Consider the following 496,546-nt stretch of genomic DNA (forward strand, 5'->3'; position numbering starts at 1 on the left):
AAAGATTTAAGTCCACCAGTGTATTAGTTTCACCTTAATAAGATAATTAAAAGAAGAATGAATTTGTTATTTGGCTCCCGCGTCTTGCAATCAATGCAAACATTTTTTATTTTGCATAAAGATCCGCAGTCTAGTGATCAGCATGGATCGGGAGGATAATGGAAGTTCTACTGAACAATTGAAACGAAAAGTCTGACACAGTACGACAGGACTAGAAGCAAAGTGTGGACCGCGAGGAATGCTTAGAATCGGGGTGCATGTATCTGCAGATAAATAGGGTGCGATTGTGCACCCGCGCGACCCATCGACGTTGTACTGCACTGCGCCTGGCGTCGCGACGCAGGGAAGCACAGCTTCCACCGCCGCCTCTTCGTTTTCGCAGATCGATCCGGCTACTGACAGGAAGCGTGACCAATAGTCTGCTTGTGAAAGTCGTCCTGACAGTGTGCGTAAGTCAGGGGTTCGCATAGTCCGCCAGAAAGGACATACAGTGAAGTCCTAAAAGCAGTGGTGCGTTCCCGAGAGGATTCCAGGACCCAAATTCCGTGCGAACGACAATCGGACATTAACGATCGGGACAGAAACGGTCGGGTGGTCGCGTCCTTATCATGAGACTGTTATCACCTCGTCTGGATAGACGTTCGGGACTCATGCGATCCTGCGACGAGTAGCAGGACACGCTAACCGAACTATTAAAGCGCCTGATTCGATAACGCAACAGCAGAGGTGTTCGCCGCATTCCCGACGCGTTTCAATGTCGTATGACGCTGAAGGCCGAGTCGAAATGCACGCGAACCAGTTCGAATCCTGTGCGTGACCGACCCCCAGTCCTCTGCGATTCCAGAAGCGTCGAGAACCGAACGAACTTTTGCGAACACGAGGTTGACAGCGATATCGATCCCTGACATGTGGACGAGCTGGTTCGGTACAGGTAAACTCCGGCTCCAAGGTATATACAGTTTATTCCACAAGAGCGTGTCGACGATGTTTCTGTAAATGTTCATATATTTGTAAAAAACTTGATACGAGTCGAATCTATACATCAAACGTTAATCTCTCTTACTTACTTTTGTTAGTAAGGGGTCCAATCTCCTCCATTAGCAATTATAGCTTGGTACCGTCTCGGAATACTTTCAACTATACAGGGTGGCCCACGCAATTGTTTCAAGTCATAACTCCGTTATTATTGCACGTACGAAAAAATGCCAAAGGAGAAAGATAAATGGTTCGAAGAGCACTACATCTGTAGGTCTTTAAATTTTTTTTAATGCAGCAGTGCATGTGCAATTAATAATTGCATCATTTCTTTAAATAGAAATGCATATTCTTTTTTACACAGATCGATTCTTCTGTTCATTCTACGTAAAAAATGATTAGGGTACCATGGCAAAAAATTATTAGATCTCGAGATATTTTCAAAAAATGTCTTTATCGAAGAAGATGCTCAAATGCTTCTCCATTGCATATTCTAAACATTTCTTGTAATGTTTTTTTATTGTTTGCTCCTTTGACATTTTTTCGTAAATGCAATAATGACGGAGTTATGACTTGAAACAATTGCGTGGACCAACCTGTATACATTTCTACGCTACAGGTAGCGACCGCCATATCTTCCGAATATGGTGTAAAAGAGTTCTTATTTTGGCAATATGTTTCCCTCTCAGCTTCCCCTTCATTATGGACCACACGTTTTCTATTTGGCTTGCAACAGGTGATTGCGTTTTCAATTGATGATTTCGCGTACGCTGCGCTCGTCTCGGAAAGCTCTGTGCTTTTCACTGTTAGAAACAAATCTGACAAAGATGGCAGCGAATAATGCAAATTACACCTCGTAAACATAAAAATAGGGCCTTTGAGAAATCACGCACTCTTGCACTCCTGGAAATACGAGTCTACCCCCTTAAAGACATCTGCGTTTGTTTACATATTATCCTTATCTCCCCCTCATTTGGTGACAGGTTTCGAAGATATCGCCGACACGCTCTTGTGGCTTCATTTCATCCAAACCAACGGGTAACCACGGACGAAACCTGCGTTCGAATTTGCCCGCACATTCTCCGGCGCATGCGTCCTGTACCTGGGAACGGTTATCAGCCATTGCGTACACATAACCTGCAAATTGTACGCTCGCTCTGACAGCAGAACTGAAATATGAACGCCAACTGTTATCGACGGTTTTTTCGTGGCTAGAATTTCTAATTACAGTCGTCCTTTAGGATACTACAATATTTGAAGAAGTCCCGTACGTACAGTACCGAATTTGACTTACTTAAGCTGCACTGTTTAATTGGCAAACAAACTGTGCGTCGTAAATAGATAAATAGCATTATCTATTATTGGCAGCGTTATTTTTCATTCCAGAATAAATTGATGTATTTTCTAGAGACCTTTGGTGGCCCCATCATTGCAATCTCAACTGTTCGATTAGTGAATAGAGAAGATTCTAATTGAACTGTTGCGCATTCATGATTAAATTGTTCATTTGGTCGTCTGCTAGAAGCGTTCATTATTTAGCAATTTCTCTACGCAATGTAACCCTTGTTTTGAATTCAAAATGATTTTTACTTTGGAATTAAGAATATCATTGAAATTCGAGCGAATTTTTAAGTTTTAAGTTGAAGAACATTGTCTCGACGTTGGCTCGCGTCGACCTACATGCTCACTCTTTTTATCGCAGTTCGTATCGGCGAAGATAACCTTTGATACTCTCGGTTTACCTATTTAGGCAGGACGCATGTTCCAACGTGCAACGACCGTCATTAAAGCGAACGTGTTTACCGAAATTACTTGCTCGAATTTTCGCACGAACAACAGTTGCGAAAATTCGCTGCGACACAGGTTCGTCCTGCTACCTGTTGTTGCTAAAATAGTGTACGTGGACGACGGAAGCAATCGCGTTATAAATTAATAGGAAATCAATATCTTATTGATTTTACAGATTATATTCATAAAGTGAGTATGTCCAGGAGGAAACTGGGCGGCGAACGACAATTCGACAACGTGGATTACACACAGCTAACTGCAACTGACAATGGCTTTGTTGATTCTCAGGTGAGCTTTCACTTTATTTTAAACACTATCGGTTGAGCATCTGTCAAAGATTTCACACATAAATTACTACCGTTCGAAAGCAATTGACATTAACTAACGTTGACGATTTTGAAGTTCGTGAATCCACCTGTAAAAATACCATGGAAAGCCATCACTCTGGCAGCTCTTCTGTTTGTTGGAGGCACTATCATGCTGATCATGGGTAGTCTAATTGTGAGCGGTCACATCGACTCGAAAGTAAGTAGTATTTGTTTATAAATAATATATATACATATATATTTTATATTATGTATTTATATTGTATTTATATACGTATTTAGTATTTATATTAAGAACAATTATTATTTCTTTTCAGTACTCCGATCGCATGTGGCCAATCATTATCTTAGGAATTTTGATGTTCATACCGGGTGCTTACCACATGAGGGTAGCCATTTTAGCATATCAAAAAGTGCCAGGGTATTCATTCGACGATATACCAGAGTTCGATTAATTACGCTCGAATTTTTTACCGAGAGTAATCCGAGAATTTAACGTTTGATTAGCACTAAATATGCACACAAAGTGTGTATCGTTTTTATTTCTTCGATCACGTGATCGACACTTGGATTTTTAAAACTTCGGTATGTCACAAAGCGTGAGAAACGTTCAAACGTGCACAGTGTTCATTTAGCGTAATAGACTCGAACAAGTAACATCTCGTATTTCTGTACATACACTGTTTAACGTTAAGTTGTATTGTTCCGAATTTATAAGTATTATTTATAGCTCCTCACGAAAGATATTGATTTTACGTGAATTGTTAACGAGAAAAGACGTTTTCTTGCATTTTCAAACATCATGCGAACCGTACCGATGCCCGATCTGCAAATCGGCTTAAAATATAAATGTTTTCTTTCTGTACAGAGCATCGAGAACACCTGTGATTAATAAACTATTTTGAAGTACATATCAGGTTTAACGTGATTCATGTACCTAAGAAGCGTATAAGCACTGATAAAATCTTCGGGAATAAAAGCAGTATGACGTTTGCTCAATTTTAAATATCAATATATACTTACTTAAAAATTAAACCTTTATACACGAGTATACTATATTATTATAAACATTGTACATGATCATATCGTCGAAAGATAATCAACATAAAGCTCATACTAAACTGCTTATAAAACAAACGTTCTTGAATTCATCGTAACGGTAATAATTAAAAAATGAGTGTTTAAACATGTCAAGCGAGTAAGAAATTTCAATGAGATTAAAAACTAAAACAAAATCTACTACAATCCTTAAAAAAGCTTAAAAAAAATGAAAGATCTGATCTGAAAGACAATGATCTGTAAAAAAATAAACAGTGACCTTTTGCTACACTTAAATGTGCTACATACAATTCATCTGATTGGACTTCAGATACTTGTAGAGACTCGTACAGCTAATCTTCTGCAATTTACCTTTTCTTCTGTTTACCAGAGAGAGAGGTGGATGGAATTCTGTTTTGAGCACCTTCTTCATTAAATTTACACTTCTAATTATTTCATTCTCATATTGTTCGTTCGTCCCCCTGTTGTTAACAAGCTGCTTGTCCGACGGTGTAGGCTGTAAGAAAAAGTTGCGAAGAGAAATTTGCATTACCAACCTGCATTGCAAACACTCACCTCAAAAACGAGGTAGAAGGAAAGATGCTGTTTGACACCTTCGATTGCATGGCCAAGATTCTCCACAAGCTTGTGCATCATGGCCCAAATTGCAAGATACATTTCTTCGCTGGTCCAATCAGATTTCACGATAATATACATGATTGGGTGAAGCTACTCACGGGAAGTAAACGGTGTTAAAGCACGTGATGTATTCATCTCTACTGATAAATGATTTTTCCAGCACAGGAAGAAATAGATCATCTACTCTACCTACCTGCATTTCTGGATAGATACCTAAAAGAACTACACTCTGGTACATCTGCTTAGCCAGTGGCAAATCTATGCGAACCAACGAGGAGATCAGTGCACGATACGTGATCGGATACAGTGTGCAATCGTAATTATCAATCAGCTTTGCAATGTCGATAATTAACTCATGATCATTTCTTAATAATAACGACGACACCAGCTTATTCGCTAGGTACGACAAATCTAAAAGAAGCAACAGACGTTCGGTTCATTCTACATGTAATTAACGATACACAGGAACTACAGTGACTCCCACTAATATTCGGACACTCTTAAAAACACCGTAGCTTTTCAAATATTGGACTATGCGATTTGAACTTTTTTGGAAAGCTAGAGCAATTAGTTTACTACAGGATGTGAAAAGAAATTTTTTCAAAAATTGCATTTGACCGGAATTGTAGAGGAAATACTAAATGTTGCATTTTACAACTTTTTTATGCGGGCCTATGTTGAAATTTTGAAAAATATGTTTTGTAGATCTGTGTGGGTTATACGCATTGTGAAAGTTTCATCGAAATCGGTCGATGTGGGGAAAAATGACAGTCATTGAAAGATGTAAGAATAAGAATTCTTAGATTTACTGCTGTTATAGGCCGAAAAAATCGTGAAAATCTGCAATTTTTACCATCTTTAAACGCTTGTAGCTCATTGCAACGTCGACCGATTTTGACGAAATTTTCAGGATATGTTTAATTGAAACAGATTTACAAAACGTATTTTTTTAAATTTTCGATATAGGCCCACATAAAAAAGTTGTAAAATGGATCTTTTAGTATTTTCTCTACAATTCCGACCAATTGCAATTTTCGACAAAATTTCTTTTCACATCCTGTAGTGAACTAAGTACTCTAGCTTCCGAAAAAAGTTTGAATCGTATAGTCCAATATTAAAAAGATTATCGCGTTTTTTAGAGCGTCCGAATATTAATGGGAGTCACTGTACGTGTAATTAACGATTACATCTAGTTCCGTTTAATCTTATTGGTCGAAGTTGTTCCTTCGCCACCCCAATGCACATAGTATCAAGTTATTACATATGAAATGTCCGAGTTTTAACAATGACATTGAACAAATGCAATTTTGTTTTGCAAAATTGAAGTTTCTCGATTGTATCACGGTAAAAATAAGATATTATGGTCATTCACAAGATTGTTGTCTTGATTTTGTAGTTCCTTTTTACCATCAACGACTAGTAAGTTAATTAATCAACATATTTTGACCAAAAATCGCATAAAAGTTAATTTTTCCAGACATGTAAAAGGAATGCACGACAGTCGCGTTGGTTGACGTTTAAATAAACTTCATTTAAAGGTAAAATTGTACATCTAGTGCACCGAGCAAATTGTAAATTGTACACCGAGTAAGCAAAGTAAATTGTACACCGCGAGCTATAAAAGCAACAGGCACGTGGTTGCCTTATAAAAATGACAAGAATTAAGTTATTTAGACTTCGCGCGGTCCTTATTATAAGTATTCCTTGATCGAAACGTTTTAGAAGAGTCGCATTCTAAAATCGGATATTTCATGTGCAACAACCCAATAGATACAATTAACTCTCTTACCTATTGGATAAAAATTGCTGCTTTGATCTACGATCAACAACTCGAACAGAGGGAAAGCATACTCCGGGGACGTGTCGCAAAACATGTCTAAAAGTATTGTCACTACTTGCGCTCTGATATCATCATCCTTCTCATTATTGCATACCTTCCACTTACCACGATATGTACAAAGAATATTAGTTTCTGGAAAAGACAGATTATGCCATATTGATCTAGGGGATGCAGAGTTGGTCCATAGTTTCCCAACATGGGGTCAATGTTGAATTTCTTCGGATTTAAAGATTATACAGCGCGCAGACATTTTTGTGAATGATGTTAGTTTGAAAAAGGAGACGCAGAAAAAGGACTCTGAAGCGAAAGGTTGGGAAACCATGGCGCACCTGGCGATTCTAAAAGAAATAAGGAGCCAACTCACGCTTGAGAAGGTTGAAAGCCTTCATGGGTTGTCGATTTGCTAAATAAATTTCGCAAAAGAGCATCGTGACTACCGCGTCAAATTTAAGGAAGGAATCGTGTAGAATGCCTTTCATGCTGTTTAGTAATACAAGAGCTGCGACCCAGAGCTCCCTCTCAGCCAGATCGGCCAGGATGTATATCGTGACGTCGATTAGTATTTTGAAAAATGTCGCCGTCGCTCCGTCTTGGACTGTAACGTCCAAGAAAGAAAAAAAGAGAGAACGATGTTAGGCACGGCCTCAAATAAAAATTCAACGACTATTTCGAAAATTTCTTTTATTCGATGTTAATCGTAATACAAACGTGGAGATTAGAGGTGCTAAATCTACTAATATCATCAGTGAAAACTTACTATATCCAACGAAATTATAAAATAATTACTCTTTATACTATGTACACCTAAGTTGTCTTACTAAAAGGATCTTAATAAAAATCTAAAACAAGCTAAGAAATAATCATATATATGTTTGTATAATATATAATGTATAACGACTGTTGTATAAAATGTACCGAGTTATGCCATCTTGAAGCTATCGAAACAGAACCTATCTTAAAACTTTGGTACAAAAATAAAATTTGAGAAAACGTCGAGCACAAAGTAGACGCTTGAAAACGTCACGTTGTGGGTGACCTAATGATCACGATGTTTCAGTGAATTATTTACCTGCAAGCGAAGCGAGTTTGCTCAAGTGACTCTGAGAATGCTCTACTGTTCTGTGCAGAACATTATAGCAAGCTCTGGTGAATGGAGACACATGTCTGCTTTGTGCCTCGTCCAGGATCTTTTTAACATGTCTATAGTCGTTGTGCTTCAGCCCCTCCTGAAGGCTATGAACATCTAAATAAAATTTCCAAAATCTGTCCCGGCTGCGCTCTGAGTACGGACTTGGAACATTATCTGGTGGAGCAAACGTGACCATTAAATCGATATGCTACAATGTATCTAATAAATAATAACACTATTCAAGTAAGTACACTATAGTAAGTAGGATGCGTTCAGTAAGTAACTAGGAGTTAAAATTTGTAGAATGTGTTGCGATAGTTACCTATGGGATGCAACAGAGCTGAAGAATTTCCACCTTGCACATTATTGTTACTGTCAAAACAAACATCCTTCCACACTTTAGGCGATAAGTTATCAGTCTGCACCGTGTACGGTATAAGTTCCGGTTCATTGAGTGGACTCGGTGAAGCAATTGTAACAGAAGTGGTTGCCACCTTTTCTTGTAGTCTCAAGTTCTCCTGTATCTGTCTACGTATACTATGAAACTGTAATAATAATCTTTTATTGAACTGTCTGAGGGTCTCGTTATCGAGCTTATGTACGACATTTTCGTACACGTCCTCTATATGTTTTTGGGTCAGTATACACTCGACCAAGATAAGTTGGACAATATCTTCGTCCAGTTTGTCTATCCGCATGAACAGCGGTTTTAACGTGGGCCAGCCATCGCCAGATGCTAGATAATTTGCTAATATTTTCGATATACTTGTGAGAAACCGTGTGTCACTGTCGTCCACTATCATTACTAACTTATCAACGATTTGATTCACAGTGACTCCCCACGCGATCAACCCTTTAATAGAATCGTAGACAAGTTCTGAGCTTATAATGTTCGAGGTGCAGAATTTTTTCAATAATTTTAAAATGCAGAAGAAGTCGCTCGTATCAGGATCTTTGTATAAAATTCGTAACAATTGTTTGTAAAAAGACTCTAAAAATATTATGTGCCGCTGCTGTATCAAATTGTCCATCGCCTCGAAGAATAGTGTTTCATTCCTGTTGTACAGTAGCTTCAGAAATGGTGTAAACTATATATTTAAAAAAGTACAGATTATTAAATGAAATCAGACGACATTCATACAATACAGCTAGAATTGATTAGAGAGGTTTTACATACATTATGGTCAAAATGGCAACTGTTTACATAACAGACGCCCGTTGTTATCATCCTGTAACAGAAACCTCGAAACAAGGTTAAAAGGTTTAAAGGTTCATTATGATTTTTTTTATGTACTGTTCTCGTGTTCGTCTGTGGGTTTAGGGACAGTCTCGCGATGAGGTCATTTTTGGCTGGTTGGACTTTTACTTCCATTAATGGAACTTTTTCGACTGGTTTTCTCGTTCGTTGACCTATTTCGATTGGTTTTCTCGTTCGTTGACCTATTTCGATTGGTTTTCTCGTTCGTTGATCTATTTCGACTGGTTTTTCCCTTTGCGGAACTACTTCAACTGGTTTTTCCCTTTGCTGAACTATTTCGACTGGTTTTTCCCTTTGCAGAACTATTTCGACTGGTTTTTCCCTTCGCAGAACTATTTCGACTGGTTTTTCCCTTTGCAGAACTATTTCGACTGGTTTTTTCCTTTGCGGAACTATTTGTGTGTTGCTATTATTGAAATAGTTAACATTGTATGCTTCATTAAACTCGAGAGCATTTTTTTTGTAATAATTATCGATCACTTTATTAGTCATAGTATACTGCTTCTCCGTGACCAATGGAGCTTCTTTCGATCTCCGTGATTTAGGAGTTTCAGGAACATCGTATCTACAAACATCAATGTATTTGATTAATAGTTAATCGTAACCTTGACTCAGTAGAAAGAACTTATTAATACTTACTCTTCAATAAGCATCGAATCTGCGAACAATGAGATGCAATCATCTTCGTCGCCCTGCGAAACACTGTTATTAAAGTGTCTACTCTCTGAAGAGGAAGAAGTATCTTCTGAAACTGGTATACGATGCCCTGTCGCTGCTTTTTGCTGTGAAAATCTTGCATCTTCCCGTGCATTGCATTCTACTCTGTTGCTGTATCCGAAATTCTCGATCAAAGTCTGCCTTTCCATGCTGGAAACACCTTGTTCCTCGTTCTTTGATTGTGCAACTTGTACACCATTAGTTACGTTATCTCCTTCTGAAAACTCTACGCTTGGTCGAGGAACATCTGTACGTATCAGTTGAGGGATTTTTTCGTGATTCTTTAATTCTACAACTTTCTCGGTTTTATCAACTTCCTTGCTCGTGTCAACAGATGTGTTCACAGCTGCCAAACGCCTATGCCAATTGGTCCTATCCAACTTTACCCTTTTCACATCTTGTCTACTGCTACTGCTCTCGCTGCGCAAACGTTTTTGGCTACGCAAACATGGCTGCTCATACTGACGATGCAATGCATCGTGTTCTACATTATTCTCTTCACTGATTTTATCTTTTACCTTTATACTTTTCTCAATATTTACTACGGTACTTTCTTTGGTTTGCTTATTCAGTTCATTACTATGCGACATAACTGATGTTCCGGATGATTGGACAGTGTTGGTAGAAAAATTACTAAAATTTCTAGTAGACGCAGATAATGTATCGTCTGTATCTTCCTTTGTTGTACTTTTCCGAGTATGCGCTACACTACGCTTTTTGGTGTGCTTACTTAATTCATTGCTACTTGGCACAATAAATCTTTCAGAATACTGACCAGTACTAGCAGAAGAATGAATAGAACTCCTAGTAGATATACATAACGTCTCTTCTGTATTGTCTGTTACCGTATTTTTCTGAGTATACGCTACAATACGTTTTTTGGTGAGTTTACTGAATTTATTACTACTTGGCACAATGAATTCTTCGGAAAACTGAACAGTGTCAGTAGAAGAATTAATACAATTCCTATTAGATGTAGATAACTTATCCTTTGTATCTTCCATCATTGTACTTTTCTGAGTATGCGCCACAGTATTTTTTTTGGTGTGCTTGCTTAATTTATTACTTCTTGGCGAAATGAGTTTTTTTTGCAATTCTATTAGTTTTTTTTGCAATGTTCTTACATTTAATTCTTTGTTTACAGCAAAACCTGTTTTCGATATGTCCACAGTATCCGCCTCAGTGCTTGCAGAATCTGTGCGCCGAGTATATATATTCGTTCTCTTACGTGGTTTTACTGTATCATCTGCTGTTGTACTCGTATTACATTCCTGAGGTTTGGCTGTACTTTCATTTAAGTTGTCCTTTCGCAGGTGACTTGAATTATGAGCTACATTCATCGCATTCGAATTGTTATCATATGATGACGAGAAGACTTCTTTGTTTCTATTGTCAGTAGTCAATGTATCATTTACAGAAAAATCTGTATCTGCCTCGGAGCTTGAAGAATCTGTGCTTATATATATTTTCCTTCTCTTACATGGTCTTATCGCATCATCTGCTGCTCTTTTCGTATTACATTCCTGAGGTTTGGCTACACTTTCATTTAAGTTGTTCTTCTGCAGGTGACCTGAATTACGAGCTACATTAATCACATTTGAATTGTTATCATATAGTACAACCCTCTCCAAACAAATTTTTAAACTTCTTCTACTTTGTAATACTTCACGTTTGACGTCGACTTCATGTTTCGTATCTACCTCTGTTCAGGCAATCGAAAAACAAAATAAGTTAAAAAATTTGTTTATCATTGGACCACGAATCTCTATGGAAATTGTCATTCATCACAAGTATTTCACGAATTAGGGTGGATTTATAGTGGAGCAGGGAGGTGAGCTGTGCGGTAAAAAAAAAAAGAAAAACAAAGAAAATACATATGTACTTTTTCATTAGTGTGTGTCAAAATGTTGTCACGAATGCTGGTTTCTTTTCACCGCGCCGCTATCATCGATGCTCGCAGCTCCACTATAAATCCACACTTAGAGAAAGTAAAATGCAACGTTCTACTATAAACGCATGAAGGTTCAGAGTCTTGTCGTAAGCAAGGGAATTATGCTAAAGTTAATTTCAACAGTGAAAAAATAAAATAAGAATACTTACCTCCCGTTACTTCGTCCAAGTTAGACGTAGAATCACTTTGGTTAATATACTGAATAGATTTATGTTTAGACGAAGCATCTCTCTTCAAGTGTGCCGTCGATATTTGCGAAACATTTTCAGATACATTGGTAGTCGTAGAAAACTTGCTTGACCTGTAGTTAATCTTTTTCGCTGCAGTTTCAACTTGAAAATTATGTACCGACTCAAGATTTTTTTTCTCAACGCACGGTGATTGATGCGAAACATGATTTGTCGAGTGAACTAATTTCCTTGTGTCATTCGCGTCGCATATATTATTTACAGAATTCTTTGACGAAACTTGTAAACAATACGGGTGAGAAACGATCCTTGACATTGAACATCTTTCTAACATAATAGTGAGTTGCCTACAGCCCAAGATGTTCTTATACTTCTCTTGCAAAGCGTGTGCATCATTGCACGTCAATTTTTTGATCTCTGAGCAAGTGTCTTTTCTACGAATGTTTGTCTCTCGAGTACGAGAATTCTTCTTGTTCCCCATTTTCCCCTTATTATTAATTTGTGTCTACGCTAAAATAAATAATGTCTGAGTGACAAAATAAAGAATATCAATGCAGAATGATAATCGGAGAATGAACCGTACTCTGTTACATATAAAAATTAGTCAGGGCAGATACACAACAGAGTAAATGTGAACGTAAAAACCGTTCTGAGTACATAATATATCGTGATACGTTAAATAGGTATAAAATACAGAAAAACTCGATAAAAACTGGAGAACGACTTATTCGATCAAGTAAAACCAAATCGAGATTTGTGGATCGTAAATAAATTGATTGCGTTAAATAATAATAAAGCTGCCGGTGATTCACTAGCAAAAAAACGAACCATACTTTCTCGAATTCCTTTCTCGATCATTGATCTCATTGATGAACGGTAACAGCAAAAAGCATGAGTTACGTAAATAAAAATACTTTGCAAAAATGATAAATCGACTGTTAACTTTTTAAAACTACGTGAATGGTATCACTGCACGTGTCAGGAGAAAAACAATGGACACTCTACGGTAAAGATAAATACATACTACGTATTTAGAATAATCTCACCGATCCTCGATCGTTAATCGCCGACGTTGTTATTGTTCCATCCAAGAGGCAAGAAACCGCGAAACACCATGTGCCCACAGAACCACCATGAACGTGGTTTTTACCGAAGGTATTCACGCAAAGACGTCAACCGTTCAATTTTTCAAAGGCTGATGAACGGTGTCACGTGTCAAGTAAATAAAATAATGGATACGATCTTCGATCGTTAATCCTCGTCGATCTTATTGTTTGATTCGACTAAATAGTAAAAAGGCGTAAGGCACCATCAGCAAATGGTTGTTATCACTGTAAAAATTCGCGCGAAGTCATCGAGTTTGCACGCTAATGCGACACACCGCGAAAATATTCAAGCGTCGTGAGGAGGCGATCGAGAATCACAAGCGCCGGTATCGATATATCGATTGTACAATTGGAAATTACTGTACTACGCAGCGTCGAAAATATGGCGACCCTACCCGCGACCCATCCGACGCTCCTGTTTGTTTTTAAACAATTTCACTGGACAGAAGAACAGAATGACCGCAAAACCAATATGAGAAAATGAATCTGGGACGCCTGGTTTCAATTATGCATGAATTCACCCAAAAATGCAGCCAACCTGTTGCAGAATCTTCGATTCGAGTTTGGTAAGTACTGACGGTTACCCCACTCTTCTACGATTGTACATCGTTTGAAATTATTTTGAACTTATCGAACTTCTATGCGTATCACTGAAAATAAGTTGAAATTAATAATGCAATTTATAAAATTATATTTATGCTAATAGGTATTTGAACTTACCATTAGCGTTGTTTTATGCTATTTTGCACTGTTAATTGTCAGCAACGGTTTTCTCAAACCCCCCTCCTCTCCTCTCCTAAATGACACCGTACAGATTAAAGCATACAAATCAGGCTCGCGGGAGCGTTTGAGTTGTTGACACTTCGAACTCGAGAACTATAATGGCTAAAGTTTCCTGCCCGGTGCAGCGCAGCGTCTGGCGATCCTTTGACTTTGACTGTTTACCTCGGACAGTGATTCTCAATTCTAAACCGGCTAAACAATCCTTCGAAAATAAACACAAACGATTTCTCAGAACCCTCTCTCTGCAAATGGCGGATTAGTCCCATGATATTCCAATTCGACCCACACTCCTGTTACGTCATACTTGCGGAATTATTTAATTGTAGAATAGATCGTTAATTTTACGATAATAGAAAAATTAAAAAATATAGTACGCATGAATAATTTTTGATAGGACCTTCAGGTTTCTAGAATTATTTTAAAAATTATAATGAGCAATGCGAGCACTTTTAGGCTTTTAAACTTATTTAAAAAATTATGATGAGCAATGCGAGCAGTGTTAGGGGCTTTTAGAATTATTTAAAAAATTATAACGAGCAATGCGAGCACTGCTAAGCTTTTAGAATGATCAAAGAAATTAGAATTCTTGGCAAAAACGCCTTTAGGCTTTCAGAAAAATAGGAAAATTGTAATTTCCTACAAGAGCACCTTCTTGTAGAATTATGTAGATAACTATAATTAGCAATGCGAGAACTTTTAGACGTTTAGAATGGCCAAGGAAATTTATAATTCTTGACAAAAGCGTGGACTTCTAAAAAAATAGAAAAATTATAATTTCCCACAAGAGCACCTTCTTTTAGAATTATGTAAATAATTATAATGAACAATGCGAGCACTGTTAGGCTTTTAAAGTTATTTAAAAAATTATAATAAGCACTCTGGGCTTTTATAAATGGTCAAGGAAATTATAATTCTTGACAAAAGCGTGGACTTCTAAAAAAATAGAAAAATTATAATTTCCCACAAGAGCACCTTCTTTTAGAATTATTTAAAAAATTATAATGGGCAATGCGAGCACTGCTATGCTTCTAGAATGATCAAAGAAATTAGAATTCTTGGCAAAAACAACCTTAGACTTTCAGAAAAAATAGGAAAATTGTAATTTCCCACAAGTGCACCTCTAGGCTTTCAGAATTATTTAGAAAACAATAATGTTCGACGAAAGTTAGACTTGCAGAGAGATTAGAGAAATTCTAATTTGCAAAAAGGAAGTCTCCTGCAGATTTCCAAACTCTTCTGTTGTTTACGAGAGATCATAAATCTGTAGATTTTAGCAACGATTTGAAACGAGCGTTAATGCAAATATGTGCAATTCACTCGATGCCCCGAGCCTTCATTTTGTCGATCCTTTGTAACCGGAAAAAAATTGTAAATCTCAAGAGTTAGAGACACTGGTGAAAGCGAAGAGTGAAGAGTTTGCCAGGATGTGTCCAGCACATGCGGCCACTCTGAGGGTGGTAGGTAGATTGTTTCGAATGGCCACTTGGAACGGAACGTTAGGGTTTTCGGGACACAATGCAACGGTACCGTTGGCGTACTGTGTCTGGTAAAAATCATTCGAACATCCGGGAACCATAAAACAATTCACTGGCCGTTGGACACACGTGCAGACATCGTTTACCGAGTGGACGTTTTCTTTTATGAGCGTTACCGGTCCACCGATCGTTAATTTGACCTGGCAACCTTCACTTTTCGTAGCGGTACTCTATACACATTTGCGAAAAGAATGGAACAGAAAGTGGTCAAGAGGGTTTTAAAGCTGCATAAACTCGCCCTAAAACCTTTCTTCTGTCTCTCCCTTGCCGTACATGCTGTACCTGGCTTTTTTCGGCTCGCCCCCATCAGCGACAATAAATATTATAAAGTCAGAGCCATTTTCTCAGCGAAACAATAGGTGAACCGTAATCGTCAAAATGGATTTCAAAGATTAACTTTAGCAGGTAGACTCGTTTCCAGGATTGCAAGGGTGCGCTTTGCACCCTTGGGGTTTTCAATAGTCAAAAACGCTAGATAAAAGATCAATTTAGGCCGAAATTGCCCTCAAAAGTTTTACGTTTACGAGTTGTACATTTTCATTATTCGGCAGCCTAATTATTTTCATAAAGTTGCACCAGCTACATGCTACCGAATAATGCAAAAATATACCAAATAATGGAAAAGCGAGTCTACTCGAACCTCTCTGATTTCATGATAGAATTGATTCTTTGGGTACAGTACACTGATTCGTTTACACGAGCAGTGCAATAAAGGTTGATCTCGGTAAATGCTGTTTTAAAATTCGTATATTAAAACCAAACTCCTGTCAGCCAATTTTGACACTGAGCTTTTTTATCTTCATTGCGATTCCGATCAATTGCAATTGTCTTAAAATTCTTTCCGTTCGTCATTTAATAAAATATAGCTTCCCAGAAAATCTCCAATTCTTTTTTAAAGAGTATCCGATCACTTACGCATTACCGTGTTGACGCATAAACTAACTTTTGAAGTGTTCACAAGGTGTGCGGCTAATAATTGCCCAATGGCTTCTAATTGGCCCGCGATTAAATTACGTCTCGGTGATCAGAGATAGAGACGATTGAAGGCAAAGCATTGACTTGATCGGGATTTATCCGTTGTAGCGAACTTATAAAACGAGTCAGTCTATTCTCAATTTTTTAAAGATTGTAAACAGTATTGTCGAGATTGTGATAAGCCATTTGGTTGTCGATCCATTCGCGAACGTAAGCAACATTAGCATAAACACCGGGTGTAGCATCCTCACCGCAACCGATTCCCCATGCGACGATGCCAGCCTGCTGGTATCTCGTCGGATCTTTCCTGCTCGGACACACGAGAGGACTGCCTCCATCGCCCTGAACAAACAAATACAATGCCATTAGACTCCTATACGCTCAACCTCTTAAATATTAGACTGTAAATAGAATCATTATCGGCTCTTGAAACGAATATTCCACACGTATTTTCTTCCATCGCTCATCGTTCACGTTCAGGGATTGAAAGATTGCCTACAAAATGTGAATACAGGCCACATTTATCTCGGAAACTGTCAATCGTAGAGAAAACATTCAAATACTCAGCTTGTGTGACTTTGTCCGTGTTCAATTGGTCCTGAACGTATGAATGCAGAAGTTAACACTAACCTTATCACGACAGGTCAAATGACCGGTTTATAAAGATGTTCCCATTAGAAACTATTACATCAATTTATTTATTCAAGCACATATTGCTATCAAAATTGTGAGAAATCGAAATAAGTTCTGTCTTCACCTCTTGTACTCGGTACGGTTAGTGTTAATGAATAAATTATAGTGGATTAATGAGCGAAATATGTACCTTGCAAGTGTCTTTGCCAGGCTCCCCACCGGCGCAGATGAAAGACTCGTGGAGCTGGAAGTACTTTCCTAATCTCGTACCCCGCAGACTGGCCTGACACGTGTCGCGTGGTACCACAGGTAAATCGACCTTTTTCAGGATTACCTGGTAGTGGCCGTCCTTACCTGGAATAGTCATTAGGATTTATGGATATTGTATTATTTTCGACTGTTTTTAAAGTCAGTAACTTGGCAATAACCCTCCTTGCCTGCAATAATCATTAGAAATTTATGGATATTGTAGGGATATTATATTATTTTCGATCTTTGAAAGTCACCAACTTCAGTCTCTGACAATAGAACATATAACGGATTGTTTAACAAAAACCAGAGACATCTGTTCGAGCTCTATTAAATCTGCACGTTCCTATGAAGGAGTAGATTGATGAGACGACGCGCTTACCGAATCTATCCTTGCCCCAGCCGCTGGCGAAGCACCGAGATCCATCATAAATGACGTTTGGGTCCGGAAGACACACCACATCGACGTTCTCCGCGAGTTCGACCGGCTCGCTCAAGATCAAGATCGCGAAATCGTAGTAGAGAGCTCCGGGATAGTACTTGTCGTGGACGATCACCTTTTGCGCGATGCGATCCTGATGAGGATAGATCTCGTTCCTCGTCTGCGTGTCCCATTCACCTGCTCTGATCTTCAGGGTGGATGGCTCTTTCCTGTCAATTCGATCAATATTAGAATCTTAGTTTCTTTACTATTTTCCCATACGACGAATAACTAATTAACCTATCCAATACCCAAACTCTTGATTCGAATTTTGATCCTACTTCTTCGAGATTAACGTAAGCTCACCCATGGACGCAATGGGCAGCGGTCAGAACAGCCTGCTTATGGATCAAAGATCCTCCGCACTGGTAGATCGGCAAGCTCTCCTTGCCGTCTCCGATGATCTCGTCCTTTATGATCGCCACCATCCACGGGAACTCGCCGAACTTGGTTTCATTGTTTTTGTCCCCGGTAATTCTGAAGCCGACGCCATCAGGGTTTCGTTGACCGCAACCTTTCCTCTCAACACGGGGCGGTGTAACTTGGTGGCCAGGTTCCACCTTGTCTGGAGGTTTACAGCAAACATCGAAATAGTCGGTACATTCTCCGCCGCTTCTGTATCGGTAACAAGATCATTACCCTTTACTGCTCAAAAGGTTGGAAAGTGGGTATACCTGGGTTCTCCCTATCTGTACTACAATTGCCATAACCTTTCATGCGGAAAATCGCCAAGCAAACCGAACCGATCATCGCACCGTCATTGTCAAGAGTAGGCTGGTGTTTACTCAAACATAAGCTTATCTCATTATTAACTTGTTGAAATGGTAGACTACAGATCTTCATGCAAAGTAAAGATTGCAGCAAACACGAGCCAAACAGAAATGTCTTTGTTCCTTTAATGTAATGGATACTCTTGAGTCTATAATGTCAAAACAATGTACTTTAAAGAACTAAACATTGATTAAACATTGCCCGATCCACTTTGTGCATGGTTTATCTGCATCCGAGCAGAACGAACGATTTTATCGATCTCGAAATCGATCGGTTCGGTTTCCGAGGCATTACAGTACAGCTGAAGGGACATCGGAAGGGTGTATCCAAAGACAGCCTCACGAGTCGTGTCAGATAACAACGCAACGTGCACAACACATGAAATTCTACTTGTTCATGTTAGACTAATCGCCTACGCATGCACGATTAATACTTCTACAGAACTGCACGACAGAGCCGGGCTGATCAGTGCAGACAACACGTGCCAAATAGTGTGCGTGTGTTTCCATTCTGTAGGGTGGTCTTTGGAGGACTCACTTCTGATCAGGGGATGTAGAGTTAGCACCGAAATCGGACCTGATATCGATCAGCCCGTATCCATCTACGATGACTGTCTTATTGTTGCATAGGTAGTAGACTATGCACTCGCAGTCAGTGGGTGGAGGCTTAGGGCTGTTTTGCGTGCCTAAGTAGGTCGTAGGGATGGTACTGCTTTGATAGTCAGAGATTAACGCATCCAGACTGCCACCGGATTCCTTATTGTCGGGGGTTGTCCGGCCTTGTTGCTCGGATGACGGTGGAGGGGTGAAGACGCTGCTGATCAGAACGTCCAACCCAGGTCCTTGTTCCTGCTGAGGAGCAGCTAGGCAATAACTGGCCAAGGCCAGCGTTAAAAATGCTTTCCACATTGTGCTCGTCCTGCAATAAAAAGCCAGATGAGACTTCGCAGACCCCTAAGCGAGGAATAGTTGCCGAATTTTGACCACCTAGGCTGAACCTCGTGCTCGATCGTCCTTCCATTCAGAATTATTCTTTGAAAAACGGGAAACATTCTGGGAAGCTAAATGGATTAATGTACCAGGTCAGGGGTCGGCAAACTTCTTTTGGAAAGGGCCGGGTAGCAAGCTCGAAGATATTTACATGGGTAGCTAATTCTACTCATAGAGCAACGAAAACAACCAGGTTCAAAATTACTTTATCAGGGAAAGTGATATTTTTACACAATGTTTTTTATTTTACGTAATTTGATTTATTTTTTCGTGTCCATTAATCTCGCGTGCCTGATTAAAATCAGGCGGCGGGCCGTAGTTTGCGGATCCCTGTGCTAGGTGATGAGCAAAAAGAATTTTGAGAAAATTGCAGTGAACACGTTCGCAGCAATTCATATAATTGACAAAGAGGGTCAGCTGTATTTTTACGCAGCCAATTGTAAAGTGTCTGTACATTCCTAGATGGTTATTGTTTCTAATAATTAGGTGATACTTTTATGAATGTAACGATGATCTAATTTAATTCAACAAATGTGTGGAACGACCACATAATCAACGGCTACTAAATTGAGGTTGTTTCCAAAAGTTGAGATTCTTTCGCGACGATTTCGACGCGAGGATCACGAGATAAATAATATTATGCGACTATAAATAAATCTGGCATCATAGCTCCGCAGATAAAGTACGAGAAACCAGTAAATCGGCGCGACGTAGAAAATCGGGGAAACAAGATGCGTCGCGATTAAAATTCAGCCGCGGTTAACATTGAGTCGCACTAATCCGTGATACGATCGATCAATTATATGACCAACTAATTTGTAAGCTTTACAATTTACAAGTCCGGTGCCACGGTAGATTAATAGATACCGAGGATGAACGCTTAATTGACGGCCGCGCAGGAAGTTGATAATGCTGTGAATACACCGCGTAAGCTGGATATACTGAATAAATAATGTTCGAGAATCTTGGAAATGAAAAGGCGCGTTCGCGAATAGCTTCTGCGAAGAACATCTTCGAGTTTTCAAGGCGATCGAGCGCTTCGGAGCGATGATGCGAGTAGATATGTATATTCGAGGGTTCAAGGTGATCGGGTTCGTCGTGGAAGAAGCTGTTGCACTCGAGGTCCCCGGCGACATGTTCGAGTTGTATGCTGGGAGGTTGAGTTGGGAATGTTGTCGTGATTAGGGTACATACACAAATATGTACAGTGGGGATGTACAAAGTATTCGTACACCTTTTAAAAACTAATAACTTTTTTATAATTGTACCAAACGACCTGATTTTTTATAATCAATTAGAAGCATCGGTTTACGAAACGATATGTGAAAAATATTTTCCAAATAATTGTAATTTACAAGGATAAATGCAAAAGTAAAAAAGGCATTTTTTAAAACTTTTTTCTTTGGGCCCTCGATAAAAATTTAAAATATATATTTTGTAGATCTATGTTAGTTATACACATACTGAAAATTTTATGGAAATCGGTTGACGCAGGAAAAAACGACACCCATGGAAAGACGAACGATTCTGTGGATTTTAAGCAGAAACTGATCAAAACTCGTGTAAAACTTCGATTTTCACTATTTTTAATCGCTTGTAGCTCGTGTGTATGTTAATCGATGTTGATGAAATTTAAAGCATGTGTATAACTATCATAGATCTACAAAACATATATTTTAAAATTTCATTAAGGGCCCAAATAAAAAAGTTTTAAAAATTGCCTTTTTTATTTCTGCATGTAACCTTGTAAATTATAATTTTTGTAAAATTTTTCTTGGATATCATTTCGTAAACTGATGCTTCTAATTGATTATAAAAAATTCAGGTCGTTTGGTACAATTATAAAAAAGTTATTAGTTTTTACAAGGTGTACGAATACTTTGTACACCCACTGTATCTCTGTTTTTCCAGACATCCTCCTCGCATTAAATTGCATTAAAAATTCCATTGGCAACTGGAAAATTCATACAGTTTCGTTAGCTGCAACGTCTGATTCTACCCAACAAAGTGATAATATCTGACATTAGCACATTACACCATTGTCACAGATATGTGACGTCAGAATCTTGAAGTTTCCTCAAAACATAGTTAACCTAGTTTCATCCACTTATGTGTCGAAAGTCATAGTTCATAGCATAATATTGACTTCAAACTTCAATATTTTACGAAGGAGGAACATTTATTAAAATATTTTAATGAAAATTCTTGGTGCCCTGATAATTAATTTCTCTACATCCATCATCGATAAGATTACAAACCAGGAAATACGAATTAGGAATCAATGATTAGGAACAAGTTTGCAACGCATTTAAACTGGAATCGCTTTCCTTCTAAGGAAATGGAATGCATTCCAACGCATCGTTGGAATCGTTTATCGTACCGTTACTCGTGCAAAGTCCAAAAACGCTCGATTTTCCTGTTTGGCATCTATGACATTTCATTCGAAAAGGAAAAAATCATCACGCGATTCGAGGAGGAAAGTCGCTCTCCTATATGTACGTATTTCGATCGTGGATTTTATCAGGCCTAACAGGGAACAACACGATAATAAAAACGTATACGAATCGATAGTATTCGCCCGCTCCCCTTTACGAGGACCCTGAATTATATAAGCGTTCCCGATGAAATCAGCGTTCACGGCCGATGAAAAGTGCTTGGCACTGACCTTTGTCGATAGACTGGTCAACGGGACCAGCGGACCGACAAGTCGAGGCATCAAACTGGTTGCTGATCGTGACGAACGCGAACACGTGTCTTGAGTGAGAGTTAACGACAGACTGTTACGCGACGATCCTTGTAAACGGACTCGAAGGTGACTCGGAGAAGGAGGACCTCGGATCATCGAACAGGACGCGATCGTATATTATCGAGAATGATCGTAAATATCGCCAGCATCGGCGGAGATCGTAGTCTGTTAACATCGGCTGCTTGACAATTCGCTGTTTACCTCCGACTAACACTTTGGAGACTTCAGTGCAGCGCACGAGTTTTTTTTGTAATTAAAGCTGGAACATTGCAGAATATGGGAAAAATAGGGAGATTATGATAAGAACGTTTTTTAACGTTGAGAAAATTCGTTAAACTTGCACAATTTCAAGAAAATTGTGATTTTTCCAATACCACGCGCAGAAAAAATTTTTTTTGAACATGCTGTACTTCATTTCCCGTAGATTTTTTCACGCTGATTTCAAATCTGGTCTCAAAATCTTTCTACGACCTCAGGATATTGCAAAATCGATTTCTTGAAATTCTACATGTTTAACGAATTTTCTCAAGGTTAAAAAACGTTCGTACCATAATCTCCCTATTTTTCCCATATTCTTCAAAGTTTCAGCTTTAATTTAAAAAAAATTTCATCGCTTTACCTCATTTCTATCGAAAGTTCTTTGCTTTTGTCTCCGATTTGGACGGAAGGCCCCACTGTGCAGCGTACCGCGCGCGCGCGCGCGCGAGTCCCAGTAATATTTTAAAATGAGTTACGCGAGATCAGACTGTTGGATGATGAGTCGAGGATGAGTATAAATCTGCAAATTGAAACTAGACTACGGATAGCAAAATAAAAATTGAAAAACGTAGGATCTACATTCATCTTTGTTCGTAATATTTTTAACTGGTTGGAAATTTTCTCAATTTTTTTTCAAAAACTGAGAACAGTAAAAAAATCAGTCGTGAACATGAACGACCCACACAACCCGTGTAAGGTTGCAGAGGGTTGTTTTACTGTTTGTCATTTGGTCTCCTCATTTCTCCCATAAACGCATAAAATCCGCTGATGTTGGTGGCACAAAAACAGATTCACAGTAGCACGTCGCGTGGATGAGTTAAGAACAGAGGAAGCCGACGATCCTAGCAGCGATTGACATAATTAGACTGCGGATTTTATGCATTTATATGAAAAATGAGCGGAAGAAATTGAAAACAGTCGGAAGATTAAAAAGATCCGAGGACATCGAATTCTTAATTTATTAAAAGCTAGAGGGGAGTTGTTGCTCGCTCGCTTTAAACGACATTTGCGTACGTAACGAAATAAATTGTAATCGAAATTAACTAACTGGCGAATGTTTATAATGTCGATAATACAAACAGACGTCGATCATGTAAATTTCTATTGAAATATTGATTAAAAGCTACGACGTTCGTTTTTTTGTTGTATTGGAATATGATTCTCTAAAAGCACTTTTAGTTTTTCCCGAATTTTCATGTTTCCGGGCAACTTTTCCAATTTTTTAAAATCTAAAAACCTGTTTCGGACTACAACGAACATTTAAAAAAAAAAAATTAGCCAAATCGGTCCAGCCGTTCTCCCGTGATGTCGTGACCAACGAACAGCATTTGATTTTTATTATATAGATTGTTGAAGAATCGAATTGCAATCGTTGCAGACAATTGCCATTTTGCATATTGATCCGCAGTCTATTTATTTTCCGATGTTCGCTTCGAATTTCACTTTTGAGTCCGCCGTCGACTAACGATCGATGTGAACGAACTGTTTACATTGAATGTCGCGGCACGATCGATTTACTATCGATACTATCGATTGATCATCGATCAGAGAAACCGACAAAGACAATGGGATACTCACAGAGATCGCAGTCAGCGTGGAACGAGTTGCCTCTTCAAGTAGAACCGCGCGATTGCGACTTGCCGGACAGAGGATCCGCGATTTGTTCGCTTACACACTGTTACACACACAGCAGCCGAGTGCTGTCGACATATATGACTAGCTCCCCACCAACAAATTCTCGATTCCTCATCGTATACACCGCGACGATGCCCCTTAACAGGTTGGACGGCTTCGCGTCCCCTGACGCGCGAAAGGTGGTATTCCCCGTGCACGCCCCGGCCATGGGACCGATACCGATTTCTTGGAACTATGTAGAGCAATTTTGGTCACCGCGTTTCCCCGTGACGCGAGGAAATTCGGAAACCCGCCGGAAATGTCACCGCAAATAATCCTGCGGTTCTATTAAGTTGGAAAGAAACTTCTTGTGGTTTTTATTATAAAATCAAAATAACAAAAACCGTAAGAACTTTCTTTCCGTCTTAATAGTTCGACGATTACGTGGGAGATTCCTCCATTTCTTTGACAAATTCTTATACGAGATTATTCCTCATTGTTTACCTCCTTTTTGTCTTTGTGGACTTGAACTACACACTTACTCCGCGTTTGACGTGTTCCATTGTCTTTCATTCAGAAATGGTAACTATTAATAAGCTAGCCTGTACTTCGTTTCTATCTGTACCGATTAAATGTCCGTTCTCTTTGAACTGCTTGAACCCTATTTCATCGGCCGCCGACATATCTTAAAGATAACATCGGGGTCTCCAACAAACAACGCCATCGCGGATCTCTGCGCGAGGTATTATTAAATACATATTGGGTATGGGAATAAGTTTCCGCCCTTTTTTGTTGAGAAGAAGCGTATAAACAATTCCCAAAACATTTTCCAACAGTAGATCGATCGACGTTTAATTCAATTGACAGTTCTGCAAGTGTTTGACGTGGATTTCCATCAAGTAATGCTGGGAAATCTGTATCTCTTCGATTTTTTTTGGCACACCACTGCAATCTTTGCCCTTAAAAAATTGACTGCTGTTCACGCTCGAAACAATTGCCACTAACTGCGTTTTGAAGCTTAGACATAGACTTTTCAAAAACATGTACTACGTTCCATCAAATACGCGATCGGTACTTAACACATTACCGACCGGTGATTATTGCTTAATTTTGAAAAATCTATGTTTCATGGTTAAACATTTCTTAATGGAACCATCGATAGTAACAGCAATTTTCATTATGAACTAACAAGACACCCTCAATAACGTCATCAAATAGTTTCATTTAAGATTAAAATGTAAAAGAAATTTTTTATGCTTTCTTTTGGTACAGCAAAATTATTGAAAATCGTATTAATAGGCTTCCGGTAGGTAAATTGTTAAGTACAACGACATCTCCAAAAGGGCGGAAACTTATTCCCGTACCTTATACATACTTCTAATGTTTCCACTATTTGAAAAATTAAACCTATCGGTTTCTGTTTGTACAATAAATTATGAAATCGTCTGAGCAGTCTCGGATTATCCGATGTCCCAATCGGTCTGTTCTTTCCGAGAAAAAAAATAATCAACGGGACATTGGACGCTGAGGAGTTGTCACGAGAATGTTAACACAAGGACCAGTTAAATGTCACGATTAGAGCCGGACCTTTATTTATGACGCCACGCTTTCACAGGGGTAAAAGTGAATTTCTCGATGGCGTCGAGAGTGACCCTCATCATCGACCCCGGCGAAGAGGTTTACAATGACCAAACCTCTCGAGAGGACCAGCGCGGCATGCGGTCCCAAGCCTGCTGGTTCGTGGCACACGTGCAGGCCTGTCGAACTATGTAGCTCTTTTACAAGCTCCTTGACACTAAAACGAACGATTCTGGTGGAAACGCGAATAGAACGTCGATCGAAACTCGAAACAATACAATTGTTTCTCTCATGTTGACACAGTCAGTCTCATAATTCATAGCATATTAACTGCACTGTGGGTCTCAGAAACCCAGAGCGTCATTAATTGCAATGCTTGTTTGCATTTTAGCGAAACATCGAGGTGCGATACATGAAATATTCACATTTTCTGCTTTTTTTCTAATAAAGAACTTTGGCTTTCCGAGACCCGAGCGTGAAGTACATGTCTCAAAAAATAACTGTGATGTTCCACGGTTAAATCAAAATCAAATTAAAGTTCTCCACGATTTTCACAATTTTTAATTGTTTGAAACTGATCGACCAGTTTCGATGAAATTCTCATCATGTGTATAACTCGTACCAATCTACAAAACGTTCACTCATAAGAAAAGTGGTGTACATCGCACAGTAGGGTATTTGGCCTGAAAAAGTGGAAAAGCTGCAATATTGTTTTTTTCTATTTGTACACCCGTGAAGTAGTAAAGTTCATCGAAAAAGTCAAGAGATTTTAAGGCGCGTTTTGCGTTCTTAAACAGTAAAAAAGATCGGCAATTTTAGGTAATTTTCAAATGGCTCTTCCGTAAAATTTCTAGTTTTTTATTTATGTCACTTTTGCAAAAAGCAATTTGTACTATTTTTTTCGTAATTCAGACTGAACGCAATCTTTCCAACATTTGCATTGCACGTCAATTAATCTGACTCAACAGAAACAATGAAGTGTTTGGTCCATTTCTGAAAAGTTGTTCTAATTTGACTGAACGTAATAATTTACGTCTTATTTCCCTGTTTAACGAACGACGTACGAATATTTTTACTTTGAGCGTGCTCTCTCTCTCTCTCTCTCTCTCTCTCTCTCTCTCTCTCTCTCTCTCTCTAGGCATTGAGCACGTACTCGGTATTCCGTTGCTTTGATGATGTTAAGGTCAACTATGGCTACACTGAACTGGATTTCTTGGAATCGGGTTTGTCGGAAATACGATTCGCATCGAATAAACAAACTTTCTAAGGATATTTTACAACACGCCTAGAGTTAGTTCTTCGATGGATGCGATGAACTGTAGATGTCGCGGTGATCATGTCGATACAATCAGCTACGATAATTTAGACGCTGTTTTAGTGGGGAAAGAATTGTGGCGCAATGAAAGTTGGGTCGCGCAACGATGGTCCTAATAGCCGTCAACGGCGTATGCTGATTTGCTGATAATTCGCCGCGTTGTGCTGGCAGTGCTGGCACGCGAGCGTTACGCTGCGCGACTAATTAGTGATCGCGCATTAGCTACGGCGCTGCACTTGTTATAGTTTCTCGCGAATTAAAATCGCAATCGATACCCCTGCACTCGGAACGATGGTAACCGTTTAAAACGGTTATGTAAAGTCTAAACTTTTGCTTTTCCTCCGAACAACTGTTACGGAGAAACGAGATTTACATTATCCGCGATAATACATATACAGTGGGTGTACAAAGTATTCGTACACCTTTTAAGAACTAATAACTTTTCAATAATTGTACCAAACGACCTGACCTTTTTTTAATCGATTAGAAGCATTGGCGTACGAAATGATATGCAAAGATTTTCCAAAAATTATAATTTACAAGGTTACATGCAAAAATAGAAAAGGCATTTTTTAAAATCTAAAATCAGTTTGGACTGATACAATAAATATTATAAAAATACTCCACATCAGTTTTATCTTGTAGACAATATTTAACACTAGAACTACCGAGCACTAAACGCAATTGGCATACATTGCTTTATAATAATGACAAAATTGCATTCGTTTAGATTTTGTACCAGTTTTGTTTAAATATTAGGTTGTCCCAAAAGTTGCTTCCGGAATGTGATCCTTTAATATTGCTAAATAAATATTAGGTCGTCCCAAAAGTTGGTTTTCGATGCATGCACATAATGCAAATTCATATTAAGAAGTACTAAAACATTAACATAAAGATTATCGTATTGTTTGTATTTATTTAGCGACATTAAAGGAACACATTCCGGAAGAACCTTTTGGGAGAACCTGATAATATATGTACTTTAATAGAGAAGTTGACTAAAAACATTTCTCAGAAGAACCTATTAGCAATATTAAAATTATACATATGTTTTCATGAGTCAAAATGACTTGCTCCTGCTTTCTTCTATTAGAAATATCAAAATTATAAATAGAAGAAATCGGGAGCAAGTCATTTTGACTCGTGAAACTTCGGTTTCAGAAAACTATGTAAAACTGAAGTTGTAGTTGCTCTCCGTATCTCATTAACGCGAGAATTATTCGAGGTTAGGTTCGCCGCTGTTTTCCTTGAGAATATCAATTTGAATGAATCATTTAAGTAGCGTAGGCTCGGGAAATATATAGGAAATAGCTGCTAGAATATAAGGTGTGGTTGAAATTTTGAGAAAAAAGTAAACTTCCTCCGTGACAATGTGATATTTGTTCACATTGCCGTGACCAGGATTCGAACCTGGGTTACTACGGCCACAACGTAGGGTCCTAACCACTAGACGATCACGGCTATTGGAAGTGTTGTTCTTCCAGATCCGCTTTCGCAGTGACTAGGTGCATCGGAATTGACATGCACTTGAATAACTATTGTTCTACGACGTGGACACTGATTCTTATCATAATAGGTTACACACTGGATGAATGAGAAACATTGTTGGAAGTCAACAGGTTATGAATTTAATTATTTTCCAAGTGTATACAACGTGAAATACGCTTGGGAAGATTTTTCGATAATTTTGGAACACGTGTGTCGGAAGAAAAATTTCTACAGAAACAGTTTAGACTACAATTAATGTTTTCGGCGCACTGGTTCGATCAATTGAATTGGTTTCGGTCTCAATTTAGACCGTTGATTAATTCTTACAGACGCAACTTACGGAAATTTTCTATTCTTGAAAATGGTCTAAATTGAGACCGAAACGTCGAATTAAATTTCATGTAATATTTTTGCAAAAACTTGCTAATTTTTCCAATTGATCGAACCAGTGCGCCGGAAATATTAATTGTAGTTTAAACAATTATCGATCGAGATTCAGAGAACTGTTAGAAACAGTTTAGCTGAAATTCGCCGGTCGATAAATAATTAGAACACTATTCGGTACGGTTCTAAATCGTAAACAACTGGATATGCAAATTGTGTTGCACTCTGACCCTGGTTGTTTCCACTCAGCGATAAATTTCGTCGCTCTAGCTCAAACTAACATCTCGCTTTATTAACACAATAGTCTGTACAATTATATTAAACATTATTAATGGACCGTGGATCTGTATGCAAATTCCTATGTCAGTCTCTCTTCGAATTCACAAGATTCCTCGTGTCTGAAAATTGTATAAACACCATAAATGCATGAAAGAGATCCACGGTACTGCAAACTGAATGTCGTCAAATTTTTCGGCGACCATCAGAGAAAGTTTATCTGCGCGTAAATTCCAATTTCTCAAATACATCTTGACGATAAACGCTGCTGGAATTGTTACGCTCCGTAAGTGGACAATTGTATATCGATCCATTGCGTGTACTGCGCGACGTTCGTGTACACGGCGGGTACACTTGACGATCCGCAGCCGATACCCCAAGACACGATTCCAGCCTGCACGAAAATGAAAAGCAGAAAGTGAAAACCTGTATACGCGGCGGCTCCAAGTACGGAGAATCTCCTGCCTTGAAAAGATCTTGATAATAAATCCCGTTTCGATTTTTAAGGGGGCTAAATCGCCCGTTGAAAATTCGTGTTTCTTCTAATTATATGTATAAACCAGTGGTGAGCAACTCGCGGACTGCAGTGAGCCAAAAGCGGAAACCTAGTACAACGCGCGGGCCACAGCGAACGCAATAAATACTTTATTACGTCGCAAGTGCCTCTCCTACGAATTTATTGCTTTATGACCCAGGTACGGCTGGAAAGTGCCAGCGGATTATCGGTTTAGTGGCTTTAAATTTAAATTCGCTTGTAGTTGATCTGCCATGTCTTGCAAATTATTTAATTTTAAAGAATCTTTCCTTTCGTAATGTCTCTTAACATTATATTTCTTCAACACAGATATTTTTTCGCTGCATATCAAACAGCACTTTCATTTATGCAAGTAAAAAAATAATCGTATGTCCAGCTATCGATAAACTGCCGATGTTCATTTTCAATTTTGATCGTTATACGGAGAATGCTAGAGAAAATAACCAGGAGGTAACGACCAAGTATCGAAGATCGTGGACGAAGGCCTGCGGGCCGCCGGTTGCTCATTATTGACACAAACAATTGATAAACGTTTTACCAGACGATAGTCCTAGTTAAGAAGAACAACTTTTATCTGTGAACTTTTAATTGGCGAGCTACCTGTACGAATTGTCCCGAAGCTGAAAGATAAACGATAGGTCCTCCACCATCTCCGGTACACGTGTCCTTGTGCGATTCGCCCCCTGCGCAAATGAAGGAACTGTGCAACTGGAAATTCGGGCCCAGTTTCGTTGTCCTGAGTCTGTACTGGCAATCCGTTCTGTCAATGATCGGCAGCTCCACTTTGCGTAGTTCGCTCTGGTACACGCCACCTTTGACCAACGATTAATACACTTAGAATTGCTGCTTCAACCCTCAACACTTCAGAGACAACTCATTATTTTGTTACGAGACTTTAGCGAAGTTATTTCAGTGTCATTTTAATCAGAAAATGTCGCAATGTATTGGTATATTCATTGAAAATAAGTAAGAAATAAAGGAGCTTCATTATTGCACTAGTATTGTCTCGCCGATACGTTATTGTGTCTTGCGCAAAATAATAGTACATATCCGGTCCCCATTTATGTCACAGGATTGGATTGTGGGACTTTAATGTACTTTGTCTGTAACGTAAATTGGTATCGAGTACGTATTAGTAGACTGCGGATCTTTATGCAAAATAAAAATGGTTTACATCAATTACAAAGAACAGGAGCCAAATAGAAGCGATATTCATTTTTCTATAATTTTAATAAGCTGAGCCTAATAAATTGATGTTCTCATGTTCTTTTAATTTGTCAACTGTGTCAAGTTGCACCTACTCATTTTTGTCATACAGTGACTCCCATTAATATTCCGACGCTCTAAAAAACGCGATAATCTTTTTAATATTGGACTATACGATTCAAACTTTTTTCGGAAGCTAGAGCACTTAGTTCACTACAGGATGTGAAAAGAAATTTTTTCAAAAATTGCAATTGGTCGGAATTGTAGAGAAAATACTAAAAGATCCATTTTACAACTTTTTTATGTGGGCCTATATCGAAAATTTAAAAAATACGTTTTGTAGATCTGTTTCAATTAAACATGTCCTGAAAATTTCGTCAAAATCGATCGACGTTGCAACGAGCTACAAGCGTTCAAAGATGATAAAAATGGCAGATTTTCACGATTTTCTCTCTCTCAACCTATAACAGCAGTAAATCTAAGAATTCTTACATCTTTCAATGACTGTCATTTTTCCACGCATCAACCGATTTCGATGAAACTTTCACAATGCATATAACCCACGCAGATCTACAAAACACATTTTTCAAAATTTCAATATAGGCCCGCATAAAAAAGTTGTAAAATGCAACATTTAGTATTTCCTCTACAATTCCGGTGAAATGCAATTTTTGAAAAAATTTCTTTTCACATCCTGTAGTAAACTAATTGCTCTAGCTTTCCAAAAAAGTTCAAATCGCATAGTCCAATATTTGAAAAGTTATGTTGTTTTTAAGAGTGTCCGAATATTAGTGGGAGTCACTGTATATGCATAAAATCCGCAGTGTACGTATTAGTTACGTATCGGGGAAAATACTTTTCGCATAAGAGTGTACACAAGTATTGCAGGTTGAGCGCCAAAGCATGACCTGCACCGTTTCGGGACCGTTAGTCAATTTTCCTTGGCAATACGATTAGTCCCCGGATTAACGAAATCTCTAGGACATCAGGTAATAAATAATGTCAGGAAGGACATTTTTTGTCAGGGCCATCGAAGTCTCACCGAATGTATTCTTTCCCCAGCCGGTGCCCAAACACCTGGTACCAGCAGGGATAATTATCCCCTGTTGTGGCACACAAACGGTCACCACGTTTACGGCTTTATTGAACGGTTTAGCCAGGATGACGACCGCTATGTCATTAAACAGGCCGCCGCTGTAAAATAGTGGGTGGGTCACTACGGTCTTCACGTAGGCCTCTTGAGAGGGTAACGGCTGGTTCGTGCCATCCAGATTCAATTGGCCGACTCGCGCCACCAGTCTGCTGTCGCCGCGACTGAACACAAAAGGATTTCCAGGCTCTGTTGATAGGACTACCGTTGTCTACCTTTCAATTCGATTCGCGATCTGTGTATGCACACTCACTTGGCGATACAATGCGCGGCGGTGAGCACGGCCGTGTCCGTGATCAGAGACCCGCCGCACAGGAACAGGTATCTCCCGTCAACTTGCTGCGAAAGAATCGCCACCATCCATGGAAACTCGCCCAGGTAGGTCCTGCCGGTGTCCGCGGGATATGGTTGCGCTGCGATTGGATTCATCTTGATCAGAAAAATATGACAAAAAGCTTCACAGAAATGGATCAAGTTGTACCTGGCGCAAGGCTAGAGTTCCTCAAACCGCAGCCAGGCTGCGAAAAAGACGCGCCCTCGATGACAATATTCGCCGAGAATCCTCCCTCTATGCCCCGACCTCTTGAATCCGAGTAGGCAGCAGGTCGACAGCAGACCTCGTCAGCGTTAGGGCAAGCTGAGAACCTGGGATCAATTGCCCCAAATCCCCAGTTAACCGAGTTCCCTGCAGAACAAATCCAAGTTTTCATGCAATAACAGGCCTGCGGAGTGTTTGGGTATCTGACAGGACCCAGGAACACTGGGATCCCGTTCGAGTACGAAGGATTCGATCCACCACAGCAGGTAGCCGGGACCGGGCATGCTTGGTGTCCAAGAGGGTTGACAAAGCCCACGTTAACGGGGACCACGACCCCGTTGTTGCACTGGATTGCATTTCCACAGAGCATGCAAGCCTGCTGAGGGGCCACCGGAGGATTCGGGTACACTATCACGCTGGCATGGTGACAGCAAACGTGACTGTTGCTGTGACATTGTAGAGGCAAGAAGCGGGGGTTGATCACACCCTCACCTGATGTCCCGATCACCCCCTCACCTGATGTCCCGATCACCCCGTAAGGGTCGCATTGTGATATCAAGACACAGACGCACGCTCGAGGTGGCGGTTGCACTATGTTAGGGAATATAACTGGGGCAGCGGTTGTCGTCGTGGTCGCTTTCGTTGTTGTCGTGGTCGCTTTTGTTGTTGTGGTCGCTTTCGTTGTTGTGGTCGGCTTGGCCGTGGTTGTCGCGTCTACCAGGCGACAACAGACCTCTTGATCGCCTGTGCATCTTCGGTACCTGATTAAAAGTCACTTCTTCTACGTGATCTAATTTTACTAGGATCATCTTCAGAGAAATTCTCGAAAAACCTTCGAAAATTCCTTGAACTTCTACCTCCGCTGCTCCGATCAAAGAACACACTCACCTGATGACGATAGGGCCAATTTGATCCGTGGTAACCGTGCCATTGATACTGCACAGGTAATACGGAACGCAGATGCAATCGGCGTTAGGAGGGATGGTCTCGATTTTCTCGATCTTGTGGATCTTCTTCTTCAACTTGAGCAAGTGCAGCAGCAAGAATGGCGACGATTGTTTACGCAACGAACTCCCGACGTCTTTGCTAGTCTGTTCACCGAGCGAGTTCGTCTCCGAAAAGATCAGGGTGATCGAGGCGAGGCACGCGAACGCGAACAGCCACGACATGACTTGCTTCCTATCCACCGGCCGGTTACCTATTGAACGATTTTTAACACGGTCTCGCGTTTATGTAGACGTACATGCAGGATGTCCTGGATTTCCTGACACACCGGGCACATCCACTCGCAGATACCAGGCTTAATGGATGCGCGCCTTTTGTTGCGTGGACCAGCTCTGAATTTTCCGGACAATAGTCGAGGGCGCGTCACGCCGTATCTCCCATCTCGAAGATTGGACAGGATAGCGGTAATGCGCTTATTTTCCGATCATTTTTTAACAACAATTGTTGCCACAAAGGTGACAACGAGGCTGCTGGATTTTCCGAATATTTTCAGCCGCGTGGAACGGATGCGGGATAAATATAACCCAGAGCTGATTATGTTGCTGGATAGCACGTTCACGGACGGGGGCAATTAAAAGTCGCTTAACCGTTACCTTTAATTGCAAGTTTTCGTGCTGTGTATTTATTGAAATGTGTGCTTCACTTGCAAGTAGATGATTGAATATCGAAAATGTGTCTACCTCGTCGTAGTTTTCAGAATGTATACATGTTTCAATTTTCCTGAAGAAGGCAGGAGGGTTGTGATTTTTTAATGACGAATAAGACTGGCGACCATCAACTAGGTTCTGTGTTAGCTATCGTTTCATTTACACGAATAATTAGTCTAAAATTAGCAAGACGTTGAGGGGAGATCTTTTTTGGTAAAATAGAATAGAATATTTTGTTTCTATTTTCTGAAGAACAAGAGTGGCAACTATCAACCAGGCTCAGCCTTAATTATTGTTCCATTTGCAAGAACAGTGATCCTAAAATTAGCAAGACGTTGATCCTTTTTGGTAAAATGTTTTAGTGGAAAAGGAATTTGTTAGGATTTGGTCCATTGTTTGAGCTGTTTGTTTCTATTTTCTATCGATTGAAACGGCACGTGTTTTCTTGGTTGCCTAATAGTTTCGTTGGGAATTGCATCGCTAACCAGGCGTGTAGAAGCGATTATTCGAGCAACTCGTCGTGACGAACACAATGAACGACCTACTTACCTAGTGAGCGACGGGGAGGCGTTTAGATTTGTGAAAAAGCGTCGCGACGGCTAGATTCACGATTATGATGAACAGCACGAACGCGTTAGTCACCCTTAACGATTCAGTATATCAATCAAATATTCTTGCTCCTGTAGGTGAATGGATTTCGAAATGCGTCCGACACTTGCTAGGGGATGTTAACCCCATAATCCATATTATAGACAAACTCAGTATTTATTGATACACTTGGAATAATTTTGTTCTCTTTAATTCATTTACGAGCCTGTATCGATATTGAAATCAACCCCTTCTTGAAAATAATAAAGTAGAACTTCATGAATAACATACAGACTTTCTGGCCATTTGATAATTTCTTTTGCTGCTTAAATATTTATAACAGAGCGAACAGAATTTTATTCACACTTTGAGGAAAATGACATTAATGATGATACGAGCCTGTATCGATATTGAAATCAACCCCTTCTTGAAAATAATAAAGTAGAACTTTAAAAATAACATACTTACAGACTTTCCGGCCATTTAATCATTTCTTTTGCTGCTTAAATATTTGTAACAGAGTGAACAGAATTTTATTCCAACTTGGAGGGAAATGACATCAATGCTAATGGATATTTTTAAATTTTTGTGATGAGTCAGAGTGAACGTTGCGTGGGTGAAGAGGGTTAATAACTCGCTCGCGAAACAAAGGTGTAACGAGGGAGAAAAAGAAATTGACCGATAAAGAGTTCATCGTGAAAAGTAGCGACTAATTATCGCGAAGCAGAGTCTAACGTCAGCCGTTTGCTCGAAGCAATTCGCTGCTTTACAAAACACAGTACATAGTAATACCTACCTACGGCTTCTGCGAAACGTTTAGTCACGCAATGCAGCACGGGTGGCTTACTTCTAAACCGTGTTATGTATTTCTATTTTTTATTCTATTTGCGGACGAACGATCTCCAGTTAGAGATAAAAATTTATGCTGTTCGTTGGTTTTTTCAACAAAGTAGGCAACAGGAGCAGATGGTGTCGGACGATGGTAAAACAAAGTGGCACAATGATGATGGTAAATTCAAGATATATTTTTTTAAACATCAATAACCATGATACAAATTATTACGCTACATATTTCTTAAATAATAACACGCGAATATAACATAATATAATAACATAAATGATAAGAAAAATTACCGCGGTACAAATATATAATGATATATTACGACGATATAAGTACGCAAAATGTACTTGAAATTAGGTGAGCGGCAATGTGTAGATGTTGGTAGGCGTACCGATTAATCCTCAGATGAAATCGTAACTTAATATTGCATTAAGTACTTGTAAAATGAGAGTGGAATGTGTTTTGATTGTAAATAACCAAATAAATTCACGAGGAACTACGAATTGAATCGTACGCCTAACAGAACACAGATTCGCAGACGATGCGACGCAGAGAGATTGACGCTAACTCTCCAAATCAAAATCCTCTCGCTGGGAAAACTAGAAAATTAAACAAGACACATTCATTTTCATCATTGTCAATGCACAGCGCGTCGCAATCTAGGAAATCTCGTCATCGAAACAATTCGACGCTGTGTATGTGTTTACGCACGCCATTTAGTTGGAGAGATTTGGATGAAAATACATATTGCGTGGGAAAATTAACATTTGTACAATTCTGTGTGGGAAACAAGCTCGGGATACGAAAGTGTTAGGATATATCAACAATATGAGAATGTTGCAAACCATAATCACCAGACTGAGGATTTCGATGCAGAATAAAAATTGTCTGCAATTTTATCTATTTCTTTTCTAAAAAAAAAAAACCTGAGAAACGATGCAATAGTAATGTGGACGGATGAAGGAGTTTAAGAATGCCAATGTGCTAGTCTATTGAAATCAAAATCAAAGGAAAAACAATTCGTGTTTTGCATAAAAATCCGCAGTCTGGTAATGAGCGTAGAGGAGATCAGCTGTATCATCGTAATGCTGGCGCGCAGCCGGTCTTAGACTGCTATTATTACGTTATCACCCGCCTCTCTTAATCGTAAACCACGCTGGGCGTCGGATTACGGTAACGTTATCTCGCGTTTTGTTGTGAATCATTTCTCTGCAGTCTAGAGCATTCTATTCGGATGAATTTTCCTCGGGAACTGATCGTCGACGTAACTTGAAAATTACGTGACGACAGTTTCCACCGGGGGAATGCCAGAAACACGGAGACGAATCTGATAAATCCATTAAACAAGAGTAATGAAGTGTTCATCTCGTATGAGTTTAATTTATTCTTAGAAGAAGAGTCACGTTTTTCTACTGCTATAATGTCGTAAAGGGATTAGAGTACTTGAACTGCGCGCAATTACGCTACCGTATCCTTAACCGCCTGGTAACTAGCCTTAGCCTAAACATTGGTTTCATACTAGCTAATTATCAACACTACAGCTACGCGTTATGGAAGCAAAACTGTTTCAATAAATGATCTACTACCGGATAGCTCATTCCCAAAAATGGCAATCCCGACAGGATTGCGATCGCGATAGTAGATTATTTATCAGTACGATAAATATAGAATACTTCATTAACCATCATTCATGAATCAACATTAATAAACTCAATGAATAACTTTCAAACATACCAATAAAAACAGTATACATGTAGTCGCGGGATCGCGTGGGATCGAATCAACATAACATAATTGCTCCACGAATATTTAAGTTTCGTTAACAAATAGAGACTACTACTCTATCAGTCAGCAATGCTTTCGACAGTCAATCATCGATTCGAATAATCGCGTCCCGATCCTTACTCGCTAATCATATCCTAACACCTAATTACTATAGGAACGTTCACCATAAAAATTGGCAATACGGTGAAATAATATATATATGTATATATAAACTCCGCGTGCTTGTAACCTAAATTCATAAATCTCGATAAGTTCGAATTAAAAAGGCACGATTCGAGGTTCGGTCGCGACGTGTGCAACAAAGAATCGTGAAAAATCAGTACATGTTCGTTCGGTAGGATGGTTAAAATACAATTATTTCTGGAGATCGACGAGCTGGCTCGCTCGCGTTATTTGTACACAAAGGCTGTGGCCAGACAAGCCGTGCCTCTGTTTGTACACAACTGTGCAACTGCTGGGTTACCAATTGTACTGTTTCCCTCCCGTCGACGTTGCCGAAAATCGAATCGACTCTTCTCGCCGGGTTTGCTCGTCCGATTGATCCAGATTTGCATATCCGAACCAACCAAGACAACAGCATAAGGCCCCTTATACATATATATCTAAACCTTACTCTCTATAAAATATACAAAATACGATAAATATAAATAGAGTATCGAAATTCTAGAATATCGAATCGACCCGAATAAGAGCGAATAAGAGCGAGACGAAGTGTTTTTTCCGGAAACCGTGCGGCGATCGCTTGTGTACCAAGTGTTTACGTGTTTCGATCAGTGCCATTTCGAGAGATCGTTATGGCGGAACGTGTCCTTTTTAGCACCCGGGAACATTCCGCAAAAAAACACCGTCGCCTGGACAGAGCGACGATTCGGCCACCAGCCGTCCGAGACAAAGAACGGTAAACAGAAAACGATTTGAACTATGTTTGGCGTGGATTACCTTGAACGAATGACGGTCGAACACGCAGGAACGGAGAGTTTTGCGCACGTGCACATTCTGCGAACGAGATCTAGCAGACGCTGATCGTGGGACCGTCAGTCCTCTTATCAGCGTTGCGCTGTTCTGCTCGAGATTCGAGTTCAATGGAAACCGCTGGCTTATTCTGATCGATCAGAAACATGGTACATGCTTTGAAATGCTGTTAAAAGTCAGAAGCGAGTAAAAATTGGATATATGTCGTTCATCAGCATCGCCGCACGTTCAGACAGTTAACGCTTTATCTACCTTGCTTACTTTAAAACTGAGTGCCACAATTGTATTGAACATTGATTGTATTGAAAATAGACTAAAAGGTATGAGAATGTTAGAAAAATGATGTGTTATTAAATAATCTGTTTTGCCAAATTTTCAGACTATGTTACTCGAGCTATTTTATCTATATTGATCGATAGGTAAAGCGTTAACAACTCCACTCCGGAAAGGAGTTCCCAGATCGTGTAAATCTTAATAGAAAAAAGAAGCTGCCGTTGAAAATTCGCTGAACGCAGCGAACGTAGTCTGGCGTTGCAAATAAAACAGGACCACGTTTCGTCGCGGATAGAAAAATCACGTTTCCTAATTCTAGTCAGATTCGTCTTAAACAGGAATATTGAAACTTAGTTTCGATAAGTTTAGCAAAGTGTGTTGACCGGGGTCAAGCAATACGACGTCAGATCGGTGTCGTATTGTCACGATCTCGCCCTTCATGTTCTATAAAAGATATTCTTATTCGCATTATCACAGAACTCGTTACAAAGTCTTTGTTGAACTTCCTTGTTCTCTCTCATTAACATCTAAAATCCCTTCGAAATGAATACCGTACTAGTAAAGATGTCTCCGAATTCTATGCTGATGCATTCAAACTCTGTCAGGGTCAATGCGCGTAAATATACGTACACACAATTTAAAAAAAGAAAATAAGAGAACGAAAAGTGAAGATGGGCTGTGTGATACGATGTCGTATCAAATGCTAGAGCTGCAGATTGTTAGTCTACGAAACGAGTCTCTCTCTCTCTCTCTTTCTTGTCACGGCGAAATCTGTGGTTGCACGGAAAAACGTCGCATGTCGCAATTTCAAAAAATCCTTTACGTATTTAGCCGCGAAACAGTCACGAAAATAAATTCGGAACGCTCTAAAAAATAATGCAATTTAACCGATGTCCTCGGTCAACGCATTAGCGATCAAAACTTTAAACGACAATATCTCGAAAGTGAAACTACCATGCGACGTTCTTCCCGACAATCACAGAAATACGCGCTTCACTCGTTCGTGCATTATAATACGAAACACACCTATCTCTCTGGCAATGTATGGCACCATAGTGTGTATAAATAGTTCTTACATTATAAGATCATTGGTAGTAGCTTTTCGGTCTCCCGATGGTTCACCTGGCGAGATATCGATCGCGGTCTCTTTGACTGCTTCGAAAAATCCTATTTTTATATTTTAGATGTAAGGTGCAACGAGTCTACGTTGGAAAGTTTTCGAATTTGTTTTTCGGTAGCCAAACGAAATAATCGACTATGTATACTAGAGATTTAATTTATCAGAAAATTGACAACCCTGAACTGCCACATCGAAAAAATAAATGGCGCACGGAGCAAAGTCTTCGATGGTCGCGTTATACTGATAACCTAGTGGATTGCTTTTATCGTTGCACCTGGATGATTGTTAGGTAAACGGTATCGTTTTCAACGATGCGGGAAAACGTAAGAGAAGCCTCTCTTCGGTAAAGTAGATCTCTGGGCCGATCGATCGATCAGCGCACGGTAAAACCATGTTTTCTCTTTTATCGAACACTACGAATATGCCTGGTGAACCGTCAGTGTATATCGGTTTCTGTTTCACTTCGGAGGATGAGAGACGGTAACGATTACCTGGCCAGCAGCTGTTACCGTGATCATTCGACGTTGTCGAAATTGTTCAACTCCAAAGGAACCTTAACGATACCATGGTGTGTCTCTTCTAGTTTCGGTGGCACGCAAGAGATGACACGGGGACTTTTGAGAGATGCGTGCCCCGGGTGTCCTTTTTACTTGACACGTCGCTTGCCCGTCGAGTTTCGCATGACCTTGAACGCGTTCGCTGTCGCTATTGTAGAGGAACTCTTAGGGCTCTTCGGACAGTACTTGATGGTGTGAGCCTCGTCGCCGCTCACGCCGCAAATCGGACACGTGTACGCCCTAACGATAACAAACAATGCGAAAAGAAAACTGTGTTAATTAGCGGTTAGACCAGCTTGCGATCGAGTTAGTCAGAGTTAGCAAGGCTTCAAATTATTTCGGTGTATGTCCACGGTGGACGATTTTACTTTTTCAAAAAGAAAAACTGCCGATCACCTTGAAATCTCTACACAAATTACCTCTGAGCAATAACCTTGAAGAAAACTAAATATTTTCGATTGCTTGTATAAAATGAGACGATACGTTGATGAACGCAGTGCAAGAGAGAACCGAATGATGAAATGTAAATGAATCTACCTCAAGACCGGGCACCGCACTTTGCCTTCAGCGTCCTTGAGCAAGTGCTTCTTGTAATAGATCTCCTCCTCGCCATTGTTTCTGCAGAAAACACATTCTGTGGGCAAGGGTTTCTTGTTCTTTTTGCGCCGCGGTGTCGTCTCTAACGTAGCGCTATCGTCCGGGTCTGGACAGTATTCAAAATCGCGTCCATTATGGCGGAACTCCTCCATTACGTCCTCCACTGAAAGCATCGAGCAAAGTGTTATGGCGATAGTACATCATCCGAAACCGGGTGAAAAGGACTATCAAATCTGATATATTCGTTGCGATTAGATCTCTCTCAAGGATGACGCAAGCGTGAACGTTACAACGACATAGTTGTCCGACGCTATTCGGAAGAGAGGGAGACTGAAATATAAATATATACATCCATCGATTCGGTGATCGACTAGGATAGTTTACTTTTGTCGCGTTTTCGTGGGTCGTGGGTTCGACAGAATGTAAACCGAGAAAAATAACGGCCGCGGTATCTGGTTTCACAGTTTGTAAACAGAATTGTCCTATTTTTCGAATGACGCAGATACGGACACCGGCGAGGGGTTAACGCTTCACCCGGGCAACTAATATCGCGGTCGTTTAAAATCCTGACTGTCAGGTGCACGAACCTTAATTACATGCGACTACAATTATCCTTTTTTCATTAATTCTACGTCGAAGCGAACGGCCGCTGGACCGCTTTTCCCCGAATCCATGAGTCAGCGAACTATATTTACTGCTGAGTGGCCGCGATTCGAATTGTAATAAACGTTATGATTTTTTTTCTATACATTTCCCGAGCGCAGAAGGATTTAATGAATTTCGTGAACGCGGTTCGGCGAACCGTAGGCCGATAAAACTGTTCCGGGAATCGTCGCCGCGCCGGCACACCATTTTAGAATACAGAATTCCACTTATCGATTCGTTTGTTTACAAACTACCGAAGGTGGCTGCCAATCAGATCGCTAAACGGCGACGCACTATGAATTACCATCGGACAATATCGTCTAAAATGTAGTCGTTTGATTTTCGAGACAAATAATAATCTACTTGTATCTGAATCAAAATATTCGATTTTTCAATCCGTTGTCCCTTTCTGTATGAACATTTACGCATTCGTAGAATTCTTTTCGGGCTTAAAACGATTAGAATTTCTTTCCTGTGTCAATAAATTCGAAAATAAAGTCAGATTTATCCTTTTAGTGGTACCCTAACAATTTTAGTCGCGTGCTTCAATTTCCTCCAGTGGGAAAATATCAATGACGATCAAAAACAGAGATTTACTTCGATTTCAAAGAACTTTCCGTTATTCGCAACTCGTGTAAGAACTCCTACGCATTTCAAAAATAAATCCACGTCTGTTAGGGTCCCATGAACAATTTTATAAAACCCTTATACCACCACCCTTAAGAATCCCATAAAATCAACCTGATTCAGTCGCAGGGACCGCAGCTACAATAACAAAATCATGAGAGACGCAATACTTCTTCGGTGTCCTAAAAATCCTAGTAGAATTCGGTTTACCCGTCCGTGCCACGGTGAAATATTAATTTACAAAAACGAAAACCCGTGAAAACGGAAACGTGCGGGTAGTAGAGATTTCCCTGTATTTTCATCGCGGACTTGAATTATAGATTTTCCACGCGGCCGAATAAAAACAGATTTCATCGTCGGCTTCCATCGCGTTTCTATGGAAACAAATGATCGTCGATGACAGTTTACGGCAAGCGGCAAGGAATCAATAGCGAACAAGAAGTCTGTGTACAAACCGGCGACGGTTTTTCAACGAGCAATAAAATAAAAGCTTCTTCGGCGACGAACGCGAATTATCCTGTCCTAGAGAAAGTTCGAGAATCACCAAGTAAATTGAAACAAAGATACCGACGAACAACAATCTGTGAAATTAACTGAAACGCAACGAACGAGAACCGGCGCACGGCGATTCTAATGAAAAGAAAACGCCGTTAAACGTTCGCGACGCAGAAGGATTACATTACGCGTCGCAACCTGACCCGTTCAATTCGAAGTCGTAGGCGAGGTGCATTCGAAGAATTCCCGAGAATGATTTCGTGATCGAATAAGATAGATCGTCGCGTGCCATCGATCGCGTGTTACGAGGAAGTGCGCGTTCGATCGAGTTCCGGTTACGTTCCCCAGCTGAGGAACATGATCGGTGATTCTTACTTACCATTGGGCTTCGGCGGGGCCGGTAAATCGAACCTGAATTGGAACAGCCGTTTTATCTCTTCGTCCAAGCTGCTGTTGAACGGATAAAACACGTACGACATTTGCGAAACCTGCATGGTCTGCATGGTCATGATTTTGGTCATCGTGGATGATCAAGAGGAAAGCAAGACACTGAATGTACACGCGAAAAAGGACGCACGGCGGACGATCGTGAAACGAAACAAAATAAAAGCTATGTTACTGACAACACGAAGGCAGAGTCCGATCGGGCGAATGTTGCGGGCGCGAAGGTGTCAACAAAGAAGAGCAACGAGAGATCCGACTTGGTCGGGTTTAGAAATTCAACTGCCGACTTGCCGACGAGTGCCGAGCGGCTGTGGATGTCACCGTGAGTCACGAACGCGAAGAAAGGGTCCAGTGGTGGGGGTACCGGCCTGCTTGGGCCCGGCTTCGTGTGCTAGCTCTACCCATGATTCCGGCAAGGATGGAAACTGGGTAATCTAAATCTAAACAATCTACAGTTCTAAAGGATCGCCGTCGCGTCGCTCTCTCCTAGGACGACGGACTATTTTTTAAATTGGCTTAGAAGCCCGCGACTTCTTCGTAGTTCAAATGTATCTGAACTTACAACGTGTCTCGCGAGTTGTTCGAACATCATACGCGTTCGAATGACTAAAAATTAACATATCTTTGCCAGTATGTACCAGATCAGTTACGTGACATTGTAACACAGTCGAAAAACACTGAAACTAGTCACATGACTCGGCCGTGATGGAAGCGTGGGGAGATAGCGTCGTAGAAGGAAAAGAGTAGAGTGGGGGGCAAGTCTTAAGGGGGTAGACTCGTTTCCAGGATTGCAAAGAAGGGGTTTTCTGATAATAATGAAAATAGCTATCAAGTTTCCGAATAATGCAAATCGTAAATGTAAAAATAGGACTTTTGAGGGCGATGGCGCACCCTTTTAATCCTGGAAACGAGTCTATCCCTTTACCTCGCCGACAATCAACTTACCGATGCGATGTCCTTGAAACTGTATCTCGCTGACAGCGTTGTATACTCGCCGATACGTTTAGATCGCCGACAATCATTTCACCGACAAAATTGTGATCGGCACACTTGCGCGACGCACTGGTCGCCAACGTGAATTTTTGGTTTATCAGCTGTTGTAGTTGTTAAAGAAATCTTTATATTAAAAATCGGTTTCTTTTGACCGGTTACATTGCAAGGTTTTCTACGTGTTACGTTCATTTTTCAATCTATAGTTTCTGATAGATATTGTATTGGAATATAGGTATACAATAAATCACTCTCGATTAAAATATGAAATAGTTGTATCTCTGAAGGCACGTTGTGAGGCACGTCATTGCTGTTTGACAAACTCGACAGAAGTGAGGATCGCTCTAGAAAAAAACAGACGACGATCTAAGAAACAAGTGAGAGTTGAGGGTCCCATGACGCGGACAGCATAGATACAATGTATCATTTGTACAAGCGACCGAATGTGCCTACTAAATAACAGTAGATTAGTTTTGTCAATTTGTTTCTTAAATCAATTCCAACATATGTATTGTTCACCCCAGGAAATCTAGGCTAATGATGAATCTAATTGTAAGCTAAATCTAAGCTTTCTAAGCTAACGAACTTGGCCGTATTTTGTTTGATCCCACAACTTTTTACGGCCATAGGAACTTGGCCTCTGTTTACAGGATGTTTTTGTTGGGATTTTTATTTGCAACATTGCAACACGACCAACGATAGGAGATTAAAACAGTGGCCGTGTGCTTGTAGCGTTGATCTGCAATCTGGTAATGCTGTTGAAATAATTTTGAACAGAACGCAATACTGAAAAAATGTGGCGCAACCTGGAAATTGTTACCGTCAATTTCAATAATATGACTTTTCGAATCGTTCAATCAAATTCCATTCGATTCCGAATAATAGAAGTGTAGTTTTCGAGTGCACTCCGATGGCAGCTCTCCAGGAAAATGGCTCTTTCGTATAATAGAATTTTCCACGATATTTGACCTATTTCCCCGGAATCTAAAGGAGCAAATTCGATAAAATATATGTATCTGCGAGTGGTCCTGAAAGGCTACTAAACTACGTTTCAAGCAATTGAAATAACTCATCGTGTACCGAGCGGTTTATTAAACATCGCGTATCTACACGCAAAATCGCGTATCCAATTTATTTCGTAATATTGGCAGAGTACTCCAGCAAAATTTAATTGGAATCGCTTTTGTCGGTCTTGGAAAAATGGATCGTGAATTTCGGCAGTTGTCCATAGGGCGTTGGAAAGCTCGATGTAAACGAATGGAAAATTGCGTTAAACTTCGGCGAATTTGCCTAACTAACCGAATCACCGGCTAACTAAATTCGCTGTGGACGTGCGCGGAAATCAGCGATTTAATTGCAGCTCGGTTCGACTTGCATTTTTTCCGAAAGGCCGGAGAATGCCTTCGTCGAGCGCTGTTCCCGCTGTCACCCGGTGACAGTATCGTTTAAAATTTCAATTAAACAAAAATCGTTCCCGGCCGAGGGAAGGATGATCGGGCTGGAATAACTGTATCGACGCGTCCGTTCCATTCGGCTCGTATGAAACGCTTTGATGTTACCGCACGGAGGCCGCGGTGATACATACATTGTATACTAAATTCAAGGCTGGAAGAAGCTAGCGAGTTTTTCGTTGTTTCTTTCTGGTGACGGTCACCGATCGATATTACGAAATTATCGGGCAGAGTCGAAACAAATTTCTAAAATAGCAGCTGACGCGTCGCATCAACCCCCTGACAGGGGATGACGAGCTGATTCATCATTATATGAGTTCGTTGTGACCGTTCACACCGGACAAATTGCACACGAATTAAAGAGGCAAGAATTATCAGAGTCTAGTTTTCAAAACGTGATTGAATTCGATCTACGAACAAATGGAAGGGTTGGAGGGGGTGCGAATGAAAGCCAGATAAGAAAAGAGTATTCACTAATCTTCATCTTTATTGTTACTGTGTAAATATGTAGGCACTGAACAAATAATGTTTCATAATTTGTTTACAAACATTTACATTTACTGATCTCCTTTTTTTCTTTTTGTTCAATCATTGAATTATTCTCTGCGAGCAGCTTGACGACGCTGGCCAAGTCCGCTTTAATCCCGTCTGCTCGAATCGTTTATTTGTTTCTTTATTTGTGTGTTTCCTTCTTTCGTTCGTTATCTTTACTTATTTCCTTTTTTTTTTTGTTCCATTATTCCCCTTTAATCGCTCTTACGCGTAAATACCGTTATCGTCTTTCAGCATTGTATGCACTCGACCGACAATCTCTAATTACGATCTCGAATATTCCGTCAATATATATATATAATATATGCTTATATATTTATATATATATATATATATTTATATATATATGTATGTTCGCTTCATTTTTTCTTGTATGTATACTTTTATTCTCTATCCGCTAATATATTGTTCTTCTAGTCTAAAAATTACCACGATTATTAAAGATAATATATACTTCTGGGAAATTATAATTAAAATAATTGTAAGTATAATAATATGTCAAACATATATGTCCTGTGTCCATGTGTAGTATGAGTGTCAGGGGGGGAGGAGGATGGACAGAATGAAACAGAAAAATCATGGTCGCTGGTTGAGGAATGGGATATGGTCGAAGGGATCGAGGGTCGAAGTGAAGAAGAAAAGAGAAAGCGAAGAGAAGAGAGCGAGAGAGAGAGAGAGAGAAATAGATAGAAGGGGACGCGAAGGAAAGGAAGAACTAGATAATAAACGCAAATACTAAGCTTTGGCTAATGAGAAACAATTGTTCCGCGACGAGAACGCGACACGTCGTTCGCCGATCAGTCGATTGTCGTCGCGTTCCCCGACGATTTCTCGAAATTACAGTTGATACCGTTCGGCGAAATCAAACTCGCGGTTGAGAAGCCTTTGAGAACGATGGGCCGCGGGGACGGGAAATCGGATCTCGCGAACCAGTGGAATTTGTTGAAAAATTAGGGTCCGTTTCGAACGAGAAATCGTAACAGCAGAGAAAGCAAGAGAGAGAAAGGACGAGAACGCGCGGATAGAAATGAAAAGGAATAGGGTGAGGGGGTAGTACAGTGGTCGGTAAGTGGTGGTTGGTGATGGTAGTGGCGGTGGTGATGGTATTGGTGGCGGTGGTGGTGGTGGGGTGGTTCGAATTGTTTCATCTTTTTTTGTTTTTCGCGTTTTATATCGTCTAACCGTTTCAGCCTTTTCTTCGTGTCTCAGGTATAAAACTAAACGGGCGATAAAGCCTTCGTGTAAAACTATACTCCATATACTTTGTTCTCTCTCTATTGTGCTCAAGTGTAACAACCTCGTTTTTTTTTTTTTGCTATACATGCGCGTATTTTTTTGGTTTTTTGTTCATTTATTACAATGTCTTTTTCGTCATTCTCCACACGTGTTCCCCACTCGTCTTCATCCTCCTCCATCGGCATCATCTTCGGAAGCGCCGTGGTTCCTCGCACATCGTGGATGATCGGTCTACGCCCGGCAAACTTCATCATCATCATCATCATCATCTTCTTCTTCTTTTATTCTTGTATACGTATACACACACACACAGAGGGTCGTTTCCCGTGTACAGATTGGAAAAATTGACAGAGGACTCGATTGCGTTTTGTTATACATGAGACACTGACGACGGCGCTGCTCAGCTGCGCGGCTGCTACCCTCCAACAACAACAATCAACAACAACAAATGAAACCTTCGCTCTTCACGTTTTTTCTTTTTAATATCTGTTTGTTTTTCTTTTTCTCTCGTTTGCTGTTTCTCCGTTTCTCCGCGTTCCCACGACCGCGTATATCATATGATCATCATTATATTTCATCATCTTCCCGATTCTATATATTGTATTTTATTATATTATACTATTTCGGTATTCCCGTTTTAGCTTCCTTTCATTCCTCTCGTCTGCTCTCGCTTGTTTCTCGTGCGTGTCCGATCGAGACGACACGTTCGTTCCGTCTCTCTCTCTCTCTCTCCCCGGGTTCCATTGTTCCATCAAATCCCGCATTCTTTTTTTCTCTATCTCTCGCCTATTTTTAATTTAATTATGATCTTCGTATATGTCGATGTCGCGGTGGTCCGTTTTGGAATAGCTTTATATAGTTTTTTTTTTTCGTTTTTATTATAAATATAATCATACGTGTTGGCATATGCGTCGCTACGCGCGCGCGCAAGAACCTCGACGGTGTCCGTGCACACGCGCGTACACGTATACAATAATAGGTCAATGCGAGTTTTTATTCTTTTGCTTGATTCGTTCGTAACGAGCGCGTGTAATGCAACGTGTTTTCTGTTTCCTTTTTGTTATCCTTTGTGTTTACATATGCTTGTCTCTCTCCTTTTGAGTTCGTATGTGTATATGTGTGTGTGTATGTGTATATATTTGCGAATTGTATGGGTGTTCGGTGTGTGTATGTTCGTGTGGTGAAACAGTGTATACTAGGAATGTACATAGTGTACGTAGATATAATTAGGTTGTGTATAAAACGATGATACATACTAATAATTCATTATTTCGTTTATATCAAACGACACATAATTATGATATCGATTTTTTTTTTATCATTTAGTCTCATGGTACGATGCGCAACGGCGGTCCGGGGGCATCGTGTCGCCGAATAGGCTACAATAATAGTCTTGTCCTGTCTTCTCGTACAATTGTCGATGTACTTCCGGTCGATCCCGCCTCGGCCGCAGGATCGCGCGGCGCTGAGATTACGATTATTACAAGAACCTCCCAAATGAATGGCCATCAGTCTTTGAGTTTTGTACCGGTGCCGCGCGGGAAAGCTTGTCCCGCGCGCACGCACACACGCGATCTCATCGTTATACACGTGCTTATACTTCTTTTTTTTTTTTTGGACTTTTAATCGTTTTCTCGTTTTTTCCTTGTTTTCTCCATTTTCTCTCTTTCTTTCTCGTCTCTTTGTCTTCGGTTAAAAAGGAGCAAAGAAAGCGTCGCGAACGGCGTTTTCTCTCTCTCTCTCTCGGTCGAGTCTGATCGATCGAAGAGGAGTCCCATTTCAATCATCGACGTAGATATTGCATCGACACTATTTCTACTGACAAGAAATCTCATCTATTCTAGATCCAACCGACACAATTTCCATTGATAACAGCTTCGCGAGATTTATCAGGCTACAGAACATTCATCAGCAATGGTGTACCATCAGTCTCATCGGTTTCGCACCTTGCAACCATCTGCGGATGAATGGCGAGTAAACGATTATTCTCAAGTAAGTTGATTTAATTATTGTATTTAATTGTCTGGTACGCGTGATCTTAAGGAAAATGGGTATAGTCGGGACGCAAAGGTTTAATCCTAACTCTATGTATGTCTATGATGCGTGGAAATAACGACGCCAATTAGAGACACGAGTATGACGGTTTTTATTTCGAATACTTTACCTTCTAAAGAAACGGTGTGAAGTGAAATGTGAAAGTTATGTTTTGTATCGAATTTATTCGCTGAAGTATTTGATGGATCTATGTTCGAATGTGACAAGGTTTTCAAATGTGGTCAGAGCTGTTTATAGCTAGAGCCAGTTGTCGATCAAATTTCAAGTCGATGAAGACAATAGTTCGGTGAGAACAGTGTCGGGTGAGAGATTTATTGAATCGTTGATTGAGATGGGACCCATCGAAGAAGGTTTGACCGTCGACTGTCTCGGTGCTCTGACAAATGTAGTTGACGAGAGAGTGGCACGGTCGATCGATGGATCGTTTCCTCGCAGTGTCTCGATCTTTCGCAATTTTCTTATCTTACAAAGTACGGACGCACCAGCACTGAGAGAGTCGACGACGAGCGCGACATGCGTACAGTACATTAAAAAACGGAAATGATCGTCGCGTTGTCCCCGGATAAAAAAGAACTAACGGGCATCTTAAAAATGAAAAGGAAAAAGACTAACCGGTCGTTCACTTGGTGTCCGTATGGACGGCAAGAAGATAGGAAATTTTTCCAAGGATCAATGGGGGGCCCGATCTACATGCATGTATTCGTGCGGCACGCAAAAAGTATAACGTACGAAACGACAAAAGGATTCGAACCGACGGAAAAAATCAAAAAATCCTCGAATTCTTTCGAATCACATCGTTCTGTTTTACTTAGTTCGTTTTCTTTGTTTTGTTTTTTCGGCGACTGGCACACGCAGCTTCGTTCGCTTTCTTTTTTCTTTTTGTCAAAGGGGTGGTTTTTTTCGTTTTTTCGTTTTATCTATCTTTTGTTCGGTGGCTCGACGTTGATCCTCAAAAACATGACCATCCATTCTGGACAATCCGCGTTGATTATTAATATTAAATATTAATACTTCTAGTCGTATACTCTTGCTAGAGTAAAAGTGGTCTTGTGGCGTCCCGATTAATCGAGCTTTCGTTTCACCGGGACGTTTTGCATAGGCAATACAGAGTGCTTTCAGCGCATGTATTTCTTGCGTTCTTGATATGCGATATAGTACTATAACCTAACAAAAACTTGTCCTTACATTTCTCATTTGGTATGTCTTAGTCTTATTTTACATAAAAAAGGAGTGAAAATAATTAATCAATAATATTAATAATAATAATAATAATAATTAATAATAATAATAATAATAATAATAATGATGCGAATGAACGAGAGAGAGAAAGAAACTACTGGTCACTTATAAATGTACAAGCGTTCGCGATACGAGAGACGCAATGAAACACGGACGACGGTTCTTTTAAGTTAAATGAGCGATAATTAGAATGAACAGATCTATCCCTCGACGGTGTTCCAACGGTTCCGCGAATTAAAATTACCGAATCGGTGCAGGAGAAAAAAATGGTCCTGTCGTGTAAAAAAAGTGACGCTTATATAGACGCGCGGTAAAACGATCGTGTCCCGAGCACTCGTAAAGTAATCAAAAAGCTCTCGATTTGTTCTACGTGTACACACATTGTATATATACTTCAGTCGAGCTACGAAAAATAAATGATGCGATCGCTAAAAATAAAAAAATAGGAAAACAGAAAAGAGAGACAGAGACAAAGAGAAATACAGAGGGTGAGAGAGAGAGAGAGAGAGAGAGACAAATAGACACAGAGAAAGAGAGAGTGAGAGAGTGAGAGACAGACAAACAGAGTGAGAGAGAAAGAGAGTGAAAGAAAAAAAACAGAAATGGGGTCTAATGGTATAAAATAAAAACGGAAAAAAAGAAATTGTAAAACAATTTTTCTCGCGTTCCCGGGAAAATACTACTCTGTTCCTCGTCGCGCTAACTCCCTCCTTGGCTCGCGGAGCGATCTATCATTTAAACATCTTTATCAATTAGTAGTCAGTCGATTTTTAGAATTTTTCTCTAGAGAAAAGGGATATATATATCTATATATATAATATATTCCGTAATGTATAATATATATATAAATATATGCATAATGTTCTCGCGTTCTCCATGCACTCCACCCGTTCCTATAATAAACCTACGCTTTTTTTCTGTAATATATATAGTATACACCTCCACAGTATAATCGCTTGCGATTTGCTCTTTTTTTTTCCTCGTCGATCTCCTTCCTCTTTCGTTTCCGTCTCTCTTCGTCTCACACATCCACGGTTTTAATAATCCAACAAACACACTCTGTTTTCCGCCTTCCCGACCCCCATCCCTTTGTTTCCCCTCCCCCTCCCCCTCCCCCGCACCACGCGTTCCCATCGTTCGCTCTCACAGATTAATTACACACGGAATATCTCTCCTCTCCTCCCCTCGGAGATTACTTTACAAGTAGTCCTCTTCCTCCTCCACCTCCTCCTGGTTCTCCTTCTCCTTCACTCGTCGCGGCGAGTCCTCTCTCCGAAAGAACGCAACTAAAGTCTTTGTTATCGTCGAAAAATATCATATATCGAGAATACCTCTCTACTATACTATTAGTTCTTACAATAGCGTGTGTGTTAGCTTCCCACCGTTCTCGTTCTCGAATCCCGTGTCTCTCTCCTCGGCCACCCACCCTCTTCTTTTCTCTCCCTGTTCCTCGAGCTGTGTGTCTCGCGCGCGCGCGGGCAACGTACGGTTTGCCCTCTTCCGATATATAATTCTCTCTCGCAATTCTTCTCTCCCCGTTCTGCACGCGTTCTCCGTTTGCTAATTCGCGGTTCGCAGAGTTGCAAATTCGCGGTCCAGCCACGCCGGGAGCCGCGAGGACGACGAAACGCTTGCTGATCGCGCGGAGGCGGGGGTCGAGGCCTAAGTTACCCCGTCTAGTTTTTCTCATCGATCATGATCGAATCGTCACAAACTGTGTCTCAGAATTTTCTTCGAGAAATCTCGGGCCAAAGAATCTCATTGTCTGATTCTAATTCTCCGAAATCGTCTCTCACCCCAGATTTCCTCCTCGTCCTTGAAGCCTCTAGCTGCCAGCTAGGACACGCGAAAGTTGCGAGGACCGATTCGACGTTTACGCCTCAAATGAAGAAACCAGCACGGCCCGAGCCGGTTCTCGCATAAACGCCGGCAGCGAAAGGGTTGAAACGGTGCTCGACCACGACACCGCAGGCTCCGCACGACTCGGCAACATTACAAGATTAATTTTAGGTCTCGCTATTGCACCGATATTTACAATGGACGTTTGATACGCGCGTGCACCTCCTCTCTCTTTCCACACCCGGGACGTGGCAGTCGCCCACGACACATCGATCCGGCAATCGTCGCTTAAATAAAAGCCGCTTAAAAACTCTCTACAATATACATATATAAAAAAGAACAGAGGAGGAACAAGAAGAAGAAGAAGAAGAAGCGGAGGATGAAGAAGAGACAGAAAGCTAGAGAGAGAGAGAGAGAGAGAAATGGAACGAGAGAAAATCATGGAAAAGAGAGTAGAAGCGCGGGAGACGAAAGGAAAGCTGTCTTCTGTTGTTCCGGAAAAGTAAAAAAAGAAAAAGCCGCGGGTTGTTCCGCTTTCGAGATCGCGGCGACGAGAAACGCTCCGCTCGTTCCGAGGTGCCGTCTACACGGTAGTTTTTTTAGTCGTCGCTACTCTTCTACACAGGGGGACGTAGGGGTGTTGGGGGTTGGGTGTTTGGGGGCGGGTTGGTGGAGGGTGAATAATATTGTCGCTCTTTACGTGCTACCATACAGACACATGCGGCAGAAAATAGTCTAGGCATACTTCTTTTTTTTTGTTTTGTTTGTTTGTTCGCGATACACACCCCACGCGCATCGTTATTCAAAAGGAACTTCGATTGAACGCTTATTACACGTTTCGTTTCGTTTCATTTTGTTCGCGTCTCTCCCCGTTCTTCTCGTTTCTCGCGCGAGTCTCGCTCGCGTCGTTCCTCCTGGCCGGAGTGATCCTCGACGAAGGAGATGTATTGTAGATCATGAGAGAGTGACCGACCAGGAAAGGGAACTCGCGATCGACACGCACGCTCCATCCCCGTGTTCTATCGGCTACCGACGACCGTTGTTCCGTTCGATCTTGAACAAGCGAACCCAACAAGCGATTCCGAGGCGGTCCGGAGAGCGGGATCTCTGTGTTCTCTTTCGTTTTCCTCGCAGCGTTACTCTCTCTCTCTCCGGAGCGCTCCGTCTGCTCGCGTGCGCGCACGTCTCTCCTCTGTTTCTCTCGACCTCGGAAAATATATTATTATCGCTCGATAAACGGCCGGGGTTGCATCCTCCTGCGTGGAGACGGGCCGGGCTGAAAGGCACCACCCGAAAGGCACCACCGGGCGTGGTGAGCTCGAGAAACTTTCGTTTGCTCGGCAAGATCGGCGCCTGGCGCCGGACCCCCCCGGTCTTTGAACACCGGCCTCCTCCCCACTTCTCCCGGGTGCAACTCCTGCCTAAACGGTGGCTAAAGACGACGACGACGACGACGACGACAACGTTCGTACACGCGAGATTGTCTAGAAGCTACTCTCTCTCTCCGCTGGCGGATCGTCGACGAACGGGAGGAGGGTAAGAAAAGGCAGCGTCGAACACAATGCTGTCGGACGCAAGGCGAGACGCGAAACGGTTTTCCTCGCGGTTCTTCTTCCCTCCTCCATATCTTTCCCTTTTGCTTCTCCTTCGTCTCCTACTCTCACACTCCACCTTCTCTACCATTAATCCTCTTCGTCGTCTTTGTTCTACTTCAAATGAAAATCCGTGAGATAGCGAGTAAACACGTTCGACGAGAATCTGCGCGGGCACAGCTCGAACCTGTTGTAGCTAGCGCTCGGTGCACGGGGATTCGCCGGTTGCAGATAAGGCCTGAATAGTTAGGGTTTGTTGTTGTCGTTGTTTAACGACAGCGGGTCGGTGATCTTCTGCTGTTGCTGCGGCGGCTGTTGTTGCTGTTGCGTCAGCTCGCTGACCGCACCGCCGCTCATCAGCTTCGCGTTGTTGTTCTCCGTGCTCGGCACCTTCGCGTACTCCCGTTTCCGTGGCATGTTCTCCGTTTTCACGATCGTGATGTCCGGGTTGTTCTCGAGGACCGAGGTCGCCGCCTTCGAGACCGCCGTCGGCACCTCGATGTAGCCGCCGCCTTCTCGTTTGATCGTGGTCGACGTGGTCGGTGTCGCTGTTGTCGCCGCGTTCGCGTTGATCTTCTGCAGTATGTCGTTCACCGAGTCGTTGTTCTCCGGGGTCTCGTTGTTCCCGTCGAACGCACCCGACGCCACGCTTAGGTCCCCGGCCAACGAGATCCTGTCCGGACCTTGAAGCGTCGACAGATAGGTGGCCAGCGTGTGGACGGTCACGTTCAGCACCTCCGCCGCGCGAAACAACGTGATCTCCTTTCTCCGCAGCTTGGCCAGAACTTCCGCCGGGCCCGGCTCGGACCAGAAGTCCCTTACTCTGTGAACAAACGCACCCATTGGCTCAACTGATCTCTAAACGACTGCACAGTAGGCTATTTCATATTTTATGATTATCCAGATGTATCAAATCTAGCCAGGAAATATTAAAATGATTGCACAATATAATTTATAATGATATGTTAATATGTATCGGAAAATGTAGTTCAGACTTTGTTTACTCTCAAGTCCTGTAGAGTTCGAATTCTGTTGAAATGCGGTGTACCATGTCTAACAATGCTATTTAAAAAATCAGTATTGTTATTTTCCACTATTGAAGATACACTTGCAAATTTCTCTCGTCCACATTATGCCTCGTTAACCTTCTAGACCTCCATAATAGCTAACACGCCATTTTATCTCTACTCCGAACTTCAACTAGACTTTTAACATGTTACACCACTTTATACACCGTTAAGTTTTATCGAAATTGAACGCTGGAATCGTAAGCTATACGAAATTTGCATTCACCTAGGTACGACAGCTACATGCTGCCCAATAATGCAAATTTCGTTCAGCTTATCATTAAAAGTAGGACTTTTGAGGGGGACAGCGTTTTAGATAAAGCCTGGCCAACACGCGGCCCGCCGGGCGATTTTATATTTCTATTGAAACTTTTGTTTCTCGTTGTATGTATACAAAAGATATTAAGTAAATGAAGTGTCATTTTTATAATGCGCAAATGCGACTACGAACTCCAGTTCTATATGTGATATCTTTGATATAATTGAGTTACAGTGCAACAAAGAAATGAAACAAATCTTTGCGTCTTCATCAAAAATTAATTTCTACAATACTTATATTACATATTACATCCGAGAGAGATATTCCAACCTAAGATATTTTGCACAACGAGTTCTAAGTGATTTTGGGTCCATATATGTTTGTGAAACATTTCTTCGAAAATGAAAGTTACAAAGAGTTCATCATATGCTTCATTAACCAATTTAAAAAACCAGCTAACAAAAGATATTCCAAGTCGAACATAAATATAGATTTACAAAAATTACGTGAAAGAAAGGATAAACAAATATCTCTCGTTAATTAAGACTCGAGAGTTAATTATATTGAATTGTAGTATAACAATAAAGTTTTATTCATTTTGTATTTGTCATTTTTGATAACCATGTTTACCTACATTCATCAAAGTGGCCCGTGAAACCATTTGGGTTAGCCAGGCCTGTTCTAGATCGATCTTTATGACTACCGAAAAACCCCATCTTTGCATTATCGAGAAATTGGTACACTCCCTTCTGATATTAGGTAATTTCACAGTTTAAATTTCCGATCTACTGTACACGTATAATTGTTCCGATAAACGAGAACTCGTCGCAGCGGAACATACGAGACGGCGCACAGTGGGAAAAGTGACCTAACTCGATTCAAAAAGAAATAACTTTCGATAGAAATGAGGTAGAGCGATGAAATTTTTTAAAAATTAAAGCTGAAACTTTGCAGAATATGGGAAAAATAGGGAGATTACGGTACGAACGGTTTTTTACCTTGAGAAAATTCGTTAAACTTTCACAATTTCAAGAAAATGTGGTTTCTCCGTTACCACGGGCGGAAAAAATTTTTTTAATTTTTGCTATATATATAATTTCCCGTAGATTTCTTCACGCCGATTTCAAATTTGGTTTCAAAATTTGTCTACAACCTCAGGATTATACAAGAATTCGATTTTTGTGAACACAACTTATGAAATCAGTTTTTCGTTGAAATGATTTGTTAACCCAGCAGTTTCAAGGAGTATTGTATTCGCATATATAAAACACATTAATCATAATCACAATGAAGTATTTGAACGTTTACTTAAAATCAGCGTGAAAAAATCTACGAGAAATGATGTGTCACATGTTAAAAAAGAATTTTTTCCGCGCGTGGTATTGGAAAAACCACAATTTTCTTGAAATTGTGCAAGTTTAACCAATTCCCTCAAGGTTAAAAAACGTTCGTACCACAATCTCCATAATTAATGCATATTCAGCAAAGTTTCAGCTTTCATTTTAAAAAATTTCATCGCTCTATCTCATTTCTATCGAAAGTTCTTTGATTTTGACACAGATAGGTCGTTTTGGCCCATAGTGCGGCGTTCGCGGGTTGACGTCTTCTATTCTGCGCGGCTATCCGCTCGTAAAGGTCGCGAAAGAGTGGAGGCGTGACATCGAGAGGGGCCCGCAAAGAGAAAAACGATGGCGAGTAAGGGGAGACAGGGTGGTGTAGGTGAAGATCGTCAAGTGTTCGTCCATTTACCTATACGGATGTTTAAGGCAACCATAACTGTCGCGATATCTGCCGTAGAGGGTTCCGTAGGAGACGCCGAGTAGCTCGGCGGCAGTCTTCATTTCCAGTTCTTTGCTCTTAATGGCGTCCATAACGCGTCGCGTGAACGGCTCCTCCCAGAACTCCTGGCGGCGTCCCGTCGTCAGGTAATCGTTCATCTTCACGACGTCTCGGAATTGCTCGGGAATCGATGGGTTCGTGGCGTTGGAATTCGAGGGTGTGTTGGGTGCTGCGGCAAAATCAAACGACGTTAGCTCTCGCGCCTAACACGCTCTCACACCCCGTACGTATCCCTGTGTCTGTCTCGAATCAAATTTAAATGTATTCAAACTAACACGCAATCTTCTATTTTATTCATCACAGTCTTTTATTGACAAAACGAACAACGATATACTTTGATAAATTAAATGATGAATTTACTTCGAAATTTTGCGCACATGATTTTCTCACCGAGTCTATGAAGGTGCAAGACCGAAAAAATCTAAAAAGAAAATGTTTGATCCATACGGCTGAAGACCACCTTTGGGTGCCTGTGTGTTCGTATGTGTGTACGTGTGTGTGTGTTTCGTGTGTATTTGCAGCGTGTGCGAAGAGAGACCGGCAATTCTCTTGTCGCTTTTTTCCCCTCGCTCGAACGCTCGTTAGCCGAAAACTAACGAGCCCGCCTCCCAGCGAGAGGTGTCTAGTTAATATCGGCCGAACCGCGTACCTTTCTTTTCCTGATCGGATGCGCTGTCGTCCTTGGACATGTACGATAGCTGTAAAATAAAAGACAAGAGAGACACGGTGCGTGTTAATAGTCGGCCCTTTTCCACGTCGATATATTCAGTAATTTCATGCTAAAGGATATGTGTCGCTCGCTTACCACCGGCAGTGGCATTTCGTTATTCTCGTTCATCATCATCTCGTCGTCCCAGCTCTCGTGGTCGCCTCCCTCGCTCATCATTTCCTCCTAGGAAATCAAACAGATCGGACACCGTTAGAAAATCCACACTCTCCGCGGACCAAGTATCCGGGGGCGTCTGTGCTTTGCTCCTCGATTTTTTGTTCGAACATATTCGCGATCATTCTCGAAAGTCTTGATGCTACGGGGACAATTTTAAAATTTTCTACTTCGTACAGAGCGGAAATTGGACAACTGGGGGCGATTCCCCGTGTAAAAGTAAATCGAAAAGGAGGAATAATGTTTTTTGAAGAAAATCGAGGTTAACACTAAATCTATCGTGCTCTGACCGGTTTTCTATTTCACAATTATTGAAATGATAATGCTTCCGTAGGAAACATTCAAATTTGGCTCTTCTATAAGGCGTGTTTTTAAAAATTTTATATGTTTTGTGCTTGCTAGGTTTGATAACATTAAACATTCCTTCCGACCTAGAATAATTGTATACGATTTTTTAACGGTACAACTGCAGATCTGAACTGCCAGATTGTGGACGTCACATTAAAAGAGATAATTGGCGTGTTAAAATAGTACACTTGCATGAAACTCGCGAAAATATTAACAAGAGAATGAAGGCATGTCGAACACGCGGCCCGTCGACAAGTAGTTTGCGACACGACCAAAAACTTTGAAATTGTTGGTTTTTATAATTTATATATAACAATTTATAGGTTTTACACTCCAAATTAGTGTTGTATAAAGCTCGAGTCTTCGAAGCTCCAGAGCTCAGTCTTAAAGACTAAGTTTCTATAGAAGAACTCTTTAAGACTGAGTTCTAGAGCTTCGAAGACTCGAACTTTATACAACACTACTCCAAATTCACCCTTTTGCGAGTCAATTTCGTCTTTCTGTAAATGAATTTCACCCTTTTGCAAATCAATTTCACCCATTAAGAATATTTAAAAGTAATTATTTATTTATTTCGATTAAATTATATATTTTATTTATTATATACTGATTATATATAATCATATATTTATGTCATTTTTTATTAATCATATATTACTCGATACGCTTCAATAAATATGTACTTTCATATCTAAAATTTATTAATCAGAAAATGGCTACAATGAATATGCATATCTATTACACAGATTTCGCATATTACAAAGTTAATGAATTGGTAATTACTTTGAAACAAGTAGTTGATGCAAATCTTTGCAATTTCTTAACGATTAATTTACATTTGATCTGATTTTATTTACAAAAACTTATTTAAGAATACTTTATTTGTAAAATGTTGAATTTGATTTGCAAGAGGGTGAAATTAATTTGCAGAAGGGTGAAATTGATTTGTAAAAAGGTGAAATTGATTTACAGAAAGGTGAGATTCACTTGCAGAAGGGTGAATTTGGAGTGTAAACTCTGCAACACTAGAATTAATCGAAATGCAGTGTGATTTCTACAATTATTTATCTGTCGACCTATTTCCTGGTATGTTATGTGAAATCAGGCGTATTTCAGCTATGTTCGGTAGCAGTGGTACCGCATATGTTGCGAACGACTATTTGCAACGTGAAAAAATAATAAAACTTCGGACAGGTCAAAAATAAATTTGATTGTTGAAAAACATTGCCAAGTTTCGTCGAAATAAAAATGAAATAGTTTTTATTGAAATAAAGTAAACTTGAAAAAAAACAACTTCTCTGTACGTATGTTATTTTGTACGTGTAACAGCAATGTTGATAAAAAAGATGTTTCTTTTCTATTTCGATTCTGCTGTTTTCTATTGCGATCCTCGAATGAATTTATGATAGTTTAATGAGGAGGATCTTATGGCGGATTCTTATGGCGGATTACCCTGGGTTGGTCGACAACTCATTTGACCGACACTGTTTTCATTGACGATTCGACCGTGTTAGTGTCGGCCAAACCGTGTCGATGAAGACATTTGTCGACGATTTGACCGTGTAGATGAAAACATAGTGTCGACGAAAGTTACTGTCGGTCCAATCGTTGATAAAAACCAACCCAGGGTAACCCCTTGTGGCTAGGTAACTGTAATGTAGAAAGTGCAACCCCTACTTGACGTACATTTCCGGTGATACAGGTGATTTTGGGTGTGAATACGTCGTGGACCGAGGGTGGATCGTCCAGAGGCGGACGCCCCCTGCGTTTCTGCTTTGGAGGTGGCAGTTCATCGGCGTCGCCTTCCCTGAGGACCGTCTCGACGCCGGGCGTCGCAGCTCCGGGACTGTGTCCGCTGTTGCTCAGGTCGTTCTGTGTGGAGTCGCTGCGCCAGCTCACCTCGGCGAGGCCCTTGATGTGCAGGTCCTCCGCGGTTTTCAGCAGGGACGACAATCTCGTCTGAAAAGGAAATCGCAGACATCTTTGATCCGAGGCGTCGAGGAAAAACCTTGAAACGCGCGTCGTCTCTCTTCGAAACTACCAACGTCGTCGCTCTATGCCTCCGGGCGGCTTTGCCAACGCTCCGCTAAACAAGAAACCCCTCGAATGATCGATTCGCCGTGGAACCGGAAAGAACCGAGCAGAAGAACCGAGATTCTCGAAGAAAAAAAAAACATCGAAAGAGAAGCTCTGGCAGAAACGATCCCGAGCTTTCGTGACCGGCAGCACGTTCCACATATATACACGAGCACCACGCTCCCATCCACCGACTAATCAAGGTAAGTACCCAGTTCCTTCTTTTTAGCCCGACATTGGCCCGACCGACCGCCTCTGGCAAGAGTTACCCGGCAAGCGGGTAATACATTTAACCGGCCACTTTCGATACATACACCCGCGGCACAGCTCGAGCATAAATGGAATAATATACGGACAACCGTGCTCTCCACGGATCCTGGCACCGGTTCCCACGTCCTTCGGAGACGCTCAGGTAAATCTAATTACTGGACTTGCCGGTCTCCGTGCGAAATCAAAACTTCCCGTCGTCACTCTAGCTACTGGAATTCTTTTCATCTCTCTACTGTTTTGGCTCTCATCGTCTATTGACACACGGGAAGAAGTGAATTCTAACCCTTTGCACGCGTTTTTTATTTGTCCAACTTTTTAGTTCAAAACAAATACAAATTACAACAAAGTTCGAGAGCTACATTTAACCCTTTGGACTCGAAGCAATTTTAATTCCGAAATCAAGACGTATCTTTCAACCTAGAAGATTTCTATTCCATATAATCTCTTTTACGCTATTCGTATGAAATTGAACCTGTTCTCTCGTACGACATTTGAATTTTTAGCAATTTCTAGAGTACAGAGGAATTAAATAATTTCAAAACTGTTGCGAATAATGATATGGCAATTTTGACTGACGCCTCAGAGTCGACATTCGAGTGCAAAGGTTAATATAATTAGTACACAAAGTTGTTTGAAATAAGTGAAGGACCTGTCCTCCCAAGTAAATTTATTGGCAACAAAATTACCACGTTTTTATTAGCTCGCTCTCTCGTCTGTCTGTCTGTTTGTTTGTTCGGTACAAATTTTGCAATTGATTTTAAACTAACTTCCCGGTGAGCTAGAGACTTGAAATTTTAAACATAGCTCAGAACTGGATGACAATGCAATATTAAAAAAAAAAAGTTTTAAAAGTCTATGCGTTTAGGAGATATAAACTATTAAATTTAACCGTAACACGTCCCCACGCGACGCTGTGCAGTACTTACGTGTCGTGTTCAACGATCCCCACCCCACGTTTTCCGTTTCAAATCTTACAAGTATTTTCATAGCTATTCAAAATTCACAATCACAAATTTTCAGGACTATCTGTACGAGGTTAGGAATCTCTATGGGGCTCGAAAAAATTATTTTATACCTTTTAGTCCGTTTTTTAAAAATTTATATTTTATACTTTTTAGTCCGTTTTAAAAACGTGGAATTTTTTAAAAATTCGAAAGATGTGACACTAAATTCTATCTCCGCTTTCCAACTTGTGCATCGTTTGATAGACGAATTTCTGGAACGGTCGAGACCATGATTCCATTATGCGAACACTCAGATCCCCATCGGATTCGTAGCCGAGCCATAATTCGTTCAATCGTAGCATACTCGGCTCGATCGCGGCCAGGTTCCACGGGCTACGATCGCGTCCGCCGAATAACAAGGTAAAAGCCGATATATCGAGTCGGGGCAGGGGCCATAGCCGTCCGCTAGAATAGGTCCAATTATTATTTACCAATTTTCACCGCAATAATGCCGGCGCGACCGAGAGAATGCGAAATTATATGGGAACTTTCTACAGCCGGAGCCGCGTGGCGGCGCGGGTTGGCTGGCTTTCTATCGGCCACGGGCCGGAATCGGAAAAATGCTTATGTGGGTCAGCGTCCACGGCGCGATAGAACCTCAACGCTGTTTCAGAAACCAGCGGCCGCTTTCGTTTCGCAAAGGAAAAACCGCGTCGTCGATGGCCCGTGCCTGCTCGCGAATCCCGATCGAGCAAAGCTCCGGAAGCGAGATCGCGGATTTTCACCCGAAGCCGGATTTTTCGCGGGGCGAAACGTGGCCGGAGAAAGCTCGCGATCGCTGCTCGATCACGAATAGAAATCCGGAAGAACGGGACACGGTCGTTCTTCTTCTTCTTCTGCGCCGATTCGCTGCCGCCGGTCGAACCGATTCGAATTCGAGATGGCTCGCGAGAGATCGCGGAGAGAACGTTGTCGCGACGACGCTCACTACCTTTTTTGTTCGGAAATGTCGCTATGTATATTGCGATGATCGGTGTTATGCTGCTGGCAAAACCGTGGCGCAGAGGAATCGGTATTCGCAACCTCGATTATTCGAATTGAACAGGGGAACATGGCTATTCGGATACTAGAACAGTTACCAGTTACAATCAGACCGCGGATTTTACGCATTCATGATAAAAATGATTGGTTTAAAACATCATAGACTGGCGACAATGTAGCCCACCGAAATGTGTAGATTATTCCTTTTGTATTTAACATGTTTGCACAAATTCTTATTTTAAGACTGCAGAGGAACTTATATTTTCAGAGGAATATTCACAAATCGTTGAAAGAAACGTAGTAAACGGGTGCCCGGTTATAGACTGCGGATCTTTATGCGAAATAAGAAATGTTTGCATCGAATTCAAGACACAGGAGCCAAATAACAAATTCATTCTTCTTTTAATTATCTTATTAAGGTGAAACTAATACACTGATGGCCTTCAATCTTTTTAATACCTCCACTGTTTCAAATTGTACGTGCACATTTTTGTCATAAATGCATAAAATCCGCAGTCTGCCCGGTTGGCTGCACAAGGGTTAATTTTTGCAAATCCCCAGCTGATGGCTAAGGATTTTGTAATAGATCCCCGACTTCGGAGAAACAGTGAACCAGCCGAGGTTCACCGGACCCGTAATAAGGAAGATTAACTTTTCCATGCTGCAGAGTAGAAAGTCATTCGAAGAGTCGTTCGAAGTTTCGGAAATTTCGCGAGACCGGTCGATCTTTTTACGAGCCTCGGGATTAATATTTAACGAACCTGTGTGACCAGCAAACACGCGAGCCACTCGCAGTTTTCCGCGAGTGATAGGCACCGATTAGAAAAAGCATCGAAGCGTTGCATTCCCACGTACATGGCAAGCAGATCTGCATAAAGAACACGCGAGGATCCGCGAGCGAGACACACCGTCGTGTACCGAACTTTTCGTGGTCGCTTTTTCCCCGCGCTGGTTGCACGGCTCGGCTCGTTTTTGCGTATCCCGGAACGGGTACTACCGATTGTACGCCGGTCGTTATTAGTTAATTAACCGGTGCTCATTGGCCGGGCGTAATTTATCTTTTTTTTTCTTTACGACGGAAGAATGAGCGATGCGGACCATTACGGTGCCAGCTGCCCCGTTTCTTGCCTTTCCGGTGCTAGGCTAAGGCTAGGCGCACACCTGTACGAGCTAGATATTTCTTTAACGAGTTCTCGCGGCGGCGGCGGCGGATGTTGCCGCTGCGACGCGCTCTTCGCGAATGCCGGGTCGATTTGGTCCGACATCGACGGGTTTATTAGATCTCTTTATTAACCCCTTGCACCGACTTTTTTGTCCTTCATCACGTCTCGGAACAAGGTTTATATTTATCGTAAGAACCGAAGAGGAGGATGTTCGTTTTAATCATGAGATATAATTGTAAAGTAAAAGATCCGCAATCGGTCATTTAGTTAAACTGGAAATGAAATAGTCGTTAACACTAAACCCACCAAGACCGGTCAAATGACCGATTCTAGATGTTTTATTCTGCAATTATTGAAACTATAAAGGTGCTTTAATAAGAAATTATTTAATACATATCAGTAGACTGCGGATCTTTATTCATTTAAGGCTTCTGAAAATTTTCAAGAAATGCCAGAATATATTCGATCTATTCAAATTTTGATGTATTTCGAATCTACAAAGGCTACCACCACTGAAAACGATATTTTATTTGATTCCCTCTTCTTAAAAATCGTCGTAAAAAATTGCAAATTGCAGGCTCAGTAGATTAAAGTACCGATTATAATCTGAAATAGTCTTGTTACATTACTTTCGCCTACTCATATCACCACGGTGTACTAGTTAGCGAGCCTCTATTATCCGAACGGCTTGGTACCGCGAAGCGATCGTGTAAACGAAGTTCTACCACACTCGAAAAATGCCACGAGGTGTACAGCATCTGCTTCCTGGTTAATTTGCATGCCACACGAAAGGGGGCGAGCTGTAGGTAGTCCTCGAGTCGACAAATGCTTTTCACGCTGAAGCACGAGTCTTTCCGGTCGGGGTTTGGAGGCGGGCACGTAGATATCCGTCTTCGGTCGTTAATTAAAGGGCCAGGGCATCGATCAAACGTTTCGATTTTCAGAGCGGGGATCAGCCCCTGGACAAAGTGGCCTCTCACCCCCGCCGCAGACAACGTCGAAGAAAGGAACGATTGACCGCGCGGCACGTAAAACAAATTGCGTCCTCGGGATTTTCGCGGGGATTAACCGGGGAGAGGCTTTGAAGTCCTTTGGGGTCGTCAATTATTAATAAATTGAGGCCAGGCCGCCGCGTGTTTTCCATCGCTGTGCGACGTTTCCTCGTCTCCTTTGGTTTTAGCTTGTTCGGAGGGGGGCTTGGCAAGTACCCTCGTCGATGTCCACGATGTAAATAAGTCGTCGATCGGTTGCGAAAAAAGGGGCCGGAGAGAAGCCGACGTCCCGCCGGGGGCGGCTTTATTTCTTTAATCAGTTTGAGTTTCGCCACTCGAGCCGATGCAGAGTTCTACACAGCGTTTCCCGGGGCTGGTGGTTCGCGGTGCAACTCGCTTTGTGCCACCGCTCGAAAGTAATTTCCTCCCGAGGAGGAAAAAGCCGGCGATTCGAGACGCGCGGAGGCTCGCGGATCCGCGGATCGCGTTCAACGGCTCCTTCATCCAACTGGAAACACGCTCGACGCGACACGAGTGTCGTTGAATCGAGAGAACGGCCCGAAACCCGCTCCTCCGGATGTCCCCGGGATGTTCAGCGTGATGTTCGCCGGCGAAATTCGGATACCTGGCAATTCACTTCGACGGCGAACGCTCGATGGTCCCCCGGAAACGTCCGACAAAATTGCCGCGAGCACATGTTCAATTTTAGTCGCGTTATTCGATGGAGGATAGGTTATTTTTGCTGGTTGACCTTTCTCGCGTGTTTAGATTAAGACGGTGAGAAAATACTTACGTGATCGATGTTGATCTCTCCTTTGTACATGAACTCGACCAGAATTTTGATATCCGAGAATTTCACGTCGCGCATTATGACGATCGGGTCCTTCCCGTCGAACTGCGACAGGATTGTGTCGAAGAACGTGCTGCACGCCGACAGAACCACCTGCAACAATTTTCCCAAAGTGAAACTTAGACGTCTTCATCCTCCCGACGTTAACTTAATCAAGAAAATTACTTTAACAGCACCAACTTCCACCTCTTCACCCGCCCGACATTAACTTAATCGAGAAGGTAATCTTGCCAATAAAAATGGACAAGTAGAATTTAAAGCAGCGATGAATAAGATTGATCGACAGCGTGTTAGTTTCAGCTGAATAAGATAATTAGGAGAAGAAAGAAATGTTTATTCAGCTGCTGTGTCTTGCAACGTTTATTAATTTGTACACAACTGATTCCGGTCATTACCGAGGCAAAACACCGGCAACGAGAACTCCATTAGCCCGCCGAAATAAAAAGTGGCACAAGTTGATCAGACGGTGGCGGGGTGTCGAAGTCACGCACCGCGAAGTGAAACGATGCGGAAAAGCGAACGACTGTGCGGAAACGCGAGTTCCAAAGGACTATGTCAGCGGTGGAAGGGGCGAGAAACCAGTTCGGGCTAAACACGGGCAACCTTGACAAACGTTGGAGTTCAAGGGACAAACGTGGTCGAATCGGGGACGCGGCCGTAATTAAGGACCCGGTTTAATTCCCGGTCTCTAATAAGGGCACACGGCGCCGTGTGTCCGTCATTATTAATTAAGACCGTGAAATCGCGACTCGAGCCGAGCCGAGCCGAAGCTCCCGGAGAGACGAGACACCGACACGCGACCCGCTGTGATATGTGTCTGGGGCCACCCGATATAAATCGCCAGATTACGGGACACGAGCGATCGAATTCTTAAGCGACGCTTCCCGAACAGGCTCCGATAAAATATGTATTTCCGGCTCGACGCCCGACCCGGCCAGCACGTGCAGATCTGTCATGAAAGTCAATGAAGCACTCGGCGAACAGGCTACTCGACCGCTCCACGGCTATCGCGATTTTTTCCAACCGCGCTAAAGTTGCTCGCACGCTTCCCCGAACCGCCATTTTATATTTCGCGATTCTCGCAGTTCATTTGCGAAATCCCCATTCGCTGCCACCGGAAGCTGAACAATCGCAGATCTCGCGGGGACTAGGAAACGCTTCTTACTCTTCGTGCCAGATGACTATGACAATCATTCTCGACAGAGGTACACTTTCGGACGTAACTTCGAAGAAAACGATCGTAATCGCTAAACAAAAATTGTGTGCATTCTCCATACTTTGGTGAACGTGTCTGCCAAGTTTGGAATTGTAGCACCGAGTACTTTTCATTTAAAAAATTGCCGAAGATTGACTGACCCCTTGACACTTGATTTAACAGAATTCGCGAAGCATTCGCGCGAGTGACTGTGCTAAAAGAAGTGCAGGGTGACAAGAAATAACAGACGAATTTTGAGAAACCAAATAATAACAACCATAACATGGACCTTTAGTATTCATACATTTAAGAAGTTTCGAAATGGCCACACTTTGCGCTGATACAGAGGCTCAAACTTCTGGCGTCATTTGGTTCCACTCCTGGTACAGAGATTTTTTCAATGACTCCAAATTTTTATGGGGCCGAGCACAGGCCCTGGCCTCCAAAATCGACCACACGCTGTAGTCCATCGGTTTGGGATTCGGTGAGTACGGCGGCCATTCCACAGATGTGATGAAACCTGCAAAATGGGCTTTGCACCACCCCTGAGTCGTTTTCGCCCTGTGGGCCGGCGCGGAATCCTGCTGTAACGTCCATTCCGGATCGCCGAGGTGCTGTTGGGCCCACAGAAGTACAACGGCTTCGAGAATGTCCCGTCGATACACTTCTTGGTTGATTTTGACCCCTTGATCCACGAAAACCGTAGCAAATCCCATTTTCCAGGTTTCATCACATCTGCGGAATGGCCGCCGTACTCACTGGATCTCAGCTCTATGAACTCCAGCGTTTGGTCGATTTTCGAGGCCAGGCCTGTGCTCAGCCCCATAAAAGTTTCGAGTCGCTGGAAAAATCTCTGCGCCGGGTGTGGGACCGAATGACGCCAGAAGAGCTGCGGCCCATAGCCGAAAATTTCAAAACACGTCTGACCCTCTGAATCGACTCAAAGGGTGGCCACTTCGAAACTTCTTAAATATATGAATACTAAAGGTCTATGTTATGGTTGTTATCATTTGGTTTTCCAAAATTCGTCGATTTGACAGAATTATAATAAGAAATGTTTAACTCCGTTATTTCTTGTCACCCTGTAATTGGACGCTGTTGAAAAATCTGTGTCACGAATTTTCGTCTCGCCAGACAGTTTCACATTCGTGCAACACGTCAGAAACAATGTTAGTTGCATGCATGATTTTAGCTGAGAAATGTGCCATCGTTGGGATAATGATACCATAGGAAGACGTTTAGTTGGTTCATGAACGCTTCACGTGTCGGACCCTGTTGAATCCGCGATAGCTAGAGTGCAACGGCTCTGGGAAAGTTGTGGATCTTTTGAGCTGTGACAGGCTGTGTTTTGAGGCTCCTATGAAGCGGAAACGTTGTTGTAAACGTTCAACTATATTGTCTGTAATTTTAGCATTTTCTACATTCGCAGAGATCGTTTATGGTACGGAGACTAAACTTATTGACCAACATGGGACACTTTGATCTTTGACGTAACAGTTTATATAGTTCATCGGTGCCTAGAGGCTGTGTGGTATTAATAGGTTGAGACAATAGGCTCTTTACTGAGTAGGTCATCTGATTTTTTCGTCAGCGATTGCTATCGAAAATTGAAAATTTACTCAGTTCGGGCGAAAGGTCTGGGTTTTTAGGATATTTGCATAAGTTCGTGCCCGATTTTGATGCCGGAAACTGTACTGCACGGCGGAGTGTAAAAAAATTATACATATTTATTAATAAATTGATTAATAATGCTGTATTCTTTCAAATTTAACCATTGAATTTTATTTTCAAATCGGCACGAACTTATGCGATCATTTAGTAGTTCGCATAATCATTATTTTTAGGGGTTGCAGGGATAGTTTCCATATGTTAGGGGTCGTCTTCGCCCCTCTCACAGCAATAACAGCAACACTAGATTCACGGAGCAGCAACAGTGACTATTTTACATTACTACATAAAAATGACAATTATTAAATAATATGATTATTATTAAAGTTTTAAAGATTCGAAAGCATTTTTAACTCTCAGAGACGCTCTTGCCCCATTTTCGTGGCAAGTCCGTAGTAGTTGACACTTCGTACAATATAATTAGAATCCTACATAATATTACTAATTTATCAGTAATAACTAGACTGCGGATCTTTATGCAAAATAGAAAAATATTTACGTTGTTTACAAGACACAGGGCCAAATAAAAACTTTGTTCATCATTTAATGATCTTATTAAACTGAAACTAATACACTGATCTTAAATCTTTTCAATATGACCACTGCTCGAAATTGTGCGTAGCCATTTTCATCATAAATGCATAAAATCCGCAGTCTAGTAATAACTGTGGCAAGAGTTCGATACCAAGAGCGTTAAATTTTACATACCAGACTGAAAATACATCAGCTTAAAGTCCAACTTTGCAAAATTTTAAAATTGGTAACCGTGAACCTAGTGTTTCTCCTCACAGTCAGTGACTGCCTCCACATACTTCCGCAAGTGCAGGATGGTTGACAAGTTCGTTTCGGGTTCTCGCGGAGCTCTCGACAATCGATGGTAGCGAAGCTTGTTTAATAAACGAGGAAAGGGGATTCCCGTGAGCGTCTAGTTTTCTCGCAGGAACTCCTGAAAGCGGTCCCCACAAAGACATCGCCGAGAAACTGCTCAAAGACGCTTCGTGTGAAAGCGGCTTAAAGCGGTTCAGGGTACGTTAGACGCGCGCGTACACACAAACAGCGAGAGAGAGAGAGGGATGGGGAATCAGCTGTTTAAGCACAGTCGACCGACCGGCACTTCTGTCAATCGCGATTTTATTTACCGACGCGTCGTTTATAAAGCGACACATCCTCCGTCAGTATCCCGTCGACCGGTTTTCATCGTAATTTCGGCCGGTCACCTATTTTTTCCGGGGGTAATCTGGTTACCGTGTAATGGAGAACACCGAAAGCTGGCTCGTCACTCACCGAATTAACGTAGTTCGATGCACATGCACTGTCGTCGTTCCGAGGTATTGTCACGCGCGCCGGACATCACCGGCGAGAGGGAGAAGAGAGCATGTATCTTCCGGGAACGTTGCGAATTAACAGTCGAATTCGCGACTGGCTTAAGCTCCGACGTGGAACAATGGACGGTTGCACGGTTCTTAAAAATCGACGACAGTTGCAGCGAACAACGATGCACCGATGCAAGCTACAAAACGCTTAATTCGAGCGCCACTGACATCTCCATTAAACAGCGCATAAATCGGGCTCGCTATACCCGCTCGAATTTATTACCGGGAGTTTATTAGTTTGTTTGTTATCGGGGCTCTCGCCGTCCCCGTAAATCAAGGCGGGCACGCAGCTTTTGTCAGCGACTATCGACAGCTCGCGAATACGCAACGCGACGTTCGACTTCCAAGAACGTGTCCCAAGCTGTCGCGGATTGTAAATAATATGTAGAATCATCGACGAATCACCTGGGATCATTAAATAGAAATGGCGATCCCAATTAACCCTTTACGATCCGACGAGCTCGCTCGCTTTTTATCGCAGAATACGCTGTAACGTCGTACAGCTTTACTACCCAATTTAGAACAGTTAGAAATGTTCTTACGTAGCATGTAATTGCGGCGTTGTTGATGGACGTGTAATGCGAACCGGTAAAGTAAGTAACTATTGCCCGGAACAATCAATTGACGAGGGCTGACTCGGACGCGGCCGACCAGAGCGAACACGCAAATTTAACAACAAAAATATTTCACCTCGTAAAATAAACAGGATAAATGAAACGAAAATGTTGCGTGTTCGGTATCGAATTTATCGATCGAAACATTCGAATGTTCCGGATCGTCATTTTTTTTTTTACGGCAGGTTAGTTATCCAGGGTTAAAACCGCGTGGTTTTATTGTATTTTTTAAAATGTTTTTCGATGTGATCGTAGACGGATTTCCTTTTTCAATTTTGTCGATTGTGTAGCCATTGCATATTTATGAAAAAAAGGAAAGATTAAATTTGACGTTCAAAACATTCAATTACTATTAAATAGGACCGGCACAATGCACGGACATCGCGTATAAAAAATCGTTCCGTCATTTCCGGTCGCAAAAATGTCCTTTTTAGTCGATGCCCAATATTTATTTTTAATGTTTTTCAGAGTTCTGGTGAATGTGTGCACATTGTAGCTGGTTGGTCACGCACAGTCGGCCGCAAAAATTGCTGTACGTCCGAATCTAAAAAATATGCAAAACAGCAATCGCTTTTACGCGTCGACCTTTTATTTATACCGCTAGGTGCGTGAACGTGAAAAAAAAATAACGATGTTCACAGAATCCGTGCAATTTTAATTAAAAGATTGATCCGAGCCGTACGAAATATCCGTTTACGTTTCTTTGGTCGAATTTTTCCGATCGAACTAACCGCGCGCGAACGTTTGCGATCGACTGTACACGGCTCGTTTTAACGCGTCGTCGATTACGTTCCCGTCGTTTCCCGATTCAATTTCTGTCTATGACCACCCAGAAACCAAAATCATCTGCTGCTAAAAGATTCATCCTTGACTATGTTAATGCCTCATTAAAATAAATTGATAATCCGGAATCGTCGAGTGCCCGAATAGCGACGCCCGCGAAATGGGTCGAAGCGAGGAAGACAATTTTAGTGCGCGACGAGTATCGGAACGGACTGCTAACGCCGAAGATAATGCGTCCAATTATTTAACAGGTCGTTCCATAATTTACGCAATTACTCTGCAGGGAATGTTGAATGGATCTAAATTGCAGGTGCGCCCGTTAAAAAGACAATCGGGTCTCGAACGCGACGAATATATAACCCTGTGTCAATAACCCGGCACCTACTTCCAATCTATCTTGAAAATATTGTTTATGCTCTTGTCGACGGATTGCAAAATTGTTACAGTCTCTCCTGGATCTTCCACGATTTTTAACTCGAACTGTGCGCGGACCACGTGGTCATGAACTGGATTGATAACACTGTCCAACACCAAATTTGTTTTCAATATACTGTTGGGTCCTTCTTATAGAGTTTTTTGCGCTGATTCCGAATCTGTCCTTAATTTTTCTCCTATGCGCACAGTTTTTGAAAAACATGGCTTTGAAAAAAAAAACATATTTTTCAACTTTAAACAAATATTGTGATGTTATTATAAAAGATATCGAATTGTGTTCTTTACAGCAAAAGATTCTGTAGACTTTTCCGAATACAGTGATATCCAAGGAGTTAGATAGATTTGTTTCGACGATTCATTTGAACAAGCACGCAACTGAATATTTGCTCTGCCATATACAGAGTGATTGTACAATATTGTACATGCAGAACCGGGTCAAAAAGAGGGGGAATAACATTTTTCATTTGTCGCCTCGTTTTCGAGTAAATCGAGTTTGGAAATTCAGTTCGTACGCGTGCTATTAGATGGAGATTGGCTGACGCGTCTGATCATGGCCGACCGAATCTACTTCCTGCAGATACCAGGGCACGCGAGCTCCGATCTTCCAACTCGATTTTCTCGAAAACGTAGCGTCGAGCAAAAAAATGTCATTCTTCCTGTTCGCCTTGTTCCTGTATGTAGAACCACCCCCTCCGAGCGGTGCCATCAATACTGGGACAGGCTGTATTTAAATGACGTTTCCCGACGAAAATTCCGGGGAAGGAAGGAATCGTGATTCAGAACGAGTCTGGGAGGGTTGTTGCACGAAGTTGTACTGCAAATTATGGACGGGGGTGTACAACAACAATATATACAGCCCCAACGAAATGATAATTTCTAACAATAATTTCCCGCCTCGCAACGAGGGAGGATCTACTTGTGTCGGCATAAAGGTGAGTTGATGCGAGCCTGTAGATCTTCGAGCGCCGTTTCTGGACGGGCCTGTACAATCAAAACGAGACACACCCTCCGCTCACGGTGCCCCCGAATTTGCATTTCATCCCGTGGAAATATAAATTGACTCTTTTTCAACTTCGTGCCGCGTTCTTTTTTTCCCGACTTCTTTTTACCTCTCCTCCTCGCCCCGTCGTCCGCCAACCCCCTGGTTTCCGCCCCCGTGCGCGTTTCTTCGTTTTTGTCGCTCGCCCCCGCTCTTTCACAACCCCCCCGGTTTCTATCGACTGGGGTTGCGAGAGAACGCGAGCGAGAGCGCGGGCGCGCGCGAACGAGCGAGCGAGCGCACGCACCGCGCCCCCGGAGTAATTCCTTGAAAATTATTCCGCGGAACAACAATAGAATTTTGCATGCAAGTAAAATGAAGCAACTGAATGCACATTAATTCGCGCGGCGGCGCATTGTTAGCGTTTGCGGTCGGGCCCGGCGAAAGCAGCCCCCGTTTCGTTTTCGTCGCGAATCATTTATTCCTTAGCTCTTTAGGCCGAGACCGCAGCTTTTCCGCGGCGATCCGCACACCCCTCGATGTTTCATCCCCCGGTCGCGAACCCCTCCCCCCTGTCACCCGCTTTAATCTTTGACCGTGCGAACTCGAGGATCGCGACGCGTCAGAACGAAACGTATCGACGGGTCTCGCGGAATAATTCGACGTTTTCCGCAGTCCAATTAAAATTTAATTATTCCAGCTTTTAATACTAAATGCGCGGAGAGTTGACCGGCGCGAATGCGACAAGATTCGATTCATTTAGACTCCGCGCGAGAGACGAAGAAATTTATTCATCTTCATAAACTTGGAGACCGGTCATTCCAACGTGGTACGTTTAATAGTAAACACATCAAGGTAACCGTTGCACTAAAGCGTTTTAACACTGCCATATAATTTTACGCCGACTGCCAGCTTGCCCTCACTTTTTCTTGTTGCAGTGCCTGTACAAAAATATTAGATTTTCTAATAAGCAATTGTAGTCTAACCCAGTGTCGTACAAAAAATTGTCTGCATTGATTGCAAAATACACGTGTGGAAAATGATTGAAATCATTTTAATAAGCTACGTTCTTCAAATATTTTTACTTGGAATGTCTACAGAGCAAGTTTTACTCGATTCGGTTTCTTTTTCATTAAATAAAATATCGTTGGCGGCTGTACGAGCGGCTGTACGAGGTTTTTCGGCGATCGTGTTAACTCGTGATTTTCATACCGATGGGTTTTCGGGGGGAGGGCGTGGGGGCGGTAAAGATCGAGCATTTGGAGGGTTGACGAGGCGGTGGCGGTAGTGGAATTTGATTGCCGGTTACAGAAAGAACGCCGGTTATTGCGCCGGTACCTGGAAATAATTGCTCAGCTAAAGCGTTAATCGTTTCGCCTATCAAACAACGACGCCGGCAAAAAGGAGTCCTGGACGCGAATCCGGAAATTCTCGGTGGGCGCGCGATTGATCTGCGCGCGTGTACCCGCACGTATAAATCGATTTTAATCGGAGCATCGGATATTCTTGCAGCGGCCAAGTCAAAAGGCTCCTCTCCGCGAATTCCTCTGCCTTGATTTCTATATTCATATTAAAACAATATTGAATTTTTGTCCGCGGGATCTTCGCTGTTATTTTCAAAGAGCTACGGGGGAAGGCTACAGAGAGACAGAGAGATGAGAGAGGGGGAGGAACATAGTAAAATACAATAGTAATTAGTTGGCCGAGGATTTTGTGCGTTTATTGCCGACGAGATTATCGGAACGATGACGGTGCAGTTGAAAGTTTTATTACCACTTAACGCATTTTTTATTTTATTTCGACGACGATGGAAACGTTAATGGGCGGAGAGCGATTTCTGTTTGATTTCAATGTCTAAATTAATCCGGGATGGTTGATGTACCCGTTGCAGATAGAACAATTAGAAATCCGGGAAGCGGGAATTGGATACAAACTTATTACGTTAATAAACGTTTTCGTCCGGTAATGAGCTACGCGAAATGCACGTTAGACCTTGTTAATATTATTATTTTCGTGGATTTTATTAGGTTGCATCCGCTACGTTGTAACGCATAAATGTCTTAATTGTAGTAATTGGTAGACGTTTTATTTAATTTATTCACTTGGTGCTTGTACCTTACGCTTGTACACCATCCATTAATTATCTTTTCCTCTTTGCTCAACAGAGAGCCACACCTGTAATTCCATCCTTCCTCGTCTATTTTTTAAATTACTTTTATTCCCTTCCCCTCTCTGCCTCTCTCTATATTTCTCTCTCTCTCTCTCGGCTCCCCTTTCCCGACACTTTCGCAGTCAGTGATTTCTTTGCTACCCTAAAACTGAAAGCCGCTTGAAAAGGGAGAGCCGGTCCAAAGCCGGTTGCCGCGGGCTTCTGTCGTTAACAGAAGGATGGGAATTATAAAATTTGTTTCAAAACACACCGTGCTTACCCGGGGCCGCTTGTTACGTCGAATTAAAAAAAATGAAAAGATAGTTCAAATAGCACATACCACGTATGAATAGGATTTTTATATTCGCCCCCCGGTTCTGCGCCCGTTGGTGCCATATCATTTTACGAGCTGCGAACGCGTGCTTTATTTTTTCCGTTTACATTCTCTATGGGAAAATCGTATATCCCATTTTGCAACGATGAAAGTGTTCGCTTCAAACGGGAACACCTAGTCCCTTTAAATACTCCAGTCACCTAAACGCGCGATACATGTGACGTACTTTCCAGTATCTTCATGATTATCAAGTAATAATGCATTTATGACAAACCTGACTGGGTGCAATTTAAAGCAATGAACGGACTAAGGGAATTTAAGAATGCCGATGAAACAGATTCAGCTTATTAAAATCAATAATCTCCTGTCTCTTGATCTCTGCGGATCTGGATTTTTCAACGGAAGTCTGGAAATGAAATCTACTATTCTGTTTATTAAAAACCGCGGATCCTTGTGCAGTTATATCGGGTTGGCAAATAAGTTCGTTCGGTTTTTTACATTGGAATAAATCACAAAAACCGAATGAACTTATTTGCCAACCCAATAGATATCAGAAAATTTCAAAATTGCGGGTAGGAAGAAGTCGACATCAGCGTGAGAAAATGAATCGAAGATACGGAATAAATTGTTCCCATTTGACGCCTCGATTTCGAGAGGATCGAGCTTGAAAATTCGATGAACACGCTTGCTGTTGAATAGGAATCATCTGACGCGTCTGCTCATGACCTACCGATTCTACTTAGACATGCTGGGCACGCGAGCTTGACCGATTCTCAAAGATGATTTTCTCTAGGACAAAGCCTGACACGAACAAAATTTTTCAAATATAGAATTACCCCCTCCACAGTGCGTCATAAGTAGTGGGGCACTATTCTAATGATGTCTCTAACTGCCCTCAATCCACGTGGCACAGATCGTAAATATCAATGTACATTTACAACATAAAAATATGTGCGGAATAAATTGCAAAACAGTAATTAATTTATAGAGATCGTGCAATGTATTACCTATGCTAATGGAAATGAGAAGAATATGCGAAATGGAGGATCGCGATCTCCGAAGGGCCAAAGGGCGAACCGAAGGGCCACAAAGGGCGGTGATCTCGAGGGCCGAAGGGACCGGGCACGGTCGGGTCTGCGGGTCGCGATCGCGGAAGACGGTTTCCCATGGAGTAACTCTCAGGTACGAAAAAGTGTCTGGCTCTCGGCCCCGCCCAGTCAATAGCCTGAATATTTAATGTTAGAAGTTCCGTATTGATTTTCGCGATTTTTACGTCTCCGCAAATAAGGCCGTAAAAGACCTTACATCGTCCATTCTCTCTCCCTCTCTCTTCCTCGTCGGTGGGTCTGTCTGTGTGTGTGTGTGCGCGCGTGGACACGCTAGAGAGGGCGAGAGAGAGAGAGAGAGAGAGAGAGAGAGAGAGAGAGAGAGAGAGAGAGAGAGAGAGAGAGAGAGAGAGAGAGAGAGAGAGAGAGAGAGAGAGAGAGAGAGAGAGAGAGAGAGAGAGAGAGAGAGAGAGAAGAGAGGAGAGAAGCGCGTTACTTTTCAGTGCCAGCTATATAACGCTTTTTATTATGCCGGGCCGCTTTTATGGGGAAATACTGCGATGAAAAAAGAGGAAGACGGTCGAGACACGCGGGGGAGGAAGGAAAGGGCAGAAGAAGAAAGAAATTGCACTGCCCGGGTTTCATATCGAGTCATTACGATCCCCGGGCACTTTCACCCCCCTCCTCCTTCTACTAGGCCCCCCTACCCGCCCCGTCTACTCGTCGTCGAACCCGCGCCTACCTGCTACCCCTCGGTCCACCCCCTCCCCCCTCCCCCGTCGCCATCACCGCCACTACCATCACCAACCAACCACCACCACCAGCACCACCGCCGCCACCGCCACCACCACCACCACCACTACTACCACCACCACCATCGCCACCAGCACCACCACCACCAGGCAGGAGCATCGTCACACCGTCACCCCATCGCCCACGACGACGTCTTCTCTGACATTAAACTTTTTATCGTGCATAACGGGCTGCTTCGTCTTTTGCCGGGTATAAAAAAAAGAAATAGCAATAAAAAAAAGAGGGATCGGATGAGACGGGGGGACGAGGTGGGAGGAACCGAAGGAGGTGGCGGCGGGAGGGGGTAACAGGAGGTTGCGGAGGAGGAGGAGGAGGAGGAGGACGAAGGAAGATATAAATGGACGGGGCCGGTGGTGAGCGACCCCTCCTCGGAGACGGGGGCGCGCCGCGTCGAATTTGTCGATTCGCCGGTTTTCTCTCCCCGGCGTAAAAGCTTGGCAGACGCAATCGATTGTACCTACGTGTGCACCACCCCCCCGTGGGGGTGGGCTCGGCTGACGGGGGGGCCAGCAGCGCGGCCTCAGAGGGCGGGCTGGGAGGCCGCCGGAAAAGAAGCACGGAATGATAGGCGACGTATCGCTGTTGTTGTTAACGCTGCCTTACGGTTATTTATTGATATGCGCGCGGCCGGTCTCGCTGGGTCGGCCCGCGATTCCGACGCGCGTCGCGTCCCTTCGAATCGGCGCTCCTCCTCGCTACCACACAATCATCCCCCTCTGTCTATATATGTGTGAGAGTCCCCTCTCTCACTCCCCCTTTGGTCCTCGAGATTCTTCCCGATGTCCCGATATGCATTTACCCCTTCTCGGAGCAGACGCGTTACGAAATTCCGCGGGCTCCCGGCCCCCTGCGAGAGCCCGCTACGTCCCGCTCCGGCCCGCGAGAAAGCGTCCGTCGTTCATTGTCATTACCGACGCGAGAGAAATAATGAATGCAGAAGTTCGCCAGCGCGGTATTATTCTAGTTTAATGCCTGAGAAAGCGTAACCGTTTTCTACGGCTCCGCGCACGGTTTGATGATTCTCGAACGAAGCTTCCCGCCCCTCCGCCGCCCCCTCTTTCTACCCCTCCCCCGCCTATTTTCCGCGCCTCGTACCAAGGTATTATAAAGCCATTAGCCGCAGCCCGCCGGTAATGAATCCTTCGGCGGAATGCGAATCGCCTAAGAAATATTTGCTCGTACTCTCGTCTCCTCTGCTGTACTATACTACTCTCGGTTTCGTTCACGATCGCGCCGCGCCGCGTCTGTTACAGGCTGATGGCTCGGTGTAAACATTATGGTTGGCGGAGGCCAGCCGCCTCGCGCAAAACCGATCGTTTTTCGAGTCAGCTGGGTTACTATCTTGTTGGCACTGTGCTCCGTTTAATTGCCGATATTAATGGATCGTAATCTCTCGGGTGGAAGTCGCGGAATGGCGGAAGGATCGGCAAGAACTGGATTTTATGGTGATCGTTTTAATGCCTCCCGATTCGAACTTTTTTCCCGACGTCGTCGTCACCGTAGATGAACATTCTGCGTTCACGGGGCACAATGATTCACAAATTACGGAATACTAGAATCGACCAGAGTTACAGCGGGAAATTAAATCGGAGAAAGTAACACGTATTTCTGTCACGGTTCTTTTATGCTGGTCGCAAATGCGCGGATTATTTGCGGACAATTGGGACGGCGCTGGATCAACAAACTTTGCACGGGCGTCAAAGAATTGTACGCGTGGTTGGGTCAAAATAGAACAGCGCGGCGGAGTTAATTTTAAGTTGTTCAGACTGTGGTTTCTAAAGTTTTGCACTACGATTTGTTTTGAAGAAACAGGAATTTTATGTTTATTCAATGGCTATGTATCCTCCGATATGTATCGGCAAGAACAAAATAGAATTTTATTTCTAAGTGACTTGATCACATACATATTCAATTCAGTAATCACGAAATGTGTTCCTCAGAGTCCGAGGGGCTAGTTAATTTCCAATGATGTTTGCACTCTTGCTCGTCCAACGTTCACCGACTGCATCGATTTGCCAGTTCGATACACCGTGTTCCCCTTAGGGTCGAAGTCCGCCTCCGAAAAAACGGAGAATTCCTCGCGATCCGATTTTCGTTGCAGTTTTTCGGATCGAAGTGCACGGGTGGGCCCCCCGTAGGAGGAGCGTATCGGCTCGGCGTGCTCGCGGGGCGTATTTTCGAAGCGTCGTCTGGGTTCGTCGGTTTTATAGGCCGTCGCTCGACGTAAGGGACATTCGCTTGCTACGAAGTTCGTTAGAAAAACGAGATTACCGGCGTCACCGCCTGCAGTTACGTAATTCGATCGATAGTTCAGGCGTTTCCCGTTTCGGCCGACCGACGAGGAGAAATAGCAGAGCGAACGAGAGCGAGAGAGGGAGGGAATGAGAGAGAGAGAGATCGAGAAGGAAAAGGGAAGAAAGAAAGCCAGGGGGGTTAAAAGAAATTTCTTGACGGGCGGGAAGGTGGGCCGTGGAAAGGTGGAGGGTGGAGGTATAGTGGGCGTAGAGAAAAATTCAATCGGTTGCCCGATTATTTCGTTACCGGGGCTTCGGGAACGCGTGTAACGCGGCCATTTCGTAATATCAAACAGCCGGAAACGCGGCGAAAAAATTTCCAGGCTGCTGGGAAAGGACCGCCGGGCGAAATTAAATCCGATTTCGCCCGGGAGTGCTTTTCGTTTATCCTTTCCCACTTTTTCTTTGCGCTGTTCGAGGCTAATATCGTGTTTCGTTAAAATCGTCGCGGTTGACGAGCCACCGGCCAAAGGAACCACCGCGGACGATTCCACCCTGGCCAGGAATAAAAAGAACGAAAGGATTAAAAACAGGCCAAAAAAAAAGGAACGAAGGGAAAAAAAGAGAAAGGAACCCGACGAAACTGTGGTACGAAGTTACCGCGAGCGCGCGAGACGCTTCGTTTCCGGGAGAATCGAATTTGGAGATTAGCGCGACGCCGTGCGCGCGTGCTCTTTCGCTTTGTCTGTCCATTACCCGGCCACTTCTACTTGCTCCGGTCTTCCTTCCTATCGGAACGTACCCGTTGTTGTTTGTCGGGCTACTCTCGATTTAGGTGAAGTTGTATACTACGCCTCCACGCTATTATTTAAATAATTAAAATACAGCTGCGATTTTACGTAATGCGAAGATTCAAAGAATTGAACAGAAAATAATTGAACCTCCCTCCATCGGATTTATACACAGAATAAAAATTGCATTGATTTCACGGAGCTACCAGAAATCCCACAAAATTGAAATAATTTAATTTAATCACTGTAATCAAAGTTGCACAGTCGAAGCTTACCACAGAAAGCTTACAACCGAATTACGAACAAAATCAAATTTTAAAATAAAATAATTGTGTTAGCCATGGCCAGCGTGGCAAACAACGTGTCAACAAGTTTAACTTTCTGTTTTACATTCGATCCGATTTCCGTCGTAAGAAAATCCACGGCCTGCTAACAAGATTTACAATATTCTCGAAAGATCGAGCCAGTGAATGGACGCGAGTTGTCTCGAATAAAGTGTCCCGACACGCTCGCAGTGACGTGAAAACTGCACAACCGCTCGAATACGCGAGACACGTTAACTATCCGCTGGGTAATTAGTGTCGGGACCGATTTTATGCGTTCGCGGTGACCGCAACCGAGTAAGCAAGGAGAATGTTAATGATCGCCGGGAGGACTTCCTCCCGATAAGATTATTCATTCAGGAAACGAGAGATTCCATTAAATCGAGATTTTTCCAAATGGAAGCCCGAATTATCATAAATATCTCGGCTGCCATGAGAGACGCAACGAAAAAGGCCACCTTCTAGCAGAGGCTGACTGCTTATTGCCAGTGGAAACAGCGTGCAACGGACAGACAGACAGTATGTACTCCGCTGCAGGTTCGGCGAACGCTGAAATTCGATTTCACAGCGAGCTCGAGGAAAAGTTCTTGGATCGGTTTTTCCGCGTAGAATCGATTCCGAAGCGAGGAACCGCTGCTATCGTTCTTGTAGAATGTAGAACGATCCGGAAGGAGTTCAGGTTCGCCGCTCGCTGAAAGTGAGACGTCGGAGCTGCTTAAACGCCGCGCCAGTCCCTTTTACCGAAATGCATATACGAATCGTAAATTCGATGCAGCAGGTCAATGTTTCAGCTGTAATTTTGTTTTTCGAATTCGTTCACTTTCGACGCTGCTACGCGAGGTTCAATTTGCGAAGTCCAAAATCACTATTTGTTGTCCTGTTGTTTCGGAAAATCAAGCTGGACAGCGGACCATTATGCGGAATAATAATTTTCTACCTGAACTGCAACGAAAACTGGAGTGAATGAACATTGATTTGCTTTCTTAATGTGTGTAATAGGCTGGAAATAATGTAAGACTGCTTTTAAATTGTTCTAATGTTTTTACTGTGTTAAATTAATTATCTATCAGGATTCTGAATAATTCTGTTCTCAAAGGAAGCTTAGAAACCATCTCTTATGTAACAATCTTAATTATCAGATTATGTTACTGGGGCGAATGGTCGATTCTCGCAGTTGAAGGATGCATTGAGAAATCCGTGGACCACGGACTCTCAGAAATTCTCTACAATATGTGTAGAATTATACTGGATTTACAATTCCAATTTGCATTGTTGGGTTCAAGATGGAGTAGGTGCACCTTCCTTTCTGATTCGAAAGGCATTCGAAAGGCTACTTCAGGCTCTACTTCGAGATAAAAGAATTGCTAGCAGAGAGTCGGGGAAGGAGAAAGCCAAACTCCCATGGTGTATGTATATTTTGAATATAAATGTTCAATACGAACATATACCTCCATGGTGTTCAACGTGTTAATCGCTCCATCAAAATGAAGTTACACTCGAAACGTCTTGAGCGTACATAACGAAAAATATACGGCTAATTACACACATTTGCCAGAATGATTGTTTTAGTCTTGTACTCTTCTGCGTGGTTCCGGTGTGCGTCGGGACGCGAGGCGTCGTTAGCAATCGAGCTGCCGATTCCCGGGCAAAATTCTAGCCTCGAAAAAAAGATCGTCTTACGTAATCCGCATAAATAATGCATGGCCGCGCGATTTCCATTTCAGAGGCTGACCGTATCTCGGCGGGTTCATCGTACCGCGTCCATGAATGGGGAACCGATACATTAATGAAAACGAGAGAGACATGCTCGAACACGGACTCCTCTTGGCCCGAGGAACTCTCCGCGAGTAGGAACTTGACCCGCCGCGGAAACCTTTGAACCGGGAACTACTGCCAAAACACGGCTAGCCGATTAATCAACCACGGGACGTTTTTACGGTTTTATAGGCAGTAGTCGCGTCTAGGTTCGCGTCTGGGGTTGTTAGCCCCCTCCGACTTCGCTGAGACCCGTAGACAGAGTGGGCTGGGATATTAACCATGTGGAAAACTCTGCCGAAAGTGTGGAACAACAATTTCCCCTCCGGTTCGGAGAACATCGGGTTAAAAGTTCGCGAATTTTTGCAAATTAAAATTATCTACTACAGAGAGATATTTATCGTACGTGTGTCATTAGTAGACTGCGGATTTTATGCATTTATAACAAAAATTGTGGTACGTACAATTTAAAGCAGTGGACATATTTAAAAAATTTAACAACATCAACGTATTAGTTTCAGTTCAATAGAATAATTAAAACAAGAAAGAAATTTTTACGTAACCTCTGTGTCTTGGAATCGACGTAGAAATATTTAATTTTGCATAAAGATCCGCAGTCTAGTCAGTAGAGATTGTCATTTACAATCTGAGGGTAAGGAAAGTAGAGAATGATTTTTATACAGGCGAGCTTAACAGGACGAATTTAACATCGACCGTTGCACAAGTTGCTCGTTCGAACATTTCCTCTACGATTAATAGTTTCCGAGATAAACGCGCGAGTATGCAACCCCCAACTTCCGAGTTCATTTTTCAACCCCTGAATATGAGTGATGACCACTAGGAAAAAATACCTGTAGAACATTTTCGCTGTATCGTGTGCAAGTTCCACCTGTTTAAACGAGGCACTTGTTACAGAACTATTTGATATTGTACCATGTATGTTTCTAAACTTTATTTTATGTTAAGGGGTAGTCTCTTTTGTGAAAGATCTTTGATGAAAGATCAATCTGGACCGCTGTCTCCCTGAAAAGTTCTATTTTTACGTTTACGAGGCGTAATTTGCATTATTCGCAGCTTTATGCTTCGAAATAATGCAAATTAATCTGGCGAATAATGCAAATTACGCCTCGTAAACATAAAAATAGGACTTTTGAGGGCGACTGCGGTTTAGATTTATCTTCTATCTACCATTTTTGACCCTCCCCAACCCCCATAACATGGTGTATGGTCCTGTACGCGGTCGAAAGGTTGATTTTCGTAGAAGTATTTTTTGAAGTGGAGGTAGTCCGCCATTGTCAGACAATGGAAATTGCGAGGAAATTGAATTAAAAGACAGGGAATTTAGTACGAAGCCTTTTAAGCGTCGGGTCCGAAGAGACCCGGGCTCGCGTGGTTAAGGGGGTAAAGTCTGCTTTAGGCTCGCTACGGTTACGGCTCTAACGAAGTTTTTTCACGCGAGGAAGCCTGTGTGCTCGACTTCCCTAGGTGCGAACTTCCGTGCCTCGTTCAATTATGTAACGCTTCTACAATGAAGTCGAAGCTGGCTCGCTAGCAAAACCCCGGGATGCATTGTGTCGGAGATAATGTACAACTCCGTTCCCGAGAAAGGAGACTTACGGTTCACGGTGCAGCAACCTGTGGAAAACAAAAGAGCAGACAGCGATTTTTACGAGCCGGGGAACGGAAGACGGTGATTCGTTCGTCGACAGGGCGCATTTAAAAATCGATGGCTATTGCCGCTGATTATTCTATCGCCCTACTTCGACCCTCGTTCGCAAACCCAGACCCTGTATTGAACAAGTGCCTTTGACTTCTGGAACTTCTCCAACAAGGTTGCAAACGTCAGTCTGCCGATGAACTTTCCGATCGAGGAGGCGTTCATTAAAATTATCGAGTCCTTCGAGGATTCGACCAACTTCCTTGGCCAAGAATTTTTTGAAAATTTACGGAAGAGAGTGCCGGAGAAGAAAGTTTGATTACTGGTAGTCGTTTTACGTTTCCCCTGGGGCAGGCCGATTTCGGCTTACGGTAACGAGGAAAGAGAGCAGAGCAATTATACATATAGTATTGCCGGCACAGCTTTCTCGCGAATTGATTCTTGAAACGACAATTGTAAAACGGGGCTCCGAACTTCCTAGGCTTTCAATTTCTTAAGCACCGAATTTTCTAAGCCTTTAATAACCTAGGCCTCGAATTTCCTAGGCTACGAATTTCTTAAGCTCCGAATTTCCTAGGCTCCAAATTTCTTAAGCCTCAAATTTCTTAATCCCCGAATTTCTCAAGCCCCAAATTTCCTAGGCTTCGAATTTCTTAAGCTCCGAATTTCCTAAGCCCCGAATTTCTCAAGCCCCAAATTTTCTAGGCTCCGAATTTCTCACAAGTCCCGAATTTCCTAGGCTCCGAATTTCCTATGCTCCGAATTTCCTATGCTCCGAATTTCCTATGCTCCGAATTTCCTACGCTCCGAATCTTCTATGCTTCGAATTTTCTATGCTCTGAATTTCCTATGCTCCGAATTTCTTAAGCCCCAAATTTCCTATGCTCCGAATTTCTTAATCCCCGAATTTCCTAGGTCCCGAATTTCTTAAACCCCGAATTTCCTCGGCCCCCAATTCTCTAGACCCTAATTTCTTTAGCCCCGATTATATCATGCCCCGAATTGTCCCCTAATTTCGGCTCACCAGGTAGACCGAGCGAACCTGTGCGAGCCTGTGGGAAGCGTTGCGAATAAGCGCGAAGGAAGAGCGCATGCTAAAGGAAGAAAGCGTGGTGTGAAGCGAAAGGGGATGAAACAGAGGCTCGGTGAAAGGGTGAAAGGGAGGCAAAGGCAAGTGGAAGCAAACGGTTGCGCGAGGGTGGAAGTTGAAGTCAAAAGAAGAGAAGAGAAAAAGGGAGAGGGAGCAGGGACAGAGGTTGATAAAAAAGCAACGCGAGAGATGGGTAACGAAGATTGAAGCAGAAAGGGCTGGAAGGGGAGGAAACAGAGAAGAAGACAGACGCGGAAGGGATGCAAGGACGGTGTAGAAGGGAGTGTAGAGAGAGCGACGGGGAAACCGAGGAAGAGGGAAAAGACAAACGCGTTTGTCCGAACGAACTACTCTGTGTGTGTGTGTGTGTGTGTGTGTGTGTATGCACGCGACCCGAGTTGCACGTGCAGGTGGCTTGCATATGAGACTTGCTTGCGTGTCTCCGCGATCTCAGTCGCGTAAGGGACCCGGCTACAAAGTAGAACGTAGTCACGCGCTGATTTTCTAATAACCCACCAACATTTCATTGATTGGTAATCGTCACGGTCCGCTGACTATACGACCGGGGAAACGCGAGCCATGCGCTCGTGATATCCTGCGATCGCAGTGCTGAAAACAATTTTTGTTCGTTCGCTCCATTTACATCGAAGTGAAATTGCATTTTTATATCCATATCCAATCGTCAAGGAAAACGTGGGTACGGTACCCACAAATTTTCTTTCCCATTTCTCGGGAAGTTCTGAAGAAGAAATCTTCATCCTCTAAATATAACCAGACTGTGCATTTCACGCATTTATTGCAAAAATGAGTAGCTGCAATTTGGAACGTTGGAATGATCAAAATATACATATCATTTCTGATCTACAAAAATTATGAAAGCTAGGAAAACCTTTTCAAGTGGCTCCTACCACTTATAACAAAGGTGAATTCTTCTCGATCGAAAAATGGATATATAATAAATTTTATGATTTCACTTAATGATCGAACCCTGCGCCGAAATCATAAAATTTATTATATATTCATTCTTCGATCGAGAAGAATTCACCTTCATCATAGATGGCGAAACATTTACAAATACTGAAAACACTTGTTTTGCGTGAATGTCAAGGATGCTTGGTATGGAAACCGTTGAAATTCTTAAGGACTGGTCACACACAAATCTGTCTCTGGTTTTTTTATTATTAATGATATCATAAAATCATATCATAAAATTTACTTATAACAAATGCAGAACAGTTTTATTTTGCATGTAGCATTGATGTCTGAGAACAGAATCTCGTCTAACTTGATTGTAAAAGTTGTTTGAAAGACAATCGACTGCATCAGACACGAACCGGCTGCGTCAAGAATGACCGAGCACGTCTTCGAGTTCGCACGTCGCACCACGTGTTTTCGGTGTCGATTATGGTCGGGGGAGACAGCTCCGAGACAACTCTGACTGGAGCCACGCCTTCCAGCGGTGAGCGAGCGCCGGCACCGTGTCGGAGCGTCGCGTTTCGACGATTAACGTTCCCGCGTGACTGACTTCTTGAACCCGAAATTATTGGGTCTAACGACTGCGTGATCCTGCTTCGAGACAGCGTTATCGACGCGTCCTAACGATTGATCATGTACCCGGTTTCCAAGCCCGTGACCTCCGCCATGCTGCCTTCTCTCTGGTCGCTTTTGTTACGCTCGTTCGCGAGCCAGAGATAGAGAGTTACTTTGGAAATGCGACGGGCCTGTAACGAGCGGCTTTTTGCCGACGGGGTTGCTCGAAACCTCCCTATCGAGAATTTTCTCTGCCCCCTTTTTTCTCCTTTCGATCCTAATTAACGCGATTAATTGTCCCCGCGCTTCGATCCGACGAACTAATTACACAAGTCTCTGTTTCTCTCTGTGTGTGCGTGTCTCGAGGTTCATTAATATCGCGACACTCGCGCATCGAGCGGTAAAAATCGCTCCTAAGATATTCGCCAAGTCGCCGATGTTGTTGCAGTTATTGTTATAAAATAATAGCCGAGCGAGAGGACTCTGCCGATCCTATCAGCGAACGGTTAATGCGTTTACAAGCGGATGGAGAACATTCGGAACTTTCGTAACGAAGTTACCATTGTTCCACTGCCGCGAAGAACGATTTCCCATTTGCACCGCGATTCCCTCCTTCCCGAATCGGATAAAAATGATAAATACCTTAGCGAGAAGAGATCAAACGGGAATTCGATAAATGCGAATATTATTCGAACCGTTTATACGCTGGAATGAAACACTTTGCTCCGTTATCAATATACGATATGGGACCTTTGGAATATCCCTCTTTCCTCCGGGTGAGCTTGTTAACGATAAAATAGATCGCAGGACGGGAGAAGAGCTAAATCGGTCGGACGAAATAAACGCTTCTTTCGACAATTTTGGAATGCTAAAATAAATTACCCCGAAACCGATCTGTAAAAATTCGGAGTGACAAGATGTGTTCCGTTTTGTTGATTTTCGGGGAATTCGGGACGCTATAAATACGCCGGATCCAACAACCGCCCGGAACATCTATTTCCATTTTTCATATTTACGATAATAGTTTCGTCTGTGCAGTTTAACCGGACATATCGGTTTTGTTTACCCGCGTACATAATTTATACAGTGTACAGGCTGTTCCAGCTGAGGTGGTCACGATATTCATGGTCTGACGAGTCAGAAGAAACTTCTTCGATAAGGTTCATCATTGAAGAGTGTAGTGGTAGCAATAGTAAAGTGCAGTGCACATTTTCACTAGATTATGTTCGTTTCAGTGAAGGAATTCTGAAGAGACAGTTCATAGCATTTCTCATACGCTCTCTTTCTTTGCGTCGCAAATTTTTATCGTGCATTATTTTTCCTATGATTTTCTATGATTCTATCATTGAAACAATTGGCTTGTGATAGCTAAAATATGATATAAATATTCCTGATTCAATTTTGTCTGAATGTCTTGCAAATACTGCATCGAGAGTTGTTCCTGATCTTGTTGTCGCTTCATTAGGATTGTTTACCATTTCCAATCTTAACACTTTACCTACCAGAAGCCTATTAATAGGATTTTCAATAATTCTGCTGTACCAAAAGAAAGCATAGAAATTTTCATTTACATTGCAATCTTGAATGAAACTATTAGAATACGTTATTGAGGGTGAATTGTTAGTTCACAATGAACATTACTGTTACTATTGAAGGTTCCATTAAAAACTGTTTAGCCATGTACCATACATTTTTCAAAATAATGCAATAACCACCGGTCGGTAATGTGTTAATTTACTTCTAAACATTACTAGACTGCAAGAAGTTTCACTTCTGCCGCGCGTGGTTTTCCACGCGTGTTTTTTTTCATTTTTTGAAAAATTCACATACGTCATGTGGTTGGGCGTACCCTATATGCTATCAGGTTGAGCCTTTTGAAAATTTTGTTATTTTTGCGGTAGGACGCACCGTTCCCGAGATACAGTGACTTTTTTATTTTTTTTGTTGAATTCAAAAGGCTACATACGTCATGTGGTTGGGTGTACCATATATGATTTCAGTTGAACCTTTTGGAAATTTCGTTATTTTTGCGGTAGGACGCACCGTTCCCGAGATACAGTAATTTTTTAATTAAGACCAAAGAAGCTGCCAAAAGAAGTTTCACTTCAAAAATTATTTCATTCTCGAGTCAGTCTCACGATGCATTCCATTAGCAAAATGATGAATTTGGTTTGTGGAGGGATGAATTAAATGTGTAAAACGATGAATTCTGCAAGACCTGCAAGGCTTAATTTCAAGTGCGAAGTCAATAAGATTCGCATAACTTCAAATAAAAATTATTTCATTCTCGAGTCAGTGCATTTCATTAGCAGAAGGATGAATTTGGTTTGTGGAGGGATTAATTCAATGTGTAAAAAAATGAATTCTGCAAGACTCGATTTCTCAAATCCTTTTAATCCCTGCGCTATGTCAAATTGCACTAGCTCGTTCTTGTCCTAACCGCATAAAATGAAAGAGAGGCAATAATTCGGCCTTAAAAGGGCTAACGACCGGAGACACCGCGCCCGTACATTTATTTGAAATGATGGTCGCACGTACGCGAAATGAAGCGATGCAGGAGGTGGTAAAAGCGCGTGGTGTAAAATCGAAGGAATTCGGTGTTGCGGTGGTGTCGGGTCTTCCGATAGCGAAACGCAGAACGGTTATCATTGGGAAGCGTCTGCCGGTATGCCCGATTACCGACGCGGACCGTCCGGCAAACAAAGCGTTTCATTAAACGAGCCGGGGACTGGGGCGGCGAGGCAGAGCGAGGCAGAGCGCGGCAGGACGAGAGTTCGAAAACCCAGTGACACGGGGTTGAAAAAGTGAAAACGGCGTCGGCGCGGGGGTGCGCGGGTGGAAATCAGCGTGTGTCGGTGATTCCTCAAAAGCCTGGATGGAAAACGCGCGCTCGAAATTTCCCTCGACGCGACTGGATGACCGACAACACGCGCCGAGCTCTGGCTACAGAGCGAGAGGTACGATAAGGGAACCAGGTACTCGTGTATACGCATACGTGTGTGTGTGTGTGCGTTGCTGTGTGGGGTGGGGCACAGAAAGGGAGGACGAGTGCTGCCGCACGTGTTAATGGGATTTTACGAGCGACGCGTGGCGAAGGAAAAGCCGTTTCGCGAAATTAACACCCGCCGAAGCGAGTGAACTCGTAAAAAAGTATAATCGATATTTTCGTACGGGCGTAAGTACTTTTTTCCCCACCGACGCCTCGTCCTCTCCCCTCTCTCTCTCTATTTTTCACCCCCTTCAACCCCTCTGTCTTCCATCGTAAGCATCGCAGACGTTCACACTGAGTCACGTTCACGCTCGCGCCGCAACGAGCCACCCCCGCCGAGCGAAACATTAATTTGTTTTGCTCGTATCTCGGGGCTTAATATTTTTCATTAGGTGCCGTCTCACTCTCTCGCTCTCCTCCTCTCTTTCTCGCTTCCTCGGCCGCTCTTCAAAATTCGCGGAGGTCCCCGAGACCCGGTGGAAACCCTTTCTGTACCCGCGCGAGGGTGTGAATTAACACTCGGCCAAAGGGGCCACGGTCTAATTGGGAGAGTCTTCGGCCCCTGCGAGTCGAACAAGGACTCCCAACCCTTCGCGGTTTGCTTACGTGAAAATCTCATCGACCGTCAGACTTCTTTTTTCCCGCGTCATTAGCGCACTTGCGGACGCGTGTTTCATAATTTTTCCATCTCTCATTTCATATCAGCTTCATGTATTTAATTCTTAACCCTTTGTGGGCCAACGTTTTGTTTCCTGCATTTCACTTCAGATCTTCCTACGAAACGGTACAGTCCAGTCATATTCCACGAAGGTCTGCGATGCCAGACGCTGCGTTTTCGGAAAATGAATATTCAGATATACAAATTTTAGGGTGGTCGGATTAAGTCGATTTTATGAGAAAACGAAGGCTTTGAATACGAGATAAGTCATTCCATTCTTCAGCACGGTTTTCTTAAATAACTGCGTTTCTTATCGACGCTCCCGAAGGTGAACCGCGGGATTTGCATACCGTAGATGAGTAAGGTGTTTACTACTATATTGTCGAACTTTTACCTCGATGCCGCTGACAGCTAGAAATACACGACTCTAACGCACTCGATTGACACGTTTTATTTAATTATATCTTGTTTTACACTTCAGCTGCATTCGAGACAACGAGAGGCCTATTAAGCACCATCAATTTGGCAGTTGCAACAATGGTGTGTCGTCCGAGGATTGACGCTGTTTCTACGAAAGGTAGGAAAGACACTTTCGAAAATTTTAAACGAACATTTATTGCGATGCATTGAAATTACTCAATAACTGGGGATAAATGAATTTTACACAAAAAATACTCGTTTTTCCGAAATAGGTATACGTAAATTATCGAAAATTCTCTAGTCCAGTATCGGCACGGATAGGGGAGGGCCGCGTAATTTTGTGTACGCTCGCAGATTTCGGAGGCGTTCTGCCGGTGCGTGCGAAGGCGTGCTATTATTTATACAGTTAGGAAACGGCGCGTCGTGTTTTTTAGAAGACAGGATGTCCGGGTTTAACGACCCTAGCACCTGGCAACCCTTCTGCCGCGGCATATAATTACCCGCGGGGCACACACGCCACTGTAACGCGCATCTCCTGCTGCCGGCGCGGAACCTGAGAACGTGGAATATCGTCCTCGTCACGGTCGCGGACCTCGAGGAATCCCACTATCGTTTTCTTCGCGTTTCCGCGAACCGTCGTTGATCGATCGCTTGACCCCGTATACAGATTCCTCGTTCACAGATCGCAAACACACCAGCTGCGACCAGTTGCGCGATTTCCGGAACCGGATCGCTTCATCCTCCATTAATTCGCGACCTGGGGAACCAGTCGTCGGTCTGGGATCGGTCCAAGTCGGTCCCGGGCTGAGATACAGTCGCTTGGGTGGGACTTGGGGACATGGATAATTCAACCCTTGAAATTTTCACCTGTTAACCGGGCTGGACGAGTCCACTTGTCGTTCTCGTGCGAAGCCGACTTCTCATCCTCTGTTCAATTTAATCAGCGATTCTTCATCGAGCCACAGAATTTGTTGACCAGAAGTTGTGGGAATTAAACTGTGCTTATCTTGATTCAGATCTTTTGAGCTGGATTTTATTCCTATGTTGAGGACTGTTTATCTTAACTACTGGACGAGATAAAAATTGTCTGGATTAATTAGACAAATAATTCATTTGGCAACTATTAGATTGTACTATAAACTAGTTCGATGGAAAACGTAAAGACGTTCATACTCTAAGTATTCAGTGAGTGCCGCGGATTTTCGTGGAAAAAAGTCGCTCTAATAGCGTGCTCATTTCTCAATAATGCAAAGATGAGGCTTTCCAGCAGTCGAAAGCGCTAGATTAAGGATCAGTATAGGCCGCAGCCGCCCTCAAAACTCCTATTTTTACGTTTACGAGGCGTAATTCGCATTATCCTGCAGCGTGTAGCTGTCGCAGCTTTATGAAAATAGCTATACGTGCAGCTGTACTATTCCGAATAATGCAAATTACGCCTCGTAAACGTAAAGATACACCTTTTGAGGGCGATCGCGGCCTAGATTGATCGTTTATCCAGCATTTTCCCATCTTTGCATTGTCGTGAAATGAGAAAGGCACATCCCGCACCGTTGCAATCCTGGAAAAGCGGGTCTGCTCGCTTGAATGCGAGATCGAGTAAACAGGAGCGAAGCGACTGAATCAAAGAGAACTCGAAAAATCGCAGCAATCGAGGTCTCGCGGACGGCGCGGCGGGGAGCCGTGGCCTGAACAGAGTGGCGGCCACGGGACGCCGTAAAAATTGATCGGGTCGGCGCGCGTTCGTTCGGGCACGAATGAAAAATGAATTTAGCCTAGAAAGCGAGTATCTAGCTCGGCGGGCGTGCATAGAGTTGGACTATAGTTGAAAACTGCTTTCGAAAAATTGGGTCGCGGCGCGCGGCGTTTAACCGGCGAACGTGGCCCGCCCTTGAGCGTATCCGTTGCTCGTTTGCAGCATGAAAGTTTCACGACGAAAGAAAACGCGAACGAAGTTACCCTGCTCGACGGCGTGTCCCGTTTTATGGGAACGCCGCGCGCGCGCGCGTTTTTCCTACTCCTCCTCGACGTCGATAGGGCCTCTGATAGCCGAGTGGCATCGGGCTTCGTCGAGCGCGAGTCAAACAGAGGAGAGTCGACGTCGTTATCGTCTTTATTCCGGGAAAGTCGAGAGATTAATGGAACCGTTGGTGAACGAGCCGCGACGGTTCTACGAATAAATCGCGGCTTCGAGCGTCTCTCACTATTTCCCGCCGAGGAATGCTCTATTTATACAGCAATGTCGCGAGCGACCGGAGAGCTCCAATTGAGACGCTCGCGTTTCAATGACTGCGAGCAAGCCCGCCACATCCTCAGCTATCGATAAACGCACAACGCTACCTAAATGTTCTTTGTACCAACCACTGAGGCAACCTCGAACCCTGCAAGCTGTACCAAATCCCATCAACCTGAAAGAGAATTCTCCAAACAGTTTGCTATCGTTCGATCTCTACCCTCCTTCGACTTTGAACAACATCCAGATCTTTGGGGGCAAGAACTTAGTAATTTTTAATAGAAGTTTTGATTTAGTAATATTTTCGTTGTGTACTCGTACAAATTCTTCCAATGAAAGAGTGATCCTCTATACCTGCAGGAGTTTCTCAACGAGGTAGCTTCTATGGAGGCTCTAAACTAGCTAGCTTCAACTATTTAGTTCATCTAGGACCCCAGAGAACATTCGAATATATTTATTTAATTTTTTGCGGTTTAAACTGGTTGCCAACTACACCTGAACAAGATTCAGCACTCTCTGTCACCCTGCGAGAATTCTCCAAAGAGTTCGCTACCGTTCGATCATCAAGCACAACAATCCTCGAAGTACTATCCAAAGATAGACCATCCATGGCTTGATCCTACAGTTCATAGAGTTGGCGAAAGGTTTCCTTCGGGTCTCAAACTTCAGCAGAGCGATTTATTTCTGCGCGAACAATTTTGTTTAAATGTTTATCGAGTTCGGTACGTGCTCCCGTGGAACGGTTTTCCAGGAGCCGTCGGTTCCAGAAATTCCGTTTCTTATCACGCTTCTGGGATAGAGGACAGATGGGCTGCCACCGGGATCGGATTGAAAGAAAAGCGGGCAAGAAATACGTCGCCGGACGAGTGTTTCTATTTTCCTGCGACCTGGAGAGACGTCGACGGATGTTTCTTCTTATTTCTTGCGAAGTTGGAAGCCTCCGGGCCCCGGGGTTTTCTTGTTCTGGATAATTTCGCCGGGGAGTTCGATGCCGGGGACACGAAATCAGTCACATTTCTGCTTTTGTTACCGTGGATTTGATTTACTTCCATCGGAACGGAAAAAATAGCTGGAGATCCTAAAAGCGTCGCGAGAGTAATAGATAGTTAACCTGGGATATATCGGGAAAAGCGAAGAACAAGGAGTCGAACGCAACAGCGTCATAAAACAAACCGCAGCACGGCAGCGTGACCACTGACGTTGCGTTTCGATCGCGCGACCGCCTCTCCCGGTCGTTTATATTTCAATCTCGCTGAAGGCACACACACGCTCGCTGAAACTCGCACGCGTGTCGATGGAGAGAGAATCGTAAAAACGTTCGCGGGTTTTGTTCTTCCGGCAGAGAACGCGCGTCGTTCCGCGCGATCTGATCGTTCCCGGCGATCCTAAAACGTCGTTTCTCAGCTGGCGAGTTAACAGCGACGCGAGGGTGCACCCCTAATCCAACGAGCCAGCTCTAAACAACCGCTCTTCACGCCGGCAAGCCGGAAAGAAAACGATTTCGATTTTCCCCTCTCTCGGACAACGATCCCATCTACGATCGCGCGGAACACCTGGATACAGGTGGCCGAGGACCGGGAAGCAGCTGTCTCTAATTCCTCCGACAGCAGTGGGAACACTCCACTTTGCTATGCTGTTCGGTCGACGGTGAATCATTCCACGATTTCACCGTGGACTCGCTCTGCTCGGATCTTTCTGACACCCTCGGACCATCTTATAGACTCTAGACGGTTTCAAGATCGTCTCATTGTTCTCAAACATTTTTGTCGTGCACTTTAATTCAACCGAACCGTTCCCAGCCATTTTTGTTTCACATTTTAGTTACACCGATCGTGTCTCAGATAAATTGCAGGAGATCATCTAATGGTTTCCAGCCATTTTTGTTTTATGTACATTTTAATTCAACCGATCGTGTCTCAGATAAATTGCAGGAGATCGTCTCATGGTTTCCAGCCATTTTTGTTTTACATTTTAATTTAACCATCCGTGTCTCAGTGAAATTGTAAGAAAGCGATTATCTGTGTTAAATTGTAAGATAAAGATCATCTAATGGTTTCCAGGTATTGTCCGTGCTGCACTTTTATTGAACCACCTGTGTCTGGATTAAATTGTAACGCAATTATACAGAAAATAAACAGGATAATGTGCGTCGAATTTAGTCACATGTCCTAAGCTGATACAGTGTATGATTGAGGCTAGTTCTTTGGCAAAAGAACATCTCTTTAAAGAACAGAATCTCTTGATAGCTTCGCTAGAGGATTTAGCAATTTGCCATCTTCGTCAACAAGTCAGATTAGATTGATAACAGTATCGCAGATAAGAATTCCGACTATTTGCAATAGATCTTACGAAGTCAGTCGGAAATACATCTTACAAAGTTGAATTGTTTGGACGCGACACAGTCTGCAAAAAGTGTGATAAAAAGACTCTAATCCTAACAAGAATGACGATCGATCGGGCCACTTAGCTGCGACACTCGATGACTGCTACTGACACTTTCATAGACTCTTTCGTTTTTCGGAAACTGTAAGCAATTATACAGGGCGATTCTATAAAATGTTTAGGGACATCAGCTAAGTATCTAGATAAACAACATAAATACATTTAGAAAAGAATTGTTCGAACAGATTCAGGAGACCTGTCTATGGAAGTGCATTTAGAACGTTGAGAAGTAGTTGGAAAATTGTTGAACAAATTCGGACGGGAGCGGAGGGTAAAATCGCGAAGATGAGTAGGGGGTTGTAGATCTGTGTCAATGCTCTTGACTCTTTCGTTTTTCGAAAATTGTTAGCAATGATACAGGGCGATTCTATAAAATGTTTAGGGACATCAGCTAGATCAGCTAAGTAGCTAGATAAGCAACATTCAGAAAAGAATTGTTTGAAGAGATTCAGGAGACCTGTCTATGGAAGTGCATTTAGACCGCTGGGTAGTAGTTGGAAAATTATAGAACAAATTCGTAAGGGAGCGGAGGGTGAAAGCGCGAAGATGAGTAGGGGGTTGTAGATCCGTGTCAATGCTCGGGGAAGTTGTCGGTCGTGAATCGCGCGGGCGAAGCAGCAATCAGGTGTCGAGCGGTTTCAGCGGTGCGGTGGCGCGCGATTAGGCGGTTGCGTTTCCGCCCCTGGCGCGACTCGTCTTTTGTTTTCCGGCGCGATGACTCGGCGTGGTCCGGGGAGCGCGCGCCCGCGAGAGAGATCACCCTCTTCTCTCTCCGGTGTGCTCGACGTCGCGTCGCGTCGTGGCCGCGCGGCGCTCGCGCGACCGATCCTCGTTGCAGGCCGAAAGGAAGAACGGTTGGAAAAAGGCCGTGTGCGCGTCGGCGTCGCCGGGTGGCGGCATTCTAAATTTAGGAGGAAGTATTGATTTTACAATTTGGACCCCTCCCAAAGTAAAAAATAAACCAAGCCAAACGTACTCTACTTTGATAGAGTGCCTCTCCTCTGCGCGGCTCGTTTCGACGCACGGCCGAGACGGAGATACAAAAAGGGAAACATGGAGGGGGGTTGGTGGCTGCCGGCTGCCGCGGGAACCAGGGGGTGAACCCTCGTCTGGGGGGGAGGAGGCGAGACGAGGGGGGAGACCCGGGAGAGAAAAGAGAAAGAGAGAGAGAGAGAGATGAGGGTGACGAGAGGGTGAAACGAAGGGGGTGGTTCAGCCTGCCAGCCTGCCTGCCTGCCTAGCTGAAGGGTGAAACGGAGAGTGGGAGGGAAGAAAAGAAGAAGATAGCGATTGCCAGGGAAAGTGAGGGGGTGTAGAGCGAGCCGAGAGCGGCGCGGCTCGGCTCGGCGCGGCCGAAGGTAGAGGGAAAGGAACGAGGAAAGAAAGAAAGAAAGGGTGGAGGAGAACACAGAGGGGCTGCGAGGGTGGGGGACACCGAGGGGGTGTGGGTGGGTTGAAAGAGGGTCGGCTGGGGACGAAGGAGAACGCGGACGGGGGTTGGTAGAGGGGCGGAGGGAGAGTGGCGAAATACCGTAGTTCCAGCCTGCTAAGAAACAAAGAACAGAAAATTGATCGTTTGTTAAGTTTTATGTTCCCCGGGGCCAGGCGAGGGTGGTCTACACCCACACACCACCCTACACCCACCTCTTTCTCTCTCTCTCTCTCTCTTCTTTCCTCTTTTTTCCCTCGAGTCGTTTCTCCGCCGTATCCCGCGCCTCCATCGTGAGAGCTCTCTCTCTCTCTGTCTCTCTCTTTCTCTTTCTCGGTCTCTTTTCTCTGGCCGGCGACGCGCAATAAGACGAATAGAGGAAATTCTCCACCCGACTACGGGGAGGGTGGGACGGCGGACGGGGGTTGCAAGGAGGAGGTGGGCACGCAGAAAAACGCGCAGAGGGAAAAAGCCGGGGTGTGGGTGACGGGGGTGGGCGTGAGAGCAGCAGGACTGGGCGCGGAGTGATAGAGAGACACGTGTACGAGGAAAAAAGGGGCCGGGGTTGGGGGTGGACGACCGGGCATCGTGAAAGTCAATGGAAGCTGGACGAGATTGCCTTCGTCGTCTGTTGTCGTCTGCTCTCGCCCGGTTTTTTCTGATGGGGATGAAGTTTAATTACGAGGAAACACGTTTATTGGACCGCGATGCTTTTTCACCCGTCCTCGCTGGACCGCGGAAATCTTGTCGAAATTCCTCGAAAATGCTCTCCGAGAGTCTCTCCTCTCCGGATCGAAAGTAAATTGATTCGCGTTGCATGGGAGCCTCTCCGACAAGCTATGGCGCGGGCTCCGGTTATTTGGAACGCGTCAGGATTATACTTTTATTCTACGTGTCGCGGGTAGAGTCTCGGTAAAGGTAAAGGTTTCTCAGTTGGCTTGGAGAGGGTGTATGCTGCGCAGGTGATATGCTGACTACGCTGGGTCGGACTATAAATAAGTACAATTAATTAGAAGACGTTACTGGGGGTCACTTGTTGGTTCGCAATTGAAATTGCTGTTGAAGGGTCCATGGAAAAGTTTTCAGATCATAGACTTTGAAAAATTATGGAATAACCACGAAGAGGACCAGAGCTGTCCGTTTCCGATTATGTTCATACTGCTCCGCCGCGAATGAACGTCTATCCCTGTGAATGGAAGAGCAAAAACCGGAGTGTTTTAGAATTTTCGAGCGGAGGCGGTCAAGGGGTCTCTTTAGAAGTCGGCGACGGGTGAAATTAGCGCATTGAAGGGGGCGGGAGAGTGCGAGCAACTGCGGTATAGGGGAGAGAGAGCGTCCACGCGTCCGCGGAAAGTGAAAATGGAGCGGCACGCGTCTCTCGTTGATAATACAATGCACCTGTAACGCGTTAAACGACGCGGAGTTGAACGACCAGGCGCGGCGGCGGCAGCTCTGAAAAAATGTTAAAGCGTGAAAGAGAGCCCGCCAGCCAGCAGCGGCTCTCTCCCGTGTACAAGAGGGAAAGGGATTTTAAAGCGAATAGGAAACTATCGAGCCCGGGCGAAGGGCAGCCAGCCGGCTGTCGTCGTTTAAGGGTCAACCGGCACGGCGTGGCGCGGCGGTGGCGGCTGCCCGTTACAATTACTCCACAAACGCCCCGGAACTTTCACGAGAAACGAAAGTGACGCGCGATGGTAATTCCCAACATGCTGCTTCGTTCCCATATTATTTTTTCGTAATTAATTTTTCATTCGACCAGCACCATTCTCGCCACGCGAAACCGTCCCTTTCGAGGGAGACAAGAAACCCTGGTCTCGCGTCCTGTCCCCGGCAACAAGGGCTCGCTGATTTTTCACCTTTTTTTTCGCATTCGACGAAACGATCAATCAACCCCCGCGCGCGCGAACGAGATTTTAGCCGGATTTCTAGAGAGAATGGAGGCCGTATTGAAAAATTTCAGACACTGATTGATTGCGCGTGTTTTACTTCGTTTACTACACCTCGCTCTCCGGGAAAGATTATCCTTTTCGATGACGTCCTACAGGCGTCGGAATCAACGGGTAAAAGGGCGAGAACTTGTCCGAAGGAGTAAACGATAATATATATTTTTACGCGTAATGTTCATAAGGTCGACGTATCTTTTGGTACAATAAGAGCAGTTTATTTTTACGATAACTATACTGCGGATTTGAATGCAAAGTAAAAATTGTCTGTGCATCAATTGTTAGGAACTCGAGCCGTATAAAAGAGTCCGACTCGTGAAGATCCGTAGTCTAGCCATACATAATTCTTTAATTAATCTACATGGTGGAAGTAGTTCTTAAAAATACCGCAAATTCAAGTCGGAGTTGTTCCCATACAATAAGTCCTCGATTCACGCGATTAATTCGTTCCAGCGCTTTCTGGATCTTGAATACAGATCGCTTGAATGATCTGCTTCGTACTGGGTTGGAACGAAAGTTCGTAGCGTTTCTAAACTAGAACTCAAAGGTAAAATAAGGATATTTACACATAGATTTGTTCAATAACATACTTCCCATTCTGTTCGATTATTTTGTGACATTTTCAAGTGACTTATCATGTTATTCAATAAACCTATGACTAAATATCTTAATTTTATCTTTGAAATTTGATTTAAAAATGCTACGAATGTGTATACACGTTTAAAAGGAAGATTCAAATAAACCAACTATGAACGCCTGCGCTGTACACAGGCAAACACTTATCCTCGCTCCTGACACATATGTGACGACAAAGCTCTCGTTCGGACAATCAGAAAACGAATTTCACAGTTCGGAATTGATTTTCTGATTCGCTTCGAAAAATCCGCGTGAGTCGAGGGCTTACTGTACTTAAATTCTCCAATGTTTACCTTCGGACTGTCAGATGATCGATCCAACAGTCGGAAGGTTAATTAAAAAATTGACCGAGCAAAACAGTGGCGTACCAGGTTAGTGGCGCCCTGGTACAGTAATCCTAGTGACCATAAAAAGCTCCCAGTGACCGCGTTACACCCCGATAGAAGTCTCTGCTTACCTTGTGCGCTCTGAGAGTCTTGCCCTCGCAGGCGAGGGTGACGTCGCAGAACACCTGCCGCTCGAGCAGCTGTGAGAACATGGTCTGTAGGTTGCTGTGATGGTACTTCCATCGTAGACAATACTGTTGGGGAAACATGTTGGACGATGACGTCGCGGGAGGTGTCGTTACTGAACTGCCTCGTTGCTGAAGCATGCGCGAACCTGGCTCGGCCGCTAGCTGAACACGTTACCGTGCTTCACCTTAATCCCGTCTGCTAACCCTGTCACGCTGGAACAATCGGTCGACATCAGCAAATCGAAGTGTAATGCTTCGATATACACTAACGAGCATAACTGATTCAGCACACTTCAAATCGGAATAACTTTTTTATGAATGGACCAAACGATTTCAATTTCTCTGTAAGGCTAGAAGAATTAGTTTAGTAAATGACGTCCGAAAAATATTTTGAGAAAATGCATTTGGTCGGAGTTGCGGAAAAAATAGTAAAAATTGATTTTTACAATTTTTTTGGCTGGGTCAGTTGAATCTTGAAACCTCTGGTTCATGTCAGTGAAATTGGTTAATTGGTTTACGAATTATAAACGATCAAAAATGGTAAAACTCGCCACTTTATGGTGCACTACAAATTACCACTTTTGATCGTTTATAACTCGTAAACCAATTAACGAATTTCAACGAAATTTTCAGAGCGTATATCATTTATACGAGTCGACCAAAAAAAGTAGTAAAAATCAATTTTTACTATTTTTGTTCGCGATTCCGACCAAATGCATTTTTTAAAAATATTCTTCGGACGTCATTTATTGAACTAATTCTTCTAGCCTCACAGAGAAACTGAAGTAGTTTGGTCCATTCATAAAAAAGTTAGTCCGATTTAAACTGTGCTGAATCAGTTATGCTCGTTAGTGTACATACGTTAAAAAGGTGTATATTTGTGGAAAATCTAACCGGAATACCATGGGTGGTATTTCAGATTTTGATCGCTTGTTTATGGAACTTTTACTCCAACATATTCGACACATTTTTCTTATCAATATTAGTGTTTGCTTGTTTAATCTACGATCGTGTAGAACTTGTCGACAATCTGGTCGACGAATATGTCGCTGAAAGGTTCTCAAGAGAATAGTTAACACGACAAATGCCACACCAGCGTGTACCAAAGTTCCGAGAACTCAATGTTTGTAATTAAGCCCGCGATAAGTCAAGACTTATATTAGTCATCGGTATTTTAATTTTCTTCCTGGTATCTAATTTTTATTTTTCAAAAAACGTGTCGGTCGTATACAGTGACTGACGTGGCAGTTGCCGCGTTAGATATCAAAGGGTTGTGTTACCGAGTTCGCATTGTCTCTGGCGTGGACGTATGTATCGAGTGCTCGCGCTTCTTTTCCGCGTACGACTCCGGCGGTATGGGTTCCGCGTAAGACGGAGTAATCATTTCCGTAAATAATTAAGTAGCTAGTGCGTTCGAGCGAGCGGAGAAAAGTCCCGTGGTGCGAAGAGTTAATCTAAATGGACTACCGTATCGCGAGGGATCGTTGGAACGATCGTGCGCCTCCCGGGTTCCCACGATGCCCGGTCTAATCAATTATCTTAGAACGGGAGCTCGCGCGTTCCTCGCGCGGAAATTGCGTTCGAAAATTACAACCGGTTCGAGAGGCGGCAATTTATGTTTCCTGGCGAAGCTACTTTTCGTTCCATCTGTTGCCTCGGCTACGCAGGACGCGCACGATCGATGAACAGAAGAGAAGAGAGAAGAGCGAGAGACGGTGCGCGTGTGTCTAGGCATGTTGGGGAACCGGCGAAAGTCTCTTACAGGTGTCAGTCGATGGGGAAGTCAGTCGCCGGTCTCGTTCTCGAAGTCAAACCGACCTGGTGCCCCTCTCTGTCGAGCGTCGAAAACTTTCTAAGCGGACGTCGTTGCTGCTCGAAGCGTGTATGCGCGCATCGGATCGGTTAGGCGTCTTCCCCCTTGACGTTATCAACGCCTCGCGTGCACCTCCTGGAACAGAGAAGAGAACAGTCCTGGTGAACACACGTGGTAAAACACGCGGAGATTCCTGATCCGCGTTCGACGCGCTCGACTGTAAGCGATTTAACAAATATTTCTGTGATTCAGAACCGTTTTTCAGGATCGAAACTGGCGTTGTGCTCGCAAACGGGTCCTTCGATTCAATTTTCCATACCGTTCGACTCGGCTCAATCGGCCCCTCTATCTCGACTACCTACTCCCCCTTTTCTTTTCCCCTGCACACAACAAGTTCGATTAGGTTGCGGCTCTCATCCAGTCCGATTAGACGCGGCTCGAGCCAACCCGCTCGATACGGCAAACCGCGGTGCAGCTGGGCCATCGATTCATTAATGTTATTACTTGGAAACAAATCAAGAAACAAATCACCACCCCCTGCGATTTTAGTAAAACTTTGTCGGTATCATCTGCCCCTATTAGATCTGACAAGTAAAACATAAGCAGAGCTCTGTGTTCCTGTAACTTACAGAACACTGCAACACGGTTCGGATAAAAGAGCTGTAAGTAGGGTTGCCAGAAATGTTTTATCCAAATATAGAAGCAGTAGTGAAAACTGCAATTATGTATATATGAAGTAGGCTCAAAATATAGGAGTTCAAGTAAGAGAGGTACACAGCACATTTTAAACCTTGAACCTTTTTTGGCGTGAGGCACACCGTGGAGCCTGAAAGAAATAAGTTGGAAAGTGGCGGTGTGCTCCACTCCAAAAGAACCATGATCCGAAGGTCATACAAAAAAGTTTATTCAATAAAAAAGATGCCCCTACATATTTTAAACTAAACAAAGGAAAAACCATCAAGATTCATCATTGGAGTCCTGAGATATTTAATTTTATGTAAACTCAAGACATGATGGTTTTTTGCAATTATTTGGAAATCAAGGCCGAAACGAAAAAAGTGATAGGGGTAAAAGTTGTTCCATTTGGGGTCCTCTATAGCTGGTTAACGTTTGGCCGTTTAAAAACGGATGACCCTGTATGTAGAATCACGTAGATCCTTCTTCAGGAAGTAACCTACCAGGAAGTAAATAGTTTCGAGTCACGATTCCGCCAATGCGTGTGACACGAAGTCAACACCGCGCCAGAGGTTGCAGCCCCGGTGGAGGGTTCAAGGTGCGCGGGGTTGAACGACGGGGAGGCGGCTGAATATATCCGAGGCGAACTTCACCGTGAACCGTAGAACGAGCGAGTGGCGCGTTTCGTCACAGTTTGTCAGACACTCATCCGCCCGACGGTTGATTTACGATGTCCGCCGGTTTTTACGAAGCCACTCGTCACGAGCTACGAATGCTTACTCGCGTATGACTACGGCCGGACGGTTAAGCATAGGCATCGGCCGAAAGGAAATAAGAAATTCCGTGCGATGGCGGGTATAACGCGAGTACGGACGGTCGATCGTTTGTCTCGGTGAACGACGATGAAAGCCGGTAATTACTATTAAATCGACGACTCGGCTGGCAGCCTGTAGGCCGTCCATCGATCGTACCCCGCTGTTTACCATTCGCCTACGGAAAAACGAAAGAAAACCGCCGGTCTCTTTCAACGAACAAACAGATCTCGACGTTTCCGACGCACAATCTCGCCCGACGTTCCCTCGAATATCGAAACCGACGATGAATAAGCTCGAACAAAGGCGGCTCGTTCAATATTGAATGGATCCTCGAAGAGTTAAGGCAGACAACAATAACGATATTAATAAGAAAAAAAGAGTTCGTCTTCAAAAGCAATACTTGTGCACAACAGATTAGCGGATTGTGAAGAATTCGTGCAAAAGAGTCGGGGAAGGTCAGAGAAGTAGCAGGAAGTGAAAAGGAAGTGGAAGAGGAGAGTTTAAGGAAGTAAATGTGGAAGCGTAGCGGAAAAAGACAAACTAGCCGAACCCAGTCGGGGAAGAAAAGTAGAATGAGAGCGAGGTTAGAGTTTGTATAGGAGGGGGTCTAAAGAAGAGACGCTTGGGTAGTGGGAAAGTAGGTAAAGTAGGGGCTGGCTGATCGCGGGTGAGAAGGCACGGTATGTCTTTCACCGAGACAGGGGTAGGTGGCCAGAGAAATGACCAAATTTGAAAAGGATATTGTGTAATAAAAACGCACAATAATAATATTCTTTCCAATATTTTATAGAAGGATGTGTTGCATAAAATTTTATAAGTGCTGCTGCTGCCAAAATAATTGTTCTTCGGTTGCCCCCGTTTTTCGGAACGGGGCGAGAAGCTATTTGCATTAAAGACGTCACTTTGCGCTAAAAATGACGTAGTCAAACGGGCAACAAAACGTCACACTTATCTTCCGGTTCGAGGAGCCAGTGGAGAGGAGGGGCGACCGGTGCAGGGGAAGAAGTAGCATTATCCGGAAACGATTAACGCGACCGCTTGTATCTATTAGCATAATCAACGCGGGTCGATTCGATAAAACCGTGAAAGTCAAATATCGGCGTTGAAGTCTCGTCGAGCGATGCGACTCTCATTAAGGTGCGATCGGAAAGTTGATTTGGCGAATCCGCCGGGTAGACCACCGGCGACGTCCGCGTAATCGTCGTTCAACCCCCCTCCACTAGAGGGTTACATCGGTCCTGTAACCTCCGGTGGGAAAGCTGTCGATCGAAGCTTTTAATCGGGCCGCTGATTGATGTCAGATATCGCGACAAATTGGGAATCGGTGTAACGACAGATCCGTTCACGCGATTAAGCCGCTCCACCGGTTCCATTTGCGCGATTCCTAGCCCCGGGGGGGCTGTTATCGAGGACGGGGGCAATATCTAAGGCGCTCACAGTTTAGGCCGCACGCTCGACTGCGGTTTTGAAATTTCCTCGGCCCGCGGCGAGAGCCTGATCGTGGGAATCGATGAATTCCGCGAATCGGAAAAAGAGGCCGCGGGGCGACAACCCGCGGAAATCGCGCACAGCACTGGATTCTCGCGAAATTACCCGGGCTCGCGCGCGCGCCGCCATCTTGCCCGATATCGGCTCCCATTTTGTTTTGATCTCCCCTTTAGCCTTTCATCGATTTTACGCCCCCTTCCGCGATCCTCGAGCCAGCAATTCATAATCGCTTGAGATTTTCTTCCTCCAGCTAAACGCATATTTTGTTACACGAGTAGATAATTGCAATTATAAATAGTTCGATTGAGATCTTGCGGAGGAGGAAGCAACTCCGCGGGCGACTTCATGTATGGTCGTATAACGGTGTTAATTATAATCTCAGATTTAATTTAACGTTTCGAGCACACCGAGGAGGGATTGGATAGAATCATCAACGTGTGTCCCACCGGCCGGTTGAATGAGCCGAGGTTGCGAAATGTTGCGGCTTTTGATTCCCCGGTAGATCCTTCCTTATAGGAACGTAAACGCGGAATCAACTAATTAGCAAATGCATGTATGCGGGACGCGGTGGATCGCGTGCGCGAATGAAGATTTAAGAATTTTTTTAATTCACCGGTGTAACCCGGCGGATGGTTTAAATGGGCGACATAAATTTCTGTTTAATTCCCGCGTTTTTGTAGAAACGGACCCCGGGACAGTTTTATGCTTCCGCGAGGGTCTGCCGCGGCTTACTAATTACAATTACAGATATTCAGCTTTCGGGCCATTCATTGGTATCATCTGCATTTTTCTTTTTTCCAACCCCCGGCGGCGGGGTGGGGAGGCAGAACGCTATTCTAATTTTCTCATCCCCTCTCGCGGAGCCGCTCCGGTTTTTCTGCTCCGTGAATATCCTCCTTTTTCGTTGGTCTCTTTATCAGGAAAAAGAAACGCCGATGGCCTATCAAAAGGTTGCTATCCCCGAAGTAACCGGATGTCGGACATTTCTGTCGAGGTCAGAGGGTAGCTCGGTATTTAGGTCTCGCTTGCACGGGATATACGTATACATCGGTGCTTGCGCGAGCGAAAGAGAATGAGAGAGAGAGACGGCTTGCTGCTCGGTAGCCTAGATTCACGGAGATACTTTCTATTGTGTTTACGGATCGGATTAGAGTACCTTTCGCCGTTGTGAAAATGTTCCTCTCGAGGAGGAACCCAGGCACAGATACCCGGTTGACCCTGCGCCAATGGGACACCCTCTCGATCCGAAACGCAGATTTACCGGCTCTCCAATCCGCTCGACTTCCGCTCATCGTCTCAATCTTCCGCTTAAATTACGTTCCCCGACCTTTACGTACTTCGGCATTAACGCAGTCGCATTTTAACTCGGAATTTCTATTCGACAATCCTCGATCTTTCGCACTTTGCAAATTATTTCATTTGTCATTTCGTTCTTAGAGAGACAAACGTAATGTAAAAATCGCTTTAAATAATAGTATGGCAATTTTTAGTGGCAACTCAGAGTGGCCGTTTGCGTGCACACGGATAAAATATGAAATTGTGATTATCCCCTATAAAAAATCCAGAGATCTTCGCCTATTCTAGATTTATACTTCAACTCAAAAACATTTGTACCATTTATAACTTTCAAGGAGTCTCAAATGCGAAAGTGGGTGAATTTTAAACGTAGTTTAAACTACGACCATGCAAGATTTAATTAAGTAATCAAATTAATATACATTTGCAACTTCACCCACTGTTCCATTTCAGACCTCTTGAATGTTATATGTGGTGCACAATTTTTTGGGATGAAATGAAGCAAAAATAGGCGAAGATCTTAAGATTTCCATATTTGCTATTCTTGATTTATTTCAACTGAAAAAATGTTGTATCGCTTGTAACGTTCAAGAAGTCTTAGATGGGAAAGTGGGTGAATTTCAAAGATAGTTTCAAACTACGACCATTCAAGATTTAATTAAATGGTCAAAGTATACGTTTGCAACTTCAGAAATCAGATACTTTCGTTGCTTCCTAAAGAAAATTCTTACATTTTTCAGCGTTCTGTTCTCTACCTAATTAATTATTTTAACAAGACCTTATCTTCAATTTGAAATATATATATATATATATATATATATTTATGATTCGCCTGTAATGAGTCTCCTCGATGAAATATGCAGCATTTCAAACAGATTCGTTACGGATCGGACTTCCTGATTTCCATTTTTGCATACACTTTAATAGAATTTCGAGGGAAAAGCGGGTCAAAGCATCGAGTTGCGTCAGCCGCGAATAAAAACGTCAAAAAATGTGCCAGAAATAATTCGACCCGCTACAGGGACGAATATATATATATATATATATAGGTTTTACAAATTCACCTTCTGCAGACCAAATTCGCCTTTTTACAGATTAAATTCACCTTTTGCAAGTCAAATTCACGTTTCGAGAATGAAACAACGCGATTCCACTTTGTGATTTTTATTTCCATTACAGATGAAACCAATACAGTTAAATAAGTATGTCACATCTGTCCATTTTTAAACAAAACTTTGAATTTCAAAAGGTTGAATTCGATTTGCAGGGGGATGAATTTTCACCGCGAAACCGTGAATTTGGTTTGCAAAAAGGTGAATGCGATCTGCAAAAATGGCGAATTCGGTAAAAAGAACGTCGAACCGGCGGCGGAGAGGTTCCCGTTTCGACGATCCGAAAGGAGTGGATTTTCGAATCGGCGAGATGAAACATGAACCGCCGGTTAGAAAAGGTACTGTTAATCAAGCAGACACGCGGCAACGGAATAATTTTACAATCGATTCATCGAGCGCGCTAAGGACAAAGTGAATCTCCGCGGGCGCTCGCGCGCGCGCACTGCAAAGGGTATAATTAAAACAGAAAATCCGGGAATTAAAGGAAAGAGAGCGTACAATACGAGACAGACCGGCAGAAAAAGAAGAGTGTGGGTGGAAAGAAAGAAAGAGGAGGAGAGAAAAAACAGCGAGGAGCTCGATTTTAATTATGGTCCCTCTAAAACTACTCGGCTTCTGAATTAATAAAGAAAGGATTGAAAGATGAGCAGAGAGAAAGAGAGAAAGAAAGAGAGTTCGCTCGTCTCTTTTCAATTTCTTCGTCGGGACCGGTTAAAATCAACGGCGCATTAATATCGGAGCTCCCTTTAAGCCGATACAGAACTGAACGCACAAAGAGAGAGAGAGAAAGAGAAAGAGAGGAGCATGGCCGCGGGAAATTCTATGCAATTCGCCTCGGAGCCGACGAGACGAGCCCTTCAAATTAGGCGAGAGATTAACACGCGACACTCGTCGCCCGTTGAAATGGCATCTTCCCATTTTCTAGCCGAGTTTTTTCACTTTTTATTTTCGGGTTTTAGCCATCGGTTCCCGTCGACCGAAACGCGTCCATTCCGGCGTGGAAAACGAGCTACTCCGGAGTGGCCTCCACTCCACCAGGCCAGAATACTGTTATAATTCGCGTAATCGAAGCTTTTGCCGTCAGCGTGAAATCATAAAAATAGCCGAACCATGGACGCATTCGGTTACCGCCCTTGCGTGCCTCTTGCGAATTTCACGCAACGATCTATCGTTTAACAACGTTCAATTATCTTTCACCGGACTCTCGTACGGCTCGCAGGTCGCTGCTCGTATTTAGATGGCAGAACACTTGCCATGCCGGCGCGGCGAGTGGATCTAAATTATCCTCGTAATACCGTTGAATTAGCCACGGTATTACTTTGAGTGAGGTATAATAGGCAAAAATGGTAAGCTTAATGACGGGAGCCGTCGTGGCTCGGATCGTGACATCTCTGACTGCCACCGAGATGGCCCGAGTTCGAATCCCCGTGAATTATTGATCAGATTTCTTCTTCGCCTTCCCGTTTCTATGCAGGAGATACGGTGCGTGGGTAGCTTGGGGATTTTCCGGGATTAAAAAGGAGAGAGAGCTTTTCCAAAAAAGATATTGCCAATGAAAAACTCTAAACATATATAGAAATTTTTGTCAATCACAAAATATACGGACATTTCACAGATAATGAATATTCTGGAAAGAAAACTTCTAAAACAATCTTGAAAGATGCAAACAGAAAATGTAAAAATTCGTAAAATAACTTTCTGGGAATTTTTCTAAATGATGGAAACTCTAGTCATCTGGGGATTCAATGAAAATTGGAAATCTTTGTGATAAAGAAAATGAAAAGTCTTGGGGAGGAGGGGTGCCAGAAGAGAAAATCCTTTCAGCCAGGAAAAATTCGGAAAAATTGTAGACTCTACCAATAGGGAAAAATCTACATTTATCAAGAGCTGACGGAAAAAGAGGAAACTTTGTAGACAAGTGAGGCAACTTCTTGATAACTATAGATAACCGACGGAGAAGGTCAATGACAGCGGGAACAAAGAGAGGAGGAAAAGTGAGCTAATTAGAAAGGGAAGAACGGTTTCTTGGTTTCTTCTTCTGGGCGAAAAGACTACGGAGTGTACGTTTCCCCGGGGGAAGGAAAATTCGCAAGCGTCACGATTTCCTTCGGGTTTCCTTCGAGGGAAAAACTTTCGATCTCGAGGAAGAGAAGTTTAAACAATGGATCGATGCGGCGGAGCGAAACCTGGTGGGTTTTAATTAACCTTTAAACGTCGGATAAATGTGTGCTTGGATAGAGAATTTGGAGCGAAGAAAAAAATCAGCGAATCGAAGAAAGAGGAGGGGTAGGAGGCGGGGAAGAAGGAAGAGAACGAAGGAGGCCACTCGAAACTTTCGCGGGCAACAATTGAAAATAACTCCCGGGTACTTCTCGAACAGCCCTGGGCCAACGACAATCGTTCGAAGTTGAAACTTCGGCAGACGAGAAGCCATGGAACTTCCAAGGCTCTCTGCAATTAACTGTTACGGAACAACGACGAGTAAATTCGGACAAGTTCGCGGAATTACGTTTTTCGATAAAAGAAAGCTATCCAAGACGGAGAGGAGAGAGGGGGGGGGGTGTGAGAGAAAGAGAAAGAGAGAAGGGAAACTGCTTAAAGTATGCCCCGGTCGAGATATCGCGGCGCGCGAGTTTTTCCCAATAAAAACGACCCTTTCTTTCGAAAGCGGAACAACTGGCGGAAAGGTCAGAGGTGATCCTCCGGTTTTCAGCTCTGGGTTCGTAACTCGATAACCACGATCGATACGGAGAGACCTCGGGAATGACTGTTAAGCTGCTCGACCGAATGCGTCTATTAATAATGACCTGGTTATTTATGTATCGAACACAAACCATTTAAAAAGTGCTTTCCATGTCTAATAGTGGTATGATAAGGTCGCGCGCGAGCAACAGCACACGTACATATGTGTGTACGCGTGCTATGTGCTTTCCACTTTGCCTTTACGCTCCGTCGAGCAGCGAATCCTCGAAACTCCATCGAAAACACCGTGGCGGTGCGGCCGTGTGGCGTTTCCCTAAACGATCGTATAACGTTCCCCCGTTTACACTCGCAATTTACATGTAAATCTTCGGAGGCTCGCGTGTGTCGGTCCTTTAAAACGCGCGACAGGTTCGACGCCCTTTTCATCGGGCCGCTCTTTTCCTATCGCGATCCAGATTCCCTCTTCCCACCGAGTGGCTAGGATTCAACCAACGTGTACCGTGCTACACACGTGCATAACGGTTTCGCGGTCGCAGCAAGTAGCTGCTCGGGAACGACTCTTCGTCCAGAGAAGAAGAAGAAGAAGAGGAAGGAGAAGAACGAACGTTGTTCGCCCGTTTATTTTCTCGAAACCGACACAACCTGCCCGCAGACTTCCGCCCGTAGGAAGTTGCGCCGTAAACGGAATCGCTCGTTAGCCGGCGAGATTTATTCTTTCGACGATACGTAATCTCGGAGCTACAGTTTCGCGGAAGCACGAACCTTGACAACCGATTCCGCTTTATCGGCAGCACTCCGGTACGACTTTTCGTCTTCGAAATGAAAATCGCTCGACTGGATTCCGAGCGATCGGGAATCCCGTTTAGCGTTCGAGTTACGCGATCCCGTTCGAAACATTTTCTCGGCGACCTTTTTTCCATCGAAAGCGCGTCGCGGGCCGAGAACGGAGAGCTCGCCGCGACGATAGTGGTTTTATCGCGAGCTCCACGATAAACCTCGCAGCACGTAGCACCCGGAGGTCGCTATCTCCCTCCGCTCTCTTCTCTCGCGAATTCTCTCTCTCTCTCTCTCTCTCTCTCTCGCGAGGGGGCGTATTCACTAGTCGCTCTGTTCCCCGTATACGCACGTGCCGTTGCTCCTCTTCAAAGAGGAGAGAGATCGATCGGGGGAATCGATCGCGACCCCACAAGATGATGACCCGCTGTGGATCCGATCGATCGTCCTCGGCCCCGTGTGTCCCGGCACAACAAGTGGCAGAGAGAGAGCCGAACCGTCGAATTGCCGGCCGGAAACGCACACGTCCGACTGTGTAGAAATTGAAAACACCGATTTCCCAGTCGTGACTCTTTCTCTCTCTCGAGAGAGAGGGAGAGTGAGAGCGCCGCGAAGTGACGATGCACTGTTTACAGGCGTGTCTGTCGCGGTGCGTGCTGGAAAATATTTTTTTTTCCCCAGGTCGGTGTTTGGGGACTCCGGGGCGACGACGATTGCCATTGGCCGTCGCGTCATCAAATCGATTCGGAAGCGTCGCAGCGAAAAATATTTGTCGCGCTCGAGTATGCGAGCAACGTTAATCGCAAATATTTGAGCGGCGCCGTAAAAAGATCTCCGCCATAACGCGACGGAGAACGATTACACTGTTCTCCTCTCGTCAATGGTATATAAAAAAATACGTATATAGTGCCTGTACGCCGGGTATATATGTATAGTATATAGTAAAAATTTTTTTCGCAAAAGCTCCTTTGATGTACCGTGGCTTTAAAGTTTCCCGTAAAAAACGAGCTCGCGCGCGGAACGGTCGGTCTATCGGGCAAAGTATATTCTCGAAATTGCTCCGTTACATAAAAACGAAATTTCGCCGGGCCGACAGTAAACTTCTGCCGCGCGGAGGCGAAAAAAAAACCCGGCAGATAAATTCGAAAAGGGGGTGGCCCCTCTTCCCGGGCTTTTTGCTTTATTACCGCGATATTTTCTCCCCCTTCCACCGCGCCGCCGACCCGCTGCCGTTGCTGCTTGGTCTGGGAGGCTACTTGAAAGCGCGCGAGCTCGCGAGAGCCGTTCCGCTGAAAAACGCGACTTCGTCTTTTCGAAAATAAACGGAAAAAAGAAGAGGGGCGGTGCGGTGCGGTGCCGGGCAGAGTGGGGGCGGTTTCAGGAAAAAAACAGAAAATAAACGGGTGTGAACTCAAACGAGCCTTCGCTTTCGTCGGTTTCACTGTTTTTCCCTCCCTTCTCGCTCTTCTCCTTTTTTAATCTCTATTGTGTTCTCGGGCACGGCGCGCCGAACGAGAACATCAAAGAGGAGTATAATTACGGACGCGCGCGCGCGCGCGAGTCGTTTCTCCGTTTGCCAATTGTGCGCCGCGACGCGAGGCGCCCGGAATCGCTCGGTTCTGCGATCGTGTTAGAACCGCGGAACAATGCGAAAGAATTTCCTCGTTCAAGGCCACTCGGCCGGTCCGTGCCCTGTTCCTGGTCCTCGCGCGTGTACTCTGCTCGCCAGCACTGCGGAAAATGCATCCCTTCGATACCGACTCTCTGTTTTCCAGTCCCAGCACATTCCATTCGATCAGATTAACCCCGCTGCAATTTATTCGCGAACGATGATGGCCCGTAGAATTGCATTTTTCCTTGGCTTTGAAGGACTTTGCTATTCATTAACTGAAGAGTATTTTAAAATATGTTGCTCGAGATTTTGTGGATTCTTCGTCTTCTTTCTAGAATTTCACACTGAACCTACTCGACAATTAAACGCGACTGTTTTATAGAAATGAATTTATCTAGATCTTGTGCTAATTTTTTATCGTAATGCATACTTGCATAAAGAAGTGTATTCATTTCCAGTAGTAGCATCTAATTGTAAGAATTGTAAGATGAAGAACCTAAAACCGGTCTAAATCTATTATTCTTAATGATTCTTAACTTTAAGAATCAGAAGGTCTAAGCCAAATGATTAAAAAGAGGCTAATTAGAGTCGAAGATCGTCGAGATCCCGTCAAACGACAAATTTCTCCGTCTTTGTATTTGAAACGCTCGTGAAAATAGAGGAACACTAGGCGAATCGAATGCAGTGGGTCTCTCGTTTGAATAAAACAAAGCGGAAAAAATCAGTGTCCGCGCAGCCACCCGCAATCTCGTATCCGCTGCGTTCCCAGCGATACGAAGGACACTGTGTCAGCTGTTCGAGCTCTGATTGCCTCATCACCCACGCATCAATGGTACTATTTATAAGTCGACGTTCAACATGGTTCTCTGCACAATAAGACATCCCGTCGAACGAATTCCCTGCAACAGCTATCGTCATCAGCCACGCACAACATTCTCGGAACACCCTGTATATCATCTTCAGTTTTAAATCTGATGTTTTTAAAAATTTTGGCAAATAAATTCGTTCGGTTTTTGTGATTTATTCCACTCTACAAAACCCGGAACTATTTTAACTCGAAAATTAAGCATTTCTTTCTAGCTAGTTTAAATTTTAGGGAATATGAAATTGACATAATACGTCACACCAGATTTAAATTTTAGTCATTGATTAATAGACTGTGGATCTTTATGCGTTTGTGCAGAAATTAGTTGGGTGAAATATGAAACAGTAATAGATTCGAAAAATTCAGAAATATTGTAATGTTTTAACGTGACAAAGTTATTAAGGGATGAAATCAATTTTTAGTTTACTTTTGCTTCCCCGACAATCAATGCAGAATATTTATATTTTGCATAAAGATCCGCATATTTTGAATAACGGTGCAGCAATTTTTAGTGGTGACTCTGAGTCACAGAACGTCGAATGTTTACAATTTTGACAACAGCAAATCTCGTTGCATACCTCTCGTCCGCTTTATTCAATCCTCTACCACACTCAACGTATTCCACAGTCTACAATCTCCTTCCGGAAACAACATTGTAGATAGTAAAAGCCACTGGAAAAATTCAGCGTCTATGCCATCAAATATTTACTGTAACCGCGAAGTACCGTCGATGGACCGATCCGAGGACAACCACGATATCCCCGAACGGGACACGGGTGAAGGGCCGCGAACTCGAAAACAAAAGTGACTTGCTGGTCACGTATCGTCTCTCGGGCCGTTCGTTCGCGCGCAGCATGGTCGAGTTACCGGTGGCCCGCAACTTCCTTCTGCGTCTTTTATCCTCGAAAACAGTGGCGACGAGGAAACGACACCTGTTTAAAAGCGAAAGGAAACGAGAAGGAGGCCTCCTTGGTCACGTTCGGGACAGGCGGCGCTTGGACGGAAGTGCTTCGAGTGAGCCGGGTCGGTTGCGTGGCGGCAGATAACCGCGGACATTGTCGGTGGTTTTAAATTTCCAATCGGTGTACAATACTGTGCAACCATGATGTAGTTCACCCTTGATCCTCGTCACCTGGACGGATCCAGAGTTGCTCAAAATTTGCCAAAAGGCGATGTTTTCTGAATGCAAAGGGTTGCATTCCAGGACGGTTTTGGACTAGAACTACGTCATTGTCTTGCACAATGAAGATTTGCAACTGATTCAGAAGGGTGCTAGTCAAAGTACCCTATATCAATGTAGAGAGCCGATTATTTTCAGCAACAAGTTGTCTTCTTCAACAGGGAATTTGCAACTGATCTAGAAGGGTGTTGATGGACATGTATCCTCGCAGCTCAGAACTAGACGTCAGGATGTCAGAGTCAAAGTACCCTACATTCATTCAGAGAGCCGACTGTCGAGCTAATTGTGGAGCCAGTTCTCTTCAATAACGAACTGCCTTCTTCATTGAACGGAAGATCTGCAACTGATCCAGAAGGGTGTCGATGGATAAGTACCCTCACAGCCCAGAACTAGACGTCAGGATACCAGTGAGAGTATGAAGAATTTGCGACTGTGATCCAGAAAGGTGTGAACGGCCAAGTATCCTCGAGACCTAGACGTCAGGGTGCCGGAGTCAAAGTACCCTATCGATCCAGGGATTTAATTGTGGAGCTAATTGTCTTCAGCAACGAATTGCCTTCTTCAACGAACGGAAGATCTGCAACTGATCCAGAAGGGTGTCGAAGGACAGATACTCTCGCAGCCCAGAACTAGGCATCAGGATGCCAGAGTCAAAGTACCCTACATCGATCCAGAGATAATTGTAGAGCTAATTGTCTTCAGCAACGAATTTCCTTCTCCAACGAAGGATTTGCAACTGATCCAGAAAGGCGTGAATTCCAGGTTTTCCTCGAGACCTAGACGTCAGGGTGCCAGAGTCAAACTACCCTATATCGAGGCATCGAGCAGTGGCACAGCGGAGTTTACGATCCCGTTAGAGATTTGCCAGCTCATTAAATCGCAGCTAGCCGGTGGTAGGCAACAAACTCGTCCACTTACGTAGTCGATCGTTTCCACGTGTCCACGCACCGGACGGCGGAGATTTACATCACGAAACTGACCATCCTCTCTCGCGTGCTACGTCACGATGATGCTTTCAACGCGAGCGCACCGACGCCGGCGTGACACAGATGATCGGGGGGGGGGGCAGCGGCGGAAGAGGGGGGCGCGGTCAAGAAGCAAGGCAGGGACTAGCAAGCCAAGCACAAACAGGCACGCACGCGGATGCGGAGGCACACGCACGAATGTAACACGGCCGTGGAAAAGCAGCGGCGCGCACAACACGCAATTACCGAGTCTCGTTTCCACGCGTCCACCACGCGCTCACTGTGGAACGCCTATTTTCCTCGGACAACGAAAAGCGTATTTCGTTCGAGGAAAACACGGATGATCTTGGAATCTCGCGGAAGATGATGTAGCTCCTGATACACAAGTCACGGAACCCTAATCTGTAGACTGCAGATCTTCGAGATAGAAATTTGTGATCGCAACAAACTGGAATAAGTTAGAAATTGATTGATAGAGAGCAATGGGAAGGAGATTAGAACAAGTAAGCGGACACTTCCGAGAATTGGTGGGGATGATTCGCGACCATAATCCGGACAGAGCCGTGGCCATATATCCGGGCATCACTGTACTTTCCTTACTGGTTGTGCGGCGTTGTCCCGCGGTGTGCGATCCGGCTCAGGAACCGTGGCGAACGAAGGAGGTTCGAGCAAAAAGCCCTCGCGGATCCATTAACAGCGCCGGCCGCGTCCTCGCAGACGCTTCATCGCCGCTTAAGGAGCTTCGGCTTGCCGAGGACGATAATAATGGCCAGGTAAAGCCCGAGAGAGAACGGGATCGAAAGAGAGAGAGAGAGATCACGAGTAGAAGCACACAAAGAGGTCGATTTTCTCGAACGCGAGGAGCGCGACGCCGGACCGCTCGCGGAAATTAAGAAGTCACGTTGTAAAACGCAACGACCTACAATGCTACAAATGCCACGGAACCGGCGTGTGTCTCTTCGGCCCTCCCCCGGCCTCCCGACCACCCCCTGGTGCCCGGCAAGCGGGCCGCCATCGCCGCCGTCACTGCCTCCTTTTCCTCCGTTCGCGTTCGATGTGTATCCCTCCTCCTTTTGGCTTTTTCCTCCCCTTGACAGCCCCTTCTTAGGCCGACGGCTCTGTTCCCCTACTCTGAAACTGCTGGCCTTCGCCAACTACCACCACCCCACCATTGCCATTTCTTGCGATACGATGCTTACGATGCGAGCCTAGCGAGCTAGAGAGAGAGTAAGAGAGCCAGTGTATTCTCTCTGCTCTTCTCTTCTCTTCTCTACTCGTATTCTTTCCTACGCCACTGCGAGTCAGCCCAGGAACGTACCCGGACCTCGCCGCAACCTTTTTCTCCTTTCTTTTCTCTTGCTCGTCTCTGTTTCCCTACTGATTATTAGCTTTTCCAACCGCAAACGCGCTCGACAGCGCTGCTGCCTTTACTGCGATCGTCCTTCGAGGATACAACGGCTCCGCAGGGCTCTGGTAGGGATCTCCGGGATCCACGAGAGTGTGGGAATGCTGCTTGCGTGTCATTCGAACCCTCTAGGTGAACCTCGTGGAATGCTCCGATGTTCATGATAGCATTTGGGGAAACGAGGTTTTCAGGTTTAGGGGATGAAGGCACCTTCAATTTTAGGTACGTGTTCAAGTGATATTGGTAATCTAGAGGGTGCTAACTCAATTGGTAGTAGTGTGTCTGATCGGTGCTCGCCGTTTCTACTTGTGGCTTGCGAGCTGAGTGTCGGAAAAACGTCGAGAACAGCGTTTTCGCCGAGGAAACCGTGATAAGTAAAATACAGTTTTCCAAGACATTGAACCCCTACCTCCGAACAAGAATAGGGAGCAAACAGCGTTAAACTAACCTTCGTATGTCCTCTAGGCCTCTCCACACAGAAAGAAACTATAGACATCGAATTATCCCCCTCGCTACCATTGAACTATCCTTTGAAACATTTTCAGGTGATAAATAATTTCCGGTATTCGAGGGGATCGATTTAAATGGGGCAATCTGCATACAGGGTGTACTCGGCCATTTTTAATATCTTTGTTGTTTTTAAAGATACGTCAAATGTCTGAAGGACAAAGTTGAATGGTAAAACGAGACTCATACGATACTGAAACAATTTTTGTTTTTATGTAATTTTTTGAGGGGATATGAAGGTCACCTTGATTTTTTAAAAATGGAATGTCCTATTTTTTATACCGTAGATCAATGGAGTATCAAATTCTGAGTATAAAAGTGTTGACCTTCGTATGTCCTAAACCTAATAGTTAACGAGATACTATCTAAACAATTTTCTTTCTTCTTTGCATATGATCTCGTTAACTATTAGGTTTAGGACATATGAAGGTTAACGCTTTTATACTCAGAATTTGATACTCTATCGATCTGTGGTGTAAAAAATAGGGCACTCCATTTAAAAAATGAAGGTGACCTTCATATCTCAAAAAGTAATTACATAAAAACAAAAAATTTTTTTGGTATTGTTCGAGCCTCATTTTACCATTCAACTTTGTCCTTCAGACATTTGACGTATCTTTAAAAACAACAAAGATATTCAAGGTGGTCAAGTTAGCTGGGACACCCTGTATTAGACTGCGGATCTTTATGCAAAATAAAAAATGTTCGCATTGATTGCAGGACACAGGAGCCAAATGAAAATTGTATCCGTCTTTTAATCATCCTATTAAGCTGAAAATAATACATTGATGTCCTCAAATATTTTTAACATGTCCACTGCTTTAAGTCATAAATGCATAAAATCCGCAGTCTACCCTGTATACAACCAACATGTTACGCAAAATTCTCAAGTTCGTCGCCGGGCCTCCGAAGGGTATGCGCGAAATGAAAACTAATCAAAATGGAACAGAAATATTCCCGGGAGAAACATTCCGTAGTGAAAATAGCTCCGGGTGCAAGAGATTAAACTCCCGAAGAAGAAATTCCGGATTTTCGAAAAACCGCAGCGCCGTGGCTGAATCTTATCGCCAGCCTTATCGCCGAGCTATGCTTGTAACATGATCGGCGACCTGAGATCTAGTACATCTCGTAAGCCGACACAGTTTTCCAAAAAAGAAAAAGGAACAATCTTCCAAAAAGAAGAAGAGACGCGCGAACAATCGAGAAGCTCAGCGGAACGCGCTGCTCCCAAGCGGGACTTCTTCCGTTCTAGGCCAGCAGCGGCGTCGATCTTGCGCTCTTCCCGACGTAACGCAACACGTCCAGAGGCGATCGATATTTCCGTGTGGCACGGTTCAGTACACGGCTGTGATTCCGATTTCTGAGATTACCGGTGTGCAGGATCGGGAGAGAGACGCGGCTGCAACGAAGAGACGCGGCGAAACTAGAACTGTAGTCGAAGCTACAAGTGGTTTCTCGGTGGCCTGGCGTGGTCTTTTAATACGCAACCGTGATCCGTGGTCGCGCGCGAGAGAACCGGGTTATTAGGAGCAGGAGAGAGAGAGAGAGATATATAAGAGTTTCCGGGGAGGGAGGACGGATCCGTTTTTCCGAAAGCGAATCTTCGTGTCTTGGCCTGATTCTAGGAAAGGGCATGGGTATTTCCGAGGTAGGCCGGCCCAATTTCTCGGTTAGGTCCGATTCTAGCGGGTTGGAGAAAGACGCGGCATCATATCGCAGCCGTTTTCAGCGCCTCGAAATAACCGGCGCGCGGTAAACTTTTATGACGAACCGGATCGATTAATTAGCGGCGAGCGGAAGACGCGAGGAAAGGACGACCGAGATAGACATCGCTCTTCTCCATCGAATTCGGGGCTAAACTCGTCGCGGGCCACGCTAATTCCGGCTGTAATTTTCATTTATAAGAGTGTATTCCGGAGACATCGTCGACGATTAAAGTCGAGTGGGACAGATCTTCCTCCGAGGGATCGTCTTTGACGACCGCGGACCCGTGACGCTGCTGAAAAGAGACTCCTCCTGGATTCGCGGAGTGCGCCTCTCCTCGGGTAAATAATAATACGTCGTTGCTAATGGAAACCTACTTCGCGTTCTGGCTTCTCCAGAGTAGGTTTCGCGAACGCGGGGGGAAAGTGTGTCATGCACAAAAGCCTTTTCCAAATCGTCTTAAAGCTCCGCCGCTATTATGACAACGATGCCAGGCCGCGAAATTTTCGAGCGTCCCTCCAGATCCCGGCTTCCCATCGTTTTCGGGGAACGCTTCTCGGCGTAATTTCCCGGTTCTTCTTATTTTTTTAAGGGTCGGAACCGAGTTCCGCTTCGCAGCGTCGAATTATCTGCGTCGAGTGCTCGATCGCGGACGGAACACAAGCGTGTTGAACTCCGCGGGCCGACTCGCGGAAATTGGAAAGAATACTTGACCCTGTTAGCGGTTTCACCGCGGTCTGGAGAAGACAAAATTATCGGATAAACTTCTCCAGATGCTCCGATCTACTTTCTTATCAACCCCATTTCAACGATTCAAATTCTCTCCGACGTTCGATGACATTATAATTGTTACGCTTCACAGGTTTAATCCCATTTATTATTCTCGGAGAAAGTTGGGATTCTCTAGCCAGTTCGCTGCTTGTCAACCAGAAAAATAAACGAAATCACGGCGTTAGAATCCTGATTGCTAGACCGAAAGTACACGCGAGTTCTCCGTTGATAGTCGAATCGCTTGTGTGAAACTTTAGGAGCTAGATCCGCGAACCTGATACCAACATGGCGTCCCGGAGGAGTTAAAAATTGTCTTGAAAAGCGCGATACGTTGCAGCTTTCACTTTTTGCCTCCGGATCGACATCTCGGAGCGACACTGCGTCGACAAGCAATTAGTAGTAGGTAGTTATCCAATGAAGAGTATAATTATACAAATTTCGGAAAGGGAAGCTAGCGGCCGGCTTGGGTGGTTCAAATATTTTATTATAAATCATCGGGACGACCAGGAGAAAGTCACGAGCCTTCTGAATGCCGTGCGCTACGACTTTAGACAGCAAAGTGTGCAGAATTGAGCAGTTTCGAGTGAGCTGCGAGACTGTAAACGTGACATATGTGGTAGTGAACGGGTTAAAGATGAGCAGGCTGCTGGTAAGAATCTCGACGCAGTTCGTGGGCGAGGCTACCGCAGACATTTTCGAGTAAAGATCGGAATGGGTCCGGGAATTGGATTTTCGGCTGGAAGCGCGCCCTCGCGTCGGGCACAATGGGATCAGTTGGTTCAATTAAGAAGAAGGATACTCGGGGCTCGGCGAGGGCCGGAGCCACGTAGCTCCATGCAAGAGCCTGTGCTCCGCCAGAGAGAGAGTGAGAGAGAGAAAGACAGAGAGGGGATCGGTAAGAGGAGAGGCGAGAGAGAACCGCGAAGAGAAGAGAAAAGAAGAGAAGAATATAGAAGAGGACCGTTTCCCCTTGGACGCCTCCACCTCCTCGGCCCCGGTCGTGTCCCGAGTCGGCGTAGACACAACCGGTTTCCGCGGTGTTCACCCGCTTTTTGAGAAAAAATTGAACCAGTTTGTAAAACGAAAAAAGCTCTCCCCACCAGTTACGTCCCTGCCACGGAGTCGCCCCACCTCGCTCCTTCTCTATCCCTTTACTCGGACCGCCGCGGAGGCTCATGGGAACCGAAGCGATTCCAAGCGTCCCGGAATCCGATGCACATCAAATGAAAAAGCCTCCAACGTTGCCAAGATTTTGACCCGGTGTTCTCTCCGCCTCGATTCCTCTCTATCCACCTCTCTCCCTCTCCCTCCCTCTCTTTCTTTCTTTATTTCTTTCTCTGCCTCTCTCAAAGGTAAACGAAAATGCCTTTCAAGCCTCCGTCTTTCGAATGGAACTAGAATTGTCGGCGCGCGTTGCGAGGCGAAACGAGGCCCTCCGGTACCAAAATGTCGGCCTCCGCCTTCGCCGACCACGAACCATTTTCAAATCGTCTTTCTCCCGATTTAAAAGTAAATTTCATAGATACGTCCGCGAACAGACGTTTCTTCCAGCCTGGAATGTCTGTACATGATTTTATATTTCCTTTTATATACACGAAGTTTATCGCTGTGGATGTTATTTTACAATATATTGCATTGTTCTAAGGAATGTAGTAGATACATTCCAAACCCTTCGTGCATTTTGCGTAGGCTTGGAAAAATTCGGTTACAGATCGATCCTAGTCTGTCAGAGTGGAAAATAATTTGCATTGCGTGCAACAAATGAGTCGGTAATGGGACAGGTTCGACCACTATCTAGATTAGACAGACCTACTTTGCGATTCATGGCTAATTAGCGATACAGCTAAATCACAGCGTAGTTAGCGATCGATTCAGCCACTCATTTCCTAATTCTGGAAAGAACCGAGTATCATTCAAGTGTTTCGCCAGAAAATTATGATTAATACCGCAGGTATTTTTCTTTCTCATTACACGTCAAGATTGAACACAGAAGAAAGCAAGAAACTCTGTGAAATTCCGCCACGCGGACGCAATAGAACAGAAATCGTCGACATTATCTTCCACTCGCGACGCGAATGTTCCGAAGCATGAATCAAGAATGGCCGGAGAATAACCCGAGTACTGTGCGCCTATTTCCGCGGAGCGTGCGCTATTCGAACGGTTTTAAAAAGGTTTCCAGGTTACTTTGGCCTGTAGTGCGAGTTGCCCGTGATCGAGTGTGACTTATTAAAGTCATCACGACCCATATCTGGGACATGGGTCTGTGTCTCGTCGAACGAAGCCTAGGATCTTCGCTCGAATATATGTGTGGGGAAGGTGAAACGAGGTCTCTCGACGCGGTACCAAAATGTCGATCTCGGCCTCTAGCCAGCCTCCACACCTTCACCGATCGCTGTGGAGCGATCGGTAGACGGAGAGGAGGCTCGCGAAACTCTTGCTCGTAAAACACGCGTCGCTCCTGAATACATTCTCGGCGGCGAGCGTCGCTGCAACGTAGGCTCGCCTCGAGGCTTCCTGGCAGGGACTATTGATTTTCGAATTGGTTCAAAATTTCCATAATACCACGACGGCTGAGAGGGTACGGCGAAGCGCGGCTAGGCCCGTGGTAGGGGGACGGCGGAGCAACAGAGACGAGGAGCGAAGAGAGACAGAGAGAGGGGGATGGAGAGAGATAGGACAGTAGGGCTCACTCGGGAGAGACAGACAAGAGAGAGAGAGAGAAAGACAAGCCGTGCATATAGCCGGGTGATAGGGGAGTATAGCACGAGGCAGACAGAGAGGAGATAGGCAGGAAAATGGCGGGGAGGAGAGCGAGGGGATGGCGGAAGGTGGGGCGAGGGGGATGGAAGAAGGAGGATGGAAGCCGAATGCACGTCAGAGGGTGAGTCGCCGGCACGGCCTCGGACGGTTTCGAACTTGGCAAAGTTCAGCGGCTCAAAAGAGACACCCCTCCACCTTTTCGAGACTACCCCACCATGATTCACCCTTCTTCATCCTCCCCCTGGCCCCAGCCAGAGCCCGTTTCTCGCTTCTCCACGGCTTCTCTCGCTCGTCCGACGTTCCAGCCCCTCGTCCCCGCCGACTATAGCATCCTGGGCTGCCCTCTTCCCTCGTGGCGTTTGCTGGCAGAGTGTACACACGGATAACACACATATACCGACACAACATCGTCGTTGTCGTTGTCGTCGCAAGCCCTCCCTCCCCTCTCTCGTCTTCCAGCACTCTCCTCACCCTCCGTCATTTCGACGAGGCACCTCGAACACAACGCGAGACCGTCTCTACGTGCACGCTCGAAACAACAACGACGACGGCGACGTGAACGACCGCTCTCGTCCCTCGTCGCGTAACGACACCCCCTCGCAGAACGGGCGGGTGTTACACCCCTCGGACACCCCCGCGACTACCTTACACCCCGCCGAATACGCTCTCGCTCCTACTCTTTATTCGGTGTTGTATCGCTTTCGGGAAACGGTGTTTAACGCCGTTATCCGAGCATCTCGCGTCCCCGAGACAACCTCGCTCGATTTTTCCGCTCACGGATCGCCGCCTCGCCGGATTCCTGCGGAATTTCTGTCCTGTCGATCCCTCGAGCCCTGCCGGAGCGCACGAATAACTGTCGCTGGCTCGCGAGGTTCGGACTTAAACCTCGTTAAGTCTTCGGAAACGGCGCGAAGGATATTAAGACAATGCTTTACTCGTTTGCGCTCTCCGAGTCGACGAACTGTCCTTTATTTATTCGTTCAGAGTGCGAGGTTATTGACTCGGAAACTCTTCCACGTTATTGAGCATGAAATGTATTATTAGGTTGTTGCATATATCCGACTTCAGAACGAAAATGTTACGAGGCATTCTGATCGACAAATGCGAAACCGTATCTGCAATTATAATTCGGATATCTAATTTTACTTTCAAATCAATTTTATGCCAATGAAGATAATTGTACACTCTTTTTGTGCGAATGTAAAAACAACGTGATGACGATAACATTACGAGATGTATTCAACGCTCTATTGGTTGATAGTAAGGAGACTGCAAAATGGAGCAGCAAATTTATTCACCGACAGAGTACGCGCTTACTTTGACCAATCACTTTATTTAGACATGTTTGTTTAATGTTACTGCATGGTCTGACGTGCAATCTAGCTACCGAACTCTGCAGCATCGCTAATCTTCAAGCTTCCATCCCCTATAGTACGTCGATGCTCAACAAAAGCAAAGTTCGCGAGCTCGCTCGCTTACTAGCCGCATCCTACAGCACGCCGTGCACAGCCCCGAAGCCAGCCACTTATCAAGCATTCTCTCGCATCTCGACATACCGGCGATCCCAAAAGGGGACAGCTAGAAACCGAGCAAGAACCGCGACAGTTATCCGCGCGTCGCCGTACTTCCCGAGCGCGTTTAATTAAACTAAGTAATTGCTCGGTGCGCTCGTGTCACTTAAGGAACGTTGATGTCCCGGATAAGAGAGGGTTGTCCGGTGAGAACCGCTCGGACTAGCCACTGGGAGACGACGGGTACCCCGTTCAAGGCCGCGGGTACCACCCGCGATTCCATCCGGAGATAATGCTGTCCCGACATACCCGCCGCGCATGAGAACGAGAGAGAGAGAGAGAGAGAGAGAGAGAGAGAGAGAGAGAGAGAGAGAGAGAGAGAGAGAGAGAGAGACCGACCAGGCTAAGCTCTCGCCGGTGTGGTCGAACCCGGTAATTATCCCCTAATTACTTCAACCGATCGTCGAACGGCAAAAGTGTACAGAAACCGCGCGTCCTTTCACTTGGTCCTGCGCCGCACACGTGATCCTCGATTCCTCGAAAGTACCGGGGTCAGAGAGTGGGGGAGAGCAGCGAACGCAACACGATCTCCGTTCGAAAAAAGGATCCAGGATCCAGGTATCCTGCCACCGTGATCGATCGAACCCCGGGGGTAGCCGGGAGAGGAGGGGACACACTCTCGAAAATCCCCCGGCGCGGTTCACGATTCTTTGCGCGGATTCCCGGTGTTTTCGGAGATCAAACGCGTTTCGGCGAAATTCTCGGCGAGAGTCGAGGCTAGGGTTCTCCGGGCGGCAGCAACGAAGGGCGGAGGGTGTCCGGTCGTCCCTCCGACGCGGACAGGATGACGTACGGCCACCCCGCGTTGCATTCCTCTCTTTTTACGGATTCCTTCGTCTCTCTCGTCGCGGAGCGAAGCCGCGCCGAGACCCGTATACCCGAAGGGAAAAGACCGAGCAAAAAGAGAACCTCAGGAAAGAGAGAGTGAGAGAGATGGGAAGGGCATGGAGAGAGAGGAGAGACCCTGCTCGCAGAAAGAGCGAAACAGCGAAAGAGCAAGAGAGCCACGCAGCTCTGTGCCACCGCGCTCTTTGTCCGCGGGATTCCTCGACTTTCGAGGCTCTTCGAGGCTTGCCGAGGCTCGCGCGCCCGGCACCGAGCCACTCGTCGCGACGGCTGCGAACGAGATCCACTTGAAAAGCGCCCAAAGGAGGCATGAATCCTCGAGCGTGCCGTGACATGACCTGTCCTAACTGGACGGATCTCGTACCGTGCCCGGCTACCGCGCCAACTCTCTCTTCTGCACGATCGCCTGGCCTCCTCTTCCTCGCAACCTTCGCCTTTACCCCCCCCCCTTCTCTTTCCGTTACAATCTCTTCTCCTCTACCAGTCCTCTCCATTCCTCCAGACGGTTCCCCGAACACCCGAAAGATTCCGATGCTTTAGGCCCTCCATTAACCCTTTCGCTACCACGGACCTGATACCTCGCGACCACTGTACCCTTGACCCTCTACCGCTCTCAGTTTATCCACGTCGTCCCGTAGATGAAGTAAGACGTACGTGGTCTGTCCGGAAAGTATCCGACCTTGTGCTGTAGCGGATGGAAGCGTCATTCCTGGTTGATATCAATGGTGTCCCCTTCAAAGTATCGTCCGTTAGAAGCCACAACTTTCTTCCAGCGATCCACCCACTTACGGAAACATACACTCCTTGGAATCATCTTTAGGGATAGCGAACAACTGCCTGTTTTATATATTGCTTCTACGTTCTCAAATCTTTGTCCTTTGAGAGGTTTTAACATTCTGCCAAACAACCTGAAGTCACAAGGAGCTACACTAACGAGCATAACTGATTCAACATACTTTAAACCAGAATAGCTTTTTTATGAATGGACCAAACGACTTCAATCTCTTTGTAAGGCTAGAAAAATATATTTTGAAAAAACGCATTTGGCCGGAATTGCGAAAAAAATAGTAAAAATTGATTTTTACTACTTTTTTTTTGGTCAACTCGTATAAATTATACACGCTCTGAAAATTTCATTGGAAATGGTTAATTCGTTTACGAATTATGAACGATCAAAAGTGGTAATTTGTAGTGCATCATAAAGTGGCAAGTTTTACCATTTTTGATCGTTTATAATTCGTAAACCAATTAACCAATTTCAATGAAATTTTCAGAGCGTATATCATTTATACGAGTTGACCAATAGAAGTAGTAAAAATCAATTTTTACTATTTTTTTCGCAATTCCGGCCAAATGCGTTTTTTCAAAATATATTTTTCTAGCCTTACAAAGAGGTTGAAGTCATTTGGTCAATTCATAAAAAAGTTATTCTGATTTAAAGTGTGTTCAATCAGTTATGTTCGTTTCCGCCTTAGACCATTTAGGAACGAAGATACAACCACAGGTGGGATACTTTCCGGACAGACCACGTACACCGCTCTTGCCATGTTCTCAAAATCTTCCGGAAATCAGCGAGTTCATTCTTGAGCTCATTCGAATATTCCGAATACTTCTGTGACCATGTTATAGCAGTCACAAATCTTCTCTAGGCAGGCGAGACTTCAAAATGACTTCTGTGTTTATCTAGAGCGTGTAGCCTATCCCTCGATTCATTATTAAACCTATTAGTCCAGAGTTTATCTGGTCGCACCGCGATCGACATCCGCCTATCAGGATTGTACAGCGAGGTTGCTAGAGCGCCGTGAAATTATGACACGGATTTGTGTTCTCGGTGCTACTTTTATTCCTACTCGAATAATTAATGCAAGCCTGTTCCAGGCTCGGCGGTTCGTTCCGTCGACGAACGTGAAAAAGAGGAACTGGCGTGTCATTAAATCATGACTTGTCTCATCGAACACTTTATGCAACGCTTCGAATAGTTCAGATGTCCGGGGGGAGCTAGCCTCTAAAGAGGCTTGACGTATTCAAGCGATTCGAGCGATCTGGATTATTTAAGAAAGTTCCCGATGCGATCTGTGTCCCAGTTAAACCGGAAAGCTAGACCAACCAGCGCGCCGTGTGTCAGCCGAACAATTATTGGACAAACATTCCCCCTGTAACATTTACTTGATGTCGCTCCTAAGCCAATGTCAATCCCGGTGTCAACGACGCTCGACAAGAGAGATAACTTGCCTCGGTCGGTTTTGCCACTCGGCTGGAATTCATCGCCTCTGATAGAGTAATTAAAGAAACGACGGACCGGAGAGAAACTTTATTACACAGCTCTGGTTTTCCAGTGCACTCGAGGATCAGCCCTCTCGCCTCGCGACGATGCACACATCGAGGTCATACGACTCTCCACATCATGTTCTCCCTTGGGCGACCGATAGGGGTAGAAAAACTAGGGGTTCGGGAGAACCGGTATCCAGCCGCGGGTACGCGATCGAGGGTAGAAGAACGAGGGGGCAGGATACATTGTGATTTTTTTTTCTCTCCACCGCGGCACGACTACACCGAGAAACTAGTACAGTCATAAATGACCCCGATCCGGCGTTCTCCGGGTTTAGGGCTGTCTTTTATCGATTCAAAGGCGTTTCGAGCCACAATCGAGACGCGCGGCTGTTCCGTTCCTTCGCGAGCCGCCTGCCCTACATCCTCGATCGACGAATTTCTCAACGCGCTTCGATCAGCTCCCAGATCGACACAATTTTCAAGGGCGACAAAACTAGAAATTCGATATTCTCGGCGACGTTAATGAATGTTTAAACAAGTCACTTCCAAACATCAATGAAACTTTCAAGGGCGAAAATAAGGACAGCATCTCTATTATGTATTTTACTTCGACAACAAGAAAATGTTTTCTTGCACCGATAATTGAATATTCATCCCAGCAGCGTCATTGATTAAATTCATATTCTTCGCATCGATAATACTAGAACGATCAAGTTCATTTTCAGTGGACATGTTTGAACAATTTGACTTGCCATTTATTAGGTGTGCAAATGAATGCGTTGCTCCCAGAATGAATCAACTTCTCCTCGTTATATTGACACATAGATATAATTTGTAAGAAGAGGTACACGTACAGAACAAAAACACGAAGCTCGTTTCAGATGGACAAATGTGTTTCAATCGTTCTCGAACGATCAACATATTCGCGAAGAAACGTTTACGAATTAATACGTACACCTCGCGGCGCTTTTTATCTCGCGTTTTATCTAATTGTGTTAATTGGTTTGGCCTGCAAGAGCGGCTCATACATAACTTCTCCATCGGTTTGTCGACCCTTGCCACGATAACTCTTCCAGAGACAGTTAAACGGGCCCGTCAGCTGCCAAGCTTCTATCCGCACAGTTCACAAAGAGCGAACAGATCGATTTTTCAGGGGTGCTGTTTCGTGGCATCGAGCTACGTTGAGAATTGAATGGTTGTATCGCCGGGAAAGATCGTCGGGGGTTGTGTTCGGAGAGTTGCATCGAGGATTTCGAGCCCCGTGCGACGAAGCGTGGCTAAGAATCGCGGAATAAAGTTGCTAGCCGGTAATTAACCGGGATGCGTGGCTGCGCGGCCCGAGAATGTTGCGGAGCTCGCGTAAATTGGCCGCGTCGACGTAATTACAGATCACGCGCGGCCGTTGTTTATAATTCTAATACCGTGAACAAATTGGAAGTTTGCTTAACGCCGGCCCGTTTGCCCGATTGCGAATTGAGAGAGCCAGAGGGAGAGAGAGAGATGAACGGATTCGTTCCCGCAAAAACGGAACACCGTGCACGTGAACAAGGTTGAATCGATAAATCTGTTACGATAAGAGAGGACGCGTTAGAACTTCACCGTTAACTCATACGCAACGCGACCGGCCAGAAAAACTTCCGTTAGCTTCCTAACACGCGTGGAACCCGAACGCTGCCGCGAGAAATGAAGACAGAAGCCAGAGGAAAGAACAGAGGAAAGAGCGAATAGAGAAACATAGTGGGAGAGAAAGAAAGAGAGTTCAGGGTACACACCGAGCCGCAGCTTTTTAGCTCCAATTTTCCCGCGGTCGATACGCGCGCCACTTTTTTACACAGTTTATCCTACTCTACCCTGTCCTCCTCTTCTTCTTCCAAACGCGTTCCCACCGCGCGCGCGAGAACGCAAGGAACGGCACACGACGCCGCGCCGTTCGCTTGCTGCTCGATTCGGGAAACGGCGCACGATGTTGCAATTCCGATCGGATTTCAGCTAACCCGTAATATGTAGCATAGGTTCGATAACGGGCTTCCTGGAAATAAATGTAACAGATAGAGAGAGAGAGAGAGAAAAAGGGAACCGGCTCGATGCAGCTCTGAGCAGGAATTAACCGGCGCTCCGTTCATAATTCATATTTGTATAGATCGCTAGCCGACTGAGCACGTAGGCAGGTCAGGCTTGGGAATGGAACCACCAAACGATCGAAGTAGTCCAGCTCGATTTTTATTGTGACAATTGTAACAAGCCTTCCGAGATTCGCAGCGGAATACGCTGATCTGCTGAATAACTTTGCAGAAAACCGCTTTTACGAGTCATTGTGCTCCCTCTGGTATTATGAAGATTGCTTCTATATACATTCTAGAACTTTTTAAGGGTTCATAATGGCAGGTTTTGAGTATTGAGGAGAAATGGAATACATATTGAGATTGCAACGATACATCCATAAGGTAGTCTACATTCTAGAATTTTTTAAGAGTAGCGACCAGGGGCCATAATTGTTATAACCAAAAAGAAAAAAGTCATAGTGTAACAAGTATTTCATCGACTAAAATCGTATTGGTTGCAAATAAGGATTATAAGTAACCGAAAATTTGTTCTCTTGTTGGTAAATGTTATTGTTGAGAGAAATTCTTTTCGATCACTTATAACAGTTATTAATGAGAGAAATTTATTTCGGACGCTCATAACTTGACTGCGGATTTTATGCATTTATGACAAAAATGGGTAAGCACAATTTAAAGAAGTGGATATATTAAAAAGATTTAAAGACGTCAGCGTATTGGTTTCAGCTTAATTAGATAATTAAAAGAAGAAAGAAATTTTTATTTCACTCCTGTGTCTTGCAATCAATGCAAACATTTTTTATTTTGCATAAAGATCCGCAGTCTACTCATAACAGTTGTCGGTGAGAGAAATTTATTTCGATCGCATCGATTGCAGGAAATACTAAATTCAATGTTACTTCTTCCCTTAATGATTTTAATAAAGGAGAAATAATCTATTGACATCTTGAACTTGTCAAACTTTTCAACAATTTTGCATTTTCATCTACTTAATTTTGCTATAAATGGACTTCTCTCATCGATAACTGTTATCAGCGATCGAAATGAACTTTTCTCATCGATAACTGCTTTGAGCAATCAAAACAGTTTTTCTTCATCGATAACAGTTATTGAGGAGGATCCAATTGTTTGGACATTAATAACTAATTATCATCGGCATGAATGAATCGATGTGATGCATAAAAAGCAAAAAGATCAATTTGTTTGAGATTTTGGCTCACACCACCTTCAGTCAGGGAAAGGGTTGCCAGAGCGTAGAATGAACGAAGCAAGAAACGTTGATATTTAGTGGACTCAGTCTGAGATCTTTCCGAGGAGTCTACAAAAGGGGTGACCAAGAAGGATTGCCAAGGGGTTGCTATGGTGTATCGTAGCTGCGAATTTCGTGCACCTTCCTGCGACTCTGGCCGTACTTTCTCGGACCCTTCGAAATTCAGGATCCTATCGGATCGTTCAAAAACGAGGGGGGTGGAGACGACGAAAAGGGCCGGGGGTGTCTCTTTGGGAGGCTCGGACAGCTCGAAATCCAGTTTCTGGCCGAGACAGGACGGGGATGGGACGAGACGGGGAACGGCCGATTTTCCCAAGCTCGAAGGCTAGCAGGCTGTTTTTTGTTCGGCGGAATTCCTGAACGGCGTCGCGCGAGCGAGCTCCTTCTCTCCGTGCTTACTCCCATGACTCCCATGACTCCCAATGCCGGGGCTATCGCAAAAAAGGGAAAGACGAGAGAGAGAGAGAGAGAGCCCAGGATAGCGAGTCCACAGGTAGACGCATCGAAATTGAGAGGGTGAGACCACGGCCCCGTGAAACTCACGCACGAAACGTGGGCTCGACCTGGCCGAGGACGATTCATCGGCACCCCGTCATTCCGAATCGAAGTTGCATCGGATGGGGCACTATCAAGGGGGATCTGAAGGGACAGAAGGGCACAGGGAAGCACAGAAGGGCGAGGGTACGCTCGAGAGGCATTGCTCCAAACTAAGCATGAAAATTCTTCACCTAAAAATATTGATAAAGCAAATACCTCGATGATGAGATTATTTGTCTGAATTTTAAAATGTGCATGTTAGCAGGAGAAGTACAATTTGTACAACAATGTATTTTTCTTTTTTGTGTATTTCGTGTCAGGATGACCTTTTTGCGTAATGCCTGACCTCGTCTGCGAAATGGCACTCCGAATTGTATGCAAAGAAATGTTTAATGGAAAGAATAATTGATTTCGAGATTCAGAAAATGAGTTTCCTGCTCGCACTTCGAACATGTTCTACATGTACGTACGTCACAAATATTTTCAGCGAGCCTGCTGATATTTTTAGTAGCCTTTTACCGTATTGCCATTTTTATAATTCATCGACCACGCGACGCCGAAAACGACTTTCGTCGAATCGCATCCTTCGACCTTTCCTCAACGGGAAATATCGTTCTAAATGCTCCAATTACGTCGGCAAGATTATTAACCCTTCTGGGACGATGACGGATTGCCAGATTGCTTCTGCGTGGTCGACGTCACACGATGTTGCACACGTCACGTTCATTTTCAAATATTTCAATCTCCATCAAAATAACAATGACGCAAATCAACTAATATCTGGTGAAACGCCCTGTGCATTAATATCTCTGTCAGTTCCCTTACAATCCCTGATGAGACGTTCCCAATTCCCGAGACTCTATCTCCGCGTAAATCGAAAATCACTGAAATATAAATCCTCGTTTTACTACTCGAAACGTTCCTCCCTAAATCAAATAGAAAACGGATTGCCGATTATTTCTTCTTTTTCCGAACGATGCAAATGGGTTAAACCACCTCTCTCCGGAGTGTTTCCTTTTCCCGTGGTTCCCGTGGAAACTGGAATCGCCTGGCGGCCCGCAATCTCCGAGGATCGCGAAGTTTTCCTCGAGACGATTCCCGCGAATAAGATTATCCGCGAGCTAATTCCGCTCGGAATTAACAATCGCGCGGGCCGAGAGGGACGGTGAAGGGGGGACGGCTCGGTGAGAGCGGTCGTTCGCCGAGAAAAATTCGATATTCAATGTACGGCTGCAGCAGGATGTTAACGGTTTTCCGATAACCGGCTGAAATATCGAAAAAGTATCGAATACCGCGGGCCTACGTAGATTGTAGATTACACGTGCGATGACCTGGATCGCGTTTCCCCGGGATCTACGAGAGATTTTCCGAGCCAAGATCGGATCGGAAATGAGAAACGAACATCTCTCACCCCGGTGAGAAGCTTCCGATGGTCGTGGAACGCGTTCGAAAAACGCGCGCGGGGTATAGCGAGCGTGCGCGAAACCGGCTGCGCTGTGCGAAACGGGCGCGAGATACGCGGTGCTTTCAATTAAGGCAAATTTCGCGCGACTGGAGGAGGGGCAAGAGAGAGAAAGAGAGAGAAATAAAGAAACAGAGAGCATTGTCCGAAGTCGCTTCTATAGGCGAACGAATCAAGATTCGCCGGGCAATTTATTTTCCTGCTACGCGAATGCGAATGACCGGGCAGAATCTCGCGGGCACGAGCACCATCGACGTTGAGAGCGTCTTAACACGACTGATGGGAATACGAGGAGCTGGCTGTATGCAGCTGTCACTGCACTCGGCTGCACCGGACCGGCCAGACGGTCGCAGTCGCGTCATTTCGTTGAATTAGATCGGCCCGAGCCCGCTTGCGGATTTTTCGAGAACCTCGCGTGTTCGAGTCTGCCATGCACGGTTCATTGCTGGCCTTTTTGCACCGGGGACGATAGCGTCGTTTGTCATTGGGAAATTGCGATGCGAACTGGTGCAACGATCCTGTCGACACACGTGAACCGGCGAGTTAAGAGGATCTCCGAATCGAATCGACTTTGTTGCATTTTTAGGCACCTTTCACACGGTATCAATTCGATTCCGCAGTTCGACACTCCCTCTTCACTGTACCAGCTCGCCACTTACGATTGCTGTAACGATTTGAATCACCAAATAAAAATTCATACAGCAATTACAAGGAACGGGAACCGAGTAGACGCGTAATTCTTTCTCTAATCGCTTCATTAAGCTAGATATAAATTTCCACCTGGTTCCTGTTTCTTGCAATTATGTGGGAAATTTTTATTTTGCACAAAGCTGGTGCATGATTTTTTAATCGCTTCATTAAGCTAGGTATAAATTCTTAATTCCAGAAAGTCTCTGTCCAATTCGGAGAACTCTGAAAAATTATACATTCTTAAAAGAATTTAGTCTTCTAAATTGTACCGACTCGTTCTAAAAATGAATAAAACTCGCAGTATTAATCACTTCCTGTGAGCACTGTGCTTACTATCGATCAGAAAAGAATATAGCTTTTGTTTCGAGTCGCATTCGCGACACTGTAAAGCACTATGAGATCGTATGCATAGCACTGTGGTTGTACAGGAAATTTTCTTCGGAAAATCCGCAACACAAGGTAGAAGATCGAGCGAGTAACTTTTGCCGGCCACTGTACGCGCGATCCTCCTTTCCAACGCCATTTCGAATGCATAACCGAGCCGAGGACCGCGGCAGGGTTATAATAATTTTATACGCCGGTTTACGGTTATACGCTAGTAAAGATTTAGTCCAGCTAAAGCATGGGAAAATCGTTCGACGCTCGTCGCAGTAATCCGGAAAAGTTTGATGTAGATAAACTTTATCGTGGAACATGTGATTACGAATAACTTCGTCTAATAGGAACTTTTAATCGGGTAATTAAACTTCCAGGCCGGAGACAACGACAGTACTTTTCCGTCGCTTTTCATTATTACTTGTAGGAGAGTATATAATAAAATGGCCTGATTACGAAAATCCGGTATACACGGCGTTGATCGCGTTCGAGGAACAATTCGCGGGAACCGGTTATAGAAACGGTGTTCTCAACGCTGCGAACTGGCCAAATGAAACTAAAAATTTGCTATAGAGTGCTAATAGCAGTTCCTGTTATTTTCCGAAAATTGCAATCTTCTGCACGTGCATTTTTCAGCCATTCAACGATTTGTATCGAGTGTTCCAACACGTCTGAACTTTGTGAATGGGTTCGAAAATTTGATCTACTAATTGCCTTTTCTCATTTAATCAATTATTACAAGATTGCGGGTTTTATACATTTATAATAAATAGACTGCGGCTCTTTATGCAAAATAAAAAATGATTGCAACACACCGGAGCCAAATAAAAATTTCTTTCTTCTTTTAATTATCTCATTAACGTGGAACTCGTACACTGATGGCCTTCAATCTTTTCCATAGGTTCACTGTTTGAAATTGTACACACCCATTTTTGCCATAAAAGTATAAAATCCGCAGTCTAATAATAAACATAAGTAAAAATATTACTATTGCGGATTTTTATACAAAATAAAAATTACCAGAATTCTGCAAAACTCGAGAAAAATAAGTCTCCCCTTTTAATACATTTTATAGATTGAAAATAATGTAATAACACTTCTAAATTCTGCTATATGGAATTTTCTGGTATTGCAAAATATGATTTTGCATGAAAATACTAGCCATAGCTATTTCCCATCCCGTTCCAATAAACGTAACGAAAGGCGCGGTATCAATTGCATCGGGTTCGCTCGGCGGTCGAAAAATGCGGGAATGCAAAAAAGCTATTTGCAGAGAGTGCGACGCAAAGTGGCAGCCGCGGGTCGTTTCTGATTATTCGCGCAATCGTGAACGAGATTCCAGCACGTTTTCCTGAAGGGAAACGGCCGATCGAAGCGCCGCGAAGCGTTCGCCGCGACCCGTATCCTAGCAGAGCGTCATGGAAGCGAACAACAAGAAGAAGAAGAAGAACAACACGAAGAAGAAACGACCGGTCGGAAGCGAAGGAAACACAATAAAGGTGGAAGGGAAGGGGGGACGGGAGGGAGAAGGAGAAACAAAGGAGCTGAAGGCCGAGCGAGACGGAAAGGGAGAAACACAAGGGGGCGCCTTAAAGGGGGGCAGGATCGGAGGCGCGAAGTAGGATCTCGGTGCAGAAATGCATGCAAACTGGCCAGAGAAGTCGAGAGGAGACACGGCCGGTGATCTTTTCCGTTTGATCGGTGGCGCGCAATGCAATTTGCGTGCCGATGGTCTCTCTCTCTCTCTCTCTCTCTCCTTCTCTCTTGCAAGTTCCTGGTAGCTCGTCTGGATCCGACTGGAGCGCGTTGGCTGCACGTTTTTCGAAATACAAGAAAGTTATGAAATATCGTGAGCGCCGCGAAACTTTTAATGCGAGGTCCCGTGGCTAGGTTGTGCTCTCCCGCCCCCCTCTCTCCTTCTTCTCCCTTTCTCGCCGGGTCTCTCCTATATAGAATACACCTGGCCGTATAACCGGGTAGGCGAGGAGGCCGGTCCGCTTGTGTGGCTTGGGGTGGCGCGGCTAACTTTTTTATTAAAAAAGTTTTCCGAAATAAAAATCAGACCCGCCGCCGCCGCCGCCGCCGCCGCCGCGCCGGAGAGAAAGAGAGACGCGGGCCACCCCCCTCGCGTCCCTCCGCCCCGCCCCGCGCGCTTCTTCTTTTCCCCCGTAGCAGCGCACGCCCACGCTCGCTCGCTCGCTCAAGAATATACACTCGGGAAGGCTCGAGAGCGAGCCCCGCATACAAGTTCGCGGTCGCATACACGGAATCGTATTAGGAAGACGCATCTGCCGGCAGCAACGCCGGGGCCGTTTCTCATCCGCGAGAGGGCTAACGGGGACGAGAAACCCGAGCAACTTTGATTTCTACATAAGGCTCGTTACGTGATCGCGGGAACGCATTGGCGTCGACCTGCGCCGGAACCACGCTTATCAATCCCGCGAGATGTGCTACCAGCAGAGAGACACACAGCCGTTTAGAAGAATGAGTCACACACACGCCGACGTTCCTCTCCGTTTCTTCTCTCGCGTCTTCGAGCATTCCGATGGAACGGGCGGACGATCGTTCGGGCTAAGGAGAAACGAAATTCCCTATTTCGATAGTCCGGTGTCGACAGGATTTAGCTAGGCGAGCAGGACCAGCGATTAGAAACGTTTTCTCGTGGGGGCGTGGCTAGTTGGCCTTGAGAAGGCGTGGTCGGCTGCGTTTTCGCTCGGAGGAGCCGCGGCAGGGCTCTATGGGGCCACTTGCATTCACAGTTTGCTTGTTTCAACAAAAATCCGTGTTGTATTACAGCACGAGGAAACTGTAGCACGACACCTATTTACATTTTCTTGCTCTTCAGCAAAAACATACTCCGATGCACTCAATTTCCATGAATAAATAAGCGTGATCATAAATACGTGAACCTTGCCAGCTTCTTGATATTATATCGTACGAGTAGTTGAATCAAGCAGAATGACAGAGTCGAGCAGAATCGTTAGGTAGCCTCGTGTGAGGACAGAGAGGTTCGCAGAGAGGGGCCGGTTACTTTCGGGCCACCCTATACGGCAGAGGCAGACGTCTGAAGTGTCTGGAGCACATTTGGAGCGGCCGAGTGCCGTCCATCTACCATAATGCATATCGTAGGTACGATTTATATTATCTCGGAATGCGATGTGTTGCGCGGGGTCCGCCATAGGCGTCGTTGTCTGTCGGCCAGGCCGGCGATAACGTTGCCAATCCGGCCGGGCATTAAGTGCAGTCGATCGGCTCAATAAGCGTCGCGTTTTAAAGCGTCCGGCGTGACTAAGCGTCTGAAAGAGATTCGAAAGTCCGGGGCGTAACTGCGTTTCCCGGGACGTTGTGTATCGCGGGGGACGGAGGGAGAGAAAGAGAGAGAGAGAGAGAGCAATTTATACGCTGCATCTCGCGGAGCGTTGTGTCTTGCGGCTAGACATAGGCGTCGCCTTTATTGTCCGGCGCGACACTCGGGACACACTGGCGGGTGTGTGCTTTTTCTACGAAATGGATCCGCGAAATAGGATTGGACGAAGACAGAGAAACGAGGGGAGATACTGTTCAGGATTTCGCAATCGTGTCCTGGTCGAATTAGGGTACATCGCTATCGCGTTACGGAGAAAATAATATACGTGGTCTATCCGGGAAGTATCTGACCTTGTGCTGTAGCGGGTGGAAGTATCATTCCTGGTTGATATCAATGACGTCCCCTTCAAAGTTCGTTAGAAGCCACAACTATGTTCCAGCGATCCTTCCACTGACGGAAACACTCCTTAAAATCATCTTTAGGGATAGCGAACAACTGTGTTCCGTTTTATTGCTTCTACGTTCGCAAATCTTTGTCCTTTGAGAGGTTTTTTCGTGTTTGGGAACAGCAAGAAGTCACAAGGAGCTGGATCAAGACTGTACGGGGATCATACCAATGGTTTCCGAACAAGAATGCCCAAGTTTCACACGTTCAAAACTGCGTATCGAGATTTGTTGCATGGGCAGGCCACTTATTACAAGGTCGTCTGTAATATGAACATGCGCTATCCGCCTTAGGCCACTTAGGAACGAAGATATACGCAAAGATCGGATGTCCATGGACAGACCACGTATACTGAATGTAGCTTCATCAGGGGGTCGAAGATGAAGAACACTGATGCTGCTGAGATGAGTAGACTGCGGATATTATACATTTACGAAAAAGGAGATCGTCTTCTCCTTCGAGGGGCATAAATGAAAATTTGCTGGCCGATAGTTGATGCCTGGAGGAACAAAAAAAGCAGTGGAAGAGTGCGGCAGGTCCGTAGGTGTCTCGGCCGGCCTGCCTCTCGATGTGGGTCAACCGAAAACCGCGGCAACCCTTGCCCCCTGGGCGGGGGCTGTGCCCCCTGTGCTCGCGAGGAGTAACGCCGGTGTTCGGTGGCGAGCGCTGCCGAGCAAGCGCACCCACACAAAACAGGGGAACGAGAGGCACCCGGAGACAGAGAGAAAGAGTGCGGGGCCACCGCAGAGAGAAAAGAGCGTGCGTACAATCGGAGGAACTGCGAAAGCAACGGGGCGTCGTGGCGAAGGGTACCAACCAGCTAGCAGTCGGAGGAGGAAGAGGAGGAGGTGGAGTAGAAGGAGGATGAGACGCGGAGAGCCGTGGAGGAGGTGGAGAATGAAGAGGACGAGGAGAACGAGGCGGAGGAGGCATATACACAGATAGAGAGAGAGAGAGAGAGAGAGAGAGAGAGAGAGAGAGAGAGAGGGGGAATGAGAGAGAGAGAAGAGCGAAGCGGAGGTGGCTCGTTCGGGGGATCTTTATCAAAGTCAACGCACGCCGGTCACCATGGCAACGAAATTGGATTTTTTTTCGAAGTTTTTTCGGCCCTTCTCGCCGGCGCCCATTCCCGAAGGGGGAGAGAGCGGGTGGAGGCTCGACGGAGGAGATGGCGGTGGCGGTGTCGGCGGTGGCGGTGTCGGCGGCGTCGGCGGTGGAAAGTGGTAGGAGAGGCCGGAGGAAAAGAGAACAGGGGAAAAAGAGAGAGAAAGAGAGTATCGAGAAGGTCGGGGAGGCTCTGACGAACGGCGACCGGGGAAGCCAATAATTCGAATTGAGAACAGCCAATGGCCGTGCATCTGATTTTTTGTCGTATCATCGTCGAGGTCGTCCGCCCTCTCCCCAAGCCCCCGCTTGTCGCTCTCCCCCGCCCACCCCCGGCCGCCTAGCGGCCGCGCGACGAAAGGGGCCGCTCTGCCTGGCTTTTTGTAAAATCTCCCATCCTCCACCACCGCCGCCGCCACCACCACCGACGCCACCATCGTTCGCCTCTGTCCTTCTCCTCCGTCTTCTTCTCCTCCTCCTCCTCCTACCGTCGTTCTAACTCCTCGTTGTCCTGGCTCTCCTATGGTGTTTCGCCGGATATACAACGCCGCAGGACGCGCGTGCATCGCGGCCCGTATCATCGGGGCTAACCACCGGTGTACGCCGCGAACAGAACCATCGCGAAGATCTCTCGATCTAGATCCGCTAACCTTCGACCCTTCACGGGTCCTAACCGGAATTCAATCTTATTTATTTTCTGTGTAAGTCCTTGGGAGGATCGGTGCGCGATCCTCCGCGAAACGGAGCTTCCAGCTGATACTAATTCCGTAACGGCAGCAGCAGCAGCAGCTCCGGTGTGGCTTTATAAGCATGGCTCGAGGGGAGATCGCCGCGCCGGCTAGTCGGTAGGGGAGCAAGACAATAAGGACACATGGCAGACCGGTCGGAAACGGCGGTCTCTATTTATGCGCGCGAACCCTCATTACGATTTCAACAACGTCCAGAACAGGAAGATTTGACTTCGTCCAAATATAAATGGCCTGTGGTATTACGAAAATATATGCTCTCTATCGCTCGAGCTCTCGTTCAGGAGCGGCGCGTCTTCATCTACCTCCCCCGGGGGTGGATGAGCTGACTAGGCCACGTCCTACACGTCGTCGGTCAAACCCGCGATCCTCTCCGGGGCTAGTCCGCCGGCCTGGCTCTACTGCGACTTCTATGCGCGTTCAACCGAGCCGTCCTTTTCAGAATCTACAGAGTATCGCGTACCGGGCGAGCCACACGCTCCTCTCCCGGCCCGCGCCGCGCCGCCCCGAGTTCAAAGCTCCAGAGCGGGAAAGAGTGCGGGAACTTCCGGCGGCGCGATCCGGCGAGCCAGACATTCCGTGGCTGCGAAGTTCGAGCAGAGCCGGGCCCGAGGCTCGTTCTTAATGGCGGCGGAAGTTTGCTTTGGGGTTCTCCCAGCGATCCCGCATCGAATCGGGTCGCTGCTCGCACGCTGAAGTCGCTTTGTAAACAGCTGGACGGTCTAGACTGCGTTCTTTGCTCCTGAAGACTCGCTAAAACCAAGATATTCTTCATTTCGAAACCGATGAAAGACTATCTGTCTTGATTCCTGTAAAGGGAGTGGCTAGAAGGAAGCCTCGAGGAGGCGTGGCTTAGGTGCTCTCGGCTTCGATGGAACCTACAAAACATCCCACTGGGTGGATTGTGCATTTTTCTGACTTGAACAGTATGCATGCAACCTTAATGTCTTCGATTAAAATGCTGTATGTAGGAGTGGTTTAGTTGCTCTCATCGAGCCAAGACATTGCCACGTGGAGAAATCCGGACTTCAGTCCTAATTGAAACAGTCTGTATCCCCTAGGAATCTGGCAATAAGGACCACAATCTCAGAAGGTCTCAGGAGGTCGTGGTTTAATTGTTCTCAACTTTAATGAAACCAATACAGTGTTACATGGAGCAATTCGAACTTCTGTCTGACGTTCAGGTCTACATCCCCTAAGAATTTAGCACTGGCAAACTTGTAAGATGGACAATCTTCTTGTTCCCTCTAGTCAAGGTGACCCGAAAAGGCGTGACTACCTTGCTCTCGACTTTGATAGAGTCAAAGACAGTGTTCTGTTTGACCTAGACAGTCTATATCCCGTAAGAATCTAGTTCGGAAGCCCACAGTGCTGCTCCCTGTGCCCAAACTGTCCCCGGTAGGCGTGGTTTCGTCGCTCTCGATCTGAAGGGGGAGCCAAATCAGTGCCCCACGGAGCAATCCGCGGAATCTCTCACGGAACTCGTTGTTATCGCGGTGTAAAAATACTCGAGCGAAAAGCGACGAGGAAAGTGGGGGTAACGGTTGACAACGGGATCGGCGAGGGACCTCATTGAGCAACGATTTCAGGCCGAAGCGTGCGCGCGGGAACGGACTCCGCTCGTCGTGAAAGTAAGACACGTTATTGATCGGTGTTAACAGCCGGAAGTAACGCGATACGCTATTGACACGTTATAAATAAGAAAGAGGCGGCCCGTAGGAGCCGGTACGCGTTACAATGAACGCGCGCGCGACCGCTCGACGAGCACAGCACAGAGAGCGTCGTTCTTTTTAAATCGTGGTGTGTGTCGCAAACGGGTGTTCCAACGGGATGGGCGAGAGAGCGTCGAGTCGCGTCGCGTCGCGTCGCGTCGCGTGCGCATCCAGAATTATTTAATAAGCATGCATAAGCGTTTGTTTATGCGCCGCGGTAGCCTCTCCCCTTCGTCCTTTTTTGAGGGGGTGGGAGAAGGAGGAGGTGGGGGTGGGGGGACGACGTTGGGTATCGATCCGGAAAGATTCCGCGAACCGAAACACGGAAACGCGTGTCTGGGATCGGCGAACGCGGAAAAAATCCCGAGGACTGGCCCGCCCCCGCTCGAATTCCGCTTAATATTCTATGAATCGCGGAACGTTGCACCCTGTTCTCGCATTATTCGTGTCACCCCGTTCTCTCCGAGCGAGGATGCCGAGCGCGCGCGCATACGCGAACGTGTGTGCATGTGTACGTGTGTACATAGTCGAACACCGTCGCCGTTGTTTGCGACTATAGTTCAACTCTTGGATGAACTCTTCGAGATCGATCGACTCTCACTCCTTCCATTCCCCGTGCTCTCTTCTATGCAACTCTGCGTGAAACGATCCTATTCGCCCCTACCGCGCGCGCAAACACGGGCTAGTCCCTCTGGATGGCCTCGGATAATCCATATCGGCTAAGATACACCCTCGAGGACGATTCCTTACCGCCAACGAGAGCCAACCTCTCGATCCTTGACCCTGCACACGTGGATACTCCTCTCTCTCTACCGCCCTTTCCTGTCCTTTCGACTCAACGTTTCGGAAGAACGTTCGTTCAGACGGGAACAGTTCTCTTCTTTTTATGTCTCTTCTCTTTCTGTACCTTTTTCTAGATTATATTTGCTCTTTGCACTCCAAATTAACCCTTACACAGCATATTCACCTTCTCGTGACTGACGTATCGTCAATCCTTCCGGGTCCTGCGTTCAATCGAACATTTCGTTTCGAGAGAACGTTCATTCACGCGAGGACATTTCTCTGTTCGGTGAACCTGCTCAGCTATCTACCATTTTCATGATTTTTTTATATGTTGTAGAAATTTATGGAGGTCTTGTACAATAATCCTTTTCTAGGCCATACTTGCTTTTTGCACTCCGAATTAACCGTTTCGCAGAGCACATTCATCTTCTAAATGACGGATCTTCAACCCTTTGGACCGTACGTTCAATCAAACATTTCGTTTCGAGAGAACGTACATTCAGACTAGCAGATTTGTGTGCCTCATCCTAATTCCTTTCTCGTGCTCACGTTTCGTAGAGGGGTACGAAAGTATGATTGACTGTGGCCGCGAATAGCAACTTTTCCGTTTTAGTGCGCCGTGATCTCGAGATCCTCCTGGCGGCTGGATAGGAATAAGTTTCGAGCAGTAATAGATGAAAAATTGCGGAAGTATTATGTAGCTAGAAGAGAAGCCGAGGTGTTTTATATGCGAGATACGTGAACGGAAAATATTTTCCGACACGGTGCAAAATTATCAGCAATCTATTAATTTTTTGTTAGAATTGTTCGAACACAAACAGTGGAGACAGCAATGAATTTTTTAAAATGTTTAGATCGTCCACTAGAATTTCTATTACGTCTTATCTTCGCCATCCTCGAGCTTCGAACTTCTAAAACTACAACATTCAATAAACGTTCTTCTATAGATGCTGATTTTTAGCTCGAGGCTCGAGGATGCGTCAGCAGTTAATGATCACATTACTTCTGCGACAAGAAGGTTAATGGAGCTGCTCTTTTGAGAACAGAAAATGAACTGGTTTGAATTTGTAATACCGGAAAAGGTGTGACACTTTGCTTAATGCATGTTCTACTAAATTATTGACTTTATTTACGAGTTCTAACTTTTTGAATTCACAATTATTGGAATTGTACAGATACGTTTATAGGAATTTTATTATTCCTTGGCGCGAATCCCTACCGCGATAAATCACAGCGCATTCGCCGAGGGTATGGAACAGTGTTTCCCAACCTTTTTCGCGCCAAATATTGAATTGTTCACTGAAGAAACTAAACCCTTTGCCCTCGGAGCTATTTTAACTTGAAAACGAAGCTTTTCTTCCGACCTAGAATATTTCCGTTCCCTGTGATTTCTGAAATTCTATGGATATCAAATTGGTATAATACTTCGTATAATGCCCAAACGTTTTTTAGTTGATTAGATGCCGATATATTTAATAATGTAAACCAGGCCTGGCCAACCCAAATGTCTTCACGGGCCACTTTGATAACGGGCCGCTGTAAAAAATATAATACAAATACAAAATGAATAAAACTTCATTGTTATATGTACTATGATTCAATATAATTAAGAGTCTTAATTAATGAGACATTTGTTTATCCTTCCTTTCACTTAATTTTTGTAAATCTACATTTATGTTCGACGTTGCACATCTTAGCTGGTTTTCTAAATTGGCATCAGTTAATTAAGCACGTGCTAAACTCATTGTAAATTTCATCTTCAACTCGTTGTGCAAAATATCTTAGGTTGGAATATCTCTCGGATGTAATATAAGTATTGTATGATAGAAATTAATTTTTGATGAAGACGCAAAGATTTGTTTCATTTCTGTGTTGCACTGTAACTCAATTATATCAAAGATATCAAATATAGAACTGGAGTTCGTAGTCGCACTTGCGCATTTTAACAATGACACCTGCAAATGTTCATTTATTTAATATTTTTTGTACACATACAACGAGAAACAAAAGTTTCAACAGCGCGACGGGCCGCGTGTTGGCCAGGCCGATTTAAACAATATTTTGAGTAATGATACAACCATTTTTAGCGCCTCAGAGTCGCTGTTCCAGTTCTAAGGGTTACATGATAGGTTTTACGAAGAGATCAGTAAGAAATTGTTGAGTTGCCCCCCTTAACAATCAAATTGTACCTGTGTGGGGAAGTGGACCCCACGTTGGGAGACACTGGTGCATATACAGGGTGACAATAAATAACGGAGTTAATCATTTCTTATTATAATTCTGTCAAATCGACGAATTTTGAAAAACCAAATAATAACAACCATAACATGGACCTTTAGTATTCATATATCTAAGAAGTTTCGAAACGGCCACCCTTTGCGCCGGTACAGAGGTTCAAACGTGTCTTGAAATTTTCGGCAATGGGCCGCAGCTCTTCTGGCGTCATTCGGTCCCACTCCTGGTACAGAGATTTTTTCAATGACTCCAAATTTTTATGGGACCGAGCACAGGCCCTGGCCCCAAAATCGACCACACGCTGTAGTCCATCGGGTTGAGATTCGGTGAGTACGGCGGCCATTCCACAGATGTGATGAAACCTGGAAAATGGGCTTTGCACCACTACTGAGTCGTTTTCGCTCTGTGGTCCGGCGCGGAATCTTGCTGTTACGTCCATTCCGGATCGCCGAGGTGCTGTTGGGCCCACAGAAGTACGACGGCTTCGAGAATGTCCCGTCGATACACTTCTTGGTTGATTTTGACTCCTTGATCCACGAAAACCGTAGCAAATCCCATTTTCCAGGTTTCATCACATCTGCGGAATGGCCGCCGTACTCACTGGATCTCAGCTCTATGAACTCCAGCGTTTGGTCGATTTTCGAGGCCAGGCCTGTGCTCAGCCCCATAAAAGTTTCGAGTCGCTGAAAAAATCTCTGCGCCGGGTGTGGGACCGAATAACACCAGAAGAGCTGCGGCTCATAGCCGAAAATTTCAAAACACGTTTGAGCCTCTGAATCGGCTCAAGGGGTGGCCACTTCGAAACTTCTGAAATATATGAATACTAAAGGTCGATGTTATGGTTGTTATCATTTGGTTTTTCAAAGTTCGTCGGTCTGACAGAATTATAATAAGAAATGTTTAACTCCGTTATTTCTTGTCACCCTGTAGAGTATGTATAGAGTATAGTGCACAGTGTATAGACAAGTGCACTGGCGCAGCCTATGCACGGTGCATCGACTGGTTAGAGTTGTTTTTCTGCGTTCGCGGAACCTTCTGGTTACGAGAAGAGCCTAGTTAAGAGAATGTTTTTTTTTCGCGGCGGTGGAAAAACAGAGGATCGCAAGAAAGAGCTCGGCGAAAAAGCCGGTCACCAGCGATGAATTATGACACCGCTCGAGGGTTTCGATTATAGAAGTCCGCGTCTGCGTTGCGTCTGCTGGATTACACGGGATTACACCTCGTTAGGAGTGTATCTCTCTTTCTCTCTCTCTCTGGTTTTGTGCTTGTCCGTCGCGCCGCACCGTGCCGCGTCTCGTTTGCATATTCATCGTTACATAGTAAGTTAATCATTGTAGTCGATAAAAACGTCGGGCGACCGAGCGACACGTGACGTCAACGCGGGCAAAACAGATTTTCTCGGGGCGAGGAGGGAGACCAGAGGCCGGTGAATTTCCAAAGAATCGGCTGCCTGCACGCCGGTGTTAAAATGCAACAGGTTTTCGGTGCAGAACGGCGTGCGTGGCCGAAGGGTTCAGGTTCTACGATCTGCCCGTAGCATTCCTCCGGAGATCCCGAAGAGCCCTGTGTGTGTTCGAGTGAGGAGGACACATCTAGTTGGCTCCCGACTCTCTCTCTCTCTCTCTGCCTCCCCGCCCGAGTGACCCGTGGCTTTTACACTTTTACCCGCGGCCACGAGCTGCCCGTGCTTAATGAGGATAACAACGATCGCCGTCAAATGCTGCCCAGAATAGAACCGCTCCAGTTCAGTTCCACGTCCTTTCCAGCCGTTCTAAAAATTCGTCCGGCCTCCGTCTTTGCGTTCCAGTTCCCATCGACGTGTGTTCCGCTTACGGCACATTCGATTAAACTCCACTCCCGGCCCCGCGATCCTTAATTTAAGCATTCATGATAAACATGTGCTCGAATACAGAACTGCGACGATGTTACAACAATTGGATGATTTTATTAGAATCGACATTTTTAGTTCGCTGGATTATCAATTTATATTTTAGGGAGGCAACCGCGAAAAAAATAGCGCAACTGTCCGAAGAGCCACCGGAAGATAAAATTACCAAGCAACCATAATTAGAACCTGCTTGCAAGAACAATAACGACATCAAACTTCGTGCTTCCCGCTGACAGATAATCGCAGAGCATAAAACGATACGATTGCAGAAGATGCAGGATGTACTTCTTCGCCGCGCGGCGTTAATGGGTTAATTAGGGACGAACGAAAGTACCGACAGGGGCGGGGATCGTAACGTTAAGACGAATAATAAGGGGTTGTTTCGCCGGTTTCATTTATCCGTCTAGAGGTCGAGATACCTCTTTTTCTCTCTCTCTCTCTCTCTCTCTCTCTCTTTCTCTCTCTCTCTCTCTCTCTCTCTCTCTCGCAGCGACCCAATAACTCGTCGAACCTTCTTCTGGAAGTTACACGACTGCCTATACCGCAGAACTTTGTTGCGAATCACGCGATCTAGTTAATCCAACTCGGACAGCGAAAAAAGTGGATGAGTAGGTTTCCTCCTCTGTCTCGAAACTTGTGTGCACAATATTCCTGTCCGGATAATAAGTTCGCCGATTGGTGCAACTCGCGTTTCGACACGAGCCTCCTTTTTACTGTCGTCGCCTCGTGTCCCATTAAATATCCATAAAACCTGTTAGCAAAAAGGAGGATAGTACGCAATCCGGGTCGTTAGTATTCATGAACTGTTACGTTCACACGTGATTACGAACAATTAGCGATATGCATCTTCTGGCTGACTCGAGAACCAGATAAAATACTCCAAAAACTTTTGACAAAATTAATTGCTAGCCCTCTGAATGTCCATTCTTCCGCTGATATATTAATTATTAAGCCTTAAAATGAGAATTTCTGCATATACGTTAAATACGAAAGGTTTTAAATACTCTACGTATACATTTTGGTTGGCTATAGAAGAGTTAATTCGCTCGAGCCTTGGTAAACTAAGGCACCGTGGCTGAAAATGACAGCACGAATACAATTATGTAAACTCTTTTCACTTTGAACAACTCAAACATTTGGTGGACCATTAATATTGACGACACTTTGTCCAAAGATAGCAACAATGACTCTAGCTACGACCATCTGGAGTCAGAGTACCCAGTTCTCGAAACAGTGTGACCGAACGGCGAAGATCGCCGAGGTTACAGCAAGCAGGAAAGTTCGAAAGTTCCGCGGGATCGCGGAATGATTTGCTTCGCAGTCGTTCGAGCGAACGGGGGGGGGGGGGGGGGGAGACCACCTGCCTGCCCGGATAAGAATTGAAAAAGGACGGCATTTAAACGAAACGGGTTCTCCGTCGTGTCCGAGGCGTGTGAGATGGCGAACAGTGCCTGCCGGCTTCCAGGTCACGTGTTCGGTTATCAGCGCGGAGGATCGCGAGGCGGTGGCAAAAAATCGAATCTTCGTCCGATCGATTCGCACAGCTGGTTTTCCACGAGCGGCACGTACAGCGCGAGCTGACAGAATAAACAAGGCGGCCGCACGTGTGTGCGTGCATGAGCCACGCACCACGCGGTGCCAGCGATGGGATCGACGAACTCTCGAGCCGACGAGTCACTGCGCCAACAGAAACCAATCCCTCGAGAGCACACTGCTATACACGACACGCATACATGTGTACAACCTGGACGAGCGTATAGATCGGGTTCGAGAGAATATAGAGCTGGGTTAGAGGAGACTACGAACGTTGAGGAATCGTGTTTACGACTCGAAGACGGGGGAAAAGATAATCGATCGAGGATGTCCATTGATTGAGGTACGATATCATCGTTCCCATCGCCGCGGGACGGGTGTAGGTCCGCACCGGAGTTCCTGCGTGAACGCAACGAGCGTACGCGTACCGTAGGTTGCAAACGCACGTGTGTAGGTCCGCCAACTGGTCCCCTCCACCGTCGATTCGTCCCCCTCCTTTCGCGCCCCTGACAAACCAACGGACTCGATTGGTCGGACCCGCACCCCTCCCCGCGCCTCATACGGACTACTCATTCCATTCAGTCACCCGTACGAACTCCGACGCTCTGCCAGCCACGCTACGACCATGCCGCGTGTGCTCTCCTTTCCTCTCTCCTTCTTTCTCTCGCTCTCGCTTGGCCGACCAGAGAGAGAGCCGCGTTTCCCTTTCCTTCTCTGTCTGGTTCTCGCGTTTACATCCGTCCCACCCTGTCTCTCTCTCTCTCTCTCTCTCACACCAACAAAAGTGTTATTCACCAGTTTCATCCCGGTCTAGACCGTAGCGGGGTCCTCTTTGCACGCGTGGCTCGCTCGCGCGCGCGCACACACGAGGACACACCGTCGCATCAGACTGCGAAAGAGGAACATGCGTCGCGGAAACGTTCGCACAGGTTTCCAACCTGACCTACGCGTGGCACGGCCAGGGGCGACGGATCCGCCGATGCAATGTCATCCGGTCGACGAGGAGAGTTTCACGTCCCCGCGTAATCTCGATCCATGGATCCACGGCCGCGATCTGGGTCGTCGTCGTCGCGCGTTTACATGATCGTCAGGGTGGTTCAGTTGAAGTTGGATAGGCTAGGCCTGTGTGTGTCTAGTCGTGTCCACGCCGGATAGGATTAAACAGGAATACGATTTACGTACGTGCGTTTGTTCTCCGCGCGGTGTGGTTCCCCGCTTTGGTTCCCGCGAGAGGACGATGAATCAACGCGCGACCGGCAGTCCCCGGACGTGTGAATCACTTTTAGTCAGCACGGCGTCGGCGTCGGCGTTGTCGGCTGCGGCTGCGGCTGCGGCTGCGGCGTCGTCGGCACAAGTTTGATCCGCACTACAAAGAAACAAGTCGAGTGTTTCGACACACTTTGGCACAACCTCCGGACAGAGAGGAACTTTCTACGAAAGCACGCGCGTAAAAAAGCCGATGTAGCTCGTTGCGACGTAGCTCGCGAGTCCGCCACGCGGATCGAACGGAGACATTCGACTGGTCTCGATCGCGCTCGCGTTCGAACTGTCGCGTCTCCGATGATGCCTCTCCTCTGTCTCCCTCTCTCGCTCGCTCTCTTACTCTGTCTCTGTCTCCCTGTTGTCGTCGTCTCTGCCTCGCGCGCGCGTGTCCACGAAAACGACAAGAACAACGACGACGACGACGAGTGAGCAAGCGAGCGATTTCAGGAACTCTCACGGTGTAATCTATCCGCGCGGTGCGAGAAAGAGCGCGAGGAAAACCGAGACGGAGAACGACGACGACGATGACACGACTGCACACGGTTTGCCCCGGAGTCAACGGCGGCGAGATGCGCTATAAAACATAGTGTACAAGTTCGAATAGTCGACTATAGTCTCTTTCAGGTCCGAAGAAGCTCGGCTGGCTGCCTTCGTCGCGCGCAGAGATGCGCGAGACCGCTGTTTCCCCCCTTCCCTTTTCCGTTCTCGCTCTTTCACGATTTCCGTCTTTCTCCCCCCTCCTCCTCCTCCTTCTCCTCCTCCCTCGCTAGTTCGCTCACTCTGTCCCCTCCTGCTCTTTCTCTCTCTCTCTCTCTCTCTCGCTCTCTCGCTCGCGTTCCTTTTCTCCCCCTACCACGGGTTTCCAGCCGGTGTGGGTCTTGTCTTTTTCGCTCGGCTCGTCTTCTCTCGCTCTACACTCGTACCCTTTTGTCCGGGAAGAAACACGCAGGTCGAGGAGCCCGTGGCCTCCGAGGCTCTCTCGGCTCTCTATACGTGTGTACATGTACACACCGTAACCGTGGAATCGGTCTAGCGAGACGCGCGCGCGATCGTGGTATTTCAGACGTTGCTGCCCGATCTCTCGTCGTTCCTCGGTTCCCCTGGCCCTCGGAACCCTCCCCGTCCCGCTCCCCTCCAGCGTCGTCGTCCGCGCGCACATCCCCTCGGATTTAACATTGGAGTCGAACGCGTTCGCGGAAAAACAATTCGACGAACACCACGATAACAGGGGTCAGCGATCGTTCGCGCGACCAACGCACCGCGCGCACGGCACGCCGGCTACCGATCTCCGCGAGAGAGCCCGCGGGCCACGACAATGCCCCGACACGCCCCCTGCCCCCTACCTCCGAGGGCCTTCCGACAGCAGTTTCACGGTCCACCGAGGTCCGAGTGAATTTTCTATTCCGTTACCGTTCGCGTAGAGCAACGAGGCGAGCGTGGATGCACGCGAGACGATAAGAACAATGCACGCTATTCATCGAGCGCTCGCCTATCGGTTCGTGGTGGCGCGTGACCAGTCGGAATCATATGCGATAGAGAGAGAGAGAGAGAGGTGACAGGTCGAGGAGGGCACACGCGTTTCCCCGAAAACCAAAGCGAACACGATCCGCCCCCGCGATTCTCGCGGGTCACATTTTTTTTCGACTTCCGTGTGCCGGTCGTCGCCCACGTACAATTGTCTGTCGCGCGTGTGTGACGCTTGTTGTGCCACTGGTGTGCACAAGAGAGACAGATAGCGAGAGAGAGAGAGAGAGAGCGCGAAGAATGAAACAAAGAGAAGTCCAAGTCGCTGCGAGCGGAGAAAGAAACTCACAGAGATACGGTGGGCGAGACGGGCGGCGGCGTGGCGGGCTGAAGGGAGCGCGCGCTCGAAAGGGCGCGAGAAAAGGGCACGTGCACAGCGACAGAGCGCGAAGGGCGGCCCGGCGGGTGAGGTGGCTCTCGCGTGGCTGCGTAACCCGCGGCCCCGGTGTGAAAAGTGAAATGACAACACGCGGAAAGGCAGAAAGAGAGAGAGAGAGAAAGAGAAAGAGATAGAAAGAGCACGAACGGGTGTCGCGCGTCGGTGACTCTACGCGCGGCGTGTCACGGGGTGCTGGTAGAGCCTAGATACGATACTGAGGGCTCGCCACGATTCGTAGCGGCGCTTTCCTCAAGAGGGCGGGAGGCAGAACGGAGAGAACGCGACGAGAGAGAGAGAGAAAGAGGCGAGGATCGAGGAAGAACGCGAGAGGCGGCCGGGTGGTAGGAGATATGCGGGAGGGGCCGCGGAATTCTCTCTGTTATAGATTAAAATTTTTTACGGGGAAGATATTGATTGTTGCTTTTTATTAATGTAACATTAAAGTGGCGCCGCGGAGATAGAAGGGGCCGCGCGCGGCAGTAGGAAGAGGAGGTGGTTGGAGAGGAGGACGAGGTGGAGGAGGTGGAGGAAGGGGTGAGAACAGAACTCCCGCCGACGAGAGTCGCTGCCGGTAGTGGGGAACGCGTCGGTGGTGGGGAACGCGACCGAAGAAAGGGTAAAATACACGATATAATAGGGGGACGGCGGAGGGAGGGGGCGGTGGGAGAAGCGAGGCGCGGGAAGACACGATGGTGGGGGTGTGTTCCCGCGTGAGCAGAGGAGAAGAGAAAAGGCAAGAAAAGTAAGAACGACCGCGCGCACTCTGGAAAACGATGGCAGAAGGGAGGAAGTAAAAAAGAAACGGCGGGGGGAGACGGCGGTAGGTTTCGCGAGTCGAGACAAGGAGGGGGCCAGTGGGGGTGGGCAGGCCAGGAGACGAAGAGAGAGAGAAAGAGAGTGGAAAAAGGAGGCACGGGAAGGGAAGGTGGTGGCGGCTCGAAGAGCGGCGGAAATAGTGCCATAAATACGAACATTTTTCGTAGCGTCTTGCAGCCCTGTTTTGACAATCATCCCCTCCCGTGCCGTCGCCGGTACCCCTCCGTCATACAATCAGCCCCGCTTCCCCGTCGCGCTCGTCTTCACCCCTACTTCGTTTTCTTCCCCGCGGAGTCTAGCTCTCTCGCCCTCCCTCCCTCCTAGCCTCCGCACCCCCCACACGACACAGGGGTCTCGGCACACGGCGGCACCCCCCTTCACCGTGCTTTTGGATCTTAAGTACGCGGGTACACGTATACACGCGACGCAAACGGACAACCGGCGCGGCGCGCACGTATCTACGACAACGACGATGACTGCCAGAGGCCGACGAGGATGATGATGCTTCGTCTTGGAGGCCACCTCCGGCCGCCCCCTTTTCAGTTATCCGCTTCACCCGCCGCGCCTGCTCGGCCGTCTTGGCCAGCCAGGCGGCTATTCTTCTACTCGCTTTGACATTTTTCGCGAGTTAAGGCCCGCTCGAACTTCGCGGAAATCCATCTTGCACCGCCTCGAGAAGGAGCACACCGTACCACCGCCGCCTTCTCGCTCTTCCTCGGTCTCTCTCTCTGCCCCGTTCCCTAGCGCGCTCCCTCTTTCTCTCTCTCTATGCGCGCTCTATACGCTCTTTCGCTCTCGCTCCGACTCTCCCGCACCCGCTCCCACCCGGGCCAGCCAGCCGGCGGCTCTTCCTCCTACTCCTCCTCCTCCACCGCCTACTCCTCTCTTTCTCTTTCATTTTTTCTTTTTTTTTTCTTCGATTCTTCTGCCTCTCCTTTTTTCAGGGGGAGCGAACCGAGAGACGCGAACACGCCGGATCGATTCTTCGTTTCGAGAGAGGACTGCAACGGGAGGTGAAGGAGGAGGTGGCCGAGAGAGCGAGAGAGAGAGAGAGAGAAAGAGAGTAGCGGGACGGTACGGGGGGACGGTGGGATATTCCATGGGGCTTCCGCGCGCGTAATTGCCGAATCGCGGGGCGAGAGCGACGAATAAGACGGCAGAGCACAGGCAACTAATTCTCGGCCCCATAAACACCGGAACGATCAACTAATTGGCAGGCTCGTTAATCATCGATAAGGTGGATTTGATGGGTGGTGGCGGCCGATTAATCGTAGGGAAGAGAGCCGCTCCTCTCGCCGGGAGAGAGAGAAGAAAATCTCTCTCGCAGTTTCGTGTTACACAGGGAACCCGCGCGGCCGCGATCTCCCGTAGATTGCTGCTCGCGGACCATGTAACACTGCACGCCGGCCTGTAACGTTACACTCTGCGCGCGTTTGCCATCGCGCCCGCGCAGCTGCGCCAATTTCTTTCCGCTCTCCACGGAATCAGGTATTAAACGCACCCAAGCCGGACACACGATCGTACACGCGAAAAAGCAAACGGCCGCGGCGAGTGCTCTCGTAAAACGATGTAACTGCTGTACTACCCGCATCCCTCGCTCGCTCTCTCTCTTTCTCTCTCTTTAGCTCGCTCGCTAGGTCTCTCCGCCTCTCTTGGAACACCTGGCGACCGTTCTCCTTTTGCAATTGCTGCTTCTTCTTGCTTTTTAAAAAATTGGATACCGCCCGCGTTTCCTGTAATTGCCGCGGAACGCGAGACCCGCGACAATTGGCCAAGTAGAAACGGACAGCGGTGATCAGACACGCCTATTTCTGCCAGATAGCAAGAAGATCTCTAATAGAAGAACTTTTCTTTCTATTTTACCGTGAAGTATAAGTTTCTTTTGTTCTTGCAATTGATGCAGACAATTCTCACTCTGCATTCTATGCAGAATCACTTTCGAATTTTATCTAAACTACGAGGCCGTTCGAAGAATCTCTGAATTACTCTATTTTCGACTTATGAACGCGATAGAATGGAAAAATACATTTTCAATGAATTTCTGCGTGTGATAACTAGCATAAAACAATTTTTGTTTCGCACAAAAATCCGCAGTCTACTGGCCATGTAAGTGGGGGCGACACCGGTATGATGGCTGACCGAATTAAACATTCATATCGAGACTTCCGCACGAGAATGCGTTCAGATAACAAAACGAAACCCGCCTGGTTTCAAAAAGAGTAGAGAGAGAGAGAGCGAAGAAAAAAGGCAGAAAATGTGACTCGTATCTTGTTCCCGGCGTGCGTTCGACTTCCGGGCGGAAGTGGCTGCAAGAAGCTTCTCCGGGGATTATATTTCGTCGCGGCGGAGCGTTGTGGGCCACCCCTCTCCTCTGGTGCGTCAACTGGAAGCCCTACAGGGAAAGGGAGAAAGGGAAAGTGAAACTACGTGGACGCGCGGCGGGAAGCATCGGGGTCGCGATCGATTTAAGGGTCGGTCGACTGGCTGGTTTGTTATCGGCGCTCGGTTTCCGCGAGAGAGAGAGCGGGGGGTATTTTTCGCGCGCGAAATTCACGGCGTGTCGTGTGTTCCCGTTGTATCGCAGTTAGCGAGTTATCTTGGCCCGCGATAATTCTCGGGGACCGGGCCACCAGAGCCGAGAGAGAGCGAGAGAGAGAGAAACCGTGCGCTTTCGGAGCTTCCGGTCTCGCGACGGTTTCTCTTGCACAGAGTTTACGGAACGACGACAACGACAACGCGCGACAAGAGCGACGCACGGCGTATCTTATCACGTTACGGAAAGGAATTTTGATTAGAAGGCAGCTCTTTTCTTACGAGGGGCTTTGTAACGCGACTCTGGACGCGGACGGTTTGTTGGCCGAGCGAGCAGAGGGGAAATCAGGAGGGGGGCACCGACGGACGTTCGAGTGCCATCGGGAATAAAATCGTAGGAAGTAAAAAGTGTGCGGGTGGACGGAGGAGGGGCGGAAGGAGGGATTTATTAAAGCGAAAAAACGATATCAGGCGCGGCCTTCTGCTTTCTCGTTCATCACAGTCCTCGGCAGCGATATATTTTCTTCTTTCTTTTTTCGAATAACGAGCATCATCGTTATGGCTATCCCCCACCATCCCACCCCCTTCGGCCTCCCACACCACCGCCACCCGCCGCCACCCCCCTCTTCCTTTCTCCTCTCCCTGCCCCCCAGTCTCGTTCCTTCCCGCCGTTTCCTCCGCCGCCCCACTCCCTTTTGTTCGTTCGCAGCGAGTGAACCGAGTCCAGGTTTAATTCTCAAAGCGATAGCAATTTCCAGGCGCAGGAAAAAAAGAATAAAGCGCGAGCTCCGGCTTCGGAGAAGGGGCACCGAAGAGGGAGAGAAAGAGAGAGAGAACAGGAGAGAGAACCACCCTGTCATACTCGATCGATCCGACCTAAGCAATTAATCTATTTAACCTTTCTACTCCGCCGCGCCAAGAATAAAGGAAAGGCGAAGGATTAAATTATTTCGTACTTGAAATTCCAAAGGGAACCGTGGCCGGGCTGCGTTGCGAAATGGATGTTCGAACGAGAAACCAGAAACGAGAGACACTGCGGTCGACTGATTACGGGCCGGATATCTTTCCCGCTGAACAAGAGCCTGTTTCCTTGCATTTTTTTTTTTTGCGCGCTACCACTGCTCAGAACGCGAACCTCGCGGCGGCTCCCACTGGCAGAGACAGCCTTGAACCCACTATGAAATTTTAAACGATCGCCTAACAACGCTTTCGTTACACCGTTGAATGCTACTCTGGATTCGGAAATGTTTTGGCTTGTCGGGCGGTTTCAGATAAGCTTGCTCGGAACTTTCGTTCCTATCTTCTACACAGAATTACTCATTCGGCCCTTGAAACTATTATGTACCTGCTAATCCTGAGTCATAGCCCGACCCTCTTGGCAATACCTATTCGAGAATTCCTATTGGCCCTTGTCCTTCCTCCCACCACTCCTCAATTTAGAGCCCCGAACTTTTAAGCCTGTTAGCGAGACACGTTAAAACGACGTGCTGTTAACGTTGTTGCCGTATACAAAATGTCTGACCTCAAACGACATTCAACGAACTTCATTTTTCCCTGAACGAATCGGAGCGCATTCTAATCAATATAATTTATTCAGACGTGATCACTCCTAACGAATTACCAACCGGTGGTTATTCTATCATTTTTACGAGTCCACGGCTGAAGACTTTTCAATGGATTCTTCAACAGCAATTTCAATTGTCAGCCAACGAATAACATCATCTAAGAATTTCGCTTCAGAAATCAATTACATTATTTCATTTTCAATTATACTGAAAATCCCTGATCCTTCATCCGTGAGGAAATGGATGGTTTCTCGGAAATGTGGCTTCTGGACTCTCCGTGACTCGCGAGAAGTCTCCTGTGGCAGGAATTCGAAAGGAATGCGTCAGCAAGCGGTCCGATTGGATCATTCCGCTGGCACTTTCGGTTCTAGCCGAATTATTGGCTGAAGTGTGTGACGTCATCGTCTAACTATTGGTCTCGAGGGACTTCCTGCGCGACACGGATAGAGTACTTCTTTAGATTTTGCTTTTGGAAAAATCGTTCGAGCGGCGGGAAGACCGCGGACGGATTGAAAACAGCGTTTTCGGCGGTTTTCCGATAGAGTCGTCGCCAACAATAATTGACCGGGGCGCTAGTAAATTCGCAGCCGTGGTGCACGCGTCACTTAATCCCGCAACAAAGTGTCGTTTTACAACGCTCTCGATTAACCCGGCCGGCCAGTCCGGTTCGTCGATCGAACTCCCGACCGTTCCATCGAATCCGCTCGCAGCACGCTATTTCTGTGCGTCGATCGGCCGGCTGTCTTCCACCGATCAATTAATTGTTCCGCGCGCCGGTAAATGAACGCTTTTCACGTCGTGTTAACAGAGGCGCGGTTCATGTATCATTAATCGGCGCGGCGCGGTGTCAATCGTCGACGAGTAGAGGAAGCAAGCAAGTCAGAGAGAGAGAGAGAGAGAGAGAGAGAGGGGGTGTGAAAGAGTCACAGAGAGACAGAAACAGAGAGATACAGTATAGCTGGAAACGCTTCCAGGTACCACCTCGACGACACGGCATTTAAATAATTGACGTACGAACGTCGGGAGCCGTGCTCGAAACGAGTGTACCGTTTAGTTTCGTTTACAGTGATCTCCTGACGGCACTCGATGGCCCTCGCCACCGCGTCAAACCCTTCGCAGCCGTGCCCGCCCCCGCGCGCCTCGGTTTTCCTTTCAATTTCCAGTCGGTCTCGCCCCGAGCGAGAGACTTTCCCCGACATTATCCGCCATCGCGTTTTGCACGGCCACCGATCCCTTTGTTTTCCTCGATCCTCAACTTTTTCGGCGCTCGCTGATCGCGCTCGCAAGGGGCGCTGCGCGATTTCTCAACCTGTTCACGACGTTGCTTCGTTCGATTTTTTATTTTATAATTGTTGGACTCACGAATGCACCGCGAAGGGTGTCGAATTAATCGCGAAACTGATTTGTAGACCTGTTCATAATTTTCGTAAGTTATAAAGGCACTGGTATTTTTGTTGCTGAGAGGGATGAATTTTGAAAAACGATTGCCAATTCAGGCACCGCCGTTCCCGTCGGCATAGAATCGGTACGGTAAGGGATGAAACGTTTCTCGTGGCGCGGGAAGTCTGTAGGCAGGCTCATCAAACTTCCGGTAAATTGATTTCCGCGCGGGAGTATCGAACGGTGCTCGGAGAAATTTTCCCGTGGAATCATCGGGGGGGTGGTGTTCGCTTCTCTTATTTCCCGACTTCCATCGCGTCGGTGTCCGTTGCTTCGTCGACGACGGCAGGCGGGCGTCGACGCGCCGGCGAAATGATGCATCGCTCTATTTGCACAGCCGTCGCGCGCCCGTATAAATTTTAATTTCGGCGGGACGCGCACATGAGATAATGGCATCTCTCGCGCAGGAAGAGAGAGAGAGAGAGAGAGAGGCTTTCCGTATCTCTCGTTCTAGTCGGCTGCCGTCGTATACCCCGTCGAAACGTAATCCGCGGAGGATCCGACCCGACGAATGCATTAGGACCGATCGAAGGTCACGCCTCGAACGGAAACGCCTCCCGCATCGGAAATTCCTGCGAAACGGGAAATTCGCGAGATGCCAGCGCGCAGCGTCGCGAAACACCCTTGCTAATGTGCAGACTGTTCGTACGTTTAACCCTTCCACCCCCAATTTATCACGTTTTATTAGTCCTGTCGATTCTTAAGCGTTTTGTCCGCTTCTGAAACGTGGCAGTGAACAGTACCATTTTTAGAAAGCTTTGTGCGAGAATTGCCATGTAAGAATAGTGCGAAACACTATCAGTAATCTCCAACTCTTAATTTACTGCTTACATATTTTCCCAACTTGTTTAATTCGTAAGCGCTAGGGGTGGGCCAGATTCCCGAAAATATTCGGGATTCCCGAGAATATACGGGATGTAGAATAACATTTGGGATTCCCGAAAGTATCGTTATTCACAATTACTTTCTGCAATATTACTAACATAAACATTCCCGTCTAATAAGATATGTAATCTTCGAGAACACAATGGCTTTCAGATTCTTGTAATTACTGGAAGTATGGAGAAACTTCAAAATGTCGGGAATCACAGATATTTTCTTCGCGGGATCCCGTATATTTTCGGGGATCTCGCACACCCCTATTAAGTTCAATTCTTCCAGAAACAGGAATATGGAAAGTACCATTTCCAGAAATCTTGAAATAATAAATGGTGGTCTCATCGTCCATCAAATAGAAGAAACACTCCACTCAAAAATATTCCAATTTAAATAACAAACTGCAGCCCCAGATTGACTTCAAATACAGTGTTACAAAATTTCGATTTCGGTGGAGTTCGACCGAAGAGGCTACGAAAGACGCCTATCGTTTCGGAAATATTGCGTTCCGAATGTAGCAATAAATTAGCAGCGGGATTCAGCAAGGTGCATTCATGTTCAAGCTACAAAATGTCTGGGAAATATGCATCTCATTGGGAGCGGAAAGGTGAGCCCTGCGACGTATTTTCCGAGGCAACAGGCCCTGATTAATTCGGGATGGATCGATCGGGGGAAAATCCAAGAGGGAAACCATTGGGAAAATGCGAGTCGCCGGGGCTGTTCGAGTGCGTGCCTTAAAATACCAAATAAACATCGGGATACCGTGGCTCGATTCCGCGTGTTCGCTGACAAAACGTTCTGATATTCGAAAGAGAGAGAGAGATAGAAAAGGAGAGAGAGCTACACCCACGTAGCGGAGCGGACGCGCACGAACGCGAAGTCGATTGCCATTGTTGCGAGCAGTAAATACCGGGATCGCGGTCGCAACAACGTATACGGAACCAGTTCAACAATGAGGTTGTCGACTGATGAATAATAAAAAAAAATATACAAGCACGGAATGGAAGGGGTGGCTGGGGAGGAACAAAAAAGTCTCGTTACGCTCGTGAAAAGTTATCGACGTCTCTGTAAATTCGTTACCGGGAAACGCCACGGCGTTTTGAACACGAAAACACGATGTTATTGGACTTTATCCGCCGGAACGTCGGCCGTACGTCTGCTAATTTGATACGCGATTCGATCTTCTCGTTTAACGGGATCGGTTTACCCCTTCATTGGTGTTCGAAACGTAAGATTTCCAACTTGAAAAAATCGTATCGACGGCACTCCCTAAAACAATCTTAAAACACTGCGTCTGGAATGCACGTCTGGCCACTGGGGTTGATCTCCGAGAGCACAATTTCTTTCAGGAGAACGAGTACGATAAAATACCTTCTCCCCCCGTGAACAACGCAAATATTCCGCGCAGTAATTGTTCACGCATCTCCATTGCGAAGCTCGCAAAGCATGATAGAGTGCCAGTGAAAATTGCGAACCCATTTTTCGTCACAAAGGAAGGCCCATCGAATGAAACGCCATTGTGAGTTTTCAGAGCAGGGTATGTACACTGCAAGCTTCGAGTACTATCTTTCAAAAATCGATTTCCGACGGCGCGGAGTCTCATCGTTGTCCCTGAAGGTAGCCCCTAAGGTTAATTCGCGAGAGGGTGGGTTCGAGGTATCTGGAACGGCGTTCGACGGCCGGCACAGGGCGGCATCGTCGGCCATCGTCGCCGCGCAAACTGTGACGGCAATCGCAAAATCAATTTGCATTATTCGTTTAAAAGTATGCTGGCCCGTGACGTCAGTGAGACGGCGGAGAGAGAGAAAGAGCGATAGAGCGAGAGAGAGGGAGCGAGCGGGGTTGGGTAGGCGCGTAAGAGGGTGTCGAACGGAGGCAAGTGGCCCCGTCTGGTCGTCGATGCTCTCAAACAATCCCTTTTCTCCGCTCCCACCAACCCTGGCACCGCCGCTCCGGCACAGAGAGGGCCACCCCCTATCGCCGCCGTTACCCCCACCGTTTCCTCCGACGAGTCACCGAGAACACCCCCTTTCCGCGATCCACCCCACCAGCCACAGCCCCTTTATCATACTTTTGTATACGTCCCTTAGCCATCGAAGCCTATGCAACCCCCGCTGTTCTCGCGACAGTCGTCCTCCACCCCCTCTGCCGCCCTCCCCCGCGGCCTTTTCACCCCCTACCCCCTCCACGACACGCACAAATACCGGCCTATACCTGTCCCGTTTTCACTCCTCCCCCCATCGTAGACGATCTCTCTCTCTTTCTCTATCTGTCTCTCTCTCTCGTCCTCCCACACCCCTTTCATCCCTCTCTTTCTCGCCACGTCGCAGAGAGAACGCGAGACCCTTAACCCTCTGTTTACCCGGGATTACCAAGTTTCTCCATACTTGATTCTGTAATGAAAGTTATTTCGCGACAGCTCCCCGAGTCCCTCTCCCCGGAGACAAAGCTGGTCGTTCGACGCTGTTCCGCGACGCCATTCGGCGTTTCTTTGCGCCAGTAATTATCGTGTCCAATTAAAAATGCTACTTTATTCTCCACCATCCACCGACTCGTCTTCCTCTTCTTCGTTTCTGATACGCAACAGATTTATACGACGAGAAGACAGTCCGACGATTTCGGCAGTCTGTGGTAGGGGATGAACGTGACCTCTTAAACCCCGTTCACATTAGGCAACTTTCGGTCGAACGACTCAGTTGATCGACCAAAGTCGTCCGTGCAACCACAGTGTCCGCCACATTGACACGACTTCTGGAGATGAACGCACCAGATCACCAGCTGGCGATCCTCGCAGGCATGTTTCCGAGAGGGTGATGAGTAGACTGAGGATCCTCATGTATTTATGACAAGAATAGGAATGTACAATTTAAAACGGTGGACATGTTAAAAGTATTTAAGGACGTCAATGATATTTAAGAATATTTATAAGGAGAACACAATTTTTATTTGGCTCCTGTGTGCTGCAATCAATGCGAACATTTTTTATTTTCATAAAGATCCACAGTCTAGCGATAGGTAGACTGCGGATTTTATGCAAGAAGTCTCTGTAGCTGATCGATTGTCATTTAAACGGAAAATTGCAATTTTTCAAGATCTTCGGCCTTTCTACCACTTTTGTTCGTTTATAGCTCGTAAACCGATTAACCAATTTCAATGAAATTTTCAGAGCGTATATCATTTATACGAGTTGACCAAACAAATCTTTTAAATTTCCGTTATTGGTCCAGCTAAAAAACGTAGTAAAAATCAATTTTTACTATTTCCTTTTGCAATTCCGACCAAATGCATTTTTTCAAAATATTTTTTAAACGTCATTTACTAAACCAATTCTTCTAGCCTTACAGAGAAATTGAAGTCGTTTGCTCCACTCGTAAAAAAGTTATTCTGATTCGAAGTGTGTTGAATCAGTTATGCTCCTTACGGTACATCGAGTATCATAAAACCCCAATTTAAACACCCTATTGCCTTAATCTCTCTGTAGCGCGATCGACCGCCCAAGGGGCAAACCTCTAGTAGCAGAGATAAAACAGTCACATCATCCGCGTACCCGAAAGTAACATCAATCGCGGGAACACTGTATTATAAAATGAAACGGTAGATGTACGGAGATTACTACGCGTGCGAGGACCATGTGTGAACATCCCCGCTCACCCCGGACCCATAAGAACACCACTTAGCCTACAATAGTTTGCGTCAGCTGATTACAACCCCCGAGAATTGTCTCTCCGCGTGTCCCGCGTATGATCTTCGAGAAACGATTCGCAAGAGGCAGCTCGAAACAAAGTGCAAAGTCTGATTGTTCGCGGTGGAAGAAGCATCCCCGGCGCGGGGCTGGAAGTTATTATCTTGGAAAATCAGACTCGCCGCGCTTTTCTATAAATCTTGCGGCATTACGTAGCTTCTCGCGAGCCGGCGAGAGACGGGGCGGCGGGTACCAGTTAAATGGGAAAAGTTTTAGTTTTAGCGAGTCGGCTCGCCGCGGATCCGCCACCGACCAGGAAAACGAGAAAATCGCCGCCGCGCTCGACTGTCGATCTCGCTTAGGGATGATTCCTCCTGAATCAGGACAATGTTGTTCTCGTTGATTCTTCGGGAGAGATTTGGTTGATCGGTAAGACGGCTCTCTCGATTTTTCCCTCGTTAGAGCACCGCTCGATTCGAGGGACGCGCGATGCTGTCAAGCAGTGGATTGTGTTTCCCATTGGCTGGCGAATCGGTGACGTCTGACGGCTAGAGACAAAGGGGAGCGCTATTGGACATGTCATCGACTGATGAGGATAAAAATACGCACGCCCGAATGCCAATCTGCAAAATCGTTTCCGCGGCTCCGTCGTTTTCTCAGGAACTTCGTTCTCGTACGCTAGTGTGTGCGCGTGATTGGAGACGTGAAATGAAACGATCTTTGTTTCATTTGATCCGGCGAAACATTATTTTAAAGTGCGAACACGATTTTAAAGTGCGTTTTTATTGAAACAATGAAAGGAGTAAGTAACCCCCCATGGTGTCTTTTATACGATCGGGAGGGTCAACCAAAAAATGAAGCTCTTCCTCTTCAACTGATTCCTGCACGCAGGATCTCCGTGCGAGGATTTCGTGGCCACCCTGTATCGAGACTCACCTTTGCGAGGGTAGTCAGCCCGAAAGGCTGGTCTCCACGCGAGTCTTGCCGGCCGATCCGCGCGACGGAACCGAATTGATTTCCCGGCAGAGAAGCAAACCACCCGCTTGCAGGCGCCGTTGCTGAACACCGAAAAACCGCGTCTCCTGAATATTTCAACTTGGCGTTCTCGCGACTCGCAGCCGATGGAAACGTCCGTCGAACGGGTTCCGCCTTAATTAAACTCCGGGTGGAGGTGTGCAGGCCGCGCGAGAGCACGAGAGCGCGAACGAACGAACGTACGAGAGCGCGGCGGCGTGTTTCCGCGATGATCGCGCGTCCCTGTAAACGCGTGTATCGCGACTTTTATCGCGAGTCGAAATTGAAACGGGCGGCCGGCCGCGATTATACATCCCGGCCCGCTAAATTGAATCCTCGCGATCCCGGGATTTTTCGAAAACAGACGCGAAATCGACAGGTGCTCTCTCTCGCATCGCGCGCGCTGGTCGGCGCAAATGAATTCCGCCGCGGGGGGAGCCGAGGGAAAGAGCGGCGGACGATCAACGCTTGTCCATTGTCGCGATCTCGCCTGGCTGTATTTTATTTGTTTATTCGACCGGCTGCTGGAATCGCGCACTCCAACACCGCGGAACAGGACGCGACACGTGATCTATAACTTCGCGGATAAATGGCAAGACTCGATGCTGTCGATCGCTCGTTCCCAACGATCATCGCACCGGAAAGACCCGACTTCATCATCGTCGGCAATAACGATTGTTAACGCGTTCACCGGCGAGCAATCATCCCCCGAAATTCCACGAAATCGAAGTAATAATTGCGATGAAAATTGCAGAGTTAAAAGATTATTCCTTGAACTCTAAATCGCGTACGAATCCCAATGACGAGTTTTTAAGTAATCGTAAACTTGGCATTAACCTAAAACGACCGTGTCTCTCAAATATTTATTTTCTGAACAATGCGATTGGTGCTTGTTCATAAATCACCGAAGACAGAAGTACAGTATAAGTAAACGAGCTCGCATTGACTTCCCGTCGTTCCTGAAACGTCCTGGATCGAATGAAATTTCAGAATTCAATAGAATTCCATTTCCCTTCTCAATTTCGGAGTCAAAACAGCTTCGAGTACAAAAGCTTGCAAGTGGAGCTGAAGTGCATTCAAAAGAGGGACAGCGACGTCGCGACCCTCTTCCGGGAGGAAAAGGGATCGACGCCGGCGGTTTTCCAGGGTGAAAAGAGAGCGTCGATGATGATGGTTCGCGTGATACTTGTCGCGGACAATTTTTGTGTGTGTGCTCGCGATTACGAAGTGAGCGGGAGGTGCTCGGGGCAACCTGGCGATTCCAGGCGGCGATGCGTCAAAGGCGGACTGCCACTTTCGAGTATAAAGCTGGCTGTCGCGAGAGGGAATAATCGTTCTCCGCTTTATGACGCGAAGTCGTGCCACGCGGCCTGGTCTTCTCGCAGCTTGTTTCACACGCGCGTTCGCTCGCCACCCCCGCGCGCGCAGCTTCGAGGCTCGAAGAGCGAGAAGAATTCTTTTCGACCCGACAGAAGAGGCACTTCCCTGCGCCGGGAAATAAGCAGAAATCGCGAAAGAAGGGAACGCGAGAGGAGAGGAGTGTTAAGTTGGGAGAGGGGGATCGGGTAGACGAGGAGCGGGGGAAGAGAGAGAGAGAGAGGAAAAAAGGAGGAACCGTCGTAAGTTATTCCGCAGCATTGTTGCGTTCGTCGAAGCACACCGGGGCAAAGAATCTTCTACTACAGACAGTCTTGAAATTTCACCGAGGAATAAGTTCCCCGGTGGAAAGTTTCCTTCTCGGCGTCGACTCTCTCGGCCGGGTACTTTCTCAGTTCCGGGGAATCGGTTTCTATAATTTCGGCCCGCGGGATCGCGCGGCCGCCAAGCAACGCCGCTTCCGCGGGATAAATAAGAATTTCGGATCCATTGTGCATACTTCGGAATAGTTGCGCAAAATGCGAGTTCAAGAATCCCTTCTCTCTGTCTCTCCTTCTCTAGCTCCGGGGCTTTCTTTTCCTCGACAATTTCGCGCCAGCGGCAGTCCGCGGAACAGCTACCTATCCTCCGATTTCGATCATTTTTGGATACGTTGTAGGAATCGATGTTCCGAACAATTTTTTCCTCTGCTCTCGTCACCGGCGATCTCGCAAAGCTTCCGAGATATTCGCGAAACACTATGCGATCTCTCTGTAGTAGCTCAGGGAACTGGCAAGCGTGCATTTAACCGAGCACTACTGTACTGTCATTCAAAATTCAGGACACGCCGGAAGAGCTAGCAGCCTAGATCCCCCGTCCCTTTGAGTTTGTATTGGGTTGGAAATAAGTTCGTTCGTTTTTTGTGATTTATTCGACTCTAAAAAACTGAACGAATTTATTTGCCAACCCAATAGATCCTCGGCAACTTGTGATCTCTGTACAGTAGCTCAACTGACAAGTGAATGTAGTAGATTGTGACTGACTCTTGTAAATTTAACACCGAACGCTACAGTAGTTTTTCAAAATTCAGAACACATCAGTAGAACTAGCAGCCTAGATCCCTCGTCCATTGAGTTAGCAGATCCTCGGCAACTTGCGATGTCTGCACAGTAGCTCAAGTGAATTTCAGTAGACCGGGACCGACTCGTGTAAGTTTGACCCGTGCCTCGAGCCAGGTGTTTCCTCCGGAATGAGCTATGCAACCGAACGATCACTTTTGGTTTCTTGCACTCCACGGGCTTTGATTACGTCGCCGGCTGTTCTAACGAGCCCGGTGTACAAGCGACACGAGTCGATCCTCGAAGGTGGAGTCACGTCGAATTGAAAAAAGGTTTCTCCGGTGGATCGATAGCCTCTCCTGTCCCCTCGAGGCTGTCCGCTCAGCACCGGGCGCGCGGCAGGAACACTTCCTTTCGTTTTACGAGCTATCGTCGTGGAGGGGGTTGGAGAGGTCGGCCAGGATCGTTACTCTTTTTCTGAAAGACGTTCTGCTCGGCGCGCTCCCTTCTTTCGATAGTCGTGTCGGGGAACATAGCTGTGGACGTGCTCGCGAGGACACGTACCCACTCGTTGCCGACGCTACTTGCGGTTTTTTCCGGTTTTACGGCCAGTCGGACCGACCGGAGTGGTTGGTTACTCTTTCACGGGGAGGGAACACCTTTTTGCGCCTGCCGAGGGTGGCTCGTTTCCTTTTTTCCTTCCTCTCCTGACCCCCACCTGGGGCGACGGAATTGCGCGCGAATTCTGGGCTATTCTCTCTCGGACGCTAGCTCGGATTCTAGGGAAACGGACGGGGTGCACCTGCAGAACTATCTACGCACTCTCCAATCATTTCTGGATGCGTTACAAGTCGGAACATTTTGATCGGCTTCTTCCTATCCACGATTAGCAACGGTCTTGCTTAATTTATGAAATATTAAATTCCGCACATGCTTGTGTGTTCGTGACGTCGCACGCGTTAGTATTAGTGGCTACTTATCGCCCGTTTAGACTTGGGGAGCCTCGGGTGGGCTTGAAGGTCCCGTGCACAACTGCATATGCACGACTGCGAGAATGTCTCGTAGAATTATTTGACATGACCTTGGCTAATATCGTCACTTCGAAGTTAAGAAACTTATTAATAGACCGTGGATCCGTGTGCAAAATAAAAATTGTTCTCATCAATTTGCATGACAAATGAACTATGTTTCCACGCATCGTGACAGTATTTAGACTTGGTATTATTTTCGTTCGAGATACTCGGATTTTTAAATGGTTTTTATTCATCAATATAGTCTCCTCGAACTTTAACGACTTGAACCAGCGTCGCAGAGCACTGCTTTCGCATCCTCCGGGAATTCCGTTCCTTGAAGTTCCTCAAAATAGCTGTTTACTGCAGCTCTCGGTTCATCATCTGACGAAACTCGACGACCACGAAGGAACTGTTTCAATTTCGGGAAGAGACGGAAGCCTGAGAGGGCCAATTACCCAAAGCATTTTTCATTTCGCTAAAAATTATGTCCGCTTTACCGTGAACCAACTCTGTTTCATGTTGTCTATTAACTTGTTCCAGAAATTCATTTGTAAGGCTTCAAACATCTACGGCTTACAGCGTCGAATTTATTTTACTGAATCTTCCAGCAACAGCGGTAATTTCTATCGTGAACACAAATCAATTCATATGACATAGTTTAATCATTTCTTTACGTATAGATTGATTTGAGATTATTGAGACACATCTGTTTCTTTGAGTTTACATTATTTAAAAAATCGCTGGAAACTTGAATGAATACGTTCTTGTTATTTTCACTAAGGAATGCAAAATATTCCGAATTAGCACTGCGTAAATGAAGCGTTAAAAATGTTTATTTCACATAGAACAGAGTTGGGCAAAAATTTAATCAACGCTTGACGACTAAATTTCTACTTCAATCGTTAATCGCAATTAACAACTGATCTCCTCGTTTAGTCATTACAAAATTGTGGTTAACGATTAAATACTTATTAAACGTAATCAGAACTGCATGAATACTGAAAAAAAATGTAAACTGAGTTTAGGATTGTCATTTGGTCCATAATACAAATTCTGTTTACGTGCTTTTATATTTTTTTTCGATGATTCCTTTTTTTTAAATCAACGATTGACGATTATAAATCAATCGATTGAATCAATCGCCGATTTTTCGACGATTTCTTCATTTAATCAACGATTGACGATTAACTGCGTCAATCGATTGAATCAATCGCCAATTTTTCGTCGATTTCTTTTTTAATCGTATACATTAATCTATCAATCACGATTAAAATTTTAATCGATTAATGCCCAACCCTGACATAGAACTCTGCAGTCTGCTAAGAAATTGAAGAGCGAGATTGAAGAATAATGTTTCTCGATTCAACTTTCTAGACAAGGGACAAAGGGAGGGGATGATAATTTTGCAAAAATGGCCACGTGTTCGGAGATGATGTGGAATCGCGAACACGCCCAAAAGAGGGTCGGCGACCTCTCTCGCAGGTTTCCTTGTCGGCGCTCGTCGTCGCTCGTCGTCGCCTCCGACAGAAAGTACAAATTAAAGCCGAACGAAGCGGGTCGCCGGAGAAAAGATTGGAAATGCCGGTGTCGGAGGGTGGTGGGGAAATCAATTTGGTTTGCGACTGCGACGTGTGAACGTCGCTTGAATACTGTTTTGGATGCAACGTGTGAAAATCAAAGAGATTTCACCGCGCGGCGCGGCGCGGCGCGGCGCGGCGACTCGACTCGGTTCGGTTCGGCGGCGCGTCGCGTCCTCGAGCGTACAACAAAACCGAGAGAGCTCTTGTTCCTTTTTCCCGGAGATTAGCCACGTTTTCCCGGTAGACTCATCGACACCTCGTTCTACCGGCGCCCACCGGTCTTATTGACGTTTAATCGTCGCGAGAACGCGAGCCGCTGGCCGCGTATCATTTCGCGCGAAATTACACCGTGCGAAAGCGGGATCCAACGAAAGACGTGGGAAAGCTCGTGTAGACCGGAGAACACACCGCCGGCAATTTTATGGAAAATCTAGAAATCGTTGTATCAAAGGGTGTAATTATCTTGCTGTCCCAAACACCTATTCTTTCCTGACGGATCTGGAACCATCTCTGCCCGGCACAACCTATTTTCACATCCGCTTTCCAATCCCAACGCGACAGTGTGTGTTTTTTCAAAAGACTCGGAAAACGCGCCAAGCTAATCGGATAGGATGACCTCGTACCCTTCTTTCGACAGTACGAAACCCTCGCACGACCACCTACGTACTCGATAGACGCTCCTGTCGAATTCCTTTGACACAACAGCACGAGAACAGCTCGCCTAAACCAGCTAATTAACCTTTAATCGCACGCGCGACTTGCGGCCTCTCTCTCTTCATCAGCGGAGCGAAAAATCGAAAAGCAAGGAAACTTCTATAAAATCGGTGCGGACTTTTTCTTGCTCGCTTTTAATGGTTCCGTTTTATTTAAAAGAAACTTGATTAACATAGTTCCCACGTAGATATAATGATTTGACAACAAAGTCGAAATGTTCATTTGACAGTCAGTCAGAAATTCTTAATTCTTCGTTCTTTTTAAATTTCATTTGACTAGAAAGAATTTGGGCAACGTGCAGGTATAAAAATAATTGCATTACATTCTAGAAGCATTGGAAAATACTCGAGAATTTTTTCGAAATTATTGGGTTGGCAACAAAGTAATTTCGGTATTTTAAGGTGAAATACAGAGAGCCCAATCTTTTTATTCAAGCAATGAACTTTAATGAATAAGATATTTTCCATTTTGTTCGATGACCTTTTGCCAAAAAGAATAAATAAGAAAATGTATTATTGATGAAAGTTCGTCGCTTGAATAAATAAATTCAATTTTATTTCACCTTAAAATACCGAAATTACATTCTTGCCAACACAATGTTTAAGCCACAAGAAGCAAATGAAATATAAAATCCGCAGAGTCTAGTCGTTATGAGCGAACACGATCCATTATGAATTAGTCGAATAAGTAGCTCTATGTTCAAAGTGAATGCCAAAATCAAAGTTTTACGGCGAGAAGCGTGTACACGCTGAATCACGGTCGCTTTTACGAATAACAAGAAGCACGAATATCATGAAAACGGAATTTCGCGTCGAGCTAATCACGGTTTCGTTATCTCGGTTGGATCTTTGTGTTTAGAAGAAACAAAGTGATCTATCAACGAGACTCTAGTACTGTTCGAGACGTTTCGCGGCAGTGAAAAAGGCATTAGTCGCCAGACAGAAGGCGCTCGGGCACTCGCTCGCGCGCGTAACTTTCACGCGTACATAAATTGACGAGCGGCTCACGGCATTTCTCTTAATTCCATTCGTGCCCATTTTTTGTCACTTATCGACTTTTCCATAGCCAGAGAGAGACCCAGCGTTAGTTCTGCTCTTGGTCGTGGCATTAATCATACCTGGCGATTTCGCCCGCGGCGTTATCCCGCCGTGCCGCGCGGAATTTGAACTTTTTCTGCCGGGGACAGAGAGGGAGAGAAAGCCGCGACAGTTGTGGCTGTGTTTTGAAATTCGATCTACTTCTCTCGGTTTCATCATTCCGCGATTTACGGCCTTTCGTTCGCCAACGACGGAGATCTACCCGAAGACACCCCGAGTCGCTCCAAAGAAAACAACTTTGCCTTAAGGGGGTAGTCTCGTTTCCAGGATTGCAAGGGTGCGGAATCCGCCTTCTTATTTCTCCGTAATGCAAAGACGGCGGTTTTCAGTAGTCAAAAGCGCTCGGTAAAAGATCAATCTAGGCCGCGATCGCCCTCAAAAGTCCTATTTTTACGTTCACCAAGCGTAATTTGCATTGTTGAAAAGCATGAAGCTGTGAGTGTAGCTATTTTCACAAAGCTGCGACAGCTACATGCTGCCGAATAATGCAAATTACGTCCCGTGAACGTAAAAATGATAGTTCTGAAGGCGACTGCGGCCCATATTGATCTTTTATCTACCGCTTTCGACTACTGAACAACCCCATTATAGATAATTGCATTATCTACCTCATAAATATTATACGTAATAGAATTCAGCGAGATACGAAAGAGACTATTTTACTTGATAAAAATACTAGCAGTCATTTCAACTATTTTTGTTATAATTAGACCGCGAATCTTTATGCAAAATAAAAATTTTCTTCGTCACTTACAAGATGCAAGAATAGTATAAAAATTTCTTCTCGTCGTTAACAATTGTAATAACTTGAAAATAACATATGGATACCCTTAAATCGTCTTAATGTTTTTACTGTTTTTAATTACATCCACACATTTTTGTCATAAATGCATGAAATCCGCAGTCTAGTTATAATATATGCCACTCAAAATACTTTATTATTATTAAATACTTTTCAAGAAATGCATCTTTCTAGCTGATGAACCTTTTGCACTGTAGTTTATTTACAGATTTACAAACCGATTTTCACTGTATTAAAATTTTGAACATTGTAGGTGTTGTTGCTGATGTTTCTAAACAGAAAGTAGAGTAACTTCTTAGTGATCAACACATACAAATTCAAGTCCATTGATAGGAGAACAAAAATAATTAATTCACGTGCTCATTTTCAGGGAAGGAGCACGCAAGACTTGGGAACTTGGGTCCAATTCGAGCCAGAGCAACAATCGCTTCCTCTAACATTTCCCCGTGTCCAAGAAGAGGATTCAACAAAAGGATTATTAACTATGTCGGTATCTAATCAATTACTAAACACTGAATAATTTCATATCCATAGAATGAAAAAAAACGATATAGAACGGAATTATTCTAGGTCGGGAGAAATGTTTAATTTTCGAGTTAAAATAGCTTCAACTGCAATGGGTTAACAATATTTTGTTATAATACAATATGTCACTCAAAATACGTTTATTAAATACTTTCCTAGAAATGCATCTTTCTAGCTGATGAACCCTTTGCACTGTAGTTTATTTACAGATTTACAAAACGATTTTCACATTATTAAAATTGAACAAAATTGTAGGTGTTGTTGCTGATGTTTCTAAACAGAAAGTAGAGTAACTTCTTAGTGATCAACACGTACAAATACAAGTCCATTGATAGGAGAACAAAAATAATTAATTCACGTGCTCATTTTCAGGGAAGGAGCACGCAAGATTTGGGGACTTGGGTCCATTTCGACCGAGAGCATCAAGCACTTTATCTAAAATTCCATTTCCCAGTGTGCAGTTCAAACCATTAACTATTCTGGATCCAACAAGAAGATGATTGTTGAGATTATTAAACATGTAAGTATTGTATGAGGTGTTACATATCAATTTCATATCTATAAAATGAAAACGAAGAACGATATAGAAGGAAATTATTCTGAGTAGGAAGAAATGTTTAATTTTCGATTTACAATAGCTCCGACTGCAAAGGGTTAACAATTTCTGTTATAAAATATGCCACTCGAAACACATTTATTTAATACTTTCCTAGAAATGCACCTTTCTAACTGATGAACCCTTAGCACTGCAGTTTATTTATAGATAAACATCTAGATAATTTAAACGATTTTCACATTATTAAAACTGTACAACATTGTACAACATTCTGAACAGAATGGAGTAATTTCTTAGTGATCAACACGTCCAAATAGAAACGAAGGTCCATTGATAGGAGAACAATTAGAAGGGGCACGCAAGACTTGAGGACTTGGGTCCATTTCGACCCAGAGCATCAAGCACTTCATCTAAAATTCCATTTCCCAGTATCCAGTTCAAACGATTAGCTATTCTGGATCCAATAATAGGATCAGCGCGTCGATCGCCGAACAAGCACCAAAAATCGTTGCATAACCGAACCATACGTTAAAGGGTAAAAGCTGCTACAATAGTTCCTGTTATTTCATCGGGCGTCAAGGTCTGCGGTAGCGAGTGCACAACACATCTGCGGTCTAATCGCGAGCATATGCCGGCGAAATCACCTTACATAATTTGATTAAATGAGACTGCATCGTTATCAGCAATATGTTTACTCGACTGGGAAGATTTCGATAAATTTCCGAGCGAGAGCAATATTTCTCGAAGATTGCTTCGTCCCGGAACGGCGGACGGAGTACATATGACAGTATCAAGAATTCATAGGCTGGTGGCAGAAGAGTACGAAAAAAGAAATAAAATTCAGTGACACTGGTCATGGATGACCGGCAAACCGAACGAACGTGTGCGCCGATGAATATTCCATGGCGGACACGGACACCCGATCGGGAAAGATGTCGGCGCGAAACTGGCACGGTAAACTGTCCGCGGAAAACTATCCTGTCCAATTAGAGAGAGGTTTGTGGAAAGTTTCAATGAAGAGCTCGTTAAAAATGTAGCCGCATCGCCGGCCGTGCAGTTAATTCGAATTCGATGGAGCACCGTCGCCGAATTAAACCTTGGGACGAGCATCGGCTACGTTCAAACGATCCGAAGCTAAGCGACTCTCGATCGAAATCGATCGTCTCGGACATTTTCTCTGGTAAATAGAAACCATTCGAGGAAGAAGAAGAAGAAGAAAAAAGAAGAAGAAGCCAAAGGAACGTTGAGGAACAGAACGCGGAGCCAATGTTCGTCACGATCCATCAGTGTTTACCAGGAAAAAGATGCTGGTAACGATGATAACATAAATCAGCCTTGCGAGTGTGTTCGGATTGGAAGCTTGGGGGAAAAAAATCGTGACGCAAGAGAAAGGCTCGTTGCGGGTATCCAATAAACGAGCTGAAAAATGTCGCTCGGTCCACACGAATCACGCAAAAACCTGGCATCAACCGGCCGCGTTGTCGACGCCGAAAATCCCTAGGACGCTGCTATAGCTGGGTATAGCGTTCGAGCTACCGTAGGATGCAGGGGACCTTGAAGAGGCTGCCTCTAGATCCTCGCAGGAACAATCGTACTTGAGCTCTGAATAATACAATTAAATTCGGTACCATTGGTAAAATATATCCTCGAAGAGGAAGCAATTTGAGCTGCTACTACAATTAGAAGAAGAATATTTGTCCCTTAGTGGAGAGAACAATCTGGAAAATGAGTAGCTCTCCCTGGTCTAGGAAATAAGCAATTTCCCAGTTTACACGTGTATAAGTAGAAAATATATATTGTATATACGTATATGTCTACTCTATATAACAAGAAGATGAATAGCCACCCAGCCTAGAAAATGGAGTAGCCCCCTAGCCTAATGAATAAATAGCTCCCTAGTCTAAAAAATGCATAGCCCCCTAGCCTAATGAATAAATAGCTCCCTGGTCTACGAAATGGGTAGCCCACTAGTTTAGAAAATGAGTAGCCACCTAGCCTAGAGAATAAATAGCTCCATAGTCTAGAAAATGGGTAGCCCACTACTTTAGAAAATTCGTAGCCCCCTAGCCTAGAGAATAAATAGCTCCCTAGAGTCTAGCTGCTACTACAATTAGATCGGCATAAATATTGTCAACTGGTTTCTCTCGGATCGAAATTTGTCTGCCTCATCGCGAAGCGAAAGCAGTGTGGTCCGATGACAGGCATGACTCGACGGATCAGCGTTTTAATTACGCCGTTCTCGAAACGGGGACAGAAATGTCGGCGCGTAACAGGCGCGTCTTGTTCGTCTGTTGGTGTCCATCGATTCCGAGGAGCAGTTGGCTGCAGCCTCGCTCTGCACCCTGTTGCAAATCGTCGTCGGCCGACAGGGATCCCGATGCACCGCAGTTTCGTGTCGGCCGGCGAACAATGCTACAGAGTCGCGCGCGTCGCCGGCGAATAAGAACGATAACAGAAACGATACTGAGCTAATTATCTCGGTGTGCCGCGGCACTTGCAACAATGGGTCGGGAGCCGGTAACGTCGTCGACGCAAATAATACGTTTCGTGGGGCGCGGGTCACTATCCGTTCGACCGTTACCGGGAAATAAGAAGCGAGACGAGGAGAGAGGAGGCTACTTTTCAAGCACACGGAGAACGAACGGAAAAAAGAAGAAGATCGAGCGAGGCCGAGAGTCAAGACGTTCGCACGGTTATCTTCGATATTGACTCCTCTCTGCCCCTCCATCGTGCGCGCTCGTCTCTTTCGAGCCGCTGTGTAGTGGTTTGGTGCCCCGTAACCGTTTCGCTGGTGTTCGACGGAGAGGAGCCCTCGATAAATACGCAATTTGTTATTCGCCGTGGTAAATACGCGGTTAGAAGCGATTTTGTATTCGGATCGGGTCCGACGATGCGGCCCGGGCACTCTGTTTCACGCCTACAATTTTGCAACGGGCGACGACGACAGCTGAACACTCTCCGGCCGCGCGCGAGAGAGAGAGAGAGAGAGAGAGAGAGAGAGCTACTTTTTTTCTCCGTGGCGACGACGATAGACGTGATGGCATTTGCGCGTTTGCTCGCGAGCGAGATGGACACTCTGATCTGCGGAAAACTGGGAAATGGAAATTGGAACCCAGTCGTGGAGGGGGAAGTGGTCCCCTAGTGGAGCCGAGGAGTAGCTTTCTAGATGGGAAAAAGAGTAATACCTTAGTGGAAAAACGGGCGGCGCTTTCGTGCAGCAAATTGGTTTACTAGTGAAGGAGAATAGCCGTGCTGGGAGGAAGAATATTTGTCCCTTAGTGGAGAGAACAGTCTGGAAAATGAGTAGCTCTCCCTGGTCTAGGAAATAAGCAACTCCCCAGTTTGCACGTGTATAAGTAGAAAATATATTGTGTATATACGTATATGTCTACTCTATATAACAAGAAGATGAATAGCCATCCAGCATAGAGAATAAATTGCCATCTAGACTAGAAAATGAGTAGCCCCCTAGCCTAGAGAATAAGAGAATAAGCCTAGAGAATAAATAGCCTTCTATTATAAAGATTCAATAGCTCCCTGGTCTAAAAAATGCATAGCCCCCTAACCTAGAGAATAAATAGCTCCCTAGTCTAGAAAATGGGTAGTCCACTAGTTTAGAAAACGAGTAGCCCCCTAGCCTAATGAATAAACAGCCTTCTAAACTAGAAAATAAGTGGGCCCCTACTGTACAGTACGAGTATCTTCCAAGTCTAGAAAATGAATAGCTCCCTCTAGAGAATGGTGTGCGGGTAAAAGCGGGCGACCAGATCGATTAACAAAGAATTTTCAAGGTGGACTGTTCTTTTTTTGCAGTACAAGGTGCGCGTCGATTAAGGGGACGTGTACGAGTCGAAATAACAGCCGATTGACAGGTGTCATCGGGCTCGTAGTCGACGGGGTCCGCGCCACGATGAAGTTGCTGACGGGATCGGTGTAGTTACACCGTGTTTGCTATGCACGCGTGGTACGCCGCGAACACAGAGGTCGTTCGCACCGTGACGGCCAAGCTGTAATATGCCGGCAGCGTGCTCCGGAACCGCATGGCTGCGTGAGTGCCCGACATCGCTTTTCCTTCTTATCGAGCCTCGATCTACGATCGACCTAGCGCAATCTTTATTAGCATATATTTCGATCGACACAAACGGCTCCCGGTTGGTCGATTATCATTATTTTCACATTGACCCAGATAATTATTGCCCCACTTCTTTCTTTTTTCTTTCCCTCCCTCGGATTTTCCCTTGTGCACACCCGCGCGCCGGATCTGTCGTTAGGCTGCGGTGTTACTGTTATTATTATTACCACAATTGTTATTGTCATTATCACGTCGACGTCATCGCGGCGGTTTCATTTTTCCTCCAGGCACGTTTTGCGCCGCGTGTGTCGCTCGCATCGCTCGGCAACATTGTTTTTCATGATTTTTGACGTACACTCCGACCGTTTTACGAAACGTCGACGAAACGGGAAAATGGCAGGCTCGGAAATTTCTATAATGCGAGTAATACCGGTGGACAATGATACAGTAGAATGAATCGAGCGACAGGGGAAACGTTATTGAGGCCTGGCGAGCCACGCGCGAAAAAGCTAAATATTTGTATCGTTCTGTTTCCAGGAAGCCTAATCTCGGGACGAGCGAATCCAACGGGACTGGCGTACGTCGGGCAGCAACGAGTTTACCAAAGTTACAGCCGATAAAAGCTCCTAACGTTTGAAAGCAACCATGTACTCGAGACATGTTCGCCGTTGTTCGTCGGTTTTTCGACATGGAAAATTTCTCGAGCGCCGTGCCTCGTCCGGTTTCCTTTTCTCCGGGAAAGCGTGCGCGCCCATGAACATTCATGAGATCGCAAAAATGGCGGCGCGCCATCTTTTCTTGGTGCGCGGCCGCCTTGAAAACGATTCTGAAAAAGCGGCAGCGTCAATCGCGCGTGATGTCAATCGGTAATTTTCCGACGTGCCGGCGCGGGGCGTTCGGTTTCGCCGTATGTACTTTATTTTTGGAAAAACCCGTCATCCATCGGCCGCGCGCATAAATTAAGTCGGTGGGTCGACGACGACACACCATCGTGCTCCACGTGTTCGAGAAAATTGCGTAGAAGACAGGTGGTCTGCGATGACGTCAGGCCAACGGTCGTCGGTCCTTTCCAACGGGTTTGAAGAATTCATCGGCGTCGACGTGTTGCCGGATAACGATCGCCGATAACGAGGTGTGTCCCTCCAAGGGAAAAACCGTGAAACCATCAGAGAGACAGACAGAGAGAGAGAGAGAGAGAGAGAGAGAGAGAGAGAGAAAGAGAGTGAAAAAAACGCGAAACCGCGAGAGAGGAGCGTGCCGCATGCAGCGGTACTCTGTGATTTCCCAACGAGCAATAACAGAGAGCTGTTAAAGGCTCGAAAACAGCGAGCGCTCTGTTTTTCCCGGAGATAAAAATTTTTCTTCGGAGGCCGATCGTGCGCGACGATTATTCATAGATAAGTACGATGACGCGCGATCGGTTGCCAGCGAAAAACACTAAACGTACCAGCGACGATACGTTTCACAAGAACACCCGACGAGGCCAATATATCGAAACCGTTCGAACCGAGAAAAGGAGACGAAAACAAAAATAAAAGAGAAAAGAGGAAGGGACGAGGAGGACAAACGAGGAGAGAGAGAGAGGGGGGGGAAACAGCGAAATGAAAAACACGCGGCTCGCTCGTGATATCGGATCGGCCGTGTGAAAACTGTTTGCTGCGCTGTATACTCGGCTCGCAAAAACGATTGGTTAGACAACGCGTTTTCTCAGAAACGAAAAATTTCCGCGCTCGCCGATAAGCGGTTTCTCGAGTGCTAACTATCGTTCGCTGGTTACTGCGCTGCGGCGGTAATTCATGGAAAGCTCCCTCGTTAATCTGTTCGGTAACGATGAGTCACTTCGAAATCGTTTCGATTCGATTCGAACCGATGGAACGACTCTTCGTTCCAACAAAAAAAAAAAGAAAAAGACAGAAACACGAGAAAGAAAAGTCGTTTCGCAACCGTCGGGTCGCGTCGGATGGGATTCGAACGTTTCGAACGAGAAAGAGACTGTTGTGTGCGGGCACGTGTTTCCCACGTAACCGTTACGGAGTCGAAAAAGCCTCGTAGCAGCATGACCGTTTACCCTGCCCCCTCCCCGATGTACAGTCCGTTCCGCGTGTGTCGTGGAAACGTCCACGAGGAACAAACGAAATTCCAAATAGATTCGATTCTGTTTCGCTTTGACGGTGTTCCGGCGGGAGCACGTGCTTCGGAAATCGGCGAACAAACGCACCGAAGGCTACACGTTCGAAACGTGCTCGCTAAACCGGCGAAAGGATGCTCGTAAACGCGAGCTTTTAAGGTTATGTTAGCCGCTGGGAGAGCACGAGCGAGAAAGAGAGACAGAGAGAGCGTGCGTGCGCACCGCAGCGCGTTGTCTTTGAAAAACGTATCGCTTCGAAAACAGACAAAAAGCGTTCGAAAGAATAAAATCGTCCGGGTACACTTGCGTAGAATCACGGGGACCCGATAGTTAATATTCACTCTTTCGTGTGGAGCGTGTGATCTCTCTCTACACTTCTCCCACTCTTTCTGCTTCCTGTGACACAAAGCTTTCCTCTTATCTCTCTTTCTCTTTCAGGCGCGCGCATCTCGGACGGCTCTCTCTCTGCATGCAACGAATTATTACGTCGGGAATGAAACACGAAGAGGATAGCGCGAACACGCGGCCCGCAACAGCAACAGCTGCAGTCGTTGCAGCACCCGGTGTCAACGAGAGGAGACGAGAGAGGTCGCTCGACAGAGGCGCGGCGTGCCCGCCGTTTCTCACCGGGCGCTGTCATCGTCATCGTTGGGTTCGTCGTTTAAAATTCGCGATCGGAAAATTCGTGTCGACGCTCCTGCCGGCGCGGCGCGCGCGGGAGGAGGTAGGGGGAGGGGATCGCGGAGAGCGCGTTTACAAGCGCGAATAGGGCTGCGGACGTAGGTAAGGGAGGGGGGAACGTGACGGGAGAGGGAGCGAGACGGAATCGACGGCATGGCGGGGGGGAGCGGAGAGAGAGCGAGAAGGATACAGAGGGAGGAAGGGAGAAAGAGAAAGAGACGCCGGTCTAACATGGCAGACGATGCCATGCAGGCAGAAAAAAACAAGATCTAACGTTCGCGAGGCAGTGCTACACAGACGGAAAGACAGCCGAGATAACCGGGTAGCATAGACAGTATATCGGGTGTGTACTCACGTTCTATCGTATATTATCAGCCAGGTTCCTCCTGGACGCTGTCGAACGGAGGGAAGAAAAACGTGTGTGCAGACAGACAAGCAGAGAGAAGCACCACCACGCGCGGGGGTCACGCACTCCGTGTTCCGTGCGGGTTTCGTCGATGGACAAAAACAACACGACTCGGCGTCCTTAATCCGCGTACCCGAGTCCCGTGTCCGGCCCGAGCCGATCCGTTGCGGAACGTCGAGTTGTGTTCTCGATGATGCGAAAACCACCGGCACCACACGATGATGACGACGACGACACGAGTACGAGCAGACAGCCAACGAACAACAACCAGGAGGCGGACAACGACAACGACGGCGGCGACGACGACGACGACGACGGCGGCTACGACTACGACGACGACGACGGCGACGACAACAACAACGCGCGCGCGCGCGTATGCCTGTGGACCGTGCTGTGTCGGTGTGTCTCTGTGTTATAAAGTGCGTCGCCTTCGTTTGTTGTGTTTTCGGTAAACGCAGGTGTTCCACGGGGCGTGGAAGGGCGCGCGGCACATACGAACGTTTTTTACACACGACGGTTCTCGGTTTCCCACGGGAATAAACGAAGACGTGACCGAACAAAATGGCGTTTGCCGGACCGCCCGCGCGCGATCAGGTGGAAAATGCCGGAATGCTGCTGCTAGGAAAGATCGACTGACTGCCGAGGTCCGCGGCCCTAAGTGGTTTGACGTTAAGAACGAGCCGAACGAGCAAGAAAGATGGACAGAGACCGACAAAGACGGGAACCTGGAGGGAGGGAGACAGCCAGCCGGTCGCGAGACAGAGAGGGAGGAGGAAGCGACCGAGAGAGCCGTCAACGAGAACGGGAGAGAAACAGCGGGAGAGCGAGCGAGAGAGGGACCGCGATGGAAGGGATGCACGGCCGGTAGTGGGGCACAGAGGGCGTACAGAAGCGAGAGAGGGGAAACGCGTCCCACTATTTCCACTGTCCTCGGACGACTTCGACTACCTTCGATTGCTTTCGACTATGAACAGGGCCGTCTCGCATTATGTCTAACGTGGGTGGGAATTTTCCCGCTGTGCGTTAGGAACGAATGTCACCGGCCGATTCTTTGCGGACACGCTGTGGAACTTTATGCACGGCGCGGCGCCCTCTCACGATTACGCTAATTACTCTGCTTTTTGTAAATAGCCGCGCGCCGAACCTTCGCAGATTTTTAGCAAATAAAATTCATTGTTCACGTCGCAGCGTTGCTACCTCGAACCTTTCTTCCGATGCGTTTCTCGTTACTATAAGCTCCGACCTTTTATATTTTATATTGCCTACGCTAATGAACATGTTTCATTGCAGATTACTGTAACAAAGGGAAGTATATTGCCTGAATCGACTGCGTAGAAAGAGGCCCAGACTAGTCCAGGTCGGACGTAACGTTATCCACGAAACAAGGTGAAACGTTAGACGTGTTTATGGAAAAGAGGTGAACGGATGATGGTTGTCGATTAATTGCGTCGCGAGGATTCGTGCGGTCGTATTACGGAGGAAGACGTAAGGGGGAACCATTCCGTTCGACTGGGCGGAAACTTTTCGGAACGGAGATGGTACGGAGGCGACGCGATCCCCTGGCTCAATGACTCTTCGAAGTTAATTACGCTCCCAGACGGAGGAGGTTTTATAGAACGGCGTTAAACCGGCCTAGGAGGACGCGATACGAGGCAAGACGATGCGATGCGATGCGATGCGATTTGAGGCGCGCGTTCCTTTTCCGTCCGTCTCGTTTTCTGCGCCCTTTCCTTCTCCTCTGGTCTCTCCTCTGTTCGTTCGGCCGTCTCGGCTAGGAGGAATTTCTAAAAATCAATATAGGCGCGAAGCGGGAGCAGGAGGGGCCGCAAAAAAATTCGATATCCCGTTCACCTCCCGTCTCCTTCTTTTTTCACCTTTTCCCGCCGTCTCTGCGTTTTCCCCATTCTCTTTTTTCCGGCCGTGTTACCTCTTCTTCGTTTTTCCTTCGGCAAACGCGAATCGCGCGCAGGCGATACGCTTCTCTCCTCTCGCGTCCCCTTACGGTCCCCACGGGGGAAGCGACCGCGCGGCGCGGCGCGGCGCGTCGTCTGCTACTCGAATCAACTCGATCTTCGAGGAAGAGAATTCACGGAGGAAGTAAGTGGCTGCACGACCGACCAAGAAGCGCGGGAGAGTTTATTTTCTCAGAACGCGTAGCACGGGACTCGACTCGGTACAGTCGCCTCTCCGCTGTGCCTGAATAATTTCAACCTCGCGCGCGCAACCTACACCATAAGTGCACACTGACACCGGGAACCACGCGATTCACGCCGGATTACGTTACACGGTGGCCTGGAAAGCCGCTTTTTCAAACGAAAATTCGTGATTTCATTGCGACTCCACGAAGTCGTTAAGCCTCCGAGGTTACTAACAAATAGACTGCGGACTTTTATGCGAAAAAAACAACAGGGGCTGCATATTCGCTTCCATTTTGTGTTTCATCTAGTCATTCTTGTCGCGGATCATCGAAATCCACAGTCTACTAATAAATGACGGATTCAGCACGCTGTAATTGCTGCATGTTAACACGTTGACTGCCACGAAAGTGTTGTATGCTTTCCCTCGGGGGCCACAATTGATTGAGGCACTCCGAGGCCCGTCACGGTCCCACTGAGAAAACAAAGTCCGGTCACGGGTGACCAACGTGGCAGTCAACGCGTTAATAACTGCCCAACCGAACAATATGTAACGACTACAACGCATAAAATGCAAGGGGTTAATTAACTCGTGATGGGATTGAGTGTACCGGCTGCTCACTTGAAGGGTAAAGTCACTCTGGAGAGACCATAGTCAAATTTAGAGAATTTTTTACGGGAGCGCAATGAAACATCTACAGTCAGCGGCAATAATAAGTGGACACCCTTCAAAAATTGCATACCTTTTTAGAAATTGGTCTGAAGGACTTGAATTTTTTTAAGATGTTAGACCGGCTAGTTCGCTACAGAATAAGTAAACAAAAATTTATCACGATTGCAATTGGTGGGAATTATACAAAATTTAAAAAAATGATGTTTTGTCATCTTTTTTATCTGGGCCTGTAACGATAATTTAAAAAATGCGTTTTATAGATTTCGGTAACTTATATGCATACTGAAAATTTCATCGAAATCGGTCAACATTGCAATGAGCTACACACGTTTAAAGATGAGAGCTTAAGGGTAAAAGTCGTAGATTTTTAAAAAATTAAAAAAATTCAAGTCCTTTGGACCAATTTCTAAAAAGTTATTCAATTTTTAAGGGTGTCCACTTACTATATATATTGCCGCTGACTGTATTTACGCTGCTTTTGGAATGTAGATTTCGAAAGTGTTTGGTTTTCGTTCTCGGTCGAAAATTCCGATCGCGGAGCACACTCCACGAGAGATTACTATGAAAGAATGTTTCCCACACTTCAAAGTCTGTGCGATGAAGACCTGTATAAATAGATTCTCCAATTGTTTCGTTAAATTCGCGTAAAATATTCTGAGAAAATTAGGCTTCGCCCCGTAACCGGTGGCCCATTTCATTTATTGTTAATACCATCTCTGGTTTCGGGCTGCGAGTCGACGACGTTCAGGTTAAAGACCTGTTACCTTGGATAGGTTGATCGCGTTCGCGGAGCACGTTACTCGGGAAGCGGACCGAATTAGTTCGTATCCCCTATCGCGATCGTACCCGTGGAAAATCTCGCCGGGAAGGTTAAGGAGGGACAGGAAAAAGTCGATGGTCGCGCGAGAGCGGGGGTGTGTGCGAGAGGGTTGCAGGCGCCGGAGGAGGATCCGCGCGGGTGAGGCCTGTAATCAAACGAGATTGAAGGAAGATCATTAATTTCATCCGGGCAACGTTTACTTTGCAAAGTGCCAGACGAAGCCATTGATTGTCTTTCGGAAGTTCTGTGCGCGCGGGGGCCGCGGGAATTAAATGGGGTTACATGGTTCCAGCCGTGGAATTGTTATCGGTATCCTGGAACTTCCGGACGAATGGGTTTTGGCTCTCTGGGCGAGTCGATCGAATCAAAACAAAATCGGCGACGGAGTTTCGTTCGTCGAGAACGAGAATGCAGACGCTATGAGGCGGCAGAGGCGGCGGCGGCGATCAGCTTTTTCCAAACAGACACACACACACATACGCACGCGCACGCACACACAGCAGAGAGCGTTCCGCATTGGGACATTGTTTTGTGAGAGAGAGAGGTGGGGTTGCTGGAAAATTTTCGTGCATTAGGGAGTCGTTTACCCTAGGCACAAGTACTCGCCCTGAATCCTGTGAGTAATTGTCAGAGGGTTCTCTCCGGTGCACGCCGGGAGCGAGAGCGCGCAGAAGCTTGGAGCGTTGAAGCATATAGTGTGGCTCGAACATCGACAAAGATATTGGCTGGTCTCATGTAATGTATCGCAGCCAATGGTTACAACGGAACACCGACACCCGGAGACACCGAGCTACGTACGCTTTTCCAGAATCGATTGTGTGTCACAGGGCCGAACGATTCTGTCAATGGCCGCGGTGGACGTGCACCGATGTCGCTATCAATTAGGAAATCGATCTCCTGTGCTACACAACCAACAGTGAAACCGTTCGTCGAACGACGCCGCGATAACCGAAGCCGAAACCCCTTTATTCGGGCTGAACTGTACTTCTCGCGCGTAGCCGACGAGGCTGTTTAGGCGAATCGATGGGGCTCCGGGCTCGTTATCGTGCATCGCTCGGCACGATTTGCATTCCGAGAACGAGTCTGGTTGCTTGGTTGACAGTGCGCTAGGAAACACAGTGCTGAGCGGAAAGAAAAACTTAGAAAAACAGAGACAGACTTGAAAATATGACGTTACCTGCTTTCTGAACTCACCAGATCTGTGCCCTCTAGTGAATCGATTCGCCGTCCGAACCGGAAACAGTCGGAAGTCGTTGGTACCGTGGCGAACATTTAGCCAATCCCGTGCCCCTCTGCCGGCGAGCGAAGGCTTGGGATTGGCTGATTCGAGTCTCAAGGTCGAGGACACTTGTGGCCCTTCCTACGAGCCCGTGGATCGCATAGTCGTCCTGGGGTCAAGGTACAATGATCTGTTTCCATGTTAAGAGCAACGGTTCCATCATTTCTCCACTCTTCGCGAACGAATCGAGAGCACCGTGCCCCCGACGACGTGGCGAAATCATGGAACAACGAGGTCCGATAAGAGTAAAGTACACAAAGTTTCTCTCGTGGGCGAGGACAAAAGGTCTCTCGTCGTCGTCGTCGGCGGCCGAGCGAAAACGTTGATTTTTCGAAACGTTCCGGCCTGGATTGAATTGAAGGGCGATCCGTACGCCGGCACGCATTCGTATGCACGGCAGGATTACAAAATTGGACTTCCGATCGAGGCGCTTTATGCACGACATTAAACGCATACGCTTCTAATACGGCACGCTGATTGAGACTGATTGCCGGCCGTAATAAGCTCTGAATTTACGCGAAAGAATAATTTTCGCGCGTGTGAACGCGACGCCGCGCCGCGAGGCTCCGGTTTCGAATCTCGGCGATAAGAGAGGGAAAAAATTAGACGTTAGAATCACAGCTGAGCGATCACGGCGCCGATATCGCGCCTCAAGAGAGGATATTCTAGCCTGGAACCTTGATAGGATCGATTTCTTTGCATTTTCCTCGGGAACAACACCGTACCCTTAAATTCCCTGTAACAAGCTCGATTTTCGTTATCTCTTTGTCTAAAAATTCAAGAATATCGCTCGAACATAAACGAAACCATACGCGGAAGCCAATTAACAAACGGTCTCATAGTTCCGTCACAAAAAATTCTAGACTAGAGTACCTCCAAGGGGCGTAGCCTTGTGCAGCGGCTTGAAAATTGGGCCACGTTCAGAAATGTCCATCTCCGAAACCGTACAGCCGATTCCTTCGAAATTTCCAGGGTGGTTCACCCTGTCACCGGTCTGCCGAAAGAAATTATCTCGGGCGACGAGAAAAATTCGCAATCGGAATGCAAATAAGATTAGTTCACCGGTCAAATCTCGTACTCGGCGAGCACCGCGTGTTCCCGGCCACGCCTCCGTCGATTTCGCGGAATTTCGAAGCGGAATTTTCAAGAGAGAACAGCTCGGAGGGGTAGCGCTTACGTGGGATCGATTCGTTTGATCCGTTGCACGGGAGGCTCCGCTTTAAATCGCGAGCATAAACGAGGCGAGCGCTCTGATCGACGGTGGTCTACGCGCCTCGGGTATAATCTATAGGACGTGCGTACAACGAGGGAGACCGTATCGGCGACTCGTACACGCACAGAAAACGGGGGAGAAGAAGAAAAAAACGGGTGTGCGTGTGCAGCGCGAAACACTCGGAAGGAGATAGTTAGGCTTGCCTCGGCGCGTTCAACGTTCGCAAAGAGAAAAGGGCAAAGTACAGTTCCGCGGATCCGTGGATCCCGTCGTGTGTCCCTCCTTATTTTCTTGTCGCGAGAGAGCCAGGCTGGATTATCGAGGAGAGACGAAATTCCCGAGTTCCAACTGTTGCGCGCGGATTGCGACGCGCAAACGCAGATTCGGGGGCGTGGCGAGGCAACGAAGGGCCCGGAAGCGACCGATAACATGCTGTTCTCCATTTTCTCTCCCTTTTCCCGTTCGATTTGCCGCCTACCTCCTGGTAGGCAGTTCGCTGGAATCCAGAGCCGTGGATTGTGTCACGAGACAGAACAGCCGATGACAGAGGGGCTGGAGACAAGCCGGCCGTCCACGCAGAACCGTTCCTCTCTCCGTCGCTGCTCGTGATCTCGTCTGGAACCCGAGATACAGAAGTCCTCTTTATCACCGCTCGTCTTTGCTTTCGATTAATCACCCCCCAAGACGGTTCACACGCGGCGCACCGACGCATACCGAAGCACCGCGCGATCTCCTATGCTACCCCGGGGGATGAACGGTGACCAGGGAGGACACCCTGCCATCAGAGGCACTATCGAAAATTATAAATCCCTTCGGATACGATAAGCTCGCTTGGGTATGTATCACACAATTTCTTTCTAACGCCCGATGTAACTCCTGGGGGCTGAGACCAACCCCGAGGATCCAGCCGTTCTCTTCACCGTCAGTTATATCAGGTAGAATGAAAAGTTCCAGTCGAAAGTCACTCCTTGTAACTGGATCTTTGAGTGGTGAAAGATCTATCAACTTTTTAACGTTTGGACAAATGTTGTGGACGAAAATATTAACGCTCTTTCACCCCTTGTCGTACAATTTTGTGTTTCATAATTTTCCCCGATAGATGAGAGAAATTCATGTTTATCCTGTATCTGTATTAATCACAAGAGAATAGAACTTTATTTTATTGTTCAACATATGTTATCGCATTTAAAGCAAACGATGGAACATTGCCGCATTTCCTACAACCAGTGAGAATAATTAAAAACAGAAATTAATTTGTCTGTAATGCACTGCCACTTCTAACGGTAGTTCGGAAAATTGATTGACTGAAACGCTGCCGATGACTTCCGGTGTACGAAACACATTGTCCCCGAGATTCGGCGTGAATTTTTGGGCGGCAGAAATATAATGCGTGATACGTACCGTGTGAGATCTATAGGTCCGTAAAATATCATGATTTTCCGGGTGGGTCGGGGATCTTCCCTTGCCAGTCTCGCGGATCGTTATCGGGTAGTAGATTGTGCACGAGGTTCACACGATCAATCCGGCCATTACGAGCCGCGAACACTTGTCAAGAGGAACGTACGAGAGAATACTTAGCGATGCGAGTCGTACGAGGATATCCCGAACGGTTACGGTCCGTACCAATCCGGTGAACGATAAGAGCCGTGTGTCCTTTCCGGGTATCCAGCTCGAGTAGTCGCGAGGCAACTCCGGAATTGTGCAGCAAAGTGGTCAAACGGCGAAGCACTTCTGCGCTATGCGCCGCTAAAGAAAAAGTAGCAAAAAAGAACGGGCAGACGGGATCCAGGAACCGATCGTTACCCGAACGCTTGGTAAATCACTGCGTATCCCTCGCAAATTCGATTCGAATTTCTTCAGAACCGTCCGACAATCTTGCACACCGAATTTTGACATGGTAAGCACCAGTGTGAAAACGTCATTCGATTTCAGTTTTATTATATCTTTTTTGTCCCGTCATAATTCTCGCTGGAACGTGATACGAATTGCACACGGCTCCGCAGAAGACGAGAAACGAAATCGATTATGTTTTCACGAACGATTTCACGGGATTTACCGTGGATTGTCGCAAAGAAAATCATTGGTAAGAGAGAAGCGGATCGTTTCTAACCTCAAAATGACGCTTTCAGGATGTGTCCGCGTTTTCCGAGGACACCTTCGACGTTAAAGATTGGATCAATAAAACGTTCAAAACCGCCGAAGCACAGGAGAACAAAGATGTAAGTCGCCCATTGTTACAATAATCTCGATTGCGCCGGTCTTCTTTCGCCCCTCGGCACGATTTTTAAATTTCCACTGCACTGATGCAGTCGGTTGCAAAACTGACTGCTTCCATTGCACCACGGTCAATGACACCGTGCACTTTCTTTGGAAAATGATCGCGTCAATTTTTAACGAGATATTTAAACTGAAAATTTCTCTCAATTTTAAAATTAAAACGACCATATTGTTTCCACAGTAACAAGCATACTATTAGTTATTATTTGACGTGAATAAACGATGGAATTGCAGTTGCATTTCAATTTGCAATCGAAAATGAATAATGCAAATTATTGTATTAAATATACTTATATTTGATCTATAAACGTTTTATGCTTTTTCGCACATCAAGATTATGTTTTCCTAAATAACTATTGCAAAATATCCGTGGGAATAGGCATTCGTTTCATCCCTGGTAATGAAGTTGCAATTATACGTGCAACAAGTTAACGGTGCCCTAGAGGAAACCAGTCAGAGCGTTCTTTCGAGTTTACCGAGGGTTTTAAGGGACACGCAGCTTCTGCAACTGGAAGCTTTGGCTTTGAGGGAAAAGATGGTTGCTGTTAAGCAGGAAATTGAGAAGGTCTGTCGCTCGAATGTTCTTTCATCGTTGGACTGCGGATCTTTATGCAAAATACAAATTGTCTGTATGGATTGCAAGGGGTTACCATGGGTTCGTCGACAACTCATTTGACCGACAAGAAGTTTCGTCGACACTATGTTTTCCTCGACAAAGGATTTGACCGACACTATGTTTTCATAGACACGGTCAAATTGTCGACGTCTGCTGTTTTCATCGACAGTCCCTGTTTAGCGACAGGTTTGATTCGTATTTGCTAATGTTGACTAATCGTTATTATCACTGTTATGTTTTAGACGCATTTAGTTGCTTGTATAATAAAAAATAAAGAGAAGTACAAAGCATTTCTTCCAATAAGCAAACTTTATTAATAGCTACACACAAATGAACAATTTGACTATGAAAACATAGTGTCGGTCAAGTCATTTGTCGACGATTTCACAATGTCGACGTAAAACACAGTGTCGACGAAAGTTACTGTCGGTCAAATTGTGTTGATCAAAACAGTGTCGGTCAACTGAGTTGTCGACGAAAACCCATGGTAACCCGATTGCAAGAGATAGAAACCAAATTGCATGTTATTTCTTCCCTAATGATTTTAATAGCGGAGAAATTTTCCAACAAATTTGAATTTCATCTACTTAATTTAGTGATAAATGCATAAAGATCTGCAGTCCGTTCATCGTTAATGGGTCAATCGTATACTTTATACACATTAAATTCGTCGAATAGGCTGAGAAAGATTCTGCGTCCTCGATGGCAACTCTGGAGAGAATAGATAGGATAAAAACGGATTTGCAAAATGCTAAGCAGGGTCTACATGAGGCTGACAATTGGAGTGTGTTAGCGAACGATGTCGAGGAGGTATACAGAATAATCAAACATAGTAGAACATCTATAATACAAATTCCTTACTCCACATTCCTGATATTTCAGGTATTCGAATCCGGAGATGTGGAAGCTATTGCGAATAAATTGTTTAGCATGCAAAAGTCTCTGGCGATGCTTGTGAATGTTGTCGACTACGAGGACAAAAAGTTACAGTTAGAGGGTTTAAAAAATCGATTAGAAGCAATGGCTAGTCCGAGATTAGTTCAAGCGTTCACTGCTGCCAATATGGGTAATTTCTATTTGTCTGCGAACAAAATTTCCACACCCGAAACACACTCAATTTTGACTCGATAACATGTTTAGAACAAGCCAAAGTTTACGTGGATATCTTTAATAAAATGGAGCGTTTACCACAACTTTTAAAGTACTATCACAACTGCCTGAAAGTGTCTTTAGGACAGGAATGGCGTAGAACCATTGAGCTAGCGCAGGACGAGAATGTTACTTACTGGCTACACACTTACTACGATAAGCTGTTGTCCACTTGGCACGATCAGGTACATTTATTTTATACAAACACTATTGTTCAATTAATTCTGAAAAGTTTTTGTAATCTATCAATACTCGATGAAGGTGAAATGGTGCCATCAAGTGTTTCCGAACACTTCAGTCGACATTCTAATCGAAGTATACGCCGATCTGTTGAAAAGCTTAGACCCAGGCATTCCAGAATGCATAGAATCAGTTTTGAAGCAGCACTCGCACGCGATGCAATTATCTCTGTTGCTGGAATTGAAGCATATTACGAGGCACTTTGCAGTGAATCTACACGGAGCGATTGACGCGTCGTTGCAAGGAAAGTTGCAGAATCAAAAGTTGCTGTCCTTAGCCCAAGCGATATATGCACCGTACATTCCGTATGTGGTGAGATACAACGTGTACGAGACTGCACAGCTCGAACATCAATTGAGATCGATGGAATTTGCGCAAGACGACTTGAGCGAGACAATCAATGCACTCTCTCTGAGTATTTCGCGGGTAATGGAATATGCAAACGAGGCGAACAAAAGGTGCAAATTATTCACAGATGGTTGTGGCTACCCTGGCCTGCTGAAGTCATTAAACGTACGTTCCTCGCATGGTACAGCAACGTCGTATATTAAGCAATCACAACTTTCTATATTTGTTGTAGAGCTACTTTAATAAATATCTCGAAAAGTATCAAGCAGTTGTGTGGCAATTAGAGCGGAAAAAAGTAAAACACGAGGATTGGAATTTATTCCAGATGTGTCTCACTTTGATGCAAAGCATAGGTAACATCGAGTATGATTTTTTCTTTCACATCGAGAAGCTTGGAAAAAGAATGCTCCTACGCCGTGATTTTCTGAATTCAGGTGATCTCTTGGGGCACGTTCAGCAATTCGAAAAGTCTCTGGTGATCGACATCACCGAAGCTAACAACCAGTCGCAAAGCACGGCGGTCAGCGTGTTTTATCAGTATAAAAAGTTTCTTCTGAACGCGTCGAATCAAACCGAATTGGAAAACCTAGTCGCATCTTTCCAGAGAGGTAGATATATCGATCGACAGCTGTGAAAAAAGAAATTGTTCTCATCACCGTTATCTTCTTTCAGAAGAAACAACTATTCTCGACTCGATCATAAAGTCCATACACAAACTCTGCTCGGATTTGCATCGGGCAACATACGAAGTGATCTTTGCTCCAATTTTCACGCAATTGTTGTTGGTGCAGAAGGCACCCGCATGGTCAACAGATTCGAGTAAATTGACTCAGCTGAGCGCAGACCTACCCGATTATAGTTTCTCGCCTCAGGAATACATAACGCAGGTCGGACAGTATTTGATGACGTTGCCGCAGCATCTAGAACCGTTTCTGCTTCGAGAAAATCCGAGCCTAACGCAAGCGTTGAAGGCTGCTGATCCACACTACGCACAAGGCTCGACCGAGACTGGTTTCACCGGGATTTTGTTAGACATTGTCGCGAAAAGAACGTGTCAAATGTTTCTGGACCAAACTCTAGGACTATGTCAGCTGAGCTCTGCCGCTTGCAAACAACTCGCCACCGACATAGGTGTGTAAACGACAGAGTCGATCAAACGTTATTACGGATAACGAATAAATCCATTTATATTCAATTCGTTGTGCGAATAATGCCCAACTCTAGAGCATAATGCGGTTACAACCAGGGACTTAATACCGGTTTCAGTATAACCGATCCCAAGAAAAACATCCTGTAAATACGAACCAAGTTCCTATGGCCGTGAAAAGTTGTGAGATCAAACAAAATACAGCCAAGTTCGTTAGCTTCGAAATACCTCTTGCAATATTGAAAAAAGCGTTTGTAAAAATTAGTTTAAAAGAACGTTATTTAATTTTTAAAGAGTTACATGGAGGGCTAAATTATTCAAACTTGGCCGTTACTTTTTAAACCAATGGCCATGAAAGGTGTTGGGTAGCGGCCAAGTTTGAATAATTTAGTCCTCCATGTAACTCTTTAAGAATTAAATAGCGTTCTTTTAAACTAATTTTTACATACGCTTTTTTCAGTATTGCAAGAGGTATTTCTAAGATAACGAACTTGGCCGTATTTTGTTTGATCTCACAACTTTTTACGGCCATAGGAACTTGGCTCCTTTTTACAGGATTTACAGCATTCTTGGGATTTCATCAATTTTTGTTGATGTATGTTATGCTGCTATGTTTTATCCTACGTACGTATTTCGTAATATATATTTTTTTTTCAATACAACCCCTTTAAGGTGTAAAATTTCAAACTTTGATAATTATTCCTTTGAGTGTTTGTTATGGTGGACCTATGTACTCCCACTAATATTCGGACGCTCTAAAAAAGACGATAACTTTTTTAATATTGAACCATGCGATTTGAACTTTTTTGGGAAGCTAAAGCAACTAGTTTACTACAGGATGTGAAAAGAAATTTTTTCAAAAATTGCATTTGGTCGGAATTGTAGAAAAAATACTAAAAGTTGCATTTTACAACTTTTTTATACGGGCCTATATTGAAATTTTAAAAAGTACGTTTTGTAGATCTGTATCAGTTATACGCACTGCGAAAAAACGACAGGCATTGAAAGATGTAAGAATCCTTAGAATTACTGCAGTTGGAGGCAGAAAATCGTGAAAAACTGCAATTTTTACCATCTTTAAACGTTTGTAGCTCATTGCAACGTCGACCGATTTTGATAAAATTTTCAGAATATGTTTAATTGATACAGATCTACGAAACGTGTTTTCTAAATTTTCCATATAAGCCCACATAAAAAAGTTGAAAAATACAACTTTTAGTATTTTCTCTGTAATTTCGACAACTTGCAGTTTTTTACAAAAATTTTTGTCACGTTCTGTAGCAAACCAATTGTTCTAACTTTTCTAAAAATTTTAGGTCGTACATTCCAATATTAAAAAAGTTATGGTGTTTTTAAGAGTGTCCGAATATTAGTGGGAGTCACTGTATGTACCAAATTTCAAGCTTGTAGGTCAATGGGAAGTACCCAAAAGGTTTTCATGATGATCTGTCAGTCAGTCAGTCAGTCAGTGACAAAAGCGATTTTTGAGGTCCTATATCTCGGAACCTACTAATGTTGGAAGATTAATGTTACGTCAATATTGAGACATGATAGCATTTAACAAGTGTACGAAATTACATCGCTCCATCTGCCTCCAGTGCCGAGTTATAAGCCTCTAAAAACGGCTAAGTTGTTTCGTGTAAAAGGAGGTAGTGCGAGAACTTGGCTGGTGCACTACCGTGCACCTAGATATTTTACGTACCGGTTTTAAGTCCCTGGTTACAACACGGTCCGCGGTTTACCAAAATGTTCACACTGAGAATGCTTTATAGATTATCTCGGCAATGTGTTGGAAGAACTGGGTCTGTCTTTGTCAGAGAATTTACAACACATGTCTCAATTACTGAGGTTGTCGCCCGAAGATTGGCAGAATGGCAGTTCCGGTTGCAATGCCAGAGTGGTCGCCGCCGTCAGGCAAATGAGGAACATCGCTTCCTCCGGTTGAACGATACGCGAGGATGGATGACCAGGTTCAGATTTGTACAAAACGTGTAACAAAAACACCTCTTGCGGTAACTATAACTTTGTAGTTTGTTTGGACCTTTTTATGTAAAATGGCGATACATAAAGAAGGGCTGATAACTTGTATAAAGAATTATTATACGATATAAAAAAAAAAAAATATATGTATATATATATTTATATAAAAGAAGTAATCTTTAGAATTCATATTTTTATCGACTATTTTACGCTACTCCCGGTCTCGCGGTTGTTAAAATCTACGACTTTTGTACTTTTTTTCGCTTCCTGTAGAAAAATATACTTTTCGTTCCGCCTAAAAATACGTAACCACCGGATCGCCCCATAAAAACACAATCACAACCAGCTAGCGTTTCTATAGAATGAGAACGCTCAAAGGTCCAGTTTGTTTTTCTTTTTTTTTTTACATTCTTCGCATAGTGTAGAAGATTGATGGCTGTGATTGTGTTTTCGTGTTACCTACAGGGTGTCCTCATAAAATACATTTTTCTCCAACATACGGAATTAATAGTAAAATAAAATTTGCCGAAGTTCGATTGCACAAATCTCACTGGTGCTCAAAGTACACTGTCTTGCGAAACGAATGATGACAAATCCTGTGATGTGTTGCGTTTACTTCTGCAATATCGCGTCGATGGCTACATTTATTGCATTTTGTATTGCTCTGAAAAAAAGTAAGATTGTTTATTTCCCTGTGCAGGCACTGGCAACATAAAACACGAACAGAACAACGTACTTTTCCAAATCGGTAGTGTACGGCTGATCTTGGTTGTGGACTTTGAATGCCGCAGTAATATTTTTAAGTCTATTGATAAGCGTCTTGTCCCGTAATTTTATCATTCTATGCATTATTACCAGCGCTGAGAGCGTGTCGATCTGAAACACATCGCAGACGATATATTAAATTATTTTAATGAATTACTCTGACGTACACACCAAATAGGACATAGCATACACACTTTCGTGTAACTTGTTATTGTTTTTGTTAGCACTTGAACACTCATCGTTTGATATTTTTTCGTGTGCAATATAATCTTCAATATCTTCTTCGCCAGGTAAGGGAAAGACGTGATTAAAATGTTTTCCTCCGTGACTAACGTGTTTCGCAGCACGCAAGTCATTGCTGTGCTCACGCTGCTGATTGCGGTTTCAAACAAAATGTTGATGTAACGGAGACACATTTTCTGGTCGTTAAAAGTACTTTTCACGATAGCAAAATATTTTTTGGTCAGTTCATGCAAAACTTTCAAGTCCTGTAACAGTGTATACACAATGAAGTAATTCGGTGAACGAATTTTCTCTCCTAGTCTCACGTTCCTCGCATACTTACGCCCGTGTGTTTCGCTAGAATGTCTTCGTTGTATCCGGTTAGAATAACCATCGTGGCGGACACGAAATTCGGGACAACTATACCCAGTAGGTTCGTCTCGTTATTCTCGAAAGCCATTTTGCTGAAATCTAGTAATATTAAAATTGCGTCGAACGCATTGTTGAAGAAAACAACACCTCCTACGGGGGAGAGGCAGCTACAGTATAAAAGTACTATATTACAACATAACTTTGGGGTACTGTTGTATTCTTTCATCATCAGGTTCGAGGTAGCAAGAGTATGCTTTATTAAATCTATAGAGATCTGCCGGTTTTCGGATTCCACGTCCAGATGCGGTATACACGGCACTAATGACCTATCGTTCCACAACCGTAAACCACAACACAGATTAGAATGATTCCGTTATCACGGATACTTATGCAAATTCACAATTTTATGTATTAGGTTGGAACAAAGGTTCGTAGTGTTTTTAAATCAAAATTCAAACATAAAATTAAGATAAGTCATCGAAAAAATGGCAAAAAGTAATAGAAGAGAATGGAAAATATGTTATAGAACAAATCTCTATGTATAAACAGCCTAATTTCTATGTTTGAGTTTTAATTTAAAAACGCTACGAACTTTCGTTCCCACCCAATACAAATTTTGCATGAATATCTACAATCTACAGTATAGTCAGCACGTAAAATGTGCGATTAGGATTCTCGAACGTACTTCTTAACCCAGAGCAAAATTTCCGAGAACCGTTCCGACGCGTCGAACACGTCCCTCTTATGCAACAAGGAGACCATTGACATGTACTCCTTATAGAACTCCACAACCAAGTCTTTGGATATTAAATTACTCATATTGCACTCGTCATCTATATTCTTCTCTATAAACGTTCTCCACGTGTGCAACGTTTCCCAAAACCTAAGTACATCCTGATGATACTTGTTCATTAAAACCGACTGGTATTCGACATGCAGTAAATGCTTTAAAATACGCAGACTCAGTTCCAAGCCTGTCACGTTGATCGTAAACACGTCTGAGGAGTCGCAAGAGTCCTGGAGCAGTTATTCTATTAATCTCAACGTTTATTATGTTTCATTTACAGGATAAATCGCCCGACTTTGCCACCTCAACTCGATTCATTCGAAAGTTTTGCAGTCATTTGTATTACTTCGAGTAAGTTAGAATTATTGGATTGGAACGAAAGTTCGTAGCGTTTGTAAATTAAAATTGAAAGCTAAAATTCAGATATTTATTCAATAACATATTTTCCATTCTGTTTGTTCCGTCGCAAGAGAAGCTTGTTCCTCCTCTGCGAAGGGACAAGCGCGCGATCGTGAAGGTCAGCTAGCCTACCTACTGGCGACATAACGACCGGGACCGCCATAAAGGACGAAAGGCACAGCCAAATAATGGCGAATCCACCGTAATTTAAAATATTTGACAAACCGTAAGGACACACAGCTGACAAACGGTTATAGTTTTATAGTCGTAGCCGCCCGTAACCGAATCTCTTCTATGCTCTTCCTAATTTTCCACTGCTTCCACCACTGTCTAAAATTTTAAAACACGCCCTCCAGCCAATCGTATCCAATTTCTTTTCTGCGCGATCACAACAAGATCAGAACTGTTTCGACAGCAAGCAAAGTCTTGTAACTAGCAAAATAAAGAAACGTGTTCTCCGGAGTTTGACCATACACTCATTCGCGTGAACCGAATCGTGATACGAGCTCCAATTCCTTAGCAACCTTAATTTTATCTTTCTAACTTTCTTCCCAACCCAATAGTTCAAAGTGGCAGAGTCCAGCAGTTTTATGTCGAGTAATACCTGATTGTTTGACATGTTTATGTTCAACGATTCCGTGAAAAGTTTCGTTAACGAGAGGAGAATCACTTCTCCTTTGTTCCATTTCATGAAAACATGAATAAGCGAGAGGAGAGCGTCATCGGAACTGTTCGAAGAGCATAACTGTTGTACCAGAGCTTCGATGACCTCGTCCTTATTGTGAAAATATTTGATCGGCAATAATGAGAATAAAAATAGAACCGACTCGTTCACCGGGGTGTCCTGAAAGAATTGTTCACACGGCAGGATAAGGCGAATGAAAAAACGACAACCCGGAAATTTACCTTGAAACACTGCGAGAATTCTGGCGAAATTTTCGCGATCGACTGCATAACTTTGATTTCCTCCACGTTGTAATTATCGTCGCTTAGATGGCTCACATGTGCTACCAGTAGCATAGCAATCACGTCGATGCATATTTGTATGTCTTTATAGGTATCTAGATCTACGTCTTCCCAATCGTTCAGATCATCTGTTGATAGAATAACCCCGCGATATTTACCATTTCTTCCTGTAATTTCGTTATTGTTCAATTTCGCTTTTTTGCTGCATTTTCTCTTGGATATTTTTGTTACAGGCATACACTCCATCTCCTCTTTTATCTCGGACAACATGCGCTCGATTAGCTGCGCAAATCTGTCCGAGTTTACGACGGACTTTGAATAAAGACAAAACCTCCTAATTGCTTTAATATTGTTCCTTCCTATATATATTATTTCCTCTGTTATTTTGTCGTTATCGGAACCGTTCAAGCATATACGTAGCCAAAGAAGTTTTATCAATTCTTGAAGTAAAAATTTGTCCTCTGTTCTCTGAAAATATTTACGCGCGTCAACATTTGTCGTTGTGTCATAAATAATTCCAAGTAAATGATAGATATGCACCTCTAGCTGATCGAGAATGTACGTTAGCGGCACAATCGTCCAAAATGGTATTCCAAGTTGATTTTGGACATGCCAAAGAAGCTTTATCAGCGCTTCCACTACGGTATTGTCTTTGTCGTAAATACTTTTCGCGAAATTTGGTAGGAAGTCCTTAAGTATTCTACGAGATCGATCTTTGATTAGTATTTTCTTCAAACCGATAAAAACGTTCGCTCTTATTTCAGCGTTACCAACATTCTTGGTAAAATGCAACAGAATGTTTAGCCAATTGCGGATTACATTGTTTGGCACGCTGTTCCAATGTTTTTCTAATAATCTCAGAAGACCCTAACAATATTTCAAATTACAGAACATTAATAATACATCAGGAGTCAACGTGTTAACTAGAAAATTCAGCTTACAATCATAGTTATGTTGCACACTTCGTGGTCCCGGTCGTGCAATAGGTCGTTCACGGTTTCATAAAATTTTTGGAGATAAAGAGACTTATTTCTATCTTTCGCTGCACACGCATATTGTGGAGTGCTGGTCATAAACAGAATTTCCACCGCGTTGCATCTAGCGAAAGAGCCAGGAGCCTGTGGAATAATTTTATTTACTGCTTACCAGTAACTATAAATATCATTTTGCTTTACCTCTATATGTTTCCAGAGCAAGGATTTACACTGGTTGTGAATCATCGTTCTCGCCGCTTGAGTTTTGCATTCGTGAATAGCGGCTAGAAACAAAAGAAGATTTTTTCCAAGCTTCCCCTGTCCCTCAGAGTCCCTATGCGCACGGAAGCAATGAAAAATAATATTCTGTAGGCAATTCTTCAGAATAAACCTTTTTAATTTTCTCGTTGCTTTCGACCACGCGGATACGTACAAATTCGCGTAGCCTGCGATGTAACTATCTTTAACATCTTGTAAAACAACTTTTACATTATTATGAATTCCCTGAAAGAATCACATTTGTTAATACGTTTTATTTCCGACAAATCGATGAAATATGTAGAATCGTAGATGTTACTAATATGAACTGCTCCCCGAGAGTAAACAAATATAATATCAACAATCTGCCTTCCTCGACTGACATCACAGTGTTTTCTCGAACAAGTTTAAGCAACTCTTGGATATCTTCTGTAGATTTTAGTAATGGAATCGCAGTCCTTATACTGTACAGACGTTTTACATGTTGCTGAAAACAAGATCATTAATTTCACGTTTCGTATAAATTAATATTATATGTATTTATTTGTTTATCCAATGTATATAGGTACCAATGAGGACTTGCAACCTTGGATCAGATATTTAACTACATTCTTTATTACTTTCTCCTTCCAAGTCATATTTAATTGCCACCAGTTCTCTAGCAGGTAGGATATTTCATTCTTCGTCTGTTTATCATTGATACTAGGGAACACATTGGAATGTAACAACATTACATTTTGTAGAAGAACATTAGGAATAAACAGTCGTTGTACAATTGTTTCGAGAGCCATTGCAGTGATTGTGCGCATCAGTTTCACCATTGGACCGTACTCCTATGATATAAAGAACACATTTAAGGCTGCAGGTAAGTGAAAGGTTGTAATTGCCGTAAATCAACTGTGGCACATTTCTAACGGAGATCCAGACCCCACGTATGCTCTTACTTTTACATATCTGCTCTGACTTTTTGATGTTTGCATGCATAGCTTTTGAGCCTCTAACAGCACGGTCTTCAGATGCTGCCATAGTTCGCAGAGTTCATCCTCCGATAATACAACAATGTTTTTTACATTGTTATTCTGAAATAAGAACTTGCTGTCAATAATGTTTCTCGTTTTGTTTTCCAAACATTCAAACAAACCATTCTACTAATTTGATACAAGGGTTATCTTAAAAAGAACCGATTAGTATTCCTCTGTGTGCGCGAGTGTGTGCACAAGTATACACTACTGTGCAAAAGAAAGAAGCACCCGGCCATATTTAATAGAAAAGCGTAAAATATCAAATAAGAACACAGTAAGTTTTGAAAAATGATTCCGCTGTTCAATTGAATAGTTCTAAGAATATATATATGTGTTATTGCAGATTATCTAATACTTTAAATGCTATAAATCAATCATTGTACAATTTCTACATGAAGATTTTGTTTGTCATTATACATTATAATTATACTGGGTGCTTCCTTCTTTTGCACGGTAGTGTAGTATGAAGTTAACATAATACTGAATGGAAAAAAGAAAAGTTTGCACTCAGTGCACTTATTGATAGATACCAGTTTCTCACATATGCTGCTACCGTTCGGGCTTTTATTTTTTAAAATACGAAACAGTACTTTATCTCTCGATAATGCACGCTGTCGCAACATTTTTCCCGATCAACACGGTATTATTCGGCGAGAATTCTACGTCGTTTCGTGAAGCATTTTAACAAGAACTGAAACAAAAAGGACAGCAATTAAACTGTACAAGTTTGATAAATTCATTTTATCGTGCGATAGTGTGTTAACAGGAGTGTCAAATGTTAACAATTCAGCGTAAACAACAAACGAACGTGTTTACTGTTGTAGACAACATTGAAATCGTACTGAAGTCCACGAGGATTTCACCTGAGGTGTTTAAACATCAAGAAAGATTTTTACATTGTGATGTATATGTCCGATAATTAATTATTGCAGTATCGCATCAAGTTGATTGTAAAAGTCAATTCCCATAACAAAATTCTTCACTATTATTTATTATTTCATGGAAGTCGCCATATTGATCTTCCGGCATGAACATGATGAAACTTCAGATGCGCTTTTAGAAGCAATTAAAGCGGATGGTGGTGCCATGTTACGGAGAAATGTAAAACTATAATATCAGACATCTCTTATCATAGATGAGGTATAGAAGTTGTTGACCAATCAGCGTACGGGATTTCGTGCTCAACTGGATTTTTTACACCCTCTACGCTGACGACAGATAAATGGTGGAACTAGATCAACGAGAACATTATACCTGGCTGATAATACAGTCAACACCTATACCTCGCCTTTGTTTTTATTGCAGTACAAATGAAGTACATATATACGGTATATTCAGTTCTCGCTAATACGCCTAAACACGTGAACTGTGGATAACATTGGGCGCTGCACCAAAATGGTCCTCTCGATTTTAAAACCGCAATATTTATTTAAATAGTATTAATAGTACATATCGTTGACCATAATTGTCTTATAGCGCCAGCTGACGCTAAAAAATTAAATCTATGACCATAGAATATCACAATTTAAGAAAGAATATGTACATCGTTTTCTGGCTTTTGGATGAAAAACATGATATTCATTGAATACCGTGTTTGACTGTTAAATTAATTTAAGCAAACAAATCAAATGAGGTGAAACAAATTTGTCTTCGCATCTACGTTAGCTATTAATAAAGATGTAACTGAAATCTATTTTTAAAAAACATCGTAAGCTGGCGTTTCACAATGAGATTTACAATATGCATTGAATTGCATTGGTTCATGCATGTCGTGGCGATAAAAACATATTTGTCAAATCCGTATCTCAGATTTTGTAAGCATTTTTAACATGGCAACTTGTTCAGTGTCAAATAGATCTTGTTCAGTCTTCTGTCACTTTTGCTAGTACTTCTTACAAGTAGAAATCTTTTGTATTACGTTGACACTTGTTTGTAATTAAATAGTTATGAAGAGGGTAATTCTGTTTGTGAACGGAACCGATGTAAACGGCAAGGTGGCTGTTATTTTATCTGTGATTGTGATAAATTAAGATAAGCTCAACACTTTGAATCAATTCCTTTGATTTCTCTTGTTAAAATAAACAAATTTTGTTGTACCGTTTACGATTTATCGGCATATTGTACAAATATTATAATACCTGTATCGTAAAGAATTGCTCGAGGACAATAAATTATAATAAATTATAGACATTATATACGATGTATGCAGTCTTTGCGTTTTCTCAAAATTTTATTGTAATAAACGAATTTCTCAAATAAAAGTTTGTCGAAATATTTCTTTACATTTGTTAGTTTAAGCACATTAACGTATCTAATTAGGTAGCTATACATAAACTGATATATTTATATCTAAAATTAAATAATTTTTAATTGCAGCTTAAACATTTTTTAATGCGAGAGATTACTTTTAATTATGTATTAATACTAAGTTTACAAAATATTATGTGCGAAGAATGAGCGTAATATGTGTAACTGTTTGTCTGTACCAGGTATTTATGGTAACTCATTCGGTAGACGAGTTACTACAATCTGCTAGCTCAAAGTTCAATATCACCGCTAAAAGAGTATTTACACCGCAGGGTGGAGAAATCGATGATATTAAGTTAATACGGTATACTAATTGTTTTAGACAATTCGTGCGATAACTGTATTCGAAATAATCTAAGTGAAAAATAAATGTTTTACAGGGATGATGATGTCCTATACGTTTCAGATGGAGAGGATTTTATTCCGAAGGATAAAATTAATACAAGGAATCAGTTAAACAGAAATTCAGAATGGATTACACTGAACATCGGCGGACAGTACTTCACTACAACCAGAGATACTTTAACAAAGAAGGAACCAATGAGTATGTTAGCCAGGTAATTTAGAATTTTGCTTGATCGAGAGAGAACATTGGTTCGCAGTCGATGAAAGTTGTTCGCTAATACCGCAATGAAATTTATTTACAGAATGTTCAGCGAAACAGCGAACAATAAAGATGGGATTTTACCAAGTAGACAAGATCACAATGGTGCGTTTTTAATTGATAGGAGTCCGACGTACTTTGAGCCGTTATTAAACTATTTAAGGCATGGACAGATCATACTCGACGCTAATGTTAATGCAGCAGGTATACCTGTTTCTCATTTTTTAGATTTTTAAATACAGGGTGACAAGAAATAACGGAGTTAAACATTTCTTATTATAATTCTGTCAAATCGACGAATTTTGAAAAACCAAATGATAACAACCATAACATAGACCTTTAGTATTCATATATTTAAGAAGTTTCGAAGTGGCCACTTCGAATGTTATGGTTGTTATTATTTGGTTTTTAAAAATTCGTCAATTTGACAGAATTATAATAAGAAATGATTAACTCCGTTATTTATTGTCACTCTGTAGAATTCCCTTATTAAATGTGAACTGATTGTTGCATTTCTATCTCTGCAGGCGTTTTGTCGGAGGCACGGTTTTATGGAATAGAAGGTGCTATTGAAATATTAAATACAATGGTTGAAGAAGAGGATAAACAGAAAAGCGGATTAGTATCCTTAACGAGAAAAGACGTACTTAAAGCCATCATGTCGACACCTGTGACTTCAGGACTTAGATTTCAAGGTGTGGATTTTGTCGGTGCCGATCTATCAAAGTTAGATCTCAGGAACATTAATTTTAAGGTATCTAACGCGTTAATGTGACATCAAACTGTACATTCCAATTATCTGTGGTAATACCATTTTTCTGTAAACATTACTTTTCTTTACAGTATGCAATTATGCGTGGTTGCAGTCTAGCAGGCGCGAATTTATCAGGTTGTTGTTTCGATCGCGCGGATTTATCGTACGCAAATCTTCGCGGTGCTCAGCTCGTGTGCGCAAGAATGTTGTGCGTAAATCTTTTCGAGGCGAATCTTCATTCGTGTAATTTTGAAGATCCGAATGGTTTACCTGCTAATATGGAAGGTGCTAATCTGAAAGGTGCCAACCTCGAGGGCAGCAACATGACTGCTGTGAACCTTAGAGTTGCAACGTTAAAAAATGCTATCCTAAGAAATTGTGATCTCAGATCGGCTGTGCTGGCCGGTGCTGACTTAGAAGTAACTATACTTTCAGCTATATTTTCTTTCAGCTAGTCCTAGAGGAGTAACTACATAGTTTAGTTTACAAAGTATTCGTACGCCTTTTCAAAACGAATAACTTTTCCAAAATTGGACCCAATAGCTTGAGCTCTTTTGAGACGTTAGAAGGATTAGTTTACTAGCTAATGTGCAAATATTTTGTTTTAATGGAAAGGAAAAAGTAAAGGTCATGACTTTTAAATTTTTAACTGTGCCTATAATGAAAATTTCAAACATGTATTTTATAAATCTAACTAAGTTAGAAAAGCTATGGGCATTGTTTACCTTTACTTCTTACATTTTTCGGTATCGTCAACAATTTTGTAATTATTTTGGAGGACTAGTTTATAAATTGATGATATGATATTTTTCCTTTGTTCAGTAAACAAATGTTTATGTCTGTTTCAGTGCTGCGACTTGTCAGGGTCCGATTTGCAAGACGCGAACCTGCGCGGCGCTAATTTAAAGAACGCAGCATTCGAATTGATGCTGACTCCGTTACATATGTCTCAAACGATACGATAACAAAAGAAGTGCAGGCCGAGCATTGTACTAATGACTATTATTGTGACTAGTATTAGTCACCGTTGATACGCGAGTCCCTACGACTTTTTACAGAGATAGGGATTTACTTGTTTGAAATGGTGTGATCTTGGTTTAACCGATGAATAGATTTAACAATAACAGATAACAACAATCGAGTGTAACGACGATTAACAGACTGATTACGAGAAGTATCGATTGAATTGAATTGGACGTTGTTGCGTTGCGTTTGTTCGCATATGTTTTACGAAGTATTCACTATTCACTATGTTCAAGACTGATGCTTTAATGTTCTCGGTCTGGAATTGAGTTAACGTGCGAACGGATGCGAATTTTCGGGTTTCTCCGAGGTGCCTAAACCAGGTGTTTTCGGTCGGCAATAAAAGTCATTTAAATTTCCACGAAAGGAGAATTTTGGCTTAATGAATATTTGTGTTCCGCGTCGGAACAACTGATATAGTAGTTAATATTAGAGGATGCAATCGAAATCTCTATTTTGAGGGATGTTTATGCTGATTTTTTTAGTTTTTCAAGGGTGATATTGATACGTGCGGTAATAGCAACAACTACTTAACACATTTTATACACGGCGTATAAAAAATGAAACAAATACATATTTCACTATTTTTGTTTTACTTTTACGATTGTCTAATACGAACGGTTTTTGTTGAATTAAAGGATGACATTCCTTTACATTTAGGTTTACGTGATCGTAACGATTTTGTTTTCCTTCTTAAATTATAGTTATGAGATAGTAATATATGTAATCAGTATGCCTAATAAATTTACACCATTTATACTGTAGAAATAGTCTCGTTTTTAGACAGAAACTAGTTTTATATAATCATGTTGTTCAAATGAAACACTAAAAGATGTTTCATTAGATTTGTTGTATAATCATTCTGTGCAAATTTTTTCGACAGTGAAGGTGAGAACATTAGAAAACATTTGAACAGTTGATCAACTGTCCTACATAAATAATTATCCGACTCACTCATACAAACTCGAAGCTGCCTAATCACGTCTAGGTTACAAATTAAACGGGCCAAGCTAGAAATTATGTCACAATCCGTAATAGGAGAAATGGCCTTAAACAATCAAACTTGTTTTTCATTGATTTAATAATTAGGTACCCGAAATATTTTTAAAAGTGCAATTTAACACTTACTGCCGGAAGCCAAAGTTTGTTATGACTTCTTTCGAATAATAATCTCAGACATACTTATCGGATTATACTACTTGAGCTAATTTGTTCAATTATCAATGAAATTTGTAATGAACAATTTATTAGAAAATTGTCCATGATCAATGTATCACCGAAGGTCAATTAGATTTACTATAACCGAGGTAGTATCACGTGCAGAACAATGCACATCGTGGTCGTCGATAGGATTCAACGTTTCTGCAAATGATTGTGAATGACGTGCGCTTGACGTTGCACATGAAACGTCGATTGTAACATTTACTCTGTTACATGTGCAGCTCAGGCAACTCCACTTTGTATGGCATTAATTCCGGTAGCTTGCCTGGGATTGTACGTTTCCGATAGACATATTAATCTGACAAGAATCTTGTAACGCGACTTTCGAATGTAAAAGTTTTGGCATCTACTCGAATGTAAAGAGGCGTATTTATTAAAATGAAATACAATGTAGAAAATCATGTTCTTCTCTGCACAATTTTGTATTCGTCATTATCAGACTGCGAATTTTTATGCATTTATAGGAATATTGAGTGGATGAAATTCGAAGTTGTTGGAAAGTTTTCAAAATTCAAGATGTCGATATATGAGTTCTCCTCAATTAAAATTACAGGGTGACAAGAAATAACGGACTTAATCATTTCTTATTATAATTCTGTCAAATTGACGAATTTTGGAAAACCAAATAATAACAACCATAACATGGACCTTTAGTATTCATATATTTAAGAAGTTTCGAAATGGTCACCCTTTGCGCTGATACAGAGGCTCAAACGTGTCTTGAAATTTTCGGCAATGGGCCGCAGCTCTTCTGGCGTCATTCGATCCCACTCCCGGTACAGAGATTTTTTCAATGACTCCAAATTTTTATGGGGCCGAGCACAGGCCCTGGCCTCCAAAATCGACCACACGCTGTAATCCATCGGTTTGAGATTCGGTGAGTACGACGGCCATTCCACAGATGTGATGAAACCTGGAAAATGGGCTTTGCACCACTCTGTATTAAGGGAAGAAATAAGAAATTTCATTTCTTGCAGTTGATGCAGACAAGTTTTATTTTGCATAAAGATCCGCAGTCTAATCATTGTATACAGTAAGTCCTTGTACATACGCGGCTAATTCGTTCCAGTGTTTTCCGTGTCAGTCCAATAGACATACTGGACTGCAGATTTTCATGCGGAAAGAAGTTCAAGAACTTACTTGTTTTCATTACAAATGCATGAATTTTATTATGAAATTTCAATCACTTCATTCGTTATTATCAGTAGACTGCGGATGTTTATGCAATTGTTAATTTTTGTAGGCAAATTTCAAGAAAGTGGGGACAAATAACATCTTATTTTCAGTGGTAGTATTCTCCATAGATCTGCAATAAATAAAAATCGAAAATTCATATAAATGCATAAAGATCCGCAGTCTAATTATTAGACTTGTATTTTATATTTTTGAAACGCATATTATTCTAACCCTTCCGATCAATTATCCCGCAATAATGTACAGTTTCGGACTGCTTCGAACCGTGGGCGTTTACCCAAAATTCCGAATGACGATTTATCGCAAATTTCCTTAACGCCGTCATGGTATTCGTCTGATAAGCGAAGCCAAAGAAAATCTGGCACTTACAAAGTGTTCGTCGAATTGAATTTCCTCCTTACCCAAGACTGTTTGCAGTTCCACCGGGCCGGGCTGGGCCGGGCAGACCCGACGGAGTACGGACAGTCGGACCTGCAACTTGCTCGCACAGATTTGTCCTAATCTCGTTTGCCGAAGTCCAGGAACATTCACGCTGCGGCAGAGTTACCTGCGCGCCTAACGAAATCACTATAACGAGGACACCGCGGACATTCCCGAGGACGAACGCGCTCCAATCGGAAATAACTTTCAACACAATCGTTTTCGTCGCTTCCAGGGGTCCACCAACCAGAAGAACGAAAGTCAACCATCTCCATTTTCAGGAATTACGTCGACAAACAATTAGCAGACTGCAAACCAGAATAGAAATGTTCTTCTTCATTAATCCCAGCAAACAGGAGCCAAATGAAAATGTCAGAATTAGCAGATTTTAATCGTTGAAGAACATTCGGAAATAAATTCTCCATGTTTTTAAATTCATTTTTGCTGTCCAGTGGACAGGAGCCAAATCAAAATGTCTGGCCAACGGCTTGGCAGATTTTAATCGTTGAAGAAAATTCGAAAATCTGGCAAAATGTAAATTCCCCATGTTTTTCTCACTCACTTTTGTTATCGAATCCCCCAGGCAATTTCGTTCACAAAGCAATCGCGTTTCTTGTAACGCGAAACGAATATTCCGGAGTTCCTTTGGCCACCGGAAGTCTTTCACGCACCCCTTTGCCACGGTTTCTTTGTCAAGCGATAAACGACTGGTGAATGGGGGGTTACATTCGGGAGTTCTTTGATGTTAAATTGCTTTGAGAAACGAGGCTGCTAACCATTTTGCCTAGCAGTTCGAGGTGCAGCTTAATTGTGCCACGAAACAAGTTCGCCGTCTTGACTACACTCCTGAAACAGAGGCTCTCAGGATATGAAGTGGAAGTTCAAGACGCGAAACTGCGAAGTGCCAAAGATTCTACTTATAATGTCGCCAATATATCCTACCCGCAACCTATATTACATCCTAAAAGCACTATTCTGCCAGCATCTTCTGCACAAGATGCACCAACATTTTCCTTATCCGCGACACGTAAAGCTTCCAAACCTTCGTTCATGTTTTTACATTCACTAGCTCTTGTGCTCTCAATGTATAAATTACTAGATTGCGGATTTTATGCATTTATGACTAAAATGGTTACGTACAATTTAAAACAGTGGACATGTTAAAAATATTTAAGGACATCAATGTATTAGTTTCAGCTTAATAGGATAACTAAAAGAAGAATACAATTTTTATTTCGCTCCTGTGTCCAGCAATCAATGCAAATATTTTTTATTTTGCATAAAGATCCGCCGTCTATAAATTACAGCACGTAGATTTCAACTGAAAATTTGGACGTATTTTTTGCAAAGCGTAATACTAACAATAATTAATATACTGGGGATCTTTATGTATTTATAGCAAAATTGAGTAGATGAAACTCAAAATTGTAGGAAAATTAAAAAAATTCACGATGTCAATATATGATTTCTCCTCTGTTAAACTCATTAAGGGACGAAATAACATTAAATTTCATTATTTAGAATTCATTATTTAAAATTCATTATTTTGCATAAATATAACGGTAACAATTAAAACAGATATTGCAATAAATACCCCAAAATTTGTGAAAAATGGAAAGGGGGATATACTATACTACTCATCTGTATTATACGTGAAAAGAAACCGTTAAAAATATAGCCAAATATTTTAATATTGTAATTTGATATAACAAAGAAATATTTTATTTCTCAACAAAATTTATTGATTTTACTTGGAGGAGTACTCCCTTAACGAAGGCCCCATTAGAGCAACGAAAACTACTGTGACTTTTTCCAAACAGCGCGTGCCATAGTCGAGAAGGAATGCAGCATCGATGTGCTTATCAATGGCTATCACCGATCCTCGAGCACGGCGTTCGCATTATCCGCGCAGCACGCAGCGAAAGGCCAAAGAATGGGCGAAAGGTGAAGGTTGCATCGTTCAAAAAGAATTTCCTATCGAGCACGCGAGCCGGTCGAATCTTTTTAGAAGAATTCCTGTGTAATTTCCCGTTTCCGGTTTCGCGGAGGACCTCGAGGTCCTGGGGAACGATCGTGGCTCTCGGAGACTCATTCCGAAAATTCGATTCGTCGTTCCTTGGTCGGGCGAGGGTCGAGGTCGGAAGGTCAGGTACCGTTCGCTATTTAGAGCAGGACCTTGGTTGCCGTTCTTATCTCGAGCGGCGCAAGAGAACGGTGTGTGCAGGGGCGGAGAAAAATAGAAAGAGGTACACGCGATGTCGTGTTGGTGGCCAAAGATACAAGGGAAAGTTTCTCGGGCACAAGTGGTCACGTACCGGCTTTGTCAGACGCAGGCTATCTCCGCGAAAGATCTAGCCTCGAAAAATCCTTCTTTCCTACGGTCGGTGTGTGTGCATTTCTCTCTCTCTCTCTCTCTCTCTCTCTCTCTCTCTCTCTCTCTCTCTCTCTCTCTCTCTCTCTCTCTTTCTTCCTCTCGTTCTCTACCTTGCTTTCGTTTTTTCTTCTTTCTTGAGCTAAGCTTTACTCGCTTGACAGAGCTTTCTGTTTTCCAATCGATCCTCGTCGAACCTATCGCCAACCCTCGATCGGGATTTTCGCTTCGTTACGCGACGTTTCGCGTGCCACGCGGGATCAAGTTCAATGGGCACTCTTACGGAGCAAACAATTCGATGTCTGAGGCTTTGTTGGGCTCAATTAGTACCCTATTGCCTCCGTACACATACGTGGGAAAACTTCGGCAATGTCATCTATACGATGTACCGACGTTGACCCTGAGCTCATTAACACGATAACGAATTTGATTCAAATTTGGATATAAAGATCTTCACTCATCCGATCTGGTCAGCGAGATCACGAATGTGTTGCTAAAAGTTTCGTACAAGAATAATAAAAAATAAACAAGCTCTGTCAATGTATCGCAAATATCGTGCACATCTCTTGCACATGTATCGAGGCACTACTGCATTCAACAATTTTTCATTTTCTTTTTGGCTCAACGATTAACTTCGTTCAATTCGTTCACAGTGGCGTAAATTATGGCGTATTTTACTACTGCATTCAACAATTTTTCATTTTCTTTTTGGCTCAACGATTAACTTCATTCGGTTCGTTCACACTGGCGTAAATTATAGCGTATTTTACTACTGCATTCAACAATTTTTCATTCTCTTTTTCGCACAACGATTAACTTCATTCAATTCGTTCACAGTGGCGTAAATTATGGCGTATTTTACGTTGACTGCGATCTTCGCATTATGTGAATTTCATCTGCCTTTTATGTTCGTAAACGTTCGCAATTGAATAGAAAAATTGATGGTGGAATATTGTTCGATGGTAAAAGAGCACTTTCTCTTGAGACTGTTATTTAAGAGGAAATTAGCAAACTTCTTTTAGGTTTAGCACAGCCATTAAAAGGTCTATTAACCTTCGGGCGACAAGCCTTAAGTGCATTTTGACCCAAGGTAGCAATCGTTCCATGTAAATTCTAATTTCCTGACAGTCAGTTAAATTGTTAGCTACGGCGACTCGCGCGTTTCTTCACGTATTCTTTCCGAATAAAAATAAAGGATTCCAGTACCACTTATTTTAGAACAGTATCGTGGTGTAAAAGGGTCTGAGATTTCAGTTGGAAATATGTAGTAAAAGTAATAACAATGTGGATTATTTATAGAAATATACAACATTGTCAAACATTACGAATAATTGTGAAAGATTTTCAAGCACCTGGAAGAAAGATTGTGGCTAGAAAACAAGCGTTACATGATATACGCTGTCCGAAATTACCATAGTACCATTTACAGAAGATATTGAGACCGACAATTTTATTTTTCAGCGTGATAACGCCTTAATTCATGCATCAAGACAAACAAAGGGGTGGTTAGACAACAAAAATATGAGGATTTTGACATGGCCAGCTTGTTTGCCAGATTTAAACTCAATTGAGAATCTTTGGGGAATACTTGCAAGAAAAGTAAACTGTACAAATCTGTCTCCGAGTTATGGATTGCGGTGAACGAAGCGTGGACATCCATCGAAGCAGAAACTCTTCGTACTTTGATTTGAAGAAATGACAATTATACTAATAAGTAGACTGCGGATTTTATGCATTTATAACAAAAATTGGTATGTACAATTTAAAGCAGTAGACATATTTAAAAAATTTAAGAACATCAACGTATTAATGCCAGTTTAATAAAATAATTAAAAGAAGAAAGACATTATTATTTAGCTTCTGTGTCTTAGAATCGATGCAGACATGTTTTATTTTGCATAAAAATCCGCAGCCTATTAATAAGTATTAATTGGTAAATGTAGAAGAAATTTTCGATAATCTCGATGCTATTTTGCAGTGCGTTTTTGGTTAAACTATATAACTTTACGTTCTTCTGTAAATAAATAATATATAAAAGGCTATCATGCATCAGATTCTCATTACTACGACGTAATCACAAGATTTCACGAAAAAATCAGGTGGCTTCATGGTAATTTCGGGCAGTATTATTTTCCTATGACTGCATTATACGTTGACAGTGATCACTTTAATGATACGAGGAGATAGCCTAATTCAATTTCTCTGTTGATATCGAATATTCGCACACAGCACATACTGTGACTCCCACTAATATTCGGACACTCTTAAAAACACCGTAACTTTTCAAATATTGGACTATGCGATTTGATCTTTTTTGGAAAGCTAGAGCAATTAGTTTACTACAGGATGTGAAAAGAAATTTTTTCAAAAATCGCATTTGACCGGAATTGTAGAGGACATACTAAATGTTGCATTTTACAACCTTTTTATCCGGGCCTATATCGAAATTTTGAAAAATATACGCATTGTGAAAGTTTCATCGAAATCGGTTGATGCGGGGAAAAATGACAGTCATTGAAAGATGTAAGATTTCTTAGATTTACTGCCGTTATAGGCCGAAAATCGTGAAAATCTGCAATTTTTACCATCTTTAAATGCTTGTAGCTCTTTGCAACGTCGACCGATTTTGACGAAATTTTCAGGATACGTTTAATAGAAACAGATCTACAAAACGTATTTTAAAAATTTTCAATATAGGCCCACATAAAAAAGTTGTAAAATGGATCTTTTAGTATTTTCTCTACAATTCCGACCAATTGCAATTTTCGAAAAAATTTCTTTTCACATCCTGTAGTGAACTAAGTACTCTAGCTTCCGAAAAAAGTTTGAATTGTATAGTACAATATTAAAAAGATTATCGCGTTTTTTAGAGCGTCCGAATATTAACGGGAGTCACTGTATCTCCCTATACATTTCAGTGCGTACACAATTCGTATCCGCAGATCTACTTTTAGCTACTACTCGGCCACAAACTCCGTCCTAATGTGAGCAGATTTAAGAGTATTATCTAAATTTTTCAGAAAACCGAGAGAACTTTCGGACACGCATAACTGCCAGAATTCACGTGAAACGAAGCTCGAAGCTGGCCAGGTGAAACGAATAATTTCAGAAAAGTTTTATCCCCGTTCCAGACGGTGTTACCGAGCGGGCTAATGACGGAATTTTAAATCTCTCAGCAGGAATGATGGCAGCTTCGTGCCGCGATAATTGCCGGTGGCAGTGCTCGCGCGCATATAATTTCGCACTGGAAGTTTCGCGGCTCGTAAAAACGCGGCGATGCTCGCCCGTTATCGGCCGTTAAAACGCGAAAATCTGCAACGGTGATACTTCACGGGCCATGTATTGTTACAGCCCGATTTGCCAGGACAGAGTTCGGTGAATCGTTCCCGCCTCGGCTTCCCGTCGCGTCGCCTCGTTCCATCCCGTTTCCGGTTGCCCAATCGTGCACAAACACTAATGTCCATCATGATTACCGGCGTTCCTCGCGGTTTACACTGTCACACGATAGCCGTGGATCAGCCATTAAGGCTCGCGAAAAAAAAGTTCCGAGCTGCGCGGTCGTTACGTATTTGCCGCGCGGTTTCCACGGCTCCGATAAGCGAGCGAATGCACTTTCAAATGATAATGCACGGCGAAACAGTCGCGGTCGCCGCCATTGTTATTATTTATGTACTTCGAAGAACTACATTTATTGAAATGAGAAAGTACGGTGAAATAGCCATTTCGATTTCGCGAGGTACGAAATTAAAAAAGAAACAGGAGTTGCGACGTTTTCCTGCAAATATACAGGGTGTGCCACGTGACAATTTTCACGATTTTTTAAGTACTTGCGATAATCCGACGAAAAAACATTTTGTGTGAGGTGATGAGATGATTAAAAAATTCTAAAAATTCATCTAACGAACTACATAGAATGGAATTATTCTAGGTCGGAAGAAATTATAAGGAGGCTCGACACGGAATTCGTAAATATATTTGACACGACGTGATGCTTCGTTAATCGCTCGCAAGGGACTGTCTATTTTATTTTAACAAAATCACAACGTAAAACGTACATTTGTTAACAAAAACATTAACGCAACATGCAAATCAATAAAAACATATATGACACGTAAATCGATAAAAACGTATATAACACTTAAACATTAAACTCACACTCAGTCATATGACATGCACACTTACATCATTCTTACACAACATCTTACAATAGAATGGAATTATTCTAGGTCGGAAGAAATGTTTGATTTTCGACTGAGAAGGGTTAATATTTCGCGCAAAAATAATCAAAATTCAGTGTACCTAGTCCTTCCTGCGAACCTTGATTGTTCGAACGTGAAATGATTCGTTGGATCAGTGAATTTCGTTTTAACAATTGTTCCCACGAACTAGTCGACAAAAGTGTAACTCCGACCGCCGCAGAGTCCAGTCGGCTGCAAGATACAATGGGGCACAAAAGTGGTTGTAACTTGGTTAGAAAATAGGGCACACAAACTTTCGTTCCTGTTCGCCGTCCGCCATTGAAGCGGCACGATTGTCACGGGCCACATTTTATATGTAAACACATAAAATAGGCGCGCGTGCGATACAGGCGCACACAATTGTGCCGAGGCACTCGTAACTGATGCGAATACGCTCTCTCCGTCATAGTGTTCGAGTATACTCGTTCAGACTGCGGATGTTCATGCAAATACATACGTGCATATAGACTTTTGCGGACTAATTTACAGAAAGCGCGAACGGACGCATCTGCGCCAGTTTTATCGGGCGAGTCGCGCGGAGATCGCGTTAAAGTTTGCGAAACTTTTTAGCATACTAGAATTCAGTACAGTGTATAATTAGATTATCTTAACATTTACGATGCACCTGCCGCGCCACTAATTTTGTGTTCCCATTTTCTACGACACTCAACCGGCAAGAACTACTCGAGTTTTACCATAAATTTTTAATGATCCTTTGACGGCGGGAACGACGATGTCGAGCATGAAACCACCTACTTTTGGCATTGTCGCTGGTATTAGCATAATCGCCGGCAGCTACGATCTGTCGTGAGAGAACTGATCACTATAAATCGTGCATTTTAATTGCTCGCATCATTTACTCGAATTTTCACGCCTGGGTGACCACAGCAACCATCCAAATTGAATAAGTCCGAAACAATTGACTTGCTACAACAGAAGCTGAGAGAATCTATATAATAAAAATCAAATGCTGTTCGCTGCACCGATTTGGCTAATTCTTTTTTTTTAATGTTCGTTGTAGACCGAATCAGGTTTTTAGATTTAAAAAAATTGGATAAGTATCTCGGAAAAATAGAAAATTCGGGAAAAACTAGAACTGCTTTTAGAATCATATTTCAATACAACAAAAAAAACGAACGACGTAGCTTTTAATCAATATTTCAATAGAAATTTACATTATCGACGTCTGTTTGCATTATTGACATTATAAACATTCGCCAAACCCTACTCGCGAAGCTCGCGAGCCGAGCGAGCAACAACTCCCCTCTAGTTTATAATAATGATTACTGGATCGTAGATGTTTGTGCAATTGAAAATGTTTTTTAGACAAATTTTAAGGAAATAGCCAGAATTTTTTAATGAATCAGTAATTAATTTCCGAGCAGCCACTTTCGAACTAGCCGGCTTTTGGTGCTTGGCAGTTCTCGAGACCGGATGCAACTCGCATAAAATTTTGATTAATTCGGCGTGGAACTGAACATTCATTCGTCGACCGTGCGATTCTAAAATTCTTGGTTATCGATGACCGTCCACGTTCCCCGGTTTCATATCCGTTCTGCACCGGACGTCCGGTGTGCTTGATCAAATCGGGTCACCCGGTATAACTGCATAACCCAGCTCATCACAGCCTGTTAGCAGTGCGGTTTGTATTATGGGCATAGCCTGTTGCAGAATTGATTGTCTCCAATCTATTTCGCCAGCCTTAGTTGTGTTTCGCGGACCACTTCTTCCACCGACGAACTTTTGTCCGCCATCTTTTTCCTCGCACGGCGCAAGAAAAGAAAGCAGTCTTCAAAGAGACACTGAACGACAATAATTCCTTTCGATAGATCGTTGTCACCGTAAGCAATTTTTAATAAAAAGAAAAGTAATTATAATGTTAATCAATTATAAATACAAATAATAGTAGCTTCTTTCTACGTCGATTATCAATGCATAAAATAATATTTTTACTTGAATTATGCAGGAACCTCAACATTTTTCTTTCAATTTCTATTTGTTTCATTGAACAGTTTTTTAAAACAGCTTTTAACAATTTCCTCGTGTACTTATAAGCAACAAAAATATTTCCTGCTCTCATTTTCACGAACGAAAATAATTCCCTTCAATAGATCGTTGTCAACTTAAACAATTTTTAATAAAAACATAGAAAACATCTCGCAATTGGTAGGGTTACTTTCGACATCAATTATTAATGCATAAAAGAATATTTTTACTTAAATTATGTGGAGATCTCAACATTTTTCTTTCAATTTCCATTCGCTTCATTGAACGGTTTTTTTAAACAGCTTTTAATAATTTCCTCGTGTATTTATAAGCAACACAAATATTTCCTGCTCTCATTTGCATGTCCCACAATATACAGATAGAAATCGAACTGAAACGAACACCAATTTCGCACAATATTATCCGAACCCGGTAACCCTGACATTGCTGCATGAAAATATTTGTGTACAGTGATTTGGATTTCTTTTTGATAAGCACAGCGGAGCAAAATAAATTAGGTCGGTGTTCAAAGATACATCGTGCATGTTTACCATTGACTGCAACTTCCGTTTTTGTACACCCCTGTTTCTATTCTATGCGGATTCTCATTTTCTCGAGATCATCGAGCGCGCGGCGCTTTCATTTGCAAATTGAATTCCATCCGGTTCGATTGGCTGTGAAATGAAAACTCCATCTGAATACGGTATACAGTATATAGTGGATGTATTTTTGGGTTTTTACGGACATTGGACAGCGAAACTAGCAGCTTGTTATCGTGCAATCATTCTTTGGATGGTACAGTGGCGATGTTTCTATGACTAACAAGCTTCCTTAATGTGCTCGCTAAATTTCACTAATTGCCGTGCACGCCGAAAATAGTGTACCCTTCGGTCTGAAGCTTTTTCTCGCGAATTATGGAACGAATTTGCACGCGCTCGTTATAAACATTCATTTTCGGTCTCTGTTGAGGACGTTATATTTGGTGGTTGGAAAAATTATTGCTATTTTATAATATTGCTCATGCATGAGGAAAACGTCACAACTCATGTTTCTCTTTTCTCGTTTTGTACCTCATGAAGTCACACGAAGTACCAATTATATATTTGTAGAAAAACGTCACAACTTCTGTTTCTTTTTTCGTTTTGTACCTCATGAAGTCACACGAAGTATCAATTGTACATACATTTGAAGAAAAACGTCACAACTCCTGTTTCTTTTTTATTTTGTACCTCATGAAGTCACACAAAGTACCAATTATATGTATATTTGTAGAAAAACGTCACAACTCCTGTTTCTTTTTTCGTTTTGTACCTCATGAAGTTTATCGACCGATAACAGTTAGGAGGATCCAATTTTTTCAACACTAATAACTGTTATTTTGTAACCAAAAAGTATAAAAATCGATATTTCCTAATCGTTTTGTTTGTACATTATCTTAAATTTCAATAATAATGCAGTTTTTATTAATGATTTTTTCCGTAGAAAATTTTAGAATAAAATTGTTGAAATTATGAAGCTGTCTACATAGAAATTGGTTCAATAAATGTCTTTATCCAAGCACATATTGTGTTAAAAATGGCACTAAATCTAAATAAAAAGAGCCTTGCAACTTTTGTAAATTAAAACATTTTAATCGCTTTTAGTACTCGGTAGGTTTAGTGCTAATCGTTTGACAGGTTAAAGAAGTGTTGATACTCATCTGATATCGAGCAGAGCGTTAAAAACGGCGTATTTGTGGTCGAAGAAAGCGACAGGAGGCGTTTTATTCGGTATAAAATGTGAGATCAGATTGCGCAGGATGTTCGCTCGGTTACACGGTGTGTATCGATCGAGGATCGGCAGCAAGTAGGCCATAGAATCCCGAAGGCATCGATCCCGGTACGAAATCCTCATTCTAACGATTCACGTCGGGGCCGGATGTTCGAGCAGCGGCAGAGATAACCGCGCCACCGCGATAAATTCGCGGCGCACTTTCTGTTTTACAGCGACATTCATTAACCCGGCCGCGAGGGATGAAAAATGCAGCGGCCGCATAAACGGGTACAAAAGTGCTCGGCTTGGTGGACAGTGTTGCGAGCGGGTAAAGAAACGGAAATCGGACGCGAGAGAGAAACAGAGAGGGACGTGAAAACGGGAAAACAAATCTAACAGAGGGATGAATGAGGACGGCAGAGATCGTCGAGTGTTCAGAGAAATGTGGAGAGAGAGAAAAGTGGACCGAGAGAACGGGAATGCTGGCCGCCCTTTAGGAGCGGATAAATTTCGGCTCGGATGACGCTGATGAACGTGCTAGGTGAACGTTCTCGAGAACCCCTTTTAGAGGGTATAAGAATTCGGGAGTGTTATTTCCGGCGAGTAGCGAGCTCGATAAATTTCCATGAATTTTTTCGAGAAGCAACCATGCGCTCCGGGCGCCCCGTGAAAATTTCATCCGGCGAACGTGCTCCGCAACATGTGTGATTTCGTCGAATAGAATTTTAATCGCACACGAGAATAACTGGGAACTGTCATCGGTGTACAATTTTCGCCACATTCGCCACGCTGCTGTATCCTGCAAATATTATTCGGACAAATATTAAATGTTATCAGGAGAAATTAGAATATTGTTTTCTAAAAATTGTGAAAAACACGATTATTTAAGTATTAGATGATTGCATGAGTTCGTGCCCGATTGCTACTGTATCCTGCAAATATTATTTTGGACAAACATAGACGTTACCAGAATAAATTAGAATACTTTTTTCTAAAAATGGTGAAAAACCCAATTATTTAAGTATTAGATGATTGCATAAGTTCGTGCCCGATTGCTGCTGTATCCTGCAAATATTATTTGGACAAACATTAGACGTTATCAGGATAAAAATGGTGAAAAACCCGATTATTTAAGTATTCGATGATTGCATAAGTCCGTGCCCGATTTGAAAATAAAATTCAATGGTTAAATTTTGAAGATTTGGTTAAAGCTTGGTCGAATTAAAATTGAAAAATGGTTAAACTTTCTACAATTAGAAAAGAATGGTGACTACGTGTATGATTGATTAATAAAGTAGTATTCTTTAAAATGTAACCATTGAATTTTATTTTCAAATCGGGCACGAACTTACGCAATCATCTAATATTAACAAGTGTATAGAACCCGTTACGGTGAGCAATGCGCGTTTAATTCTAGCGGCTCCTGACGACTGAAAGGCAGCAAGGGGGGTGGCTGCATTTCGGTGCCACAGGCGACGGTGTCGAGGGGGTTGGGAGTCGGAAACCCGGGGGTTGGAAGCGACGTTGGCCCGTAGTGTCTCCGCAGACAGCAACACCGCCGCCACGCAGCCTATCCAGGCCGGGCTTCGTGCTCTCTTGCGCATCGTTTTCTCGAACAACCCCCGGCTGATTTTCCCGCGCAACCCCTTCGACTCCGGAGAGCCTCAGTTGCGCGCGTTCCAAGCTGCCAAAACGTTCTCCGGGGCACCGGAAGTGCCCGAGAAACTCCGGCAGAAATCGCGGATCCTACGAAACCCGTTTCACCCCTCGACGGAACATTCGAATTAATTAACCCCCCGCGGGAAGTTCGCGATTAGTACGTAGTGTTGCAACCGGTCAGGCCGCCGTTTAAAATCGAATTTTTGCTGGCAGTGAGTCAAATATTCGGAGCCAATGAATCGGCCGGGCGAACGTTTGCCAGGGGGTTGCGAGGGGAGAAGATAACCTCGGTTCCTCGGGGTGCAATGTGTCACAGTGAACTCGAGGCCGAGTCGAATGACAGCTTTAGCTGGTGGAGTGTGTCGTCTTGAAACGGAGCCTCGTCGACTGCTGGTCAATTTTCTCTCTTTCACTTTTCGGACATTCCCGCGGAACAGTTTTCCCATCGACCGAATGGCTCCGCTTCGAATGAACAAATCATCCGACAGCTTTACAGAGCGGAGCGTGTTGTCTTGAAGTCGAGGAGCCTCGAAAACTTTTCAATTTCCTTCCACCGTTTTCGGACAATATCTATCAACGAAATGGCTCCTCCTCGAATGACCAATTCGACCGACAGCTTTATCCAGCGGAGTGTGTTGTCTTGAAACCTTGGAGTCGATTCTCCCTCATCCCCTTTTCCGACATTCCCGACAGAATTGTTATCAGCTAAATGGCTCCTCCTCGAACGATCAACTAACAGTTTCATCCGGTGGAGTGTATTGTTTCGAAGCATCGCGGACTTTGAGCAAATTCTTTTCAAATGGAATTCTCTCGACCGAACGTCGCTCCTCTGTATAAATAAGTAGTGCGCGATTGTCTCTGTCGACGGCCGCGATCGCGCGCCATGCTCCGCGAGAAACAATTCGAAATGGAAAGTTGGTTGTTGCGATCAAATGGGAGATCGAACGATCGCGTAACGAGTTGCCGATAAAAAGCTCGCCGTTGCAACCGACTGACGTTTCGATAGCGTTCGGCTGTTTCGTGTCGTACAGAGGACCAATGTTCACCGGCTGATCCGCCTGTCAAATAGGGGATGAAGCGGCCGATTCCTTTTTTTTGCAACGACACTGTCAACGGCTGAGGTGAGCCTGTTCTTTCTCGTTTCGTAATCCGGGATTAGTTTTCCGTAACGAAGACAAATGTGTTACATTGTCGCCTTCACATAATGTTTACTCTTCTCCCGCACTCTGGGTCGATGAAAAGCGAAATTTCACTCTTGAATCTCTTTCTGTCTAATATTGCATTGGAAAGAAAGTTCGTAGCGTTCTCAAATTAAGAATCGAAGAGAAAATCAAGCTACAGTCGGTGTACAAAGTATTCGTACACATTAAAAAAACGAATTACTTTTTCAAAATTGGACCCAACAGCTTGAGTTTCTTTTCAGACGTTAGAAGGAGTAGTTTACTAGCTAATGTGTAAATAACTTTTTTTTAAAAATTGTCATTGGTCGCAATTGCGAAGGAAATAGTAAAAGTGACGATTTTTAAATTTTTTATCTGTACCTGTAATGAAAATTTAGAAGGCGCTTCTGGTAGGTCTAAGTCAGTTATGTACTTGTACAAAGTTTCATCGAAATCGATCAAGGATGTGTTACGAAATATATAATTGATTGAAAATAGCAAAAATCGTAAGAATCTGCGATTTAAATGAATCACAAACCGTAAATTCAAAGATTTTTAACATCTTACAATGCCCATAGCTTTTTTATCCGTCTCAGCCAATTTCAATGTAACTTTGTACATATGTATATGTATATAACTTGCTTATATTTACAAAATACATGTATTAAATTTTCATTACAGACACAGATAAAACATTTAAAAATCGTGGTCTTTATTGTTCCCTTCGTAATTGCGACCAATAACAATTACAAAAAAAAATTATTTACACATTAGCTAGTAAACTAACCCTTCTAATGTCACAAAAAAGCTCAAGCTGCTGAGACCAATTTTGAAAAATTTATTCGTTTTTAAAAGATGTACGAATACTTTGTACACCGACTGTATTTAAATGGCAAAAAGTAGTAGAACGGAATGGAAAATATGTTATTGAATAAATCTCTATAAATATACAGCGTGTCTCAGCTGAAGGAGGCCACCTAAATATCTTCTTTACTTTTAATGACACAAAAAAAATATTTATGGCGTAATTTAAATGGTATCGAAGGTCCGGTTACTTTTTCATAGCTTTTTCAAGGTTATCGTTATTTTTTTATCGGGAAAACTTCTTTTCTTTATTCGATCTTGTTGATGATTTATGCATATTCAAATGTGTTTTCTCAGCTGCTATAAAATCAAATAAAAAAGAATAAATTTTCCCGATAAAAAAATAACGATGACCTTGAAAAAACTGTGAAAAAATAACCGGACGAAAGAAATTGTTCTTTCATGATATCCCTCCTTCGATACCATTTAAATTATGCCATAAATATTGTTTGTTCCATTAAAAATAAAGAAGATATTTAGGTGGCCCCCTTCAGCTGAGACACCCTGTATATCTGAATTTTAGCTTTCAATTTTAATTTACAAACGCTACGAACTTTCTCTCCAACCCAATACACACTTTTCCCATTAATGTTTTAAACATTTGACGTTCCAACGACTATTGATTAAAACAGGGTTAAACAGAAGTTTTAAAAAATTGTTTAAAACCCAGTAGAAAAATTAGTCGCGAAGATAAACGACCCAGTACGCAGACGGCGCCGATAAAAATAAGGGTTACGGGCGGAGGGTTAATTAACGAGACGTACGTTAAGATAATCGTTTTAGAATATTTCACAGCGAAAGATTATTTTTTAAAATATGCTTTAGTGTTCTACTTAAAGTATCGTTTCGTAATAAAAAAAATTGCAAGGGGAGTATTTCAGGTTTATTAGACTTTAATGGGAAAAATTGTTAGTTTCACTGAAAGGATGTCAACGGCATTGAAACAAACTTTTTTCTCTCCCGGTGTTGCGAACTTAGTTTTCTCGTAAACAATGCTTTTCCATTAAGCGTGCAATCTTTAAATTACGACCGTCACGGAAATAGTCAAAGAATTGAATAATTTTATTAGATCATGGTGGTTGCATGATTCACGAAGACCGAACGAATCGCGAAAATTGAAAAGAAGTCGACGACATTCTTCCCGTTCGCAAAACAAGTAGGGTAACTGTACCAGTGAATAAACGGGCACCAGTAAATGAACGCTTTTGTATATTTCAAAAAATTTTAAGCCGCACGGCATACTAGAGATAATGACTTTTGGGCCAATGGAATATATGACTCTTTTTCGTAGCTGTATTCCTATTGGTTTATATTGGTCATTTGACCATTAGTTTCTAAGATGGACTATTTTCACCAAGTGCGTTGAGTGTGTGCAACAGAGCTAAAACTAGTAAGGTATGCATACACGACCTTTTCTTTTACACATGAGTTTTTATACTTTTCTTTTACACATCAGATAAAAGTTACTAACAATATAGATGTACGAGGGTTTAAATATTGAATATAAATCACAAAAATAGCTATAAAATGAATATTTCGTTAAAAATTCGTTGTGTCTATTCACTGGTCCACGATATTACTCACAGCCCAGTAAATGAACAGAGTGTTCATGAAGTGACAACAATGGTAGAATGTGAAAAAGGAAAGGTATGAAAATGGCCAGAGATTCCAGATACGGTTTGGTATAACAGGGAGGATGTTTTAACAAAGATAACGGAGCCAAAAAAAATTAATTCCAGGGGATTTTTTGTGATTAAAGAGTTAAATAAATAGGAGAATATTGTTTAGTAATTTTGGTCATTCATTGGACCATCATTGTTCAATTACTAGAGCGCAGTGTAGTGTTCATTAACTGGTATTTTCTATATTTTTTATTTAACGTTTAATAAAGAAAAATAATAATAATTTCATTTTATTTGTGTTCATTTTTATTTTTCACAAATTAAGTATAGGGAGCCATTTGGCATATATGAGATTCCTTTAATTCACATATCTTTTTTTTAAAAAATAAAATATCTTCCTCAACAATTTCTTAAATGTTCATTCACTGGTACAGTTACCCTACTCCCCCGTCATTTATTCAATTCCGCATGGAAGGGAAAAAACACGTTACCAGCAATCTCAATTCCCGACAACCGAGTAATAGAAAATAATAGAGTCAACAGTGCGTAACAGGACAGACGGAAAAGTTGCGGGCGAGCCTCCTACATTACACAGGCTCGTCTTATTTTTCCAGCTTCATGGGGAAAAAGTCAGCAATCCGGTTTCCCTCGCGTTAATGGGGTGGGCGGCTCGACTTTTCAATTAAAGCAGAAACGATAAATTCACGCCGACAGGGTGAAAACGATACCGTGAGAACGATCGAACTTGCTGGCCGTGCAAGAAATCCGAGGAATAGCGTTCGCTTCGACACGAGGATGACGGGAGGGTTTCTGTCCCTCGTCGATGCCCGGTCCCATTGGATTTTGATTACGTTTACCTGGACGTAGTCGCTGCAAACCGACGTCCAACGGCAAGTTAGGGGACTCGAATCATGTGTAATCGAATTCCGTAATGTCGGGGTCAATTAAGGAATTTTCTGTCGAATTGTCGCACGAACTGCTCCGCGTTCAATTAATTCGAATATTTTTATATTTCTCTTTACAATCGGGAAACAAATCTAGACAGGTTTATGGAAAAAATGTTATCTCGTGCGATTGTATACATGATGTGCGATTAATGTTAAAGGTCAACAAAAATAATTCCAATTTACGTACAAGAAAATCACATGCAACACGCGATGTTCAGGGTTGTTCGTACAGAGACCAGGCTTCTCTATATCTCACCATGACGAATTACTGTTATTATCCTTGATAATGACTTACTTAGTATGTAGACTGTCGATGTTAATTGCACATCTGACAGATGATCTCGAACAAAATTGTTAGATTATGGTACACTGGAGGTTAGTTGGTCTCTCGCGATTGCACTATTGAAGGATTCCTTATTAAGAAATCCATACACATTACCGCAGGGCCCGCTCTAGGGGCGGGCAACCTGGACATTCGTCCGGGGCGCCAAAATTTAGGGGCGCCATTTTGGCTGTAAGTGTGAAAATTTACTTCTATTAAAATTTAAATAAAATGATTTGATTTTTATTGAAAATAAAAAATATGTACCTTTATTTTAAAAATATATAAATACAGGGTGTCCCAAAATTCCTTCAACAGCTGGAAATGGGAGGTTCCTGAGATCATTTGAAGCAATATTTTCCTTTGCAAAAATGTTATACGCGGCTTTGTTTAGGAGTTATTAACGAAAAACCACGGACCTATCACAGCGCGACCTAGTCGCGAGTTGGCACAGTCGGCCAATAGACAATTGGCGCGCCATGACTGCTGTTGCAACTCGCGTCTAGGTCGCGCTCTGATTGGTCCGTGTTTTTCGTTAATAACTCCTAAACAAAGCCGCGGATAACATTTTTGAAAAGGAAAATGTTGCTTCAAATGATCTCAGGAACCTCCCATTTCCAGTTATTGAAGGAATTTTGGGACACCCTGTAGATATCTTTAGTAGAGCACGCATTGCAATAGGAGCCGCACAAAGTCTAAACAAAATCAATTTTGTCATTTTTATAAGGGAACATGTTCCAGTTACTTTTGCTCTGGTGTTAAGAAAATGTCGACGCTTAACAGTTACGGTAGAGAGCTTCGCGACAGTTACGGAGATAACACCGTACCAGAGACGACAGTTTCTGACGAGTCCTAAAATCGTAGTCATTAGTTCTCGTTCGAGACCGTTAATTGCACAGCCTGTGGGACATCTACGCCTTTACGTACGCTTTTAACCATAACGAGGATCGGAGTCGAGAAGCGTCGTATCGCGTCGCGTCGCGACGCCGCGCATCCCGACGCGGGAGTGTCTCAAAGCGAGTCGCATTACCGGCTATCTGCCTCTCCATTCCAGGGTTCGTGTAATAGATCGTCGAAATTCGAAGACACTCGCCGTTTAATCAACGGGAGACCGCCTTTGTGGGGCGATAATTGAGATTATGCGAGAAAAGTGAAGTCGCGGCGCGCCATACCGTGGAAACGCGACTCGAGCTTAAAGAGCTATCGCGTTGTTGCCGGAGTGGTTTGCGAAATCTAATCAACAGAGATGCAGTGCCATCCATTCATTCCACAGTCCTCGAACGTTGTCGCTTCGATTGTTCCTGGGAAACGTCCATGGCTAACACGTTCATTATCTAATCATCACCCAGAATGGTCCTGTGGATATCGATGTAATTTACTTAATTAGAACAACAATTCACAGTTGTAGTTCATTTAGAGTGGTTCTGGCACTGTTGGATATTTTAGAAATATTTTTTCTGGAAACGAAAGCGTGAGCGTTCTCTTAACCTGGCGTTGGTTAGGCGGGGTCTCACAGACCCCCCGAAATAATATATTGCATTATAGAAATAAATACCTTTTTCATAAATATAAGATTAGGTATTGCTTAAGAGGCTTGTAATTTATCAGCGTAAAAACGCAGATCCACGAAATTAAATTTTTATTATTCAAAAATACTTAACAACTGTCATGCGTTGTTACAATGTTACAATCAATCTAAAATCTCTGGGGTCTGTGAGACCCCACTTAACTAACGCCGTGTTAATAAAGTGTTCCGTAATTAAACCAGTTACAAGGTTGATCAATTTTAATGGACTTCCGAATGTGATTTGTTGTTTTCTTCGGAATTGTAACGTGGGAACTTCTTCCATTAAGTAGATCTCATTCCTTTGAGCGCAGCTCCAATAACTTATATTGCATTACGACCACAACGAAGCAGTTTCAAGCACAAATCTACTTATGGAACCTTTGAAGATGCTTCTGAACAATGCCGCCGGCCGAAGTTATGCACGACCTGCAAGGTCAAGCATTCCGGTAGCCTGGCTTTCAATATATTGTAAATGGAGATGGAGAAACGGAAAAGACGGCTTTAATATTGAAAGCTACGTCCGTCTTTTCGCGATCAGTCTGATGAGAGATATGAGATGTATAAATTATTAGTAATTCAAGGACCAATGTCCTTTATGCATTACCGTATCGTGTCACTTAAATCGTTCAATTTTTTCTACTGGTTTAAATTACGTGTTGAAAAACCATGCGTCATCTCAACTACGAACAAAGTGTGCACTTTTCTGAATAAAAAAAGAACTGTGTGAAAAGACAAATCTAGTGTAAGTATAGTACATTGCCAAATTATTTGAAAATTGAACATTCGACTATTACAACTAGACTGCGAATTTTTATGCAAAATAAACATTTGTGCATCGATTGCAGGGGTGAAATCATTAAAACATCGATTTTAAATTTGTTCAATTTTTTACTGTTTAAAAATTATCTCCTTATTACAACTAGACGGCGAATTTTTGTGCAAAATAAACATTTCTGCATCAATTGCAGGAGACAGGAGCCAGATAGGAATTCCGTTCATTCTCTAACGATTTTAATAAATATGTCACAATTCACAATCATTAAAACAACGATATTAAATTTGTTCAATTTTTTACTGTTTAAAATTTTACGCCATCATTACAACTAAACTGCAAAGTTTTATGCAAAATAAACATTTGCGTCAAATATGAATTCTGTTCCTCCTCCAACAATTTTAATAAACTCATCGATATTAAATGTATTCAATTTTTTAACTGTCTAAAGTTTTACCTCTTGATTTTTGTCACGAATGCATAAAATCCGCGGTCCAATTGTAACATTTTTGCAGAATGGTTGCAAGGGTTAATCGACTTCTTCGTAATATAATTTCGAACGGGAGGATAAAAATAAAGTACGAGATAGAGCAATAAATACGAAGTTTGACAGGAGGCTGTCCCCCAATAACGTCTACACGGAAGCATGTCAAGGTCCTCGAAGTCTAAATAAAATATCCTCGAACGGAGAACGTCCTCGGCGGAGATTCCCGAGTTTCAGAACTCCTTCGGCAATAAAGTACGTCGGGGAGGACGATTCATGGCGGTTATTATCATTGATCTGGCCGAAATGCACCGTGACACAGTGTTCCACGGAGTCGTGGAACTTCCAGAGACAGGATCAAGGAACGGCTCTTCGCCGGCAGTTCGAGCAGCTGTCACGGCGGGTGGCGCGGCGGCAGGATTTACATACGGTGCCCGCGATCGCGCCGGAAATACCGAATTAAAGAAGTTAGTCGGAGAGATCCTTCGACGAGTCTCTCTCCCGTTTCGACGGGAAATACTGTCCCCGGCGGTATTGTGACGAGAAACGATCATGGTTGCGTCGGTGTTACGTTATTGCCGCTCTCGAATGTCGAGGACGCGTTGGCGAAAGGATAACTTGGAGGTCCTTGCCGCAAATAGGTCCTCCATGTTGGTACAGGCTGATTTCCAATCTGTTTGCCGAGTTATCCCGTCACCCTTTTTCGGTGCCATTTTTGAAAATGGTTTTGTGCCAACTTTTCCAATATTTAGGAATTTATTCCGGAACTTTTTTACAGTAATAAAATTAATAAAAGCCAGTTATTTTTTTGTATTTCAAGGAAATACTCTGGTTTCTCTTTCGATGCCACCTTTTCCAATTTTTAGGAATTTTTTACAAAGGAGAGCTGCTTTTTTTCATTAAAATTTTGCACACACATTTATGGGAATTTGAAGCACGTGCATAATTCTCTTGTTATTCATTTTATACACTATTTTATTCCGATTTTTCGGAATTTTTTACAAAGAACCTGTTGTACTTTTTGCAATAAAATTTCACGCACACGTTCGCGAGTATTTGGAGCACATCATGTTTTGTTCAAAGTGAAAAATAAATTTCTATCTCGCTCCAGCGTGTTGCCTATTAAAGTAGAACATTCTCGTTCTCCATAAAGCTCCGTTGTCCAATGATTAGACTGCGGATTAATTAATCGTAACAGCGCCGGAAGCACAAAATTTACAACTGTCCGAACCACTCGCGCTAATTCGATGGTTTATTATCGAGAAAATATTTCAGTTAGAATATTTTTAGAGAATGGCGGGAACAGGAGCTCGCCGCGTCGACTAATTGCTCGAACAACGGGAAAGAAACGAGCAACAAAGTGTGTGTCGGATAGAAATGTGCGTATCATACAGAAAAATATGTTCAGAGCTGTGTGAGGACATTGTTCCCGTTCGCGTATTCGTCTGGACAGGCGCACGTATTCCTCCGCGGAAACAACAGATTCAAAGAAAGAATAACGAATGAATGAATGCACCGGTAGAATTATTCAACAAATATTCGCGCACCTCCGGCGGAAATAGCATTGAATAATAATCGCGATTGTGTACGCTATGCATCCGTGTGACTTCGACGCGAGCGAAACGACTATGCATGTATTCTATTTATTATTCCGAAGCCGGAATAAGGGGACGCGTTGAAGGAGTATACGAACGCGTTCCCGCGAAACGGTATCAGCTTCTCGTTTGTGCCGGCGAACAATTAATTCGTATGCAAATTAGATTGTTGCGTCTGAGCATTCTCGCCGGGATGCCGGGCGAAATTTCGCAATTAATATTTTCCTTGAGTAACGCTATTGCTTACTCGGTCGGCTGCGGCCATTCTCGAACTGCTAAATTACAGATCGGGCCGCGTCTCGCGTGCCATCGCCATTATCGACACTAAACCTACCGAGCACTAGATGCGATTAACGTGTTTTAGTTTGCTGAAATGACGAGGCTCTATTTATTTCGATTTTCTGCAATTTTTACAACAATATGTGCTTGGATACAGAATTTCATCGAAACGATTTCTACATAAGCAACTTTATAATTTCAGTAATCATGAATTGCAAAATATAAAACTGACTTCGAAAAAACGCACTAATAAGTATGAAATAATTTCCATTTAATTGATGCGAATACACACGAATTTAAATACAATACAATCTTTTCGGAGGCGGCGCAAAATTGAAAATTTTCGACGCTGGAAATTACGAAAATCCTTAAATTCTTCTACATGTTTTTACATATTAATGTATCTTCTCTTCCCACCTACTGATTTTCAAGTTCACCATATTCCAATGAAATCATAATCAGCAACATCTTTCATTTGGAAAATTTTCAATTCCATCCTACGACATTTTCACTGAATGAAATTCGAGACATTTTTTAGAGAAAAATATGTTTCATATTACTTTGTAGTCATTTTTAGTGGTCGGCGGCTCCAGTGTGTTAAAAAAAATAAATACATTCGACGAGCGGCAAATAACAAATATTCAATAGCAATATTGGCGGCGATATCTAATCAGAGGACTTTATGAATTTATAGTGCAAACAGATAACATATAGCACACGATGAAAAAAAAGCAACTACTTCACAGAAATCCCAGTCAACCCGATTTTTGTTCGATACTAAAAGAACGCAACGAATGTTGAATCGTAGGAGAAATTACTGTCAATAATAAAACGATTTATTGAATTGAAAACTTCTTTAGGCACACCGCGTACACAATTCTGCGGATCTTTATGCAAAATAAAAAATATCTGCATCGATTCAAAAACACAGAAGCTGAATATAAATTTCTTACTTCTTTTAATTATTTTATAAAACTGTAATTAATATGTTGATGTTCATAAATTTTTTAGATATATCCACTGCTTTAAATTGTACATAACAATTTTTGTTATAAATACATAAAATCCGCAGTCTAGTTATTACTACTTTATTTACTACTGTTGAAATTACTATTAAACTAATTAAAATGTAACGGCCAGGTCTGGGTTAGGTCAGCTGTCACGAGTGACTGGAAGGTGCAAATAGCTCAAGAATACAGGTGGACAAAGCTCGATCGCTTGATCGAGTGAAAGCCTGTCGGACGCAAGTGTATCGGCTCGTTGTTTGCGCGATGTCTCAGAACTTTCCTGACAAGCACGTGTCGCGGAACTTCCACCGATTTATACATTAATAGCTGAAAGCCACGGAATACTCATTGGCTCTCCCCTCTTGGTAGTCTTTCCCTCCTTTTAACTGCTGATTAACTATTTATATCCCCCGTTTCTCTGCTGTGCCGCGCGTTCTTCGCTGGGCTTCATGTGCGTCAGCATTCTTGCGTGGAATTCAGTGCAAAATTTTATTTTCCTCGTTTAATTACTTTCATCTTCCAGTATACCCTTTCCTCCGTGTGTCAGCGAACCAGAAAATTTATTCGATTTTTCTAGAAAAACGACGATCTCCAACAATCCTTTGTATTGACCATTTCTCGGGAATGGGAAATTTAGTGGTCGAATATTTTTAGAACCACTGTCTTTCGAACATATTATATAATAACGAACATACACTGCTGTGCAAAAGAAAGAAGCATCCGGCCACATTTAATAGAAAAGCGTAAAAGATCAAATAAGAACACGGTAAGTTTTGAAAAAGGATTCCGCTGTTTAATTGAATAGTTCTGAGAATATGCGTTATTGCGGATTATCTAATACTTTATTATTTATCTTTAGATAAAGATATTGTTTGTCATTGTATCTTATAATTATACTGGGTGCTCCTTTCTTTCTAGAACTGTGCAATGAATTTTTAGTGTAATCGTGTGGACCCGTACATAAATGTGAACATATTATGTTTCGCCATTATTAGACTGCGGATTTTATGCATTTATAGTAAAAACGAGTCTGTGCAATTTGAAGTGGTAGTTTCTGTTTTCGGTTCCTGTTTATAATCGACGCAAACAGCCTTTATTTTGCATAGAGATCCGCAGTTAAACGAGCTCGGAGTGTTGATAGCATTTTTCAAGCACAACACAGAGGAACCTCGAAACAGGTTCGTTCGAAAGCGATCGACTCTCGAACTATTCGACCCACGACTTCCGAAAGAGGCAAACCGTTTCAATGGAGCGAGCCACGGGGTTAACGAGTCGTGAGCCGGCGCGTTGCGATATAAATGCATTTTCGGCGGGGTTCAAAGACGCGGAGGACCACAAACGGCCGCGCCGGACGCCGCCACAGAAAACCGATTTCCCGAATCGCGGGATTGATTCGACCACCGTGGAACGAGCGTCACTTTATACGCGATACGTACACAGGCTCGTCGATTGAAAACCAATGGCAGGATATAATCCTTGGAGTTGGCCGATAATATCGTGAATATTCTCCTGCGAGACGACGCTGGCGGCGCGGCGCAGCTTGGAGCGTCCGTGAAATATTCTCCCAGGAAGTGCGCGAGGCTGAAATGTACTTGATACGACTCGATAAATGTGATGAGAAACGATCCCCCCGGGAGATGGGGATCGTCTTTGCAGCAGCGCGCGGTTTGATCGCGCAACGAGGTCCCCTAAACCACGGCCGATCCTATTCGACGCGTCTGATCCGCGATTGGATGACTTTTTCGTCTCTCCAGAATTTCTGCAGACTCGTCGAGACGCGTATCCCGAAGCGACAAAGTAAAATGCTGAACACAGTGGATTCAAAATACAGGGTACGTCCGGAAAGTAATGCGACCACATTTTTTTCTTTTAAATCTATTGATCATATATGAGTACAAACCTTTAAAATTCTTCAAAGTAGGACCCTTGGACGTCGACACATTTTTTCCAGCGCGATTTCCATGCTTCGTATGCTCCCTGGAAGGCGTTATCTGGAGTCTCTCGTAGTACCCTCGTCGCAGCCTCTCGTCGAGCACTTCCAACCAAAACTTTTCCGTAGATTACGGGGAAAACAGTAAACGGTACTTCTTAGTTGGATCACAACACTTCCTCAACCCCCGTACAGTCCTGACTTGTCTCCCGCCGACTTCTTCTTGTTTCGAAAAATTAAAAATGTGCTAAAAGAATGCCATTTTGAAAGCGTGGAACGCGTCAAAGAGGCTGTGACGAGGGTACTACGAGAGGTTCGAAAAAACGCCTTCCAGGAAGCATACGAAGCATGGAAATCGCGCTGGAAAAATGTGTCGACGCCCAAGGATCCTTGAAGAAACTGAAAGAAATTTATTATCATAAATGCATAAAATCCGCTGTCTGGTTATTACTCACACCCTCGTGGCAGCTACGACCGCGAAATGCATTTAAAACGAAATTGGAAGCCACTAAGCTACCAATTCGTAAATTGTGGTTGCAATCTCATTCCATGAAATGACGATGATGAATGGAGGGCCCGAGTACGTGTGCATCAACGTGTCCCGGTCTCGAAAGTAGCAAAGCAGTCACGTCCGTGTCCCAAATCTAGTCTAAATTCGTAAATCTCTAACCGATGAGTTGGAAAGAAGTGAGTTGCCAAGGAGAATGAGATATTTCGGTTGGGATCGGAGGAATTTGTTGGATATACGAATCTGGGTGGTTCTACATTGGTCCACGTGCAGAGAATTTAATCCAGCGCTGTCTACGGACAGCAGGCCTGCACGCTTTGAACCAAACCCCGCGCCATTCCTAACAAAGCACAGTGGCAGCATACTCTGCAATAATGCCTTCCACGGACAATCAGAACACGCTCTAGAGCTGGTAAATTTCGGGATTTAACCTGAAACGCATTATTACACTCGCCACTGGACACTTGGTGGACATGATACAACGAACTCGAGGAATTAGACTACCTGTTGAACCGAGGTTTGATCTGGTCCTACTCGTTTAATGATTTCTATGGCATTTTTAATTAACAGGTACAGTGACTCCCACAAATATTCGGACACTCTTAAAAAGCCGATAGTTTTTCTTACAATTGGACTATACGATTCGAACTTTTTTGGGAAGCTAGAACAATTAATTTATTACAGGATGTGAAAAGAAATATTTTTGAAAATTGCAATTGGTCGGAATTGTATACAATGTACTAAAAGTTGTGTTTTACAACTTTTTAATGTGGGCCCATATTGAAAATTTAAGAAATACGTTTTGTAGATCTGTGTCAATTATATGCACTGTGAAAGTTTCATCGAAATCGGTTGATGCGGAAAAAAGCGACAGGCATTGAAAGATGTAAGAATCTGCAGTTATAGGCCGAGAATCGTGAAAATCTGCAATTTTTAGGATCTTTAAACGTTCGTAGCTCATTGAAACGTCGACCGATTTTGACGTAATTTTCAGAATATGTTTAATTCACAAAGATCTACAATTCTTTCAACAAGTATTTTTTAAATTTTCAATATATGCCCGCATAAAAAAGTTGTAAAATGCAAAACTTTTAGTATTTCTTCTACAATTCCGATCAATTGCAATTTTTCGAAAAATTGTTTTCACGTCTTGTGGTAAACTAATTGCTCTAGCTTTCCCCAAAAAGTTCAAATCGTATAGTACAATATTAAAAAATGTATCGCCTTTTTAAGAGTGTCGGAATATTTGTGGGAGTCACTGTACATATTTTAGAGCACTTTATTAAAAGTTTTCAGATCTGTTTCATAATCTGCTCAACGACTGAATTATTTGCTAAACTATTCTGCTCAATCAGGAGGCGCAAGAAATGATTTTTGTTAAAAAACTCCGATACACTGTTAGAACAAAATGTACGTATTGGACGACTTGCTCTGATTTGGAAAAAGCTTAGAAATACGTGTAAATTTTATTACGTAACAAGTGGTACCAATTTTTCATGGCTAAGGGGAACGATAAATTTTTAAATTTACTCCCAGATGATGATTATAAAAATTTGTTAACGTGTTTCGATGAGTGGACGCGTTTCATTTAAATTTCATTACATAAAAATCTGTTTAACATTGCAACGAAAATAGTGATACCTATTTTTTATGACAGTCGACATGTTTTCCAAATCTACCTGTAGTATGTAACATGTTTCGCGGTGTAAAACGCATTTTATTACAGTTCTGTCAAGTGCATCATTGCGTCAGAATCGTTTTGAAATCTGTAGTAAGGATAAATGATGACAATTGTCGAGGGGAATGGAGTATTTGTTGAAAATTCCTGAATAGGGAGGCATGCGTGTACGGCATTGTGCGGAATTGAATGGCGGATCGGCGGTTACAATGCGTAGCAATTATCTGTATCGAAATTAAAACAGGGATTTAACATTAAGTTGTTCATTTCGCGACCAGGTTGGCTGCCGGGGGAGGGGGGCTGATCAATTAGCGTTACATTCGCTCGTTTTCGAGTGCGGTAGCCGGGTTACAAAACGCGCCTACAGCCACGGGGAAAATTAATATCGCGGGTGAAGTACATGTCGACCTACTTAGCGGGTTTCCGTAATTGGAGACTTTTGGCCACCGCGGTTTAGAAATGAAAGAAAAGAATGCAGCTCCGCAGGTATTAGAAAATTTTACACGGAGATTCTTAAAGCCCTGGCTTCCATTTTGTTCCCCTTTTTATTTCATTAATATTTCCGTAATCAATGATGAACAAAAAAGGCAGCATTAGCAATATGTACTATTCAGTTGAAAGAAAATCCCACAAAATTTTAAGTCGATAACTCCTCGAGGATAATGTGAGAATAAACACCCTTAACATAGTCATTTTTTTCCTCGGTTGTTAATTAAGGTATTAAGATGAAAAAAACCGAAAACACTCGAAATTACCTCTTGCATGTCATATATTTTTTTCACAATTGTGAGCAAATTATTAAGGGTAGAAAACAATTTTTCAAGGGTGGGGATTGCAAGCAACCCTTTCAGCGACACCTACCCAAAAATCGATTCTGTAAATTGTATATTTATATGCATGTACATGAAGATAATTAAACGAAGATATATATAATTGTTTATATATTAATTATATACAATATTATGTACATTAACATGTTTATTGTACGTATTAAGTGGGCCATCAATATTATGTTCGGCTTTAGCGGATTCGATTCATTAAAATAAACAACCACATGTAGTATATTGTAAATTAATTTCTAGTTTGTTTGTTACACTTCCGAAGAACGGTTTCATATTACACGTAGTAAATGTACAAATAATTTTATTGCATTAGTCGAGTCGAATCGTGAAATCTTATCGAAATGGATGAGAATTACAAAGTCGAGTGTAGAAATATCGGGGAAAATTATCTTCGTTCAATATTCCGCTAACAGGGATATGTATTACGCCATTATTATGATATAAGTATGGCAATAATTAACCACAAGAGAAACTATCGTATTTCTCTGGAGCATGGTCCTTGGGGCACAGCAAATGATCGAAATATCCTGTTGCAGTGGACGGTTTTACTGCCGCAATTAAACAATGATTTACTCATTCGTTGTTTATCACTGCAGCATTTGTACTTCTACGTCACAAACATGTACTTGAAAATGTAATAGCAATTTATAATAAAATATTAATAGCATATTCGGAAACTTGCTTCTCTAAATAAATTTTTTGCAATGGATTTCGTTCTCAACAAAGCAAGTAGCAATTATTGTTCTTGTATAAATTTATATATGACAATTATTATAAAATATCGTAGATAAGCTTCTAAAAAACTGTCAATTTTTAAAGTCGAATATATTGCACGAAGTTCCACTAGTTTAAACACACAGTTATCGCAAATATAGCATCAGTATTGCAGAAGACAATTCCCAAACAATTTCTCTGCGAATTTCGGACGACGAACCCTCGATGAGCAAGTGTGTTAGTCATAAATTAGTCATGATTCGAAAACACGGAAACTGGAGCAGTTGTCAGTGATATAACCGCATAAGTGGTCAGACAGCGTGTGTATGCTGGTTGACGCGCTGAAAATGTAATTTGATATCAACAACAGTGGCGTTATGCGGTGGGGACGCCGATTGCTATTCCATTCCCAAATTCTATGTTTAATGTCGTTTCACTTGGTACGGCCATCTTTGTTATTAAATAATTATTCACGTCTCGCGGCAGCAGAAAATCGCAGGGACCAAAAGTAACAGTGTGTTATTCTGAAATATTCTGAATTATTCCAAAATAAATAATTATTCTGAATTATTCCAAAAAAAGTTGATCATTATTGAAATTTAAGATGATGTACAAAAAATATAAAGAAATAACTTCGAAGTACAAAATGATTAAGAAATATCGATTTTTATACGTTTTGGTTACAAATAACAGTTATTAGTGTTCTAAAAATTAGATTCTCCTCGATAACTGTTATCGGTGGAAAAAAAACGTTTTTGAGAGAAGTTCATTTCGTACATGAGAGAAATTTATTTCTATCGCTCATAACAGTTATCGATGATCGAATTTCTTTTCACTTGTTCCTAATGATTATTGATGAGAAAATTCATTTTGGTTGCTTATTTAATTATTGAGTTGTCTACTCTTTTTCGGATGGAGCAATCCTGTGAAATTCAATGAGAAGGTTTCGTACAACAAGACGAATCAACAAACCATAAGAACAACACAAAATCTGTTTGTTTGTCACATAAAAATTTTGATGGTATCAATTAATTTTACGAATCAAAGATTTATAAAATAATTGATTGTCTAACATTTGAAAGTTGTACTATTTAATAATAACTGTTACAAATTTCCTTCATCGAATAACTGTTATGAGCGATCGAAATTAATTTCTCTTATTGATACATAATTGTTATGAGCGACCGAAGTAAACTTCTCCCATCGATAACTGTTATAAGTAGACTGCGGATGTTTATGCAATTTTCAAGTTTTGTAGACGATTTTTAAAAAAACTGGGACTAAATAAAATCCCATCTTCATTTACCAATGGCTTCTGTAGGAAGATAATAAATAAAAATCGTACTAAAGTCTGTCGAATTCGATACTGCAGCGTTTTTTGAACATTTTTATAAGGCATAAATGCATAAAAATCCGCAGTCTAGTTATAAGTGATCAAAAAGAATTTCTCTCAACGATAACATTTGCCAATAAGAGAAAAATGACTTTTTTCTTTTTGGTTATAACAGTTATGGTCCCTGGAAAATCGTGTTCTATGTTTACATTGAAGAAAACTGTTAATAATTAGATAAATAAATTCTCTTTCTCACCGGCTACTAAGCAAATCAAATTTCGTGAACAAAAGTATCTGTTCGAATTACAAACGCATCGATCCAATGCGTCCACATAATCGCAAATGCGCGAACAATTCGCCGCATTGTGTTCCAGGAAATACAATAAAGTACCGCTATTATAAGAGCATTAATTTCATTAATATATAACACAATGGTTAAATAGAATATTGCGAAAGTATCGGGCAATTGTTCGCCATGCTCGATAACCAGATCCTCTTAACTCGGTTTTAAACACCGTATTGTCTAACTAATTAACGTCGTAGCGAATTAATAAATCGATAGCTCGCGCGCGGAATAATTTCGCGGTCCGAGCGCTGACGGAATCGCGACAGAATCGAGGTCGAAAAATTTTAATTAAAAGCGGTCAAGCAGATTTTTGCGGAGGATGCGCCGGCCTTCGTCGCCGACAACTAGTAATGGGATCAAGCATGCGCTAATCATTGAACAAGTGCAGTTCCGATTTGAAGATAAAACAGAAGCGGATACAATCCAACCGGAACGTGACGACGGGGTTTATCGGATAGGTTGAAATCACCATTTCGGTTGAGTTGGTTTCGTGAATACATATTGAACTTGATCCCATCGCTAGCTGCAACTCAGCCGTGAAGACAGAAAAAATCAATAAATATCTCGGACGTGCACGCGTCGACCACGCGCGCGGCCGTGTGGACCGATTGTTCTCGTAATTTTCACCGGAATTTCTGCGAGAGCCTCAGACCAACAATGGCTAAAGAGAATAGGAAGATGGCAACTGAGAATGAAGATCAATATGCAGATCCTTCTTGCGACGAATCGTGGCGAAGCTGCACTTGAAAATTTCACGGTCCTTTTAGCTGTCTGTATTTCGCTTAAACTTTCACCAATTTGCAACAAACATGCAACACATAATAATTATTATAATTATATTGCGGATTTTATGCATTTATTACACACATCAGAAAGATTTAAAGACATCGGTGTATTGATTCCAGCTTAATCAGATAATTAAAAGAAGAAAGAGATCTTTATCTCGCTGCTCTGTCTTGCAATCAGCGCAAACATTTTTTATTTTTGCATACAGATCCGGAGTCTAATTATAATAATTGAAAAATGTCATTTTCGTTTTTATTTATAATTGCGATGTCTTATCGACAAAAAAACTGTGCTTTTCATTTCGCACTGACAGTCAATTTATAACAAGCGCACATCGATAATAATTTTATCGTATGTTTTTATCGTATGAATAAAAGATGTTTTTTTTGTAAAAATATATGTTATTAGCAATGCGTGCCTTTGATATCGGTAAAGTATCGTTTATCGGGATCATTGATGGTAAAAGAGCTGCACGTTTGAATCCGCTAGTTTTATTCTGGTTGCATTCGCGGAAACGACAAAATGGCTTCGTGAATGGCAAAGTTTTAAAGGAGGTTTGCATAGCAATCCAAATTGTGTCCCTTTTGAAAATGTTTTAATTCGGGAGTTTTGATTACTTTTCACCGTTGAACAGTTCTGCAGGGAATCGAATTGAAACTTTCATCATTGGTTTCCATTAATCGACTGGTTTCGACTCTGTGTGTTGTGCGCGGTGGTGTATAGGTTCTGCGGTCTTGATTATGAAATTTGTTCGATTTTTAAATCGTCCTGGACACACAGAAAATGTTTCATTGGCCGGAATAAAAGCGGCTAAAAGTAGTTACGCGTTGAAATGTCAAAAGCGTTTCAAAGATTTTTACCGTTATTTTATTATTGTATTTTGCGTACGCGTATCTGTTCTTGTGCGACTGTAAATATAGAAAATATGTCAACAAAACACTCTTTAATAAACACGGTTTAATAAATAATTTTTAATAATACGTTTTTTAGATATTTTGAGATACATCTGTAAATGAAAGCGTGGTTTTGTTACCTAAACTAAAAATTCGAGACCATTGCACAGTCTTACGAAACACACAGCAATAAGCTCTCGCCCTGAAAAAGGATGTTTTCACCCTGAAAATCGAAAAAAGAACCAGCCAAGTCGAGAAGAAATAAAAGTTTCGAGTTACATAAGCTCTTCGTCAGAACAGTGTGTTCTGTCAACTTCCTGGTATTTTTAACTCGGCGTGGGTGTTGCCGCCCACCGGTGGGCGTCGAGGACATCTAGGGGTCATTAAAATTCCCGTTTCTAATTATTCTGGCTATTTATTTCCAATTTAACTTCCCAAGATGCAAAAATATGAAAATTCCGAAAGATGAAAAATTCGAAACTTTTAATAACAGCGCAATCTCTTTAGAGAACCATTAACTTTCACTACATGGTGCCTGTATATATGAAAAATATTATTAAAAATATCGAAGCACAGTATTTTATCTCTCTCTCTCTCTATTTGCTTTTTATTTGTTTCTTTAGCTTGAAAAAACCATGTACGATCCTGCGTTGAAATAGTTTCCTCGCATGCCCCATTATTTTCGTCGATTTCTAACCCCATCCCTTGTCCTATCATTTTCAGATTCCCGAAATATTCTCCTCATTTTAATTTTGATCTGTCTATCTCTGTCATAAATGCAGCAAATTCGTAATCTAATTATCAGCTAGCAAGTGGGTTGAAGACCCTGCCCTAAAACACAGACTCCAACTCGAAAAACCATCTACGATATTGCATTAAAATAATTTTCTTGTACGTCCCATTATTTTCATCGATTTCCAACCACACCCCCTGTTCTATCATTCTCAGATTCCAGGAATATGTTCACTATGTTAATTTCTATCTACCCATCTCTGTCATAAATGCAGCAAATTCGTAATCTAATTATCAGCTAGCAAGTGGGTTGAAAACCCTGCCCTAAAACACAGTATCCAAGCACAAACGAACACTGATCCGCATTTCCAGGAAGCAAAACACGTCCGGCGGCATCGTGAGCAAACAGAGGGGTTTGGGAGAACCTCAATCCCCCCGCGGATCCACCAAAAATTCATTGTGCGGGCTCGAGTCACGCTTGATAATGCGCGTGAGTTAATTCGATGGAGCGGTCTCTCAGGTGAAGTGGTTTCACCCTGGAATGGGTATCATATCCATCGATCATGGGTGGAGAGTACTTTCAATCAGCGCCTGTAGTTGACCCACGGGGATTCAGCATTAATGAAATGGCTGGCCGGAGGTTCGATTGTGCTTGTTTATAAATGAATTCTAATTAAAAGTGGCTTGTTCCTCGGCCGATCTTCATCCCCCTAGTTTGCAAACCAGACTACAAGCAGGGATTTGCTAAACAAAACGGATCACACACATTTGAAATCAGAATAACATTTTTATAAATGGATTTCAATTTCTCTGTAAAGCCAGATGATTTAGTTTAGTAAATGACGTCTAAAAAATATGTTGGAAAAACGCATTCGATCAGAATTGTGAAAAACAATAGTAAAAATTCATAAAATAGTAAAAATTGAAAATTTTAAAGATGTCTTTGGTCAATTTGTATAAATTATATACGCTGCGAAAATTTCATTGAAATTGGTTAATTGGTTTACGAGTTATAAACGATCAAAAATGGTAAAACTTGGCACTTTATGATGCACTACAAATTACCACTTTTGATCGATTGTAACTCGTAAACCAATTAACCAATTTCAATGAAATTTTCGGAGCGTATATAATTTATACAAGTTGACCAAACACATCTTGTAAACTTTCGTTATTGGCCCTGCTAAAAAAGTCGTAAAAATCCATGTTTACTATGTATCGTTTTTCACAATTTTTTAGTGTGTGTGATCAGTTTTGCTCCTAACTGTATACTGCATACTGGATTCAAAAAATATATTCAATAAATTCGTATGAGAACACCTGTACAATTTCAATAATTGTCAAATGAAAAATCTAAAATGGGTCATTTGACCCCTCGTGATAGGTTTAGTATTAAAGTTTTCATCACTAATGCTTTGACATGGGACATCTGTTAAATGGCATTATTTTCTGACCGTTTGGAATTTGTTCTCATTTCTTTATTTCTGGTCAATACGTAAATCCTATACGATAAAGCTCAATTAACGTGTAAACTCGAATCTTTTAAAATTGTGACATGCGGCGTTTTTCCTCGCGACCACAGATTTATCCCCGAAACGGCGAGTTTGTACACTGTCAAACACATATACAACGTGTCCGCTCGTCCGTGCAGAAAGAGGTTGTGGCGCGATAGTCGAGGAGAAGATCGATTACGTTAAGATGGACCAGCTGAGCTTCCCATCGCTGTTAATAGCTCTGTCAGGGGAGATTGTAAGAGTATTGTACTACCGGGAGCGCGACAAATTGTCTGGAAATTCAGTTGGAAATGATAGCAGCTGCTGCAACAGCGAAATTCATCTCTGCGGAGCGTCGCGGAAAGGCTGCTGTCACTGAAAAACGGGTAATTCTTCGAACGAGAATTATGCTAAATCATAGATGGCAGTTTTCTCTCGCCCGGAAAATGGAGATCGAATGCGAAGCACACTCTTGTCTTGAGGGCAAGCATTCATAGCGGATGTCGAAGTCCGTCATACCTGTTGAGCTCTCGTGGCCTCTGCAACCACTTCGTTCAAACACCGATGGTCAAATTCAAGGTGTGCGCAGTGTAAATGGCTGCCTGCCCCTTCTTTCGACGAAACTGGGTCACTGAAAAAGTTTCCGACGCGACGGAGGAAATGTCGACCACTAAACATGCCGAGAGAAAATTTTAGTCTTTGAACTTTACGTTAATTGTTTCTTCGCGAAACTGCTGGCAATATATTCGTGACATTTCTGTGATTAAAATGAGGCCAAACACGACGCAATTCGGTTCGTATTTACTCGTTTAACACGTTCGCTACCAACAGCGAGTTATCTCTTAGGTCGAAGTTTGTGTTTAGGTTAGTCATAAAACATTTTATCGGCAAAAACCGACTAAGATATAACTCGTATAATTAATAAAGCAATTAAAAATTATCTAAATTCAATATCTTTCCCATAAATACATGTTTTGTATTTTTATTTTACAATTAATTAAAATTTGTTGGCGAGGTGGAACCGTTTTCGAAAATGTCGCTCGGCAGCGAACGTGTTAATTCATATATAGAATTCGAATATAGTCGGTTCGGATAAAAGAGGTTCGTCGCGGATTAAACAGGCAAAGGTGATCGGAACTGTATCGTGTTTGTACTCGTCTTAATCAGAAAAGTGCCAGGAACATGTTGGCGTGTGTAAAAGTTCCGTAAAGAAGAAATCAAAAACAAAGAAGATCTTAAAAAAGAAATTCATTGTCATACCGAGCCATTACTCATCCATCTGTGTACCCATACTGTGATCAGCCTGTATATAATTTGGTGTAGAAAATGGAGGTTCTATCCGATCTTCTTTCGATCTGATCGCGAACGTGAAAAGTCAGAGGTGCAGAAAACGATGGTAGTGGGCCACTTATTGTTCGCGGCCGGCGTTGCGAGCGGCACCACACACTTGAATCCTCAACGAGCACGTACGGATGTGAAAGAAACACGACAGAGGAGCATAAAGACAGATTACCAGCTTGTTTTGTACTTCTACTCTCTTTCTATCCGCGTCTCGTCTGTTATTTTGCCCCCGTCGAATCGTGCGTCTCTCGTTTACCTTTCATCGCGTACAACCGCTGCTGTGGCGCTTTCACGGCCGAGACGCGTTCACGTTTAAACTCTTCGTCTCGCGAGTGACGTTTCGAGCGTATAACCGTTCATTAAAGCCACGTTGCTAAAAGTCCGTGGAGACCGACGGAATATCTTAACGACGCGCGCGCGCGGACTCCGAATCCCGTTTGAATATTCCCTTAAAATTAGCATTAGTCGTCGACCTGCGAAACTCTGTCGTGCTCGCGACGCGCGGTTTAATGGAATGCTTTGAGTTCAATTTCAATTGGTTGACTCTTGCGTCGAACGTCTCGCTGCTATATGTATAGTAAATACTGAGTCTCTGTTCACTGTTGTTTCGTTTTACTTGTACAATCAGCCTCCGACAGGCAGCATACATCGCGTATAATTGGGATCTGATGTACGAGTATGATACACTACCGCTCAAAAGTATTCGGGCGCTTCCATTTTCTCTACGAAACATAGTTCAAGTTAAATATGTTTCTTCTATCGATCGTATTTGCTGATAATAAATTTTTAAATGTTTTCGGCGCAACGGTTCGATCGTTTATTACGAATTATAAAGCAACTTTGCTAATTGTCAAACACTTTTCAAATTTACCGCCTTACACCGATTGATATAACCTAGATCGGTTTCAAATAGGTTCGTACATCAGTATTTGGACAACAAGCATGTACGACGCACGCAACACACGTGTCGCACATTTATCATCTTATATTCTCCAAAGCAAATGAGTGTGTCTTTATGAACAATATTTCTTACATTCAATCGTTCAATATTTCTGTTTTTTCAAAATTACTATAACATATTTAATTTACAGACGCGAGATTCAAATAAATCTTGAGAAAGATCCAAACTAGGATCGAAACGTTGATTTTGTTTGACAATTAGCAAAGTTGCTTTATAATTCGTAATAAACGATCGAACCGTTGCGCCGAAAACATTTAAAAATTTATTATAGTTCAAGTTAGTAGGAAAAATATTTAGAACAGTTTTGTCATTTGCAATTACATTATTATACTATTATGTGTTCAAGATGCGCGCGTCAAACACACATATTATACATTCATTTCTCGGAATCAAATAATACCAATTTTTGAAAACTCTGCAGGGTGCTCAAGGTACCCTATTTCATCGAGAATCTTACTTTACTAAGGCTGAGTTTGCCTGCTCCCCAAGCTAACTCTTGTTTCCAATATCCTCCTGTTTCATTCCGATTATTCTTTGTTAGGGTCCACAGGACCGTGAAATTGGGGATAATGGCGCTTCTTGCGTCTCCTTTTGTTGTAGCCATCATCGTGGACGAACATTGTATTATAATCTTTGGCAAGATAACGCAATCGAATTGACCAGACGACGCTGAAATTATTCATATGGTATACGTGAGAAATGAGAAAGTATTTTAAGCTGTTTTCTACAGTTCTTGTAAATTTAGATGAATATATTAATTTGTTGAATAAAAAGAAATTAAAAATGATAAAGAATCCAATGATATAATACAATGATATACGTGAAAAAGTATTTTAAGTTGTTTTCTGAATTTTTTGTAAATGTAGATGAACATATTAATTTGTTGAATAAAAAGAAATTAAAAGTGATAAAGAATCCAATGATATAATACAATGATATACGTGAAAAAGTATTTTAAGCTGTTTTCTGAATTTTTTGTGAATATAGATGAACATATTAATTTGTTGAATAAAAAGAAATTAAAAGTGATAAGAAATCTAATCATATAATACAATGATATACGTGAAAAAGTATTTTAAGCTGTTTTCTGAATTTTTTGTAAATGTAGATACAGCTACAACATTTTACAAGGAAATATTTTGATTAAACACAGGAAAATACCAATTTCATAAGAAAGGATTCGCTCGATATAGATCGCCTTCGAGTGGCAGAGTTTAACGTAAATAGAATTGTTCCGAAGATTCTTGTCTTGAATGCGTGGGTGCCAGCGTCGCGTACTTATTCGAAAAACGGAAAATCCTATTGCTCTGCAAACAGGAAACCGGCGTGAAGCAAACAACCGAAAACAAACAGAGGCGCTGAATTCAGAAGGTAAACGGGGCGTTGTTTTCTCATCGTTTTAATCTTCCGAAGTCTCATCGACTTACCACTCAAGTGTTTTACCAACTTTCAATTATTTCTTTCACGAAACTTCACCACTTATTTTCCATTTATTCTCCGGAAATTGTGGGACGAGATCTTCCATCCTGAAAAACAAAGGGACTCTGGTTTTCTATTCTGATTTGCGAAGCTTTAGAAACGTCCAAATTCACACAAACGTAATATTTTAAAATGGAGTCGAAATATATAACAAAAATTTGTTCTTTAATTCGATTTCACAGCCTCTGTCTATTTCAACATTTTTTATTCAGCACGGATTAATATCAGGAACGCAATTTAACGTTAATAAAGCTGCCAACATTTTTGCAATAAAAATACTAATTGAAAGAGGACCCTCTACAGTAAACTGAAGTATGAAAACCTTCATTACTAAACTTATTTTTACAGCCAAACTTTGAAGCAGTCAAACTCTTTGAAAACAGTTTTTTCCAGAATAAATAACGTTGCACCCTTATGAAGGGTGAAACGTACCACTACACTTTGACGATGTTGAATATTTCTGACCGTCGTCCATTTCGCGACGGGGGGAAAAAAGAAGTATCCGGACCTCAATTATGTAATCACCGCGGACGAGCAAGGAATTTAACGAGTAAATTCATTGACTGATTAAATCAGCTCGATGAGAACGGCTTCTGGTGTTTTCATGAGATAATTAAAGTGGCATACTCGGCTTGGAAAAACTTCTCGAGCTTTACGGTCGCTCGAAGTTTAATTAAATATTACATAAATATAGGCTAAACGGGACGGTTTCAGACCCGGCATATACATAATGAATTTATGATAAGGTATCCCCGTGAACGAGGCTCAAACAAACTCTTGCGATGGACGGCCATCACAGATTACGGAACAAGCGAAAGTGTTTCCCCGTTTAGGTTTATCTAATTTATTAAGCTCGAAGAATGAAAAATTTTATATAAAAAAAATTAAACCGACTTCGAAAAGACGCACTAAAAAGTATAAAATAATTTCCATTTAATTTATGTGAATACACACGAACTTAAATACAATACAATCTTTTCGGAGGCGGCGCAAAAATTAAAAATTTGCCAAATGACAGATGTTGCTGATTTCGTAATTTCCAGTATCGAGAATTTTCAATTTTGCGCCGCCTCCGAAAAGATTGTATTGTATTTAAGTTCGTGCGTATTCACATAAATTAAATGGAAATTATTTTATACTTTTTAGTGCGTTTTTTCGAAGTCGCTTTTGAGATTCCAATCTAAAATTCTGCGTAAATAGATTTTCCATTCGAGATCTAAGCGTTTCGCGTCAGGCCCGAATTTGTACAAAGCACGCGCAAAATATGAAGATTACGGGGAGGGGGATGAAAAAGTGTGGTGCTTTGTGGTCGATGGAGGAACTGTGTAACCAGAATAATGAACTGTGCTCGTTCAACACACGCCAGGTTGATCTTCAGACGTAAAACACGGTCTAACTGGCGAGCGTTTGCGCCCTTTGTCGTCGCCATTGATCAAAAGATTTTCCATTAGCCACGTGCAAGCGAGTTTCCTAACAAAATATCGAAACTCGCTGAAAACCTGTAATTTTTGCTGCGCGAACAGAGTACAAGATTAAGACCTTAATTCTTTTACTGAACGAAAGGTTTCATAATGAATCATTATTATTTAAATGCTTCCTTGGCGAGAGCACGCTTCGTTTCGGATGGTTCGAGACCTTAATCATTAGACTGCGGATCTTTGTGCAAAATAAAAATTGTCTGCATCGATTGCAAGAAATAGAAACTAAATTGAACGTTACTTCTTTCCTTAATGATTTTAATAGAGGAGAAATCATATTAGGTTGGGGAACAAGAAATCCATCATTTTTCCGCTTGAGATAACGTAAAAATAATGGATTTCTTTTTCCCCAACCTAATACATTGACATCTTCAATTTTTTAAATTCTCTTACAATTTTGATTTTCACCTACTCAATTTCCCTATAAATGCATAAAGATCCGCAGTCAATTGATCATATTATCTGACAATGTCCAGAATATGATTCAGAACGAGGACACTATTAATTTGTTTCTAAGCGTGCGAGACATTACAGGGCTGACGTTTATTTTTGGCTTCCTCGAGAAATGTAAGATTAGGATTTAGCGTCTACCATTTATATTAATTTCACTTTGTATTGTGTAAACCAGGTCATTCAAAAAGTTCGTAGACTAACGATAAAATACATTTATTCTTCTGTACGTAAACATGGTTTACGGCATCAATAAATAATTAATTAATGTTTCATAATTTTTATGCAAGAGTGCTACACCGCTGTATCTGTGACATCACCACGGAAACGAGCTACCACTTCGCAGGATTTCATTAAGATTGAATTTCATTTAATTTTCTCGAATTGCCACGTCGAATGTTGGAATTTTCCCATGATTTCGTTTCGCGAACCTTCGGATAGATAATAACGCGAGATGAACGACGAATTAATTTTCGCTCTCCTTGAATTTCATTTCACTCGCTCCATTCATTTCATTCATTTATTCGCAAGAAAAAAATCCGGACACTTGAACATCCTGACACGGGGAGTTTAATTTGAAAGCATCGACCGAACTCTTTGATCATCATATTGAAGTCTCGTGACGAATTCTCCAGATGGAACGCGGGAATTGGTTGTTCTACATCGTTCGCGCTACTAACACACTTCCTCGCGTCGAAGAATCCGCGAATTGTGTTGCCGAAGCGTTGATTAAAATTCAGTGGAGTTGTCGATGTATTTAATGGATCTGAATAATATTCAGCAGTAATTATAATTGCAACATATTAATTTTAATTGATACGAGAATCGATTTCATTCGTGCTTTTATTTTAAGGAAGAAATCAACCATATTAACCGAACCACCACTGCTAGTTAGGCGCTCTTATAAATAGCAAATGACAAACGATGTCAAAAATTGGTTGAAGTAAAAGTTACCAGGTATTATCGGATCTATAAATCTCTGTGAAATTTTTTTGGAGAAAATCATTTACTTCAAACAGCAAATTTTTAAAACGATTTTTTCCCCAACTTTTACTTCAACCATTTTTTTATATCTTTTGTCGTTTCCGATATTTTAAGTTGAAACAGAGCCCAATTTTTTTTATCCTGGCAATGAATTTTAAAGAATAAGATATTCTCGCTTTTGTTCGATGATCTTTTGCCAAAAAGAATAAATGAGAAAATATTTTAGTGGTTAACGCGCTAGAACTTCCACACCAGTCAAAATGACTGGTTTTACAAATTCATTTTAAAATTCTTACTTCATATGTTACATTTTTTCCCCGCAATGATGTGATGACTTTTGCAGCGATAACTAAAATTGTAATATAATAAATTTTATCGTTGTTTAATTTGTTCAGAAACAAAATAATTGTGTACCATTCACAGTGGAAAAGTATCCTATATAATCTGTGTACCGAACTCGAAATCGTTAAAAAAATAATGATTAGAAAAAAATCAGAGAATTTCCGGTACGACATTCATAAAAGTTTCGAATCTGTTCGACCAAGATTCGAATATGCTTGCAAGTATCATTTCCGTTTACCAAAATACTTGTAAAAGGTTCGAAACTGTCTGGCATAGGTTCGAGTATACTTAGGAGTACTATTTCTGTTTTTCGAAGTACATAGAGACTTCGAATTCAGTTAATCAAAGTTCTAACCTGTTTGCGAGGTACTTGCATAACTTGCAGGGGTGGTTCGGATAAAAGGTGTATAGCTTATCCCTTAAAATAAAAAACGTGTCGGAACGGGACACGGCTAAATCCTTAGATAGGTCTACAGAACATTTGTGCCAAGTTCCATAAAAATCGGCGTGTATCAGCCACCGGTTGATTTATTTCGACAGTCATGAATCGCCCTCGTAAAACCCCGAAAACGCATAAAAGCCCGCAACAGCGGAGCTGTAGGTGCATGCACGATTGCAGCGTCTATTGTAAGCCAATTATTTTCGACAGTTTCCCGTAGTGGCTGGTATGTACATAACGCCGGAAGTCGTGGTCCAAACAGAACGGAAGGAATAACTCTGGATGGGGGTGACGTCAAAAAGCGACACACAACAGAGTGCGGAGGCGGGTTACCGGTTCTCCTCGCAGGTGAATAACTCGGTTAATTACTCAGGACGATTCTGGCCCGCCTGTACCATCCGATAAATCTGATTTGCTCCAGGGACCCGGTTAATCGCTTTTTCGCACGCATGCTTTTTAGGCACGTCCCCAACGTTTCCGCTATTATATCGGGGCCGCCCGTACATCCAGAGTGCTTTAATTAACGTGTCCACTCGAAATACCTTACCCTTCCGTGCGCGCCGACGCGCGGGCACGCCGGCAACGCAAAAGTTCGCGGGAATTCCTTTATGGCGCAAAAATGAATGACACTGTCGCCATTTGTTACCCTGCTCGACCCGAAATTGCTCAACTGTGCAGCTGCGCAATTTCACCGTAAATGGAGCTGCGATTGCAAATGTAGATCTCCATTGTGTCCCCTGTAGACACGTTTATGGGAATCGGGTCTACCGCGAGGACTGCTTGGTCTCCAGCAAAATTGCTTAAACTCCGATCGCACGGATTCGGTTCTTTTTTGGTCGGGAGATACAATCGAAGTTTTTGGTGCAGCCAATTTCAGGGTAAATTGAGAGAAACAGAATTATAACAGAACATTATGGAAGGGGAAATTAATATTGACGATATATTACACATCTATACAGTCGCAACAATTTTCATAAAATAAAAACATCTTTTCTCATTGTAACACATTGCCGACCGGTGATTATTGCATAATTTTGAAAATTTTATGGTACGTGGCTCGACTCTTTTTAATGGAACCTTCAATAGCAACAGCAATTTTCATTGCGAACTAACGAGTCGCCCTCAATAACGTCATCTGATAGTTTCATTTAAGATTGCAATGTAACAGAAGATTTCTATGCTTTCTTTTGGTACAGCACAATTATTGATAATCCTATTAATAGGCTTCCGGTAGGTAAGGTGTTAAAAAACTCGGCAATTTCTCAACAACAAAAAATTACCGAAAAGTTGGAATCACCTCCTCCCACTTGAGAGACCATCCCCGAGGAGATGAGCGATCGCGAGCTATGGTGCACCCTGTAGATTTGCAGAAACCTGAGCATTCTTCTCCCACTGAATATCAATTCACCCCCTGCGGTCACCCCTCGAGAAACAAGGGAGGAGGACAAGGAAGACCGTTGACCCAGAATCTCGAATCCCGAATCAATGGCCTGGACTCTTTCAAGCCTGGGATAGGGGCTGGCATCGGAGGGGATTTGAGGTACGGTGGAGGGGTGAGGGATGAGAGTTGGAATCCTTCGGTATCGGGAAACCAGGGGGCCATCAGGGCCCCTGGCCGAAGGGTTGAAAGAAAACAGACGACCTGTAACGAGCAGAGTCGAGGTGGGGGTTGCGTTTGTTATCCGTTAAAATCTAGGTTATGAGTGCTAGGGCAGGCCGCGAGGGAAAATCGAACCCGGAGAGCGTCGGACACTGGAGAAGAAGAGAGTGTAGCGCACCACGGCCCGTTTTTTTTCCCTCCTCTGTTGCTTTCAGAGAGCCTGTTCCCATCTGGTGCCGTTGGTTATTGGCTGCAGTGACACGACGGGGTTGTTAGCGACGCGTCAAGAAAGAAATTGCATCGGGGGCGGCTGATGGCAGCGAGGGAAAATTGAGGAGAGACGAAGGGGTCGCGCTGTGTATCGATCAAATATTCGGCTCAAAGGGATGGGATTGTACCTCAGACCTAGCTGGCAACTAGCTCGAACTAGCGTTTGCATCGTTACCGACGATGGATCCCGCGTGTCTTTCCTTCATCTCGAAAAAATGAAATAGCTCATAAGTGGACTTTGAGTCTTTATGCATTTATAGCAAAATCTGAAATTGTTGGAAAATTTTTAAAATTGAAGATGTCATGATTTCTCCTCTGTTAAAATCATGGAGTGAAGAAATCGCATTCAATTTGGTTTCTATTTCTTGTAATCAATGCGGGCAATTTTTATTTTTAGGATCCGCTGTGTACTCGTGAGTAGACAGCGGATCTTCATGCAAAATCAAATTTTTCTACCTGAATTACAACACTAAAATCATTGAAGGATGAAATAACATTCAATTTGTGTGTGTGTGTGTGTGTGTGTGTGCGTGTGTGGTTTCTATTTCTTCTAATCAATGCGGACAATTTTTATTTTTAAGATCCGCTGTGTACTCGTAAGTAGACAGCGGGTCTTTATGCAAAATCAAATTTTTCTACCTGAATTACAACAATAAAATCATTGAAGGATGAAATAACATTCAATTTGGTTTCTATTTCTTGTAATCAATGCGGACAAATTTTATTTTTAAGATCCGCTGTGTGCTCGTAAGTAGACAGCGGGTCTTTATGCAAAATAAAATTTTTCTACCTGAATTACAACATTAAAATCATTGAAGGATGAAATAACATTCAATTTGGTTTCCATTTCTTGTAATCAATGCAAACAATTTTTAGTTTTCAGATCCGTAAAAAATCTATGCAAAATAAAATTTCTCTCCTGAATTACAACAAACCGGAGGGACATAGAAGTTTATTTTCTCTCTTAATCTGTTCAATAGGTTGAAGCTAATATAACAGTAGTTTTCAATTTATTTAATGTTTCTGGTGTGTTTTTAATTACAGTCATTAATCATTTTCATAATAAATGCATAAAATCCGCTGTCTACCGATTACCGGAGCGCAAAATAAATATTCAAGTTCATTTAACATCTATAATCATCCCATTTTTCTCGCTCAGTTTGCCCAGCTTTTCCTTGACAATTCTTCTGTCTCAGTAGTCCGGATGAATCGCACACAGTAGTAGAAGTCAACCGCGCAGTCATGTCGGCCCCGAGTAGTACAAGTCAACGATATCTCACCGATCACCGCGGCGCAAATTATTCAAAAACACCGCTTCGCCAGCCGAGCGTTTTCATCGAAGCAATTCAGCCTTCAGTTTACACGAATTCCCACGTGAAATTATTCAGTTGATCATAATCCCTGCAAACATGTATATTCGATTGAGGAAAAAAGCAGTGAACGGTGGTGTAAAGCTCTCTCTCTCTCTCTCGCTCTCGCTCTCTCTCTCTCGCATCCCTTTTTTTAATCGGTTCAATCGATTTACCAGCATCCGCAGTCATGGCAGCATGGTAATGAACACGTTCCATTCTGTTGCGTACAATAGTCACTATTTTTAGCGAGTTCCATCAAAGGCCGGATGAAGTCTTTTCGAGACGAGATCAGGCCGGATTTCATTGCTCGGTGTAGGCTACCTTTTTCGTTGAAAAAAAAACGAATTTTTCTTGTACAGTCGCCGCGAGAAGTATGTTCTCATTTGCCCACACCATTTGCAGAAAAACAACCCCATACGCATACTGATCCTCCACCATGATTTGTTCTAGACGTTATCACCGTTGGTTTAAAGCATTCACCTTGCTTTCTCCATAGATATTTTGTTTAAAAACAAATCACCAGATTTCTGGAAGAAGGATATATTTAGCGACGAGTCAAAATTTGAACTTCGATGTTGTAATAGAAGAATATGTGTATGGAGGAAGCGAGGTGAATGCTTTAAATCAACGATGATACATAATACATATATATTATCGATTAATTCTTAAATTATTGATTTAAAATAGAAAATATGCATTTTTGGGACGTGTCAACATACTTTCCGCGGCGACTGTAGTTCCATATGTGGAAAATTTCTATTCAAGCGATTTTACAACATTCGAAACCTATATTATGATTCATAAATACTGCTAAGCTGAAACTTCTACATATTAGATAATACCAGTCTAGTTTGATAATATAAAAAAATGGTAAATTTTTAATATGTGGATAGATTTGCTCCCCATTTGGGTTTAATCACTCAGTATATAGATTCAAATTGTTTATAAAAATAATCGTTCCTAAACTTTGCGACACAAATATCGATTTATCAAGCCAGCGTATTCCCACTCTTCTATTTAACACAATTCTGTTCAGACGTACTTTTGTATTATGTTTCGATTTTATTCGTTAAATAATCTTTGGGTTGTTTGATTAAAGTATATTTAAAATCTCCCACATAATACTTTGTCCGGAAAAAATTGGAGAATGATAAAAACCCAAATTTTTTGATATATTAATTATTATCTTTAAAAAAAATTCCCGAAAATCCCCTTTTTAATAGTCAAAGTGACCTACCCCCTCTGTAATTTTCTTTTAACAACACAGAAATGTTTTTGTTCGTCCAGTGTGAAAAATTAAATTTTTTACGCTTCGCTCTAGGCGTTTAGTTACTTAGTAACGAGTCGGCTGCGCTCACAGAACGGGAACGAATGAACGAAATGCGGTCTTCTATTATGCGGACCGACCGGGATACATGATTCTCGGACAAACAGCGGACGTGTGCCACAGATTTTTAACGCGAGACGAAAAATCTGTTTGCACGCGCGATGCAATTCTTTTAATGGCCGCGCGGCTACACTTTTGTACGCGATAAATCTTCGTCTGGTTTGCTTCTGGGAACGATCGATGCGCAAAGAGAAAATAAAATAAAATTCTTGCTCACTGTTTCACTGATTTTTACATCGGTGTTCTCCGAATTTTTATTCAATTGTTGTTACCAAGAACTCCTAATCGTTTTAGAAGTGTTCTGTTCAAAATGCACTTCGAAAGACATTTTCTTTCAGACGATTCCTATGAATACGAGGCATGAAACGAAAAATGTTATTCCTTTTCTTCGACTTATTTTTATATTAATAACATTACTGACTTCTTTCGCGGTTCGAACATGGTAAATAGGGTTAGAAAAATCCTCGTCCTTCGGCAGCTGATTGGGTTAGAGGCAGGAGCTTCAATTTCAATTTCAAGTTCCGTACGTGTCCTTGTGTTAAAGTTTTTCAACGAATCATCAACTTATGAAAATTCCACGCCTGTTCTGCGGTTGCATTATCCGGGACCGCCACCATGGAATCCAGTTATCTCGGCGAGATTATAGTGAAACTTCGCGCAACGTTTCGATTTTCGTTAATTATCTGGCTTTCGCGGGAGGGTCGGTGTTCAGGTTTATAATCTGATTCTGAAGGCAGAATAAAATATCTGAATAAAAATTCCTCTTTGATATTAAAGCAAAGTATTCTTTAAATAATGCCAGATAAATCGACAAATAATTGAGGAATTTCATGATCGAAGAAGTTGCCATACTTTCTATGAATTTTTAGTTTCTCGCAAATATGAGCGTCCTTTCACGAAATTTTCTTGAATATTGATGCCAAGTATTTTTCAAAGAATGCCAGATGAATCGAAAAATAATCGAGGAATTTCACGATCGAAGAAGTTGCCATACTTTCTATGAATTTTTAGTTTCTCGCAAATATGAGCATCCTTTCACGAAATTTTCTTGAATATTGATGCCAAGTATTTTTCAAAGAATGCCAGATGAATCGAAAAATAATCGAGGAATTTCACGATCGAAGAAGTTGCAATAATTTCTATGAATTTTTGGTTTCTCGCAAATAATTTACAAGTATATATTTTAACGAAATTATCTTCAATGTTGAAGTCAAGTATTTTTTAAAGAATGCCAGATAGATCAACAAATAATCGAGGAATAATCGAAGAAGCTTCAATAATTTCTATGAATTTTTGGTTTCTCGCAAATAATTTACAAGTATATATTTTAACGAAATTATCTTCAATGTTGAAGTCAAGTATTTTTTAAAGAATGCCAGATAGATCAACAAATAATCGAGGAATAATCGATGAAGCTTCAATAATTTCTAGAAATTTTTGGTTTCTCGCAAATAATTTACAAGTACATATACTTTAACGAAATTATCTTAAATATTGAAGCCAAGTATTTTTCAAAGATTGCCAGATGAATCGAAAAATAATCAAGGAATTTCATGATCGAAGAAGTTGCAATACTTTCTATCAATTTTTGGTTTCTCGCAAATAATTTACAAGTATACTTTCACGAAATTTACTTGAATATTGAAGCCAAGTATTTTTCAAAGAATGCCAGATGAATCGAAAAATAATCGAGGAATTTCACGATCGAAGAAGTTGCAATAATTTCTAGTAATTTTCGGTTTCTCGCAAATACTGGCGTCAGCAACGTTTATGGTCTATAATAAATTGCTTCTGATGTTTCGCGGTGGATCAATTGCTCCGTGCACGTGGGAACAGCGCGAGTGTTGAACAGCACACCGATTATTATCAGTTCCGCGTTAACGAATTCAATTTCCGTTTGGACTTTAATTATGGAGCAGTTTATCGCGCGTTACACCGTCCCGTGTACGGGAATTCATTAAATAAATATCGCCGTTTAATCGTCCAGTCTTTAATACCTCCTTCTGCCTCTCTTCGTTGCGTTTATGACACAAACACATTTTCCATTACACGAAAATTTGTTCGCCTGGCAGACCGCGTGCAGTTTCTTTAATATAAACAATTCAAATCGATTTCACATAAATAATATTTTCCATGAATCGAAATTAATCGAGTTGTGTTTATAACTGTCAATTAAGAATCGTTCCAAAATGGAAGTAATCGACATTCGCTGAATAATTAATTTCAAATATTGCAACAGCGTTTGCGTCACTGCGAAAGTAATTGCAAAATGCAATCGCGCAAAATAAGCAATGAAATGATTAAATATGGTGAAATTATATGTATACTGAAATTGTATAGCTGGTTTTGGAAATATCAAATGTCAATCGTAAAATAATATTGTATTCGTTATATTTCTTTTCACTTTTTCTTAAAAATAATGAAAAAAACATAATTATTGACTGCACCGAATGTAAAATTGGGAGAACATCATAAAAATATCAAATATATCATAAAAATATCAAAAAATTAACTAAAAGAAAAAGGATAGATGAAATCCAAAATAATTAAATATGAGCAGAACTAATAGAATCACTTGCTCGCAAAACTGATCTTTTGTGTCAGTCGAGCGGAAAATTTACCAAGGCATGGGTTCTCATCTCCGAAATTGGAGATAGAAAGAATAAGAAGGAATATCCAGGAATCGATAAGGACGGAATATAGAAATGCAAATGGGGAAGCCATGGAGGGTTGAATGGTGTATTTGCGATAAGGGAGCTAAGGCCAATAATCGAATTTCGCTCGGAGCTTTTGAAGTACACGAGGCAAAACGACATTTCTACCTGCCAGCCTTTTGACTAGAATTCCCTGGTTTATTTTACAGTCCTTTTGCCGACTACCTACATTTATAGCACACAGGATTTTTCAAGATTCACTTGAGACTCGTGATAAAAAGTTTTCTGAAACTCACCGAGGTTTTATTAAAATTTCTAATAATATGATCTTCAATCAAGACACCTCTTTGATTCTAGCTTTTATAAATTACACCGGTTCATTTCCTTAACATTTGCACTTTTAAAAAATTTTTTTATTTCATACAAAGGTCTACATTGCAAGGAAAATTGTTGCAGATAGTTTTGTTAACACTAACCGTACCACGACTGGTTTCAAATTTTTTATTTGTTAATTATTAAAATTATAAAGATGCTCCATCAGAAATTATTCAATAAATTTCTTTACTTAATCAACTATTGTTATAAAAATTGTGAAAAATCTAAGTAAGTTCAGTCACTAATGTCATGATTTTATTTAAATTTATATGAAATTTTTCTATCTATTCCGACAGTAAATTAATAAAATTTTATAACAGAAGAAATTTTGAACTAATTGCTTAAAATTTTGGGGAAAACTATTATTAATCATTTAACTGGATTCGGTATTTTATGGAGAATCAGGAAAAAAATTATTTTCTCCTTGAGAAAAACTGAAAAACGATTTTATACAAAATTCCAATTGCGTGGTTCTTTCCAGAAGTATGAAAAACGTTTTATGCAGAGTCAACGACGCGCAAGAACATTTTCGAATGCCATTTGCCACGCATTGTTAGTCAGGGAAGTTCGAGTATAATGCCAGAAGTTCTTCTTTATAGTCGGACGTATCCACGTACGTATGGATAAGACATCTGTGCCCAGACGTGACCAAGAAATGGTCCAGGTTCGTTCCACAGGGAATCATAAAGGCTCCCTTCATAGCAGTACGTTGTATTTTGTATTACGATTTGGCGCGCTGTTAAGGGATCCCCGAGTTGCCGCAGCGGGACGTTTCAACAGAGGATGATTACTCTGCTTCATTGGTAGTGTGTCATGTTAATAGCAACGATGATGTAACACCTTCAATCGTATGGACTCGTTTACCAATTCAAACAACGGGAATTGTAACAATTACTTGACCAGACACTGGCGCAGCTTGGCAATTATAAGGAAAACGGTACACCTCACCGATTTTGATATCTAGACTGCGGATCTTTATGCAAAATAAAAATTGTCTGCATCGATTCAAAGAAATAGAAACTAGATTGAATGTTATTTCTTCCCTTAATTATTTTAACAGAGGAGAAATCATATACAGTACAACCTCGATTAACCGGACCCCGATTATAAATAAATATGCGTTTAAATGGGATTACATTAAAATTTACATTAAAATTTATTTTGGAATATAATGTACATTTTAATTATTTCCCTTGAGTCTGGATTATCCAGCAAACCTTAACCCCTTGCCTTACAATATCGTGTGAGACTCGTGATGAAGATTCTAGACAGAGTCTAATAAATATGTACATTATTAATATCCTTTAAACCGAGATGAAATTCTATTTTGGTTTCGTTGATGTACAGTTATCGGAGAACACGTAGGCATAGAATAGATTGTAAATTTTTTTACTTTTTTAGGAAATCACGAACAACAAAGAAAGTTCTAATCACTGAAACTGTAAAATAAATCGTAGGGCAAGGGGTTAATTTTTCCGGGCAGTTTGTCTTCTGATCAAATCGGTTAATCGAGGTCCTGCTGTATTGACGTCTTCAATTTTTTAAATTTTCCAACAATTTTTATTATTATTATTATTTATTATGAACGGACCGAGGTCCATTTACACAAATGTTTACAATAGAACAAAGACTTAACATAAATTACTAAGAAAGGACATACATAAAAAAAAACTGTTGGTATAAAGGTACTGATATAAGTTAATCCTGCGTAATTTTTTTTGAAAGTGTGTAACGACCCATTAAAATAATCAATACTATTATATAGAGTATTGGAGTTCGCAATAATTCGATTATTGAATTATTGAATTTCGATAATGTTGAATTTCATCTACTCAATTTTGCTATAAATGCGTAAAGATCCGCAGTCTATTGGTGAATCACTTTTCCTGCTGTTCTTGTACATTTACCTGCAACCTTCACAAGAGTTGTGATATTCCCAATTTCTAGTGAATGATCCCAAAAATTCAATTTGATCGGCACTTTTCACGTGCTCGATCAGCGACAGCCTGCTCGTTTGAGCATCTCGAGTTACCAAAACGCAAGATATAGGGGCATCGAATCGGGAAGCCACTTGCGATCGAGTAATTACGCTTCGACCGGCTGGGTAACTTCCGCCTTAATGGCGTTGCGAAGGCGTTGCGGGAGAAACACTTGCACCTGATCAGCCTGGTTTAGTCACGGCTGATAGGAACTTTCCTGACGGTTACTTATACTCTAACTAGGAACTAATAAACTACAGTCGGTGGGAGGATTCGCCTCCGCAACTTGCCTCGAGTTTCGTCGCCCCGGCAGTAACTGTCGTTTCTTCGCGCGTTTTGCCGCGCGTGCACCCGCGATATCTATGGCCTTTAATTATTCCGATGGCTTGTTCAAGCGCCTGTGCATCCAGCTGCGAGGATCCGAGGCGCGAAAATTATAGGACAAGTTCTTCAAGGGCCGCAGACCTTATCTTTCGATTCAATTTCATTAAGAATCTCAAGCATCTGACCAAATAAACGAATAAACTTTTCGGTCTTCAATGATTTCGTTATTAGACAGCGGATTTTGTGGATTTATGACGAAACTGAGTAGGCGTAATTTAAAATAGTGAAACTATTAGAAGAATTTTATAATGCTGTCATATTATTTTCAACCTATCAAGCATATTAAGAAAGAAGATAAACTTCTATTTCACTCCAGGGTGTTGCAATTCAGCTAGAAAATGTTTATTTTGCATGAAGGTTCGCTGTCTATTCATTACAAGCTTTTATCGTCGTATTCGTGAAGGTTTGCTGATTCAAATGATATCAAACACAATACAGTTACGATCCCATTTAACTGTGTAATCCACGATTTTGTAGAACAGATGTTCGAACACCAAGCCAGTCTCTTAATTAGCTAAGTTCTTGCCGATTCGTTGAATAAATAAATCGTGTCCATCCGAAGGTTCACATAATCGAGATTCAATTTTGTCTGAAATTTTCTAATATTTGTAGACGAATTTTAAGAAAGTGGAATTAAATAAAATCCTATTTTTAACGGGAACAGCCTTTGTAGATCTGAAACAAATAAAAATTGTACAAAATCCCATGGAATTTTATATTCTAGTCTTTCTTGAACATTTTCACGAGCCATAAATGCATAAAGATCCGCTGTCTGATTATCATTATTAACTTTTTCTATTTTTCCGCAAGCGATACGCGAACCTGTGAAGTGCGGGTCCGCGAGCGAAACACGTAAACATTAAAAATTCAACGAGAACGTGATTTCGTATGCTATCGAGCCAGGATGAAAATGGATCGGTATAGGAAACGTTTTAATGAGAGCCATGTTTCGTTCAGTGCGCGCGTTGAATAACGTAATTTATCGAGCGCTGCGGATCGCGTAGTATGTATTATACTGACTGGCCGGGGCGTCGTAACAGGTGAATCGAAATAAAAAGTGGCAGGTTCGGAGCGCGCGGCGGCGGCGGCGGCGGCTGCAGATTGAGTTTAGCGGGTTCGAATAGAGATGAATGGAGTCGGTAGAATTGATCTCGCCGGGGTGATTAGAGTGCGTGATTTTCGCGTTAATCGAAGTCTACGAGGCGCGCCCCAACTCTCACTGTTAAAGTTACCGGACTATAAGGTTTAATCGCGACTCGAGCGAACGATAATAGACGACTTGTTCAAACAACCAAAGGAGCTGCGACAGAGAGAATTTTATTGACACCCGGTAGACCGTGGCTCAATATTAAATTAATTTTTCTAGGAATATTAAATGATGCCTGACAACACGCACAGATACTTTAAAATTATTATTAAATCCCGCACGCCGCTATAAAAATTTGAATACGCTTTATTAAAGCAGCTGTGTCTTACGATCTATAAATTGTTTGCTCTTGTTTTGTCCCTATAAAACTAAATTGAAAACATTCGTGCACCGTCGAGATAAAGCTGGATAGCCGGAGTTTCGAACGGTTTATTAATAATTTATGAAATGTTTGTGGGCTGGAAATATCGATTGGTTCTTCTGAATCTCAAATCGGTGTGAACAATAATTTAATTTACGTGAGCCACACTGATTGATGGTGGGGTCAGGCCTGATGTATATAAATCAATTTCTCGGTCAATTTCCAGCACGTCAAGACTGCAATAATTATGAATAGAAAAACAAAACTCTGTAAATATTCAAGCGGTTTTCGAGAAGCTTGTCGCATTATTTTCAGCTAAATGAAACTATTGAAAGCAGAAATACATATTCATCCAATTTCCATTTCTCGCAATCAATTTTGAAAATTTTCTGCATAAAGTTCGATAATGCGTGGGATCATAATTATTGAAAATGCGTCGACATGGACGCAGAGAAGGGACTGGAATTTCGCAGGAAATTTTTTCGGTGAAATTATGCAGCGTTGTAATTTGGCAGCAGGAGATTATGCACGGACACGGCTATGTGCGGGTTCGGATTCGCGCATCGGTGTCCCGACGCGACAATCGCCGTGAATTAGTAATCAACGGGCCAGTGATTACGTTTTTGCCATGCGAATCCCGCTGGATCCAGCCGTTCGTAATTCACGAAAATCGTGTAAACTTCCGAACAACGTTCCGCGTGAACACGAGATTTCAATCGGGACGAACGGCTCCGTTTCGCAAATATTTCGCGGCTATCGTTCGCGGACCGCTCGCAGCTGATTGGATGATTGTTCACGTCGCGACAATAAATCCGTGAAACGGATGCGGTCGTACGGATCGACGGAATTATAATTAAAGTTTTATCTGTGTTCCAGAAGCCACGGCAACATTTTATCTCGCGTAGGGAAATTGCGTTTTTGAATGTCGCGCTCTGGTTCTTCTGTCGACGCGCGATTATTACGTACAGCGAGTATAAAAAGTAATGGTCTACTTACACCTCTGGATCGGTGGACATTTGTGAAAGAAACTCGCCTAAATTAATTCTATTGATTCTCTCGTAATTTTGTGTGCAACTGTATTTGATACTCCACGAAATTTTGCGATTCTAAATAAACATTTTCCGTGTAAATGATTGGGAATAGAATTGATTTCATTTGTTAATGATATTGACATGTTAAAAATAATGTACTGCTAGTTATAAACTCTTTTTCGTGACAAATGCAACAAATTCGCAGTGCAGCGATGATTATATAGAATTATTTTTTCCACGAACGTGCTATTAAATGACTCATGAATTTAATCGACTCGTTCTTGCGTAAGAAAACGTTTGTGAACCCCTCCAGATTGATTACGACGGTCATAAATCATCGCTTTTGAAAGTAAATCGATCTGAAACGTTCCTCTTTATGTGAAAATTGAAGAATCTATGTAGAAATTATTCTTGTTGTGTATCCAACGATGTTATAAATTGTTATAACACGTTCATAATAAATGTTTAGCGAAACATTTTCTACTAGTTTCAGAAATATAAATATCCTCTACCAGAAAAGTGCAACAATTTTAATATGTAAAACGCGAATGAATAATATTAATTTGTATATTGTAATACTGTAACGAATAATGGACACGGGTTTCTAATGGGGACAATAACTTGAAATTCAGGGATTGGATAACAGTTTGCTTGTATAGAGGTTATTTGATGGATCGAACTATAGTTTCGAAGTATTGCCACGTGTGTGGGTTGTAGTAACTAACTTACATAAATAGTTTCGCCGTACTGTTACGTCAGTCTAAGCGTTGGTTTGTGCTACTTGTGTGGTGTAGAGTGTGGACAGCTCCCCATTCTACAAGCGAAGCCAAGCATATACCCATTCAAATTGCATAATAGCGAACTATCAGATTCTACTTGTGTGCTGCGGCCGAAACCATCTTTGTCTTCCTCATGCTCGTGTTCTACTCGAGTATATTATTTCGATAGTTAAGGGAAGCAGGCGCGTCGTGCATCGATTAATATAATTGTTCGACGGAAATCAGGAATATCAGGGTTACATTATTATCATCGAACCGACACTTTTCATAATTTCAATATTAATACGCTTTAACACATATATAAGATTGTTAGATATTTTATACAAACTGATGGAGCGATCACTGTTTATTTAAAACAGAATAACATATTTTTATAATTGTACCAAACGATCTGATTTTTTATAATCAATTAGAAGCATCGGTTTACGAAATGATATGCAAAAAAGATTTTTCAAAAATTATAATTTGCAAGGTCACATGCAAAAATAAAAAAGGCATTTTTTGTAACTTTTTTATTTGGGCCCCCTTAATGAAAATTTAAAATATACGTGTTGTAGATCTATGTTAGTTTATACACATGCTGAAAATTTCACATGCGCAATAAATTTCAGACTTTCGAAAAAATATCTAAATTGTTATGTATAATATCATAGAAAGAAATCCTACAATAATAAATAGACTGCGGATCTTTATGCATTTATGAAGAAATTGGTTGGGTGATTGGGTGAATGACCCATTTTAGATTTTTTATTTGACGATTAATGAAATTGTAAAGGTGTTTTCATGGGAATTTATTGAATATATTTTTTGACTCCAGTAAAATGTCTATTATACAGGGAAAGTAATGCGACCACATTTCTTTTTTAAATCTGTTGAACATATGAGTACAAACCTTTAAACTTCAAAGTAGGACCCTTGGGCGTCGACACATTTTTTCCAGCGCGATTTCCATGCTTCGTATGTGCTCCCTGGAAGGCGTTATCTGTAACCTCGCGTGTAGTACCCTCGTCGCACTTCCAACCAAAACTTTTCCGTAGATTACGCGGAAAACAGTAAACGGTACTTCTTAGTGTGAACACAACACTTCCTTAACCCCCGTACACTCTTGACTTTTCTCCCGCCGGCTTCTTCTTGTTCCGAAAAATTAAAAATGTGCTAAAAGGATGCCATTTTGAAAGCGTGGAACGCGTCAAAGAGGCTGTGACAAGGGTACTACGAGAGGTTCGAAAAAACGCCTTCCAGGGAGCATACGAAGCATGGAAATCGCGCTGGAAAAAATGTGTCGACGCCCAAGGATCCTACTTTGAAGAAATTTAAAGGTTTGTACCCACATATGTTCAATAGATTTTTTTTTTTAAATGTGGTTGCATTATTTTCCGGACAGATCCTGTAGTAAAGATCGCACAAAATATGAATAAATTGAATCTCTTGTTATTTTTATAATACGGTACACATCAATCACTTTTGATGGTCGGTAGGTTTAGTGTTAAAATGATGTCAGTATTTTTTGGAGCCACTATATAATAATAATAATAATTATAATGAGGGAGATCGGAGGATATTCGAGACGGGGACACTGTCATCCTCTGTACTGATACGCAAACAATTGGTCGTCGGATAATAAACGGCGAGCGTTCTCGAGCATGGTAAAACCTGATCCAGGAAGTGAAGAGTAAACAGCGGAAGGAGGAGAACGATTTGAGAAAGTCCTCCGGCGGAGCTTTTCAGACGTCTGCAGAAAGGGGGTCAAATTGGAGTGCTAATGAGGCCTCGGTCTATTCCAGGCTTCAAAATTATGTACGTCCTCCAGGAGATTCAATGAATTTGTAAACTACGCGCTAGGAAGACGGCTAAGTGTTAATGACGTCGAATCGATGACCCAGTTTCGCGGGATGACAGAATAAAAAGGTGACACGTGCATGGTTGATGCGCGCCGCGAAACCAGCCACATTTTGGATATCACGTCCGTAAAACTTTACCGGGCAACTGATGGAAATAATACGAGCAACGATACTTGGGCAAAAATACTTGGTGACATTTCGCAATTGCGAGATTTGCCGTTTTTGTGCCTCTATTTAAAATCGCATCCTCGTTTTTCGTGTGCTACCTCAATTTTCGTTACGCCCCATATCTGAGGAAATTATAATACTTTTCAGGAAGAAATAAAATATGTAATTTTAGAAAGCTCTAACAGCTATGAACGTATAAATATTGAACAATTTTTTAATTGATCGACATATTTTTTTTATTAATTCTGTCTGCAATTTTTAAATTATTGTGCAAAGATATATTAAATCGTGCTGTGCATAGTAAAAGCGTTTTATTCCAAGGAAAAAAGAAAATCTAGCACAACTAGAACAAAAATTCTAATAATACATCTTCTAATAATAAAGTTTGATCGATAGATTAACTATAAAATAATGAAGATAATAAGAAGCAAATAGATATTGAGAGAATTGGTAGTACGAGAATCAATGACAACTTAATTAATCACAACTCAACTTTATAAAAACAGACCAGTCAATTATTTCTTCTCTCCTTTAATGAAGATCGTTTAGCTTTCCGAGCAGTTCGGAGGAACAGCTATTTCATTTATAGTAATTTCGACAGTATTTCTTCTCTGCCCGCTTCGTGCTATTTTCGAACGGTCTCTCGAGCATTAAATTCTTCGGGATCGCCTAGAATGTTATTCTGCCATGATATTGCTCTTCTTTTTCGCATCTGTCTCGTGTTGCTTTTGTTTATATCTTCCGTGATTTTTCTCCGTCCTCATTTCTCTATTATTGGAAAAACAGTCCGCTTGGCTGTTTCCCTTATGGTGCATTTAGACAAAAAACGAGCGCGTGTGGGCCCCCACTCCGAAAAATTGAAATTCAGACGACCAATCGTCTATGCACGTTAAATCTAAACGTTCAGCTTATCACCATGTTGACGGATTTTGATGAAATTTTCAGAATAACTGATACAAATCTACGAAATGCATTGGGTTGGAAGGAAAGTTCACAGCGTTTTCAAATTGAGAATCCAAGATAAAATTAAGGTATTTATTCATTGTTTATTCAATAACACGAGAAGTTAATAGAACAGAATGGAAAATATGTTATTGAATAAATCTCTATGAGTAAATAACTGAATTTTAGCTTCCAATTTTAATGTACAAACAAATTTGATTTTAAATTTTCCATATAGGCCCACACAAAACAAATTGTGAACAAAAAGTATTTTCACGTAATAAAGTAATTGTTTTGACTTCTCAAGAAAATTCAAGACGTATTGTCCTTGTAAAAATGTCCGAATATTACGAATTTGATTTTATCATAGTAAATTAATATCGTTATTAACAATTTATATGTGTTAATTTATGATGGAACGTTAAGATCAATCAAGGTTGCCGTACGAAGCCCACGACGTGACTCCGAGACGTCGCTTCACGGCGAGGGGGTTGAAAGCAGCATCGTTCATTTCACGAGAAGTAGAAGAACAGTCCGTCACGTGACGGCGTTCGCGAAAGTCGTTTTCCCTCGAACTAAGCCATCAGAATCTACTCAGCGATCGCAAAAAATTTTACCCCGTGAAATCTCCCGTTCCGCGTCGCTTCCACGGTTTGTCACGAATATATTCGAACAATAAATCGGGAGAAGAAAGACGAGGGTTGGAAAAGGTAGGACACACTGAGAACGGGTGCGCGTGGGGGTTGTTTAAGACCTGGTAAACATCCAGGCAAATTAATAGCGTTTCTGTAGAACGCGCACGGTCTCGCTCTTTGTGAACGACAACAGGCCCCGCACCCTCCCCCCGCTCATAACTAATCTTTCCACGGCGAGGCAGAATGAAAATCTCTGCTGAATTCCCGGGAACTTTAATTGGACTCCAACGCCGAGCCGGGAACTTTGCTGGCTTTGATGCGAGCTGCCCGTGACAGGTGAATTTGATGGAATAGAACGTCGATCGCGATGGTAATCATTATGCGAGTTCAGCGACGAATTTTATTTCGATCAGGGAGAACGGGTTTACCGTGCGCCGATCATTTAATATTTTTTGGAACATACCCGAGCAACTTGCGGCTCGCGAGCTGCAGCGACTCGTCTCCCCACTCCGCGGTCCGCCCCACAAGACTCCTGCGGGGTGAAGGAGGGGGTTGGTACTCGCAGTCACGTGAGGCAAAGCACGACCCAACAAAAACATCCTGTAAACGTTGTAAAAAGTTGTGAGATCAAACAAAATACGGCCAAGTTTAGAAATACCTCTTGCAATACTGAAAAAAGCGTTCGATGCATTTACGAGTCGCAAAAATTTTCAAAAATAATCTAATAAAAATCTCATCCTTTCCGTCATGATTAGACAGCGGATTCGATGCATTTATAACAAAAATGAGTAGGTGTAATTCGACACAGTGGAAACTAGTGGAATTTTCAATTCAACTTATTAAGAAAGAAAATTAGTTTCTATTGGATTGGCAAATAAGTTCGTTCGTTTTTTTACAGTGGAATAAATCATAAAAACCGAACGAACTTATTTGCCAACCCAATATATTACTCCAGTTGGTTGGAAATCAGGTAGAAAATTTTTATTTTACATAAAGATCCGCTGTCTAGTCATGATATTGTTTTTGTGCTTTTACAGGCGATTTTCGATAGCATTTCTGACCAAAAGCGCGTCCTCAGAACAAAATTAATGATGCTTCGCACTAGCAGAGGCTTCGAGCTTTAAAACGAGACCAAATTTATTATTTCATTATCTGTTCTCTAACAAAATTGTTATAGTTCAAATATTGACAATTTCGCGAGAATTTAGTGTTAAAATATATTTTGGATCGACTGTATTTCATCGAGGAAAATAATTTCGATTTCCGAGCGAATTATTATCACATTATATTGACCCAAATACTGCCAGAGAATTAAATAAACTATTAACGATCGATCGATAAAAGTATGGTAGAAGTTCCCTGTCAATTTCAGTTGTTATCTCACTGAGAAATCGCACGGTAAGTTGTACAGGGTTGTAAATTTCCGTTCAACTTGGAGATCCTCGAAATCGTGCAAAATTAAGATGTACAAGGAATAGATTACAGATAGGAGATATTAGAAAATTGCAGTAACAGAGCGTAACAGAAAAAGCAGCGGCAGCAGCTTTTGTTATCTCGCGCTCGTGTACATCGTTTTCAGGCGGATCTCTCTACCTTTTGTTCATGAATTTTATTCATGAATGTTACCCCTTTGAGATTCATTTACCGAAGAAGCACAAAAGCGTAATCCGCACTTATGTTCCCGGAGAAATGAAAACACAAGCTGCGGGATATAAAAACTGCAACGGCCCGGCGTAATGTTTCGCCACAGTTGCTCGATAAGTGGTTTATAACATTTCTGACATTCGTTTTCGTAATATTAAATTGCCCGAGACGAACTCTCGCAATTAACTCATTAAAATTAATCACGATGTTTTTAATACAATCAGACGGGTTCATTATTTTTTATTGTGCCCGCAATATAAATGTTTCCCCTTAAACATTTGTTCAACGATATGCTATTAAAAAAATCTTATCGGGATTAATTTGTTTGAGAAAAGTTGCCGGATCATTTGTTATTTCTTACGTATAAAAATATTTAGAGAATTCAAAAATACTGCACAATAAATCTGCTAATTTATATTTTAATTAAAAATTTTCACTCAATTTTTAATTTCATGTTGTATCATTTGCAGCTTAGTGAAATTATTCAAAAAGCAAAATAAATGTCAATGTAGCTCCCGCACCTTCCAATTAGTGCAAACAATTTGCATTTTCAAACGTTCACATGGTGCTCGTTTTTTACGGTGAAAATGTACGCATTGCCTGTGAATCGTATATTTTCAAATAAGAATCGAATTATATATATTTTTTATTAGGACGACGTTTAAGCGTGTTCGCTATAAATGCATGAAATATACACGGCCAAACAATAATCATAATTTCGGCACTAGTGTTTCCGCAAGAGAGGAAATAAATGTCGACAGGGAGAACCAGCCAAAATTCAAGCAAACACGAACAGTTAATTATCCGTGGACCCTCGTAAACAATTTAGACAGTAAAAAAGAGGAGCATCGGTCGTTTTAGGTATCGTGCCACAGCGAGAGACTCGCAGTCGGTACACGCCACGATGCTTCATCGCGTACAACGTCGTTACCGTGTCTGGTTAAATTGGAAAAGTTGGTCAGCCAGTCTCGGCAACTCGTTAGAAGCTGCACGGCATTAAAGTATAGCTCGAAAGCGCATTCTCATTTCCGCCGTTCCTCCCGAATTCCGTTTCAGACCGCGCCGTAGCCTGGCTGCGGCCGCTCTTCCGCATCCCTCCAATTCCAACAGGTAGCTTTGCGTTTCAAAAACGTATTGTAACCGGAATAATTGGTAGAAAACGGCGGGGATTCCCCCCCTTTAGCTGCGAATATTCAACGTTTCTGTTGCGGCTTCGCGGTTGCGATACGGCGATGAGAAATGCTCCGTTTACCAAATAAATTCCTAAGTCGTACCGTCGAATGATCGAAGAATTTAACAATTCGCATCGTATACAATAAAATGACGTTCCATTGAAATTCAATTTTTGCATTCCGCTGTGTGATGTTCGAGTAGTAGTTGCTAAACAATGGACATGGCAGCCATTTTCCCAAGCTGGGAATGTCGAGTTGAGAGTTTGCACATCTTCGAACTGGGGTTGGAAAATAATGAAAAGTTAATAATTCTTTTATACGAAGAATTATGTTCCACAAAAAATTCAATGTACCCATCTTGTTGTACGATGTTTGAGCAATATTTGCTGAAAATATCAGCTGAATATCTAAAACTTGAAGGACGTGGCAGACATTTTCCCAAACTGCGAAATTTAATCATTCTTTTATGTGAAAAATGATGTTCCATTAAAAATTCAATGTACCCATCTTGTTGTACGACGTTTCAGCAATATTTGCTGAGAAAAATCGACTATGGACCAGCTGTTTAATGCTACGTCCACACTGAAATGCAACATCGAGCAATTTTCAGTCGATGTTGCACGTATCCTGAAAAAGTCACCGCTTTTTACCGAAAGAAGAAGAGGCAACAAGAAAATCACTCGATGTTGCATTTCAGTGCGGACACAGCTTTACGTCGACACAGGGAGACAGAGGGTGAAACGGCCGGAAAGCAAATATTGCGAAGTCCAACATTTCACTGGGGAGCTATCAGTCATTAATTGTATGGCAGAGGCGTCTAATTGCATCGATGTTTAGCTCCGAAATTGCCGGATCAAATTGGTTGGAGCTTGGGAGGCTGCGCGCAGTCGGACACGCTTCCATTAAGAACAAATGGAACGGCTGCTCTAGTCTGCGTTCAATCCGTTAAGTGCGCTGATAATTACATCGTCTATTTCGGCCCGATGTCCCTAATGAATGCCCGGCGCAAGGTGCAATCGAACTCGCCCGACACGGGTCTCTTTATTAAATTAGAAATAAGCCGTCTCCGACCTGCGTGAAACCGAAAGTAATAGAAACCGGCGGCGAGAGCGAACCTTATTAATCGAAATTGAACACTTGTTGCCGACAGTAAACAAGCGTGTTTACGTCGGCGTGATGGAGATCTGATGATTTAGCACTGATGAGGCAGCCGCGTCTATAATTTACGTGCCATTTGTGCAAGCGAGCCCCTCTTTCGACATTTCATTCGAAACAAGCAGAAATCGGAATCGTTCTACATATTTTTCTTGAAAAATTCTATCTTCACTTTGTAAAAGTAATTGTGAACTAATTGTGAAATTACCACGAGATATAGTTCGAACAATACTAGCTTGTACATTAATTGTAGATTAATTTGTATTAGTGAATGTCGCATTGAAGAGACCATTTATTTTTTATTGCACTTGATATCGTTTTATTTGAGAAAGCAGAGTAATTTCATATGTATACGTATATGAAATTACAAGGTTTACAAGAATACAAAATTACGCTTCAACATTGCAATGAGGAGTTCAGAAGCGGTCAATTGTGATTCCTAAAAGTCAAATCTATGTCCGTCCGGCGCCCAAAATGCATATTTTTACGTTATCGAGGAATAATTTGTAATATTCGGCAGGTACCGCCTGTCACGAGGCATCAAGATGGCCGCCACTGACAGATTTTCGTAAATATTGAGAGATTTATCGTTCGAATCGAAAAAATCGCGGTGGTGTGTATTTTTAGTTGATTAATTAATTATTTAAACACGGAAATGTTTCGGAAAATAATACAGCACCTCGAGCTTTCGAAATTTTGCACTAGTAGCACCACCGTCTCTTTCCTAAACTGCACGTTACAAATCTTATAATAGAATACGGCTGGTAATGCAGGTCGATATTATATTGTCCATCGATAATACAGTGTCCATCGTCCATGCAAACACTAAATTTATTGAACAAATACACTGGTACGCGAAGCGGCTATATTCTGACGTCTTGCTTACTTCGGTTGCCTCGTGACAGACGGTATAACGTAAAAATATGCATTTTGAGCACCGGACAGACATAGATTTGACTTTTAGGAATCACAATTGACCGCTTCCGAACTCCTCATTGCATCGTTGAAGCTTCAATTTGTATTCTTGTAAACCTTGTAACGTGTATGCAGATCTAGCGATGTGTGCGTGTGCCGCCACACTGTTGCACGGGCGCGCCGGCATCCTTAAATGCCTGTGGATTACAGACTAATTAAGAAAGTGCGGTAAACCACGTTTAACTTTTAACTGTTTTGGGCAATTCGTCGGGTACCTTGCGAAACACGGCGATTGCATAAGCAACGCGCAGCGATCACAATGGAAATTGATCGCGCGCCGGTGCCAGCGATATTTCTTCATTTCACGGTTCAGCAACTGCTCGTTCGAAATGACAGCCTCGCAGATAGTCCCATCTATTATTCCTGATTACGTCCTGTCCCAAGGTAAATGCAGCGATCAGAATCGCGTCTGTTGCGTTCAATCGAATCGCATCAAAGGGGCACATCTAATTTGGCGATGTTACACCAACTCGCTCTCGGCTAAGGTCGTGGGTCCCCTGCTTCGAGTAATTATTCACTTAAGCGTCCTCTGGGAATTTCACGTCCTGATTACTCAGATTGCCATGAGAATCGCCGCCTCCGCCCCGTCTCGGCGTCTCGCCGGAGCCGTGGAAACAATTGCCATTCCGTTTGCGCGTCCCGAAACGCCGAGGTTTTGCAGATCTTTTCTTCCTTTCTGTCGTTGTGGGAACGCGCCGCTGTCCTGTCTGGAGATATTCCTATTCTTCTCCTCTTTGTCTTGCTTTTTTCTCTCGTCTCCCCAGAGCCAGGATCGTCCCTTTAACGAGACACTCCCGTTGTCTCGTGTTGGTTCAGGGTTTCACATCAGCATTATGAACGACGGAAAAAGAATTGGTTTTCGTTCGATATAAGACGACGATGTTTCTTCGCAATAAGAAAATCTCTATCCCTTCTTCTTCTTCTTCTGAAGTGGTCCGCCCGACACTTCTCAGTGCCAGAACTGTCTGCCGGACAACTTTATGGGACCCGTAAACTCTCGGCCCGTTCCCTCACTTCGTCATTCCGATGAGGTGGGGGCGGTGACGTTCCCCCACTACTTCATTACGCTTAAGTAGTGGGGCAACGGTTGATGGTGGGGACCTATTATAAAATGGAATGAAGAATAGAAGTTACTGTTTTTGAACATTTTACTTTGTCTCTAGGTTTACGGGACCCGTCAAAATGACGATTTAAGATTGTAAAGATGCTTCCCTGAGGAATTATTTACCAAATTTATTTCTTCGGGCATACGCTATTGGAAAAATGGCCAAAATTGAATAGCCACATTCTTGTTACGTTCATCAAATACTGTGGAATAGTTGATTCTAGACTGTTCAGAGTTCAAACAATTTTTTCCCACGTTCATTTGAATACGATCCTCCGAAGAAAAGTCCCTTCTTAAAAATTGATCTGTGGCTTTTCGCCTTCTGACAGCCAGGATCGTCCCTTTAACGAGACACTCCTGCTGCCTCGCATTTAGGTCGTTCCGCGTTTTACATCAGCATTATATGTCTGACGTAAAAAGAATTGGTTCTACTATAAGCAGCGTACAACTTTCCAGCTGCTTTTAAAGCAGTTTTTATGGGATTTGGAAGTATTTAGAGGATGGACGACTTAAATATGGCTATAAAGAGCCTTTCATTGTGGAGAGCAGTGGGAGACGAAGTCACAAAGGAAATATTAATTGAGCGCCGCCGGAGAGATCGATGCTTGGAGATGGGGGAAAAAATGCCTAAAATATTACGTATCATTTGAAACAATCTAGGTCAGGTGAAATCAACAAATTTTGGGTTGGAACAAATTTTAATTCCGAAGAAAAATTCTAGGGAACAATATTTTTTTATTTTAACGACCTGGTGCACAGAATATTTTTATTTTAGCAATTTAACGAATGCAGCGATTATTTTTATTTTGATCGTGCAGCACGTAAAATAATAAAGTTTCAATTGACGATACATGTTTCGCGAAATATTGCAATTTTGTAAAATATATATCTCTTTTATAAACGAAGTGTGATTCGCACATTCGAAGTATGAAATGAGAATTTCTCAAAAACTGTGAGATGCGTTTTCCGGTAAAACGTAATCAGCAAATAAAGTACGAAACAAAAGAAGCTGGAGCTGAAGTCTCTCGCACATTTTCGACGTCCACACAGACCCGAAAGTCCGCGCAGCCTGGCAATAATAATACTCCGAAGCAGTTTCTATAAAACGTGTCGCAATAGTGTCGCCGCATGACACAGTTCCACTTTCACGGTGACTGATCCGGGCGGAGTACCGAAAAATTCGTGGCTCGTAAATCTGGCAGGTATCCCGCGGGACCCGTAACAAAAAGGGGTTGCTCGGGAATTTCGAAATCTCGGGAGCAGACACGCGATTTATCGCGAAACTTTCACCCCGAAAGTCTGCGAAGTTCGTCCGAGAGACACGGTAATTTTCTCTGCGTCTCTCCGTCCCTCCGCAGTTGCCACCCCCGCGCAGGACAGTTTCACTCCGCCGCGCTCGATCCGTCCTGTCCTTCCTTCGCGCAACACAATACTTCTTTGTTGTACGGCCGTGCACAACGCCAAGAGGATCCCGCTTTCAAATATGTCGGTCTGTTTGGAGTAAACACGGCTAATTCCGTGTATACCGTGCACGAGATTGCCGCCATCAACCCTGTTTTCGTGTTCTTGATGTTTACTTTGGACCTTAATTGAATACAACACCGCGGCTACGGGTAACGTTGCTTGCGATCGCTGTTGTCTGAATCAACCCACTTACTAATGCAATTGGATATCTCAAGGAGCCACCCTAAGTATACCGAGCTACATGCCGAACGGCAATCGATGTACAGTGGGTGTATGGAAATGATGAATTTCGACCTTGAATTTCAACGTGAAAGGGCCAACAATTTTTGCGAAGGTTTGTGCATACAAGACAAACAATCCGATGTCAATCTTTGGTCATGATTACTCTAAAATATTAAACATAGTCAACCTGGAAACATTATCGGATCGAAGAATAGTATCCGACCATTATTTTTAATTTGATAAATAATAATATAGATTGTCCCGCACTCCTGAGGGAAATCAATTTCTACGTACCTGAACGTGTTTTGAGAACGAGAGCAGGATTTCAAGCAATGAAATCCAAATCCACATACAGTGGGTGTACGAAAGTATTCGGTACACCTTTTAAAAACAAATAACTTTTTTATAATTGTACCAAACAACCTGATTTTTTAGAATCAATTAGAAGCATTGGTTCACGAAATGATATGCGAAAAAGATTTTCCAAATAATTGTAATTTACAAGGCTAAATGCAAAAATAAAAAAGGCTTTTTTTTTAAACTTTTTTCTTTGGGATATTAATAAAAATTTAAAATATATATTTTGTACATTTATGTTAGTTATACATATGCTTTAAATTTCATCGAAATCCGTTGACGCAGGAAAAATCGACACGCATCGAAAGATGAACGATTCTGTTTATTTTAAGCAGAAACTGATCAAAAGTCGTGTAAAACTTCGATTTTCATCATTCTTAACCGCTTGTAGCTCGTATGTATTGTATGTTAATCGATTTCGATGAAATTTAAAGCATGTGTATCACTAACATAGATCTACAAAACATATGTATGTATATATATTAAATTTTCACACACATTAAGGGCCCAAATAAAAAAGTTTTAAAAATTGCCTTTTTTATTTCTGCATGTAACCTTGTAAATTATAATCTTTGGAACATGTCTCTTGCATATCATTTCGTAAACCAATGCTTCTAATTAATTATGAAATATCAGGTCGTTTGGCACGATTATAAAAAAGTTATTAGTTTGTAAAAGGTGTACGAATACTTTGCACACCCACTGTATGGAGTAATAAATCCTCTTTAAATCGCATTATTGCAAGCTCAAACATGCTGTATAACAATATTGATTTTTTAATGGCACGTTACAGTAATTCGAAAGAAAATTACGCAAGATTATTTGTTAATATTGTACCTGTAGTTTGTTCAGTTTCGCGCTTGTCCCTTTTTATGTAAATTTTAGGTTAAGACTTTTCTTTCTTGTTATGTTCCTCTTTGTTTTTATCAGTTCTACAGTGAACAACTGTAAAAAGTATAAAAGGACCTCGGTCGGTATATAATAACAATAATAATTTTTTGACTGCATTCTATTCGTCACAAAGCTGAATAGTGCAACAGGAACCATGTGTCAAAACTCGAACGTTCTCTTAAAAAATTCATGACAAATTTGTTATTTATATTTTCGATATAAATAGCTACCTGATGCAGAATACATAATGCCAATGACGCCTGGTAAATGTAAAAATCGGATTTTCACGCGCTTGAAAATAAATTCCAACAGCTTCATCAATAGCATACAAACTTCACCTGACTGAGGAATGAAAATATAATGGAAATAAAATCAGTTTAATAATGAAAAAACTTTTTCGAACCGAGGGTAGAAGTAAAATCTTTATTCTAGCATTAAAACAAATTCAGATGAAATTCATAGTCAGAGAAAAATGCCGGATTTCGAATTCAGCGTTGCAGTAACGAGCAATTTGCGTAGAAGATCGCGATAAAGGGCAAAGATTTTCGAAAGGGACCGAGAATAAGGAAGCTATTTTGGCCCCGTTCGCCGCGGGGCTGAAATAAATTCTTTAGATTAGCCAAACTGCTCGGGCTGTGTAAAATACGGCTTCTGAATGCGATTTAATGGCTCGGTCGATCTAAATTCAGCTTAAGTAGGCGTGAAGATAACGGGACCCCCGCACAAATCAAACGAATCGCCATTCGTTTCGGCCCCTTACCCCGTTCGTTCACAGTCTCAGGATAAGTTTCACAGTCTGAACGCTTGCTAAGGCTCGTTCGAATTATGACGCCATGCTATCAGACCGTGTAGTTTACTGTTGTGCAGTATCGATCTTATGCTACATGTTGCACCCTAACCATAACTAATAAAATGTAGCTCTCTTTCGATTCAGGATTAACGTGCGTTCTCACTCGCTTCTCTTTTGCTTACGAAATAATGCATGGATAATATCGTGGTTACACAAAAATAACAAAATTATACCTAGACATAAAACAAAAAGGCTGAAACATTATTTCTAATTCAAATTATCCAAAATAATGTTCAGCTAGAATTTAATCTGCAGTGCTATATGAAAATAATAAAGTTATGAATAGACTATAAATGGATTCTTCAATTTTGAAAAATGATGAATAGATCTTTATGCAAAATAAAAATTGTCTGCATCGGTTGCAAGGAGGAGAAATTGTATGTTAACATTCTCAATTTTTACTATAAATGCATAAAAATCCGCAGTCTAATGATGAAATTAAAAAGGGATGTGTCAATCGTTGAACAGGATTTGATTTCTTCGCAGGTTCAATCTGTGAAAGTCAACAAGAAACGAGAGATTCGAACGAAACCGTTCTGAAAAGTAAATTTTCTCAAATTGTTATTTATTCGCGACGCGAAAATTTCCGCAAAATATTTGCTCTTTCGCGGTCCCAGGGGCAAGCGTGTCGACCTGACCTGGCTGGCAAAATAAATATTAGGTCTTGAAGGGTTGCTCCCACGGCTCGGTATTTCATAACAATTCGAGCCGTTAATTAATACCCGGTTCTCGGTGGGAATCGAGGGGAATCAATTGGCCGGATAAAATGAATAAATACGCATAACCGGTCCGCTGATAATGGAGCTGTAATTAGTCCGTTTGACAACAGAATTCATCGATACCGAAAGCGGGCGTCGTTCATTAATCCGACTTTAATTAATTCCTGTTCTCGATGCGTCTCCGGCCGCCGCGCCGCACCGTTTCCACAAACCGCAGGTTAATTTTATTTTTATCGACAACACGATTCCCAAACGAGACCGGATTTATTTTGCAAAATGTATCGAATAAAACGCGCCCCGCATAGTTCATATCGCCGACGCGGGTGAGAGCTTTTTAATCGGTATTAAACACTCTGCGGATTCGATTTCAAACGGAAAAGCCGTGCGGGCTTTTTGGGGGAAGATACGTTCGTAATTAAATACTTCAACCTTTGAATCCGGCCCGTTTGTTTTTTCAAATTCGCCGAATCGACGAGCTTTCGCGATAGTTTCAAAAAGAATCGATGCGGCCGCCACGGTTTCGAGGTATCGAGACTTTTATTATCGAACGTGGCCGATCGAAATTCCCTGACTATCTTGATCGCCCTTTCCAAACGTCGACGTTTTATTTATTCTACCGTCACTCTAAAGAAATTTAACTATCTTTTCTCTGCACTGAAGCCGGCTGAAAAGAATTTAAGCTTATCAATGTATCGTTTTCGTATTGGAAATATCGAAGAGAATTTGACTTTTTGCTAAAATTCAATGATTGCAACATTTTTATTTTGCATATGTATCCGCAGTATAGTAATCAGCGTGCGTAACATCCGTTAGCTATCCGATCAACAGGAGTCCAGGATATAAAAGTTCTCACTGCACTTACGAAACGTTTGATTCATCGTTTGAATCACGCTGTTACGGCACCATGAATGGATTTTTATTCCCGGGAACAGTATTACCGACACAATAAGCTTCTCGAGCATCCGGGTAGTTAACAAAGGAATGAGAAGTCAATTATTCTATATTAGCGGGAGTTTCCAGTACCTTTAAAACCTTCTTCCGTTGTTTTATCGGTCAGGGACCGGGACTCTTTAAGAATCTCGCTGTTCCGACGCTGTGAAATATCACTGGAACATAGTCGAACCTCCTTTGTTCAAATTTTGTACATTATTTTGCACATATGTGCAAATTAACATTTTTCTAATTTAAAGAGACTCGGATCAACCGTGGATGCATAAGTTTGATAATGAAACGATTTTACCACCATTCTTTAGGAGAACGGTCGCGTTTTCAGGTTCCTTTTGTATTTTCTATCTTTGTGACGAATAGGATACGATGCAATTAACAGAATTTGTTTGACCTTTCGAATATCGAATATCGAATATCGACATATTATTTATTTTATACACCCTGTACAATTTTCGCAGACAATTTTAATTTTGCATAAAAATCTGCAATCTAATAATTAGACTGCGGATCTTTATGCAAAAGAAAAATTGTCCGCATCGATTGCAAGGAATAGAAACCAAACAGAATGTTATTTCTTCCCTCAATAATTTTAATAGATGAGAAATCATATATTGACGTCTTCAATTTTTAAAACTTTCCTACAATCTTCAATTTCATCTACTCAATTTTCCTATAAATGCATAAAGATCCGCAGTCTACTAATAATCACTGTTGTATCATACAAATTCACGTTTTCGCGAAACTAGCTCAGATCGTTATTCGTTCTATTTGCCGACCGTGCGAAACTCCGTGCAAACCGGAAGCTGGCCTAAAGAATCAGAATGGTCCACAAAGACGCGGAAAGGTAAGACGGGGCAATTTTATGTTGAAAGCCTCGCGAGCATTGTTTGCGATGCATATATATATGTAGCCGAGCTATTATCGAGATCCTATTATCAGGTAAAAACCTATTGTCGTGCGGACGACTCGCAGGAGAAAATTTTTAAATTCACCGGTCGGCCATTGTTGTGGGTCAAGCTTCTTACCGGAGGCTCCTTTGCAGTTTGTGGATTGCCAATAATAGCGTATAATGCCAGAGACACGTTGACTTCATTGCTATTGAATTGATAACAATAACTGCTGTTAGATCGCATTGGAAATGCGAACTAATACTTTGCAAATTGAAAGAAAATTCCCTGCGGAGTTTCAATCCTTTTTTGATTGATAGTAGTACGGCAGAGTTGGGCATTAATCGATTAAAATTTTAATCATGATTGATTGATTAATGTATACGATTAAAAAAAGAAATCGTCGAAAAATCGGCGAATGATTCAATCGATTGATGAAGTTAATCGTCAATCGTTGATTAAAAAAAAGGAATCATCGAAAAATCGGATGATTTAATCAATTGTTGAAGTTAATCGCCTCACGGTCTATCCATAAATTGTAATAAGGAGGGAAAGAGAGACAGAGAGAGGAAGCAGAGAGCGGATGGAGAATTGACAGAAATAATAATCTCGTATTTCAACAAAAACATGTTTCAACAGAAACATGGTCCAGGCTTTCCAGGAATAATAACTTCAAACATAAAAGCACGTAAACAGAGTTTGTATTATAGACCAAATGACAATACACCTACACTCAGTTTACATTTTTTTCAGTATTCATACAGTTCTGATTAGTTAATCATTAATCGTAATGGCAATTAACGATTAATAAGTATTTAATCGTTAACCACAATTTTAACAACTAAACGAGGAGATTAATTGTTAATTGCGATTAACGATTGAAGTAGAAATTTAGTCGTCAATCGTTGATTAAATTTTTGCCCAACTCTGTAGTACTTCCCAAAATTTCCCAACAGCTAACTTCCACTTGACTAAAAGTTACAATTCCGTTACTGACCTTAAAAATTTCTTAGAAAGTAATATATGGTCGCGGCGCACGGTTTCGATCAGTAATACGGACAAAGCAAATTTGCAAAAATTAACCTCTCAACGTTTCGATCCGGGTTTGGATCATTTTCAAGAGAATTGCGTCCGAAAATATATAATAAATGAATATAATAGAAATTTAACAAGGGAAAGAACCACTGATTATAATATTAAAATCTTTTGAAAAACATACTTGCTATGTATAAAGAGAAATGTTTAAAGATTTAAACATTAAAAAATTTCTGTTATTTCTCGCCTCCGGTAGAAAGTTCCAGGCGAACCGAGCAGCTTACTTTTCGACTCTCTCGTACTTTCCCGTGGAAGTCAAGACGCGCGCAATACCCGCGCATCTACACCGGAAGCTACTGGAAGGATTACGCGGGTCCCCGCGAGGGAAATTTAAAAGGTGTGCGAGGCTCGATAGAAAAAGCCAGAGGAAGAGAGAAGAGGCACGTGATGTCGAGGAGTTGGTTCGCGTAAAAGTTACGAGGGTCGCGGGGCGTCGCGACACGGGGAGCTTTCATGGTTTCCTCTTGGGTAATTTTATCGGCGACAGCCGTGTGTCCGCGCCGTCGCTGTCATGTAAGGACTGATAACGGCCGCGAGGATGTCTGCGGGTGTGCACACACAGGCCCGTAGGCCACCACCAGGAGCAGATTGAATTTTCCTCGGGGCGAACCAGGTCGGACCAATCGAAACGCGTCGTCCCCGTGACCCCCGCCGGATTTCAACGCGAACGATCGAATAAATTCTCCTGTGACTTCGACGCCGAAATACCTGCCCGCCCCCCGCCCCTCCCTGAAACCTGCACGAGACTCCACGGGGTTATAGATTCACTCTACGGCCACCTCCATTTTCGAACGGAATGTCCTGGTCGCGTGATCCTCTTCCACCTCTTCAACTACGGTCTGAGTTATTTTACTGCTGCTCCACTCGATACGCTATTCGCACGGCTGTTCCGCCGAGGTTTCCTTGCGACGTTTTGCGGCACGCTTCTCTCTCTCTCTCTCTCTCTTATACCGGGCGTCTCGGCTGGTTCGACAGTAATGTCTGACTGTAGGTCTGGCTGAAAGCTTGACTGTATGTCGCTACGCTGCCCATTTAACTTGGGGGCGCACAGTGGACAATTTGGTCGAAACTCGATTCAAAATCAAAGAACTTACGATAGAAATGAGGTAGAGCGATGAAATTTTTTTAAAATTACAGCTGAAACTTTGCAGAGTATGGGAAAAATAGGGAGATTATGGTAAGAACGTTTTCTAACCTTGAGAAAATTGGTTAAACTTGCACAATTTCAAGAAAATTGTATATGCCAACATATTCGTGACACTTTTCTAATAAAAATGATACCGATGATATTTACTTGTGTAATGAACGACGAATGTTTCGGTTTTCGAGGGTTCCAGTATCGATGAAACTCATTGATGTTTTTTGTATGTAACTAACTATTTTCATCGATGCTAGTTTGACAGCAAAAGTGTTGTGTGTGCACACACAGACGGCAAAACTGCAAGCATTAGAAAAATCACATAGAGCCGTGAGTGTTCGATTAATTATTTTTTTTTCGTTCGACGTGGCTTTTGTTTTCCATAGTGCAGTTAAAAATTGTTTGATCGCTCGTTTGATAGACAGCGAACTTTTTGAAATTCGAAACGTCAAATATCTGACGTTTGCAATTTTAGTCGGTTTAAGTTGATATAGGTAACTGAATACGGCCGGCGAAACAATAGCTGGAAAACAATATATCACGTGGTCGTTTGTTTTTTCGTGCTTCCGTAAATTTCAAAACACGGTAAATAGTTATCAAACATTTTGTTCTACTTCGAATTTTGTGTATTATAATGTTTAAAAAGTTTCTAAAGAGCAAGCATTTATATTTTTTATTTTATAATGATTCAAATTATAATATTTTGCATTCTATTATTGTAATATTTTGAAATTATATAATAATTATATTATAAAAATATTAGTAAGTGGATATAAAAATGAAGCCGGATCTGGACTACTGTTTTTGATCTAAAAACTCAAAAAGATCATAAATCCTTCATGCGACATTATTAAAATTCAATTTTGATTAATTCGAGTATTGAAGCTTATAGTTTAAATATATTAAAAAATCACGACTATAAAAATTGATACGAGTAAGAGACACACAAATCGCGTTAAAAAAGTCGACTAATTGTCAGCCGCGTATCTAATTGCACAACCATGGCTGGAAATCGAGATTAAAGAACAAAAGTAGTCGCTTTGCCGCTTTGACAGCGAAACAAGTCGCTGATAAATTGCTCGAAAAATCTGATTTGTCGGCTAACTGTTTCCCCGGCGAGTTTTAATTATCCCGGCTCCGGTCATTAGCGAGGCACTTTTTAACACTCTGCGCCGTGATCGCGAACTCGCCGGGAACTTCAATTATGACAAGTAACAAGCCTCGTTACGCATCTTATTGCCTATGGAAATGAAAATCGCTGCCGTGGCGCGGCGCTAACTTTGCGAGTGCAGCAATCTCGACTGTGGCACTTGGTTCGCTGGCTTTTTGTTGAAACTTAATTTGCTCGTTCCTTCTTTCGTTGCGACCAGTCACTTCAAAGATCTTTCCCCCCCTTCTTCGCTCCGCTGAGGCGGGCGGTGACGTTCCCCCGATACTTGACACGGTCGCCGTAATTTTCAACGTTAAAAAAATGCTCTTTATTGAGAAAGAAATTTTTTTAGAAATATTAAATAGGTTCGGCAGGGTTCACAAAAGATAATTAAAAATTTTTCGTTTCACTTCATTCATTTCTCATGCATTTCATTCATTTCTTATAAATTTCTTATTAATTTCTCATTCATTTAATTCATTTCTTATTCATTCCTCATTCATTTAATTAATTTCTCATTCATTTAATTCATTTCTCATTCATTTAATTCATTTCTCATTCATTTCATTCATTTCTCATGCATTTCATTCATTTCTTATTCATTTCTCATTCATTTCATTCATTTCTCATGCATTTCATTCATTTCTTATTCATTTCTCATTCATTTCATTCATTTCTCATGCATTTCATTCATTTCATTCATTTCTCATTCATTTCTCATGCATTTCATTCATTTCATTCATTTCTCATTCATTTCTCATGCATTTCATTCATTTCATTCATTTCTCATTCATTTCTCATGCATTTCATTCATTTCTCATTCATTTCTCATGCATTTCATTCATTTCATTCATTTCTCATTCATTTCTCATGCATTTCATTCATTTCTTATTCATTTCTCATTCGTTTCTCATGCATTTCATTCATTTCTCATTCATTTCTTATTCATTTCTCATTCATTTCTCATTCGTTTAATTCATTTCTTATTCGTTCCATTAATTTCATTCATTTTTTAATGCTTGCTCTAATTATAATCTTTACAATGTCATTACACATTTTCGGCGTTGCTGAAGATTTATAAATTAATGTAGATGCATTAAATACCGATATGAGACAAGTCATTTTTTACCAAATGAACTGTTAGATCGGCCGCGCGGACCACTGTGCGCCGATTCAATATTTTGAACGGGAGAGATGTTTCTGGTAGGGGGGTACGTGGAAATCCCATAAAACTCGCACTTTGGCGGATATCAGCGTCGGCCAGAGGCGAATGAGAAAGCTTTCAGGCTGCGAAACTTGAGGAAGTTTTCCCCGAGCCAACCAGGAAGTTCATCCGACCGCCGAAATGTTTGAACAAGTTCTTACTGTGTCCAGAGTGTTGTTGCCATTTATCCCGGCAAATAGATCCCTTAATTAGAGTCCCCCGTTGACGGGTTACCAGTTTACGCGGTCCTCCGACGGAAACGTCCCCGGGCTAAATTCCCCCTCGGTGTGTAAATAAATAATAGGCCGCTGATGGAAAAAGTTGAAAATCGAGTAAACTTTCGCTGTATTTTGCTACGATTAACGGCTAATGGGTTTTAGGTTCGACGGCGTGACCCCACTGCCGTGTAAATATTTTGCACTTTCCGAACAATGTTTGCTTGCTAAATTACTTTTTTTTTATATTTGCTGCTTGCGTGTACGCTTGATTGTTAAATCGGAGATAATTAGAGTTGTTGCGCTGCTCGGCAATTCGTGTAACACTCGACAGGGAAAAATTGTTTTCTGAATTTGTTGCGTTTAATTGTGTTCGCTTTATTCGAGTTTGTTACACACGGTTTTTCACGGAGAAATTAAAAATGTTTGCAACAATGAAAATACGTATTTGATCATCTGTATCATTAATGTGTTACGTTTGGTGCTCACTTTTAAGGCATTTTAGGAATTTTGAAAATTTGGTAGATTTACAAGATTTACAAATTGTTTTTGTAACTTTGATGATTTCTGTAATATCATTAATTAATCACTCCATATAAAATAACGTAGTTTTACGATTTGATGTGATAATGACCGTTACGTGAATCTTCAGTAAATAAAATTTTCTCGAGGCAAATGGACAAAATGTCCCAACTAACACGTGAAGAGGATTACCAATTAGCCCTTCTGGTGGAAGTTCTTTTCGTGGAAAAATCATCTCCACCGAACTCTGCAGCGAAGTTTTATGAAGTTTTCCTGGAAGTTGGGCTTCGCGAGTTGTCAAGCGTAAACGAACTGAAGAATTTTAGCCGATTTCTCTTCAAATAAATTATCAACAACTTCGCTAGCAGGAGGAATGACGGCTAAACGGTTCAGACTCGGCTTTAACTTTTTCTACAAATAATTTCTGACTCTGAAATTATTTTTCCGTACGTCATACATAACCATTGAGAGACATGTAGGCTTAAATATAAACTGTTTTTTTTCTAGAAAGTTTAGAACGACAAAGAAGTTTTGATCACAGCAACCATAAAATCGTGCATAAATTTTCCTATTAATTTAATGACATTTTTAAATTCTATGTAAAATATCTATAAATAATATTATTCCAGGGGTTAACCGATTAATAAAATAAATAAAATTTCACTAAAAAATCGCCTCTGCCAGTTTCTCCACCAATATCTTCAACTAGATCATTCGGCACAGTAGACGATCGTTTTTTAAGCAGCGTTTGGGCTGATCATTTTTACTCGACAAACAGCAGCCGAAAATAAGAGTCAGTAACGTCACCCGATGTTTCGTATGCACCGTCTAGTTTTCCAGGACAAACTTCCGTGTTCTTCGGTGCTGTTTGCCAACATCAGTCAACGACGAGTAGGCTCTATGTGCTTTCGGAGTATCGTACGCGTGTCTCGTGCCGTGCGCGCCGTGCCCCGGCAAACAGAAAATGGATATGTTTACGGTACACCTGAATAGGTTTCCGGGCCGCGAGCCAAAACTCCGTTTTTGACCGCGATGAATCCGCGAGTTGAACGCACGTTGCCACATCGATCGCGGTGAAATTTCGATGTACGGACGCGCGCATATCTCCGTGAACCATAAATTCCCATCGTTTTGGAATGGTGGTCTATGCCGCGTGATGCGCCGACACTTCGAAAAATCGTGTCATACGCTCGATAAGACAAGCTCACCGTCTCCCTTCTACACTGCAATCTTCGGAAAAAATTATACACTGTTGTATTTTCGTAAAAAGTCTTAATGAATCTGTGTTTAATTTAATCCTCTACTGCATTCCGTTCCCAATTGGGACTTAAATTTCAAATGTTCTACAGGGTATCGCAAGATTCCTTCAACAGCCGGAAATGGGAGCTTCCTGAGATCATTTGAAGCAACATTTTCCTTTGCAATAATGTTATCCGCCGCTTTGTTTAGGAGTTATTAACGAAACACCACGGACCAATCAGAGCGCGACCTAGACGCGAGTTGGCACAGTAGTCATGGCGCGCCAACTGTCTATTGGCCGACTGTGCCAACTAGCGTCTAGGTCGCGCTCTGATTGGTCCGTGTTTTTCGTTAATAACTCCTAAACAAAGCCGCGTATAACATTTTTGCAAAAGAAAATATTGCTTCAAATGATCTCAGGAACCTCCCATTTCCGGCTGTTGAAGGAATTTTGGGACACCCTGTATAGTAAATTAAGCAGACAATACTGAAGACTCTGAGCATGTTGGTTCCAAGTTCCCACCATACAGGAACAGTCATAAAATGCAATAAATAACACCTAATAACCACATTCATTTTTAACACGTTACCGACCGGTGATTATCGCACAATTTTGAAAAATCTATGGTACATGCCTGAACACTTTTTACTGGAACGTTCAATAGCAACAGCAATTTTCATTTTGACCTAACAAGTCACCCTCAATAAAGTCATCTAGTAGTTTCATTCAAGATTGCAATGTAGAAGAAAATTTCTATGCTCTCTTTCGGTGCAGCACATTTATTGAAAATCCTATTAATAGGCTTCCGGTAGGTAAAGTGTTAAGTAGACTAACAGCCATGTATGTTTTTTTCAACTCGTCATAAAAATTCATGCAACAGAGGGTTCAAGCTTGAAACGAATCATTCAACTCTTTCCTCATTCATTCTGATTAACACTTCCGTGATTAACACTTCCGTGATTAACTTTGAAGGGGTTGATTCCTAAGGTCGTTTGAATTAACACTTTACCTACCGAATGCCTATTAATAGGATTTTCAATAATTGTACTGTACCAAAAGAAAGCAAAGAAATTTTCTTTTACATTACAATCTGAAATAAAAGTATTAGATGACGTTATTGAGGGTTACTCGTTGCTGTTGCTATTGAAAGTTCCATTAAAAAGCGTTTAGCCATGTGCTACCATAGATATTTCAAAATTAATTGTGAAGGAGTTATATTGATCCATGTTTTTCTTCAAATGGTCTCAGAAATCACCCCTTCGAGGAAGCACAATATTTTTGGGATACCCTGTATGATGCAGATCGTTTGAAGTTTAAAGTAAGAGTTAGATAATTTTTATACACGCGCTATAAAGATCTGCAATCTACTTATTCCATTTAAGTAAAGCACAATTTGCAATGAAAATGATAAATGAATCGAAGCAACAAAGCAAACCGTGATTTCGCCTCACAGTTCCACGAAACGATTTCGCAAAATACTATCGAGCATCTATACCGTCACATTCCGAAAACAATCGTAATCACGTACCACGACGATGCCGTCGATTTCACTGTATCGAATACGCCGACGATAGAAGCGATATTACGAGCAATAACAGCTTCGCGAATAATACGATTTACCGCGCCGATAGAACCGGCACAACGGCAGTAACAATAACAATAGTAATGATCGCGATGCTAACGACATTAGCGTTGATTATGCTAACTGGCGGTTAACAGCGCACGGTGCCATCTTGTTGCTTCTCCTTACAGCGAATGGCGAGGGGTCGCATAAAAGTAAACGGCGCAATCAGTTTCATTAACAGGGTATCCCGGCGTCTAACAGGCTCGAAAAATTAACGTGTTTCTTGTCAACATGAAAAACGCAACAAATAATAAACATAATAAATTCCTGTTTCTGAAAATTTCTATTTCGCATAAAGATTTAATAATAAAAATAGACTTTCAAAGAGAATACCTTTCTGTAACAACATGGTTTCGGCAGAAAAGTGCCGTCGAAGGTCTTCTTGGGCTACCAGGAGAAAACAGACAATCCTTTGACGAGGGGTGAACGTCCGCCATGTCTTTTTTCTTCTTCTCGTGTTGTCGAGCGAAGGAGGAGAGGATGAAAGAGGATCAAGATGGATTCCAGAGCACGGAGATCCACCTTTTTTTTCCCACGATAATTCTGATGCACTCAAGCTTCTCTCTCTCAGTCTCCGCAAGGAAATAAATAATTAGAGGCGAATTTTAAAGCGGCACTTGAATCCGTCAAGTCCTCTCCCATGTTTCTTTCATGTTTGTCGCGGTTATTGCAGGAAACTCCTCCACCGTCGGACAGTTAATCTTTTTACCGGAAAAAATGTAACGTTTGTGCGCGAAAGTATGCTGGTTTAAATGTCGGGTGACGGGATGCTTGACAGACGGAACTTAGTCCAAAGGCGGCTGGCTCTAGGAACATAATTCGTGTCATCTATTATCCTTTGATGTGCTGAAATGGGACACTTGAGTACGGCGAAATAGTGAAATTAATTTATCATTTGTTTTCCTTTTCTAAACGACGTCTGCTGTGAATGAAAGCGTCACTTAGGCTAGGGCTTTTATGAATTTATGACAAAAATTATAGCAGGTCAAGTGCGGAACATTAAAAACAGTTGGAGAATTAAAAAATTGTGTTGTTTACAAGTTGTTAAAAGTATTAAGAAATAAATGTATGCAGCCTCTGGATTTCATTTTGCATAAAAATCAGCAGTCTACATTTATAAGTTGATTCGCGTCTTTAAAAATGCTGACACAATGAAAATGTAGTGAAATCGTACATTAAACATTAATTTAAAATCAAGAATTCATGTGAACCAGTTTCTTTGTCTCATTTACATTTACGAAATACAATTTATATAGAATTTCAAGCAGCGTAAAAAGTCCTTTAGTTTTAATTATAAGTCTTCTATATATTTTTTAACAGAAAACTGGTTTAGTACAGTGGTTATTATATAATTTTCAACCAGAGTGTACAGAAAAGTGGAAAATAGGTAAGCATAGTCACCGTTTCGTAGTCGAACGTTTCGTGTACCCTATTATTGATTTGATATGTACCCTAATATTTGAATACTTCAAATTTATGATCAGAATGAACAGAGGGAGATGATAACCTGATACGGGCCTAGCGACAAGGCACATGCACACCATTATGCTTTTTCCCCTATACGCATAACTCCACACAATCAAATTTTGAAAATCTTTAACAGCTTGTATCTCAATAACTATTTGTTTGCGACATATGGTTCCTATCTACATAGATATGATAAACAAAATTTAAAGGGACATTTGTCGCTAGGCCCATATCAAGTTATCATCTCCCTACCCATTCTGATCATAAATTTGAAGTTGCAAAATATGAGAGAAAACCTTATATCTTTATGCAAAATAAGCAAAAAATGAAAGTATAGTACAGGCGTTCAAATCAAATAGTTATAAGACAAAATTTCCAATATATGCTAGTATGATAGATTGTCGATTTAGAAGAGGGTTAGAAAGAGAAGAGTTACTGGAGCAAGTTAGGAAGAAGTTTTTACAATCTCTCTTCGAAAGCCTTCCCGACTTACCACTTCTGTGTACTGAAAAAATAATTAGCTACCTAAGCTATAGAGATTTAAGAATTTTATTAGTTGCTTGAGAGATATTAATAAAGGTATATATACATAATATAACTTTATTGTTCCCCACAGGATTACAATTCGTACAACACCTGTTCCTTTGTCCACCTTTCCTCCTCACGCCGCTCTTACCGTAACCTTTTCCTAACTCTTATATTTAGAAGTTTCTATCTCTTGCAATCGGTACATGCGATTTTTATTTTGCATAAATTCGTTCAGAACACGTGTAATTAAATTCGTACATAATTAGATGTATCTATGTGCATACTCGTTCATTCTTCTTTCCGTGCTCGAACAAAGCTTACTTCGTTCATTTTTGTATAAAAACATATGAATGTTTACAATGCCTCGCGCACAATGTATGTATATTTAAGTTATTTTTCATTTCTGTGCTCGCACACAGTCGAGTCCAGGACCATGTGCGTCCATCATGTTTCTTTATCGTGCGCAAGCTAAACGTATGTTATAGTTAAACGCAATAAAGAGAAGTGTAACATTTAAACACCAAAGAATATACGGATCTTGTTCTCAAATACTGGTCTCCCAACATTCTGTGAATTTCTTCCAAGCCTCTCCGCTATCCAGTGCCCGGAGGCACGAACCTCTCTCGTCTCCTAACATAAGCCTGCATTCTCTTTACAAACGAAATTTAAGTTTGACCTTCATGCTCGGAGTTCAAGGTCATTCAAGGGTCACGTCACACGGCACATATTTGAACGTATTTTTCACTTACATGTAGTTATTTTAAAACCCATTGAAAACTACGAAAAAAATTACGCAAAGCATTCTGTTACTGTGACAAAATTTAAGGTGATATTCTGGGGGCCACCCTGCACACGGAATATCTTTCTGAAATCGAAACATTTGATTGAACTGTTAATTTATTTCAGTAGAATAACTTGCGAAAGTGGTGTCTGTAATTAGTTTTGCCAATGTGAGCTCTTGTATTTGCAATTAAAACTAAAAGTTGCAATTATAAAGCATTGCCGAGGGATTGTTCCCCGGTAATGCGATATAATAATAATAGACTCTGCGAACACCGTGCAAAAACAAAATTGGATCCGGGTATCGTTTAATTAAAGTCCCGTCGAAACGGTCGTTCTTAAATTTCTATTTAATGCCCGGCAGAGAGCGCGGGCTGGTGATAAATAACACATGAAATTGGCGAATGCGAGGTTTAATTAAAAGTGGAGAGAATGCATAAAGCATTTCTAGCCGGAGGAGACATGATTCCCAAAAAAGTGTCGTGCGGTCCGACGTTCGCCATTGCTTCCGCTCGGAGCCGGTTTCCAAGTTATGTGTACAATCAATTAATTGCGCCTGGGTGATGCGGTTGCGGCAAATTAATCCAAATAGAAACTAATTATCTGATGCGACGGCTGATCGGTTGAAGCGCATGGCATTTCCAATGATTGTGCGGATTACGATACGCTGTCGGGCTTATTTTAATAATCCTCTGCATCGCCTGTATTATGAATCGCTTTGCCGTCTTTTATTTACCCATTTAGCTGTTTGATAAGAGGCGGACTGCTAATTGACGAGTGACTCGGTTCTGATTTCGGTCTTCGAGACCTCCGTGAGGGATTGCAACTGAGCTTTCACTCTGGGGGCCAAAAATTGTCAACTTTTACGAATGTAATATTATGCGATTCGACGAGAAACTGATAAAACTAGTAGTTCACTGGTTTAAAAGTTACACTCTTATAGTCATGGATTTATCGCACTAGAATTTAAAGTTTCATTATCTTTTTCGTCGAATTGTATAATATCAGTGAAAGTTTAACCCAACTATCTCTTCTAGCAGCTGGCATAGTGAATTTTGGATTGCGAATTCTTGGTTCAATTTTTCTCGTGCCTTTTACTAGTCATTTCGATCGGGTTGGTAAAGAATAGAAGCTCTAGAACCTCCCCAAAAGTCGGCAGCTTGATCAGAGAACGTGAGAACACTGCCACGAGCCAACAGTTTACCGGAAACGTGCAAGCAACGTGACCGATCCCGAGAATCGTTAACACCCGCGGTCAGTTACAAGCCATCGGTACATACCGTTCCAGAGTGCACAGTTAATTTCCGCGCTGGTCGTCGACATCTAATCAAACAAAGTGGATTAATTAGAAGAGCAGGCTGCCACTTATTCGCGTGGCGTTCCCCCGTAACAACACACCGGGCGTCACGGTATTTACCAAACACGGCGCAGCGCCCATGATTTGGCGCTGACACCGGCTCTATTTCACCCTTGCCTTCGCCACCGGGAACCTGGACCACTTACCATAATTTCCGGCAATCTCATTCCCTACAATTTTCTATTTCTGAACACGTCATCGAGCTGCTCAGAATGTTCATTTTTTGGACACTATTCAATTCATGATTTTAGGATAAAGATTTAAGAAATCAATTTTTCTGCAAATTATTAAAACACACTGTTGTATAATGAAGAGTATGCAGGTCTTGGTATGCAGACCAAGGACCTTCACGCAAAATAAAAATTATTTAAATAAAAATAAATTTTTTAAAAATACCACGTTTTTTCAACCAGTTAAGAAGTTCATATTTACTTCAATGTTGAATAACTCGAATAAAAAAAATCGCACAATATTCAACAACCACACAATTTACACAGGGAAGATAGCCCTTCCAAATGATATTAACGCGATTTATCAAAAAAATTTGTTGCTCCCCGTATGATGTTCCAAAGTTGCACAAAATTTTTGTTAACCGTCAATGTTGTCTTCATCTCGCTATAACTCGGTAAAAAACCAACATAACGACAAATTGAAACAGAGCATCTAAAACTAGAGGTTTCAGGCTTTCAAACCATTGTTTAACGATATCGATACGACAATTTTTGACGGAGTTACGATCACGTAAAGTGGGAGCAATTTTTCGGGTTCGCACAAGTGATCCTTTAATTCTTTTGAGGAGTGTATTATTTACCAAAAAGAGCTAGCGGCTCGGCCAGGTCGGTTTTAGAAACTCCGAGTTCAGATTCATGATCAACGACCTTGCAAACATTGTTTTTGAAATGTTCAATTAGATCTGAAGTGTCTGGGTCACATTTTGGCGCTTTGGGAGCACCGTGCGCGTCGCCATTGCCGTGGCATCGCCGGTTGTTGTCGGCTCGATTTAATGCCTTGAAAATGTTAATTTCACCTGGGGCGGTGCGAATCTCGTTTATCGCCGTGTTCACGGGCCGGGGCTAGTTCGTTAAACCCGTCCTCTTGGTGTCGAAGACTATAACGAGATTCGTCGGGGACGGGGTTCGACTATGAGGGTGGGAAAGAAAGAGAACGTAACATGGTGAGAGAGAGAGAGAGAGACGTAATTCGACGTGAATAACGAGGAGGGGCTGATACAGATGTTCCCGAGACGAGGTTTATCGGAATCCACTGGATTCAAACGAGCCTCCCACAAGCCTCCCTCCCTTTCAGCCTCTGCTCTTCTTTTGTTCTCCCGGCCGCCGCGTCGAATCGATTGTATTTTCACCTTGGAAGTGTATACCCACGTGGAACACAACGAGACGTTCAACGGGTTTGTTATTGAATCGTTTGAAGGCCCTGGCCACTGTAATAACTGATTCCGGGAATCGGTGACCCGTTGCTGCACGCAGATTCGATGAAGCGGGGGTGCACCGTTGGCCTATGTAGACGACGACACTGACGGGAACTCGACGGTTCAAGTATAGTCAATCGCAGTAATCCATGATTACATTTCACTGGGATTCGCTCGTTTACATGGCGACAACCCAGCCCTATCATTTAATGACCGGTGGCTGATACATGCCGATTTTCCTGAAACTTTGAAGTTACCTGCACTTCGATCGTGCCCGTTTTTTTTACTTTAACACATTACCGACCGGTGATTATTGCATAATTTTGAAATATCTATGGTACACGGCTAAACACCTTTTAATGGAACCTTCAACAGCAACACCAATTTTCATTCTGAGCTAACAAGTCACCCAGATTGTAATGTGAGAGAAAATTTCTACGCTTTCCTTTGGTACAGCACAATTATTGAAAGTCCTATTAATGAGCTTTCGGTAGGTAAAGGGTTAAGGGAGGAATCAACCCTTTTGTCCGAACCACCCGTTATTTACGGGCTGATAAATAGCAAGTAGAATGAACTATCGAAAAATGGTTCAAGTGAAAATTGGATCATCTCTCTGGCTCCATAAATCCGAGTAAAATTGTTTTTGGAGGAATCAGTATTTTGGAGAGATACGATGTAGCTTTTACTTGAACCATTTCTCGATGTCTTTATCTACCCTCGATGACAAACCGTACATAACACTCGACGGGACACAGGAATTGAAACAAAAGGATCCACGACGCAGTCACTATGGTCCGAGTTCCCAGCGGGCGGTGTACAATTATTTCGAAATAGTCTGCAGGAGAGTACATTTGGACGATCAAAGCGGCTTTCGTGTAAAGAATTTTATCACTCGCTGAGCCCCGTAAGAAAGTACGTCGCGGCACTGACGGAATCAGTGCTGTGGCAACGCGGCGCACTAAAAGTGCATAATTACCGTGTCCGGGGGTGCTTGAATCCGTTCGAGTTGCAGCAGTCGCGTGCGAATCCCGAGTGCAAGCGCCTCGGATGCAGAAGGGGTTGAATACACGACCGGAAACCGGGACACCGGGCCCGGCTGCTTCCCGCTGCGAGCGTACCAGTGCAGACACGGCTCTGTCAACCACCTTTCACCCTTTTCCAACCCCCTCTTCTCCTTTACCGTCACCATGGCGTTCATTCCCGCGGAGACAAAGAAAATTCTTCGCCAATGAACGGGTCCCGAAAACAAACTTCCCAAAGGGACGGATTTTTTTATTTTTCTGTGTCCTTTAATTCGTTGAATCGACTTTTAATTGCATTCCTCTCGCATTTTTGCTCGTTCTCCACCTTCTTCAACCCCTCAGCTCGCCGTTGCATGTAATTCCGTGTATTGCGATGGAACCGGCGCGTAAGCACCCCGCGGAATTGCACCGCTGTACGCTTACGAAGTTTCCCGGATAAAACTGGACCCACTTTGCACCCCTCCGACCACACAGATGCACACATCGCCGCGTAGACGCGTCGAATGCAACGCGGTTACTTTTTTCCGTCTGTGTGCCAAGCGCGCTGCTTTTATTGCGGAACTTTCGAAACTGTTTATTGTTTGATTTATTCCGCTGCTTTGCTTTGTCCGCGGTGTTGTCATTAGCAGATTTTCTTCAGCTTCCGGAACAATAATGCTCGAGTGCTCGTGGTCTTGTGGATGGATCAGCTTAGCAGCCGAAGTTCGAAAAGTTATCGTTTGTGGATTTTGCTCTTGCGATTATGCCGAGCTGCAGGACAGAACGAGATGGACGCTATTCCAGAATTTTGGTTTTTATTGCAGTTTCAGTCCACTGAAATTGTCGATGCTGGAAATACGATTTTTAATGGTTCAACTGATTTTGCGATTTTTTTACTATAATGGTTTCCGTATAAATACGTCGTTTAGTTGTTATCAGTTTAATGTGTTCTTTAAGAATTATTTTAGCAAACAGTACATTTCTATTCGTTCACATTTTACCGCGTAAATTTTATAATTTGCAAAATTTTTAAAGGCATGGAAATTATAAAAATCAAATTGTAACTGATCTAAAAATGTATATTTGCATAAGCGTATGAATATTTATCTTTTTTCGCGAACAACCGGAACGTGTACAAATCGTAAGCACAAAATTGTGGCAGCATAAAAATTATAAAAATGAAACTGTAACTGGCATAGAAATTTATATCTTCCCCGCTCAGACAAGCGTAAAAATATTTTGCTTCGCCAAAACAAAAATATGTGGTCTCTCAAGCGGAAGTTGCAACGTGAGCGGAAAACGTTTCGGATTGAACAAACCGCGTCCTCCGAGGATCATTACAATCATCCCAACCAAAATATTTTTGACTTCTCTGGGGCAGTCGGGGTATATTTTCATTATTGTTGAAACTGTTTACACGATTTCCGATAACCAACGGTGTGTACGCTTCGGAAAAGCGGATTGCGCGCTAACGACATAAAACAAAGTAGCTTTCGCGCGTTAACTGTTTTCCATGCATGACAAACCCTCGGATATTGGACACGGCGACACAGAAGACACAAAGGTGTAAATAATCCATTCGCATGAAAAAGAAATGTTAACCTTTTGCCGTGTAATTAAATTTCATATTTTATCCATTCCCTCTCATCATAATCATCTAAAGATCGGTATCGTGCAATATTTAAAAATGTTTAAAGCAGTTGCTATTTATTATGATTAATTTTGGTATATCATTTTATTTAGAATAGAAAAATTATTGGAAATAAAACCGTTTTTAAATTAGTTTTTGCTTATTCGCTATCCTTTTCTATATTCTAATTATAAGAAGGAATACTGTAGGTACACGATACTGCTAAAAACGCGTAGTTTAAGTTAGTATGAAAAATATTTAGAACAATTTTGTCATTTGCAATTATTACTATTATATCATTGTGTATATTGTGATATCATAGCACAATAGAATTTAGTTTTATGTACAAATTATATAATGAAAATGCAATAATATAATTATTAGTTATTCACATTTGTCAACACATAGCTGTGCACTGTGCACTAATAACACTAATAACAATTTCCACATAATTTGTATTGTAGCACAAATCAGAACAATTAGGTAATGCATCACTAGACTGCGCATTTCATGCAGTTTTATCTAATTGAGTAGACGCATTTTAAGGCAGTAAGAGAGATTAAAATAATTGAAAAACACCAATGTATTATCTTCAACTTGTTAAAATGATTACCGTAGTTCTTTTTACGATATTTTGACAAAAAATACAAGGGAATTAGCAAAAAATGAAAGTATAGCACAGGCGTTCAAATCAAATAATTATAAGACAAAGTTTCAGGTAGTGCGACGTTTTTTTTTTTTTAATGGTTATATTACGTCGCACTTAACCTGCTAGGGTTTTTTCGCGACGGGACCTACACAGTTTTTATGGAATATTTCCAGAGGTGCCGGGCGCGGCGTCGGAATCGAACCGATAACATTTTTGCAAAGGAAAATATCGCTTCAAATGGTCTCGGGAACCTCCTATTTCCGGGAAGTTCAGGAATTTTGGGACACCCTGTATAATACTAATAGCAAATCTTCGTATTTAATCTTAGACTAATAGGTATGTATTGGTAAGTTTCCACATAGGTAGTCTTTAACTTGTAACTTGTTACTTGTATATAAGAAAGTAATAAAGATGTATTTCAGTCACTATTTTAGATGCTCAAGTAACTTTTAGGCGTTGCTGTTACACATTTCGCAAGTGTCCACATACTTTTGAGCGGCAGTGTAAGTAAAATTTCGGCCCCAGTATTTTCGGATATGTATCGGGACATACATATAAGTTTCTGCGACTTTGCCTATATCTAAAGAGTTTGTAAAGTCGAGATATGATTTTCAGAAATTCCATTTCCACTGGCGCGTATCATAATTGGATCGATTCGGGAACGACCCGGCGGCGCGCCGCCTCTGGAAAAACACCGGGGCACAAGTTTCTTCGAAATGCAGAGTGGTGTAATCGACGTTCCCGGCGCGCAGTGCCACTCATACAACCATTTTCACGGGTTCTGTCCCATTATTGTTTCACGGATGGAGTACGGACAAAGCTTATCACCGTTCTCACGGTTCTGTTCCGTCATTGTCCCGCGGACGGCAGTCGGACAAAGAGTTTTCAAGTCGTATAAAGGGTGTCCTACGCACCGGTAACATAATGGAACATCTTTCCTCGGTCTTCGTCCAACGTGACGTTCGTCCGTCTCTGTCCTCGGCTTTTCTCATCCACTTAGACTCTTTGACTTCAACGGTGGAGTATAACGTCGAAACAGGAACGGGATTTTTTTGTCGGCCTTCTCGAAACAGAAACTGCCGGAACCGGAATTTGAATTATCGCGACCGTAAGTGCCCCCTCGTTTTCGAAATCGTCGCCCGACCCGTAATTATCAAAATGGTCCGACCACCGAAATCATGTAATCGTCGATTTTCAGAAAACTTCACGGGAACTACTTCGACAAGTGCTCGGAATTCACACGAAAATTATTTAACGCGTTCTTCCTCTCGACATAAATTTTGTTCATTTATAGAATTGTAATACACACACACACACCCCAAGTAGCCACGTACGTCCCTAAAACGTACGTTTCAGGTCCAGTTCACGTCCAAACGTCCTACGTCCATTCTGCGTACGTTTTAGGGACGTACGTGGCTACACGTGGCTACTTGGGACGAATATGTGTCACAGGAGAAGAATTTTTAATTTAAACGTCGAATGAATTTTTGTATCGATCGAAAGTAAATATTTCATGAGAAAACAGTGCTTCGTATATTCAGAGAATAACTCTGCCCAGGAAAATAGTTGCAAAAATCGGTTCTATGATCTCCTGCTTTGACAAGTCCTCCGTGTAACGAGCGGAGTTTCTGACGAATATTTTTTTCATACTCGGAGGGAGAGTTTATTTGAGGAAATTTCTATTTGCAGGCGAAAATATTTCATTCCAACAGAAATGTCAAACACGAAATGTTAAAGGTGAGTCATGTGTACAGGTGCTCGTGTGGACTCGCCCTGTAACCGAGTATACGAGTACTATATAATTACATAATCATATTATGAATACATGAGTTTCAAGTGGATGAAACTGCACGAAATACACTGAAAATATTCTACCCTCGGAGTTAACGTTTCGGTGCAGGTACGATTAATTAGAAAATCAAATATCACTTCCTCAGGAAATTTGGTGTCAGTGTTGGAAGTCATTTGTTAGAAAATTAAATTAACCAGGTCTAATAAACACGGTCTAATAAATAGACTGCGGATGTTCATGCATTTTCCAATTTTTGTCGACAAATTTTAAGAACGTGGAACGAAATAAAATCATATTTCTAATGGAAAAAGCCTTTGCAGATTCGAGACAAACGGAGACTGTACAAAATTCGACAGAATTTTATATTCCAGCTCTTTCAACTCTTTTTCGAACATTTTCATAAACCATAAATGCATAAACATCCGCAGTCTACTAATAAATAATATACGTATCCTACCAATTTTCTTTAAACCGAAATAAAATTCTACTTTGGTTTTCTTAATGTACAGCTTTTGAAGAATATACGAGCACAAAACAGATATAAATGTTCTCCTTATTTAGGAAATTATACGAACTACAAGAAAGTTCTGATCACTGTAACCGTAAAATAAATCGTAGGGCAAGGGGTTAAGTTAAAGTTGATGAACAGTCCAAGCCCATCGTATGTTAAAGCACACTCAGGAAAGAATAGCAAAATACTAAATAAATCGATAGAAGACATTCTCTCAGCTAAATATGAAATTTGTGCAGCTGATACATTTCCCGTTGATGTAAAAATTATGGACCATCCTCTCTTTTTTAACGAACTGAAAAGACTCGTTAAAAATCGCTAAAGCACAACAGACTTCCACAATGTAGATAAAGCTCGGATTGAACAATTTCTGAAATAAAGCACGGGTGGCAGCGATTTAATTGCTCGTAAAGATCTTTTGTTTGCGGGAGTGAACTGTTTCATTGAATTTTTGATGCGCAGGGCGTAAGAGGACGCCGGGAAGTGGCCGTTTGACTCGCAGAGGCAAGCATCGTAAAAGCCGGAAAGAAACGAGCCGGAAACAGAAGGTGAGTCCCTCTTGATATATCCGCTATTGCTGGCGACCAGCATGATGTGATTTGCAACGTGTTAGGTATATGTTCTATATAGTTCCGTTTCTTTATGTCCGAGTCCCCCTTAGAGTGGATACGCCATTGTGTGACTTGTGTCCCCTCAATTCGTGCTCCCTCTCCTCACTCATGACTAGATTGTGGGTCTTTATGCATTTATTGCAAAATTGAGTAGATAAAAATCAAAGTTCATGGAAAAATTTGGAAATCGAAGATGTCAATATACACGGTGTCCCAAAATTCCTTCAACAGCCGGAAATGGGAGGTTCCTGAGATCATTTGAAGCAACATTTTCCTTTGCAAAAATGTTATCCGCGGCTTTGTTTAGGAGTTATTAACGAAAAACACGGACCAATCAGAGCGCGACTTAGACGCGAGTTGGCACAGTCGGCCAATAAACAGTTGGCGCGGCGGGAAAATCTCAGGAACCTCCCATTTCCGGCTGTTGAAGGAATTTTTAACATTCAATTTAGTTTCTATTTTCTGCAATCGATGCAGACAATTTTTATTTTGCCTAAAGATCCGCAGTGTACTTATGACAAAGTCCATAAACCGTAAAAGTATTCGAAGAATTTCAAAACAGAGTTAATGGTCAAAGTTTAAATAAAAAGAAAAGAAATAAATGTCTATGTAGCTCTTTTATCGGAACGTTTCTACGGAAATGTGTGGCTATTCGGCTTGTTTTTAAGAAACAATGGTTGAATTGAAATTTCTATTAAGTCGCAGACGGTTCTCCTGAGAATGTAAAAGTGTACGGGGCTGAAGTTCGTTAGTATGTTCATTTTATTCAATTTCACGCACCTGTGAGCTCTGTAAATGCATAAAATTCGCAGTCTAGTTATTATGAAAGTGGACGACACTGTTGACATTTACACTGCATTTTCATCAAAACAGCTTCCCGTGCAGCTACAGTTAGTTACAGAAGTCTACATTGTCCACACAACGGAATGTAAATTTTAATTTTTAATCCTGCGGTCACGTTGCGTTCGCCAACCTCGAATTCAAATATAGTGGATATGTCGTTTTATAAAAATATTTGAACGGGCACCGACATTTACGTATCTGTGGACAAATCATATTATCTGCCATTCAATTTACAATATTAATGCTTTTATACATTCTATTCAACTTTGTTCAACTTCAAGCGTTAAATGTCCTTTAATTAATTTAATAATTTGATACCAGTATCGCCAACGTTTGCACATTTTGGATTTTTGCAATATTGGTAGTTAGTCCTAAGCTAAATTCGTGTATAAATCAATTTTAATGAACGGTTCAGTGCAGTAATTTGGAAATAGTGAACAGCAAGCAGTTGAATTTCTCATTTTACATTGGCGTTCCCGAAAATGATTAATAAGTGAAATGTTTGTTTCCCAAATAAAATCTGCAATCCCAGCACAGATCTAAATTAGTGCACGTCGGCGATTGCAGTTTCATCCTGCAACGTGCACAAAAGTTCTTCCAGCTTCTTTTGTGCACCCCCGGAGGAGGGTAGACTTGTGGACTCGGACTACAAATAGAAAACTGTTGCTGACTGGAAGAGCAGAAAAAGGAGACGACTGTCGCGAGGAAGCATTAAACAAAAGTTTAAGAAAGTGAAGTCAACAGAGCGACTGCACAAATGGGAACAGTCGTCTTTGCGAAAAATAGAGGAATTCGAAGGGAAAAAGTCACTGACGAACTGTACGGTGCGCCCTCAGTTTGTACAATACATTAATCGACATTAATTGTTAAATCTGTGTCCTACTTCTCACATCTTCCCACATTTCCTATCTCTGAGGAAAAGTGTTTCATCTGAGGAAGTATTTCCCGGGACAATTATTCTTACAATTAATGACAAAGAAAAACAGAATGGAATTTTATTTTCTCCTGGCTATGCATTTCTATAAAATTATTCATTCAATCAATTATGCATTCTTTCGATCTTTTTTTCTATTCCCTTTTATTGTACGTGAATACATTTCTATTTCTTCCCTTTTATTGTATACGTCACACATTTTTATACTATGCCGATTTTAATGAATGGTGGTTTTTTCAAATCCGGTTGAAAAATGTTCTGATTTTCAATTTTCTTTTTGTGGTTAGTTTGTCATACACAGGTTCTAATAAACGTTTTTGTATTCTCTTTGACGAAGACAGAGATGTGAATTTTTTAATATCCTCTTTGACATATTCTTCAAAGTATGCTAAGTGATTGTAGAAAGTTAAAATTGTTGCTTTCTAGGAGACAGCACCGTTGAAAGAATTCGTTTGAAACTCTCGGATGTAAAATAACGAGACAACCCGATCGATTCGACGCTTATTAAAATTCGTTTACGATCGCTGCCGGCCTTAATCGCACGATCGCGATTTATCAAGTACGTGAAGAACGCAGCGTTGTGCCAAGTATACTTCGCCGAGTTCTCCAGACAGTCACGTTTCGGTCGTAACAAAGACAACTTCCACGGAGACGAAGCCCGGTAGCTACTTTCGTCTTACTTACTTATCCCTTCTGAGCGGAAACGTGACAGCGTTCCTCGAAATTCCTCCTGCGGAGCCGTCGGAGTTTCTTCGAGTTGCCGGCTCGAGGAGTCAGGGCGCGCGAAGCTGCGGACGACGATGCATTATTGACTGCAACGACGGATTTGTATCTGATCAATCAATGTGATCTGATTAAGAATCAATTTTTGAATTGTCATGTATGATTCTAAAGAAAATCGGATTTAATCGCGAACTCTGGAGACATTTTGTGTCATGGATGCATGTAGACTGCGGATCTTTACGCATTTATGGCTTCTAAAAATGAAAAAAAAATGCTAGAATATAAAGTTCTACAGAATTTAATAGGATTCTTATTTATTTCAGACCGATAAAGGCTGAAAATAAGATTTTATTTGCTCCCACTTTCTTGAAACTTGCTGCAAAAATTAAAAATTGCTGTTCATATCGCCGTACATATTCCGGATCACTGCGTTTAAATTATCTGCAGTTATTGCTGCACATTCCAGTATGATTCTTCCTCTCAGATTCTCTACAGAATCTATGGGATTTGAATAAATTCTATCTTTCAAATAACCCCACAGAAAAAAGTCAAGGGGACTTAAATCAGGTGATCGGGCTGGCCAACGTATTGATGTATAAACGCAGTTATGCAAACAATAAAAAAACGTTATAAGAAATGTTTGGAATGTAATGGAGAAGCGTTTGAGCATCTTCATCAATAACGATATTTTTCGAAAATATCTCGAGATCTAATAATTTTTTGCCATGGTGCCCTAATAATTTTTTACGTAGAATGAACAGAAGAATCGATCTGTGTAAAAAAGAATATGCATTTCTATTTAAAGAAATGATATGCAATTGTTAATTGCACATGCACAGCTGCATCTAAAAACAATTTAAAGGCCTACAGATGTAGTGCTCTTCGAACCATTTATCTTTCTCCTTTGGCATTTAATTCGTAAATGCATAAATAACGGAGTTATGACTTGAAACAATTGCCCGGACCACCCTGTATATATATTTTCGTTTAGAAGCAAATTTCCACCTTTGATAAATTCAAGATGATGGGGTTTCCTCAGAATTCGGTGATTTCGTTGAGGGGTTATTTACCACGGGAAACGGTCCCAACCCCCGAGCTCGATCATTCCGGCACCCTATTCAGCGACGGTCCGCCACTATCCGAGACCACAAGTAGTATTAATCTTCCGTGGAACCGTAACCGGTATTCCTTTAACATGCAAATACAGTCTGCACTCGGCCACGAATATAATTTACGTCTGTCCTCCGCGAACAAACGGGTGAAATCAATGAAGGCCCCCGGTTCCTTGGCTTCGACCCGACAGTTCCGTGCCACCCTTTCTTCCCCGGGTTACCTTGTCGAATTAGCATTTGCGCCGGTGAATTGTTCACGGTGGCTAGCGGCCGCTCAGACGATAGCGGAAAGATTTAGAGCCGTGTGCCCGCGTACTCTAATTCCTCCCCAGAGGGCTTAGATACCTTGGATACCTACTTTGCATACCGGGACCGTTGGATCGTGCTGTATCATACTTCGAGCTTTCGAATACTTTTGGCACTACTCACTGATCAATACCTTGAATTTTCTCATATGTACCCAACGAAATTTCCAAGCAATTTGTTATTACTTTCGCCTTTAAGGCGGTAGACTCGTTTCCAGGGTCGCAAGGGTGCGGGAATCGCGTTCTCATTTCTTGATAATACAAAAACGGAGTTTCTCGATAGTCAGGAACGCTAGATAAAAGACCGATCTAGGGCGCTATCTCCCTCAAAACTCCTATTCTTCGTTTACGAGGCGTAATTTGCACTATTCGGCAGCATGTAGCTATGAACATAGCTATTGGGTTGGAAAGAAAGTTCGTAGCATTTTCAAATTAAGAATCCAAGATAAAATTGAGGTATTTATTCATATGTTTATTCAATAGTGCGAGAAGTTACCTCGAAAATGGCAAAAGGTATATAGAACAGAATGGAAAATTGTTATCGAATGAATCTATGAATAAATATCTGAATTTTAGCTTTCAATTTTAATTCACAAACGCTACGAACTTTCGTTCCAACCCAATACATCACGCTGCCGAATAATGCATATTACGTCTCGTAAACGAAAAAATAGGACTTTTGGGGGCGATAGAGTCCTAGATCGATCATATTTATCTAGAATTATATACTACCGAAAACCCAATTTTTGCATTATTGAGAAATGAGAACGCGAACCCCGCACCATGGCAATCCTGTGAAAAAAAGAGTCCACTGGCGTAGGAGTACCTACATTATATTGACCTACATTATAGTAAAAGAGCGTGTGGTTCTGAGCCTGATGGGAACAGGTATCGAATTTCGCCATCAAATCTGGGATACTTGTTGATGCACCTAATTTAATTAAGTAATTATTCATTAACGATGATGAATATTATAAAGCAATTAATTACGTAGCAATCTACTCTATTGAAGCTTTCCACAGTGGAGACGGGAACATAATTAATATTGTTTTTCTTATTAATTTCGAATTGTTGATGAAATAGAATATTTTTAGCGTTCTGTTCCTACTAGATACACAATGTATCTGTATCTTGCTTCTGCAACTGTTTATTTGCACATCCAAAATGTAATGAGCATACATATAAACTTGACTCCTACAGTCTACGCGTATATCGAATGCAAACATGTTCCGGATAATTTCCGTGCAAACATAATTTGGTTCTAAATACACAGTCGAATAGTATAACCTCGTGTCACTGCGTTTCGCTATTAATTCCTGGTTATCGCGTTTTGATTTTGACAGTACGAGGACGTACGAGAACAATGTACAGACGAGAACCATTCCATGATACCATTTTCGTTGTCTTCGATTCTACACGCTCCATTTTACTCGTTCTTTAGTCAATACATTAATTAATATAATACGTATTGAAGTTTTCATATACGTGTATGGAACGATGTTGACATTTCTTTGTGAAAAAAATATTTAACATACAGGGTGGTCCATTTATCTTGAGACAGTCAATTATAATTATTACGGAAACCAGCAGGAATATGAAAAAATGTTTTATACGAAATATTATTATTTTTCGAAGTAGAATAAGAATATGAAATAAAAAATATGGGTTTCGATTTGAAAAAATGAAGTTGTCCTTCATCTAACCCTTAAACGGTCATTATGGAAAAATGTACATAGCGCCATTAAATGTGCCCCTTCATATTAAGAATATTTTATGTAAAACATTTTTTCATATTCCTGCTGGTTTCCTTAATAATTGACTGTCTCAAGATAAATGGACCACCCTGTATATATTTCATGTTAAAATATTGAAGTTACAAAGTTGCAGATCGATAGTTCCACAAATGGCAGGACGAAATCATCCCTCGCGCGAGAAATGTGTCAAATTGACACGAGGGACAGACGAGGGTTAGCAATGAATCATATTTTACAAAACCCGCGAAAAATTAATTCCTTCATCCCCTTTCTCGGTTCTAATAAAACTGGTTCGGCAGGAAAAATACTGCTAGACATTTGCTAGATATTTGCTATTTACTAGAATCTTACTAGATTTTCGATCGAAAAAATGGGTCTGCGCCCAGAAGTTGTTTGACCTTATTTGAGCAAATTTTGGGCTGGGTGAGGGCTCATTCTAAAGAGGAAGGTTAGATGCACAGCGGTCCAATCATCTCATAAGTCAAAAAAGTCTTCTAGAGACAGAAAAATGCATTGAAATCTACGGGTTTTTCTCCAGATTGTTTCTCTACTTTGAGCCCTCATATTATTAGTTATAAACATAATCTCGTTAATCTCATGACTGGAGCGCTGTGCATCTAACCTTCTTCTTTCGAATGAGCCCTCACACAGCCTAAAATTTGCTCAAATAAGGTCAAACAACTTCTGGGCGCAAACCCATGTTTCGACTCATTTTTCTAATAAGATTCTAGTCCCTTTCTAATTACAGCCAGAGGGTTAACTACCGCCTTAATCCGTGCGTGGCAGGAACAATAAAATGCCCGACTTTTCGTCTCGGAAGCCCCGTGGCTATCGCCCGGGACGACTTAGAGTGCAGGATGCTACTTTCCACCTCGTCGCAGGAACTTCGCCATTCTTGTCCGAAGATCAAAGTGCCTCGTGAAACCAGCCCTGGTAACTTGCCTAACTTTCAGAGGGAGAGAGAGAGAGAGAGAGCTTTCGCTGAATTCCTGACTAGCTGGAGAATCAAGCGGATCTCGTTTCATCCACTCGGAATACTGATTGTTATCCTGCCGTGGTCGGGCCTTGTTATCTACCCATCCCGAGGACACGCCGCGCCGTCTTCTGAAATCCGATGACATCTCGGGAACGCTGATACGTCTTGGTCAAGCTAGAACACGCGGGAAATGAACTTGCCTCGTTCGAGTTTCGCTGATAAAGAAAGGATGCGACTGGCGATCGGTGCACTTATTGTTGAAACGGCTACCCGTCAGCTGGTTTTTCGGGAACAAACGGAACCGTGATTCGAGAAGCTCTTTATTCCGCTTCGCTTTCATTTCGGTCGGAATTTTATTTCAGCTCTTTCGAATTTATCGTTCCATCGAAAATCACAATTTTATGGACTTAACCTTTTAATTAAGATGTGTAGATGCACTCGATACATTGACATTTCGGCTATCTTCAAGACGTTTCTTTTTTTTATTAAGTACAAAACTACAATGAAGCATAATTCGCTATAAAAGGATTCTATAACAGTTATATGAACTTTACATGTATTAAATAGAGCAATATTTACACGGATTTTGCAACTTCCCAATTTCAATGTAAAGAGATCTACACGCTGATGTAATTATTCCAGATATTTTTGCTTGATTCAAGTTTTCTTCGCATTGACATTAATTACTGTAGCCATTTTTTAAATTTCACCATTTCAGATTAAAGAGATCCCCATGCTGATGCAATTATTCCAAATACTTTTTCTCGATTCAAGTTTTCTTCGCATTGACATTAATTACTGTAGCCATTTTTTAAATTTCACCATTTCAGCTTAAAGAGATCCTCATGCTGATGCAATTATTCCAAATATTTTTTCTCGATTCAGTTTTTGTATTTAGAAGGATTTTCGCATTGACATAATTACTGTAGACATTTTTTAAATTTCGCCATTTCAGTTTAAAGAGATCCTCGTGCTAATGCAATTATTCCGAATATTTTTCTCGATTCAAGTTTTCTTCGCATTGACATTAATTACTGTAGCCATTTTTTAAATTTCACCCTTTCAGTTTAAAGAGATCCTCGTGCTGATGCAATTATTCCAGATATTTTTTCTCGATACGTTTTCTGAATTTTGAAGGATCTTCGCATTGACATCAATTACTGTAGACATTCTTTAAATATAACTTCACCATTTCAGTTTAAAGAGAGCCTCATGCTGACGCAATTATTCCAAATATTTCTTCTCGATTCATTCTTTTTGTATATTTAGAAGGATCTTCATGTCAACATAATTACTGCAGAGATTTTTTGGATGTAATTTTCCAGTTTAATGAGATCTACATTCCCAACTCAATTACTAGAATCACGGAAATAGCCAACGGATGTTTGCCATAGAAATGTATCGATTCGGAGTCTCTCGAGTGGTTAGCAGAGAAGCTATCGTCATAAAGGTTCACGAACACCCTGTGTAAGTTCACTGGACGCCAATATAACGGTTAGTGCCTTTCAGTAGATCAGCAAAACAGGACTATAGCTGCTCAATGGAGTATCAACGCTTTTGTCCATTCCTTCCTATCATTAGGACACGCTTCAATAGCCATCGAACGTGGTACGCGAACCTATCAACTCCCATAAAGTTAGGCTGTCGAAGAAAGAGGATCTATCTCTCCTTCTGACCACGAGGAATTTTGCACTCTAACCAAAATGGATTATCTAGACGTACGTACTAATCACTTCAGTTCATACTTGTATTGGGCTGTGAACTATTGACTAAGAAATTAGCAGAACCCATCAGTAGGTCATCTTCTTTCCTGAATATAGTAGTTAGTCCTAACAACTATTCTTCTAATTAGACTGCGGATTTTATGCATTTATGACAAGAATGAGTAGGCGTAATTGAAAACAGGAAAAAGATTAAAAGAGTTTAACAATGCCGATATACTATTTTTAACACATAAAAATCATTAATGAAGAGAATAAATTTTTACTTATTGTTAGTTCCTCTGTAGCTTGCAATTGACGTATAAAAATTTTATTTTGCATAAAGATCCGCAGTCTAGTTATAATTAATAGACTGCGGATCTTTGTAACATAAAATTCGATAGAGTCTAGTACGTTTTCTATTTGTTTTGGATCTAAAAAGACTGTTCCCATGAAAAATAGGATTTCTCTTAATTCCACTGTTCTTAAATTTGTCTATAAAATTGGAAATTGTATAATAATCAATCCCTCCGCAGACTATGACGAAACGATCCTTCCATCAACCCTTACCACGCAGCCCCCGCACTGTCCACAAAATCGCGGTATCAAGAAAATTCCACCCTTCCATCCCCGACGAATCCTCTTCATTTCTCATCCGAAACGGATTATCCGATCACTGGGAGACATGTCCGCAGTCGTCAATTTCGAAGCCGGTGTACCCGACAAATCTCTCGAAATGCCGGCTGTAATCCACTGGCGAAGGGAGGTTAATCGATCGCTCGAATCGACTCGTCGATTGTCCGCGTGCAGCGATAAGAAAGTTCCAAGTGAAATTGCGGGTGACGAGAAAGGAGAACCGAGGGGAGAGTAGTGATGGGCATGATCCTCCTCAATTAGTATCGATCCCTAACAGCAAAGAACGATTATATTTAAAGTGTACATACACTACCGGCCAACAGTTTGGAATCACTTGCCGATTTTACAAAACCGTATTTGCACTTCAATTTGTCGGTAAGGAAATGTCCTGCGAATATCTCATTGTAACTTCCGGCAGAAACGAAAATAACGTTTTTTTTTACAAATACATGAATATTTACAGAAATACTCTGAAATCAGGAGAAAGAGTTGGATCGCTTCCATCGCTAGGACAGAGAGCAGTGTAAGGACCTCTGGAACGGGTACCGGCGGATAAAGGAACGGTCGCGAAGACCCTGGCGGGACGGTGGGGCGGGTAAAAAGCCGATTAAACAAAAAACTGCAGAATTGGAGCCGCGCATCGCACCGTCCCCGCCGCTTGCAGAAATAATTGGAGTGTCCTGCGAGCGATTTCTCTACGGGAAAACTTGACGATAAAACTCTGTCGCCTGTGGGAGGCATCCGGCCACTATTACTGGACGTATCGAAGAATGGATTGGCCTATTGGAAAAGAATTACAGCCGGGGGATTCCGATACCGAGCGCGATCGGGACTCTCTTTCTCTTCTCGAAAGGATCCTCTATTTTAGAAAGGATCCCCGAAGTCACGTTTCCAACCGGTATCGATAACGTCTCCGAGAGTCTCTCGCGAGTCTAGTTTCGGTGCCCCCACCTCTCTTATAACTCGCCAACCTATAAAGAGCTGGCCGATCGAAAGCAATTTCCGTGTAAACCGTTCTCGGACCCGTTTAAGGAACCATTGTAGGTTAAAGAACTGGTACAGATCCTGTGAGAGCGTGGTCTTCTCCGGGCATTCTGGAAAATCATGCTCGAACGGCCGGGGAGATTGTCGGCTTCGGGAACTTCTTTAATTTGGTAAGCAGCTTGGAGCGAGCACGGAATTAATTGGACACTCAGACCTAGTTCTTGAGCTGTGAATGATGGTAACAGACTGCTAGGGAGTGTCCAGGCGCGATGGCACGAATCCTGAATGTTCAAGGAGAGACGGTACGTCTTCTTCCTCCGAGTTGCAGGCTCCAGTGCGCGGAGTTTCATTGTAGTTTGGTCAATTAGCATTCTTGTCGACTCGTTAAGAGGCTGCAGTAACCAACGAAAGAGGTAACCAATCATAGCGACTCGTACTGTCGATCTTCTCTTGTTCCTATCGTTGGAGTCTGGGAAGTTGACGCTCGGGGCTGTACGACAGGAGGAGCTTCAACGATCACGTGACCGGCGGGTGTGCGTGGTCTTGTTCGAGAGAGGGGATCCTAAAGTTTTGTTAACTTGTGTTTCGGTCGTCACCATGCGTTGGAGTAACGAGCAGCGTGCGTTTGCCTTAGAGGCCTCTTTTCTAACGGCCGGTCGTTTGGTGGTTTCAACCCAGCGCGCCTTCCGAAATCGTTTCAATATTGCGCCATTGGGTCCTGTCCCGGACCGGAAATCAATTCTGTTGTGGGTCACAACGTTCAGGGAAACTGGTTCTGTGCAGAAAAGAAGAACTGGAGACCCACGTCCCATCAGAACACCTGAAAACATCGAAGTACCGAACGGCCGTTAGAAAAATAGGCCTCTAAGGCAAACGCACGCTGCTCGTTAATCCAAAGCATGATGACGACCGAAACACAAGTTAACAAAACTTTAGTTATATAAATAACTCCAATAAAATAATAATAACTTCAAATAAGGAAGTTATCTTGCCGCACCCTGTACAACCTCCTAGCGGCTCCCCAATTTCGCATTGGGTTCGTTCGCGTACCTTAACTAACAAATTGATATGATATTCCTAGGGTAACAAGCCTTCGCCGGCCACTCGTGCTGCTCGCGGCCCTGGCTCGTAACAGTAGTAACCTCGTAAGCCTCCTTAGAGATTACAATTGAAATTTTGAGTGGTTATCCATATTTCCGATTACGTATCCTTGGAGGCAAGCAGACGTTTTTAATCCGGGAATATTCTCAAATTACATTGTCGTCGCGGACGTTGTTATCAACGTAGTAAAATCGTTACGACTCGAGCACCAAAATTGATTTGTCGCTCCGAAAGATTCCGAAAAATGGCGACGTGGTCGGTGCACGTCATACACCCGGAGAATATATCAGAGAGATATTATTAAATCCATCTTGACAAATTCAAGCTCGAAGGATCCGATGCCGTGACAGACGCGTCGACAATCTGCAATCTGGCGTCACTGGAAAACCGGTCGGCGGCGTTCACAATCCCGAGATTGCAGGTTTGAAATCTAGCATTACATTTCTCGCGGTGTATTAGCCTGGGCGTATTATTGCGACGCGGGCAGGGGTAGCAGCTGAATAAATCCGACGCGGAGAAAGTATCGGTGACGAGGTTGCGATTTAATTTCAATGGAATGCTCCAGTCGCGCAAGTCAGCCGGAAGATCTTGCGGGAGGCAAGAATTTCCGGTATGAAATTTCAATTGCGACGAGCAGTCTCTTCTCTCTCCGTGAACGGTCGCGTCCCCGAGCGACATTTTTCATAGTTAAATATCTCGTGTTTAAAAGGCGGGAACGCCGCGCGCCCGGACGCGAAGCGGATTTTTGTCGCGAGAGGAATCTACGAGCGGAATGTCGATGATTAATTCCGTCTGCAGATGCATCCAAGATGGACGTCGCCCCGAGGAACGATTTCCCCCGGGGATATTTCAATCCTCGTATTTTACCGCGAATTGTACTTTATTCCAGCAATTGTTGAAACAGAGAAGCAACTCAAGACGTTTCATAAATAATTACGCTGTCGTTGTCTCGTTCCCGATTCTCGCGGATCTGTCAGCGTCTGTCTCGTGCTATTTAAATGTCAGATTATTGATATGGAGAAGTGGAGGAGCTACACAACACATTTATCTCTCTTTCGATAATTTCGTCAAATTTTCTCAACTCTTTTTTGTCAGAGATGTGCATTCCAGTTATTTTCAAAATTTGGCGGTGTCCGAATGTGATGTTGAAAAGTTTCATTCGGAAAAGTATACGAGGTCTGTTCAAAAAATACGTGGACTGACGTCATAAAACAAAATGTACTTTATTTAGTAGTTACATGTGTGGTTACCCCTTCAAAGTACTCTCCTTCCCGACTCACACACTTATCGCTACGGTGTGTCCACTACTACACCACTACCACCACAACACCACTATGTACCACTACCACTACTACGGTGTATTTATACTACAATAAACTCTTGGCTGTTACTGATCCCCTATCGATTTTCTTGGATACTACTTTTTACATACACATTCCTTACTTACTGATTGATGATTTTGTTGGATAATTAGATTAGAAACGAACCATGATTATTTTGATTTTTGTCCATTGCATGCCGCACTGTGCGACCGTTCGAATAAAATGGTGGAATTGAAAAAACGGATTTCCATCGAAAAATCCACTTGACGGTCGAATCGGTCGAATGGTCCCAGCTGTTCTGAAGAGCAATTCCGAGGAAACGATACTGCGAAGAGGACGAAAGTCCGGCCACGATGATCAGATGTGCCGAAAACGTCCGTTTGCTATTCGATCGGGCATGTCACGTTAACCCGCAGCGAACATTGGCCTTAATAAGCGTCCGTTCGCATACATACAGTAGATTGCAGTGTGTAACGTGAAATTGGATCGTGATAATCCACTTTCCAAGCCAGTCAAATGAATTGCGACCTGTTTCATGTTTCTGGTGCAGTGACTATTCGCATTAACCTTCCCATGCTGTGTTAAAGACTCCGCCGCTTTACGAGCTACCGAGTTTTCGTTATTTCTACAGGGAATCTCGTCGACCCGCCGCACTTTACCGGCGAATGTTGTTAACTAACTAGTTCTCGGCTTTCCGCGGTAGACGTCCACACTGTAAAATAGATGAGACTAACAAAGCGATAATAAATATTTTATTTCACCCTTAAACCGGACACCGCCATTCGATATTTACTTTTAGCGAATTATGTAATTTGTTAATAACATTTTACAGACGTTCAAAGCACTGTAAAACACGAAAAATGACAAAATGTAACATATTTCTTGTTTTATATTTCATGTTCTGAAATATAGCAAACATATCAAGAGCTGTTTATATTTATCTTTGTATTCTATTAATTTAAACATTAAAAATCACTGAATCGCGGTCATGTTCGTATATTCTGGAAACCAGACGAGACTCTGGATTATGTTAACCAGCAAGACAATATCTGGAAATGTCGCCTCGCGCAATCGAACTTATGTACAAGTAAAATCATGCTCGCCGTTCGGAATCCTTCTTCCTGCTTTCCGCGTACTATTTGATTTCGTACAGCAATCCTTCTTTATTACCGGCGAGAATAAAAGTATGTCGCCTTGCAGCTCGTCGGCCATAAATATTAACGCAAGCTTCTGAATTATGCTGTACCCTTTACGTCTTCCGACTTACAGCCGATCCTGTTTCACGACCGTGTATCTCGTGTTTGCACTATCGTTCTCTATCGCGTGATTAGAAGACAAATTTTCATTTCACTTTGTCTGGAATATTTCGACCTGATTCTATCTTTTACAATTTCAAAGTTGAACAACAAACAACTGCCGCACCAACAAAATATCAATTTGTTAGATACATTTTACAGATCATTCTTATTTTCTTTCACACTTCGCCATTTTCCAACGATTTGCTTGAGAACTTGAGCGCGAAAGAGAAATGCACCTATATTTTCTTAAAATAGCAATTGTCGTTTCACCTCAATACACTGTTGACATAATCGAACTATCGTTATTACTCGATTCCGCGCAGGATATTGCAAGACATTTTTATTAAAATCTCGCTACGGTATACATAGCAAATATTTGATTTGGACCATATTCGACAATGGCGTATGCGGCCACGGCGAAGTGAAATATTCGAAATATTTTCTAAAAGTTATTCCACGCACGTTACGAATTGATTTGCGTTTTGATCAAGTTTCCTCCAATAAAAAAGCAAATATAGAGTTTAAATGGAACATCGAGGGGGCCGGGAACAAATTAAAACCGTGTGTTCCGCTTGTTCGACCACTTTTAATCACTTTTCAATTCGTAGAACGTGAACGGCCGATTTAATACCGCTTTTTGCAGTTTGGTCGAATCAACATTATTGTCTGTTCATTTCATCTGCTATCATGTTTATTTTCTTTATTTTATGGTACTGCAAATTGCCTGTATACGGTTGCTGGATAAACTTCGTCGAATAAAAATGCTACTGATTGAACTCGCTTTGTTGTTACGTTACTCACTACTACGAAACAAATGACTAAATAATGTAAAGTGTAAGTATTAGACTACGGATCTTTATGCAATTATGGCTTTCGAAAATTTTCAAAAAATGCTGGGATATAAAATATGACAGAATTTAGCAGGATTTTAATTGATTTTAGATCCAAAAAGGTTTCTACCAAGGAAAATAAGATTATATTTTGTTCCACCTTCTCTTAAAATTCCTCTACAAAAATTGAAAATTGCATAAACATCCGCTGTCTAGTAATTATGCTTCGTATAAAGATGGCTCCTCTCCCTACTCCTACGATGGTAGTGGGGGAAGTGGTACGCTGATAATGGGGGAAGCGATATGCTGGTAATGGGACTAGTACGCTAGTAGTGGGAGAACTGGTACGCTGGTAAATTCTGTAAATTCAAACTGATGTACAGCATGTCTAGAAAAAATCTAGAAGGGCAGAATGACTGTTTAAATGGCTTTGTGTCGTTGAATGGCACAGTTTAAAGGCCCGCGTGTTCTCACAATGTAATGCCAATGCTTTATTTTTCATTACATATTTTTTATGGGACTTTCATTAACTTGTTTCTGGCATTTTTCTGATTAAAACAAGACCAAACACGATATAATTTCAATTGTATTTAGTGGTTTAATCGACGATGAAAGTTTCGGGCGTAAGGAAGGACAGCGAACACGCGGACCTTTGAACTGTGCTGGCGACGGCGACTGTCCGCGTCTCTTTCTTTCCCATACGCTGGCCTTCCTTGCGACCGAACTTTCACCATCGATTAAACCACTAAATACAATTGAAATTATGTCGTGTTTGGTCTTGTTTTAATCAGAAAAATGGCAGAAATAAGTTAGTGAAAAAAATAGTGGTGTGCACACCGATATAACCGAGCCGGGGCAGGCACTGGACAGTGATCGCACAGGCGAACCTGGACAGTAAATGAGGATTTACTGTATACATAAGTATTTAATCCTTTCAACTTATACTTCTTATCAACGAATTGTTTAACTTCTGCTGATACCTCATTCTCTTATTTTTATCACCAGAAGTTAAAAATTCGTTGATGAGAAGTTTCGATAGGAATGAGAAAGAGCGATGATTTCTTTTTTAAATTGAAGCTGAAATATTGCAGAATATGGTGAAAAATGGTAATGGTAGTGGAGGCAGCGGTACGTTAGTGGTGGGGGAACCCGTTCTGGATGATCGCGGATCAATGTTTGGGAACGAATGCTCGCATAAACGCCTGCAGTAAACTTAGGATTCATTTCCAAGGAACAGTCACATCGGTTCCGGCCGTAAGACGACTCCACGGTGCCGATACTTTGAATTGCAATCTTTTCCCTCGTTTACCTCCGCTGCTTAGAATGCTGAAAGCAGAATTCGTATGACGACGGATGACGTCTGATCGATTTGCATGGTTCAGCGGCGTTTCCCTCCCGCTGAATTCGCATCTGGAGATCCGTTTTTCGTTACATTGTGACTCCGTTCGTTCCGCGTGACGGGACCTCTGCATACGAAATGGAAACCTGCTGCAAAGTAAACTGACACTCCGGTTACGGGAATGAGCCACCGGCATAGTTTGAATACGTACGAGAACATTCCGAATTTCGCAGCAGACGTCGCTTATCGCAATATTTGATGTATCGTTCAACATAAATATTTAAACAACCATTCAATTGGCGATTGGCTAGATTAAGGGGGATCTATACCCTCGGATTGTAACTAGAAAGGAACTAGAATCTTACTAGATGTTGGGTCGAAACATGGGTTTGCGCGCCTCGACATTTTTGTCCTTATTTGAGCAGATTTTGGGCTGGGTGAGGACTCATTCTATAGAGGAAGGTTAAATACAGCGCGCTCTTCTAATGATTTAACGAGATTATGTTTATATCTAATAATATAAGTGCCCAAAGTAGAGAAAAAATCGAGAAAAATAACCGCAGATTTCAATGTATTTTTCTGTCTCAAAGAGACTTTTTTGACTGATATGATGAGAAGAGCGTCTCGTGATGAACCTTCCACTGCTGTCAATGTGGAATCATAGCAAAACTGACACAGACGAGGTAGATATTCTCATCGGTGGCACTAATATTAGTGCGACCCAGTGCTGCCAGATGAGGGGAATCACGCCGATATGAGGTACCCCCTCTCTGATGACCAGAGTAAGGCCGTTATTAGACTAGGCCACTGGTGGCGCAACTCGGTTGCGCCACCAGTGGCTCAGCACGTCGTGGGGCATTGAAACAAATGTAACCTATTAGACTACGGTAACTGGTGGAGCCACCAAAAATAGTTGCCGATCTGGTGGACGGCATCGGCAACCGGCCGGGCAACATTTGGTGGCGCCTCCACCAGCCGGGGTATTGATTTGAATGTAGCCTATTAGACAAAGCCACCAAGTTGCGCCACCAGCATCGCGAAAACATGAACAATTGACGTTCAAATTACCACCACATTTATCGTAAAATACATAAGAACACGACACAGCGTTACATCTACAGCGGGAATGAACGCTTGGTGGTACCACCAGTTACCGATTCATAAAAGCTCTTCAATTCGGTGGCGCCACCAAGTTGCGCCACCAAGTTGCCCACCAGTGGCCTAGTCTAATAACGGCCTAATATGTGACACGTTGCGCGTGTGCGACAGGGATTGAGTGAGGCAAATGGGAGATGTTGCGCGTGCGCGATGGAGACGCAACAATGGCATGACATTTCGCAGGTTTTAGGTTATTGCCGCGTAAAATTCACCCATTTACTTATTTCACATACTATGTAATTATTGTATTTCTTTAAAATATAACGTTACAAATAAAACATAATTTGTCAATTTATCGTGTAGAAGAAAAATGAGTGAATTTATTATCCCAGTCTCTTTTATGCAACTATTTTTGAGAAGCGTATGAGGGTTAACAGTGTTAAAATATATTATGATTTATTGATTTTACTGGAATGTAACTCAGTACTACATACATACAGATTCCAAAATTTTTTCAATTGTACATATAAAAGAAAGCATTCATACTTCGCTTCACGACTGAAACTCTCACATGTTACAATTAATTTTATTTATAATAAAGAATGTCTATTTAGAACGAACCATATGATTTATTTCATTAAGTACGTATATGTACACGAGTACGATACGATACGCGGCAATAACCTAAAACCTGCGAAATGTCATGTCATCTCATCTGTCATCGTTGCGTCCCCATCGCGCACGCGCAACGTGTCTCCCATTTGCCCCACTCAATCCTAAAGCGATGGAATAGGATAGTGGAAGGGGAAAAGTAGGAGAGTACCTGGTTGCGATCTCACAACCATCTGGCAGCACTGGTGCGACCTGCCCTGTGTAACGGCATTCGCGACGAGCTGAATAGAATATGGAAATAGCAAGCAACTCCATCTCGTGTTCATTAGGCAGTTGCGTGTTTATCAATGTTACCAAACTTTTTTTCTGCACAGAGGTTGATAACATTGATCAGTACCCCAAAATATGAGGGTATGTTTCATTCGAATTTCATTTGGTTTTTTTTCAGGAACATCGGGGAGGAATAATTCGTTTAATCTCGATTCCATCCAATTCGCATACAAAAGTGTAGAATTGCGGGAAGTTCCGCGGTCCAGCGGCGGCGCGTTCCGCGTTTGTTTTCACTGGTACGGCGCGGCGGCGTGTTTCAAACTTCAGAGTTCATTGGCAACTGCAACCCTCGGTTCGCCTCACGTCTGCCATTCTTCCCGTTACGCAAAGCATAATTCCCTCTGGCTGCGCATACATATATCGGGGGAAGAAAGAACGTCGAACCCGACGGGGTTAGAATGGAAGCATAAAATGAAAACATCAAAGACCGCATTCTGTTGCCGTTTCAGGAGAAATGTATCCCCGAGTCGTTTGGCAGACCGACAAAGCGATTGTCGGTGTTGTCTTTGTGCAGGCACGCCAGGAGTGATTGATCGGAAAATATTTCCACGCGATACCTGAATCGCTTGAACTTTCACGGTCGTCGAGAAATGTCCTGGTGATCTACATTTTTCTGTGCTGGACGAACGGATTATTAAGAACATTAGAGCCGAATAATGAATAGCCAAATAAAACATTTTGTATCGATTGCATTTTTTACAATATTGTTCATTAATTTATCAATATTATTCGTTTGAGGTGACACGGAATTTTTATCAGCTCATTTTACGGAATATTTTAATTCGCATGACGGGAGCCAGTCTTAAATTTCCCCGATTAATCAGCAGCTCTTTGATTATGGAACGAAAGAAATTTACGGTCATATTGAAATAACCATTTCATTAGATCGTTTTACACACGGTTCACCATTGTCACGGTGGTGGAACGCTTTATTTCCGGGCCGTCAGTCGCAGACGTTTTACTATCTCGTCGAACATTCAATAATTTATTACGGTCTTATTACTCCGTTACAGTTCGATAGACAAAATTCTTTGACGGTACAAACGATGTGTTAATTGATTGCTGAACGAACTCGTGCAGCTACTTGTATTAATGCTAGATACTAAATGCTCTTACATCGTTGCCAAAGCTTACAACAAGACGTAATATTACGTCAGAGACAATCAATAACCGCTCGTCCAAAAACGTAAAATCTCATTAGCCAGTAAATGCAGGAAATTCTACATCAATGACAATCAGTTATTACAACAAGACGTAATATTACGTCAGAGACAATCAATGACAGCTCGTTCAAAACCGTAAAATCTCATTAGCCAGTAAATGCAGGAAATTCTACATCAATGACAATCAGTTATTACAACAAGACGTAATATTACGTCAGAGACAATCAATGACCGCTCGTCCAAAACCGTAACATTCTATTAGCCAGTAAATGCAGGAAATTCTACATCAATGACAATCAGTTGTTACAACAAGACGTAATATTACGTCAGAGACAATCAATGACCGCTCGTCCAAAACCGTAACATTCCATTAGCCAGTAAATGCAGGAAATTCTACATCAATGACAATCAGTTGTTACGGCAAGACGTAATATTACGTCAGAGACAATCAATGACAGCTTGTCCAAAACGTAACATTCCATTAGCCAGTAAATGCAGGAAATTCTACATCAATGACAATCAGTTGTTACAACAAGACGTAATATTACGTCAGCTACAATCAATGACAGCTCGTTCAAAACCGTAACACTGGCCAGTAAAAACAACAAGAAATCGTATACCGATGAGCACCGATGCCAGCTCGCAGCAGAACGTAATATTACGTCGGTGACAACCTCAGACCATCCGAGTTGCAATTTCACGTCTGCACACGTGTCAACGAGTGCCGAACCCGCGTGGATGGGAATTTGCAGGATTGTTCCAATATTCTCTCGGTCAGACCGTCGCGTCGAGGGTTGATTCGATGACATTAGAAGCAATTCGCTCAATTCCGTCCATTAACGCGAATCGATCGGTGTTGGCGCTCGTGCACCGATTTCACCGGCACGGCTGTGACGACAGTTCCCGGACCGATCCATCATCGAACAAACAAAGCCTTCGTCGAGGAGGTTTTCAGTCTGGCACGAACCGCGAAACCGGTCGCGATGGAACTCGATTAATTAGCATCGCCGCGGGCTGTGTAACAAGCCGAGCTTTTATTTCAGAAACCCGAACCCCTGTGTCTCACGTGAGCATCCAACGTGACACCTTCGTACCCACCTTTCGCGGACAGAAGTTGTAACCCCGTTGTAAAACTTTCCGATTTATCGGGAATCAACCTCGCTATCTGTTCACCAACTTTTAATTGCACTGTCTGTTTTATTTATAGAGGCTCTGATCGGAATTACGGTTTCGACGTGGTATACGCCAGAGCTATTGATGGAGTTTTGCTGTCTTTCACAGTGTGAAATTTGATTTTTGGTCCAAGAGAACCGGGAGAAGTTTCCAAATCCTTAACAAGATCGAAGAATTTATACAGGGTACCCCAGAAATGTACTTCCTCGAAGAGGGTGATTCCCGAGGTGATTTGAAGTAACTTTTCTCTTTGCGAAAATGTTCTGCGCGGCTTCGTTGAGAAGTTATTAACGAAAAACACGGTCCAATCAGGGCGTGGCTAAGACAGGCCCCGCTGAGCGTGACGTAGACGTGCCCTGATTGGTCAGTGTTTTTCGTTAATAACTCCTGAACGGAGCAGTTGAGACGATTTTCGCAAAGGAACAAGTTACTTCAAATCACCCCGGGAATCACCCTGCTCAAGTGCAACATTTTTGGGACATCCTGTATAGATGCTATTCTTTGATCTTGAGTTCTGCGATTATACAGCAGAGTTTTCTAAAATAAATTTAATATAACAACGATGTAATGAATAATCACATCGAAACCAGGCAGTTAGAATGTCGTGGTACAAGAGACTAGACTGCATAGGTTTACAAAATGGTGGATTTGTAGATCAATTTGGCTCGAGGAGCAGAACAAATGAAGAAACGTTCCATGATTCTGTAGCACGTGTAACGGAATCGGGGATCGGTGTGCCTGAGGAAATCGAAACAAAAGTGTATTCGATTGATAGTCGCCCTCCCGCGACACTGGGGGGCGGGGCTTCGAATGATCACTCCAGCATCCTCTACGCCACAGCGCGCCGGCAATGATCTATGGTACACTTGCACTTTGGGTAAAGACCACAGCGCGGCTCCTATTCCCGTGAGAAAGCACACTCGTTCGCGAATGTCGTGCTCCAATTCTCACGGAGAGCACAGCACTCTTTCCATTGTTTCCTCCGCCCTGGACAGAAAAATTTCGTTGCTCCGAGGAGAGAGAGAGAGGTCCGAGCGCACGGACACTGACGGGAAGAAAGAAAGAGAGAGAGAGGGGGAAGGTGAAAAAAAAGGAAAACAAGCAAACCAGTGAATAGAGAACGAGGAAAACGGGGCCGTGCATTTGCAACGGATGCCCGAGACACGGAATGCTTGCGCGATTTAATAGTAAATCTCGTTAACGCTGCTCGGTCCTCATCCCTTAAGACGTGTTCTACGGTAAATATTCACTGGTAAAGCTCGATGGCTGCGACGCAATGGGTGTCCGTCGAATGGAGAAGAACACGAAGGGGCTTGACAAACGGATCGATTAGTAAAGGAGGGATTCTTATCGATCGTAAATTGTTTGAACAAACTTGGAATAATGTTTTCGGCGCAACGCACAGTGGTCCAAACTGCTAATTTAGGAGTGCAAAAGTCAAAAAACCAAACATGAAGAGTAGGCATTTAATACTGTTTCATACATCAACACATATGTCTGTAGAAGCTAAAATCGACAATTTTACCTCTCAAATCAATTATTGTTAAGTGTGGCATAGGTTGAAAGTAGCAGTATGACAAGTACATCGATATAAAGGACATCCTTTTCACCTATTATGTATTGTTTAGAACGTTAATATTGATTTCTAATTATAATAGCCGTGTTCAGAAGCATTAGGAAGATATGAAAAAAAATATAAAACAATTTCTCGGAAATGTTTAAATAATGTTCCTCAAGGAAGTATCGAGAAATTTATTTTTTAAGTTTGTTGCAGGAAATACTAATGATATTCGCCCGTATTCGCGCTAATTTTCGCATGAATATTAGGAATGGAATATGTAGTTTATAGTTTCATCAAATTTATTTGTAGAAAAATGCAGACTAGCATTTTTGATAAAACTCACCAAAGCGATTATATTCAAGCGAAAATATAGCTATATGTTGTAAACTGGAATATACAGGGTGGACGAAAAATATCGGGAAACCTTGAAAGTGATAATTATTGATCATTTGAAGTAACTTTTTCAAAAAAAGTTACTTTAAATGACCTCTGGAACCACCCCCAAGTTTTTCCGACGTTTTTGGGACAGCCTGTATATTGTAATATCTTTTGGAAATTCGTAAATTTTAGAAATTCTCCGCAATTTGAATACTCATTGTCCGGCGACCTGTTAAACCCCCTGCGAAATCAACGGCGAGTTTAAACGGGACTCGTATATCAATTCCGGTCGAAGTGGCGGGTCTCTGTTTCAGCGGCATCCACTTTGCGTCGTGAAAGGACATCGCGAACAGAAGAGTATGCGCCCGGGATAAAGCCTTGTCGATCCTTGAAACTATTCAGGCCTCGAAACAAAGATTGAAATGTGATACGGGGGATCCAGTTATGCTTCGACGTTTTCCAATCTCTCCTCTACCCGCATGAGGGATGTTTATTGGAACAAAAGGGAGGCTGCGATGTTTGTTTTGCTGAAAGATGGATGTCTGCAACCCTTATCGCGAGAAGTTCTCTATTACCGACCGGATGGAGAAGTTATTACTGTTCGTTTCTCCGTGTGATTGATTACTTTCTCCTATTAACCCTTGGACGTTTAATTATCTAATAAATAATTGATAGGAGTCGGTACAGCAGATATCGTAATTACTTCTGTTTCAGTAAACTTACATTTTTATAAATAAGCTACGACCTTTATGTTGTATTAATGATATTAATAGATCAACTAGATTCAATATTATAAATTCAAGTATATCTTTTTTTTATTGGTTATCGTTTTGCGAAATGATGGCCGGACACAATTTCAGCCGATTTTCTCGGTTTCTGTTGTAGCAATAAACCCTATCGAAAATCCACCTAATTATCCATAATCGCTACTTACCCTGATACCATCAAATCCCCTAACATTCTGGTTCCTCAGGCACCTCCGGTATTCGTCGATATATCGATACTCTTGAACCGGTAATTTCCATGAAACTTTGATTAAGCCTCCCATCATTTTCCGTTAGGCTGCTAGTTTCGTAACCTCCGAAACTTAAATCCCTATCCTCAATTAATTCACTCACGAGATAGAATTCCACATGGGAATTTATCTCTAGACTGCGGATGTTACGTGCACGTGTAGTCAAACAAGTTGCCAAATATAATAACCAGACTGCAGATTTTCATGCAAAGTTGCCTGCATCGATTGTAACGTTTAAAAATCCTCAGCAAAATTATAGCATGTGTATATTCGTATCGTTAAAGTTACTCTGTATACATCTCCCAGAAAACTTTATGAAATGGTCAAACAAGTTGCCAAATATAATAACTAGACTGCAGATTTTCATGCAAAGTTGCCTGCATCGATTGTAACGTTTAAAAATCCTCAGCAAAATTATAGCATGTGTATATTCGTATCGTTAAAGTTACTCTGTATACATCTCCCAGAAAACTTTATGAAATGGTCAAACAAGTTGCCAAATATAATAACTAGACTGCAGATTTTCATGCAAAGTTGCCTGCATCGATTGTAACGTTTAAAAATCCTCAGCAAAATTATAGCATGTGTATATTCGTATCGTTAAAGTTACTCTGTATACATCTCCCAGAAAACTTTATGAAATGGTCAAACAAGTTGCCAAATATAATAACTAGACTGCAGATTTTCATGCAAAGTTGCCTGCATCGATTGTAACGTTTAAAAATCCTCAGCAAAATTATAACGTGTGTATATTCGTAACGTTGAAGTTACTCTGTATACATCCCTCAGAAAAATGTATGAAATGGTCAAACAAGTTGCCAAATATAATAACTAGTCTGCAGATTTTCATGCGAAGTTGCCTGCATCGATTGTAACGTTTAAAAATCCTCAGCAAAATTATAACGTGTCTATATTCGTAACGTTGAAGTTACTCTGTATACATCCCTCAGAAAAATGTATGAAATGGTCAAACAAGTTGCCAAATATAATAACTAGACTGCAGATTTTCATGCAAAGTTGCCTGCATCGATTGTAACGTTTAAAAATCCTCAGCAAAATTATAACGTGTGTATATTCGTAACGTTGAAGTTACTCTGTATACATCCCTCAGAAAAATGTATGAAATGGTCAAACAAGTTGCCAAATATAATAACTAGACTGCAGATTTTCATGCAAAGTTGCCTGCATCGATTGTAACGTTTAAAAATCCTCAGCAAAATTATAACGTGTGTATATTCGTAACGTTGAAGTTACTCTGTATACATCCCTCAGAAAACTTTATAAAATGGTCAAACAAGTTGCTAAATATAATAATTGGACTGCAGATTTTTATGCAAAGTTGCCTGCATCGATTGTAACGTTTAAAAATCCTCAGCAAAATTATAACATGTATATTCGTAACGTTGAAGTTACTCTGTGTACATTTATAAAATGTATAAAATGGAATAAAATTCCTACGAGGTGTGCAACTGTACCTACGCGTACAAAATGTCAATCTAGAATGTAAAATTGTCTAGAATTTCTATGAAACAGAAATTGTCAGAGACTTATTGGTCACGCGTTACAGTCCTCAGTACCAGCAGGGGCGAAACAATTTACGTAGGTACGTTCCATTGACAATTCTAAAATAAATGTCTGTGCTCCAAAGGGAATGTTCGAGGGACAATCTCCGTGTACACGGAAAAACATGGGGCGGTCTGTGCGGTGCAGTTTTATGTTTTAAAGATAAATGGCGCATCCCCTGTAAGTGGTTTGCTTCGCGCAAGGGATGCGACTAGATATAATTTATTTCTGGGTCACACCTCTCGCGTATGCACACATAGATAGTCTGCCCCGACTTTTATGAATGTTCAATTGCGATATTGTATCGGCGACATCGATCAGAAGAACGTAATCATCGAATGTTCACTCGTGATAAAGTTAGCAGAAACCATGAAAATTATATTTGAGAATTTGTTACGTATATTAAAATTGTATTTTCTTCGGTAATTGTTGATATTGCGAATTTTTATAAATTTTTGACATGTGTAAATTTTCTTCAGTAATTTTTGTTCTACAGGGTGTCTCAAAATTAGGTCCGGAGCCGAAAATGGGAGGTTCCTGGGATCATTTCAAGCGACATTTTCCTTTGAAAAAATGTCGTCCGCGGCTTCGTTAACGAGTTATTAACGAAAAACACGGACCAATCAGAGCGCGAGCTAGACGCGTGCAGCCCGGCGCGCCGGCAGCCGAGTGTCGGTGGCACGCCGCGATGTCGTAACGAACAAAAGTTTCTCGATGATGTGAATCCTCGCCAATTTCGATAAGCTTTGGATATGTTGTCAATACCATGATTCTGAACAACATTTCCCTTTACAGTTTCTGTCGATCGGCTTTAGTTTACGATATTATTGTAAAAATTTGTAATTGTAAATCGATCGATGTACTATTTCCTATCCGATTTCGATAATCTTTGGATATGTTGTCAATACCATGATTCTGAACAACATTTCCCTTTACAGTTTCTGACGATCGGCTTTAGTTTACGATATTATTGCAAAAATTTGTAATCGTAAATCGATCGATGTACTATTTCCTGTCCGATTTCGATAAGCTTTGGATATGTAGTCAAGACCATGATTCTGAACAACATTTCCCTTGACGGTTTTCGTCGGTCGGCTTTAGTTTACGATATTATTGTAAAAATTTGTAATTGTAAATTGATCGATGTACATACTATCTCCTCGCCGATTTCGATGAGCTTTATTTCAAAGGAAAAAGATATTTAAAACATCGAATTTATAACATATTTCAAAGTCATCGAAATCGGTATGAGGACCCACATCATCGGCAACTTTACCCGAACGATAGAAGAAGCACAAACTTATTGAATTAAAAACTCACTTATTCAGCCGTAAATCCATTTGACTACCACATACAACCACCACACTTTTACATAATCTTCGAATCGGTGTTTTCGAGAATCATATGATTCTCGAAAAATCAATGCCATATGATTCTCGAAAAATCAATATCTCCTTGGGAACGATTTCATTTGTTTTAAACGACGCCTTCATCGAATACATTGTACGCTGGGAGAGCACAGTTTCGCGCGGCATCGCGAAGAGCATCGAACTCTTTCCGCGTCGGAGTAAGTAATTTCGTTCGATATCGATACGAGTTATAAAAGTGTGCTACGAGTTCAACAATTATGTAAAAGTGTGATGGTTATATGTGGTAGTCAAATGGATTTACGGCTGAATAAGTGAGTTTTTAATGCAATAAGTTTGTGCTTCTTCTATCGTTCGGGTAAAGTTGCCGATGATGTGGGTCCTCACCGATTTCGATGACTTTGAAATATGTTATAAATTCGATGTTTTAAATATCTTTTTCCTTTGAAATGAAGCTCATCGACATCGGCGAGGAGATAGTATGTACATCGATCAATTTACAATTACAAATTTTTACAATAATATCGTAAACTAAAGCCGACCGACAAAAACCGTCAAGGGAAATGTTGTTCAGAATCATGGTCTTGACAACATATCCAAATATTATCGAAATCGGATAGGAAATAGTACATCGATCGATTTACAATTACAAATTTTTACAATAATATCGTAAACTAAAGCCGATCGACAGAAACCGTCAAGGGAAATGTTGTTCAGAATCATGGTCTTGACAACATATCCAAATATTATCGAAATCGGATAGGAAATAGTACATCGATCGATTTACAATTACAAATTTTTACAATAATGTCGTAAACTAAAGCCGATCGACAGAAACTGTAAAGGGAAATGTTGTTCAGAATCATGGTATTGACAACATATCCAAAGCTTGTCGAAATTGGCGAGGATTCACATCATCGAGAAACTTTTGTTCGTTACGACATCGCGGCGTGCCACCGACACTCGGCTGCCGGCGCGCCGGGCTGCACGCGTCTAGCTCGCGCTCTGATTGGTCCGTGTTTTTCGTTAATAACTCGTTAACGAAGCCGCGGACGACATTTTTTCAAAGGAAAATGTCGCTTGAAATGATCTCAGGAACCTCCCATTTTCGGCTCCGGACCTAATTTTGAGACACCCTGTATACTGCAAGTTTGTAAAATAGTAGAGAACATTTACAGCACACACACACAATTGAATTAAATATTTTCAATTTATTTTGACCGTAAGTAGTCCTTTAGAAACAATTTTTGAATTTTAAATAATTCATTGGGTTTCACTTGGAAATAGTTTTTTCGGTACGATAAGTACTGAAAATTTATGGGCGGGCATGAAGAGATTGAGAAACGCGTCTGATTATACGCTGCCTCATTCTACTTGTTCCCTCACATCTTCACCCTCGGCTGGGTCATAAATAACGCCCACTTGCGATGAAAAGAATATATTTTTCGAGAAAACATTGCGTGACTCGCCTTGTGAACCATCGTGCAACGAACTGAACAAATTATTTATTAATATTAATTTAACTTTCAAAGTAGTTGTCATAAGAAATATATTAAGAAACTTCTTAAAAGCCATGCTTATATTAAAATGTACTAGAAAAGAGAAAATAATTTTTTTCCTGGTTTTCCATAAAATGCCGGATCCAGTTAAATGATTAATAATATTTTCCCCCAAAATTTTAAGCAATTAGTTCAACATTTCTTCTGTTATAAAATTAGCGTCGGAACAGATAGAAAAATATAAATTTAAATAGAATCATGATATTAGTGACTATAATTTATTATTATTTATTATTATTATTATAAAAGCGTGGAGCGCTAAACTATATTAACGTAATCTTCGTGGTCGCTCCACGCTTTTATCTATCTAGTCACTAATGTCATGATTTTATTTAAAATATTATATTTTTCTATCTATTCCGACACTAATTTTATAACAGAAGAAATTTTGGATTAATTGCATAAAATTTTTTGGAAAAATATTATTAATCATTTAACTGGATTCGGTATTTTATGGAGAACCAGGGAAAAAATGATTTTCACCTTTTTAGTGCATTTTAATATAAGCATTTTTATATTTTAAGCGTGTATACAAAATTTCAGCAAGATTGGACTATGGAAAGAGGTTTAAAATTCGATTACAAGATTTGACGGATACAACAACACGGCAAGTTAATATAAACGTGGTAATAAGTCGAATTCAAGTACTTTTTCGGATGTGTCTGACTAAAACGTGCACGTACCACTTACGAGTAAGTAGAAATCCTCCGTGCTGGTCAGACACATCTGTCTAATTAAAAAAGTATTATTTAATTATTATTTCTGAAATTGTTAAAGAACTTGGATGTAGAAAATTTTGTACAAAAATCCTGTGTCTACTAATTATAAATGAAGCGAAACAGACAGATGGCCCATAGTTTCTGGTATCGGATTACGTACTTTGAACGCTCAACGACCATTGTCGCGAAATTCAGAGACATGTCAGATTGTTCGGAACACTTTACGCGACAGGCGTGTGTCTAAACACTCTAAACGACCTTCTGTATTATTCACGCGGCGCAGGTGTCTCGGGAACCCGAATGTGCAGCTCAACCCGAATAAACGTTTCGTCAACCTGACCCAACTGTGCTTCAAGGTATGTAATTGATAAACGTACCCAGCAGCCCCCGCGAATGTGCACGGCCACCTCAATTTTCACGCGAAATTGCCTGCACGCTGGAAGACGTCGACCCTTTAATCCAACATGTTTTCACTTGCAGCGCTGTCGGTGAACATGTTTACACCCCTTCCCTACCCTTAACCTTATCCTTGGACATTCAATCATTTCCGAAACTATGAAAATAACCATAAATGTCGCCACATTTTTGCAAATGTCAGATGATTGCATACGTTCGTGCCAGATTTTCGTAGATGTCGCAAACTGCACGGCGGAGTGTAACAAAAATATTATATATAATTGATTAATAAAGCTGTATTCTTTAAAATTTAACCATTGAATTTCATTTTCGCATCGGGTACGAACGAATGTAATTATCTAATATTTAACTGCCGGTCAAAATGACCAGTTTGATATCTTTCATCTTACAATTATTGAAATTATGAAGTTGCTTGCATGGAAATTGATTCGATTTTCTTTGTCAAAGTATTAGGTGGGCATCGAAATTCGCGACCTTTTGTTTCGTAATTCTTTCATTGTATCATTATAAGTTCATTCAGTAACCATTCCTTTTGAACTGTATATCATTGGAAAGCTCTGAATTTTGTGATTAATTTGATAGAAAATACTCGTGCTGAAAAAGTATATGTATACGAATGGCTTTGTTTGAGAAAATGAGGAGGTCGCGAACTTAGTTGCCAACCTACTAAACCAAATACATGTTGTAATAAAAACTGCACAGGATTCAAACAGATAGAGCTTTCTCATTTTTGTAAGCTGAAACATTCTAATCGCTTTCAGTGCTCGGTAGGTTTAGTGTTAAACAGAAGAATACAGGGTGTTCAAACCTGCTGTGATTCGGACGAAAGTTATACTGCTTCTGCAAACAATGTAATGGTGCCTGTAATTTTTTTAGAACCAAGGTGACCTTCAAATTTTTAAATTGGACACTATGTACTCTTTTATATCATATGAAAGTGCATATACCAAGACGAATTCACTCGTATAGGGTCAGAAACGGAGTCAGAAATATTTTCCGCGCGGAAAAGAGCGTCGAAATCTTCCCTTGGCGAAAATATATTCAAAAGGAACAATGCAGGTCTTCACCGAAACCGTTGAAGGAGTTCCAACACCGGAATATTGCTTCGATTATTCAAGCATAGCAACCGAAGGTCACGCCTGAATAAGTCGGCCTTTCTCCGGTTTCCATGATTCGTCCCGGAGAGAGTTCGTATAAAATTTCGTCGCGAATCCTCTCTCTCTGGGCATCGGAGGAGCCGATTCTGCCGCCATTTGCAATTACAATGCCGCGGTGTAATCCGCCATTTGCCGGGTTGTCGCAAGAGCAACGAGCCCGGTTCCTCTCGTCTGCCCTTGCCTAATGCATTAAGTCAACTGCGGCACGCGATAAAATGGCGCATCCCAGATCAGTGTTGGGCAAAAAATTAATCAACGATTGACGACTAAATTTCTACTTCAATCGTTAATCGCAACTAACAATTAATCTCCTAGTTTAGGCGTTAAAAAATTGCGGTCAACGATTAAATACTTATTAATCGTCAATCGGATAATTCATTAATGATTATTGCTGAAATTTAGAAATGAAATACGTAATCAGAACTGTATGAATACTGAAAAAAATGTAAACTGAGTTTAAGTGTATTGTCATTTGGTCCATAATACAAATTCTGTTTACGTGCTTTTATGTTTTTTTTCGATGATTCCTTTTTTTAATCAACGATTGACGATTAAATCAATCGATTGAATCAATCGCCGATTTATTCGACGATTTCTTCATTTAATCAACGGTTGACGATTAACTTCATCAATCGATTGAATCAATCGCCGATTTATTCGACGATTTCTTCATTTTATCAACGATTGACGATTAACTTCATCAATCGATTGAATCAATTGCCGATTTCTTCATTTTATCAACGATTGACGATTAACTTCATCAAACGATTGAATCAATCGCCGATTTATTCGACGATTTCTTCATTTAATCAAGGATCGACGATTAACTTCATCAATCGATTGAATCAATCGCCGATTTATTCGACGATTTCTTCATTTCATCAACGATTGACGATTAACTTCATCAATCGATTGAATCAATTGCCGATTTCTTCATTTTATCAACGATTGACGATTAACTTCATCAAACGATTGAATCAATCGCCGATTATTCGACGATTTCTTCTTTTAATCGCATACATTAATCAATCAATCATGATTAAAATTTTAATCGATTGATGCCCAACACTGTCCCAGACACGCATTAAAATCCGCCACCTTAAAAAACAAAAAATAGCGGAGCGAGAATAGGCAACCGTTGTGCCGGGGCTGGTTGAATAACGCGAAATGACGGCTCGCGATGGCCGGGGGGGAAATTCGAAGCACGTTGGCTACCGGAGCGATTCGATAAATTCATGAGGATTCGAAGAGGGTAAATAACGAGGCGTGTAGACAGCGAAATGCTGGAATCGCTTCGAGCTGCGTGCGTGATACGCCGGACACGCTAAATTAACGGGGAATTTTTTTTCTTGTGAACGACCCTTAAAATGCCGACTCTTTTTTCGCTTTCTTTGCAGGCAAACGAAGCTAGTTAATCTAGAACATTGCTTTATTCGAGTTTTTTCAACCCCTTTTACGCAAGGGGGAGAAAATCGCAAAAAATATTGCAACTTTAGTGTAACATTTTTAGAATATTAAAACTTGGATAAATTTTCTGAAATTTTTACCACGTTAGCGCGTACACGTTTCTAGACACAAAAAACCTTTTTCTTTTATTGGCCCATGTTCATTCTCTTTTGCAGAGCTACGGTTTTCCTCGATAAAAAATTTGTTTTGTGAAAAACATGCACAATATACTAGAAATTTCCGATAATTTACGCGAGCCTTTCTTTTCCGAGAAAATCCCTGAAAACTACAATATGATTTTGAAGAGTTGATGGAACATTATTAAAGCAAAAAGTAAAGTCAACATGATTCCCGCTTTGTAATATTCAAAGCGGGGCGGAGAAAATTTACATGGGAAATAACTCTTGGAAAAATGTTTTCACTGTATTCTAATCTTTGGAAAATATTGTACCTCGTTTTATCGGCGATCTTGGAGTTGAAGGGGTGAAAACAACCCCTAGAGCTACGAGTCGAACCTATATTTCTTTCAATATCTTAGGAACTAGAGATTAAGGGAATAAATCTTTTTCTTGATCCTGAAGTTCCAGATGGAGAGTCGAATAATAGAACACCTTAGAAAACTACATAATTTATTTAAATAATGCAATCAGAATTGATATGGTAATTTTATGCGTTTGCTTCTATTCTGTATAAAGGCAGCTATATAGTTTTTCAATTCTTTGTCTCGTACAGATTTCCTGAATTGCAGCGTATTTAATTATATTTCATTGAGAACATTAAATTTATATTGAGTTGGCAAGAAAGTAATTTCGGTATTTTTCAAGGTAAAAAAGAGAGAGATAGCCTAACTTTTTTATTCAAGCAAATAAGAAATTATTTGATTGATTGAAGTTCATCGCCTGAATAAAGAAATTCGGTTTTTTATTTCACCTTAAAATACCGAAATTACTTTCTTGCCAACCCAATAATTGGCTTCCGATTGTTACAATTTCTATGAATCTGTAATGTCCGTAAATCTGGACAGGACATTTATATAAGCTAGAAAATGGTGGCCATGTGTTTGTAAACATTCTGTTCAAATATTGTTGATCAAGCACACAGAATTACTGGTTCCAGTTCCTCGGTTGAAAGCGACAATAAATCGACGTATTGTCGTTGTCACAGCGAGCAGAGCCGTGTGTGTACGCTTGTACCCGAGTGTCTCGTATTCTTCAAAGCTGTTTTCGCTTTTTCCGTGGTTGCCGGTCGAGTTCATTCATCGTCGGATAAATATTATTGATAGAGTTTATGAAATGCGAATATAAATGGAAAAATCCTGACGAGCACTGGCCGACCGGACTGGTCCGGACGAGAATACATAACGCTGGATGGATCGGGGGCTTTTAAAAGTCGATTTTGACATTTATAACGCTGCGTCACCGCCGGCAACGTCGAGAGTGACGATGCTTGATGGTGGTTTATTAAATGTCTACCTATCTGTCGGAAATTGATAAATTCTTACCGGTAATTGCTGTTCTTAATCGTCACACGTTCAGTTCGTTCGCGTCGATATCGCGCCGCGGTGTTCAATTAACGCGGAATTTGTCGTTGAATCGATACGACGCCGTTACCAGTGATTAATTTCCTTCGTTTACCAGGACATTTTCCATCCCCGGCAAATCAAACGGTACTTTCTCCCACCAAAAACCCACCAGTTTAACGTCACCGTCGCCGTGTACAAAGTACTACAAAGAAATTTCTGCTTCGTGAAACACGATTTTATGAAATATTTGATTCTGCACAATTTCTGTTAATGTTGAAACTATGGAAGATTGAATGAAGTAGATATAAACTAGGCACGCGGTTCTACAAATGCAATTGGAGATAGCATGCAACCCATTTAGCAGCTCAAAAACAAATCTAATAATAATTAAGTGCGTCGCAGATGAACGTACGAACTACAATAGGAATTATACAACAACCTTTTGTTAATTTGCAATGGAAAATTCTAGAGGAACAAGACAATAAAATGTCCATTTAGAAAATTAAAAAAAAAATTAAAATCTCCCTTGATTGAGGTGGTAATATTTAATTTATGTTTTTATCGATGTTTTAAAATTATTATTAATTAAAGGATATTTTTGTGACTAAATACAAATGTAGCATTTTCTACTTTTTAGGGTGGTTTTCTAGAATTGTTACGAATTTGCACGTAGTTAGGTGAAACCCACACCTAACTTTTCTATTTTCATTTCAATCGTTTATCAATTGTACATATTATTTTATTTTCATACCTACAGATAAATTAAGACAAATTTAAAAATATCAGAGTATCATTGTATTTTCTATAACTACAGTGTGTTATACATATATTTTAGAATAATTGAGCAGTCGAGTCACACACTATTCTCAACAAGAACGAAAAGACTACGTCAGACTTAATTATATCTTAAATGACGGGCAGTGACTAAAGAACAAATGCAAAAGCAAAATTGCTTAATGTGTTTTCTTCTTCACACATTTAAAGGCAACTGTTTTCGGCCATTAGGAACGTCCCGTGTTTTTAGCGGTGTGGTTTCTTGATTACAAGCTGTTTAGGATTTTTGCCTCCCTACAACAATGATTTATGTCTCGAGGAAATGGGGTCGACGAAAGATTCTGTGAGATATTGCGTTTCCTTCTATCTTCGTTACATTTCACGAAAATGTGTTATTGATATTCTTGTGTTACAGCTGTTGCAAAAAGCTGGGCTTTTTTCATTACAGATTGTTCTGTTGGAAGTTAAAAATTGTTGATCACAATTGTCGTAGATCTCATTCTTTCTAACTTCTTCACCTTCCGATCATTTTGTAATCATGTGTTATTGTGTAGTATTTATTATGTAAATGAAACATTTTGATTAGAAAAATACCACAAATAAATGGGTGAAAGTCCCAGAAAAGAATAATGAAAACTAAAGAAGTTTCTTGGCCAAGCAGTGGAGGGGATATTCGTTTTTCGTAGATCGTACGGTTTCCGTTTTCTTAGATCAAGGCTGTGCTGTGTTTCCGTTTACGTCCGTGCTCAGAATTGGATGAAATTTTGGGAATAGGTTCTTTTTTGACTAAAATGATGATTGTCAGAAGGATTTTTTCGAGTTGCCAAAACATCCGCCGTACTCACCGGATCTCAACTCTATGAACTCCAGCGTTTGGTCGATTTTGGAGGCCAGGGCCTGTGCTCAGCCCCATAAAACTTTCGAGTCGTTGAAAAAATCTCTGCGCCGGGTGTGGGACCGAATGACGTCAGAAGAGCTGCGGCCCATAGCCGAAAATTTCAAAACACATTTGAGCCTCTGAATCGGCTCAAAGGGTGGCCACTTCGAAACTTCTTAAATATATGAATACTAATGGTCTATGTTATGGTTGTTATCATTTGGTTTTTAAAAATTCGTCGATTTGACAGAATTATAATAAGAAATGTTTAACTCCGTTATTTCTTGTCACCCTGTACAACAAGTATACTTAATTACACGGCCCCGGGAATTTCAAAGGCGAAGTTCCCGGTCGAATCGTGCCCACGCGACGACACTGCCCCGGGAATCCTAATTCTCAGGTAGACACAATGGCTGCGTTCACGGCATTAATTTTACGAGCGAAGTTTCGCAATTTTACGCCAGACATCGCGGAAAATGTGATCGTATCGCGCGTGCCGCGCCGTCGGCAACGGCGAAACTTAATATTCCGGCGCGCCGTCTGATTTGCCTAAATAACCACATTTCTGCTCGATTAAGGCGTAGGACGCTCGTTTTGTCACTAAACGGCAATCTACGCGATAATTATTTGCACTTTTCACCCTGTGATAACCGCGGCGCACCGCTCCGACGAGCTGCTAATGAGTCGGGAACCCTCTGCCTTGCTAGATTGGGGAAACTATCACTAAACTTCAGATCAGGAATACATTCGTCAAAAAAATCAATATGAACAATTTAACGCTAATTCTAATATTTTTAATTTAAGATTAAAAAGTTCGTAAAGATGTATCCATGAGAAATTATTCAATAAATTTATTTTTATGAATATACTTATATTATTGAAAAAATTTTGACAAATGCCTAAAGATACGCAGGCTATTAATAACGTATTAAAAACATTCAAAAATTTCCTTCGTCTATTGGTAGGTTTCTTTCACTTGAAATGAGATAAAATTTTTCTGGTATTTTACAAAAGTACATCTCATAAACGCGTATAGGTGCGCAGCAGTTTATTTATAATGTATCAAATACATGTAAAAATTGCTTTAATCTATTTTTATACAAGTAATTGTTATTAAATTGTTATTAAAAATACAAGTAATGCTTCTCTTGATATTTTATAAAATTTGTACATCTCGTAAATGCCTATAAAGATACGCAGTTCATTTATAATGTATCAAATACATTTAAAAATTGCTTTAACCTTTCACAATTCAATGAGATAGAATACAATTAATTTTGTTAACACATACTTTCCTATACATTCTGTATAAATTCGATAAATGCACAAAGATACGCAGGTGATTAATGATGTATTAAAAAGATACGTATCGGGATATGCAAGATCGAGTGTTTGTCTTCTCATTTATAAAAATGATTTCTGCACATTCGCGGAGGTTAAGCGCGCATAACATGCACCATGTTCAGCAACGCACGACATTGGATCGGTTTGAATGGTTCCGCATTAAGAGTCGGTCCAATTTCAGACCGGGCCGAGTATTTTTATTGTCGCCATTGCATTCCGTGACGGAAATATAAACGGTGTTCTTAATGAAATCGTTCTTCGACTCGGACCGATCGCGCTCGTTGTGTTATTTTTGCCAAAAGGTTGCGCGAGGGGGCGCGGATGCATCTGCGGATGCATCTGTTCGCGATATATCAAAAGACCGAAACAAAATACGTCTGCGAATCTTCATTGCCGTTTTTTGGCTAGCCGCCAACGAATGCACGCGTTCCGTTTAATGTCCAGCAAAAATGATTAAGGTACGCGAAGAATTAAATAATGTTCAGAACTCCCCTTTTCATTTTTCCACGCTTTGTTTGGTGATTCGCTTCTCGCTCGAAGACACTGGGATTTGGGTGAAGCCATTTTTGTCGGTGGCCATTTTGTTCCTTAGGGAAGTGGTTGCTGGTGTACATATAATATAACTAATCAGTGGATCAGAAGGTTTTATAAATTAAGAATATAAAAGTGTAATATTTTTAATCGTATCTCTTTATATGAAACGACGTTGCTGTTGTCAATTTTTGTTGTCATTATTTTCTGTTTAGGTAGATTTTTGTTATAACCGTGACTGACCGCACGCCATAGCCATTCGATTGAAAAATCGAAAGATAAGCGGAAACGAGGCGTGTCTACTAAAACCGCGGAGAAAAATCCGGCAACGCGCTCGCGCTGCATTGCGGAGTAAACAAGCAAATATTTGCTGGGATGGTTTACGATTGAATGCCGTTTGAAACAATGATACGTAATCCCGTCAATTTTTGCGGTTTCCGGTTCACGATTCAACTAGGAGAAGTAAAAACGCTGGAGACCATTCACACGCCATAGTTTCCATTAAAACCCTCTCCTGTATGCCCGCAGAGTTTTCGGTATTTTGACAGCGCGGATATGCGGGATATATTCCAAACAATCCGACGGGGACGACAATCAAAGGCAGGAATATTTTGAAAAAGATCCAAAAAATATGTTGCTGAATAAGGGGTTTAAAAATGTCCTTCCAACGAGTTATTATCTTAATCGGAAGAATTCTTGGATTTGATGCATTTTTATCGAAAATTTCAAATAGTAAATAGATGAAAATAATAATTTAATCAAAATTATTCAACAAGGAAAAACATTTCCATGTACATTACCGTCTAAAAGTTTCGAAGCAGTCGCATTGTTTAGTTAACAATATGTTCATTTGTTAGGTTTAAGTTGATTCTCTCATGTGTAACAAATGTATAGATTTGTTAGCACAGTATACATATATCCCGTTAGTCCAGTAAACAGTGTGTAACTAATCTTTTTTAACACTAGTGTAAAATAAAACAAGCACCGGGACGTTTCATCTGCAAAAAGCTAATAGAAAGTATCAGACGTTTAAAACCAATCGAATTAATTACGATTGTTACCGTGGATACATTGGAGGGATCTCAATTCGATACAATTAACCGAAGTCTCGGGAACGTCCAATTGTGATTGCGGGTCCACAAGTAGCCTATCAGGTCTCCTCTATTGCTCTGTCGGACTCTTGACCGAAGTGCTCCTCCTGGACCTCGATCAGGCTCTTGCCGGTGCTGTCCTTGACCACGATGGCGCAGAATAGGGTGGTGAGCCAGCATATACCGGCGGAGAGCCACATTGCTTTGGTGGCGCCGAGGGCAATGATCATTTCGTCGAAAGTCAGCGTCGCGATCAGGGACACTAGCCAGCCGAAGCTAACGACGCCAGCTGCAACCGGAAGCCTGACTTCCACCGGCAACACGTCGCCTAATAGCGACCAGGAGATTGGACCTAGGCCGATATTGAACGCCCCGAAGAAAAGGATGATCCAAGCTGGTGACATCCACGAGTAGATCTCCTCGTACTCTGGGTCCCCGTCCCGCAAGCTGAAGAACCAGCCTGCCAACGACCGAGGAATATTGTCACTTATTTTACCCCGATACCTGCCATCGATTTATATTAGAACGATATCGAGGTGTACAGGGCGAGCTATGTCAAGTGGCCAATTGAGCAGTCTTTTGCCAGAGTGAGGTTACTATTACATAGCACTCGTTTTATGGGATATTGGGATTTTAGTAGAAATCTTGGAAAATAAGATTTTTAATCATTCTGACTGTGGTGTCGAAAAATAAAAATGCAGCTCCAATTTTAAGATTTCTACTGAAAATATTGAAAAATAAGTTTTATAATAAATTAGCTTACTTAAAAAGATTGTAATTCCAATTTTTTAATTCCCACTGGGAGATGAGATTCTTAATAAATTAGCTTACATAAAAATATTGCAGCTGCAATTTTAAGATCTCTACTAAAAATATTGAAAAACAAGTTTTATAATAAATCAGCTTATTTAAAAGGATTGTAATTCCAATTTTTAAATTCCCACTGGGAGATGAGGTTCTTAATAAATTAGCTTACATAAAAATATTGTAACTCCAGTTTTAAGATTTCTACCGAAAATATTGAAAAACAAGTTTTATAATAAATTTGCTTACTTAAAAAGATTGTAATTCCAATCTTTAAATTCCCACTGAGAGATGAGATTCTTAATAAATTAGCTTACATAAAAATATTGTAGCTCCAATTTTAAGTTTTCTACTGAAAATATTGAAAAACCAGTTTTATAATAAATTAGCTTACTTAAAAAGATTGTAATTCCAATCTTTAAATTCCCACTGAGAGATGAGATTCTTAATAAATTAGCTTACATAAAAATATTGTAGCTCCAATTTTAAGTTTTCTACTGAAAATATTGAAAAACCAGTTTTATAATAAATTAGCTTACTTAAAAAGATTGTAATTCCAATCTTTAAATTCCCACTGGGAGATGAGATTCTTAATAAATTAGCTTACATAAAAATATTGTAGCTGCAATTTTAAGATCTCTACTGATAATGTTTAAAAGTGACCATTTTTATAATGTAGCAATTTTAAGATTTCTACCGGAAGTATTAAAAAATGAGTTTTTTAATGATTCTGACACCTCGTGGTGTCTAAAAACGATTTGAATTAAATAAAAAAAGGGCAGTTTGTCTTGCATTCCCAGTAATTTATGCTGAAAATTGCCAATTCAATTTACAATTCAATAACGAGCATAAGTTGACAGGTTCTACACTCAGCCTTGGACCTGAAATTGATTTGTCATTTGATGTTTCCAATAAGCGTTCGAATTACCGATTGATATATGGTCTATTTTGACGTCGCGATGTGTGTTATGTAGCACGCGCCTGAAGTACTGCGGAAGAGCTCGTATTTTAATCTGGATCGAAGCCAGGTTCGAGTTACGTCTGGATTAGGAATACGTCGAATAAACGAGTCGATCGTTTCCTTCGAAATTTTGTCGGACACAAATAAACAAACACAGTTATACTCGAGCTCTCCGTATTAGACCTATACCGGGTGTTCCCCTCGAACCGGCATAATTTAGAAATGCATCTAAAAATGTCTAAAAAGCACTAATTTAATTAAAATAATTTTTTAAAATTATAGTTGAATAACAAGTATTCGTTAACGCACTAATTTAATTAAAGAACTAATATTAACGAGAGTCTCGTTCCAAATCATTTTTTAAAATTATAGTGAATAACAAGTATTCGTTGACGCGACTAAATATTAAATGGAGGAAATTACGAGCGTATCAAATTTATGGAAGTACCGCGGCGACAATGAATTGCGCTTGAAAACTCGATGAAATAATTGCTGATGTATTAGTACAATTAATACAAAGTGAATCGTAATTATACTAAGCCGTCGAATTCGCGGCGCTAATTGATTGCTTTCCCGTGAATTGCAATTTCGAACCATGTTAACCTGCGTGGTAATAGTCGCGATTTCTAGTCATTTATGATTACAGTATTTACGTTTAGAATTACTATTGCAGATATAAACACGATCTTTCGATTACATTGACGAGAAACTTGTAGAACTAAAAATATTTTACATATGTTTTAACTAGAAAAAATAACGAATTCTTTTGGAACTTCAGGTCAAAACAATTTTCAGAAATTAGTACAATACAAATTTTCATAAATTAGTACAATACAAACTTCAATCGAATGTACCGGAGATTTTAATCATTTTCAGAAGTATAAAAATCTGCCCCATTCAAGAGAAAAAGCCAGTACCGGATTAGTCACGTGACATTGTGACAGAGCCGAAACATGTCACGTGATCGGCCCGTGGAGGAAGCGTGGGGGAAAGTCGTAGAAGAGGAAGGTAGAGTGGGGACCATGGTTGCCATATGCGACCCTGAAGCCTGCCTTTGCTTCCCCCACTCTTCTGGGAAGAGTAAGGGGCCTGGCGAGACTGGCATATGGTAACCCTGGTGGGGACACAAGTCTTAATCTGGCGACTCTATGCACCACTGACAAGAGAAACGTTTCTACGGTATACATAGAGTATAGAGCGTCGCGGAACAGAATCGATCTCGGTGGATTGTGCATCGACAGATAGAGAGCTGTTTACCTAACAGTATCAGGAACAGTCCCATGAACGAGGTGGACACGGCGAGCAGAATTCTACGTCCAAGTATGTCGACGAAGAACGTGGCGATGAGAGACGCCAATATTTGAACGCTGGCGACGAGCAACGTCTGCTCGCTTCCGGTTAGCTCGCCGGATCCGATAGTGTTGAAGAGCGTCAAAGCGTAGAAGATCATCACATTCACGCTGCTCAATTGATGACCCAATACCACTCCCAGACAAGCTACGAACGACCTCAGGACTCGTAGATTTTTTATGAGCTCGAAGCTCGACTGAAATCGATTTGCCAAATTAACTGACAGTTCATTTATCAATAGACAGCGGATTTTATGCATGCATTTAAAAAAATGAGTAGGTGTAATTCGACACGGTAAAAATATTAGTAGAATTTAAAACACTGCTATATTATCCTCGACCAATTAGACAAATTAAGTTAGTTGAAAATCGGGTAGAAAATGTTTATTTTGCATAAAGATCCACTGTCTAGATATATTGTACATATTTTGTCGATTATATTATAGTTATCTAAATACTTTTTAATGTATTCTTTTCATTTCATTCGATTGTCTCATGATACCTTTGTTATTGCCATTTTTTTTACGTGTGTTCTACTACTCGTAGTATTGCATTATTTAATGAGTACATCATTTAATAAGTTAGTGTATCACATGTTCGAGATTATTATTATATAATATATAACATAACGTTTTTGATGAATTGAATTAAGATTTTGGGTTTTATATAAATTTCGTTCTTATAACGTGAACGGTACATTTCCATCAATTCGGGAACGTCGGGGCTATTATGGTATCGCATAAAATATTGAAATATATTATAAATATTAGCGCTTATTTCCCGGATTTTCAATCGTATCGAGCTTTATTTAAATGATGCAAGCGAAATTGTGTATTTGTTCGTTTGAATACGATTGAAACGGTTTCGAACAGATTTTGTTGGTATTATCATTTTCCCGTTGCATGGTTATTTGTATTTCCGCTTTTCACAGGAGAATTTTAGTATACCGAAGGAACGAGATGTTATGAATATCATGACAGAAATAGATTATATTCACAACAATATTTCCGATCGTGAATTTTCACTTTGCCAAAAGTATGTACATTGAAAAAGCAATAATCATTAAAATAATTATGGATTTCGATGCATGTACGAGTCGCAAAAATTTTCAAAAATAATCTAATAAAAATCTCATCCTTTCCGTCATGGTTAGACAGCGGATTCGATGCATTTATAACAAAAATGAGCAGGTGTAATTCGACACAGTGGAAACGTTAGAAGAATTTGCAATTAAACATATTGAGAAAGAAAATAAGTTTCTATATTACTGCAGTTGGTTGCAAATCAGGTAGAAAATTTTTATTTTTCATAAAGATCCGCTGTCTAGTCATGGTATTTAACTCGAACTATCAATAACACTTCTAATACAGGAAATGAAATTCTCAGTTTTGGTATTTTTGAGTGCCCACAACTATTCCTCACAGTGCTAAATAGAATGCAAATTGTACAAACAGTAACAACATTTAAAAATACTGTTGTACTCTGTTTTCCTCCTGTTTCTTGTAATTCGTAAAGAAACTTGAATTTGCAGTTTAATTATAAAGCGTGGAATCGCTATCTATGGTGGTCTGATGACTGAAATTAGTGTCGCTAGATAAAGAAACTCAAAATCTTTGTGCTTATCTTATCCCCTCTTTAACTCATTGTACTACTTCACAATAGTCTTGTCTGTCACTCGGTAACTTACAATGAGACTTCCGTGCGCAGACAGGCCGCACAGTCACAGAGCTGTTTATTTTTGCAAATTCCACAACCCACCAGTTGCGTTGTTACAGGACCACCATCACTACTAGCCGCAATGAGACCATGGCAGTGAAAATAGGCATTCGTGGATGTATTCTCACGAACGTACAACTGTTCATAATAATAGCGAATATCTCTAATCACCCAATAATTTTCAATAATTAACCTTTAACTACCCGCGCTGGTGTAAAAAGTACACCATTATTTCAAAAAATGCTGTCCCATCACAGTGCGACTTCCCGCACCACTGCCGCTTCATGTAACCTGCGCCCAATGTATACTACACCGCGCGAGTACTTATTGAAAATTCAGGGCGCCGCGGGTAATTAAAGGTTAAGCGAAGAAATAAATTCCTACCGATTTCGAGGTAAAATAAAAGTTCTCTTGGACACTTCTTCAATTATTATCGCGACGTTTCGAACAACCAATGGCTGAATTATTAATCGCTTGAAATTATTATAATAAAAAAGGAAATTCACTTTTCGTGGTGAGAAAATTGGATAAAATGTCTCGACACATGTGTTTTACCTTTGGCGGCTGAGTCATGCGAACCAGTCGCTTCATTTCACTGACTTCGTGCTCGATATCGCTGGTGTTGCCTCGATACCATCTCAATGATTTCTCCGCATTGATCTCGTCGTTCCTCGACAAATAGTAGAAGGGACTTTCGGGCAGCAATTTCGCGAGCCCGATCGACAAGCACGCGATCCCGCAAATTGAGCTGTACCTTCACGAGAAAGAATTGATTTACACACCGTTTCCCCGTGATATTCAAAACGATTCGGAACAGCCCGGAACACGAGAACAGAAACGCTATCAAGATCTCGCAAGCTGTGCTTGAAAAATCTGTCGAATCCCAGACCGCGAATGAAACTCGAATTTATACGACACGTTCCAGCGATTTCATAGTTATTGCTCGGGCGCACGAACACGGAATATTTCCTTAGTACACGTAACAAATTGTGTATTTGTTGACGATTACTAGCAGACTGCGAATTTTATGGATTTTCGACAAAAATGAGCGGGTGAAATTGAAAACGGTGTAAAGATCGAAAGAATTTACAGTTTAAAATAGAATAACTTTTTTATAATCGTATCAATCGACCTGATTTCTTTATAATCAATTAGAAAAGCATTAGTTCACAAAAATTAGAATTAACAAGGTTACGTAAAAATACAGAAGGCATTTTTTAAAACTTTTTTTATTTGGGCCCTTAAAGAGAGAAAATTTAAAATATATGTTTGGTAGATCTATGTTAATTATACACATGCTGAAAAATTCATCGAAATTGATTAACATACACACGAGCTATTAACGAGCGGTTAAAAAGGGTAAAAATCGTAGTTTATAGATCTACGAAACATATTTTAAATTTTCATTAAGGGCCCAAATAAAAAAATTGTAAAAATTGCCTTTCTTATTTTTGCGTGTAACCTTGTAAATTATAATTTTTGGAAAATCTTTTTTTCACATCATTTCGTAAACCAATTCTTCTAATCGATTACACAAAATCAGGTCGTTTAGTACAATTATAAAAGAAGTTATTCTATTTTAAAGGGCGTGCGAATACTTTTTACACCCACTGTTTGTACATCAATATATTTTCAACTGATTTAAGTGATCGAGAACAGAAAGAAGAATCCTTGAAATTAATGCAGCCTATTTTGCATAAAAATTCGCAGTCTAATTATTACAGATGAGTATGAAAATTTTGCATCATATTTCTAATTTTGCCATTTACGATTATTCTTTAAATTTCAACTATACACGAGCAGTTTTCTGGGCCAGCTAAATTTTCATATGGTAATAGCTAACAACAGAAATAATCATGAGCATGTTTACACGAAAAATTGTTACGCTGCCGTGTCTCTAAAAAATCCGCCTTCCTCAAGCTACAAAAATTGATTGGAATTGAAATTCGTAGGAATCGCGATTCATATCGACGCGAACTAATGGAAGCAACGCGCAGCTGGATCATGAATTATTTAAAATAAAGCACAGCGCGGACGGTAATCGGTTCCCGTCGGGTTTAAGGACACGGTTCCAATTTCCGAACGATACGAATCTGCTAGCTCGCAGCGATTTCAATTACGTTCTTACTTCCACACGGTCTCCTGTTCGCCGATCATGTGAGCCACCACGAACGCGTACATGACGCCGAGGTTGATGAAAACTTGAAAGAACGACAGCAGACGTCCACGGATCTTTTTGTCGGCAACCTCGGCCACGTAGAGCGGCGTCAGGACGCAGAACACGCCGGAAGTCACGCCGCAGATTATTCGGCCGATCATCAGCAGTATCGCCTGCGATTCAAAGAAATCCCAAACACTTCCTCTTCCGTTTGCAAACAAGTAAACAGTCGTTTTCCATCTTTTCCAGCTTTACGACTACACCTCCGGAGGATTAATTATACAACTTTGCAATGGTTAAATATTTACAAACAAAAAAATGATGGGACACTGCCTGAACTATACCCTTTCGACGGTGCGAACGTTTTTTGGAAAAAGTTTTATACTTTCCGAGAGAAAAAGAACTTCCTAAAGATCACTTTCCTTCTACTCGAAGTTCTCCGATCGAATGAAAATGATTTTCGTACAAAACTGGGAGAAAGTACCAATTCCAGACTACAGTTTATCTCCACGCAGACCGTAGATCACTACGCGCCCGACCCGCTACAACTTCGTCAATTTCCAGAATTTATGGCGGCCGTTATCAGCGCGCAGGAACGCCGTTCTTCAAGAAAGAGAGATCCTTTTTTCGGAAGTTCTGAAGCGAGGTGCACGTTTGAGGGTACTTTTGGCCCGTTATCCGACCGTATCCTTTCCCGGAGAGTTACGAGGGGGAAATTCCCTCGCGAGAGGACATCGTCTCGATATCGAGGAGAAGGTGATCGGTTCCTTACTTGTTGTCCAGCGATGCAGATGAGAGTCCAGCCGACAACGAGGGCCGGCATCGTGCCGAACATGGCGGTCGGTCGCGTGAACCATTTGACGATGAACGGCGCTAGTATGGCTCCGGCGAAGGCACCCGCGTTCAAGATGCATCCGATCACTCCAATTTCGGTGGAGGTGGCGTCCAGGTGATTCCTGAACACTTCGCCGGCGCTGGAATTCCATCCGAGCGAGACGCCGAGCGTGAAACCGCCGAGGGACGCTGGAATTCAGCGAATAAAGACGACCGTCAGCCAGAGCTGTGGTACTGTGGTACTAAACCATACCCCCACCATAGCCTACTATTGCCCCTCCGTCGCACAGTGGTCTAAACGGGCGATTTAGCTGGACAAAACCCAAAAAATGGAAATCCAGCAGGAAAATTTCCCGCTTCGGTAAATGAGAGGTAAGGTACCAGGTAAGATGAACCACTGCTGTTTTTCCCCTTTTATCACCCCATAATAAAATATACCCCCACGAACAACTCATTTTTCAACTTCGTATTTCTTCATCGTCGTTCGACACCTCACTATTATAAAACTTAAATATATTGTTTATTTGCTTAAAAATGAAAGTATACTTCAAACGTATATAGCATTCAAACTTTGACAGTCTCGCAAAAAAAACCTTTAAATACCTTTAGGATGGAACATGTTGGAACATCTTTATAGAAGTCTAGAGTGTCCGAAAAAATCAATTTCATTTGCACGAACTTGCACACGTTTGAATTTGAGACAGTTTTTAGTAATTCAATGTCGATATATTTCGAATCATCTCTATGATTCTCTTCTACGTAAGCCACGAATGACAAAAAGATATCAAAACATGATTGGAGTAAAAGTGATATCGTATTTTTGGGCCCCTAAAATTTATGCGAACAATTTTGAAAATTTATAATTTTTTTTTAAATTTTGAAAATGATTTTTTTTAGAAAAAAAAATTTTTTCGATTAAAGACGCCGACCAATTTAGAGACAACAGGCGATAGTAGAATAATAATAGAATTGTCACCACGATGTTTTGAACATTTCGGATAATCTGGCAAGAAAATGTTTCCAACAAAAGTTAATCGATACTCAGTCATCTATAAATCCCAATAAAAAAATTTTACAAAAATTTTTTTTTCTAATAAAAAAATATGTTTATGTTAATTTTTTAAACACCACTAAGTATTTTTTATTACATATTGTTGTAGCTGGTGTCAAGACGAATCCAATGACCTACTTAACTACGGCTTTAAGTCTTAAAATAATGCTAGAATAATTTTGTCCAGCTAAATCGCCTGTTTAGACCACTGTGCGTCGTGTTCCAACGCGCCCGCGCGCTACACTCACCACCGTACCTCTACGGATACAGTAGAGTGATACGCTGGTGAGTGTAGCGCGCGGGCGCGTTGGAAAACAACGTAGGGGCAATAGTAGGCTATGGTGGGGGTATGGTTTAGTACCACAGTACCACAGCTCTGGCATCACTGCCGTCAGCCCACGTCACTCCCACTTCTTCTCAGAGCCGCCAGATCACGACTTGTGCCCCCACTCTACCTTCCCCTTCTACGACTCTCCCCCACGCATCCGCCGCGTGGTCACGTGACGCGTTTCGTTCGGTCCAGGCAGAGAGGGGGAAACTCTTTCCCCTGAATCGTGCTTCCTCCCCTCATCTGGCGACTCTAGTTCTCCTGCGACCCTCTTCTCCTTTGATCCGTGATGTCGCAGTCGTCCACCCGCTAATTGCCCGGCCACGTTCTTAATTTACCCCGAGCGACGCGAGCTCGGCCCGGCCCTGTTTCATCCGCGGAGGTGAAATTTGTTTTCTGAGAAAAGAGCGGACAAGGGGACATTCGGCGACAAAGAACGCCTGCCTCTTTGTCGGCTACCAGGTTTTTCCAGCTCCTGCAACGGGTCTATTCACAACGAATAGTGATTCCGGTTCGCTGGAAAATGAACTCTGCGGAAGTATCTGCTGGTGTGATTTGGAAATTGATCGGGGATTTTGGTCCGACGTGAGTGGACTGTGAAGGAAGTTGCGCGAGGGTATTTTCGATATGGTTTCATTTTACGTGGACCTGTGATACTGAATGCCCAGAATTTATGTACGTTATGTACTAGTTTAGTACAATGTAGAGTTTTAAATGAAATTATACTGATGAACTTTATCTTCGAATTTTTTCTAGCAACTCTGGTTCCCTCAATTATATCTGTTACAATTTCACGTGTATCTTTTCACAGTGGTAATGACAAGAAAAAGCAATTAGTAATAGAAATAATAATAAGAATAAGAAAATAGTTCGTTGTTTGTTTCATTCAGAGATGCATTGGCATAGCATTCATTGATGCGTCCAGATGCTTGTATATCAAAGAGAGGATCGAAACGAGGATCAATACGAGGATCAAGAATATCAAAATGTATATCAACACTAACTTGTATATTATCATACTCGGTGTATATGAAATGAAAAATATAGGAAGTATCGTTACTCTGCCACTAAAAAGTATAAAAAGTCTAATTACTAAATGCCAACAATTAACACAGAACCCACCAAAAAGCTGAATCACTTTTCGAAAATTATTTTAACCCTTCTACGTCCTCCGCATGTGAAAATTGTATTCGTTAAAATCTCCAAACAGTGAAATAAACATTATCAGATAATACAATCTACCAAAATTTTAATCTTAAAGTTTAAAGAATCTCACGATTCGAGTGGAAAGACTGTGTAGTAATTAATGAAACCTGCAGTTTCGAGAAAAGCGTCAAAAAAGGTTAGCTCACCAATGAAAGCCCCGACGTATTGTTTCGATTTTCGTATCTCGACGACGTTGTCGTTGATCGATCTCGTGGTCATTGTTTCCAGGATGTCTTTCGGTAATTTTCTGCCCACGATGACGAAACCATAAGTTGACCCGATGGAATCGAGTTACAACTGAACCGAACCCCGGTTTCGATGCAGCGATATCGAGTTGACATATCGCAAAGTTGATCTCGCTCACCGTTTGTTTTGCAAAACATTTGCGCGGTGCAGTTTGCAACATGTCATTTAATTGGGGCATTCGATTCAACGTTGAACGCATACTCGGTGGCAACAATATTACTGATATCAACTCAAATCGACAAATATATTGACAATTCTTTCAGATTCCGAACTACTCTGACCAAAAATAAATTCCCTCTTCACAAATTTTTAACGCGAGACACAATTTAATTCAATATTATTTCTAATTTAATCATCAGAAGTTAAAGAGTTCGATTGAAGTGTTTAATCCTTCCAAACCACTATAATTATTAACATCCTAATTCTTTTAAAAGTGATTCTGCATAGGACACTTGTCCCTATTAATAGTTTTCGTATTTAAATAAGTAGTCAAAATTAATTTGAAAAAAATGAGACAATTATTAAGGGAGCATTGATTAAAAAGGCACATTAAAAGGGGGCATGGTTTAAAAAGAAATAATTGATCAAGAAGGGATTTAATATCCTGATAAGAATTAATAATTAGAGTCCTAAGAAACACTGCACTGTAAATTATACCATTATAATGACGTAATCTCATTTGTTTTTCAATATTTAATTATGTTCCACCAATCCGACCATCTTGAAACTATTTTTACATGTCAGATAAGCAACAGAACATTGTTCTTGAATTTTTTAGAAGTGGTCACTCGAAGGGTTGCTTGCAATTCCCACCCCTAAAGAATTAAATGATTTTTTTCTACCCTTAATAATTTGATCACAATGGTGAAAAAAATGTATGATACGAAGGAGGTAAGTTCGAGTATTTTCGTTTGCTTTTTATCTGAATGTCTTAATTAACAACCGAGAAAAATAATGATACAGTTAAGGGTATTTACCCTCATATCATCCTTATGCGAAGGGTTGGCGACTTAAAATTTTAGGGGTTATCTTTCAACCTAAAACCATTGTTTTCCACGCAATATCAATAAAAATTGTGGAGGGGGGGGGGCGCTGGACCAATCTTAGTCTGCTAGACCGAATTTGTTAACTTGAGAAAAATATTCCAATAAAAAGAAAGAGTTGGAGAATCGATATAAATTCTGAACGGATGAGTTTATAAATAATTAATTAAAAAATATTGTTAGTAGCGTAGAGATTCCTCATTCCGCAGAGGAGCTGGATCAGAACGTACCCAGGCACCGTCATCCGAGTCTTAATTGGTCCCAGGTGAAACGAGGAAATTTCAGTGCGACTAGTTCAGGAACTGGTTGCGGAGTGAGACTGTATTGGAACGATCTGAGCAAACGGCATTGGTTTCTTCGTCTGCGTCAGTTCACCCTTGTCATAGAGACCATCAGGTCGCCCAAGTAATTGGATTACCGACTATATGTACGTATGTACACCACTGGCCAGCGTTTCCATGCACTGTCGATAGTTTACAGACAGTTAAGTGGACCGCGCGACACTAACTGCAAACCCTCGATTACATATACTCCATTTATCAACGCTGCGCTCTTCGCGAGAACCCATCAGATCCTGGACTAGGTCTGGGTCTTGTCTCGAACGGCCGACTGGATGCAGAAGGATTATGCCGGCCAGTAGAGTGGCCAATTATGTCAGCAGAACACGGCCATAACATAGACGTATCAGTTCTGATTGCAATCGATGAGATAACGATTGCTTTTCTTGGCATCCTCGCAGCCATTACCTCCCTTGGTACGTACTCGGACATTCGGTCTTCAATGTGACCATCACGCTCGTCGCGGCATCAAGTCGTTCACGATTCCCAGATCATTGTTTTTCAGACATGAAAACAACTTTTCGGGATAAACATACAGTGACTCCCACTAATATTCGGACACTCTTAACCCGGCGTTAGTTAGGTGGGGTCTCACAGACCCCAGAGATTTTAGATTGATTGTAACATTGTAAAAATGTTTCATTAGTTAAGTATTTTTGAATAATAAAAATTTAATTTCGTGGATCTGCGTTTTTACTCTGATAAATTGCAAGCCTCTTAAGCAATACGTAATCTTATAATTATAAAAAAAAACGTATTTATTTCTATAATACAATATATTATTTCGGTGGGTCTGTGAAACCCCACCTTACCACTTACGATACATTTTCCCACCTTACCAACGCCGGGTTAAAAACACCATCACTTTTTTAATATTGGACTATGCGATTTGAATTTTTATAGGAAGCTAGAGCAATTTGTTTACTACAGGGTCTGAAAAGAAATTTTTTCAAAAATTGCATTTGGTCGGAATTGTAAAGGAAATACTGAAATTTGTATTTTACAACTTTTCTATGCGGGTCTATATTGAAATTATAAAAAATACGTTTTGTAGATCTGTATCAATTATATGCACCGTCAAAGTTTCAAGAAATCGTTTGGTGCGGGGAAAAAAGACAGGCATTGGTAGATTTAAGAATTCTTAGAATTATACTGCAGTTGGAGGCCGAAAATCGTGAAAAACTGCAATTTTTATCATCTTTAAACGTTTGTATTTAATTGATACAGATGTACGAAACGTGTTTTCTAAATTTTCCATATAAGTCCACATAAAAAAGTTGAAAAATACAACTTTTAGTATTTTCTCTGCAATTCCGACAACTTGCAGGATTTTCAAAATTTTTTGTCGCGTTGTGTAGCAAACCGATTGTTCTAACTTATCCAAAAATTTCAAGTTGAATATTCCAATATTGAAAAAGTTATGGTGTTTTTAAGAGTGTCCGAATATTAGTGGGAGTCACTGTATGCATACTTGGTAGAAAGGTTAAAATTATTTGAGATCGTCAATCTATAAAATTCCGAGTAATTATTACAATCATAAAAGACCAGCAAATTGCAAAACTTAATAAAATTTTAAATATTTCGGAACAGAAGAGCATTCAACCATATACGAATTTTGATTTACAATGTTCACTTAAGACAACTTTAAAGAAATCTTTGTATAAAATATTTCTATTAAAAACAGTATTGGAGAAACGTTTATTGAAAATGCTTAATCCAAATACAGCTTTGAAGGAACATTTGTTTGAAATGTTTATTTAAGTGGCAGCTTTGAAGAAATCTTTATCTAGAATGTTCAATTGGAAGGCAACTTCAAAGACACCTTTATGTTAAAATGTAAAAGGCGGCTTTAAATCATAGAAAAGGTGCTTTAAATGCACCTTCGCGTAAAATGTTCAATCAAAGGACAGTCGTTTATAACATTTACTTAAAGAACAGCTTCAAGAGAATGTTTTATTTCAGTCCATTAAAAATCATCATCACCATACACTGGTATATTAAAATATGAATTACAACATAAAAAAGCTCGCTCTAATGAGAAGCTTTTGTGCTTCACTTTTTTAATGTTTAATGTTTCCCTGGAGATAAATACTCCTGGGAAGCAGTGATTCGTTTTTGCGCCGAGGGGGGATTTTTTTGGATATGTGATCCGTGTTAAAACTAGCACGGCTGTCAGAAAGGGAGATTTTAATATAAGCTATATAGGCGAGGATGCGTGCTCCTTCTCCCTTGAGAGCTTACAAGCTTCTCCGTTTCATCTTATCTCGGCTCCGATCCATCAAATAAAGCCATGTCGGTGCAACCAATTTTCACATCAATGCCACTTCAAGATTCGCGATGCAAGGAGGCAATCTTGTACCGGATGTCAGACAATGTCCCCGAGCATCATGCTGCTATAAAATCAGGCGACACCTGCACGAAAATAACTTTTTAAATATGCATCATCGATGCCCTTGTCCCGCGTGTAACGCTTTTGTAATCAGATTTTCCCTCGTGAATATTGTCCAACATTTTTACACTTTTGCTCTGCAAAGCCGCAAAATTTTTTCCCTCTCTCGTCGTAGAACATATTTCAAAAACGCAATGTATAAGTCTTTTATAATATTTGTTGCGATTAATTTTTTACATAGGTACACACAATAAGGCCAGGTAATATTGAGAAGCTTCGTTAAATATCTTTTGTTCAGTAAAATTAATATAGTTTCGAATATTAATTCATCATTTAGTTGCAATACTCCTTTGTTATATTCCAATATTCTTCCATAAATATTTGAATGATTCTGTTATGTATGTTGTATTAATTTGAATGTTCAATGCAAATTTTCGGTGAAATTAATGAAAGCACCGGCGAACTTTAACAACGAATTTGTTTGTTGTAAAAACCGTTGTCGACGTTGCGAAAAATGTCTTTGTAAAATTCGGGACACGAAGATCGCCCAGGGCCGGGCATAAAGTTGATAATTTTGCAGTCAGAAGGCGAACGAGATCGATAAATTAATATTCACCACGACCGTACCGAAATTCCTGGAACCCCGAGCAAGTCGAATTTATGGTTAATGCATGCGTTTAGGCACTTTATTGGCGTTCCATGGCACCCCCCCCGCATACCCATGATCGTTCCAGCTAACATATTATCGTTACAGGGAGCCGCGTGCCACCATTTTGATGGGACATGAAATCATTTTATGTGCTCAAGGCATTGCTATTTTAAAGAGCTCTTGAAAAAAAGCACGCTCAAAAATACTCCAAAGAGCATGAACATTGCTCACAAACGTCACTCAACAAAACAAGAAAAACAAGAGAATGTAATGCGCACTTTAAATCACAATCAAAAAATAAAATTAAAAAATGAAGGACGTACTTAACTAGAAATCATTGGAAGAGGCATTGTTAACACTTTACCTACCGGAAGCCTATTGATAGGATTTTCAATCATTGTGTTGTACCAAAAGAAAGCATAGAAATTTTCTTTTACATTGCAATCTTAATTGAAACTATTAGATGACGATATTGTGGGTGACTTGTTAGTTCTCAATGAAAATTGCTGTTTCCATTGAAGGTTCCATTAAAAAGTGTTTAGCCACATGTTCCATAGATTTGTTAAAATTATGCAATAATCACCGGTCGGTAATGTGTTAATACAAATACTCCACAGAATATGAAAATCGGTAGCAAACGTAATGAGATCAATAGAAATTAAACATGGAATTTGTTTGTCAATGAGTAACTTAATCTTCGGCTTGTAGAAAGAACAATTACAGGTACAATTAACTAGAACTTTCTAAATAAAATTCTTAATAAAAACACACCAGAGGATGTACATAATAAAAACGTGATTATGTAGTGCTCGTTAAATTACAGAGGCTGCTGTCATCGTCGAAATAAAATTGTTTAATAGAAATGTAAGGGATTCCAGTTACTGGAATGCAGAAAGCAGATGTCGTGTTTTATTTTTCAACGCAATCCTCCTCATGGTTGAACAAAATTTGTAGAGATAAACGTGCTGGCTTACTATCTCCACCACTATGTTACTCGTGTCGCGTGACAAAGCTGATTACGTCGCTTTCCTCAAAAGTTACATCTAAAAGCACCTCGGCAATTTAACAGTAACAATTGCGTGACACGTGAGAGCCAAATGTTTCCAAAACACAACAGAGTTGTAAAACTACGTTTATTTTCACTAAACGAAAAAATTTGTCTGCAGAAGTATTCGTGAAGTTTTATTGATCTTTGGGAAATTTTCTAATCCAAAACCACGCTTATATTAGAATGCACTAAAACGGAGAAAATAATTTTTTTCCTGGTTCTCCATAAAATACCGAATCCAGTTAAATGATTAATAATATTTCTCCGCAAAATTTTAAGCAATTAGTTCAAAATTTCTTCTGTTGTAAGATTAGTGTCGGAATAGATAGAAAAATTTAATATAAATTTAAATAAAATCAATTAAGTGATTTAAAATAGTTAGTGACTATTCAAATAAAAGCGTGGTGCGCTAAACTATACTGACGTAATCTTCGTGGGCGCTCCACGCTTTTATTGAAATTTATATGAAATTTTTCTATCTATTCCGACGCTAATGTTATAACAGAAGACATTTTGAACTAATTGCTAAAAATTTTGGGGAGAAATATTATGAATCATTTAACTGGATTCGGTATTTTATGGAGAACCAGGAAAAAAATTATTTTCTCCACTTCAGTGCATTTTAATATAAGCGTGGTTTTTAGAAAGTTTTTTTTATATATTTTATTTGTCTGTGACATTCTGATAAAAGAAATAGTACTGCGAGCGGTTAATAGAAAAATATTTCAGAGAGAGAATCAGCATAACGCACCGTGCCGCGCTGAAAACTGGGGGACCGCCGAGCCGCGCCGCGGAAATGGCATAATTAGTGACAGCTCGCGGATCGGCAATCAGCGAGTTTATAATCGAGCTTAAACGAGGGTAACGAGGACAACAAATAAACGGTCCACACGCGAATGGTCGTTTCGCGGTTTGTCCACCGAGCTGTTTTGCAGATGAATATATGTCGATGACAGCTGTCTGTCCCAAATGTATCAGCGCAACGGCGAATCGCGTGATAAGAATGTCGATTGGCAGATACATGTACTCGCAGCATCGAGTTTACCCCTCTGCTGAGAAATCACATGGTCCGTGGACACGACCATATTGCTCCGATGCTTCGACCGGTCCGAACAACTATTGATTTAACCACTTTGCAAACCGCAAAATAGTTTCCCCCGCGAATCTCTCTTTTATATCTACCGGTCACCACGGTTCGTCACGAGCTCCACGTCCAAATCAATTTTTATTCTTTTGTGTTTTTACTGGCGATTTTTACTGCCACTTTTATTGCAAATCTTTATTACCTATTTGTTTTGCTAGGATTTCTGCTGCGCGTTTTTATCTCGGGTTTTATTGCGCAGCACGTCTGGCGGTCCTTGAAAAATGTTGTGCTCGGCGTGTTGTGTTTGTAAATTTTTATAAAACTCCTGTGTTGATTTTAATTCTTGTGAAATGACTCGTGAAGATGAGAACTTGTGTAAAGGTTCGCAAATGGTAAAATAAACAGAAATTAGAAGGGAATCCCTATCCCGTCCCATTATCGAAATACGATTTCGAAAAATTGCAGGAGAACCTCGGAAGAACAATACGTTGGGGTCATCGTTTTCTCGATAACCTTTCCACGACAACGATCCGTGCTGCTAATCAAAGTCGGTTATTACGCCCGCATAAATTGCATAATGGCGAGAGCTCTTTCACCTTATCACGTTCATTAATCCAATATGTCGTCGAAAGTCGATACGGGGCCAAAAAATGCATTCTTCGTTTCTTTGATGGGACATGCTCGAAAACTAGATTGTGATCAATGCTGTCGGCCAAAGGGACGCCCTAATGGATTTTATTCTTGCTTACAAGGGATCGAGGAAACCTCCGATTTCAATTAGATCGTGAAATCAAACTAACAAGATTTAATTCACCCCCTGATATTTCCTGTAAGAATTCAATTTAGGTTTCAGGGCTTTTTTTGGTCAATTGAAAACACAGCGGAATTTTAACGTTAGCGGTGGTTCAATTCATAAATAATGTGACATTTTTAATGTCCAGGGTGTTTAACGTAACATTTTTAATGTACAGGGTGTTCAATGTGAAACCGGCCATTTAATTATCCTATTTAGTCCTGATGACATGAGAGATGTGACTTGTTCATTTAAAAAGATAGAACAATTTTTTAAAAAGTCGCTTTCTAGTGTGTTTCTTTAAGATGTTTAACGTAACATTTTTAATGTACAGGCTGTTCAATGTGAAACCGGCCATTTAATTATCCTATTTAGTCCTGATGACATGAGAGATGTGACTTGTTCATTTAAAAAGATAGAACAATTTTTTAAAAAGTCGTTTTTTAGTGTATTTCTTTAAGATGTCCCATATTTTTTTATGAATACACATGCAAATTTTATTATTATGTATCATAACAAACGTTATTGTGCACTCGTTCATTATGATATTTAATTGACCTTTGATGTTAAAACATTTTCATTACGTTAAAATGTAATTTTTACTTTCCGATAATTAAATTTTAATGGTCGGATTCAACATTTTTCCAATTAAAGTCAGACGCGGAAATGAAATATCAGATGATTGCATGAGATTTTAAAGATTGATTAAATCCTTGGTTAATGTTGGTTTAAATGAAAATTAAAAAATGGTTAAATTTTCTACAATTAGAAAAGAATGGTGACTATACATATGTATAATGGATTAATAAAGTTGTATTCTTTAAAATGTAGCTGTTGAATTTTATTGTCTTATGCAATCATCTGATATTTAAAACACGAAATTTTTTATAAAATTTCGAAATAAAATAAGAATTTAATTTTCAGTTTCAGGTAATACACCGTGCAGTGATTTAGTGGTAAGTGAGACGATGTAATATTAAGGAGAGAAATGTTTATTCGATTTGTACAAAAATACTTGGTGACCTAGAACTCGATGCGACATAAGACCGAAATTCCAATGAAAGAAAAGAAGTTCCACAAACTTCGGTCTTTATCGTTCGGTCTAATGAGGCCATTACCTGATGGCGTCGGGGCCAAATTCGACTGGATATTCCCCGGGCCTGTTCTCGCCTGCATATTTACGTCCCGCGCGAAAATTTAGGAGGGTAGCCGGTTTAAAGTAGGCGAACGTCTGTCGCGAAGTCGGTCGAACGTGTTTCGGAGCAGCTGTGCGCGCGAAGAAATTTACGTTGTCAAGGGAAATGTCTCGGAACGAAAGGGAAGCTAGAGCTCGAAATAAATGTGGAAAAGGAGTTCCCGGCCGCGTCAACTCCCGGTAACGAGGGTTCAATGACGTAATCAAGATCGCGAACCAGCATCTTTGAGTCGAAATAGAAATCTGGAACAGGAAAATCGAATTCTCGACCGAAAACTTCGGTGACTTTTCCGCGACGGATCTTCGACTTCATAGCTCATTTACCGTTCTCATAGGTCACCATTCTTATGGTAACTGCAAGTGTTTATTGACCATGATGTTTGCGCCGTTCATTTGCTGGTATGCTTCGCTGACTTGACAGTAATTTATATCTCGAGGTATGATTTATCCTTGTTACTGTCCGTGGCGACACTAATGGGACCGCGTTTTTATACGCATAGCTAACTTACACTTTTTTCATGGTTTTATCAGTTATTCTCTATCCCCCGGGTCTGATTACCATTTCTGTGAATGCGCATGAATGAGACAAAGTAACAAGAGATTCATCAATTTCCGAGCTTGAAAAGTGATATAGATCTTTATGTTATTTTTTTATCGATCGTGAATAAGGATTAAGTCACCACTTCAATTTATCTAATTATTTTCAGCAAGATCCTGCACACGAGCATTTTAACGCTAGGGTTACGATTAATTTGCGATTATTAAGACTGCAAAGATACTTCACTGAGGAAGTTTCGAGAACCGGAATCGGTCGGAATTGATGGTTGCCAAGTGCGCCGACCACTAGACTATTGATGGTCCCTAGTTGCGCTCTCCTTTTTCGAGCATATTTCCTCCTCTCCGCGGAGTGTATACTGTTTCCAATATTCCGCATGACAGTTCTGATTTAGCTGTACGCTGCTATCTAATTTATCTTCATTCGTCATATTTCTTTCCCACCGGTAAGTCATTTACTTTTCCGATTCGCGTTTTTGTTTTTCTTCTTTCTTTTTTTTTGTTGCGATGCAGTCCGTGTGTTTGTTACCTAGCCGGCCGTAATTTTACACTTCTGCGCGGCCGCGTACCACGCCGAACAGCGTGCTCGGAAGAAAACAATTCGATGCGAAACGTAAATTGATGAAGATTATACATATGTATTTTGAAAAGGTTCGCCGGTCGTGTGAAAAGCTCCTGATTGGCCGGAGGCCGAATAGACATAATTTTGTAAGCTGATTGTTCCAGGGAAAATATGAATCGCGGGATAATTACGAATCAGAGCGGGGACATTTTTATCTCAAATGAAAATAACAAATAATTGCTTTGAATCAAACGAGGAACAAGGTTTTACACTGCAAAGCCAATGAAATTACAAGGAATAACAGGAAATGAAAAAGTTTAATGTACTCCGAAAACTGCGAGAATATCTCTCGCTCGCTTTGAAGTATAATACTCATAATGAACCTAAATGTCGCGTATATATTAAAACTCTCGAAATCCTCGAAAGTTTCGAGAGTTTTAAAAGTCTCGGAGAACTGAACTTTGAACGAAGTGCTTATACATTATGTCAACGTTTGAATAAGGAGGGTGATATTAGGATGATTATATTTGAAATTACCATCGATGTCACAGTCGCGAAGTATCCGCGTCTAACATCAATACGTTTAAGACTTACGGGTTTCGAAAACTTTCAAAATTGTTAATCTTGTGGTTGCTGTAACACGCTCTTCAATTCTTAAGATTATTATCTATGTTCCTCAGAATTTAAATAAGCCTGAAATAAGTAGTTTACTAATTATTCATGCGATATGATAATTAAGTATGCCTGAACTACTTAGAAACTTAATTGCGTGATTATTTGATCTCGTCGCTGGTCGAACGTTAAAGATGAAACGGTTACGAAAGATCTCTCGAGAGTTTAATTGCTATTCACGTCGGTTCGATTTCAATCATGCATGCGAAGCATCCTCAACTTCGGTCACGCGTAGGGACGCACCGTAGTGTTCGTAGGCCCTAGGTTTTTCTGCGTTAAAGTCACTTCTACCCATAATAAACCTTTTTAACATGTGATCACCAGACTGCGGATCTTTATGCAAAATAAAAAATGTCTACGTCGATTCCGAGACACAGAGGTTACATAAAAATTTGTTTTCTTCTTGTTTTAATTATTTTATTGAACTGAAACTAATACGTTGATGTTCTTAAATTTTTTAAATATATGTCCACTGCTTTAAATTGTACGTACCAATTTTTGTTATAAATGCATAAAATCCGCAGTCTAGTGATCACTGTCACGCCATTTCTCATCAAATTCACGTGGAAACAAGTTATTCGACAGTTCTTGTACTTTGCAGAAGCCTGACAAAATTTTAACAAAAATTGATTTCCCAGTTTGATAGAAATTGCGTAGGAAATATTAGGCTGCGGATGTTTAAGCACTTCTGCAGAAATTAGTTGGGTCAGATATAAAACAGTAGTAGACTAGAAAAATTCATGGATATATTCCAATGTTGTTTTTAATGTAACAAAGAGTCGTTCATTTTATTCCTAATTCCAGCAATCAATGCGGAATATTTTTATTTCGCATAAAGATCCGCCGTCTAGTCATTATTTTTCGACTAATTCAATTGAGATAGATATTGAAATTTGCAAAATTTTACCTATTAGAACCCATCGAGTCTGGATCGAATCATGCACGGCCCTGATCGATCCGCGATATCATCGATGAAAACCTGAATACCGTAATAACAGCGACGTGCAGAGCGCTTGCTCTTTCTGCCGCCATCCTTTTTTTGCGACTGTCATGTAGCATGATCAACGTGTCAGCGTCGCGGCATTTAATACTTCCTATCCGCAAATCTGACGGAGGATTATTATACCGAGCAAGAGAGAATTATTAAAACATGTAAATCGAAGGAACCACAATTCTAACCAATTTATTCATTTAAATCGGAGTTTCTCCAAAATCTGAACAGCTAGACAACTGTAGGTAATGATCAGACAGCGGATTTTATGCATTTATGACAAAAATACGTACGTACAGTTTAAAACAGTGGAGATATTATAAAGATTTAAGGCCACCGGTGTATTAGTTTCACCTTAATAAGATAATTAAAAGAAGAATGAACTTTTTATATGGCTCCTGTGTGTTGCAATCAATGCAAACGTTTTTTATTTTGCATAAAGTTCCGCAGTCTAGTAATGATATTTTATAACAAGAATATTCAATCACATATTACAATGGTCAAATCGAAATTTCAAAAAAAAAATGGTCACTTTCCATCAATATTTTCAGGATCAAAACTAATTCGTCACTATTTCGATTTATTCAGCTTCAATTTAAGAAAGGTTTTGTCGCTTTATCTTGACTCCATCAAAAGTTCTATACAATTTTATCAGAGAAATGACCTAACGCAGCCGGCCATCAAATGATCCCAGCGGAGTCATTAGAATCGCACGCGATGACAGAAACATAGTATAAGGCCGGCCACGTAATGGCTGCTTCACTAACAGGAATTATCAATAAGCCGCGATTCTGCCGTGTCACAGCCAGTGAGTTTTTCTAGCAAAAAGTCCTCCGTAACGAGCACCGACTATTTATATTCCATTTGTTCTCGTTCGATTTTCATCTTTATTTAAATGAAACATTGTCGGATGGAAAAAGCGCGGACATCCACCGCGTCAAATACGAAATATATGTAAATATTGTGGTCGTAATAACTTTTTTATCGAGATAATGCTTAATGCAACACCGTACGGACATTTATACGATTTTTACCTTTTATAAGGTAAATGTGATACGATACATTTATCAAGAGGAACTAGAATAAACGAGTAGCTGAGATATAAATCATTGGAACTGATTAAAACATTAAAAATGAATTGAATATGACTCGATCGGTTCCGATCGTAGAATTCCGCGAGAGAACAATGAAGTCATTAATGACGAAGAGAAAGATGCCGGTGAATAGCCGCAGCCAATTATGTATTAGACGGAGCTGGGATTGAGCCGCGGCGGGTATAGGTAGTATGTCAACGTCGACAAATAGATCGCGTAACTGCAGATCGTAATTAAGTTTCGCATAATTACATTCTATCGCGAGGTTGAATCGTGAACCGGTGCGCAGCGGCGGCGGCGGCTGTCGATAGCGATGCAATTCCCCCGTCCCGCCGGATTCCATTGAACGAGGCCCCAAATTAACGAGAGCCCGGCCAGTTTTTCCACCGATAAACGACCGTTCCCCTGGCCAGATCGATGGCAAACGATGGCGTCGCGACGCTGCGTCGATGCACCAACGGAGCTCGATCGGAAGCGACGCGCATCGCGAATCCATCCGGATTAGCAATTTTTATTCGTTGCGTCCTCGCGCGTCCCTTATTCTCGCAAGCTAGGAGATTATACATATACGATCGGACATCTTCAACAATTCTTTTATGCATAAAATTGTGTGTTTTGTATGATTTTTAAACAGTGTTCACTGGAAAAGTGAGCTGATCGTCTCAAAATTGAAGGACGCGGCAGCCGTTTTTCTGATAAATTATGTTCCTTAAAAAAATATCAATTTTTTTAACGAAAAATGGGCCAAGAATAACACATACTGGGAATATGCACAGAAATTTTAGGATTTTTAAAAATATAATAACAGCTTCTGAGAAGAAATATAATCATCACAAAAATTGATCGTTCATGAAACTATTTTCCACGTTGAAAATATTAATAATTTCTTATCCTATAACCTAGTTCGGACTAATACGAACATTTAAAAAAAAAAATTAGCCAAATTGGTCCAGCCGTTCTCAAGTGATGCGCTTACCAACGAACAGCATTTGATTTTTATTTATATAGATTATCACTGGACTGCGGATGTTTATGCAAAATAAAAAGTTTGTGCATCAATTGCAAGATGCAGGAGTCAAATATAAAATGTTCTTCATTAAAAATTTTAGTGTGATGAAAATAATATATTAATACTCTCAAAATCTTTCAATATTTTCACTGTTTGAAATTGCACTTGCTCATTTTCATTATAAATGCATAAAATCCGGAGTCTAATTATCACGATGGACACCCGACTTGTTTGATCGAATAATTGTTGTCATACAGTGTACAGTGTACATGCGGCTTCTTCCTAACTTCCTCCAGTAACTCTTCTCTTTCTAACCCTCTTCTAAATCGACAATCTATCATACTAGCATATATTGGAAATTTTGTCTTATAACTATTTGATTTGAACGCCTGTACTATACTTTCATTTTTTGCTAATTCGCTTGTATTTTTTGTCAAAATATCATAAAAAGAAGCACAGCTATTATCAATCTTCTGGCTCTTCATAATTTGTATTTCAGCTTCACATTTGTTCAGAAACTTATTAATTTCACAATCATTACTAATCCATAGCAAATTTTTTTCACTTACATGTAAACCTGCAACTTTCACCTTAGCTATGTGCTGTTTAAGTATCTTAGTTTTTGGAGAATCCACACGTTGCAACTTATCTTCTTCTATATCAGCTCCATAAAAGAGTCCAATAAAATTTTGATCTTCGTTTTTTTTTATCATTTTTAGACATTCCTAAAAAAAATCGATTATTCAAAACATCGATTATTTTGGAAACGATTTTTTAGTAGATCGATTCTTGAAGCTTCGATTATAATCAATTCAGAAAAATCGATCTTTTTGAAAATAATCGGCATCCCTAGTTCCTAGCCCCTAGTTCCCGAGTTTTGGGACACCCTGTATATTACCCTTGTCCGTCCCCAGTTAGAATATGCTTCAACTATATGGACTCCGAAAAGCGTTCAATATAAAATCATGCTAGAGAGAGTGCAGCATAAATTTCTCAGGTATTGTGCATTAAGCGAAACAACCCAATGTCAATCTTTGATCATGATTACTCTAAAATGTTAAACACAGCCAACCTGGAAACACTATCTGATCGAAGAATAGTATCCGAACAGAGCTTCATCTTTAATTTGATAAATAATAATATAGATTGTCCCGCACTCCTGAGGCAAATCAATTTCTACGTGCCTGAACGAGTTTTGAGAACAAGAGCAGGGTTTCAAACAATGAAATCCAAATCCACATATGGAGTAATAATTAACACACTTCATAACAATATTGATTTTTTAATGGCACGTTACGTTACGTTAAGTTGCTGAGCTTCTTTCTAGGCTCTAGGTTTTCGCTTGCAGAGTGGCGAGTCTTGTGTCCAAGAGGATGTGTTTTGTTTTACCAGAGATCATTCTGATTGGTATCCCCGCAAACGCGTCACCGATGACGTCGAGTCAACAGTCGCGTCGGCAATCGACAATAAGGTGCCGGTCTCTTTGCCACCGATTACAAAGCATCGGCCGACCCTTAGAAGTCGCTGTGCCTGAAGCATCGGCCGAGCAACAAAGTATTAGAACCGATATGAAGACCGATATAGGACCGAAAAAATATCGGTCTTAGACCGTTATGCTAGGACCGATATCCATGTACGAAGGACCTGGAAATTTCGGGCCTTCATAACAGTTATTCAAAATATCGGTCCTTCATAACTGTTTCGATCAAGCCCGAAATGAAACAGTTTCAAACAGTTATTTCCGGGCCCGTTTCAAGCCCTGCGCAAGACTATTTGTTAATCGTACCTGTATTTGTTTAGCTCGCGCTTGTCCATTCTTATGTAAAGCTTGATACTTCTTTTTATTATGTTTCTTTTTGTTTTTATCAGTTATACTGTAAAAAAAACTGTATACATTTGTATAAAAGGACCTCGGTCCGTATATAATAATAATGAAAAAAAAAAATTTTGCGGCAAGTTTCTCTTAGAAATGTCCACCGATCCAGAGTTGTAGATTCGCCCCTAGAACGGATGACCATTACTTTTCATACACCCTGTACAATCGCCCAAGCCTTTGGCGCGAGAGGAATAAACTAAATTCGCCGGTGAATCGCCTAATGCGACCGAACGTGACCATCCTAATCTCATTCGCGCAGAAGCGCGAAATCGCGAATGGCGTATCAGCAACGTCCATCAGACAATGAACGCGTCCATTATTCGCGGGCCGACGAATGTCTCGTTTGCCTCCGCGAGCGCGTTCTCGTGTGCGCGGCGCAACTATCGAACCCTGATAACACGCGGGAACGTGGAACTTCTGGAAGTTGGCAATCGGCCGCTGCATCGTGCCAAAACGAGCCACCGATACGTTTGAGTTTCGCGCGGCGGTTTATATCGATCGGTGCACTCGCACGAAAACCATTCGGTTGGTCAGCAACGTTTTGCCCGTCTGCTGACACGGATTCCGACGATTTAAAGGAACGACTGAGTTACAGGCGCCAACGAGCGTACGCCATTTTGTTCCCCAGTTTCGCTCAAGAACTACGGCCGTGACCTTGAACGATAGGAAGAATGGCAGCTGGAATTATCGCTGCATCCAGTCATATCTTTTATTTGTTTCTCGATATTGTATTCTCGTCTCACAGCTATGACAATAAATAACTTTTCTGTATTAACACATCACGAAAAATCTATGGTTCATGGCTAAACACTTTTTAATGGAACCATCAATATAGTAACAGCAATTTTCATTATGAACTAACAGAAAACCCTGAATAACGTCATCTAATAGTTTCATTTAAGATTGCAATATAAATGAAAATTTCTATGCTTTCTTTTCGTACAGCAAAATTATTGAAAATCCTATTAATAGGCTTCCGGTAGGTAAAGTGTTAAAAAGAAAAATAAATCTTATTTTACGAGTTCTTTGATGTCTAGAATTCTCGAAAAATATTTCGATCGTACACTTTCGTTAACCAACGTTCACGGTGAGGAGGAAAATCAAAATCTGCATAAACGTATACAGTCTGTTTAATTTATTGAAATTGTTATTCGCCGTAGGTATAAAAAAATGGTTCATTGTACAGGTGTACAGAACTGCCGTTGTGTGTTCCAAATCGTGCATGGAAATTCGCGTTTTACGAATTTCGCGAATGTTATAAATATTTATTATATATGCCTACCGAATTTCGGGACCCCAGCGTCCTGAATTGTTGTTGCCTCGTTCGCGTTCAAAACCTTGGCAATATGACCGTACGTTTCCCAGCAGATTTCAATTTTCCAATTCTTTTTTCCAATACACTCTGCAGCTCAAATATTTGATTGGGCTGCTCTTTACTTTACCGGACTCAAAATTTTTGCCTTTCTCCTACGAATTATGATGTAGTTTGTATGTAAGCCAGTAGATTTATACCCGGCGCGGATGCAGATCGAAGTTTCGAACCTCTAGGATCAATAGTTGAGGAGCTATGGTCGCTTAAAGTTGAGCATATTTCCAGTTTCTTGACAGGTAAGGGCGCCGCCATATTGGTTTGTCGTGACGGTCGCACGCCGCTTACTGAGTTGGTTAGGATTAGAGCGCCCTTACCTATCAAAAATGCTCAACTTTAAGCGACCATACCTTCGCAACTATTGATCCTAGAGGACCGAAACTTCGATCTGCATCCGCGCCGGGTACAAATCTACCGGATTACATACCAAATACATCATGATTTATAGGAGAAAGGCACAAATTTTCGGTCCGATAAAGTAAAGTTTACCCCAATTAACTCTTATCACACTTGTAAAGGCAAAGCACATTTGAAATAATCGCAAACTGAAAATATTAGAAACCCAGTGTTAATATTCCGAAAACATGTTCGTTTATTTAAAATCGACGTGTCTTTACTAAATAAATTATGATGTATTTGGTATGTAATCCAGTAGATTTGTACCCGGCGCGGCTGCAGATCGAAGCTTCGATCCTGTAGGATCAATGGTTCAGGAGCTATGCTTGCTTAAAGTTGACCAATCTGCAGTGTTTTTGACAGGTAATTAGATCGGGGGCGGGGGGGGGGCAAGGACCGGTAGTTCTGCTCGGTAAGCGGCTCGCGGTCGTCACTACAAACCAATATGGCGGCGCCCTGTCAAAAACGCTGCAGATTGTTCAACTTTAAACAATCATAGCTCCTGAACCATTGATCCTACAGGACCGAAACTTCGATCTGCATCCGCGCCGGGTACAAATCTACCGGATTACATACCAAATACATCATAATTTATAGGGGAATGGTACTAATTTTGAGTCCGGTAAAGTAAAGTTTACCCTTTGATCATATCACCGGTTCGCACATCGAGTTCGATTAAGAACGTCTGCGTTCGATCATGTTTGTCCTCCATGCGTATCGGCGTATTCTCGTTAGAGCCCGATAGAGCAGCGTGTAATCGCTTTTATGGTGGGTTGCGAGGGGCGAGAGGATGGTCGAGTGTCCTTACGAGTGTAACATCTATTATGGGAATCTCGATAATCGAACATTTCACTGGGATAAGTCGCCGCGAAAGTTCAACCGTCCTCGTTCGCGGCTCCGAGAGCGCGATCGAACAATTTAGAACTCCTGCGAGAGAGGTATTCTGAATGGCTCCTCCGACATTCCTTTGTTCGTTTTAAGATGCTCTGGGATAGGGATCTTAATGGCCGAGGATTCGGGTATTATTCGCCGATTTGGACCCAGCAGCCACATAGAACGGAAATAAACGGCATGATTACCAACCATATCTTCAGTGGCATCGAAATGCTCCCTCTATCGCTGACACTTTTTAATTGCGCAAATTTCTAATCTTTACTACGACAGTGGCTTTCGAAGATCTATATATCTTGCACTTCGCGGCGGTTAGGATAATGGCGGTTCTTGATAGGGGTAGTTGGTAATTCCGTGTCGACACGATGATTGTTTATTACTTTGGCCTGGATGCAATGATCGGAGCGGACAGACTGTTTCAACGCTTCGTGCGCAGTTTGTTGCAATTTTTCTGGATTTAAGATCTTCTATTTCAACATTATACATGCAGTGAGTGTACAAAGTGTATTCGTACACCTTCTAAAAACTGATAACTTTTTTATAATTGTACCAAACGACCTGATTTTTTATAATCAATTAGAAGCATTGGTTTACGAAATGATATGGAAAAAAGATTTTCCAACAATTATAATTTACAAGGTTACATGCAAAAATAAGACAGGCATTTTTTAAAACTTTTCTATTCGGGCCCTTAATGAAAATTCAAAATATATGTTTTGTAGATCTATGCTAGTTATACACAGGTTGAATATAACCTTGAATACTTTGTGCACTCACTGCACGTGTACTTATATTATCGTCTGTACTATAGCGTGTATATTAATTATACTATTTTATCTCAGTAGATATTTTATATATTATTCTTTCTCCGTTTTTCCGTTAACGATCTAAATATTCTTTATCCTGAACAGAACATTATCTTTTACACTGTAACTTCATTCTTCTTGTGGCTCTTTTAACGTGTCACATTACAGCCCCATTTTTTATTTCTCAAATCGCCCGTTAATTTTTTATTATCTCAAGATCCTCCATATCCGCGGGTAATGTTGCCATAATAATCCTCCATGTTTAATTCTGCACACACTAATCCCCACCATTTTCCGTTTCCATTTTCTCTCCTGTATCTTGACAACAGCTTCTTACACATTCCGTTTTAATATCACGCAGTTTACAATTACCACTCCGCGGTGCAATTCGAAATTATCCTAATTGCTCCTATAATTATTTAGTTCTTCCATGGTTTTCTGATACACTTCTAATTTCTACGCTTTGTCTGCTGTTCCAATTGTTTACGCGACGAAGCCATTGGATTTATTTCCACGCAACAACTGAATAATTGAACAGAAATCGAATATCCGTTCGCCTTGGAAGACTGAAAAACGCGAAACTCGATCGTTCTCTTGTTAATGACGAAATAATCGCGATTCCCGGTACGTTTCATTGCAAAGCTGTTTTTAGAAATGTTTTTACTGAGTGAGATCATTATCCAGAAAACAGGTTCCAGGAAGCTTGTTTAAAGTTTAAACACTGAATCTTCCTTTTAAGAGTTCCGCAAATCCAGTCTGATTTGAACGCTTCATTTTCATTCAACGTTTTCGTTCTGTATAAAACAAATAATAGATCGAAAACGTCAAAGTGGTTTCTAATTCATCATTTTCTGAAGAACTGAGCTGAAGATAGATTCTTTTTACGTGTGTCAAAATGTGTAGAAACTAAAATTAGTTAAATAGTAACAACACTGGGGAAAAAGACCAAATTACTCGACTGGAAAATGAAAATTAGTGGTAGAAGCGTAACAAGGAGAGGACAAAGGGTTGAAGAATTGGTAGAGGCTCCGAAGAATTACAAACGGAGTCTAGAAAAGGTCCGGAAAGTAGACTGTCCACGGTCTACTTTCGCCGAGAGAGGGAAAAAGTCACGAGCGTTGCCAAAAAGACAATAGAATTGTCAAAGGAGTAGAGAAAAAGAAAAGAACAGTTGGAGAAGTCTGAGGGAATCGGGAAGGTTGGAATGTCTCGCCGGGAGAAATGTTCAAGACCATAAAAGTATCAATAAGTTCGCGTAACCCTGCAAAATTAATTACACTCCTTTAAAGGAGGTGGCGATAAAAAAAAGATCATCTACGAGCGGTAAAAAAGATCTGACCAACAATAATTCCAGAGGATAAAAGAAGCGGAGGATGAAGTTCTCAAGAATCTCTCTGGAGGAATTCCTGGGGAAAGAATAAGAGCATTCTTTGAAAAAGGAAGACAGCTTAATAAGAAAAGTAGGTTGGAATGAGAAAGAAAAGGGGAAGAGGATGTTCCAGGGAAAGTGCGGCGGCGGATATATAATCTGGATGAAACACGTGGAGAAATACGAACGTGAAAAAAATGAAAAGGGAATCGAGAGGGACACTGTTGAATTGGAGAGACATAGTTTTTCCTGTCTTCCATACTTTAGGAAATTTTGGTGGGGAGCATGTTCCGTTTACTCAAATTAGAAAGTTTCTATTTCATTTTGTTCCAAGAATTTTTATATATTTTCTGATTCAGCTGCGCGGAGTTTTATGTATTTTTATCGGGGAAAATTCATATTCTATCGAACTTGATTTTATTTTGAATTTTCTGGGATTATATACGAGGTAAAATTGAAGTTTGCTGTAAGTATTAATTGTTCGGATTTGTTAGATTTTCCCTTCATAAATCCTGAAGGTCCGTAGCTATTAAAATTATCCTTGGTAAAATTCGTTGTATATTTTCAATTTAGCTTTATCCTTGTTTGACAGAGAATTTTGGAATAGACTGTAGGAAAGTTTCATTGATATCAAAGTGCAGGAATTAGCTCGCGGAAATCTATATTTGCATAGAGTCCGCAGTCTAACTGTTACGTCTTCGGAAGGTATTACTATCTGAGACACTAGCACACAGATAGCACGAGCGATCTCAATGAATGATTATCCGACGACACAGTGTCTGCTAAATAGATTAGCTGCCGTATAGTGTCCAAGGCAAAGTTCTATACCTTCTTCTACACGTTTAACGTAGCGTGACGGAAACATGCTTCGGAGTTCGCTCACGCTTGGAATTTAATCGCTCTCGTCTATTAACCTACGAACTTAACCACCGAATTATATCGCACTGCCAATTAATAATAATTTCATTGCTCTGCACTGATAGAAAAATCTTGCGACCCGGCACGAAAGGAAAATGTATAGCACAGTTACGAGATTAATGGAGTACGAAAATCAAAGAGATGGGCACGGCAAACCTAAAGTAATGAAACATCGTTCAACATATCCAGAGGAAACCTATACAAAGTTACATATTAAAAATATTGAACATATTCTAATATTTAAATATTACAAATGTGGAACATATTCTAATATTTAAATATTAAAAATGTTGAACATATTGTATTATTGAAAATATCAAAACATTGAAATATTTTAATATTTAAGTATTTAAAATATTGAACATATTGTATTATTGAAAGTATCAAAATATCGAAATATTTTAATATTCAAGTATTTAAAATATTGAAAATATTGTATCGTTGAAAGTATCAAAATATTTTAATATTTTAATATTTAAATGTTACAAATATTGAACATATTGTATTATTGAAAATATCACAAATATTGGACATATTCTAATATTTAAGTATTAAATATATTGAACATATCCAAATATTTAAGTATTAAAAATATTGAACGTATTCTAGTATTTAAATATTTAAAATATTGGACATAGTGTATTATTGGAAATATCAAGATATTGAAATATTTTAATATTGAAATATTAAAAAATCAGATACCAGAAACGCGTTACAATTTTTTATTGAAGTATCTGTACTCTCACTAGTCTTACTAATACAAGTATAATAAATAATCTACTATCACACAAATCAAAATTCAAGGCAAAAGCAGAAAGCCACACGGTTGCAGAGGCTGCAGTGAATCTGCAATATTGTCAGCTATACCGTACTTCAGAAGTATCAGATATCTTTGGTAAACCACCCCCACTGGTATCAAGAAACAAGGCCAAAACAAAAGATAGCTGTAACTGCACAGCTGCAATCAATCAAGAAAGTATTGGCATACATGTCTGATTCGTATACTACGTTATTCTGTGATATATGTGATAATCTAGGTAGAACAGTGTTCAAACCACAATAATCTATCTTGGCATGCTTCCTTATTGGTTTATTGATCTATGTAGATTTCATTGGTTTCATAATTTCCAACCGGTTCTGTGTATTCTTATCAACAATAAACATTAAACTAACTTTTTAGCAGACTGGAATACATTTATAAATTAATTGGAGAATTAACTCTTATGTAGAAGACCTTTATAATTATTTGTAAATATAGTTGACAATGCTTGAAACCATGTACAAAGCTATTCCTTTAGTTATGAATTTTTTTAAATACATTTTTACAATTATTTACGCACATGATATCACATATGAACATCAAACTAAAACTGCACATCAAACAAACACACGATATTTATTGTAGTAGCTTTTCAGCAAAGTGTAAATACAATAACAGCAATATTCAGTTGTAACGTTTAATAACGATACAAATTAATCGAGAGATGAATCAACAATGCGCCAATACATGTGCTTCCAATTTAGTGGTACAAGGGATGTAAAAATTTGAAATCGTCCAATAATAAACGCCGAGTAATAAAATCGTTGCCCAAGGTTTCGTATTCAAGAAAATCGAATTCGAAAACGCATCAAGTACGCGAGCTGTTGAATAGGACTGAATATCTGTTAATGCGTCTGACCATGACCTGCCGATTCTACTTCCTGCAAATGCTAATGCACGAGAGCCTGGCGGATTCTGAAACATCGAATTTTCTCAAACGCGAAAACGCATGCCTCAAAAAATATTTTTCGGTTCACTTCTTTCTACAGAATCATCCCCCTCGTACCACCGGACCAAAACTATCCCATATTTTCAGCTAAAATATTTCCTGAGGGTAAAATCTCGTAGACCACGAGATAGTAAGTAACAAACTACTCCAAAATTGGAATCCTGCACCACGTGTCACCAACCACTACCCTGAAAACACATTAACCTTTTTCTCTCCACTCTCCGCAGAAGTTAAGGATACCGCGCACCCTTTTTCAAACCTGAACCAACTGCGGCTTTTGTTTCGGAAAAATCCTTCTCTCGCATATAACTTTCCTTCCCTCTTCTTTACTATCATGCTGGCTAGTATCTCACGCCATCTCCCCTCCCGACTCACCCCTCCAATCCCGACCAGCGGTCTCTCTCTCTCTCTCCTTCTCTCTCTCTCTGTCGCTCTCCCACTCCGTCTCACCCTCTCTCTCGCGCATCCACTCTCATTCAAACCCGACGCGTTCCGAGCCGACTTAGCTCGATTCAGTCGCGGTCGACCCGCCACGGTGCGAGCTCAGTCGATCCATCGAGTGTCTACAACTCCGTTAATCACGTTCGTTTCTCCAACCCCTGCTGTGCAACCCCCTGAGACCAGTTCCATTCAAAAACAGCCTGTTTAACAGTCCTCTTCACCCCGAAACGTTCGTCGCAAAGTGTCATTGGACCTGTCTCTTAAAAACCGACGAATTCCACTGTTACTCACCCTCGTGAATCTCGGCCACCCCTCTCAAACAACCCCATAATCCACCCCCATAGTACGTAGTACTCCAGAACGCGTGGTGGTTCGACGAACAGGTGTTTCCAGTCCGAGTGCTGATGCTGGCCCGAGAGGGAAGGGCGCTAGCGAAGGGTGATCTCGGTTAGGGGATGACGATGATGATGCGGTCGGTGAAGTGTCTCTCGCGGCTAGTGTGGTGAAATGAGACAGCCAGTGTCTTCGATGGTCAGTGATTGTGCGACACAGCTCGGGACCAGTGAGGGGTACAGTGATCGTGGAAAGTGTCTGTGAAAAAACAAGTCTGCGACCAGTGGATTTCGGTGACCCAGAGTGGATCTTTGGGGTAAGTGCGTCCCGTGAATTTTTGTAGAAGGGGATGGTTCAGGGATTTAACTGTTGTGGTTGGGGGCCCGCGTTCATTAGGGATCGAGATACGATCTAGCAGAGGACACATCTTGGAGTAAATGAGGATTTTCGCTGGACTTAAGGGTAGTTTTAAGAGATTTGAATAGATAGAGAGGAGAATTAGTTTTTTTTTTTATTGTGTATGTGGATGTGCTCAATTTGTGTATAAGATCTTCATGTTGTTGTGATCGAGAAATCACAGATCGGAAGGGCAGTTTTAATAAATTGTGTACCTGAGTGGAGATGTAGTTCATGTAGTTGATTTGTATATGAAACATTTCGTAAATAAATTATAAAATCGAGTTTGGGGTTAATTTGTGTGTAAGATCTTCATGTTGTTATGATCGAATGATCACAGATCGGAAGGGCAGTATTAATAAATTGTGTACCTGAGTGGAGATGTAGTTCATATAGTTGATTTGTATATGAAACATTTCGTAAATAAATTAGAAAATCGAGTTACGTTAATTTGTGTGTAAGATCTTCACGTTGTTGTGATCAAGAGATCACAGATCGGAAGGGTAGTTTTAATAAATTGTGTACTTGAGTGGAGATGTAGTTCATGTAGTTGATTTTTATGTGAAGCATTTCGTAAATAAATTAGAAAATCGAGTTAGGTTACTTTGTGTGTAAGATCTTCATGTTGTTGTGATCGAGAGATCACAGATCGGAAGGGTAGTTTTAATAAATTGTGTACTTGAGTGGAGATGTAGTTCATGTAGTTGATTTTTATGTGAAGCATTTCGTAAATAAATTAGAAAATCGAGTTAGGTTATTGTAAGTAACAGGAGGTTGATGAATCCAAGGGGTGGTTTTAATAGAGTACAGTGTTCCCGCGATTGATGTGACTTTCGGGTACGCGGATGATGTGACTTTTTACTACAAAGAAATTGAGATATTAGGGAAGTTTTTTTATTTTTCATTAGTACAATACAACAATTTCCCGCTTAGCACCGTTATTTATCCAGGATCGTCGTTTACAATTGGAAAAATTATCCAAGAACCCTTTCGTTTCCCAAGACTCGATACCCCCGAGGTTCTCACAACAATCGCGGGAACACTGTACCTCGATTAGGAACTATTTCTGTCTTATTTACTGTGTTGCAGGTTTTCATGTTGTTTGTACGAAAATTTAAGTAGTCGGGGTCTGCGAATAGGTCTGTAAAAAAGTCGAGTTAGATGATCTGTAGGTGATAGAAGATTGATGGATCCAAGGGGTGGCTTTAATTAAAAGCCCAAACCGAGATTTATGGCATTCCTGTTCATTTACTAAATTTGTATGTGAAACAGCTGAGAACCGAAATGACAATGTTTTGTAACAGCAAATATGTCTGCACAAATGGATTTTTCCTAAAACTTGAACAAAAATTATATTAAGGAATGTTCGTCGTGCGTCAATTTCTTGAATCTAATATTTTATTTCTGTATATAGTAATTATATTATTGTACGTTTGTCTGTGCTCGATGTCATGTGTATGGTCCTTGTAAGAAGGATCGTAATTAGGACGAGTTCGAGCTGTGTTGCTTTTAGGATACAAATCAGATGTATCGACGACTTCTAACGACATGCTTCGAATACGTTCGCCAGACGATTTAATATTACACCATGTGCCTATTTCTATTTTTGAATATTTATATCCGGCGTCAATAATACCTCCCAACTATTATTGTAGTATTGATTATATAAACATGTTTAACGAGCCATTCAAAACGTGTCTTGTACACTGCGTTAAGATATATGTATTGTTGACGAACTGTCGAGAAATAATTAGTTGCAACAAATTGCGAGTAATCAGCAAAAATATTTAAAATCACAATATAATTATAATTATCGTTAATTCTCGAAAACTGTTTCACTACAAATTATGACACCCTCCAAAGCCAATGTTACAAATGTCAGATTCTTTGACTCGATTCTACTGTCAGCGGTACTTACCGATGTCGCTTGTTCTAAAATTGCGACAAGGATATTTAGAATCTTCGCCAACACGCGTACTATCCATTGTGACTATTTATTCCAAGTTGTACGACAAGTTGACGCAGGTTCTTGTTAGCTCTCTTACATTGTTTCTATTAGTGCAACAAACGCTGAATATATTAAAACAAAAATGTGATGGCAATGCGAGAAGTGACGTAATGTGTGTGTGTTTAAAGAATACCGTTACGTTCATCCAATTCCATTCGGATTCCGCATTCCGGTTTTTCAATGAAGAAAGAACTATTGATTTCCGATGCTTTTGCTACCGTAATTAACATTTTAATTAATACCATAAGCTTCTTATCTACGATTTACAATGCGGTATTCATTATTAATCTTCTTTTCAAATTTTCGTTCCTTCCGGTCTGTTCTTTCATACCTTTTTGCATATACTTTAATATGAAAAATCCTCTTTGTTGAACTTCGTTTCGTCATTTCTCTTTCCGATTTAATTAAATTTTAAAGGGTCCTCGATTTTTAATTTCGAAATTAATACCTTCGGAACGTGCGAAAGTATCGAAATGTTATCAATGTTGAATGTAATAGGATATGTTTCACTGCAAGAAGCATTGATTTACATTGAAGCTTACCGAGAAGAATTTTAGTTACACAGCTTGCATGGATTATTGAAAAAGAGTAATCGAAATAAAATTAAATATGAAAGCCCCACGTCGGTAGTGAACTTCGTTATACAGCACTTCGTGGGAAAATTTGTAATATACTTAGATACGACACTTTAATGGGAAAAAACGTACATCCAGTATCATATTTAACTAAAATTACGAGTTTTAATCAATGTCGTTTCTACAGCCAGACTGGATCTTTAGAGAAACATTTTCTTAACTAACGTAATTGACTGAATAATTGTCTCGACTAAAGATTACATCGTTCTAGAATTAATAAAGATATTTATTGTAAAACCTATCTCTCCATTATTAATAAAACCAGTGATGCATATACGAGGTCTACAAAAATTTGCCCATCAGCCAAACTGTACAAAATTAATTAGAAAACCCCTAATAATTGTGTCGACTAAAGATTACATCGTTCTAGAATTAATAGAAATATTTATTATAATATCTATCTCCATTATTAATAAAATCAGTGATGCATATACGAGGTCTACAAAAATTTGCCCATCAGCCAAACTGTACAAAATTAATTAGAAAACCCCTAATAATTGTGTCGACTAAAGATTACATCGTTCTAGAATTAATAGAAATATTTATTATAATATCTATCTCCATTATTAATAAAATCAGTGATGCATATACGAAGTCTACAAAAATTTGCCCATCAGCCAAACTGTACAAAATTAATTAGAAAACCCCTAATAATTGTGTCGACTAAAGATTACATCGTTCTAGAATTAATAGAAATATTTATTATAATATCTATCTCCATTATTAATAAAATCAGTGATGCATATACGAAGTCTACAAAAATTTGCCCATCAGCCAAACCGTAGAAATTAATTAGAAAACCCCTAATCACTGCAGTGATAGCATATGCAGTAAATCTGGATATGTAGCTGGCGATTCGGAATATTAAGAACCCGTGCAGTGCTCGCGGCTAATCAAAATTCGACAATGCTCCTTAATTAATATCTCGCCGATTTCAATCCTCATGAATCCATCTCGCGTTTCTATTCCCATGAATACTAACAGTCTAGTAATACCGGAATCGATCAGCGCGAATTTCGATTGATCGGCGATGGCATAATTAATAATTCGTTTATTCATTCGCGCGACTAATCGATCATCAAAGTTCCTCGACGGGGTGAGAATTTCTGTTACAGCGCCGGTTTCGAACTATACTACTTTCGATCAATTGTTCGAACGAGGGGGGAGTGGAAGGTGGCGAACATCGCGCGTTTAGGGTCGATCGAGCCCCGATTAGGACAATGCTACGGGTTTCAGGGACAGTTTCGCCGCGTGAGCAGGTTCCTGCGAGAAATATGATCGAGTTCTGGTCAGCGATTCAGTTGTCGGTGGAGGAAAATCGGTGTCGGTGTCGGGGATGAGTTTGCAACGATAGGTTTCGCTTTCGGCCGTGTACGGTAAATTTGAGCCCCGTTGAATCGGTGTTTCCCTGTGGCGGACGAACGTTTATGGTCGACGTATCGAGATAATTTCAGGGGTGCTGCCGCCGACGTCGAGCTTCGTTAGAAATGCCGAGCTTTCATCGGCAATCCTTTCAACATGAACCTGTGCACTATCACGAAATCAGGCACATGCTGTGAATCGAAAAGGATTTTTAACACCACCACCAGTCAGAATAACCGGTTTCAGATTTTTTTTCATGATTTCATTACAATAGGAGCCGCACAAAGTCTAACTAAAATCAATCTTGCCATTTTTGTAAGGGAACATGTACCAGTAGATTTAGTGTTAATGTTTTAATAATGTGTTAGTGTTTTAGTCGGTGGATTTACTGTTAATGTTTCGATATCTCGTGTAATTAAATATTTTGATATTGTTCTATTTTGATTGAAGATATTTCTTACGATTTTATCAAGCTCTGTTGGTTTTATTTGAAGGCAAATTGAGCTACGAAGAAATTTTGTATTTTCTTCTTTGAAATGTATTCTACGTTTTTCATCTACAATTTTGTTTGGTGGGATTATTGTTCTTCAGTTTACACAACTGGTTACGAGACACAACGTGCATAAAATGAAAAACCGCGGTCGACAAAGCATAGCGGAAGAAAAAGAAAGCACACGCAGACTTTTATTTTCCACTGCTATTATATTTCCAGCGTTCCGTTGAATTAAACATCGTATTTACTAGGTCACTGCATGTGCTGATAAAATTAATTACGAACTTTCATTTATGACATAAAAATTCTCTTCTCTTGGAAGGAATAGACAATGGCGTACTAAATCTTATGAATTTTCACTTACTTGTAATTAATAGACAGAAGATCTTTCAACAAATCGAATCCAATTTCAACAAATTGAAGTGAAACAGAAATTTATTTTCTCATAATGTTTTTACTGATTGAAATTACAGCTTCCCATTTTTATCATAAATGCATAAAATCCGCTGTCTAATGATTAGACTTCATTCTTATACTACGATTGATCACGAACGAAGGAAATTGATTTGCATTTTGTTATTTGTTCCGAGAGGTTTGTTATAATGTTCATTTCCTCGATTAGCTAAGCATAAAGTTATTAACCGAATTAATGTTCGTTTCAGGCGACATAAATTATTATTGCGTTCCCAGCTAGTGACACTTTGTAACATCCTGATAGCAAAGTGTCTGCCAGCACGCGCTTATGATTATGATTATATTATGGCCGTGTCGGGGGGTTATTTCAGACCCGGGGACCATTCATCCGTTTCCTTCTTTAACTTTTTGCCTTGAAATACCACGTTACGTTCCTGATAAAAGTGTAACGAAATAGAATATTATTTTCTTCATTAAATCAATTACTGCAACAACATTATCTAGTTGGTACAACATTTTGAAAATGTAGACTTACAGCAAACATAGAATTGATCTGATAATAAATTATGAAGAATAAAATAGAGCTCTGATAAGTAGTGTTACAAAATTAAACTTTATGAAACGGAAATTAAATGAAAAAGAAAGTTTTAAGAAATATAATACCTTGCTGCGCAAGAATAAAACCATTATTAATATTATATAAAAACGTTATTTCATTTACCATCTGTTTCTTTGAATTTTCTAACAAAATGGCGACTGTAGGAAATTGTCAGATATCTCCTACAATCCAGAACAAAAGACAGATTACTCTGTGAAACATCCCCGTCGAATTATTACGGTTTTAATGCGCATTATCTCGAACGTTTTGAAACTCGTAACAGCAGAAACGAAATTTCGTTTGCTCCTCGTTATCGCGAAATAATCCGAGGAAAAAAAAGTTGCATTCTCATAAAAATCCACGTTCTAATTATAGCTGTAGGTACTTCATGGCTGGTAAACAAGTTCCCTACCAGTTTCGCAACGAATTCTCCCTCGGCCCGCTCTCAACATTTTATAATATGCAATTCCGCGCGTTTACCGGGCCGGTTTGCACTGTGTTTATCGTTCCCTCCGCGTGTGCCGAAATAAATAACGCGAGTGTAACAATGACAAAATGGCTTGATTCGATTCGATTCGGGCGCAGGTCGGAGGAACGGAATTATCTGGCCGAGAAAAGCGGGGGCTTCGATCGGAGCGCGGTTCAATTTCAACGAAGCGGATTCGAATTGAGTGAAATTCGTTTTATTAGCACGCGGGAATGCTTTTGGTCGATTTTACGTAGGAAAATGTTTCGCGGCGTGGACATGTTTGGCAGTGTAATTGATTTCCCTAGTCGAAATTCCGTTTTAATAGGTCTTGGTCCATCGCGGAGTCGAAAGACGCAACTGACGCGGGTGTACGAGGTCTGATCAAAAAATTCCGGGACTGTTCAACCCTTTGCACTCGGTTGTCCCCTCTGAGGCACCACTAAAAATTGCTGTACCATTATTCAAAATATTGTTTACACTATTAAATATATCGGTATCTAATCAATTATTAAACATTTAGTTATTGTATGAGGTACTATACCAATTTCATATGTACAAAATGTTAAAAATCACAAGGAATGGAAATATTCTAGATCGGAAAGAAAGTTTAATTTTGCAACGGAAGGTCGGAGCGTGGTGCAATTGGTTTAAATGTTTAGCCCTTACCTTCCTGAGGTCGACCGAGTTTGCAAATTTTCGATAACCATCTTGGTTGCAAATCTACAGCTGTTTCAGTGAAACAAGAAATTTGCGTTCAGCGACTTTATGATGAGTGAAAAAGAAGAACAACGCATTTGTATGTGAAATACAAGAAAAATCGCTGATGGAACTAAACAACATTTCAGAAGAGACATTTTCCCAAGCAATGGAATTTTTCAATGGAAACATCGATGGGAAAAATGTATAGTTTGCCATGGGGAGTACTTTGAAGGGGACAATGTTGAATAACTTGTACGAATGTTAAATAAATTTATAAAAAATAGATCCTGGAATTTTTTGATCAGACCTCGTATTACAATTTTAGTGCCGGTGCAGAATATTCGATCATTCTCGATCTAACAAGGGGAAGTAACGAACCTGTAATTTGTAACCTGTAATTTAATGAAAATTATGGTACTACTATATTAATTTTCAATTTTTCCAAGCAATATTGTTGAACGATTCTTCGCTGCCCAGATCTTAGAAACACATTTTTATTTGACGTCTCTTAATTTGATTTTGGATCGCAACTTGTTTCAACTTCTCAATATGAACTCTAACTAATCCTACAAACAGATTTTAATAAAAATTGTGCTGTTTGAATATTGATAATTGAATTTTTAGAATCAGTACTTCTGAAAGTATCTTTTCCACTTAAATCGTATCAGATTTCTGCGAAGTCTTCAGAACCGTGGAATTCGTCGAAATGTGTAATAAAATTCAGTAGGAACATGAAACTCTAGGTCCTGTATTTATATTTATATTTTGATGCCTACATATTGGCGCGAGTCCTGCACGGTGAAATTTCTGTTTATCTTCATTATCGAATCGTTATCGTTCTAATCCAAGTCACACGGAGAAGCCAATACAGCTTCATTACTAACGCCATATTAATCGCGACGAAGTAAAATTGAATTTTATAATTAAAATGTAAATGATTAAAATCTCTCTCTCCCTCAGGTGTGTCCACGAGCTCGGTGAACAACAATAAGTTTCTATGTGGTCACCTAATCACGCTAAATATGTATAATGTTGCCTGCTGAACAAGATGCAATACAGATTCATAAGACGCGCTGTATTCAAAACTAGTTATCTTGTGTCCACTTATCACCAAAATTTAGGTTCCCCTGCAACCACTCAATCTTAGTTCGACATATGAGAGTGTAGGATTGATCTAATATCTGTTTACGAAACTTCTCGACGATATTGTCGTCGGATTCATTGCATTAACAATTTTCATGGAACACCAGAGTCGGTAAAAGACACTGTTGTATGCACTTAATGTTATAAACTAGGTCTTGATCACTCTCACCTAATCAATCATGCTCGAGTACACTTGCCAATAAGTTTCCACACAGTACTCGTTTCTAGATTGCTATATTAGATTGAGTCATATTACAGCGCTAATGTTTATTTTTAACTTTATCAAAAAATGTGAGATTAGGATTTAGCGTCTAACGTTTATACTACACTATTCCACTTTATACATGCTATGTTATATGTATACTTCTCTATTTTTTTGTAAAATGTCATAATAATGTATGCTATATAAACCAAACTAGGTTTACCGCATCAATAAATAAATAATTAATTAATTATTAGATTGAGTCGTAACACCTGTGATAGACAAGACATCAGAAAAGAAACCTTCAGAAATGAAATGGTTGTTATATTGAAAACTTGTGGAACAAGTAACAGCTGTATTATGATCGATAACGATTTCGATAAGTGCCTTCAATCGACCACAGTTTCGGAAATGAAAGCAGAAATTGTTTACGTTGCAATCACGTTTAATTATTTGAAATGATTTGCATTTAATATCCAGCATGCCACGATTAATTGTAGACGCTATTTACATTTCCAGATGCAGAAGTTAATTTTATCCATTTCAATGACACAATTAATACTATGATAAACTGCTGCAAATACGTTCAGCATGTTCATGTGATTTCTGGTCAAATCTCTCCACTCAAATGACAAAACATCGTGTCGATAATTTACTTATTACTCACTTTATATATAATAAATAAAATTAAAAAGATGCCTCTACTTATTTTAAACTAAACAAAGGAAAAACCATCAAGATTCATCATTGGAGTCCTGAGATATTTAATTTTATGTAAACTCAAAAAATGATGGTTTTTTGCGATTATCTGGAAATCAAGGACGAAACAAAAAAAGTGATAGCGGTAAAAGTTGTTCCATTTGTGGTCCTCTACAGCTGGTTAACGTTTGGCCGTTTAAAAACGGATATGACCCTGTAGATTTTCATATTGAATTTTCAAACTGACCATTGCTTCTCAAGGTTACTACACGTCAAACAAATGCAATCATCATGTACCCCACTCTTTACTCTACAACTTTTGTCCGGAACAATTTCTTATCTTGCGCGTCATCGCGTCGCACGTCGAAGTGAAGTCGCAGCCGCGATATATCGCGCCAGGTAATATTATACAAACGTCAGTGTCTGTCGCGATCAGCCAGGTAATACGGAAACATTAGGCGACCGGTCGCTCGATGGAAAATGGTGACATTGGCAGCCGATATCGTGACGCGCTGCGGCGGAACGAATTTGTTTACAGGCTTGCTTCGTGCGCAAGAAAACTCTATTTAGCAAATAAGATCGTATCGGAGGTCGCGATACTGTTTCGCGTGACACCTGGAATAAGTGTTGCCGGCTATTTGTCCGAGAGAGCTCACCTGTTCTACATTTCTTTACGCAGGTCGTATCGCGGCACTGGCACCCTCTGGCAAACAGTCAATTGAAATAGTCGCCGACCACTTAGGATTGATTCACACGTTTATCACCATCATCTATATCCGCCATTAATCTATTTTATTCCGTAATTTATTTGTATCCGATATTTAACTTGTCTTACAGTTAGTCTGATTATCTTTTTTCTTATTACCGCCGTTTCTTTCAACCATAAGCCTGTTCGGTGAACTTGTCGATTAGGGCCCTCCCCTCAGATTTCGAAGACATTGAAATATGTTTCAAGGTAGCTCAGTTTCTCTTATTCATTTTTATAAAATATTTTGAAAAATGTGTCTACATTTATTCCAGTAAGTATATCTATAACTGCAATTTTCAATTGAATTATCATCACGTAAAATATTTTTCGATATAACAGAAATGTGAGCAATCTATTCACATTTATAATTATAAATGTAATTATATTTACATTTATCATTATAATTGTTTTTATAATAATACACATTTATAATTATAATATATACATTTATAATATATAATATACATAATGTACATATTATATAATATAATACACTTATTATAATTATAAATGTAAATATTATAAATGATATAATATATTTTATTAAATGCAACGTACCCTCCAAATGGAACGCCCACGAATATTACAGTAGAAATTAACATCCTAGCCGGTGAAAGTAAATTACTATAAAATAACAATATTTTGTTAAACACCAGTGTCTCCGATACAGAATATTTTAAAATGTAACGAACAAATACAATTAACATTCTGGCGCCGTTACACGACGTGTCGCAGTTATGAATAACAACGCGTGTAAAATTAATTAAGGTCTTTACTTTAAATGCAAAATGATGGTCGTCAGAAATATACGTACATACGGACGTGATGTTGACGTATATATGTATACAGTAAACGTTGTTGAACGTTCAATAATTCCGTCGGGGATGATAAAAAAAGTATTATCTTGTGTACGAAGTCCTTGGAGTTATCGCTGAAATTTATCGATTCTGTAAAGGCCAATCTCTTTTTCCATAGACATACATGAAATGAGAGAGGACAGTTGTAAATTGTATACAAGGGAATTACGGGTACCGTTCGTAATTATTCGAACGACTTTAAACGACCGGTAGATAAGATGTCGTAGCTGCGAAAACAAAATGAAACTGTTCGACATTATTATTGACTATATGTAGACATGCATGATTCACGTAATTCTTTGTCGTCGCTTGAAAATAAGTTCATTTGACTATGAATTTTCATGAAATTCTTCAAAATTTTGGTTTGTTTTTAGTCTCGGATTTTCCTTAAATTTCCAAGGATCATTGTCGAATGTGCTTCGTAGAACATAAATGAATAAAGGTGAATTCTTCTCGATCGAAAATTGAATATATAATAAATTTTATGATTTCGGCACAGAGTTCGATCATTAATAGAAACCAGCAATGGTATGTGGATCATTCTCGAAGAGACATTTATTGCGTCTGAAAAATAATATATGTATGATATATTTTGAACAAAATTGTAACACAGCCGCGTAAATCCAATCAGGGAAAAAGAAAAATATAAAACCACATACTTGCTGTGACAACAAAGAACGTTTAGACAAATATTAGCAAGTTACAAATAACTGGACTTTGTTCCATGGTGGCAATTTTGTTCAAAATATATCATACATATATTATTTTTCAGACGCAATAAAAATGTCTCTTTGAGAATGATCCACATAAGGATCGGAACGTCGAGAAACATGTTTAATTAATTGTTTAATTAAAATTTATTATATATAAATGAATGAATTTGGAATATAAGGGGCAAAACAAATTTGAAATTGTTTACGTCGTTTCTGCCGGATAGATGCAGCAATCGTTATCGATTGAAACAAAAATGATCTGTGCGTTGGTATTTTCATGAATCGCCAAAAGAAAAAGATAAAACGGTCCAAAGCTTTTTTGACTAACGGTCTGTCGATCCTCTTTTCATTTTCATGATTTCTGTTACTCTCTTTTTCATCGGATTGACTTTGTTAGTGACAGTTGGCCGAGTATTGTTCCACCGGGACAATATTTCAAATTTTATGCCTTTATTTCGATTGGTCCATTTGTTCGGGTTTATTTCACTGTGTGTAACTATGTGTGTGTGTGTGTGTGTGTGTGTGTGTGTGTAGCACAAAACAAAATTGAACCATTTGTTTTTTTTTACTTTATTTTTGGACATTTCCAAAACTATTGAACAAGGAAATAAATTTGATTTCTTTAGACAAGCTTCCATTCGCGTAAATTGCTTTCCATTGTTATATCCAGCTATGCTTATCGTTAGTAAAGACTTTTAACAAATATTTTAAGCAATATCACTTGGAAGCTGGGTGCGTATAACGCTTTCAGTAGGATTGATATGGATATTTCAATTTTAAACTCGTTTTGCAAGCGAGGAATTAGTTTCATTCAAATAATACACGTACACATTAGTATACTGCATGAATACATTACTTTTTTTAACGAATCTTGCTTCACGATGTTAAATAGAAAGAAAAATATGTACGTTCTCATAGAATTTGCAGAACACGTGCAATAAAACACTAGAGTAAGAACTGTGCGAGCAAACTCGTCGACAAACTAGCAATTTCTCTCCTCGCCCCTAAATATTTGAATCGCCCATCTGAACAATCCCAACTACCATCCAAGTTCGACAGAAATATTCGCACAGAGCCGGATCGCCGGTAGAGACAATAGCCGTAATATTCCAGCGGGAAGACAATCGCTGACGAAGCATTAAAGTCCGAAATGGGATAGTAAAGTGAATCGTTTAATTACCAAGACGAAGAGTAGCGTAACGGGCTAACGAAGCTTATTGCGACTTCATTGAGTCTGGAAAGATTGCACGCTGTAACAAAGTAAACGGAGCACAAAGATTTTATTTGCAATTCTCGCTTCTGTACGAGCATCGTCGACGACTCCCAGATAAGAAAGAACGTTTCTCCGAGAGAAAAACAGAGAGAGAGAGAGAGGAGAAAAAAGACAAGAAACGGGACTAAATACGTCTCTGTAATCGATAGTACACCCTCGACGAAGTAATTCTCGTCTCCCCTGTTATGCGAACAAGGGTGTCGCGTCCCCCGAAGCCTAGCTTTATTTATTTCTTTGAACGCGGAAAGCGCGAAACGAGAAAGGAAGAAAAGCGTCGTTGAGCTTAACTGTGCTTACCGCCGAGCCCTCGTGCCGGCGATCTTCATTTAACTACAATGTCGAGGGTAATTTCGAATTACGGCTGACTTTTTTTTTAACAAATCGAGCTGTCCGACGCTGGCTTCTACCCAGCGCTGGATGCTTCATATAGTCCGCAGCCTCTGAACTTTCTTTTTCCTCCGCGCCCCATTTGCCTGAAATATTTCTGTTATCAATCGACTGCGATCTTTATGCGAAATTCGAAATTTTTTCGGATAAATTAGAGGCGGGCGCTCTGATTGGCCCGTGCTTTTCGTTAATGCCGAATAGATAAAGCCGAGGGAGAATATATCTGTGGTTGCAAGGAAAAACGCCACGTCATAATTTCAAAAAATTTGAGTTTATGCATTAATTGAGCTCTACAGTATAGAATTTATGTACGTATTTTCCAGAAAAGAAGTCGCGAAAACAAATTCGAAAGGCTAGAAAGTACTGATGTCCTATGTCAAAGTGATCAAAACTTCAAATGGCAATATCTCGAAAGTGAAAGTAAGTACAGTTCCTTAAACGATCACTTATTTAATACTGTACTATACGATTTGAACTTTTTGGGGAAGCTAGAGCAATTAGTTTATTACAGGATGTGGAAAGAAATTTTTTCAAAAATTCCAATTGATCGGAATTGTAGAAAAAAATAGTAGAAGTTTTTCAATTTACAACTTTTTTATGTGGGCCTATATTGAAAATTTAAAAAGTACGTTTTGTAGGTCTGTGTCAATTATATGCACTGCGAAAGTTTTATCGAAATCGGTCGACGTTGCAATGAGCTACAAAATTTTAAAGATGGTAAAAATTATCACAATTTTCGGCCTATATTTAAGAATTCTTACATCTTTCAATGCCTGTCGTCCTTTCCCGCATCAATCGATTTCGATGAAACTTTCACAGTGCATATAATTGACAGAGACCTTCAAAGCGTACTTTTTAAATTTTCAATATAGGACCACATAAAAAATATTTCTGAAGAAATTTCTTTTCACCCAAAAAGGTTCAAATCGTATAGTACAATATTAAAAAAGTTTTCGTCTTTCTTAGAGCATTCTTCCAGACACCATAGATATTTCCGCAAACAAAAAAGCAAGTTAAATTAAAACAATTGTTAATAAAAACAATTTTAACAGATCTCAGAGAGATCACACTTCCGTCAAGAAAATACATTTCTAGGACACTTTGTCCTTGTATTATCATATTATTATATTGTTGTAGTGTTTAAACTAAATATATAGATATATAACTATTTAATAAATATTTATAACTTAAATTCTCACAAAGAAATCCGAACTAGACAAATTTTCTTAGTCAGTACTTCCAGTGTTGAACACGACAACAGTGTCAGTCTCGTTAACCAGCGAACCTGGTCGAAAGAAAGAGCGCTCGTAACTGGATTAAGAACTCGCGTTAAACCGAACGTTTACTATAGCAATTAAAGACAATAGTTCGAGAGGTCGGTGCGGGAGCAGAGGCTGCGGATTCGTGCCGTGATTTCGAGCATCCCGATGGAATTTCATTCGAAAAATTTCGCTGAAAACGACGCGACGGGAGAGCACGTCGAACCGGAACCGATCGGAAAACCTTGACGGAAAAACGCAATATAAATCTCGTCCGGTATCAGGACGCACTTGCAAACCAAAAAAAAAAAAAAATAAAAAAAAGGAGAGCAGAGCTCGCCGTCATCCTTTACAGCCGCGATACGAACGGAATTTACTGCCTCGAGACAAAGGTCGATCGTTTAAAATCGTTCCGTGAAATCGGCGAACTTGTTGGCGAAACGCTAACCACTGTATTTCATTGCGAGAAAGAAAGACAAAACACGGACGCAACGTTTGTTGCCTGCAACCATTTTTAACGCGATCGTGCGAGATTCCCCACCTCAAATTTCACCGCGGAAAAATTGGGTTAGAAGCGATTGTTTGTGGAGACGTTACGCGAATTCGCGAATATTTCATTATTTCGAATTTGCATTATCGTTTGAACTTCTTCTACAGCTGCAGGTAGTATTTAACTTATTTAAAATTAGCATCTAGTCCGCATTCGTGATGCTTATTTACATAAATGTTTTATTTCTAGAATTTATTAGTGCGTCCACAGAGCATTTCAGTATAGAAATACACACCACACTTTCACACACGTAAATATAGATTCTTACATACACAATAGAGAATCGATATTAATGTGTGGTGCATCGATTGTCAAGGTCTATTTTTTTGATAGCTTTAATAGCTATTCGTGTAATTAGTTACAAAAACAAGCAATTATGTAATTGCATGACTAACATCAGTTTGTAGGCTGTAAGTATAAAATGACGATTTATATCCCATTTTACATATTCAATATTTGCACGTGCACCGATCGGGAGCGAATGTATATACAGGGTGACAAGAAATAACGAAGTTAAACATTTCTTATTATAATTCTGTTAAATCGACGAATTTTGAAAAACCAAATGATAACAACCAAAACGTAGACCTTTAGTATTCATATATTTAAGAAGTTACGAAGTGGCCCCCCTTTGGGCCGATTAAGAGGCTCAAACGTGTTTTGAAATTTTCGGCTATGGGCCGCGCAGCTCTTCTGACGTCATTCGGTCCCACACCCGGCGCAGAGATTTTTTCAGCGACTCGAAACTTTTCTGGGGCTGAGCACAGGCCCTGGCCTCCAAAATCGACCAAACGCTGGAGTTCATAGATTTGAGATCCGGTGAGTACGGCGGTCATTCCGCAGATGTGATGAAACCTGGAAAATGAGATTTGCTACGGTTTTCGTGGATCAAGGGGTCAAAATCAACCAAGAAGTGTATCGACGGGACATTCTCAAAGCCGTCGTACTTCTGTGGGCTCAACAGCACCTCGGCGATCCGGAATGGACGTTACAGCAGGATTCCGCGCCGGCCCACAGGGCGAAAACGACTCAGGAGTGGTGCAAAACCCATTTTCCAGGTTTCATCACATCTGTGGAATGGCCGACGTACTCACCGAATCTCAGCCCGATGGACTACAGCTTGTGGTCGATTTTGGAGGCCAGGGCCTGTGCTCGGCCCCATAAATATTTGGAGTCATTGAAAAAATCTCTGTACCGGGAGTCGGACCTAATGACGCCAGAAGAGCTGCGGCCCATTGCCGAAAATTTCAAGACACGTTTGAGCCTCTGTATCGGCGCAAATGGTGGCCATTTCGAAACTTCTTAAATATATGAATACTAAAGGTCCATGTCATTGTTGTTATTATTTGGTTTTTCAAAATTTTCGTCAATTTGACAGAATTATAATAAGAAATGATTAACTCCGTTATTTCTTGTCACCCTGTAGTTTTAATAGAGAAGAACTCGTGTATCGACATCTTGAATTTTAAATACTTTCCAACAACTTCGAATTCCGTCCACTCAATTTTGCTACAAATGCATAAAAATTCGCAGTCTGATAATGACGAATACAAAATTGTGCAGAGAAGAACATGATTTTCTACATTGTATTTTTCATTTGAATAAATACGCCACTTTGCATTCGAGTAGATGCCAAAACTTTTACATTCGAAAATGATTAACTCCGTTATTTCTTGCCACCCTGTAGTTTACGATGTGCGAGTCCCAATCCGTGCGAATCATTTGAATAGTTGTTGTAACGTTGTTTTTAATCGACTGTGCAGCGAGGCTCGAGAATCGATGAATATATTCCTGAACGTCAGTTTCGATGATTTCCTGGATGGAAGAAACACGGCTCGCATTCTAAGACGTAGCCAAGATTGATGCACCGTGCAAGGTTAAGGCAATTTCGATTGTGTAACGTGTGGCGTGCGAGAAATCCGAAATGCAACTGCAAATTCGCATCGCGCGACGCGAAAGCTATTGTACGCACCGGAGTGACAGGGAACTGAGGAGTCACGTTTCGTTTGAGCACTATAGTTCCGCGGGATTTGTGCATTCCGCGGAAATAACGATGACTGATGATGCAAACAAAATTACATTCTTAACGAACGTTCCTATTTCTATTTTCTATTCCATTCTATTCTATTCTATTCATTATTGCGCATTTTTGTTAACGTTCTCGTGTCACTAGTGTTTTCTACGTTTGCACGCGCTGTGCACACATCAAGTCCTCCAGTCGGGAGATGGCATTCACATACATAGCGAAACGTGCTCGTCGAGTGTGACGTAATGTGCTTTTCGAATACGTTTATAACTATGAATATTGAAATTACAACGGCCACTTACTCGCATTGATTATCCGCGCGTTGCACACATTGCATACGTGTGCAACAGGAACTACACTTTCAATATTAATGAGCTACAACTGATTCCACAGATTTCTATTATATGAAAGAAATATTGTTCCTCTCTCCCCTGGATTTTTTACGGCGCGATGTAATCATGCTGTTTATTACTTACGTAAACTTTCACGTTCGTCGCTCGGCGAGCGACTGATGCACACGTGTATTTTCATAATTTATGGTCGAAGGAATATTTTCACTAGAATGAAACTAATTCTTGCATTTTCATAAATTCCGATTCATTGAAAACCTGTTTAAATACGTTTTCACTTCAAGCATAATTAAAACCGTACTCTTTTTAAATAATTTTCACTCGTTGTCTATTTAACAATTAGTTTTCTTATTTATTATGTTACTTCGTTTATTCCAATAGAAATTCTTGCATTCTGATATATTCTTGTTCATTTAAAACCTGTATAAATACGTTTTCAGTTTAAGCATAATTAAAACCGTACTCTTTTTAAATAATTTGCTCTCGTTGTCTATTTAACAATTACTTTTTTTATTTCTTATGTGACTTCGTTCATTCAAATAGAAATTCTAGCATTTTGATCAATCCTGATTCATTGAAAACCTGTTTAAATGCGTTTTCAGTTTAAGAATAATTAAAACCGTACTCTTTTTAAATAGTTTGCACTCTCGTTGTCTATTTAACAATTACTTTTTTTATATATTATGTTACTTCGTTTATTCAAATAGAAATTATTGCATTTTGATAAATTCTTGTTCATTGAGAACCCGTTTAAATACGTTTTCAGTTTGAGAATAATTAAAACCGTACTCTTTTTAAATAATTTGCTCTCGTTGTCTATTTAACAATGACTTTCTTATTTATTATGTTACTTCGTTTATTCCAATAGAAATTCTTGCGTTTTGATAAATTCTTGTTCATTGAGAACCTGTTTAAATGCGTTTTCAGTTTAAGCATAATTAAAACCGTACTCTTTTTAAATAATTTGCTCTCGTTGTCTATTTAACAATTACTTTTTTTATTTCTTATGTGACTTCGTTCATTCAAATAGAAATTCTTGCATTTTGATCAATCCTGATTCATTGAAAACCTGTTTAAATGCGTTTTCAGTTTAAGAATAATTAAAACCGTACTCTTTTTAAATAGTTTGCACTCTATTTAACAATGACTTTCTTATTTATTATGTTACTTCGTTTATTCAAATAGAGACATAGAAGATTTCCGAGCTCCATTTAAATTCTTTATCTAACTAGAGAGACTAGAGGAAAACTAACTCGCAAAAATTAGTGGCTTTCCACTCCCATTAATCGACACATTGAGTACCCCCACACACCGATTCAATTTACAAGCGACACTTCACTCGACCGACGTGTCAATTAAAAGTTTATTAATCTCCGGATTAATTCCCGGTCAGTGCACAGGTGTGTATGCATGCATACATATGTATATGTGTGGTCGAGGAGAGGGGTTGATGGGAATGAGAAGATTAGGTTGCGAACGGTAGCTGGGTGGAGAGTTGTCGGCGAGATCTTTTGCCCAAAAACGAACCAACAAACTGTACACGGTTATCGAGTAATTAGAGAACGCGAGGTTACCCGAAGTTATGCCAATTGCGCTCACTCTCCCATGCTGTTAACAAATAATTGCCGCCCAGGAATAACAAGTTTATCGTCGGTTGCTAAAACCGTTCCCGATCCGCAAACACGCGTGGAGAATGCTCATGTTAGTAGTGTTCGACTGCTACGAACTGGTTTCGATCTCCATTTCAAGTGTTAGTATGCTAGAACAATTTATTGGATACCAGTATAGTTCTCCAAACATTGGACCGAATTGCTTCAAAAATGATTAATCTCGATTAACAACTCTGATGTTCGGTGCACGCGTGGAAAGTAAGTGCATTCTGTTTGCGAACAAAATATTATAGGCTAGGTACGCGGGCAATACGAAATACTCCCTCTGTCTGATAATAATAGTGGCAAGTGAATATTTAAACGGCAATTATTGGCGAATGCAGCTGTGAGTTACAGTGGGTAACAAAAGGAAATTAATACTCATATTTTCAATAATGAAATCACGATAACATGTTTAAACATTCATAATTAGACTGCGGATTTTATGCACTTATGACAAGAATAGGCACGTACAATTTAAAGCAGTGGACGAATTAAGAAGATTTAAGGACATCAGTGCATTAATTTCAGCTGAATAAGACAATTAAAAAAAGAAAGAAATTTCTGTTTGGCTCCTGTGTCATGCAAACAATGCAAACATTTTTTATTTTGCATAAAGATCCACAGTCTATTCATAATGTATTAGTATTCGACACCACTGTATTCGGAAAAGTCTACAGAATCTTTTGCTGCAAAGAACAATTCAATATCTTTCATAATAACATCACAATATTTGTTTAAAGTTGAGAAATATATTTGTTTTTTCAATGTCATGTTTCTCAAAATCTGTTCGTCTAGGAGAACAATTAAGGGCAGATTCGGAATCAGCGCATAAAACTCTATAAGAATTTGGCGTTGGACAGTGTTATTGAACGATACGTTAACTAACTTTTTGCCACACCAAATTTTGTATATTTAGTATGGAAAGATCAATATCTTGATAAATCTTCAAAGCACTGTGATAACCGTGATAAATTTTGTTTTCAACATTACCATTAAACATGTAATCAACTTGTTTATTTTTACAAGTGAATAAATATTACTGTTATCGTGATTTCATTATTGAAAATATGAGTATTAACTTATACTTTTGATATCCAACTATATGTTGTAGTGCAAAATTGCGAAGCTTTCATTTGTTTCGACACATCTTTCAATCTTTAGGTTAACCTAATTACCAACCCAATTGTTTTATTTCAGTTGAATATCAACCCATTGTAAAAGTACGATGGAAAGAAAGTTATGCTGGAAACAATGAAGAACGATGGCTCGAATAATTTGAAGCTCACGCATATAGTCTACCTACAAGTTTAAAATGCAGTAACGAAATTATTGAAAAATCCAGAAAATATCTGAACACTCAAACTAAAGAGATTAGGAGTAATATTTTTAATTTATTGTTTGAGATGTAATCTAGTTATTTTACGATAAAAATGTTGTGTTCTATATTTATTTTCTTTTGCTGCTGGTAGTGGGAGTCGTGAAGCGACAGCGGGGAACCCAAAATTTTCCACAGCATTCAAAGCGCACCGCAACTAAAATGTTATTCATTAAGGAACAGCTTCTTCGATCGTTTTCGAGTAAATCTTTGAATGAGATTGTTCAAACCCGGTTAAATATAGCCGGAATCGACGATTATGCAATTGTCGGCTAACGTGAGCCGCAGTAGCTTAAGATAAGGCAGTTGTCTAATTATCTCCGTCAGTTCGCTGATTTCAAAGCATCCTGGACATTTAGGGTCGCCCGGGGCTTAATCACGAGCCAGACAATGTTGCTCGAATTATCCTGTAAGAAGCTGTACGACTCGATCACCATTGAAGCGAATCGCATTCGGAAAGCTTCCGTGTACCCTTGGATCGGGTTTCGAAAGCTTTTGTGCTGTTCTTGGACTTCCTCCAGAGCGCGTTTAACACTCTCTGATCAATTGCTGTGTCCTCTCGAGAGACGATAGAGTCCCCATCCCGGAAACTTTTAATTCCCTTCTTAAGCTGAATCTCAATCGTACCTCCATAGATCTCAGTTTCTGTTCGCCTAACGCGAAACTTTCCGTGGATTCAAGACGGACTTTGCGGTTAGGTCAAATACTCTCTCGAATATTGAATATTAAAGTAGTCTATATGAAATCATACGTGCACTTTCCGAAAGAAAATTAAACTTTTGAAAGTAGTGTTCAAGATAGTTATGATCGTGAGCGACACATTTCTCGCGTCGAAACGCGTCTCGATCGTTCCGACTGGCGTTTCTGCGTGCAGATCCGAGCGCATCCGATGCACAACCTTCGACAACGCTCAAAATAACAATAACGCGATGACGACACTTCGCTCCCTCGTGTGTCGGGACCGTGTGTCGTCGCCGCGCCTGCCAAAACAAAAACAGCTGAGTGCTATCAATAAATATCGCGGGTGCGAACTTAATTCGGCTGCTTGCACCAGCTCGTAGGGTAGATGCAGGGCCGTCTTGCTAAGTGGGTACAGTGCCCTAACACCAAGAAAGAATATTACGACCTACGAGACGAACTCCAGATTCTATCGGAGTCTGCTTTGGCTCCTCCTTTTTATTCGGAGTGCTTAATGATTCATAAACAAGGGCTGAATTTATTTCAGTCATTGCATCCCCATCTTCATCACAGCAAGGAAACCCTCTTGATCAGCCTTGTTCTAGTAAAGACATAAGCACCAACTCTGGTTAGCTCACTCTCCTTGTTCGAAGTCCTCAGTAATGCTACCTTGGTATGCTAAAGACCAAATGCTTGATCTTATTCATTATATCCCCTAGATCCCAAGTCCCATAATGAACCAAGCCACTGCAACCTCATCTTCTTCACAGCAAGAAGACTAAATCCCTTTTGATCAGCCTTATTCTAGCAAATACATAAGCAGCAACTCTGGTTAGCTCACTCTCCTTGTTCGAAGTTCTCAGTAATTCTACCTTGGTATGCTAAAGACCAAATGCTTGATTTTATTCATTGTATCCCCTAGATCCCAAGTCCTACAATGAAGCAAGCCACTGCAACCTCATCTTCTTCACAGCAAGAAGACTAAATCCCTTTTGATCAGCCTTATTCTAATAAAGACATGAGCACCAACTCTGGTTAGCTCACTCTCCTTGTTCGAAGTCCTCAGTAATGCTACCTTGGTATGCTAAAGACCAAATGCTTGATCTTATTCATTATATCCCCTAGATCCCAAGTCCCATAATGAACCAAGCCACTGCAACCTCATCTTCTTCACAGCAAGAAGACTAAATCCCTTTTGATCAGCCTTATTCTAGCAAATACATAAGCAGCAACTCTGGTTAGCTCACTCTCCTTGTTCGAAGTCCTCAGTAATGCTACCTTGGTATGCTAAAGACCAAATGCTTGATCTTATTCATTGTATCCCCTAGATCCCAAGTCCTACAATGAAGCAAGCCACTGTAGCCACACCTTCTTCACAGCAAGAAGACTAAATCCCTTTTAATCAGCCTTATTCTACTTAAGACATGAGCACCAACTCTGGTTAGCTCACTCTCCTTGTTCGAAGTCCTCAGTAATGCTACCTTGGTATTCTCAAGACCAAATGCTTGATTTTATTCATGGTACTACAATGAAGCAAGCCACTTTAGCCTCACCTTCTTCACAGCAAGAAGACTAAATCCCTTTTGATCAGCCTTATTCTAATAAAGACATGAGCAGCAACTCTGGTTAGCTCACTCTCCTTGTTCGTAGTTCTCAGTAATGCTACCTTGGTATTCTCAAGACCAAATGCTTGATCTTATTCATTATATCCCCTAGATCCCAAGTCCTACAATGAAGCAAGCCACTGTAGCCACACCTTCTTCACAGCAAGAAGACTAAATCCCTTTTAATCAGCCTTATTCTACTTGAGACATGAGCACCAACTCTGGTTAGCTCACTCTCCTTGTTCGAAGTCCTCAGTAATGCTACCTTGGTATTCTCAAGACCAAATGCTTGATTTTATTCATGGTACTACAATGAAGCAAGCCACTTTAGCCTCACCTTCTTCACAGCAAGAAGACTAAATCCCTTTTGATCAGCCTTATTCTAATAAAGACATGAGCAGCAACTCTGGTTAGCTCACTCTCCTTGTTCGTAGTTCTCAGTAATGCTACCTTGGTATTCTCAAGACCAAATGCTTGATCTTATTCATTGTATCCCCTAGATCCCAAGTCTTACAATGAAGCAAGCCACTGCAACCTCATCTTCTTCACAGCAAGAAGACTAAAGACCCTTTTCCTCATTCCCATAAAGATGTAAGCACCGACTCTATTTAACAGACACTCCGTTTATGAAGACCTCAGTGTGGTTCTACGTTGGTATACTAAGGGCTGCGTGCTTGATCATACTTTATTCAGCCATTGTACTTCCCAGACCCTAGGCACTAGAATGAAGCTAGCCACTGCATCCCCTTCGCAACGAGAACGTTAAAACCCTTCTGCGCGTAAAAGCCGCGCGTTATTTAGAAAAGCTCGTGGATTATTCTTGGATTTGGAAGCCAGCCGAAGGGTTCAATTCCCGGATACTTGCCGCACTATTGTCCCTCGGCAGCGGCGCGGCTGCTCGCAAACAACTAAAATCCAGGAGGAAGTCGAGAGAGTGCCGACCATAATAATAACTCCATCGGAGGTCAGCCATCGGGCTCGATAGAGTAGATGCACCGGATGCGGCCACTGCACCGGGCTCTTATCTATGGCTACCTTCGCGGTTATCGTGTTTCCCAATATGTTCGGTTAACTCCGGCGTATTTCGATCGAGAGAAGCGAGAATTCTCTGAACTGTATTTATTCATCTTCCTGTTGGTCATTTCTGTTCGATTGCGGATTTTATGCATCATAAAAAAATGCAGAGAATTTCGGAATATATTATATTATTTTCAACAGAATTGGAATACAGTAGGACCTCGATTAACCGGCTCGATCGGGAGACAAACAGGAAACGAGGAAATAATTAAAATGTACATTATATTCGAAAATAAGTGTTTTATTTTTGAAAATTTTTGTTTTCCCTTCATAATATTCATAAAATTCAATATAATTCAAAATAATTCAAAATAAAAACTTTATACCTGAATTGCAACAAACTGGAGCGAAGTGAATGTTTATTTTCTTTCTTCATATGTTCAACAGGTTAAAAATAATGTAACAGCATTTTAAAATTTTTCTAATGGGTTTACTTTATCAAATTACACCTACTCATTTTTATTAGAAATGCATAAAATCCGCTGTCTAATAATCACATTTGGATGCGGTTAATCGAGGTTCTATTGTATTTCAATTGTCTGGTGTGATATTTCCAGAAAGTTCAGAATGTCACCGAGATTTTACATTTTTCTACGCAACGATACGCCAATAAACGGTCACGCATGCAAGTTCATTACTCAACGTCCAGATTAGATAAAACACATAACTGCAGAGTTGATTGCACCCATAAACCGATTATTCCAGCATTATTCTACGCGCACAGATAGGTGAGAATTACTTATGAATACATATATATGCACATATAGATAAATGGTTATTGCACCTCCCCTTTTTGTAACTAAATCTGTCAATTCCGCGGCTGATTGTGAGTTGCACAATCGAGTGGGCTCGAATTTGCATTGTAAAAGATTCACTGAACTGTGAGCCTCGCTGAAGTAAAAATTCAATGCTTTTACATGTAAAATAACTTTGCGACTTAAATGTAAAACAATCCCAAAAGTGTTTCTATCTATTTCCATTGAAAAAGTGAAATTACAAAAAAGTGTATCAAATAAAAAACTTTAATTAAATAATATTGAAAATGGTATAGTATATTGAAAATAAATTACGAGACGAAATATCTTGCTTGAACAATTATTGGAACTACATTGTTCATTATGTTTAGTAATTTACTACAATTATTGCTAACTTAGCTGTGACAAAAACCATTTATATTCGTTTTATTGATCACTTGATTGAAGAAGTCAAATATAAATGAGTTATTCATTGATAAGAAACATTCTTGAAACTGTACCAAAAACGAACCAGAATGATAAATTGTTGTATCACTTTTATTATTGTTTACAACGTAAACAACAACAGAAGTTGTCGGAAGTGTCCTCCACACGTCTAGGAATGATTAAACACTTGTTTTATGTTTTAAAAAGCGCATACACTATTCTTTATTTATATTGTATTCATATTTTCTTGTTCCTTCCCTTTCTTTTCGTTCGTTCTTTTCAGAATGTTTCGAGAAAAAACAATTGAAAGGATTTAAGATGGAAAATCCGTTTGCACAAAATTCCGGGATCCTCCAATCTTCTGGAGTAGTGTATTTTTAGGCAATATTATTATGCGAACGTTAGGTTTAAAATAAGTCGGCCGATTATCTCCGTACTGGCTCGCACAGATAAAACGGTCGCGAAATGAATAATATGTGACAGCGGAACCTGCCAACTGAGTCCGGTGGCTCGATATCAATTGCTACAAGATGTCGCGGCTGCTAATTGTGACGGTTTTGTGAAAGATGGCGGCTCGGGATTCTCGGCCTGAATGCTTTGGCAGCGGCTGGTGCCAGTTTATTGCTCCTCGATGGATCGTTATGTTATTGCGTTCGAAGGAGGAAATTCGCCGGCATTCTCCGCTTTCATTTCTCGCATTTCCCAGACAGCTTTCTTCCCCCTAAATCGAGTAGGCGCGCCCAATATTGCCCAGCCGTAGTCTCGAACAGAAAAATACGTTAGTGTGTGGCCCGCATGGTATGTCTCGATGAGTCGATTACAAATCGATATGATCGTGCGAACCTAATCTAGAAGGTGTCTCGCATGATCAAATAGTTTTCCTAGCGCGAATTTCACACTTCCAGACTATCTTTTTTCCCTCTCGAGGTAGCTCCTTCCACTTTAATCCACGATCTTTCGTTCCAGAAAATTTCACGCTGGATACGTCAAGCCTGCTAACGAAGATGATCTCCCCGTTAACATTTCCCGCCGTTGTTCGAGCCGTTTCCGCAAGGATTTTTCCCCTCGGACTTCCACGTTTTCACGCCCGAGTTTTCTATTTTCACTTGGTACACACCAGCTCGAGAGAATGTTCCGCCACGTTTGACGGAGATTGGAATTAGACTGACGCTTAAATTAATACACCCACTGTTCATACTGACATTATTACTCTACTTTGTGCTGGGCTTTCGATTGTGTTCCTTTTTATTAGCTCGGGAGATATAGATTATTTCCAGTTTGGTGAATCGATTTCACTTCGCAATGCTGGAAATAACGATATCTTAATTATGCATTCGCCGTCATTCGGAATGACTTGTTGCTAATTAACGGGTATACCGAGCGCGTTCAATCATTGTTATCATAATGATTGGCATCATTAGTCATGCATATATTGCATAAAATGATATTGTGAACAGAGAAAATTTAAATATGTTTAATTAATAACAGGACATTTAACATGTTATTTATAAAATCTAGATAGATCTCTTACAGAGGAGTGGATCTTGTTATTTTCAACAAAAAGGAATTCATCTTTAATCTTAAATTGCAGTTTAAACTGCGGTGGAACATTCTCTTGATCTCGTTCGCGATTTTTAAAGAGCATTTCCCGCCAGGAATGGCACTTTGTATTGGTATCTAACATCCTCATTCCCGCCGTCGAGGAATTTACAGGTCACTGTTATCTACGTTTTTTTATACTTTACGATCGAACCGTTACGATGATCTCCGCTCTTCGCGCGTTATGAGATTCAATTTCGTGCTGTTCGCAGAGTCGTCGCGACTGCGTTATTACCATCGCCGCCATCGCGCCACGGATTAGCGGTGGATTAAAGGTATCGGTGTCGCACGGTTAGAGGACGCGAATGCTTAGGGTGTACCGCTTAACCGTGGGACGACGGTTTACTTCGAGAAGCTCTGACTTGTAGTGATGCCTCTGTCCACTATTTAAAACTTCATTTGCCGAGCGTCGATCTTAAATGTCTAAACTTTGATTCTAGAGAGAAGATCAATATGTAATGAGTAGACTGCGGATCTTCATGCATTTATGAAGAAATTGATCGGGCGAAATATAAAACAGTAAAGAGATTTTAAAAATTCAAAGATGTTGTAACGTTGCTTTTAATATAACAAAGTCGTTAAGGGATGAATCAATTTTTTTATACTATTCCTGCTTTCCACAATCAATGCAAAACATTTTTATTTTGCATAAAGATCCGCAGTCTAGTAATTAAGTGCGATTTCAAGAATATCTTCTTGAATTTTGACAAAGTAACACATTTTTTTACGTGTAATTTGAATGGTATCAGGTGGTCAGTTTCCCGGCGGGGTTATTTCTTGGGATGTTTGATTTTCTCGTAGTTTTCCAGGTCGTCGATGGCATTGTTAAACAACCACATACAGGTTGAATCACGAATCGTGATCAGTAGAGATTACTCGGTTAATTACAGTAAGGAGCATAACTGATTCCACACACTTTAAATCAGAACAACTTTTTTTATGAATGGATCAAACGACTTCAATTTCTTTGTAAGGCTAGAAGAATTAGTTTAGTAAATGACGTCTAATAAATATGTTGAAAAAATGCATTTGGACGGAATTGTGAAAAACGATAGTAAAAATTGATTTTTACAACTTTTTTAGCTGGGCCAATCACGAAAATTCGAAATAGATGTGTCTGGTCAACTGGTATAAATTATATACGCACTGAAAATTTCATTGAAATTAGTTAATTGGTTTGCCAATTATAAACGATCAAAAGTGGTAATTTCTAGTGTACCATAAAGTGGCAAGTTTTACCATTTTCGATCGTTTATAATTCGTAAACCAATTAACCAATTTCAATGAAATTTTAGTTTTTATACAGGGTTTGATCGTTTATGATTCGTAAACCAATTAACCAATTTCAATGAAATATTCAGTTTTTATACAAAGTGTTTCGTCTAAAACAGGACACCTAAATATCTCTTCAGGTTATTGTGATGCAAAAAATATTTGTTACGTAATGTGCATATCATGAATGGACCAAATATCTGGCACGAATATTTTTTTCCGAAGGTCATTTTTTCAGAGTTATCAAGGTCATCGATGTTTTCTGATACATAACTACATATTTATTTTATTGCACCGTGTAACTGATCGAAAAATACATTCAGATATTGATAAAAACATGACCTTGAAATAACCTTGATCTTCGAAAATTGGTGTTCCTTCGCGTGGTCCTTGAACTCCGAAGATGAAGGTCCAACTTAAATTTCATTTGCGAAGCGATGCTCTTTTTAACCGACTAATTTGTCTGCATATTTTTCTACTTGAAATAACGACAGACTTCTTACAAGTAAAATGTTTCAAACTAATTTCTAGCGTAACAGGAACGTAAACCAATTTGACGATTCGTTAAACCATTTTTGTGCGCCGTTTTACGAACGATATCGGTCGTTTTTCCATCATGAAAATGCACCATAAACAGTCATTGGGGGTCCCTTTATGTGCGAACTGTTGTCGGCGATCGCGGTGCAATAACAACGGAATTATTGTAAACAACGTGCCGCTTGCTCGCTGCACAATGGAACGGCTCGCCAAAAATCAACAACAAAAATAGATTTCACAGCTCTATTTACATACAATGCATATTGCGCTCGTCGCGTTGCGTTGATGTAGCGGCAGAAAATTTCACCACCGGGACGATGATCCTCCCTCCCTACTCTCTTGCTCGCACTTGAATTACTTCCGTTCTTCCGTCTCTTCATTTATATTTGCATTCCGCGCCTACAACTTCCAAACTGACACATCGACCCGCAACTTGTTCGGGAAAGACCGATTCAGTTTGAAATAATTCCGCAGGTTTCCGATAATAGAGAAGTCACTCGTAAATATCATCTGACTTGGATAAGGTGCTATTTATGCAGCTGCAGCTCTCGATAGTGTTCTACGCTACAATTGACTTTAATCTCATTTCATTTCCATTCTACAAAAATTGTTGATTAACCCCTTGCCGTACTTTGACGAGCCAGACTCGCAATGAAGGTTCTTAACAAAGTCTAAGAGATATGAATGTTACGCGTTTAGGTGAAATAAAATCCCATTCGTTTGTAATCAATGTTTAAGCATTAACACTTTACCTACCGGAAGCCTATCAATAGGATTTTCAATAATCGTGCTGCAACAAAAGAAAGCATAGAAAATTTCCTTTTACATTGCAATCTTAAATGAAACTTTTAGATGACGTTATTTTGGGTGGCTTGTTAGTTCACAATAAAAAAAAAACGCGGTAAAATTGCTGTTGATATTGAAGGTTCCATTAAAAAGTGTTGAGCCACGTAGCACAGATTTTTCAAAATTATGCAACAATCACCGGTCGGTAATGTGTTAAAATAAATGTAGCCATACAAAAAAATGTACATTTTCTTTTGCCTTTTACGAGATTTGTGTGCATTGAGACGTTCTAAGATCATAAAAAGAAAAACATGTAAATCGAATTACTGTTTCTATGAAATGTAGTATAACTAGGCAGATATTTTTGCCCGATTTCTTGATCGACTTCCAATTAGTGTCAATTTCGAGAAATACTACTGCCACATATATTATAGTTAATAAAAGTGATCCGTGGACGCGAATGGCGCGGAAGTTTTGACGGATTGCTTCCTCGACAAGCCAGAATCTCTTCGGTCGTACGAACGAGGTCGCCGTGTTCTTTTCGAGAAGTTGGTAAATTAACTTTCACCGTAAGAAATAAGAAAATTTGTACCTTCCCAACTTCCTCGGCCGGCTTTGTCGCGCAGAGACGTCGGCCGGTAAACTTTTTCACGGTTCTCTGTCGCGCATTTTCATTCGAATAGAAAGCACTGCTGGCCGTGCGCGAATAGTCCGTCGGACTTTCAGAGAATGTGTTCCAAAAATGTCTGGAAGCGGATCCTCTCGATCCCGCTGATTACGAGGTTCGAAGATGCGCGAGAGGATTTATTTTGATATTCTGACAAGTCGCGATTTTCGCGCTCGCCGGCTGCCAAAATCGCATTAAAATCGGGCTAAACCGTGCAGAGAGACGCTGGTGTCATGAAAATGATGTATGGCCCGCGTCCAGAAGTCCGGCAGGATTTAGGCTCCGATTCAAAATCCGCTTTTCCCGGTTCGCGGATTCGTGTCTTGTTAATTGGTGAGCGGGGTGTGCACTGCACTATTATTATTCCTCTCGCGAGACGCGTGGGACTTTCTATTTCGCGTATCAACGTGTTATCTTTCAAATAGACCTAACACGATCGAAAAGATAATAAAAATTGAGCACCACTTTATTTCCGAAGAAAGTTTAACCATTTAATCCGGGGACAAAATATGTTTATTTTTTTATGAAACTCTTTTAACGATATATTTGAAAACACGATGTACTCTTTGAACCTTATTTACTCGTTTAGTGCACGATACAATAGAATCTCCATTATGCGAACGAATCATCCTCGCCATTTCATTTTGTGGCAAAATGATAAGGCACCGTTGTACACACACAACATTTCATATAATCAGTGGAAACGAATTATATTCACGGATGAAAAGAAACTAAATTTGGATGGTCCAGATGGATACAAGTTGTATTTCCATGATTTAAGAAAGGAACAAAGGGTTTTGAGTCGTCGAAAATGTGGTGGCTGTAGAGGAGAAATGGAAATAAAATTGATTCAAGGCCGTATGAATAGTGCTGGCTACTTTTAAAGAGCAAATTGGAACATATGCTCGCAGAATTGCTGGCAGAAAATATATATTTCAGCAAGATAATGCAGCTGTGATAGAATGTGAAGATAATGCAACAAAGATATTTGAGGTGATAACGTTAGGTGACTCACCCTGTATATTATATTATGTACAGATGAACGTTCATTGCTAAAAACCTTGAGGCGCCTTATCGTTTTGATCACCAGTGTAAATGAGCAAATTTGGGACGACCAAATAAAATAGAAACATGTGTGATAAATAAACTGCGGATCTTTATGCAAAATAAAAATTGTTTGCATTGATTGCAAGACACAATACCGAAACAAGCATTTCTTTCTTCGTTTAATTATCTAATTAAACTGAATCCAATACGCTGATGTCTTTAAATCTTTTTAATATGTCCACTGCTTTAAACGATGCTTGCCCATTTTTATCATAAATGCATAAAATCCGCAGTCTAGTGATAAACATTGTTCTGTTTAGTAGTGGGAATTTTTCGACCTAGAGGAAGAATAGCGACGGTCATACACGACGCGACAGTCGCATGGTAAATAGTGCAGTGTTGTGCGCCATCCGGTTTCGATACTGCCCGCGATGCACACGCTCCACCACTATCAAATCCGTTCAAGCTCGTTTCGTTCGGTGATCAGACGCGGACAAGTGAATCACGAACCTGATACCCGCTAAAAATAACGACGGATTGTTAATTATCCGTGGAGAGGGGTGGGGCGTGGCGTCGTTTGTTTCTCGGAACAGCTGTTCGCCGGATGCTGTAATGCCAAGAGTCGAAGCGTGGCAATGACAAAAGGTATCCCGATTGACGAATGCGTGTCCGCGTAATAGATTCCGGTAATTAATCTGAACACCGTGTGCCAAGCACGGTGATTGCCGGACAGGCAATTAACAATACCATCGTGTCAGTGTAGCGCGTCCATAACCGAAGAGCGATGTCTGACCCTGGACCAGGCTATCCAGCATAATCGAGAATTTCGGCCCACGCTCGCGACTAATTTAAACCTCTCCTTGACAAATTACATTTTCTACGGTATCCCATAAGCGCGATATCTTCACTTCGAAAATTATCATGTGTTTTCTGATGCGCGTGAACGAGGTTCACATCGTGAAAATATGAATGAAGATATTTCACTCTTATTGTTAAACATTAAACTATTGTAAATGAGGGATTTTTATCGATCGAAATGTTTGTTTGAAACAAACTTTAGTAATGTTTTCCGGCGCTCAGGTTCGATCAAATTCTACACTAAATATAGCTATGTTGTATTATAGAATATTATAGAATATTATACAATAGAACTTGGCATTTTGACGTATTCAAACCCTGAAACGAAAACGTTAACTGATTCAGATCCGAATCGAAACGTTTTATGCCCTACAACATAGCTATATTTAATGTAGAATTTGATCGAACCTGAGCGCCGAAAAACATTACTAAAGTTTGTTTCAAATTAAACTATTGTGTTTATGTTGAAGTGAATGATTCCGATCATTTTCGGAAAAGCAATGCGAACAGGGTTATCGTACTTGATTATACTCACGAAATAAAAACAGGAACCTCGATGTACGAAAGCTCAAGCGAAAGAAACAAGTGCAATACTTGCGAACAAGCAGGCAAACAATTGCTTCGATCGACAACTGTAAAAACACTTCTCATCGAGTTAGTGTGCGGAATCATAAAAAGAGTGAAGTACATCGTCGATGCGAATGACGTTCATTTATGAAGATCGATCGTGTACAATGGCTCTCATTTTTCGAGATTTCCGATATTTTCAATATCCTAATACGCTCGCCAGATTTTTTTTCACCACCTCTCTCTCTCCTCCTCCTTCCGACAACTTTCCAATATTTGCAGCTACCACCGCGTTCCGTATTCTCCATTAATTTCCAAATTGATAGTATTCCGTTTTATATGGATGATAATAATTTCTCCCACTTTTCGCTGCATCGACGTCTTCAATTTTCCGTTCCGTATAAAAGGAGTTTCCATTTAATTGAATATTAAGGACGTATAAATCAATCTAATGTAAAATACCATAAAATGGAACAAAATATAAAACACAATGAATACAAGAAATGTGCAATAAAAGCGTTTTAATACGCCCACCATCTTGCGAACGCGAGTAGTTCGCCACGTTCCACAGAGTGGGGTATTTGCCCGATTTCAGCGACCACAGCTAGTTATGTAGCTAGTGTATGTAAATAAGGTAACAATTACTAATAGGTGAATTCGTTGAGAAATGAAAGCGGGTTACCGGAACTTCAACTTCCGACAAATTTCACTGCTTAATGGGTACATGAATGGGAAAATGAATGATGGGAGATTGTTCCTCAGACATTCAACTAACTCACAAGCCACAAAAATTTTACAATTTATGTAAAATTTTAAAAATTGAATTTTGACCGCTGAAATCGGGCAAATACCCCACTGTGCGTTCCCCTGAATCCGGCGAAGTTTGCAAATCGTCCCGGTTGCTCAGATTCCGGGAATCCGCAAGCACTAAAAAATGTGTCTCGATAATTATCTGAAATATCCCGTTTCCGGCGATCCATCGTGCGGCTATGAATTAATGGACTTCCGGCGCGCGCGATTGTCGGAGGAAATTCCGCTGTCTTCCCACCACCGCGGTGCACCGCGTCGCGCTTGCACGGAACGTTGTCTCGTACGAAGATTCTGGAGGCTGGCGTATATATAACGGAGAGCTGGATATTTCCCTCAAGTGAATAATAGCCAATCGAATAGTCATAGGTCATAATAAAGCGAGCAGTTGGTCGTGCCGGTGTTAGCGCCTCTTTAGCGCACATTGCAGCTTACCCTCGAACTCGGGACATTCGAGTTACAACGCGCGTGTCACGGATGCGCTGGGTCGCTCCGACCCCACTCTGTAAACATTTTCCAAACGGGTGCATATCTTTACAGTCAGCGGCAATATTAAGTGGTCACTCTTAGAACTCGCAAAACTTTTTAAAAATTGGTCCAAAGGACTTGAATTTTTTTGAGATGATAGACCGACTAGTTCGCTTGAGAATAAGTAAACGAAAATTTATTGAGATTGCAATTGGTAGGAATCATACAAAATTTTAGAAATGATGATTTGTCAACTTTTTTATCTGAGCCTGTAACGATAATTGAAAAAATGCGTTTTATAGATTTCGGTAACTTATATGCATACTGAACATTTCATCGGAATCGGTCAGCATCGCAATGAGCTACATACGTTTAAAGATGAGAGAATATTGTTTGCCTTGCGATCTTATTTTTCTTTCGTAAATGCAAGGATCTATTAGACGTTTCTCGAAAATGTGTTTGCATTTCTCAAGTTGCATTTACAAAGTGAAGACGTGGAAAGAGATTTTTGCATTTGTTACAGCATTTCCAGATTGTTCCAGATTTGTTCTGTTAGAAATATTAACATTATAAATGTTTTTCTGAGACACTTGTTTACTGAACTTCTTTAGTGAAGCACATGTTAAATGCAATTTTCTCATTAATATAAGGCCATGTATGCCAATTGCGTTTAGTGCTCGGTGGTTCTAGTGTTAAGAGTAGGTTAATGCTCGGTCGACCCCACTGTCCAGAGCATGTTCGCCTCCGTTTGTTTGCACAATAACAATAACGTACGATCGAGATGAATAATTGTTTAAACGAAAGCAATGAATAATTTGGTTACCCGATCGCAATCTAGAGAAAATAAATCCCGTACGAGACTTATGGGAAACAACTCGCGGTGACTAATGGTGTTTCAAGATGGAGGTGTTGTAATACATTGAACAGATTTTTACCGACTGCAGTAAATTCGTTTATTTCTGAAATTATTTGGTTACCTCTGTTTTCTGCGTTTTTCGCTATGCATTCGTGCTCCGGTGCATATGTCATGCATATAAAAAGTGCACGGACTTGTATGTTAATTTAGAATAATCCGAGAGATAGATACAGTCAATCCTCTGTAGTCGCAAAACCCTCGGGGAGGTTCGTTTGCAAAGTTCGTAGATGTGGACATTATCTTTTTGAGCTTCGAACTTCAAAGACCGAGCCGAACGTGGCGAAGGACAGCGCGTGTAAAGAGAAACCGCGCGCAGTCGACTCTCCGCGTCTCTTTCTTTCCCATACGCTGTCCCTCCTCGCGCTCGAAACTTTCATCCTCGATTAAACCACTAAATACAGTTGAAATTATATCGTGTTTGGTCTTATATTAATCAGTAAAAGGCCACAAATATATTGGTGAAAGTTCCATAAAAAAATAAGCAATAATAGAAAAGATTTAATATTGGTGTTACATTGTGAGGATGCGCGGGCCTTTGAACTGTGCCGGCGACTGCGACTCTTCGCGACTATGGAGGAGTATAGTGTTTCGTCCCGATCAACTTTGTACAAAGCATCCTAAATTTTTCAAGCTCTCTCGATGGTAAGCGAAACACCTCTGGAACTTTTCTCGGATTAGCTTTGTTAACTTGGCTCGACGCGAGGCGAAAGTTGAGCGTGCCGCGCGAAGTTTTTAATCGTAGTTCGCGAAGATTATTAATTTCGGGGCGAACCTGTTTCGCGCATAATGCGTAAACTGTTGACGTGCACCGTTACTTGTTGCTCGGCGAACAACAACGATAACGTATACCGTTTTCACTAGTTTAAGAAAATTTCATAATTACAGGCAATTCCGTCGGGCAATGTTTAATTAAACTGATCCGTACGAATAAAATTCTTGAAAATTCAACACGGGATTGGTCAGCGAATTATATTTATTTTTACAAAAGTGTATAACGGCGGGTGGGCTCAACTCAATTCGCTTGGCACATTGTCCCCGTCGCTTTATTTCTGTATGGCATAACTGAAAATCGTATTTGCACACGAGAAAATATGCATTAAAATGTACATCGGAAATACAAGCAATACTGGTTGTTCTTAACGTTCGCGTTTTTCATCGAATACCGATATCAATTATTTAGTCTCGCCGAAAATTATACGTAGTCATTTTTATTTTCGTGCGCTGTAACCACACAGCTGCGGAGTTTATTTAATTTCTCCGTCGTCGTTGGTTTACTTTGGATTACAATTTACGCTCCGTCGAATTTATTCCGTGCAAAGTTACGCACGTTTTTAACCGGCAATCTCGTCAGATGAGGGGAGGGAATTGAGGGGACCGCGTCACGTGACGGGCCAGTAAAAGAAAAAATGTCTGAAAGTACATTGTCGAGACGAGATTAATGAACGAATTAAAGCAGACGATATTTATCCCGGAAATCCACATAGAATCGCAAGTTAATTAAACTGTTGCAACAACAAGCGGATGTTAGATTAGTCTCGAACATCCGCAACGTTATCCACGTTGGGAACGAAGTGGTAATTGCTGTAGAAATTAAGCAAGTCAGATCCACCGTGGCCTGTTCGAGATTTAGCGAATCCAGTTACTCGACAAAGGGACATAATCGTTTAGCATAAGGTCAAAAGTTCAGTCCATTTCAGCGTGCACTTGTAGAACAAATCAGGGATTAGAACGTTTCAGGAATTTCGCTGGCCAGCGTTTGCGCTTCATTCGCATGAAGATCCAAAATTCGGAGAATTGGAACGTGTTCAAATTTATTCTCATTAAATGTTAGAAACACTGATCATTATTTTGGTGATAGTGTTTGAGCACTTGGAAAATGTCTGTGCTTTAAATTTACACTCGAAAAATGTTCCAACATTTTAGAAAATGATAAAGGATATAAAAATATTGCTAACTTTCTCTGAAACTTCTACTGCTTTTTGTTACACTAAATAAACTCTAGAAATAATAATGATTGAATAAGTGACCGAAGTCTGGTGTAATTTTTACGTAGTATCGATTTTTTGTACGGATTTTAAATGTTTTTAGCGAGCAAGAGTTCGCGAAGCTCAACGAAATGAAAACTGTAACTGAATCGCGTATTTATTTTATTCAACTTTTAATGTTAAATTGACTGCAAATAGGTGGTGATTAGCGACCATTCGACCGAGTTAATTGACACAGAAAAGTGAGACTTTTCACCGACTGATGTCTCTCATCCCTTTTTTCAATGTATGAAAATATTAATAAGCATTTTCCCTCCCATTTTGATGTTATTCGTGCATTATTTGTTGCATAATAGCAATTCTGTTTCATTCTCGTGGAACATTGTCGGATACGACCGTGCCAGACTTCCATTCTTCGAGTCGTTACAATATAATATCAAAATGCACGTCGACTACAGAGCCAGGTACCATAAAATTCCACCGGATTGAAGTAATTTACCCAATGAAACAAAAACTGGAAAATTAATTCGCACATCTCGCAAATTTTAATTAAACCTGGTGCAGCCAATACATCAACGCGAAAATTAATTTTCAACCTTGGCTAACGAAACAGTGAACATATGATTTCATATTTACCAGAAATTTCGGGATTTATTCCCAACTGTGCACATTTATTTCTAAAGAATTTTCGGTATGAATGCATCGTACATTCGCTTTATGCGATTAAAAGCTCAATTGTCGAGTATTTGGATCCAAATCTAATTTATATTTTTCACAGGCATGCATTACTTGTTATATGTTTTTAATTAACTAATTAAATATATACATTGCAATAGTTGATTGAGTTCGATCGAGTTTTCTCATTTGTGATCAGAAGAAATTCGTAATAGAAAATACGATAAAATAAATAATAACAAAATAATTAATTTCCCATAAAACCGACGCAAAGTGATAGAACTCGTATTTGTAGCGACAAATGTTTCCAATCGAGCTGAAAAAAAGGATAGTAGAATTTCGAACAGTGCAAACATCAGGCTGTGAACACAATCCAAACACGCGACGGAAATTGTTCGCACGAGGAAACGAGATCCAAGCGAAAACACGTAAATGATTTCACGAAGGCTATCGCGTGAACGAAATTCGCGGGGCCAGCGGGTGGGCGTTTATGTTTTCGCACTAATTGATACCGGAGAGCACGCGAAAATATACATATTCGAAAAAAGAAAAAACAATTTCGGGGGTGGACCACCTTTATCGTAAAAACAACCGGAGTTTTTCCATTTTTTTATAGTTTCATGTTTTAAACGATTTTTTCTAGTTTGAGAATCAAAAGAGTTGTTCATTACAGACGTTTCAATTTTTATTAGCCATTTTTTTTTATATTTTGTTGTGAAAAAAATGGAGAATAAAGTTAAGAGTCGCGTAATAATATCACAGAGGGATCCTTGAAAAAAATTCCCGAGAACATTGTTAGATATTCAAGGTAGAGGCCTCAATGGGAGGCCGTTGTCGAAATGTCCGCCATAAAAGCTGGCTTGAGTTGAACGTATCTCCGATGCAGCCGCGTTTTCGCGTTAATCGGCCCGATTATCGGCGAAACTTGTGCCGATTCACGTCTATGAGGCTTTCACGGGAAACGCGCGACCGGCAGGTTTCGTTGTTTCCGGACCGATTCCGTCCCGGCCGTGAAAAATCCGATAATTAGTGACCCTTTTTCGCCCGTCCGCTATCGAATGAAAGATTTCCGTGAAATTCTGCCCGAGCCCTGCACGAGAAACTCGAAATAATTGGGATTATTAGGAATTGATAGGAAAAACTTGGCAGAGACGCCGAGCTTTCGAGATTGGTTAGATTGCGACTGCGAGAAACGTGGGAACTGATCCATGAAATGGGATCAATGATGTTTTTTGTAGCAGATTTATACCGTTTCTCTACATGTAGATTTTCTATTTCTCATGAACAGCTCGTACTACGGCGCCAGAGTTGTGCAGAATTACAATTGAATTACTCCAGAATTATAATTACAAAGTAATTGAATTAAATTGTAATTCAATTATGTTGTAATTTATAATTCAGATCTTCAATCAATTAAATTACAATGTAATTCGTAATTGCAATGGAGCACAATTATAAAATACATTGTAATTGAATTATGAAAAATGAAGTAATAGGCAAGAAGAGGTTGAAAAATCCATGTAAAGGATTACACCTATCGTCGATTACACCACTAAATACAGTTGAAATTATATCGTGTTTGGTACCATGTTCCATAAAATAATAATGAAAAATAAAGAAGATTAAATATTGGTGTTACATTGTCAAAAAAAATGATGTCACTGAGGGAATACTGTTCGTGCAGAACACGGCTGTTCGACAGTAAACCCGCGGTTACTCTCTCTGTATATGAAAGAAAAATATAAAAATATATCGCAAGTTCTTCCAAGTTCTGGGCTATAATTTGGAGAGCTGTATTTTTATTATATTATATTTCAATTATACTGTAATTCAATTATATTGTATTTCAATTATATTGTATTTCAAGTATATTGTATTTCAATTATACTGTAATTCAATTATAAATTGCATTTAAATTATATTGTATTTCAATTACATTGTGTTTCAATTACATTGTGTTTCAATTATATTGTATTTCAATTACAAATCTGATTAAAATACTTAGTAATTGAATTACAATGTAATTGAATTAGCACAACTCTGTACGGCGCGAACCTAACATATCTAATATACCTTTTTATAGACCACGAAAAGCGAATGAGACCCTCTTCGGTCACCAGACACCGCGGCGCGGGCACGTTAAAGGATGAATGCATTTCATAGGTACAAGTCGAGATTGAATGCATAAGGTTAGAGGACAGGCGGCGCGGCATACACGAGAAAGACTTATCAAAATGGAATTCCGTCCGGAAGCGTAGGAAAAGTGGCTTTCGTGTCTGATGGAACCCCAACAGGTGTTCACGGGCTGGAATAGTCGGCATATAATGCCTTTCAAATCAAGTCGGAAGCTTGGATTTTCCGCGCGTTCGCATGCAAATGCATCCTTCCGATGGACGGATCGCGTGTAAACATCGCGCGAGCGGATTATTCGCGTGTTACGGACCTGTCATCGCTGCTAATCGATTTTTCCTCGGCCCCGCGCAAAGTCACATCCTCCGACTTGCTGACTCAGACGAGACTGCTACGGTGTATCCTGTTGCCATTTTTCTAAACAGGATTTTCTTTCTTTAACCAGTTTAACCCGTTGACGTACGTCATGCGCTTACATGCACGTTGAAGTAACATATTTTCTAACACGTTCACCACCACCATTTGTTTTCTATCTCCATTGCTAAAACTGTGTGCATCGTGCAAATACACTGAATAGAAATTCAAACTGTCTCATCAGTTTGTTACTCCCTCTATCAGTTGATGAGTTTAATTTGTCCCATAATAATAGTAGCAAAAGGAAATAAATCTAGAACGCAACATTTATTATCAAAAAACTAGATTAAATTAAACAATAAATGAAAAATATTACTCCTAATTTTTTTTTTATTTTGAGTGTTCAGATAGTTTCTGATAGATCCATTAACATTATTCGAGCCATCGTTCTTCATTGCTTCCAGCATCACTTGGTTTTTTTTTCATCTTTTACGATAGGTTGATATTCAACTGGAATGAAACAATTGATTTCGATCAGCGGATGAAATTAGAAAAAAATAGTTATAATTCATAATAATTAAGGTTAACCTAAAAATTGAAAGATGTGTCAAAGCAAATGACAGATGTCATGAAATATTGATTTTGATTGAAGGATTTAATTCACTTGCTACTACATATTATTATAGGACAGAAGGAGTAGTTATTAAGGACCACTGTGGAGTAGCATTGTGCACATTGTTTCCTTAAGTGCCGCATAGCGTCAAGTTATATTTACATAACTATCGTTGCACAACTACGTAGCTATTTACTGTATAGATATATACACAAAATACATACAATTATGTGAATTGTTAACTAGCTTGCATTGTTATATTTCGTTGGGTAACCCTATATCTTTTCAAGGTACTGATTTCCTTGATGTCATCTCTCAAATTGTGTCTTTCACAATGTCTTTCATAATGTAATGACATCCTTAAATGTCTTTCTTCGTTCCGCCATTGCATCCAGAATTGTCTCGTGGCGAACTGGGATGATTTTGTGAACATAGTGTTTCATCGATAGGAAAATACATAAAAACATTCTGTGTGAATTATATAAGAAGCTGGAGTTCACTTAACGCTAAACCTACCGAGTCTCAAAAGTAACTGGTGCATGTTCCCTTATAAGAATGACAAGATTGATTTTATTTAGACATTGTGCGGCTCCTATTGTAATACGTGCACTACTAAAGATATTCACTAATTTATATTATAATTTGGAATTCCCTCTCAATTTTAAATTTTATAATAGCTTTACTAATCTATACAATCGTGTCCTATGAAATCAGTTTTATTACTTTTCTAATTCCCTCCCAATTTTAAATTTTATAATAAATTTACTAATTTATACTATTATAATTTAAAATTTCCTCTCAATTGTAAATTTTATAATAAATTTACTAATTTATACTATTATAATTTAAAATTTCCTCTCAATTGTAAATTTTATAATAAATTTACTAATTTATACTATTATAATTTAAAATTTCCTCTCAATTGTAAATTTTATAATGAATTTACTAATCTATACAAATCGTTTCTGATGAAATTAGGTGTATTATTTTTCTGATTGTAAAATAAAAAACCTGGAACCAGTCATTTTGACCGGTGTTGGTAGGTTTAGTGTTAAATTCTTCTGATGTTTCCACTGTTTCGTATTTGAAATGTATAAGATCCATAGCCAATTATTATTATCGATATGTTTTCGTTTCATGCATTTCGCTTTTAATACCACTCCAGTCGTACCAATTGATCGAAATGCTGTATTTTGGTAAATTGATAGCAACGTAGCTAATCAATGAGCGCAGCTATAATGCAACAAGGATTTTCCGCCTCATTATTACCGTCTCGTGTCTGAGATATGTGGCCTCGGGGGAGGAAAAGAGTTCAATACCGGTTCGCCGGAGGAATGTTATTGCGAGCGAAAACCGAAGAAATGAAGACGCCACGTCGAGAGGACACGCTCAATGTCGAGGTCGACGCGAGAGCCATTTTCTTGCGTCGTCGTCGTCGTCGTTGTCGTCGATCTGAGAACGGTTTTCGCCACGTAATTGCCGGGCAACCCTTTTACTTGCTCCACCCTCAGAAATTACTTGCTCATCGGACGGTCTTGATGGATTCTATCGGCGTTCTATTCCCCTGCGGTTACTTTAATCGAACTTGTTAAAAAATGGACACGTGTGCCGTATACCTCGAACGCGAGCTCCACGTCCGTCGTAAATCTAGCAGATTGAGGCTCTCGTGTAATTACATTAACCCGTTGATTTGCCCTTGTATTAATTGCCCATTAACACTAGGTTTACGGAGGTCTAGAACTTATATTATTTTATAAACATAAAGAGAAAGGTCTATCCAAATTTTTGGACATTTTTCCAATAATATATACCACAAATATAAAAATATAACATAAAGAGAAAGGTCTATCCAAATTTTTGGACATTTTTCTAATAGTATATACCCCAAGCAATATTTGGTAAATAATTCCTCAGGGAAGCATCTTTACAATCTTAAGACATAATCGCGAATTAAGCATATTAGAACCCGTCATTTTGACGGTTCCCGTAAACCTAGTGTCAAGTAAAAACATTTTTAATCCTCATCTGTACCTTGTATATTGATCTGATATATTTTCCTTTTGCATTTGTTAAAACGCGGTGGTTGAAATGAAAAAATTACATCTCTTTATGATTATTTTTCGATGTGGAATAAGAATATAAAATAAAAAATATGGGTTTCCAATTGAAAAAATGAAGTTGCCCTTCATCTGCCCCTTACAGAACCATTATGGAAAAATGTGCATAGCGCCATTAAATGTGCCCCTTCATATGAAGAATATTCTATATTTTTTCATATTCCTGCTGGTTTCCGTAATAATTGACTGTCTCAAGATAAATGGACCACCCTGTATATTCTCTAATTTAAAAGAAACTTTATTTAGGACTTCACGAAGTACAGTCGTAGCACATGTTCACATTTTAGCCCCACTAGACACCCAAGTATGTACTCACTTATTATGCACGTTTCCTTTAATAGTGGATTATATATTTGTTTTAGGAAATACCATGAAACTACTTTGAATATCCATTCCTTGCATGCTATTACATATTCGTTCACATTTTAAAGGATTCGAGGTTCAATTACGAAGTTTGAAGTATCACGTGGACGAATTCAACACGTGTCGTAGACGGAACAGAGAATTTCCCTCGCCAGATAATCACTTGTAGATACTTCGAGGTCATTTCCACATTTCTATAAATAAAGCTTCCTATAATACTGTATAAAGTCCAAGGTAGCACTTTCTACAATCGTTGGAACAGTCTATACATAGTCTTTTATGGTCTATCGACAGGCATATGCACCTGCGATTCGCGTCGCATTAATCAAACTTCCAGTAAATAAATGACAAATCTTTTTTCTGCCTGTTGGAATGTTATACATAGACGGCGTGGAGCAAAAATACCTTCATTGACATTAACATTGTTCAACATCGGAAGATCGAAGTATGTGATAGAATCGCTGGCAATGGCATTGCATTAGCAGAGTTCATATGTGAACTTATGTAAGCTGATGCAGGACGTTTCTATTGTGAACAAACCATGTATACTAATGACTTAATCATCTTCGACCAGATCTGTAAGAATAGCAATCGCGTGTCGAGGGATCATTAATTGCTAAACATGTTATTTTCGTTGCTCTTCCGTTGATCTAACAAATTTACATTTTTGGATACGTGTAAATGTCTACGATTATCTTTCATTTTTGTGGATAGTTTCTGTTCGTGTACATATACTATACTACAAAATATACTTGAGAAAAATTCTGAGACAATAAAATGTTATGTTAAATTCTAGCAAGAAACTGAAATCAGACTTCTGAGGAAAGAAATATTAAAACCAAGCAACAATTCAATTCTTGTCACTAAAGTTTACATCAGAGTTGGGCAAAAATTTTATTGAGATAAACAACCACTTGGAAAAAAAACCCACTTTATTCGAAATTTTTATTTAAATAAAATTTTCGCCCAAGTCTGGTTTACATACACGCTGAATAAGCGAGTGATTAAATAATTGCACGAATATTATATAGCAAGAAGCGAATGTTCCAGCAACTTTTTAAGAGAAGTTATCTCGACAATCCTGTCCCCATCAGTACCGAAGCGATTAAACGAGCGCGATCGATAACAGCGCCGCGCCGGCGTCTTTAATTTAAAATCAGTTTAAAATTCTCAATGTGTTCGACGCGGGAAATGGAAGGAAAAAAGTCGATCTTAGATTAAAAGATCCGTGATTTATGATTGCATATCGTTATCTCTCGGCTGCCTACGGGGGAGTATAATAATCTAATAAAAAACGACGAACTCGTCCCGCGACAGACGCGATAACAATAAAATATCATGCCTCCGAGAAAGACGATCCCATAAGGATTGACGTTCATACTAGGGTCGTGTTTCGATAGGTTTCCATAACGAATCGTGTGATATCCATCAACATTTTGCGAAGACGTTTCGAAACACGTTTCCGATATTTTGTTAAATAAATCGCCCTCTCCAGACTTTCGAGACGCGTCGAAGCTGCCGTAATTTCTACGCTTTTCTGTATTCTTAAAGTCACGCGAAAGAATTTCAACGATTTACGATTTAATTTGCAATTCTACGAAGAAGTAATTGAAGATTTTTATCGGAGTCACGTTTTCTGCAAATGCAGGACGAAGAAGGAATAATAATATTCCCCTGTAGAATTATCGGGGCAGATGTGCAAAGTAAACATCGTCGTGATACTTAACCTCATTTTCTTATTGTTTTCACTGAAGTTTTATTTTCTGGTTAAGAATAATCGTATTTCGTAGACGATAATTATTGTCATTTTTTTAGTTATACAATGTTCATGGTTAGACTGTGAAATTATATTTGAGATTATAAGGAAATGTATTGTTAATGACATTCAATAGCAATATCACTCTATTTTTACTACATACATTACAATTTGTCGAAAAGATTGAATCGTTTTTGTTACAGAAAGTTTACGGAGTTTGTGGGCGCTCCTATTTTCACTACAAGTCACGTTACTGTAAGTATAAAACAATTAATCGGTGTTTTAATGAATTTCTTCGCAGAAAAATCCAGAAAATACGTTCCAGTGAAAATTCTAGTCGAAATTTCACGAGTTTAAAAAGTTCTTTCTACTGGGGGAAAAACCAATAAAATATTTAGCAACGGTATAGAATTGTACTCGATATTTCATGAATTTAAAAAATCTCTCGTTCTCCAGAACACATAAAACACGTTCAGCAATAGAACAAAATAATTTCAGTCGAAATATCATGGCTGCAAAAACTGTCTTTGCTGTCCAGAACATCCTGAAAAAGCTTAGCAACGAAATGAAATAATTCCAGTCGAAGTTTCTCGAGATTAAATAACGCATCGAAAACCGGAGAACAGTTTTAACAATGATCTAAAACAATTATAGCTGAAATTTCATCGTTTTAAAGTATTTCTTCTCAACAAAACCGAAAAAATGTTTAGCAATAAAAAGGAGAAGAAAAAATGCTCAACAAAGAAATCAAAGAATTCGAGAAGAATTGTAACATTCACGTGAAACAATTCTGGTTGTTTCTCGAGTAGAAAAATTGGTAACATTGACATGAAACAATTCTACCTGAAATTTCTCAAAGAACCTTCCGTTTCCAATAAAGCCCGAGAAAATGTCCAGCAACGAAACGGACTGATTCGGAAAATTACCAGCGTTCAAAACTTTCCCATCACGTCCAAAGTTTTGATTTTTCAAAGTTCATCGTGTTCGCAGTAAATCCCCGCGCTAATTCTCATCGCGGCAACAGCATTACTTCCACGTAATAGATTGGTACCTGTACTTAGACGAAAGAGACGTGCACCAAGTAATCCAATCTGGCTGTTACTCCATCAATGTGCTCTCCGAGGTGCCATCGTACGTTGCGGGATCATTGTCGGGCAGTGTTTTAGTGCATTGTGACACGCGAAATTAGAGACTGTGCCCCCATCATCCGACGCTGGATCTGGTGCGACCAATCAGATAGTGCCTTGGAGAGTTTAATTAGTTAAAACGACACCGGGGCAAACGAAATCCTTATTTGCCATCCGCGAAACTGACTACTACGCTTTTAATTCTGCTCTGGTAAAGAAAAATATTAACGTTGTCATTCGAACGAAGTCTCGCAAATTTTCTAAAGATTCTTTTGAAGGGATATTTTTGCTATTTGGACTAACGTACAACTTTTTCTGATCGTAATGATTAGTTGATTTGTTCATGGTACTTGAAACTACAATTATTCATTTAAGATCCAAGTACAAAACGCAATAAATGTGTGATGGTATCGGCGCACAGGTTCGATCAGTGATAAACACCAATTAGTACAAAAACTCAACGTTTCGATCCTGATGTGGATCATTCTAAAAAAAAATTTTTGAAAATGTGAAACACATTTATTAACAAAATTACGATCGAAAAACATATTGAATTTATATCATGGATGGCGAAACATTTACAAACAACGAAAGTATTTTGTTGAGAATGATCCACATCAGGATCGAAACGTCGAGTTTTTGAATTAATTTGCAAAAGTGCTTGTGTTTATCACTGATCGAACCTGTGCGCCGATACCATCACACATTCATTAACAAAATTACGATCGAAAAACATATTGAATTTATACAAAATGCAAGCCTGCACAAAAACCGATAAGTGTCTTGGTTTTTTAAAGTATTAAATAATTTTTATATACGACGAAAATAGAGCCTTAGCTAGATTAGAATTTGGCCCGTTCCCCCACTTAAGCTCAAGGCTTGGGTAGTGGGAGAACGTACTGATCGGTGGTGGGAAACGTGTAACAATTTGATTGTTTACTCGCACAGTTTCTTATTGTGCATCAGAGTTGGCCAAAAATCAACTAATAATTAAAAATGACTAATAGTCTGATTGATTGTCAGTCAAAACTCAGAAAAAGTCAGATAAAACTTTTTGATTAGTTAGTCATAATTACATGGCACTAGTTAGTCACAACTCTAAGTAATCGTTAGTTATTGCTTATTAGTTATGATCAATCATTAGTTAGTTTACATGATCAGTCATCAATCTTACGTCATCAGTAAACCGCGGATTTTATGCAGTTATGACAAAAATGGGTACGTACAACATAAAACAGTGGACGTATTAAAAAGATTGAAGGCCACCAGTGTATTAGTTTCAGCTTAATAAGATAATTAAAAGGAGAATGAAACTTTTATTTGGCTCCTGTGTCTTGCGATCAATGCAAACATTTCTTATTTTGCATAAAGATCCTCAGGCTAGTCATCAGTCACTATTGTGCGATTAACATACATTAATATGTATACTTAAAATATATCGGAATTTGCAGTGACCAAACGTGTCATAATCTGTATTCTATAAGTTTATAAACTGATAGGATATTTTTTTGTTATTATTATATCTTATTTTAACTTGTAACCATTTTTAGTCATTGGTCATAGAGAAATTCTGATTGCGTATTTAGTCATTAGTTATGCCATTATAGCCAGTATTCGCTATTCATCCTGAATAAAAATTTAGTCATTATTCATTAGTCATTACTAGACTGCGGGTCTTTATGCGAAATAAAAATTGTCTTCATCAATTGTACAACATTGGGGCCAAATAGACATGTAATTCTTTCTCTAATGATATTAATTAGCTGAAACGAGTACATTGATATTGTTAAATCCTTTTAATCTGTCCACTGTTTTAAATTGTACGTACTCATTTTTGTCATAAATCCATAAAATCAGCAGTCTAGTCATTACGCTGAAATACTTATTACTCATAGTCACGCTCAAGTATTTATTTAGTCATTAATTATTAGTCACTTTTGTAGAGCTTATGAATCATAATTGTGACTAGCGTTAGCCCAACTTTGTTGTGCATCAACGAAAAAAATTGTATACGCATAACCTTCTGAATTCCCGCGATATTATTTCACCATTTTTCGCGCGCCACGGAAAAGTTAGCGAACAGCTCCCCAAGGAAAAATTCGCGTGCGAGATTCGCGGCCAAAAACAATCTCAAGTACGCTGCAACTATACGAACTGCAAAATCGACGGAACTAATAATTTTAAGCCACGCTGAACCGTATCTTCCACACTTTCGATCAATATAACTCGTGTATACATGTATGCATGTAGAATACACACGCCGAGAAAACTCGGCAACTTGGAAACGTTGTTATAGCACGTGCAATGTTCGAGCATAGTTGAATCGATCTTCGGAACTTTTATTGCGCGATACCTTTGTTTAATCGTTATTTTTGCATCCCCGCCGTCAGAGATTCCAGTTAAATGGAAAAGTTCCTTCGCTAAGATTCTTGCCAGCGATGTAATCTCCGCTGGAATTGGTGTGTAATATAGTTACAAACAATGGATATTGAAAACGGGAACTTGGGAATGCGGTTTTTGTTGTTCCTGCGTTAATCTTGAATGATTATAAACAAAACTCTCTCTCTCTCTCTCCTCGGTTGGATCAAGTTTTTTACGAATTTATTGCGACGTTGTTGGCAAACATTTCATCCACGTTGTAAAAATCAGAAATTCATATTTAACGTTCATAGAAATTGTTCGATAAAAATGTTCCGTTTTCGAGATGGGTATTATCCAAATAATTGAGCACATTTTAGAACAACATAGCTGCCTCCTGAATTTATTAGACTAGTCCTTCTAAAAAAGTCACGGCAAGCTATTCAATTTTCAGAGTGGTTTTGCACATATTCCGTAGCTAGAAAAATTTGATTAGAGAATATATGAAATTGCTGGCTTTCGAAGCGTGTGCACAATTTTTTAGTGGGCAGCATTCGAATTCTGACAATGGACAAAAAGGAGAATAGAAATTCATCGAAAATTGAATTTTTGCTGGGCGATATCTAACAAAGATTAATAATAATCTTTATGAAACTGATGTAGCAAATGAAATATTTAATTTTCAAGATGCCATGGAACAGCAATCGTAATATACAGCAAGATACAGTGGGTGTACAAAGTATTCGTACACCTTCCAAAAAGTAATAACTTTTTTATTATTTGTACCAAACGAGACCTGATTTTTTATAATCACTTAGAAGCATTGGTTCACGAAATGATATGCGAAAAAAATTTTCCAAAAATTATAATTTGCAAGGTTACATGCAGAAATAAAAAAGGCATATTTTAGAACTTTTTTATTTGGGTCCGTAATCAAAATTTAAAATATATGTTCTGTAGATCTATGTTAGTTATGCACATGCTGAAAATTTCATCGAAATCGATTAACATGCAGACGAGCTAGAAGTGGTTAAAAATGGTGAAACTCGTAGTTTTACACGACTTTTTATCAGTTGCTGCTTAAAATCCACAGAATCGTACATCTTTCGATGCGTGTCGTTTTTTCCTGCGTCAATCGATTTCGATGATATTTCCAGTATGTGTATAACTAACATAGATCTACAAAACATATATTTTTGCTTTAAGGGCCCAAGTAAAAAAGTTGTAAAAAATGCCTTTTTCAATTTTGCATGTAACCTTGTAAATGATAATTTTTGGAAAATCTATTTTCCATATCATTCCGTAAACCAATGCTTCTAATTGATTGTAAAAAGTCAGGTCGTTTTACTAAACGTTTTACTAAATTATAAAAGTTATTCTCTGTTTTAAATGGTGAACGAATACTTGCTACACCCACTGTACATAATATATATATAGAATATATTGTAATATGTAGAGAGTATGTTAAATAGAATAAAATTTAATTTATCTTTTAATTTATTTTGAAATAGTAATTTATTTTAAGATATATGCCCTCGCTTAAAATTCATTCGGCTTCGGTACTTTTCCACGGAGGTCGCTGCATCACACATTTAAAACCCATATTAATTTGATTAGATAAAATATTGAATCGCTTGGAAGCATCTTGAATATTTTTCGAGGAAAGCGGTGTGAATGTTCAATTGCTCTATGGCACAATATGCAGATAGGAGAATGGAAGGTCATCGGTAATTTCATTCCACGGTCCGAATTGATCCGGTTATCACGTCGAAAGAAAAATTCCCGCGGAACGACGGTTTTCCGGTCTGACGGTCCTTCCGGCGGCGTCTTGCATAACCAACGACGTCGCCGCACGGATATCCCACCGTCTCAAGGTATCCGCGTTGAATCCATTTCCGGGCCATCGGGCGGAGATATTGCGCTCCTGGCAGTCATTAAATCTACTCGCGGACACATACCCGCGATGTGGAAAAGAGAATAGCGATTTTTGAATGTGTTCTTGGAATTCCACCGAACTGCAGATCGATCTGTTTGTTTTTCCGCGTTATACGCCCTTCTATCGTCCTGCGCACTTACTATGCAGCACTTCCGCGAAATTCGCCATTGACTTTTACCCGTGATTCTTAATTTAGAAGGATTCTTCAATAGTGATTTCGTGATCTGTTGCGTCACAGAGGCTAAACAGGATCGTTCGTAGTAAATCGATAGGCGATTTTTCGGAATATTTATTGGAGTTAATTTCTTGGAGATTCTTAAATAGTGATTTCGTGATCTGTTACGTCACAGAGGCTAAACAAGATCGTTCGTAGTAAATCGATAGGCGATTTTTCGGAATATTTATTGGAGTTAATTTCTTGGAGATTCTTCAATAGTGATTTCGTGATCTAATGCGTCACAGAGACTAACAGAATCGTTCATAGTGCAGTAAATCGATAGGCGATGTTTCGGAATTTATTTGAAGTTAATTTCATCATTAATCTCTGAATATTCCTGAATATTTGAGAAGCTGTCGAAAACTCTGTGATACCAAAAGCATCTCTATTAAATTTTACCTAAATTGGCCAGAATGTTCAACGACACATAAATTCTTCAACTAGCGCGCTCCTCCATTCAGTAAAATAATTAAACCACCGGCTTTGTGCAGAATTTCGTTAAAATCTAGTAAAATGGAGGCTGTCGATCAGAGTTTTCAAACGGCCGCCGCGGCTTTATGAAGAATTTCGCTAAACCTGACATTAAAATTGACTAAAACGGAGTTCACACGTCAGAATCTACATTGTTCGTATCTAGTAATCGTTAATCTTTATTAATTAGTAACCTCGTCAACGAGAATTTTAATTGCAGTCATTACAATTTGCATTTGCGATTTTACTCGGTTTTTAACCGGTGAAAAGTGTTAACAATCGACGGTTCATAAAAAATATTGAATAATTGTCTTTTCTACGGCGTTGACATTATTCTTAGATGATTGCATACGTTCGTGCCCGATTTGCAAATAAAATTCAATGGTTAAATTTTAAAGAATACAACTTTATTAATCAATTATACATATAGTCGCCGTTCTTTTCTAATTGTTGAAAATTTGACTATTTTTTTAATTTTCATTTAACCCATTTTTAACCAATCTTTAAACTTTAACCATTGAATTTTATTTTCAAATCGGGCACGAACTTATGCAACACGTCTCTCTTGGAAAACTAATAACTGTCATAAGCAGGAACGGATTTTATCGAGAAAACTACAGTTTTAGGAAACGCTTAAAGCAGTAGTCGGTACAAATGCAGTGGCGCTTCCGTGAATTCATGTTCCCCGAAGGGCAATCGGCAGATCGAGAGCCATTAGCCGAGGATTTCCAATTAAACCGGGGCCCGTCAGCGAAGAAGTTCGCAGCCGGGAATTCGGGAAAAATTCCGGGAACAGCCGAAAATCAGTCGCTGCACTGTGCTGCTGATGCACCGGAACGGGGTATACGGCCTTATGCACCGCGCGCATTAGATCGATCGCAACCCTACAGAGGAAACTGCATTGCAGCTACCGAACACACGGACCGACCTGAAATTTCCAATTTCGACGTGTCTCGATTGCATGATTCTCAAAAGTCCCCTGGACGCGTTCCGCTGTCCCCTCCTGATTGCTGTTTCATTGCACTTCGCGTGACCACGTTTCCGTAAATCATAGGCAAACGAACCTATTCACTCGCCGGACAATCTACTATTTAAAAAAAGCCCGATCAGCATTGAGACGCGGAACGTTTAATTACCCACCGGGACCGAAAATGAACACCCTTCTGTTTTCACAGACCATTTTATTCCCCGTCGCACGCTTATGCGCGCCCACGGACCGCCATTATCGGGGCCATCGATCTTCATGCTCCGTAAAAATGTTGAAAATGATCACGAAATACTAACAATAAGTTTATCGGGAAGTTTAATATTGTTCCTATTAGATTATGTATTTAATTAAACAAATTATCTTGTGTTGAACTTTTATTAACACATTGAATTAACACATCTAGAGAAAACACGTCTATTCTATTTAAATATCACACGTCAATTGAGAAACATTCAGGCTAGAAATTGAACGATATATCGAACAAATAAATAACGGGTTTATAAATAAACTGAACTATACAAATATTAAATCAATCGTTCCTTGAGTGAAACAATAGATTCATTTTGACATATTTCAACAGTTCCGCTTTATTTTCTGTTCGCGATAACGTTTTATTCGTCGATATGCAAATTCGAGTGCTTTAGAAAACACACTTCAAGCGTGACATAAAAAATTACGTTTGTACAGTCGTCTTCCGAATTCCAAAAATTGTAAAATAGAAAATCGGGCATCAGCCATTTTCGACTGAACGGCTAGTTCCAATATTAATACAGCTACTTCTAGCGCAATACGTCCGACTCAACTTACCAGAAAATCCTCGATCAATAATTCAATGTATTCACCACGGAAATTCCGCGCGAACGCTTCTCGCGAAAAATCTTCGCGACAGATTTACGAGCAAAGTCCTGTATAAATCTAGCGAACAGTAAGCCGGGAAGAAAAGATTGAATAAATAATATATTAAACTTGGCCGAAAGTCTTCGAGCGAAATGCAGCATCGGTAACGTGTTTATCGAGCACTCGTTCAGATTAAGTCAACAGACTGGGTCGTCGCGGAGCAGACACGGATTAATTCGGCGAAGTTCGTTAACGAGACGCACTGATCACCGAGATACAGTAAGGAGCGAAACTGAACCAATAACCACAAGTTTTGTATAAATCATTATTTATTGCTAGGAATATAGAAGAATAACAAAAAATCAACATTATAATGATTTTTATCATAGTTAGAAGTAACTTAAGAAATTTTTTTCAATAATTAATGTCTCCTCGTTTAGCAATGACGATTTATACAAAACTTGTGGTCATTGGTTCAGTTTCGCTCCTTACTGTACATGTCGGGCTCGGATGAAGAAAATATCGCCGGGAAGGAAGCAAGTGTACGCTTAAAAATTCAAATGATCTCGACTCATTCACGCAATCCTCGGGAACGCAACTTGCTCGGATATATTTGCTTCATTAGCGTCCCCCGAGTGTCGTCGACTGCAATGGATTTGCATTTCATTAAGCTCGCAAAAAGTTCAATTGCTAATTCGCAATATGTATTTTGCTTCCGTATCGTCCCTTCGCCCCGGTGTGTTTGCGTTTCAATGAACCGGGGGGGTTAAACAAAATGTCGGAACGTGTTGCTTCTTTGGTTTTTCCGTTCGTCGTCGTTTAGCGTCGTTAACGAGCATCTTCCTTGGGCGAGTGGAAAATTTATTTACTGGAAAAAGCGCGTTGGAAAACAACTTTTCCGTGCTGGCTGACTGGACCTCCAGGTGTAGAAATTTTAGATGCTGCACGTTCGATGGCTTCAACAAACGAACAACATTTTCCTGCATGTTGCACGAAGAACATTTGCACTTAAACTTTGCCAAGAAGAAAAATTTCTTGACAAAACTGCACAGTTCTGTGCGGCACAGAAAAATGATTAATCGACAGTGTCAAAATCAGCGAACCCTTCCAAACTGCAGTAAACACGTCCTCCGAAGACGCCGAAGTTACGATAAAAGCAAAAGTAGTTTCCACTGCAAGTTGTTTGCTGGGGAGTCGAGAGGGCTGTTTCAATTTAGCAATTCAGCAAACTGAAAGCGGACATTTCGGCCCCGCAACAGGAAAAACTGAGTAATTGACAGTGAACTGCGACGGCCGACGGGACACGCTAGTTTGTCAAGGTATAGTTGATTGGTTGAATAGCCGCGGCAGAACGCGGGGGACGACGCGACGCGACGGGAACTTTCGTGATTGTTTATCGCAGACAGCCGTCTAATGACGCGCGGCTCGCAATAGACGAGAAGTTAAGAAGTTTCTCGGAGTTCATAAGTTTTCCTATCAGCGCGGCAGCGGGACGTTCTTCGGCCGTGCGACAGTTGTTCCCTGGAAAAGTTGCGTGGAAGGACGTGCGTTCTGTAAGTCGATAGATCTCAATTTGATCGTTGCGGGTTTCGCTGGTTCTGGGGTTGAGAGAAATTGATGATCGGGGGGAGGTGTCGAATGCTTTTCCGAAATTCTTTGCACCCTTGGCCAGCTTCATCAATCTCTTGGACTTTAACACTGCCGTGTTTATCGTCAGAGCCTTCTTGTAAATAACTTTTTAACGAACATACAAAAGTTTTTGGATCCGCCATGTATCTTTCTTGTATTAATCCTTTCACTCGTTGCTTTAGCATTTATTTTTATCTTACACTAATTTTGACTTCGAATTTTGAATTCGTGCGTCGAATTCCATCGGCGCACTTCGTAGATTTTCACCGGAATGTTGCGATGTCTCGCAACTCGCGAAATATATTCCTGGAAATATGTCTCTTCGGTCTCTTGCGAAAGATCGATCGTGAGCATTTACGTACAAAGGGAATTTTGTTACGGGTCAGTGACCGAATGTCCGGCGTACTTACATTTATTTCACCGTTCCCTGTCCAATAGTTCGTGCAGAAAAATCTGTTTCCCTTTCCACCGTCGTTTCCACTTTGTTTATTCTTCTTTGAAAGCACCTGCGTTTGTCGTTTCTTGGCAAAAAATAACTGACCCGGTTCATTGGCAAGTATCGGGGTGTTCGCGTGGTCGAATAAAGCCTTTATTTACGGATCAGTTGGCAAACTGAATTACTATGTGTACATTCTTCACTGTCCCTTATAAATCAGTATTATTTCGAGTAAAATAATGCGTCAATGAACAGTAGAACTATTATCACTGTTAGTTGTTTAACACTAAACCTGCCGATCCTTTAAAAGTAACTGGTACATGTTCCCTTATAAAAATGACAAGATTGATTTTATTTAGACTTTGTACGGCTCCTATTGTAACACGTGATCTACTAAAGATATTTATACAATCAATTCTTATAAAATCATTTTTATTATTTCAATAATTGTAAAATAATAAACCTGTTAGTGTCATTTTAGTTTGAATTGTTCAACACTTATTCCATTCGACAACGTATACAATAAATGCCGTCATCCATAACAAGCATGAACATTTTTTATTTACTTGATGGATACATAGAAATAAATTCGTAAAATTTATACTACCAGTGCTTTCCAAAGAGTTGTACAATACAAATCCACACGCAGGTAACGTTCAGGTATACGGAACATGATCGTACGAAATGCAGAAAGCAAGCAAACATGCTATGTTGAAATTGGGTCAACATTACATGTGCAGTAGAAAATTGAACAAAACCTCACACACAGACCTTTAAACAACACAATGCATAGTACTGAGAACAATTTCGTGTTTATATCTTTACAACTACATGGAAACCTACCACCACCGGTCAAAATGACAGGTTTCAGATTTTTTATTTTACAATTATGGAAATAATGCAATAAAAAAGATAAAAAATATGTATAAAAAGACTTGTTAAAAACCAGGCTTATATTAAAATGCACTAAAAAGGGGAAAATAATTTGTTTAGACATCAGTGACTATAAATAAAAGCGTGGAGCGCTAAACTATATCGACGTAATCTTTTATTTATAGTCACTAATGTCTAAAAAAATTATTTTCTCCTTTTTAGCGCATTTTAATATAAGCGTGCTGTTTAAAACGTTTTTTTCTATCTATTTTTTAATTTTCTACTTTTTAGTCTCTTTTAAATGGAACGCAAGATATAGTAATACTGGTATGAAATAGTAAGATATACATATAGAAACGTAAGATATGGAAATACGCCTCTCGACGACGTCTCTCGATGGAGTCCGAAATTGTCCGAAATGAAACTGAATGAACGGAACATCACAACCACACTGAGCTCCTTCGGTGCGAAGTGGGCCAGTGGAGTGGGGACACGTAGTGGAGTAGGGAGCGTTGGCGCGCGGAGTGGGGATCGCTGAACGCGATGACGCACTACCGAGCGTCGCGCGGCGAGGTGTAACGGTTAATATAAACATTTTTTTTCTCCTAGGCGCACAGTTTTTTTTTAATTTGTTTTTTAATATTGCATTGTCATCCAGTTCTGAGCTATGTTTGAAATTTCAAGTCTCTAGCTCGTCGGGAAGTGGTTTAAAATTCGATTACAAGATTTGACGCATACAACAACAACTCGGCAAGCTAATATAAGCGTGGTAAAAATGATTTTATGAAGAATAGCTGTATAGATATCTTTAGTAGAGGACGTATTATATTACAATCTCGTCATTTTTATAAGGGAACCTATGTACCAGTTACTTTTAAGACCTGGTAGGTTTAGTGTTAACATAAACGTGTGGATATAGGCGAACGGAGAACGTCGACCTCTGCGGCACATCTCAAGGTCGTAAAATCGATGAGGACCTTGCTCTACATAATCGGGGATATGCATAATCCTCGGTTTCGCGAGAAGAAAAACGAATTAACGCGGACAAAGTGTACTTGTCCGTAGAGGTAGCAACGTGTTACGTGGTTTCGATTACTTATTCATGAACGCGTGTCCCTAATCGAGTCGGGGGAGCCGCAGCCGATATTAACTCGAGCCAGAAATCAGCCCCGGCTGCCTTCGAGTCAGCTAATTAATATTCACTTTAGCGGGAATTAGCGCGTGGCGCCGTAATTGATGACTTAACCGAGGCCAATGCTCGAAAGTTAAGTCGAAACTCGATCCGCTAAGCTCTCCTCCGGTTTCTTCGTTTAATTTTGGATTCAGCATTCACCTTGACTCGGTAACACGATGGCAGCCGCCGAGTCTTCTAGTTTCATCCTTTGTCTTAACCCTCGGAAGACAACCGAAGCTAAGAAGCTTATTTCACCGAGCATGATCTCGCTCGATTCTTACGATTCTCTCGGGAAATATCTCTGGTAAGGAGAAAGAGAGAACAAAAAAGGTCGCTATCAATCGCGAAGATAGAGAGGTGTCGTTAAATAGTTACCAGTAAACAACCTAATCCTGGAAGGATTATGCGACCATGATTAAAAAGCTTATCTGTAAATACGTGCGATTTAGCGATAACTATTTGCGATTCGCGCAGCTGATTATACACTTTACAGGTTAGGTTCTCCAATTTTATGAAGAAACACCTAACCGAAAGGTTCCTTGAAAAATGATGTGTCTCTGCACTAATTTACAATTAATCTGGGATCCATACTGCAGAGACGCGACTCCACATTAATATTAATTTAATGAAAAGTAATAAACATGTACAGTATTAATTACTCGTTGAATATTCATTATATCAAGTATGAATAAATAATTAGGGTTTCGATGGAGCTTAATGCGTGCGCTATGAACGGACGGACGTGAGTGATCAACGCAATTACGTTTTAAAATTGAACAATCATTATCACGAGCCTGTAAAGGCAGTTTACTTTCCAATTTCGGAATAATTACCTAGAGCAGCGGAAAAAGTAATTTGCATTTTAATTGACACTTGCTGTTCTGATATTCCCGTCATATTGGACTAGTTTCCTCTTACTCATTGTCACTTTGGCTCACGTTTCGTGGAAATGTGTGAACTGGTTCCCTGTTCACCGAGCTGACATTAAATGAAGTCTAGATACAGTGAAGCCTTGTTCTAAGAAGGAACCGCGGGTCCGTGCTGTTTCTTAGATCCTGTGGTTCTACGGTTTCTTATTCGAGAATATCTTAGACAAAAATGATGAATGGTGTATGTAGGGGCTTCAAACTATAAAATCAATCGATAATTATTGTTGTGTTACATTTTTTAATGAAAATGTCACAGTTCAAATATCGACAATTTCTCTAGAATGAAAATCGAAATACTTTCTGGATCCAGCGCATGCGACCGAATATTTCAGCCGGGTCCGTGCTGTTTCTTAGTTAGATCGTGTGGTTCTAATATTTTATATTCGTGAATATCTTAGACAAAAATGAACGATGAATGGTGTATTTAGGGGCTTCGAGCTTTAAAAGCAGTCAATAATTATTATTGTATTATATTTCTTAATGAAAATGTCATAGTTCAAATATCGACCAATTTCTCTAGAATGGAAATCGAAATACTTCTTGGATCCAGCGCATGCGACCGAATATTTCAGCCGGGTCCGTGCTGTTTCTTAGATCCTGTGGTTCTACGGTTTCTTATTCGAGAATATCTTAGACAAAAATGATGAATGGTGTATTTAGGGGCTTCAAACTATAAAATCAGTCGATAATTATTGTTATATTATAATTTTTAATGAAAATGTCATAGTTCAAATATCGACAATTTCTCTAGAATGGGAAATTTAATATTTTTTGGATCCAGCGAATATTTCAGCCAGGTTGCCTATTACATCGGTATCGTGATCACAATTTAGACCAGTGTCTCCAGCAGGTATCTAGCCCGCTGCCGGTGCAATTCCAATGGATTAGAGGCGAGCGAAATTCTGCAGTCGTCGCAGCGCGGAACGTCGACCATCCTCGGCAAACGATTTAATTACGACAGCGCCCTCGGACACTGGTACACTAAATCGTCCTCGAGCATGAACAGGATCCGAATTAGCGGCACCGTCTCCGCTGTCAAAATTCCAAAGCTTTTGTTGGCCCGGCGACAGCGCGGAGAGGCTGCCGCGAAATTCCATGCGGAACGACTCCGTAATGAGCGCGAACGCTGAACAATAATGGCTCTAATGAGCGGGCCGCGCCGCCATTTTGGCTTTGTTCTAAAAACGCTACCGGCACCGTCAATGGCTAAATTATTTCACTTTGTCATTTTTCGACGTTTATCCCCGCCGCTGCCCACCTTGTCGCCGACTGTTCGATGGATGCGTAGACTTTAAAGCTGCTTTTCGTTTTTCTCATTGTTTGAACAAGTTCTACTCGCTTCCGGAATTTTTCCCTTGGACTCCGACCGCGTTTATGAAGGCTATTTTTTATTCGACGGTTTGGTAAATGTATTTTTGGAGTACTGTTTTAATGAGAGAGCTCTGTGAAATTTTGAGGATTTATTTTCCTGCATTTACGCCGCGTCCGCGAGCTTTTGCACGCTACTGTGGAAATACATCGTTATTGTTAAAATAATTTATATTAATATTGTTTTGTATTTGTATTAACATTCACGGTTCCTAGAATTGTTTAGAGATCGACGTTTTAATGAAATATCGAATTTCCATCAAGATAAATAGGAAACAGGAAGTGGGTCATTTCGGCACATGCGATTATTAAAGATTTAAAACATTTAAATAAGTGTTGAATAAAAGTATTTACATCGTTCACATTTTTACATCGTGAAGAAGGAACGAATTTTTTTTCTAATCATTATTTTTCGCGGCATTGTTTCCCCCGACTTTTCCAGGGAGAAGTGTGTAATGAAAACAATTGATTTCCCGGCGAGATGGTTCGCTAGCTTTTGTGATAATGGTTCGAGACCTTGGTGTTTCAGCGAATCAGCAATTTTAAAGTCCAATAGGTCACGAGCTTGACGGCTCTGTATTTTGCACTTCGGTACATTGGTGTTTCAGTAATTTGGTACTTGAACGCGACCGTGCCTTTAGGTTAGTAGGTTACTGCTTCACTATGTTTAAAATTTGATGTTTCGCCTTTGCACGTTCTATAATTACTGTTCTTTCATTTTCCAATCTCGAACCGTCGACTTCCCTCAGACATTTAATAATTTACCTACCGGAAGCCTATTAATAGGATTTTCAATAATTGTACTGTACCAAAAGAAAACATAGAAATTTTCTTTTACATTGCAATCTTAAATGAAACTATTAGATGACGTTATTCAGGGTGACTTGTTAGTTCACAATGAAAATTGCTGTTGCTATTGAAGGTTCCATTAAAAAGTGTTTAACCATGTACCATAGATTTTTCAAAATTATGCAATAATTACCGGTCGGTAATGTGTTAATAATTTTGTTGACAACATTCCGTGCTTCACCATGCCGTTGAGCTTTCATATTTTATTTCAGTATTTATAGCAATCAGTATAAAGTTAGTCCAATCCCCACGGCGAGAACCCCACGCTTCCTCCATCACCCAGTCACGTGACACACAGAGAGAGGGTAACTGTATTCCCTCAATTTTCTCAGGATCAATCGACGCAGGAAATGTTTATTTTGGATAAAAGCAATTTTCAAAAATCCACAGAATGACGATTGATTTGAATATTTTCGAACGATCTCTCTTCGAAATTCATAATGTACTCTCTTCGAACTGAATTTGAATACGAAAAAATTGCTTTCAAACGATCATACTTTCCTCAACGTTCTCAATTTGCTACATCTGGGCTTTGAGCTTTCGAGATTCACCATTTTTGTTTACGTTCGAACTGTATCTACCTTGTAGATCTATGCATAATTTTCTTTCATCGACCCATAAAATTACTTTGTGTTCAGTCACGTCCTCGCATGCAACATGTACACTCAACAAACTCTCGTTATTTTGGTATTTAGCAACTTAAACCTTCGGTATCGCGAAATGTTAACGCTTTTGAACTTCCATGCTTTATTATTTCAGTGCGCATATGGGAATAGTTTGCGAACGCTGCGAGTAGTTTGCGGGCAGCAAATAAATTCGCGGTGCCAAAAGGTGTAGACCGCAAGTGTCGAATTTGAGTAGAGCTTGCCAGAGGATTTCAGCGATATTGTTTGGTATAAAACAATTTCACGATAATGTGCTATAAATCATTATAAGATAATATGCATTGTTACCTTGGAAATAAAGGTTGGTAATAAAGACTCGAATTAATGATAACGAAAAAACTGTGTTGCAAACCTTGATTTCTTCATAGGAAAAATTTATTTTACCATCTACACTTCTAAAACACTTTCTTTACGTTGTTAAACATTTTATTGTATATCCTGATGCATATTTCTCACAAGATATTAAAATATAATAAGCCTAAATTGGTTTGTTACTATCAACCCGGTTGTATTGTATACTATAAATTTGTTATCATCAGAACAAAATTTATAATTCGACTATAAGGGAAGAGAACTATCAGAAAAGAGAAAATAGAAATAGAAATTAAGTTCCTCCATTAATGATATTAGTAGATACATGTCCCTGTTCTTAAATTCCTCTAATTTTAATGTTGTTTTGAAATAATGCATAAAATCTGCAGTCTACCGCAGAGTTGTTGCAGCTCGGACAACGAAAAACTATTTTTAGATGATTATTTTCATACTGAAGAGTCATTGATCGTCCTCGAAAACGATAGTTCAGGAATCACCTATTCATCAACAAGTTATATTTTTAAAGTTTCGATGCCAGCCGTTTTGGCGAACCGTCGCGTCGGTTGTGTACGATATCAAACTAACCAGCAATATCGAAGCTGTAACGCAACTCCGATATTAGCTTGTGCCCGTCACCATTTAATAATTACATAATAAGGCAGGCTCGATATTAGAAAATATTAGGGGAGTGTTAACAACGGCGGGCTGCAGTTTCATCCTCAATTTACTTACACTTGAGCATCGTTGCCTGGGCGAATGATTGATCGAGAACGAATAGCAAACATCATGCAAATTTTGCCCGGGATGAAAACCCAGTGTGCTCTGAAATAGAACTGTTACTACAGACAACAAATTCTCCATTATGCTTCAATTACCTCATTACAGAGTGAAACGTAGAAATGAATGATGTTCATTCAATATTACAAACAATTCCAAAAGGGTAGTCATCTAATTATGTAAGAAATAACAGTCAGTTAATAATAAAACTACGAGGACTAAACAAGTAAAGAATTCACATTAAGAATCGTCTCCCCACTCTACCTTCCCCTTCTACGACGCTCTTCGGTCACGTGACTTGCCCAGAACCGGCAGAGAGGGGGTAACTTCCTCCCCTCCATTCGAGTCAACTCCCCTGATCCGAAATGATGTATAATCATTTTTAAAAGTATCGATATTCTCTGTCCTCGCAAAAATATAACAGCGCAAAATTACCCAGGAACACTCGTGGTCCGTTTATTATACATTTCCGTTCTCCGTCCGCCATTTTCACCGCCCTCAGTCAAACTCCAGGAAGGTACACAGAAATTCCGAAGACCAAACGCGCTTCGGGGAAACTCGCGGCGACAGAGTTCGCGGAATAAAATGTTACCGTTTCGCGGATGTTCCCTCGAACTTTCCACCCTCCCGCGACAGTAAATATGGCCAACTTCCGGTACGGCGTTTCCGAAGAATAATATCGCGAGGCTCTGCCGCGGCCGGTGTGCAAAAGTTCGCTCGCGAAAATTCTCTGACTCGAGCGGACGTTGGACACCGAGCTGGTCGAGTGGCTCCCACAGCAAAAACACGAAATATCGGCCCCCCCCCCCCCTCTGTCCTGAGTAATCGCATAGTTCGCGAACTTCGATACGGCAGCTTGATACGAGCAAATATTTTCTGCGACGATAAATTCTCGATTTATCCGGGACCAGTTCGGCCGAGATAGAAAACCTCCCCCAGCGCGTTATTGCTTTAGGCTGCCGTGGTGATAGCGAACGCGTTCCCTGCCGAATATGTTCACTGAACTGATCATTCCACTAATTTGACAGACGAATATTACACTGGGTTGTGACGAACTGTATATTGGTGGTCGAGACCGCAAGATGTACAGTTTCATGCAGGATAACGATTGTCTGCGTCAATTGCGAATTACAGAAGCTATTTTTTAATTATTTCAAATGTTCTCGCTACTGTGTACTTTTTAATTCAGTTAGCGGCTGCTCTTTACTTTACCGGACTCAAAATTTGTGCCTTTCTACTATAAATTACCCGGGGCGGCTGCAGATCGAAGTTTCGATCCTGTAGGATCAATGGTTCAGGAGATATGCTTGTTTAAAGTTAAGCAATCTGAAGTGTTTTTGGCAGGTAAGGGCGCCGCCATATTGGTAGTGACGTTCGCGCGCTGCTTACCGAGTTGGTTGATGATTAGGTCGGGGAGGAGAGGCAAGGACCGGCGGTTCTGCTCGGTAAGCGGCTCGCTGTCGTCACTACAAATCAATATGGCGGCCTTACCTGTCAAAAACACTGCAGATTGCTCAACTTTAAGCGAGCATAACTCCTCAACCATTGATCCTACAGGATCGAAACTTGGAGCAGCTGCTCCGGGTACAAATCTACTGGATTACATACCAAATACCTCATAATTTATAGGAGGAAGGCACAAATTTTAAGTCCGGTAAAGTAAAGTTTACCCCAATTAACTCTTAGCACACTTGTAAAGGCAAACTACATTAAATTTGCAATAATCGCAAACTGAAAATATTAGAAACCCAGTGTTAATATCTTGAAAACATGTTCGTTGATTTAAAATCGACGTGTCTTTACTTCTAAAATATTTTATAATATTCTTAATAATGATTAGACTGCGGATTTTATGCATTTATGAGAAAAATAGAGACGTACAATTTGAAGCAGTGGACATATGAAAACAATTTAACGACATCGGTGTATTAGTTCCAGCTTAATAAGATCATTAAAAGAAGAAAGAATTATTTATTTGGTTCCTGTGGCTTGTAATCGATGCAGATAATTTTTATTTTGCATAAAGATCCGCAGTCTAATAATGATCTACCATAGATTTGAGATTGAATTCTTATCTAAGACGGTTTGATTAAAATTAAGAGGATTGGATTTCTTAAAAACTTCCTCTTTACAACAATCTGAAGTTTCACATACGAATTTATTGTAGGAATTTATTTATGCACTGTGATGATTTTGCAGGATCATTTTCTGAAGAATTTATTTATTTAGCTCTGACATATTCGTTTGGTTTATACAAAAAGCATTCGCTGTAGCCCTACCGAAACTGGTTTCGTAACGTGCACCTTGATGCAGAAACGGGGCTCACGTTATTGGAAACACGGATCGCGGACGCGTTCCCTGATAGTTTAATTGTCCGGTTTTTGAGGAGACAGGGGGGCGATGTGACCTGTATCATCTCGTGTTGTTCACCCACGAGAATTTCGACGATCCAAACTGCAGAGTTCATTTGTCTCAATCCTTTGCAATCCTATCTTGCGAACGTCGAGCCTTGTGTCATACGAATAACCGCGAGTTTTAAACTGCGGAACATTTACACGATATCCAATATTTATGGAATGCAGCGTTTTTTATCCGAGAAACTATATGAGACTCGAAAAACCTCTATTTTGGAGTGCACCTTATAATTGTTCTATTCGGGAACATTTTTTAATTATGAAATTGCAGCTGATTTTCAATGACTTTGAACAATTTTTCGCAATTATCTCGTAAACTAAAGACGACTGACAGAAACTCTAAAGGGAAATGTTGTTCGAAATGGTGACCTTACCAGTATACCAGATAATTGCACAAGTTCGTGCCCGATTTGAAGATAAAATTCAGTGGTTAAATTTTGAAGAATACAACTTTATTAACCCTTTGCACTCTGAATTATTTTTCACAATTTTAGGTGTTTTATATATATGTGTGAAATTTACTTCAAAGGTCTGTTCCTTGCTACTTATTTTAAACAATTTTGTTCACAATTTTGTTGCAACTTATATTTGTGGAACTTATATTTGTTTTCAACTAAAAGATAAGAAATTGGAAACCCGTTTCGTTTACATTTTTCTCTCTCTGATGTCGAGTCACACTCGACAAAGCAGTGCAAATGGTTAATCAATTATAAAAAAAATGTACAATTAGAAAAGAATGGTTACTGTATAATATTTTTACACTCTGCCGTGCAGTTTGCGACATCCATAAAAATCGGACACGATCTTATGCAGTTATTATTTTCTACAAGTTCACCGTAAGGTTTCTTCAAACTGGAAATATCAAAAGGACCTCGTAAGCCAGCTCAAACTATGGCATTTACGCTGAGAACGTAAGCTGTTTTGAATGGTATCGATCGTCTGGAACGTCCGAGTAAGAAGAATGGAAAACGGTATATTTCAGGTATCGATTCGCCGAAAATAGCCGTGCTGACACACACGTCGCTTGATTAACTGTTAAATATGTGATGCAACGATCAGCACCTTGAACTGTGACAATGAACCGCGGCATCTGGTCTCTCTTGGCAGTGACACCGCGGCTTCGTCAAGTGACGCTTAATTGCCGCTCGCCTGCGCATCGTTGCATCGTTGCAGTTATTTATCCGTTCGCGGATCGCCTAGCCGGCATCTTGTTTTCGAGGCCAATCGAGAAGCGTTCGCCACGTGCAAGGATTAAAACCGGTTGACATCTTCATGAAATCAATTAAGCCACAGCGTGACGGCTGAATATTCAACTTGCAGTTGTTGACTAGTCCGGGATAACAATTACGCCGGCGATTGTAATTACGTTGTTTCGATTAACGGTTAGCTGTAGACATTATGCCGTCTTTCAAGACTTTCCGATCGCTTCAATCCCGACTCGTCCTTCTAATCATTTTAATTACACTCGCCGGACTAGTTTTCTTTACACCTTGCACTGTGAATCGAGCCGTATGGAAAATACGGCGCAAGTCTGAACAGTTAATAATTGGATAATGAGGAATTATGTAAAAGTTATATAGAACATAATATCAAAGGATGTTACGTTCTCCTTGTGCAACGCCGTGCGGAGAGATTATAGCATCCCTGGCAGAAAATATTCGATCAAATTGGCGGACATGATTGTTGAAATTATTTGAACGTGTATTAAATATGAATGATAGTACTGTAGATGAATATGGTGTAAGAGCAGGTAATGATACTTTTGAAAATAATTAACCCTTAGCATTTGAGTGGTGACTTTGAGTCATCACTAGACTGCGGATAATTATGCAAAATTAAAATTGTGTCTGCATCGATTGCAAGAAATAGAAACTAAATTGAACGTTATTTTTCCCCGTAATGATTTTAATAGAGGAGGAATTATATTGGGACATCTTCCATTTGACAAATTCTTTAACAATTTTCAATCTTATATACTCAATTTTGCTATAAATGCATAAAAATCCGCAGTCTAGTTCTCACTAGAAACTGCTGTACCATTATACAAAATATTGTTTACATTATTCAATATGATGGCGTCTAATCAATTACTAAACATTTAAGTATTGTATTGTATTGTATCTTCAATTTTCAAATTTTTCAATAATCTTATTATTTTCAATCTTATTTCTAGTTCCCACTAGAAATTGCTGTTCCATTATACAAGATATTGTTTACATTATTCAATATGATGGCGTCTAATCAATTACTAAACGGTTAAGTATTGCATGAGGTATTATATCAAATATTCATGAAATGGACAAAATCATATAGAGTGGCATTAGAAATGTTTAATTTACGAATTAAAATAGCTCCGACTGCAAAGGATTAACAAAATGGCGAATACTTTTGTCTTTAATCAATTTTGAATTTCATATACTCAATTCTGCTATAAATGCATAAATATCCGCAGTCTAATCATCACTCAAAATTGCTGTACCATTATTCACAATATTGTTTACATTATTCTATATGATGGCGTCTAATCAATTATATTATTAAACGTTTAAGTATTGCATGAGTTATTATATCAAATTCATATCCATGAAATTAAAGAAATCATACAGAGAGGAATTAGAAATGTTTAATTTACGAATTAAAATAGCTCCGACTGCAAAGGATTAACAAAATGGCGAATACTTTTGTCTTTAATCAATTTTGAATTTCATATACTCAATTCTGCTATAAATGCATAAATATCCGCAGTCTAATCATCACTCAAAATTGCTGTACCATTATTCACAATATTGTTTACATTATTCTATATGATGGCGTCTAATCAATTATTAAACGTTTAAATATTGCACGAGGCATTATATCAAATTCATATCCATGAAATGAAAAGAATCATACAGAGAGGAATTAGAAATGTTTAATTTACGAATTAAAATAGCTCCGACTGCAAAGGATTAACAAAATGGGGAATACTTTTGTCTTTTATCAACGGTGACCCTGCCCGATTTGGAACGCGACGAAGTGTGAAGCTTTTCAGCGCATTAATGGCTAACAAAGAACATCCTGGTCTCACGATGATACGAACCTACCTTTTAATTTAGGTGGGTGGGTTCGTGGGAATGGTCCGCAGCCTTGCGGTCGGCAATTAAGTACTCCTGAGACCGAAATTAACGGTCGTAACGACAGAAAATGGCGCGAGCCCGCTACGACCATCGCGGCTAGACCGGCGCCGTGTAACGGTTCCGTGGTAAATGAGCTGGGAGTAAGCGCTTAATTGAACACCAATTAATTCCTCACGTGGTTAAGCGGGTTTTCCTCGATCGTCTTTGTTCAAATCAATTACCCCGTTCACTAAATAAAATACTGTCTTTACGACATTACGACAACTTAAACAATTCCGCGAGAATCGAAAATCAGTGATGGATAGACTGCGAATCTCTATGCAAAATAAAAATGTTCTGCATTTATTGTGGGAAGCATGAATAAAATAAAAATTGATTTCATCCCTTAACGACTTTGTCACATTAAAAGCAACATTACAACATTCTTGAATTTTTTAAATCTTATACTGTTTCATATAATATTTCGCCCGACAAATTTCTTCGTAAATGCATTAAGATCCGCAGTCTAGCGATCAATTGCTTTTTAGAATCCTAATATCCAGATTTAGATCCTCCCAGAGTCGCCAGTCGACTCTCTGTCAGTTCAGGATTGGTCACCTAACATTGTGACACGTGCACGACAGAGAGTGGGGGACAAGTCTTAATCTGACGACTCTGGATTCACCGTAACTGCGGAAAAATGTTATAGATTTAATACATAGTGTATATAGTAATAATTCTTCAGGATTAAGTTAACGTTACTACGTGTTGAAAAGTATTTCAACTAGTCTTGTTCTTTTGTATACTATGTTAAAGGTGTTCGTTACTTACATAATAATGCATAACATAATAACGCATTACATGTAATAAACAAGACGATACCACATTAACCCTTTGGGGATGAATGTCGTCATATTGACGGGATCGTGACTCTTAGACAAATAATGTAATCGCGTATTTTACCCAGCACTGAAAACTTCGATACGTGATCTGCTTCTCCAAGTAATATTTTAAACAAATCTTTGTCCGCAAAGGGTCAAATTTATTAGATATAAATTTCTACGTAACTCCTATTTCTTGCAATGGATTTGAAAAATATTCATTTTGTAAGAAAGTGATTTTGGAATAAAATGAATATTTTTGTGTGTGTGCCTGTGTGTGTAGATCGATATGAGAACGTGTTCGTCGGACATTAGTGGATGGTTAGGGGTTATTAAATTAAATTGGGATTGAGTGGGTGGAAATGTTCGTTTGAAGGACGAAGGATACCGTCAACTGAGGTTTCCGTGAAATTTACAAGCCGGTCGACGAGTTGAACATGCAGAGGCAAGGGTTCGTGGAAGCGACCGAGGGTTTTCTATTTCCTCAGACGATGCAATTGGGAATTTCGTAATTGAAGGCGAGCACGGCACTCGGTTTTAGAATGTCCGAGTGTTTCCGTAAATAATGCGGCTTGCGGCAGCGGCCAATTACGACACTGACCTTCGATCAAGAGGAACTGTTCGAACGCCATGCCAATTCCTGGCGAAATCGTGTAGCGTCATCGTTTCTTCTTGCACCGATCGCTACGTACAGTGGATCCAGAAAGTATTTCAACACTAAACTTCGAATTCTGGAGAAATCGTCGATATTCTAACTGCGATAATTTCGTGGAAAACAATAAATCTAGCCTCATTGTAAATTTCGAACCTTCTACTTTCCCTGACCCTCGTTTATATTTACAAAAGACAATCTGCAAGCTGGTGACAAGTGGAAAACCGAAGACACGTTTTCCCTCAAAATTGCTACCGATTCATGTGTCTCCAAAAACTTTCAAAAATTTTTCTTGTACATAACACTACCATAGATTTGAAGACCGAAACTTCCCCTTTACGTCGACACCTTAAAAATTGATATACGATTTTTTCAAGCCATTTTATTAATGTTTAAATTACAGTGACAAAAGGTACACCATGAGGGGTTCACACCATCGAACATCGTCCTTGTTTTTGTTCCATAAAACAGTGAAAAAAAAATCGTACATCAATTTTTAAACCATCGTTATAAAAGGGAGGTTTCATTCTTTAAATCTGTGAAAGATTCGGTAAAGAAGCAAATTTTTTAATATTTCCACAGAAGTTTCAATTCATAACATTTTTAAGAAAAATAAATAATGATGTGTGCAAAAGTAGAATGTTCAAGCGTCCAAGTTTATTGCTGCACGATTGTTTCTTACGAAATTATAACAAGTTAAATATCGTGCGAATTCTCAGGAACCAAAAATTGTATGTTCAAATACTTTCTAGATCCACTGTAGCTCTCCGCGATCGATTAATCTGACGCGTGCAAGGTGTGCGAAAATTGCTCCTCCCACGGAAGATGACTCTGCACTTCTCTAGGTATCTTAACACATATCTACCTGGCATTTTTCCTCTGCTCATCCTTTTGTACTTCCTCATATTTTCAAATATGTAACGGGCGATTTCATCGTTTGGTCACGTTCATGGATCACTTTAATTCATTTCGATTCAAAGAAATTAGTAATCTAAAGAAACTGCAACTAGTTACCAGCAGTTACTACAAACTACTACTATTAGTTCTATTTTACTACGTCTTTATTAGATTGCTTTCTTGTCTGTCTGTCTGTTTGTTCGGTACAATTTTAAACATACCTCACAGAACTGGAAGACAATGCAATATTTTAAAAAAATTTTTTTAAAAAGCCTATGCGTTTAGCAGATATATATTATTAATAAATTTAACCGTTACACCCCCCCCCCCGCCCCGCACGTGACGTAGTACGTCATCACCCCACTCTACTACATGTTCCAACTCTGACTCATCCCCACTCCACTGACCCGGTTTGCACCACGTTTTTCGTTTTAAATCTTACAAGTATTTTCATAGCTATTCACAATTCACAATCACAAATTTTCAGGACTATCTGTACGGGGCTAGAAAAAATTATTTTATACTTTTTAGTCCGTTTTTTGAACGTGGTGTTTTTAAAAAATTTATTTTATGCTTTTTAGTCCGTTTAAAAACCGTGGTATTTTCTAAAAATTTATTTTTATTTATGACTAGTGGGGAAACAGACTGATTGATTGTGAGGACAGAAGAAGAAATTGGACACACACACACACACAACACAGGCCTGGTCTAAGTACTATTTAAAAAGGCATTGCAAAACATACACAATATTTTCGTAGACCCTTTTCTGTCAAAACTGGTCGAGTAAATTCTCAGTCATTTTAGAATCGAGAAATGGAAATTACCTCTCTTCAGTACACGTAAATTCATCTCACGAAGGAAACTCGAATATCGAGCGCAGAGATGGAAACACGCCAGGTAAACTTTCAATTTAAAGACAAACGTCAGCTGATCCAGAGGTGCAGATGCAATCGCGGCAACGGTGATGGATTATTTATTACACCCTGTACGATTCGGGATGGAGCGAGAAAAGCCACGACGGTTAAGGAAACCAGGGGCGTTCATCGAGGCCCATAAATCCCGTTTAAGGGACGCCGCGCGTCGACTTCTCCCCTTGATCTTCTCGTACAATATCTTAGAAGTTGTCGGGCTCCGGAATCCGATGTCCTTGACTGTTATCAAGAAGACAAGGACAGGGAAAGCCTCTCAGGAGTCTGACGGGCTTCTACAAGACACGGCGATGTGGCTGCGATAACGAAAAAAGAGGGTGCCGTTTTGCGGCGGATTTCGGTACAACAGTCTTAACAGAATTTACAGCTGTTGTTCGGGAAAGATCCCTCGGCTTCTTCGTTGGATATAGAACCGTTCGAACGGAGATTATTTAGTTTAACCAACTCGAACTTTCACGTTAGTCTTCATTATGTAGATCCAACCCATGTCACTTCCATGTCTTTCAATTATAAGTTATCATTAGACTGCGGATCTGCATTTATAGCAAAATTGAGCAGGTGGAATTCAAAATTGTTGGAAAATTTGACAGATTGAAGATGTCGATAGACGATTTCTCCTCTATTAAAATCATTAAGGGAAGAAATAACATCGAATTTATAACAGTTTCTATTTCTTCCTTTATTTTGCATCAAGATCCGCAGTCTAGTTATCATAATATTATTAATACCTACAATGAAACACAGGATAAAATCAATCTGCAATAATGTTAGAAATTACGTAGGGGAAGTCGGGGTATTGTGAGCCACGGGGAATCGTGAGCCAGCGCCATCTGTGTTTTACTGGTAAATAATGACAGCTGCGAACAACTGTTTTTTTGAGTTGTCTTATAATAAGGTAATATTTCCACGATCAGTTGAAGTACGCACCCGCATCATTACTTTGCTCTGTTAGCAGATACAAATTCGCTGCGCTCGAAGTATTATTTTCATTTCGCGTTTGGTCTATTATTGTTACATTTTTCTGTGGATCTAAGCAGGTAACTGTGTTTATAATACTCGTGTGACTTCAAGCTTTCGAAATAAATAAAGAAATTTGAATTAGGTGAGGTTTGTGTTATTTGTTTGTGGCCAAGTTGTAAAAATAAGGGTTCGGGGAATTGTGAGCCACTCGATTTTTGACATTTAACGAGCTAACCTCACGTGTTTGATGTTTCTCAATGATTGTTTATGCAATATTCGAGCACGCGATATAAATTTTTTGGCAATATCTAATAGATATTTTATCTGATTCAATTCTTCATTGCAACGTCTGCGATCGTGCTATCTACTTGAAATGCGCCGGAATGACCGCAAGAAATTGGACTTGTGAGCTTTGCATTTCAGATTAATTGTGGTTATTTTTAACTTTTTTTCTTATTGATAATAAAGGAGGTATTTTTCACGATCGTACTTTTTTGAAATAGTAATTATTTTTCACGGCTTTTTTCGGTTTTCTCAAACCCGAATCATAACGTTTCATGCCTCACTCAGCTATATTTATTTAATGTAGATATTGATGGAAACTGTGCGCCGTGAAAAATAATGACTATTTTTTTCTTATTATTAAAAAATTATTTTGTCATTCAGATACATGAATAAACATTTCATAACAGAAATTGTAATTTTTATTTGATTTTGAAAGTGGCTCACGATTCCCCGAGATTTTCCAAATGCAAGAAAATGCAAATTTGTTGTAATAGTACTTAAAATCATCTAATTTGCAGATATTCGATTAAACTATTGTGTCTAAAAGAAAGGTAAATCTTCATACAACAACGTTCAGCGTTGAAATTTGATGAAAAACTTAATTTAATAGCAGTTTTTTGGCAATAAAAAAAAGTGGCTCACAATACCCCGACTTCCCCTATAAAAAAACGTCCCTTGTATCGATCTACATTTTCGCGTAAACCCTTCGCTGCTGCGCAACTACAGAGCACGCGTATGCAGAATTTTGAAATACGAAAGAGGAGATAAAATAAATAAAGCTAAACCTCTATTATCTGAGAAACAAAACCTGGCACAGAAAGGTAGCCTGTACCTCCAATTTATACATGTACATCCACTGCTTTCTCTGCTCTAGCTCTCAGTGTCGGGTATAACGAGTATAATCGTGCTGGGTCGAACAAGAGAGAAAATGAATTGCGGAACTAACCATAGAATTATTCCAACAATTTTCGTTAATTTATATTCTCATGAGAGTAGATTCTTTTGAAGTTCATATTATGAATTAAATAGGCCGCATTATTCATGAATTTCGTATTCGAAATTGAACTTTGAAAAGCCGGCTCCGAGAAACAAAAGCGTTCTGCAAATAAATGTTATCTTTTATATTTTCAATTGATCCTTTCCCCCGAGGATCGACCCTTCGTTTTCGAAAATCCTCGGCCGCGGAACAGCCGGTGCAAACACGAAACGTTGGACCAAAGGGGTGAGATTAAGAAAAGCAATCTTTACGCTCGAAGGAAGGTTGCGAATTCAATATTTGCTGGAAAATGTTCCCTCGCGGGATCAATCGATTCTTCGATAAGAAGCCGCGCCGGCCACCGCACCGCGCCGCCGCGCCGGTGAACACCGTCGGAATAACGATAAGAAACAGGAGAACGCATTACTCTTTTCCCGGTTCGGCACAATGCGGGATTTTTATGTTATGCTTTCGCTCGTATTTCACTGTCGGCGACGATCCGGTTTCCGCCACGCGCAAAAATATTTGTACCGTTTTCCTGCCAAGAGCGCGCCCAATATCTGAATTTCAAATGACCCTCGAATCTACTTGGCAATCGGCCGAGATATGCACGCGCCGCGTGTTCAACTGTGTTCAACGTACGCAGGGGCCGTTCAGTCGCGGAACGTATGAACTAAACCCGTATCGATCACTCCAGCCGAGCCGCGAGCCGCGCTGGAAATTTGGGCCTCCTCGTGTGCAGCGAGCTTCCACCTGTGCAACTTTGTTGAGAACTGTGTCAACGGTCCGCGATAAATCGATGGACGCGCGCCGCCACCCGCCGGCAAAAATATTAATTACACAATCATCCCGCAATGCTCGCCGAAATTGAATTAGCCGACGTATACTGGCCGTTCCAACTACAAACTGTTTCCTAAAGAATCTCATTTTTCTTCGTTAAATGGCTAAGGGCTGCTTTTGGCACTTTGTTTAATTCGAATCTAAGTTGAAGAACATTTATCGTGAAAAATTGGGACAAGTCAGGAAGATTCTTGTGAGTCGTGTAAGGCCACATGATACTGATCATTAATATATTAAAATCTATATAAAAATATAATAAAAAGTTGATTATTATTGAAATTTAAGATAATGTACACAAAATATAAAGAAACAAAATCGAAGAACAAAATAATCAAAAAATATCGATTTTTATACTTTTCGGTTACAAATAACAGTTATTAGTGTTCTAAAAATTGGATCCTCCTCGATAACTGTTATCGATGAAGAAAAACTGTTTCGATTGCTCAAAGCAGTTATCAATGAGAGAAGTTCATTTCGTTCGCTCATAACAGTTATCGATGAGAGAAATTGATCATATTTCGATCGCTCATAACTAGACTGCGGATCTTTACGCAAGATAAAAAATATCTGCATCGATTCCAAGACACAGAAGCTAAATACTTACTTCTTTTAATTATTTTATTAAACTGGAATTAATATGTTGGTGCTGTTAAATTTTTTAGGTACGTCAACTGCTTTAAATCGTACATAACAATTTTTGTTATAAATCCATAAAATCCGCAGTCTACTCATCAAAGTTATCGATGATGAAACAAGAGAAAAAATTTTCGGTTGCTTATAATCCTTATTTGTATAACCAATACGATTTTAGTCGATGAAATAGTTGATGAAATATTCTATGACTTTTTTTCTTTCTGGTTATACCAGTTATGGTCCCTGGATCCTGAGCATAACTTGGAAAAATCAAATTGATCGAATAAACATTCAGCAAATTGCACGTGTTTTGCATTCGTTTTTTCGCTTCAGTTTAAAAAAGAAAATTGTGCTTAGTATATTACAACCCTGCATTATATGTATCTCTAATGTTTGACTAATGTTTGGGCTGTTTAACATTGTCCCGAACATTGGAACGTGTCGATAACATTTGCTTCCACGACCATAATCACGTCTTTCCTGTCACGCGGTAATCGCCGAGTCATTCCCGGCACTTTTCCCGTGGAAAATAAAGACTGACGGCGAAGGGGACACCAAGGCAGGTTGGAATTCCGTTCCGAAAACGGCCGGGAATTTCCTGTCTCCATTCCTCGGGGCGTCGCGGAATGGATTTATGCGACCGGGGGTGCCAAAATTAGCGGCCGGTACAAAAGCCCGGTCGGTCCCGGACGATCGGAAATGCGAGAAATTCTCATTAAACGGCAAGAGAACCGGCACGAGGCCGGCTCGTCATTGATCTTGCGAGTTCCGCAGATCCGCTGTCCTTGGTCCGGCCCTATCGTCGAGAATTCTACTTATATTCGACGTTCGAGCGCGATTTACATGGCGGCCGCGCTTACGTGACGCGATTTACCGGCAATGAATTTCCGAATGTGGAATTTTATTCCAGACGACCGGGAAAATAGGCATTTTCTACCGGTAGAAAGAACGCTGCCGGGAAAAGGGTCCCCCTTTTTACTGCCTTTTCAAATCCCTTTGAACAGACCGTCAAACGTGGCGGATTAGAACGCAGCTTCTACAGACGTTATTTCCATCGATCGATTTCTACGTTGGATACACCTGGATTATTACTGAAAATCGTTCAGACATTGAATTTAATACAACATGCTTTTGGTAATACTTTATGTAAAACAACTGTCCATGACAATTGTAAAAAATTGATCCCCACTGTATATTTTTAACTATTTCTGTGCGAAACTTTTGTGAACATATTCCTCACATTTTTGTTTAATCCACGATACACAGCCTCTCCGAACCGGTAACAACTGATGTCTGCGTCATAAAACGACCGATACACGGCACGATTTATTGCACAAATCTGTGAAAGATTCGTTAACGACGGAAATTTTTTAATATTTTCACAGAAGTTTCAGTTCATAGCATTTTTCAGAAAAATTGTTCATTCGTTTCTCATCTGCTGTATAGTATAAAAATATCTTGGAAGAAACTAAATAATGGTGTACACAGAGAGAATCTTCAAGCTTTAAAATGCGTGCAAGTTTATTGCTGCACGATTGTTTCTCACGAAATTATAACAAGTTAAATATCGTCAATTTCTCGAGAACCAGAAAACACGATAAGGGGTTACAACATCGAGCTTGATCCTCGTTTTTGTTCCATAAAACAGTGAATAAATCGTTCGAAGCGGACCATTAGGGACGGCGATTGATCAGGATCGAGCCGCGCGCGGCCAATTCACATAATTCTTATCCGAAATAGCCAGGTTAACTCGCCAATAATCCCGGAGATCCATTTATTTTGCTAGTCGATCGATTAATAAATAGTCCTGTCGATGCACTCCGACGTGGCAGTAGCTAGTAGATATTTAAGCGGGACCGAGTCGAGAACATTTTCGAGCTGACGCGCTCGGTATCGGAATTCCATAATTTTCGCGACGGATACGTGATTGGCCAGTTTTGAAACGGAAAAGACGAATGCTCCTAGGGACACCGGGTCTCTGCTATCGATTACCGCGAACTTTCCCCGATGGAAATGCAATTAATTTACAAGCGAGAAGCGTGACTCGATTTCCAGCGAGTCTTCCGGCAAGAAGGCGCGCGCACGTGCGTAATTAAATATTTTTCATTCTTCTTTCGCACCGACGCGGCACGTGCGCGGCATTTTTTAAAGGGAACACTGACAAAACCTTTCGAATTGTCCCTTTTTTAAATATTCGTAATATCTGGACTGCGTGGATCTTCATGCAAAATAAAAATGTCTCGCATTGATTGTGGGAAGCAGGAATAACTCAAAACTGATTCCATCCCTTAACGACTTTGTTGCATTAAGAGCAACATTAGAAGATTATTGAATTTTTTAAATCTTTTACTGTCTTATATTTCACTCAACCAATTTCTTCATAATTGCTTAAAGATCCGCAGTCTCTGGTAATGTCTCTCCAACTTCCTTTCTCGTAAAACATATACATAGTCCATCTTAAAATCCGAACCAGAACTGCAACAATGGCTGCGCGCCTCGTCACGTGACGAAACTTCACATTGCAACAGTTTTGTGTCAGGGTTGCACTCTCTCGTAATAAGCCTAAGCGTGCCTCTGTGTTTTCGAACAATGTAGCCGGAGGACATACATATATTTTCGTATTGTCTTGATCCACTATCTATTATTTCAAATAAGATCCACAGTGGGTGTACAGAGTATTCGTACACCTTTTAAAAGCTAATAACTTTCTTAAAAATTATAATTTACAGGGTTACATGCAAAAATAAAAACGGCATTTTTACAACTTTTTTATTTGGGCCCTTAATGAAAATTTAAAATATATGTTTTGTAGATCTATGTTAGTTATACACGTGCTGAAAAGTTCATCGATATCGATTAACATACACACGAGCTACAAGCGGTTAAAAATGGTGAAAATCGTAGTTTTACACGACTTTTGATCAGTTTCTGTTTAAAATCCACGGAATCGTACATCTTTCTCACATTTCGATGAAATTTTCAGCATGTGTATAACTAACGTAGATCTAAAAACACATATATTTTAAATTTTCATTAAGTGTGCCCAAATAAAAAAGTTTTAGAAAATGCCTTCTTTACTTTTGCACGTAACCGTGTAAATTATAATTTTTTCGTAAACCATTTCGTAAACCAATGCTTCTAATTGATTATAAAAAATTTATTAAATTTATTAAAGTATATTAAAAATTCTCCGTGACATAGAGAAAGGGTTTTCGAAAAGATATCACGACTGCCCTTTGACCCAAGGTTTCTACCAGCGACTTAAATAAGTATTAGGCCACCGACGCTCACGATCCAATTTTACCCGACAAAATGTCTACGCCCCGCCATCGCGATAAATTCGCCATGTCTAGCTCGCGACGCGGTCGTATTTATTCGTGTCTCGGTGCCTCTAGATTTGCAGCTTGCCACGTTACGTGCATCGTAAGTCACGCTTTCCGTCCATAAAAAATGATCACTGTTCGGATACTACAACGGTCCACGGACTGACATTCATTCCGCCTCTGCCATTTCATCGGTGCATGATTCATCTTTGCGAGCTGTGACTCTTGGTATCTTGGAAAATGTGCGGACTTTACGGTTTGGGATTTAGGGGTATTGGGGGAACGTAACTTTCTTGCCATCGACTAACAGAGTTGCGAAAGGTATCGTGACGAATGGTTCTGGTCGACGTACCAAATCAACTGAAAATATATGTTTTGTAGATTTATGTTATTTATAAAATCGATTGACGCAGAAGAAAACTACGAAACATATATTTTAAACTTTCATTAAGGACGCAAATAAAAATGTTCTACAAAATGCATTTTTTATTTTTGCATGTAACCTTGAAAGTTATAATTTTTGGAAAATCTTTTTTGCATATCGTTTCGTAAACCAATGCTTCTAATTGATTCTAAAAAATCAGGTTGTTTGGTACAATTATAAAATAGTTATTAGTTTTATAAAAGGTGTACGAATACTTTGTACACCCACTGTATATTCGCTAAAGTCTTTGGGGTGATATGGCATAGCTTCCTCGGCAACGGACCCCTGAATTGCGCACTACGGGGCTGGTTTCGTTGGAGAGGATTGCCTGGCGGCAATATCTCCCAAGAAATCATTTGATGAAGTATCGCTGACGGTCCGTGACGGACAAGAAATGGGCTGACCGTAATACGCGACACCTGGGGCGGCATTGGAGAACGTGGCCTTGACGAGGCGTCGCTCGAGAACCAAGCTCGAGGATATTATCTTTGTTCGATGCGCTGGTGTGTGACGGTCGAGGACGAAGATAACCCTCGTTCGCGGAGATTAAAAGACCGCGGAGCTAAGATTAGGCCTGAAACCGCCACCGACCGGGTCTAGGTTAAGTCTGACTCGCTTACCCGGCATGTGGTTTCGTAATCGACGAAGACGCCATTGTGCATTGCAACCGGTTGAACGGTAATGGAGGAATTTTATCGCTTTAACTACTCGGATCGTCCTCCATTATGTCAAATTCGAAATGTTTATTGAAAACTACGCACTCTTCGCCGCCAATTGGATTTATTTCAGTTTTATTCGGACAAGAAAGTTTCATTAAAAAAATCGAAAATTAGAAAACTTGCTAGTTTCGAGGGGGATAAAATTTGTACAGTTACGGCAGAGATCTCTGCGACAGTTACGGAGGTAATACTGTATTTCGTTAATGACAGGTTCTCACATTCAGCTTAAACGCCTTAAATATTTCCGCTGTTACGGACAATAAAAGAACGGTTCATTAAAAACCTTAGTTCATTTCTATTCATTCATATTTATAATATACCGATGTATACGTGTAATACGATGACTAATAAATTGGTAATAATTATTTATTAGTACACTAGTACTGCTAGTACGTGAAATACAGACTACAGTTTTACCATAGAAAATGGAGGATCGTCATTTGTGAATATCAATCGAACACCAGTGAAATCTATCTACTTTCCCGTGGATTTCTGACTACATTTTGAGCTTTGACTTCTATTAGAAATTTCGATGAGGAACCATTCCCGAAACGACAGACACGTATGCAGAGATGACAGGTTGGTTATACAAAGGAATGCGGGTCTGATTGACATCCAATAGCTGCTCGACTGTTTACTGTCGAGAGTCTACTAGATCTAGCTTCTGTTACACGTATTTTCGTCATTGACTGAAACGGTCGCATCTGCTAGTCCGTTTTGCGAATGATGGAAGCGTATGCAGCTACAGAACTGTCAAAAATGTGACTACACAAGGAAATAAAAATACCGAAACTGATGAAATTGGTGAAATTCTTCAGATGCGAAAATATGGTCATAGTGAATTTTATGTGAAAATATCAGAGAAGTAATAGCCAGTGTTAGAACTAGGTTAATGATCCTTTCTAATCTAGAAAGAATACATTTAGGATGCATTATGTTGGGATAGGTTCCGAGTGCGTTGGCTAAGATAGGTTTAGATTGTATTCAATTAGATAATACGCGATAGTTGTGTAACTAACTCACTTTAGCCGGATTGGCTCTGGGTTAGCTAGTTTAGGCTAGCGAAGTTAACCCTCGAGCAGTCACGTGCCATGAGGAACACATTTATTCATTGCAAAATGTTTTTACAAGCATATACGTGTGTGAAGATGTTCATCAGAGAAAACTGAATGTTTAAACAAATTCTGAGAAGAGTATTTTCTTCTTTCCTCGAAGGCAAAAATCAAAAATCAGTTATTAAAAGCAAATTAATGGTTGCACTATATTTTAGTCGAAATTAGTAGGCTTAGTACACATTGTATCAGGATAGGTTCAAATTACGTTGGTTCGGCTAGGTTTTCATTATATTACGTTAGATAATTTACGTTAATTATGTAGGTAACTCACGTTGGCTGGTTTTGGCTTATCTAGCTTCGGGTTCATTATAACACGTAATGAGTAGGTTTAGGATAGATTATATTGGAACCAGTTCGGGTTACATTCGTTAGGCCAGTTTCTTACTATGGCGCGTTAAATAATTTATGTTAGCTATGCAGCTAATATACTACATATTCATGCTAGGTCTGGCTTAATCGCTTTGCATTAATTTTATTATATTAATTTTATTATTTGCACTATAATTTGATGTAGTTACCAGGAAGTTTTTAATTATTTCCTTATATGAAACCTTTACGAACAGATTCGTGATACTTTTCTGATTAAAATGAGACCAAACACGGTACAATTCGGAACACATTTAGTACAAACATTCGTACTGCACCGATCAGTTCGAATAATCGAGGTTCCACGATATCGTGGATTAAACACGTAAATGTAATCCGAATTGCATCGTGTTTAGAGTCATACCAATCAGAAAAGTGTCGCGAATGTGTCTGTAAAAGTTCCATTTAAAAAATGATCAGAAGACTGCGGATCTTTATGCAGAATAAAAAATGTTCGCATTGATTGCAGAATACAGGAGCCAGATAAAAATGGTATTCTTCTTTTAATTATCTGATTAAGTAAGCAGTATTGATATCCTCTTAAATATATTTAACATGTCCACTGCTTTAAATTGTACGTGCCCATTTTTATCATGAACGCATCAAATCCGCAGTCTAATGATTAGAAATGAAATGTTATGCAATTTCCAATTGTTGTAGACAAATTTTAAGAAAGTGGAATGAAATGAAATCCTATTTTTAATGGGAACAGCCTTTGTAGATCCAAAAAGCAAATAAAAATTGTACAAAATTCTATTGAATTTTATAAACGCTTTGCATTAATTTTATTAAATAGCTAGAGCCTATGTGAAAATGAATAAAGATCCACAGTCTAGTTATCATCGAATTAGGCTGACGAATACACGCTGCCGTTTACTCGCTATCCTCGTGCACAATGAACGTCCTCATCCGCGATTGCGCGAGATCGAAGAATAATGTGAGCGCACAACATAAATGACATTTCGGTCCCAAACGTTTCGCCAACATCGAGCCATTACAGTACTTCGCAGCATCGCCATCAGTTATCCCGCCAGTTCCATCGTCGGGGCATCGATCACGCGAACATTCGTGCACGAGCGACGATCAGCATCGCAATGCAGGGTGGGTGGGACGGCGAGCGAAGGCGTCGCGACGGAAGGCCAGAAGACAAAAAGCAGAAGGACAAAGGCGAAAAAGACAGGCCGGGTCGGGCCGGGCCGGAGTAATCAAACGTGAATCCCAGCGGCGCGGCTCGGCTCGTTGTCGTTTTCATCGGGGAATAAAAGTGTCGTTCCCGTGGGCGTTTAGGGGATCGTGTGGAGAGGGAGGAGGATCTCCTCCGGGACACATGGGGTGTTTTCCCATCGGGGCCGGCCCGGGCAGAAATCGCGTTCTCGCCGCCGCTAGCACGCTCGCCGTCTCGCGAATAATTGACCCAAATGTACCGCAAAAATAGCGGATCATAAATTACACGGGCGGGAACGGGGAGTGCACTTGACACGGCCCTGTCGCGACACGGTCAACGGAGCTCGAGAGGCAGACGACGCGGCAGAAAAAGAGGGTTCCCATTCAAGGTTACTCATTCTTCCGGCACGTCCTCGTTTCGAGTGGTGACAATCGGGGGAAACTGGTGGAAACTCTTCAAAGGGCTGAATGCGTGCACGGCTCTGCGCCTGGCAATCATGGACCAGAGGTTGCGAACGGTCCACGTTTCGAGTAAATATTTGCTCCACCGATGTGTCATTCATTATTTTCTGTCGCCATTTCGCTCACCGCGATTTACCGATGGCGTGTGTTCCATCGGTAGACAACGGATCTTCGTGCAAAATTACAGGGTGGCAAGAAATAACGGAGTTAAACATTTCTTATTATAATTTTGTGATATCGACGAATTTTGAAAAACCAAATGATAACAACCATAACATATAGACCTTTAGTATTCATATATTTAAGAAGTTTCGAAGTGGCCACTCTTTGAGCCGATTCAGAGGCTCAAACGTGTTTTGATATTTTCGGCTATGGGCCGCAGCTCTTCTGGCGTCATTCGGTCCCACACCAGGCGCAGAGATTTTTTCAGCGACTCGAAACTTTTAATGGGGCTGAAAATTTCATCGAAATCGGTCAACGTTCCAGATACTTAGAAAGAAATAATTTACCACGTATTGAACATTGAAGTACATCGAAGATTTTAGCTACAAACTCTTGTAATTATTGGAAATAATAAATGCAATTACGATTTTTCGGTGCGTTTATGTCACAACGGCTGCGATACAGAATTGTTTCTAATAGGAACAACGTCAGCAGCCGAGGAACTGTTAAAATAGTTCCGAAAGTAATTAAACCTATTATAACACTCGCGTAATTTGAAACTTGACTACTTTTCGAGCGGAACCTTGTAAATAATTGCAAACTGAGACTCACCAAGTTGCTTGTCGTATTAAAGCACAACATGGTGGCGCTATCTGTGTCAAGGCGACCTTAAGGAAGTGCCCGTATCTTCGTCAAAATGAAGATAAAATGCAAAACATGTTCCTTCACACTGTCTCAATACCATTCTTCATGCCATTATGCCAATTCAAATATTTCTTGCAATTCTTTTCCGTCTCTCTTGTACAGTGCATCGATATTTTTAGAATAATTTTAAAATTACTTCGGAAAATGTGTGTGCATCGATATTTTTAGAATAATTTTAGAATTATTTCAGGGAACTCTCTCTCTCTCTCTCTCTCTCTCCACTGTTCGACTTAACGAAGTTCATATTAATTATGATGATTTCAAGTCAGCTGCATTCACAGTAATAATGACTCCAGTGGAGCTCGATATTCGAATAATGTTTGAGGTCTTGTGCAAAATCCTTGCAGAAGATGTCGACTCGAGAAGACTCGGAGCAAGTAAATCTGCTGGAACGGTACAGAGCCGAGCAGGCCGAATAAATTGAATAGTCTGAATGATTGTAATGGATTGAGTAGATTAAGCAGATAGTACAAACAAATCGAATAAAGTGGGTCGTCTAGAGTGCTTGATATCCCTCTCGTGTCGAATACCTCAATGGGGACGATAAGAAATTCGTATCACGTTTAAACAACGCACGGCTGCTCCCATTGAAGGCGTGATTCTCCAAATGTTATGACAATTTTCATCAACATTAATAGACTTTAAAAGGTCTTAGGTATGCGTCATGATGATTAAAAAATACACATATCTATAAGTGTACATTGAAATGCTTTCCAATGATTTTAAAAATGTTGTCGCATTATTTTCAGCCCGCTAAAAGCATTAAACGGAGATGCAAATTCCTCTTGAATCCCTATTTCTTGTAATTAATGCAGAGAATTTTTAGTTTACATATTGCAGGTTCTTATTATCCATGACGTTGACCGACAGTTTCATGAAGAAATATGTTCCGTCTGCGAAACGCATAATCCTCTTAAAATTGGCTAGAATCACAGACGAAAAATATTTAAAATGTGTAAGATTACACACGAGATAATCTACAATCATAATTTTTCAGCGAGTCATATTTTTTAACAAACATTCTTTTACACTTTGAATATCTTTCGTAATTTTAGTCAATTTTACTCACAATTTTTTTCACAAACATGTCTATCAACGTCATCAACATATAGCGACCACCATGAAGTACAAATTCGTTCATAATATTGAGCCATGCTCGAATGCATTTCAAAAAGCTTTTCAGCTCGATATCGTTCACGTTCTTTATAATAAATTCCTGAAGAAAGTCTATTAATTCTGCGCTCCGGGTTCGAACGAAGTTGTAGACCATTGTGCCAAATGTCGGGTATTTTGTCGAAAGTGTTAAGGGGGCTCGCGTTTTCAGGATCGATAACGCAAAGATGGATTTTTCCAGTAGTCAAAAGCGCTAGATAAAAGATCAATCTACGCCGGGATCGGAAGTCCTATTTTGTAAAGCTACATGCTGCCGAATAACGCAAATTACGCCTCGTGAACGTAGAAATGGGACGTTTGAAGGCGACCGCGGCCTAGATTGATCTTCCATCTAGCGCCTTTAACTACTGAAAGACCCCGTACATATTTTTAATCCTGTAAACGAGTCTACTCCCTTAGGCGCTATAACGCTGTTCGCATCGGTAGTAAACCTCGCGCAGCAAAAACGCACGACTAACCGAGCCTCTCTGATTCCAGGTCAGCGGCGAGTGTTCCCGTGGAAACATGTAGAGCCGGTGATCGCGCTAGGCTCTGTAAAGTGGCATTGTCGGGTGATCGGCGTGGAATCGAGGGTGTTCGACGTCCCGCCGAGCTGCTGGTGTCGATCGGTCCCCCGAGATCATCGTATCGGCGATTACGCTGGCAAGCGTCCCGTCATCGTCGCGACTTGGCAAGTGGCAACGCCCTTACCCGGCGAAGATGAAGGCCAACCTGGTACGTCGGCTCGTCGGCACGTCCGTGACCTAAGGCCACCCGTCGAGTCTCTTCCGGCCGAAGAAGAGGATCAAGGCCAAGGGAAACGAGGTTCTAACTGGTCGGCTGAGCATGACGACGATCGCGAGCACCTCCGAGCCAACGGAGGTGTCCCCGGTGGACGTGACAACACTGCTGACCGCCATCTCCACGGAAGAGAGCCAGTTCGGGAACAGCAGCTACACGAACGATCAGAAGTGGACGTTGCCGACGACGATCGCCAAGGGTTGCCTTCTGGGATCCATCATCCTGACGGCGTTGTTCGGCAACCTGCTGGTGATGGTGTCCGTGATGCGGCACAGGAAGCTGCGCATCATCACCAACTACTTCGTGGTCTCGCTGGCCCTGGCCGACATGCTGGTAGCCATGTTCGCGATGACGTTCAACGCCAGCGTACAGATGACCGGCAAATGGCTGTTCGGCTACTTCATGTGCGACGTCTGGAACTCTCTGGACGTCTACTTCAGCACCAGCTCGATCCTCCACCTGATGTGCATCTCGGTGGACCGGTACTGGGCTATAGTCAAGCCCCTCAAGTACCCAATCATCATGACCAAGAAGCTAGCCGCGTACATGTTGCTCGCCTGTTGGATCATGCCCGCGTTCATCTCGTTCGTGCCGATCTTCATGGGTTGGTACACTACCGTGGAAAACAGCATGCACAGGCGCAAGCACCCAGACCTCTGCGAGTTCAAGGTGAACAAGATCTACGTGATATTCTCGTCGAGCATCTCCTTCTGGATACCGTGCACGATCATGACGCTCACGTACTTCGCGATATTCAAGGAGGCTAACAAACAGGAGAAGCAGATGCACAGTAGAATGGGCAACGTGATGCTGCTCAGCCACAGGCCCAGCAAGGACCTGAACAATCTTAACGGAGAGCTGAACAGCGCCGGATCGTCCAAGACGCTCACTCTCAACGAGATCAGTACTGATCATCTACACACGCCTACGAAGGATAAGAACATCATGAAGATGAAGAGGGAGCACAAAGCCGCCAGAACGTTAGGCATCATCATGGGAACCTTCATTATTTGCTGGTTGCCGTTCTTCCTGTGGTGCGTTTCACTTGTTCGGACTTGTTCGGGCTTGTTCGGTCTCCTCTCTGTCAATTGACACATTTTTGTTGCGTCTCTTTTCCGGTCCGGTTAGCGGGGTGCGCGTGAAACGAGTCGAGTTTCCTCTCGGTTAAACTGTTTCTCATGTGACGGTTCGCTGAATTGCTGATTTCCCCGCGTTTGTTTAGCGTCACGTGAAAATTGAGAAGAACTGCGTGCATCTTGCCAATTGTTCTCGTTAGTTTAAAACGCAATTAAGTAAATACCGCCGGCCGGGATACGCGACTTGCGAGGATTAGCGGTTAACTTGGGATTTTTCGGACTAATTCGGTCTATTCTGCTTTGGATTTTGTACGTACAGAGATTTAGCGGGGCTACCATTTTATTTCAGACTTTCGTGCAAACGGTTCCTAAATCAAGTAGACTGCAGTACACCGCAGCTTCGCGATTTTGCTTCCTGTTTTTTTTTTAATGACCGAACAGTATCGCGAGGATTGTTCGATACGCGTAACGGTAGTTTATTCAATGAAGTTTGTCTCAGTTTTCTTTTAGACGAGTCAAGAGAACGAATCGTGAGGATTGTTTGTTGAAGCGGTGGTTTTCAATGAGGTTTCTCTTCAGGTACGTGATCACGACCCTCTGCGGCGAATCCTGTCCCTGTCCCGACATCGTGATCGCGCTTCTCTTCTGGATCGGATACACGAACTCGGCGCTGAACCCGCTGATCTACGCGTACTTCAACCGCGACTTCCGAGAAGCCTTCAAGAATACGCTGCAGTGTGCTTTCTGTTCGCTCTGCAGACGAGAGCCGTCCGACCTCGAGGCGCTCGATTTCCGTCGGCCGTCCCTAAGGTACGATCTGGTCTGACACATTGAGGTACGCACTACGTTCTATCGCTTTTCTCGACCCCATTCTCCACCACGTATGCCCCTCATTTTCAACACTGTCGTTCCAAGTACAATCTACGATTCTCGACGTGTACCGAAGGGACACGTGTGTCCAGAGGCGCCAGACAAGAATTGCAAAAGTTACCCTCTCTGTACCAGTGCCGGATTAGTCACGTGACATTGCGACGCGACAGAAACAGGACGCGTCACGTGACTGGGCGGAAGAGTGGGAGAATAGCGTCGTAGAAGGGCAAGAGTGGGAGGACAAATCTAATCTGGCGACTCTGGACCCGTCGTTACTGCTTAGAAATGTTATAGATGTACATTTCATACGTTATGTACAGTAAATATGTTTCTTCTATCGATCGTATTTGCTGATAATAAATTTTTTAATGTTTTCGGCGCAACGGTTCGATCGTTTATTACGAATTATAAAGCAACTTTGCTAATTGTCAAACGAAATCAACGTTTCGATCCTAGTTTGGATCTTTTTTAAGATTTATTTGAATCGCGTCTGTAAATTAAATATGTTACAGTAATTATGAAAAAACAGAAATATTGAATGATTGAATGTAAGAAAACTTGTTCATATAAAGACACATTTATTTGCTTTGGGGAAAATAACATTTAAAATAACATTTACAAATTTGTTATGTACAGTAAAAGGAGTAAAGGGAGTAAAAGGGAATAACTTTTTCACGAATGGATCAAACGACTTCAATTTCTCTGTAAGGCTAGAAGAATTAGTTTAGTAAATGACATCTAAAAACTCGTATAAATGAAAATTTCATTGACATTGGTTAATTGGTTTACGAGATATACACGATCAAAAGTGGTACATAATTTGTAGTGTACCATAAAGTGGCAAGTTTTACCATTTTTGATCGTTTATAATTCGTAAACCAATTAACCAATGTCAATGAAATTTTCAGAGCGTATGTAATTTATACGAGTTGACCAAACACATGTTTTAAATTTTCGTTATTGGCCCAGCTAAAAAAGTAGTAAAAATCAATTTTTACTATTTTTTTTCGCAATTCCGACCAAATGCATTTTGTCAAAATATTTTTTAGACGTTATTTACTAAACTAATTCTTCTAGACTTACAAAGAAATTGAAGTGGTTTGGTCGATTCGTAAAAAAGTCATTCTGATTTAAAGTGTGTTAAATCAGTTATGCTCGTTACTGTATATGCCACACACAAAAATAATTTTTGAGGGTTGAGTATATAGTGCAACGGTACTATTTGTTGGCGAATGGTTCAGCTTGTTCTTTTGTTCATTATGGTAAATATGTAGGACAGTAGTAGTAGTAGGATATCCTACAAAGGAATATTGTATTCACATTTGGCCACCGTGGTGTGTGCTTTGTGGCATTATAATATTATATATCTTGTAGAATTCTATTATTGAATGCAACGTTTTCCAATATATGTATAGTCATATAAAACACATACGACAACATGTATATTATCCTTTATAGCACATGTTATAGCAGAACCTGCACTAGACACTTCTACCAAACTAAATTGATCCATAAACATCGACATCATCCCTTATTCTTACAGCAACAACATCATTATTGTCATAAATTCATAAAAATTTGGTGCATCGATTGCTAGAAAGCCACGTAGACTTTTGCTTGTTCTTCAAATAATTTTAACAAGTTATAAATAATATAAAATTATATTTTTAAGATCGCTTGATATTTTTGCAATAATATAAATGCATTAAATCCTCGAGGTCTGGTGAAAATACTGTACTTCTTCCCTATTTTCCGAGTTCTAGTAGAATATTCAACGAGCGACATAAAAGTTCAAGTTCGCGCGTGCAACGCGGAAAGTTGTTTCGGAAAATGACTGCCGTTTCCACACATGATTTAATTAATGTGTCTCGATGTGCGGGTCGCCTTCCGTTTGATAACGCACGTGACTCGCGTGCGACTTTGCTCCTCGCTGCAGAATTACACGTTACATGCACCGCGAAATGCACAAAGCTCGACCGGGAATACGCACTGGTGACGCGAACGGTAAATTTCAGGTGGACAAAAGTTGCAGAATGTAATCAGAACGCATGAAACAGTTGAACCGTGACGTAGCGCTCCCTATTGCCCTCGAATTTTTCGTAGAAACTGCAGGACACTGTTGCACTCGATTGACATAAAAATAAAGCAATCTAGATTTTACCGAATTTTTTTCAAACTAAAACTATTGAACCTTTTGCAGGGGGCTTTGCACATATATTCATCGGTATTCGAGGTACACGCGTGTGAAAATCATCCAAATTGCGCGAGTTGAATATTTTTTGATCGGGAAAAAATGTAGTTTAGAGAGCTCATTGTTTACAAAGTGCCGATTTTTTGTACATTCCTCGGCATTTAGCAGGCTAGAAAAATGGGAGAAAATTTACGGATTTAGAAAACGCTGGTTCTCGCGATAACAGGACGAGCGCTGAAAAATCTCGAAAAATTTCAGGTCGATTGGTCAACTAGGACTTGAGATACCGTGGCAACCGTTTCGAAAAAGTGGTCTCGAGAGAAACGCGTTTAGCTGCGTTCTTCCAACGCCGATAAATTTGCACAGTCACGCTTGAACGAAATGCTCCAAAAAGATTTCTCGAAAATGAAAAACGAGGAACTCGAATGCTTTTCTTTGGTGCGCGATGCAGTCGGGACGTAAACGGAATATTTGTTTAACGATCGGGATCGTGTGCAGCTTGGGAATCACGGTTGAAAAAGTTGAGCGCGGGCCGCTGGCACTTCCGGCGGTGCGCGAGGGATCGTCGTAAAACCGGGTGATTAGAACCGGGGGAGGACATTACTTTTAATTCCGCGAGTGGAAAGTAGGGCGAGTCGAGAACCGGATGCTCAACTTTTTTCACGCAAATGCTCGCATAACTCAGGAAACGCGTGCGCCTCTTTCCTCGGTAGTCCGCTAGGAACTGCGCTTCTTCCCCGAGAGAAGAAAAACTATACATATTATAAGACCGAAACCGACGCGAGCTTTTTTTACCCTCTGAAAGCCCCGTCCGCGAAACTTCCCTTCCACTATGAAATTCTAATGGTTTTTAGATGAACCCATGATTCACTGTCACGCGGAGAAACGCCTTCTCTCTAGTATCTGTGTGTACCGTAGCCATCGCTGTTTGTTTCCTCTCTCGCGAACTTATTTTTCCTCTGGCTACGCCTTGATCATTGCCTTTTGTAACGCGAACGAGAGTCTGCGCTTTGGAACTTCGATTATATTAGAGAAACTCCGGCCCGTCTTCTTTGAGACTCGATGGCGAATAAACCCCTCTTCTCTCGACACGCTTCTCAAACTGTGTTCCAGATGCTACGTTTAAGATTGAACGCGATATTTTATTCATTTATTTATTAGCTGCGTCGCGTCGGCGAGAATGTCGTTAGACGGGCAGTGTTTGTCTCCCGATTCTCCAAGACCAGGCCTTTCATCTTTGAAATGTATGTGCGAAAACGTTTCGAATTTACAGTTAGTAGGTGCATTCATTAGTTAGAAACAGTGTGGCCAGAATGAAGTTGGTTTCAACTTCATTTCCCCCTCCAGGCTCTCCACCTTATCCCCTTCCACTATCCTATTCCACCGTTCAGTCCCTATCGCGCACGCGCAACGTGTCTTCCATTCGCCTCACTCTGCCTCACTCTATTCTCGTCGCGCAACGTGTCACATATTACTCTGGTCATCAGAGAGGGGGTACTTGTATTCCCCCTGATTCCTTTTCGATTACCCCTGTCTGGTAACACTGGTTAGGACTTTCACTAGAATTCCATTTTACACTGCACAACTCTCGAAACTTCCAGTTTCTTTCTAGTCTCTGCTGATTTAAATTTTAACCTGTTAATGCAGACAATTTTCTGTAATTAACGTGTTTAAAGTTCATAGGACAGATGTACTGATCATCCATCGGGAGATGGCAGTAAGAAGCTTGCAGAGACCACGTGATATCCCTGCTCCGTGCTACCCACCAGAATCTAAACGTAAAAGTGGGGAGCCCCACTGAAGAAATCACTGCCATCTCCTGGATGGACGATCAGTACAATTCCGAGTTCGACGTTCGTCCTCAAAAAGGTCTGATTCTCCTTTGGGACTATTTGGAATTGAAAGCTCGTCTAGTTAGCAGATTGAAAATGAATAAATAAAAAAATAATGGGTCCTCAAGGAGCCAATGCCTTTTTGCGTCTGTTCAGAACCGATGTTTCGACTAGATAACAGGTTAAAAGTTTAAATAAAAATCGTGTGCTCTAAGTATAAGAAAGATCGACAAGCTACAATGACGAACAAATTGTATTGTTGCCGACTTTTGTTTTCTGTTTCCAGGTACGACGACCGCACTAAGACTATATACTCGGAGACGTACGTGAAGCACGCCGACCGACGAAGATCGAGCGAGTATGGTAGCAGTCTCTGAGATGAGACGGGAGAGCAACTTTATACGTTAAGAAACTGCATTCGCAATAAGATACGCGTAACACGTTCATACGCCCACCAATACATCCGTACCGTCATCCACACTCACACATACACACGCGCGCGCGCCCAACAACCACACACGAATTAATAATAAAGTGTCGAGTGAAGTTCGAACGCGCGGATTCGCGACCACAAGAGATTCTCCGTTGCCAAAAATACGACAGAACAATAGGGAAGGAACTGCAAAAACACGAATCTCGAAACAAGTACTCGCATCCTCGACATTTTCGAAACCGGTCACCGTGTGCTTCCGGTTTCAAGAACCGTGCCCACTCGAGTTCCAACAATGTTCGACAGTGTACAGTATAAAGACCCATTCACGATTGGTCGTATTCAACGATGAAATATCAAAAACACATGTTTTTAGAGGCGGCAATGTTCGCCGTTGAATCGATGATTTGTCCATTGCAAGTGGGGATCGAGCTTAATCCTCGGCAGCCTCGATGTTTTTTTCATTCGCGAGAGAGAAAAATTATTGTGTGAAATAACGTTAGCTAAGATTAAACCTGTGCAGAGGTTTTATTACGTTAATTAATTCGTAGCCTCTTTCAAATCAATCAGCGGCAACTTCAATTTAATCTTAGAATTGCCGAGCCTCGCCATACTTCTACATTCGAGTGCGTATTATCCTAAAATTCCTACCGAGCTGATCAAAATGGCGGATTTCAGACTTGTTCCTTTACAATCACGTGAACTAATAGTACAATACAATATAAACTAAAGAAATCAGAATACTGAACAAAAAGAAATCAGAATACTGCGTCGAACGTTCTCAAAATGAAATTTCATGACTCGTTTGCATCCATCATCTTCAGAGCAAAAGACGCTGGCTCGTCCCCAAGGAAATAATGAAAAACGGAATGGAGCCGGACAAAAGTGGCGGTAATAATGGTCGTCGGTTGTCCAGTTTAAAAATACCGAATGTCGGATGACAAAAGGCGGTTCGAACCGGAAGTACACGGGGCCAGGTGAGACAGGAACATTGCCAAACGCTCGCAGAGAAGCACACCGGACAGATAACCACACAGACGGGCCGCACCACTACGTATTGCCAAAGATAATATTGTTAAGCGATGCTTTCGGTGGCGAGAAAGATCGTTGCGGGATCGATCGATGGGCGAGGCGAGGATCGAGGACCGTCGGGAGCCGTCTCGTTCTTCGCGACCAAGAAGATGGCCGCTGGGACAACAGGTGTCTTGTCGAGCCTTCGGCTTTGTCAAGGTTAGGCACCTAGCCGATCCCGAGATGATGATGATGTCCGATTGGGTGGCCGGGTTCATTAGCTCTCTCTCTCTCTCTCTTTCTCTCTCTCTCGTTCTCGCTCTCTATCTGGAGTCCCACTCGAGCCGGTCTCTTTCTGCTTCCTGCTCCCGTAACGCAAACAAACCGGAACGCAGATATCGCGACACGATCGTATAAACGGCCGCGTTTGATTGGCAGCTGGAGTGGCGGGCTCCGAGTCATCGCAGGCAATAAATAAACAGCCGAAGGCAGTCGGATTCCGGATCTGGTATCTGTTATTAGCTTCACGGTGAACCCCTTAAACTGCGAACCGTTTGGAGAAGAGATCAGCCACCGTGTGCGAATCTCAGATTCAACAGCCAACGAAAGACCACTTCGGGCGAAGATGTCAAGTCGCACAGTCACCTGGGAATTTTCTTGCTTCGCGAGGAACGGTTGAAGGATAGCTTTCCTGGCGGATCGACGGCTCTGATAAACTCGGTAATTCGAGATTTCATGATTTGCTCGAACCATTTTTCATTTTCGAGTTACCTCGCGAATTTGCGAGCGACATTGTCGGTTCATTTTTCAGAGTTGTTCGAAGAATTATTGTTCTCTATATTGTCTGCTGTTCGGATCATTTTTCATTTTGTTGTTACTCGGATATATATATATATATATATAATTGTTCGTTATACTGTCGGTGGCCCGGACGATTTTTCATTTTGTTGTTACTGGGAGAATTGTTCGTTATTTTGTTATCTGTGCAGTCTAACTGCTCCGTAAACAGAATTGTTGGAATTGTGGAAAAATAATGGAATAAAATAACCCGACTATTTCTATTCCTTCATCGATATTTTATACTTTGTTTCGTTCAAAGATTTAGTCAATTCAATATTTCATGTATTCTCGGGTAGTCTATTGTTATTCGTACGTTTCTGAAGAAAGTAAAAGAATTCTCAGGTGAACAAGCCAAGAAATAGAGATAGTCTACGAATATAATAAAATTATACGAACTTGATAAGAGTGATCCTAATCAGATGCAAGAAGATAATAGAAAAATGAAAGTAAAATAAAAGTGATTTATTGTATCACGATTGTTTCTCGCGAGAAAATAGCAGTTTAAATTCGGCAGAAAGTTTTGCAATTTCGAAAATTTAGCGGTGAAATGATTCTCGGAGCTATAGTAATCTCCTTCTATTGCAGAGTCAGCTTGAACTTGTCCAATTCCGCGGATACAAGCACGCGGTTCGAGCTTGCGCCGGTTCCCACTGTCTCTGGTCTCTTCCGGCGTGAATCTGTGATTTGTACCCGCTGTCTCCCCTATCGAACGTGGCAGGAGAATCGTTGTTACTGCTGTTTCATTGATGTTATTTATTATCGATGGAAAATACTCTACGCGAGGCGTTACATGACAATTTATCCGTTTTATTTCCGACGCTGTTGCGTTATTATCGAATCCCCGCGTCGGAGCAGATGTACCATACCAAAGAGATTGCGCGAGGCAGATCGTTATTGTTACCGTTGTTGTTTAATTAATATTATTTATCGCCGGCAGTGCAGTTGTTTAACGGTTGTCCGGGCAGTTATCTGTCAGTTTAGATTTACGGTTATCGTTCGGAATGATGGGATCGCAACGACGCGACACGCGGAAAATTGTATATTGTTTTTCTTTTTTCTTTTCTTTTTAATTCCCCAGCTGCGGGAAAAATTGTGATCTGCAAAAACGTGAACGGAACTTCTGTTGTATTATTGTTATTATTCCGTCCCACTCTAATGATACGATGTTTTCTTTTTCTTACAAATTTTATCGCGACGATTTGTTGCGGAGGAAAAATTTCTCGTGCTCTCGATGGAGTAATTTTAATTTAAATCGTTTGTAATTATTAAACTGTGACTTTTTTCGAAGTTGGACGTCTTGTTTGAACAATTGAGAACGCACATGCTCCACATACATATTGTGCTACGAATAAACTTCCATCGCTGTTGCATTGTTGATAATTGAAAATTCAAGTCGCGAAAAGAATTGTAAATATTTTCGATTGAAACTCTTTTAACTAGTTTTATTATCGTTGAATCTTGATAGGATTGGTTGAATTTAAATCCAGAGAATATTTATTTGAACGTGCAACTTTAGTATCCGAATTTCTGTACCATTAATCAAAGGACACTGAAGCACAACATTGTTAATTACCAGATCAAAAGATCAACGATTAACGAGTGCGTGTTTGAAGGTAAACACGAGGTTCCCGAAGCAATGTAATTAATTCTCAAAGTTATTCTTCCCCACGAACACGAAATTGTTCACCGGCAAATAAACATTGATAAATATTTCTCGGAGAATCATTGTCGTCGAAGCAGAAGGTAACCGATACGATCGAGATGTAAACAGCCCGCTTCGCCGCAATTTATTTATTAATTGTATACTTTTAGTTGTTAATTAACTGTAATTCGCCAGGCGAAGAGAGTCTACTGTTCATATTATTTTATAACTTTAACCGTGTAATCGTCGTCCGTTGAGTTCGTTTTTACCAAGTCTGAGAATTTTATTTATGACACACCGTGGTTTTGTTTTCCTTTTACGTTTTTCCTTTTTTTTATATATATATATATACATATATATATATACATACGTATATCTATATAATATATATGCGAATTCACCGTTTCTCTGTGATAGAATGTATTAAAGTAACAAACAAACAAACAAAAAAAGAGGAAAGAAGAATATTCACGATAATGTTGTACATAGTTTGTATATAATACTATAATTACGCTCCACGGGGGCGTTCAGTTGCAATAATTGAAAGTTAATACACAGCGTTTCTTCCGTGATCGACCTATTAGTTCGTAAAGGGAAAGGAAATGATGAAGAATAAGAAGAAGATAAGAGAGAACGTAAATAAAATTGGATTGACGAAGAAATGTTTAGTCGGCGTATTAACAATCAAAAATCTGTACCGAGCGTAGTGTATAAAAATGATAAGCGAGAAATGACAATGCGCGGAGAGAACGAACACACATTGTACAAGTTGCACGTTTCGATGATTTCGGCGCGTGATTCTGTAGCGCGGTGTTTCTCCCCTTTCATTACCGTTACGCTTATTGTTGTCGAAGCACGAATATTTTCCCGAATGTACGATCGAACCGATTTCCATTTTCCTTTGATAACACCGGCCGGAAACGTGCGCGAGGCGAATACGAAATTTCCCGAATCTTCGCCCAACGGCATCCTAAAACTAAGGAGAGACGCGAAATTTATGTTTCCACTCATTTCCCGCTGCGGCTTTTATCAGACTTTTCTGTTCCCTCTCTATATTCGCGTTTTCTTCGATTTTTCATACGCCATCATTCGCTCATTTGCCAAGGTGTGATAGTAATCGTTGAAGGACTGCGAATGTCTATGCAATGGTTTTGTACATATCGCTGCTCCGGAAGTATAATGACACAACGGCAAAAATTGAAATTTTACAGGACAAGCAAGGGAAAAATAATTCCAATTTATCTTAATAGAATGGCCTATGGTTTAATTCTTCTATGAGAGTAGTTTATAGACATTGTGGGTTATTATTGCAAATTTTAAGTTATTTCAATTTATAAAGTCCGCATATACCCGAAAGTCACATCAATCGCGGGAATACTGTATTCGAACACTAAGTTTCCCATTTTCTGAAAATCGGGGACGTTGAAACAGGTATTAATGTTGTTTAAAAAAAAAACTGAAACCTTTATTCTCTAAATCCATCTTTCATTTTTCCCTAGAAAAATTCTGCATACTTCCCCTTCCACGACACGCGCGTCACGTGACCCATCGGTACTGGCAGAGCGAGGGTAACTTGTTCATGAATGAACAATCTATCATGGATTGGAAGATTTTAAAGTTTCCTCTCCACAATTCAATTCTTGTACCATTTATTTTTTTAACTGAGAATCGGAAATTTAGTGTTCGAACACGTTTTGGATTTGCTGTATAGTTTTTATAGCGACGTTTTTTGTAACGTAAAATTCATTCGAAATTTTATTAAACTCGGTTTCATAATTTTTTGAAAAGTATTATAAGTAGACTGCGGATCTTTATGCAAAATAAACAATGTTTGCATTGATTGCAAGACACAGTAGCCAAATAGAAATTTCTTTCTTCTTTTAATCGTCTTTTTAAGCTGAAATTAATACACAGATGTCCGAAAATCTTCATAATTCGTTCATTGCTTTAAATTGTACGTGCCCATTTTTGTCGTAAATGCATAAGATCCGCAGTCTAATTATAAGAGAGCATGGAGGTTCGCAGTCTTAATTATTACAATTAATCGCATGCGCTGCTCTCTATAATCGTGATGCGTTTATAAAGAGGGAATCATTTTATAGCACACAATTCCTTATATTGATCTAGTACCAAAAATTGGAGTAATTTTCCGGGAATTTTGTATTTTAAAAATCTCCCATTGCAATGAAATTTTCTAGTCAGTGACAAGTCACAAAATAAATTGTAAATATAAGTTTCGGTTCTGTATCTGTTCTGTTCCATTGATTTGAAAGTAAGTGTATTATTTATTGTTTTTTCTTGGTTTTGGGATGAAACGCGTTTCTCGGAAATTGGTAAGATCGTTACCAAAAAAAAAGAGATACACTTTCGTTCGTTTTTCGTTGATCAAATTCGCAATACCGAGAATTGCAATTTAAAAAAGTTAGCACGAACGACAGATGTGTAAAGAGAATAAAGAATGCACAAATACTGCAAAGCGCACTGGAGGCGTTGTTTATGCGATTTTTCAGCTCAATCAACTTTATAAGTGTTTTGTATTGTTTGTAATAGTTTTATTGTAAATTTTCATAACGGTACTGTAATTATTTTATTGTAAATTGGTCTCCTCTGATCGATCAAACTGTTTATCTCGTCACTCCTTGTTTTTTTCACTCCCTTCTCGCCTCACTTTTTCTTTTGTACATGGAGTGTATGGAATTAAACAAACAAAAAAAAACGCTTTTGAGTTATATGCTGCATACTTATGTCTCAGTTCGCAAAACAAAATGATAACCGTTACACATTCCGTATGATTTTCTGTCTCGTTCTCGCTTCGTTTCTTTGTATGAATTTCCAGATAATAAAATTTGATTATAATTCAGTAACAACAACCGCTGGCACTATACTTCTTTTCATTCACACATCGACATACTTCGATACACGATCTTTCGTCGCTTGAAACAATAGTTATTCACTAGTGAAACAAATGAAGCACATGTTTCTTCAGAAATTGCTACGAAATTAAATATTAAACGAATATTAATTTGCTTTTATTTTTCCCACTAAAAATTTCTTACACAATTTATCGCTGTCGCTGTCAATAACGCTGTTATCACTAAAAATTGGAAGACGTCGCCGGCAAATACGACTAAATTAAGCGGAACAACAATTTCCAAGGAAATTCCTCAGATTTTTTGCAGCTTCGTCCACTCTCGTCGAAAATTATTGTAGAAGGAACTTTTAATATAGACGCATAACATCCCTGGAATTTGTTTAGCACTTTCGCGGAATGTAATAAGCCGCTGAACGTGCGTAATGAGCTTTTCAAAGCGGGTAATGAATCAAATTTTCTTTCAATGAAGACGCGACGCTGTTACGGAGCCACGTGCACGCGCGGATCGAACGATCAAATTCACTGGCCAGGATCGTAAATGAATCGTTGCCGAGTTTTTTACGGTCTTCCATTTATGCCAGTTACTGCATGGAATGCACATTCCCTTCCTCGCGATCCCCGATCCACCGTTGAATGAAAAATTTGCCAAGGGACGCTTCATCAAACCGTTTTCGGATGCCCGTGAAACACAAGACCACGCTGCATCGACTTTTAGTCGTCGCGAAGGAACTACAAAGCCGTATAAAAAGTAAATATTACAAGACCAAATTGCTCTGAATTTTTACGATCCCAAAATCTCATATTTCCTCTTCGGTACATCTGTTTTAATTCTTTTTCGATTAACTTTACTAACTTCCAAGTTAGCGTTGTAGACAAGTATTACTAGATTGCAATTTTTATAAGTTTATAACAGATGCAATTGTTCAAAATTGAAATAAAAGGTTTGAATAGTATTTTTGTCGTATTTATAGTTCTTTCATCCTCGAAGGGAAACGATTAAATTCAATTTATTTGACAAGCTGAATTCGTTTTTAAGAAAAAAATGTGTAAAACGAAGAAAATTTGTTTGTTTCCTGGGAAAATGATTGATAGGACAGCAGAGAGGTGCATACTATCCGAATAATGGTCAATGTAAATTTAGAACGCGTATTTTTAGCCCGTCAAAACTCGCTGAGCACTACAATCAAAAGTTACGAGTTGTTCTGTATAGATGCAGTATTATAGCCGTAAAACATGTTTAAACGCACGCACATAGTTCAGCGTTTACGGAGTTTGCCATGCGAAGTTTCTGACTGGAGGAGTGTGGATAATATTAACGGAACTTTGTTTCTTTCCTATTAATAATATGGCATTGAAGATAACAGCTAAAGCGTTCTCAATCTAGGCGCAGCCATTTTCATTTTAGACGCTATAATTTCTCAACGAACCTCGTTTCCGAAAGTTCCTATCGATGACGTGTACACGTCGGGAACAATTTAGTACTTTTATTGTACAAAACGAAGTTAGTTTGTACGTTTTACGATTGTAATCAAAAGTAGATCTTTCACTTAGCGCTGCATACAAGCATAACCCAAAACTGCCAAATCTCGACTCTGTATAGATTTTTCATTAACAAGCATCCACTACTCATAACGAAAGCTAGATCATACATTTTTTATTCAATGTGGGACGTGATCCATAATTTTCAAATTCAAATTATATTATTGGCTTGGCAAGAAAGTAATTTCGGTATTTTAAGGTGAAATAAGAAACCGAATTTCTTTATTCAAGCGATGAACTTTAATCAATAACATATTTTCTCATTTATCCTTTTTGGCAGAAGATCATCGAACGAAAGGGAAAATACCTTATTCGTTGAAATTCATTGCTTGAATAAAGAGATCGGGCTTTCACCTTGAAATACCGAAAGTACTTCCTTGCCAAGAAAATATATTAGTTTGCAATGGATTAATGAAAATTCTACACGCAAATTAAACGGAAACCATTGCTAAATACTTACTTAGTTATTTAATTTGTAAATATGTTGCAACCGTTTCATTTTCGCAGTCTGAGTCAGCACAATGATTATTCGAATTGTCATAGTTGCAGTTTTCTTACATCATGTACAAAATCGAACATATAAAAACGGCTGTAAAATCGAAAGAAAGTACGACATTTATCGTTATAAACGAAGAAGAAATTATGTTAATTATTCTTCCTTACTATAGAACTTACAAATAATTTTTTATATGCCTCAGATTTGCATACTACATTTTCTATGTATAACTTTAAGTTCGGACATTTATCATTTGCATATTTAAAGTCTTCTTGAACGTAGCATTCTATTGTCGTCACTGCAATTAAAACAATCACTTTAATTTAAACTTGAAATGTACATTGTTAACCCTCGCATGCTCCTCGGTTGAAAATTCATCCATTTTCTGTTTCAAAAATTACAAACATTTTTATTTAACAATTACTTTAACTAAAATAAGAACTTCTGAATAAAACAAAGTTTGTTTCACCATAATTGTGTTACAATTAGACGTGCACGTCTGAAATATGAAATTCCGAGCGAAACACAGCAGCAATTAAACTGTGGAACAGAAATGGATGAAAATCATGGCGGTATCTTTGGTGGAACAAATTTTAACGAGCGTGTAAGGGTTGAAAAGTTGTATAGGTTGACGTGATTAAATACTTGAACGAGCCACAGTTTAGGTGAAACAATGTGAGACCGATGGGAGAACTTGAAGGAACACGTCCGGAAAATGGTTAAACGTAATCCAGGCCGCGATTCGTACGCGTGGATCGCGCGCGAGAGGCGATTAATCGGATCGATGAGCGCGACAGGCCCCCAATACGGATAATTATCTTGGCTAATTAAAGCCATCAGGCTGATCTGGAGGAGGACGCAGCAACAGGCTGGTGCGGGCGGAATTCAAGACTCGGAACCGAGAATAGAAAAACCTCTGCTTCAATTCTCCGGAAGCCGGGGCCGGTAGATTGAGCAATATGTGAATTAAATATCTTGATAGGATAAATTGATGGAGGCGTGGATCAATTTCGCTCTGCACACCGTTGTGCAACCTTGTGTCGGTCAACCATTTTTCTGTCCGGTCGCCTTTTTTGTGGCTGCCGCGCCGCTGAGAAATGGGCCGTGCACTTGGCGACAAGAGAGATTGCACCGGGGGCGAGGCGGCTCGAAAATGCAGCCTGACAATACGAGCCGAGCAATTTTATCTGGAAAATTTTTCTCCTCTGGAACGACGAACGTGTGTCCGCGATTCAGCGTATTAACTCTTTTCGTTGCGAAATGAAATTTAAAACACCGGAGTCCGTATAAAAATCTCACGAAATCTTTTAAATTAATGATAATCTGACCGCATTTATTACTGGACTGCGTATCACATTTTATACAGTCGTCTAAAATGAATATCAAACGTTCAGCACAATGTGTTAGCACTTTTATTATATTTAGTTTTGATCCTCACAATGAAAATCGTGAAAATCTTCTTTCGTATTTCGTATAAGTGTGCATACTGAATATCGTTGTATTTTCGGTTCACTTCAGAAGTAACAAATCAATCAAATTTAACTGTTTGTATTACAGGTTGTTAATTTTGTTCGCAAGTACATATTGTGAAGTGTGAAACGAAAATGAGAGAAACTATTTCTGAAGGGAAAATGAAGGTTCAAAAATTGATAGTATTAAACGAGGAACGAGAATTAAACATTGTTTATTCATAAAGGCGGCATTAGCATGAAGATTTACGTGGAACGAGTCAGTTACGAGTAAATAATATTTTTATCGAAATGTCTCGCGAATATATTACTTCCGTTTCTGATCCATTTCCGAGTTATTCAAATGGAAAATTAATGGTGAGAGAAGGACAAGAAAAATTAGATAGCTGCCTCGACCCCGTGCAAGCTCATCGACACTCGATTCCTATTCTCGTTCGCGCTGAGTCACTGTGATTCAGGACGATTAGCAAGCAATAATACGATAATGTGTGTGATAACTAAGTAAGCTGTCTCGGATCACTACAAGATTATCGTTCATAATCGTTTCTTTGTAACGCTAAGGGCAAAGGGGTCAGCCATAGACCATTATCAAACACGCAGACTTTTCATAATGAATCAAACGTGTCAGTCACGAGAGAAGACACATTTCACCGGAGGCGAACGGAGCCGTTCTCGCGACAAAGAACACACCTCGAATACTAACGTACTTTCTAGATTAGGTATTTTAAATGTGCCGCAATAATATTATTATACAGGAGACTATGTCCCGGAAACAATATGGCGTTCGGAAGAATAGGCTGCGGATTTTTATGTAAAATACACAAATTTCTCTCCGTTTGAATAAGTCGAAAGTTTTCCGAATATTTTTACAGATTTGAGATTCACCTTTTTTTTTTGTAGAAATTGCGTGAAATCCGCAGTCTAGAGAGGGGTACTCGAGCGATGGCGTCGCACGTCGAGAAGAATAAGATTAATCGCGGAACAAATGTGTCGAAGTCGTGCAAGAAGGTCTAACAATTTAGTAAACATTACGCATTGATTAACTATAATTTTGTATCGCATGTTTCATGTAGTTTGTCGATTCATTAATCCTTTCATGAACACCGAAATTGATATTATAGAGGCCATTGGAATTTGTTATATTGACTATCGTAATGTTAAGAATTTATATACTTTGTTGTAAATAATGATTAAGTTTTTCTATTCGCGAATTGGCGACGCTACCAGTGATCGAGTAGCTACATTATTATATTCGAGGTATCATTCTCCACGATGGTGAAACGCAGAAAGGTAATATGCGACTGTATAATTCATTTCGCACAAGCGAATTATTCTTTTCGATGTGTATAATATTCGGAACCGTAACTCGTGCTGGTGCATCCACACAGAAAAATTGCGAGCACAGAACTGACACTGAATATGAATATTTAAAAGCAAGGTTCATTTAAAAGCTGTGCATATTGAGAACCAATTATTCAATGTTTTTAACAAAAATTCGCATTTACAAAGATTTTCGAAAAAGAATATTTCTAGAAGTTTTATTTAGCACAGAAGCGAAATTCATACGGTCAATTTTAATTTAAAATGACTCGAAACAAACGTATACCATAATCTGTAATTATAATTTAAAATAATCCGGATTGGAAGCAGCATATTTAATTTCAATTTTAAATAATTGGAACGAAAGCGTCGCGCATGAAATTGCCATAATATAGTGTGGCATTACGGTTTTTACTTTTATGTTGATAAAAATTGTTGTGAAGAATAAAACGCGAACTACGAAGCTGCAAATTCGCATAATATTATCTTGCAGGCTGAATAATACAAAACAATTTTTTAACATATTTTCTGCTTCGATATGCAGAATTGAAATTGTCGGGACATTTTGAAAAATACTGGTGGACCAATCGTAACAATGTTTAATAAAATAAAACCACTAGAAGAATTTAGGAACGTAATGCTATTCTTTTCAATTGATTAAAATGACTGAGAGAAGAAATGACTCTTTTAATGTTCATACGCTTTATTTTTCCATTATAAAGCAATGATTCGTGTTCAAGTCTACAGTATAAACAAATAAAAATTTATTACACCGATACATTTTTGTACTAAAATGTTCACTGTTTGTAAAGGAATTAATTTCTTGTTTGCAAAACAGTTAATGAAATCTGTGTTCGCAATTATCCCCAGTGTGTCCCAGCATCCAGTGCGACCGCTTGCGAGAGGATGGATCTCGATAGATCGTGCGTGAAACAGACACTACAGACAATCAAAATGCGTGTCGCGAACTGAGGCGCGACGCGCGAATCGTAATCTCGCGGAGCTTCGGCTGCATCGTCGATGAGGTATTTCGTACGTGTGTCACGTGCCACGTGTCAATGATAACGATAATAACCGTAACTGTAATTATAACGAATAACAGTAAACGTCGTAAACGATCGGATGCATATTACGCAATAATGCGAGGGCTAACTCGAGGTGTGTGAAAGCTGAGACTGTGTATGTTCTTTGTAAATAGTAAGTGTATAAAATTGTCATTGTATAGCGATCACCGATATTGTAGCTGGATATGCGATTGTATTCTAAATGTCCACCATTTCTTTTTGTTATCACTCATTTAACGAAGATCAGTCGAAATAAAGATTGTTTTTTCGATGATTGCCTCTCGCCTCCGTCCCCCTCTCCCTTCCATTCTTTAAGATATCCAGATGTAACATAAGTTTGAACAATCCATCTTCAACCGTTTCGATATTAAGCAATCCTAATTTTCAGCGGTACCGAACAGTGGACAATCAAAGGGTGCACCTGAAGGAGAGCTGCGCCACAAAATGTGAAGAAATGGGATTTTTAATAAATCTAACACCCAGTTACTATCGATTAACACCTTGCCCTACGATCTATTTTACGGTTTCAGTGATTAGAACCTTTTTTGGCGATCGTAGTTTACTAAAAAAGGAGAATATTGATATAAATTGTGTGACTATATGTTCTCCAGTAGCTAGGGTTGCCAGATCTTCTATATTTGAACTTGGTCTTTACGTACCTACAGGAATTTTCAAAAATCTTTGTTTGAATAAAAAAGTTTAAAATGTGCTGTGTACCTTTTTTACTTGAACTCCTATATTTTGAGCCTATCTCATATATACATAATTGCAGTTTTCATTACTTCTTCTATGTATATTTGGATAAAACATTTCTGGCAACCCTACCAGTAGCTATATATTAACAAAACCAAAATAGAATTTTATTTCGGTTCAAAGGAAATTATTAACATACATTTTGATCAGAATCTGTTCAGAATCTTCATCACGAGTCAGACACGATATTTTAAGGCAAGGAGTTAACCTTTAGCCCTCGAATAGTGACTCAAAGTCACAACTAAAAATTGTTATATGTTGCTATCTAATCAATTACTAAACATGTAAGTATTGTATGAGGTGCTATATCAATTTCACGTATCCATAAAATAAGAAAAGTTTAACTTTCGAGTAAAAATAGCTTCGACTGCAGAGGGTTGAACATTCTTGACAACCCTAATTTTCCAGTGGTACCGCACAGGGGACAGTCGAGTGCAAAGGGTTAAAATATAATTACCAATCAAGGGGTACACTGGAAGAAGAAGAGCTCTGCTGGAAGATATTAAAAAATACTATTTATTTTCAATAATTCTATCACCCAGTTACTATCAATTACGAGGGTAGTTCCAGAAGTACCCGACCTTGACATATAGCTGGCGGTTGTTATTTGAAAACTTACTGTAGCCAAAAGTACAATCTTTATGAAGCTTAAGTTTGAAGTCTGAAGACGCTACGTTGTCTAGTATTTGTTTGACAGCCACCAATAGCATTTAGCGAGAAAGAAAGTGTTGTTCCATCAGGACAATGCACCAGTTCACACATCCGGTATCGCGGTGGCCAAAATCAATGAGTTAAAGTTCGAATTACTTCCTCACGCACCCTACTCGCCAGATTTAGCCCCATCAGACTATTTTCTCTTTCCAGACTTGAAAAAATGGCTTGGTGGTAAAAGATTTGCGAACAATGAAGAGGTGGAGTCTGCGGTTGATGGCTATTTTGAGGAGCTCGACGGATCTCACTATAAACAGGGTATCGAAGCTATTGAACATCGCTGGGAAAAGTGTATCGAGCTAAACGGGGACTACGTTGAGAAATAAAGTTATTTTTTCCCAAATTTTTTGTGTTTTCTTTATTAGGTCGGGTATTTCTAGGACAACCCTCGTAAGTTTCTGTATTTGCTACAATTACTAGATACATATTGTGTGCAAGAAGAAGAGAGAGGGGTGGCTCGATTAATGATCTCCGGGGGCCAGGAATTAATTAGTACATTTAATATCTTCTGAAGAGAATGCTTATATTTTCCTATGTAACTGCAGTGAACGTCTTCAAAGCAGAACTCATCGAATAAGTCTTTGCGAGCCGAGTCGAAGAAACGTCTGATCCCTGAGCTTTGCATATCGCGGCAGTTACCATAATTAGCATCCGGAGTCCCCCTTTCGGCAGTACTCCGGAGACTGATTCGTCACACACGGCGTTTAATGAAATTCCTAAATTCAACGGTAAAACGGCGCGGGTCCCGGCGCGGCCGTTGCGCATTGCAGCAACCCCACTACGAGCGCCACCGCTCCGTGGCTGCATGTATCTAATGCAGCAGCTGGCGTGCATTGCAGTTACAATTCTACGAAGCCTGCCCCTTTGATTGCACCGCCAGCACCGACGACAGTTAATTGCCAGGGCTAATTCTTGTCTTTGTCATATCTTCCGACTGGATCAACCACCCACCCCCCAGACGCTGATTAATTACCGATAGGGACGATATACTTGTATCTATTATTCCGAGAACGAACGTCCCGACAAGGAATGTCAATACAGTGCACACTTGAGCATCCTGTTTTGCACACTTATGTAAATGTCCGACGACATCCCCTAAACTGCGAACCAGCCCACAGCGGACCAGAATCGCAGGTAGCTTCACAAAATTCATGTCCCTGTTAATTATACTTCGTTGATTACAGAAAAAAACGATTTTGAGGTCGTAGAATCTTCTGCGATTGAAAAGAATTATTAGGCTGTTGCATATGAAATGTTCGATTTGAAGTTTCTTGATTGTGTTACGGTAAAAATAAGATATTTTGGTGATTCACGTTTTTCATTTACAAGATTGTTATCTTGATTTTGTAGTTCTCCTTTACCATCTAGTAAGTTAATTAATCACCACATTATCACCAAATATCACATAATGCTATCGTCAATAAGTTATTTTTCCAGACAAATAGACTTTATATTTAACAGTATAAAAGTATACATCTAAACTAAAAGATTGAACATAGTACCGAGCTATAAAAATAACAGGCACGTGGTTGCCTATAAAAGTGACAAGAATTAATTTATTTAGTCTGCGATATTTGAAGATATTTATTAAATCATTTCTCATGAAGGCATCTTTATAATTTTATTAATCGTGAAATAATTAATCTAGAACCGATCAATAAACCTATAGATTATAATATAATTTCTTGATCGAAACGTTTTATAAGAGTTTCATTCGAAAATCGGACATTTCATATGCAACAACCCGATAAAATTTTCATGTGCATGCAACATGTTGGAAATCAGCTTGCAATAAATTGAAAAAGTATGACAGCTTCCTAGGAACATTTCCGTCAACGTTTTAAGTCACTCTTATCCAAGTTGCTTTATGCATTATTGCAGATTATTGCCGCTCCGTATTATGACGAGTGCTTGGTTCAAGGGGAAACGGTGGGCACTAGTCAGACATGCTGGCAGTAGTGTTCGAAAATAAATGACCCATCCGAGTTTGCAATATTTTTCCTACAATTTTCTCTTTCGTGTAAATTACACAGAAATAATGATAGAAAATTAAAAAATGAATTAAATCGGACAATCATCCTGAAACTATGTAGCATTGTGTCTAATAATGCAGTGCCGAACGTAATAAATCCAGCTTTTGTCCTCGCGTTCGTTAAAAAATAATAATAGCATTAAATCCAGTGAAAACGTTTCGTGTCACAGGATAACGGTCCCTCTTTGAAAAGATTAAAATATTTTCACATGTCTGCCGCAGAAATTATTTCCCCTTTTACTTCGCGAATTTGACCGAACCACGCGGACGTAAAAGAGTGTTTACATTTCCCCGATGAAAATTCGTCGAAGAGCAACCACCAGCGTAAATATGTCGTACGATTTTCAAAGAACCGGCGAACTTCTAGCTATTTCTGATCTCTACTTTCGGAAACGAGGTTTGTAATATCATTTCTGAAGCCAAGGATTCGCGGATGGGGTTGAAACCGTTTACCCTAGGGACGGACTTACCATTTGCATTTTCATTGGCGCCCAAAAGTGTAAGGCAAATGTGGTCGGACGCGGGGAACGTTAATAATAAGCTTGTTACCAGGGACCTCCGCGAGAGCCAAATGCTAGATAATTTGCGTATCTTGTATGAATAATTTCTGATTAAGACGGTAATGCGAAACTTGGGCATCTTCGCCGCGGTTATGATTAAATGATTCTCTTTCCCTTAACTTTGCTACTTCGTCGGGACTGCGATTCAAAGAGCTACCTCTCGCGCAAGGATCTTTGCATTCTCTCACACGGATCAAACGAGACGACACATTATTCAAGAAAAGGTAAGGAAATTCGAGGAATACGAATAATTTACGTGTCGTTATGTTAAACATATTTGTGCCCGTAATTATGAAAGTGGGAGATTACACGTAACACGATTTTAATGAAATTTTCATATGATATATTATAGAACTGAAAACAATATTTGGCACGTATTTTTTTAAAGCTGCCGACATTCGTGTTAAGGGGTGAAAATAGCCCTCAAAGTGAATATCTCCAAACAAAGGAGAGAAGGAAGGGGACGAGGGAGATTACCCAATCGTAACACGCCGATTTTAATGAAATTTTCATATAATATAGAACTGCAAACAATATTTGACACGTATTTTTTTAAAGCTGCCGACATTCGTGTTAAGGGGGTGAAAATAGCCCTCAAAGTTGAATATCTCCAAACAAGGGGGGAAGGAGGGGAAGGAGGGGAACGAGGGAGATTATCCAATCGTAACGCGCCGATTTTAATGAAATTTTGGTATGATATAGAACCCAAACAAATATTTAAAGTTGCCCTCAAAGTTGGGGTGAAAAATCATTGAATATCTCTCAAACTATTAGGCCTAGCCGGAAATTTCAAAATCCAATTTGTACGTCTTTGGATGACGGATCTTTCAGTGTAAACAGAGCTTAAAAAAATAATTTGTTTACAAAATATATTCATCAATACCGTTCAAAGAGGTTGAAAATTTTTGAAAGTTCAGCCAAGATATTATTTATTATCATTATACGAATGAAGTAACTGGAGAGTGTGATTGGCCGATCGCAAACAAGAGTCCTTCCTCGACAGACTGGCGAATTGGCGAGAACTCGGGTTGCAAGGGAGACCGCAGACAGACCGAGGCGGAAGGTTGCGTTTTAATTTGCATCGGACACCGGAATTTCGCGTGCGGAGGCGTACGTGAAAAATCGGCGGTGGTGGAAGGACACGGGGTTCGGCACAAAGGGAATTAGGTTCATCCGCAGCGACAAACAAGCCAGTTGATGGTTTCTCATCAGACCACTTGAAACTTAATCACATTGAGCGTTACGGCTAATAGGATTGCTTTCCGCGAAAACTGCATATATCGGGTGGGGGCATGTAATTATACTGGTATTGTCAGCGAGCTGTTGCGAGAGACAGCTAAAGAGGTACCCTCCCGGCTTAACAACGTTTCCTCGTTACTCCGTATTTGCTTTCCCCATCAAACTCTCCGGCCGCAATCTAATTTAGTTTTCATTCGTAGACGTAACAGCGCCCGTGACTAATAACGTCGGATTCCGCAGCCTCGCTGAACCTTACAACTCTCCCCTTTCCTCCATCTCTCTCTCTCTCTTTCTGTGTCTCATCTCTCTCCTCCTCGCCCTTGTTTATAATTGAACGCATTTTATTACTTGCTTAACCACAAAGCTTGCTAAACGCCGCGACTCGCTCGCGGAAATCCGCCGATTTACTGTCGCGACCCGGGCACCGCTCGCATCAAATCCGCTTTCCGCTGCTGCGAACTATGCTAGTAAATTTCGGTAATTATTGGAGCAAAGGATTTCATGCTTTTACGGCGCACTAGGTTGCCTCGGATACATTGGCAGAGACTCTTTCGACCTCTTTTATAGCAGAGAAACTCTTTTATTACACTGCGTCAGGGGAATCGAGGGGAAGAAGTTACCCTCTCTCTGTCAGTACCGGATTAGTCACGTGACACATGCACGACAGAGAGGGAGTCTCGTGACCGGGCGGGAGCGTGGGGGAATAGCGTCGTAGAAGGGGAAGGTAGAGTGGGAAGACTTAATCTGGCGACTCTGTACGGTAGATATGTTCCTGAAAAAATCGTACCGAAAAGTAATGAATCAAAATAAGAAGTTCGTGCATCAATTGTAAGACACAGAATCTGGATATACATTTACATTTTTCACTAATAATTTCAGTGTAGTGAAAATAATATAATAATACTCGTAAAGTCTTATAATCTTTTCACTGTCCCCCAAATTGTGCCTACTCATTCTTGTCGTAAATGCATCAATTCCGGAGTACGATACACAGAAAAAGTTGTAAAATGTCTTTTTCCCGTCATGTAGTTCTCTGACCACTTGTTTGAACTTCTCAGAAAAGTCCAAGAAAGTCCTCCAGAAACGTCCATTATTAAAAAAGCTGTCTTTTTAATATTAACACATTACCGACCGGTGATTATTGCATAATTTTGAAAAATTTGTGGTACATGGCTAAACACTTTTTAATGGAATCTTCAATAGCAACAGCAATTTTCGTTGTGAACTAACAAGTCATCCCCAATAACGTCATCTAACAGTTTCATTTAAGATTGCAATGTAAAAGAAAATTTCTATGACTTCTTTGGGTACAGCACAACTATTTCAAAGCCTATTAATAGGTTTCCGGTAGGTAAAGTGTTAAAACGAGTGACTAGGCTCTACGATGAATTAAAAGAACCGTCCTTATATTAGGCGACTTCCCCTCCACCCTGCGCCTTCGTGTTCCAATATCGACCAGACGGGAAACAAATCTCGTTTGGCTCGGTCGAGGAGATAGGAAAAGCGTGAACGAGGCGACGGGGAACAAGGCCGTGGAGAAATGAAGAACGGGGAAAAATAATGGAACGCGGAAGTGCAACCTTAAGGCAATGAATTGTTCGACAGAGGGTGGAGGCGAAAGGCGGGGAGGGAAGAAACTGATGGTGTAGCTGGAAGATTGAGGATTCGATAGTCTCGCAAGGTGAAATTCTGCCCGTGCATCTGATGCATTCCCTGCAATTTCGTGCCTTTTCTCTTTTCCATCCCCGCGTCTTCTCTCTTAACGACCGACTCTAAACTTGTGGGAGAGGGAAACGGGGGACGACGGTTGCCGGAGAAGGAGGATGTTGCTCGGAATCGGGCGAAACAGGGGTTCGTTTCGTTCCCTGATTTCGTATTACCGTAAATTTCTGTCGTTGTTACGGAATCTGCCCGTTCTTCTTCATATCCGGGCTCGTTGCACGAAGATTCTCGTATCCGCACTCACTGGATCGAGTTTCCGCAACGGCGTGTCGGGCTTCGAGGCTCTCCGAGTTTCTTCTCGTTGACGGTTAAAAAGATTTTATGGGGCTCCCTATTGTGACGACTCTGAAAACCGATTTTCTTTTTGTACTCCCGCGTGGGTTTCGTACAACTCCAGACTACCACTGCTAAAGTGCTCTACGTAAGTCTTTAGAATTTGGAACTTTGCGGGTTCGAAATGGCGACTGAATTGTGGATCTTCTAAGCTTCTAAAATACGAGAAAGCATGCGAGTTCTCGACTTACGCGGATTCTTATAAGTGAATCAGAAAACCAATTCCGAACTGTGAAATTCGTTGCTTGATTTCCAGAAGATAAGTGCTTGCTTGTGTACAGCGTAGGCATTCAGCTATTTATGAGTGATCAATTTTCCATGAACATAGTTGGTTCGTCTGAATTTTCCATTCAAATGAGTACATATACATATAGTATGGCACTATAGTGGCGCTCAGGCACTATTCGACTTACGCGAAAGGACTGCTGCTATGAATTTGTACACCCCTAATGTGGCCTAACACCTTGTGCCACGTGTACCACTGATGGTACACGTTAAACTTTCCATTCAGGGCACGCGTGCCACATGTGGTGCAAGCTGGCATATTTACTATGCGTTCTAAACATATAATTTCATAGTAAGTTTAAGACTGAAAAAATATGTTAGCGCCATAAGAAGGAGCTCGGTGCATGATATGAAAATGAGCATGTACAAGATGTATGAAAAGTAATGCTTTTTTTATAATAAAAAATACTGTTGTTAAAGTCATTCTTACATGAACACCTTTTACACAAAACCCTGCTACTACAGCCCACCTAACCGTGCCGATTCAAAATATGAAAGAAAAGAAAATATAGGCGATATACCTAAACAGGCAAAAAACGCGTGCGAATCGGCTCCGAAGTGACCGATTATTTTACAAGCACCGTCTACATATAATGCAGAATTAATATTCTCATGTATAACAATGGATGTAAGGTTACTCTCATATTTTGCAACTTCAAAATGATCCGAATGGGCAGGGAGACGATGACTTCGTACTAGGGATGGGATCAAGTTCAATATGTACTCACGAATCCGAGTCAAGTTCAATAACCAAGTTTCATTTCATGGGTTTCGATTACTACTTGAAAGCACTAAAAGTTTCAATGATTATGCTTGAAAAGTATTCATTGTATACAAGTAGTTATCGAACCTCGTAATGTGTACTTACAAGTTTCGAAAAGATACTTACAAGTACTTCGATGTTGAAAGTAATCGAAACTTTCACAAGTATCACTCGAATCTTGGAAATCAAAACTGCACGCCGCGCCGGAACAGCCTTACGTTGCCACGGAGCGTGCAAGAATACGGAAATTCATAACGGTATTCATAAAAATTTCGAAAGTTTCGAAACTGTTCGACCAAGATTCGAGTATACTTGCAAGTATTATTTACGTTTACCACAGTACTTGTAAAGGATTCGAAACTGGCAAAGGTTCGAGTATACTTGGGAGTACTATTTTTGTTTTTCGAAATACTTATAGAGAGTTCGAATTCCATCAATCAAGGTTCGAATCTGTTTGCGAGGTACTTGATCCCATCGCTACTTGGTACGGGCCTAGCAACGAATGTCCCTTTAATTGTCCTAATTAATTAATTGTGGATGTCCCCCGATTATTCGAAAGCAGTCGAAGTGAAGCCGCTTGAATCTTTAATCTATGGGACATGATGGAACCACCCAGTATATGAGCGGCAGTATCGCACGCGAAATTGCACATAATCAACAAGACTCGAGGCACGTTGAAGCCGTCCCAGGCGTTGCGCTGGGAGGCAGGGACCAGTCCCATTTCCATTTATTTTCCATTTAGCTTCCCTTGACACCCTCGAAATGGAATACAGTTCATTAAGATTCTCGAGGCGCGTCGGTGTGTTTCTCGGCTCGTGTTATAGATACTGCCAGCCCTCTTCTCGGTTTTCTCTTTTCTACTTTTTCCGGTGCGGCGACGCGCAGGAAATCCGCTCGCATCCTCGCGGCCGCGTCCTGACGCCTGCGAATCCAAGAGGAAAGACAAATCGAGTTTGTTTATGCAGCTGAAAGCCTCGCATCGTAATTCAATCCCGCGGCCGGTTCTTATTTACCCCGGAGCCAGCAAATGAAATGCCGTGATCGCGGAAAAATCCGATTTTCGACTGATTTGCTTGAGACGGGAACGATACTAGAGGTGCACCGATAACTTGAATATCTAATCAAGAACGAACAGCGAATGTAACAGAGAAAGAACGGTAATCAGACAGGAAAGGGAAGAACCACGACTGATCAACGATTGTTTGCCAGCGCGCTGCACAGAGAAGATTTATTTAAGCTTTGTTTCGTATTGTGCGATGCTTAATTGACCCCTTTGTCGAGGGACAAGGGAACAAGAGTGATTAAACGGAGTGTTATGGTACCAGCGGAAAAGGCTCAGGGGCATTGTAGGGTAATTGATTCTGTTGCTCACTTTCTCTGTGACTCGAAATAGAAATTAAGGAAAAATATTTTGGGAAATGCGAAGGCAAGAATAATGTGATATACAGACTGTGGATCTTTATGCATTTATGAAGAAATTGGTTGGCTTGTCAGCTTGGGGTGCACTTGTAGAGAAGGTTAAGAAATTGCTAATGGTAGTATTTAATTAATACTTGATCTATTGTTATGACAGGGTCAAACAAAAATTTTCGATAGGATTCAGTTCTAACGTACAGGTTAACTTTGTTTAGTCAACCGAACACCCATTTACTGTATTTCTTTCAACAATTCGTTAATGTTCCTCTGTCCGTTCTTTACTCGCTAATATATAATATTAATTTATAGTCTTATAATGAGAATTTATGAAATAATTTATACATTTTGGTTGACTACATAAGGGTTAAATAGAAGACATTCGGATATTTATTTTGTAAAAACGCGGGGCAGTTTGATAAAATAGTGTGAAGAGGGTGATGGTGCCATCTCTCAACGAACGCGAATACCTTTTTTGAACGGCGTAGACCAAATACCATATGAAATACCGACAGCGTTAACAAGTCGGTACCGACGAAGTACTGTAACCGACCAGATACTATTCTCGTCGGTGGTATCACCGACACCGACGAGATACTATCATAGACGAGATATAGGTGATACCAGAGAGTATATGAGAGTGCTCACGCCCGGGTTTTGGCCGTGCCGCTTTTGTCTCCACATCATGTTTAGCCTGGAACAGCTCCTACATCATCTTTAGCATGGAACAGAACCTACATCATCTTTAGCAAGAAACAGAACCCACTTTACTGTTAGCACATCTGACGACATCTGTGACAATCTGTGTCGCTCGAATATTTCTCTTACGCCCTCTAGGATATATTCTGACTGGAGTGAGAAACAGGAGGCCACCAGAGGCCACCGACGGCATTTCGTCGGTGCAGAAAACACTGTATCGTGTTAGCAACGCGCTCGCGCGCTACACTCACCAACGTACCTTTACTATATCCGTGTGCGCTGCTTGTGCGCTTATGCCAGCCACAATCTATTTTTAGCACTTGCCATGTTGCCATGTTCTATTGCTTTACGGCGGAAGCGAAACTGAAATTCGGCTGTCGAGCCGTCGAGCGTATGAATCGCAATCTGGAGCTAGCATTCGAGTCCCCGTGCAGCGGGGATTTTTTTTTAATTTTTATTTTTCATTACTTTTTTAATTACATTTTTTAACCTTCCAAAAAATTAAAAATGTAAAAACTATGTTCAAAATATGTATTCATTTTAAATAGAAACGTTTTGTTACTGTCATAATTGCATTAATAAAAATTGGTATATGATCGAGAACAGGTTGATGGTATTTATTTGGACTGATTGGAGAATACGAAAATGCAGGAAGTATTTTTTAGTTTATGAAACAATTTGTAGATTTATTAGTTGTCAAACAAATAATAAAATAAATTGTATAATATATATAAATTGATTTTATACTAGCATACACAAGTTTATTTATTAAAAAATACAGTCATAACTATAATTATAATAGAATTTCATAAAATGTATATTGAGGTTATTGCAAACTCATCTTTTTTCGCAATGATGCTCTAATTTCATTGCTACTCTCGAATGTCCATTTCCTTCCGAGACAGTGGCGTTTCTAGCAGGTGTAAATAAAAAATGTTGATATAAAATGTATCATAATTAAACTACAATTATTCTAATAACGTGGAATGTAGTACATATTAAGTTTTAGTTACCCGGATTTTCTTCTTCGACGTTAAGCACTCTTTACTGCTTCTCGTAATTTACGTATATGCAACATTAGGGTGGACCTTATTTTTCGACCATGAAATTTTTTTGGTCCCGTAAACCAGAATTGTGACAAATGTTGAGAAAATGGTCTGGAAAAATTTTGGGGCCGTTTGAATAATGGGAAAATGAGTTTTTAATGGAAAATGGGAATTTTTTAAATCTTGACATAAATAGACGTTATGATATATCGTTGAATTTGTCTTTTTTCTCTTTAAGAATCCATATATAGCATAAACAGTTGTTGATAGAAAAAACATCCGTGACCTTGAAAACTTTAAATAATGACTTTGAAAAAATTTTTTTCCTTTGATACTATATCCACCTCCTTATATACTACAACTTTTGTTTGAAGAGTTTTTTCATATATACATAACTGGCAGAGATATTACATATAAATAAATTCATTAATACGCTCCAATCTACAAAAGAACAAGAAAGCGAGCTAATAAAAACGTGGTAAGAATAGTTCTAATATCGGAAAAAGAAGTTATTATGAATAATAAGTAGTCTGACTGAAACATGGACTGAAGGTGGTCAATGATACCGCTGAACGGGGCGTTAAACTAATGGAGGATCATAATAAAATTTTATCTAGAAACAAAGAGGAGAAATAATATATGTATACTATACAAACTGTGATGGAAAGCAGTATCCTGACGCCACAAAGCAGAATTTGTCAAAGGATTTGTAAATATTTTTTAATATAGCGAGAAACACCTGATCAATCCCTACATGATTAATTGCATTTTTAAGAGGCATTGAAGACAGCTTATTAACTGAGAGTTATTAAATTTTTCATTTTCCTCAGAGTCAGTAAGTTCTTTATTTTTCTCGGAGTCATTAAGTTTTCCATTTTTCTTGGAGTTATTAAATTTTTCATTTTCTTCAGTGTCGTCAAGTTTTTTCATAGAGTCATTGAAGTTTCCATTTTTCTTGGAGTCATTCAATTTTTCATTTTCTTCAGAGTCATTAAGTTCTTTATTTTTCTCGGAGTCATTAAGTTTTTCATTTTTCTTGGAGTCATTGAAAAGTCCCTCTTTGTCGTTTACGCGCTGTCGTTAAAAAAGTTCTGGTATGTTGCTAGTCTAAAAATATGATCAATGCTATTTTTCAGTTTCTCTAAAAAATCTGCATTTGTCTAATTTTTGCGTGTTTTTCAGTTTGTGTAATTAACATTTTGAACCAAAAAATCGGGAAAAAATCTCAAATATCAATTTCAATTAAATGCAGTTATATGATTAAATTAATGCAAGTAAATAGGAAAAATTGACCGAAAATTGAATGGCGCAACGGCTGTTTTAATAATTCGAAGGACTACCTCGTCCGGCTAGAACCTTCATTCCAAATTGTAATATTCCAATATTTCAGTATCATTTTAAATATTTCAAGTACTATTTAAAACTATTAATGAGTTTTAACAACAAAATATTTTAAATGAAAAACTAAATTTTGACAAATAAAATACGATTATAGCAAGCTTGCTATAAATGTCGAAAACTCGAGTCTGGCCAGAGACATTATTTTCAGGAAACACTATTCTATGATGACGAACGGAAAAAAGGGAAGTGAAGCTCGAGGGCTTCGGTTGCCGCGGAGTGGAGTGAAACATTGTAACATGATACGGGTCGGGTCGGGTATATCGATGTAAAATAACACAATATTTTTTAAGAATTATTATTTTATATTAAAACGTTTGTAGCTTATTGCAACGTTGACCGATTTTGACGAAATTTTCAGAATATGTTTAATTGACACATATCTATAAAACGTATTTTTTAAATTTTCAATGTAGGCCCATATAAAGATGTTGTAAAATGCAACTTTTAGTAAGTAAGTAAATACGTATTTATTTATTTATTTCAGCCTCGTGGCCCAGAAATTGGACTTGGATTATAATTCTCGAAGCCATTCATCCCTCTATTTATCCATTCATCCGTTCCTCCACCCATCCATCCATATCGCATGCCACATCAAATACCTTATTGTCTATGTTGATCTATCCCAATCCCAATGTCTCCCCGCTAATCCCGCCTCTCTCTTGATTATCTCTTGTGATTAATTCTTTCCTTTTTTCTCTATACTCCTAACCCATTCTACAATTTCTCCCACTCTTTTCTCCTGTACTATCTTTTCTATACTTATGTTAATTTTTTCTACCCCTTCACAGTCTTCTGCCAGGTGTTTTAGTTTCCCCAAGTGTCTCTCATTTTTTCTACAATTCCGATCAGTTGCTATTTTTGAAAAAATTATTTTCACATCCTGTACTAAACTAATTATTCTAGCTTCCCAAAAAGTTCAAATCGTATAGTACAATATTAAAGAAGTTATCATTTTTAGAGCGTCCGAAAATTTTTGCGAGTCACAGTATGTACATATATCGCACAGAACACAATTCTTCTTTCTATTAAATCGCATTTCTTAGGTCAAACAATTGCATTTTGTAATGTATAATAACATGTAATAATAATGTAAAATGTAATAACGTTAAAAATTACTTAATATACACCCGCGGTAAAATCAGTAAGTATAACTTTCGTCCTCACAGCAGAAACGTCGAAAAAATTTTGACAATGATGTCCCACAATAAAAAAAATCTGAAAAAACTTGACGACACTGCCTGCTGTAGTACTTTATCAAGGAACCAAACAGTAGAATAGCATGTTTTCATATTTTCTAGAAATCTGCATTTTTCCGATTTTTGGGGGTTTTTCATTGTTTACGACTACAGTTTGCAACCAAAAAATCTGAAGAAATTCTATAAAATGCGTCTTAGGATCCAAAATATGTAACATTTTTTTTAGAATTTTAGAACGTATTTGAGACCGGAAAATTGCGCTCGACTGTGCAACAGGCCTAACGGTTCTGGAGAACCGATTACACTGTCCAACACCAAATTTGTTTTCAATATACTGTTGGGTCCTTCTTATAGAGTTTTTTGCGCTGATTCCGAATCTGTCCTTAATTTTTCTCCTATACGCACAGTTTTTGAAAAACATGGCTTTGAAAAAAAACATATTTTTCAACTTTAAACAAATATTGTGGTTATTATAAAAGATATTGAATTGTTCTTTACAGCAAAAGATTCTGTAGACTTTCCCGAATACAGTGATATCCATATTAATACATTATGATTGTTTAAACATGTTTAAACAATGATTAAAGACGGAGAGACACTACTTTTGCACCAATTTTTGAGGATATTTTTCAATTTATCTCAAAAAATTAGGGTCCAGCGGAAAATCGAACTATACCACGCGATAGAGCAGACTTTTATCTTGAGAAACCACCCTTTCAAGTTTGTAACGTCGACGTTTTTTTCGAACCAGAAAACAAAATAACTAATATAGAATATTAGAATGTAATGGAGAAGCGTTTGAGCATCTTCTTCAATAAAGACATTTTTTGAAAATATCTCGAGATCTAATAATTTTTTGCCATGTGTACCCCAATCATTTTTTACGTAGAATGAACAGAAGAATCGATCTGTGTAAAAAACAATATGCATTTCTATATAAAGAAATGATGCAATTGTTAATTGCACATGCACTGCTGCATCCAAAAAAAGTTAAAGACCTACAGATGTAGTTTTCTTCGAACCATTTATCTTTCTCCTTTTGCATTTTTTTGTAAATGCAATAATAACCGAGTTATGACTTGTAACAATTGCGTGAATCACCCTGTATACTTAAAATTTAAAAAATACGTTTTATAGATTTGTGTCAATTAAACATATTCTGAAAATTTCAGGGTAACCCTAAAGTTATTCTTCTAAATTTTCGTAGAAAAAATTGGTTTTCAATTTGGTTTAATTAATAATAACTGTGCCTAAAAATATGAAAAAAATTGGAGACAGTATTGATGACAGTAAGTATTTCATCATTAAATTAATTTCCAAGATGGTGGCTTTTAAACTTCGATATAAAATCTGTGTTTCTTCGAAATCTTCCGGCTTTTCTATTTTTTAAAACTAGAGTTTGCAACAAAGGCTCGGGAAAAATTAAAATACTTCTATGAATATAATTTATATTATTAGAGATTTGTATATTAGTTACATATTTGATATAAAACAATATAAACTGTATGTCCTAATCCTGGCCAATGATGATGTACGATCTGATCCAGTCTAAAGATGATGTAGGATCTGTTCTAGGCTAAAGATGATGTAGGATCTGATCCAGGCTAAAGATGATGTAGGATCTGATCCAGGCTAAAGATGATGTAGGATCTGTTCTAGGCTAAAGATGATGTAGGATCTTGTCCATGCTAAAGATGATGTAGGATCTTGTCCATGCTAAAGATGATGTAGGAGCTGATCCAGGCTAAGTACTAGACTAGGGGGCAGCACTATATGGGCACGGCCAAAACCCGGGCGTGAGCACTCTCATATACTCTCTGGTGATACTATTAAAGACTGCCAGTAGGGCTGCAGGCGAGCCGAGCTAAGCTCGAGCTCGACTGGTCGAGTCGAGTCGAGACTGTCTGCCAGCCCCTGTATTATTCAGCGGGACCGGTAACCGGGCGCGACGGGCGCGGGGATAACGTGGAACTTACAGTGATCTGAAATACCACATCGCTAAAAGTTCTACCAACGACGAGATACTCGTCAAGTAGAAGAAGAATGATATAGTATTTACCCATACTGTAATTGCCTTATAATACTATCACCGACGAAATACTATCCCGTCTCTTTACCTAAATAGAACCAGACGATATATGACATTGTTCACGCCCGGGGCAAATCAGCTTGGATAATACATATATTTTGATCTGAAGGAAGGTAAAATTGCAAAATGTTGTGAAAGACAATAGGTATCGGAATAGAATTTATTGAAAAATCAACATATTTATTAAATGTGCAGCTATTAGCTCGATATTATCCTTTATTCATAAGACACTAAAAGTTCTTACAAATAAAGGATAATACCGATTGCCCAGGTCTCACCACGAGGAGGTTGCTGCACGAGAGACCCGAAAGGGAGTCAGAACGAATGCAATATTCCTTCTGGCTCCCTTTCTTACAGCGACGCACTTATACTAAATTACGCACGCAAGTCGAGCAATTATCGCGGAGCAAAAGGTGTGAATCGGAGAAGAAGTCTCCGATCCAGGGGGGGATCGTAGGCGAATCAGGCAGAAGGCTCTGATTCTTTCAAAGTAAAAAATAAGAGCGAACCAGAGCAGAAGGCTCTGGTTCGAAGGTGACGCGGCGCGTACAATGCTTGCAGTGCAGCTCCGGTCAGAGCCGATACCCGACGTGTCCTCACCAAGAGGAATGGACAGTGAGAAGTGTTCAAACGTAGAACCATCTCTCTGCCAACTACCTGCCACCAGGCAACGCAATGCGTTGAGATGACGTGGGTAGGATGACGAACAGAGAATTTCTCTGCCAACTACCTGCCACCAGGCAACACAATGCGTTGAGATGACGTGGGTAGGATTACGAACAGAGAGAATGGCAATACGAGTGAACAAGTCTCAATGAACCAACCCTCTCAATGTATCGACGCCGAATACCGGCTCCAACCGGTCTGGTATATATTTCTAGGAATTCTTTGTCCTTGAGTTTTGTTTTGAGTTTTTTCGATTCCTGGAACATTTATGTATAAAAAAGTGTAAGGTAATAATTCTCGTTTATGAAATATTTTGAAATTACAAATTGAGGTGTCTCATTCAGAAACTAAATCAGAATTATCACTATACATATATGTACAGTCCAATACAGTCGGTGCACATATGGTCTATATAAAGGTCTTTGCACACTATACCGTCACGGCAGGTAACGGCAACGGACCGCGCGGTCAAAAAGGCACCGCGGTGGTGGTCTTTCCCGTACACTACTGATCGGCACCGCAACGTCACTGAACGACACTTTCAGTGGCGCTCACCACTGGCGCGGGCGTTCGCCGCGCCGTAACTGGCCGTAGCGTAACCCATCGAACGACCTTATCCAGACCGTTCTAGTGGTGAACACCACTGCGCTGGCGGCAACTCGTGTCGAGCGAAGATATTTTGCCAAGACACCTCTGTAGGTTCGACGGTAGGGCACCAGTTCACTATACGCAGGTAGACGGTCCGGGTGCAAGTTCGACAATAGTAATAATGTTGGGGCGTACGGTCGAGTTTTTATTGCTCTATGACTGTATTGTAAAGACACGCTGTAGTGATTTGGTTATTGCGGATTACCGGGGTTTGGGCGCAGTTACTTTCGAGTGGCCAGCATTGGCACTGCCTACACAATCGCTTCTTATTTTACTGTAACGACTACGATTTTATTAGAGGGATGAAAAGAAAATTTTCGAAGCTCGCGCGAGTCGTTTCTTTTCTTTTCCATATCAATGTGCCATTTCGGATATATCCACAAACAGGATCTTGACTGGGATCTATTCTGACTCTCGCATAACACTAGTTTACAAAATGAAATTGATTTTATGTACATTTGATGAGAGGTAACTTTTCCTATGGATTTTCTCCTGCTGAATTCGAAAATAAAGGTGAACCTTCTTTTTACGGAACAGCTTTTAAGATATTTTGATTTTTTCAATTTGTTCACTCCTTTTCACTTTAAAAACCATACCTGGAGCTAGATGTGTCCGATTTGGTCGTTCTTGGTACCAAATGAAAGACATTGAAATGATGAGTAAATATGTATAGTGGCATCTTTAATTGGTTAAGCGGTTCAAAAGATATTGATGAAAATACTCCAGATTTTTAAAAAAATTAAATTTTTAAGCTTATTCTGTGGCAATAGAAACCGACAAAAACGTCCGCTTTCTCTTTATACATATACGTAAAGCAAAAAATAACACCAACCAGAAGTAAATCGGCCGAAAAATGATACAGTTATTAGCGATTGAGTGAATAAATCCAAATCCCACATTTTCTGAATATATTCATTTTTCGACAAGTGGCCATGCCGGCAATGGTTTCTTTTGTTCTCACGTTGATGCCACTGCTACAGCGAAAACTTATTTCGTTTTGAATAAAACAACACATTTTTGATTGCAAAAAACATACGAAAGAACCCAACTCTCTTTATTCTTTAGAATATTTTAGTAATAGTTTTGGCTCTTGCTCTGTCTTCGGTTGGTTTTGGGATCCGTTTCTCTCGCGAGGAACGATATGTAAAACCCTTGATAGCATCGCTCAATGGTCTTAATCTATTGGTGAAATCTCCCACCGTGTACTCTCCTAAATGTACATGAAATCAATTTCATTTTGTAAACTAGTGTAATTAGTAGCCCAATAAAATTTCTGTCCTCGACAATGATTACTAATACTAATAGCCAAAAATTATTTCCATCATCGATAGCGGTTCCATATGACCAAAAAGAATTGTTGTCCGTTATAATGGATATTTATCAGTCAATGATAATGTCTATCATCGATAAATGCAAATTTAATATTTTCAATTAACTAGATTTCCCGAATAACTTTTGTGAAATCCAACGATTACTGCATTCCTTGTGATAAAATATGAACTTTTTATAAATGATTTTTTTATCAAATTAAAAAGAGACTATTGTTTATGGCGTCTAGATAACAATCATCGCAAAATTGGCAGTATTTTTATGTTATGCGAGTAAAATTTCTTTTATAAATATTTAAAACTTTAAATAACTAACTACAGTATAACCAGAGAGTATATGAGAGTGCTCACGCCCGGGTTTTGGCCGTGCCCATATAGTGCTGCCCCCTACTCTAGTACTTAGCCTGGATCAGCTCCTACATCATCTTTAGCATGGACAAGATCCTACATCATCTTTAGCATGGACAAGATCCTACATCATCTTTAGCATGGACAAGATCCTACATCATCTTTAGCATGGACAAGATCCTACATCATCTTTAGCATGGACAAGATCCTACATCATCTTTAGCCTGGATCAGATCCTACATCATCTTTAGCCTAGAACAGATCCTACATCATCTTTAGCCTGGATCAGATCCTACATCATCTTTAGACTGGATCAGATCGTACATCATCATTGGCCAGGATTAGGACATACAGTTTATATTGTTTTATATCAAATATGTAACTAATATACAAATCTCTAATAATATAAATTATATTCATAGAAGTATTTTAATTTTTCCCGAGCCTTTGTTGCAAACTCTAGTTTTAAAAAATAGAAAAGCCGGAAGATTTCGAAGAAACACAGATTTTATATCGATGTTTAAAAGCCACCATCTTGGAAATTAATTTAATGATGAAATACTTACTGTCATCAATATTGTCTCCAATTTTTTTCATATTTTTAGGCACAGTTATTATTAATTAAACCAAATTGAAAACCAATTCTTTCTACGAAAATTTAGAAGAATAACTTTAGGGTTACCCTGAAATTTTCAGAATATGTTTAATTGACACAAATCTATAAAACGTATTTTTTAAATTTTAATTATACAGGGTGATTCACGCAATTGTTACAAGTCATAACTCCGTTATTATTGCATTTACAAAAAAATGCCAAAGGAGAAAGATAAATGGTTCGAAGAGAACTACATCTGTAGGACTTAAATTTTTTTAGATGCAGCAGTGCATGTGCAATTAACAATTGCATCATTTCTTTAAATAGGAATGCATATTGTTTTTTACACAGATCGATTCTTCTGTTCATTCTACGTAAAAAATGATTAGGGTACACATGGCAAAAAATTATTAGATATCGAGATATTTTCAAAAAATGTCTTTATTGAAGAAGATGCTCAAACGCTTCTCCATTACATTCTAAACATTTCTTATAACGTATTTTTATTGTTTGCATAACTGCGTTTAAATTATCTGCAGTTATTGCTGAACATTCCACTATGATTCTTTCTCTCAGATTCTCTACAGAATCTATGGGGTTTGAATAAATTCTATCTTTCAAATAACCCCACAGAAAAAGTCAAGGGGACTTAAATCAGGTGCACGGGCTGGCCAACGTATTGATGTATAAACGCAGTTATGCAAACAATAAAAAAACGTTATAAGAAATGTTTAGAATGTAATGGAGAAGCGTTTGAGCATCTTCTTCAATAAAGACATTTTTTGAAAATATCTCGAGATCTAATAATTTTTTGCCGTGTGTACCCTAATCATTTTTTACGTAGGATGAACAGAAGAATCGATCTGTGTAAAAAACAATATGCATTTCTATTTAAAGAAATGATGCAATTGTTAATTGCACATGCACTGCTGCATCTGAAAAAAATCGAAAGGCCTACAGATGTAGTTCTCTTCGAACCATTTATCTTTCTCCTTTGGCATTTTTTTGTAAATGCAATAAAAACGGAGTTATGACTTGTAACAATTGCGTGAATCACCCTGTAGATAGACCCACATTAAAAAGTTGTAAAACGCAACTCTTAGTATTTTTTCTACAATTCTGATCAATTGCAATTTTTTAAAAAACTTCTTTTCACATCCTGCAGTAAACTAATTGCTCTAGTTTCCAAAAAAAGTTCAAATCGTATAGTATATTAAAATAGTGGTAAATCTACGCTACAGACAGGGATTGGAACGGTTATGAAAATAACTGTTTAAACTGTTATTTTTCGGTTCTGATTGAAATAGTTATTAAGAACCGAAATGATGTTATGTTATAACACTTATAACTGTTACGAGAATATCGGTACTGGCTGGCAGTTCTGGCTTATATCGGTTACGGTTACGATTTTGGAGAACCGATATTATGTATTTCGGTTCAGGATTTCGGTTCCGGATTTCGGTTCTCTGTCATTCTGTATTCTATATTGTGTTCGACCTAATATTTATTATTTAAACAATTTATAAATAAATAAATATTTATAATTTGTTTCTATATTTATTGTTTGAAATACCATTTCAATAATTTAAAACAATTGTTTAAATAAATAAATTTTTATAATTTGTTTCTATAGTAATTATTTGAATTGTTATTTCAATAATAATTTATTGTTAAAATAATTGTTTAAATAAATAAATTTTTATAATTTGTTTCTATATTAATTATTTGAATTGTTATTTCTCAATAATAATTTATTGTTAAAATAATTTAAATAAATAAATTTTTATAATTTGTTTCCATATTCATTATTTGAATTGTTATTTCAATAATTTATTGTTAAAATAAATAGATTTTTATAATCTATACAAATTTGTTATTTGTTTTTATTTATTTAAACAATTATTTTCACAATAAATTATTAGAATAATATAATTCACAAATAGAAAAATATATAAATTTATTTATTTAAACCAGTGAGATGAGCAACCCCCGCGGACTGCAGTGGGCCAAAAGTGAAAACATAAGAATACGCGCGGGCCGCAACCGGCAACGGACGCAATTGTTGAAAGTAACAATTGAAAATCGACGACGAAGGCCGCCTCGCCGCGCCACTGGTGGCTCATGTCGGGCGAAGTTATTTTGTTTTCTGGTTCGAAAAAAACGTCGACGTTACAAACTTGAAAGGTTGGTTTCTCAAGATAAAAGTCTGCTCTATCGCGTGGTATAGTTCGATTTTCCGCTGGACCCTAATTTTTTGAGATAAATTGAAAAATATCCTCAAAAATTGGTGCAAAAGTAGTGTCTCTTCGTCTTCAATCATTGTTTAAACATGTTTAAACAATCATAATGTATTAATATTGGATATCACTGTATTCGGGAAAGTCTACAGAATCTTTTGCTGTAAAGAACAATTCAATATCTTTTATAATAACCACAATATTTGTTTAAAGTTGAAAAATATGTTCTTTTTTCAAAGCCATGTTTTTCAAAAACTGTGCGTATAGGAGAAAAATTAAGGACAGATTCGGAATCAGCGCAAAAAACTCTATAAGAAGGACCCAACAGTATATTGAAAACAAATTTGGTGTTGGACAGTGTAATCGGTTCTCCAGAACCGTTAGGCCTGTTGCACAGTCGAGCGCAATTTTCCGGTCTCAAATACGTTCTAAAATTCTAAAAAAAATGTTACATATTTTGGATCCTAAGACGCATTTTATAGAATTTTTTCAGATTTTTTGGTTGCAAACTGTGGTCGTAAATAATGAAAAACCCCCCAAAAATCGGAAAAATATAGATTTCTAGAAAATATGAAAACATGCTTTTTACTGTTTGGTTCCTCGATAAAGTACTACAGCAGGCAGTGTCGTCAATTTTTTTCAGATTTTTTTATTGTGGGACATCATTGTAAAAATTTTTTCGACGTTTCTGCTGTGAGGAGGAAAGTTATACTTATTGATTTTACCGCGGGTGTATATTAAGTAATTTTTAACGTTATTACATGTTATTATACATTACAAAACGCAATTGTTTGACCTAAGAAATGCGATTTAATAGAAAGAAGAATTGTGTTCTGTGCGCGATATATGTACATACTGTGACTCGCAAAAATTTTCGGACGCTCTAAAAATGATAACTTTTTTAATATTATACTATACGATTTGAACTTTTTGGGAAGCTAGAACAATTAGTTTAGTACAGGATGTGAAAATAATTTTTTCAAAAATAGTAACTGATCGGAATTGTAGAAAAAATGAGAGACACTTGGGGAAACTAAAACACCTGGCAGAAGACTGTGAAGGGGTAGAAAGAATTAACATAGGTATAGAAAAGATAGTACAGGAGAAAAGAGTGGGAGAAATTGTAGAATGGGTTAGGAGTATAGAGAAAAAAAGGAAAGAATTAATCACAAGGGATAATCAAGAGAGAGGCAGGATTAGCGGGGAGACATTGGGATAGATCACATAGACAATAAGGTATTTGATGTCGCATGGGATATGGATGGATGGGTGGAGGAACGGATGAATGGATAAATAGAGGGATGAATGGCTTCGAGAATTATAATCCATGTCCAATTTCTGGGCCACGAGGCTGAAATAAATAAATAAATACGTATTTACTTACTTACAAAAAATTGCATTTTACAACATCTTTACAACACAAACTGAAAAACACGCAAAAATTCGACAAATGCAGATTTATTTGAGAAACTGAAAAGTAGCATTGATCATATTTTTAGACTAGCAACATACCAGAACTTTTTTTACGACAGCGCGTAAACGACAAAGAGGGACTTTTCAATGACTCCAAGAAAAATGATAAACTTAATGACTCCGAGAAAAATAAAGAACTTAATGACGCTGAGGAAAATGAAAAATTTAATAACTCCAAGAAAAATGGAAACTTCAATGACTCTATGAAAAAACTTGACGGCACTGAGGAAAATGAAAAATTTAATAACTCCAAGAAAAATGGAAAACTTAATGACTTTGAAAAAAATAAAGAACTTACTGACTCTGAGGAAAATGAAAAATTTAATAATATCCCAGTTAACAAGCAGTCTTCAATGCCTCTTAAAAATGCAATTAATCATGTAGGGATTGATCAGGTGTTTCTCGCTATATTAAAAAATATTTATAAATCCTTTGACAAATTCTGCTTTGTGGCGTCAGGATACTGCTTTCGACATACCATCACAGTTTGTATAGTATACATATATTATTTCTCCTCTTTGTTTCTAGATAAAATTTTATTATGATCCTCCATTAGTTTAACGCCCCGTTCAGCGGTATCATTGACCACCTTCAGTCCATGTTTCAGTCAGACTACTTATTACTCATAACAACTTCTTTTTCCGATATTAGAACTATTTTTACCACGTTTTTATTAGCTCGCTTTCTTGTTCTTCTGTAGATTGGAGCGTATTAATGAATTTATTTATATATAATATCTCTGTCAGTTATGTATACATATATGAAAAAACTCTTCAAACAAAAGTTGTAGTATATAAGGAGGTGGATATAGTATCAAAGAAAAAAAATTTTTTCAAAGTCATTATTTAAAGTTTTCAAGGTCACGGATGTTTTTTCTATCAACAACTGTTTATGCTATATATGGATTCTTAAAGAGAAAAAAGACAAATTCAACGATATATCATAACGTCTATTTATGTCATGATTTAAAAAATTCTCATTTTCCATTAAAAACTCATTTTCCCATGATCCAAACGGCCCCAAAATTTTTCCAGACCATTTTCTCAACATTTGTCACAATTCTGGTTTACGGGACCAAAAAAATTTCATGGTCGAAAAATAAGGTCCACCTTAATGTTGCATATACGTAAATTACGAGAAGCAGTAAAGAGTGCTTAACGTCGAAGAAGAAAATCCGGGTAACTAAAACTTAATATGTACTACATTCCACGTTATTAGAATAATTGTAGTTTAATTATGATATATTTTAAAATTGATATAATTATATCAACATTTTTTATTTACACCTAAAAACGCCACTGTCTCGGAAGGAAATGGACATTCGAGAGAAGCAATGAAATTAGAGCATCATTGCGAAAAAAGATGAGTTTGCAATAACCTCAATATACATTTTATGAAATTCTATTATAATTATAGTTATGATTGTATTTTTTAATAAATAAACTTGTGTATGCTAGTATAAAATCAATTTATATATATTATACAATTTATTTTATTATTTGTTTGACAACTAATAAATCTACAAATTGATTCATAAACTAAAAAATACTTCCTGCATTTTCGTATTCTCCAATCAGTCCAAATAAATACCATCAACCTGTTCTCGATCATATACCAATTTTTATTAATGCAATTATGACAGTAACAAAACGTTTCTATTTAAAATGAATACATATTTTGAACATAGTTTTTACATTTTTAATTTTTTGGAAGGTTAAAAAATGTAATTAAAAAAGTAATGAAAAATAAAAATTAAAAAAAAATCCCCGCTGCACGGGGACTCGAATGCTAGCTCCAGATTGCGATTCATACGCTCGACGGCTCGACAGCCGAATTTCAGTTTCGCTTCCGCCGTAAAGCAATAGAACATGGCAACATGGCAAGTGCTAAAAATAGATTGTGGCTGGCATAAGCGCACAAGCAGCGCACACGGATATAGTAAAGGTACGTTGGTGAGTGTAGCGCGCGGGCGCGTTGCTAACACGATACAGTGTCTTCTGTGGTGGCCTCTGGTGGCCTCCTGTTCCTCACTCCAGTCAGAATATATCCTAGAGGGCGTAAGAGAAATATTCGAGCGACACAGATGTCGTCAGATGTGCTAACAGTAAAGTGGGTTCTGTTTCTTGCTAAAGATGATGTAGGTTCTGTTCCATGCTAAAGATGATGTAGGAGCTGTTCCAGGCTAAACATGATGTGGAGACAAAAGCGGCACGGCCAAAACCCGGGCGTGAGCACTCTCATATACTCTCTGGTATAACTAAAATTGTCATGAATTGACAAATATACGAAATCAACGAACCAATTCTATTGTTTGCGATCTTCATTTTATTCGTTTAGTCGTTTTCCGTTCGAACACCACATCGAGCGGCCGGCAAAACATTCTCGCCGAGAATGTCCCTTTTGCCAAGACGT

At 40.9% G+C, this 496,546-nt stretch overlaps 11 protein-coding genes, 2 long non-coding RNA genes and 1 other non-coding gene across 36 annotated transcripts; 6 read left to right on the forward strand and 8 right to left on the reverse strand.

The window, feature by feature from the left end:
* Positions 1-795: 795 nt before the first annotated feature.
* On the forward strand, positions 796-4,000 carry LOC143215832 (transmembrane protein 230). 6 transcript variants are annotated; one of them, XM_076438392.1, is made up of 5 exons: positions 1,851-2,242; positions 2,726-2,838; positions 2,939-3,051; positions 3,166-3,288; positions 3,407-4,000. In XM_076438392.1, the coding sequence occupies exons 3-5, from the start codon at positions 2,959-2,961 to the stop codon at positions 3,542-3,544; spliced, it is 354 nt and encodes a 117-aa protein (XP_076294507.1). In that variant the 5' UTR covers positions 1,851-2,242; positions 2,726-2,838; positions 2,939-2,958; the 3' UTR covers positions 3,545-4,000. The 6 variants fall into 6 exon arrangements, with proteins under 6 accessions (XP_076294504.1, XP_076294503.1, XP_076294507.1 ...); XM_076438389.1 differs by lacking the exons at positions 1,851-2,242; positions 2,726-2,838 and adding an exon at positions 796-931; XM_076438388.1 differs by lacking the exons at positions 1,851-2,242; positions 2,726-2,838 and adding an exon at positions 816-949.
* A 163-nt stretch (positions 4,001-4,163) lies between these two features.
* LOC143215826 (uncharacterized) lies at positions 4,164-12,924 on the reverse strand. The gene is made up of 10 exons (XM_076438366.1): positions 11,811-12,924; positions 9,633-11,280; positions 8,913-9,558; positions 8,058-8,823; positions 7,676-7,909; positions 6,971-7,201; positions 6,556-6,738; positions 4,960-5,177; positions 4,704-4,856; positions 4,164-4,644 (listed from the first exon to the last, which is right to left on the reverse strand). Exons 1-10 carry the CDS (start codon positions 12,328-12,330, stop codon positions 4,429-4,431), a joined length of 4,815 nt encoding a protein of 1,604 aa, XP_076294481.1. The 5' UTR covers positions 12,331-12,924; the 3' UTR covers positions 4,164-4,428.
* A 3,078-nt stretch (positions 12,925-16,002) lies between these two features.
* Positions 16,003-24,113, reverse strand: LOC143215830 (phenoloxidase-activating factor 2). 3 transcript variants are annotated; one of them, XM_076438386.1, is made up of 6 exons: positions 23,954-24,113; positions 19,068-19,300; positions 17,918-18,176; positions 17,513-17,781; positions 17,072-17,235; positions 16,003-16,590 (listed from the first exon to the last, which is right to left on the reverse strand). In XM_076438386.1, the coding sequence occupies exons 2-6, from the start codon at positions 19,288-19,290 to the stop codon at positions 16,393-16,395; spliced, it is 1,113 nt and encodes a 370-aa protein (XP_076294501.1). In that variant the 5' UTR covers positions 19,291-19,300; positions 23,954-24,113; the 3' UTR covers positions 16,003-16,392. The 3 variants fall into 3 exon arrangements, with proteins under 3 accessions (XP_076294501.1, XP_076294500.1, XP_076294498.1); XM_076438385.1 differs by having other exon boundaries at positions 17,918-18,226; positions 18,959-19,300; XM_076438383.1 differs by having other exon boundaries at positions 17,918-18,226; positions 18,920-19,300.
* A 4,158-nt stretch (positions 24,114-28,271) lies between these two features.
* Trnah-gug (transfer RNA histidin (anticodon GUG)) lies at positions 28,272-28,343 on the reverse strand. The gene has a single exon. It is a non-coding gene; the product is annotated as a tRNA-His (tRNA).
* Positions 28,344-28,483: 140 nt separating this feature from the next.
* Positions 28,484-35,950, reverse strand: LOC143215709 (inactive CLIP domain-containing serine protease A28). The gene is made up of 6 exons (XM_076438073.1): positions 33,348-35,950; positions 32,403-33,220; positions 32,175-32,334; positions 31,814-32,085; positions 30,166-30,377; positions 28,484-29,424 (listed from the first exon to the last, which is right to left on the reverse strand). Exons 1-6 carry the CDS (start codon positions 33,626-33,628, stop codon positions 29,308-29,310), a joined length of 1,860 nt encoding a protein of 619 aa, XP_076294188.1. The 5' UTR covers positions 33,629-35,950; the 3' UTR covers positions 28,484-29,307.
* Positions 35,951-36,092: 142 nt separating this feature from the next.
* Positions 36,093-45,830, reverse strand: Nanos (RNA-binding protein nanos). Its single transcript, XM_076438086.1, has 3 exons — positions 42,991-45,830; positions 40,785-41,007; positions 36,093-40,487 (listed from the first exon to the last, which is right to left on the reverse strand). Exons 1-3 carry the CDS (start codon positions 43,130-43,132, stop codon positions 40,337-40,339), a joined length of 516 nt encoding a protein of 171 aa, XP_076294201.1. The 5' UTR covers positions 43,133-45,830; the 3' UTR covers positions 36,093-40,336.
* Positions 45,831-45,967: 137 nt separating this feature from the next.
* On the reverse strand, positions 45,968-183,108 carry LOC143215710 (uncharacterized). Of its 7 annotated transcripts, none has more exons than XM_076438075.1 (10): positions 182,952-183,108; positions 148,233-148,416; positions 101,534-101,719; positions 99,715-99,984; positions 65,685-65,834; positions 60,083-60,364; positions 57,980-58,066; positions 57,824-57,872; positions 57,085-57,343; positions 45,968-54,832 (listed from the first exon to the last, which is right to left on the reverse strand). In XM_076438075.1, the coding sequence occupies exons 4-10, from the start codon at positions 99,907-99,909 to the stop codon at positions 54,256-54,258; spliced, it is 1,599 nt and encodes a 532-aa protein (XP_076294190.1). In that variant the 5' UTR covers positions 99,910-99,984; positions 101,534-101,719; positions 148,233-148,416; positions 182,952-183,108; the 3' UTR covers positions 45,968-54,255. The 7 variants fall into 7 exon arrangements, with proteins under 7 accessions (XP_076294190.1, XP_076294194.1, XP_076294196.1 ...); XM_076438079.1 differs by lacking the exon at positions 182,952-183,108 and adding an exon at positions 178,079-178,220 and having other exon boundaries at positions 101,590-101,719; XM_076438081.1 differs by lacking the exon at positions 182,952-183,108 and adding an exon at positions 178,079-178,220 and having other exon boundaries at positions 60,092-60,364.
* A 1,558-nt stretch (positions 183,109-184,666) lies between these two features.
* Positions 184,667-193,699, forward strand: Cog7 (conserved oligomeric Golgi complex subunit 7). Its single transcript, XM_076438072.1, has 11 exons — positions 184,667-186,146; positions 186,379-186,468; positions 186,906-187,091; positions 187,821-187,952; positions 188,025-188,208; positions 188,283-188,476; positions 188,553-189,044; positions 189,112-189,232; positions 189,314-189,487; positions 189,552-190,010; positions 191,799-193,699. The coding sequence occupies exons 1-11, from the start codon at positions 186,144-186,146 to the stop codon at positions 191,969-191,971; spliced, it is 2,208 nt and encodes a 735-aa protein (XP_076294187.1). The 5' UTR covers positions 184,667-186,143; the 3' UTR covers positions 191,972-193,699.
* Positions 192,032-198,812, reverse strand: LOC143215707 (condensin-2 complex subunit G2). Of its 6 annotated transcripts, none has more exons than XM_076438066.1 (15): positions 198,668-198,812; positions 198,302-198,462; positions 197,694-197,828; positions 197,319-197,582; positions 197,069-197,236; positions 196,693-196,995; positions 196,459-196,635; positions 196,058-196,384; positions 195,458-195,985; positions 195,156-195,395; positions 194,051-194,382; positions 193,337-193,691; positions 192,966-193,259; positions 192,743-192,882; positions 192,032-192,670 (listed from the first exon to the last, which is right to left on the reverse strand). In XM_076438066.1, exons 2-15 carry the CDS (start codon positions 198,392-198,394, stop codon positions 192,619-192,621), a joined length of 3,408 nt encoding a protein of 1,135 aa, XP_076294181.1. In that variant the 5' UTR covers positions 198,395-198,462; positions 198,668-198,812; the 3' UTR covers positions 192,032-192,618. The 6 variants fall into 6 exon arrangements, with proteins under 6 accessions (XP_076294181.1, XP_076294185.1, XP_076294184.1 ...); XM_076438070.1 differs by having other exon boundaries at positions 198,635-198,806; XM_076438069.1 differs by having other exon boundaries at positions 198,614-198,806.
* A 642-nt stretch (positions 198,813-199,454) lies between these two features.
* LOC143215711 (BTB/POZ domain-containing protein KCTD9) lies at positions 199,455-204,731 on the forward strand. 3 transcript variants are annotated; one of them, XM_076438084.1, is made up of 7 exons: positions 199,455-199,585; positions 200,261-200,382; positions 200,459-200,635; positions 200,726-200,886; positions 201,210-201,436; positions 201,526-201,855; positions 202,285-204,727. In XM_076438084.1, exons 2-7 carry the CDS (start codon positions 200,267-200,269, stop codon positions 202,399-202,401), a joined length of 1,128 nt encoding a protein of 375 aa, XP_076294199.1. In that variant the 5' UTR covers positions 199,455-199,585; positions 200,261-200,266; the 3' UTR covers positions 202,402-204,727. The 3 variants fall into 3 exon arrangements, with proteins under 3 accessions (XP_076294199.1, XP_076294200.1, XP_076294197.1); XM_076438082.1 differs by having other exon boundaries at positions 199,517-199,765; XM_076438085.1 differs by lacking the exon at positions 200,261-200,382 and having other exon boundaries at positions 199,481-199,585; positions 200,485-200,635; positions 202,285-204,731.
* A 12,419-nt stretch (positions 204,732-217,150) lies between these two features.
* LOC143215912 (uncharacterized) lies at positions 217,151-451,697 on the forward strand. Of its 2 annotated transcripts, XR_013010478.1 has the most exons (5): positions 217,151-218,421; positions 295,734-295,819; positions 352,358-352,389; positions 412,248-412,299; positions 451,643-451,697. It is a non-coding gene; the product is annotated as an uncharacterized LOC143215912 (long non-coding RNA). The 2 variants fall into 2 exon arrangements; XR_013010479.1 differs by lacking the exons at positions 352,358-352,389; positions 451,643-451,697 and having other exon boundaries at positions 217,152-218,421; positions 412,248-412,301.
* Positions 295,826-311,359, forward strand: LOC143215913 (uncharacterized). The gene is made up of 2 exons (XR_013010480.1): positions 295,826-305,240; positions 305,329-311,359. It is a non-coding gene; the product is annotated as an uncharacterized LOC143215913 (long non-coding RNA).
* On the reverse strand, positions 331,442-344,292 carry LOC143215911 (facilitated trehalose transporter Tret1). Its single transcript, XM_076438519.1, has 6 exons — positions 343,990-344,292; positions 341,197-341,447; positions 340,395-340,597; positions 338,822-339,020; positions 336,459-336,747; positions 331,442-333,896 (listed from the first exon to the last, which is right to left on the reverse strand). The coding sequence occupies exons 1-6, from the start codon at positions 344,060-344,062 to the stop codon at positions 333,496-333,498; spliced, it is 1,416 nt and encodes a 471-aa protein (XP_076294634.1). The 5' UTR covers positions 344,063-344,292; the 3' UTR covers positions 331,442-333,495.
* A 143-nt stretch (positions 451,698-451,840) lies between the features above and the next one.
* LOC143215910 (octopamine receptor beta-2R) lies at positions 451,841-478,126 on the forward strand. Of its 2 annotated transcripts, none has more exons than XM_076438518.1 (3): positions 451,841-452,979; positions 453,601-453,856; positions 458,201-478,126. In XM_076438518.1, the coding sequence occupies exons 1-2, from the start codon at positions 451,991-451,993 to the stop codon at positions 453,845-453,847; spliced, it is 1,236 nt and encodes a 411-aa protein (XP_076294633.1). In that variant the 5' UTR covers positions 451,841-451,990; the 3' UTR covers positions 453,848-453,856; positions 458,201-478,126. The 2 variants fall into 2 exon arrangements, with proteins under 2 accessions (XP_076294633.1, XP_076294631.1); XM_076438516.1 differs by having other exon boundaries at positions 453,601-453,831; positions 458,201-478,124.
* The last annotated feature ends 18,420 nt before the right edge of the window (positions 478,127-496,546 follow it).

Source organism: Lasioglossum baleicum, chromosome 14 (genome assembly GCF_051020765.1).
Source record: "Lasioglossum baleicum chromosome 14, iyLasBale1, whole genome shotgun sequence".
In the NCBI taxonomy this organism is placed as follows: domain Eukaryota; kingdom Metazoa; phylum Arthropoda; class Insecta; order Hymenoptera; family Halictidae; genus Lasioglossum; species Lasioglossum baleicum.

Coding starts and splice junctions, on each gene's coding strand:
- LOC143215832 (XM_076438388.1), top strand. CDS start 907: ATGTGGACGAGCTGGTTCGGTACAGGTAAACTCCGGCTCCAAG. Junction 3,052..3,165: donor ATGGCTTTGTTGATTCTCAG/GTGAGCTTTCAC, acceptor ACGATTTTGAAG/TTCGTGAATCCACCTGTAAA. Junction 3,289..3,406: donor GCGGTCACATCGACTCGAAA/GTAAGTAGTATT, acceptor ATTTCTTTTCAG/TACTCCGATCGCATGTGGCC.
- LOC143215826 (XM_076438366.1), bottom strand. CDS start 12,330: ATGGGGAACAAGAAGAATTCTCGTACTCGAGAGACAAACATTCGTAGA. Junction 7,202..7,675: donor CAAACTCGCTTCGCTTGCAG/GTAAATAATTCA, acceptor TGGACGTTACAG/TCCAAGACGGAGCGACGGCG. Junction 6,739..6,970: donor GGCTTTCAACCTTCTCAAGC/GTGAGTTGGCTC, acceptor TGTCTTTTCCAG/AAACTAATATTCTTTGTACA.
- LOC143215830 (XM_076438383.1), bottom strand. CDS start 19,290: ATGTGGAAAGCATTTTTAACGCTGGCCTTGGCCAGTTATTGCCTAGCT. Junction 18,227..18,919: donor TCTACATCCCCTGATCAGAA/GTGAGTCCTCCA, acceptor TTACCGATACAG/AAGCGGCGGAGAATGTACCG. Junction 16,591..17,071: donor CTGGCAAAGACACTTGCAAG/GTACATATTTCG, acceptor TTGTTTGTTCAG/GGCGATGGAGGCAGTCCTCT.
- LOC143215709 (XM_076438073.1), bottom strand. CDS start 33,628: ATGTCGTGGCTGTTCGCGTTCGCGTGCCTCGCCTCGATCACCCTGATC. Junction 33,221..33,347: donor ATTGGCCCTATCGTCATCAG/GTGAGTGTGTTC, acceptor ACTTTTAATCAG/GTACCGAAGATGCACAGGCG. Junction 29,425..30,165: donor CTTCGGGACAATTCGTACAG/GTAGCTCGCCAA, acceptor ATTTTCGTGCAG/GCTGGAATCGTGTCTTGGGG.
- Nanos (XM_076438086.1), bottom strand. CDS start 43,132: ATGACCAAAATCATGACCATGCAGACCATGCAGGTTTCGCAAATGTCG. Junction 41,008..42,990: donor GGCCCCGCCGAAGCCCAATG/GTAAGTAAGAAT, acceptor CGATGCTTTCAG/TGGAGGACGTAATGGAGGAG. Junction 40,488..40,784: donor GTGCGGTGCCCGGTCTTGAG/GTAGATTCATTT, acceptor TGTTATCGTTAG/GGCGTACACGTGTCCGATTT.
- LOC143215710 (XM_076438075.1), bottom strand. CDS start 99,909: ATGCTTCAGCAACGAGGCAGTTCAGTAACGACACCTCCCGCGACGTCA. Junction 65,835..99,714: donor AGACTCTCAGAGCGCACAAG/GTAAGCAGAGAC, acceptor AAATTGTTGCAG/GTGGTTCTGTCGGCGTGCAG. Junction 58,067..60,082: donor TCACCGGAAATGTACGTCAA/GTAGGGGTTGCA, acceptor TTGATTTCCTAG/GAGGAAATGATGAGCGAGGG.
- Cog7 (XM_076438072.1), top strand. Junction 188,209..188,282: donor GTTCACTGCTGCCAATATGG/GTAATTTCTATT, acceptor TAACATGTTTAG/AACAAGCCAAAGTTTACGTG. Junction 189,045..189,111: donor GCCTGCTGAAGTCATTAAAC/GTACGTTCCTCG, acceptor TATTTGTTGTAG/AGCTACTTTAATAAATATCT.
- LOC143215707 (XM_076438066.1), bottom strand. CDS start 198,394: ATGTTGCGACAGCGTGCATTATCGAGAGATAAAGTACTGTTTCGTATT. Junction 197,829..198,301: donor GCAGCATATGTGAGAAACTG/GTATCTATCAAT, acceptor TTCTTATTTCAG/AATAACAATGTAAAAAACAT. Junction 196,385..196,458: donor TGTGCAACATAACTATGATT/GTAAGCTGAATT, acceptor AAATATTGTTAG/GGTCTTCTGAGATTATTAGA.
- LOC143215711 (XM_076438082.1), top strand. CDS start 199,718: ATGAAGAGGGTAATTCTGTTTGTGAACGGAACCGATGTAAACGGCAAG. Junction 200,887..201,209: donor CGCTAATGTTAATGCAGCAG/GTATACCTGTTT, acceptor CTATCTCTGCAG/GCGTTTTGTCGGAGGCACGG. Junction 201,437..201,525: donor TCAGGAACATTAATTTTAAG/GTATCTAACGCG, acceptor TTTTCTTTACAG/TATGCAATTATGCGTGGTTG.
- LOC143215911 (XM_076438519.1), bottom strand. CDS start 344,062: ATGACCACGAGATCGATCAACGACAACGTCGTCGAGATACGAAAATCG. Junction 340,598..341,196: donor TCTGCATCGCTGGACAACAA/GTAAGGAACCGA, acceptor TTTGAATCGCAG/GCGATACTGCTGATGATCGG. Junction 339,021..340,394: donor GAACAGGAGACCGTGTGGAA/GTAAGAACGTAA, acceptor TTTCTCGTGAAG/GTACAGCTCAATTTGCGGGA.
- LOC143215910 (XM_076438516.1), top strand. CDS start 451,991: ATGACGACGATCGCGAGCACCTCCGAGCCAACGGAGGTGTCCCCGGTG. Junction 452,980..453,600: donor TGGTTGCCGTTCTTCCTGTG/GTGCGTTTCACT, acceptor GTTTCTCTTCAG/GTACGTGATCACGACCCTCT. Junction 453,832..458,200: donor TTCCGTCGGCCGTCCCTAAG/GTACGATCTGGT, acceptor TTCTGTTTCCAG/GTACGACGACCGCACTAAGA.